The sequence below is a fragment of the Catharus ustulatus genome, chromosome 5 (assembly GCF_009819885.2).
Source record: "Catharus ustulatus isolate bCatUst1 chromosome 5, bCatUst1.pri.v2, whole genome shotgun sequence".
Lineage (NCBI taxonomy): Eukaryota > Metazoa > Chordata > Aves > Passeriformes > Turdidae > Catharus > Catharus ustulatus.
Genome location: NC_046225.1, coordinates 52,210,144 through 52,754,470, shown reverse-complemented (window position 1 = coordinate 52,754,470; position 544,327 = coordinate 52,210,144). Strand labels below are relative to the sequence as shown.

The following is a 544,327-nucleotide window of genomic DNA, read 5'->3' as shown; positions in this document are numbered from 1 at the left end:
CACTGAAAAGCAGAGGGAAATCCCTAGGGCCGCTCTAGATTTCATTTTCAATAAATATATCTAACATTAATAAATTATCCAGCATGCCCTGACACAAATTCTCACTGGAAGACCTTCAAAAGAAACTTATTATGTAGGGCTACAAACACTTGGTCTGCTACCAACTGCCTTAATGAGAAAATTCAGAGACTTATGCCTGGTAAATGTCTAAGTCACATAGCATAATCAGTATTTGTGAAACATACTTGAGAACTGGGGTTTTGTGACCTCTTGGAGTAGCTCTCCTCAATGGCTCACAATGCGCTGGTTTGCCTGCTGTGTCAAAAGTCACTTCTCTCGTTGGCAGGCTAGTGATAGAAATGACGCCATTATGATCCGTGGAATTGCCTTCCATCACTGTAAAGGGCACGCTTCGCCTTAAAACGAGGTGGCAAAAAGAGGCATGGGTATGAGGAAATACACTGAAACAAGAAGCACAGGCTGTTGGGAAGAGCCTGAAACCTGAAACTTGCTCAACCAAAGGTTTCACCAACTGACTGGAAAATGTGTGCACACACCGCCGACTTTGGTCAGGGGCATTTCCTGTAAACACAGCGAAAACGGAGGTGCCTGAAAAGCTACATCTCGGTTTAATTCCACAACCTCCAGGGTCTGTAAGTGCTCACTTTGAGGAAGGATTAGACTTTCCAAAAAGGAAAATAAATTTTTTTATGCCAGCTCAGTAACTGGATTAATTCGGACTTTTTCTCTCAGAGGATAGCTGTGCACTGAACCAGCTTCCCAGCGAAGCAGCCACAGCACCAAGCTTGTCCGAGGCCAAGAAGCGTTTGGAGACAACGCTCTCAGCACGTGGTGTGATTCTTGGGGTGTCCTGCACAGGGCCAGGAGTTGGACTCGTTTATCCAGACAGGTCCCTTTCAACTCAGCGTATTCTATGGAATTCACCCCTTTTCCGCCTCAGCGCGGACGCGGCGGTGCCGCAGGCTCTGAGGGAAGCGCTGCCGCAGCCGCGCCCGACGCTCCGGGACGGCGCTTCCAGGGGGTCCCGCCGGGCCAGGCCGCGTCCCCCGCGCCGGGGGCCGTGAGGGGCGGCCATGGAGGCCGGGGCGGCTCCCTGCGCTGGGTCAGAGAAGCCTGGAGCCCGAGGACGCCCAGCACAGGAGCGACGCTGGTCCTGTACACCAGGCGGCCGCCTGACACTGCCGGAAGCAGAGCGGGGGACAAAAGCCAGCCCTCCCTCCTCCCTGGGGCCGGCCTGGGCTGCCTGGCCCTCTCTGCCTCCTCCCCCCGCTGCTGCCGACGTGGCGGGGCGGGGAAGGGAAGGAGCCGGGGGCGCGCCGGTCGGGGCACTGCTGAGCGGTAAGGAGCACGGCGATTTCTGCATTTTCTGCCGCTTTTGACTGTGGCTGCGCCACACAGCTCTGTCCCAGAGGGGAATTTCGAAAAGGGAACAAAAGAAAAGGAGAAGCGGGAAGCTGTGGCCGCTGCAGGCTTGCGGGAGCGGCGCCCCGGCTGCCCCTGGCTGGGGCAGGGGGCCGAGGGCAGCAGGGCACGGGGAGCCGCCGGCGCGGGCGCCAGGGGAGGTTCGCCTGCGCTCGCCGTGCCCGCAGCGTCCCGCGGAGGAGGAGCGACAGCGGGCATCGAGCGAGAGGGGAGCGAGGTGCTGTGGCCAGAAAAGTTATTCCTCCCTCCCGCTCGGGGACGGTGATTGGTGCCCGAAGGCGCCCGGCGGCGGCTGGGCTTTGCTTTCCAGGAGAGGTGGAACTCTTCAGACGGACGCTCGGCAGGTGCCGCCACCCTGCCCCCTCAGCGCGGCTGGTCCGTGCGGGCCGGGCACCCCGCTGCCCCAGTCCGAGCTGGCCTTGGCATCTCCCTCGCGAACTGCCCGTAGAGTAATTCCCTCTGGGCGGAGCTGTCCGAGTTGATTTGGATCCGGACAGTCTCACGGATGGGAGGCTGAATGACTCTGATCCCGGGAGCAGCGCGGCTCCTGTGTTCTGACAAACGCGGTAATTCGTGCCGTGCTCCTGGGAAGGAAGGTTCAGCAGGGACCGTGGCCCGAGTGGTACCCAGAGATGACCCAGTACTGCAAAAATCCATTTGCACGTCTGTGTGATCCTTTAAAAAGTGCTAGGCTTGCTCAGAGCTAATGCCCATTCAAAATTATGAAGTATGTGTGTAAAGGTTTTACAGGTTTTAATGGAGGAATTAATGATGGAATTTGGTTTACAAATAAAAAATTCTCCTTAGGTGGTGCTGCCCATCACACAGTGAGTAATGTTAAAACAATAGCAATACTTCCCTACACTAAAGCATTTAATAATATTTGCTGTAGTTTTAATGGACAACTGTCAAATGCAAATATTCTGACTTGAGAATTCATGTTTTCTGAAGATGATTAAGGTACGGTGTCAGCTGAAGTAATACAAGTGGTAGCAAGTGCTTACTTTTTTACTTCTGTTTCTTGTTCACTGATCCAAAGTGCTACTCTTGAAACTGTTTAAACAAGTGATCGATCTACTTTCACATTAGATAATCAGTCTGCTAAAGCTATATATATACTTCTATAGATTTTAATAAAATATACTCATTTAAATACATGCTTCTCTGGCAAATTTCTCTTGAGTCCTAGTTATGTTTTGCTTTTTACCTTTTCCCCCTGCTGTTCTTCAGTCTCTCATAGAACCTCCATTCTTCCTGACAGATGCAAACCTTTAAGCCATGTTTAGCTAATATGGGAGTCAGTGAAAAGGCAGCATCTACAGAGGGGACTGTACAAGTTTTTATGCCATGCAGCTCAACATTTTGCAAGCTCTTTGTCCAGTATTGTCTTCTGAGTGCCAAGTATACTGTTGTTACTAACAAATAAATGTTAATAATCACAGACCAGCCGTCCTTTTGGACTCTGGCAGCGCCACTCCTTAATCAGAGCTTACTCTATAGCTTTATCTTTGCCCATCAGGATTCTCAGCCTGACGACTGCACAGTGGTGGAAAATACCTCCAAAATTATGTTGGAAGATAAGGAATAAATAAGAGAAAACTGGTTCGCAGCTTACAAAAAAAAAAAAAAATCAGTAACTGCTTCATACAAGCTTACCTTGGCTTCAAAATTCAAGTTTTATGACACACAGCTGAAATTTTAGGAGTTGATGAGAGGTGTTGCACTCCCCAAAGAGCTAGACTTTGGGACAAGTGATACAGAAACAGTGTGAGCAATGACTCTCTGCTATGGGTGTGTCTGTGAAATAGCTCTAGGGCCTGTCATATACACAGATTATGCCCCTTCTCAAACACATGAATATCACCACGGTTTTAGTTACAGAGAGTTATCCTTCCCTCTAGCAGTCAGCAGTCTGTAGGAGCCTGTGTATATTGCAGTGATGAAAGGAAGAGCAAGAGCTGCTTGACTGTTGCAGCTCAGATTATTTTGTTTTGCAATGGTCTTTCATACATATCTGAGAGTGAATATAGAAATTAACCGTGTGGGAACTCTTACATTTGATTTCTCCTGACAAATTAATATCCTTTCACCCTCACTAAACCATATTTTGGAACAGTAATGCTGTTCTTCATATCTAAGTGGGGTCCTCCAGAGTGAGTGGAGTATTTACAGTGTTACCCTGATACCAGTGCCAGCATGATGCATGTGCCACAGGGCTCCATGCTTTGGGAGGACTTACATCAAGGCTGTATTGCTTTTCAGCAGTAGCATACGGTAAACGCTGTGTATCTTATAATAAACACTCAAATGTATATGGTACCTAAAATACTTTACTTTCTAGATTCAGAACTGAAAATGTCTGAAGACATATCTGATGGTACCCCATCTGAAGAAAAACCTGAAGTAACGGAAATGCCCAGCAATGAAGTGTTGCCTCATGAATCAGTACCACAGCTCGTAGAAGCTGAGATCTTGCATGAGTCTTCACAAGATCAACATGGACAGGTCACTCAGAATGTCAGTAATAGTAGAGAGGAAGGAGACGTATTGATAAATGAAAACCCTTTGACTGAAAAACTCGTTGAAAGCCTGCCTTGCAGCCTGCCTTCCAGTGAAGGGACAACTGAAGACGTGCCCACCGAGTGCATTGAAACTGTAAGCCTTGATACAGAACCCGAATTGGAAGAAACACTGCATGAACAAAGCAATCCAGTAAGCAATACTTTCTTTTCTGTAAAAGCCCTCATCTCCCTGCATTGTAAGGACAGAATTTTGTATAGTGTACGTGCTGGTTTTCAAAAAAGCCTAGGGAGTAATGCAGAAAACCTGCATAGGGGTAAATTAAATTGCAGCACCAAGCTTTTGAAAACTGGGAATACTTTAATTTCACTATACCAGTATGATATTAATTTGGTTTTTCAAGTCTGGTTGCAATAAAACTTGCATCGTGTAGAGGTGATATGCTACTGGAGACTTTCTTGAGACAGCAGTTTCTTAACATGATTTAAATATTGAATAGTGATAATTGCTTAGCACTACCCATTACAGTAAAAGGTGTACAGTGCCTCCTCTGGCTGTGTTTTTATTGAAGTCAGAAGTTCCCTGTGCATCTACTGAATTACACATGTGAGGAGACTTTGGAAGAGAAGCCTCCAACTCTGGCTCCTGTCTCCAACTCAGGAAGGAAGGAGACAGGTTCCTGCCTCTCCCTAATATTAGCCCTAATGAACTTGTATGACTTTATAGGATTAGGTGCCTGAAGAAATATTAGGATATCTGTAAAGACATCTCTGGAGTTTAAGGCTCTTCCAGGAATAGATGATGTGAACTATGCTTCTTCTTTTTTGTGCACAGGAGTTTGAACTCCATGTAATACCCAATCTATCATCATCTATGAAATTCCAGACTTTGTTGCCTGATAGGTCCTTTGTGATTCCTCCTGCCTTTTCAGAACAAGATTTTTAGACAGTGGAGTAACATTTTTGTTCTTACAGGCTGCAGACTCGTCATCTAAAGCAAGCAGATGGGGAGCTTGGGGTACCTGGGGAAAGTCTCTCCTGTCATCAGCTTCTGCCACAGTGGGTAAGTGTTCAATTGGTAAAGTGTGTGGAAAAAATTAATAATTGTCATGTGTCATTAGACAGATTAGTGTTGCATTCTAAGGATTCATAGACAATTTTGCCTTGATAGGCTTGGGAAGCATGATTTTTTCAAAGAGGAAGATGGAACTTCCTAATTATTCAAATTATGGACAAGCTGCTAGGCTTGTTTATAAAGTTAATTAATTACTTGATTATGACTTCTTCATAGAAAGGATCCATAATCCAATACAATTTTTATCAGTCAAAGGCTTATGGTTTCTCAAGTCAAAGCAAGCCAGATTCATGCTTATGTGTGTTAATGGTTTGTATGCCAGGTTTGACTCCTGCCTACACAACATGAATTCGCTTCTAGTAAATCATTCCAGCTTTCATTACCACCCTGTGAAACTGTCACACTGCCACACTAGATTTCAGACAGTAGAACAATGTATTGAAACATGGGCCCTATACCCTCATTTCCAATAGTAGGTCAGTACAAAATGTTCTTGTGAAGACTTTAGGTAAAACTTAGCTATTGCTCTTTGAAAACTCACAGACCAAAAACAAAGCATAGAAATATGTAGTTACCAGTGGGAAATAATTTCTCACAAATCAGAAATGTTTTGTAGCAAAAAAATCTGTTAGCTAGTCAGTTCTCATAAAGGATCCACAGAACACCCTTAAAAGATGAACCAAAGAATTAAAATTAATTGTTATTTACTAAAAATCAGTTCAATAGAGTTACTGGTTTTATGATACCATAAAAGGCAAAGTGATTCTCTTCCTTATCTACTCTGTTTCAGCAAATGCTTTCTGTCTGTTTCTCAGAGGAAGGAAGTTTCCTTGTCCTCTTTTTTTTTCAGTAACATCCACAGTCAGGAGTACAAAACTACATATTCTTTCAGGCAGTCCAACAACTAACATTTCTGGTTGCATTCAGAATGGGTTTCTAGGGTGTGTGGAGCAAGCTTGTTGTGTAGGCAGTCTGACTTGATAAGTCATGTGATTTCTGTTTTGAATAGGCATGTGATCACCATGAATATATATATATTAGGATTATTATTGTCTAAAAATGAGCTTTTTTGTTCCTATTGGAACAAGTCAAGTTGCCTTGGAAAAAGAGCATCCACATGCAGAAAAGGACAAGGAAAATTTTAGAATAATTTTAATTCAGCATCAGAATGGTTGCACTCTTTCACACTGAAGACCCATCTAGTATTTAGGTTATTTAGGTTCTGGCAGTGACCAAGAACAACTAGGAAAGCATGTAAAACCAGATGTCCATACAGCAGCAGTTCCCCCATTTTCCTGTTTCCTGGAATCTGCAGCATAGACAGACTTCCTGACCCCGGGATCAGGGTAGATTGAGTTTCCATGTTACTCTCTAATAATTTTGAATCTAATTTTGTGAATTTATTAAGCAAGGTAGACTTTGAATTAAGCAGAAATCAAATGTACATTCTTCCATGTTTTCTGAACCCAAGGTAACTTGGAAGTTACCTGATCCAGAGGGTTTATTTCCTAGTTCTTTATTATGAAAACTCTTACTTGATCTTGTGAAACGTTTATTGTCTCTCACTGTCATGAACAGGATATGGTACTGTGTAGACCACATATCTCCTTCAGTTTGATCATTCCCTAACGAGATACATGGAAAAATATCTGATCAGTTAAACGCTTCATCTCATATTCCACACCAGAAAATAGTTTTGCTATGGACCAGTCCATTATAAAGTTGCTATTCCTTAAGTAAGTAAAACTGCCTTCGTGGAGTTAAGACTTAGCAGCAACACCTTCAGTCTGTGACTTTTCTGTTGTTCTGTTGTCATATTGTACAACACAGCTGCTTGTCTGGTGAAATATGACCAATATTTACTATTCCTTATATTTTTCTTCGAAATCATACTTCGTAAAAATAGCAGAAACAGTTTGAGGTGGACTAAATAACATCTTAAAATCTTAAACTAATACGTTCTGCTTTTTATAAAGAGGATCATAGACCAGCAAGAGTTGGACAGTACCTTGAAAAGTCATCTGGTCAAGAGTTTTATGGGAAAGGCTTTATGCATCTAGATGAGATTATCTAGCATGTTGTCCAGTCACATCTTGAAAACCTCCAGCAATGGAGACTCTACCATATCCCTGGGTAGGTTTTTCCAGTGAATAATTCTTCTTACTGTAATTAATTTTTCTTGTGTTCCTTCCTGTTTAGGACTGAGTTAAAATATTGTTCCAATGATCTAAGTTTCACTCAATTTCATCTCAGTTTCAGAGAATTCACAAACAGATGAGCATTTTTAATGCATGGCTATGATTTGTTTAGCACAGCTGATTTTATTTCTCAATAATAGTTTCCATATAATTTGTATCTCATCCTCCTTTAAGCAACTGTGCATATACAACCAGGGATTGTTTTGGTGGTAATTTTTTATTCCAAAGAAAATATCTGTTGTCTTTGAACTGATTTTGACATTATTTGGATTGAGGTCCCCACAACAAGACAGATGTGATACTCTACACGACAGAATCCGTAATCCCTTTGGAGTAGTTTCAGTCACTGCCTGAACCGTATTTAGAGTCTTGACACTAGATGTCACACTAAGCAAACCATTGAATCAGTTTCATCAGTCAGGTGTAGAGACTTCTTTTGTTTTTAAAAGGTACAAGAAAGGTGGTTCCTCCTTGTGGAACCACAATGGAGCAAAACCACTGAAATAGTTGCTGGAATTATGAGATGGGAGAAGAAGGCTCGCTGTGACATGGAGGAACAACTTGTAATAATTATCACCATTTTAGTCTCTTTATTTTCATTTGTGTTTTTTAGTAAATCAGCCATTGCACAATCCAGTCTTTTAACAGTGTTGATAAAGCTATCATCCTCAAGAGGGTGACTGTTGCAGCTAAATCAGTTAATGGGTAGTAGCCATGAAATGTGTAGTCCCTTACCTGTCTTTTCCTTGCATGTTTCTTCCTTCTCCCTGTACCAGCAGTTGCTCTGAGTTCCCTCTAATCCAGTTCAGAAAGCTAAACTGATATAAGATTAACTCCAGAGGCAAGAAAAATCCTTTTTTTGGCCCTTCAGTTTTATGAACTGATTCTTTGAGACCAGTTTCAGGGCAAGCAGAAGGGACAAGTATGGAAGACAGGGAGGACTAGGACTTCCCATAACTGTACCAAGAATCCATTAGGTTAGTTTAACTGTAACAACAAACTCTTTATCCCCAGGGCTTATGTGAGGCGAAACATGTTTTCAGTTTGTGCTGGCAGCTTGTGACTTGCATTTTTAAAACAGCTTCTGTGCTTTAAAGCGTGGCTCTTCGGTTTTTCTTCCAACTAATCTATCTGTTAGCTTAATGAAAGTGAGTACCTTCTGCAAACCTTGCCTTTCGTATGCTGTGGTATTTTGAATGAGGTATGGCATTCATAAGGTGCTGAAGTTATGGTGTGATGAGTTGTGTTTCCAAGCAAAGTCTGTTCTCTATTGTGCTGTATACAAATGCTTTGCTCTGTGTAAGTTTAAAGTGTTTTACCTTTAGGGCTGTTGCTAAGACTAGCACCTGTCAATACATTCACACAGTAAAAGTAATGCAAAAGCAGCAAACAGCTGTTTGATTCACATGATCCCTGAAATTCATACTATAAGGCTGCGTAATGCATCTTTCTAATTTATTGTTCGTAATTAATGTTCTGCTATCTTGATTATTTTGTTCTTGTGTATATTCTCATCTAGCTCCTCAACGATGAGAATGGTGCATGAAAATGTCAGACACCCATAGTTCTCCCTGGTATGCTGAAAAGCACTTCTTGTCACTCAGTATGACAGAACGAGATGTCACTTGAGGTGTTATTGGGTTCATGAGCTAGGATATTATTACACGTGGGAATGCGTAATAATCAGCATTGTATTGCTTAAGTTGACTTCTATGTGGAACAGAAATGCCAGCGCTGCAGATAATGTGAAACTAAAGTATTCAAACATTGCAAGTATCTTTTCTACTCTCTATAGATACTATTTCCCTGTTGCAAAATAAAGTACAATATTACAAAAAGAAGACTGGGTGTATGCTTGTACTTTATGTAGTTTATGTGATCATAAAGAGGATAGTTAATCTCTTCAGACTTTTTTTTTTATTTCATAAATTCAGCTGATTAAGGAAAAACTACTTTGGGTTGAAATCACATGGTGGGCACAACTGTTTTGTAAGTGACACTTCAGGGTTGCTGTAGCAGCAAAACCCTTTTTTATAGTTATTCCTTTTTAAGAATGCTGAATGCAAGTAACAGATGGAAGGAAATGTGGATGCTTTTGGGGTTGGCAGTTCCTTTTGTTTCTTTATGTCTTTTAACATGAGCTAATAGTCTAGAAGAGACTGAGAACCAATAGAACCAAATAGTGTAATACCCTTTATGCTTATTGGTCTTATTGAAACCTTTTATGCTTGCAATAAGGAGATCTGAATCTAGTCTCATTTACTAGATTAATTGAAGTGATTCCTGATTTATAGACTAAATAGCATAGGTACTGTAAGAATCTAGCCTGGGTTTTTTGTTTTAGCTGCAAGAAGAGAATTATTGTGAAGGCTTGAAGTGAATGGAGTGCCAGTAGGAAAGCCTAAGAGGGAGCAAAATGAGGTCCCACTTTTTAGTGTCCAAAACTAGAGCATGGCTGGATTTTCCACATCTCTATACTTCATGCAGTTGAGTGATTATTTTCCAGCCAGTTTCAGGTTCCTCAGTTTCTCATCTGATGAAAGATGCTTAGTTAAGGCCTCTTTTCATCTTTAGCTTGAGCCAGACGAGATTTCACTCATGTTACTAGACTAAATTTTGAACAGATGTGCTCTCATGGTAGGACACAAGTTATAAAGACAGTGTGGTAGCCAGGGACAAATTCTCAAACTCCTCCCCATCTGTACCACTGAATCAGAGTCCGATTGCCTGTGATAGACAAGGGATCAGTGATTCCTACACAGAATGGTTTAGATTTTGGACATAGTGAACTGCCCTCTGGAAGTGTCTGTTTGCCTCTGTCAGCTCTGCTGGGCATCCAAAGCTACTAAGCTGGGAGGTGGAAGATAAGACAGCTTGCAGCCAAGTGGGATGTATCTGACTAAAGCATTTGTGAATGCTGTAATCTGACCTTGGGCAGACCAGGCAAACCAAAAGGCTGGTTATGCTGTTAGGCAGTGTTAGCAAAACTTTCCTTTTCAAATGAATGATCCCAGCTAGGAACATGAACGGTGATATTCTGTGGAAATTGCCAGCCAACAGAAAGACAAGGAATCATGGAGGCAGGATAAACAAAAGCAACAACACAGGGAAAAAAGCGTGCTTTATTCCGAAAGCTCGCAGTTAACAATGCCCATTGCATAGCTCTTCTGTTTACTGTTACAGAGGAGTAAATGGAGATGTTAGAGGTGTCGGCTCAGTTGCATTAGCACACCCAGTAAAACAAAATGAGTCCATTTTTAAATTGTAGACTTATCTCCCATGACCTCTTTTAGTTCTATGCCTTTTGAAATTACAAATAATCGTTTTCATTTCCAAGGCAACACGTTTCTGCCCTGTTTGTGCATGTATGTTGCTTCAGTTGTGGTTTTCTGATCTCATCTGGTTTTTCTGTTCCAGTTAAACATACACGCAGTACAATTTAGTTCAGCAAAGCCACCCCTAGCTGATCTGGAGTATTTTTGTATTATTCTAGTGCATGTAACCACAGCCCCAAAAATTCTGCCTTTTGTAGGTCAATAAATATCAATACAGAAACTGTGTGCTTTCTCTTCTTAAATGTGTTAGCTTGCCTGCAAAACTACAGGAACCAATTCAAGTCTATAAAAAAAACATAGGAAAAAAGGAGGGAAATTAATCTGAAAACGTAACTTTTGCAGACAATTCAAATTTTTGCTCAATATTTGTCGGATTTTTTATATGACTACAGCAGGACCATAGTAGTTTGCTACCAAGTCAAGTAGATTAAGTCAATGAAAAGAATAAAACTCTTACTCATTTAAAAAGTTGGGAGCAGAAGCAATGGAAAGGAATGTGACATGCAGTATCTATTATATTAGTGTAAAAGCACAATTAATAGTGATTTGAGTCTCAGGAATTTGGGGATTAAATAAATTACTCCAGAATCCATCCACGCTAATATTTTCATTGAGCTCATTAAAATATGTGGGAGATTGGGATGAGACCATGCAGTACACTGCTCTCCAGTATCTGCATTTGAACAGACTTTGCAAAAGTCAAGAAATTATCCAATGATGACTTAAATATTGTGGTGCATAACCTGGTGTGACCCACACAGTTGAAAGCACTACTGGTTTTTGTAAGACATTAGACAAAATAGATAAAGATCATGTTTTCTTAAGACAGGTAAAAGCATTTATCTGCCTAGGCTGTTACAGTGTAAAACATTAGGACCTTGTGCAGCCTATGAAATTCCTTGTCTCTGCAGCTCCATTCCTTAGGGGATATATGTTCTTTGTGTTTACCTCCAGATACTCCAGTTTCCATGTATGTGATCTTTCAGAGGTGCTACTTCACATATGTTTTCTGGAGTATATTTATTACTGAGGTCACAGAGCACCTGGTGTGTTCTTCATCTGGAAATCACAGAATCATAAATCTAAACTTTCCTTTTTCCTACTCCATTTCAAATGGATTTGCTGCAGCTTTCTTGAATTAGATGTTCAAAAGCATATTTGTATGACTACACACACACAGAGATGTATATGTTTGTTCAGAATGCTGCACTGACAAATGCTAGGCTGTTTTGCTGTAGTTAATGTAACTCAGAAAAGATGCTTTGAACTTCTCTAATAGAATGCACACAATTGTGGGAAAATATGGACACCACTTAATGAATCATTATGCATAACTTTGTGCCTTAGATGTCTAGATACCTTCCTGACCATCTGTATTAATGCCTTTTCTGAAATAATTCATCTATTTACACTTCAGTTTAACCAAGGAGGTATGAAATTGTCATTAACATTTCTCATAAGTCTTTAGGCAGATAGCTGAAGCACTCTGGATTGTCCTGCTGCTAGAAGTGATCGGTTTCATGCAAGGTGCACTAATAGTGGACTGTACAAGATAAAAATCAAATACTGTCACTGAAGCAATTTAATTTTGTGTTGGAAAGAAATATTGCTCACCTCGTTTTGTTGTTTACCTGTGGCATCTCAGCTGATACACAGAAACTTCAGCTAAGGAAGATTAACAGCAGGATTGCTTGTAATGAGAGAAGTATATCATGGACATACTTGTGCACCTATCCAGAAACAAAACAGGCAGACAGTTTTAGGGTAGTCTTTTTTAAGGGCAGCATTTTTCAGCTATAGTTGATGCAGAATAGGAAGATATTGCCTCCCCTTGACTGACTACCAGTCAGTCTACCCTGTCCTATAGTGGGATATTACCAGTCCCTGTGATCTGCTAGTGTAAATAAACTGTGTAAAAAACCAGCAAGGCAATCCTGTTCTGTCAAAAATATTCAGATAATAACAGTAGCAACATTTATACTTCTTTTAAAAGTAGACCATTTTAATAGAGGGCTAGGGACTCACTGCATATGAATCATGTAAAGGTGGTGTAATCTCTGTTGGAGATCACCTGCCACTGGAGCAATAGTTCTGCTTGTGTCAACTGACATCAGCAGACTTTACAAAGTCTGTATTTAAATAGTAGTTTTGGAGAGAGACACTTCAGTATTTTACTTCAAATGAGAAACTAAGGAGCTTAAATCCTGAAATAACTGAGGACTGGAGTCAGTGTTCCTAAAAACACAGCACCTGTGTAGAGGACCGAAGAACAAATTCTTTGCCTCAGTCCTGCAGTCGTACACAATGCATTTTAACTGGGTTAATTGTTTTAGAATTCTGAAAACTACGTGAGGTCTATCGTATGGCCTAAGGAGGACTATCAGTTTCCATTTAAACTGATTGCCACAGAATATTTAGCATTTTGAAAAGCAGGGAACTAAACTTATGTGTGCCACTGAAATAACTTTTACTTTTCAGATCCAATATACAGTAATTTCACAACCATAAGGCGCATCGGACTTTAAGGCATACCCCCCCGGGAGTCGGCAAATTTCGCAACTTTGTAGATCATATAAGGCGCACCGGACTATAAGGCACACCTTTTTTTGCAGCGAGGATCCGTGCCATGTGCAAAAAAGTAACTAATTAGTAACGGAATCCTACGATCGTGAAGTTTACTGGCAGGTGCTCAATTTGCAAACATTTTTCACAGATTGGTGTAGCCTTTAAACGCAGTCCCAAGTGCCCTCCCCATGCACGGGGCCCAGCACTCCCACCCGTCTCCGGCGCCGGCTACCAAGGCAGGGCTCAGGGCGGCGGCGGTTCGGGGCGGCTCAGCGTGGCCGGGGCTCGCAGCGGCATGGAGCGGCAGCAGCTCGGAGCAGCTCGGAGAGGCAGCGGCTTGGAGCAGGTGCGGCTCGGAGCAGCCGGGGCTCGCGGCTTCTGCGGCAGCCCGCTCCCTCCCTCCCCACGCTGCTCCAGCAGCCTCATGCAGCTCTGGGAGCCCCGCGCACCCCCGGGCTTTTCCCCCGCTCCAGCACAACCCCGATGCTGCCACCGCGCAGGCTCTGCTCGGCTCGGGACTATTGCAGGCTCACACTTCTGGGTTGGCAAATTTCGCGACTTTGTACATTATATAAAGCGCACCGGACTATAAGGCGCACTTCCGGGTTCGGGGGAAAATTTTAGTCAAAAGGGTGCACCTTATAGTCATGAAATTACTGTAATTTGTGTTATATTTCAGCTTTATAATTTATATTCAGTTAATATAAATATAGTAGAAGTGAATCATTAACATAGAGAAAATTGAGCAATTAAGGTACAGTAATTTCACGAATACAAGCCGCACCCTTTTGACTAAAATTTTGCTCCCACACTGGAAATGCGGCTTACACTCAGGAGCGGCGAATATGTGAATAATTTTCTGACATTTCCAACCCTGGAAGTGGAAACTGAGGTACCGAGTTGAGCACCTGGCAGTAAAACCTGGCATTGTGCAATTGTTACAAATTGGTTACTCTGTTGCACTGCAGGTGGAGCTGGCTCCCTGCAGGCAGCACGGGGCGGGGAGAGGGAGGGGAGCTCCCTCCTTCAGGCAGCGCAGCCAGGGGGAGAGACGGGGGGCCCTGTGCTGCCATCCCCGCGGCCCAGGGAGAGACAGGGGGCTCCGTGCTGCCATCCCCACGGCTCGGGGGGAGGCGGGAGGCTCCTGTCCCAGCCTGCCACGGGAGCGGGGGGGCTCCTTCCCTTCCTGCGTTCACCACCGCGGGTGCCGGCGGGCTCCATCCCTGCCTGCCACCACGGGGCAGCGCCGGGCTGGGGTGAGCAAGCCCAGTGGCAGCGACAGCCGGCCCCGAGCGGCCCCACCGAGCTGGGCCATCTGACCCCATCAGCAGCCCCGAGCGGGCTGAGCCCACACAGCCTGAGCTGAGCCGGTAAACCCTGCCATGCTGCGATTCTGTTACTATTTGGCAACTTTGTTGCACGCGGGTCCTCACTGCGAACAACAGAGCGGCTTATAATCAAGTGTGGCTTATTTATGGACGAAGAACGAAATGTTTGCCAACACCCGGAGATGCGGCTTATAGTCCGTGCGGCTTGTATTCGTGAAATTACTGTAAGTTTAATAGATATTTTGTTTATAATTCATGAAGAATACTAAGCACTCTTAGTAATAAGTTTTCAAATCATATATATAGTCCAAAATATTTCTCTGCTATAGGTCATGGGATAACAGCAGTAAAGGAAAAAGCAGGAACTACCCTAGGAATTCATAGTGGAAGTTCAGCATCTCTGGAAACAGCAGAGCCTCCTGCAGCTGAAACACCAGTTACTCGTAAGTTCAAGTCCACTGAAATTGGACAAAACTCCTTGACCTTGCCAAATTAGTTCAATTACAAAATTTTAAGATTTTGGTCACAGAAACCAGTTTACTGTAATTTGTCGCTTGCAGGGTTGAAATTATGCTGTAACCTGCTTTTTTTCTCTTGTTTGAAGCAGAAGATTCTCTGGACCAAAGCTCTTCTGAGAACATTCCTTCTTCTCCTTCATCTGGATCTCGTGGCATGCTGTCAGCTATTACTAGTGCTGTACAAAACACGGTGAGTCATTTTAGCTGGTCTCTCTGTTCTAGTTATTTTTCATTATTTTTAGGTTCAATTTCACTGTAGGTCATGTTTTTTAAGTTATAGGTCTTTGTAAAAACAGTTTTTTTGTAAGTCTGCTTAAGGCCTTTTCCCTTACTAAATAATTTTTAAATTGAACAGTCAAATTAAAAAATTAAAACTCAAACAGAACCAACCCAGTTACTATGTTGTCACCAGTTTCAGTGAAGAAAATATGGTCTTCTCCTAATCTATGTAGAATTCTGCAAATTTTTGGAAAATCTTTTTTATAATTGTACCATCGTCTGATTTTTAATTTTTACAGTTAAGTCCTTCTAGAGAAAGTGATTGGACTTCTTACCATTTTTGAAGGCAAATAAAATAAGAAAATACACAATTTGCTTATTTTAAGGCTTTTACTAAGCTCTCTAATTTTAGTTCCTGGCCTTTACCTTCACCTCTTTATCTAGTCTCTCATTTCATATTAACCTTCCCAGATGGGGATCTGACTGCAAACGCAGTGAGGCAAAATCTTATGTTCACAATTCTTTCCTATTACACTGTCCTTATATTTGGTGTGTTGACCTTTATTCTTTTCTCTTTTGTTGGGTTTCTGATTTTGCAAAATGCTGTACCATACCATTTCCAAATCAATTTTTGTGTCATCTTCTTCTCCAACTTTTTTTACATCTTTAAGAATGATGTTTCACTTGAAATTAAGACACTTTAAATATTGACTGTAAAAGCATAAAAGATTAATTCCCCACTGAGCAAGTTTTATGAAATGGCCATTGTTTTTTATTGTATATCCAGTTCATTCTGACTGCCTCATCACTCTAATATCAAAGATTTTGGGAACAGAAGGAAATTCCTATAGATTATTCCTCAGGCTGTTTCTACAGAACCTGGAATATCATATGGATTGTGAGAGCTGGCCCCAGTAAGATTACTTGAGCATTATATAAGATTTGCAAATAAGAGAAGTGTTCTTGTAGGCAGCCAGGACCATTGATACCTCAGTGATCAATGTGGTACAAAAGGAATCACTTAAGGTCGCAGTAAGTCACCTGTAATGCCATTTGAGACTTTGGAAGGGTTTTCCATTATATATCATGTTATATCAGCATTTGAGAATCTGACCCACACATAATCCAGATTGAAATGGAAATCGTTAGCCAATTCTTCAGCGCACATAAAAAATATGAGACACAGAAAAACATATGTATTTAAATAGACAGTTCCAGAATCATCACAAGTGTTACAATTTTAAAAATCAGGTAAGGCCGAGTCTTCTGTTTATGATGGACTTGGCTCCATATTATTCATGTGTAAAACAAGTTCCTACAAACCGGATGCCATTGGATTAAATTAAAGTGGTATTCATAGAATGACAGAGCCAGAGAGCAGGTAGGATTGGAAGGGAACTTAAAGATCATCTAGTTCCTATGCCCCTACCTTGGCCATGGAAACCTTCTACTAAACCAGGTTGCTCAAAGCCTGATCCAGCCTGGCCTTTAATATTTCCAGGGGTGGGGCATCCACCATCTCTCTGGGCAACCTTTTCCAGTGCTTCACCATCCTCATAGTGAAGAATTTCTTTTTGATACTCAATCTAAATATATACTCTTTCAAAGTAAAGACCAAAGTAAAGACTTTTGTCCAAACACTTGCAAAACATCCCTCTCAAGCCTTCCTATAAGCCCTGTTTGAGTACTGCAAAGTTGCTATAAGGTCCCCTCAGAACATTCTCTTCCCCAGGCTGAACAGCCCCAATTTTCTCAGAGTGTCCTCACAGAAGATGTGCTTCAGCCCTTTTATGATTTCTTTTTATTTTTTAACAACAATTGTTGCATTTCCCCTGGTGTAAGTAGTTTAATTAACTGGAAATATTTGTATAGTTCTTTTTTTTTTTTTTACTTTTGGAAAATGTATTCAGAACAAAGTAAATCCATCAAATCCTCTTATTAGTTAAAATATAGGAAATTTAGGGACCTGAATGTTCAAAGATGGTGTCTACAAAAGCACTCCTTATTACAGTTCATGTTAGCCTAAACTGGGAAGAAAATGACCACCTTGCATTATTTTATACAGGGGAAAAGTGTATTATCTGGAGGCTTAGATGCTTTGGAATTTATTGGGAAGACAACCATGAATGTCCTTGCAGAAAGCGATCCTGGATTTAAGAGAACAAAAACACTGATGGCAAGAACAGTCTCACTATCTCAGGTTGGATATATTTAAATACTGCTCTGTCAGTGCAATTTCAGATCCTTTTTCCAGAATTTCACATGCCTCAGGAAGAGACTTGATTTATTGCAGTAGATGCTGGCTGGGCTTATGGAAATAAATATTACACTTTATATTTGCTCTACTTTGTTTTTCTCACAGAATCACAAAAGATGATGTAAAATCATCTTTTCTGCATAATCACATATGCAATTCCTGATTTAAATGTGATAGTATATGTGGTGATAAATCATTACACTCTGGAGGCAAAATCAAATTGTTGGTGTTTTGGTAACAGCTGTAGATAGATATCTTTCAGCGTAAACATTACTATACTGATTTCCTTGGAAATCAGTAATACTGGATGGAATATGATGTATGTTTCATTAAGAATTAGACCTGTAAAACGTTGTATCTCAGTGTCCATCTGACTTAATGGTACCTTTACACAGTTGTGACCCATATGTTTTAAAGCTCAGAGATGCAATAAAAACAGAGTATAAATGCTGTCAATACAAAATTATTTTAGTTCTCCAGACACTGAAAGGAGGGAAAATAGACATTGAAAAGAAACTATGTTTAGTGTATGTTTACTTCCTTGTAGAGAAGAGTAAGCTTTTTCTTTTAATGAGATGTTTCATTTTAGTATTTGTCATTGGGAGAGTTAACAGACTTATAGTGTTGTAGTAGATCAAAAGCACTTAACTCTTGTTTAAGGCCCACAGGATTAAAATGAGCTTTTGAGAATGCCTCTTTTAACAGCATGCATGGATTTGCACATAGAATCTGAGGTAGAATACAACATAAATCAGTTCTCATGAGTCGCACTATAGCTTTTTAGTGATTTGTTTGTAAAACTTTGTGAGTTAACTTTTGAAGATGGAGATTTCAGAGGAAAAATATACCATTTTAAGTCTTTTGTACTTAATTAATCACTGAAGACAATACTGTAGGAATTTTGAACGATGTAATAACATAGGTGGTGGGAGTTCACCTGTATTCAGAGACTTGTATGCGACTTAACTTGCAGTTCAGATATATTTACCACCTTTACTGCAGGAAATTCATGAGAGACCATTTTATCCAGAAATAGAAGGAAGGAGTAGAAGATCCTGTTGGATACACTATTCTATCCTTCTTATACACTGATGCAAGAGTATTAAAAGCACACTAAAATATACTCAAATATATAGAGGATAGTTCTGCCCCACCTTTGGTATAAGTCAGCAATCTCTTTTGTCAGTCCCGCTGTCACTAAAACTGACTTTAGTATTTTCTAAGAATATTTTATAGGAAATATTTATGTAGGTGCATTATTTATCCAAGTTGGTGGATAGGTCCTGAAAATAATACTCTTCCCATTTTGTGGTCTATAGAATGTATTTCATGGCTCTTTAAGGCTGCACATGAAATAGCCCTTTCTCTTTCATTATAATTGGTGGGGAAATTTATTATATGGTATCTGTAGCTGACACTGCTTTTGAAAGTATAAGCAAGATTTTTTTGTTGTCATTGTATTTTAAAGAGAGATGGTTAGCAATTACCATCTAATTAGGGTTAGCAATTACTATCTAATTAGGAAAACCCTACTTAGAATACTATCTAAATATCTTACCAGAGAAAATTATGAAAAAAGAAGTTAGCTCTTTCATCTCTAAAATTTTAGCTCTTCAGGTGTGATATAGTCCCAAATTTTATTACTGCTTGTAGACACAAAGAAGCAGATAGTAATAAAATCTGTCACACTTACAGTACTATCAATAAAACATGGAATGATGTATATTTTTACAGCTGTTGCGAGAAGCCAAAGAAAAAGAGAAACAGAGGCGGGCCCAGCAAGTTACAGTTGAAAGAACAGCACATTATGGACTACTTTTTGATGAGTTCCAAGGTTTGTCTCATCTTGAAGCTCTGGAAATCCTGTCAAATGAAAGTGAAGCTCAGGTACAGTATACAGAAGCATAAATGTATATGGTTGGTAAAAAAATTTATCTTTACATTAATTTTATTCTGCAGATGCATATAGAATGAACAGTAAGTTTTCCATCAAGTTCAGAGAAAGCTGAATTGATCCTATAGCTAGTCCTGGGTTTGAGGAACTCAGTCTCAATACATCTAAAATGTAACTGCAAGATTAACTCAAAACAAACTTCATAACTGACAGGTATTTTTGTTAGGACCATATGTAGTGTGCCATACACAGCTTATGACATTGCAGGTGTCTTGCAAATTCCTTGCAGAATTTGCAATGAGGTTGAAATCTTTCAGTTGAAATCAGGTACAGATACTTACATTTTGGAATTCCAAACCTACTAAATGTGGAGGCTGGTGAATTAAAATTAGTCAATTACTTATTGACTTCTTATTGTGTTAGTTTTTAAAGTTACATAGGACTACACCAAGATACAATTATTGCAAGTATACAAATGTCTTTCTGAAGATGGTAATGTTAATGAGGCCTATCTGATAAATATGTATTTCAATTTCAACTCTCAATTTATTGGCTCTGCTAGGACATCAGTAGATCTCTGACAGTGGACTAACAGAATTTTATAGCTTCCTAGCAGTGATATATTTGTACTGAAACAGTTTTCTAAGTAAATTTCTTGAAAACAAGTTTTCTTTTTTGTTTGTTACTGTAATTAGCATTCTTTGCCCTGTGGGGTACTTCTTAGTAAAATATAACCAACTTATATTTTAAAATATTTTATTTGCTCTCACAAATAAAAGAATCTTATATTAATAACAGTTAGGTGCATACTGTCAATGTTGTTTTTATTTTTTATATTATCTAGATGAAAAGCTATACATCCAAACCACATATTTAAGGTTCAAGGGAACAAAAAACAAAACCAAACATGGCCAAAACCTCCCACCCACTAAACAGGAAAGAGGTAGATAGCAAACAAGTTCAGGTTAACTGCATGTGTCAACAATATTTTTATTTTACTGTGAAATACTGCAGGGTAAGCAAGACGTTTGCAGGTTGTTAGCATGAGGTTTGTGATGCACTTCATTTATGTCCTAGACATGTACATAGTCCTACTCAGTCCAACAGGATTAAAGGTAACTGTGTGTGTCAACAAGTCCAATACCCAGAATCATGCACAGATGCACACAGACACAGAATTCAGAAAGAGTACTGTAGAGAAACTTGGGACCACTTCTTACAGCCCAAAAGCCACAGGAGGAGTGCAAGAGGTATTGAAGACATGTATGTTTAAGCTTTTATTGTTAAAGTTACCATTAAAAGAAGTTTCCAGTTGGCCATTGAAATGGATAGTGCTATAGAAAGGAAGGGGAGAAGCCTGATATAGTCCTTCACTCGAGTGTCACAGCTTTACCTTGTGTTTAACCCTGAGCACACGGGCTGGACAGGAGGACACACCAGTAAGAAAGTAACAGCTGTCTCCAGCCTTGCTCTGAGGTACATCTGTACAACTGTACTCTGTACATCTGGCAAGCAAGCTTTAAAAAAGCCCCTTGAAACATAAAGGTAAAACTTTGTATCAAGGGGAGTAAGGGCACTTCTCTTGGCTTCCAAAGAAGGAGTGCTCTGCTCACGGAATTAACACCGTGTAACTGTAATACAAACAGTGATTCAAAGAATCTGTTTCCATCCCTCTTAGGTGTGCCATCCTATGGCATATGCAGGGATATTGCAATATATCATCCCTGCAGATATGCAGGGACTTGCAGATAGCTGAGGCATTCCAAAACCTGCCAGTACATTCTTCAGAACAGGTAGATCGTCAATAATGTTGGCTGCATTTTGAAGGCAACCTTTTCCAGGTCTTCCCATGAGTGCTCAGACTAACCATTATGCCTATGCTCTTCTTGCCTCTGTCTTCATCCAGGCAATCCCAAAATGCCTATTACAGTTTGCAGTTAAACCATAGATTTATAGTTCAAAATTCATGTTCTGGAGGAAGGAGGGGACCTGATGATTTAGCAAGGCTGGTGTAATTTTTGATACTCAACAAATTCTGTTGACAGGATTTAAAAATATATCTAAGCTGGGAGGTTAGAGACAGGATTTGAACATAATGGAAGTTTCCATTTCTTAGTCTATTTTGGATTCAGGCTCTAAATTAGCATTTAGTAATATTTACTGTCCTTTCTTTCACAGATTCAGTCACATTTAGCAACACTTGATGGAGAACAGTTGGAGACTGTGAAAAATGATTTAATTGCTATAAAAGAGATCTTTGTTCCAAAGGAATTAGATGATGAAGTGGTGCAGGAGCAAAAAGGTAATTAGAAATACAGAGACTTAACCATATGAATAATTGCTATTTCTTTATCTAGTAGTTTTAAAAAATCCAGTCCAAACTGTAATTTCTGATATCCTAACAGTCTTCATAAGGTAGTAACTAAAATTAATACTCTAAAAGTTCTAGCAGCTGATCAGTGCTTAATTTTGAATTTATATTGTAACTAAAGTGTGAGATATGGAAGATCAAACTTAAATAAATATTAAATTGTTTTGCTATATCATCAATGAAAGCAAAAAATGGAAAATAATAACTTTTCTGATAACTGAGATTTTATTACAGAAGTTGTATAGTCTGAAAGTTTTGAACTACTTAGAAGTGCTTTTTTGTTCAGCAGCTTCATCCTCACTCTGCATCCTCCCTTGCTAGATGGGGAAAAAGATTAGAGTACCAAAGAAATTTAAGAACCCTGAATTTTTTGAATGTGACTTGGAAACATAATAGCAAAGCTGCTTTATAGGCATTGCTTGGCAAGATGTGGCATGTGGAGTGTGAGAAAGAAGTTGGAGCAGTGTTAAGTGTTTCTGTAACTGTGACAAGACACAGCATAGAAGAGAATGGGCCAAGCTCACAAAACTTAAAATAAAATGGGTGGGTGCTTTGGTTAGGGGCAAAATAGGTGTCTTAAACAGATCAGAAACATTAGCAAACAGGTTAGAACAGAAGGATAAGAAGTCATGGTTCATGTCTCCAGGCTTGTGAGATCCTATACCAAACCTCTTAGAGCTAACAGCAAAAATCCCCTTGACCTGACTGAAGACTGGCTTATGCCATTGGACACCATATTGTTGTGTTTTGGAAAAAAAGAAACATAAAAGCTTATTTCTTCTACATCTTCTTGATCTTCTTGGGGGTACTTTGCCCATAAAACCTACATTTTGCAAGATGGTGAGATACAATTTCTTTAACCTTCAGAAAAGTTTGCAAAACTGTGTTAACATTCACGTGTTCTAACAGGAGAGTAATTTTTTCTCAGACTGCTCTTTCTGGCAGTGCTTACTCAGCTTGCCTGATACCTCTCACAGGGAGCTCATGGTTTCTCATTGAGGGGGACACAAGTGCTCAGCATAAATTCTTAGTATGGTAAAGTTTTGTACAAGCTTTCCCCCCCTCTTAGTTACTCTTTAAACCCCATTCCTCTACGGAGTCGTGAGAAATAGAAGCCCAGAAACTGTATTACCTGCTTAGGAGTGAGGATTCACGAGATGGCCGTTGTTCCTTAATTTCTGTGGAAAGTAGTTCCTTGCTTTGAAACCAGCTCCCAGGAGAAGCTCTGTTTCTTGCATGAAGTGGTGTTTTCTCTGAAGTTAGAAGTTCTGGGTTTTTTCAGTAAAGAAAAACTGCTTATCCTGCTCCCTGAAGCACTTACAGGAATTTTGAATGGGCTGCAACCAAGACAATGAGCACCTTAAAAAAACAGAGACCAAATCAAAGTGTGCTGCGGACTTTCCCCTGCAAAAGCACTCACTCGTCAGTGAACCGCATTCCTTCCTCCTGTGACTGCGGAAACAGCTATGATTGTTTTCTGGTACAAGTAGCAGGAAGCCACACACATACCCTTTTCTCTAATGTTTACTCTCACTTTGATTATGCAAGCCTTTCATGTATTTTTCACTGCAGCTTCATTTCAGTTGTTTATGAAATAGTAGGAGAGGAATATCTGAATACCTACATTTTGAAAGCCATTAACACCAAAAATTTCATACATGATGTTAAATAAGAGAGTTACCACAGTGAATATTCAATTGAATAGCCCAGTTGTCAACAATTTTAGTGCATATACATGTACACCCCCACATTCCTTTCTTGTGTCAGTGTCACTGTTTTTCAAGTACTGGAATACTTGGTGAAACTATTTCACTGGGTGTATTTGATCATATAAAATACTATAGCAGTAACACACTAACAAAAACTGTCTTCTTTTTTCTTGCAGCAGATATGGGTGAAGAGTTTGTCAGCATGCTCACAGAACTGCTGTTTGAATTGCATGTTGCTGCCACTCCTGACAAGCTAAATAAGGTTAGCACCTATTAGTGAGCTGCCTTCATTCTCTTGGGCAAAGAAGGGGGGCTTTGTTCTGAAATCTGACGCAGAGCAGTACCCAGTTCACTTCAGAAAGCTCTGAAAGTGAAGTACAGGAGACTGTGACTAAAATGCTGAATATAAAAAAGCTTTCACAGAAGTGACACAAGTAAGGCCGTGCAGTTGGATGAGTTGGATTTCTAACACTTTCCAATGTTAGAAAGCTTGAACCAGGGGTGTCTCAGCAGAACAGGGGTCATGAGCACAGCAGATTTGGTTTTACATACTGGGAACAAAAGTCAGGTTCAGAATAATTTTTCTTGCTCTTAGAGTGAGATGCCTTGGAGCTAGTCACATAACTAGTCCCATTTGTACTATCAGGTCCTTTTAAAACTGGTTCATCTGCTGATCTTAGGCTCAAATGAATGTTTATCTCTCTAGCTACATAGACTATGGACAGCTAGCTTAGGCTTAGGTCTTAATGTGTAATTTGACTTCATGTTAAAAAAGAGACATACATTTCCTACTAAGCATAACAGTAGTCTGAAGTTATACAAAGCTTCAAGACTCTTCATCTTTGATTTATTTGCATGTCAGGGAAAGCAGCTCAAGGTACAGCAATTTTATATTTATTTTTCTTTTAAGAATTTAGTACATCTCTCTTATCTCTCCAATTTTTTTTCTTTTTTATAGACATTTCTTATTTTCTTATTAGGAAAACTCTGTAAGAAAAATTTCTGTGTAAATTCTTTAAATAATACCTAATAAAGCTAAAATATTAATTTTGGAATTAGCACCAGCTGTATGTGTTGGTTAGGAATGTTATACCTTTAGAGGAATTATTCCTGGATGATCCATCTTTATGCAGTCTAAAATGATTCTCCCTACAGTTTCTTAAATGTACACTTAAGTAAATGCCACTCAGAGGCTTGATACATTCAAATTTCTGTGTATAAAAAGGAAATAATTACAGTAATTTCACGACTATAAGGCACACCTTTTTGACTAAAATTTTGATCAAAACCTGGAAGTGTGCCTTATAGTCCGGTGCGCCTTATATATGGACAAAGTTCGGAAATTTGCCAACTCAGAAGTGGGATCCGCAAGCTGCGCCAGCCAGCACCAGGGGCAGGCGGGAGTTCTGGGACCTGCAGCACAGGGAGAGCACCTGGGGCTGCGTTTAAAGGCTACGCCAGTCTGTGAAAAATGTTTGCAAATTGAGCACCTACCAGTAAATCCCGTGATCACGCGATTCTGTTACTAATTGTTTACTTTGTTGTGCACAGATCCTCGCTGCAAAAAAAAAAGTGCACCTTATAGTCCAGTGCACCTTATATATGGACAAAGTTTGGAAATTTGCCGACACCCGGAAGTGCGTCTTATAATCCGGTGCACCTTATAGTCATGAAATTACTGTAAACATATTGTTAAATGATGTTCCGGAATGTCATCTGATAGTCTCTTTTCAAACTGAACTTTGGGGTTGGGTTCTTTGTTTGGCAGGCTAGGAAAAAAGCTCATGAATGGCTGGAAGAAGCCAGTTTGTCCACCCCAGTAAGCATAGAAGAGGAGCTAAATGAAAAACCTGAAGCACCTGGTGAAGAAAATACTCAAAAAGACAATAAAATTGAGAGTGATAAAACAGAAGTAGACAAAAGCAAAACTGTGGAGGTAAAATAACTTTTGGAGGATAAGTTTCATAAAATTAATGGACATACTTTGTTTGATAAGGTTATTTCCTTGTGTGGTGGCTTTATATGTCATCCTTATTTTTCGAATTAATGGAAGTAGTAAGAAATAATAATATACAACTATTTACTAGGCCCAGTTGAATACTAAATTACATAAATATTCTTACTGTTACTCTGTTTCCATAAGTAAATATCAAAGTAGCACATTCTCTATCACATTGTTTTTATTGTTTGATATCTGTGTTTTTGTGTGCATGCATGTGTATGCTCAACGTATGGTGAGCTGAGGGATTCTGAGGTGTAATGTCAAACATCACGTGCACACTGAAAGTTGTATCTCAGTGTTTCCTAGTATCTCTTCCTCTCAGAAAAGAGAAGGAACAGGGGGAACTACTTGAACATTTTAAATCATAAACAGACAAAACAGAAATATTATTTAGGTAACTAACAAAGATAGCTCTTAAGGCTAAAAGTGTTCATTTGGACAGTTCTGATAAGGTTAATTATGACTGAGTATTTTCTGTCAAGTTTTATTTTATTTTATGTGGTTGCTGTCTTGGTTGAGATTATTATTTCTTATTAGAAATTATCTGTCATGTTTCCTTACAAAAAAGTCTAAAGAAGCAGACAGAATACTGTATATATTACAGATATGTCTATTGTATATATTACATTGTATATATTACAGATTTTTGTGTGATTGCAGAATGCCAGCTGTCATCAGCTTGTGAAAGCTGTAACCCCACAGTGCTGCGTGGAGATTTGTATCATTGCTGATAAAAGCCCCTTTTTTTGGGCACATTATCTATTTCTGCTCTAGAGATTCAGCTAAGGGATGACTGGGTACTTTCGGCTCCATTTGAAAATAACTATGATTATGACTTGTTCTAGAGTTTAAGTATCTTTCTGTTTGTTAGGACAAGGTTTAAATGTGGTGTGCTAGAAAATCCAAGATCCTGACCTCGTTCCCAGCCAAGTAAATAGTAGACTTGCTCTTACTAATTTTTCAGAGCAAGTAGAATGCTTGTAATTTTACAGTCTGTGGATATTTAATTTTCCAGTATTTGTGAGGATGACATTATGGCTGATGTTACTTCACCATATATGTGTTGGCATTTCCAGTTGGGGTAGGAAGGGTTGCTATGTTTGCAATTCTTTTATATGTATATATCTATAAATATATTTATCAAGGTTGTTATTATTAATTATATTATTCCCATTTTTAATTTAAGGAAATCTACATGCTGTCCATTGAAAGTCTGGCTGAGATAACTGCTCGTTGTATTGAACAGCTTCATAAAGTAGCAGAATTAATTCTCCATGGGCAGGAAGTAGAAAAACCAGCTCAAGATCAAGCAAAAGTGCTGACAAAGTGAGTATTATGTACTTCATATATGAACATTTGGCATTTGCATGAACTCATGAAGTTGCATTCAGCTTGAAGGTACAGTAAGTTCATGGATCAACAAACAGCATTGGCTTTAGGGGTCCTGGTGCTTTATTTTCTCATGAAATCAGGTTCTGTAGGCTACCTGTAATTTTTTAACATGGCTGACATATGTATGTTTACAAAAACATTACCTATACACAGGCTAAAAGTTGTTTCTGCTCCAGCAAGGAAATGTACATGCCAACTTGGGTTGCATTTCCTCTCCCCTGTGCAAAAGATACTGTGCCTGCATATATGGAATTTGCTTTTAGAGTGTATAATGCAGTCTTACTATCTGCCAACAGAGTTTCATTATCTAGTGTTTATCTTCCAAAACATACAAAAATCAGTATGTAGTTCTAAACAATAGACCACATTTGTTAGCAGCTTTGTTATTAACCATAGGGAAACACCCAGAATTTCAAGAAGTCAGACTATCTAGTGGGACTCTAAATTAAAATCTCAAGCTCTCTGTAGTTATTAAGTCTAGTGGTTTCTGCAAGTTTTCATGTTAAAATATTTTAAACAGTTGACTCCTAAGTAAGTAAAATATTTAACCAAGTGTTTATTCTTAAGAATGCTACTAAGAATAGCAAAGTCCATAGGAACACTTCAGTCTAAAACAAAGCACTTATTAAGTATTTTTCAGAGTGAGAGCTAAGGTATGGTGCACCTTGCAGGATGAGGTCCTATGGGATACACTTGTGAATGTCTAGGAAAACAATGAAAGATCTCAGAACAGAGCTAGGTCTTGTTATCTCATATTTTAGCCACAAGTGGTCTTTCCCTTTTAGCACAGAGAAGATGTTTTGTTGTTCACATGGAAAACTTCTCACTGTTCTCATTCAAGTCTGATTTATTTCTAACAGTATTCCCAGAAGTTGTGTAGCTGTAATCATCAGAAAAACCATAATTGAACTAGAAGTTTAGAATTTAAACAAATGAAAGAAACATTGCACAGTCAAAAAAGACTGGTGTGTTCAACAACACATCATTTTGCTGCTGTAGTCAGCAGTGGATTTTTCAGTGAAGGAATATAAAAACCTTATCATAAACAGTTTATTCCTAAATAGTTTTAAAATATTTAGAAGCAAAATTGCTTTAAGAACATCTTTGCTTCTGAGATAACATTTGTCATAGGATTTTTTATCTATTGATAGGTCAAGGATGTATTTTTATATTTGTCTCTCTCTTGTTTTTTTAAACCAGTTTAACAAGTGCCATGTGCAATGAAGTTTCATCTTTATCAAAGAAGTTTTCTGATTCTGTGACAGCAGCTGGGGTAAGATGACAGCATTTCCTGTAGCATTTGGGCTATTTTTGACATAGTTCACCTCTTGTAAAAGAAATTCTTATATGAGTCCAGAAGCTTTATAGCAGCAGAGAGGCCACTTCTTTCCTTAGACCAAGAACACAGAGCATTTTTACAGCAGGAAAAGTTTACAAGCCTTGATAGATGGCACTGTGTCCCCTGCCTTGTAAAATCTCTTTCTAAAAACCATTTCCTCCTTTTCCTGATCACCACTCTACACTTACTTTCTCACATTGAAGGGTCCCACTTTTGAAGTTACATAGCTTGATGATAATTTCTTCTCTGACTCAACCTATCCCTTTTGAACACATTTGTGTAAAAGTCATAACAGACTGTACTTGCAATACCTTAAGGTGGTTTCAAGAGTTGTCTTCTAAGCCTTTACTAGATCCTCTGGCTTAGCGCTGCAGTGTTTTCAAAAGGTTTAAGGGATTAGAAAATCTATTTGATCCCTCTTAAAAAAAATACTGTGTCTTCTATCACAAGATATTCTGTTTAAGAACATCCATTTATCTGTGAACATCTTTGCTAGAAATAGTATCCTGCCTTTCAAGATGCTTTAAGGATGACTGACATCTCAGTATTACAGCAGGATTCGGAGGTAAAAATTGTGCTGCTGCTGAAATCATTCTGTAAACGTCAGAGAAGAACAAATTCTGATTCTCCTGATTGTTCCATGAAAACATGACAGTAATTAGAAGGAAATTTTCCCAGTTTTCCTTTAGCTCTTCCAGCACATCTCTGAGCCTGTTTTTTCATAGTTACTTGTCAAGAACATGATTTATTTCTTTGCTTTTAATATGAATAATTTACCTAACTTCCAATTACTGTAAGAAAAAAAATGCTTACTTTGCATTTTGGTATTGTACTTTAGCATACATCTGTGGGAAACTTGAAATTAGTACATGCACAAAAATATAAAAATGTTAGAATATTAAATTGACCCACTAAACAATGCATTTTGTAATGGATTTTCTAGTAACTGAGAGTAAAAATGTACTTCTTTTCTCTAACCATCTCTCCTTAGTTCTACCGCCTTTTTTCAAACTGAAATTAAGAAGTTTCATGTTTCTGTGAAAATATAACATGAGAGCTACAAGGTTACAAGTGGAAATCCTTAGTTAAATTAATCAGTATTGTGTTCAGTGTTGAAATAAAACAACTTTTGCTGGAGGTTACTGTTGTTCTAAAGAACCACTATGCGAAGAACAGTGAGAATAAAAAAGGGAAGAACTGCCATTTTAAAAAGCAGAGGGGCTAATGAATCTTGATTTTCTAGCATCTAGTAGTGTAACTACTCGTTGTATCCATCATTCTTCCTTTTTTCTCAGCTTGTGTGCTGGGCTGTTTCACCAGCTAACCTGCACTGCCCAGCACACGTGCTGCCTCCAGTTTGGGGATCTGAGTTTCACCTGATTTTCCTTTTGTAGGGGAGCTACTCTGGACCTTTCATTTTGTCCTACACAGATATTTGTGTAACTTCTAAGAACTTAATTTTTCTTCTGACATGTCTTTTTCCTTTTTGTGTCCTTGAAAATGTGGTTAAAATTTCTGTGGGATGTGAAAAGGTCAGCTACAGACACATGGACTAACAATGTCATTACGTAACACTCACACCTGTAGGAAAGTAGGCGATTTGAAACTCAGTGGTACATGAATTAATGAAGAAGTAAAATCCTGGCCCTTTCTTAGTTCATTGTACTCTGTGATAGAAATGCATAGGGTGTACTGAGGTGTCTTTGAAATGCAGACACAGTTACTAGCAATATTGAGATTAACAATCTGAGTAAGAATCAAGGTGAAAGAAGACCTTTACAGAATTCCTAAAACCACATCTCAGATATCAGTATATTTCTGTTAAATATATTTCTTCACCTGGCTTTTCATTCTGTTTACAGAGCAATATGAAGGCAGAGGTTCTTAATCCCATCATCAACAGTGTGCTATTAGAGGTAAGCTCCACCTCTTCACTTTAGAAAATGTTCTAATAAAATTATTTTAAATAAGACAGGCACATTTAGTTCTAAAGGGAAAACCATTTAAAAAGTAATGACAATATCATTCTGGCTATTCAGTGCCAGCACATAAATGTCCCAATTTTGTGTTTAGCCTCTCCCATAAACATTGTAATAGTGAAGTTGCTTTTACTGAAGATTCTTAAGAGCTGTATAACTGAAGTAAGGCTGGCCAGCTCTGAAACTCTGCTGCTGTATTGGTCAGAGCACAGCAACAAATTGCAGTTTCAGACTATTCTTTCCTTTAAAATTTGGGTTGTAGGTATGCTAGTAGTGTTTGCCATCTGCCGTCATTTAGATGTCTACAAAGATTCACAGTCTAGCAACAGCCTTGGTCAGCACATGGATAACCATGTGTCAGACCATCAGAATGTTCATGAGTGATTTCTTTCATTTGACACCATGATCTGCTTTTCTTCAGAAAAGCACAGTGAGTAAAACATGCCTCAGTTTTACCAAGAAGAGTTTGAGATTAAGTGTTATCTTCACAAAGTCCTAAAAGTCATAGGATCTGCAGCACAAGTTTTTAACTCTGTTAGATCACACTTCCTTTAAAACATAAATAAACATATGGTAGTGACCATAAATTGTCATTCTGTACTTAATAGCTGCATTCCCTTAAAAATAAGGAGAAGATTGCTTTACAGTAAGCAATTTCGCAGTGAATTAACAATACCCTTAAGTAAAACTATGGAAAGTTGAATAGAGCTGTAGTGTAGATTACCATGCATTTCCTTTTGTTATAGGGTAATTTTTCTGTTGCTGCTGACTTACCTTCCTGCACTCCAGGAACTACAAAATCTAGGAATATTTAGAATTGTGGAACACAATGTTTTGTACTTCATAAATCCCATAGTTCTATACAAATATGTATTAATACAGCCTAGGATGATGGAGAATAACAAACTGCTATACTGTTCAATATTAGAAATTCCAAAAATAGTACTGCATGTTAGAACCATTATAATTTGAACTGTTAATTTCAGTGACACTTTCCACCTACAGAAAATTCAAAATTAGTTCGGTTGATGGTAAGACTATCTGATTTGTGTTTGAAAAGTCAAATCTGCTTCCGAACTCTAGCATTTTATTCTACTCGTATTACCAACAAAACTGTGCAAGAGTTCAAACTTAGTGGCAGTCAGGTTTTTCTGTATTTATTCAGGCTATGCTATCCACACATTCTAAAATGTTTTGTGAAGACATATGCTAATATAGCATGATGCAGATGTAGAGGAAAAAAAAAAAAGAAAATAAAAAGTACAGTGTAATTCCTGAAGTACATGACAGCTGTACTGATGAACCACATGTTTTCTCTCCTCATTAGGGCTGCAACAGTACTACATATATTCAGGATGCTTTTCAGTTACTGCTTCCAGTTCTGCAAATTTCCCATATCCAGACCAGTTGTTCGAAAGCCCAGGAGTTGTCAGCTTGACAGCAACCACAAACCCAAAGTCTTGAGCTGTGCCAAGAGAAGAACTGGTACAAGAGATGTCTGGCCACTAGAGTTCTTTGAAGACACTAAATGCGGTTTTGCACACACAGTACTGAACAACATTTTAAAACTCTTTCAGACTTTCAGACTTTAGAAGTAGTTAGTAAAGTGAGAAATTTCTTTTCCAGTACAGTTCATGCTTTGCATTAATTTAAGCAGAAATTTATTGATATTAGCATTGACTTTAATACAGATTCTAAATGTTTACCCTTTCAGTTGTAAACAATGTATGAAACAAATTGGAATGTAAAGTTTCTTAAAACATTTCACTTCAAATTACCATTTATATTGTTTGTATCATAACTGCAGTTTTAAAAGTATATTTCAGAAGCTGGTTTCAGTATTTAATTTTCGCCAATATGAACAAATTATTATAGTGCTGATCTTGTTAAATATTATTTCCAGTAGCAAATAATATTATATTAATATGTACCACTAACATAACACTTTGTATTGAAGGAGTTGCGCACCAGTAGGTATTAACTTTACTAAATGAATATTATAGAGGTTATGCATAAAGAATTATACTGAAAAGAAATTTTCTGAGCCAGTTAAGATTACGGGTATAGCTCTGTATTTGCTGACCCATAAGTTTATATTAATTTACGTCTATTTCTGAATTTCAATGGTTGAACAACACAGGAGACAAAAGTAATCTTTTTAATATGCAAAGGATAGAAAATTTCCCTGTTGTTTGGCAATCGGAACACCTGCTAAACAACCTTCTCTGACATGTGTTAGTGGGTTAACACTTTGGCGTTTACAGATACTTACAGTTCAGAAATAGAAGTTGTAGTTAGAAGTTATGAAAGAATTGCTTTGGGTGTGGAGGTCATCTGTCAGACCAATCACCTTCTTTTTGAGGCAATAGCTCGGGCATAAACATTGGAATGACATTTCTTAACAACACTAGCAACCATGCTAATTTGTTTTAAAATCTTTAGTTTAAAATCCTGAGCTTTGGACCTAAGAATTTGTTTAGGCTAGTTTACCTCTTAGACAGGAAGAACCTTCCGATATTTTACATAGCCTGTTCTCTTGGACTTTTGTCATTTATTATGTTTCTTTCCGTTATTTTGTATTTTTTTCTCAGTATATTCATTAATTGTATTTAAATACTAGTTTTTAGAGTTAACATTTTAATATGTTTCAGCATAGTTTATGCAGCATAAAAATAATGAAATAGCGCATGAGGCAGTTTCTTTCTATGATAGAAAAGAGAAACCATGTATCTGCTTTGCATATGGCAACTTCTCTGAGTCCATATAAGGGGACAGAAAGGTCTTTTTGTGTTGTACACTACTGTGGTCCCTGTTCTACTGTCATACTCACAGTGACTTTTCCATCTTTTGTTATTTAGAGATGAAATTTTCCCTATCCCTAAAATAAGGTTTATTAAGCAAAATCTATTTTCTGACACCCTGTAATTTAACAGACATGAGTTGTCTTTCTGGGTAAGTAGAAGATGTACAGTCTTCAAATTCTTTTGTACAGGCTGAATATAATATCAGAAGCCTCAGGGAATAATGTTTGAAATCATTTAGGAGCATTCTTAAGTCAAAGATTGCTTGTCTGAGATACTCCTTACTAGAGGTTTCACTGTCTTGCTTAAATTGTGCATTTATGAATAAAGTACCTTACCCTGAAGTAAAAGAAGCTATAAAAAGTAACATAGAGACTTAAAGTATTTACATCCATACAATGTAGGAAGGGAAACAGGGCAGGATATAAGCATAGGGATGCTCCCTGATCTTAGATTCAATCGTGGGAAAGCTGAATGTTGTATCTTTAAATCAGTTTTAGGTAAATAATATTTCAGTAGAAAAGTACTGTATGGACGTAGCCAGAATATTTTGTTTACACTGATTTGTATTTTTCCACCAGTCAAATAAATCATTTGAGATACTGAACTGAGACAGTACACTAAAAGGGAGGGGTTTGAAGAATAATGTGATGGGAGTATGTTCTCAGTGAAGTAATTTACTTTCTGATTTTTTGATTTACCTTTGGAATGATGAGTGCGATTTTACTGGGAGACTGACAAAAACAGATGTTGCCTTAGACTTTAACTACAGAGCGTTCTTTCTTTCATCACCACCGTTTTCCAGGTCAGTACACTGAGTGTGCCTTGGCACTTGGCAAACTACTGGGTTTTAAGTACTCGTGAAAATTGCCTGTTTTCTTGAGTAGATGTGTTTTCCATGGCATTCCATTCACTTTTGAGCATACCCACCCAGTTATACAGTAACAAAGCAGGCAGGCTTGTGCACTGACTAAGTTTGAAATTTATCAGGATGAAACTTAGAACAGCATCTGCATACCTACAGCCTTGCAGGTGATCCACAGTTACAGGTTATCCCTGTAGAAGGAGCTGGAATTAGACTTTAAAGAAGTAATTTACTGTATATAAAGGATATTGACTTCTTTTTTTCTTGGGTTGGGGGTTTTTTTTGGGTAAACAAACCAAAGCAAGCTGTAGGTTGTTTATTGCTTTTTAGAATATAGGCTATTCATGTCTATTCAAATATCTTCCCCATGAGTTCCTCCTACACTCCAGCTTCCATTGCTAGAGACAGCTGAACAAAAGAACTGTCTCTTCCACTTTTTATCATGGTGTTTAAATTACCCACTGAAGCCATTAATATCTTGCTCCAAAATGTGCCTCAGTTATATCATACAAAATCACAGTCATTACCAGTTGGGATGCTTTTTAGTGATGAGTCACCAGTAATGTCCACTGTCACTCACTAGTCAAGATTCATAACAATTTAAAGAAGTCTGAAACACCGTAGTATTTTGAATGACAAATACAGGTTTCCTCCTTTGTTTTCGATTCACAGAAGTGTTTTTATCATGCAAGCATTCACCCAGCTCATAGGATTATCTTTGAGACATTCCAGTTCTATTTCAGGTGACAGCCCCATCCTTTCTGTTAGTCTCAGAAGAATGTAGAGCATGGAAAAGGACTTTCCTGAGTTCTTTTGAAAACCATCTCAGAGCAAGGCTTAACATGACACCATCAGCCAGTCTGACCTACTTTGAAGTTCTTACAGTAGGACTGGAAAGCCCTTGGGACTTTAAACACTTATTCTGTCTCAGGTCAACCTTTGTTGCTGAAGCTGCTTTTATTGTGCAACTTGTACATTTTACATGCTCTATCCTACTTCAGCATTCATTTTAGAATTAAAATTTGAAAATAGAATGTCAAAAATTCAACGGTATAAAAAGATGGGAGATGGAAATTATTTTCAAAAGAAAAAAATAATTTGCTCTCTGGAAATAACAATTTTCAAGGTTGGATTAGAGAAAAGCCTCTATAAAAATACTTTTTCAGCATTTCTCAGAATAAACAAGAGATGACATCAGATTAGTTCAGCAGAACAGAGATAACACACCTCTAACGTAAAATGAATTTACAGGTTGTCAGAGGTGGAACATTAAAAGAGGAAGAGCTCAAAGGAAAGAAGACAGTTAATTTGATCACTGGGGATCCACAGTGCTCATTCTCCCTCTATGGCCTGCCCTGCAAAAGTCCCTGAGCACACGTTTGCTAAGAACTCCTTAGCAATCTCCCCACTTTGATCTCCTCTTCACAGCCTTCCTTTACAGCCTTTTGAGGACTACTCAGAATTACACTGGGTAGTACTTGAATTTCACAATTATAAGCTGCACCTGATTGTAAGCTGCACATCCAGGTGTCGGCAACATTTAGGTCTTTGTCCATGTATAAGCCGCACCGGAATATAAGCCGCGCTTTTGTTCTCAGTGAGGACCCATGTGCAACAAAGTAACAAATTAGTAACAGAATCGTGGGATCATGGGGTTTACTGGCTCGGCTCAGGGCCGGGCAGGCTCGGTCCGCTCGGGGCTGCTGACAGGGCCGGGTGGCCCAGCTTGGTGCTGCGGCTCAGCAGGGCCTCTCGGGGCCGGCTGGGTAGCGCTACCGCTGCCCCTCGGCAGAGGCGGTTGGCGCTGCCAGGGCCACTCGACACATAGGCGGCCGGCGCCACCATGGCTGTGGCCGCTCGGCACAGAGGCGCCTGGCACTGCCACTGCCGCTCGGCACAGAGGCAGCCAGCGCCACTGTGGCTGCTCAGCACAGAGGCAGCTGGCAGTGCCATGCCTGTGCCTGTTCGGCACAGAGGAGGCCAGCACTGCCACCTCCACTCGGCACAGAGGCGCCTGGCGCTGCTGCCGCCGCCACTGCTTGGCAGAGCCACCCGGCGCTGCCGCGGCCGCTGGACTCGCTCGCCCTGGCCCACCACCTGCGCTGCCCCTGTCCGGTGCTGCCCTGCGGTGCTGGCAGGAGCCCTCTCCCCCCTCCGTGCAACAGAGTAACCAATTTGTAACAATCACACAATCCCAGATTTTACTGGCAGTCTGGGTTGGGAAATTTCTGAACTTTGTTAATATATTTTCCGCTCTGAAATATAAGCTGCACTTCCGGGTTGGGACCAAAATTTTAGTCAAAAGGGTGCGGCTTATATTAGTGAAATTACTGTAATTTTTAAACACCTTAAGAAGCCTCTCAATCCATTTATTAGATTTGGGAAAAAGCTGCCCTGCTCTTCCTGCCACTGAAGGTCTGACTGTATCAGCAGCTTATCTGGTGCTGGCATTTAAGGTGATCTCTGCCTTCCAGTTCCCTTTGCCAGTTCAGCCCCATGCCCATTTTGAATGTTCTCTGCTGCATCAGTTTCACCTTTCCCAGCAATTTTGGTAACACAAACACCCCTTCTTCCCTCCTGCCCATCATCTTGTGCTTGAGAGGGTACACCAGGACATCCTTTCTCTCCTCACATGTTCAGTTCTAACAAAGCCAGAGATGAAGACAAGGAGTTACAAGGATGTGGGAGGAGAGAACCCAAACCTCAGGAGAAAATAGAAAGACACTAAACTAGTTGTTTTCAGTCCCTCCTTCAGTACAAGGAAGTTGAACTAGTGACCACCTGAAATCCTTTTCAACCTAAATTACTTCAGGATTACCTTTTTTGTTACCATCCTTATCAATGTCCCCCCATTTTCCCATTATTTCCTGTAGTTTGGATCATAGTTAGAAGACAAGGTAAGCTTTACTCAGCAGACAAGAAAAGCTTGTAAGAGCCTTTTGGGTTTTTCTTGTTTATGTTGTTCTTAGAGGCAATTTGGCAGATGGAACCTTCCAGGATAGTAAAACCAAAAACTTTGAGAGCTGTGGGATATCTGTGGGTAATAAAATAGCAAATCACAGTTTATTTGTCTAAGGAAAACAAAAGAGGCAGGTTATAGGCAGAAAGAATAATAATAGAATGAAATTGTAGGAGAAAGAAAATTAAGTTGGGGTCACAAGAAGCAGGGCTGCTCCTATCAAAATCTTTGGATTGCTGAAGGGGAAACGTGATAGTTTGAATTACTTGGAAGCATTTATACACCAACCAAAATGGCCTTAGCAACTCTGTAGTGAATTGAGACTAATATGCCTCTTCATCTGTAAGTTGCTCTCCATAATAAGGAAAAACAACTGAGAAACAAATTGTGAGGCTGTATTAAAAACTCTACTTCTGAAAAACTCTGATTCTGAGAAGCTTTGTTGTTACCACAAACAATAAAAAGCCCCCAAATCAAGACAGTATTTTTCTCTTATTTTTTTAATAAGATGGCAAAATAAAAAACAATAGAAACAAATGTTTCAGACTTATCCAATGAAATACAAAAAAATCCATATGCCTTCAAATAATTCAGAAGCTAATGTTCACAACTATTCCTGTTAAATCTGAACTGCTTGGTGTAGACTGGAAAATGCAATTTCAGAAAGCTTCAGGAGGGGAAGGCTGCATAAATGTAAGGAATGGAGGTAATGAAATATTAACTGGATGCTAAATTGCTGCGTATCATGTTTGCAATGGGCAGTTTATAATCTGTTCATCCTGATGGATTTAGCACAAGGGAGCCTGAAGTCCTGGCAATTTCTGTCTCTGCCTTGTAATTGATGGCTAAGATGTAACCACAAATCATGTGTTAGCACCAAAGGAGTTTGGGACCCTGCTCAGCCCAAACAGCTCCACTGCACTCAGAGAAGCAGTAGTAAATGGGAAGTAAGGAAAAGTTCCAAGAGATAATGAGTCAGAATGCTGATGACCCAAGCCAGAACAAAAGATGGAAATACAATTTCTCAAAAAGTACAAACCCATTTAATGTCTTAATGAGTTATTAAAAAATCTATAATAACGATTTTGTGATTTGAGGTCAAATTAGTTCTTTTCCACATTTTTTTCCTTATCCATTAAGATATTGCACAAATTATGATGGTCTTCCTGGTTTACTGCAGAAACTAACATGCTTGCTGCAGAATTCTTTCCTCCTGTAATACTTTGGCCACCTTTCTCAACAGCCAGAAACTGCATTTTTTAGGCATCTTAGTCTTCTAGAGCATTAAATAGGTTGAAAATTGTGCTCATTTCATGAAAGTAGGGGATAATTCCTATCTTTATACAGACTTCTTATGCTATGGAACATATAAAATAAATTTCTGCCCTGATAAAAAAATGTAATTATCACAAGGATTATCTTGCAACCATAACTAAGTATGAATCCTGAATAAACATAAATTGATCTATATTATCTATATTCTATATATATCTATACTCTGCTATATATAGAAAACTATACTCTGCTATTGAAGTTGTTTATGCAGCAAAACTTATTTGTCCTTCATTCATATGTTCTTAACAAAAAGTAATTAGGATGGCAAAAGTGGAACTAGTCAACTAAAATGAATAATTGGCATTCCCATGAAAAGATGGGCAACATAACTCCCCAAGCTGGAAATTGGGATGCTTTCTTCTGTGGCGTTTGATGTGTCTTCTTCCTTCCAGAAGTGCTGGTATTTCATAGGGTGATACCTGAAACTAAAGAAAATAGTATCAGAGAAAAAAGAGAAGGTTAAGTCTTCTCTAATTTATACCAAATGTCATCATTTTGACTTTCACAGTAATGAAGTCTCCTCTTTATTACAAAAGAAACCAACGTTGTCACTAAAAGGCAGAAAAAATAGGTGATGCACATCAGATTGGAGCAAAAGACTGAGAATGATACCTGACAGCTGAGTAATGGCTGAGGTACTTGCCCCATGAGAGTGTGGTACAGGAAACTTGAGCAAGGCACACCAGGTCTTACCCACTTCCAGGGAAGCTGGCAGTGGAAGGGTGGGCAAAGCCAGAAACTTTTACCACATCCACCTAGCTGAAGTGCTCTTCTGTGCCCAACAGCATTTCTCATTCTATCCTGCTAGATGGCAGGACAAATTTGGAAATAATTAAATGAAAGCAACTTTTTCCACATTCCCAAGTGAAATGCTTCTCACTAACCATCAATGACACTTTTGAATTTGGATTGCAGCTCCCAGAGCTCACAGGTTCCATCAAGGTCATCTTACCTTTTAGGGAACTATACAATGCTAAGGGAGGGAAAGAGGGAGGTGAAGTGAAGGTACAGGATTTCTGTACTTCTTACTTGCACACTGAGTGAAAAAGCAAATATAGCTTGTCACCCATTCTGGTAGCTCCCATAGCTGCAGGCCTGATTACAACATCTGTCTACATTTTCTTTTACATGAGAGGAACTGGGTTCAGAAGTGTTCCTTGGCTGTGAAATTGCACTGGAGGCAGCAGCTGCCAAAGTGAGCTAGAAAATGACAAGTGTAGGCAGGATACACTGCATCAAAAATTGATGCCAGCTAATGGAGCAGAGGGTTTAAACAACCTGCACAGTGCCCCTTATAGTCCAGTTCTGCCAGCAAGCAGGAGTGCTTCCCTTGGAAACCCTTAGTGTCTCTTTTGGAGAGAAACACATCCTGGCATGCATTTAGTGCATACCCAGTAATTGTGTCAAGTACCCTGGAATGTGCTCAGCAATCTGAGTCTGTAAGCTCTTCTGCACTGAGAGGCGTTGTCATTTTAATGTGCAGTTAGGACTAGAATCTCTTACGGAAGCAGAAACAGGAGGAATTACTTTTCATGATATTTTAAAAATAAATATGTAATTGAGTGCATACAGTTATGAAAACAATTTAAAGCTGCATGAGGGTGTACATCATAGAATCATAGTTATCAACAGGAATTATGGTGTAAAAAGTGAAGTCTTACAAAAATGGCCAACCTGCAAAGCCAATAGGTCAGTACTAGTAGGAACTTCTTCCTTCAGCAGCTTCACACCAAATTTTGTGATAACTTTAATGACCGTACTATCACTTCAGAGCACTGAAGTTATGCTTTTCAGAAAAACTGTCAAAAGGATAATTGGAAGGATCCCAGCAGTATAAAATCACACCTACTGTTCTTCACAAATCCTGCATGAAAGCAGCTTAACTGTAATCTTCCTCTCACTCCTGAGCTCACTCATTACATGCCTTTGCTAGAATGTCTTAAGAGTTTCACTGTTTCCTCTGCACAATTTCTATCTTCTGTTGTTTGTGTGGGTGCCTTGCTTGAAGACAGATGAGAGAGAGAGTCCCTTAAATATTAAAACACTTTTGTAAAGCCACAATCACTAAAGGAAAATAGGCAAAGAATATTTTTCTTTGCACTTTCGATTTGTGCTACTAAGTTCAGCAATGATGGTATTTAAAGACCTCTTCAGGCATCAGTGGCGTGAGCCAAAGCCCAGGTAATACCCTAGGTATACCTGCACTGAAATTTCCTGGCATTAGACTGGGATATGCACAATCAAATTCCTAATTTCCTACGGGAGTGTTTCATTAGAAAACAATGACGGTGATGATCATCTGAATGTTGCTGGATAAGAGTCAGCCTCTCATACAATTGTTGATCTCTTGTGCCAACCCTTGCAACCATAGGGGGTTTCATGCCCACGTTTATCAGATTGTAAGAGATGAAAGGACCCATCAAAATCTTCCAGTTTACAATTTTTTGACAGAGGTTTTAATCTTTTTAGCCATAAACCATGTGTTGTCCCTGCCTGTTACCTGTCATCTACCTTATGTTCCAGTTTTATAATCCATTTCACCTGAAGATAAGATCATACCTTAAATTCTATATTCACTGGAGACCAACTTGTCTTATTCAACTGTACAGCTACACTGTCACTCAGAAAGAAATACAGAGACATGAAGCACCTTACGTGTTCAAGGATATCAAAGCTCTTTACAAAGACAGATGGCAAAAGGCAGTGTACTAAAAATCATTGGTAGCTGCTGATGTGGAACTTTCATTAGCTTTTATGCAGCCTTTGACATGTCTACCGGTTTTATTAAAAGAATTAATGAGATGCAGGATACCAAGATTCTTTTATCTTGTCCTTGGGGCATTGATTGTCAAAGAGATTGATGCAGTAAATAAAATGTTTGGGTACTAGTGAACAGTTTGTGCGAATTTGATCAAGCATCAGCTCAGAGCATCACATCGGGCACTTTCAAGGAAAAAAAATGTCCACAACAGTTGGCTTTAAGACACTGAGTTTTGCTTCTTTCTTTCTTTCCTCATAAAATGCAGCACTTCCTCCAATAACTGTCAGGTCTCTATCTGTTGCTAATTTCCCCAAATAAAACGCTGCTCTGTCCCTAGTCATTCATGAAATCTATTAATACTGCCTTTGACTCAGAGAATACAGTGCTGCTTCCCCTTAGACAGGCAGAGGACAGTGGTACTGCAGGAGAGGACTCACAGTTTCTCTTCATGCTACAAACACGAGGCTTTTATTCTGCCCTAACCACTCCAAGTCTGAAGTGCAGCTTTGGTGTGAGAGAGACCAGTGAGCTCTGCACAGTGAGTCAGCCCAGACTTTCCCACCTCAGGGAAAGACAGACTGTCACAAGGGCAGGACACAGAATGTCACTCCTTGGGGGAGGCTTCTTTAGACTCCAAGGGAAAGTTCAGCCAAAACCTTCCCTTCTCAACAGTGATTTCAGGGATAACTATCAAAACCGTATTTCTGAATGCTCCAACACCTTCATCTTACAAATGGCTATGGTGATTTGGCTCTTACTTGCCCACTTTAATTTCTTACTTCAATTATTCTTTGTCCCACTGTTTTGGGAATGGCCATTGAATAAAGCACATTCAGAAGTGTTAGTCCTCGTGGTTTCTCAAACCAGATATACATCACACAGCATTTTACAGCTGCTGAAAATAATATGCAAGTAGTGTTCTCACAGTTAAAAGTACCAGTTGATGCAAGTAAAGCTTTGTTAAAAGCACTATGCAATCTCTGTTTAGCTGAGGATAAACAGTTCTTTCTTACCACCATGCAAATTAGTAAGGAGGTGTCGCTAGGAGATACAGAAAAGTCGTGTCTCCAGAGCCTTATTTCAGCATGCTCTTACCAGAAAAGCATTGACTCTGAATGCAGATATTGCCCTGATAAAATGTTCATGCTTCCAATCTAAATAAAATTAGGGTAATTAATGTCACAACCTTCTGACAGCACTAAGGAAATACATTGACAGCTGTCATATATTGTCCTGGTTCTGGCCAGAACAGTTAATATTTTACAGTAGCTGTGTGGGCATGGCTAGGAGATTATTCTTTAGCACCTCAAAGTCATTGCCAGGAGCAGGGATAAGGGACTTGCTTCCAAGGAGAAGGGTGTTCCTTTCAGTGGAGAGAAAAGTGGTGGAGAAGAGCCAGTCAGTATTGCCCCCGGGTTTCCTTGTAAATTGTTTCCTTGCCTATGCCTTTTGTTATTGTTTTTTTATTTCATTGCTGTTTCCACTAAATTGTTCATATCTCAAGCCGTGATCTTTGCCTTTTTGCTTCCAGTTGGAGGGGAGGGAAAGCAAGCTGTAGCATTTTAGCAGGACTACTGAATTGGAAAATACCATTCCTAAACCACAACATACGTAAAGTGTGTTGCAGCACTTGAGGGACATGGCTCATTCATTTTTTTTCCAGGACAGTCGCTAATATGGTAGTTTAATAAAATGTGGCAGAAATAGAGGATTCTTACCTTTGGTATCAGTGTAGTTGTAATAGTTACCATGAAAATACACAGAGACATTAAGTGGTCTATGCTGAAAAGACTCACCTTTGGAAAAGGCACAAGTGCAGTTGGTGCATTTTTTATTAGCTGAATTAGCTGTCATTGCAACAGTGAATAACGAAGCATTTGGGTGCACCTCTGTGTCCACATCGATAGATGTATAGATTTACCGCATAATTGGATATAAGTATATTGATAAACATGGCAACACATGTACAGTCATGTTTATCAATATATTTATTTTATAATCAACAGTATTGTCTTAAATATAAAGACTTTAAAATACATTTATAGAAAGAAATGTCTTTTTCTTGACATAAAAAGAAAAACATCAGAGAACTGCAATGCGTAATTCATTATTGATATCTCTCTCAATCTACTAGAAAGAGCAATAGTTCACTGTTACAGACTGGAGCAAAGAATAGGCAAATAGGTCTCTCCTGAGCATCCCTGAGGCTAAAAACAATGTTTTCCAGCCTTTCATCTTTCAATATGTTTGTTAAGGGCCACTGCTGAGGCCATCAGCAGGTTCTCCAGCTCATTAGCTATAATGATCGTGATCAGAGTGATCCTTGCTTTTACATTTCCTCCTCCTCTCAACTGCTGTTACACCTACCACAGCCGCTGTGTAGGTAGTCTCCTGACAGAGAAATCAAACACTCTGTGCTGTGGTTAATGATTTCTCTGAGTGCAGCTCCAGATGGCTGAAGATGAGAAAAAGTATAACTCATCTTGCCTGTCTGATCCAGGGCAGGCATCGAGGTAACTCTTACCAACCAGACAGAAGCCAGGTTTGAGGCAGGGAAGGGCAGACAATAGCAGTATCCCCAGTGGATTTCTCTCAGCTTTCTAGCTCTGCCTAGAACCCTTCCTTATTTGAGGCTCTTGTATCAGTGGTCTGAAATGCACACACTTCAGGGGAGCAGCCGTCAGTGATACAAAGATGATGGGTTTGATCAAGAAGCTCCCTGGTACACAGTTCTCATCTCCACCCCTCCTCCTCCTTCAGAGAAAAACCCACGCTTTATCAAGCTGATGTGGTCTAAAACTGTCTTTTGCAATTCTGGGAATTTGATTACTTTTGCATTTTTCCAGCCTCAGCTTTGATGTGCAGTGCTTGTAACACAGCTTCTCCCCGTTGAGCAGAGTCTTTAGCAGCATTCTAGAGACTTCACAGAGACAAACGCAGCACTGATGCTAAAAGCAGATCACAGTTTCCTTCCCTAGCCTCAGTTACCATGAGCACTCATAGCTAGCAAGCTTTCCTGGAACTGAGGCACCCACAGACACAAGCAGTAATGACCTGGGTCTGACTTTATCAGATGAAGGCAGAAGAAGGGGTTTTTTGCAGGAAGTAAAGCAAAACTAAAGCAGAAAGTGCTTTTTATTATTTTCACAGAGTATTTAGCTCTGAGACACTATTACTTTAAGAAATGTATTCAAAACAAAACGTGATGAAAGGCAAGATCTAGATCCAAGTTTCTGCAGCTGCATCCTTTAATATATATTTCCACACAATGCCATTTACCATTAAAATTTTCAATGTATTCAGCATTATTCCCATATATCACATCTGGATTTCACCTCACTGCCAGCTGTCCCTCTGACAGGAAGACTATCTGGAAAAGCAAGCCTGCTTCTGTACAGCACTGAAAAGGCTTTTGGGCTTACTCAAGATACCTAATCTTTTTATTTTGGTCATTCACACAGAGATTAAGGAAAGGGAATAATTAATCCCAAAGTGTCCTGGATCTCATATATTGTCTCACAGAGCAACCAAATATGTGAAAAGCTGTTCCATCTCTTCTTTCTATTCTTTAGTTCCTAACAGTTAAGGCAATAAAAGCAGAGGTCACCCCAACAGTTACTCCCACGTCTAGCAACACAAAAATTAAGTTTGTATGGGAATGAGCCATTACCTGCCCCCTGCTTCTAAAAGATGAATTTTAGATGAATGCATCATCCTGAAAGAAGAACACAATTAACAAAGCATGCTAATGATCAGATGAAATACTGTATAAATGAAGGCACTGAATACAGGTGAGCACCTGTTTAACAGCACATCCTATTTCAACCTTAGAAATGTCTTATTTTTAACCCAAGAGTAGAAAAAAACATTTAAGTTGGGCAGGTACCTGGCAGATATGGATATGGGAAGATAAAGGTTTGCCTGAGAGACAACTGACAGTTATTTACAAAATAAAAGGTGTAGTAGTAAAGTGTCTGGGAGGAATCCCTGCAGAAAAAGAAGAAGCTGCCCTACAGAAAGGCTCGTGGGGCTGGAAAGCACTGCTCATTCAGAAGCTGAGTCCAAATGGCAAACAGCTGAACTCAGATGATCCCAGAACTGCTCTCAGTTATGTCAGAGTTCCCAAGTCATGTTACCTCTTTGTGTCTCCTGATATCCTCATTTTTAAAATAGTAGTAATAACAACTTCTTTTCTTTGTAAGTCTTTGCACGATCTGTGGATGACAATCACTTAAACAGGGGTCCATATTTTTAATAACTATCATATACTATCCTATAACTCAGCTAGTGTCATTCAAACTCCAAAAAATTATCTAGCTCAGCCATTAATGTACTATGGAATTAACTCATCTTCTGTCAGCAAAGCTGTTCAAAATTTTTTCTTTACCTCTGTTCTCAATTTACAGTTGACTTTCCTGGTTCCACATAAAGCAAACAAATCGAACTTCTCTTCTGAACATAATTTTTTTAACACAATAAAAAGATAGCATGACATGATTGAGTTGTCAATAAAACTCCATTCAGTTTAAACAGAAATATAAAAGAAGGACCTCCTTAAGCTTTTAACCTAAAAATTCGCCATACGCAATAATATTGTGCATGCAAGTTACCATCACCTGGTCTGTGCACTTGAAATATTAGTCTGTATTACTTAGTCAAGTAGCATCTGTGCTTTCTCTACACATTACAAGTACTTTCAGGAAGAGATATCTCTTATTGCACATTTCTATGAAGATTTGTTTCCTTACATCTGGAATTCCTGAAGCAATTACTGCAGGACAGTTTCTTTACCTCTGAAATTCCTGAAACAAGTACTGCAGCACAGTGGCTGCAGAAAGTTAAGACTGGGAGATTAGTTTTAGTTCTGAACAGAAACCAGCTTCTTGTCATTCCTTCTGACTGGTGTAAGAACAACAGAGCAATCAATTTCTTTTGCTTGAGTAATTTCATAAAGCAGTTATTTATTTCAAATATGGAATTTTCTTCAGAGATCATTTGCAAATTGCTTTTTTCCTCTGCCCTTGTTAGAAACAAATGTCAGCACAATTCTGAAGTCTAGGACATAATATTTTACACCAGAAAAAAGGTGTCAGAATTTGCACCAAGGTCTGCAGGGACACACAGGGTTTATTAGGCTAACACATATGATTATAGATAATTTTTGGTAGCAGAAGTAAAACTGATTCTCTTTTCATGCCACCTAACTCTCACAAAAGACATTATCCAGTTTTTCATCTTGCATACTTGGTTAGAAGAAGTAATAATTTATTTTGTGCAGATATCCACGCTATTAATTCTAAATATATGAGGGAAATCAGAATAATCAGGGTAGTAGGATGTTTACTTACCTTCTACAGCTGATCCACATGACAATGCTCTTGTTCAGGAATTACAGGCAGTATTTTTGTGGTCTGTGCAGGAAGTGGAATCTGTTGTTTGCTGGTTTTCACTATTGAAAGTTAAAATAAGTTTTATCCATATTATTAACAGCAAATATATCTGCAGAGTGTTGGACTGGCATATGCAAGTTTGAAAATAGTTGAGACCTATCTGAACACAAGACAGAGATGGACAGTACTGAAAGTACTAACCATATTTTGTATTTCACTTCCTCTTAATACTAGTAGAACTACAATGTGCTGATTCTAAATCTACCTGGGAAGCAGCTCAAAGGTAGGCAAATAAATTTATGTGAAATAAATTTGTGAATGAATAGTAGTGAAAATCCAAAAGCATGCAAATTTGAGGTTATGTAAGAGTCCCCCAAAACCTCTACATTTGGCTAGTAAAGCAGAAACAATGGAAATTTAGAGTGTGAACTTCCTGACTCATTTTCACATAAGGGCAGCACAGATTGCCGCAGGCACACATGGTGTAACCTCAGCTCACTTGCCATACACACAGGGAGGCCTACTGGCTATCACCCAGTTGTCAACAAAGATGACAGCATAAATCTCAGAAGCAGGAAGGGATGAGATGATGCCTTTAGCACACAGATCCTGGTGTGGTATCTCAGTGGAATACAGGTAAGGAAATGCAGAGATAGCATTGCCAGGCAAAAGCACACAGAGTTGTTTATCCAATGCATTTTTCAAAGAACTGCTGTAGAACACAAATAATATTTTGTTCTCCAGGTCCATCCTGTCCCTGACTATCCATTACTTTTGTAAACCTACAAATGGGTTTCTACTGAGCTGAACAACAAGAGGATAAACCGTGCCACTTATATCTAGAAATGTTCATTCTCCACTGACTACATCATTTGGGTTTCTCTCTTTACAAATGCAATTAAAAAGTAGAGTTTGGATCTTAAAAAGCTGAATATGAAAAGCAAAGTCAAAATAAGAAGTAGTTTAAAAAAAACTCACAATGGATCTTGTTTCACCCTCAGGATGAATCTGGAGAGAATGGGAATATAGACTGACATCCCCTTCAGTGCCTGTGTGTTAACGGAGTTCTGCATGAAGGCAAACTGAGCAGAGAAAAGGTCCTTTGTGCATCAGTGCTCTGTGGAAAGCATACAGGGGCTATAAAAAGCTCCCGTATCCTATAGCTTTTATCCTTCCTTTTATCTGAAAAAAAAGTTTTAAAAGCTCCAAAGTGGTAATAAGGCTTCACAATTTTCTTGGATATGTTGCATTTCAAAAACATTTAAGTCTATGTTAGGTATTGAATACTATGAGTAGCTTTGCTTTTGCCAGCATTATTCATGTAAGTTGCAGAGGGAAAGATAATTATTCAGCTATGTCAGGAACTGATAGGGACCACCAAATTGATGATGTTTCACTTAGCCAAGATTAAACAAAAGTCTCTTTTCTTGGTTTTTCATCTATTTGCTGCTGTAGAAGATGTGTCTCGCCTGTTCTCTTTGCCAAAAAGAAAATGTATTGCACAATACAAGGAGGAGTAAGTCTGAACTTGCTGGGATGCCAGTCCTGACACTGCTGAGCCAGCATTTGCTTCTATTTCCAACATGTCAACTAATCTGAAGCTGTAGCAACACATCAGAGAGATTATGGATTTCCCCTATTTCCTCTAATCTTGTGGGAAATGAACTATTATTGTAATAACATAGCACAGAAAACAATACAGGAATTCAAATGATAGAGAATTTGTCTTATTGTTTCTTCTGTGCAAATTACTGCTGTCAAGCCCATCTAATTACATTATTGAATCTTCCAGACCCTACTAGGCAGATTCAGCTTAGGTATTAAATGCCCTGATTTATGCAACCTCGTTCCTCTACAACTTCTTGCTTTTTGTATTTTTTTTAAATAATGTAGCATACAGTTCACACACACCAGCCTGCTCCCAGCAAGTAATTTTGTGCCGTGTGCCTAGGATTATCTTTTTTTAGCATACAGCTGCATAAGAATAACTACACTTAGTCAGTTACTAGTAATGGAGGAGGTACCAAAGTGCTTTAGGGGAAACGGGCTAAGGAAGAGGAATAACAGCAGAGTAAGTATAACTTTCTTCCCTTTATATGTCTTGCAGACTGATTTAAGCAGTAAGCTGCAAATGACAATTCAGCAGTTCCTATCTGAATTCCTTTAAAACTCTGTGGGGAATACATTCTAGTCCTCCTAATTGCCATTATTAATTTATTAAGCTGTTCCAAAACCTCTTCTACTGCCTCTTCACTTCAAGAAAGCTCTTCAAAGAAATTATTGCAATAAAATTTTCTATGTGAGAATCTCACTAAGATTCTCTGTAGTAAATGCAAAGCAAGGAAGTGGCTTCAGTGGGTTATTTTCCATGTGTTATTACTGTCAAGTTCTATTTGATGAAAATGCTCTGTGTCTGGAAATACAGATCAGCCAATTAAAGAATACCTACTTCTTGCACTAAAAAACGTACCCTCTCTTTCCCTTGTCTCGTGGATGCGTTTAAGGGCAACTCTTTTTTGTCAGTTCATACCATTCAAGGGACAGTCACTATACATAAATGCAATGGCAGGACCAGCTCCAAAGTCTAGAAAATGTGTTTTGTACAACCCATGGTCTAATGCATTTATTTTACCTTAACAGTCCAGACAATGTTTACTCGACATTTATGACCAGAATGCTACAAAGCTCCCCTCTCCTCACTATGTGTGCTTAATTCTTTGCAGTACTGTGAATTTGGAAGGTTATAAATTTAATCCTTCCCTAGAGAACATTCTATATGTTTTCCCCCCTTTCCTCTGTTCACTGGGCTTAATGACAATGATTCATGGATATAAAGCCACTAACAGTGGCTAACACAATTTATATGCTGTAAATTACCTTTTTGTAGGACCACAGTGACATTAAGCCAGTAATTTACTGAGGTTCCTAAGGATTCACTCCCATTCTCAAAGTACAGGTTTCCCTCTTTTTCTTCCTTTATAATTTCTTAACTTCAAATAACCTTTTATTAATACCTACACATCTTTCATCTATATGATATACTGTCACATCCTCTCAAGTACTCATTAGTGTGTTTCCAGGGTGATTGTATTGTCTTCAGTGGATCTCAATTTTTTTTCAAGATTGCAATCTATGCTCTAATTATAGTGAAAATATTGTCAAGAGCTGTCAACAAAGTCATCTGTAGCTATTTATAATCCATTATCATGGTAGTAAATCCTAAGCTTAGCAACTGTGGAAAGAATGAACTCTTCATATGGATTTGATTCCACTTTAAATTATATTGGTATAAACTGTGAAATTGATTGGATTGATGAAATTACGTCAAGTGAAACCAAGGAATTTTATATTAAAATAAACGCCATTATAGCAGTTCATGCAACTAAGCATCTTTCTGGGTTACATGGATCAATTGAAGTGGGAGGCACTTAAAAGTAAGAATGACAGACCAATACAAGATTCATATTCTCTTCAGTAAAAACTAGCCAGATTTGAATTTCCATAAGACCTCATCATCAAAAATGCCTTGGATATACAACATTAAAAATGCCATTCCGAACATGTGATGAAACAGGTATGATATTAGTGAAGCAACTCAAAACAATAGATGTCAGAAAAGTAATTCCTTTCCAGCAGAATGAAAATAATGAGCTCATAAATATATCTCAGAGGTAGCCAGTGCTTTAAGAGCAAGAAGCATAAATTGTACTCACAGGAGAGTTCAGATAGACAAGAAGCTATTCATTCTTTTCTAGGTAAAATTGAAATGCCATGAAATACTGAGTTGTAGACATAAATTATGGAGTCTCCTCTTACTTCTGAGGAACTAACAAGACAAAAAGCAAAGTACTTAAGCCTAGTCAAATTCAAAACATTTTTTTCATTTGCTGGCTTTGTATTTTTCTTGTTTTGAAGGGAGGTTGGTTTGCCATTCAGAGCTATTGTTCTATCTGTTCATGTTAATCTTTTTAAAGATATAGCTTCCTTCACAAAACCAGAATCCATGAAATTTATTACAACACTTCACTCTTAGAGCAATGTCAATAACACCCACAGCAAAAACTGGTAATTGGCACTCACACAGATATTTGTTGCCAAATTCAGTTTTCTAGAATCCAGACTTTGAGTTTGGCCATGCCATTTAATTTATCTGTGCTAAACATACTACACTCTCTGAAGATCACAATTGTTTGCCTATCTGAAACTCAAAAATTGCATTTTGTGGGAATTTGACCCTAGAAACAGACTATGAAGTGCCAGCAAAACAATTTTTTGAGTCCTACTACAGCTATTCATTCCACACCTTGGCAGCAAATTTCACCAAGACTCACAAACACACAGAGCATACATATACATGTACCTCTCCGTATATTTCTCATACACACATAAAGCACTCAGCCACCAAACCTCACAACAGGCACACAACACGACCAAAAATTTAAAAATTCAAAGTCATTAATGCAACACACTGGAAATTCTGGGAGATGCATTCCCACATGATATATATGTCTTCTTATAGTTTTGTTGTCAGATTTATTTCTTTATAATAAAAAAGTGTTTCCTTAACATAAGTCAGATCAAATTGGCATAGAACCAAGGTAACTTTGAAATAAACCCAAAGCATCTCTTGACAGGAAAGTCTTAGAAGGTCTTTCTTGACCTCCTCATGCCTCAAGATTTGTTAAATTTTGGTTTAATTTTATATTACTTACCAGGAAAAGGATGAATTTTAGTAGCAGATACAGTTCTTCTTGCATGCTTGGAACCCTTTGTTCTTAAAATAGTAGAAACTGACGTTGGTACTCTGTTTTTATAATCTGCTTTAAACAAAATGTTTAAAATTATGTTAAAGCAGCATCAGCCCTGATTAGAAGGAAAGCTTGTAAACCCCTTATTATAAAACTGTTGAGTGCTTTGGAAATTGTCAAAAAAATCAGGAAGGTGTTGGAATAAGGTGATAAGGAAAACCAAGGGACAGATGATTTGTATTTTCCTGAATGAAATTTTCTAGAAATCTCATTCAGGCTTGTCCCTTTCAAATTATTCCTTGTTTTTTCTACACTGTGCACCTCAAACAAATTTTGTAAGGATATAAAGAAAAGTACATCTTTCAGTACAGATTTGGACTCTCACTGCTGTCAGTGGAGTAGCAAGGATGGAATGTACTGGCATCCTAGGAAGCTGACAGATTCCTTTCTAGTGTGGAGTGGTCATCTTGGAAAGCAGAGTCTGAGAGCAAGCTCCACACCACTGACAAAGCTAGAGCTGCATCAGGCACCTCTGGCTGTTCCACAGCACCCAGTTCATAAACTCTCAGTCTTTCCATCCTTCTGCTGCCCTCTAAATGCTGTGTTCTCAGTGAGTTTATTGCAGACACTTGTTCAGATGTTGTGGTTAGCCCTGTTCAGCAGTGACTGCAGCCCAGGGCTCAAGCCAGCTTCTGGTAACAGGCTCACTCCAATTCTTTGAAACAGAATTAATTTCTGTCTTTTTCCTTTGAGAACACTAAAGTTTCATTAAGTTAAAATTATTTACGTCATGAATTTTTTTTATGAATAGCCAGTGAAGATGTAAAATGCTGAAGCCCCAAGCATACACTGTAACAGTAAATGTCAAAGGCAGCTCTGGAAGTCCCTGAGACAATAGTGGAAGGGAAAAGGCAAAAGAATTAATTTCCAGTTTAGGGCCTTTGTCATGGATCAATTGTAACCTCCACCAAGTTTATTTGGATATTTTATTTTATGCACTTATGAAAATAGCTTAATGATTCTGAAAGTCTCGGCGTATACCTAGTGGAATATCTTGCAAGGTCTCAAGAGGAAATGAATAATTCCACATTTCTTAACAGCTTTCAGTGGTGCTAAGAAATGAAAAGAGAAACTACTAACTGAATTATAGTGATGTTCTGCTCTATTCTTTGAGCACCACTGAGAAAAATTAGTGTACAGACTTGCAATGACAGGTGGCATCTTAATATGTACTCTTAAACCTTAAGTTTTATTTTATGTGCTTGTCTTTTTTATCAGTAATATAATGATGTTGGTTATAATGTTATGTATAATAAATTTAACTGATAAACCCATCTTTCCTCAATTAGCAGAAAATGTATCCTTGAAGCTGGCAAGTACAGTAATTTCATGACTATAAGGCACACCCTTTTGACTAAAATTTTGGCCCGAACCCGGAAATGCGCCTTATAGTCCAGTGCGCCTTATATATGGACAAAGTTCGGAAATTTGCCAACCCGGAAGTGTGAGCTACGAGCTGCGGGGGGAGCCGGCAGGGCCGTGCCTGCCGGGTGCCTGTGGGGCTGGGGCTGCCGGGTGCCCGCAGGGCCGCAGCTGCTGGGTGGAGGCGGCGTTGCAGGGCTGGGGCTGCTGGGTGGAGGCAGGGGCAGGGCTGCCGGGTGCCCGTGGGGCTGCGGGGCCGGGGCTGGCGGGTGCCTGCAGGGCCGCGGGGCCAAGGCTGACGGGTGCTTGCGGGACCGGGGCTGCTGCGACTGCCGGGTGCCTGTGGGGCCGGGGCTGCTGGGTGCCCGTGGGGCTGGGGATGCTGGGTGGAGGCAGGGCCGCAGCTGCTGGGTGCCCGTGGGGCCAGGGCTGCCGGGTTGAGGTCGGGCCTCAGCCAGCGACCGCGCTGGGGGAGCTGGGGGCGGATCCTCACTGCAAAAAAAAGTGCGCCTTATAGTCCAGTGTGCCTTATATATGGGTAAAACTTCAGAAATTTGCCGGAAGTGCTCCTTATAATCCAGTGCACTTTATAGTCGTGACATTACTGTAATTAGAAGCCTCAAAAGGACATCTTTTCCTCCCTGTTTGTGTACATGATGACTCTGAAAATCTGAATTAAAGAGAAAAGTGATGTTTAAGAATAAAGGTACTAAATCATTAATCATCACTACTTAGAGTTCTAATTAAAAATAGAATGTTATGACTCAAAGCATAGAATATCAGAGCATGACATTTATAAGTAGTTTTCAAAATACACATAAAAGTCCTTTAAATTAGAGCACTTAACAGCCCACTTACAAAGTTCTAATGTACCCTTTGTGGGGTTTTATGTACATGCAATAGGTCTCAGAAATTGGTTCTAGCAATAAGTAAAAATCATGTATTTTAGGCAACATAATCTGGTAAGGAGTTCCTTCCATTGAGATGGAGAGGGTACAAACTAGACATCTCAAGCAATTATTTTGATTATTCATTAAAAATACATGCATAAAGTATTTACATGATGCAAAAAAATCACCAAAACACTTTGTGTGTGGGCACTGTTCTTTCTGTTCAGTTATGATTGAAGTTAGACTTCTATTGCTCTTTCATTACAAAACTACTTGTGCATACAGTAAGGATGATCAGGGGAATGGATATGGTTTATTATTTGTTTTACTGCCCCCACGACCAGGGTGTCTTTTCAGCACCTCTGACAGGGGGAATGGACACCTGTCTGGGAATAGCAACTAAATGCTGGTTGTCTGGAGACATTCTACCCACTCTGGGCTGGCACAAGAAAAACACCCCTGAAAATTGCTGTGTAAAGAGTTCACAGTTATTATTAAGAGTTATTCCTTCAGGTAACAGCTTAAGTAACAGTCTTTTCACAGTGATGAAAGGTATTGTGCTCCTGGTACCACCTACCTCTGACTTGGAAAAAGAAACAAGGGCCAGCAGCTGACAAGTGGTCCATTTGCAGCACTGCTTTTGTGCAGAGGACTTTATCTTGCTTGCTCAAAGGTCTCAAGCTCCGGGTACTCCCACAATTTTATTCTTGTTTAATTCATTGTATATTGCTAGAGAAAATACTGTAAATCTGATTTTACCCTGTATCCCAAGAGAAGAGCTGATTTGGCTGAAGGAATATTGTAGAAACAATTGTTTCAGTCTCTGAACTAATAGCACATTCTCTCATTGCAAAGTTCTAATCACTTGGATAGTCAATAGTGATGGTTCAGAAAACACACAAATGTTTTCTTTGCTGAAATAATAGCAAAGAGATGAAATGTTATCTGGGCTTAATTCAACTCTGGGCTTAAGAAGGCACACCTTGGTTGTCCTGCATGGGATTACACCACCAAAGAATTTGAATAGCCAATTTTTAGGACAGACAGATGAGTGTCTATCTCCTCATGCCTATCCTGTAATTTTTCCTGACTGTCACCTAAATAAATCATCTTCAGAAAGGAAAGAGTATTTCAATTCACTTATACTGGTCATTGGCATTCCTTCTTAAAACCTTCCACAAAGTTTAACAGTAATTTTTCCATCTACTGAGATCAATGCGAAACCAGAATTTCATATCACTAAGCCACCAACCATCTATCAAAAACCCCACACTTAACTTGCCATCAACAAGCTTGGACTTGCATCCACAATATTTGCATCCACCAAAGAGATGAGAGGTGATACTATCAATCATCTGAGTACTTCAGTCAGTCTCTAAGAAGCTTTTATCATTTGACAGTCAAAATATCAGTGTCTGAGCTACAGTATTAATCAACAATTTTGTTACTATAAATTAATATATTTTTACTTGCGTAGAAATTTAAATTCATGCAGATTAACTTTTTGTTACTTACAGTTCTGTTTATTTTCTTGGACTATTTTGTAGATGACAACTGAAACAGTAAATACAAAAACTACTGGAATCATAGTGAGCCAAGTGATCTTCGTCATACACATCGGATCTGTCCATAAAATGTACAAGAGAGAAAATTAGGCAGCAAATTACTGGCAGCAGAGAAAAGTAGAACATTCCATTTTCGTAGGATTTTGGATTGCACCTATCCCCACAGATAAAAGCAAAACAAAACAAAATAAAACAAAACAAAGAAGAGATTATGCCTTTTTCATTCAGTCTTCTCTGTTTTTTGATGTTAGGTTTCCTGTCTAGAATTCAGCTTAATTTTTGCCTGTATTTTTATTTCTATATCTATACCTGTATCTGTATCTTACATCTATGTATCTTCCCATAGCTGAAATAGATGTGGATGACTAAGTGAACAAACACTTTTCAACTCAGCCAATGAAAATGCTTCAAAGATCAACATTTATATTTAAGGTAGAACAAGGGTAATACAGGGTAATACATGTCCCTCTGTCTGGACAGAGCATGGAAGGAATTGGTCCACTGTCCAACATTGGCCTGTACTGGCATTCTTAACCTCCTGATCCATCTTCATATATTATAGAAGACAAGATTCTACACACGGAAATTTTCTTATTAAAAAGTGCGGAAACGCCACCAACAAGAGCTCTCTGGGGAATTCATTTAACTAAAGTTGTCGTGAGAGAGAATCACATGGAACTGGGTGCAGGAGGTAGGCTGCTCTTTCAGACAACAGTTGCTGCAGAAATGCACCCACACTCCACAGGGAATTAGTTCAATAACTAATACAAGTCAGGACTATATATGACAAAGAAACGATGTGAGAACTTTCCCCTGTGGTTGTTTGAATAGCCTTTCAAACTTCTTTGGCAGCTGCATGTTAATGCATACCTTAGAACTGTAAATAATTATTTTAAAAAACAGTTATGTTACCAACTAATAAAAAGCCAAATTACAAACTGTAGCCAAAGCACTGTTTCCCTTTCCCTGACTTAGAAAAGTATAATTAGACTTACTCTGACTTCCCTTGTATCTTCTCCATCAAGAACTCATAAGGCGAATGCCAACAACCCCATGGGTCATTCCTCCTAATTTAGAACTAAAAATATCTTTTATACAGTAATCTAGGCTCCTTTTAAATAGAGCACTCTACCCCATCCTATAGTGGCTTGTAATGACTTGATTATCAGCCTTGCTTAGTAAAAGCCCTGAGCATCTCTTTAGCTGCTTTGAAGTAAAGAGAAAAAAAAGACATATTGTTAATTTTCATTAATAATATGAGATTACCATGATCCAGGTAAGTCAGTATTAGCAAAGTGTGGTTAGCTCATAGTATTGACACAAGTTAGCAAGGCAAATTACAAATTACTGTCCTCTCATGGCTAGACACACTTATTTTAAAAAAAAATCCAAAAAACCCAAAACAATCCTAAGCTGCCCTTTCTTCTCTAGGATTTTCGCTGGACTTATTTAACGTATATTAATCTAACTCTAAAAAACATACTTTCTCCAGCAAAGGTACAGCATAAAATACATTTGCCATGTAAAACCAAATGAATGCAATGATTCAGCAATTTCCAAATGACAAGTGTTGCACATAGACAGAACGGAAACTCTGACCATGGTCAGGCAATCAGACAAAAAACACTTGCAGCACCAAAAGAAATATAAAAAGCTGAAGGTTGTCCTCTGGGAAATCTAAGCTTCATTCAGGAGATTTCTTTTAAGCCTACTGTAGTGAGGTTATATAGTAAGCTATTGCAACATTAGTAAGCTAGTAAGCTAGTACATTAGAATGGTCAAACCTATCTACTGTGTCTACTATGGATTGTTTTTTAATAAGGGATGTTCAAAACTGTATTCTCTTCTTGTTAAGTATTTAAATATTTTCAAATGGTTTCTGGAAGCAGAGAACTATCTAGTTGAGATTTTTTGCAAGATGACATTGTTTCTAGTTTGATTCCCATTCTGACTCTCCTTTGTAACTTACATTCCATGTAAGACTTCAGTTGCAGTGAAACATTTATACAGTCATTTTGGTCTTCCATCATTGCCAAGAGACAAGAATGATTTAGGTGTTCAGCGGCTGCATTTCGTCCTCCGGCTATAGAATTGTCGATGTGGATTTCCATCAGGTAGTTTGTATTATGCTCCACTTCCTTCTTGGAAACCGTTGTGAAATTAAAATATTTATAAAAATAAGTAACATTTTCTGCTTTCACTTCAGGTGAGCCTTTTGCTTTTGGAAATAAAAATGAAAACAAAACTGTTATACAAGTGGTAGACCAAGAGACAACTCTCAAAGAGAACAGTGAATTCTCTGTCTCATTTGCAAAAACATAAAGGTTTCTGCATCACTGACTAGGAAAAGATGTATAAATATATACTGTGTAAAGTTACTTTGAACTGATCTGAAGAGCATCGTTTATCTTATACACATTTTCCCTGCAAAGTATAACCCTTTTTTGCTTTACTATCGCCTTTTTTTGTTGTTGTTTTTGTTGTTGGTTGTCAAAGGCGACAGAAAAAAATCAGGCTATGAGAAGGATAGAACCCAGGCAAAAGCCACATGATGATAGAGATTTGAAGTGCACACATTATCTATCTGCTTTCAGTTGCAGGAAGTCCTTGCTTCACTTCAAACCATGCTAGTTGTGAGATTTATGCTGTGTTTACAAGAAACAGGTGAGACATGATTAAAAGTGTTAGTTGCACAGGTATAACTGAGAACATATATATATGTGTCCATATATAAATTTTTATTTTTCATACTTGCTAAGACAGCTATTTTGGAATAAGGAAAATACACAGTTGGAAAATAACTGTGAATTTCTTATATTCAGGAGTTGGCCTATTGCCCCTATTCCTGACGATGTTAGAAAGAGGTATTGTCTTCCCCAAAAATTTCCAGATATTTGCAAGTGTATATGGCACAGAAGGAATGTGCTGCTATTGCTCTGAAAAGATGTGGGTGTTGCTATCTCTCCTCTGTATTGCTGTGCCATTCCTTAGTCAGTGCTGCTTCCTATAAAACATATAAGGCCATTTCTGATACTACACTGCTGTGGATAACATAACTACAAACACCAAAATGGTTATTTCATACATAGTTGCCATTGTAATAGTTAGCTGCTCAATTAGTTCTTCATGTACTTGCTCACAACCTATCTTCCTAATGCCAGCAATCTAAATGTAGAGCTCCACAATGACATTCAAAAGCAAAATCAGCTTGAAAAATTTTCAGTAAGTACAACTCCTTAGACATAAATTAAGTACCTTAGAAAGTACTCACTACCAACATGTTTCACTGACAGCCAGAAATGAATGCCACGGAGAATTTGGCACAAAATCTGCATTTTCTAGCCATGCAAAGGAAAGCTAAAAGCCCCCATTGTTCATAGACTTGCAAAGACCATAGAGAACCAGGAGCATATTTACATTTTCTTCTAAGTACCAAATAAAAATTTGTTTTTTATTTTTTAATTAGCTACTTCAAAATCAAGTATTTCTCTTAACCCACTTACGTTTTTTATCTGTTGACTGTGATCCTTGATGATCAACATTCACATCCCTCTTGGATTCACACACTGTCTGTTTAGGGTGGGACTGTTTTTCCCTCCAGGATGACTGACAAATATATGGAATATTTTGGGAATTTAAATTATTTACAATGACCTTCAGCAAAATAGTCTGCTCTTCTCTTCTTTGTTGCACTGATCTTTTGTAAGAATTGTTAAAAGTACAAAGTGGAAAAGTGGTGTTACTTGATGAGCAGGTATCCATGCATGACACCATGACGGTGTTAGCTGTGAAAGAAAGAGTGCATATTAGCCAGACAATCATACAGGACACATGGACAAGTATGTGCATAAAGGCACCATGTAGTGGATATTCCAACTGACTTACGATGAAATGCACTTGATTTTTTTCTTGAGGGTTATGACAGGATGTTGAATGCATCATATGCAAGAGAAAGCAAGCACAGTCTTCCCACAACCTACATGCTGGATTTTATTTGCTGAATTGTATTAAAACTCTTATAATAGTAACTGGAATTTGTGGTGGTATCTAGTCACATTCCCGTTTCAAAGCTGCTCCAATGTGTCTGTTCTTTAAAAGAAGAGAAAGCACATTTATGCTTCTTCAAAAGAAGAGAAAACTTGTTTGGAGAGGGCATTCAGCCCTGGAACGGTGCAGTTGAAACAGCCCAATGCAATTAGGTTGTAAAGTAGTTATAATCAAAATGAAGGCTTTCTTTCTAAATGACATTGAAACCACAGAGTGAAAATGCACAGAAAAGCTGCTCAATCCTCCAGCCACACCCTTCACATTCTCTTATATTCAGTCAACGACATGGATTTTAATTACAACTTTTGAGTTTGGTATTCATAGGCAAATTTCAGTATCAAAGTACTGCTGCTAGAGTACATTAATGCAGTTCTGGCAAGCAGCAAAAATCACATAGTTATAAATTAGTATGATTTGTCTTCCACATTACAGTAGAGCTTTATCATGCAAATTTTTAGTTGTGTTAACTTTCTTTCAGCATACAAAAAATCAAGAATAAAAAATTTGTGTGACCCCAACATGAAATATGTGTTTATGAATAACCACTTCCCAGAGCTAATGCAGCACTAACCTATAGTTTTATAGCTATGTTTCCAATTCTAGTAGTACCCTTGCATCTCTATAAAGGGAAAAATTTGTATCTAGCTCCCATTATGAGCAACTGGAGCAATGTGATAATAAATTCTTGTGTATAGAGAACAAAATATAGCCTTCAGTTGCTCCAGTGCTCAGCTGCACTCTGATGGCTTCAACAGACCACCTGTGTTCACAAGCAGCAGGCTGACCTCAGAAAAGGTTTAGTAAGAGATTCCAGACAGGATACAGAAATAAAATCCAAACTCCAATGTCAAAGTCAATTATCTTCCCTTTACTAACACAACACCAGAGAGTCATAAACTCCTTATAAAACATAATAAATTGAAATGTAAAACACACAGGTAAGAAAAAGTTCATTTTGATATAAAAAGGAAAAATACCAGACAAAAATTTAGAGCTTGATCTTTCCCTGAGGCAAGACAAAGAATTTTCCTGGAAATGCTAACAACCTGACCTGCGCAACAGGTCATGGAACAGGTTCTGAGATCAAATTCTTCCACCTGAAAGAGGTATTTTGTGTAGAACTTGTCTGTGGAGATGAGTCTGGAGCAAAAATTGAATGCTTACTCTGCCCTCATGATAAGCCATGGCATCTGGGCAACCAGCCTAAAACCACTGCTACAAGGCAATTGCCCTTTCAAGGGCAATTAATTATAATTCCCTAACATACACTTTTCGCCAAGAAATCTGTACATTGACTTGGGAATCTCATGTCTGGACTGTGACAGACATCTATGTTCAGCACTGCAAAGTCCATTTTGCTTCACAAATGGCTAAAAGAGATTCCAGAGCTGCCTGTGAGCCACATTGTATGTGTGTCAAAAGTATGGTATCTGAGTGGAAAAGCTGTGAATGTTGTTGAGTTAGGGAGGGTGCTTACCATTCTCTTGAAAGGTCTCTACTGAGAAAGATTTGATCTACCAATCAAATGATGATCTAGCATTAAACGAATTTTTTTTCCATGGCACTGTGGTGTTTCTAAGGAGGGATATAGGTTGTTGAACACTTGAAGAAGGGTCACAACAACACTACACTTTCCCAATGGAATACATGGCAGACAGAGAGCCATAGCATACTCATTGCTCCTAACAGCAGGACTGGGAAGCATCCTCCCAAATGTAAACATCACTCTAGAAATGTGGAAAGGGTTTTGTGAAATCTGAACACAGACCTGAATAGTGAAAAAGGATTGCTGAGATTAAACCGTGCAAAGTAACTCTAGGAAACAGTTCTCTATTCAAAGACCTGCAACCACATGCTTAATATTAAGAAGTTCTGTGATTGTTAAATTCTTCTATGAAACCTATATTTACAGGGTGATTTTTCATAAAAAAACCCAAATCCATTAAAATGAAATTATTCACAGGGAAGAACAAAATTTGTAAAAAACTTGCTTCCCATTAAGAAAATCACAAATATTTCACTTTGCATGGGCTTGACTCTTTTTCATTTGATCTGCCGTATTCTGTTTTGAGTCAGAGCTGCAGTGTATACAGTTGCATTTTTTATCACTTCCTCACAGAAGCTGTAGTCACCACAAAATATTGTAGAGATGCAAGACCTACAGTACAAGCTGGGGAATACACAACTGATAGATTAAAGGAGATACACTCCATCAAGTAGTAGGACCCAAGGGATAGGACTGGGATTGAAAGCATCAGACCCCAAAAGGAAAACCTCCTACTCTAAATCAATTTAATTTAAAGGTTCAATGACTCGTAACCGAGCAAGTGGGCTGCTTTACAAATCGAAAGGAAACATTTCACTTCTGGTAGTGCTGAACTGTATCCTTTTGAAAAATTTTAAGGGTTTTTTTTTTGTTGTTTGTGGGGTTTTTGGGTTTGGTTTTTTTTTTGCAAGTTGATTTCCCACTAAATTTTTGTTTACTGAGAAATTTCCATTTTTATTCCCTCTCCAGGATGAAAATAAATGCCGGAACTTCTCCTGGGATAAGACATCCAGGAATAAGAAGCTTTCTGCCATTCATTTAGGAACTCACAGAGGAAAAGCCAGTGATTATAATTCACATCTCAAAGATTTCCAACAACTCTGTATTCTGAAGCCTTATGGTGTAACCAGCAATTTGAAACATTTACAAAAAATTCTGTACATTTTAGGTTTGTCACAAAATCTAAAATAAAACTCGTTTTTAACAGAAGGTTTTTGATGAACCAGAGACCCAAAATCCTTAGAGATTTTGAATAAATTATTCAACATATTTACTTTCTAATGCAATTCAGACATCTTTACATAGTTTGTTATATAGTAATTTAGTTTTTAAAACATCCAAATGCAGCAATAATTCTAATTTTCCTAATATAAATCTGTGCTGCTCCAACTATAATTCTGTTCTGCCCATATACTTCACAATCTTATTTTAGACATGCTGTGATCAAGACAGAATTGCAGTGATCATACTATTGCAGCCTAAAGCATGGCCAACAAGAGCAATCTAGAAAAATTATCATGGAAAAATGTAGTTATTCTTTGATGTTTGACACTAAGGTTAATGTTTCCTTCTGGTAATAGTACTGTAATTTTTTTATTTGCATAATCTGTGCTACAGATACTTTGTTTACTTCTGCGTGGAGGTAAAACATTAATTATTCCAACATCTTAAACTGAATGATAAATGTTATGATATTCAAACTTTATGACAGCTTACCAAGTTTGTTCATTTATAAACTATAAAAATCTATACATTATGTTCTATTTACTGATACGTCCATTTTTTATGGTTAATGAATAAAATATATAAGCATCCTCATCTGGATATTTCAATAACAATTTTTTTTCAGAAAATCATATGCTTCATAAAGAAATTATGTTATGATACCTGAGAATACACTATTTGTCAAAGGGATGTTTTTTTATTATAGTACTTATTTATCAAAAAGCTTTCTTAGGAATGGATGTGACGAAACTATTTTAAAACTAATTTACTCATGGACTTTTAAAAAACACTGAACTAGTACAGTAATTTCACGAATACAAGCCACAGCAATTTGACAAAAATTTTGGTGGAAACCCGGAAGTGTGGCTAATAGTTGGGGGCGGCTAATATGTGAATAATTTTCTGACATTTACAACCCCAGACGTGCCAGCCAGGGCGCCGAGCCAAGCACCTGCCAGGAAAAGCCGGCATTCCGCGATTGTTACAGTGCTACTGTGTTGCCCTGGCTCCCTGCAGGCAGCACGGGGGGCGGGGAGAGAGGCGGAAGAGCTCTCTTCTTCCCTCCTCTGCCGCAGCCCAGGGGAGGACGGGTGGGGGGGCGCGCCGCCATTGCCGCGGTTCAGGGAGGACGGGGAGGAGGCGGGGGACCGCGCCGTCATTGCTGCGGCCCAGGGAGGACGGGGGGGGGGGGGCGCGCCGCCATTGCCGTGGCCCGGGGAGCCAACGGGGGCCCTGCGCCGTCATTGCCGCGGTTCGGGGAGCTGACGGGGGCCCTGCGCCGCCATTGCCGCGGCTCAGGGAGTGGGGGGGAAGTGCGCGCCGCCATTGCCGCAGCCCGGGGGGGTTGGGGGAAGTGCGCGCCGCCATTGCCGCGGCTCGGGGAGCCGACGGGAGCCCCGCGCAGCCATTGCTGTGGCCCGGGGAGGCGGGTGGAAGCGCGCGCCACCATTGCCGCGTCTTGGGGAGGAGGCGGGGTGCTTTGTCCGCGCCCGCCGCCGGCGCCACAGGCACGGGAAAGCTCTGTCCCTGCCCGCTGCCGGCGCCACGGGCGCGGGAAAGCTCCGTCCCCGCCCGCCGCCGCTGCCGTAGGAGCGGGGGGAAGCTCCGTCCCTGCCTGCCACCATGGGGCAGCGCCGACCCGGGGTGACTGAGCCCAGTGGCAGCGGCGGCCAGCCCCGAGCGGCAGCACCGGGCTGGGCCACCTGGCCCCGTCAGTAGCCCCTAGCGGGCCGAGCCTGCACAGTCCTAGCTCAGCCAGTAAACCCCGCCCTCCCGCGGTTCTGTTACTAATTGCATGCGGGTCCTTGCTGCGAACGACAGAGCGGCTTATATTCAGGTGTGGCTTATTTATGGACAAAAACCGAAATATTTGCCAACACCCAGAGATGCGGCTTATACTCAGTGTGGCTTATATTCGTGAATTTACTGTAACTTGCACACATACATAGTTTGCATTTATCCAAAATTCAGTATCAGCCTTTAGGATCACAAAGAAGTATTTGGCATTTATGCTACAAGATTTGCTTTGCTCAGTTACATCCATTCTGCTCTACTTTTTGTCAGGTTATCACTGAGTATCTCCTTCACAGACAGCATCTCATTACCGGATAGTAATTATATAAAGTTTTACAGCATTTAAGTACAAAAACTTCTAAAAAGTTGAAGACATGAGCACCTGCTATAAAAGAACATTAAGCACTTATACTACTTTCTTCATGATGAAGGCAGTAAAACCACAGTTTTTATTTCCACAGTTGCAGGGAAATAGTTACCAAAATTTTTGCAGTCTATGTAAAATAATTACAAACTCATTTCAAATTACCACATATAACTAACTCTGTTGGCTAAAAATCTAACAAAAAGAGTCTATATCCTTTTCAAATTCCACATGTGTGCAGCATCCTAATCACTGCTTTTAGGAAAGCACGTGACAACTTTTCAATTGCAGATTTCAGAATAAATAAAAGATTGTTTTAAAAGCTGATCACTCACCTTCATGGATTTTGAAAAATTCAGGTAGACACAAAATAAACACGGTAATTATTCCTAATGTCAATCTGAAGACTACTGGGTTTTTCAAAAGCAAGCACATGTCACTGAAGCACTCCCATCTAGCATAGTGATTGTAACTTACTTCCTGGTTTAGCTTTTAACTTGGTGCAGACATTATGCAAAATAACATCTATTCATTTCCTTTTCTTATAATGACTTTCCTTTTTACTTCTCACTACATTAACTTGCAGAAAGCCACATTCTGTTCTTACATGAGCATAGATGAAGATGATTCATTTAAATATGATCAACATAAAATTCATTTACCACAATGACAATAATAAGAAAAAAGCAGTTATTTTATATGTTTGTGGTAGTTTTCCTTTAAGAACTCCTTAATAACCACTTTCATATACCTGCTAAACAGTTAATCAATTATCGTTGGGAAGGAATTTTGTTCTCATTTGGCCAAGAAAATTTTAAAAAATTGAGTCAGACCCTCATTATAAAAATGAGTCAGAACCACATGAGTCAGTTACAGGAATTTTATTGTTTTATTTATATACATTTGCATGGGGCTAGGTGGAAGATAATGTTATGCAACAGAGAATCTTTCAGGCTTTAATAGACTATTGATTTGATCATTACAATCTAAAGTTTTTGATATGTCAATCAATGATATACTAAGTACAATGAACTGAGGATGGGTTGTTTGTATTATCATTGCTACTGTATTCATAAAAGATGACAGATGTGTTGCCAATCTGTCAAGTGTCTTCAGTTTGCATTTTACTATTCTTTACACCACAAGAAGACTGGAAAGAGCCATTGCTATTTCTGTACATTATAGTTACATTTTTTCAGCTAAACTTTCCAGTTAAAAGTGTTTAATTTTGACAACCACCATGATATTCTATAAATTTTTCTTATAGATCAGAGTGCAAAGAACATTTCTGAACTGTTCTGAATAAAAGTGCTCTGAATAATATATAAAAACAAACAACTTGACTCAAATATAGAGTAATACATTATAAAGAATTTCATAAATTCAGAAAGATGTCTTCTGAAGTACTTTCCCTGCAAATACTATTCAAATGAAGCAACACTGTTGAAATTAAAATAAGAAATACGCTAAAAACTCGAAATGCTCTTCTTGTCATTTAGTTATCTCCAAAGATGAGCAAGGCAAGTGGAAGCAAATACAGTATTCATTCTATAGAAAGAGTCCTAATGAAGGACTAGTGAATAGAAATTTATTAATATATTTTAAATGTAGCACTTTCATGAAATGAAAACAAAATTAATTCTGATTTTTTGACAGTATGGTATAATAGAAGTAATAGGTATGAATTTAAAGGAAAACATTATGCAATTTATATATCATCCATTAGGAATTTAGCTCTACTTTGTTTTGCTAATTTGCATTGCCCCTTAAGTATCTTCCATATAATTTACTTTTATTTTCCTGTTTTCAATGTTGTATTGTGTTTATCCATCCTATCTGCCCAGAAGAAACTGAGAAAATACTGAAAAACAGAGGGAGGACTTTTCAAGCACTATGCGTTATCTGTCTTTCTGATACAGACTATCACCACTGATGGTAGTGCCCAAGGTCATAATAGATACTGCCCTGTAGGATTCCACCCAAGCTCAGGCTGATAAAGCATTAACCTGTAAAATATGTTGAGCATCAGATTCCACAGAAGGCGGCTTCCAAGAACTCTGCAGTAAGCTGATGGGGCATATCTATTTTTAGGCCTATTGTGATGCCAGATTTTAGTTTTATTTCTGAGTTCAACGTGCCCATGTATGATCTGTCTGCACATCCCTCAGGGCCATGGTAAGTTTCAGACACTGCTACCTTTGGGCAGTTGTGTCTGTGTGTGTGTCTGTGAGTGTCTGTGAACTGGCTGAATCAAGTGTGTGTGTGTGTGTTTGTGTGTGTGTGCATGTGTGTGTGTGTTTGTGTGCCAATGTGTGTGTTTGTGTGTGTGTGTGTATGTGTGGGTATGTGTGTGTTTGTGTGTGTATGAGTGAACTGGTTGAATCAAGACCTGGGAAACACGAGCTTTCTTTCTTGGGGACATTCTTCCCTCCATCTAGCCAGTAATTTTTATACAGCTGGAACAAGTAGCATCTTCAAAACCCCCATCCCTCTGTCAAGTTTAGTTAAAACTGGCTCAGTCACTTAATGCCAGCCACGAGAACTGTCAGACGTGTGAAGCGCACAGCCACGCAGGCCGTATTTCCGCACAGAACGAGGCACAGCAAGCGCTGTATATCCCATTACTACATCAAACCTGCACCTCCACACCTCAGCCATGGCCTCCTGCACCCTTAAATCAGTTGGAGGTGCATCTGACTGTCACACAGTCTATTAATTTGGAAAATTATTCAACCTCTGGATGGCAGCAGTCACTGGTAAGGCATTGCATGACGAGGGCAGGAAAGGCTGCGTGTGTTTGCACATGAGGTGTTTAGGACTGGATGCCTCAGCATCGAGTACAGGGTCCTAAGAGGTGGTGAAAGGCTGCGGTGCACATTACCACAGGTTTATTTCTCTTAAATGGGGCAGCTACGGAAATGTTTGGTTTTGTGCTTTTTGGAAGAAAGACGAAGACACCCAGGGACAGGATGAGGCGGACACGGCCTCCTCTGCCGCTCCCCCTGCCCCGCCGGCAGGGGGCGCGCGGCGCGGGCGGCCCCGCAGCCTGAGGGGAGTGGCCCCGGCCCCGCCCCTCGTGGCCACGTGCCGCTCCCGCCTCGGCAGGGGGAGGGGCCCCCGGGAAGGGGGCGTGTCCCCGCATGGCCCCGCCCCCCCCCCGGCCGCCCGAGCGCAGGGAGGGGCCCGAGCGGGGCCGCGGGGACGCGACAGCGGCGGGCGGGAGCGCCCAGTGCCCGCGGCTCCCGGCGGAGCGGGAGCGCTGGCGGCCGCCTGGCGGGGCGGGAGGAGAGGGCACGGGAGGGGACGGCAGAGGGTGCGGGGGCCTTCCTTGCGATTTTTTTTTTTTCTCCGCCCCCTCTCAGCCGCGCCCCCTTCCCGGACCGCGAGAGGTGAGAAGGGCGGTGGGGGCTCAGCAGCGAGGGGAGGGGGCCGCGGCTGCCGGGAGGGGGAGGAGAAAGCGAGAAGGAGGAGGAGGAGAGCAAGGGCCGGCGCCTGCGAGGGGTGGGGGCGGGCTTGCCCTCACCGCCAGCGGGTTCTCTCCTGCCGGCCGGCCGTGGAGAGGGGCTGCGGCCACCTCCCGGGAGGGTCGGTGCCCGGTGCCCGGTCCTCAGTGCCCGGTGCCCGGCCTGAGCGGGGCCCGGCGGGAGCCCCGGCGCTCGGCGGGGCAGTGCCGGTGCCCGCCCAGAGCGGGGTGGGGCGGGGGCGGCGGGCCGGGACACGGCGCGGGTCCGGTCCCGCCGAGACGGGCAGACCCGGGGCCGCCTCGGTTCAAAGCGGTCAGAGCGGAGACCTGGTAGGAGTGCACCGACACAGCTCTCGGGGACTTAACCCTGCGTCTCTTAACCTTCACATCACAGTATGAAATAGTGGAAAACAGTTTTTTTAAAAAATTTGAGACTGGTCGAACAGATTAGAGCAGTGACTGACTGCCAACTCACTACATGGGGAACGGCGTTATTACACGGGGAACAAAAAGACGTATAAGTGTTGAACATCAAAAAGCTGCAGATTATATAAATTACTGGTTTATGTTTTTCCTTAAAGCGTTTTTGTGGTTTAGGGCTTTGAGCTCGGGCTGGTTGAGCTTCGCGAGCAGCGGGGCAGCCTGAATGAAGCCCAGAAGCCCGAGGCTCGTGGTCGGCTGTTCGGGCAGTAATGTCAGAACAGCAAGAAGGGAAGGCTTGGCTTTGTTCCTTTCTTTTACTTAAAAGTTGATTATGAAATTACATGAGCTAAACTCCAAATACAATAATCTTTTGAAGAAAAAAATTATTGCTCAGGTCTTCTACGAGCATGAACAGGAATAAAAATTTGAACTCATGGTAACGTTGGTGTAACTCTTCTGTCTAGACAAACTCTCTGTGTTGGGTGGGTGGATCCTTTTTAAAAACAGATCACACTATGTATTTTAATGAGCAATTAATCAATTTTGCCAGAAATAATCTGATAATTTCTCATAAAGGTCTTTTTGCCTGGGAATTCCCAGGGGCATATGTGGATTAATTAAAAAATAAAAAATATTTTTAAAAAATTTTAAAAAAAGACACCTTGTTCCTGAACTTCATAGATGCATTCCTGATAGGGCAGGTTTATGTTTTTCCCATTTTCTGCTGGCTGAACAGTGCTAGGGAGCATAAAGCAGGATAAAACCAAGATAATAATCATAAATAATAACCCTAATCTGAGTCAGATAGTGTTTCCTCTGCCATATGTCAACTTCATTGAACCATCCATCTCTCAGTCATGTCCTTTGCATGGGCAGGTCCACTACCAAAGGCAGCATGTTTACATCATGGCAGTAGACTAACACACTGTGTTTTACAGAAATGCAATAACTGCTAATTTAAAATAGAAAAGAGTGTGAGTGAAGGTGAAGAAAATCTTCCATTAGACCGTTATGGTCAAACAGTAATTGCAAGCTGTTGGTAGCAGTAACAGTTCATTTTGGGGGACTTGTTCCAACTCTCTGGACTTTTGTATTACCTGTGCTTTTAAAAAGATTATTGTTTGCTTATGTTTATTGCTTGTGGTTTTGTTGATATAATTCAATGCTTCATTATATGGTAAAGAAGATTACCTAATCAGACATAACATGACCCATAGCGAAAGTTTCTACAGCTCTTAAGAAATTACAGTATGATTTTACATTTCTCTTACAAAATTCTTACCGTTTCCTCTTTCCATAGCAATTAAATTGCTTTTCCTTATAGCAAACTTACCAAGTAGAAAAATGCAGAAGTTACAAATCTGGCTATCTACTGCTGGCTTTTTGTCATAAGAACAGAATCTTTCATTCAAAGTTACCAGCCAAGGCAGTGCTGACCATAGACACGTGTATTATTTGGCTGTGTGGCCTTAAAAAACAGTCATGTGGAAGAGATGAGGTTATGTGCTCCACATGCAAGAATGAGGTGGTATTACCCTTCAGAGACCTACATGGTTCTTGAAGCTAGTAAGAAAGATCAGACCATGAGAAGTTACATGTTAGGCATCACTTTATGCATGCAGGTATCATGGCTACTTTCTTTCACTTCGAAGTGTCTTGTAATTTGTTTGGTGCCAAGCCAAAAGGACGCACATACACTTTCAGCAGGCTAGATTTTTTGAATAGAGTCTAACTTTGGTAAGAAAATTTTTAGTGGCCTGTAAATAGGTAAAGGTTGAGAACCACTGTGGCAGTAAGTGTGCATTTTTATAGAGCTGCTCCATTTATGGGAGCATGTTTAGTGGTGGTACTTGGCTTTATTCACCAATGTAGTCAGTGTTATTCTTTGGCACTGGTGTTCTGCTTAAGTGCTTCATGTGGCACATCAGTTCTTCACTGCTTTTCCCTTCAGGGAAGGGAGTCTAAGATAAAGGTGACAGTGGACTAAGGTTATTAATTTTTTCCAAGAGGTACTGTCTTTGTAAATCAGTGTTTCTTGAGAGTCTACATATTCACATTTCGTATTAATTTCCCCTCTTTTTTGCAAGTCTTTGTTGATGGGTATGTAACTTGAAGTTGTGGAAGGAACTGAGGTGACAGTTGTGCAGTGACGCACTTTTAGAACTTTCTATTAGTAAGTGTAAGAATGACAAAACAAATTGAAAGAAGTTCTATCTGAACAGAATAGGGAATCTGCTTTTGCAGTTATTCCTTTTTTTTTTTCTCCTCTCCAGTGGGTGGTTCTTACTTGTTTGTACTGTTGTTTTTCTGCCTCTAGATTTTTTTCTGCTACCTCAGTTTTTTTGGAAAGAGGAAGACAAATGGAACTACATGATTCATTGAACAACTAGAGATGATTCTGGTTTTATAGGTAAGTATTGTATTTACTCAGTTCTAACAGTAAGGTATGCTACAAGGAATGTGATTTTAGCCCACAAGGTTGCACAGTCTTCCTTACACCTGGAAATTCATCTTTTTCTTTTGTGCTATATAGCACATTGTAAGGGCTTCTTTCTGGCAAGTGTGCATAAGCAGGAATGACTTTGCTATTGTGGGCTTCACATTCTAGTGTTTGGACGTTTTTATGTGATTTCAACACTTGTGCTCTTTATCAAAGCAGGCTTTATAGAGGACTGTCAGCATTACTGTAAAGTTCAATTTTGGTCTTTTCAAAATGCATGAGAAGCTTTTGAATCTTTTAATCATTATAGGAAAAACAGGAAAATTGATACTGAGTCTGTTAGAGAAAATACTGCTTTATAGAAATTCTTATGAATAAAGGCCCACCAAATGCACAATCAAATCTCATCACTTAATACTGACTGGATTTTGCTTTATTTCATTTTTTAGCAGGAAAGTATTAAGACTGTTCTAAGCGAAAGTAATTTTCAAAGGGAGTAGCTTTGACATTTGCACAAAGGAAAAGGATAAAAGAATGCTGAAAGCATGAGTACATGCAAGAATCTAGCTTTATCTGAACTCCCTATAAAGTTAAATAGTACTGAAAAATAAGTGCTGAGGGTGACAAAAGCAATCCAATTAATTTAGAAATACTAGGTTTTACTAAAGTGAAAAAATCTGCTTTCTTGACTGTGAGATCTCTCTGCCTTGGGAATGTTGATCAGTTTCTTTAGAATTTACTCATGTGATACAAATGCAGAAGCAAGATGGTCTTTCTCCCTGGTCATGTCATGATCAGTCACATTGTCTCCCTCAGTCAGTCCATATCCTTGTTGGTATCTTCCACCATATATGATACCAACACTTTCTTGAGCTTTCAGAATTATTAGAACTGCTAAGGTTCCTCAGAAATTACTTTGTGAACAGGCTTTGTGTTTTCACTACTTTGCAGTAGTTCAAAATTTGGCAGTTCCACCTACCAAAATAGCCAGCCTCATCCAGGCTGTCAGAATTCATGCAGAATTGACCTGCCCCCTTTCTACAGTTGTCATGAAAGTTGAAAGGGATTTGAAACAAATGCCAAAATGTATTACAAAGAGAAGGAACTGAAAAGGTCGATCACTATGGGATATAGCTTTATTCCCATCTTACTGCAAAGTAGAATGACTAATTATTGAGCAGGGCTGCTGATTTTTTATTGTATCTTATGGAATTTGCTGGCATTTTCCCAGAGGACAAATTTCTGTTAAGTTAATTATTGATTTCAGTCTGTTCAGAGGAATACTTTGCCAATTAATCACCTCTTCGAGTAGTTGTAAGTGCAACTGACGGTAAAAATCCTGATGTCTTCCATGACAACGGGATATACCTCAAAGAAAAATTTTTGAGTGGTCACTTGGATTCTTCCAAGAGCATCCATCAGATTTTCAGAGTAAATGGGAGACTGTTCACAAAATTGTACAGGATGTTTTTGTAAAACAGTGAAATTTAAGGTAGAGTGAGTGCTGGCTTAATTTCTTGGAAAATGTGTGTGGATAGGCTTGTCTCACTGCCTTAGCTCATGCTTTTGTCAAATAGCAAATATGCCTTGTCTTGACTCTGTTGAAAAGAACTTAATGAAGGACAATGATGATATGATCTGTCTAGAACAGATTTGAGTTGATTTGGGTGGAAATAGTATCATTCATTACAAATAAAAAAGTTCACACCATTCTGTGACTTACTGTAGCCTTGATCTCAGAACCAATAGAACTTGTCAAAATGAGGCTGAAGTATGCCCTTAAAACAGATTAAATATTCACAGCCCTGGCTGTGTCATATGATAATATTTGTGGTATAGAGTAAGACAAGACTTGAGTCCATAGGGGTTTACTAATCTGAACTGTAAAGACTACAAATAGTCATATGGCAGAATTAGCAAATTAGTTAAAAGTTTACAAGTAGTGTGCATGTGGTGAGGAGATGTAGGAGAAGATAGTGAGATTTTTATCAGTGGTTTTGATGGTTGGATTGTTTGCAAGCAAGTTCTTACTTGTTAGCAGAGTAATGTTTATGTTGATTTTTGAACGAATAACCTATCAGCCTGACAGTTGCTGTGAAGATGCTGTGAATATGTTGATTATTCATAAGATCCATGTGCATTTGTAGGGTAGATAGATAAAATGTATTCTAATATTCTAAAAGAAATACTTTTGAATATTAAATGATCACTTCATCCTTGCCAAAGATGAAATCAAAGTTTAAATCTTGCTCTTTTACGTGAAGTGTGGGAAATTGTATTTTTGAATGCAAATGCAATCACAAGCTTTTGCATTCAAACTATAGTGAGTGCATTAAGGAGGTGGGGCATTTCGTAATGTTATCATGACTTGGTATGGCTTGGCAAGATCTTCGCCAAGCACCATAGCATTTTAAACTTGAAAGTATTTTTCAAGGGAAGAAAAGTAATTAACTATAATTAGTCTATGAGTTTATAAACATGTGGGTAGATCAAGTGATAAGTAATGTAACTTCACTTATTACCTCCTCTCACTTCCTGATAGTTTTTGGAAAACAAGTACAAACCTAAGTTGCCCCTCTGCATAAGATATTGTCTGATGGTTCAACTCAAGAACAATTGTACTTAAACCAGATTAAGTGATAGTTTCAGTGAATATTCGAACATTATTGTTGTTTGAAAACTTAGCTTATAAGCTCAGTGAATAAAAAATAATTTTTACAAATACTGAAAGCTAAGTAAAGAATTTTTAGAACTTTGAACTAATGAAGAAGAGTGATGGACAAATGATTGCAGACCATCTAAATCTGAGTTTTACATGCAATAATACAACACTTAGTTTTGTATCTCTTAAGAAATGGCTAGAGTTGATATGAGAGAATGGAAAAAACACATGCTAAACAAATAATTAATGTTTTTTTATCAATTATGCTTTCTCCTTCTGACAGTTTAGCAATCAGGATTCAAGATTTTTCCCTTTTTTGAGAATATTACTTCAGTAATGGACCTCATGCCCCTGGGAGTGCCAACGGTATCCTGTGTTCTTCCTGGCACTTTATTTATATTGCTGGTGTCTAGTCCTTGCTCTCTGTGTAGAACAGGAAACATTTAGTGGTTCCTTTAAAACCAGCGGTAAGGCAATTAAGATGGGATCACCATGCTGTTTAGGATAGCTGAACAGTTAGCTCTGCAAGTACAGTAATTTCACGACTATAAGGTGCACCCTTTTGACTAAAATTTTGGTCCAAACCTGGAAGTGTGCCTTATAGTCCGGTGTGCCTAGTATAATGTACAAAGTTGCGACATTTGCCAACCTGGAAGAGTGAGCTGTGAGCCGAGCCAGGACCCACGGGAGCCGTGGCCGCCTGGCGGGAGCCGAGACCCGCCGGGAGCTGCAGTCATGGGCACAAGCTGGGATGTGCCAGGAGGGAACCAGGACCCACCGGGAGACAGCCGGCAGAGAGCCGGGACACAGCCGGGACACAGCTGGGAGCTGCAGCCAGGGGAAGGGACCCGGACTGCCCGTGGTTCGGGACTGCCGTGGTTCGGGGCTGCTCGCCCGCAGCTGGCATCTGGTGTGGTCATCCTTCTCAGCATGTCCTCTGGTATTGTTCTGTCTCTGTAGTCTCCTGGGAACTGCTCTTCGTTTACTCAACAGGAAGACGTGCTAACGAGTATTGCGCTCCGCATCTGTAAGCACTTAATTAGCAGGATTAGGTAACAAAGGACATTCCATTCTCTAGATCTCCACGTCCAAACAATCCTGGGGGGAAGCCGGGACCCGCGTTTCTGACCACGATAAACCAATCAGAGAAAAGCTTCTTGCCTACCCGTGGGTGAAGGCATTACTGAGGGTGGTTGTTAATGGCGAGAGTGAGTTCAACATGGACCACACCAGATCCCAGCCGCCAGCGAGCAGTCCCGAACCACGGCAGTCCTGAACCGCGGGCAGTCTGGGTCCCTCCCCTCAGCTGCAGCTCCCAGCTCTCTGCCGGCTCTCTGCCAGCTGTGTCCCGGCTCTCTGCTGACTCTCTCCCGGCTCTCTCCCAGCTCCCGCAGGCAGTCCCCAGCCGCCCCAAACCGCGGGCAGTCCCGGGCCATGCCAGCCGGCGTCAGCGGCGTGCAGGAGTGCTGGGGCCTGCCTGCGCATGGGGAGGGCGCCTGGGGCTGTGTTTAAAGGCTACACCAATCTGTTAAAAAGTTTCCAATTTGAGCACATGCCAGTAAACCCACAATGGCGCGATTCCATTACTAATTTGTTACTTCGTTGCACGCGGCACGGATCCTCGTTGCAAAAAAAAAATGCACCTTATAGTCCGGTGCGCCTTATATAATGTACAAAGTTGCGAAATTTGCCGACTCCTGGAAGTGTGCCTTATAATCTGGTGCGCCTTATAGTCGTGAAATTACTGTACTTAAAGCTTTAATAAGTGGTCAGATTTCTACCATTGTTGCCTCTATCCATAAGCTCATTTCAGTTTTACACAACCATGGGAGGATAGGAGCTCAGAGCTGTGTTTGAGCAATCAGTCATCTTTTGTGTTGATTTCTGTTCTGCTTTGTTGATGAATGATTGGGCTTAGGCGTTATGTAGCCTCCCTGGCTAGGGCAGTTGTGCATATTCAGAAGTAAAAGATAGGCAGCTTTTGAGTCTTTAAGCTCCCCAGGCAAGTTTGGTTTATGTCTTGTGGTTTAGTCAGTTCTTCCCTAATAACCTTTCTGTCTACTTGCCAATTTCAGTGAAACTCTGACAGAAGAAGCCCTTATTGGGTTTAAATTCCTGAAAGGTTTTGAAAATACAGGTAGGTAGGAAAGGCCAAATAAGTAATACTGTTTGACCTGCCAACTGATGAGCCTCTCTGTTCTCAATCTGAATATGACAAAGAATTTGCTAGTCCTGCCTGTTCTGGTACTTGGTTGGGAGGGATATGAGAACATGTGGGATAAGGGGAACTACGTGAGGTGAAACATGCAGAACTGTTGTTATTGTCAGAAGAGCTTGTAAAATAAATCTTAGTGGGGAATCTGAGGTTACTTTCACATGAAACTGTGGAGACAGAATAAAGAACCTAAGAAACCAGTTTTCTGACTGTGGTTAGGAATACACGGTGACTTGATGTATAGCTTAACCTATTCAATAGTATCCAACTATAGAAATAAAAAATATTTTTCCTTATGTGCCTCAGATAAATACTGTTTTAAGCAACATTGATCCAGGCAGTGGACTAGTTTTGTTTTAGAGTGATGAGAGTAGTTAAATATGCTGTGATTTGTTCTGCTTTCTTTCCCCTGATCATATTTCCTTGAGCCAAATCACTAGTAAAATCAATGGAAGCCTTTAGTTAACATCTCCAATTTAATCATCTTGCTTTTAGAACTTTGTGAAGCTTATTTTAACATGAAAAATCTATCATCAAGTTACAATGCTTGTAATAAAAGCATGTATTATAAGACATTGTATTCTCTTCTCAAGTAGGGTCACCAAGAGCAAGTTGCCCAGGACCATGTCGAGACAGCTTTTGAATACCTCTAAGGACGTAGATCCCACAACCTTTCTGGGTAACCTGTAGTCAGTCATCCTCACAGTGAAAAGGTTTTTCCTCATATTTAGATGTTGTGTTTTAGTTGTTGCCTTTTGATTCTTGAACTGTCTTGGACACCCCTGAAAGAGCCTTGGCTCCGTTTTCTTTGAACCTTCCTTTCAGATATTTATACCCATTGATGAAACTCCCTTGAGTCTTCTCTGGGCTAAACAGTCCCAGCTCTCTCAGACTTTCATCAGACAGAAAAGCTCCAGGCCCTTCTTCATTTTAATGGACCTTCTCTGCACTCTCTCTCCAGTATGACCATATCTCACACTGCTGAGTAGAGGGGCAGGATCACTACCTTCACTTACTGGCAGCACTCCTAATGCAGGCCATTAGCCTTCTTTGCTGCAAGGGCACACTACTGTTCATGTGCCACTTAGTGACCAGCAGGTCTTTTATGCAAGTTGCTTTCCTGCTGTGGCCCACAGTGTGGGGTTGTTCCTTCCAAAGTGCAAGTGGGTTTTACAGTTCCCTTTGTTGAACTTCATCAGGTTCTGAGGGCTGATACTGCTATTAAAGACAGAGGGCATTCAATACCTCAACCTTTTCTATGTCCCATGTCACCAGGGCCCTGTCCCCTTCAGCAGCAGGCCCATGTACAGAAGATATTCCCTAGACATTCTTTTGTTATCTGTGTACCTACACAAGTCCTTCATGTTACCTTTGATACCTCATCTGAGATTCAACTGCAGGTGGACAACTGGTATTGAAAGGACTTTTATGAGAAGTTTCTGTTTGACATCTATGATGTTATGCACAATTGGGTTCTAAAAATGTTGGAAGTCCAACATTGATTCTTAAACTAGAAGTTGTTTTTCATATTTATTTGATGTTGAGACATTATGAGATTCTCATAAATATTAATCTTGATACTTATAATTTTTGTTTTGATTTTTATAAAGCTAGTGTGGTGATTGTTGGTATTATACTTTGTTCAGTGTATTGCCTTTCTGTGAACCCTGTTTTCTGCAGCACTACTTTTGAGCTGCAATGATCAATTGCACACAAGGAATTCCACATGAGATCATACCACTTGTTTTAGAAATATGTAATAAGGTATGATGATATCCTCATATATTATCTCTTATACAACTTAAAGTTTCAGTTGGAGGGTGGGCTTCACTAAAGCTGCTAATTAAACAGAAGTCCTCACTGAGAGAGAAAGAAGTCTCTTGAGGTGTTTTTTGTGTTAAATAATTAATTTAGAATACTTAAGTCCATGTCTTGAAATGCTTTGCTTCAGTAGCTGTGGCATTGCATAGCTTGGCATTTAAATACAGTGTAAACTTTTTGCCCACAGACCTCTATGTATTTTTCTTAGAAGTTTGTGTAGTCTGGCATGGAGTACTATGTTGCATTACCTAATCACTTGCAAATCTGCTTCTTCACTGTTTTTTTAATGTGTCGTAACCTGGTGGATTTTTATATGGTGCTTAATGTAGAACGGTGAATGCTTGTCATATTTTACCAAGTAAACATCCACTGTGCTGTTGACCATGTTGGTAGTGTTATCATTTACCCATTTTTCTGTGGATATTTGAGGAAATCTGAATACTTCATGGTGAAATAACACTACTTCTGTTGGAAAAATGTTAAAATATTGTCTCTATTTTGCCCAGCAGATCTGCCTATGGAAGGAAACTATCTCCTTGTTTTATTTTTTTGTTTGCCTCAATGTTTCAATCTGTCCTTTATGGTCTTTTGTAACTTTATTGAGCAATACCTTCCTAAACTGGTTCTAATGAATGGCATTATTTTCAGGAGGGCATCTTCAAAAGTCTGCAGTGGTGTTTTTCTACCACTCTTTCTTAACAGTGACATTTCTAAAGGAGATGATTTGTGCTGGAATATTACCATTTCTAAATTGATGTCTATCTTGTTTCCATGAAAATTGGTGCTACCAGTATTCCTGGAGGGGATGAACTGGGAATCTTTTGCTTGTTTTCATTTTGTGTGTTGCTACTTGACCCTTTTAGTACAGAAAAGTGGTTCTGTGTTTTAAAGGACTGGCCCTTCACAGCATTGTCCATTTTGTATTACAAGTAAGTTTTAACTTAAAAACAACATCTGACCTGATGGATTGGAGTGCTCGTTTTTTGAGAGTGAATAAGCTTTCTGTGCTGTTTACTTAAGAATAGATCTACACTATGGCTTTACTTGTAGATGGTGCAGTCCCTGATGATGCTTCATTATTAATTGAATGAAGCAATATTAATGTTTTCATCTTAAAGAAATACAAATGTCTTGAATCTCGACTTCTGTTGTATGTGAACCAGTATGATATTTGAGCTTGGGTCTAACAGAGTAATGTTGTATTACATGTGGAAATCTCTCTTGTTCCCCATCCCACCCTTAGCTGAATAAAATAAAGAGCAAATCAGGCTGTTGTTCTGTACAGGTCTTTTCGTGTTCTTGTTAAGCTGACCACTCCCTTGTGTTTCAAGGGAAATGTACAATTCAAAATGGCAGAAAGTTGTAATGAAGTACCAGTAATTTGGCTACAACTCATTTCTGCCAGTCAGAGCAATGAATTTAAGTACATAAAGTCAGTAGCTGTAGGATGCTTTCCTCTCTTTCTCCTGAATGAACTGTGCCATAGCTGCTGATGCAAGGCACTTTTCACATAACTGTGAACCAGAAGTGTTTGCATCTATATAAAACTTTGGGATAGGAAGTGTTTATTGTTTCATAGAATCATAAAGCATTAATGTAGCAATCTTCCTGAAATCTTTGTGGAGCTATTTCTGTAACTTTGGATCTGGAACAGGAATGGGGAAGAAAAAAGAAAGTAAATATTTAACACTTCTTCTAACATAAGTATAGTTATAAGCAGAATTGCAGTTTGAAGTTTTCTAGCAGTTTTCTTTGAGCACTTGTTTTAAGGCCTCAAATTAATATTTTAAAGTTTGGAAATCCCGTTTTAAAAGATATTAAATTTGGAATGCCTTTTAATGCAGTAATTATGTATTTGATTAATTGATGAGCATCTTATGGTCAGTGAACCTTTCTTATGTTTTCAAATACATGTCTAGGATGACTAAACATTGACAATACTACTTTTTCACATCTTAGTGAGTATAGTTGTGTCTAAAACTTATCTTTTTATATTTAATGCTTTTGTTAAGCAGTATTTTTTCTAAAAACAACTCTTGCAGTCACAACAGAAACTCTATGTAATTATTTGGACATTTATATTCTTAATTGGCACTTTAAAAAGATCATTAATATCTTCTCAGGACTATCTGAGCTTTTGTGGTCCATTTTAAAATTCGTTTGGCACACTGAATACGTTGAAGATTTTATATCTGAATTCCCTTGAAGTTGAGTGGTGAAAGGTTTTGGAGCCAAATTATAGCAGTGACATAAAAAATGTTACTATGAAAAGTAGTGTTGAAATGTAAATCTTAAAAGTACCTCCAAAAAGTATTCCATATACATGTTTGTTTATTTGAAAACTTGACTAATTTCCTTTGGCAAGAAAAAGGAAAAATCACAATAAACAAAAGCACTAGGCTCTTGTATATAATATCAGAGAATATCAGTGTAGTAAATTTTTTGGTTAGTAAAAAGAAAAGGTTTTTATCTCTATGCAGATAAACTGTCTGAAGAATTTTAAAAGGGCAGTTTCTAAAGCTGTCGTGCTATCTTCTTGGTGTTACCTATTTACACAGTTGCAGATTTAATATACAGCATTTATTTAGATGTTGCTTTTTGTTCACAAGCCAGAATCTGGGAAACTGTCCCCCACTGCTAGCTGCAGGGATTTATAGCTTTGTGAAGCTCTTTATGTGAGAGAATGCTGTGCTTAAATGTTCAGGTGTTCCACTTGACAGAATATCAATCTGTTCAATTAAAAATCAGAGTTCTCAAAATTGTTTTCAGTGTTAGGTTACACAACCTCATTAATATGAACAGAACTATGTTCTCAAAGGTGACAGTGTACTTATATTTGAAATGTTATTTTGATTCACCACAAAATAGAAACTGCAACAGTGCCCCAGGTCAGAAGAAATGGATATAAGCACTTTTGTTTTCTCAATAAATGCAAACTTTTGCCTTAGTAGATGAAAAATATTTCAGAATCCTTACCAAGTCTCTGTATAATGTGTTTGACTATGATGGGTTTTAGCAGTTTTCTCAGAAATGTGTTAGTACCTTAGAAGGATGTTTGATGGGAGGCCATAGAGGGGGGGCATTTGGCTTTGTGAGTGCCAATCACCAAATGAGATGTCAGTGATGAAGTCTGGGTGATCCTAGTCAGTGGAAGTCCTAACAGTCCATTGTTTGACATCTCCTCAAAAGTCTGTTAACTCTTGGCTGGGGATCTGATAAAATGTATGACATTATTCATAGTAACAAAGATTGTCCAGAAGAAGAGACCCTCATTTATTTCTGAGGAATACTGTCAATTTAAATTGAAGAATTAACTGGCACTTGTCTTATCTTGTCATCTATAATACAAATGATCCTATGAAACAGCGAAATATTTTAGATATTTATGCAGTCATTCTTAGAGCTGTAATTTTGAGACAGTGTAGAGGAGCAAGAGTTTCTTTAATCTAGAAAAATAAAAGAGAATAGAAAACAGTTTTGTGGTTTGGTCTGTTAAAACCACAGCACATTTTGTTTTGTAATCTCTGTTTGAGCCCATAGCTTCACAGCCAAAGAAAAGCAGTAATTGGGCTGGTCTTGCCAGTAAATCAATGAAAAGTGCTGAAAAAGCACTAGAATCGCAAATCTGCCACTGTCTTAGTAGACTTGTACTGGGACAGCTTGAATTTTAAATGAGTCTGTTATACAAGAATGAGAATCCAGGTCACTCCTTATATATGATGGATTTACCGTACCAGCAGAAATAAAGGTATTTAAAGCTTACTTTTTATAGTTAAATGGATAATTAAAATATTGCTGGTTTGATGAACATTAACAAATACACCAGTTGCTTGTTCTATTTCTTCACCCTCAATGAATACCAATGCAAAACAGAAAGAGAGGATAAATAAAAAGATGCCATTTTGTTTTTACTTCTTAAGCCTTACTCCAGTTTCACTCAACTTGCAGTTACACATATGATGGTATTTGAACACTACAGTTAAGCATTTAATAATTAGCTGTATATGTACAAGATGAGTGGGGTCTGCATGTCATATCATTTTGGTTAAGCATCCATACAGTTATCATGCTAATATATTAAATATATATTATATTCTTTCTTAAAATATTTCCTTGTCTTTCAGTGTTAAAATTAAATCCCCAGGAAAGATGGTAAGAGCTTTATAGATTTACCTCCTTAATCATCCTGCATCCAACACATCTTCTGCTGTTTTGTGGATATGCTGCAAAGGTCTCAGTGTTTGGCTTCTGGTAGGCCAGGATGCCAGCAGGATACACACTCTGAAATGCATTTTTTTTTTGTAACAGCTGGAATGCAGTTCCTGTAGAAATGAGCTTTTGCTAGCATTTGTGAGAAGCACTTAGATAAACAACTGTGCTCTGAGCAATGATGGGTGAGCTTTCCAGGTTACAGCTAGCACTTTCAGCATTGTGTTTCCTCAGAAAATAGCATGATATTCTCCTGGCACTGAGTTTGAAACAGTGTTTGGGTTTGGGGTGGTAAAATTTGGCATTGTTTAAGTTTTCGTGTGGACTCTGCATATAGCCTGTTTTAAAGAATAATGCGGGTATCCTAATTACAAGATTCCATATTTTGGAGTTCATCATGTTCATCTGAGAGAGATGGCTTTCACTTTTGATGAAAACTGTAGGGTAGTACAGAAACCCTTCTTGTAAATTTGTCGCATGTGTATCCTGGACAGTTAGACAGACTGAGTCGTAAAGTCTGAAAACACAGACCCGTGTATCAAGGACTGATAAAATCCAGTGCCTCTTTATTGTTCTAAAATTGTTCTTACTATTTACATGAGACTGAAATTAACTTCAGCATTTTATACCTAACTAGCTTCCTATGTCAGAGAGGACATAGGCTGGTTTTCATGGGAGCTGTAAATTGGTCATCATGTATTTTGTGCTTTAGGCTTTCTGTTTCTTATTTGAGTAAAAACTTTTGCTGGATATTTTAAGATGTTATGTAAATTACCAATCCTAGAGGGAGTTCTGTCTCAAAAGCATGCATCTCTCTTTTTCACTGTTTCCATCACAGTACTTCTAATGTGATGTGGAACAGCTGATAGTATATGATTAGAAAGAAGCTTTTTGAGCAGTCATCTTATGTTGTTTATTTTGCAGGGGTTTGTCTGGTGTCTTGCAGTGACCGATTGGCTTTTTGTTGCTTTCTGTTTTAGTGATGTATAAATGAATGGAAATCATTAGCTCATTTCAGATAGAAATTTTCAGTTACTGCAGACCTAGATTTTAGTCAAAGCGCATCAAGATGAAAGGCTCTATGGCCTCCACTACTAGTCCCTTGAGCCTTCCGAGGCTGTTCTTGTTCTTTTTAAGTTAGTTCATGTCCTGTAATGGGAAAAAAGAATTATTTACAGTTCAGTTTCTCCCCAGCATAATCAGTTATCTTTGGGTTGGTTTTAATTCTTCTCTGTAAATTTATTTTTTAGCAGTGTAGAAGGAATTAAATTTGAGTTTTGCAGTTTTTCCTCCTCTGTAGTAGCAAGAGTTAACAGAATGAGAAACAGATTGTAAGATGCAGTATAAGAATTGTGTTTGCTGTCATTTGTGGTTTAAGAAAAGGGGGTGGTATTTAGCTCTTGAAAGGCCTTTAATGAATATTGTTTAGTGTTTTTGAAACCTAATGGTCAGAGGCAGCAACAGAAACAGCCTCAGTGCCTTTAGGGTGAAGTGATTAGCATTTTTTCTGATGGAGGTGATTGTTTCACCTCCTCTTTTATGTCAGTGTTTTTCACTGTCTGTTGCCTTTTGTTTATATTCAAAGGGCATACCGTTAAAGAAGCCTTTTTTGTGTGATTGCAATGCTTTTTCCCCTCCTTCTGTAGAAAATCTGCTTGCCACAGACAGGCAGAGCATGTGTTTCTCTTGTCTTGGTTGGGTGCACAAATCTTCTTTTATGTGCGCTGCTTCTTACCCTGTTGCCTAGACGATCGCTGGCTTTCACTAAGAATGTCTGGTTCTCGTAAAGAGTTTGACGTGAAGCAGATTTTGAAAATCAGATGGAGGTGGTTTGGTCATCAGGCATCAGCCCCTAACTCCGCAATTGAAAACCATCAGGGAGACTTCTGGAATGGAGGACAAAATGTAACAACTGATGGCACAAAGTTTTTAGATTCGGGTAACTTACCTTTAACATCAGTTGGTTACAGAAGGTCCAGCCAACAGGATTTTCAGAATTCACCTCTTTGGCCAATGGCATCCACCTCAGAAATCCCTACATTTGAATTCTCAGCAGAAGACTGTGGAGGTGCACGTTGGCTTGACAGACAAGAAACAGATGATAGAGCAAGTGAAGAAGGAAATGAATCGGACAGCAGCTCGTGCAGGTTAATTATTACTTTCTTATTGTGAGAAATGTGTTTTCATTTAATGTTTGTAGTTAGCATGCATATGTAGGCTAGCCTTTGTTCTGAACTAAAATGTTTCAGAAACCTAGCAGTTATTGTGCATCAGAAACAGAATATTAGTTATAATCAGGTTCTATGTGTTTACTAGGACCTTTTTAAAAGGCAGTCAGTGGGGCATAAACAAACCGCAAACATGGATGTGCTTGTGTTTTAAACAGTGTACTAGTACATGCTGGTATGAGCAAGGTACTGTCCATTACATGGTAATGTTACAGAATGCTTTCTACAATATTTTTAAGTGATACTGGTTGTTTAATTATGTCAGTTAGGAGATGATTATGAAAATGTAAGTTCTTCTGATTCTGACCTCATGTTTCCGTGTATGTCTATGGAAGATGGAGAATGAACTGTAAAAAATACTTCCACTATAAATTAAAGAAAAAAATTACATCTATTGAAAGTCAATCAATTTGTACTTTAAAGTGATTGCAGCAACCATTTGTTTTTATTAAGCTCTGCATCTGGCATAAAAAGAAAAAATGTTTCTATTACATCTATAAAGATGTTTTAGTATTCTTTTCTTACACGTCGTTACTAAAGATGGAACTGTAAAACTTGTTCTTGAATGAAAATTGTTTACCAGTTGCTGTGAATTAGGCAAGTTAATAACCTGTCTTGTAAAATATCAGTTAAATTAATTTATTTCATTTACTGCATAAGTCAGTCATTCTTCTCTAGAAGTATTTTTCCTGTTTTGTAGTTCATGTAGTGCGTAATAGCTTACCATTTCAGAAAATTTTATGTTTGCTTTCTTGCTTTTAAGATGGCTTTGCACTGATGTGACATTTCAGAAAGTGTGGTTACCTAAAAGGGTCCCCTGTTTAATAAGGGCTATTAAGGACAGATCAATCTACTTATAGCAGCTTAGTGGTTTTCATTCCTTAGGAGAAGAATCAATTTAGCGGAAAGGCAAAGTAATCCGTAATATAAAAACTGATTATTGTGTATATGACCTTTAAAGATTCAAAGAAAGGAAGAAGAGAAAAATTGCTTAGAAGTGAACATAGTGTATTTGCTTTTATCACCACATGTCAAAATACTAGAATTACTGGGAAAGGAAATCCTACATACTGCTGCATCATAACAGTCTCACTGTGCTGCAACAACTATGTAGCTGCAAGTAACATACCTCTGAAGAGATCCCATTTTAAATGACATTCAGATGTGCATTTTTAAATAGCTATATAATTGGATATGATACAGGTATAACATCACCTTCTATTTCGGCAACGTATATTTGTGATGGGAAAGTTTTACTTGCAGCCTAACCCCAGGTATGATATTCTCTTCATAGCAAGGCAATCACTGTAGGGGGAAAAAAAAGTAATTTTAAACTATAAACGTGTAGATTTAAAATGTTACAAAATTTGGTCTGAATTATAAGAGAATTATGGCAAAACTAATTTGTTACTTTGTAGAATTGGAGAACTGCATATATTTATTTAGGAGTTTTTAAAAAGTCTTGGTTTATTGGGGTTTTTTTTGGTTTTTTGCAGACAGTTGTATACTAGAGAAAATGCATGAAGGATTTGAACTTAGTAAATTAAAAGTATCTTTTAAATTATGTGCTTAATCATGTATAGCATGTAGAGGGTTTTGTATCTCTGTTACTGCCTTCTAATTCATGCTAATGTTTACTTATATACTTTAAAATAAACAATTTAGGTAAATTTTGAGTTCAGTGTCAGTACAATTTAATATATAACTAATGGCAATGTAGGAACTTGCTTTCTATTGTTATCCCTGTCTTATGGGGAAACTACTTAAACCATGTTTTGTTCAGTTCATTTGTTAAGAATGTATAAGCTCTTGGGCAGACTACATAATTCTGCCTAACACCTGGAGTTTTTCTGATATTAAGAACTTAATTAAATGCTTTTTCTTTGTAGTCTAAAATATGGCTTCTTTTGTGTTGACTTAAGGAAAACAACCCCATACCAACACTTTAATCTATGTAGTTTTTAAAGAACATTTTTTCCCATATGTGAACCCTGTTACCTCCTTTACAAATAAATTGTGTGCATTAAAATGTCCTTTTAAAAAACCTTTTGTAGAAGCTACAGAGTTTCCTTACTTCTGTTGTCCTCTGTAACTTACTGCCCAGTTACAAGCCCTAAAAACAGGAGGTAACAGAAGCAGCTCTACTGCTTTGTTTGTATCAAGTCCTTCCTCTTTGCCTTCTCACAAGTAGAGAAGCATTTAGATCAGATCTTTGTCATTATGATATCATTTAGATCATTATGTGATTTATTTAGAGGAGACCTGCTGTCAAATTAGTTTTATGGTTGCGTCTGAGATGCACACAGATTATTCAGATTCAAGAATCAGAGCTAGTCAACTGAAATACTGTTTACATGATACTCGTATTTGTCATTTGTAACCAGCATTAGCTTGAATGGTTGTTTACTGGGACGGTGAGTTTTGAATTCTTCTGCAGATTTTCATCTCCTAAATTTCCTCTATTGCTGCTGTTTCTTAACTGTGCTGCATCCCTGAGGCAATGATGATCCTTTTAGATTTGTACACTTTTATGAATTCACCAACAGCTGTGCAGACGCTTATATAGAAAGTGTAAGCCTATTAGCACTAGTATGGTTTTTCTTAACTTTTTTTTGTGGTGCTTTAGCTGCAATCTGCAGACCTCAAAGGCATGGTGGTTTTCATAAAGCTGAAAATACCTAGAGCATACCCGTGCAAAATGTTGTATCTGGTTAATTTAATCCAGGCATGCATTAAAATACTGGAATTACTTTACTGTAGATTGAAATAGGGTAATGTATTAAAATATAATATAAAATGGATATTTATATTTGAATATTAAATACAAGCAGGATTCCAGAATTCGTCAGCTGTGTGCTGACCTTGAACAGTTTAGTAAAATGTCTGTAAAGACGAAGTCTGAATGTACTGGGTGGTAGTAGCTCTGCAGTATTGTGCTGTATGATGAGTCTGGGAGTTAGTACGCTGTAACTTCCAATCTAAATCTGCCTCCCCACCCTGAGTTTTCATGCTACAGAATCCTTTTGATATGTCTTTTCTTTCACCTCAGACTCACTGACCCTTCAGGCTGTAAGTTCTTTAAGATTTCTCCCAGGTTGCCATTTCTGTGGCAAATGGAACTAGAAAAAGATTCATTAAACAGTTTGTGGAAGGAGAGGCATTTAAATTTAAATTTTTCATATCCAGTCCCAGGGTAACAGGCACAAATATCTTTTGAAGTGTTATTTTCTTTCATATTCTCTTTATGGACCACTGAACCTTGGTCTTTCTTTCCCTCTCCTGTTCCTTCATTACGGAAAATGGTTTGTAAGTTACCTAGAGGACAGGTATGAGATTGAACATCTTTAGATGAGGGGAAGAACTAGGCTTGACTCTGTTGTGTCCTGAATTTATGCTTTATTGTGGGTACTGAAAAACAGACACCACTGCAATTATTTTTCCATATTGAATGAGAGTGATGACTGAGTTGTGCGTGGAAAACGTGTGCAGTTTTAAGGCTGACAGTAGCTCCTGTGAGTGCTGGCTTTGGAAGCTTTTTCCTTTATTGTTTCTTCCATTCTATCTGCAAAACACTTTGTAAGGTTGTAATTCAAATAAAATCCTGATAGCATGTAATTTTAAAAAATTATTATTAATGGAGTTACTTTGAGAAATGCAGATTAAAATATAGTTCAAACAAACAACCCAAGAAACCAGAAAAAATTCACAACATATTAACCCAATTGAGAATGTGCTAAAATGTGATATGGAGATAGAGAATAATTTCCTAAGTATTGTGTGTTGACCAGCAGCCTACTCTTTCCACTTCTGTTTTTGTTTTCCAGGGCTGCTCGTTAAAGAGTTGCTTTAACTGAATACTTCTTGCTCATTCCCTTGAGAATGTCACCAGCTCACCAACATAATGTCGCCCATGGTTACATGGTTACATCTTTCGGTTTCTAAAAGGGCCACAAAGAATACTTGTTCCAGTCAGTCAGACGGTTTGTGGTGAAGCAGAACAAGTGACTGGTGGGATATGGGGAGCAGGGATGAAGTTGACACATAAACAAATGGCTAACCACAGCTTCAGCGAGAACATTTAACATAAAGTCCCCCAAGGGAAATCACTAGGCAGGTATCTCATTTCTAGATCCATTACTAGATTCAGCTCTGAATTAAGTACCAAACTGCTTGACTTTTTTAGCTTCCTGGGTACATGCAAAAAAACCCCAAAACTGAAACGTACAACAAAACCTAAGACCAAACCACAAAGATCCCCTTTACAGAAAATCTCTTGGAAATTTAGACTTTGGTTTTGAGGAGCTCTGTCTTGAAATGAGTAATGAGTATCCTACACCAAAGAGTGCAACAAGTTTCATGGTGGATTTAGCCCCTGGCATGCTGTTCCGTTCATGACATTTTTGTGGAAGCAGGGGTTGGGATGCAAATTCTGTGAAACCACATCCTTCCAAATGTTGTGTTAGATCCAGAGTACTTTAGATGTTGCCTGCATTGTTGAAAACTAAGTAGTAGTCATTTAAAGAACTGTGAGCAAGAAAACATGCTTTTCACTGTGTACATGATTAGGATTAATTTCCTTTATCTCCTAGGCCCATGCATTCCTTTTACATTTTCTCTATTCCTGTTTTTTCCCCAATCTTCTGTGTTTGTGTATACAGAGAGGAATAATTTTTCCCCATCCCTCCTTGCTTTTCACTTCAGTTGACTTCTGATGTGCTAGATCTCTTATCAGACACAAGGAGTGCAATAGGAGTGGTGGTGTATCAATGTGTTTCTTTGTGGTTTTTTTCCCCTGCATGCCCATATGCCTTTACTAGCTGGGTTTTGTTCTAGCCATCTTGGACTAAGAGTGAAACATAAGTGGCAGGGAGGGATTTGGTCCATTATTGCCATCCTTCCGTTACTTTTTCATTTTGCAGGGTCTTGGTGGATGTTCTTCCTTAACCATCTGACAGCACTGCAGATACAATTGCTGGACCAATCTCTGTGTGTCTCTTAGCTGAAGATTACAACATTAAATGATCATACATTTTTCACAAGGGTCTAGACTAAGTTTGGAGGGAGAAAGAAAATATTAATATGAAGAAAAGTAAAATAGCAAGGGAATATATATTAAAACAAATCATGCATATTAACTTTAAAATCACATGGGATTTTTATTTTATCCTTTGTAGATAAAATTTCACCTGAATATTGTGTAAACTAAAATTTCTGTTATTGTCTTCAGCAGAACCTCTGACAGCAGTCACATCTTATTATCTTGTCAAACAATGGAGCCCTGTACCTCAGATGAATTTTTTCAGGCTCTCAACCATGCTGAACAAACTTTTAAAAAGATGGAGAATTATCTTAGGCACAATCAGCTGTGTGATGTGGTGTTAGTTGCTGGTGATCGTAGAATTCCAGCTCACAGGTAAGTTTATTATAATTTGAAATAACTTAATAATTAATTACAAATGCACCTTCAAAGTGTGTCCCATATTTTGTTAAAAAAAGTCAGAACATCCTTAACATTTTAGAATACTTTAAATGTGTATTTTTTTGACATTTATTTGGAAATGAAAAGTTAGTTTGTCTGTTGTGTGCAATACAGAATAAAGAAAAAATCATGTTCTTTTTGTTTCAAAGTTAACTTACGATATTTGCATAACAAAATTAAACCCCCCAAATACACTCCCAGAATATTATAAGTTGTAGTGGTTTCTTTACCATAGAATGGTGTAAAATTTCTTTCTTAGATTTAATTTTTCTTTGCACTAGCAATTATGTTACCAGAGTCACAATTAACAATAAGGATGGTCTTCTTTTTGCTGCCATAGTAAGAAGATTCCTTTGATAGGAGACTTCTGAACACTGCCAGTATTAGATGTCTAAATTAGTTCAATTGTCACCCTCTCTGTCATCATGTATATGCCACTTAAAAGCTAGGAAAATACCAAAGATTGCAAAATGCGGGCATGTGTAACTGAAGCACATTACTGTATTTAATGCACAGAATTTGTAGTTTGAACAGGAACCTAGGGATAATTAAGCTGTAGTTTCCTAAGTTGCAGTGTATAATAGAAATAGCATCCTGAAGCATTCTTGTTTTCCATTCCTCATTCCTACTCCCACAGTGAAACTACAGCTCAGTGCTGTAATAGTAATAAAAAGATGGGAAGAGGTTGCTGGTTTGGAGTTGGTACTTTCCTTAAAAAGCCAGATTTCTGCTTTTTTTCAAATATTATCCACACACTGTGTGCTGACTCAGCTGAGGGTATGACAGCATGGGGATGGGAACTGACTTGAAAATCAGGGAGGCTTTTAGACCATAGCTTGCTGTTGTTCTCAGAGACTTTGTTTTATGAAATGTTCAAATTAATTACTAAACTAACTGTCCCTGTAAAGAGAGTGACTCAGATGAAAACAGGGAATGCACACATCCCTAGTGAGCACATGCTCAAGTAGTTTAGGTCAAAAAACTTCAGAGTGGTGTAAACAGGAAAAAAATAGTGATTATAATAAGAAAATAATTTTACTTCCTTACGGAGCCAAGGTAACCCCTTTGCAATGTATGTTTGGACTGTGGCTTATGTAATAGTTAAAAATGAGCAGAAAGGGTGCAGAGGACAGCCATGAATATCTTGTAAGGGCTGCAAGATTCTCTTTTCAGTGAAATGAACGGATAAACAACATGATAAAAAGTCCTTTAATGTTGTTCACACTTGTTTCTCACTTATTTAGGGAACTGACTCCGCTTCTGCAGTTTCTGCTACTGTATCTATTTCTGTAGTGCATGAGACATACGCTGCTACGTGTTATTTACTTTGGACTTATCCTCTGAGGAGAAACATCTTGCTGTAGTTGGTATATTGTGTGTTAAATACACATGAAAGTTAAAGCCAAAGAAGCACACTTTGTGCTTGCAGCAGGAGGTGGGAGGCTTGGGACTGTACCTTGTTCACTTCATAATGTTGGAGCAACTTAAAAAGAAGCTTTACCTTTTGCATAATAAGTTCTGTTTTGTTTTCACAGAGAAGTATAGCAATAACTACAGTGCTAATCTCAGTAGATCCAAAGTATCTTACTGAAAATGGAATCTTTGCATAGTGGGAAAGATAAATATGGAAATCTGGAATTTCATTTAAATTTTATAGAAATTCAATAAGATTACTGCCTTTATGTACTCATAGTAGTCAGAATTGTAAGAAAAAACTTCTGTAGTATTTTTTGCTGCCTTCATACAAGTTCTGAGTTCTTTAGTATTGACTAGATCAGTTGGGGCATTTCAGAACACCAGTGATTATTTTGTCTTTAGACTTAATAAGCAACAGAATACGTATCAAGTAGATCTTAGCTTAATAGCTCGGCATTCTAAGATGAGTAAGAAAATAGAAAGTTCACTTACACTGGACAGGTTTTTTTCCATTGTTTTTTCATAAGAAAGAAAGGAGTTTTTCATAGTATGTGGTCACATAGGGCTGGTAAGAAAAAACATTTTTCATTATTAATATTAATGACACTCATATATAAAGAGAGTATTCAGATTTTCTGTTTTGAACCTGGTATTTTTAATAATTTCTATATTTTTTAGATTACCAGTTTCTACTTTTATTGAGTGTTGTGAACTGCATGATATATATTTTTAGAGAAAAGAGACATTGAGTTTGGTGTCTACCTTGGTAATAAGTGCAGGTAATACATTATTGTGAAATTCTGAGAGGTTTTGTATCTGTTCAAAGAATTCAGGCTGTGAGTCTACTACAAATAAAAGCATCACTTATAGTCATGACTTTTCTGAATATGGCATTCCCTATTGTTCCAAAAGCGTTTATCTTCTTTTTCTGTCCTGAAATTATAGCTAAAAACTTATTTGCAAGGTCAAGAAGCAAGTAGGAAAAGGGGACCATTCTCCACTAGGAAGAAATTTGTTATATTCCCACCCCTTCAGCTTGCAGTTCCATAAAGAAATTTTCGATGCTTTGATTTAATTAATTTAATTAAGCTTTTCATAGCAGGTGTTTATTTTGTGTCCACTGCAATTTCAGATGTCTACCATTTATTATGTTCATATTTATTACATTCAGCTAATTGCTATATCCATAATAAAAGCTTGTTTTGTTTGGTGATAACCCACTGATTAGAACATTCATGTAAGAAAAGGGAAATATGTGTAAATTCCTGCCCAGAGGGCATTTAAAGCCTGCTGCACATCCTTTAATCAGCACACTGGGCAGAGCCATTGTGTGTATTTCTGTTGACACTGAAAGATGGAAATACAAAAGACATGGGACTTAAGAAAAGAAGGCAAATGGAACCTTATGTACTCTAGGGTTTAGGAAGCTCATTTGAAAGAGCTTGAACTCTTCTATATCACCTTACAACTTCAGTGAATGCTGATATGAGTTTCCAAGGATAGTTTTCAGCTGTTACACAGTCACAAACAATGAGCTGCCTACGAAAAGTCCCTTTTATCTTTCAGATCTTAAGCAGCTTCACTTCATTCTGTCAGGTGAGATGGGTTTGGAGATACTAAACCTGTAAATTGCCAGGTTTGGCAGCTGTCATCATTTTACATAGTAATTGCTTTGGTGACATAGAAAACTATCTGGATGATGCAGCTTGTGGCAGTTCCAACAAGTACAGGTTTTAAAGTGTGCCACATATTTTACTGGCTCTCAGTGGAGAACTCTTCAAAATAAGATAAGCTGTTATGGTAGATCTTTCTAATTTTGGATCAATACAAACCATTGAAGTTAAAGACATCAGTAGCCTTGGCACCTCCTGTAGGAATAGAAAAATGTACTGAAATACCCAGATTTTGTCAGTATTTAGTGACAAGTGAATATCAAATCACATGTGTATAGCAGTAATTGATTTTTATTGACTAATAGGAAAAAGATGAGACAAGAAAAGGTCAGTTGGCTGAAAGTCTGCCTTTGTTTTCTTTTATCCTAGCTCAATGTCATCTTGATGTGCTATCACTGTATGTTTTAATCCCATTCCTTTCTTTGAAAGAACTGTTTTTTGAATTAAGAGAAAAGTGTGGATACCTCTTCTATGGCTTTTCATTGTGAAATTATTACAAAACTGCTCTCAGTATAATTTGTGCTTTTTCAAATTACCTGTATTAAGCTACTTCTGGACTTCACATCCTCTGCCAGCATATGCAAGTCACTCTCTGGAAAGTGAAGCATGTGTACCTCCTCATGGATCTGAGCACATTTGCAGAAATAGTAAATGGATTGCATTTCTGTCAATTTCCTTTGGAGGACTCTTGAGTCTGGAAATTACAGGGAGAAATTTTGTGATATCAAACTTCTGATAGAAGGCATTGGGGCCCTCATGTTATTATTTGGCAGTTCTTCTGCAGTCATTGCTAAAATGTGTACAGTCCAGTGTTCTAAATAATAGTGCAGCTACCTGGTCCAGTTGCACTGTTAGGGGAAGAAGAAAAGAAAAAAACAACCCCCGAACTGTGATATAGCTAAGTATTAAGTTCTGTTTTCCATTGCAGAAGACATTTCTTTTTCAAGCACTGTTCTGTGTAGAAGTTCTAAGTCAGAACTGCCAGCTGTGAATATGTGAAGTTGCTTGTTTTGCCTTTTAAATTCTGCATTGGGCCTGCAGAGATACTTAGTTTATTCAAGCCACTTTCTCTTCCATTGAGAATCCCTGTTTTGCACACAGAAATTTGATCTTGTCATCTCATTCTAAAATCAAAAGCAGTTGCAGAAATTCACACTTGATACTTACATGAATGTACAGTAATTTCACGAATACAAGCCGCACCAATTTGACTAAGATTTTGCTCCTAAACCGGAAATGCGGCTAATACTCAGGAGCGGCTAATGTGTGAATAATTTTCTGACATTTACAACCTCAGAAGTGCCAGCCAGAGTGCCGAGCCGAGCAGCTGCAAAGTCGGTATTTTGCGATTGTTACAAATTGCTACTCTGTTGCCCCGCGGGTGGAGCCTGGCTGCCTGCAGGCAGCACGGGGGGCGGGGAGAAAGGCGGGAGAGCTCCCTCCTTCCCTCCTCTGCCGCAACCTGGGGGAGAGACGGGGGAGCCCCGCGCCGCCCCTGCCACGGCTCTGGGAGGCTCCGTCCCCGCCCGCCGCCGCCGCTGCTGCGGGAGCTGAGGGGGCTCCGTCCCTGCCTGCCACCACAGGGCAGTGCCGGGCCGTGGTGACCGAGCCCAGTGGCAGTGGCGGCTGGCCCCCAGTGGCCCCGCCGAGCGGCAGCGCCGGGCTGGGCCACCTGGCCCCGTCAACAGCCCCGAGCGGGCCGAGCCTGCACAGCCTTAGCTGAGCCAGTAAACCCCGCCCTGCCACCATTCTGTTACTATTTGGCAACTTTGTTGCACGTGGGTCCTTGCTGCGAACGACAGAGCGGCTTATACTCGGGTGCGGCTTATTTATGGACAAAAAACGAAATATTTGCCAACACCCAGAGATGTGGCTTATACTCAGTGCGGCTTGTATTCGTGAATTTACTGTACTCTCTAATTTACTTCACTTCTATAGATCTCTGGGAGGCAGTATTTTCATTTACAGTAATTTCACGACTATAAGGCGCACTGGATTATAGGCGCACCTCCGGGAGTCGGCAGTTTTCGCAACTTTGTACATTATATAAGGCGCACCGGACTATAAGGCGCACTATTTTTTTGCAGCGGAGATCCTTGCCACGCACAACAAAGTAACGAATTAGTAACAGAATCCCGTGATCGTGGAGTTTACTGGCACGTGTTCAGTTTGCAAACATTTTTCACAGATTGGTGTAGCCTTTAAATACAGCCCCAAGCATCCTCCCCGTGGGCAGGCCCTGGCACTCCCACCCACCCCCAGCTGGCGCGGTGGGGCTCAGGGCAGCTGCAGCTCGTGGCTACCGTGGTTCGGGGTTGCCATGACTCGCACCTCGGGGTTGCTGCGGTTCAGGGCGGCTTGGGGCCGCCCGCTCCCTCCCTCTCCGTGCAGCTCCTGCTGGCCGGGGACTGCCCGGTCCTGCCCACCCCACGCGGCTCCTGCCAGCCACGGCCACCTGCTCCTGCCCCCCCTCGCGGCTCGGCTCACAACTCGCACTTCTCGGTTGGCAAATTTCGCAGCTTTGTACATTATATAAGGCACACCAGATTATAAAGTGCACTTCTGGGTTCAGACCAAAATTTTAGTCAAAAGGGTACGCCTTATAGTCATGAAATTACTGTAAATGCAGGTGTCATTAAACCTGAGGTTAAAATGCCTAGAAGTGGTGCCCGGGCCCTGCCTTGGCAGAAAGTTCTAATTTTTCTTAGCCACAGAATAAATTTCATATTTTAATGACAGAATTTCATTTTTCTTTAAAAGAGCGGAACTTTGTTTCTTTTGAAAAAACTTCAATTCAAGGTGTTAAAATAAAATTTATCTTTTTCCCATAACTTTACTCTGTTGCCTCAGCAGCTAGAAAATAAGGACTACCCTTTTTTTCTGTAAGCCTATAAACCTGACCTAATTGTCAATCTTCAGAAAATTCACAAGAAAAATGTATTATGAAATTAATTAGTCAAAATTTTATTACTTTGCAGTTAATTAACTAAGAGACAGCTCCTTGTATTTCATTACTTTGTATATGTACCTGTAAATCCTCCCCTAAGCACCGGTGCTCACCTTTTCAATTAGTTTTGTTCTGTTTTGTGATTTCTGACCTTTGCCATTTTAACACACCAGTATAATGATTCAGCACAGCATTAACTGCCTGAAGTATTAGATTAACTGAGTGTATGCATATGGACTATTTAATGTATTTTCAGTAGGCTGGGTTCTTGGGCTTGCTGTTTTTATAGATCACTACCACATGTATTTATATTGAATTCCCTGTGGACAAGGCTACAGCACAAAAATTGGTCCAAGCCACAAGACCGTTCCTGGAGGTCTCTTATTCCTCCTGAAAGGTATGGTAGGTTTCGTATTCCTGCCTCGTATCATTTTTTCTCTTTTGTCCCAGTCTCTGAACACATGCTGGGACATCAAAATTCTTCCACATTTTGCAGAGTGGCATTTTTATTTGCAGTGACTGTTTTATTCTCCATAATCCAAAGAAATGTCCATTGTACACTAACATGTTTACTTACTCAGTATTGTAGAATAGCCAGGATTGTTAAGAAAGGCTAAATACATACCCACAAAAGAGATTACTCTGTATCATCTCTACATTTACTGTGGCAAGCTTTGTTATCAGTATTAGTAATTGAATGTGTATTTGGAACCAAGAGTAAAAGCATTTTAAAGCACTTTGAAAAGTACTGGTAAGTAATTATTTCACTTTTTAAAAGTATCTAACACAATATAAATGAAAGTTGATTCAATTTTATTTTTATTTAAGTAATGTATATTTATATTCCATTTCCAATTCATGTGGATTTTGGGGGTTTATGTCTGTGTTGGCTATTAAAGGTCATTGAGCTTTGAAAGGGTACTTGGTTTAGATCAGTAGCAAATGTAGTTTTAGTATCTGTACTTCATTATTCATAGAGAGAAACTAGGACATGGAGCACTTTGTCAGTTTTTAAATGTTTTTCTCACTACAGTGTTTCTTCAAAGGGCAAAGCAATGAATCATAAATTAACAAACATTAGGTTGACTAAGGGATTTTTCTTTTCTTGTCTGTTTCTCTCCTTTTTTCCTGCACGTCGTACTCAGATTGGTTCTCTCCTCTGTTTCGGACTACTTTGCAGCAATGTTCACTAATGATGTAAGGGAAGCAAGACAGGAAGAAATCAAGATGGAAGGTGTGGAACCAAAGGCATTGTGGGCTCTGGTTCAATATGCGTATACAGGTATTTGAAGTGGAAATGGGAATTTCATCTAATGAATTGTCCTCATTTAACTGTTGTATTCCGTTACTAGATTTCAAATTATTCACATTATTTAAATTCTTATAAATAAATAAAAATAAATCGTAGACTATCCTGAGTTGGAAGCAACCTACAAGGATTCTCAAAGTCTTACTCTCGACCCTACTCAGAACATCCCAATGATTGTTGGATCACCAGAGTGTTTTCCAAGTGCTTCTTGAACTCTGTCAGGCTTGGTGCTGTGACCGTTTGCCTGGGGAGCCTGATCCAGTGCCCAGTCACCCTCTGGGGGAAGAATCTTTTCCTAATGTCCAACCTAACCCCTTGACACCTCTTCAGACCATTCCCTTGGGTCCTGTCACCAGTCAGCAGAGAGAGGAGATCAGTGCCTGCCCCTCCTTCCCTGCTGAGAAAGCTGTAGACAGCAATTAGGTCTCACTGCTGTTACCTGAGACAATCTGATAGGATAAAGTTTCTCTGATAATACTATATTCAGTTAGTTAACAAATTATGTGAATCTATTAAATGTATCATGACTGACAAAAAAGGCATCTCGTTAGGATTTCCTTTCCTTACGTCGTTATAGATCCTAATTTTGAAAACTATTAGTTATCTAGTGCTGAGGGTGATGTTTACTAAGCCTCCTATTCTGTCATGTAATCTGTAAATAATTCTGTTGCCTTGGAGTTTTAGGGAATTTGTAAAATTATAAGAGAAAATTAATGTGCTTTTCTTCTTGATGTTACTAGGTCGCCTTGAATTAAAAGAAGATAACATTGAGTGCCTGTTGTCTACAGCTTGCCTTCTTCAGCTCTCTCAGGTTGTAGAAGCCTGCTGTAAATTCCTAATGAAGCAGCTTCATCCCTCCAATTGCCTTGGAATCCGATCTTTTGCTGATGCACAGGGTTGCACGGACTTGCACAAGGTGGCTCACAATTACACTATGGTATGTTGTTACATTAAGTATCATCTGCTTTAATGAGTAAGGGAAATACAGAATGTTTTCCTAAATATAGTACTAATGTTCTTCCCCCAGAAAACCTTCATCGTTTTCAAGCAAGAGTGCTTATATGGTCCCATGATAAAAAAGGACAAAGTAACTGCAGGATTGCTGGTTTAGAGCTGGAAGGAAGTGCACTAAGTTTAGTGCTGGAAGGAAGCATTAATGGTTCCCTGTAACAAAAATGGGATTGTGGGGTATCCATTTAATAAAATATGTCAAAAGCTTGTTCTTCTTTCTGATAGTCAAAAACTACAGCCTTCACAGTGTGCAAGCTGCCATCACCTGTTCCAAAATTACACATTACTAAATGGAAGTGTAGAGTTCCTTTATTGTAATGAACTGGCGTAATCAGGTTCTAAGTTACACTTGGGGTATAAATGTGGGCATTCAGCAATATAGATTCTGCATTATCCTTAATAACTTAGCAATGGGATGTCAGGCATCAAAGAAATTTAATCTTAGGCTAGGTAATATGTGACTAAATACAAATTTTCCAATTATATTGTTGAATTAACTCATATAAATTCAGACCTACCAACTTAAGTAAACCTCATCTACTTAAAAGTCATCCTTTTATTTTAATACAAAATGTTCTTTTTTTTCTTCTCACAAGTGTATTTTAATAAAGTTATCAGAAGAATGCAGGAAAACTGTCTCTAAAGCAAGTCAATTCATCTGCTCTTTGTAGTTTTGTGAGGCATTTTGCTCACTTGTTGATGAAATTTTGCCTAAGTAAGCTCTTGGGATCTGAATGAGGGCATGTAGATACTGCAGAAGAGATGTGGGAATGAAGATAGTACTTAATTTGCTTGTGTGTCATGGCATTACCTTGCCATTAAGATATTGGCTTAGATCCAAGAGTTGTAATTTATGTCTTGTAATTAGTATTAGAAATCCGTGGCTCTTCCTCTTGCTGCCTTAGGTTTTGCTGGTTTAAAACCATTTTATAAAAAATATTGCTTCTTCTTGGCTTAAATTAATTTAGTTTATTATGAATAGCAGTTTAAGAGAGTTGGTTTTTTTATATACAAGACAATGTTCTTCCACAATGAATGGATGGATCTCTCACATATTCAATATCATGGACACAAAATGTACTGAGACAGATCAATAAATAATGTGCGTATTGTAACTTACATGTTTCTATCCTTGGTCTTCATTATTGCACAAACAAAAATAAGGAGACTGCAGTTAGGTAGAATGTGCAATGAAACACTAAAGTAAATGTGGCTTATGCCTTTGAGGAGTATCAGAATTTATGTTGAGTGAGACCAGTGATAGAAAAACTATGTGAAAAGAAAAACTCCCTCCTCTGACCTACTTGTTCTTTTTCAGAATAAGCATGTGAGCCATTGTCATGTCCTTTATAAGTGAATTGCCAACATCAGAATAGAAAGAATTATTAGACCAATGCATCCTTAAAGGGGAATGTCCTAGTATTCTGACTGGCAATTCATGACTTAAGGCAAATAGGGGATGTGAACTTTCTAAAAGCTATTCTTTTGCAGCACCTATCTTTCTTTTGTTCAGACCAGAGGAAAATAGTTCTGTGCCTTTTGGGTGTTGTTTACTTCAGTGGCAAAATTGTTGCTTTTAAGGCTTTGATGTGAATGAAATTCAAATGAGGTGGATTTTAAAACACCATTTTCAAAACTAATTAGTTGTGCTAGATGGATTTTTCCCAAGGCCTCTTTTAATGTTGTTTAGTTCCAGCAGAGACATTAAATTGAATTTTAGTAATAATGAGTAATAGAGAAGCAGCTTCTTTATTTTGAAATGAATGTTGCTATGGAAACTGCATAGAAATGTATAGTCCAATTGAATCTTCAATTAAAATAAATCCCTAAGTAATTTCATTTGTTTAAAGGCTGTTTGAAAAAAGAAAATGTTCAACACTAGTAAGTGCTAGGTACTTGATGCTCTTTCCATTAAGAAGTATTAGTGTAAGGGTTAAGTACACCTGTAGTAGCTGGCAAAATTCTCTTTGTTAAAACAGGGAAATTTTTTATGCTGCATTGGACTGCATAGAACAGTGTGGGATTATTCTGAATACAGTTTATACTTTTGATTCTTTCAAAATAGTTGTAGTGGAAGGTAGTGAATAGTATTAAATACTTAAATTTAAATTTACATGTTATTTTCTATGAGTTTTTCTTCAACAGAAAAAACCCAGATTGCCATTTAATATTTTTACAAGTAAAACAACTTCTCTGTTTTAAAGGTTTTTATGACACATGTAAAAAGTTTGTAATCATTGTACCTGCTTCATGAAAATACCTTTTTATGTGAAAATTTGAAAATCAGGAGAAATGAGCATTTGTGTAAACAGGAAGATAGATTAGTGTGTTATCCCATTAAGGTCTACTTCTGTTAATAGGGTTCTTCTGTCTGAGTAAGGTATATTAGTCATTGGAAAGCATCAGCAATCAAAAAAATTAATAAGAAGGATTTGAATGCTGCATTTCTTCATATTACAGATGTATATTATGCTAAAAGGACTGAAGTGTTGCATTACTTTATTGCTTACTGTGTTGGCAGTTGATAAGTTGTTTTTACAGAGGGGAACAATTTATCAAAACTGGTCAATTATTGGCATTGTAAACTTAAGCTTAAAAAATCCTCAATATACATGAAGTGAAACGTGAAATAAACTGAAGTGATTAGTAATGGATTTAATGCTGTATTAAGAGCAACTCTGATTTTTACACATCACAATTCTAAAATAGAGTTGTTAGAATCATGAAATGTATCTAAGTAAAGATATCTTTTGAACAAAGATTATCCTGTTTTGCTGTGGTTTATATAGAGTGATAACTCATTTTGATTTTCATCAGAAGTCTTCAGAAAATACAGGAGCAGTGATAGTACTACAAGATTTAGATAAAGTTACTTTTGGAATTTGTGTGATTTCAGAGCAAGCCAATGGTTGTATAAAAAAAACAACTTAAAAGAACAGAGTAATAAATTGGGTCCAAGCACAGAAACTAGGTAGTTTTGCAGAAGTGGTGTGGCACACTTACGATTTGCTTTCTCCTGTAAGGCAGTACTGGGTAACAAAAAACCATGGAGTTGTGATTTGGAAGAAAGAATTAAAGAAGGATAATTTGTCTTTTTTTTCCCTTGCAACAGCCAGGACAAATTTTTCTTTTGTTAGTGAGGAGCATGAAGAGAGAAGAAATTTAAATGCTTTTTGTCCATGAAGGGCCAGAAATAAAGACTGTGATAGTGTCTGAAAACAGGGATTTTACAATCTTGCACCTGAAATTGCAGTCCAAAATATCCTGCTCAGTAATCAACTGAATTGGAAAATACTCATTCACTTTCTTTTCACCTGTGAAAACCCAAGATATTGTTGTCTTTCAAGTTCCCTAGGTCCTGCCTAGCACAATAGATCAGTACTGCCTTGTCCAGACTGAATAGGCTTCTGCGTGCTGCTCAGCCTGTTTTGGAATCCAGAAACAGTGCAGCGAGGAGTCAAGCCACAATAGCTGTACTCTAAACAAGCCCTGTATGCAGTGCAAGTATTAGGTTGGTCAGTTTTTTAACACATCAGTCAAATCTGACTAAAAGTAAAGTGGGTGGTATCTGACAGCTGTTTGACTACTAATAGTTTACCAGGAAGTCAGATAGCTCAGTTCTTTGTGAACTCATACTTAGTTGACCAGTGGACTGAAGCAGTCAGCAGACAAAATTACATTTCCTGTTTGGTCTCATTCAGATCCTATGTGTCAAACACCTCTTGCTTTTTGGTTGCCCAAGTTCAGAGTTGAAGCAGAGCTCTGTGGTTACAGCGGACTGTTGGGCTGCCTCAGTCCCTCTCAAACTACAGGTGTCTGATGGCCTCAGATTTTCATCCTTCTGACACAGTGTGCAGGGAGACTAACCACATCAGTGCATCCCACTGTAGGAATTAAGTATCATTTAGAAATACACATTGTAACATCTTATTTTTTATGTGCTCGTAATAATTTTTTGCCCCATACTAAGCCCCAGGCAGATCTGTGGTTAAGTGTCAGTGTCACTGAAGTTGCTGAAGAATGAATTTGAGGTTATGGTATGAATGAGCAGTACCCAGTGTTGAGCATGAGGGCTACATGTCCCTGTCTTGGTTAACACATAAGCCTCAGGCTACTTACTTGATAAAGTTTCCAAGCTCTTTGAGGAGCTAATTTTGGGGTTGGGAAATTCTGTTTACTTTCAGGACCAGAAAGCAAGGGATTGAAATTGCAGACGGTTTGTTCTCTGAAATATCCTGTTCTTCCACAGACAGTTCCCATAAGAAGAAGGAAAGAAAAGGCTAATGAGGAGGTTAAGAATGCTAGGAGATACACTGGCTCCTTCTTTTTGTCTTCAGAATCTCTGTCTGTAAAGGAAGAGGAATTTTCAGATTCTGATTATAAAAAGCCCAGACATAGGACAAAGAGTGCCTGTATTCCCAGTGGAATGCTTTGATACTCTGCTCAAAAGGAGTCTGCTTTAAAAATAGAATGGGAGCAAGAGGAAATTGACCTTGTTCCCATCAGAAAGCAATGGTCTGCAAGCAACAAGAAGGAAAATCAGGCTTTTTTCATATAACAGCTGTTGAAGTGATGAAATCCAGTTGGAAAAACGCTTTCCAAAGACAATCCCTGGTAGACTTATGCAAGATCAGCTTGTTGTTGCCTCCAGAGACAAAAGAACTTTTCATGCAAGTGCTTTCCCCTTCCTCTTCCTGTGATCTGGATAGACAATTTGGAAAGTTTAAGGTAGTAAGTGTTGGTGTTTCTCTTCGTCAGAGCTCACTGCCTGTTCATTGAGCAAAACTAAAAGCAGAACTCCAGCTTGCATACTCTAGGAAAAAGAACCAACAAAAAAACAGCCAGTGGAAAAAATGAACTCAGTGGAATATAAATTCCTGTGAACTGCATGTTTAAATTGTGGAAATAATTTTGATCACTTCTCAGATTCAATTTTACTGCGAGGCATTTAGCATCAGAGTGAAATAAATAGCAATGCATGTGTAGTGCTTCTGAATATTGGTACAGTCCTTTCACTGTTTTTAATTCATGTATTTGTTCATTTTAACTTTTATTTTGTAATACAAAGAGTTAAATTAATTAAAGAGGAAAAGACAACTCTATCTCCCTTCTAATCTACTATAGCTTTCACTTGGAAGTACATTTTTATGTGTAGACAATTGGATCTTTGTTGTAGGAAAACTTTTCAAATATTAAATATTTTCAGATATTAAATGTGAAAGTTTTCTCTCCAGATTCTATCCACAAGTAGAATTATGTACACCGATAACATTTTCAGTTATTTTCCTGATTTCCAGAGTTATCCATGAAGTGGAGTAATTTTGATCTTTCCCCTTACATATCTTGTAGCCATCTTACATACATCTGACTTTCATGTAAGTTTACACCTAATTAGTTTTTCCTCACAGCTCAGCCTTTTTTTTTTTTTTCAATTACTCAGTATCCTTGGAGTACTGTGGTATATCTGTGAAAGCATTAGACCAAGCAATAAAAAAGAAGTACAGTAATTTCACGAATACAAGCTGCACCAATTTGACTAAGATTTTGCTCCTAAACCGGAAATGCGGCCAATATTCAGGAGCGGCTAATATGTGAATAATTTTCTGACATTTACAACCTCAGAAGAGCCAGCCAGAGTGTCAAGCCGAGCTGCTGCAAAGTCGGCATTTTGCGATTGTTACAAATTGCTACTCTGTTGCACCACGGGTGGAGCCTGGCTGCCTGCAGGCAGCACGGGGGGCGGGGAGAGAGGTGGGAGAGCTCCCTACCACAGCCCGGGGGAGAGACGGGGGGGCCCCGTGCCGCCATTGCCACGGCCTGGGGAGGAGAGGGGGGACCCAGACCACCCCTGCCGCGGCTCTGGGAGGCGGCGGGGGACCCGGGCCGCCATTGCCGCGGCCCGGGGAGGCGGCGGGGGGCTCCGTCCCTGCCTGCCACCACAGGGCAGCGCCGGGCTGTGGTGACTGGGCCCAGTGGCAGCGGTGGCTGGCCCCCAGTGGCCCCGCCGAGCGGCAGCGCCGGGCTGGGCTACCTGGCCCCGTCAGCAGCCCTGAGCAGGCCGAGCCTGCACAGCCCGAGCCGAGCCAGTAAACCTCGCTCTGCTGCGGTTCTGTTACTATTTGGCAACTTTGTTGCACGCTGGTCCTCGCTGCGAACTACAGAGTGGCTTATATTCAGGTGCGGCTTATTTATGGACAAAAAACGAAATATTTGCCAACACCCAGAGATGCGGCTTATACTCAGTGCGGCTTGTATTTGTGAATTTACTGTACTAACTTTTTTGCTTTGTTGTCATAATGCCCATTGTGTATATAATGCCAAACTGTTCTTTCGTTTTTGTTGCCATTTTAAATACTAAATTCAGACCTGTTTTGCAGTGCACCTCTTGCTTCTTCTTGTTTCTCCCTTTTCTGACCTAAAAATCCTATTTTTTTCCAACATGTTTCTAATCTACAAGTTTTTTATTAACACACAGTTCTTTCTTATTAAATCATTAAACAAGACACTAAGTAAGGCTAATTTTCATATTAGGCCCAGTTAGACTTCTGTGTTTGTGCGTCTAACACATTTTGTTCTCCAGGTGTTTTAGACGTGCAAGTGATGGCAGACCAAAACCAACATCCCATTAGCTGGTTATCTAGCAATCCATTTGTGTATTTGATAAACTGACTGTAACATTGTTCTCATCATGAAGTTACTCTCAGTTTTGAGTGTGAATTTAGCTGGAGTTCAAGCTACCAAAATACAAAAATATGTTGTCATTTTACTTTTCTTTTTACATTTTACTTTTTTTTGCGTTTGTGTTACTTTGCTGCCTTGTAAAGGTATATGGAGAGAGAGGATAGACATAACATCACCCTTTTCTGTTACATTCAGGTTTTTCATCGTAAGTTCATGGTGCTGATTGTGCTTTTATGTACTTCTGCTATTTCAGCTTAAACTGATCAGAATCCTTACAGAATATGCTTCAAGCCCTCATATTATGAAGTAATCAGATATCAGTATAGGGTGTTATGTATTATTAATTTCTTATTTTGTAGTAAGGATTTGTTGCTGAAAATGACAGAATGAAAGTTAGAAGATTGAATCCTATCAGAATAAATATTGTTAGTGTAGTAAGGCTTGTGTAATATTGTGGATTTTTTGTATGTTTTCCTCCCCAGTCAAATCAGATCAATTGTATAAAACCTACGATATAGCAAAATAAACTTAAAGTAATTTATTTTAAATCAACAATAAAATTGTTGTTGTTTATTGTTATAAAAGTTGTTTATTTCCTCAGGAAACTTACTGCCACATTTTCATCTAGCAGTAATGGAAACAATTACATGTGCCCAGTTGTTGTAGCATGTTGTGCTCTTTGCTTGATAACAGGAGCAAACTGCATTTTTTTATCTGTACTTCAGAAAGTATTTCCTCACTTTGCAGTGCCAAGATAGTAACACCCCCAACCTATGGCTCATTTCTGTCTGTACACTTCCCTCGGTTGTTTCAGCACATCTGTCTGTGAGCCTGAATGACTGAGTTGGGGAAATGATGAGGGGTGAAAATAATTCAGTACTTCTTTGGTCTTCCTCCCATGCCAGTACTCCAGTGGGACAGCTGTGAAATGTCATTAAGGAAGGGAAGAGAGGGTAGGACATGGCAGGTGTTCCATAAAATGTCTTCAAAGTATGATGTTGCCTTTATTAAAATACTTTTCTTTTTCAGGAAAACTTCATGGAAGTAATTAGAAATCAGGAATTTCTGTTGTTGCCAGCCACTGAAATTGCTAAGCTTTTAGCAAGTGATGACATGAATATTCCTAATGAAGAAACTATACTGAATGCACTACTTACGTGGGTTCGACATGATTTGGAACAGAGAAGGAAAGATCTCAGTAAACTCCTGGCTTACATTAGACTGCCTCTGCTTGCTCCACAAGTAAATTGTTCAGTTCCTCTCTAGTTTATACCATGGCTACAGTGGGCATAATGTCTACAGCATAAATATATTGATAGTGACAAATCATAAAATTTATAGTGATCTGGATTCTTAGCACTGCATGTGAGAACTTGGCATGTTGTATAGGCATTATAGTTTGTGTCTCTTTGTGAACTTCAGCATATTCTGATCCTAGGACACAAGAAGGGGGAAGCTTCTAGAAAAAGTTGTTTTTCTTGCCTATAAAAATGCTTATCAAGGATATCCTAGTCACTAGAAGCTGTGTTCTTTTAAAATTTCTTCTGTATGGAACTTGCACAGTTTATCTGGCTCATTATATTTCCTTCACGTAGAAATAGCTAGGAAATGCAATTTTAATTAATTGTTTGGAGTGATTTTTCTTCTTAACTCTTGATAGTCCATCACTGGGTACTTCTTCTTCTCCCCAGTCAATATTTTTTCTCTTTCTTGGGCATTAACAGAAAATGTTGATGAAGCTTTGGGCTCAGTTTGTTTAAATGGTTGTGAATTACAGTTTTTCTAGTCCCATATGACTACTCTTGTTAGTCTCGTACAGATTTCCTCAAAGGCAGGGAGACCCTACAGAGAGATCTTGACAGATTAGAGGACTGGGCAATCACCAACTGTACAAAGTTTAACAGGGAAAATTGCCAGACTCTGCAAATGGCATGGGGCATCCCTGGATGTACAGAGTGGGGAATGAGATGCTGAAAAGCAGTGCCATGGAAAGGGACCTGGGGATCCTGGTCCATGACAAGTTGAACATGAGCCAGCAGTGTCCTGGCAGCCAGGAGGGACAACCCTGTCCTGGGGGGCATCAGGCACAACATCACAGCCAGGCAGGGGAAGGGATTGATTGTCCTGCTCTGCTGTGAGCTGGGGCAGCCTCATCTTGAATATTGTGTGCAGTTTTGAGCACCACAGTGTCAGAAGGATCTAAAGCTGTTAGAGAGTCTCCAAAGGAGGGCTACAAAGATGGTGAAGGGCCTTGAGGGGAAGCCCTTAAGTGTGAGGAGTGGCTGAGGTTACTTGGTGTGTTCAGGCTGGAGGAGACTGAGGCGAGACCTCATCACAGCTACAACTTCCTTGTGAGGGAAAGAGGAGGGGCAGACACTGATCTCTTAATTGTGGTCTCCAGAGACAGGACCTGAAGGAATGGCCGGAAGTTGTATCAGTGCAAATTTAGGCTGGATATTAGAAAAAAGTTCTCACCCAGAGGGTGTTTGGGCACTGGAGCAGCTCCCCAGGGAAGTGGTCACAGCATCAAACTTGACAGAGTTCCAATGTATTTGGACAACACCCTTTGGCACATGGTGTGGCCCTTGGGGTCTGTATCTTTTTGAGTCCCTTCCAGTTCCATTTATTTTGAGATTCTGTGATTCACTACCTGAAAACAAGTTTGTAAACGAGGTATGATTATATTTGTTTTTTCCTTCTGCTTCCTTGCTGGACCTTCTTTAGTAATACTTAATACTTGCTACATAGTCAAAGGATTTTGCTTTATGATTTTCAATTTGTTTAGTGAGAATTCTCTATTAAATGGAGGAAATAGGATTTTTATGGAACCTGAATAATAGGTAAAAGCCATTAACACAAGAAAAATGGTGTTCAGTTAATTCATAGTGATAAATCACATGCACTATGTTCTGCGTATTACTTCTAATCAGATGTCCTCTTGCTGGAGAGTAAGATTCTCTAAAGCATTTTAATAATTATTTTCATATATATTCAAAAGCAGGATTTTCTCAGCTGTGGCCTTGACTTTGTCATTCACTTTTTCTAGAAACATAATTCAGTGTAAGGCAGCTGACACAGAGGAATTCATTCTTTTGTTGAACATCTGATTAATTGATAACTAAGTAACATCTGCTGTATTCCTTGTACTTAATTGGCTGTAATTGAAGCATCTGTAGAAACTGAAAGTACAGAATTTATCCCAGAAATATGTACTGAAATTAAATTATGCCCACTCAGTAACTGATTAGGAAAATAGAAAGATGCAATAAAAAGCAAAATTATATTTTACTTATTATTTTATCTTTAATTTTTTGTTTAATCTCCAAATATGTACTTCTATTTCTAAAACAAGATTTTTCTGTTACTTTTTAATTTATTACATTTTTTAATAAATTAAAGTTTTTGATTTTCATATTGAAACATTTAGTAGATGAGTAAACTTATTTGAAGTGCCCAAAGCAGTCTTAATGTTTTCAGAATCACATTTTTCTTCATGATCATGTGACATTAGGCAATCTGACAGCAAATATAGCATAATTAAAAGCTTTTTAGTTTTATGGTTGATAAGTTAAAGGTCTTTAAAATAAATTAAATTGGAAAATTGAACAACTTGCTGAAACCAAAACCATTGCAAGCAGAGATGCAGATACACTTAAAAAAATCTTCAGGAAATACTGTGAAACTGTAGCACTGGAAGCAAAACAATTTTAAGTAACTGTTAGTTTTATTTGCTGGTTTTATGCATCTCTTTGTCGACAGCACTCTGACATCTCTGGCTAATGCAAGCAGGGTCCTAAATATTAGTACATTTCTTTTTCCTAAAAATGAATATTTGTCAGCCTCTCAAGCTGTAAGGTGGCAAATATAATGTCTCTGATAAATAATGAAAAAGATGATTTACAATTTCTGAATTACAAGATGGCTAGATTCCTTTTAGACAGATATTCTTAGTGCTGGAGTGCCTGCACTACCTTTCCCCTCTTCAAATTTGCAGTTACTATGATTTCATGCTAACATGTCATTTGTAAATGCTGTTAGACATGCTTTTAGTACAAGGACCTGTGTAAATAATAAAACTTGGAAAAAATGTGCTTTTAATAAGCCCATTCTAACTTCTTTGAGGGAAGAATAATTATAGTAGTTTCAGTTTCAAGAGTCTGCAGACTAGGTTGCATTTCTTTTTAAATGAAATAAAGTTGCTTTTAGAGACTGCAATTCTGTGCTGTGAGAAATTCTTTTTAGGTTGAGTGGGTTAGAAACTTTAGAAAATGTAGGTTGCATGTTGTTGTTGCAGAACTCACATTCACACCTAGTGTTGCTTTAAATATTATATGTTGCTTGTCCATCAGAAAAATATATTGAAAATCTGAATTGGTCGTGTTGTATACAAGCCTTAGTATTCATGCATGCAGCTCTAGCAGTGTCTGATTTAGGACAACAGGAATTAATTGATTTCTTTTTTATATATTTTTAAACTCTGCAATTCTATAGCATTGCACACTGGCTGTTAAAAGACAATGGAAGGTATGAGACTAAAGAATGAGATTAAGTTCCCTCTACTAATTTGCATGAGACCACTTCGTTTGCTATTTTAAATAATGAGAAGTTTAGCCACTTGGAGAAATGCTGCAAAAGTCTCTGTTTTCTAAAAATAACTGATGAAGGGCTTTGAAAGGGTTTTTTTATTCTCTCTGTGATGGTTAATTATGATTTCTGTCTTATTTTGTGTTATTTTGCTTGATACTGAAGTGTTCAGGTTTAGCCATCTGTACTTACCTGTATCTCTTCTGGAACCGTGGTTATCACAGTTGCCACTTTGCAGCCCTAAGGCAGCTTTAAGCCAGGGATATTCACACCATATTGTGCACATCTATTTCACAGCAAGTTCCTTTCGTACTTCTGATGACTGATGTCACAGCAGTTTTGTACCTGTTAGTGGTTGGCTGTCAAGAGCTTGGTAATGACATCTCATTCTGGTTTGTGGACTTGCATATCTAATATTCACTAAGTGTTTGGATTTTGGTTTTTCAGAGGCATCTGCCTTTTTTGCCTCTCTCTTTTTCTGACAACTGTCCAAATCTAAATGGGGCACTTAATTTCTTTTTAGTCTGTTATTCATGCCGTGCAGCTCAGAAAGATACAGTTTCTAGGCTTCTAATAATTAGAATATGACTCTCAACCTAGTAACCCTTTTTTCCCTGCAGTTTGATAAGTATGGAGTACAAATCACTCCATAATCTTTGAACGTAAAACCTTCTGTTTGTAGTCTTTAGTTGCATTTTATTTAATTCATATTTAAGATTTAAAAGTTGTCAAATTTGCTTGCAAGCTTGATACAAAAAATTTAACAAAGGCTTTTATTAGGTGATACACTGTGATCTTGGTCACTGGCAGGGTGAGGAGCAGAATATATATTAAAATATTCAGTGTGTGCTGGAAAGGACTTTTACAGACCTCTGCATTGGGTGGATTTGGGAATGAGGTTGAACTGACTTACATACCCAGAACCTGTTTCCATTTTCTTGAACATTCCTGTACAGCACTGGAACTCAAGGAGATTATTTCCTTCCTTTGGACCATTAAGCCTAAATCATTCATTAAGATCAGATGGCCTTCCTCTTAAAATATTTATTTATTTAATGGTTTCACTCAAAATGGGAATGTTCTGTTTATTTTTACCCTAGCCTTTTTTATATGACCATTTTGAAAATACAAAGATTTTAAATCAGGCAGTTAAAATGTCTGTATAAAATATTATCTTGGTAATCATGATTTTATTCTTCGTGTGGTTTATAGCAATAGAGCTTGTTTGATTTTCTTTCTCTTTCACAGTTTCTGGCAGATATGGAGAATAACGCACTCTTTAGGGATGACATTGAATGTCAAAAACTCATTATGGAAGCAATGAAGTACCATCTGTTGCCAGAGAGACGACCTATGTTGCAAAGCCCTCGCACCAAACCTAGAAAATCTACAGTGGGTGTTTTGTTTGCAGTTGGAGGAATGGATGCAACAAAAGGTATTGGCTTATGTAATGTTTAGATGACGAACTAGTTTTGGTTCTTTTTAAAAGATTTTGATAGATTTTTTTACAACCTGTTAAATCTAAAATTCAAGGATTCAGCAGTACAGAACATGAAACATCTAAAGTGTATACTGTTTGTTAGGTTTAAAAGGCCTGTATATCTTTGTGAATACTGTAAATATTCTGAAATCTAGAGTTCTGATTTAAAATTACCATAGGAATAGCTGATTTCTGAGTAGTGAAGTGTTTAATTGAGTACAAACTAATTTTTATTTACTTGACGAGGCAGTACAGTAATTTCACGAATACAAGCTGCACTGAGTATAAGCCGCATCTCTGGGTGTTGGCAAACATTTCGTTCTTTGTCCATAAATAAGCCGCACATGATTATAAGCCGCTCTGTCGTTCACAGCGAGGACCCGCGTGCAACAAAGTTGCCAAATAGTAACAGAACCACGGCATGGCGGGGTTTACTGGCTCGGCTCGGGCTGTGCAGGCTCGGCCCACTCAGGGCTGCCGACGGGGCCAGGTGGCCCAGCTCGGTGGGGCCGCTCAGGGCCGGCCGCCGCTGCCACTGGGCTCGCTCACCCTAGCCCAGCGCTGCCCCGTGGTGGCAGGCAGGGACGGAGCCCGCCGCTCCCGCAGCGGCGAAGGCAGGAGGGGAAGGAGCACCCCCGCTCCTGCCGCCGCGGCGGCAGGCGGAGGCAGAGCCTGCCTGCTCCTGCCGCGGCAGGCGGGGGCAGGAGCCCCCCGCTCACCCCACGGGCCGCGGGGATGGCAGCACGGAGCCCCTGCCTCCTCCCCGAGCCGTGGGGATGTCAGCAGAGAGCCCCCTGCCTCTCCCCCGCCTGAAGGAGGGAGCTCCCCTGCCTCCCTCCCCCGCCCCGCGCTGCTGGCACTGAGCTGGCCTCACCCGCTGCGCAACACAGTAACTAATTTGTAACAATCACGAAATCCTGGGTTTTACTGGCAGGTGCTCGGCTCGGCACCCTGGCTGGCACTTCCGGGGTTGTAAATGTCAGAAAATTTTTCACATATTAGCCGCTCCTGAGTGTAAGCCGCATTTCCCGGGTGGGAGCAAAATTAGTCAAAATGGTGCGGCTTGTATTCGTGAAATTACTGTAATTTGGAAAAGGAAGAAAAGGACTAAAAGGCCACAAATGTGGCACATGCTTTAGAAAAAAAGAAAAAAATACTCTTTCTTATTATTAAATAGTTCTGTCTCAAGTACCTGGATTAATTTTTTCAGAGAAAATTTCATACTTTTTAATGGTAATTGGAAGGGTTCTGCTAAGTTAGGAAAGTTACGGCAGAGCAAGTGTTTTCTTTAAGTTTTTGTTTTAAAGCTGTTTCTCGGTAGTTCATGTCACATATCAATCAGCTTTTTGGTCTAATTACAAAAGAGTTGATTTAAATGTATGATTGCATTCCACATGGTTGTTTATATTTCTGATGTTTCTATTTCTAAAGGCTTGTTTCTGCAAAACAGTTACAAAACCTATTTTTTGTCTTGAAAAGCACCAAGAAAGTTGTCCTTTTTAATGGTGCAGGTAGTTGCTGAAGAAGTAAAAAAAGACTGTTTTTTTTCCACACAGACTAAAGAATATGCTGCAGGATATCATGGTGTCTTGTGGGATCAGCATATTGCTTAAAAAAACCCTATCCTAATACTTCAGAACTTCTTTTTTTCCCATATATAACTTGCATGTATTGTCATTCAGGAGCTACAAGCATTGAGAAATATGAACTTCGTACCAACACATGGACTCCAGTTGCAAACATGAATGGACGAAGATTACAGTTCGGAGTTGCAGTCTTAGATGATAAATTGTTTGTTGTTGGTGGCAGAGATGGACTGAAAACATTGAATACTGTGGAGTGCTACAACCCTAGATCAAAAACGTGGAGTGTAATGCCACCGATGTCCACTCATCGTCATGGTCTTGGTATGTACAGTTATGTAAAGGCTGACTGCATATTTTTTAAAGATTACCTGTTTTAGGATTGATCAAAAAACATTCAGAAATAAAGTTTAGGGGGGTGGAAATTGTGTTTTAATGCCATCAGCTTATTCAACATCCTTTCTCCTTCAGATTATATTGAAGATTGTATTTGGTAGCATCAGCTACCAAAAGGAATTTTTTTCTTTTCCAGTTTTGTGGTGCACACTGGACTGTCACTAAGAAATTCTGATCTTTATTCTTCTTATCCAGAAGTAATTGTTTTTCATATCTGTATTTTAGGAGTAGCTGTATTGGAAGGTCCCATGTATGCTGTAGGAGGACATGATGGCTGGAGCTACCTGAACACAGTGGAAAGATGGGATCCACAGGCTCGTCAGTGGAACTTCGTAGCTAGTATGTCAACTCCCAGGAGCACCGTTGGTGTAGCAATATTAAATGGAAAGTATGTGAAGGAATTTCCATTTTCAAATTTAAAATCTCATTATTTTAATTTAAGGACCATCCTTTAATGACTATTAATAATTTCTCTTGATAGATACCAGTTAGTAGCATTAAGAGCCAAGTATTTCATTCACAGAAAAGATACTGAGCTGGGTCAAGCAAGCCTCTCAACAGCATTACAGCTGTATGTCAAGTGTTCTTGTGCCCTCATCATCCCAGTCACCTGGACTTGCTCCAGTAGGGCAAGATGTTTCTTACACCAGCACCTGCTGCATTAGAGTATGAAATGTAGGAGAAAATAATCCGCCTTGCATTCCAGCTGGACCCCAGAGACCAGAGGGGCTGGGTGCAGCTGGGCCTAATTTTGTTTATAACCAGTTCAGTGCTGTAAGTCTGGTTGTGTTCAATACTTTCACAATCACAGAACCACAAACAATTTGGTTTTTTGAAGCTATGGAAATGCAGATTTAGAGCTGCTGCTGATGAATGCACTTACTGCATCAGCACTAAATATACCAAGGCTTATCAATGATTAACCAAGCTAAGTTAGCAATTCAAGCTAAATTAACAAATTCAGTCTCTCCACACTTAAATAAGCTTAGTTTCACCTGGGTATGCACCTACGCAGTTGGAGATGCAATTCTTACTAAAGAAATGCCCTTACTTTGGGAGTGGAGAGAGAAGCAAGCCATGTTTTGCCAGGATGACTACAGGAATACCATAGCAAACAAAAGCTACTAATTTACTGAGCAGTATTGTGGTTGTGACAAAATATTTTCACTCTATTGTCCATAAATTTTCACTTCCTGCTTATGTGCTATCTGATGCATCTCCCTTGGGCTACTTGAACGGTGTCAGGTAAAACATGTTTTTCACACTTTTTTTTATTTTGGAAGCCTAGTCACTGGTAAAACAATACTGCTGAAAGGTACCTGTTCTGTAAGATCTGGAATAAGTCCAAGAATGAGTGGAAATGCTCACTGGCTAGAGAAAGAAGGGATAAACTTGAACAACAAGCAAGCAGAGTGCCTTGGCCGCCTTGGAACTGCAATCTCAGATACCTAAGCTTGCTATATATTCAGCAGAGGGTCCCAGATGTGATGAAAAGCACCAGAATTAGAGCCTCACATTTCCCTATTATTATAGAACATTGCATAGACTCTTCATGTAGACAACAAAAGATCACTACAGCTGAGAATTTTAAAATGCATACAACATTACAGATGCAGGAGCAGTAACTTCTGCACTTTTCTGTAACATAACTTGGTAAGTTCCAGTGATTGGATCAAAACCTTCATATAAAGAAATTATTATGTCTTTCTTCATGTCCAGAATATGAAATCACTGCATAAGTGATCGAAACTCTCATGTTTTGAGGGAAGGTAAAGTTGGTAGCTTCATAAATGTTATGTTGCATAAAAAATTTATTTTAGTCATGAACTTTATGGAAATACAACAGAGTTTTACAGAAACCTTCAGTACATTGTTTACCTTAAACAATCTGTATTACTAAACAAAGTAACTTCTATGAAATTTTTTTTAAGCGTATTAGAATTGTTACTGAGAAGGACTAGATCAACCATATTTACAAGATGTTTGTATTTAAGTTCCTTGGTCACTGTATTTAAAAACCAAACACTAGTATTACCCAAACTGAGAACATCTTGAATAGTGCTTCATGGCAACTGCTATAAATTGTTCACACTATCATTATATACAGTATCTAATGTTTGTTTGATTATTTAACTGTTCTTAGGCTCCGAAATTATTTGAGGTGATCTCTCACTGGATTTTACTTCTGATGCATTGCTTCCTTTTGAGAATGGCTTCTGTGTTCCTGCTTTTCCAAGTAATAGTGCTGGGCATGTCTGCTGCTATGCCTAGACTGCTCATAAATTCTGTTCATAAGCTCTTCATGAAGTTTGATTATTTGATTAAAGGTTCATCAGTGATTGAGTTATCCTAAACCCAATTCTTTTTCATTCAGTTCACTTAGCCCTTGCAAATAATTGAAATCATTTGTACCAAATGCTAGAAACCTTTTTCTTAGGACTAAGCAAATTGGGCCACCTAGTGGGTGTGAGGGATTGCTGTCAGTCATGAACTACAACCCAGGTCCAGAAAAGCATTTGAATGCCTAAGATGAGGCAGGGTAGAGATGGTGCATGTACAGATCCACTACTAAATTTGTCCTTCTGACTCTGCGAGTCACATATGTAATTTTGAAATTGTTAGCTATAGGCATAGGTTGGAATATAAATGCTGTGTAAGATACTCATTTTCTGTAAATTATTGTTGTTATGCATTGATCATTACAATAGTAAAATATTGGAGAAAAATCATGCCTGAGTTTTCACAAAAGAACAGTCTACTGAAAGTTCAAAGTCTCCTTCTAAACTTCCCTTTTTACCAAACTTGGAATCCTTCCTGTTTCATTAGAAACTGTCTTATTCAGACAACATTTATTTTCTTCTTTTTTTCTTTCTGTTTGACTTTGTAGGCTTTATGCAGTTGGTGGTCGAGATGGAAGTTCTTGTCTTAAGTCAGTAGAATGTTTTGATCCTCATACAAACAAATGGACTCTCTGTGCTCAGATGTCAAAGAGAAGAGGTGGTGTAGGTGTAACCACCTGGAATGGGTTCTTGTATGCAATAGGTGGCCACGATGCTCCAGCATCTAACTTAACATCCAGGCTGTCAGACTGCGTAGAAAGGTAATATCCTGATGGAGGCATATCCTGCTGTGGGATTCTAATAGTGCTAGTCTATCAAGTGATTTATGGAAAGAGCTGTTAGTAGAAACTCAATAAAAAAGGTGTGTTATTTTTAGCATAAACATCTAAAATTATGCTGTGTAGTCATACTATGATTCAAAATGTTACCAGGACAGATTATTTAAAGCAAATTCTTCTTAATGAAATTAATCTAGATTATTTTAATAATCTCATTGAATGAACTGTGATTGGTAACTGAAGCAACTGGGAATTGAATGCTTTTAAAAAGGGAGCAGATCTTCTTTCACACAAGAAGTCTAAACCTATTCATATAACAACTTTCAAATGAGTTAACTGTAAGGTTTTGTGGATCTTGATATACCAAATTATTTCTTGTATCCCCTAATGACACTGGGAAACTGGCATATAAATCTGTCATTCCTAGGTTGGTATATCTTTCTGTAAAGTGTGACTGTATCACGTATTGAAGAGTATATGTGATCCATTAAAAAATTTTAAAATATAGCAAATACTTCATAATTCACTGTATTAAAACTTCATTGGCACTTCAGGTATTTCTGAACTATGCTTTAATTCTCTCCCTGTTCCCCCACCACCAGCTGTAAAACTTCTTTCCTGTTACCTTCCAACATTTACAGTAAGTCTTCATTGCCCATATTCTTTTTTTTACTAGATTTATTCATACCAAGACATGTATTTTACCCTTAATCCTCCAAAAACTCCAAACAAACAAAAAAACCCCACACAAAACAAAACAAAAAAACCCAAAAAACCAAAAACAAACCAAAAAAAAACACCCCACAAAAATCCACCACAAGAGAGCTATAGTTTTCAAACTTTCAGAGTCCTAGTAGACTTGATAATACAGTGCCATAGCCCTTAACATGTAGAAGTTGCACTGGAAAGACACTAGAAAGGTTTGCAGATAGTATGCTACTTCTCAGCAAATACCAAATTTTTAGGGCAATACAAATAATCAGAAACCCAAGAGAAGGAGTAAGTCTTTGTATTTTTCTACATCAGTATTCTCTGAAACAAAGCTACAGAACTCATTACTTTAATAAATGGGGATTATCTTGTAATGCATTTTGTCCTTGGTCTCTAAGTGAGTTGAAATTGAAGACCATCAAATTCACAGAACTAGTTCCTTAAAAAAATTAAAGAATTAAGAAATATTAATTTTTAAAATCAGGCTTTTATAACCACACTAAGCTTCTGAATTATATTTTGCAACAGAAGTTGTTATTCCCAGATAAATCCAATTGCTTATAAATTATAAAATAATTGGAAAAGTAATTTCTACATGTAGCTTAGTAATCACCCTCTTCTATTTGCATATGTGCTTCAGGTAGTGTTTTCATTTTACAGTTATTCTTGCACGCATTTGTGTAATACTTTGACTACAGGATGGCAAATAAAATTGTTAGAGCACTTTGTATCTATGCAAAAAATTAGGACTAGTGTCTTTCAACTTGTTTTTACCAAGTATGATCTTAGCCAAATAGTTATTTTCTTTGTACAGTTTTTTAGAGCCCTTCAGAGCTCTGTAATTGCATTAGTTCTGCTGTAAGGATATGCAGTCTTAAAAAACATTGTCTCTTTCAGTCAGATAAAAATATATTCCTTGCCATAAGCATAGCATGGAGTCTCTCAATTTGACTTTTAAAGAATGTTGATAATATTCTAGAACCACACAAATTTTTCATTAAACCATCTGCTGTTTACTGTGCTGATACTTCTGATTTCAGAAGTGTTGTGAATTGTCTTAAGGGTTTTGCATTTCCAATATAATTTTCTCAAAGCACTTTAGGGGGTCATATTTTTGAAACTGGTAATCTTAGTAATGGTAATTGTAGTACAAAACCAAATTTTACCAGCCTGTGCTTTGACATACAGTACTTAAAGCAGCAGAACTGTTTGTGGCATGTATCTTTAGACATACAATATGTAGTAAGAGCAGCTGTATATGGCTGTATGACTCTTTGAAAAGCAGCAGCAAGTAGATGTTTGGCTAGTAGGGACTATTGCTACCAGATGACTAAAGAAACAGTTTCAAAAGGAGGGGAATAGAGGGGGGAAAGTCCTTTGAAATTAACACCCAGATCTCTACTGTCCTGTTTTCTACTACCTTGACAGCATCAATTCATTTTTTTGTTGTTGTTGTTGGATTTTTGGTAACAGTTTTAGAGCATAACACAAATTATCTTTTAGGTATGATCCCAAAACAGATATGTGGACTGCAGTGGCCTCTATGAGCATTAGCAGAGATGCAGTGGGAGTGTGTCTTCTTGGTGACAAGTTGTATGCTGTTGGAGGATATGATGGTCAAACATATCTTAATACTGTGGAGTCTTATGATCCCCAGACAAATGAATGGACACAGGTATAGTTTCTAATCAGACCATACATTACTATTAATATTGTTATTTCAAATGTGCCTCCTTTTGCAAGGAGAATTGAAATATTCCTTCTCTAAAAAGCACTTTCTTACTAGTCTGTTGTGAGTCTCTTTTTTCCCTTTGTGTACCATCTTGAGATGACTTATCTTGAACAGACAGTTGTTAATTTCTAATAAACTGTTGTCCTTTCTATTGCAGGAGTATAGCTATTTGACAATTTCAGCTACTTCTAATAAAATGTATTGCCGTATTCCCCAAACTGTCTTAGAGGATTCTGTTTACATGACTTCTTGTTCTGAAGATTAAGGATAAATGTAGATTTGTTTTAGCTCTAATGTGTCTCTCAACATTGATTTTGTCAAGGTTTTGTCATTTTTTCATAAATAATCCCTTCCTGAGGAGAATGTTATGTACAGTGTATGCAGGTTTCAGAAAGCCTTTACCCATTTCTCTTTTTGCAGTTTTAAAATAAAAACAATTCTTCAGTTCATGAGTTCATGCTCAGAAACCATTACTGTTAGTTCAGAGCTTGGTTACTCTTATATAGCTCCAGGAATGTGTCTCTCTGTAGGAAGAGCACACACAAGGACATCCTGACCTGACTGTCCTTTGGTATCTAATGCCATTTGAGATACCCTAAAGCATCAACATCCACAAAATGTTGGCAGACACAGCACAGAATCTATGGGACACCAAGGCCCTCCTGGAGTCCAGGTGTAGACCATGATGAATATCCAAACTCATCTGTAATAAACCAGACATCAGTATTTAGGCAACTGAATTCTGAACCACCTGAATATTATTCTGGTAATAGCCCCAAATTCTTAATTCAAAAAGAGAACTAAACTGCTGCTTATAAAAATCCCTGAAACAGAAAAAAACTCAGCTGTCCATTTTCCTCCATTTCATACTGCTGTAAACTTGTAAAACACAAGTCATAAGGAGGATCATCAGAGCTTGGGGCATTCACTGGTACTGGTAATGATAACATATGGCAGTGATAGTCCTGCTAAAGAAAAAAAAATGTGTACCAGATGACAGAAGCTGCTGCTCACCAGAGGAGAGAAACTGCTTCTCATCATTGCATCTAAATGAATCTCACATGTCTAGGTGGTGACCATCTATAGGTACCTTTGTATCCTTAGACTTGACCCTCTATATCTCACTGAATGCTATGATCCCAGTACATAGGATAGTTTCAAACCCTTCCCAAAGGAATTTGAAATACTTGTGTACCTTCCTTCTCTCTTGCTATGTCAGCAGTCTGCCACCTCTTCATCTTCACACAATTCAGGAGAAGGCAGTGGAATTTTCTCAGGTGAATGTTGTCAGAGCCACAGACAGTTCTGTAAAAGTCTGTTATTCCTGGGGAAGAGGTAGGGGAGTTGGCATAAACAGCCCTTTTTGTTTCCAGGATAGTCTCTGTACCACTTGATGTGCTATTCACATACACTGCAATACTGTGAAGGTTAAAAGGAGAAGCAAAGGGAAGTGTTAGAAACTACTGCCCCCTGTTCAAGTCCAGCAAAATCTCAGCAGAATAGTCTTGCCAGAAGTAAATTCTGTTTGCAATTAAAGAATAATTTATTCTGATTTCAAGAACTTTTAACAGGATTTTATCAAACAATCAAATAAAAAGGAGAGGTTGCCCCTATAATTTTTGGCATTTTCTGTTTCTGAGAAATGCACTATTTTACCACCCTGTACTCAGTTGTCTGACTGTCTAGCTCAGGTATCCAGTTTGTACCATTACAAAGGTTTCTTTTTTTCCTGTAATATTGAATAATTGAAATTATCAATAAGAATTGCTTGATGTCCTTAGGGCTTGCTGTTGTTTTCAGAGCGCTTCACTTTGTTCCATAAAATATTTTTACCTTTTCTTTGTGTTTGTATCCAATTTTAGACCAATTGGTAAGTCATGTAAACGGAGCATGGGTGATATTGTCATTCTGCTGAAGCCATATAATTAGGGTGGAAAATTACAGTAATTTCATGACTATAAGGCGCACCCTTTTGACTAAAATTTTCCCTCGAACCCAGAAGTGCGCCTTATAGTCCGGTGCGCCTTATCTGTTGAACAAAGTTGCGAAATTTGCCAAACCGGAAGTGTGAGCTGTGAGCCGTGGGGGGAGCCGGAAGTGCCACGGCAGCCGGCTGGGGGCGGGCCCGGAGGCCCGCAGCACCACCCCTACCAGGTGGAGGCGGGCCAGGCGGCCTGCGGCACCGCCCCTCTTGGGTCCAGGCAGTCCCAGGAGCCCATGGCTGCTGGGTGAATGCGGGCTAGGGGGCCCGCGGCACCCCCTTCCCAGGTCCAGGCAGTCCCGGGGACCCATGACTGCCGGTTCCAGGGGGGCCCAGTGGCTCGCGGCACCACCCCTGCCGGGTGGAGGCAGGCCCAGGGGCCAATGGCTGCCGGGTTGAGGCGGGGCCTCGGCCAGCAACCGCACGGGGTGAGTTGGGGGCGGAGCCTCGCTGCAAAAAAAAAAGTGCACCTTATAGTCCGGTGTGCCTTATCTGATCTACAAAGTTGCGAATTTTGCCGACTCCCGGGGGGTGCACCTTATAGTCCAGTGCGCCTTATGGTCGTGAAATTACTGTCCTTAAACCGACTGCATTTATGTCACTGATCGCTTGTTTGTTTGTTTGTTTGCAGGTTGCGCCACTGTGCTTAGGAAGAGCTGGAGCATGTGTTGTGACTGTAAAACTCTGAATTGTTTTCTCTGGGGAGGTGACATTCTCTTGTGTAGACTCAGAGGATTACTTTTTCCTCAAGCAAACTACAAGTGCACCAGTAAACACCAAATGCAGGATATCTACCACAGCAAAGTGTTTGGTCTGAAGCTGACATGATGTTCTTATGGACCAATATTAAGCACTTTTTAAAAACTTACCTTTGTTATGTATATGTTACAAGAATTCTGCTTGTATGAAAGCCAGCTGCAACCTGCCAGTTGGCAGCAGAGGACTTCTGTTTAGGAAGCACTAAGAAAATGAGTGAACTCACTATGATAATCAAATGTTATGGTTCCAGGGCCTTGATGTTCCCAAATGCAGAGCAATGATGCTATAAATTGATACATTTTGATATAATTGGGCCTGTCTCTGGGTGAAACAAGTTATAGAATTGGAACCCATAGATTTAATTTACCTGCAATAAATGCAAATAGGTGTGTGAGTGACTACAAGGCAGGTTAAGAAACCAATGCAAACCATTGTAAATGGTAGGTGTAATGCCTGCCTTGGAAATGAAGTTGTGTATTTGGTGAATCTTTTGCACTTTTTATCATCATTCCTAGTTAAGCAAACTTTTTATTTAACCAAAGCCTTATTTTAAATATTGTCTTATGCTAACAGAAACCTGCTATTTAATAATTTCTGACATATATTTTTGACATCCAGTGTACTTTTTGCATTTTCAAAGTTGTTATGCAAGATGCAGAACATCATACTTTTTTCTCTGCTTTGGTTCTTCTTGTATTTACTTTGCTATTTGTATGAGTTATTGGAAGAATTCTAAAGTGTGATTAACAATTAACCAATTTAAGTTTAATATTTGCACTTTGGAATTTTTGAAGCATTCCATTACATCTAGACTAATTACATTTTTTAAATGAGGCTTTGCACTACTATGAGAAGTATAATTTTATAAGATGAAGAAATTGTTTGTCTTTTCTGTATAAGGTTATTTAAAAATGTAAAGGGTCCAATCCTGCCAGATGCTCAGCTGCCACCATTTAAGCATGTTCAGCATCTTGTAGGAGAGTGAGGTGTGCCTCGCAGGACTGTAACTAGTTACTTTATTTAACAGTTACCCAGTTTTTTCAGATACTTTATAATTTGCCTTTCTCGAGCCCTCTGCTGTTACACCGAAATGCTTTGAACGGTCTTAATGTTCTCGGGAGAAGCCTTTTTGTATTTGCTTTTACGTGCCTTGTCCCTTATGTTCTCCGAACAGCACCGCGCCTGAAAAACGGAAAGATGTGAACTCATTGAATGTTTTGGGTTTGTTTTGGTTTGTTTGGTTTTTTTTTAAAGTTTGAAGTGCCCGATACCCAAAGTCCTTGTACATTTGTAATTTTAAACATATGTTTTAACGCTCTTGGCGAACTATTTATTGTTTTAAAAGAAATCGGTGACATTTTGTGATGAAGCTTTGCAGTTGGAATACAGCTGATCTCAAGAGGCTTTGCTGGCGGGTGTGTGCCTTTATTTCCTCGCTTAAAGCTCGTTCTGCGTGCCTGCGGTCTAAAAACCCTCCTTTTCCCGAGAGGACCGCCCGTGGCGCGCTCCGAGGGCCGCGGCCTAAGGCAGAGCGCCTCACGCATTGCTCCTCCGGCCGGGGCCGGGGCCGTCTCTCTCTCTCTCTCTCTCTCTCTGCCCGCCCCGGCCCGCTCCGTCTCCGCGGTAACCGCGGCGCCGTGGGCGGGCGGCGCATGCGCGGTGCGGCGCTGGCAGCCCGCGGTGGCCGCGATGAAGGTGGGTCTGGGCGGCCGCGGGGCGGGCGGGGGTGCGGGTCCCGGCCCCGGCCCCGGTCCCGGTCCCGGTCCCGGCCTGCGGGGCGAGGGGGCGGCGGCTCTTGCGGCCTGTGCAGGGGAGGGAGGCGCGGCGGGAAGGGCCCTCAGCAAGCGGCAGGGGGCCTGGTGTGCTTGCTTGCACTCCCGTGTTTGTTTACTTTCTCATGGAGAGATTTCGTGTAGCAGGGAGCTTAAAGCTTATCTAGTTGCAACTCCTCTGCGATGGGCAGGGACGTGTTCCGCGTCTTCCCTGAGCCCGAGTGGCTCAGGGCTCCCTCCAGCCTGGCCTTGTACGCTTCCACGGATGAGGAGTCCACAACTTCTACGGGAAACCTGTTCTAATGTCTCTGCACCGTCACAGCAAATACCTCTTATTAATCTCAACTCACTGTCTCAGTTTGAAGCTATTCCCCCTCCTTCTGTGGCTGCATGCCCTTGTAATAGTCCCTCTCTGTCCATCTTGTAGCTTTCCTGAAGTACTGAAAGCCCACGGTTAGGTCACGCCAAAGCCTTGTTTCTCCACGCTGAGTAATCCCAGTTCTCTCAGCCTTTCCTCATAGATGGAGAGGTGCTTCATCCCTTAAATCATCTTGGTGACCCTCCTCTGGACTAAGATTTTATTAAATTATTTTTCAAAATCAGACGTCATTGTCAGATGTCATTTGTGTGGCATGTGGTGGTGGTGGTTTTGCTGTTCTTGTGAGCAGAATGCAGATTCAATGTGAAGAATGCTTCAGTTTACATTGACCCAAAAGAAGATAAGAACTTGTGGCAGACATGAGCAAGCCTGACAGGCATTTGGTGAATGGCAGGTGTTAGCGTTTATCTTATGACAAGTAGGGATATAAGTAACGAAAGCATGCTTTAAAACAAACTTGTGGGCTTTATCTCACACTGAAGTTACACAAGAACGTCTGTGGGTGGTGGGAAGGAACAGGACAGGAAAAGTTGAGGAATTTTCTCTGTTGGAAATCTATAGTGTGTTACTTTGAGATCTTGGCTTTTAAGACCTGGCAATTCAGAGTAACAAAAAGGTTACATCTCTAAAAGAGTGAATGTACAGCCTTCTGTGTTTTACAAACTAAGGATGCTTTCTGATCCCAGACTTTTCCGTTAAATTTAGAGCAGTATTAACATTGAGGTTTTTGAACTAGAAGGGGATAGTCTCATGCAATTTTTTATTCATGTTGCTAAGAGGCAAAAATAATAGTTTTATAGAGTCGCAGTTCTCTGTGCAGACACCCAGCAGCAGAAACTTCAATTTTTTCCACTCAAATTGAAAGAACTCTTATGTGGGATTTTGTACTTTGGTGCATTGGAATCACACAGAAGTTGTGTTTTGATTGGGGGGGTTTTCTACCTCCACAGTATTCAGTTGCTAGGAAGTTGTAGTATAATGTATAATTTCCTTTTTTTTTTTTTTTTTTTTTGTCCCCAGCAAGTATTCAGTCTGTATGAAAAATCTTGGTCTGGTTCATCTGTGCAGTTTGCTTGGCAGAAAACTTTAGGAAATTTTCTTGCTGTAACAGGGTAAGACTGCAACTATTTATTGCATTTGTCCATCAAAATTATTGATAAAGAAAGGGAATTATTCTATATATTAATCTTTTTTAGAGGTGATCGTTCTGTGAAAATTTTTGATCGTCATGGTCAGAAGAGAAATGAAATCAGTCTGCCAGGGTAGGTACTAAGATAGGTTTAAAATATATTTTTGTTCTTTTCTTTAAAAATGCTCTTCTGGTGAGATATTTAGATAATGTCAGAAAAGACTCTGCTTTGGTTTAGTGCTTCTGTTTACATCCGTGGCATAAATGTACACATTGGCATTGTTGCTTTATGTCAAGATGATACTTCTGAAGTGAATCTTTTTGTTTCCAGCTTATCACACTTTGGTTCACATCAGAGAGTGATATGGGAGTTTACAAACTGGATTTTTTTCAGATTAAATTTTAAAAGTTGTGTACTTTGGAAGATAATATTAAACTTCTTACAAGGCAGCCAGACCGTAGGAACAGGCTGCATGTGAGCCAGGGGAAACCTCCCTAGGGAAAAATGGTGTGAGGTTGGGTCATCATATTTGTTTGCTCAATAAATACACTTATTGGGCACCATTAATACCTCATGTGGTTTCACTTGTGTATTGCTCATCTCTTCTTAGCACTTTATCTGTTCTTAGTCATCATGGAAATTTTTTATTTTGATTAAGATAAACCCCTTAGTCAAGGCAAAACTCCCATGGTTTTTAAGGCTGAAACCTCTAGTCAAGAGTATAACTTTAATTTCCAAATCATCTCTTACATAGCCCTGTGTTATTGGTAAATATGAGCCAGCATCACTTAGCCCCTCAAGAAGTCTAGAAATCCAGTTTTTGCAGTTCATGGTAGTTGCCACCTTGCACCAAACCAAGAGATGCAATTCTCGTTGTTTTTACCAGATTCACTTGTATTCACTGACCATCACATCTTGCTGTTTGGGTTAGGTGTCAGTCATAGTGTGTCAGTATCTTTTGGTTGGTAATATCCATGGCCCAGGTCTTTCTGTGTGGTGTTTTGCACAATATATGATAAATGCACATTCTCTCTGGGAAACTGTCTGAAGTGAGGAAAGCTGTGTGGAATCAGAAGTATATTATCAGTAAAAAAATCCCAACTCTGAAAGCCTCTAACAATGCAGAACCTCACAGAGGACTTTCACTGTCTCTTGAAAATCAAGGTGACAGTATTTCAAGTACTAGAACATAGGTAGCAGTGTCTTTTATGACCTTACTCTCAGCCTGTCATCAATGGGATTTGAGTAAAAGTGGAGTTGCTCTAAAACTAGTTTACAGATAAATCTGCAATCTCTCATAGGTTTGCAGGGGAGAGGAAAGAAAAAACAGGTACTCTGTTCCATAGTTCTGGCTGTTTCTGTACTCTTACAAACACATTTTAACATTCTGAGTGATTTTTTTTTCTTTTCTTCAGTAACTGTGTTGCTATGGACTGGGATAAGGATGGAGATACTTTAGCAATAATCACAGACAAATCTAGCACCATATTTCTATGGGATGCAATCACAAACAAAACAAGCCAAGTAGACAGTGGCATGAGGTAAGAAATTTTTTTTCAACATGTGTGTTTATGGACTTGGACCACTGTGACTTGTTGATGTGGAGGCTGTATTTCAAGATCATCTTTTTATTTGAGTCATCATAAAGTATGTACTCATTAAACTCATATGCTAAATTATTTTTTAATTAGTTCATTGCTAAATTATTTTTTATATTATTTGCTGGTTTTGAAGTGTTCATTGTGGATGGGAATTTTGGGGTTACAGGATGTTTGTTTATTTTTTGAGTGTCAGCAGTGCCATAGTCTCTAGAGAGCTTCTCTTCAATGTTTTGACTTCGTGGTAGCAACAAGGATGGGTGAATTTTTTGTGTATCTGCACTTGGTACTCTTTCTCCTAAGTCTTTCACATCAGCTAAAGGGAGCTAAAAAGTAAGGGAAGTGATATCAGTGGTGCTAAGATTTTTTCCCCCTTAGATTAATCGGGGCTAAAATGCTATTCATAAAGTAGGCTAGTGTAGGATGAAAGGAGATATCTAAGGTTCAAAGCCTTACCTTTCTGAATTTGGTTCAAAGCCTTACCTTTCTGAATTCTGACTCTTCTGGGGTCTGCAAACCATCAAGCCTTGGGTTAATAGATAAGCTTGGTTTAACAATTAAACTTTTGGCTTCTTTGAGTCTATTCCGCTAAACTCTTGCATGCTACATAAACATTCTTCCTGTAAGAGAGAGAGTGGAAAAAAACTCTGTCATATGTTTGTTAAGATGCATGTTATACACATATTATATTGTGGGAATGAACAGACCGTGTTGTACTATTTTCATGTGTGAACAAATACTATGGGGAGAAGAGTAACCTGCCTGTATGCAAGCAAAAAAATAGCATAGAAGGTACAGTAATTTCACGACCATAAGGCGCACCGGACTATAAGGCGCACCCGCCGGGAGTTGGCAAAATTCGCAACTTTGTAGATCAGATAAGGCGCACCGGACTATAAGGCGCACTTTTTTTTTGCAGCGAGGCTCCGCCCCCAGCTCCCTCCGCGCGGTTGCTGGCCGAGGCCCCGCCTCAACCCGGCAGTCATTGGCCCCCGGGCCCGCCTGTACCTGGAGGGGCGGTGCTGCGGGGCCCCAGGCCCGCCTGCATCCGGCAGGGCCGGGGCATGGCCGCCACCCCTCCGTGCTGCCTCTCCGGGGCCGGGCTATGGCCACCACCCCTCCGTGCTGCCTCTCCGGGGCTGGGCTATGGCCGCCACCTCTCCGTGCTGCCTCTCCGGGGCCGGGCTATGGCCGCCGCCCCTCCGTGCTGCCTCCACGGGTCCGGTGGGTGCCTGTGGAGAGGCGGCTCCGCCTCCACGGGGCTGGAGGGTGCCTGTGGAGGGGCGGCTCTGCCTCCACGAGGCCCGGGCGTGCCTCTGGAGGGACGGCTCCGCCTGCACGGGGCCGGGGCGTGCCTGTGTAGGGGCGGCTCCGCCTCCACGGGGCCGGGGCGTGCCTGTGTAGGGGCGGCTCCGCCTGCACGGGGCCAGGGCGTGCCTGTGTAGGGGCAGCTCCGCCTCCACGGGGCCCGGGCGTGCCTCTGGAGGGATGGCTCCGCCTCCATGGGGCCGGTGGGTGCCTGTGGAGGGGCGGCTCCACCTCCACGGGGCCGGTGGGTGCCTGTGGAGGGGCGGCTCTGCCTCCACGAGGCCCGGGCGTGCCTCTGTAGGGGCCGTGCCGCCTCCACGGGGCCAGGGGGTGCCTGTGGAGGGGCGACTCCGCCTCCACGGGGCCGGGGGGTGCCTCTGGACGGGCCGTCCCGCTTGCACGGGGCCGGGGCGTGCCTGTGTAGGGGCGGCTCCGCCTCCACGGGGCCCGGGCGTGCCTCTGGAGGGATGGCTCCGCCTCCATGGGGCCGGTGGGTGCCTGTGGAGGGGCGGCTCCGCCTCCACGGGGCCGGGGGGTGCCTCTAGAGGGGCCGTCCCGCTTGCACGGGGCTGGGGGATGCCTCTGGAGGGACGGCTCCGCCTGCACGGGGCCGGGGCGTGCCTGTGTAGGGGCGGCTCCGCCTGCACGGGGCCGGTGGGTGCCTCTGGAGGGGCGGCTCCGCCTGCACGTGGCCGGGGCGTGCCCGCCCCTGCTCCGCCCCACCTCCACCTGGCAGCCATGGCCCTGCCGGCTCCCCCCGTGGCTCGCAGCTCGCACTTCCGGGTAGGCAATTTTTTTGAACTTTGTCCATCAGATAAGGCGCACCGGACTATAAGGCGCACTTCCGGGTTCCAGGGAAAATTTTAGTCAAAAGGGTGCGCCTTATAGTCGTGAAATTACTGTACTTAACAGAATGGAATCTGCAGTTAATTGCAGTTCCTTCGTGATCTTTCTGTCTGATACTGGAGGCAGTCTTGCTAGAACATTGTATATCAATGTATGTCCCTAATTGTTTCTTTTGTCACAGTGTTATTGCTTAAGCAGAATAAGCACCAAGACATAAACAGTGTGATGATGAGGCTTTTCTGATATCCTTCCTTTTCTAAAATTAGAAAAGTACCCTTATGTGCAAATCAAATGTCTTTAACGTCCTTTCATATGTCAATATTTCAAATTTTTTTCAAATTTCTATTGCATGCTTGCAGTGAAACTTAAAAAGATGGGACTGCACTAATTAGAAAATCCTGGTTTAAATTTTTTTTTTTGCTTAAGAGGCTCTTTGTTTTTTAAAATGATGTATAGTATCTATATAGCCTTAAATATACATAAAAATAGGCCTTGCTCTATCTGAAATTTCAAGTTAAAATAGATCTTTCTAATGTCTTTATTACATTGGCTAGAACCAGATGTACTCACTTTTGAGTTGGCTAAGTGCATAGGATTATTGAACTATAAAAAATATACAGTAAGTGACTGGAAAATTGCCAGTGTTTCCATCAAAGACTCTTGATGTTTGCAGGCCCATTTTCATTTGTAATTTCATGTTACATTATTTCATACAATTTTTTATTAGTTTTACAATCTTCTGCATACTTACATAATTCTGATATTGGTGGAGAACATTTGCTTAATTTAAAAGTTCTCCTTTGTCTGTATGACTAAGTAGAGGACAAATGCAAAATTTATTATGCAAAATGTTCTAATATGTGAACACATGAAAGGAATCTCTACTATACAAAGTAAATTTTTTCTTTGTTTTAGGGATGCAATGTCTTTCTTGTTATGGTCTCGAGTTGGAACTTTACTTGCTGTTGGAACAACAAAGGGAAATCTACTCATATATAACCATCAGACTTCTCGCAAGATTTCTGTTCTTGGTATGGGCTGGCTTGAAACTACTCTGGCACATGTGAAAGTGGAATTTTGCTAATATACATAGTTTCCTTTCCAGTTCTCTGTATGAACATGCAGGTAAAAAATGTGGTCATACTCAACTTTCACCTTCTATTGTGGTGTACTCAGCACAGTGTTTTTAGAGTATATTAAGTTATACATATATCTATATCTATCTATATATATATGTATACACACAAATGCCTAATACTGCCTTACTGACTCATAGGGGACTTGTGTTACCTTTCTTGCAAAGGATCTGTATGGTTGTTCATTTACTAAGTTACTCTTTCTTACTTGCTTAGGGTACCTCTGGGCATAAAGACTGAGGATGTAACACAATCCCCAGAAATGTGATGCAAAGAAATGGAAGAACAGGGTCTGTGCTATTTCATATAAAGTCAAAAGACTTCCATCTGAAAGCACAATTTTATAAAAAGACTCTTGCTCTGATAAGTCATTTCACATTCTGACAATCTGCTGAACAGTGTATATTTCCATCACAGATTTTTTTTTCTGGTTGTGTTTGATTTGTGTTGTATAGATTTTTTTCTTTTTCAGGTAAACACACTAAGAGGATTACTTGTGGCTGTTGGAGTATTGAAAACCTCCTTGCTTTAGGTGGTGAAGACAAAATGATTACTATAAGCAATCAGGAAGGGGATACTATAAGACAGGTAACATTTATAATGCACATTTGATTTTAGGGTGTACATTAATACTTCTGGTTCCCATGAAAGTTGGGGCCTATGGGAGCTTGTGCCTTTTGAATCCCGGTGCTTTCAAGGAGCTTTTTTTTTTCGAATATATTTTATGCTAACATGTCATTAAGACCAAACTGAGGTCATGTTTTCTCCAATAATTTTCTTGATTTTGGTACTGAATGCAGTAGCAACTTTCCCTGTCTATCCTTATGCAAAATTATACATGGCAGAAATAACACAATTATTTATCATCAGTATGGGCTACATTAACTGTTGGTTTCTCAATCTGCACTTCTTTCTTGCAGACCTCAGTCAGCTCAGATCCCAGTGACATGCAGTTCTCAGTTATGAAGACTGATGAAAGAGTATCAACCAGGGAAAGCACAGTAAGAAGTCACTACAAAATACTGTAGTTCAATAGGGAATAATCTAAAGGCTAAACTCCATGTGACCTGCTACCTATTCTTCTGAGGAAATGGAGCTGACTTGTGTAGGAGGAAGTCTTGAATTTGAGCTGTCTGTTCTGCTCATCTTGTATTTAGATTTGTGAACCATTGGCTTATGCAGGAGAGTGTCCTGAAAATATCTTCTACTGTTGAGGAAGATTCAGAATTCAGATCCATGGGATTCTTAAGGATTATTCAAAATTCCTAAATCTCATCTTTTAGTGAAGATATGGGGCCTTACTTTAAAGTTATGCCATTCTTGTCATGTTAATTTTTCTTTTCATTCATTGGCAGGTAAGTATAGTGGTTGGCAAGAAGACTCTCTTCCTTTTTAATTTGAATGATCCTGATAACCCAATTGATTTGAAATTTCAGCAACCTTATGGCAGTATTGTGAGCTACAAATGGTGAGCAGAACTTCCTTAATTATTCTAGTATTAAGAAGCTGGGTATTTTCCAAGTAGTTCTGATAAATGCTGTAAACAAAATTATCTGTCCCTTGCTCAGACTGGATTTTTCTTGCCTGTATGGTAGACTTTTCAGTAATTCTTTTCTGAACACAAGGTAGTCTACATTTTTAAACTGTTCTACTTTATGATTCAATAGCTATAAAAACAGTATCTTCCAACAGAATCACTGTGCTATGCTCAGATTTAAATAAAAATGTGTTGCTGTTTTGACAAGATTAAACTGAGGGATTTATGGGTTGTTTCCTGTTTGGATGAGTAACTGATGAAAGTGCTAGGGGTAGAGTTGTGTCCTTCAGCTAGTGTGTTGGTTTGCAAAGCTGTGCAAAGTTCTTGTAACCTTCTTATTGTGCAGTACCATTGGGAATGTTCCTATGAAGAAAACATAAGCTAGAAATTTCAGATCTGTACCAAAAAAGTAGCTGTACTATTTCTGTATCTTTGAATCATTACAGCTTGTCCTTTAATGCCTGTTCAGTCAACATGGAATTGATATCCCTTTACACTACAACTCTAAGAAAACTTGAAGTTATATGCTTATGACCATGTATAACAAGGTGTACCTGGACTGTTTCCCTTACAGTGATTTTTCTTGCAATTGAACTAATGAGATATTGTTTGAATTCATCTTTACATGCTTTTACTATTTATGCCTTAAACTCATTATTTCTACTTGACACTGAAATGTAAACAGGATATTCGCAAATTTGTTGCTTTGGTACTTCTATTGTGTTTGCAGTGCCCTTAAGGGCCTAGTGACTGACATTATTGTTTTGACATGGCTTTGATGGTCCAGAACGTATGCCAGAACCTTGAAACAAAAGTTACCATCTTCTGGTATACTTTTTTCAATGAAGATACCAGAAATCTTACTCCTGGCATCACTGCCATGTGTGCAGCTTGAAAATAAAGTGACATTATAGAATACAGGAGAGAATAAAGATGACTTGCAAGGCATCTGGACATGGACGTGTTTCTGTCCTTTAAGGACCTTTGAAAGTTTTCCCTTAACCTATTTTATATTATGATTCAACACGATATATATAAATTCCCATAATTTGTTTCTTTTTTCTGTTACTGGGAGGCATTGACTGTACCCCAGCAGTCTGAAAGATAATGCTTTTTGCAAATTGCATTAATAGGTCTCTTTTCTAAATTATTGCTTTTTTGTAACAGGTATGGTGATGGCTATATTATGATTGGTTTCTCACATGGGTGCTTTGTAGTCATTTCTACACACATTCGTGAAATAGGACAAGAAGTCTTTCAAGCTCATAATCATAAGGATAATCTAAGCAGCATTGCTATATCACAGTCATTAAACAAAGCTGCATCATGTGGAGACAATTGGTAAGTGGTGGTTTTATTTATAGAGAATAGAATTCATCTCCCAGAGCTGGAGCTACTGGGCATTCACACTATGCTTCCTAAGGCTTCAAGGATCCCTAAGAAGTGAATTTAGAAAAGGTAAGATGAATTGCTCTGTGGAACTGCTGCTCTGCCTAGAGTTAGGAGAAGCTATTATTGGCAAAAATCTCTGCAACTGTAATTAATATAATTAATTGTAAACAAAGAAGAAATAAACTTTAGTATATATTATTCCTTTTTATTCATTCTTTTCTGTTATGTAGCTAAGCTACAAAAAAGTTCAAATTTCATTACTGAGATTCATTGATTGAGCATAAACATCTGCATAACAACAGGAGAAAAATAATTTAAATTTGTACTGGGTATGCTGATACCTGATGTTAATATGTCTTACCTGCAGTCTCCACAAGAGTTGAAAAGTGTGAGCAACTAAAGAAATAAATAATTAAATACACTGGAGTTTTTCCAAAGTGTTTTGCTAGAATAGCTTGTTTAGCTCCTCATCTGCTAGTCCCTGATATCTGAATTCTTCAGCAAAAGAGGAATCGTGTCATAGTAGGAGTCAAAACTGTTCTTTCTGTCCTCAGCTCTGTGTAGGACGAGCTGCTGATTTATGACACTTGCACGTCAAGAGTGGTATAACTGTGAGCAAAACATGGTGCAACTTCAAGCACTTGAGCTGCTGTACAGTAAGGGTTATTTCTTTAAGGAGTGGTTTAACTTGCATTGAGTGACATGACAGCATAAATAAACTCTCACTCTGTCTCTTTTATATGCAGCAGGATTGAAAATATTTTTTGCATGTCTGTTTCAAGCCCTGTGTGTCCATCAGTAATGTCTTTTAAGACTAAAACTAACAGATCAAAAGGGAATAACAGTCTGTTTCCCAACCTTTAATTCTTTCAAATTGGATTTGTTCCTTTTCCTCAAATTTTAGTTCTCTGAGCAAATATTTTTGTACTGTGATACAGTGATTTGCTGTTTACAGTGATGGATAATAATATGTTGTTTTTTCAGGAAATTGAAGACATTTTGTATTTTTCTTCTACTTTTTATTCTATTAGGCTATCTTGATTGTACTGGGTTTCTTCCAGTTAATGATGATTGAGATTTAAATGGGTGGGAATGATTGATTCTTTATTTTTGTTTTAGCATCAAAATCCATGATTTGACAGATATGAGAGAAATGTATGCCATAATAAACTTGGATGATGAAAACAAAGGTATGTTAACTTTCTCCATGTTAACTTTCTCCATGTTAACTTTCTCCATGTTAACTTTCTCTCCATGTTAACTTGCAAATTAAGTAAACTGGAATTTTGACAGTGTCTCTGTTCATGAAGTGAAGGTACTGCTGTTGGAAAAACTGTGCAAATACATAATTTTTCATAAACTCCTGCTTTCCCAACTTGTTTATTTATTATATTTATTAGGTGACCTGTAGCAAAATGGGAGCATATTTTACCTATTCAAAGTATAGAGAAGTACAGCTCTCAGAATATTTTATTAGTTAGTGTTGTGTCGTTTTGAATCTGTATTACAACATATTCAGATCATTACAGTAATACACTTAACTGGTTTCTGCTTCTTTCCATGAGGTTTTTTGGTTTTATTGTACTTTTCAGCATGTCTTATACTAACATTGATACTTGATCTGCTTTTGTCCTGGACAGGACTTATGCCTGTGGCTTCCAGAACAGTGTTACAAAACCATTTTCTTGAGTAGTGAGTTTCCACCCTTATCTCATCATGCAGTGTTTGGAAATGCTTCAGTTATTGTCAAGTAGCTGGTTACCTCCAGCATTTTTATTTCTAAGAACCTTTCTTTTTAAAATTTTTTTTCTTTTTGAGAAGTTTGGGATATTTTAAGCACAGCACTTCCCTGTCTCACTTGGCATATTGGTATTAATCAGTTAGAGTATTGTTTTTTAATGGCATTTTCAGACACTGAGGAACAAACACAAAGTTCTGTGTTTAGTACTTAATGATTTGGCTGTAAGGGGAACAAGATTGAATTCTGCTCAGCTGCTTCCAGTGTTGTGGATTACTTTGAATATGCTGCCTGAACTGTCAGTGTTGAAAAGAGGAAGAGTGTTGATCAGTTTTGTAATAGATCTGTAATCTGGTCTAGTGGAAGGTGGGTTGCATCTGATGGCCTTTAAGGTCATCTCAACAACAGCCATTCTGATTCTGTGAAGTCTTCACTCTCAGGAAAATGCTATATTATTAAATTATGTATTTGATTTAAGTGATTCTAATTGATCTTGGTATTATATTAATTGATTAGCTTTGAGTACATTAGTACATATATTCTAGATAGTAATTCTTACAATTTAGAGCAAAATAATTGCTTGTTGGTTACAGTAGTTAAAGAAAGGACCGTATTTTTTTACAAAAACTTGTGAATATTTTAGGTGTAGATCAGATGGCTTGGACAGATGATGGACAGCTGTTGGCAGTATCTACGCGAAAAGGATCCCTCCATGTTTTCCTGACAAAGCTTCCAATCCTTGGAGACGCTTGCAGTACACGGATTGCATACCTCACTTCTCTTCTTGAAGTCACCATAGCAAATCATGTGGAAAGTGTATGATAACCTCTTCCTTTTAACCTTCATGTAGATATAATTAAAGTAAGCATTAAAAGGAGATGAAAATTTTATTATTTTGTTTTGTTTTCTTGCAGGAGCTGCCAGTCACAGTCTCTGTTGAAGTAGAGCCCAGTTTTGTCGCTATTGGTGTTTATCATTTGGCTGTAGGAATGAACAATCGGGCTTGGTTTTATGCACTTGGAGAGAATAGTAAGCATAAATTTAGTTCTCTTAAAACTAATGCAGCTCTATCTTACTTTATTAATTCAGTATTTGTGTTTAGCAGTTCCGGACATTCCACATTGTACAATAAAATCTTGAATTGCCATATGGTCCTGCTAGGACAGGATAATAATTTTCGTAGGCTGAAGCAGTTATGGCAAGGCATTGCCTCTCTTTTGAGGCATTGGTCATAAGACTGTTGCTTACTTATTTTTTTCACATCATCTTGTTAATCAATGAAGGACTTCAGGCTTTTGAGACATTATATATCTGTGTCTGAAAGTACTAAATTCAGCAAAGTACCTAGGAACTGTGATCAGAGAGTTTAAATTTTCAGTTTGGCAGCTCTTCATGTTGTTTTTATGGGATAAGGAAAATTTGTTTATGCTATGTCCAAATTTCAGATACTGTAACGATAATGATACTAGTCAGAGTTGCATAGAAAAAGAGTTTGATTTGTAGTTTCTAACCAGTTCTCTGACTGCTAAGAAGAAAGTCTCCTTATGTGTGACTTGTCCCCTCTCTGCTTAGTTAGGAGATTTTCACATCTGCTTACTCAGCTGCAAATTTAGGTAAGTGAAGACCTGTACAAAATCAAAGTTATTTTTGCCTTATCTTTTCTGTTTGAATCCTTTAGATGTAAAAAAGCTTAAAGATGTGGAGTACCTGGGGACAGTAGCAAGTATGCGCCTTAATTCCGATTATGCTGCTGCTCTTTTTGAGGGTAAAGTCCAGTTGCATATGGTAAGAGCTCTGGCAGTTTGGATTGTTGAACTAATGAGTTGATATAAACTGATAAAGTTAATGTAATGTTAAAAATTAAATAAAATGCTATGATCTTCAGTTAATGGAGATAAAAATTAAAAATATTTCAGAACACTTTTGCTGGCTAAGTAAAATATAGAGCTGAGTTTCTGTAGACTTAGAAATACAACCTAGACTAGAACAGGTGAAGAAAAGCATTTTCTTGTCAGCTATTTAACAAGTTTTATTTTAAAGATCTCTGATAATGTGACAGAAGCAGATGCTGGGTTCTTAAGGGATGCACATGCAAGGATTTTTTGGTCTAATTTTCTTACAGTTTGATACAAGCAGCACCATGATATCCTATTGTTAACAATGGAGTTTTTCAGTTCATCATGTTCTTTATATTTAGATAGAAAGTGAGGGTTTGGGTGCTCAGGAAGAACGAGAAACTCGACTTTTCCCAGCAGATGATGACAAATACAGAATTTTGTGCCATGCTTTAACTAGTGACTTCCTCATATATGGTACAGATGTAAGTATTACCTCTTTTAAAATATCTTTTTAGATGGAATATATTTCTGTCTGATTTTTTTTATTACTGCTCATTCTTTTAGCAAAACAAAAAGTGCATCTGTGAACTTCAGAGTGGATTGTTTTCTATACAAGAACTTTGAGCAAATACAGTCAAAATAGCATCCAGCTTCTTTTACTGTTGCATTTATATGATGCGCATTGACAGGAAAATTAAGTTTTGCTTTTACTAGTGTTTGTTGCAAAATATTGCTTTTAATAGCAGAACTTAATTCTGTTGCAGTAGTGAGAGAGTTAGCAATCAAAATGTCTTCCAGATAAAAGAAAAAATATACACTTGCCTTGCAATTTTGTTGATTTAGGTAGTGATGTGGAAGATGTAGACAAAAAGGTACTCATGTATACAAGTGTCATAGCATAAATGAAAGCCTTGACTTGCTACTGAAACCTTTGTCCAAACAGAATTATTTTACATGTTTCAACAAGGATAGGAATCAAGGAGGACACTGAAGAGGGATGTGGATATGCTTATGGATTTTTTCTGGAGATTTTTTTATGTATGAGGGTAGTTGTTTTTTCCTTTTAAAACATACAGGACACTTTTTGGTGCTGGGAATACAGGGCACATTTAGCATTGTGGTATCATGCTCTTTGTGATATTGACTGATGAATTAACTTTCCAGAACCACTGCCTCTGGTTTAATAATTAGTTTAATAACTTGAGTGGATTTGTAGCAGATGAGGCCTTTCCCATCTCCTCTGTACCTAAACTGATACTGATAAGTTTGAAGTACTGAATTTGCAAATGATCAATTTGATGTGTGCAAATTCTACCCTTGATGTCAAAAGCCACATTTTTTTTAAAATATACCTTTAATCACAAATTAGTTTGATTGCTTTTATTCCCTGAGTTAGGTACATCTCTTCGTAAGAATGTGTGGTTCTTCCTTGGAAGCAAATTTTCCAGCTTTTTGGAACGTTATGCTTCTCTCAGCAATGAGACAGGCATTTCATATGTTTAAAGAACTGCACAGTAAACACTCGTCACCACAAAGCAGAGGAAGATAAATATCAAAACCAACCTCAAAAAAAGGAAGCCCTGAAACCTCCCAGATCCTTTCTTTGCTCCCCCAAAATTTTTCCTGTCTTATCCAAAACAGGGTGTCAGAATGAAGCAAAAAAACCCACTTAAAAGTACTTTTTTTGAGCACTCAGTACTCTAAGATGGAAGACACTACGGCCAAATTAATTACCTACTTGCCACTTACTGATGTAATGTAATTATTAACATTTTGTGTTATTTCTCATTAGACTGGAGTTATTCATTATTTCTACATTGAAGACTGGCAATATGTGAATGAATATCGGCATCCTGTCAGTGTGAGAAAGGTTTTTCCAGATCCCAGTGGAACCAGAATGGCTTTCATAGATGACAAAAGTGATGGCTTTGTCTATTGTCCAGTAAGTTAATTGTGGCATACCAATAGAATATATTTACAAGCAGGCTTTTCAGCTATATAGTGTTTTTAATAGAAAATGAAGAAGATTTTTTCACTCCAGCATGTATGCTGATAGAAAAAGCTGGCAAGGAACCTTAAAGATAATTTAATGGTAATGTAAGGAAATGAAATCTGTCATACTGGATCAGGACAATTTCATTATACTAAGTTCCCTATTGGTAATTTTCAAAAATATTTGGGTTTATATATTTAAATACGGATAATTTAGCCAGTTTCACCACCCTTCTGCATACCTTCTTTTTAAAGAATAGTAAATATAATTTATATAATATGTATTTTCTCCACTCCAAATTTAAATTCTTGTGTTATTAAGAATTACTGCTTATAAGGAAACTTTTTCTTAAAACAATTTTCATATTTCTGCACTACTTATTTTAAAATATTTAATTTAAATTAAATTTTGAAATTTTTAATTGAAATTTGAAATTGGAAATTTTTAATCACAGCTAGAATGAATATTTTGTTTCTTGCCTTAGTAACTTAGTAGTAACTTTACTTTTGCATTATATATAGGTAAATGATAGAGTATATGAGATTCCAGACTTCTCACCAACCATTAAAGGAATCCTGTGGGAAAACTGGCCAATGGATAAAGGTGTTTTTGTTGCTTTTGACGATGATAAAGTATACACTTACGTTTTTCATAAGGATACCATTCAAGGTACCATAAGGTCTTTAAAAAAGTTATTCTTAAAGATTATACTATTTTACTTAATAAAGTAAAACATGTTCTGAATCTTCATTTGTCTTAGAAATAGAAGATTTGAAGTGTAACTGATGAATAGAAAACTAGTTACTAGTTACTTTGCAGGTTTCTCTGTAAGGCTTCAAGGCATTTTGGTCTCAACTCCATAAGCTTCTTGCTATTGCAATATTTCATCTGAAAGTTACACATTGTGCTTCAATTGTATTTTGAAGCATTCATGAGAAAAAATCTCAGGATCAGGGTGACAAAACTTGCATCAGGGTCACTAAACTTGTATTAATTGAAAGTGTTAAATTGCAAACATAGCCATTTCTATATTTGCAAGCGAGAAACATTGAAATTTACCTGCAAACATCTGGAAAAGAACCTTACTGGTTTAAAAGCTTCATATTCTGTATATTCACTGAAAGATGTGTGCTTGTGTAGTTGCTGCTGACTACCAGAATGACAGACCTTGAATTAATGCCCTGCAAATATACATGTTTTCAGCTGCTTGCTATACTTTTTGCCATGTAGGGATTTTTATAAGATGTCTTTTTTTTCTTCCTGATATTTGAATCTAGGATCAAGGATTATTTTGGCAGGTGGCACGGAAGTCCCCTATTCCCATAAACCTTTGTTGTTGTATAATGGAGAATTAACTTGTCAGACTCAGAGTGGGAAAACAAACAGTATCTATTTAAGTACTCATGGTTTCCTTGGCAATTTGAAAGACTTTGGACCTGATATGCTGAGAAAAATGCTTACTCAGACTCTAATGTTGAAAAGGTACGTCTGCATTTTAATTATATTGTGTCAATTGTTTTCTTCTGTGCTTATAATTCAATATAGCATATCCTGGTGATTTTAAAGTGTCCTGCTGAATATTGATACATCAGATTGATCCATAAGTTCACATAGCTGTCCAGGCAGACCAAGCGAAGTAAATGACCCCGTGGTGGTTTGCATTTTTTTCACTATCTAGTAAAAGCCTAAAGTACAGTAATTTCACGAATACAAGCCGCACTGTTTTCACCAAAATTTTGGTGGAAACCCGGAAGTGCGGCTAGTGCTCCGGGGCGGCTAATTTATTAACAAAAATGTGATATCTGCCCTTACCTGGTACTGTGCCGGTCCTGTCCCGAGCAAAAATGGTTTGAAATCCATGGTTTCCCGTTGTTCCGACGATGAACCAATCAGAGAACAGCTTATTGCCTGCCTGTGGATGGCGGCGTTACTGAGGGACAGGGGGTGTTATTGGGGTGAGTTCCCTCGGCGCATTCTCTTGGCAGTTTGATAGAAGTGTGTGATACTTCTCTGTACTTTTTAAAGTGTTTTCAGTCTTGTGTGGCTGCGTAGCTGGCCATGCTCATGTAGATCAGGGGAGGGGAGGGGAGGGGAGGGGCTGTGCTCCTGCGGATCAGGGGAAAGGAGGGGAGGGGAGGGGCCGGGCCGGGCTGTGCCCGCGTGGCTGAGCTGCTGTTTAAAGTCAATGCAGATCCATTGGGAATGCTCGCAAAATGACCCCACTATTGTTCGTGTCTTTTATGGCTTGTAAATAAAGGGTACGCTGACGCAGCTATGGTCTGTGTCTTTTTTCACTTGGAAATAATGTTTCCAAGGTCGGCAATCCGCGATTCTGTTACTAAATGACAACTTTGTGAAAGTTCACCGCGAACGAAAGTGCGGCTAATATTTGGGTGCGACTTTTTATTGACAAAGACATCAACATTGCCAATACACCGGAAATGCGGCTTATACTCCGTGCGGCTTGTATTTGTGAAATTAGTGTAATTTTTTTCAAGACTTATTCAGGGTTTTATGACAGTGGCTCCTCCGAAACTGGCTCAAGGTTCTTCAGTCATACTCTCCCCCCACTATAATGAAGCAATGCAAAATCAGTATAATGGAAAACAGGCAGAAGTCGGGAAAGCAGATGGTTTGCTAAAAAGTGTGGTAGAAACAGGAGAGGGTATGCATTTGTATTTTTCCTTTCATCTCTCTCTCCATGGCTTAGAAGTAAATTTTTTTATGTTTTCTCTGACAGAGAGGAAAAAATGTTAAGAGGGAGTTTTAAGTATATCTAAAATTAGGGTAGTAGTAAATGTGTTTTACCTTCTGTAGGTTTTCTGAAGCATGGGAGATTTGCACACTTCTGAATGACCAGTCTTGTTGGAATGAGCTGGGCAAAGCTTGCTTACATCATATGGAGGTGGATTTTGCAATACGTGTTTATCGAACATCTGGTAATGCTGGGATGGTGATGTCACTAGAGCAAGTAAAGGTAAAATATAAATAGGAAAGATGGTAATTTAATTCCTCTTATAAGAATTGCAGAATAGTTGTTGGTTTTTTTTTTTTCTGGGGGAATGGGTTGTTTTTGTTCAAACAGAAGTTGAATTGCTTTCAAAGGATATAGAGGCTAAAGTGTCCAAACTACAGACTGTTTGCTTGGTTTTCTCTTGAAGTGGTTGCAGTCTCTACTGGACAGCACAGTATTTATTTCTGCATTTGCTTGAGAACAGCAGAATATATTTATGTCTTAGGCATTGAGAGGCTCTTATTTCCTTTTGCTATTTTTGAGAAAATGTTGAAGACTGCTATTTAAAAAAATCCAAAACAAAACCAGATTGCATTTATATGTATAAAAGTGAAATAGTGCCTTAAAATTATACTTCTGCAAATCACTGATTTTAGACACTGTTAGCTCTAGTGGCATGTAGGGGCTTTTTCCGGTTTGTAGAATCCAATACACATAGTTGTAAAATGTAAGGATATTTTGTTTTACTATTTTTCTTTCTTTTTCTTACTAGATTATGTTATTTATACAGTGTTTATTTTCTTTTGGACTACTTCTGCACCTATTGTGTCTTTCTACAGGGAATAGAAGACCACAACCTTTTAGCAGGACATCTTGCAATGTTTACTAGTGATTTTAATCTGGCTCAGGATTTGTATCTGGCATCCTCCTGTCCTGTTGCTGCTCTTGAGGTATTCATTTATTTATTCATTGAGGGTTTTTTCCAGGTTAATGCTGGAATATTTTACCTTCTGATAATTTTGTCCTTTTATGGTTTTGATCTTGCCATTATGTGACTAGAATCAGAGACTAACCTGAACTGGAAGGGAAGCACATGGATCATAAAGTCCAGCTCCTGGCTCTGCACAGGACAATCCCAAGAGTCATACCATGTGCCTGAGAGCGTTGTCCAAATGCTTCTGGAACTCTGTCAGACTTGGTGCTCTGACCACTTCCTGGGGAGCTGTTCCAGTGCCCAAACACCCTCTGGGTGAAGAACCTTTTCCTGGATGATATCCAATGTAAAACTGCCCTGACACAGCTACAGGCCATTCCCTTGGTTCCTATATCTGGGCACCACAGAGAAGAGATCAGTCTCTGCCCTTCCTCTTCCCGTCACAAGGAAGCTGCAGACTGCAATGAGGTCTCACCTCAGTCTCCTCCAGGCTGAACAGGCCAAGTGCCCTCAGCCACCCCTTGAGGGCTTCCCCTCAAGGCCCTTCACCATCTTTGTAGCTCTCCTTTGGACACTCTCTAACAGCTTTAGATCCTTCTGCACACAGTATTCAAGATGAGGCTGCCCCAGCTCAGAGCAGAGCAGGACAATTCCCTCCCTTGCCTGGCTGGTGATGCTATGCCTGATGCCCCCCAGGACATGGTTGTCCCTCCTGGCTGCCAGGACACTGCTTGTCATGGACCAGGACCCCAGGTCCCCTTCCATGGCACTGCTTTCCAGCATCCCATTCCCCACTCTGTACATCCAGGGTTGCTCTGTCCCAGGTCAGAGTCTGGCTCTTCTCTCGTTAAACTTCATACAGTTGGTGAGTGCCCAGCCCTCTAATTTGGCAAGTTTTCTCTGCAGGACCTGTCTTTGAGAGAGTTCCTTTCCTTCCAATTTAGTATTATCAGCAAACTTATTTATTGTACCTTTGGGTCTTGTGTCCAAGTAATTTATGAAGATGTTGAAGAGCACAGGATGGAGCCCTGTAGAACCCCGCTAGTGACAGGTTACCTGTATGATGTCGCCCCATTCACTGTAACCCTTTGAGCCTGACTTGTGAACTAGTAGCTCACCCATCCCATGATATGTTTACCCAGCTGTGGGCTGGACATTTTATATACTCTAAGAGACCATATTCAAAGCTTTACTGAAATCCAGAAAGATTACATTGACTGTCCTTGATCAGCTGGGTGGGTTACCTTACAATAAAAGGAAATTACGTTTGTCAGGCAGGACTTTGCTCTCATGAAGTTGTGTTGGCTGTGACAAATGACTGCATTGTCCTTCAAGTGTTTTTCAGTAACTCCAAGAATAATCTTTTCCGTAAGCACTGAAGTGAGACTGACAGACCTGTCATTTCCAGGGTCAACCTAACAGACCTTCCTTCAGGATGAGAGTCTCTCAAATCGTCTGAATCTTTCTAGAATATTTAGTCAATATTTGTATTTAGAATAATATAAAGTTCAGAATATAAGTCCAAATTTGATACTTGCATCAAAAAATGTTACTGTTCTTTGTTAATAGATGCGAAAAGACTTGCAGCACTGGGACAAAGCACTTCAGCTGGCTAAACGTCTGGCCCCAGACCAAATCCCTTTCATATCAAAGGAATATGCAGTGCAGCTTGAATTCATGTAAGTTCTCCTGTAAGGCTCTAGTGTAAGAATATTAATCCAATACAGAATTGAGATATTTCAGGTGACTGCATTGCTGAGAGAGGATTCAGTGAGGTCTTGCAGCTATAGTATGAGGAAGAGGAGTTTTGCAAGGGATCTTTCATGCTAGAGACATGTTAGTAAATCACAGTTCCTTTTGATTAATTCTGGTATATGTATGTTCTTTGCCACTGCTAGGTCCACTGTATAATATCATCTACTAAATAAATAGTTTGGTGCAGGCAAGTTCTTGGGAAACAAAGGAAGTCCAAATAATTTAACACTTCTTATGTTTGATGAAAGCCATGCCTTTTGCCTGTCTTACTTTAAATATGTGCCTTCATTTTCTTAAATCATTGAGGTAGAGGTGTGTCAAATTTCAAGGCTGCCAGTCCCTGAAAGTCTATTTGATAGTTAATTCTTCCCAGATAAAATCTAAGTCAAGAAGAAAAACTATTAGTAGTTTGTAGACAACTCCTTCTCCCTGGCAGTACACCTGGCATTGAGAGACGACACTTGCTGGTCACAGAAAGGAAGGAATGGGCGTGGTTGAAGTAATGCAACTATCTGGAACTTCAGTTCTGAATACACTTCAGGAAAAAAATTACCTTTGATTTTGTGTTGCAAAAATTCTAAATAATTTCAAAGATTACCTTCATTTGCCTTCCAGAAAAATCTGGAATAGAGCTGAGGCCACTGAGGTGTATTTTGTAGATATATTCTTTGCCTTTTAAGGGAGGTTTATTGGTCTCTGTCCAACAGAATTGAGAGATGGAATTGCATCTTTGACTAAGAGCTTGATCAAGTCCATAGGAATTGCCATCACATTCTGTGTAACTGTCCACCTCTTGTATACCTCACAACTTCTGTGCAGTTGTTATATCTAAATCAAGACAGATACATGCATATGCATGCATGAAGTGGTAGGAAGGCAAACATCTCTTCCTATTAAATGTATTTGTCTGTATAACTTCCAGTTTTCTTTTAGGGGTGATTATGTTAATGCTCTGGCACATTATGAGAAGGGAATCACTGGAAACAATGAGGTAATTCCTTTTTAGTAATGATAGCATTGTACTGTCACAATAAACATTAAGTTATCATATTTCTGACTTACTGAATTATGATTTTTAAATTCAGCTCTAAATTAAATGTTATTAAGTCTGTAATATTTTGTTAGTTTATTTCAATGCTTGATTACTGTCACTTTTGTGACCTGGTGTTTCTAACGTGTATAGTTACTGTTTTTCATTTGATTGCCAGTACCAAGAACATGATGAAATTTGCCTTGCTGGCGTAGCTCAGATGTCCATTCGGATGGGAGATGTCCGTCGAGGGGTAAACCAGGCCCTCAAACATCCCAGTAGGTTACTAAAAAGAGACTGTGGAGCTATCCTGGAGAATATGAAGGTACTCAAGAGAGTTTATATAAGTTAAGGCTGAATATGTGGTTTCTCTAGGTTAGTAATTTATTTATAATCTTAATTTAGAAATATATTTTAATGGTTTCCGATATTGTAGCAATTTTCAGAAGCTGCTCAACTGTATGAAAAGGGACAATATTATGACAAGGCAGCATCAGTGTACATCCGGTGTAAAAACTGGTAAGTACAGGTTTCAGGGAAATGTTATATTTCAGAGGATTTGCTGGGGTGCTCTTTGGAAAAGATTGATTCTCTGAATAACACAAATACCTTATTAACTATGTTTTATTGATTTTATTATTCTGAATTCAAGCTTAAAGATTCTCTCAGAAATTTATGCTATTTTAATATAGTCTTACTGTAAATGAGAAATATTTTTTCCTTTTTTTGTGTGGTATGTTTTCAGTTTCCTACAGTTTCAATTCTTTTGTGGGTGTACATGCACACTTCCACGCTGAATTTAGTGCACACTGACTATAGTAATTATATTTGTGTAATTACTGTTTAATTAATTAGATTTTTTAGTTTTATAGCATGCCTAGCTGAGACTGAGTATTTGGACAGTTGGAAATTACTCAAGAGTAGCCAGTGTCATAATTTTCTTTTTTTAAGTTAATTTGATTATTGTGAAGTCTCCATTGGAAAGTCCAGTTTTCTGAGAGATTTAAAGGCTCAGTTCTGGCCTAATTGTTTTTTAAGGAGTGCTCACATTAGGAACTGATTGGACAGTACAGTAAGACCTCTTTCATATGAGTGCTCTAATGATTAGGTTGGAATATTGTGTGTATTTATTTGAAAAATTAAAATTTTATTTCATCAAAGAATTGTCAGTGGCATCAAAATGAACCAGGAAAGCACTTGGTTAAGGGGAGTAGCTTGCATGTAATGATAACCTTGATTTGGGAAGTGGGAGGTACAAGCTTTGTTTACTCTTGCAGAGGGAGGTTCAGTTTTAAGAGTGCCCATCTTAAAAGGTGAGATTTAAGGTCAGCCTCTGTTGAGTCTCTCATATCCTTTGTCCTGAAAGGCCCACTGCTTAGTTTGTTGGCTTTATGGATCTTTAAGGTTACAGTTTTAATGCTGTGCTTCTTCTGTTGGTTAATCCAAGAACACCTGAGGTGAAAAATGTTGGTTTGGCACTTCTTATGCTTGTACACCTCAGAAAAAAAGAGGAGACTGTCTTCAAGCCTGTATGCTCATAAAGCAATCTGTAATTTCCGGTTCTTACAAAATGCAACTTTTTGAAAATACTGAAATTACTTCAAAACTTATCCATTATCCATTCAGTTTCTTCTATCAGACTCCTTTTCAGTGTTGACATAAATCTGACAGTTTTACTGGAGAAAATTTGGAACCAACTGTATTTATTAAATAGCTATTATCTTTCTAGGGCAAAGGTTGGTGAACTTCTTTCTCAGGTTTCATCTCCAAAGATTCACCTACAATATGCAAAGGCCAAAGAAGCAGATGGCAGGTACTTTTGAATGCTCTTTTTTTAATATAAAGCATGTTAATCTGTTGTTGTTATTATTATACATTAGTGTTTTTGTAAAATAAATTAAAACATACTGAAACTGTTGCACAAAATAGTCTTGTGAAAATGGATTCTAAAATATATAAACTTAAGTTTACACTTAGTGTATTGACAATTTTAAACAATCTAAGGACATTCATCTGGTTTCAAAGGTGTATTTCTAATTAACTGTGTTCCTGTCTAAACATTAATATCTTTCTAACAAAAGTCATCAAAGGTTTTAAAGTACTGAACATCATTCCACTTGGCAGAATATTCAAGTTCAGTTTGTTTCTAACAACTCCTTAGCTGTGATTTTAAAGGTCATTCAAGGGGAGAATAATCTTGAAAGAAATGTTTTCATTCTGGAATCAATTTACTGGTACATCTTAATGGCTGCACTTGCAGAATATTGAGTAATGCCAAGTTATTAGCTGAAGTGAAAGCCCCAGGTAGGTTATATTTAATCACAGAATGTAGTTCCTCCTAGTCCTTACCTGTAAGTAAACATGCTTCAGAATAATAATACTTTAAAATGTGAAACAGCACCAGAGTTCAATGTTTGCATTGATGAGACTAGAAATTACAGTTTATGTCAATTGCGTAGCAAGAGAATGAGAAATTTCTTGTCTACAGAAGAGGAAAGAGGTCTTATTTTTTAAATTGTATGCCTAGCTATCATGTTTGGCTTTCATGGTTCTCTTGCTCCCAAGGGATTTCATATGGAAGAGATTAACTGTTTTTAATATATAGCAAAAGAGATGCTGGCAGAATAGGTCAAAAATAGTATTGTGCTAGACATTTTTCTGTTGCCTCTGCTTTTCATTCACATAAGAGAAAATTAAATAGAAAAACAAAAATAATGTAGTAAATGCAGAACAATGCAAGTACAGTAATTTCATTATTATAAGCCACACCATTTTGACTAAAATTTTGGTCCAAACCCGAAGTGTGGCTTATAATCAGGTGTGGCTTATATATGGACAAAGAATGAAAAGTTGCTGTTTTAGTTTGGAGGACAGGTGTCTGCTGAGAAAGGCAGGAGCTTCTCTTTGAAATGATGAAATGTAAAACTCCTCCCTCCAAATTATTATAATTTTGAAATCAAGGGGCTTTCAGGCAAAAATATGGGAATTAGGAATAACAGTTCTTTTCTAGGGAAATTGAAATAGAAGTACAGTACTACAAAGGAGTAAACCCCAAACCCTGACAAAGTCAGACTACAACCTGACACCCCATCAGGCAGGGTGTTGGTAGCAGTCCCATTGAATGGTGGCTGCTGTCCTCTTGCAGTGACAGATGTGATTCAGTTGGAGCAGTGCTCCTGTAGAAGGTGCAGTTTCCCTCTAAAGGTCCAGTGGTGATGTGAAGTCCAGTATTCCTCCGGAGTCCAGTGGAGAAAGGGGTTTCCTTAGTGTCCCAAAACCTCTGTTTTTATTTTGGTAAGAAATGTTGGGCTCTTCCCCCGGCTGGAGCAACTTCCAGTGGGATGCAGTAATTTTATCAGTCACACAGTGGGACTCAATGGCCATTAGCAGAAAATGACTCCCTGGAGGAAGGATGGGTTGTGAAAAGATAAAGAACAATGCCCCACCTGGTTTCAATGGATGGCCCATTAGCAGAATATCTGCCGTTGAGATAAGGATCACTGCCCCCACCCTCAACAGATGGTGATAGAATAGATACCTTTTATCACACTCTGTATTGTAATGTGCATCTTATAATCAGGTGCAGCTTATGTATGGACAAAGAACAAAAAGTTGCCGACACCCAGAAGTGCGGCTTATAATCGGGTGCGGCTTGTAATTGTGAAATTACTGTACATGCAAACGGAAAGGAAGTTGCCACAAAGTAATTGCACAGAAATAAAATACTTTGTGTTTCCTTCACATCATATTATAAAGAGTTATTTACAAAGTTAAAACAACTGATGTGGAATCTTTATTTTGCAGGTACATGGAAGCTGTGATAGCTTATGAACATGCAAAACAATGGGATAGTGTAATTCGACTATATTTGGATCACCTAAATAATCCTGAAAAGGCTGTTAATATTGTGAGAGAAACACAGTCTCTTGAAGGAGCAAAGATGGTGGCCAGGTAACAGTCATGTTATGCACATTAAAAAGACGTCTAGTTAAAACAAGGTATAAAATGGATTAGAAGTGTGTCATATTTGTATGTATGTTATGTACTATATTGCTAAAACATGTGGTGTATTCATTGAGTTAATTAGTACTAAGGTATTAATTTGTCATTCTGATTAGATTCTTTCTGCAGCTTGGTGACTATGGTTCTGCCATCCAGTTCCTGGTTATGTCTAAGTGTAATAATGAAGCTTTCACATTAGCTCAACAACACGATAAGATGGAGATTTATGCTGATATCATCAGTGAGTATTCTAGACTCATAGTTTGCTTGCATTATGTTTTTCTGATCTTTTATCAATTTTAACTGATTTTAAATCCTAAGACAATGGTTGTTAAGTTTTGTTTCCCATTTCCAGTCATCATGGCCAGTGTGTACTTCAGGCCTACAAGCCAGACTTTGCTTCAAGCTTTGCTCTCTCCTTGGTTTTCAAATCTTGCCTGTCCTACAGGTTTTTTTTGCTTATCTGTAGAGATAAAACATTTGCCTAGACTATTTTTTGTGCCCATTGAGGAATCCCTTTCTTTTATCTTGATACAAAATGGAGCATTTCACGGTACAGTTCTTGAATTTTTTCCCCCTTTTCTCTTGTTTCCAGCTCTTTTCTGACATGTCACTTCTTTTCCTTTTCTACTCTTTAAGACCCTTCGTGGCCTCCTCTTGTCTCAGTGAGAGATGGAAAGGAGACCTTACTGAGAAGTTGTCTTTTATCTTAGGCCATCAAGCCAGTCAGAGTCTACCTTGCCAATTTGCACCAAATTTTATAGTTTCCATTTGTGTGAGGCATCTTTGAAAAATGCCCTGTCAGCTTCACATACGTATCTCCCAAATTCTCATATTTGCAATTAATCTCATTGTTTACACATTGATTTCTTATTATGAAGGTTATAAAACTTGGCAACAGTTAGCTTGGAAATGTATGGTTGCAGATGGTTGTCAAGGTGGCCACAATTGTCCTACAGTTCTTTTTGCTTTCTTATTTCTATCTAAAATAGGATGTCTCAAACTGTAATCTAAGTGGTAAAAAAGGAGTTTAAAACTAACTTTGGAGTAGTGGCTGTCTGTTTTTTACATGTGTACAGCAGAATAGAGTCTTGATTAGAAAACTTTAAGTAGTGCTACTACATGGTTGCATTGGCCTTGATAGCCTCGCTTTGTCCAATACAAGTATGCTTCCATATTCTGAAACTGTGAAAGCAATTCAGGTGATAATCTCATAATCACTTGACCTGCTTTATTGTTGCCAAGACATGATGGAAAAAATTATTATCAGGTCATAGCAATGCCATTTCATTATGATTTTTTAGAAGATAATGTAGTGACAGGGTGAGGGGAGATGGTTTTAAACTAAGGAAGTGTAGATTTAGATTAGATATTAGGAAAAAATTATTTATTGTGAGGGTGGTGAGGCACTGGAAAAGGTTGCGCAGACAAGTTTGGATGTCCTGTTCCTGGAAGGGTTCCAAGACTGGGTTGGATGGAGCTCTGAGCAAGATGGTCTAGTGAAAGGTGTCCCTGCCCCATGGCAGGGGAGTTGGAACTAGATGATCTTTAAAATCCCTTCAAACCCAAATAATTTTATTATTCTATGATCCTGTGAAAAGCAGAAATCTCATTATGGTGTAAAACCTGTGGAAACAATTATTTCACTATGTTATTAGCTCCTAATGTATAGTATTTAGTCTGATTAAATAGGAAGAAATGTGTAAGACAAAATTTGAGTCTGTCTGGCTTTGGTTTTCCTTGAATGTCGGTGGGAAAACAAAGTAGAATAGGAATATGTTCCTTCAATAGGGTCTTCATCTTATTTAATAAGAACACTCTGCTATCACTCAGATCTGTCTGTTACAGGTTCTGAAAGTACTACCAATGAAGATTATCAGAGCATTGCACTGTATTTTGAAGCAGAAAAGAAACATTTTCAGGCGGGGAAATTTTTCTTACTGTGTGGTCAATATGGACGGGTCAGTACTTAAAGGATAAGCCAGTGAAAGTTAAATGTTTATAGAAACTGCTCAAAATACAGGAAAGTTCTTATTAGATTTTAAGGGCCTTAACTGATGACATACTGATACATTTTTAAAGGGTAAAAAATGTAAACAAACTATTTATATTTACAGTTATCTAGACTGTGTTCCATGATTGATACATTGCCATGCACATAGGTTTTTCATAGTAGAAGCTTGAAGTGAATCAATGATATACTATTGTCAATGAATCTCTGAATGTCATGATCCACAGCCACAATTTATTTACATTTAATTGGCTGGATCAGTGGAGACTTGGTTGCAGAATATCTAATTAATTTATATGCTGTAGTGTGCCCTAACTGAAAGCTTTTTTTAAAAAAAGGAAATATGTTAATTGAAGTATGTTAATTGACACACTTTTGATCAGTTAACAAGTCTCTGAACTGATGCTTATGAAATATTTGACTTTTGCATACTGAACACATACCAAAAAATATGACTGACTTTTGCAAATTATGGCCATTGTAGATGGCAGCTCCTTCAACTGTGCCATGCAGGGCTCCATAACATTAAAAATATTGTGACGTTAATTACATTAATCATTAATTTGTTCTCACTATATTGCTGTGAACATCTTTCACAGTTAGTGAAGATGTACACCAGAATTTGGCAGTCTCAATTGTTTCTTGCATGAGTATCTGTAAGGGGGGCTGCTACCTCTGTAGTTGAGATAAACATTTGGGTGTGCCACTTGTCTTACCAAAATGCAGAGAGAGAGAACTTGATAAAAATTAGAAAAAATGAGTTTCAAGTGTCTCAATTTTAACTTCCCTTCTTTATCATTTTAGGCATTAAGGCACTTCTTGCAAAGTCCAAGCACAGAAGATAACTTGGCTATGGAAATGGCAATTGAAACAGTAAGCAACTTCGATTAAACAAAAAATTCTTCATCTTTTTAAGAAATTTACCTTCAGTATTGTGACATTTTCCCAGTATCACTGAATGTGTTTGGACAGATTGCAAATAGAAGGAAAACTGTATCAGTAAAGATGATATCTAAACATGTCTAAAAATCCCAGCTTAACACATTAGAAAATAAATACGAACTGCTGCATCAGTCAAAGCTGATGAACCTAAGAATCATCTGATTTGGACATAGAGAACTAAAAAAATCATGTTCTAAATCTGTCTAGTTTCTAGTGTATTATGGAAAGGCTCCTTATGAGGAAGTTCCCTTCTTCTTTCATATCAAAATTTCTTGTGTCTTTTTTTAATAGGTGGGACGGGCAAAAGATGAAGTCCTAACAAATCAGCTGATTGACTATCTTATGGGAGAGGGGGATGGCATGCCCCAGGTATTGTATTTTTATCACTGCTATTGTGTCACATTTCTGTGCTTCAAGATATTTTGAGCTTACTTTGTCCTAAAATTCTTAGTAGGCACAGACTGTGCTTTTCTTTTGTTAAGGAGCAAGACTTGTATGTTCATTCCATGAGTCATTTACCCAGTAACTCCAGATTCAGAAATATAAGAAAGGAAGCAATTATCTTAGATAATTTTTCTTTAGTCATCTTTATGAAACCAGGTAGTTGGACAGAGGAGGTCCAAATTAATGTTCATAATGTGAGTAAGAGACAAAACTGAGCTGTTTGTTGTTGCCAGTTTGCCAGCTGGCTGTTGCCTTTCCCAGATGACAGTCAGCATGTGTATGTCTTGAAACAAGCTACAGCACTGATCTCTTCCTTCAGGAGCAGAGTTGGTCTGACTTTTGCAGTGGAAGACAGGAAGGTACAAAGTAGGAGATGCAGGTCAAAACCCCAAAGTTGACCAGGCTACGATAGTTCTTGTGTTCAACATCAGTGTAAGGCGTAAAATGTTATGGACAGATTTTCAAAATTAGCAGCTCCTTTTTGATTTCTGAATGGCTTTTATAATAATAGAGATTATTGTACATGCAGTTGTATTTGGGCTGGAGTTCATGGAACTAGGTAGCTGAACCACATGAAGTTTATACTGCCTGTTACAGCAGTACTCAAATGTGATCTAAGTGGTGAAAGCCAGACCTCAGATGAGGGTGTTGCAGTCTGCAATCAATTGCTTAGTTGAGGAATTTAGCGTGTCATACAAAGTCATGGTAAATACAATCAGGTGCAATCTGATATATATGGAAGAATAATTTATACCTTGCTGAGGGCAATAAAGTTTGGTAATTATGGAGATGACAGGAGCTTAGTGCAGTAAGTTGATTTCACCCCTAATATTACAGCTGTGGTTTGCAATTCTGTCAGGAAATTGGAAACTGTCTCTTTCCTCTCTGTATGGATTAAGGGTTTGAGATTCTAGACTTTTGGAGACACTGAGCATTTGATGAAAAAGCAAACTTTGCTTTTTTAAAAGGTAAAAAAAACCACCAAACCTTTATCTCTTTATTATTTACCTTTTACTTTAATATGAAATGTGAACTTCAATAAATTTTGAGAGAAGCAAAGCATAGCAAAACAAACAGAATTCAACTGCAAGAACCCAAAGGGACTTAAGCTGTTGGAGGCACTGGATGAAAAATCTGTGCAGTATCAGTGTAAGCAGGATTAATTTCATATATGTGATGGAAGTTGGGTGGAGAGAAACTGTAGCATCCAGTCTTTTCTCAGAACAGCAGTCTAACTGCCTTGTTCAAAGAAGTCCATGGGACTGGGTAAGGGAAGTGATCTACAGTATGATCTCCATAGTGAAGAGATTCTAAAGATTTTAGAAAATACTTAGGAATTTTTTTAATGCCATTATTGCTGTATTTAACATTGTTTTGAACTTCAGTGTAGAGCTTTGTTTTCCTTATTTAAAAGCTCTCTCTTGTTTCCCGAATGCTTTAATCCAATCTACCATAGTCTCTCTCAGTGAGTAACAAAATTTTACTTTATCAAGTCATACATATTTGCTTAATAAACTACTTTAAAAACAATTATTATCTTCATTATGCTATGGAGACTGTTCTTGAGCTTACCAAACAAGATATTATTGTTTTTTAGAAAATAGAAGCTTCCATGTGGCATATTTGTAAACCTGAAAGTAAGAGTGAATTTAATAATAGCCATGCAGCAGAAACTTGCTCATCATTGATCTTCAAACCAGATCATCATTGATTGCTTTACATCTTTCACAGTCAACAATTGTGTGGCATTTTAATGAAGTGCCATGTTATTAAAATTATTATGCTCACCAAAATTTTGCTACACTATTGTCTGACTAATTATAAACTATTTCTGTGTCAACTCTTGTTTGTTAACTGTAGCATATAAAGATTCTTAATTTGTTCATGTGTGCTCTTTCAGGGAACATTAACTAGCAAGGTTCTGCTGTTTTCTGTGTGCATATTTTCTGAGTACATGCATTTTAAAAAGAAGAATTAAACTAAAATTATGAATATCTAGTTTTAAATCAGATTGCAATAATAATTTTCCAAATACCTTAGGAAATGTATTGTATTAGAAAATTCTTTCCTGCATTTTCTGCTTTTTAACTTACTGGCTTTAAAGGTAGGAGTATGAAAGTAGAACATGGGACTAATTTTTCTTGAATTGCTTTCGTTTTTGAAGGTTTTGGTTTGGGTTGTGGTTTTTTTTGGGGAGGATGGATGGGGGTAAGTATTTAAAATTTATTATTTAAGTGAAATATAATTAGGAACATGGCAAATACCATGTAAGACCACTGGTCCATGCTGGGACAGGATCCTTTCCTGCTGCAGGAGGAGAAAGGGGAGAAGCAGCCTGCATGGGGACATAGTGCTGCTTTCTGGTAATCATCAGTAGAATGGCCATCTGTCGCCATTAGGTGATGTCAGAAGTTGGGAAGAATTATAATTATGTCATAACCCGCTATTTTTACTAATTTTTGATTTATCCCACTAAGGGAGAATACCAATTTTTCTTTTTAAGGCAGTTTACAGTAGATAAATAATGTCTGTTAATATAAGTAATTGCAGTTACTTTATTATCCAAGTAACTGTATCATTATTCAACCTTGTGATCATGTGTTACTTAAAATTCTACTCCATCATTAGTTTAACAGTAATTACTTTTGGTAATTTTCCTTGTATTTCAAGTTAAAAAAGAAGAATCGGTCTTCTCTTTTTCTTTCTGTGTGATTCTTTCTCTCTTGCTTTTATTTCTGTGGGTTTTTTTATTTTATTTTTTATTTACCTCTCAAGTACAAGCTAATCTTTGCAGTCATCTTCTCTACTGGGAAGTATCTTTATATCTTTAATATTTCTGTTCCTTGAATTTCTGCTTTTTTTTTTACTGTATCTGAATCTTACATACAAGACCCCCACAATAGTCCAGAGAATAACAGAACATTGATTAATGAAATTATTGTTGTAGTGATTTGTATACCATTTTAACATAGAATACACACTTTAAATGTTTGGATTTACTACTAATATTGCAAAATTAGTTTGGATTTTTTTGCTAAGCTCTCCATAAAGTTGCCAGTGTCTTCTTTTTTTTTTTTTTTTTTCATTTTTACATTTAAGTTGGAACCATACCATTATATACAATATTTAGCTTAATTTAATTCCAATTTACTAGTTGTAAGCTTATCATGTAGAGGCTTTACTTTTTATTGACCCTGAAATTACTGCTAATGATATAAAATAGTGGCACTTGCCCAATTTTTTTTTCACTTAATATTTCCTTTTCAACATAGGCAAGGTCATTTTATTTTACTTTTTATTTTTTCTACTTCTTTAATAGCAATAAATAGAACATTTTTAATAATTACCTTTTTTCTATTCTTTCTTTTCTATTCCTATATTTTCTTTTGTATGTTTAGGAATTACCTCTTGAGGATTTTCTCAAAACCAAACCAACTCTGATTTGTTATCAAAGACCAATTCTTATTTCTCTCATTGGTATTTTTTTTACTAGTCTTCTAGACATTTGAGTACACTTACAAAAATAGAGCTGATGCTTGTTTTCTGAAATACTGCCATCTTGTTTTTAAGTTTTATTTTTAAAATATTTCACTAATTTGCCTGCTGTTAGATTGCCAGGTTTTGGATGAACTATTTGCTACATTTGCCATTCTTGTTATATAATTATCCAAAGTACGTGGTATAGCAAATTATAAATTCTATGTATCTTATTAACTGGTTGTACCCTAATTTTCAATTTTTTAGCTGTCTTGGATGTCCATCTTCTGGTCCCAGAGCAATACATTCATTAGGGCCAGATTTTGTCATCTGCATCCACATTAAGCAATGTTTGCATCTAGATCTGTAATGCAATTTAAGCATTTCTGGCAAGACTTTTATTTCTAAAGGAGTTCCTGGGTTCTTTTCTGACACCATAAATGCCCACACAGCTGGAGTTGTTTGGTTTTCCCCTGTACAGCTCTCCATGTGCATAGTGGTCTGTGGCTTTCTGCATCCCTGCTGACAGGGCTTGGCCAGCACCTGCCAGGACTCTCTCAGGCCCTCGGTGTGGGTGTTCTGTACCTGGGCAGCAGCCAAACCCTGCAGGAGACTGTGGCATAGCTGAAGCGTGTTCACACAAAGAGCTCTTCACAGAGCAAGCTTGTCGGCTTTCTTTGGAGATTGTGGTGGTGGGATGAGCAAGGCAAGAAAAGGAATACAGCAGTAGGCATTTGGTCAGTATTAATTTCCCTTATATGATTTCATTCAGGATGCCAAGTACCTGTTCCGCTTGTACATGGCCCTAAAGCAGTACCGAGATGCTGCCAGAACTGCCATAATAATTGCCAGGGAGGAGCAGTGTGCAGGTAAGTCTGTTTCCTCTGATGTGATGGCATCTCTCATGCTGCATCCTTAGGTGCCCTACTTAGGGTGCTGTTATTTGTGTAGGATTATATTTAGAGAAGACATTTATCGGTGCTTTTGATCATATTCAAGTTCAGCTTTGAATTTGAAAGTAGACTTGGGGAAAACCTGTGGACTGTATATTAAATATTGGGAAAAAAAAACTTGTGGAAAGTATCTGTGTTCTTTATACATTTAAGTAAACATAGTGATTAAGACAGCCTGTGACTTTACCCTTCTATTACAGGTTTTAGAATTGCCATTCCTACGTGTGGTTTCTGACTTGGTACAGAACCTTTAGTCTTAGCACCGGACTTTTATCAGGAAAATGGGCAGAGGAGTTGATTTCTGTTGCTGGACATTTGCTTACTTTATGCTTAGTTTTCCTTTGTAATGGGTTGCTAAAGTTAGAAATAGAAAAAAATAGGGAGAGGGCTAGAAGAAAAATACAGTAATTTCACGACTATAAGGCTCACCCTTTTGACTAAAATTTTCCCTCGAACATGGAAGTGTGCCTTATAGTCCGGTGCGCCTTATCTGATGTACAAAGTTGCGAAATTTGCCAAACCGGAAGTGTGAGCTGTGAGCTGTGGGGGGAGCTGGAAGTGCCATGGCAGCCGGCTGGAGGCAGGCCCGGAGGGCCGCGGCACTGCCCCTGCCGGGTGGAGGCGGGCCAGGGGGCCCATGGCTGCCAGGTGAATGCCGCCCAGGGGGCCTGCGGCACCGCCCCTTCCCGGGTCCAGGCAGTCCCGGGGGCCCATGGCTGCCTGGTCCAGGGGGGCCCGGTGGCTCGCGGCACCACCCCTGCCGGGTGGAGGCGGGCCCAGGGGCCAATGGCTGCCGGGTTGAGGCAGGGCCTCGGCCAGCAACCGCGCGGGGTGAGCTGGGGACGGAGCCTCGCTGCAAAAAAAAGTGCGCCCTATAGTCCGGTGCGCCTTATCTGATGTACAAAGTTGCGAATTTTACCGAGTCCCGGGGAGTGCGCCTTATTGTCCAGTGCGCCTTATGATCATGAAATTACTGTAGTTGCCACCTCCATTATTCACGCTCCTCAGTAGCCACAGCAACAACCCTACGATAACATTGCTTGCTTTTCATTTCAATTATGCAAAAGAAAAATCTATAAAGGAAAAGTAGCAGTCTTGGGAATAACCCAGGCAAATTAACATTTATGGGCTGCTCCTTGGCTGCTCCTCAGCATTGGGCTAAGGAGTGGAAAAACCTTTGAAACCCTTGGCAAGCAAATCTCCCAATCCATCATAGTGAATAATATATTTGTGCTAATTATATAAGCAGGAAATGCAACGGCTTAAGAGTTTAAATATTTACTAGCTTCTCTGAATCTGAAAACTTGTATCTAAAATGCAGTATCTCACCCTAAATTTCATGTTCCCTAGTAGTATAAGTGTGTACTGCAACAGTGTAATAAGAAGCACAATATCTCTTTAAAAATACCAATCTTGTAGTAACTGTTTTTCTGGAGAGGCAGTTTTACATCAGCCCCCTCTTCTTTCAGCAGATTTCAGTGAGCTTGATTGTGAAATTTGCACCAATATAGTTTGTTCTTTCCTTAAAAATCCATCTAATAATAATATTTAAGTCATACTGCTTGGTATTTTTCTTTGGATATGCTATTTTAAGTGCAGTTTCCCTTGAAGTTGTTTTTATGTAATCACATGATTTTAAGACTGTATTACTGAGAGTGAGTAATACAATATAAAAGAAAAATGTTGAACTAATTCTGAAGTGATATTTAGCCGTCTCACACAAATTTCAGTGATTCAGTTGTAGTGTAAAACAAAACATTACTAATTTCTCTGTAGCGTAAAAACATCTGCTGTTAAAGAAATATAGGGAGGCAAAGGAAAATGTTTGCTGAAATAACTAGAATTTCCTTTAAATGCCTCCAGCTGCAAAGAGTATGACTTTCTCAGTCGCTGATAATGCAAAAATTCTCTAAACAACCAGCAAAACAAAACAAGAAAAAACAACTAAGAATAGACTAATTGCAAAACACTACTTGATTTCAGCTACATTGATAATTCAGTTAAATCCTGTGGTTTCAGGACAATCCTTGATAGCAGCCCTGAAGCATATAACCTAGTGAAGCAACATTCAAATTTTAACTGTCCTTGACAGGTTTTGGGTTTGTTTGGTTGCAGAGGCAAGGAGTTGCCAAAACTAGTGATCAAGTAAAAGTATGCTAAATTAATATTTAAAAGGAGCTTTTGAGTATCTGACATTGAACAAACAAACAAAAAAAGAACCCAAAATATTTTTAAATGCTCTAAAAACATCTTCCACTTTTGAAGTTCATTATATTAAATTGCTATCATATATATTTAGCTATTGTTTAGATTACTTCTCCCAATGCAATTTTTTTTTTAATTTTCCTGGCTGATATTGTTTAGGATACTGTGACAAGCAACTGCTTGTGGCTTCCCAAAGAAACTGGAATGGTTCTTTTCAAAGGATCAATGTAACTTCAGCTTCCCTATATGTCATTAGTAATATACTGTTATGAAAAATTAAATTTACTGTTAATTGTTGTTTTTCTTTTCTTAAGGAAACTATCGAAATGCACGTGATGTTCTTTTCAGTATGTATTCAGAGTTAAAGACCCAGAAGATTAAAATTTCTTCTGAAATGGCTACAAACCTTATGATTCTACACAGCTATATTTTAGTGAAGGTAAGGAACTGAGAAATTGAATTTATGTGTAAGTTGCACAGTGTCTGAGTTACTGTACTGTATGGATGGATGCTCTGTGGACATAAATTATATTGTCATGTAGATTGTATCACAGAATCCAAGTGCATGCTGACATCAAGCTACAGGAGGACAATCCATAGTTGTTTCTGCCTCTTTGAGTAGCGTATTTTTTTTTAAATAGTGAATAATTGAAAATTACATATGACTTCCTGTTTTTCTTTTGCATTCATGCTTACAAGTACTATGCTACTAGTACAACTATTTATTATTATTTTTATTGTTGTTGTATTTGAGGTTATCATCCATAAGTAGATCAGTGTTTTTCTGTAAATGAAATTAAGCAGGGGCTCAAATGATTTCTATTACTTAACCCATGGATGTCCATCAGGATATCCATTCCTACAGCCAGCTTTGGCCTCCCTCTCTAGCCAGCAGTGAGGCAAAAGCTGCAAGTGGTGGGCTGAAGGCCAGAAAGACTGGGGAAGAGCCATGCCTGAGGTCTCTGATCCCTTCTGCAGTCCAGCTCTGCTCAGTTTCATGAAGGAGCTGTTGGCATGCAGGATGAATGAATGCCAAGAGCAGGCTGCAGGAATTACTCTCCAATGTGTGCAGTAAATGTGGTTTGTTTGCTGTGTTCCAGATTCACGTGAAACGTGGTGATCACATGAAGGGAGCACGGATGCTTATACGTGTAGCCAACAACATCAGCAAGTTCCCATCACGTAAGTACTGACAGCAGAGGAGCTGTACTCTGCAGGGCAACTCATTAATCAGCATTGCAAGGTTCATCCTCCCTCTGTGATCCTGTGGGCAACAACAGAGTGCAACTACACAGTGCACTCTGCATCCTCCTCCAGGCAGCTCTCCCATACACAGCCTCTAGGGTGGGATCCTCACCAGCCCTTTAATCTGTCCTCACATTACTGCAGTACTGAGCAACTGCAGCAAATCAGGATTGTGGGTAATGAACTGACTGGTTCTGGGACTTTATAAAAAAAATTTAATTTATCTTTTTAAAAAATTATTTTTGGGTACATGGAAAATGTAGACTAAAAAGTAGGCTTTAAAGAGTGCAGACCAGATTTGGGAGAAGTGGTTAAAATCAGAACATTCCTGCCGCCGTGCTGAGCTTCAGGAATGTTAGGCAGTGAGAGGTGAAATCATGATTTTCTTGTATATGGTTCCAGGAATGGCCCCAATTGTGCAACCATGTACCATGACAAAGAAGAAAAATAGTCTTTTTTCATCAGTACTTTTTAAACTGTATTAGTTTAAAGTTTTTAAACATTAATATTGGTGAATAAATATTTGATATAATTGTTTTATTCTATTACAGATATTGTGCCAATCTTGACTTCAGCTGTGATTGAGTGTCACCGAGCAGGATTGAAAAACTCAGCCTTCAGTTTTGCTGCTATGTTGATGAGACCTGAGTATCGGTGTAAAATAGATCCAAAGTACAAAAAGAAAATTGAAACAATGGTCAGGTGAGTGATGTTAATCAAATTAACACACAGTTTCAAGGCTTTATTTCCAATGCTGTTTTTGCTCATAAAGCATGTAAACTGTTTTCATATTATTTCACTGTCTTATATTTGAAAGGCTAAGAACCTTTTCCCACCCTTCTTTGAAAACTAAAGACTTCCTTTGAATGTGATAAGCCTTAAATGCAATGTGCATTTTAAATGCTTCCTAACCAGCAATAGCATTTTCCGTCTTCTCCCTACAGACACAAGTGCAGCCACACAGGTTTAGTTGGTTTCTAGTTGAGAATCCACAGCCAAACTGTTGGCTACTACAGGAGCAGCACTGTGCTCTTCCGTGATTTAGATGACTAAATGGCTAAGATAAAAAAGAATGGGAAGGCAAATAAAATATATGAATTCCAGACATTTTCTTCTTTAGCTAAAGTTTTGTTTTGATCATAGTCAATACTTTCTGCCAGAGGAGCAAGCATGGGTAATTGTAGAAAAGCAGGGCACACATATGTAGCACTTGTGTCATTTATTCTACTAGTCTCTAACCGAGGCTTAGGGACTTGCTGAGCTCATATGGGTGGTTTGGGTATTTATTTATTAAGTCTCTAAGCTCTCCATGAGCTGATCCATTCACTCTGCTGAAAGTCATGTAGGTATCTAACAACAGTTGATTCCTACAAGTTCCATTGTGTCAAGACTGCTCTCTAGCTAGTTTAAGGTGATGCTTCATAGTTTTCCTCTTGGGAGAGATCTACCCTTTTCTATATCATTAATGATTTTAAACATCGCCATGTTTCATTTATTTTCCCTTTTATCAGTTATATCTTTTCAGGACCTGAAGAGTCTCAGCTTACATAGCTTTTTTAATGGGTACTGGTTTTTATGGTGTTTCTCTGAAACTCTTCTTACAGCCTTTTTGGAGGGAGTTAGAAGCTGTATAATCCTACCAGAAAGCCAGTTTTTTGTTAGTCCCATTCTTTGTTATCCTGCCACAGAAAAACTCTGAAACAAAGAAACCATAACTTTATAATCAATACATATAGACCCTGAGATTTGAAATCTTATAAAGTATTAGGATCTGTCACACCTTTTAAAAGGTGGTGGTGTTTCTAATTAAATGGAAAATTGACTTTTTCTGAGTTGACATAATTGTGATGAAGCTTGGGCGATAGTTAAAAGGAAGGAGCTATAGAATGTAAAATAGCAGCTGGAAGCTATACAAGTAACTCAAAGGAAAAACACTTGCTAAATATCAAAGGCATTGTAAAACAGCTTTGTTAAGTTCAAACAGCTTGAGGGTTTTATTCACAGCTGTATCTATATTTTAGACGTCGGGACACAACTGAGACAGAAGAGCCAACAACAGCCTGCCCCTACTGTGCTTTCCAGCTCCCAGAGTGTGAACTTCTGTGTCCCAGCTGTAAAAACAACCTTCCATACTGCATTGCAACTGTGAGTGTCTGCTGTGCTTTCTGCACTGTGATAGTAAAGGCAAAGCTGCTTTCCCTTCTAAAAATAAGTTCATTTGAACTTCTTCAGTTTGCTAGTGGATCCAAGATAGATATTTTTATGCATTTATGGGTTTTTCTAATCTGTTGCCAAATTTCTTTTTGTCTTTGGCTATCACAGAGTGTCCTCACTTGTCACCTAGAAGTAGCAGGCACTTGAGGGTGCCAGTAAATTCAGGAAGTCCTTCTGGGAGACTTCAGCTTCCTGAGAAGGCAGGTACAGCAGCAGGAATCCCCAGCACACACATTTGCTGCAGTTGGGAGGACAGGCTAGTGCTGCTGATGCCTTCCCAGCTCAGCCATTTGCCTGGGGACTCTAGTGCTCAGAGAAGTCCCACTTTCCTTTTCCATGGAGAGAAGCTTGTGGAGAGCACAGCTCTTCTACCCTAAGCTACCAACACTTCAGATTTAAAAAAAAAATTAAAAACCAAACCAACCAACTGAACAAAAAAACGCATCAAAACTTCAAAGATCTGTTTTGGGGAATTTTTAAGCACATCCAATGCTAATGGTTCAGGCAGTGACCTCAGCATTTCTTACATTACTCATCCTTACAGAAATGAGAAGTTCTAACAATTTTTGGTTTTTTAGTGTACTGAAAAGGTAAGGATGGCATACATTCCTGGTGGAAGTTACTGTACAGCTATTGTATAACTAACACAATTTCTACTGGGTTCACATAAATTGTCATACTAAAATTGCAAGGAAAAAAGAGAACTTACTTGAACAGGAAACAAATGTTAGAGTTAACATTCTTTATTAAAACTAAAGAATTAAGTCTCACAAAAAATTAATATACATTATGTGGGGATCTTTTTGCTCTATTGTTTTAGCAGAATAAGATGACAGGTATATTTCAGAAGTAGCATCTTTAGGAAAACAAAGGTATTAAATATAACTTTATGAGCGAAACACAGGGTATGTGTTATTGTATGTTACACAAGATTTTTTTAGGTTCCATCTTGGCCACATTTTATGTCACAGGTGTGTGTAGCTACTAGGATTGTGGCATTTTCAAATATCTAATGAGAGTCAGTGTCAAAACAGTCTGCTGTTGCATATTATATTACAGCATAAATCTCTCAGTATAGTACAAGGTGCTGGTGTGTTTTTATAGTAATAAAAAGATACATAAAAATTCCTTCTATCAAAAGTAAGCTAGTACATTGTAGCAAAGAAGAGAAAATGTAAAGAGGCAAAGGCCAGGCAGGCTTACAGACTTGAGTGCTGAATGTGACCTACTGGACTCAGGTGCTGTGGCTTTAGGGGCATTTTTGGTATGTCATATATCAGCAGATTTAGGTACAGCTCTGGATGCAGATCTACAGATACCATTATAGAATTGCCAAACTAAAAGAATTTTAGACACTGTAATTCAGTATATTCTTAGATTTCCATTTTCAAAAGAGCAATGCAGATGATAACACTGCATCTCTGAGAGCTCCTTTTCTAGTTACAGAATTTACACAGTAATTAAGCTACAGTAACACATATGGGGCTTTTCATTCAAGATCTTAGAACTCAATTGCTGAGACTTTTTCATAATAACAGGTCCAAAAGTAAATGCTCTCTGTAGCCAGACAGCACTTGCCCTGTAGTTACCTGCAGTTTTTGTGGGCAGGGTCGGCACATGGTACGCAATGACTGGACGGTTTGCCCACACTGTGACTTTCCTGCCCTCTACTCAGAATTCAAAAGGTAAGTTGGGATTTCTTTTTCTATTGCAGTATTCCAATGTTTATTCATATTTTAGCAGCTAATGGATCATTCGGTACTAAAAACATGTAACAGCTGGACTGGGTGAAAGAGGAATTCCCCTTACTTGGTAGTTGCACCTAAGATACAGAACATTGCTTCAAAGTTGACCAAAACAATAGGATATGATAAAGAACTCGGCCAGTGATGCAGGGCTCCAGCAGGTACAGTAATGAAGATGGATGATGAGCTTGTCTAAATTCTCAGCTCTGGCCAGGAAGAGGGCCTGATACGGGGGCAGGGCAGGAACACAGGCACACTGGCAATCACCAAAACAAAATGCACATAGAATTGGGTGCAGACTAACACAGAAATAATGTCAAGTCCCTGATAATCTCACATGTGACAGCAGGATGGAATAGTTCTGTTCCAATGTCAGGAACTCTGAAGCTGCTAAAACCTCCATTGCTGTATGTTTAAATGCTGCAAACAACAGCCTTCCTGGTGTGGTGTTAGTTCTGAAATGTTGAAAATATAGACAGAAGCAGCCATTGCTCTGTCCTGCACTTGTTACATAGCACTGGTCAGAACTCTGCTCTAGGCTTTTTGCCTCAGGCCTAACTTCCTTTGAAAAATGTCAGAATTAGCTTTTGACCAGCACCTTTCCTTTAAAACAGCGTGTTACAGACTGAAAATGTGTGTCCCATGTGTTCTGAAAGGATTAATATTGTTGATCTAAAGAAAATAAATGACTGCACAGAGTACCTCAAACTAGAAGATGAGGAACAATGAATTCAGGTATGTCTTACAGTCTGCACATTTTACTTAAAAGGGTTCATTCTAGATGACTCTGGGAGTTTTTCCCGTGAGCCTGGGAAAAACTTACAGCCAGGGTCAGTGCCTCAGATAACTTCAGACCCGGTTCTATCACCCATTTGCCCTCAGGCATGCAAAGAGCAGTAGGTTTTGCTACTGTAACTAACCTAGTTGTTAAATTAGGCTTTAACTCAGTTTACCCCGATGACCATGTTAACATCCACAAGCTCTTCTGGTTTGGAACATGTTCCCGAACATCAGGTTTGCTTGAGTAGCACAGAGAAGGGTTTGAAGATTTCAGCATCATCCAAACTTCTCCAGATCTTCCCAGCAGGGGTTTAAGTGTGGGGAGAGAGAGCAAGAGGGATACTAACTGGAAGAAGCAAATCTAAAATGCAGGTTACATGATCTTAACTTGTCTGTTTAACAGATTCTGTCCCCGCAACAAGTATTGGCCTGAAATACTCATACTTCAAAGAATGAGAGCATGGCTCTGTCTATACCAAAGACTTAGATCCAGGACTTTTTTTTTTTTTTTTTTTTTTTTTTTTTTGTTAAATGGTAACTGAAAATAAGTTAACAATGTTCGTTCCTCAATAACGTTAATAAGTTCTAGGCAGATGTACTATTGCACTATTGCAGACACCTTATGTGAAAACTCATCTGTAAGTCAGAGTAATGCACTAAACTTCTTTTGGGGAATTGTTAGTTGATTTTATTTTTCCTGATCTCCTATCACAGTGTATCTCAAAATGTAATTAACCACCTCTGTTTATTTCCAGAACTGCTTATATTTGCTGGCAAGCAAGGAAAGTTCTTCACTACATCACACATCTCTGCCCCAGAAAGGCCTAATAACAGCCATGTCACTTATATTTTGTCATATCTGTAACTATTTAGCTTTTGATAAATTTTATACTTTAGTTTATTGTAGTAATAAAATTGGTAATTATTACAAACAAAACCTGCATTTTATCTGCACCAAAGAAAATCAAGGGGCCATGTTTGTAATGTGAATGGCAGGAAGAAAAACCACCTCCCCACTTTTCTCTTTTTCAGTATTGGTTCTGAACTGTTATGAATATTTTCAATTAAACTTTTTTTTACTCTAAATATTTCTTTCTGGTTTTGATTAAAGACACAACTTTTACAAGTACAGGCTACTCAAGTTTTGGAAGTAAATCCCTCATTGCTTTTCTGTGTTTGTAACTGAACAAAAGGGAAACTGTGGGAAAAGAGGAATGCCACATCATGTATGTGAAGGAAAAACGAAACTGTGGAATAAAGGAGGGAGACCAGACAGAACACTCCATGACCTTAACCAAAGCTTTAAAAGAGTCCTATGAAGCATTTTATTGTAATTTTATATACTGCTTAATTTCTATAATGTACAAATAGACCATTCATGTATGGGGTTTTTGCATCATGTACTATTTACAAGACTTCACCACATACTGTCAGTGGCTTTGTATTAAAAAAAAAAAAAAAGCAGTGAAGTCCTAGGAAGACTCAGCAGAAATGCCAGGTAACGAAACATGACATTTTCAGCATGTTCACACACCTGGTTGTCTGTTGCACAAGGGCAGTTATAGCTTGTAACATGTACCATGTCAAGAGTAAGCATAGCAGGGCATCGTGTGAGAGCACAAGAGCTACAGCACCTCTATAAGAGGAGCATTTTCAACGCACTGGCTCTACTTTCCCAGCAGGAGCACTGGATCTGTTTCACGTTCCTGGCAGAAGTTAGATAAGCGAACCTGTATCCAAAGCAAGATTTTACTCTAAATGTCTTGTTTTCTCTTTTCTTTTTCCTTCTTTTTTTGTTGTTTCTTCATTTTTCTCTCTTTTCGGCAGCTTGGAAGACTTCACCTTTTTTTGCTATCAACAGAAATATACAGACAGTTTAAAATCCAGCTGCAACCTGACAAAAGTCTAAATCAAAATGTAGTCAGTGTTAAGGAAAAAGCCTCCCCTTTCAGGTGTGAAATTTATAAATGCCATGGGGAGTACAGACTACAATATTCAGTCTTAAGGGCTGACCACAGTTCCCCATTTGGTGATACCTACAGAGGTACAAAGGTATTACTAAAATTGTCAGCTGTAGTAACCACAGGCACAGGCCTGTGATGGCTCCTTGCCACTGGCACCATCCTCATCAACACCTGAAATATCACTAAGTTTTGGAATTGGATGCAGAACTCATAGAGTCAGAGTGATGTCTCACTTTGGTCCAACATAAGAAAATGGATGGAAGCAACTTAAGACTTTTCCACAGTACCACCAGTTAAAAATTTAAAAGTTGAGATTATTTAAAATCTACTATGATTTTTTTTCTTAATTCATCAAGATGTTAAAAGTCACAGAAAGGTAACTAAAACAAAAAAGCCCCAACACTTCAGTGGAGTGATTTAATACTGAGGAAATTAAATCACCTTAATCATTGCATCACTGTCAAGAGTATCCTGCTCATCCTCATCAGATTGGGTCTCTTCCACATGCAGGTCTTCACTCAGATCTAAGGTTGCTGCAGATCCTGACTGCCTTTTAGATGCCTTGACAGAACTAAGTGAATATGGAGTCAGATGTGCCTCTTTGTTGTAGGCACGTGTAAAAGCTGCTTTGACCTGGCAGAGTGGAAGGAAGGAAACTGAGCATCAGTTTAGGAACCGTAGATTGTTAGTTAACCAACTTACTGAGAGATTCCACATCAACTTTCCTTTGGAAAGATGTGACCAAGGATATAGAGAAGATAACAGTCTCTCAAAAGGACAGAAAGCATTTAAGAGCTATATGGTGAAAGCTCATTTTAAACAAGTCCCACATAATCCTCAATAAAGTGTGCATCTTCAGATGCTTCTATCTTAGGCCTACAATAATTTCAGCACAGTCACACCAGAACCCCCTTCAGCAGCACTGTACACTTGCCAGACTAAGCAGCATATTCAGACTAGGGGAAAACACCTGATAGTAGTGTAGGTTTAGTTACCAGCAGGTTCTTCTCTTTCTGTGAGCACCTGACCTAGATGGGGGAGATCATGGTTCAGATCACATCTGTGTAGTTTGTAAAAGCAACTTGACCTTAAGCTCACCTTGTAGCAGGTGAGGGTCCCAGCCACTGCAGTGCAGTAGCTGGACACTTGAGGAGCAGCACACAAAGCACTCCAGGTCTAGCAGTTCTGTCTAACGGGACTGGGAAAGGTGCAAGCTGCAAGGCAGCCTCTGAAAGCAGTGCCTGCTCTGTTACACAGGTAGCTGTGCGTCCCTCCTCCCTTGCAGGATGAAAGAAAGGCAGGGGGTGCTGTGCCTGAAGGACAGAGATCTTACAGCCACAGCTTGCCTTAAGAAAAGTACCAGATTTCCCTGTCCTTCCTGTGTTCTGCTTCTACGTCCAAGACACAACTGATGCCCAGTAATCCTTAGACAAGGAACAAGTATAAAACTCCAGAGTGAAGCACAGCCTGATTATCTTTTAGGACTTAGCTCTGAAATTTTAGTGGTGTGTGTGACAGCTGATTCATAAAGCCTACTATTAATTATGGTTAAGCTTGTACATCAACTTCAGCCCTTTCCAAAGCACATCCATACCATAGCAATTATTCCAGGATTTCTTTTTTAAGATAGGGAAGAAAACAACAACAACAACAAAATCACTGTTAAATTTTACCTTGGGATCCAGCTTTGAAAAAGGACTGGGTTTGCCTCCCCATGTACTTATTTCCATAATATTTTCAACATCTTCTTTCATCAAGCAGTAGGAGTCCATAAATGTTACAGCTTGTTGCACACCATCTGCTCCAAAGTCTTTCAAGGGTTGGACAAGTGCATCCCGCAAATACGACAAATAATCCATATTTACTGTCCTCTTGCATGTATGAGTTCTTTGTCAAATTGAAAAGAAAGTATTGAGTAAGTAAATCTGTCTAATCAGCACCACTGACTTCTAAAGACAAGAACAAATTGATAAGGAGGCCCTCAGCAAATCAGCACTCAGCTGCCATAAGAGCAAACCGCAAGCTGTACAGTGCCATTCCTTTTGCCATACCTGCATTAGGGAATAACCAATGCAAGGTATTTGAACACCAGTCTGGGGAAACACATTTCTAAGATACATAACTGAGAAACAACTTCAGGGGAAAAAAAGAAAAATGCCTAAAAATGTTTCCAGTTTGACTTGTTCAAATTAAGCACTGAGAAAAGTGTCACCAATAACATGGGAACACATTCACAGAACACGTCATTTATTTGCACCAAGCACAGCAAGGCATTGATGGTAGGTAATGAACTGCACAAGAAAGAACTGTATCAGAGGAATGTCAGTACTACCTGAGACTCATGTGCATTGCCAGTTCTTGAACGATACGATCATGTTTGCCTGTGGATGAAAATTTCCCCAGCCAGCTGGGAAAGACAGGAAACTGGGACATGTAACCCCTCATCAGCTCCCCTGGGAGAACACTTGCATAAATAGCCTGAAAAAGTAACACACATGCCAAACTCAAATTACACTGAAAGTCTCATGGACACCATGACACACTACCCTGCACTGCACTGTCCCCAGGGAAGAGGGATAGTTAATAAAGGGCCACAGTGGTAACAGCTTATTTTAAAGAGAACTCTCTCAATTGATTATTTCTGGTAAATCCCTGTTGGGTTATACAGCTTCACCCCTTACACCCTATTTTACCATGTTCTAAAAATACCTGTGAAATTATCTGTGTTTCAAAACTCAAAAAAAAAACCCCAAAAAACCAAACCAAACAAACAAAAAACCAAAACATGACCTTTCTCATGGCCAGTTCAGAGTGCAGTCAAATAACTGACTTCACACAAACAAGTGATTTCCAACACAAAGATGTGGTAAAGGAGACATTTCCAAGGAGCACTGCAATCTACATCAAGTCAGCTATGTTCCTAAGCAATTCAGCTCTTTGGACCTGTGCTGAGCAGGGGGGTGAACTATACGACCTCCAGAGGTGCCTTCCATTTTCACCTACAATGCATTCTCTGATGCCAGTCATAATCCTTTAAGCACAAGTCTTGTCAGCGTTTCAAGTGAGCATTAAAAGAAGTACAGTGACCAAGCTTCAGTCCTCTATGATTAGAGAGAAATCCTGTCCTGGTGAGAGGAAGGACGGAGCAGGCTTGTTAACAGCACAAGTGATACACACCATGTGCTTCTATGCTTCGTGACAGTTCAACTTTTCCAAGTTTCAGAAGACTTCATTTCATGTTGCAGCATGGGCACAACAATATGGATATGGGAAACTCTTCTGATCACCAGTGGAAAGAGAATACTACATGAAGTATGAACTATACAGATCGTATCATTATACTGAAACACCAATCTCCACAGATCCACCTTTAAAACTGGACACCCCTAAAAGAATATAAAATGAGTGTTAAGTGCTCACCTGTGTTGGAAGAAGATTCCAGTTCTGCTTGCTACGAATCTGCCTGTCCACTATATCACCATCACATATACTATCAGCTGCTCTACTCAAGAGCACCAAGTGCTTTTTTAAATTACCTCTGGAAAAAAATAAAGTTAACTTTATTACAAAGCAGAAATATCCAGATAGGTTTTAATCTACTTTGAGTCCCTGTCACAAAAGCCTATGTTGATTTAGGGTTTGGAGTAACTCACCCAGCAGCAGCTGGTTTCACGTGCACATAGTTCTCTTGGACAAAGAGAGGTGCTAGTGAATAATCATGGAAGAAAAGATCTGATTTGTCTATAAGAGACATACGAGCAGCCTCCTCTCCCGTAGCAAAAACCTTCCGGACAACATCAAAAGGGCCCTAAAAAAATGACATTTCAAGAAGTCAGCAGCAAGAAGGTCTATAAAAAAAGTAAGACACAGCACAATATCAACAAAATTAGTATCCAGGAGTATCCTGACTCATTCATCAGTACAAGCTCCATGTCCAGTACTTCCACCCTAGAACTTTAGCAGTTTCAAGAACTGTATTTTATTTTTGTTATTACGAGAATTATCTCCTAAAAAGAGAACAAAGGATGGGAAGAATGAGCTTCATAATTGCATCTGACATAAGAGATCAGTATATCAAAATATATACTCAGTCCTTGATATACTAGTCTTCAACTATTTGTGGCAAATGTCATAGCCAAGAGCTCTTGGCACCTAGGCTTTATTCAGTGCTTCAGTTCAAAAGAGGCTTATTCTGATATAATCACTAGGCTTTATATGACAGTTAAAAGCCAATCCAGTATTTGACACTTACCAGTTTGATGTCCTTTTTAGCTCTGCTGGCATCTGTTTTAGCCTCATCATAAGTCAGTGATTTGTCTTTTGCACACCACATATTAAGATTATGTAAAACCTAAAGAACAAAATTTACAATTTGGTAGCATAATAGAATTTAAATTGAAGACTCCAGCAATAACAGCCTGATCTTTATACATAAAAATACTGTTCAAATACTCTGAAGTCAATGTGCATAATCTGCTATCTGAATGGTCACTGATTCTGGATGGGTACTGACCTGTCTGATGTCCTGATTTGCTGCCAGGATTATCTCTTGCATAGCAGGTGGGGGAATTTTTAAACCTTCTTTAAATGCAATAGACATCATGGCACCCTGTAATCACAATTGAGAAACTGTAACTAGAGAATTCCTATGAATTCTTCCCCCAGCAGAACATACTGACACATCTATAAAACAGCACTGCATATTCTTCTAAATTTTTAAAGTACACGTAGTTCAAATCTTCCCTCATAAACATAAAGCATCATTTATCATTGGTGTAAAAAGAGCATGTTAGTTTATAAAAACACATTTTGGACATATGCAAGACAGACATCTAAACTCCAAAAGGCTTTGGGAAGAAAAAGACAATTCATTCTGAAAAGCAAGTTAGTCACAGAGATGATCCATTACGTTATATATCCAATTGTGAATAAATTCTACCACGTGAAAACTGAAGTTACTGATGGTAATTCAGTGCAGTCCATAAAGTCAGAGCCTACTTACTTTGATCTGTTCTAGACGAGGTTTCTGGAAACGAAGATCCAAACAGTAGTGGACCAAGGAGCGCATTTTAGGGTGGTTGCGATCATTGCACATACAAATGATGGGGATCTTCGTGTGTCGGATCAAACCAATCAACTCCTGTAATTTAAACGTGTCACAATTACATCAGATAATCTGGATAAAAAGAACTAGAATGTCACACTAAGCAGCGTAAGTCCCTGCCTTAAATCAGATCCTTGACAGGTACCAAGTCCATAACACTCCTTCTGCTAAAATCACATTTCCACACAGTGCAAACCTAGTCTCTTGCCTACATTTTTCACTTGCTGTTCTATTCAGCTGCAAGAGATCTGCTGCCTACCCAGGAACTGTCTTTAAGAAGCAATGAAGACCAATAGCCCAGAGTACAGCTGTCCACCTGCAGAACTAGACTCATTTCTCCACAGGTCAGTTTGACCTGGCTTATGCCCACAGGGAGAACACAGCCTTCCAGCTGCACCCCGACACGAAGAACAAGAAAGCAGAAAGTAAAAAGATCAGCTCATCCCTGCTCCAAGAGGCTTCATAATTTTTAGGCTTGCCAGAACAAACTTTGCTAGCTGTAATAAAGGTGAAATTCAGCTCACTTTCCTGCAATGGAAATACCTGCATCTGAGCTAAAAATCTGTATGCTCTTCACCATCAAAGCACTGCACGTGACTACAGGAAATCCTCAGAAGCTAAAACTAGAGCTACTAAAGAGAACAAAGGATGCTACTGCCTATGCCACGTATCAGTTACTCAGTGTTAGTGCCTAATCAAAAGGGCAACAGTCCCAGCCAGATTAGGACCCTCCTATTGCAGGGAGATGTCACCTCAGAAAGACCTTAGGATAAATGTACCTGTTCTAAATGCACACACTCAAGGTCATCACTCCAGGCTTCTTCTGCACAAGTATCCTTTTCCCTCCTCCTCTACCAATGTACAACTCTTACACAAAGACAGGTTTCTAAAACACATCAGAGTGTACTCTGAATATAGTTTGTTTATGGACCATGGGTTGAGGACAGTAAAGTGGTTTGACTATTCTGTGCTGTATATGGCACATGCTCTTGGCAATGGTATTAACTAGGAACCACAGTGGCTTCACCTGAATCCCTCCTCTGTCTTCATTGCCTGCCATACCATCCACTTCATCCATGATCAATACATGTTTCCCGCTAACTGATGAAGATGCACCTGAAAATGAATATGGATAAGAAAATGAGATGAGAATAAAGGAGTCTTGCTCAGAGTTCTACCCAATGCCAAGATAACCCCATCCTAGGCAACTGAGGTGGTGGGTCTGCCACTAGATCACACGAATCCATGTTCATAGACCAGACCATAACCTCACATCATCTTCTTAGAAAGAAGTCCCATGGAAGAAAGGAGCAACTGCAGAATTCTTGAGTAGTTTGTGCAGATTAACAACTCAATCTACAAATAGGAAGATTTAATTCTAAATTGAAAAAGAAATATAACAGCTTACTACATGAACCCATCCCTATTAGAGCCAGGTCCCTCCACCTGACAAGCAGGGTAAATTCCTAACACTGTTGTGTAATAAGGAAGCTCTGTCTTTCCTCTAACCAGACTCTTAATAAAACAAAAAATTTCTTTCAAACAACAGACGCACCAGAATAGAAGTCTTTGATGCTGGTGTTGTTAAGTGATTCAGCAACTACTTCCTTCAGACTGTTCTTGCTGCGAGTGTCACTGGCATTCAGCTCCACGTAGCTATACCCCAGTTCCTGGTCCAAACACATAAACCACATAAAAAGTGAGAACACAGATCAGTGAAAAATTATACAGCTTTAATTAGTTTCTCCTCTTATACTCCTTTTCTCCAGCAATTAAAAAAATCCATGTGTGGAACACATAGGTCCAAAAGAGGTTATTTTAGTTTTGGTTTTGTGGTGCTTGTGTTCTTTGAATTTGTTTTTTGTTTGGGTTTTTTGTTTGTTTGGGGTTTTTTGGTTGGTTGGGTTTTGGAGTTCTTTTGGTTGGTTGGTTTTTGTTTTGCTTTAATCGAGGAGGATGGGGAAGCATCGGAGTCATACTAAATTTTGGAAGATTAACAGAACTGCCAGCAGGGATAGAAACAGAGCTGTGAGCCAAGGCTGGCTAAGCTCCATGGTATTTCCAGCTGCAAAACAAAGAAACATACCACATGGCTCTGAAAGCTACAGGAAAGAGGAGCTTTTAACAATTTAACCAATAGGAAACACATGACTCCCCCAGCAAGACTAACACTGCCTTCAGTCCCTGACACAACTTAACCCAGCTGCCCCTTTATCAGCAAACTATCCTGACAGAGGCAGCCAGAACACAGCACTGAGCACACACAGCCTTGGTCTGTTCTGCTGGCATTTCCTGTGGAGCACAGAGAAATGCTCTGCAGAGCCCTGAGGCAGCTGAGAGTAAGCCAGGTTGGAAACCAGAAACAGAAAAGACCATGCTTTGAGAAAAAAAATGAGCCCAAGCACATTCACCTTTTCTAAAGGTCTGTTTCTAGGTGTAGCGTCAACTCTGGCACAAAGCTCAATGGCATGTGTGGGGGGAAGGGGGGAAAAAGGATTCAGAATTATTCTATACAACAAATTTCTAAATTTAAATTTAGAAATGGACACATAACCCTGTCAATTTCTTTCATCCTAAAGTAGCATTTCAGTTTAGAAGAGATCTGGGAAAGATCTCTGTTAGATATATAAAAACCATTACCTTAAGCTTTCAAAATGCTTGCCAGAATTTGACTCCTGCTGAATTAAGTGCAAATATCTCCAACTTGCAGAGCTAGTGCTGAATGCTCACAGTTTTAGAAAACCATTTCCAATTGTTCAACATACTGTTATATGCTTCTTCTCAATGTAACAGAAAGAAATGCAGACACCCATTGGTACTGTCTCACTTCAGACCTGATAAAGGTATCTAAACAGCCACATTTTCACCTGTAACCGTTCTGAGCAGGTACAACCTGGCTGAGAGGAGACCCTGATCATTCAGAGCATACCCACCTGCACACTGTAGATGTATACAAAACCAGAATTAATATGTCACAAAAAATGCTGGGAACAACCATTACAATGAACTCACCTTACAAACCAAAGCAGCTGTAGTAGTTTTACCAACTCCAGGTGGACCGGAAAGTAATGCTGCTTTAAAGCCTGTCCCATCATCTTTGCTTCCAGTTTTACTGGGTTTTGCTGAAAAAAACAAACAAACAAAAAAAACTTCAGGTTTTCTTAGGTATGTAATTATAGAACAAACTGCATGCTCCTGAAGGTATCAAGTATCATTGGAATTTTTCCTCATTTAAGGCCTGATAAGGACATCCAAAGATGCATACACAACTGTATCCTAACCACCTGGGGAAAAGCAGCTTACAGTTTATGACATACAGCGATTTTGAACTGAAAAATACCAGAAAGTGCTATTAATGTAATACAACCATTTTAGCAATTTCCTCACAACCATAAACATTAAAAAATCCAAAACCACTACCAAACTCACACACCATCACAAACAAATTAAGTCAAACCCCAAACACACCACACACAAAAACCCCACTATGGCTGAACTAAAACTTAAACCCTCTTTTGAACACAAAAAAACCTGCCAATAGGATGACAAACTGCCTACTTGACATATGCACTTCTTGACAGAGCCAGGACCTTGACAATTCATTCCTATGACAGCAGCCCTTCAGACTTGCTCTTATCTGTATCTTCACTGTAGGCGGTGCCTAACCTATTTCTTCTTACTGAGGAAGGAATCACTAGGCTCAACACAAGGCCATTTTTAGATACATTACAGCTAGGATATTTTGAGGTTTTTTGTAAAAACCTAAGACTTGGGGAAAAAATTCTTTCGAGACACATTTTTCTGCTCTTTTTTTGAGGTGGGTAGTAAACAAAGAACTACTTTGCCAAAAAGCCCTCAAGCTCTATTGCTTCTAAAAACACATCTGACTGTAGCCTTATTTCTGATTTCTAGAGCTGCTGTGCTACTACCCAGACCCTCACTCGTCCAAGGAACCAAGGAGCAAGATTAGCATAAATGAACACATGAGAAAATAAACCAAGCCAGTCACCTTGTCCATCTTCCAAGGCATTCTTGTGCCAATTTTTGAGCCATCGGAGCAGTTTATTGGCACAGCTTTGCTCACCCTGCTGTCCAATAATTGCCTTAAGAGATACAGGCTTATATTTATCTACCCATAGTAATCTCTCTGTGCCATCTTCATTGACCTCAGAAACTGAGTTGCCCTTAGGTTCTGGGGTTTCTTTATCCTCTGCAGTCTGACGTTTAAAGTCCGTAAGTTTTCGAATGGTCGTGGTTTCTTTCTTGACAGATCTGATGCTATCTCCCTTTTCAGGAGTAGATTTGTACACTTTATTATTAGCTTCCCTTTTGTAGGGGCTAAAATTCCTCTTTCCAGCTTCAGCTTTCTGTGGTGACTTTTTGGTTTTTGACTCCATTTTCTTTGCCTGAGGAAAATAAAAAAATTAATTTAAAAAAAATACAGTAAATAAAGAGTATATTTATTTAAACAATTACAGGAGTGCTTAGGAAGTGACAAAGCTTATATATTGATTAAAAAAAACGTCAAGAGCAGATACAGAAATAAAGCATGGTTAAAAACACAATTGTCACCAGGTTCTGTAGTACAACCCACAAAAAAGAGGCAGGAAGTGTTCTGGTCATTCCAAAAGCTTATTCACGAAGCCTGCGGCATCCTGCAATGCTAAACTGATGACTGTCAGTTGGAACAAAAGGGTCAGACACCCTTGAAGCTCTTGCAAAATAGCACCTGCAGAAGTTGTTCAACCCAAAACAATTCAAAGGGAGTGAAAGTGATCAGCTAATGAGGCTAAGAGCTGCTTTTCCCTGGGACACCAATAGTACCTTTGCATAAATAAGTCATGTCTGTACTGAATGCACCATATTAGAGCTAACAGATTTTAATAACATTCTATCAGCCATTACAACCTAAATTTAAATGTGCACAAAAAATTTGTTACTTCTTTTTCGGTATTGCCTGAAAAAATTACCTTTAATATTCTTAGTTCAAGTACCACATAAAGGCAAGATCTGTTATGCATACACATCGTTTACACATACACAATACACATATTCCTGGGCCTATCTGAGTACTACGTGGGATCAGTCACAATTACAGTAATTTCACGATTACAAGCCGCACTGACTATAAGCTGCATCTCCGGGTGTTGGCAAACATTTCGTTCTTTGTCCATACACGAGCCGCACCCAATTATAAGCCGCTCTGTCGTTCGCAGCGAGGACCCGCGTGCAACAAAGTTGCCAAATAGTAACAGAATCGCGGCAGGGCGGGGTTTACTGGCTCGGCTCTGGCCATGAGGGCTCGGGGCTGCCGACAGGGCCAGGTGGTCCAGCTTGGGGCTGCCGTTCGGCGGGGCCTCTTGGGGCCGGTTGCCGCTGGGCTCACTCGCGCCGGCCTGGCGCTGCGCCGCGGTGGCAGGGGCACAGAGCTCCCCCGGTCCCGCAGCACGGGGGGACGGGAGCCCCCTGCCTCCCCCTGAGCCATGGGGCCAGCAGGAGGGAGCTCCCCCGCCTCTCCCCCCCTCCGTCCCTTTGCTGCCTGCACGGAGCCCAGCTCCACCCGCCGTGCAACACAGTAACCAATTTGTAACAATCACATAAATGCAGGGTTTTATTGGCAGGTGCTCGACTTGGCAGTTCACACTGACTCGGCTGCACTTCCAGGGTTGGAAATGTCAGAAAATTATTCACATATTGGCCGCTCCCGAGTGTAAGCCGCATTTCCAGTGTGGGAGCAAAATTTTGGTCAAAATGGCGCAGCCTGTAATCGTGAAATTACTGTACTTATTCCCAAGAATTAATGAATACTCCTTGTTTCAAACCTTTACCCTCTAAGGAGATGCATTTACCTGCTCTGTCAGGTACCTAAAATGCAGAATAATGTCAGAGTGGGAACATAAACTTTAGCTCCCAAGGATAGTCATTTGTCTTAAGCACAAACAAAAAATTTTCACTTTTAACTTAAAAGGTCAAACTGATGATTGTTGTGTTACTATGACTGGAACAGAAGACAAACTCCTTTCAATTAAAAACAAACCAAAGCAAAATAAAACCCTAATACCCTAAATTTATTATAGCCATACCTCTGTTTCAGCTGCCAGCTCATATTTGGACTTTTTGCCTGGCATAGTTCGAATAAGATCAAACAGACCATCCTCATCAATAATTTTTGTACCTAAAGTTGATGCCTGGAGCAAAAGAAAGAATTAAATGTGAAGTCAAGTTACATTAGGTTTTACATAATTCATTTCAAAGTGTTTTCCAGTAAAAAACTATGACTAGGAACACAACAAGAAGAATGCTATATATATATATATATATGAGATACATATATATATATGTGTGTATGTTGAATGTATGCACAGAAATAAAAAAATAACAAAGCCATAAACCACTTGGCAACTTTTCATTTTAAAAATGCATTTTGCTGTTAGTACTGCTTCCAGTTGGCAGGGATACTGGAAATTACCAGTTAAAAGAGGAACAATTCAGTTTCAGTTTGCCTCTGGTCAGGCACAGGAGCACACTCACCTTCTCACACTTGGACTGGCCGCAGTCTCGCCCCATCACCAGGTAATTTGTCTTCTTGCTGACATTGCCAGTTACTTTTCCTCCATAACGTTCAATCAGAGACTTGGCCTCATCTCTCTCAATAGACTCCAGAACACCCGTAATCACAAATGTCAGGCCTTCCAAGCAGTTTTCAGCTCCCTGAGAACCAGAGCATTGCAGAAAATGCCATTACTGATACAATTCTACCCAACAGTTCTTAACCATCAGCTATTTTAACCCTCTACCACATCAAGTACCCTAGGAAACTTCACAAATAAGATTATCATTCCTAGCTAGGTAATAGTTCTGAAAGTTCAAATGGGAATAGCTACCAAGAAAACTTCACACACAGTTTACCTGACCATACTTGTAGCACTCTGTGCTTCAAGCATAGCATGTCAGTCAAATGAGTGACAGCAATCTTCAACTTTAGGACCAGTAACTATTTTTTATCATCATGACTTCCAAGTTTTTAATACAAATTCTTTAGGACGCTTCCTTACTGCTTAGTCACTGCTTTACATTACAATTTAGGTTTCTTCTAATACATTCTTCCAGTGGGAAATAAATACCAGTCTTTAAACAGTTAAGTTGCTACTTATTAAACCACTTACAGCAGTAGTCTACCAAACACTCCACTTTATATCTAGAACCCTGTAGCCAAACTTACCTGAGGTATCTCTTTGGAACCCAGTGCTTTCGGACCCTCACGATTAAGGAAGCTTCGGTAAGCTTGGTAATTGTTTCGCTTCTTTTCAGAGTCCTCAGGACTCATAGACTGGGTCAGGAGAGGGAAAATAAATTAACATACATATTACATTTATAAAAACAGCAAAATAAACCCAAGCTTCACAGTTCAAGACATTTCCATGCACCAAAGGAACAGCCAATTCTAACAATTGTTTTTAATCTACTAACATGCAATACTGAAGCTTGCTCTGCTTCTGGTGCTTGTGTTGAGGTGTTTTTTCTTGTTCCTTTAAAAATATTTTTTAAATGTGAGTTTAAAAAATATATACCCACTGTTTATTGTCAGCTTTCTGTAGATTTATCTATTGCACATGTATATGCTCACTTAACTAAGAAATTGTCGCTTCAAATTCCCATCCTATTTGTGATTCACACTTACATAAAAGCAGAAATCCTATGAAGCAGACTTTAAGAGACATTTAAGCTTCCTAATCAATAAACAACTGTTAAAACTCACCTCAAAAGGAGGTGCAGGCTCTCTCTTCTAATTACAGCTGCTACTTAATTGTCAAAATGGGGTACTTCGTACTGTATTATTAAAAAGTACAGTAATTTCATGACTATAAAGTGCACCAGATTATAAGGTGCACCTCCCGGAGTCGGCAAATTTCGCAACTTTGCACATTATATAAGGTGCACTGGACCATAAGGCACACTTTTTTTTGCAGCGAGGATCTGTGCCACACGCAACAAAGTAACTAATTAGTAACAGAATCCCGTGATCGTGGAGTTTACTGGCTTGGCTCGGGGTCGGGCAGGTTCAGCCCCGCTCAGAGCTGCCGCCGGTGCCAGGTGCCTCTACCACCCGGTGGTGCCAGGAGCCTGTGCTGCGCCGTGATGCTGTCAGCCCGTCCCGACCCTGCGCTCCGGGAGTCCCATGCCGCAGGAGCCATGGTCACCCTGAGTCAACCCAGAAGTAGGAGCCATGGCCGCCTCGAGCCGCGGTAGCCTGGCACCACAGGAGCCCTGTGCCCAGGGCTCCCCGCGGCGCTGGGCCTGCCGCGGCACAGGGCTCCTGCGGCTCCGATTTCCGGGTTGGCAAATTTCGCAACTTTGTATACTATACAAGGCGCACCGGACTATAAGGTGCACTTCCAGGTTCGGACCAAAATCTTAGTCAAAAGGGTGTGCCTTATAGTAGTGAAATTACTGTATATTTTAATGTTGTCAATAACTGCCAGTCTCCAAGAAATAGCTATTGAATCAGATAAAAAACCTAAATTCTATTCCTACATGGTATATCAGTAATAAGAAAAAATAGGAGACTACAGAGAGAAATATAAATCTAAAAAAATGCCATCTACCATTCTAACCACAGAACAGATCCTCAAGGTCAACTCACTCACATCAGTAAATTTTCACTCACTAAGCAAGCATCAGAACTCCTGCATTCTGTTTTCCACCGAAGTTAAACAAGAGGAAGCACAGAACTGATTTTGCAGTGCACCTGCACACCTTAATGGGCATTAGAAAACCTCAGGTCCTTCATCTGTTTAATTTACTCTTTTCCAGATAACTTTTTCCACACAGTTTTACAACTGCTGTAAAGAAGGAGCCTTATGGTCTTACCAGAATTCAAATCCTTAAAAGCTGCCCAGGAGATTCAAAGTACCAAGTTACAACAGTGACACCGATAATAAATGAAAACTATTTTCCTGCAAATTCCAGCAAGACATCTAAATTAAATTTGACACCTCCTACCTCAGTCTTCTTGGGAGAAACTTTCTCCTTCTTTGGTGTTGTCTTCTCTTTCCCTGAAGCTGCTTTTTCTCTTGATAGTGAATTTTGAGCACCTCTTTCCTTTTCAGCATCTTTTTTACCATCAGATGATTGTGGAGATACACGAGAACCTTTCAACTGTTCAGATTTAGTTTGTGGCTTTGCAGAGTAATTCTTGGCTGCATCAGCTGAGTCTGTTGCTTTCACTTAAAAGGAGGCAGAGGGAGAAGAGCTCATACATAAAAATGTATCCTGTTAACATTATAAATTAGTGCAATGCTTTTCAGTTTCTGTGTCCTACCTCCTTCTGACTGCTTATATCCTGCTCTTGTATTAGGGCTGCTGTCGATGCTCAGGACTGTTTGCTCTCCTGTATCTTTCCGAGCCTAAGTAAACACAATGCCAAAGTCAGGGATGTGTGTCCCAAGCTACCACTGAGACACAGCAACACACTTCACTTAATTGTGACTAGAGGAACAGAGGCATCCAGCACACACTGTCTGCTTAGGCAGAACACCCTTTACTGAGCAAGGAAAAGCCAGGAGGGAAGTATAAAAACGAGTGTTATTTCCATGAAAACACTTTAATGGAAAATGTTTTTTTAATGCATTTGTACGGAAGTCTCAAAACAAAGGTATATAGATATGAACACTCCCAGCAATGCAATTCCTAAAAGCTTAAGAAGAATTCAACCTTTTTCTTCTGTGGCGTTTCATCCAACATGGCCAGAGTTCTAGCAAATTCTTCATCTTCATGCAGCTGTCTCTCCAGCTGAAAAAAAAAATTTTAAAAAAATTTTTAGGTTAATACCAAACAAGTTCTAAATCCAGTATATTTTGTAAAAACTCTAAGCAAGTACGTAGCTAGAAATAGGGTGTCCTACCAGAGGCAAATAAATTTCTGGAAAGAAATACAGTAATTTAACGACTACAAGCCGCACGGACTATAAGCCGCATCTCCGGGTGTTGGCAAACATTTTGTTCTTTGTCCATAAATAAGTCGCATCTGATTATAAGCCGCTCTGTCGTTTGCAGCAAGGACAAAGTTGCCAAATAGTAACAATAAACAGGGTTTACTGGCTCGGCTCAGGCTGTGCAGGCTCGGCCCGCTCGGGGCTGCTGACGGGGCCAGGCAGCCCAGCTCGGTGGGGCCGCTCGGGGCCAGCCACTGCTGCCGCTGGGTTCGCTCGCCCGCCCCGGCGTTGCCCCGTGGTGGCAGGCAGGGATGGAGCCCCTCCGCTCCTGCAGCGGCAGGAGGGAAAGGAGCACCCCGGCTCCCGCCGTGGCAGGCAGAGGTGGAGCCTGCCTGCTCCTGCCGCGGTAGGCAGGGGCCTCCCTCTTACCCCACGGGTCGCAGGGATGGCAGCACGGAGCCCCCGCCTCCTCCCCGAGCCGTGGGGATGTCAGCACAGAGCCCCCCGCCTCTCCCCCGCCAGAACGGGGGAGCCCCTGCCTCCCCCCCCACCCCCCACGCTGCCGGCACTGAGCCGGCCCCACTTGCCATGCAACACAGTAACCAATTTGTAACAATCACCAAATCCTGGGTTGTACTGGCAGGTGCTCGGCTCAGCACCCTGGCTGGCACTTCCGGGGTTGTAAATGTCAGAAAATTTTTCACATATTAGCTACTCCTGAGTGTAAGCCACATTTCCGGGGTGGGAGCAAAATTTTAGTCAAAATGGTGCGGCTTGTAATCATGAAATTACTGTACTTGTTTCCCCCAGAAAGACTAGTTAAATCTAATGAGAAAAATGGATTTGTTGAACTAGAAACATTTTTATGCCTGTATAAGCTGTTTTCAAATGAGTTTTTTGTTCATGTTTTCTATTGTTGTGTACCCTTTTAAGTAATCAAACTTTGAAGGCAGCACCTCATAACAAACAGCCTGCAACAAGATGCAACCTGTTGGCTTTATCAGAAGCAGTCCCAAAAGACAAGTAGCAATAATGCCTCTTAAAAATCATGATGTCTCCAGAATGAATGTTCTATTCTCAATTACTACTAGCAACATATATTAAAAAAAAAAAAATATATATATATACACACACATATATGTCTGTTTTGGAGAATTTAACTACTGCCCTTAGCCTTGCTCTTAGTGTCGGTTCTATTTACTGCAGGGAACCAAATGTACTTTAACTTTCTTTTATTTATACTCATATAACTGATTTTCTCTGATAGAAAAATCATTAAGAACAAATAGTGCATGACATCTGTGAAAGTTACTTATTAGTTGCAAAAAACCTTACCAAAGTCAGTTTGGTTTCATTTTTATTCCACTTAACAACATAAACCTGACATCTCCAATGGTAACTGAACCTTTAGTTACCTTTTCTGTCCAATATGGTGCCTTGGGGAAAACCATTTCTGTTCATGAATAGTGTTCATTATTGCCAATAAATACTGACCATTGTTTCAACAACAGAACAACAAAATTATTTTCATAATTAAAATCCAACATGCCATGCACTAAGATCCCAATAAATAGCTTTATAAAACCAGTATGTCATAGTCATTGCTTGCACGTGTCCATAACAGTAAGATCTACCCTCACTGTGTACAGTGAGCAAGGGAAAGGACAGTGACCATCAAATGCAAAACTGAGGCAGAGAAACATCTGATATAAAGTACTTTGATCCACAGAAACTGACTGTTATACATAAGATCAGTTCAAATGAAAGCCATCATCTTATTTTTCCTGACAGATTAACTTTCTAATAGGGTGAAGTTGGATTAATTTAGTCTCATCCTTACCTTCAGAGGTGCAGATTTGTCTGTATGATCTACTTATTTCAAACAATATTCAATATTACAAATATACAGTAATTTCACTACTATAAGGCGCACCCTTTTGACTAAAATTTTCCCCCGAATCCAGAAGTGCGCCTTATAGTCCGGTGTGCCTTATCTGACATACAAAGTTTAGAAATTTGCGAATCTGGAAGTGCAATCTGCGAGCTGAGCCAGGACCCGCAGTCGCCGGGCAGGGGAAACCGGGAACCAGCGCGGCCGCCGGCCGGGGAGAAGCAAGGGGAAGCGGCGCGGTCGCAGGGAAGCGCCAAGAACCGCCGCAGGAAAGCGCCGAAAAGCGGAAAAAAAGCGCCCTGGGAAAGCGGGGAAAAAGCGGGGCAGCCGCCGGCCAAGGGGAAGCCAGGACGCAGCGCGGCCGTGCAGTGGGAGCCGGGAGCTGTGAGCCATGCCAGCCGGCACCGGGGCCCACTGCACGGGGAGGGCGCCTGGGGCTGCGTTTAAAAGCTACACCGATCTTTAAAAAATGTTTGCAAATTGAGCACCTAACAGTAATTCATTACTTTGTTGCGCGCCACACGGCTCCTCGCTGCAAAAAAATAGTGTGCCTTATAGTCTGGTGCGCCTTATATGATGAACAAAGCTGCGAAAGTTGCCAACTCCCAGGGGGGTGCACCTTATAGTCTGGTGCGCCTTATGGTCGTGAAATTTCTGTATGTGAGAAATCAAATTTTTCCAGAAGCAAGAAAGTATGTTTAAGTGTACCTTTCCCTCATATTAGTACTGATTCAAATAGGAAAGTTTAAGACATGTAAGGGTCATTCACATTTTTCTCAACTATAAGAAAATTCAGAAGACAAGTAAAACAGGTCATGGAGGGCAATGACTTTTAATTTTTCACTCCAGAGAATGAAAAAAATCGTAACACCATCAAAACACTACCAAAACATGAGGAAGCAGAAAGTAGTTTCTGTGTGAAAGGCAGGATTATTAGAAGTACATCAGCTGCACAGATAAAGTCTGCATAGACAGAAAATAGATTAAGTGATACACTCTATTTACATAACTGAAATAATGCCTATAAAAATAACTGTGTGACCAGGCTTGCACACATTGATGAATTTTACTACACTTAGTTATAGTATACCAGGAAAACCCATCTTAATTTCTTAAGGATAAACCATTTTAATTTAAACAAACTGCTCTTGATATAGAGCATAAAATTTGTAGAATTTTTACCTCTGAATCTTCTTCAAGCTGCAGTTGCCTAGCAATGGCCTCATCATCTACTGTGCTGTCTCTGCTCTGTGAAGGCTATATTAAAGAAAAAAAGACCAACCATTCAGTTGCCCCATTACTGTGTCAATTATAATAATTTAATATGTATACATTCCTTCTGTATGCTTCTAGAAAAAGACTGCTAATGAGACATGCAGCATTTATTTCTAGCCCTCTAACCTGAACTCTATTAAACAAGGCTATTTTTAAGAGATTTTATTAATCAGAACAAGATCATGCTATAATATAAATATTTCAACTCTTCAAACAGTGATTAACATCTCTGAAGCTATCACAGTTGGCCCACTTGAAAAATACATCAATAACTACACAGAGAATTTTTATACTTTACTTGGTGCTTTGTTATGCCATGAATATGTGTGCCATTAAGTTTGGGAGAACAACCTTACCCCTCCCTCTCCTGCCTGCCCTCCACCCTCAAATATAAGCTATCCCTTCTGCTCACTAACCTCAGAAAACTTAATGGAATTCAAGAAAAGTCACTTGAGAAGGGGCAATAAGAAAACACTCACTTTGGGCTATCAATCACAGAAATGCTACTCCAAACTTGTATTTGTGGACTTGATGTGCACACATGGATCGTGAGAGCTCAGCTTCTATGTAAGTGATCATTACCAAGTAACAGAAGGCAGGAGCAGCAGTCAAACTGTTCACTTCGAGCTGCCATCAGACACACAGGTAGCCTAAAGGAACTTCATCAGTACTCACCTCTTTCCTTTTACTGGCTACCAGTTTTTTTTCTGAACGTTGGACACTCCTTGTCCCAAAGAAATCAAGTGCAGAGGTGGGAGTCTGTTTCACTGGAGAGAGGGGCTTGACTTTAGCTTGTGGTTTTACTGCTTCTTTTTTCACAGTATTTGTTCCTGGACAACCAACCACTGACGTCCCATTCTCCTTCAGTTTCACGGAAATTCTTTCACTGGCAAAATCATCATCTTCATCTAAACACAAGGAGAATTCCATTACTTCTTGCACAGAGAACTCAAGTTCTAATAATGGAACTGCCAAGAAAACTATTTTGGCGCATTACATCAACTCAGCCCCTAACAAAATGCTATAGGCATTCAGAAGTTTTTTGAAAAAAAGGCTGAGTTGCACAACACGTAGAATTTAACAACTTTAATAGCATAACTCAAGTCTGAACAGATTCAGTACTGAAATAACATGACATTTGTTACTTGTGCTCATACATTACCTCTCAATTAGAGAAGTTCACAAGGAATGCCTTCCCTTCTTAAATGGGGAAAACAATAAACAGAAGATCCAGACGGAAATTTGAACTCTCTCCTTAATTAACGAATTTAACAGCCCAACTCTTCCTTCATATTTTATGTGAAGCACAGAGGCACATTTATTTTATTACTTTATGGTATTCATCAACAAAGCAGCTAATATAGACTTTGTAGACATGCATTCTTAAGAATCTCTCCATCTTATGTTACAAACCAAGGAAAAATATCAGTACATTTTCTTAAAAAAAAAAAAAAACAAAGGGATTTCTTGGGTAAGTGTCCTAATTATTTTTAAAGTATTGCTCATAGTTTATAACGTTTTAGCAAAAACATTTCAATGCCATTTTTCACTTTTTCCGTCTTAGAGATTCTATGAGCTCTCTACATCTCTGCACTTAAACGCACTTTCCTTCCAGTACAGTAAAACACAACTCAAAGAAATACAACAGTTTCACAGAAATCAGACGAGGTCAGCAAGACAAAATGGATTTTTCAGTTTGAAAGGAGGAATAGTGGCATAGAGTCTTACTAAAAATTAGCCCCCAGACCACCAAACAAAATTTTAATCTCTCTTTTACAGACTCTTCTCTAATAACCAGAACATGGTCTGTCCAACAATGGAAAAGAAAGAGGGTTTGATGGCCATTTATTCATTCTGAACCCAAACTCTTCATCTGATAGTCAATCAATCAACAAAAAATTAATACCAAGGACTTCAGAGTTTGACGTCATGTCGTTAAGTCTTCCTAACAGTTACACAAATGAAACCCTCTCACTGAGGCATACAAAACCCGACATCTATCACTGCCACATGATTAATACAATAGCACAGAAGACAAACATCACTGGACAAACTTCTGACTCATGATAAAAGCACCATCTTTGCAAATTCTTCTACAAACTCAAAGTGAGCAAATACACTGAGAGAAAATTCTCAAAATTAACATCAGACACTAAAAAAGCAGCAGAAAGACTTGAGAGGAACAGAAACAGAGGCAGTTTTATTTGCATGCCTCTAACTGAAGTCTAGTTTTACTTTTCTCAAAATAGAAATGTTTTAGACACTCACCTCAAATATCATAAACACAGATTGTTCTAAATATCTATTTTTAACAGTACTTAAAGAAATAGCATTAACACAAAAACACATTCATTTTCCAGCAACCCCTGAGTTAACTCCCCTTACTCCTTTCCATACAAAAATTTGTTTTCTTACTGCTTCCCTAAGTTTAGAAGACGTTATACATCTGTCATGTCTTATTTTTGTTGTAGTCCAGACAAAGACGGAGGGAATACATTATTTTCTGTTTCACCTGTTCTCAACAGATGGCAGTGTTTAGAGTGTTTTAGGCATCAGCCAGAACTTGCTGCTACTGAGCACTTACTACACAGAATATCATGAGAACCAAGCAGGATTCCACCTATTGTTGGGAGAGAAAGTTCAGAGAGGGAAAAAACCAACACAAGGATGCATCTGTAAGGGGGTAAATTGGTTCAGCGGTTAAACTGAGAATGCCTGAAGATAAAAATTTATCCAAGAGAAAGTAGCACCTCAGGCAGCTCAATTCACAAAGCAATATACGGAAAATCCAATCCCAGGCCCTCAGCTGACAGCAGCAAGTTCTACACAAAGCTAAAAGCTTTACTGTTCTCAACACAATTTATTTTCCTGATGCAGCAGTAAATGTCCTTCTGCCATTTAGGTCAATTTAACAAACTACGACTTATCAGGGAGATTTGGACACTAGATGCTGTAGACTCCTATTTTACAATAGTTTCAACTCTGAATAGGAGATTGCTAATCCCAAACAATTTCAAGAGTATTTTTGGCTCTTTCAAATTTTTCAGTTTACCAAAAAAAAAAAAAAAAAAAAAAAAAAAACCGACAAAAAAACTTCTGCAGGAGTAAAATACACTGTTACTGTAAATCAGCAGCTAACGTAGATGTAATTACAATCATTTGTTTTAAGATTATACAAATCATATTCTGCCTCCCTGCTCCCAGTTTTTCTTAAACTAAGAACTGCTCGATGCTAAAAAAGAATTTTTACTTATCGTTACTGTTATCAGAAGATATGTATGCAATATTGATTTTTTTCATTATTCACTTATAACCATAAATAGCAATAAAACCCAACAGGATATTACTTTCTCTTAAGCAGGAAGTAAATACAATTGGATTTTTATTTAAAAATATATGGACTCAAGTCATTTATGAAGCCAGTACTACATACTATCAATAGTTAGAACTTGGTCTTAATTATGTTGTTCCAAGAAATGACAGGATTAAAAGCATTTATTGACGGCAAGCAGTGGCTGAAGACCGACGAGAGACTCAATAACGAACAGTCACTGATAAATGTAAATAAAGAAAAGAGAGAATGAGAACACAGAAGTTGTCATTAGGAAAGAGAACCAGCGTCATTCCATTAAGAGGGTTTCAAAAGAGGCTTTAGGGGACTGACACTAATGCTTACAGTTTCATCCCAGGTACAGGAAACTGATAAACACATCACACATTCACCTGATCTCCAGGCACTCCCCTTATTTCAAGTACTGATAAACACCAACTTTTTCAGCAGAACCTTAACATTTTCCCTCGAAACAAACTGCTCTCACACACCTACTGCCACAGAAGTAAACAGCAAAGTTAATCAGCTGCACACTTCCAGTCTCCTCACAAGCATGAAGACAACTTTATTTACAGCTCTGAAAATGCCAAGAATCATACTACTGCTGCTGCACTAATCAGGTCAATGTTTCTCACCACGTGGCCTGTAAAAGGAAAAAGATGTGCTCTTATTCACACAAGCAAGTCCATAATTTGTGGAAAATACAAGTGAAAATTTGGGTTTTTGTAAAAATTGTAGATTAACTGCATTCTTATAGCAGTTGTTGGGTAAACCTTGAGATAGCCTTATACGGGGTCATGAACTCCACTAAGAACTAGGAATCAATTTCATCATCAACTAGGTGACTTTTGTACTGTAAAACCTTTCTACAGCAGAACATGACTACTCACAGAACAGTATTTCCTGTTTACATTGATCCATTTTTGTGTGCTACACAATGAAAAAATATCCTGAACATACACTTCTTTATTTTTTCCAGGATCAGCTCACAACTACAACACAAGTAAAGACTATATATTCTAGTTGAGGCTTCTGGAAATCAAGTACGTGTGACAAAGGGAAAGCTAATCATGTGATCAATGGAACACACAGGCAGTGACAATCAGGAGATGGCTTTTAATTATTTTGTATGCAAACACTTCATATGAAGCAGGGATCTATTACGCCAGGCAATGTAGGAGGATGAACTTCCCTAGCAACAAACAACTGTCATCCTGGGGGTTTTAAGAGCTATTCCATGACGTTAAAGCACAGATGGCTTTTATTTTATATACCATTCCAGTAGTAGCACAATTATGTTAATAAACCAATGCCAGCAGGTCACTTGTAACTCTTTGTTATTCCTCTTCCTTATCCCTCACTCTTTCTCAAAAGAGTTTCAGCCGTTGATTACTGAGCATCTGCAGTTTTCCCTAACTGAGGCTGATGAAAATTATCTAAGCTGTTTTAAACATAAATTCAGATCCTTTTAAAAGCTTGGGTATAGGAATTACCTCAGCCAATCTAAAAAGGGAGTAATCCATTGTAGGCAGGGACAATGGCAACAAGCAGCATAGGACAGTTTCTCAGAGAGCCTTCAGAACAATGTATTTAATTAATTCATTATTTCTGTACTGCTGAGTTGCCCATCACTAGAGAAAATAATTCCCTGGTTCTTACTCTATTTAGGATACAAAATATTTGAGGCAGGAACGGCCTCTTTTTATGATGTCATAAAACCAACTCCAAACTCAGGCAGGGCATCTACAGATTATAAATAACTTGTACTTATTAGGATGTCTGTTGAATGGCACTTGTAGACTACTACATAAGGATTTCTGTATGGAGCTAAAGGACTACATCCTAAAATCATTAAATCTACATTACTTGTGAAAAATGGTAACTCTGAACGTTTTTCAGTTTCAATGACACCTCTTCTGCACAAGTACTCAAAACAGTTCCTATCCTACAGGACCTGCCATCTGCAGCAACAGGCATTGCTGTCTAAGCTAAACTGAGGGTGCAGAAAATAAGGTTGGTGTACAGTCCTAGTACTGACTTTATTTACTTTACCTATGCATGGGTCAACTACTCAGCACTCCCAATACTTGGCAGGATTGAGTTTTGTACTCATGTTTGCCTAAAGTAACTATTTAAAAAGATTACTTTTAAGATAATCACTTCTCAAAAAAGCCAGCAAGTCTATTTCAACTCAACCCCACTAACTCTTTCCAAAGAACAGATGCTATGTACAACAAGCAAAGTGTATTTTTTCCTTTCTCCTCATTTAACAAAGCTAGTACTTGCAACCTACATTTAAAAATTTAGATATTATGTTATTTTAGATTTTTCATGGTATTTCTCAAAAAGCTAACTGATTTTAGATGTACTACAAACATGCACTTCAAACCACAATTGTTAGCACTTGGTGTATATTGACATTTCAAGGATCTGTGCTGTTATAAAAATATAAAGCTTACCTGAATCACTTCACCTTCACACCTCTAAAATGAATTTACCTTTGAATTCTTCAGTTATAAAAGGTAAATCTTAGAAAGTTGCCTCTGTTTTATCTTTCATTTTGAGATAAAAACCTTTAGGGACACAAGACTGAAATGCAAGTTAACTACTTGAATGAGACACTTAAGTGTCAAACTACATAGCCTTTGATATACTTCATCCAATACGTGTCAAATAGAATTGTTAGTAAAGTCTATATGCTTAATTTTGGGACCACTAAAATATGTAATAAGAATATATTTAAACCAAAGTAAATTATCTAAATCTGCAAACCCATCTACTATAGCAACTCCTTCCAAATGAAATGCTTGCATTTGGCATACAAACAGCTGTGTGTATTACCTCAGCAGGCAATTAGAAGGGATCAGTCCATTAACTCATTCCAGTTTATTAATTACTGAAACTTTTATTCACTTGAACAGGTTACTTTTCTACAACAGTAGTTCACAGAAACAGATCTGAATCCCACCATGCAATGAAATTTCAAGTTCTGGTTTAATTGCCTGAAGTTACCTGCATGACAGGAATATTCTGTAATGCCATGTGAATAATTACAAAAAGTAATTTCAAGCAATCCAGGTAAGTATAAATGTGGTAATTTTTGCCAGCTGCAGCTCGGGCAGCTCAACTTACTGAGCCTCTGAGAACACAGTGCTCTGTTTTCAGAGCAAATCAAATTCGCTCAATTTGGTTTTGTTTTCAAACAAAATCAATCAGCGTAGAAAAAAAAATCCCAACATAAATCCTCTTTTTACATTTTGAACTAATCCAGCAGATTAACCACGTTAAGACCAGTTACTCTGGCAGCTCAATAAGGAGATCTGAAAGGGAGGAAAACATGGATAATAAGAACAAGCAGAGGAAAACAGGAGCATCTTGAGCTACATAGCTACACCCTGAAGAGTGCTACAGAGACTAAACTAATATTTTATTTCATGTCCTGCCATGTTTGAAATACAGGCTGACAAGTAATTCTAATGTCTTCTCATAAACAAATGCTTTTTCTTAGTCAGAATTACATTTATTTCTCAATATTACTGTTATCCTAGTTTCTGTAGAAAGAAAAAAGACCAATTCTATAAGAATAAGATTATATTTTACTTCATCCACACCTCTTACACTTTCCATCCTGTTCAGAGAGTTAACTACCATCACACATTCACTATGTTCATACAACACTCCTCTCAACTCTTAAGAGTTTGAGTACAAGAGCACATTTACCATTATATGACCCTTATGTTGTACTGCTGGTATTCCCAAACTTAACCAAATCAATTTTAAACAGTTTCACTCCTCAAAAACTCTTACATTCTGCTCTAAAACATCCATTCCTGCTTCTTCAGAGGATTTCTGCCAGAACCCACTCTCATTCCTCAAACGCGTTTCACAACTCCCTTAAGGTTCAACTACACCTTCTCAACTGACTTTTCACAAAACACTTTAGAGGAAAGTAGGTAAAAAAAAATACTAATTATCGCCTCCTCACATTTTTATTTAAGTATAGCATTTTCCATAAGTAAGTAGAATACAAGTATTGCTCAGGGAGTGCCTGTGACAATATTTTATTTCCCCATTAAATATTTCAGTGAAAGACACGCTTATTCACTGACAACCTGCTGCTCATTTGAACCTGTGCTTGGATGTGGGGATTATTTTTCTGCCCACCAGTACTTAATTTTTTGTCTGAGGTTGTTTTGTTGTTTGTTTCCCCATTCTCTACATTAAAAGAATCTATATTCAGCAAGGACCTTCACAAGCTATTCTTTTTGTTCTGTCTTTTAAGCTGTAAAGGGACAATTTTCCAGAAACCTGCAGACTTCCTCAGCTCCTACTATGTCAGGTTTTCCACCTTTATAAATAATTCAGCCTACTACTACAATAAGACTTTTCTATTTTTAAAAATATCCACGCAATCAAGGCAATTGCTATGTTTACCTCTACACAACGTATATGAAAGATTAAGTACTCACTTCAAGCAAGGTCAAAATTCTTGCTAAATAACCACCTGTGATGAAACCAGACGAGGTTCAACAAACCACACTAACGGGTCATCTCCAAAGCTCAAGGTTCCACACTTCATTAAACAGTACAAGTATTATTTTAACAAGGACAATGAACATTTGGATTTTTCCCAATCCCCCTAAGACTGTACTACCAACAAAAAAGGCTCATTTTTTCCCCACTTGTTACTGCGCAGAGTAACTTAGTTTTATCTTTGGCCATCATGAAACTAAATATTTACTTAGATTAAATGCATCAATAAAATACAAGAGCAACTATTCTTGCTTTGCTCTTTTGTCTTTCAAAAAATTAACTTGTTCACAAGCCAGTAAGAAACAAAGCAACACAATAATCCAGATCAGTCTACTCTTACACAAAGATAAAGGTTAATTTCCCCAAACACTTTTGGAGAACACTGTATCCCACATAGATATACAGATCAGCCGAAAAAGAAATTCAAGCAACAAGAGGAAGAAAGTTTCAAATTAAATTGAAAAATAGGTTGAGGCAATTAACTACCAAACTTCTACTGCCTTCTTGATGCCAAAAGGTTCTTTCAAACACTGCCATGGACAGAGGCTTTTAGAATGACATTCTGACTTTTGAGTGAGTCCAAGCAGCATATTTTTGACTGAAGTTTCCAGTTCCGTAACAGTAAAAATAAGAAAAGGAAAAATGTCTACAAATTTTGTCAGGATCTTTGTTAGGACCTTCTCTATCTGTATGCCTATACTCCCATTCTTGTAAAACATTCATCTCAAGCCAACTGCTGTATCGATACCACTTAAATGCACTCAGCCTGACAGTTCCATCAAGCCGAAGAAACAATTTATAGAAATTAAATGTACACAAAATTCAAGTATTATGTCTCAAGGTTATAAAGGCATTGTTTTAAAATACACTGTTAAATCAAACCTGTGTGTACTTAAGACTCTCTTGATAAGAGCAACCTTGAACCCATGGTTTTCAGGGATTTCACTAATAACCTTGACTAGTGTTCCCATGGTATCCCTAAGCAGAAAAACCTGATTACAACACTTGCAATTGCATAATAAACCTAAATATATGCTGTTTATTCCCCAGGAATTTGATGATTTACCTACTCTGGGATAAATGTTTTCTAAGATCCTTTTAATTAGGAAAGGATTATGGGAAAAACTGTCAAAGGAAACAAAGCTTTGAGTAAAAGGATAATAAAGACAAATAAAAGGTTCATGTTATTTTAGAAAATTGAGCTCATTTGAATACCTGATGTGGTACAGCAGTATGCCAGGTCAACTATCTAGGACAAGCAAAATAATCACAACATATCTTAGGGACAGAAAACACCCCAAGGAGGAAGAAAGACATAGAAAAAAAAGAAACAATAGAGCCACACTTCTGATGCAATATCGCAGCAAACAATCCCTTTCTGTTTTAAAAATGCATGGTATTATTATAGGGAGGCAATGATAATGTTCAGCAATAAACTTACAAAAAAACCTACCATATCCAGGGACAGTGTCCACTCTTCCAAAATAAGTATAATAAAATTCAAAGAGGGATTACAAAATCCCTACTGAAATTCTATTACTTTAAAACCATGTTTTACCAAACAGATTTGGATTCAAGTCTGTTAATCAGTTTCTTCAGGAAGTACTGTGGTTAGTAAAGAACTCTACTCCAGAGACAAATACAGAAAGCAGAAGACAGAAGTTACAGCTTCAGCCCAACTCAGACTGGGTGCAGAAGTACAGACAACCATTGCAGCAACTGACAAAAAAAAAGTTTGTGTTGAGAAATAAAAGACAAAACCCAAGAACTTTTTAGTCACCAACATATCATGCAGAGATTAGATATGGAAGGTTATATAACAGGTAAAGTAAAAATTCCTGGTTTCAAACCTGCAGCCTCCAGTCATTTCAAAGTATTCTAGCGAGCAGCTAACTATATTAAAGGTACTTCCTTAACTTCCTCCCTTAAATCTACAGGATTCTCTTAAGGGAAGCATTACCTCATTAAACTATACGCCTATTTAAATCAACCTAAGCCACTACCCAACATCACCTCAGTTTTCACCCTGCTCCTGACTTTAAAATACTTGAGGCTAAACTTCTGAAGCATTTTTGGTTAGCTTGTTTAAGGAGAACATAATTTGTCTTTCTTGATATTAGGTTTTATGGTCACATTTAAGTCAAACAATCCATCCCACTGTAACAAAACCCACCCCCCTACAGGTGAGCATACAATGATATATTTCTTCCATTACCTGACTCTGAAATATAAACAACAGGATCCTGCTTTAGAACTTTCCCAAGTTTTGAAGCAGCTGCTTTTTTCTCAGGAGTCTTCTTGGATTTTTGCACTGACTGCAACTCCTCTTCTGAATCTGTGTTTTGAGCACAAGATAAATGTGTATTTCCTCCACATATACACAGGCTTTAAGTAATAGATCACATAACAGCTAACATGTGTTCATATATATTCAGCTGCATAAGAAAAAGACTCCGTATTCCTACCATATGGAAGGAAGGTCAGAGCATAGCTTCCCTTTTCAACCGCCAAATAAATGACTAAATAAAAATTTGGTCAGAATTCAGTCTTGACAGAGTTTTTGTTTACATAACAATAAATACTTTGTTATATTTTTCAGTAACTGCTATATCTGTACAGCAACCTTTCCAAAAACAAATGCAACCTTCAAAAATACCACAGCAATTTACTTCAAAAAAACCAAATATCCCCAACAAAACAAAAATTTTTTAAAGACACCCACAGAAAAACCCTACACCAAATCCACCAAAAATATATTATGCTGATGTGTTCCAACAGGTGGAAACCTATTCCAAAACTAACAATAGGCAAAAAAAAAAATCAAGAGGTGGTACTCTGGTTTTTCAGAACACTGTTGAATTGCCACTCACATCACCAACCATTTTCCATATCCCAAAAGCTGTCGAGATGACAGATTTACACTACTGTGGATTATGGATCCCTCATGAATAAACAGGAGAAACTGAAGAAGCAGAAACAACTAACAAGTATTAGAGAGGGCTAACATTCAGTCTATCTCTTCTCATGATAAACACATTGTAATTATATCTAAATAAAAGAGTGGCTATCATCAATTGACTTGAGTACTGGCACCCTGCACAAAACAAAACAAAACCATCATAAACAATACCACCAAAAAAACACATAGTTTTCCTTCTTGAAGAGCTTAGAGTACTACTTCACTTTTTTCTCTCCTACTACTAAAGGGTTAGAACTTGCCAAATCTCCAAATAACATCAGTACTTTAAAGGTAGCAGTAATATATGAATTTTGTACTCCTAGTATTCCTCACTGCTGAACAGGAACTGTTTATAAAACTCAACCCAAAAAATCTTTCAAATGTACAATTTACCTAATCAACCTTGCATAGTGATGCAAAAAATACAGAGGAATATACAGAAACAACTGTGAACACTACCTGAATCATAGATTACTCTTCTCCTCTTTTTTGTCCGCTTTTGTTTGGAATCATCTTCACCGGGTGTATTTTTCACCTAAGTATAACAGTTCATTAGTTCAACCATTAAACAGATCCTTTCAGTTTTTAGTCAGTCATACATTTAATTTATGAGTTTCAAACAAAATTCTAACAGAAATTATTTATTTTCCAAATAAATTAAATTTACCAATGGTCTTATGCTAATTTCTGTGTGGGAGGGGAAAAGATGCAGCACACAGAAAACAAGGAAAAATTTTCACATTGAAATTACAGTAAATTCACGAATACAAGCCGCATCTCTGGGTGTTGGCAAATATTTCGGTTTTTGTCCATAGATAAGCCGCACACGAATATAAGCCGCTCTGTCGTTCGCAGCGAGGACCCGCGTGCAATTAGTAACAGAACCGCGGGAGGGCGGGGTTTACTGGCTGAGCTAAGGCTGTGCAGGCTCGGCCCGCTAGGGGCCGCTGACGGGGTCAGGTGCTCCAGCCCGGTGCTGCCGCTCGGGGCCGGCCGCCGCTGCCCCTGGGCTCGGTCACCCCGGGTCGGCGCTGCCCTGTGGTGGCAGGCAGGGACGGAGCTTCCCCCGCTCCTACGGCAGCGGCGGCGGGCGGGGACAGAGTTTTCCCGCGCCCATGGCGCCGGCGGCGGGCGCGGACAAAGCACCCCGCCTCCTCCCCGAGCCACGGCAATGGCGGCGCGCACTTCCATTCGCCTCCCCGGGCCGCGGCAATGGCGGCGCGCACTTCCCCCCCCCCCTCCCCGGGCTGCGGCAATGGCTGCGCAGGGCTCCCGTCGGCTCCCGGAGCCGCGGCAATGGCGGCGCCCCCCCACCGTCGGCTCCCGGGGCCGCGGCAATGGCGGCGCCCCCCCACCGTCGGCTCCCGGGGCCGCGGCAATGGCGGCGCCCCCCGCCCCCCCCCCCCCCACCTCTCCTCCCCGAACCGCGGCAATGGTGGCGCCCCCCCCCCCCCCCCCCTCCTCCCCTGGGCTGCAGCAGAGGAGGAAAGAGAGCTCTCCCACCTCTCTCCCCGCCCCCCGTGCTGCCTGCAGGGAGCCAGGGCAACACGGTAACACTGTAACAATTGCGAAATGCCGGCTTTTACTGGCAGGTGCTTGGCTCGGCACTCTGGCTGGCACGTCTGGGGTTGTAAATGTCAGAAAATTATTAATATATTAGCCGCACCCGACTATTAGCCGCACTTCCGGGTTTCCACCAAAATTTTTGTCAAATTGCTGCGGCTTGTATTCGTGAAATTACTGTACATAGTCAGAATACTTATTTAAGTAGTATCTTCTAAACTGTTACGTTTCACATCAAACACTCCAACCTATTAGAAATTCTTCCACTCTTGAAGTGATTTTAAAACTAGATTTAGCCATTGCTTTATTTTTTATACAGCTCAAATGATTAATATATAAAGTAGTCTGAAACCAGAACCCAATCTAGTTTTAATCTCTCGTTTTAAACAATTTGGTCTTTGCGGCAGGTTTAGAGAAGTGATCCCAACAAACACAATGTTCATGTTTCCTGCACAGGTGTTAAAAAAACTGGTCAGCAGGCACTACACCACAGAATTTTACCTCATTTGTAAGCATGACACCTTCATGATATATCTACATCTACTGGGTACAAACCTTGGGTTTATCATTTATTTATGTAATAAATTTATTTATTTACGTAATAAAAATTCCATTAGCAAACCTACTTACAGAACTATGGTAGTCAGAATAACTTCAAATATATCAGACTGTTTTTACTCTAGCACTTAGCTGTAGCAACTTCCACCTACCTTCGTCCTACAAACTAAATTTTTTAAATTAGAAATTTTCTTTACCACCTACAAAGTTTTATTGCTAATAATTTTAAGTGGCAGTTTCCTCCCATGCCTATAAAAACAATTGACATATAGTCTGTTATTTTAGTATATGAGAAGAACCATGACCTTAAAAAACGCTAGCTACACAAACAATCCAGCATCAGAGAAACTAAGCACTTCACAAATAAGAAAAGCAAAAACTAACCTTAGTCTCCTTTTCCCTTTTCTTCCCACTTGAGGGTCCTTCACCATTCTTAATTTTTTCACTCTTTTTCACAGTCCCACATTCTTGACGCTTTCCAGGAGGTACAACACCAAAGAATTTCCGGATATCCTAGTAAAAGAGATTTATACATTTTTAAATACAGGCAGCTCTTCACACTACAAAATAGCAATGCACTGAAGTTACCTTTTCAGCAGCTCCATTATACTTATTGATTTTGAAATTTTGTATACAGTTCAGAAAATGAAGCCCAGATAGTTCAAAGTAGCTACTCAGACACCCACACCACCTGACTCTAGTCTTTGACTCATGAAAAAAAAAAAATCATTTCTTCCTTAGTTGGGCATCTTCACCAATACATACTGTAAGACAAACTTCCACAGCAGCAATGAAATGCAGTGACTTAAGACAGATGTATCATTAGAATTTTTTTTCTGATTAATTATTGCAAACCTAAACCAAAGTATTTCTATAGGTAAAATTATTAACCCAGCTATAAAGTAGTGTCCCATGTAGAAAGAAAGAAAAGGACCAGGAGCTTGAAACAGTGAAGTAATGGCACATATTGCATTCTCTACCTTGTCATAAATTTTTAACACAGTAACTTACACCTCACTAAAAAACTAGGCAGCAAACTTACAAAATTCAAATAAAGAAAAATAACACCATGATCTATTTTGTTACCTTATTTTAGCACCTGACCAAAATAAAGCCATAACAAACTTTCAAAGCATGCAAAATCAACAGCTGGAGCTTAAATTTTAGAAAACCACTATTGTACATACAAAATCATGTCTAACTAATCCTAAAAATCTAGCAATCCAGTTTTATTTTAAAAAATTGAGAAAAGTGGTACCTGCTTGGCATCACTACCTCCAGGGTTAGCAGCCATTTTAGGGAAAGAAAGCGTCACCTGTGCCCTAAACCTAAATTTACAGCAGGTAAAGGAGGGGGCTCAGGACTCCACTGGACACAGCTGAGACCTATTCCCCACCATGGAGTTCTTTATTATTACAGGGAACCACAGGTAAAGCACAGAATTCTTAGAAACCTGGCATCAACTCTGATTGATAATAAGGAATCTTTGAGGCTCTTTTTCTAACAGTTAACTCCTGTCAGTTTGGATTTAGGGCTTAAAATCAACGCAACATGTAATTTGAAAACATAAACAAAAGATGGGGTGTGTATAGGTTCATTTAGTGCACTTAAAACAATTTTCTAAAATTGGAAATGTTGTTTCCTGTAAAAATTCAGGCTCTTTGTGTTTTAACTGCATATATTAATATGGATTCAGCAAATGGTAGATTGAAAATCACTCTTCCTCAATGTGACTTCACCCTTTTCCATTCATGGAATTTATGCCTTGAGGCATAGATTTTCAACACTCTTTCACATATATTCCTACAATATAAATGCAGTACTATATAAACTCTAAAGTTTTGACTGCCAAAACCTATAGCTAATAAGTCTGAAGAAAGCATCTATTTAAAAAGTCTCCAAGTAGATATTTGGACTTAATTACTCAATTATACTAATTACTGACTTCTTGTTAGGCTTAAGGTAACATAGGCAAGAGAAAAACAAGTATCATTTGATCTTTTATGCAGTAAAATAATTTAAATATAATACAATGCTGCAAAATAAAGTGACTTTGAAGTTCTCCTCTTTTTAATAGTTGTTACTTTAAAGCTTGAAATATTTAAGGACTTAATTTTAGATCAACTATTCATTCTACTGTTTTCAGTAAAAACTGTTGAGGTGCTCTGCACATCTACCTTGCTCTGCCAACCTCTGTGCTACCTGGATATTTTTACATGAGGTAACATGAATATGCCCCAAAATTAGAGTCATCAAGCTTGTACACCTTAAAAGTGGTAGCAGAGAATATGAATTACACTGGTTAGCCCAGCTTAAACCACATCTGCTTTAATTTATTTCTAAAGCTTTTCAGTAGGCTTCTCCAAAAGCTTTTTAGCAAGATTTATTAATCCCTATTTTTCCTCTAACTTGATCTTGAGTTTGGATTCTGGTTCTGGAATCAGTTTTAAAGTGTACATAATTGTGGCAGAAGCTTTGCAGAACTTCTTAGTGTTTTGAGAATAGGCAGTAATATTAGAATTCTTTAAGATTTATATGAGGTTTATGAAATGTAAACTTAAAATATACAGCTCTAAGCTACAAAGGAAGATTGACAACTGTGCATAGCCTTATTCAATACTCCGCTATAAATTAACCAATCTTCTTCAGCTATTCTACTCCTTGGAGGAAAAGGTAACCTTGCTGACAAAACACAGTGAATAGAGAATTGCTTGGGAGAAAAGTCTGCCTCAGGGCAACAATAAAGTTACCTTCCAGTGAAGCTTTTATCCAGGAATCATGAAACAGGTTTTTCATGCTTTTTATAAAGGCATGCCAGATAAATTATTAATTCATTGCATAACTAATTGCAGAAATCAAGCCACCTAAGTACCTGTCATACAAGCTTAGATCCCAGACGGACCATTTTCCTCCATCCTGGGCTTATCTATTTAACTTATCTACACTCTGACTAATCTTCCTATTGGAATATTATGCCATCCATACATGTATAGGACCACCAGGTGGAAATTCTGTATGTTCAGCTTTTATCTATGCTCGTTGCTGTGAGGAAAGGCTGGAACTGTCAAGTTTCCTTCCAGGACATGTCCCCAAAAACCACAGCAACGTGCCCTGTGTATCCTGGAGATACTCACCAGCATGGCTGTTCCCTTGCCAAAAACCTAAAATTAAAATAGGCCAGGCTATTTTGGTGTGGGTCTCAAGGGCTGCTTCAGCAGCAATACCAGCAAGGAATAACTTGAGCAGCTCCACTTAGGTAGGAGCTGTAACTAAGAATGTCTGGTGACTCTCACTCAGTTAGAGGGATAATTGATGCATAGCATCTGAAAGGCCTAAAAAGCTGGTTACTGCTCAGTTATCTTGGAGTAGTATAGCTGTGCCATCTAGTCCTTGCCTGTTCTGATGCTGCTTCAAATCCTCCATCTTACACTGTAACAGAAGACCACAGTAATTACTATGCCAGGTTGCAAGTTTTCTCTTGCAAAATTTGTGTGTCTGTTTTACTGGGGAGAGTAACACAAACAGAAACTGAAACCCATTTGTTAGGAAGTACAAAGTGTGGTAACTCAACGAGTATTTTTGCAAGACTAGTGTTCAGTAAGGCAGAATATTTTCCATAGTAACATCATATAATCCAGACTGCACCTCAAAATACAAAGTACAAAACTGAATTTCACCAACCTAGCTCAATGACTGTAATAAAGTAATACACCTTACTTCAGGTACTCTGTGTGTCTCAATGAGGGCCTTATATCAAAATAATCATATTTCTCTCCAGTTTGCCTATTTCTATTTGCTTATGTATCAGCTCTGACACTTGGCACTCCCAAAACAATTGCACTAGAATCAGATTTATGCTATCACTTCAGTGAAGCCAGTAATACCTGCTTGGCTAACTACACTTAATGAAGAGTTACTGACAGTGGTAACTGCAGCAGTTTATCAAGCAGTATCACTGTTCTAAGTGTGTCACAGCTGATGCTCCAGCTCCAGTCATGAGTGTCCCTCTCAGCAAGAGGAAACTCAAGAAACTCCTACTCCTGGGCATTCACTCCCTCAGGTGTACCACTGTAGCTCAGTGCTTGGGAACTGTGTCATGGCCACTAATCTGGGTGAAAAAATAAATCCCTTCTAATACAAATCAGTCTGTTGTGTAACTCCGCACATATCAGTTCAGCACAGCTGAGAACATGCTGCAAAATTAAGCTACTTACACGAGAAAAGTCTGCAAGGGTGTGACACTGACTTGCAATATGCTCATGCCATCGCTGCTGCACAAGCAGAACAGGCTGCAACCATTACCAACATCACTGTACTTCTGCCTCTATTTACACAGCTGCAGCAGAGATGTTTGAGCAGCCACTTCAGCACTTAAAAGGGAACGGGATGAGGCCACTTTTATGTTTCCCCGAAATGATGGCTGTCTTCATCCCTTCTAGACAGGGCCAAACACTGTGAGATGGGTGACATTCAAAAGATCACACACAGGGAGAATGACTGTCCTGGGAAGGTGGGAAACAGAAAGCAAGCCTTCCAAGGAGATTCATTTTCTAAAAAGGTGATAGCAGGGACACAGGAGAGGCAGATTTGTCCTCCTACATAAATCTGAAGTCATCAGCCAGCTCAAAAAAACCATGAAAATATCACAGTTTAATAGCGCCAGGAGTGTCAGTGCTGGCAGACCTCTGTCAGTGCAGCACGAGACTCAGAGTGTATCACCCACCAGTGCAGAGCACCAGGTGTAAGCTATAAGCAAGCTTAAACTCTTTGGAGAGCCCAAAACCAGAGTTGCACCTTAACTTGCAAAATGACATCTGTAGTTAAGCCAGTAAAAGATGTGCAGGGACTCCATCGGAATAAAAGCAAACTTATCTGAGCCAGAAATGAAAAGGGGATACCATCTTATGGTGATTGCACAGGTGAGCAGCACTTTGGAAAGCACAGGAACACATATATCTTTACATTTAAAATCTCTTTACATCCTACTGAGGATGGCATCGTTATCATAAAAAATTGTCTACTTCCAGACTATCAAGCTCTTTTTTTCCCCCATCGAATTGTTTTTCTGCAAATACTGCGCACCCTCCAGCTCGGCATCAGAAACGCCTCCTGTGTGCTCCTGCTGGAATTAATGGAAGAGGTAACATTCCGGCACACCCTGTTTACAGAAGGTTTGCTCCTGTAAGTGCGCATTCCTTCCCCGGACGAGCCCACGGTCCGCGCCCTCCTCCCCACCCACTTTCGGGGGGAAGGGAGACCCGAGGGGCTCGGCCGCACCCCCCTCCGGGCCAGGGCATTTCCTCGGGCACAGGCTCGTGTTCCTGGCACGCGTGGGAAGCCTGGGCCCCTGCGGGCGGCAGCGTGGCGGGGCGGCCTCTCGGCCCAGGCACTGCGCGGGGCTGCGCGCCCAGGGCCGCCCGCGGGGCTCGCTCAGCCGCGCCGGGCCCCACAGCCCCGCAGCCGCCCCCGGGCAGAGGGACCCTGCAGCCGCCCCCGCCCCGCGCACCCCGGCCCGGCGGGGAGCCCCTCACCATGGCGGCGGCGCGGTCCCTGTGCCTAGCGGGACGCTCCCGGCTCCATGCTCCCGCCTTCGCGCCAACTCCCGCGGCCCGGCGCGCCGCGCTGCCGTCACGGCCGCGACGGGCGGGGCTGTGGGGCGGCCGGGGCGGGACCGGGGCCGGGGCCGGGGCCATGACTGAGCAGGCCCCAGCGCGCTCCGGCCCCGTGGCTGGGGGCCCTGTGCTCGTTGGTGTGCGGGCAGCGGCCCCTCCGCGCGGCGGGGGTTGAACCGCTCCAAATGGAGCCGCGCGGGCTCGGGCACCCCCGGCAGAGCGGGCGAGCCGGCGGGCTGCACTGCTGGGTGAAAACAGACAGCACAGCAGCGCCAGGCCTCCATGACTTCCGTCTCTTTATAGGGCCCTGAGGCAAATACAGCACCCAAAACAGGCGGGCAGGCAGGCCCTGGCCAGCCAGCACTGAGGCATTTCCTGGCGGTAAATTCATTGTCCCTCCTTCCTGGCTGCCGGAGCTCTCGGTCCCTAATGGCGTTTTCTCCCATGCGCTACGGCTGGGCAGAGCTCGGAATTTAGGAGTCCAAGAGAAACCGGGGAGTTAATTAACGCTCTGTCTTCTGCTACTGACTGCTTAATTTTTCTAATTAAGTTCTAATGAAATCTTCTGTGTTTTCTTCCACTGGACATACTTGCTGAACGCTGGAAGGGAATAAACTTGGTCAAGCCAAATGAAAACGGCTCCACTCAAATATTTTCTGATGCTTAGACTCTCTCAACCTACTGATTGCTAATTATTATTAGACTTGGAGAAGAATGGGGAAGACAAACTGAATTTGTGATGTTAAAAATACTGCCAGTGATTTAGGACACCCTTCATCTAACAAAAACAGCCAGAGTACAAGTTCAATTTGTGCTTGGCTCATACTGCACTCCCTGATGCTGTCACTTGTGTTCCCTCTGTGCTCACTGTCTGCTTGATCTCATCCCAGATAGCTCTCAATGATACCTACTACCATTCCTGTTTTATTCTTGAAAATGGACTTCAAGTAATTGTAAGATCCTGTTTGTACAGAAACTGCTACTGCTCTTTTATGAACACACATGATTATGTGGGCCCGTGTATTTTCAGGATTAGCTTAGCTTTTGAAGTTGGGTTTCTGCATAAGGAACACAGTGAGCAAGTAAAGGCAGACCCACAGCACAGGCTGTCCTTTTTGGCCTGTTTTGCCAAGTTATTCCGTATGCACTCAACATAATGGCTGTGCAAACAAAACTGATACTGCTTTAGAAAAACATCTCCAGTGCTAAATTTGTGTTTACATATTTAATTCTCATTATGTAACTCTGAAAGCTGTGCGTGTTCCCAATACCAGAGCTAAAGATCAGTTAAAATGGCTGACATTTTTAAGAGCCAAACTGTTCAAATAAAGCTAAAAGAGTTATTGCAGGTGGTTATCTCTGTTTGTAGTTGATAAAGCTACCTAGAGTAACATCCAGCAGAGGAGTACCTGTCTGTGGGTTTGTGACATCATGTTTCTTGGAAGGCAAGACTTTAACCCTTTATGGAGACATGAGACTGAACACCTGGAATGCCTCCAATTCAGTCCTCAGTATGGTGGGCAGACACAAGATACCTCTGTTCCTATGTACATGCCTATGGAACCAGTGGAAAAACTGGTGGGAAAAACCTTGCTCCACCACAGGAAAGAAAACTGAATACTTATTGTATTATGATGTACTTTGAAATATGAAATTAAGGCAAAATCCCTTCTGAGTCTATAATTGATCATGGGTTATGTTTTAAAGGCCTATTACCCAACTAAAATTACAGCTTTTTTAAAAGTAGCTAAAGTACACTTGATTTCACCACTCTATTTACAACTATGACAAATAATTTTTACAAAATTAGTATTGTTTTCTATCTTTCTGAAACTCACAGACTATTTGGCTTTCTATGTTGGGTTTATTTTCCAAAATACATTTTATAAATCTTAGACTTGACACTTTTTCCCCTATGTAATAAGCCCAGTCCTACTGTTAATATTATTTAGTGAGGGCTTTGTCTTGCTTATTGAGAGAGGAGGTTTTTAATAAGAAAATTACGTTTTCTTATATTGAGAAATAAAAAATAGTCTGTTTTCTTTTTGTTAATATCTTGTTTATTTTATTTTCACTTTTTTGTATATTGCTATGTTGATACTTTTTTGGAATTGAAACCAACTTTTTAGGTGAATTTCAGGTTAAATTCTGGGGGTTTTTTGGTAGTAATAATGGGCATTAAAATACTCATTTACTAGATTGTAGTCTCTATTTTGGAAGAATCCCATAAGGAATATTTTTTTTACTATACTCTCTAGTAAAGAAAATAAATTTTTTAGCACTGTTGAGGCAGAAATTAGCATTTTGTTGCAGATAAAAGATTCCAAAAATGCTTCATAAAGCTGTGGTGTAGTTTCTATTTACATTAAGCTTTCTGTAGTATCCATCACAATTACGTGTCTTTAGAAAAGACTTGATCCCATCTCAAACAGTTTTTGCTGTATAAGGTAAAGATAAGGGATTTGCATGATGCTGGTGGGGCAATTACATAAGTTGCTTCTTTGAGCACCTAACACTAGTAGATCTGAGCAGCTGATGTTAATGTAAACATTACACTTCTTCTGAGTGAACTTTGTCTTTAGGACTTTTTCTTCATTTACATATCTAGGCAGAATGAATATGTCAACTCAGATACTCAGTCTAACATTCAAAGCTCTATCCTTTTAAATAATGTGTTTGGTGTTTCTGTAGACCAAATCCCAGATTTTCAAGCCAAACCCCGAAACAAGGAGAGTACATATTCAAGAGTCAAGTGAAAAATTGTTTTCTTCATTTGATTCACATGCCTTGGCAAAGGTAAAGAAGAAAAGGAAAACTGGCAAGTAAGAATTGAACTGAATAATCATTAGGCTTCCTAACAACTGAATCTGTATCAGCCCTGCTTCTCCCAGTCTTGATTCATTGTGAAGCCAGATTGATTAGGTGCATGGACAGAGGCAGGAAATCCCACTGTGCAGCATCATGCTGTATGATGTCCTCATGCAGCATCAGGGTTGGAGCCTGTCCTGACTGCCACTTGAGTCTGTGGAATCATTAATTCTCTTCCCTTCCTTTCACACCCTTACTTCCCAATAGCCCCGATCACATCTCACTTTTCTGTGCTGTTTGCTTTCCAAATTAAGAATCACAATATTTCCTTTCCCCAAGTCTTTGCTCAAATAATGAAATGCTTCTTCCAAATTGAAGTCACTACATGATTCTCGTCAGTTAAACTGCTCCCTCTTTAATTTCATGAAGTTAAATTACAGCCCAACATGACCAAGCAGTAAGAAACTGGAGTCAGAGAGGCTTGAAACATTGAAACACTTTCAAACCAAGATTATAGAATGCTCCCAGTCATGTCAGTAATAAGGAAAGAAGTACAGTTCATAACCTTATGCAGACCAGACACCTGAGAGCACCAATGTCTGCTGTACCTTACACATGTCTGGCAGGTGCCACACATTGTCTGCATCCACATGCCAGTGGTACTAACACTGCTGCATTTAGTGTTGTCTTTCCCTTGCCCACAGATTGCCCATGGGGTTACAAAGTGGTTCTGGGTACTTGGAGTTTGAGCATCTGGTAATGATGGTGACTAGCTGCTTTAGATGGTGTAGTGGCATTGATAGCAACTTGTACTTGGGTTTTCTTTCATGAAGTAGAATACATAAAATCAATCCTTTTAAATGTCAAAATAGAAGGATTATGTTGATGCAATAACTATCAAACAGCATTTTAAATGCTGTCCCATAGAACAAAAAAGGAACATGTCTGTATGTACTGTAAACCAACTTTGTGCAATCCCTGTCTGCTCCTCTTGTTCCCAAGCTGCCTGTGTGTGGTTGGATCTTGGCTAAGAAATGTATTTACAGGTAAGAGGAGAGGCTCATGTTAGATGTGTGGCTACCCCACCACAAGGGACCTGGAGGGCAGAAGATGTCAATGGGAGCTTTTATCTTCATTTGTGGTGAAAATGCTTCTTGTAAAGACTCTGCAGAGAAATGCTTACAAACATGGACGTTTTGTTGTTTATCCTAAAAATATACAAATTGGTTTTCATTAGTATTCATTAATCAGCTTTACTGATAAATTAAAGGTATATATCAGTGGCATTCTGCAGTGCTGCGAGCATGCTCTCACAGGGAGCAGTAAAGGCAGCAGAAGCCCAGCAGTGTATCTGGACTTTCATGTCCTACATGGCAGCAGGGCTAATTTATTAGCAGGGCTAATTCATCTGAGCAGAGTGCTCTGCTCCAGTGATTACAGTAATTTCACGATTATAAGCCGCACTGACTGTAAGCCGCATCTCCAGGTGTTGGCAACTTTTCATTCTTTGTCCATGCATAAGCTGCACCTGATTATAAGCCGCACATTACAATACAGAGTGTGACAAAAGGTATCTGTTCTATCACCATCTGTTGAGGGTGGGAGCAGTGATCCTTATTTCCACGGCAGATATTCTGCTAATGGGCCATCCACTGAAACCAGGTGGGGCATTGTTCTTTATCTTTTCACAACCCATCCTTCCTCCAGAGAGTCATTGTCTGCTAATGGCCCATTGAGTCCCACTGTGGGACTGATAAAATTACTGCATCCCATTGAAAGTTGCTCCAGCCAGGGGAAAGAGCCCAGCATTTCCTACCAAAATAAAAACAGAGGTTTTGGGACACTAAGGGAGCCCCTTTCTCCACTGGACTCCAGAGGAAAATCGGATTTCTCCACATCACCACTGGACCTCCGGAAGGAAACTGCACCTTCTGCAGGAGCACTGCTTCAACTGAATCACATCTGTCACTGCAAGAGGACTGCAACCATCATTTAATGGGACTGCTACCAACACCCTGCCTGACGGGGTGTCAGGCTGTACTCCGACTTTGTCAGGGTTTGGAGTTTCTTTCTTTGTAGTACTGTATTTCGATTTTAATTTCCCTAGAAAAGAACTGTTATTCCTAATTCCCATATCTTTGCCTGAAAGCCCCTTGATTTCAAAATTATAATAATTTGGAGGGAGGGGGTTTACATTCTTCATTTCAAAGAGAAGCTCCTGCCTTTCTCAGCAGACACCTGTCCTCCAAACTAAAACAGCAACTTTTCATTCTTCGTCCATATATAAGCCGCACCTGATTATAAGCCGCACTTCCGGGTTCGGACCAAAATTTTAGTCAAAATGGTGCGGCTTATAATCGTGAAATTACTGTAATTGTTTCCATGTTCAGATTCCAGTGTGTGCCTTTCTTGCATCCAAAATTACTTCATACTTCTATGTTGTTCCTTAAGTCTCTTCTGGAGCTGTGTTCAGAGTTTCTATAACTATATGGACAGACTTTATATTACTGTGCCTCAAGAAAAACAAAAATGGCAGGCATCAGTCTTCTTATATTGAGTAAATTGACTATATCTCAACATACATACTGTTGCTAAACATGTTAAAAGATTAAATTATACTGCAAAATTGCTCTATAAATATTTGTTGTACTAATGCTCCAACTGTGTATATGAATTATTAAATTAATCAATAGTGAAATAGCATCTTACAGGGCTAATTATTTTTGTATTTGTGTTTATTTGAAGAAATCTAGGAAAATTGTGTACGAACTGAAACAGACCTTTATTGATTTTCTACTGCTGCTGTGTGTAGTGCTGTATAGGAGACTTTTATATAGAATAGAAAAATGGTTGCATGTGTTTGAAAGAAATATTGACTTCCTTTGTGTTTTTATATAGTTCGTTGGATGTGTGTCTATCTCTTGTTAACAACATTTCCCACAAGTCCAGGAAGAGTTTTTCAGCAGAAGTAGGTTGGTTGAGCAGGGTAGGACTGAAAAATCATCCACTGCCCTTCCAGCCGTCAAATTACATAGAGAGGATAAATCTCCTTTAAACTGGTGATTATGTAGTGTGAATTGAATTAATGTTTCCTGATCTTTAAATGATGATAAATTAGTTCCTAGCATTTCTGTTGTTCAGGCAGCCTGCAGTAGAAAGCCAGGTAGGTCTCTCAGTGGTCATACAGAGGCCACCTCCCTATAAATTACATCGTTCTCTGACCTGTTCTACACCTCACAGTTCAGGCTAATCATTGACAGGGCTTTTACAATCACAAGCTTTTAGTGAAGCTTTGATAAGACACTCCAGCAGCTTGTGGCAAATGAAGACAGTCTGCACGGTGTGGACTCCAGCAAAAGAATGGAATTTTTTCAGCATCAGTACAAGAATTCTGATTTTTTAACACTGGCACTATAAACTGGCATAATGTGTGGCCAACGACTGGAGAAGATTGTTGCTTTTTGGACATTATTTTTCATAAGGATAGTTACTGGGCTTGCTGGAGAGGGAAGATCTGTGTGGAAAAAGGACTCCCACTTCAGCCCTGTGAGCGAAACACAGATGTTTTTATATGACACTTTCCCCAGAGAGTTTCTCTGGGGTGTAGGGACAGGAGCTTTCCAGGTGGAAGGCAGCTGGAGGAAGGACGGGAAAGGCTCTTCCATCTGGGACCGCTTCACCCACTCGGAGTTCAGGGCTGCTGACAGCACAGGCACCTCCAGTGACAGTTACATCTTGTTGGACAAAGATTTGTCTGCTTTGGATTTTTTGGGAGTTACTTTTTACCAGTTTTCAATTTCATGGTCAAGGCTTTTCCCCACTGGAGTAGTAGCAGCTCCAAATGAAAAAGGACTTCAGTATTATAACACCCTTATTGACTCTCTACTGCATAGAAATATTGACCCCGTGGTCACACTGTACCACTGGGACCTGCCCTTGATGCTGCAAGAAAAATACGGGGGATGGAAAAATGAATCGATGATTGATATCTTCAATGACTATGCCACGTTCTGCTTCCAGACCTTTGGGGATCGTGTTAAGTATTGGATTACAATCCACAATCCGTATTTAGTTGCTTGGCATGGATATGGCACAGGTATTCATGCTCCAGGAGAGAGAGGAAAAATAAGAACTGTCTACTCAGTAGGACACAATTTGATTAAGGTACAGTATAATAAGATTTTACAAATTGATCTTGCACTGCAGTGGGAAATAACAGGAGGAATTGGTCCTGTGATCAGTATTTTTTTTTAAAAATCACCTACTGTGAAAGCACCAAGAACTAACCTTTAGCTAAGGCAGTCTTTCTGTTAATCCTCACTTTGATCTTATTGCTTGTCACAACAGCTGACTCAGTAATTATTTATTTTAAAGTGCTTGTTAATTATTTAAATTAGCTTTTATGTACAAATTCTAACTATTAAAGAGCATTCTTTGTTCTTTACATTTAGTTAAACAGATTTGGCCATACTAAAATGACTATTCTATTAGTTTAAAAGGAAATTCATTTGTATTTGCATATTGAATCAATTTTACTGATCAGAGAATATGTATATGTAAGTATGATTAGTTCTAGCTTAATAAGATCATATTGCAAAATGTTTTCTTCTAAACTAGTAAGGTTGGCATTTCTTGGGTTTGGAAGAAAACAAATGTCCTCCTCAGTACTTGAGAGTTTCAAATTATTTCCATAATATACAGTAATTTTTTCATCTGCCATGCTCAAAGTACTTTACAGAGCAGGTCACGATCCCATCTCTGCAGCCAGTATAATTCCCCCTGCTGAAACTATTCTTAACTGTCACAACAAGAATTTTTCTACAACTTGCCTTACATGATACATGTAATTAACAAATAAATCTGAATGAGTTTATCCTACAGAAAGAAGTGTGCATGTGGGAAAAAATTATTTGCCAGTGTATTTAAAATACTCTGCAACTAACAAATCCTTGAATTTGCTTCTGGCTTTGAACCTTCAGAACATCATTTTTCAAAAATTTCACACTGCAGTCAGTAGAAGGTTTATACACACAAATGTTTTCAAGCATCCTGAGTCACAAACTGATTTCAGACTTAGCAGAAGAATGATTTAAATTGTACAGATTTGTGAAGCATCTCAAAGAAAACTGATGCCAAATAATTCTTTTTATTTTCAAGTGCTATTTTATATAATGCATGTAAAAGATACCACATAAGTTTGCAGTATTTCTTGCCCTCATTTCTGAGTGTCACAATCAAATATGGAGTACCAACTAGGCAGTCTCTGCAATTTCTGTAAAATCCATGGAAGCAGCACACCACACACACAGGGAGAAATACTCCTCTGCGAAAGAATCAATTGGATTTTCCAGGAAGCCAAGCACAGCTGGGTCTGATACACAAATTACTGACCTAATTCTCTTAGTCAATATTATTTGTCTCTCAGACTTGATTTGATAGTTGCTTCTTGCTCTGGAGTATAAAATGAATCACTTGGATGAAAGAGTTAAGGAGACTTTAAGCAGCACACAACCCTTTAACTACTGTTTTATTATCCTTGGGCAGAAATTATTTTCCTGTAGTACACTTCTTACAACCCCATGAACATTAACTAAAGTATTAGTAGTTCTCTCCTGTACCACTGTAAAATTTCTGAAGATTTTAGATTTGAGATCAATGAAAAATCTCAAATTTGTAGAAGATTATTTGAGGAGCTGGAGTTTTCTGGTTGGGGTTAGATTGGAATGGAAACTCCTGAGGTACCAGTCGATATGGGTCAATTCTTCTTATCTTTAGATATAATTATTTATTTCTCTTAATAAACTGTAATGCCAGCCAGCCATTCCACAGAAGTCACAGCTAGTACTGTTCCAAGCCAACTAGCCAGAATCTTTCTCAAAGATTTTTGTGCGAGTTTAAATGTTCGGTTCATTGTCATTTCATGTTGACAATACAGTGTTAATAGAATGTATTGATGCACAATCAGGATTCATGTGTTATGAAATATTTCTCCTTTGAGAATCAAGAAAAGTTATAAGATTCCCTCTTTAAAGAGATTTCACATGGGTGTTTATTTAATGACCGGTATATACTGGTCTGTTTCTCAGACACTGTATTATGACTAACTTCTAATTTCCCACTGCAAACCAAAATCATTATCCCAAAAATAAATCAACCAAAATGTCAGGTTTTGGCAGTGTGAAGCAAAGCCTGTTAAAGCTCTTGAAAAGATTGTCATTTATGTCATCAGCTTTAGGAAGAACCACATTCTTGTCCATGTCAAGGCTTCATTTTTGGACAGGTTGTTGACAGACACAGTACTCAATGCCACCCTGTGCACAAACCAGGTCCATCCATTAAATACACAGAGCAGGAAAAACAGGCCTGTAATGCTGAAATGAAGCTGATCTGGCCACCACGCTGTTACACTGCAATTTTCTGGAAATAATTCTCAAAACTTTTTTGTTGTATCTTTGGAGAAACTAAACGAAACTCTCGCATGAATCCTACTTTTAGTTTAATTTCCTTGTGTATTGTTGCAGTCATGGTGTTATCAGAACTACAGTAATTTCACGAATACAAGCCGCACCAATTTGACCAAAATTTTGGTGGAAACCCGCAAGTGCGGCCAATATTCCGGGGCGGCTAATACATTAACAAAATTCTAAAAGCTGCCAACACGGAAGTGAGAGCCCACGGCAGCCCCAAGCCAAGCTGGAGCCCGGCCGGCCCCGGCTGAGGTGGGAAAGCCTGGCAGAGGCGGGGCCTGCAGTGTGGGGGGCGGGCGGCAGAGCCTGAGCCAGCAGGGCGGGGCAGGGGGGCGGCAGAGCCGGGTCAGTAGGGCGGGGGAGCCCGGGAGAACTGGGGCTAGCAGTGCAGGGGAGCATGGCAGAAGCAGGAAGGCCGACAGGTGGGGCTGCCTGGCAGCGGGGGAAGCCCAGCAGAATTGGGGCCAGCAGCGTGGGGGAGCCCAGCGGTGCGGGGGCCTGCAGTGCCAGCCAGGGCGAGGAAACGCGGCGGCGGTGCAGACGGGAGGGGGCGGCCGGCGAGCCTGGCGGCGGCGGCGGCAGCCCACCGGCAGGGCTAGGGAACGCGGCGCGGCGCGGCCGGCGAGCCGGGCGGCGGCGGCGGCAGCCCGCCGGCAGGGCTAGGGAACGCGGCAGCGGGGCGGTGCTGACGGGAGAGGGGGGCCAGCGAGCCCGGCAGCGGCGGCAGCACCACCCGGCCAGCCCCGCCGAGCCGTGGCGCTGAGCTGGGCTACCCGGCCCCGTCGGCAACCATGAGCGGGCCGAGCCTTCCTGGCCCCGCCCCAAGCCAGTAAAGCCCGCTATGCCGCGATCCTGTTACTAATTGGCCAATTTGTGAAAGCTGCGCACGGATTCTCGCGACGAACGAAAGTGCGGCTAATATTCGGGGTGCGGCTTATCTATTGACAAAGACAGCAACATTGTTGAGGCACCGGAAGTGCGGCTTATAATCCGTGCGGCTTGTATTCGTGAAACTACTGTAATCACTTTATATAAAGGAGTGCTTTTATGTGATATATCAATCATAACCTGAAGCTAAGTTTAATAGAATCACAAAAGCAATATAGCAAACCACAAACCTCTGCTTTTTTGAACTTTGGAGTATTTTATTGTAGAAACAATTAGAACGTTCCTGGAGATCTTTGTGTCCCTAGAAAAGGGCTGAAGAAATTTCTCTCCGTTTTAAACTATCAATTTTATTGCTTTCAAAAGCAATACAAAGTCTTAAAACTCAAATAATTGGCTGGCATATGGAAAAGTTCATAGAATACCACGTTGGAAGGGGACCTCAAGGATCATCTCCATGATGAGATGCATTTCTGGAACTGATTAAAAGATTGTCTGCTTCCATGAATGAATTCATGTAGGTAACTAGGCAGATCATGATCTTATTAAGTCTTTTCAACAAAAGTAGGGTTGGTCTGTCTTCATACAGCCCCAGAGTCCTGTGTGTTGGCTGGTACTGAATTGCTGATGCTGAGTCACCTCCTACCAGTGCTCCCCTCCAAGCCTTGCATCCTGTTAAGGGAATGCCCCAAGCACATCTGCTTCACAGCCAGCTCTGCCTTTTACATGGGCCTTGCTATTCAAGATCTGTAAAGAGAGGTGGTGAATGCAGAATCAAAGGCTGCTAAGCAGGGTGCTTAGGAGATCCACATTGGGAAAATAATCCAGAAGAATAATTTCAAACTTCAGTTTAAAAAAACTGTCACTTTTAAAACCATATTTGCATGTTACTATGTGTTCTCTTCATACACAGAGGGTAATCATTGCTGCTGACCATTTCAAAGGACTCAATACTACCTCTATGGAAATTAATAGAGTATCTGAATTTTCATGCTTATTAATTATAAATTGCTATGGGAGTCTCTTAGATAAATCTCTCTTAAATTGTATGGTCAATATGAGTAAGAAAAGGAGCATGTGGAATCTTATACCAGATGGAGAGTGGCCATCAAAAGTGTATTTCTGTTCTTCATTAAAGACTGCACTTCACAAAGGCAACATCAGAAAACAATTGATGATAACAGGTAACTTGCTATGCAACATTTGAAAGACACACCAAAGAAAATAAAAAATCAGTGAGCTTGCTCCTGAGGCAGATGTCATACTGAAACAGAGAAGAAAAAATGGCGCACAGAAAAATTCGATGGATTTCTTTGATTTATCAATAAATAAATCTGACAAGAAGCAAGGAAATGCAAAGCAGATGAATCGTTGGCTGAACCTATGTGAGATGTATACCTGATACATTATTAACATTTTCTCTATATCCAGTTATGTTCTTTCATACTTGGATTGAGGTTTGTGAATATCACAAGCACAGACCAACGTGTCTTCTTTTCCTCCATGCCCTCCAGGAAGTTCTGCCTTTGCTAGTAGGGAGAAAAAGGCTCTTTTTTTTATTATTATTATTATTACTTCCTGTTAGGGATTATACACACCCTTTTCCATGTGGCAGAAAAGCCCAGGAGAGAAATGTCATTATGAGGTCTCCCTAAAAAATGTCTTCATCACATACTTGGAATTGCCCCTGGCTCTTTGATAGATCTCACTGTGCCAGTATCTCTTCTTGGACACTGCTGCCTTTGGGATCTGTGGATGAGTGTGCCCCAGGAAAGCCCTATAATTCATTCTCCTTATAAACAAATTTCTGCTTCATGAATGGGAAATGATTATTCCTTCTATGTCCTACCAGACACTTCCTTCCCTTCCCCCAGTGGAGACTCCTTTCCTCAGGATGCAGAAAGATGGAGCTACACCAGCACATGGTATTTCTTACAGGAGAAGGGAAACCTGTCTCCATCAAGTATGACTCTAGGGTGGACATCAGAATCATCTATGCTTGTAAATGTTTTTGCTGAAAGATTTTTCAAATAGTAGTAGCTATGTGATGATGTAAAATTCAGCACTGATTCATATTTTTTTGAGGATTTGTTATTTTCAGGTTGGCTTTCTTAGATTTCTTGGTAATCATTAGGGAAAACAATCCAAATGCCAGACAGTTAACACACAACAGATTTGATAGGGAAGCCTCAGTCCTTCATAACACCCTCTCAAGAAGTGTAATTGCCTGCATCTCGAGATGTAGGCAATCCTTCACACGGATTGAGATTCAGTTTGCAAAAGAAAGGCTTTAGTTCTACTTTAGTTCTACTGACTATGGGGCATCTTTACCACAGATCAAAAAGGCCTTGAACAGAAATACACTCTCCAAATAAGCCACACACCCCTGCCCTTCTTTTGAAGTGTAACATCATCATCATCAGACTCTATATTCTAGTTCTTCATGGTTTAAATACCAAACAAGTAAACAAAAAGCCCAAATAATTTTAGTAGCATTTTTAAAATTTTAGTTTTCCTAAATGTTCTTGACTTCCAGTACACTAAAATAACTCCATATATCCCTGAGATTGTTTTGTATACTCATTGCTGTTCAAAGAAAAATTGCCTGACTAAAGTATCTTAAGAATTTTTAAGTATTGCCCTTTCTATTGAAAGCTCTTTGCATACACATATGTTAAACTATAGGATCAGAATTTGAAGGAGTATGAGAATATTTGAAAAAGAGAGAAGAACAATACCGTTGTCTTCAGTTTATTAAGTTGACTTTTCTAGCCTTTTCATGGGGTTAGTACTAACTGACATAGCACTCTCTGTGACTTCTAAGACTAAGGAATATTTTCTACATTAATACCAGGAAAATATGCTGAAATTAATGAGTCATACATATCTAGAATAAATACCCAATATTGATTCTACTTTAACTGTGTATTTAGCCTTGACATTTGTCCTTGCTCTAACAAGAAACGTGAAAGATTAGGGATTAAACTCTAACTGAAAAAAGATTAGTCAAGACTTACTGAAAATACCCAATTTGATGTATGATACAGCTTTTAAATTGATGTTTGTTTCATATCTGGTCTTAAAAAACAAATTATATAAATCAGATAATTCCATCAACAATAGTTTGCATTTAGCAAACACCTTCTATCTGAGAATGTTAAGCTTTTTTACAGATAATTAACAACTCAAAACAGAATTATAGAAAAGCAAATTATACTGTGTCTACTATGTCTGTAAAACCCTTACTATAGACAGTGACAAGCTTTTTACAGTAAGAGTTACTCCTCAGAATTAAGTCATCAGTGATACATACAAATTTGTATATGAGGAATCTATCTTGATGCATATTAAATGTACTTATTTATACCTGAGGTCTGCTTCTCTAGAATTATACCTGTGGCTGTATTCTCTACTGTACACATTTTTTTAAATAGTAATTTTATTTTCTTCTAATCACCTCCTGGAGATGTGGGTGAATATGAGTTATCCCTGACTGGCTTTTACATGTCAATATCATATTCTAATTAGTTGTTTTTTTGGCAAAGCCATCTTTCTGCACTTCACCTAGAAAAGTGTGATTGCTGTTTTACCTGGTGCTATTGTCATGGTACTTGGCACTGTGCATTATACAGCTGAGTGCAGTGGGGGGCTTCTTGTTAAGCCAGTGCAGCCATGTGCCTCTTGTTCAACAGTGGTGTTTGTGGGCTGTGTCTGGAGAAAAGGTGTACAAACCAGGTGAGAAAACACTAGAGGCAGAGCACAGAGTAAGCCTGGCCCCAGCAGCCACCCCAGGCTGGAGGGACTTTCAGGAGAGGACAGTGAGAGCAACTGAGGAGATGGCACTGGCCGCTTAAATTTTCTGATGAGGCTGCTAAGAAATCCACTTTATAATATTTTAATTCTATCTTGCAATTTGCCCCATTAGTCCGTTTTTGCTGGCTTCCCTCTTCAGCTACATTACCTGCATTTCAAAGGTTAGTGACACTTTATCAGTATTTTCAAAGACAGACCTTGAACAGATGTTACGAGCATGACCTTAGAAACCATAAACAACTGATACACAAAATTTCACAAACTGTAATTCTTTGGTACTCCCCAGCTTATACAAATACCTACCTGACATCAGGTCTTTTGGAGATTTTTTAAACTGTCAAGGCTGTGTGTTTCTAGATAAATTAACTGAAATTATTGTCAAAGGTAAGCAATGCTGTTTGGCTTAGCAATGATGGCAATCTAACTCAGCACTCAGTGTTTCACAATGCTCCTAATGGTTTTTTTTTTTGGGTGCAAACTATTATTTTCTTTCCAGCTTAAGAATATAAAGCCACACAGGCATAAGGTAAACTCTGAGTTACTTGACAACTCTTCAGCTGGGAGAGGTCAGCTTCCCTCTCGTGTCAGGTGTCAGATCACTCGAAGTGATTCACACTGCAGTCACTGTTCTCTGACCTACCTGTCCTGTTTCCTAGCAGGACTTTGACAATGCTAGTGGTTCCTCAGTCTCCCATGTATTTCTGGTTTTGTGTAGGTTTTGTCTGCTGTATGCCCTTATTTAAGTAATTAATAATGTGACATTTGAGGTTAGTTGTGATGTGTGAGGATGCTACATTTTCTAAAACATGATGATATTCGAAAAGTGGTATTAAGATGTGATACAGTGCAGCGGCCATTTCAAAGAAGAAATTAACTAAAATCCTGAACAAAATTCTCACTCAGAACTGTCACAGTTGACATTTGGCTTCGAACATCACAGCTGGGTCCTTTGCACAAGTTTTTACATTTAGGGATTATACAAATATAAAAACTTGCTCTTATGACTAGGTGAAAATAAAACAACTAAATCCCAAGAAGAGGAATAGGGTGGATGTGGTTTGATGAGAGTAAGTCCAGGTAACCCCCGGAGCACAGAGCAGTTAGTAGCACAGAATCACCACTGGCAAATGAAATATCATATGAGATGTGTAATTGATGGAATAATTGTAAAGATGCTTTGAAATTTTAACCATATCAGGAATCACTGTTTGACAAAGACTCAGATGGAACTGGCTAGATCACAGAGTTCAAATCCCACTGTTAGACCTGTTCCAGAGTGTCCATGTAATAGCTATTCTCATCCCTGCTGAGATCTCCCCTGAAATTTAGACGTATGTTAAAAGGCAAAAAGCCACAGCCCTAAGGTGTCACAGGAGCAGCACACGAGTCACTGACACTGCCCTCATCCCAAGGAACCTCACAGGATAACAGTGATTGCCCATTCAACTGTGCAGGGTAATTCATGTGCCTTAGCTACTTCTTCCGTATAAGCCCGCAGTGACTCAGATGGAGCTACCTGCCTCTCTATCTGCCAAGGCACAAAGAGACTTACTAGAGTTACAATTTAATGCTATTTTTCTCTCATCAGGCTCATGCAAAGGTTTGGCATACCTACAAAGAACACTTCGAACCTTTTCAGAAGGGGATGGTATCCATAGTGTTGGGATCCCACTGGATTGAACCTAACAAATTGGAAGATGAGTCAGATATTTCTAAATGCCAGAAGTCTATGGAGAGAGTACTTGGATGGTTTGCTAAACCTATCCACGGGGATGGGGATTATCCAGAAGAACTGAAAAATGAATTCTTGTTTTTGCCACACTTTACTGAAGATGAAAAAAACTACATAAAGGGAACAGCTGACTTCTTCGCATTTTCCTTTGGTCCTAGTAACTTTAAACCTCCAAACACTCTACCAAAAATGGGACAAAATCTGTCACTCAATTTGAGGGAAGTACTGAACTGGATTAAACTGGAATACAACAGTCCCCGAATCCTGATTGCAGAGAATGGCTGGTTCACTGATAGCCATGTGAAAACAGATGACACCACAGCCATCTACATGATGAAAAACTTCATTAATAAGGTTTTACAAGGTTTGTACAGAAATTACTTTTTGGATTTTTTCAGAGCACTTTTGATAATTTGATATTTAACTCTGTAATAATTTAATCTTCTTTTTAAGAGATAATGGCAACAAAGTTAATCATTAATTATTTATACTGCATGAGTATAGTCATGGATCAGGATCTCCTGGTCCTAGGTGTTGTACAAACAGAAAAAATCCTGTCCCAGAAAGCTAAAGTCCAACATCTGCTTTGGGTTAGGGTTGGTTAGGGTTAGAGTTTCCATACTGAAACTATTACTCCTGCAGGACTGCAAGACTCCACCTATAGCAGGGACAAAAAAGCCTTGAGATCTTCTTCTGTGAATGTCACCTCTGGTGACAAAGGGAGCTTGGCTAACTCCTGACCTTTCCTACCTTCAGCCCCTTGTTTCTGCCCTGAACCTTCCCCTTGTTTTCCAGAAGGCTTTTCTCATCTTCACTCTACCACTCAATCAGGATCCTGACCTGTTTCTGCCCTCTCCTTTCACTGTCCCTGCAGAGGATGCTACAAACATACTCTCACTCTGATCCACCAGATCTCTATCACTTACCTTTTTTCTTTACCATAAAGTATACATAAAATAGTACTTTTTCTCAACCCATTTAAATGGCCACAAAATCTCAGCATGCACCATCTTAAGTAGCACAACATCTTTTGCTCTGACAATTAAATTTACCTCAACTATTCAATATGCTTCTAAAAACTAAAAGTTTTCACTCCTTTCAGTTCTAAAAATAGTTGTCACTAACTCTGTCCCTAGATATCTGCTCCCCTTTGTTCAACCTTTCTCATTGCAGATGTCAAATATTCATCTTTACTTGCAAGGCCATTCTAGCTTACCTGTTTATCCTTTACATCATTCTCTGCCTCTGCATTTTGCAGTGGGTATTTTCAGACATTTTTGTACTTTCTTCCCTAATTTAGAAGTTGCTTTCTATGCCATTGTGTTGCTTTGTTACATTTCCTCACCTCCTTTCCAGTATTCTGGCCTTGTCTGTCAGCTTCTCATATACTCATACTGCAAGCTCTTGGGCTTTCTGGCTTCATCTGACAACTAGGAAAACATCCATGGACTATGCCCATGCTGCTGGGTACCTTGGAACTCTGCTGCATCAATACCTGCACTATGCAAAACTGCTTTCTGCTCAAGTTGCAGCCTGGTGTGACAAGGGCAAGAAAGTTCAGTGGAAAGACAAAATGATGCAAAATGAAATGTCCTGAGAAAATGAGGCTAACAATGCTGGGAAAGAATAAACCAGAAAATTTCATCTTTATTCCTTGGCTTACTGCTGTGGTAGACTACAGGTAAAATATGGCTTATCCACCTGTGTCAAAATCCTCAGCAACGCTACTTGGTTGCTGCTTTACCTTGGGTATTCCAGCCCTTATAAGGTTAATGAGAAGAGTTATCTCATGTTATTTCCAGCTTAAAGCTGGCAACAGGCACTGACCGTGGAGTTTGGACTTTTTCTTCCAGGCTGCCAGCTGGCACAAGCCTGCATGGGTAAAAAACATTGTGGTTAGTTGGTGTCTGCTGAGAAGCTGCTTTGCAGGCTCTGCTGCCCTTCCTGAGGAATCAGGTTCCACACGTGAGAAAGCAGTTGTGTTGCCATATCTAGACTCCTTCGTAGGAGGGACATTAAGATTGCCTGAAGAAATCAGCATGCACTGTACGCATTATGTAACTAAATCAGTCTCTAGGTTGGCTAACCTAACTTCTCTAAAGTCATTAACAGTCCCATGCCAACAAAATAAATTTTTCAATTTACAAGCTGAGTAGACATTCATAAATGTTTGAGCTTGCAGACATCTTTCAAATAGAGTTTTAGCTTCATGACAAAGTTACAGACTGGATCAACTGTTGCTTCATTTTTACTCATCATTCTCTAATTTTACTGGTATTATTTTACTGGCAAATTGTCAAATGCAGCTTCAAACCTGGATGTGGTATAATATTTCTTGTTTGCTCAGAGCAGAAATAAAGCATCCTACAGTAATTTAATTTCTTAAGGAATTAGTGACACCTATTTTTTTAGTAAATAAAGACTCAAGATAGATATGTCAGTTTTGCAATGAATTACAGTGGATCAATAACCCTACAAATGTTGAGAAGACACTCAAGATTTCAAAATAAATAGCCCTTTCTCATAAATGTCCCTTATACATGTTAGAGTACTAAATACGAGACTCATGGATGTTACCTTTTCTTATGCAGCTATTAAATACGACAACATAGATGTGTTTGGTTACACAGCCTGGTCCCTCCTTGATGGCTTCGAATGGCAACATGCTTACAACATCAGGCGTGGGTTATTTTATGTAGATTTCAAAAGCAAAAAAAAGGAAAGGATTCCCAAGTCATCTGCTCTTTATTATAAACAAATCGTACAAGAAAATGGCTTCTTCCCAAAGGATTCTACCCCAAACTTGCAAGCTCAGTTCTCCTGTGACTTCTCCTGGGGTATCACCGAGTCTGTTCTCAAGGTAAGCATAAAATATTAAAAGGATCATTGGAAACAGAGTGATCAGCAACTTCAGCTTTGTGAAGAAATGATCGTATACAGCACATCGCATTCAAGAATTTCAATGCACGCTGCCAACAGAGCCTGCTGCAGGAGCCCTTCCAGGCCCAGCCCTCCCTCTGCTCATGTCCCCAGTGGCAGATCAGATGAGGAAATTTCAGACCAAGAAGTTGATCCAACCAATTGTTACTGGGTTATTTTTCAACCAGGGGTTTCCAAATCCAGCTTGCAGTGTGTCCATAGGGATGCTTGTGATGGCCTGATGGAGAGTGACAAAGGGCAGGGACAAGGTGATTATCCTGGTGGCAGCAGAGCGACCTGCAGGCTCCAGGTCTTGTCTACAGCAGAAACACATTCCTGGGTTAGGCTGGCTCTAAGTGCCACTTACACAAGTGGATAAGAACCATTCTTTAAAAAGACACATAGCACAGGTAAACCTTGAGGTTTTACCATCTGAGCTCACATTAGAAAAGAAGATTATAAGACCTTTTGTTCAAACTGGTTCCTACAGAACCTATTTATACTTCATTTTTCTTCTATTTCTGCTTTAAACTTAGTGAATAAGCTAACTGTATGTATGGCCAGTGTTGGGATACCCTTCTTGTCATTGCACATAGACAGTGCCATGACAGATATCAGCCTCAAAAAACAACAAAATCCCGTAATTTAACCTATTCACTGGAAACTATAGGGGGAAAAAAGTTAAGCTTCTATCTTGTTAACACGCAGCACAAGAAAGTACATTTTCTTTTAAGAAGAAGCAATCTAAATATTTAAAATTTCACTATATTGTAACTTGAAACCTACAAAAAGCATTTAAAAATTGAAATATTAAAAAATATATGTGCTTCTCGGAACCTTTTCAACCCATAGGAGATAGAAAAGATGTAACTAAATGCTACAAGCAGTTTGTGTCAGATTACTGTCCCTCAGTTTCACAAGGCTGATCACAGCAGCAGTGCCAAAATGATCTGTGCCTGCCTCAAACAGCCCCTGGTGCTTGTTCTCACCACTCGGTCTCCTGGCAGCTGCCTGAGAACTGCTGTGTGCATGACCAGAGTGAGCTCCAGCAGGGAGAGCTATCTGTGTGAAAACATCACGTAGGCTGGTGACAGGGCAAATGTCCATGTGTAATCGAAAAGAAAAGTGCAATTTTGATATTTTTCATAGGGAAAGCAACAGAATGATAAGCTGACCACTAGCACAAAGCCCATAGAGGTGAGTTGGTTATCCTCTTCCCCCTGGAGCATCTAAGCAGGGCCTTCTGACATCCAGCACTAATCAACAGCTAAACACAGGCAGAAATGCAGACTACAAGCAGGTATTACAATCATTTAATTAAAACCCATTGTAACATACTTTTATTTTCCAGGCAGAATCAGCAGCTTCCTCACCACAGTTCTGCGATTCCAGCTTGTACCTCTGGAATGTCACAGGAGATGGGCTTCTGCACAAAGTTGAAGGGGTAAAGCTAAAAACCCGACCAGCACAGTGCACAGATTTTGTCAGTATTAAAAAGCAACTGGATCTCCTGGAAAAAATGAAAGTCACCCATTACAGATTTGCACTTGACTGGTCACTAATTTTACCCAATGGAGATTTGTCAGTGGTCAACAGGCAAGTTCTCAGGTATTACAGATGTGTGATTAGTGAAATCCTGAAACTCAACATTCAATCCATGGTCACCTTGTATTATCCAACTCACACCTACCTGGGCCTGCCAGGTCCTTTGCTGCAGACAGGAGGATGGTTGAACCAATCCACTGCCTATGCTTTTCAAGCCTACGCAGCTTTATGTTATAGGGAACTTGGCGATTTGGTTAAACTTTGGATTACAATAAATGAGCCTAACCAACTAAGCAATGTCTACAACAGGAGCAGCAATGACACCTATCGGGCAGCACACAATTTATTAATAGCACATGCCATGGCCTGGAGAATATACGACGAGCAGTACCGCTCCTCTCAGTATGGCAAAGTGTCCCTGTCCCTGCATTCCGACTGGGCTGAGCCTGCCAACCCCTTCTTTGAATCTCATTCAAAAGCTGCCAACAGGTTTCTTCAGTTTGAAATAGGTTGGTTTGCCAATCCCATATTTAAAACTGGGGACTATCCAGCTACTATGAGGGACTACATTACATTTAAAAACAGAAAAGGCCTCTCACATACTTTGTTGCCTTCTTTCACAAGTGAGGAAAAGCAGCTTGTCAAAGGTGCAGCTGACTTCTATGCACTGAATCATTTCACCACCAGATTTGTGATTCATGAACCTCAGAATGGAAGCCAGTATGACTTTGATCGTGACATTCAATTTCTGCAGGATATCACCTGCCTGAGCTCCCCTTCTCGTTTGGCAGTGGTGCCTTGGGGAATGCGCAAAGTTCTCAGGTGGATCAAAAACACTTACGGTGACATTGACATTTACATCACAGCAAATGGAATAGATGACCCGTCCTTAGACAATGATGAACTTCGAAATTATTACTTGGGCAAATACGTACAAGAGGTTTTAAAAGGTGAGTATGTGACAGACTGAAGTTCCCCAGAGCCATTCCCATGGCTCAGACTCAGGCACAGCTAAGTCCTGCCCTGGACAGAGCAAGCAGTCTTGGTTCAGTTGCAGAAGGCAGCAGCACTGCCCCCCCGAGGGGCCTGACTGCAGTCACACTCAGGGCAGCTATCACACAAAGGAATGGCATCAAGTGCCTTGCACAAAATGCAGCTGCCTCCAGTTTAAACCATGTGAGAAGCTCTCTGGGCATGCACATACAGCAGGGTAGTTACTCAGAAGTTATTAAGAGATGGCACTTCAGCCCAACAACTCCCAAAAGACTATTAAAATTTCTACTCTCCTAACAAAGGCAAGAGCCTCCTTGCTTGCTGAACTAGTCATTGGACAGGAAAGTGCAAGCAAGTCCACAGCGACCTGGAGGGACACACAGAAGAAATACAGCAGGGCACCAGCAGCACCAGCTGCTGTTGAAGGGAGGAGTCCAACTTTAGTTCTTGCGTTTTCTCCTGAGTGCATATGGAAATCTCCTTCTTCACTTCAGAGAAAAAATAGTAAGGGTTATGGAGATAGAGGACAAAAATATTCAAGGCAATGATCTTCAGCAACAGCTTATTGTATTAGAAATGCTATAAGGGCCTCACCCTTCCCCTCCCTCTTCCTCCAACCAATCATTAAAGAAAAGCAGTGAGATACGGGCTACCAGCCTTGGTACCTGAACCACACAGGCAAAATGAGATGTGCAATACACCCCAGCCCTCACTGTTCCCTGCTGGTGAGCATTAAGAGATCCTGATGAGGGCATGGAATTCAAAAGCTTTCCTGAGGCAACTGACATCAAACAGTCCAGGTATCCTGGTTTCTCCTCTCTAGGAGTTAATAAAAAAGAAAACAAATCTTACTCATGGCTAAGCATGGCCTCAGGTTACTTGCACACATCAAGAAACAAAGTGTTCTCTATCCAGTGCTTAGCTTTCTCAGTTACTACAGGACTAACAAGCATTTGCTGATTTATTTTCCGCACTAATTTCATAATGCAAACATTAGAAAAATATATTATTAGAGGAAGTAAGTTTAAATGAAGTTTATTAAATGAAATTTAAAGGGCACTTCATTATAGTATTCCCATTTTAATTTTCAGAGCGTGATACTTTACAGCACTCACAAAAAGACCCCCCAGGTTACATGTTCTTAATCTGGGTCACATGCCCAACTATGCTCACTGCTTGCACATGACTTCAAGGCCTGCTGTTTGTTAAGTATTTTCTCCCAGCACTTGGGTGCAGCAGCGAAACACAAGAGCCACGCATGCTGCAGGGATGAGCAAATGAGTTTGGAGTAGGGCAGGAATTCTTGGAAAGCTGCTCTCATGGCACCAATGGGCAGCTGTTCCTGAGTCATTGCAGCTGGCTTCAGTTAAAAGCAGCATCTGGTTTTTCCCAGGAAAACAAACTCCAACCCTGTTCAAAGCCAGTTTTCATGGGATAGGTCCAAAAATTCCCAAATCATAAGGATTTTTTAAAAACAGTAAGGCACTGTTCCTACGTAATTGAGACAGTTAACTATTAGAAGCAATAAATAGTTTATGATGTAAGTACACTTTTTTAGTTGATAACAATGTAAAATCTGAACTCCTTACCAGAAAGTCTGCAGGTTTTACTTGAAATACTAGTTTTTATTAACACTTTGTTTTGGTTTCTTTTCCTTCTCAGCCTACTACATTGACAAAGTCAAGATTAAAGGCTACTATGCATTTAAGATGACTGAAGAAAAATCTAAGCCCAGATTTGGATTCTTCACTTCAGATTCAAAAGGAAAGCCCTCAATAAAATTTTACAATAGCCTGATAAGCAACAACGGCTTTCCTGCTGACTACTCAGTCTGTGGCCCCTCTAGCCATGAAAAGCAGTGTAGCTTCTGCATGTTTATTTCTCAGAAGAAGCCGTTAATATTCTTTGCCTGCTGCCTTTTCTCTACCCTCATTTTGCTTTTAGCTTTAATTTTTTTTCAAAAAAGAAAAAGAAGGAAACGTTTTAAGGCAAAAAGCATCAAGTGCATGTGTGTCTCGTTTTAAAAGGGGGCACAAGCCCACTTTCAGCGAGATCCTTCACTGCATTCTATAATGGACGATGCCACTCAGACAACTGTGGAAAAGCACTGAGTCACTCCAGTCACACACACCAAGCATTTCATTCAAAAACAAAGTAACCACATTCACAGGAAGAAGAGCCATGGCATTTGTTTCTGGTGAAATTACTTTTATCCACCTACTGTACATAGAAGACAACTTCATCTATTTAAAAAAAGAATTGACTCTCCTGTGCCTTGGAATAACCTTTAAAACAGCCTTACTTGCAAAGAGCGACTTTTGAGAACTGATACGCACTTTTGTATTAATAAATGTGTCTTGTGATGTGTATTCATGTTATGAGTGTTGTTGAGCATGAAACTGCAGCTGTTAGGGTTTAGAAAGTACTATTAAACCCCACAAACCTTATAACTAAGTACACCACCAGGACTGAAATGTGCTAAGCCAGCTTCTGAAGATACCCCTGAAAGAACAAAACCAAGTTAACTCCATTATTGACCAACAGACACCTCTTACAGATTCAGTGAGGTAGTTTTAAGCAAATATAACTGGAGACAAAACCATATATAGTCAGTATTTTTCATTTCCAAACTGCTGCAGCCATAACAACTTTTACTAGCAGAGAAAATCTAAATAAATAGGAACTATTAACCCACTCAATAGAGTGATAGAGTGATGAATATAAACTGCACTTCTCATTATGCAAGTGGATCTTTGGGAATTTTTTGGAATTTCTTAACGTGTGGGATGTTACTAACCTGTTGCCAAGTATGTTTTTGCACTATCCCAGTATTTAAGATATTTTTCCCAAATCGAATTAAGCAAGTGACAATGTGGATTTTACTACTGCACTAGAACTAGCAAAACCTCCCAGTTGGATGTTGCTACATGGCAAGATTAGTAGTGAAGAAACAAAGCTGTATCCCCAGAAAACACAAATCACTGCTGGTGAAACTCAGCAATACACTCTGAGCTTTGAGGTCAAGTCCTTTGTTTTCTTAATTGAGCAATAAAAATAAAGTATCACATTTCCAGACTTCTGCTTCTATCTATGTATTTAGTTTACATTGTCTTACAAATCTAGTTGTACTGATTTCAGTTTTGTTTTTCAGCTACTTCAGATTCTGTCTGAGGCTTGAGAAAAGATGTGAAAGAACACTGGTAATCCCCCTGTGAGAACCATGTTTTTACTATTTCTTAATGCTATGACTCAAAAATGCCACTTCATGACTTTGTCACAGAAAGATCATGGTAGCATAGCCTACACATTGCCCCCAGTCTCTGAGCACATTCATTCTGTCTGAATGAAGTCTGATGGTTTGAAAACGCACTGGCAGTGTGGACCCAGTGTGCACTCTGCTTCTCCAAAAGCCAACAGGTTCATACAATCACATTTAGTTCTTTATATAAAAAAACAAGGAAAAAAAAACCCCAAAACAACCAAATCAAACCCAAGATATGAAATATGGTTTATTTTATTAAACCTCTTGTGGTGTTCAGATTTTGTACCAGCTGGCAGCATTTGATGGCATAATGTCTCATGGTAGCTCCTATCAGGATCCAGACAACTGTAAATAAAACATTAAGAGCTTTTAGAAAGGTTTTAGCAGTGCAAATGTGAAACGGAAAGCATATAACCATTTGATGTTAATTTATCTGATTTTAATGCTAGACAGACATTAATAGTGCAAAGAATTTGCTTGATTTTACACAGGCAAGATTACTTAAAAATACCTTCGAACACAACAGCTCAACTGTACAACAAATGTAGTAAGTTGTTTTATCTCTCCAGGCACTTAGAACAGCCCCAGAAGTTTGGGTTTTTTTTGGAGGCTTGCAAATGTTTGGTATCTTGAGGATGATTTTTTAAAAAATGGATTTATGAAACTCACTTCATCTACATCCTCCCTCAAGCTTAGGTTCTGAAGGCACAAGTCACTGTCCCATTCGGCACAGGTGTTTTTTACTATGTATAGAATCACACACAGCTGAAATACATCAAATTCCTTTAGCAGTTAAAATTCCTAAATTATCCTCAAATCCTTGTACTCCAGTAACTCCAGTAACAAATGCCCACAGACAATGTAAATAGTTGTCCTTGTTAAACTGACCTGTTTACCAGCATTTACATTCTAACTGTTCCCAAGAGCTTCATATATAAATTGGGTGCTGTCCACTATTTTAGTGTCCAACCAGGAGGAACCTTGATCTGAGGTCTTCTCAGCCAGCACTGCAGCTTGCATTTGTGGTGCAGAGTATAGCATTGGAGAGATAGGTTTTCTCCATACAATAGCAAAATGCCAAGTTGATGAAAGATTGAAAACTGCTGTTGAAAGACCTAGCAAAATTCAAGTCTTATGATGCACCTTATGGCACCTTTTACAAACACAATTTCATCCCTGCTGGGAATCTGTTTAACCATGGCTGTGTTGAAGCAGATAAACCTTGTCAAGTCCCCATCTCTACAGCAAGATGTACAATGTATATTAAGATGATACCAACCTATGAGTTTTACTCATCTGCCTGCTGCACTGTTCCCTTCTCAGAGACATAGATACCATCCAAGAATTTTCTGATATCCTTGTTCTTGACTGTGGTGGCTTGCTGGATCAAGGCAGCTGCAGACAAAATGAGACCATTAGCACAAAACCAAAAGGTCCAAGCCAACCTAGTCTTTTCTTATGCTCCAGTATTTCAACTAACAAACAGGACTGTCATCTAAAGACAGGAATTACCAACTTTAAACCCTGTAAAGTCTAATGAAAATTGGATGCATTTCACTGAGCTCATCTTGGCAACTCAAGGCAGTGGCACTTCAATACTGCACACATGTACAACTGAAAAGCTGAAAAGTTTGGTGTCAAAAAGGTCGTAAGTACTACTCAAAGAAGAAGGTTCTGCAGACTTGTAAAGATATCTTTAAGCTTAGAAACAGAGTAAGGAATTATGAAAAGCAGTTAAGAGTAACTAGAGCAAAATAAAAATTTGGGCTCTTGTTTATCTCAGGGTTTGAGGTAAAGAGTTTGCTAAGCTGACATCTTCAGATAAAAGTTTCTGTACAATTTTCCATACATCTACTTTCACAAACCTGAATTGGAGACCAACTCAATGTCATTCCCTTCAAGGATCAGCTCATCTTTCTGGGCTTGAGATACTGCACAGGTAACACCTACAGAAAGGCAAACACATAATCCACACTGTTAAAGGTGTTAAGTGTATTAAAGAAACAATATTAATGTCCTGTCCCAATTTACCTATCTAGACACTAGTATTCAATAATAATTAACTTCTATGACTTTGTTGACGAGAGTCCCTCAAATCCATTCCAGAGTTGTCCTCCCTCACACAGTTTCAAAATTTAAAGATTAGTGCAAGCCATGCTCTGGAGTAGAAGCTAGTAAAGCGATACTCCTGCTTACCCATTACAACATTAGAGCATCAATCACCAACACTGTGTACAAGCCAGTGCTTTTGCCAGCATGGCTCTGTCAGCCAGGTGGTGCCATTTCCCACAGGCTTGTGCTCATTAAGACAAAACCAGAGTCACCCCAAACAAAAGCCATTAAAAACCACCTGCCCCATGCCATGTCATGTACTGTGTTTACACTAATAATGCTGCACATACTCACAAGGAGTAAACACGACAGTATTTGAGAATCTAACAGGAAACTTGAGTTTGTAAGGAGAGTAACAGAAGGTTTTACAGTTTGATCTATTTAATCAACAGGTATCAGATTCTTTTGCCAACCCTTTACAAACAGTAAATGCCAACTTAAAAAAAAAAAAATCAAACACAATAATCAAACCCAACCTTAATATCCCACAGTAAATCAAAAATCCTCTAACTCTGAACTGTTATCTACCAGTATTTTGGGATAAGTCTAATGCATTCCTCTACAGTCCTCCCAAAACATCATTAATCACATTAAATGTCCTTGCCCATACCCACACCAAGTGGAATTAGAAAAAACCAAATGGATAAGGGAAGTCTTTCCTACAGTCTTTATGTAACTCTGTTTATGACAGAGTATGAACTCTGTTTTGTTGCCTCCTTTTAGAAGTTTAACAACCTCCAACAAGTGCCTGCTTTTCTGTTAGACATTTACTGAAACTCCAGGTGTGCAAGATGCAAGAACAGCTAATAAGATGATAATTTTTAAGTTTATTGTGCATGCTCCTAGACAATCAGCAAATTCAAACTACAACACCTAAAAGCCCAAAACTATGATGTGGTACGAAACTAGTTCACGTGTAACATTTTAAAAAAGAAACACAAATCTAACACTAAGCACCCACAGGTTACCCCTTATAAACACTGCAGAGATTTCTGCTAAGTGATTACAGTAAATCCCAGAGTTCTTGTATTAGAGTAACTAACTCCAGACTGCTATTAGCTAGGTCTTGCTAGTAAAGATAAATTACAGAGGAATTATTAATAACAAACCTAAACAGTGGCAACAGTATCGTAAAAAGATTACATAAATTCAGACAAGCACATGCTGCTCCAACAATTATTCATCCTCTCCCATTCTCAGTGGCAGAGCATAAAGAAAACAGCTGGAAAGCCTAGTTAAAATCAGCAGAAAATGTCTCCAGAAACGCTCACCTGGCCTCATCCGCACTCGGCGAATGTACTTCTCTCCCAAGAAGTTTCGGATCTCCACAAGTGAGCCATTGTCCTGGATGACTACATTGATTGGGAAGTGAGCGTACACCGACCTCATCTTGTAGCGAAAGCCCTGGGATACAGGACATAACCGGACATTGAAAGCAGAACACACCCAAAAGGCAGGACACATGCATGAAGCTTACAGGAGAAACTAAAGCCAAGGTGTATCAACAACTTCTGGAAAAGGGCAGGAATGAGCCTGAGAGACATTAGTGCTTTCCTCCACCTGCAGAACTTGCCTGACAGCAAAGGCAAGACAGAAACAAAAGGAGAAAGAAGCTGCATCTTGGATGCTTAGAAATGCTCTCCCTCCATCAAGTACAAGGCTCTCACTGCAAGTAACAAAAAGGGCAGCATTATCCTGGTTCCAAACACAACTTACCAGAGTGACTCCCTTGATCATGTTCTGTACATGGCTGCAAATTGTGCGAACTGTTGCCAGCTCCTTTCTGTTACCCCACCACTTGTCAACACGCAGCTGCATCAAAAAACACATTAACAAAGCTTTCAGCTACACTTCAAAAACAGCAGCAAAATAATTCTGTGACAAATGAGGAGCAAAACTTTCAGATAAACGACTTAAAGCCCACCAAAGAAGACCACAGAATTATTTTGTTTCTTTGACAGACTACTAAAGGCCCATCTGGCTCCTGTTTTTTAAATCCTAACCCTCAGACATGTGACAAAAGTTTGTTATCTTCAGGTCTTGCCACTAACAAGTCTTCAAAAGAGTCGGGGTAGAAAAATATAGAATCTTGAACTAAAGGATGTATTAGCAACTGCTAAGCTTGTTAAAGTCTGCCTCCTATGCATAACCAACTTAAATAAAACACTGTGTGTGTATCCACTGTTTTAATGACACATTCAATCTTTGTGAAACAGAAGCTGAAATCAGTCACTCTTGATATTTTCTTATGCATATGTTTATCTATAGATCATCTACTCACCTAACGTAACTTGCAGTTTCTAGAAAGCCAATAAACTGATTTTTATCCTCTAAAAGGACCAGCTTGTAGAACAGCATACAACGATCAACCCCTTTCCCTGTAAGTGACTGTCAGTACAGAAGAATGCAATCAACACATTCACTCCCACAGCGCCCGAGGAGGCCCCATGCCTTCATCAGACCAACCTCTCTCAGAAAACGGGAATTAGCAAAACCTACCAAACAACACACTCGCAACTGAACATTTTCGGTGGCTCTCCATCACCACCAAAAAGTTTGTATGCCAACTATAAAGCTCCCCCCTGTCTCTGGGCAGCGAAACGGCCTGAGCAGCACTCACCTTCTTGTGCTTCTTTCCCAGGAGGGACAGTTCCACGTTGATGTGGTTAAAATCCCTCCGCAAGGTTCCTCGGGGCCCCTTCACAATGACCGTCCGGCCCTTCAGCGAAACTCCCACTGCGAAGCAAAGGCGGACATGTGTTACGGGCTGCGCGAATGGCACCGCCTGGCGCCTCCCGAACGCGGCGCGGACTGACCTTGCTCGGGGATGTCCACGGTCTGGTTGCTGAGGATGGTCTTCATCCTGCGAGAGACAACGAGAAACGCTGGAGGCTCCCACGGCCTTGTGTCAGCGGGGCCCCCACCCGCTCCTCCCCGGCGCGACCCGACGCCTCCCCCCGCGCTGCCACCGCCGGGCCCGGCTCAATGGGGCCTTGCCGGGAAGGCGCCATCCCGGGGCCCTCTCGGGCGAGGTGCGGGGCAGGAGGCGCCGGCGGGACCCAGCGCTGCTGCGGGGGGCTGTCCGCATGCGGGCGGGGCGTTGGTGGGCCGTGTACCGCGGATGATCGCGGATTATCCCGGTGATCCCGGTGATCCCAGCACCACCGCCCAACCTCACCTCCCAGCGCGCAGTGCCAAAAGAGACAGCGCGTGACGTCATCGCGTAATTGTAGCCGCTCCGGCCCTGTGACGTCATCGCGCCGAGGAGCCGTCCACTAGGCAAGAGTAGCCGAGCCGGCCGAGCGCATCGATCGGGCTGGGGGCCGCCATGTCGCTGCTGCTGCCGTGGGGCCGGTGCGGGGCCGCCGCCGCCCGGGGGCTGCTGGTGCCGCGGGGCCGGGCCCGGGTGAGTCGCGCCGTGTGCCCCGGAACCGCCGGCAGCAGGACGGGCCGGGCGGGCGGGAGGAGATCCTGCGGGACGCACCGCGGTGCAGGTGTTGAGCGGGTCTGTGGTAGTGGCGCGGGACAGCGCGGGGTGGCCGTAGGCAGAGCCCGGGAAGCAGCGTCCCAGCCCCGTACGGGCACAGCATCCTCGGGACACCGAGATCCGGCTCTGCTCCCACGGGACAGCGCCCGGCAGCCACCGGGAACCACGGCAACGCCGCTTCCTGCGGCCCCGAAACTCCGGAGTAGCCCACACAGTGTTATTTCACAGCGTCTGTCGGAGTAGCCCGCACAGTGTTATTTCACAGCGTCTGTTAGGTTAACGAGACCTCCGAGATCATCGAGTCCAGCATCACCTGGTCACCCACAGCACGGCACTGAGCGCCACATCCAGCCTTTCCGGAAGCACCTCCAGAGACGGTGATGCCACCACCTCACTGTCTAATCACCCTTTCTGGGAAGAAATTCCTCCTGATGCCCAAACTAAGCCTCCCTTGGTACAGCTTAAAATCATGGCCTCTCATCCTGTTGCTGGTTACCGGGGAGAAGAAGCTCATCCCCACCTGGCTACAGCCTCCTTTCAGGCAATTGTAGAGACCAGTCAATTCCCCCTGAGCCTCCTCTTCTCCAGGATAGACACCCCCAGCTCCCTCAGCTGCCCCTCATAAGCTCTGTGCTCCAGACCCTTCCTCAGCTCCAATGCCCTTCTCTGGACGCACTCCAGCACCTCAACATCTTTCTTGTAGTGAAGGCCCCAGAATTGGGCACTGGACACAGGATTTGAGGTGTGGCCTCACCGGTGCTGCGTACAGGAGAATTTTATGTTACACTGTGTAACTTAGTCTGGTGTTACGATAGATAAGTCTGTTTCGTGTGGTTTGAAATAAAAAAAAAATTATACATTTAACTTAAAAGCCATTGGGAAAATGATTGCACAAAGCATGTGTTAGCCAGCAAAAGGGCAAATTGTTGTTTAGTATATGATGCCAGCATGTTTGTTATTAAATAAATTACAATTTTGCTTGTTTTAGGTGTCAGGGAGCCATTTGTGTAACCAGTATGGAACATCAGGTTCTTTGCCAGGGGATAAAAAAGAGTTCCTGCAAAATGGACCAGACTTACAGGACTTTGTCTCTGGAGATCTGTCAGACAAGAGCACATGGGCTGAGTATAAAGGCAATTTAAAGCGTGAGAAAGGAGAAAGGTAATAGTAATTTTAAACAACTTAGTTGTTTCCCAGCACAATCTTGTACATTTAGTAATAACTACAAAATGTGTGCTATGTATCTTTATTACATTCTCCCCTACTGTTTTGCAAACTTAATGATTATTCAAGAAAGAATGCATGTCATTAACTTCAAATCCATAACAAAATGTGGAGATATGGTTGTATTTTCTTGAGTACCAGTAATTAAATTACAAATACACATCAGTAGGTGAATGTGTTGAAAAAGTACTACTGGTAGAGAAAACAAAAAATGAAGACTTAAGTTTAAACAATGTTTAAACCCTCATATTTTCAGTCATAGATTGATCTGACTTTGTGATAGCTGTGCGATATCCGCTGCCGTTAATTGGTGCAGTCTCCAGTGTTCAGGACACATCCACTGTTCAATCCCTCTGGAACAGTGAACAGTTTTTAACAACAGTTTTAACAACAATTCCCATGCTTGAGTTTTGGAATGATGATGAACAGGGAAGAGAAGTCTGGTCTGGCCATGAATGATGTTAACATTAATTGCTGAATTGCATCAGTTTTCAAGGGACCTTTCTTCGCTGGGATCTGTAACAAATTAAAACAAATCTATTAATAAAACTTACCATGTAAGTAGTTTATTAATCTTTGTTTGCTTTGTGTTATTCAGGCTGCATCTTCCTCCATGGCTGAAAACAAAGATACCCATGGGGAAGAACTACAATAAACTAAAGAATACCTTGAGAAGTTTAAATCTTCATACGGTAAGTCTGGCACCAACCAAGTGTTCCTGTAAAAATAAGGTAGATTTTACATTTTTGTCTGTAGAGGACAGGTAGAAATCGTGTCTTGCATGATCTTCAGTGCTGAAACCAAGCTCAGTGCTGATCCTTCTCGCTAACAGTGAATTTTACTGCTAAAGAATAAGGGTAAATCCAACAGATTTAGTGTTTTACCTACTGTGATTTTAAATACTAGGGTTTACTACTTACATCACCAGAGATTAGAAGCTGCTATATGCAGCTGTTTTTAATGGAAACACACACAATTTCAGAGTTGCATACTTGATTTTCATGAAAAGGAGCTGTACAGATTTCATTAATTGTACTTTCTAGATAGTAAAAAGCAGTGGGAATGTGTGGATGGGAGTTTTTCTTTTTTTTTTTCCCAGACAAAGTTCATGCTTTAATTAATCACATACTTTGTGAACATTTTATCAGTTCTTAAATTTAAAATATTAATAATAGTCTGTGCTAATTAATAAGACAGTTATGTGTCTGAGCAGTTTTTGCGTTTTCATGTAGAGAAAATAATGGTAATGGATATCAGGAAGCAGTTATCTCCCCACTGGCTTGTTAAAAACAGCAGGGAACTGTTAACCTCATTTATCACAGAAGGAATTATGTTTTGTTTGTAGGCTGCTATTAAAATCCATCAATAATATAATAATTATTTTCAAAAATAATATGGAAAAATCTAGGTACAGTACAGCCTTTCACCTTCAGGTATGTGAAGAAGCACGTTGTCCCAACATTGGAGAGTGCTGGGGAGGTGGGGAATATGCCACAGCGACAGCTACTATTATGGTAAGTCATTTATTGAGTTCTGTTAATGTCAGAGCTGTTTGTACTCTACTGTTGGATCTCTACTGTAGTGGAGTGGGTTTATTACAATAAATTTACTGTAAAGCACTGTCCTAGTTTTTTTCTGCTTATTGTTAGGATTTATCTGATGTAGCTTATGCAGCTGTTTCTCAGCTGAGCAATAGTGATATGTACTGTGTAAAGGTAGGAATGTCTTTCATGTTCCAGCTGATGGGTGACACGTGCACCAGAGGCTGCAGATTTTGTTCAGTGAAGACTGCAAGAAACCCCCCTCCGCTGGATCCACAGGAGCCTTACAACACAGCCAAGGCCATCGCGGAGTGGGGCTTGGACTACGTGGTGCTGACGTCCGTGGACAGAGACGGTGCGTGCCTTGGCTCTCCTCACCCACCCAGAGCTCTCATGGGTGTTCCCTAGCTACACACAGAAACTTTTATCTGCTCAGCTGCCCAACAGGACTCTTTCAAAGGAGACAAGTGTGCTGCACAGCTCCTACGTATTCTTAGGATTTCGCCGTGTCTGGTGAAATACAACAGAAATTACACTGTTAATATGCATTAATAAATACTACAGCACTAAATATTTTATAATTAATTTTTAGCAGAATGCGTGCAGATATACCATGTTCTATTACCTGGATAGCAAAAAGACTAATGTTCATATATAATACCATTACAGAACTTCCTTCCAAACACTAAATCTGGAATATACTATATCTAACAAAACTGAAAGTTGTATTTTCTTAAGGAAGTAGGAAGTAGCTCCCTTGTAGTAGCTCCCTTGTGGTGACACCATATTGGTGAGGAAAGCCATTGTAAAAACTCTTCAGTATGATGGAAAGTCCAGTGGCTTCAAAGGGGCTTAAAAGAGCGCTAATATCTACTTCTCAATTCTTGTACAACTGTTTTTCAGAGAAGAACCATAAATGGTAAAGCCATTCTGTGCTCAGGGAGATAGGGAACCTAGAGACGGGTAAATCTGAACTCTGCCAGACAGTCACAGTTAGACTTTGTGCAGAGGCTTGGTAGGATATTTTTTGTAAGCCCTTGGCATAAGCAGTGAGATGAGACTGAGGTTTGACTGCTTTATTATTTTGCATTTAAGGTTTGAATCTGATGGGTTTTTTGGCTTTGCTAATAAGTAAATACATTTATTGAACAGAAAGATTAACTGAATAATTGAAATGCTTCTAGATTTGCCTGATGGTGGGGCAGAACACTTCGCAAAGACGGTCTTGCATCTGAAAGAAAGGTATGTCATTGATGTATTACTGTTATTGTTAAAACTTTAGAATGGTACTGTGTGTAGGTCAAAGCTCCTTTAGCTGGGTTATTCCAGGGTCCATACAAATACAAAAGTCTGCCTCTAGCTTGTCTGTGGCCCCCCCCCCCTTTTTTTTTTCCTTCATCTTTCTCGTAGAATGGCCCCAAACTGTTTTGAATTTGTATGCATTCCAATTCATCCCAGGCCTATTTAAAGCTAAGCACTGGATTCTTTCTTTGAGCAGACAGCTGGTTTACCAGGAAATGAATACATTCTTCTGAGGTATGTTCATTCCTGAGACACAGCACAGTTAGGTAACACTGTCACCATGTGACTGAAGGAGTCTGCTTTCTCATTGCTTTTTATTTTGCCTCAGTGGCCATTTCCAAGCCTGTGATTGTACCTTCCTTCCTTTCCCTGGCTGTGCTGCCTTCACCCTATGTTGGTGCCCTGTATGCCATTTGACAGCACACTTCTCTACCTGCAGAACTCATTTGTATAACCTCATTTAAGTCTTTGTCTAGTGTATCTTGGAGCTTGAAGGATTCCTGCAGTTTTCCCCACCTGCCTTTTTGAGCTGAAATCAGGCTCCTGGACACCAAGACTAGATTCTATACTCAGTCTTCTTGTTCCAGTAGCAGAATTGTAGCTCCTATGTATTTTGGAGCTATGATCTTAAATAAAACATCGTGTGTTCAATTCCTGGTTTTACTGATGTGAGCTGAAATACAGCAAAAGCCAAATAATAAATACAAAGCGATTCCAACAGTGTCTGAAATAAAGTATTTGGAGAAATCTATTGGTTTAGAAGTATCCTGGATTAATTTTGGTTTGCTTATTCGAGTGTCATGTCTTCAGTTATGGGTTTTTTGGGGATTTTTTACTATCTCTTGAGTTTTTTAGCAACAGTGACACAAAATGCCTCAGGTGTGTTCCTTTTGTCTGTCGTTTTCAGGAATCCAAAAATCCTGGTGGAATGCCTAACTCCCGATTTCCGAGGGGACCTTAAGGCAGTGGAGAGAGTCGCCGTGTCGGGGCTGGATGTGTATGCCCACAACGTGGAGACGGTGCCGGCACTGCAGAGGTGAGCAGCGGCTCTGGCCGTGCGCGGAGCGGGGCCCGACCCGTTCCCGGCCTGCCCCGCGCGCGCCGCCGCCGAGCCCGCCGCCGCCGCCAGGGGGCGCGCGCGGGGCGCCTGAGGCGGGCCCGTCCCCTCGCCGTGTCCAACTGCGCGGCCCGAGAACCTCAGCGCTGCCGCTTGGCAGAAATGGCCTAAACGCGCCCGTCCTGGCGCCTCTGACTTCTGTGTGCCCTTCCACGTGTTCTTCCCCCTTGTGCTGGAAATGTGCGAAGGAAGGTCCGCGACCCCCGAGCCAACTTCGAGCAGTCAGTCCGTGTGCTGAAACACGCCAAAGAGGTCCAGCCCGGCGTCATTTCCAAAACCTCCATTATGCTGGGGCTAGGCGAGACGGACGAACAAATATATTCCACAATGAAATGTAAGTTGGTGTTGAAATTGATGCCAGAATTCACAGGTGTGAATTTTACGGTGCTGGAAAACAATTGTAAGCATGTTTGCGGCTGCATGCAAATCAGTTTGCTGGTACAGGAAATATTTTCTGTGTTCCATTGAAAAATGAAAGTTTGGTTAAAAAAGACTGAATTTCTGAAATATTTTGTCTTCTTGTAGCTTATAGATTGAATTTGACAGGTAAATCCACGATTTCCCTTGTGATCCTTCTGCCACTAACAAGGAATTTTGTTTTTACAGTATTGCGGGAAGCAGATGTAGATTGTTTGACTCTAGGACAGTATATGCAACCAACAAAACGTCATCTAAAGGTAAAATTGCCTTTAATTTAGAGGCAGAGTTATGGTCTGTACCTTGCACAGTCATCCTTACTCTAACTGCAGATGTTGGGAAAAATTTCCTTCCTTGTTTAGGCTGACAATGATTATCTGTTAGGGGCTCTTCACTAAAAATTACCTCAGCCATCTAACCCCTTCCATCTTCTGCAGACTTCCCAGTGCTAGTATCTGCTGTTAGCCAGGGAGGCAGCTGGAGCTGAGGCATGATTCTGGAAAACAAGAGCTTCAGTGTATGTCTCAAACATAACTGCTCAAGCCAGCACCCCTTCACTGTCTTACAAGCTCTCCCAAAATGGTGCCACTTCAGCTGGGAAATTCACCATCTTCTGCTTCTGCAATCTGTCCAGAAATTTGTTCTCTGTTCAGGTTTCACTGAATTAACTGTTAGTGAAAAGATTTGTAGGACTATTGTGGTTTTTCACTAACTTGGACAGAAAAAAAGGTTTGCTTGAAAGGCCCTTTCAAAAACAGAATAAAGAAAATGATAAAGCAACAACTAGAAATTAGATTCTGAACTTTTCAAGCCAAATATGTAAAGCAAATAAAATAAATTTGTTTGATAGAAACCAGAGCAAAAATGCAGTTGGTGACTTCACTGATGAAAATTTCGGAGTGAAAAATTTTGAACTTGCGATATAATTGTATTTAATTTCACTGTATGCTAGCTATAGCAATTTCCTTTGCATTAATACTTGAGTAAAATTAATTATTTTCCCCCAGGTTGAAGAGTACATAACTCCTGAGAAGTTTAAGTACTGGGAAAAAGTAGGAAATGATCTTGGATTCCATTACACTGCTAGTGGGCCTTTAGTGCGTTCCTCCTATAAAGCAGGTAAATTACTGAAAGGTACTGGATTGTTAAGCATCTTATTATACAAAACTGAAACAGTGAAGTAATGTGCAACAAAGTAAGGACACTTCATACTGTTATCTGTATTTCAAAAATTGTTTACACTATTTCCTGTAGGTCACCCAAATGCATCAGTATGACAGCAGTTAGTATTTGTACAATTGCAATGCTGCTTAACCTAATTTTTTTTCAAAACCTATTCTGTACTATACTTAATGTGTGAGACAGGATAAAGGATAACAAATTTTCAAGTTTTCCTTCACATTCTATCTCTTCTGAGTTCAACAAGGTCCTTGGTTGTTTGTGATGCAATTTTGTTGCTTTATGCAGAATTTATTTACAGTGCTTTAAAAATAGAGACACTTATGGCAGTGCTTTTTCTGACACAGCACTGGGTATGAAATAGTAGCTGATATGTAGTAGCTGTGTGTAGGTACAACATCCTGCTTTTTCCTAAGGAAAGAGCAGAAAAGACTCATCAGGGGTACTGTGCTGCTCAATCTGCTTTAATGCCAGCACAGATAAGATTTAGAGCAGGTTTCACTATAACTTGCTGATACTTCATGAAAGAGGAATTAAATTTTAATTAAATCAATTCACTTTTGCCTGTTGTAATGCACAAAGCAACAGAGCTATTTCATAAAACCAGATAGCAGGAAAACTAGGATTTTGGGAGTGGAGGGGTTTTGTGTTGGGTTATAGTTTTGAGGGTTTTTTAGATCCCTGCTGGAAATGCTGTTATATAGAATTGAATTCCTATAAAATAACTGGTGAAAACAGTTGTAGAATAGAACACTCACGTTAAATAAGATTGTATTCTTTTACCTTATTTTGTTGAAATATCTACAAATCATTTTGATATTTATTTTTTTCCTTTTAATTAGGTGAATTCTTCTTGAAGAATTTAGTGGAAAAAAGAAAGACAAAAGCCATCTGAAACAAGAGTGAACCTATTAAAAGCAGCCAGTTTTAAGAATGCTTTTTTCAGTGCATAATTATACTCAGTTCCAGAAATGCAGAAGAACAGATGGTGGCTATATGAATAAACTTACTATCTTTCCAGAATAATTTTTCCTCATCAAAACAAGATTATTTTACCTCAATTCTCCTGGAAAGGCTACAACAACAGAGTACTTCTAGTGTCCAGCAAAAAGACAGAAGATAGAATCAATTTTGAAAGTGATGGAACTGAGGTGGAAGAAATAAATATAAGCTGGGAACAAAGATTAGGCAGATTTGTAGGTCTGCTACAACAGTCAGCATTGCTGCAGTTAATACCTGTGAAGGTGCTGATAGTAATTTGAAAGGTACTGATACTTTGGTGTATCTTACTATTAGGTAACATAAGCTTGCAGAGGCTCTGGGACCTATAGGAGTTCTAAAGAAAGACTCTGTACATGATAATGCACCAGATTAGGGCTTTCTTGAACTGTGCCAGAGCAAGTGTAATGATACTGCTTCAAAAGATGGCATCTCTTGCCTGCATCAGAGAAAAACATCAGAGAAAATGAGCTTGTACCATTCTGCTAGCTAAAGCTTTTCCAGAGCTTGCATGTCTCCAAGTGTAAGCCTTGGTCTATATAAGGTATCAAGCTAAAGAAAACAAAATGTCCTTTCTGGCAAGACAATTAACCTTGTGTAGATACCATTAATTTAAAGCATTTGGAAAATCAGAGTTGGTGTAGGGGCATAAATGGAACTACCCCTAATTTATGTACATGACTGTTACAAACCCCACTGAGCTGCACAGATGCTTCTTTAGTACTGAGTATGCAGGACTGCTGCTATTCTGTACTGTGCTCCTGTTGCATGGCTATTGTCTTGTCATTAAAGGAAAGCTAAAACCCTAGTGGTTGTGTTTGGTGGGTCTGGTTACCTGCCCCTTGAGGTTTGGTCTGGCTGCTAAATCTAAATGCAGAGAAATGAACCACATTGTGGGTGAAACACGAAATCCACTGCATATCACATTAAGCTCAAGCAGAAATAAAAACATGGCATATGGTACATTAACAGGTCTACTTGCCTCTCTTTACAGCACTAATAACAATGATTATCTCTCCGTAATGCTCAGCTATGGACATTGAATACCATCTCTGAACTAACATCACCTGTATCTTTGTGAAGTTTTTGGGAAACATCCCAGGACTTTGCTATCTGGTCCCAAACTCTCATCATGCAGGTAATTCTATCACTGGCTGTAGTATTCTAAACTACTGGAATCTGTAGAAGGAGAGTGGACCCTGCACACTCACCAACTCAGCAAGATAATACATAGGAGAAGCTTGTATGAACATATTATACCACTGAGGCCAGTGATATGGCCTCATTCACAAAATCAAGTACAGCAATATTAAAGCATTATGAAGACAAAATTTTAACCAAGAAGGAATGTACTAATTCACTAGTGTAAGGGGAAGAGAAATGTGAGCCATGAAGAACAAAGGGGAAAAGGGGATAAACAAAAGAACAGCTGTTGTAAGGACAGAGAGACAGGCAAGGCTGCTTTTTTTAAATAAACAATATTATTAATAAATTTTAAATTAAAAGGTCTGATTGTTAGTCATGGAAAGCCTGGGTATATTTTGAGCCAAAAATGCCCTGCTTCAGCTAAAGTATACTTGAGTACTAGAGCAGGGGAAGGTTATCAATCATTGCAAGGGAATTCAACACTCCCTCCATGCAGCAGACAGAAGGTTGACACATCACCTTCAGGATATCCACATATTTAACAGCTGCCAGCCTTTATTAGAGGTCCTACTGTAAAGAATAGTTTTGACTTGCCTACAGAGCAGATTTAACAGAATATGACTAGCTTCTGCCGAGTTACTGCTCTTTCAGCATATCAACATAAGAAATACAGAAAAAAAACGAGCCATACAGCCATTATCAAACTGGAACAAGAGAACATTGCACAGCAACTTCCTTACAACGAGAAAAATAATGCTTCTTGAAACACAGTACAGGATTGCGTCATGCTAAAGTTAGCGTGTGAGTTGCTGGGTGGTTCAGAAGATGAGCTCATGCTCTTACACAACTATCTGCCAACTGTCTAGTACCCAGTGTCAGAACCTACACAGCTTTCCTAGATGCATGTTTTGCTGTGGATTCTTGTGAAAGTCATACTTCATAGATTGCTATAAAAAAGCACGCAAATACCCTCTCCAATGTTTGGGGACAAGCCCTGAAGGGCTTTGCCTAGTTACAAATTCCTGCTTGTACAGGCATCTGACTTCCCTTAGTGCCCATTCAGTTTTTCCATAACTACATGTTAAAGCAGCAAACTCTCACAAACATGCTTTTTGAAATTCAGCACAGGTTTCATGACTCTGTTTAGCTGAAGTTTCATTGGTGACATTTTCATTTTGTATGTCAATCACATCATTCTGTCAGTTTGTTTCACAAAGCAGCTATAAAATGTTTTATTAAACTAATCATCCTTACAAACAAGGAAAACATTAAACTGAGTTTTGGGAATAAGATTTAGAGTTGATACAGACACTTTAAAAGAATGAAGTCTTTTTGGTGTCATTGCATTGGTCTACTATATCGTCTGAAATGTAATTAAATGTTTCTTAGAGAATTGTTGCATCTTCCAGTAACTTCAAGTTCTTAGGTGAATTGAACACTGTCAATTTAAAAACAGTTTTAAATTTTTTCCTACTTGATGAATAATATTGGTTTCACCTCCATTAAAAAAGTGTCAAGCATTTATGCGTCTTTACTACAACATGTGGTAACTTACTGCAAGTGTTCCATGTGGAGCAGAAATTTTAGCTTGATTCCAGCACTGCTAAATCAGGTCTCCATTATGCCTCCCTGCATTACTCAACAAATGGATTTCAAGTTTAGCTGTTGAGCAAGAATACAGCATTACAAGAACCTCAAATGAGAAACAAACTTTTTGGCCAGTACAAAATCTCACCCCTAACTGCTCCTATAATAACTAGTTCTGGTCAAAAATGTGTGTTCTGTTCACTTGGAATATTCTTGGCTCTTGTATTCCTGGAATCAGACTAGTTTTAGCTTCACAAAAACATGAACACACATAGTCAGAACAAAAACATTACATCTTGCCTGGCATTTAAAATTTGTCTGTGTAGATCTTGGATAAGACCCAATTTATGCATTATGTATCATATTACTTCTAGACTTGTATTAAATCCTGATTTTCTTCAGCAGTTGTATTTACATTTTTGAAGTGTAAAGCAGTGTTACCATGGGATTGCATTTTAAGAACCTCATAAAAAAAAATTCAGAGAACAGGAGTCTTGGTCACATTACACAATTCTCATCCTGAATGACATGCTGTAACATCCATACACAAAGACTCAATTAAACAAAGACCCATCTCTTACATGCTCTACTCAAGCCTTCATAGCAGGAATACAGATGATCTCCAGTTCTTATTTCCCAGATAACTGTACTCTGAAGACGATGGCTTATGAATCATGGTGCTGCACAAGCTTCTGAAACCTTTCCTTTTGGCCTGTGGTAAGGTTCTCTGGCATATATGCAAGGTATGTATTGCTGTATCCTGAAGGAATGCCCCACTGGATTCATCCCTCAATCCCAGTTCTCAAGTTGATCTAAGAAAGCAAGGGAAATGCCAGTACCAGTTTTACCTCTTATTGCTCTCAAGAAAGGATCTGCTGCTTGCCCTTTGCTAAGGGAGGGAAGAGAGAGTGATCCCACTGTAATGAATTTGGCCATTCTTTAATATCTTTATGACTAACCCACAAGTCACAATTCAGGCTTTCACTAATTCTGCAGGACAAACAGGGTAGCAGTAGGGGTAACGACACTGTTTCTCCATCTCTTTGGGATGGCTTGTGAAAAGCCACTGGAATATCAGTAACACTTGCACATTCCTAAACAGAGTAATACTTCACACAAGAGTAACAGTTCATCATCTGCTTCAAACTGAAGAAGACAGGTTCCATACAGAACTACTATTAGAGGTGTGTCCAAGTTTCAGAAAGGCATCCAGATTTTCTGCCCTCTCTACTTACCCCTCCTGGTTAAAATGGTCCCTGAAGCAGTGCTGTGCTAACCTGAATAGTACAGTACTCTTTGTACTCCAAGAGCTCCTTGGAGTACAACTTGCCAGGAGTATCTTCTTAATCTCAGAGGAGCAGTGACCAGTCTGCCCTGTCAGATGCTACAGGGCCAGAGGTAGCCAAGAAGACACCTCTGTAAAACCAGGGTGATCTGCCTCTTCCATCATAATGCTTGCAAGGGCTGCATTGCAACCCTTGCTGCATCCCAGGGCTGTTACATGAAAGCAGCACTAGTCAATAGGGAGGAGGAAATGGCATGATAAAAGATGACAGCTTGGTTTTAAGCCCCCATAATTCCCACTCACTTTGAGTGGCTTTTGATGTGCAAAAAATCATACAGTGGGACAAAAAGCCTCAGGCATATTTGCCCAAAATGCCAGCTGATTCCTGCAGAATAAATCCCTATGTGGAAGCCATTAATATGCAGAATCTGGAAGCATCTGGTTCAAGGACACAGCTATTTCAGTCAGATAACAGTGTTTTGTATTGTTTATCCAAATTGTTACAAATTCCTTAAATCTTCAAGTAACTGTCCTAAAACTGTATGTACATTTCTGTGGGTAAGCAGTTACAGTAATAACACTCATTACCAAGACATTGATCTTACCTCCTGTTTAACTATTGATACCCCATGCTTGAAGGCACTCCACTTGAATAATTTAGAAAGTATTATTTGACCAGTTGCAGAATAATGCTCTACTATTCCAATACTCTATAATTCAGCTAAGATGTCTATACCTTCTACTCTGAAACCTGTTCATGGTCATCCTTCTCTATCTTCCCCTCCATTTCACAACAGCATCCAACAAGCCAAACACTGACAAACACCATCATGTCAAGGATTTTAATAGCACTGGCCAATTAAGAATAATAAAAACAAGTAGAAACAAAGTAACAGTAAAGGCAAAAATATCAAGAGAACATTGGAAGTATTCATTCCTGCTAGTCAAATGAGGTAGGAAGCTGATTTACGGGGCTGAATTTATTTTTAATAATTACTTCACAGCAGAGATTAATTTTTTGCAGATTCATTAAAAAGACTGCTTTCAGATGGAGTATGTAACGAAGGAAAAAGGTAACCATCAGGTAACATTGAAGCCAATATTTGTTTTCTGCTTGGGCTGATACCAAATTAAACTAATTCTTCATAAATTCAATGTTCAAACAAGTAGAATGCTCCTCTGCTGAAGACAGGTTGTGTTGCTGTAACTTAGGGAATACTTGCCCCAGGAATCTGACTAAATCAAAAATGTGTGGCTGCACATGGAATGTAGGCAAGACAACCAAAGAACAAAAAAACTGAAGATCTGCCTGTGGATCAGTCTGTAACTGCTGTCCACTAATTACACAACTGATGCCTGCAGAACTATCTGGTCTCCCAACAGATGCAGTTTAGGCTACATCAGCCAGTGAATCCCAACCAGGACTGAGACATTATTGTTGAAGTCGGTTCTACCTTAGGGCTGGACTTAAGCCCTACCATTTCACTTAGAAATGATCTTTTGACTTTAATGCCAGTTAGAGCACGCATTTAACTGGGCACAGAATCACCCCAAAAGAAAAACAAAATTGGTGAGACCAGGGTTCCAGTCTATAGATCACAGTTTATATAGACCGATTACAGTCTATAACTGGACTCAGGTAAAAAGATAATCTATTTCTTTTGTTTTCCTATCATTTGAAATATTTAAAGTGCTGTTTAAGAACATTTCTGGAAACAAATCTGCAGTTTGAAGGTAACTTTTTCACTTAAAAGACGATCATTAAAAACAGGTTTGTACCATCTTCAGTAATCAAAAAAAATTGCTATAAAAATAGAGATTTGAAAATAGACTGAATTCACATGTACCAGGTACCATTTCTAGTGTAAAACTGGTTTAGTTTATGAAAAATATATTTCCTTAAAAAAAGCATAGGATTACAGTATTATCACAAAGAAGATCCACAGAATTCCTTCATTATCTATGGAACATTATACTTTAGGCTTTTTGACAGGTGGATCCTGCAGGCTGAATTTAGGAATTTCACATGAAGAGGCAAAAGGAATTCTTTTGGCCGACACCTTCTTCCCAATTGTTTCAATCTGAAAAAAATAAAAAAAAACACCACACATTTAACAAGTGAGTGTGGCAAGCTAACAATCATGTCAACCTATGAGGAATCTACAAAGAACACATTTTATGAACATTAGAATAAAACAAGCCACAAAGCACAAGCAACAAACCCAAGGACAGTTTCTATGATTGGAGCTGCAGAGTTTGTTTAAAAACCAAAACAACCAATCAGCCTTTTACAGGTGCTTGCTTTGCCTACTTAAAGCTTTATCTTGACAACATGAACATTCATCTGCCTCATCTTCCATAGGACTATGAATCCAAATACCATAAAATGTTTCTGGGTGTTCATAAAATGGGGGTTCAGATTACTTCTCCCAAAAATACAGTCATTTACAACTATAAGGTGCACCCTTTTGACTAAAATTTTTGCCCAAACCCAGAAGTGCGCCTTATAGTCTGGTGCGCCTTATATGATGTACAAAATTGCGACATTTGCCACCCCGGAAGCGTGAGCCGTGGGGGAGCCGGCAGTGCCGCACCAGCCGAGTGGAGGCGGGCCCGGGGGCCCACAGCACTGCCCCTCCCGGGTCCAGGCGGGCCCGGGGGCCTGTGGTACCGCCTCTGTCGGGTCCGGGCGGGCCCAGGGGCCAATGGTTGCCAGGTTGAGGCGGGGCCTCGGCCAGCAACCGTGCAGGGGGAGCTCGGGGCGGAGCCTCGCTGCAAAAAAAAAGTGTGCCCTATAGTCCGGTGCGCCTTATATGATCTACAAAGCAGCAAATTTTGTCGACTCCCGGGGGGTGCACCTTATGGTCGTGAAATTACTGTATATACTAAATTAGCACAGAAAAAGCTTTTTCCCTCCATAATGCAGTAGGCTGCTTTTGAAGCAACACAACTCTGAAAAGCTAAAGGCAGCCAACACTACAAGTGAAATCCTGCAACAAAACCAACACACACAAGCCAGGTATGGCAAAATTCAAAGAGCAAGGCAAATTCCCCTAATTTCTAGGTCAGACTAATGTGAATCACCAAGGACAGAGCTTGTAGAAGACAAAACCCTAACTAGGTAAGACAGTTCTGACACTCAGTAAACAAGCAGAACTGTGGCGTTCCTCTTAAATAATGCAGGTCAAATGCAAAGCTCCAAAAGACAAAATACTTCAACTATTCTAACAAAATTTTGATGAATATATTCTAGGCAGACATCTAGGCAACACTGAAGAGTGTTGTTTAAACAGTCATGAGAGCTGTATGTATCCTATTTGTCCTTTAACTACTTCAACTGCCTAGTTAAATGGATTTATACAAGCTGGGTCACAGTGTACATACCTGTAGCTTACACAGTGAAAACATCAAGAGAGAAATCCTATAGACATCATGAAATGAAACACAGTACTCAGGAGTACAGGGAATGAAAAATGACTGAAACATGCATCTGATCTGGCTTGCAGATTTTGTTCTTATGGTGTCTGGTTGAGATGCTTCTATCAGATTATTCTGAGATGTGGTGATTTTAGTATTAGTCAAATTCCATCTATGCTGAAAGTGCTTCAAGCCCTTCAATCAAGGCTTGCTCTGCCTTCCCTGCTTGAAACCTAAGCAGATTTTTTTCTCAAATCAGAAATTACTCTGCCTAGAACCACAAAGCTTCCAATTCATATTTCCTGAATTAGGATTTAACTGTGGAAACAGGTTCTAATTGAAATGGTAGGTGTGTTTAAAGTTGTTTAAACTCTAGTTTGAGAAAAAAATTAAAACTACTCAAATTCATAGGTTTAGATTGTATACAATGGAATTGCTATTAGCATCAGGCTGTCTAATGCAACAGCTTTTAACAAGGAAAGTCAAAACACTAGGGCCCTAAAGTCTTAAATTTTGGGATTGTTCATTTAAGACAAAATCATTTTTATTATTTAATGCAGAAAATATAAGTCAATTGTTAAATGCCTTTGCAATTATATTCTGGATAAAAAATCCAGATAATAAACCTGGATAACTAATTGCATTCTGGATGGCAAACTCACTAATTGGTTAAAAATTCAACTAGAATTTTACAGAAGAAACACAAAAGTACAGTCTCTGATCTATTAAGTCTTTAAGCCACAGAAGACTTCAGAAGAGAAGCTCCTAGGAGAAATGTCACACAGATTAGAATTTGATATGGAATCTGCTATTAGCTTAGCAAAACACTTAGCTAAAGTTAAGCTTCTGGGTTCTCTCTCTGGTATAAACAAACATCATTGTTTGGATCTTCTGTATGATCTTAAAGGATTAAAAGGACTAACAAGTCATCTCCTCCAGCCTCTCATGTAATACTTGAGCATTTCACTGACTATCTTCAGATACATCTTTGCATTCACTGCTTTCACCTCCAGTATCAACCAGCTTTGTTATGCAAACCTCCGGGAGAAGAGTCCGAAACTTCTTTTAATAGTTTATCCAAGTGAAGATATCACTGGCTGATAAATATTTATTACCTGCATTACATCTTGTCCAGTGTTGAAGTCTCATGTCTCCAGTAAACCTACTTATGTCTTTTGTGAGGAGCAAAAATGGTACTTACAGCTTACATTTACTTCTGCAAGAACTGTGTTTTGCTATGCTTTTCCTCTTTTTATATATCAAAATAAGATTCCAAGTAAGGACTATGGCATAGATTTTAACATACAAACTCAGCCCTTCAGCTGGGTGTAGCAGCAGACTGCAGGTCTGGATGAAACAGTGAAGGGGCTGCAGTCAAATACCATGCCTAGAATAAATTTAGGCATGAGATTTAGCATTATCTCCTAACTGTCTATTATTTCCCTGCTGCAAGAAGGGCAGAGCAGCATTCAGATATTAGATTTATGGTTGCACTCAGATGTCTTCTCCATCCTGAATGATTCTAGGACAGGCTTATACTGTGGAATGTTGGTGGCATAGCCTCAACTTTAAAAATACATCAGTCTGTGAAAGTAGTAAGATAGTGGAAGAAGGCAGTACTAATTAACACTTAAGAACAGACAGTTTACATTTAAATCTTCACCTCCAAAGATGTTTTTTCTCCCTTGCTACTCAGTCACTGAAGAGGGAGAGCAACAGAGAAGAGAGTAGAAGGAAAGATACATAAGAAGGATCACCCAGATGATTACCTGGAAGCCAATGACTTGTAGCTCATTGTGAAGATCATCTAGAACTCTCCTACCATCAAAGATAAATGCAGGCTTGAGCATTTTCTTATGAATACGTTCATAATCCAACTCCTGTAACAAGTAATTAAAACCAATAGAATAAATAAGTAGCATGACACTCTCTCCTTTTTCTTTAGTTTAAATTACAGGTAACATTTACCTTAAACATGTCCCATTCAGTGCAAATTACAAGGGCATGAGCTCCATCACAGGCTTCATAGGGATCTTTACTGATAGTGACCAACCGAGACACTATAACAAAAGGAAAATAGTTTTATTCTGCATGTCTTTAGCATCAATCAGACACGTTTCTGGCAAATGAGTTTCCTTCCTTGCCCTACACAAACAAGTGGTTTCAAGTCACTCACCTAGAGATATTTTCTACCAAGATACTTAGTATTTTAATTTTACTTATTTAAATTAATGCAGGTCATAGCTGGCATCTGAATAGTTAGAGCACTTAAATGTTTGAAGTCAAGCCTTCAAATTTGATGTAAACAGTCAAGAATCAAGCACATCCCTAGAATTTGGAGGTATTATGGAGTGCTCGAATACCGACTCTCACAAAGGTCATTGTCTGCACAACAGTAGCATATCACAGTTTCTATTTAATGCTCAGTTCACACCAAGAAGAGACACACGTGGCTCCCCAGGGACTGCCTAAGCAGCTGCCTCATTCTTCATCACAGCTTAATTTGCTCCACTCTCTTCAACTCTAGAAGCCTCAACTATTCTCACCATCCATCAGCTCCATTCTCCCTCTCCCCAGTAAGAAAACAGAAGTCCCAAATACCTCTTATCTCTGTAATCCTAGGTGATTATTTTGAAGCTTTCTTGAATGCAAGGGAACAAATTTGGAAGTGATATGAGGGAAGAGAGAATGCTCAATAGCACATTCCAGAATCACTGTATTTCTATTTTAGGTATGTAAGAAAGAACTAAGAATTTTGGGCACAAAGGAACTGACAGAACTAGTCTATCCTCACGGACATTCTTCTTCCTCTTCCTTTTAATCATTCAGAGATAAAATTCTAGGCACATATTCAAATGAGTGTTTATTGAAATAATAATATACAATAGTTGAGAATTAGCATTTATCTACAAAAGCTACAGGGAAAGGAAGAAGAATTAGAATAATCCTCTGAGCTATAACAACTTTCTAGTAAGTGCAACCAACAGCACAATGATGTCATGCTGAAAATGAATTTAAACAGACTCCTGTATATTGAGAATAGGGTAGAAAAAGGTGAATAAACTTTATATGAGAATTCTTACCTTGGTTATCTTCTGAGACACCCAGATGTGAGAGATCGAAGATGATTTGCTCCTTAGGTACTTTAGGGTCATAGATATGCAGCTTTGCTCCTTCATCCATTAAATACTTGCTAATGTAGATACTGGATGACTCTCTAGAGAAGAGAACCAATCAGTTAAAGAACCAGGTGGTAAGGAAAGTTTTCAAGTATCATGATATGTGATGCCAGAGTTTTTATATCATTTTTACATAAATATCTTAGTGGTAACCATGCCAGCAGGAAACCTGTAATCTTGATGGACATCAAGGAGAATAATATCAAAAGGTTTGTCTCTTTCACTGAATCGTCAAGAAAGATAAGTCTGATTACTCCTAGTGACCAAAATTACAAAGGCCTAGAGTTTATAAGCTTTGCCCACAAACTGCAGTTGAAGAGTTGTATCAAGTTTGACCTTTACAGGTGACCAGAATTAAACACTTCAGGAAATCAAGCTGAAACTTTGATTTCACAAAGCAACTTAAAACCAGTTGCAAAAGTGCTTGCATTCTTTTCTGAGGAGAATGAAAGGAGCCTGGCAAAATCTATCTTCACTTGTGCAAGTTAATAAGGACTAGCATTATCTGCAACTTCTGCATGATCCAGGTCTGTTGTAGAGGTCAAGAATCAGTTCTCACTCATTTAAGAGACTAATCCTTGTTACAAACCAATTCAGTCACAAGAAAAAAGGGTCCCATATCCAGTTATTAATTCAATTCAGTGGTGAACATTAGCTGGGTGGCTGGTGACAGCTGTAGGAAATCCATGCTGGTGAACTAAGCTTTCTTGCTTACCTTGTGTCCCCAGTATCCTTCTTGAAAGCAAACCCTAAAATAGCAATCTTCTTGTCAGTGACAGTATTAAACAAACTGTCAATAATGCGGGAAGCAAATCTTCTTCTCTGATAATCATTCATGTCTATTACCTGAAATTATAGAAGCCATGAGAGTATACAGAAGTGAGCCATTTTAAACTATAAACAGGTTCTATTAACAACCAAGTCAAACTACCCACACATAAAATTAATAGAGGCTTAAAAGAGAAAGCTAAGCATTTCTAAGCATTTTTACTCAGTATGAAAAGCAATCCAAACAAATTTAGTTAGTTTATCAAATTCTGAGAAAAATCCTATTTAATGAGTGAATACTGATGCACATACACACATCTTCACATGTGTTATCTAGTTTAAAGGCTAGGATTCTTTTCAGATTTCCTTTTTAAAATAAAACACTGCTTTCCATGTCTCTGCCTAAGAACAACTTCAGTATTAGGGTACTTGCAGTCACATGGACATCCCATTGCCAGACTTATACTTTTTTACATGCCATGTGTAACAACTGTGAGAATATTTTTAGCCTTTTTAATCCACACTAACAGATGCCAGTACGCAAAACCTGTACAATTCAACCTTGCTTTTGTTACTTTGTTATCACATTCAAGTGTCCCAATTGTTCCTTGGGATGGAAAACAGTGAAGGGAGAAAAGGCTAACCAAAATGAAGACCAAAAAAAGCAAAGCTGCTAATAAGGTAGGCAATCATGTACTTGGTATTCTGGGGGGCATCTGCTAGGCAGCCTTATACTTAACTATCACAGAAAAATCAGGAAAATAAACCAAAGGGGTTTTTGACCACACCACGCATCTCAGAGCTTCTCAGTCAGGACTACGAAGAAAGGTGAGGCGCTTTCACTGGTTAATAGGGAAATGCTTCCTAGTACAGACTGAGTATCATTGCCGCATTGGAGCCAGGCGTGACAGCATCCATATTTTCCCAACCATTCCTAACATTAAACCCAGGAACAGCAACCATGTTTATTTTAAAAAATAGTAAGATCTACTAAGTTCTTTCAGAACTGTAAAAGTAGACCCTGAGGAAAAGATCACAAGTTCTGAATTCAAAGTGGATAGATACCCAACTACAAAAGAAAGACAGGAAACACAATGCTTGTACTTCACATTTTCTACTGCTGCTAGACTGCTTTGCAATCCATTTGATCCAAGTAACTTAATTCACCCCAAAAAAGTCTGAGCACCTACATGTATCAAATGCCAGTGTTAGGCTGAGGGCCCTGAAATGTAAAGGTGATCAGCACTAAGGTATCTGCTCCTTGGAGCTGAAACAATGTTTATGTGGACAATGCTCAAAAGCTCAATGCCTGAAAGCTGAGTGCTGAAGAAACACCACTCTCTGAAACAATTGGTGAAGAATTTGTACCTGTTGCCAGTAGCGAGCTACCTCAGGTAAGTTCAGTGCCTCACAGAGGTACACTAAATTCAAGACATCCTTCTGAAAACAGCTACCTCCAAACCCTGAAAGAGAAAGCAGTTATTTTACAGGTGACTAAGGTACCGATCCAAGCCAGTCTGTGGAACCAAGTAGGTTTTGGCAATCACTGACATAGTTGGTATTATAATTTTTCCCAGTATTTCACTGCTAGCAAATGAAAAACCTTAAACTATTAAAATCCAACTCCTAGACCTACTTACTTTATCAATTACAGAAGGCTTAATTATGCTTCATGTTCCACTGAAATCAATGGAAGTTTTAAAACAGAAACCTGAACCTGTACGAGAAAAAGCAGTTATGGGCTATTATTAAAAGTAGGTGGACAAGCTCCTGGGCCTTTTCTCTCCCCTTACCACAAGATTTAGACTAATACTTCTCAAAACAAGTCTGTTAGGATTAAGTTCCTTCCTCTTGCACCCTCAAATGGATATCTAACCGTTGCCAAGAACCAAAGATCATCACAGCTGACCAAGGGAGAACTGAGACATAGGGATCCTTGAACCTAGAACTTTGTTCAGCAAGCAGAGTCCCAGAAACAACACACTGTAGAAGGAATTATAACAACCTAACAGCAATTTTTGGTAATGCATTTGCTATCTATTTTTCACTCTTGCATAGACTCTAGGATAGGTTATATATAATAAGGTTATTTTAAAGTCACATTTTCTAGCATGACACCATACAGAGAAGCTTTAGTATTGTTCTGAAGTTTAAAAGTTTGAGGCACCAATCACCACTTCATCACATTTTACTCTCTCGTATCTAATCCAGAAATGACTGTACATGGCATTTCAGTGCCATGGCGTAGTTGACAAGGTGGTGATTGATCAAAGGTTGGATTCAATCTTGGAGGTCTTTTCCAACCTTACAATCCTATGAATTCATCCTACAAATTAGAAGCTGTCATCACACATTCTGAGCTAGAGGTATTCTGTCCCTCAGGACATTGGCAGCAACTCCCAAACAAAACTGCAGCAGCTGAATTGGGAAGACATCTTAGAGAGCACTGTCATCAGTGATGCTTCAGAAAAATTAAGTCACAGTTTTTCTTTCCAGTATCACAGGCAGGGTAAACCATGCACTCTGAACTCTCCAGTGTCAGGATGCTGGGTCTGGAGCAACCTCAGTTCTACATATTTTACCAGAAAAAAATGGATTTATACTAGTATTATACAGTAATATTTTCATACATTGAACACTTCTAATGGTGCAGAAAATTGTAGAGAATCAGATTACTTATTTCAAAACACTACTATTGCACTAATAAACAGAAGCTCAGTAGGAAAAAAAGAAAGGAGGAATTTTTCATTTACCAACACTGGCTTTAAGAAATTTATTTCCAATTCTTTGGTCTGTTCCAATAGCTCTTGCAACTTCTTCAACATCTGCTCCTGTAGCTTCACACAGAGCACTGATTGAGTTAATGCTGCTGATTCTTTGGGCAAGGAAAGCATTAGCTGCCTGCAAATAAAAAGCATAGTAAAGAACTTAATTTTTCCAGAAACCAAGATGTCCACAGACCAAAGGGAGTTGCCACTGAAAGTATTACTTTAATATCTATGAACTCTATTGAGATACAAAAGGGTAACAAATTCAATATACAGATGCCAGTTAATTGGATTTAAGCAAAACAAGATAATGCTTAACTTCTAGAGTTTGAACTGTTTTATGACTAATCAATTTCTGCAGCACTGCAGGCTTACTCTTAGTAATAACTAATAGCAAAAAAAGTGAGAAAAGGACTTCATAAAGTCAAAATCATCTATTAACTAGGTCAGCTGAGAACTGGAAAAGATCAATATCCTTTGACATACGCATTGGGTCCTCCCAACCTCACCTGTCTTTCCTAGCTGCATCACTCAGTGTCAAAATTCTGCTTCTGAGCTTTGTCTCACACCCCTTGCTCATTGCAGACCACAGCAGGGAGCAACACTAACCAGTTTAGAAAGTTCTGATGACCAGGTATTGGTTGTGATGATTTTTTCTTTGGGCACCCAGTGCTCATAAACAGCACACAGAGCACGGACAGCTTTCTGTCCCTCTGGAGAGTCATCTCCACCGATAAGCACCCTGTCCGGGTTCTTCAGGTCCTTGATGGCTGTTCCTTCAGCAAGGAACTCTGGGTTAGACAGCACCTACACACACAGGAAAAAAAGAACAACAGGTAAAAACCAAAAGCAACAGCCAGCCTTTAAATACACAACTCAAAGATTATGTTTACCTGCAAATCCAAGTTAGGTTTAGTATTAGCATCAAATATTCGACGAATGCTTTCTGCAGCACGCACAGGAACTGTGCTTTTCTCAGTGACAATTTTATAACCATTTGAATTCTGTACAATTCTTCTAGCACAAGCTTCAATGTATTTCAGATCAGCTGCTCGGCCTTTTCCCATTCCATAGGTCTTGGTTGGTGTATTAACCTAATTACAAATACGCAAAAGGGAAGAAAATGCTACAGGTCAGTACCTCTTGTGTTAAGAGGCAAGGTGAAATTGTTAAGATTGACTGACGCTTTCCTTCTCAGAGGAAGAAAAATGCTTCTAACCCAGAATTATTCTGACTACCACATCAGACGAAGTGGTATTAACTATCTCAATTACCCATTTTGTTTTCTACGGAAAGCTCACTGGTCTCTATTCAAATAGGATTTAAACAAGAGCAATTCATAGCAGCTCTGCAGGCTTTGGTGAAACAATCCATATTCTGGAAACACCAGTAATTTCTTCATGATTATGGCCTGCCACTTTTTGTTACCTGTCCCACTCTAGGGGTACAAAGACTCACGTAAGAATCCTGTGGCCAATGAGGCAACTATAGCTTAAATTCACTTTGCAATGAAACCTAAGTGTAGGGCTGATGAAAATTAGTATACTGACGTATACAGAAAAGGCAATGCGAGGGAAAGCACGTAGTTGAGACTAAGACAGAGGGTCCTTTTCATTACAAATGCAAAGAAGAAATAACAACATGTAAAACACAACAACTTGTTTTGAACCAAGGACAGGTGGTAATATATGGGCTGTATTAGTGGCTGTCATCCAGCCACACATAACATTCATTTTAGACTTAATGAATGAAGAAAAATACTGTCTGAAAGGGAGCTCCATATCACAGAGCCCTAACAAAGAGGAGACCTCAAGAAAAAAAGGGCTTTAACAAAAAACTTAACTGCAGCCTACCAAGGCAAATAGCAATTAGTTCTCTTGGATTCTGCACTAGTAACAACCTCTATATTGGAAAAGATTCATCTTTGAATCCTCTTTCTAGGGGTGTCAATAGCTATGAAATATTAAAGCCACCGCTGCTTCCATTAATACACTCTTTTGAAAAGCTTCTTGAAATAGGTGATCTTTGTAACCAAATAACCAGCATATGATTTTGCATATCTGTCTAGGAATTCTATCATTATTATCAAGGTCCCACAGATTTGACCAGTACACTGCAATGACAGAGCTGCACTACATTCTGCTCTGACTTCATACACCTAGTCAAGTTAAATATCAACATTACCACTTTGACTTAGAATCTGTTCATTTGTCAAAGGTGCTACTGGCTGTAAGAAAAACAAATAAAAAGCTTACTTAACACTTTTCCCACAGTACACAGAAAGACAAGGAGAAATCTGACACAATGACATGACATTGCTAACTGAATCTACATGACAAAACAGAGGCAACTTCCTAAAACAAAAGCTTAATGATTTGATAAGAAAAAAAAAGAAAAAAAACCAACAAAACAAAATAACTTACAGAAATAAATACAAGATCAGCTTCTCTAATGGCATCATCAATACTGGTAGAAAAGAAGAGGTTTTTTCCTCGACAGGATTCTACTACTTCTTGTAATCCTGGCTGAAAAAGAAGCAGAAAAAAATCAGCTAAGATTAATGCAGTTAAGTTAGAAGAACAGCAAACTATGCACAAACAAAATAGAATTTCAGATACTGAAAGATTTTCTTTTTTCCCCTGTCTGTCCAGGATGCTTTCAGCCTGGCAGAAGTAAAGCTTCTGAAGATTTATACAGTAAAAAAAGTTAAGCTCCTTCTTATTGAAAAGACTCACAATGCTGTCCCTGAATCTTTCAGCCACACTGAGTTGCTTATTTGCACAGCCAGATTTTAGCTTTCAGTTATTCCCATGCTCAGTTCTACTACCACAAGAAGCAATCAAAGAAATTAACATCACTGTAGAGTGATGTTAAGTAGATTCACAAAGTCTTAGAATATTCCCTGGATGGCAAGCAAAAGAGATGGTCCCAATTCTCCTTTTCCCTCTCTCCATGATGCCCTTAATATCAGATCTAAAACTGCTTCAGCACAAAAAACACCCCACAAAGTCTTCCACCAAGTAAGCAAGTCCACACCCAGTGCAAGATAGGCAGCAGAGACACACAGGAAATCAAGACCACTCCTTTCAGCAACCACCCATCTTTGGGCCAGATTAAATTTATCATGGTACCACTCCTACAGTGTGGAAGAATCACAACAGCCATAATATGATCAAATTTTTTCCAGAGATACACATGGTGCTGTAATACTTTCCCTTCTCTTAATATTGTCACTCAAAAAAGAGAGGCAGGAAGTCACATATAAATGAGCAATCCTCTCATACTAGAATAGTCTCTTCAAAAAATTTTAACCAAGATATAGCTGTCACAGATAAAACTGTCACAGATAAAAAAAAACCCTTTTACTTTTTGTTTGAATAATCAGTCATACACTTTCACGTGGCAATCACATCTCCAACTTGAGACACCTATCACAACATTAGATATTTAAGTCAATGCCAGAAAGGCAAAGGTTCACTGGATGGAGGGAAGAAAACAAGCAGAAGCTTTCTTATTCAAGACATTTTTCCTGTCTCATTTTGTATTAAATACCACCCACTTAGAAGAAAAACAAAGGTCCAAACAGGCAAAGTAACATGTCTTACAACCCACTGAATATTCCAACTATGGTCTTACAATGGGATGTAAATAGAAAGGCAGCTCACCAGACAATTTCTGATGCTGAAAAGAAAAAAATCCAACCCAAACCCCACAAAAAGCTCACTGTGCAATGACTCAATTTTACAACTGTCTGAACTACCTCTTGGCAGTTTTTGTACATTCTTTGTAAGCAAAGGACACCATTCCAGGAAACAGATGTTACAAGTTTGGGTTTTGTTTTTTTTTTTAAAAACATGCCAAGGCGAGCTCTACTTGAGCTCATTCAGTCTAAGTCTTAAGAGAAAACAAAGTATGCATTCGCTTTCAACTTTATTCATGTCTTACCTGCTAGTTTGAACATTAAATACAGTTTCTTTTGAATTTATATAACGAAGGAGGGTTATTGATCTTGACTTAGTCACAGTATAGCTCTGGTTTTAAGAGGGAAGAAGACTTCTTACAGCAAAAGAGCAACTGTGAGTACCAGTCAGAAGCCTTGTCTTTGGGAGATGAGTGAAGATAAGTTTTCAGCCCTATTAAAGAACTCAAATCTATACCTTTTATAATGAAAAAGAATGGAAAACAACAAATGCTAAGAGTAGCAAAACAGAAAATGCTTTATGTATTTTCAAATTAAAGTAATTCTGTAATAAAGGAGTAACAGTGTGGTACATTTATTTGCTCTAGTCTTCCCAGGCCAGATTAAAGATGTATGGTACAACTGAATCAGAAACATGACTGTCCCCATGTTCCCACATAGCTCAAGTTGGGCAGCACAGACTGGATTTTGGCAGTAGTTAGAATACAAACAAAGCTTACAGCTCAGTACGACACATTTACAGTGTACTACAGCGGTAGTATCTGTAATTGAGCAAGAGGACAAGGTCATGACCAAATCAGGTGCCAAAGAAAGTCAGCATGATTTAGCACAATTCACTGTATTTAGAATTACATTTTACTCATCTAGCCCTTCATGCAACCATTAATGCACATCTGCACCAGCTGCATAAAGCTATTTCCAAAATCTGGTTTATGAGCAGTAGTGATAAGCAGCTGTTCCAGAACATCCTTTTTGAAGGACATCACTGATGTGCTAAGCTTGACAAGCTTCAGAAATGGGCTATGGGGAAATAGCAGTATTTCCATGTAGCAGGTGGCAAGCAAAGGCAACACTGGCTGGAAGAAGAGACAACAGTGATTGCTTGCTTACCTCGTAGATTGGGAGTGTGTCTGAATTCCAGGCATTGATTCTGGCCTCGTTGACATCCACAACAGTAACTTTGATATTGGGGCACATTTGTGCAATAACACTACAGGTTGGCCCACCAACATAACCAGCACCAATGCAGCAAATCTTCTTAATTTCAAACATGATTGCTCTAGTAAGAGGAGGGTGAAATGGAAAGTCAGGAGTTACAAGTTAAAATACCGGTCAACAATTCAAGGAAAACAAAGAGTATCAGTCATTTCAGATTTTATTACGCTGCGGCCCACAGAAGCGTTTTCTTACAGCTGATCTCTTGAAATGAACTGCAACTTCTCTCTCCAGCCGGGAAGGTTTTGGAGCCTGCCCCTCTCCGCAGCGCCAGCATCCACAGACCACCAAAGAAGGGTTTCTGTGGCTGCCTTGAGTCAGACACCCCGACCACCACCCTCGGGCCGAGGAATCGCTGCTGGCACGGCAGTCCCGGCTCGGGCAGCGCCCGCCGCTGCAGACAGCGCCCGGCGGGGACCGGCGCGGCCCCAGGCTGCGGCCACAGCCGCGCCCCGCCCGGGAGCCCCTCGGCCGGGAGAGGGAGGCCGCAGCTCCCGCCTCCTCCCCGAAGAAGGGCGCGGGCCGAGCCGGCCCCGCGGCCCCATCCCCGGGAGCGCAGCGGGAAGGGAGCGGCTCCCCGGCCGCGGCCCCGCGCTCTGGGGCAGGAGGGGCCCGCCGGGACGGCAGCGGGGGATTCGGGCCGCAGCACGGACACTCACCGCGGGCAGGCAGGCGCGGTCCGGTGCCGCGGATCGAGCGGGAGTGCTGCGGCGAGGATGCGCGGCGGAGATGCTCGAGGAGGATGCGCGCCGAGCTCAACGCGACGCTGTGCTGCGAAGGGAGCGGCGGCGGCGGCGGCCGCTATTTAAAGGGCCACGGCGGGCCCGAGGCGGCCGCTTCATGGCGAGGACGCCGAACGGGGCAGTCCCGCCTCCTCCTTCCTCGGGGGCGGAGAGCGGCGGCCGGCCCGCCCTGCTCTCCCCGCCCGCCGCCGTGCCGGCGAATGGCCACGGGACAGCTCGGCCCGGCCCCGCTCGGCCCGGCCCCGCCAGGGCGCGGCCCCGCCAGGGCGCGGCGCGTGAGGGGCCGCAGGGCCCCCAGGCGCGGCTGGGAGCTCCGGACCTGGGCCGCCAAACTGCTCCTGTGTTCTGCCTCAGGGTAGTTTGTGAGAGAACTTAATTGAGGTGGTTGTATAATTGTTTGTCCTTCAGCTATGGTTACTGTGAACTAAAGAAGGCGGTGTTTATTCTCTCTGTTGTACCGCAGCACCGTCTTAACAAAGAGAAGGGAAGGGAAACGTGGATAGGTTACAGTAGTAAAGTTCAGCGTTTAAAGTCGAGGTGGTGAACATTGCCCAGAAGAAGGAGATAAAACGAGATTGCACTCTTGCCCATGTGACCTGGGCACTGCCCAGGGGCCTTTTGCCTAGCAGTAATAAAGTTCTCAGATACTGCTCTTGCCCTTTATGTAAACATGGTACGGTATTAGTACCACATCTGACTGGGAGCAGAAAGGTTGAAGGTTGTGAGAAATCTGCTGTCTTTTCTTCTCCAGTGCATTTGAGTTCACCTATACTGCCTCTGCTAGAAGCTCAGTGTGAGATTTTGCTTCATCTGCATTATTGCAGTGATTTAGAATCTTCAAACAGATTACAATTTCCATGTTAAATGTTGACAGACTAGGTGGATAATACATGCACGTTCTTATCAAAGTGACTAAAGAATTGCCTTGTCCTTACACGGTGTTTTCATCCATAGTTCTTGAAATACATTTAAAAAATTTGAATCATTATTTCTGTTTTGTATTTTATAATCTGGTCTTTCCCTAGAAGAATTTCTACCTATTTGAGTACATACTGTAATCACAGGTCCTTTAGAAATGCCTGTAAAATACGTGTGTTTCTACTGAAAGAGCTTACTGAGGTTTGCAGTCAGTGCAGGATCCTGGCAGATTCAGCGTGGTTAGCCTGGCAAAGGCGCAGGGTTCACTGTGTTTATTCTGAAGTAAAAACAAGTCATACCTTTTCTCATTGCTTACTGGCACAGACGTCTGTTTTAAACACATCTAGGTTGGTTTTTTTTTTTTTCCCCCTAGGGAAACCTAAGCAAAGCAACCGGAAGCTCGGTGAGTGACTCAGAAGTCAGTCTACCTATACATCTTCTTCAAACCCCCATCTATCTCCTTAGGTCTCAGAATAGCCATGAATGCATACATTTGTACTGCAAGAATGTTATCTGGTCCCTCTGTATCAGCCAAAACTGCTTCAGGTCCTTTAAGTGGTCCCGTGAGGACATTGGTTAAGTGTGCTCAGTGTGCCTGGCACACAAGGAGTGGATTTTCTAGGAACAGGAAGGGTACAGTGGTGGTGTGCAAGGCCAGGTGTTTGTGAGAAGGGCTTCCCTCTGCCTGCTGCTGTATGTGTGAGTAGTTAGCAGTTCATTAGAGTCAGCTAATACCTCCCAGTTACTGAGTTTGTTAAGAAGAGGGTAAGAGCTTCCTCGGCTGGGGGTGGTTCAGGCATACTTACCTCAGGAGTGCTGTGTTCTAAGGATTATAAAGAAACGTGGATCTCTCTAGCTGCATCTATGCTACTTGCCAAGGAGCTTCAAAAGGGATATTTTTTGTATCTGGTAATCTGACCCTTTGCTGAGAGGAGGAAGGTCTGAGTTGTCTGTTATTTGAGAGCTGTTTAAAATGTTTGAAGAGCCCTTGAAACAGGCAATAGACCCTAGGCCCTTTTCTCGTAGCAAAGGACCTTCACTGATAGACAGTCCCACCCCTGCCTGGGATGCTGATCTTGCATTCTGTCTTGCAAACAGCACAGCTTAACCTGAAAGCTTGGACTGCATGATCTTGGAGGTCTTTTCTAGCCTAAATGGTTGTGTGAAAGGATGGCATTTGTTTCCCCATAGCCTGCACTCTGGTGCTGAGGGCATTGCGGGCAGATTAAAAACTGCAGGGCTCAAAGGCATTGCAATGAAAATGGTGTGAAATTTAGGTCTCCCCTCTTACAGAAAAAATACTGAATTATTGGATGGGATCTTCTTGGTTTTTCCATTCAAGCAGACCCATCATTTACTAGGATGTAGAATTTTTTTTGCAAAAGCATGCAGAGGCAAGAAAGCTTTTGCAAGGCTGCTGCAAAGCAGATGAGGCTGATCCACTATAGGCCACTTAAAAAAAGAAAAATTATGAATTCTGCTGTGTTTTTTTGAAGGCTCAGTATAGACTGTGAATACTTTTGCAGTGCAGGATAAGTTAACTAAATGACAGTAGGAGTGGGATTTCAGGTGTATGTTTTTCTTTAGCATTGGCAATGGACTAGGTCAGGTGAATCCCCCTTCCAGTGTATTGGGAGTGGGTTTGAGGGCACACCTCTGCCTTTCCAGAAACCACGAGCAAAGACTGATCTGAATGCCAAAGGTGGGTGGAGGGGCCACTTTTCAGCTCCCCTGTACAAGCTGTTCCATTATGCAAGGAAGAAGTCATGATTTATGAAGGATTTGGGGGATGAGGGGAAGGAGAGGGAAGACAAAGAGCAAGTGAGTGCATGATTGCATAATCTCCTGGCTGGCATCCTGATGTTGGAGGTGAGAGGAAAGCCAGAAAAGAGCCCTGGATATTAAAGAAGTTTTGAACCCTGTCTACTTGGTGTTTAATGTGATCACCTATAAGATATAGCTGATCATTAACTAAAGGCAACAGATTTTGCGTGATCAATTTCTGACACTAACATTTGACAGAGATTCAACAACCACCATTGTGTCAAGCCTTTCTTTGATTTTTGACAAAGCACAATTGGGAGGTAACTCCACCTGTAACCAGGAAATCTGAGGTACTCGGCAACAGTCCCAGGCTGAGGCACAAAAGAGCCCAGAAGACCAGTTGGATCAGTATTTGAATCTATGCTTTGTATTTTACAATGTTAAGAGGAAGGAAGCAGATGCAGCTAAAGAGATTATTCAGGACTGTGGGACTGGGCATGCGTGTTGAAAAGGCTCCAACAGCTGCATAAAGCAGCCATGCACCATTTTGAACACAAGCAGACAAGAGCCTGAGCTCTGCATGTGCTCAGAGCACTGTCTTGCTACAAGAGACATTTTCTGCCTGGCACATCCCTACTTACACGCTCTCTTCATCTCCACCTCTCTGGTTCACCAGAACTTTGACACTGCTGAACAATCTGACAGTTTGCCCAAACATCTAATACAGTATTTTCTTTGCTGGTGACAACCAGCCTCTCAAGCTGCAATTATTGGTAAAATTTGTTGCAAAGTGCAGTGAATTTCTGGTCAGGTTCAACATGCCTGTTTGCATAGGGCATGGAACATCTGGACAATAACTTCATCAATAGTACTACGTAAATAAAACCCCAAAGCCACGCAAGATTAAAACTTTTGAAAGTTGGAGGAAAAGCACCCTGAGAACTCTGATGAAAATATCCTGTCAAACCCCATTCTGTAAGTTACTGCACAACATTTTGTTTCCCGGTACATGACCTTCCTCTAATTATATTATTTAAAGCTGTCAATATACACAGAAATTATTCACACTTCCTTCCAGGCATGATTACATTTGGTGACCTATCTGTTGTTTTGTAAGTGCCTCTTTTTTCCCATTCTCTTCTGATGTTTTTCTGGAAACCATACAGCTCATACTAGACATCAAAGCTGTTCTTCCAGAAGCAGCACTGTGGGCAGCAGCCTTGCTTTTCTGAACACAGGGTACACTGCAGCTGCCACCAGGAGAGCCATTTCAGGCTAACAGCCATCTCAACAAAACAGTAAGGAAATATTAAATGATAAAACTAATGCATTGGAAGTAAGAGCAGCCAGATAAGGCACTGCTTTTCATCACTGCCCCTTTGGAGAGAAATCGTCTTGTAGCATCCCTTCTTTAAAGGGTTTTACTCAGCTGAGCTGTCCCATTGCCATAGCAGTTGTTTGCATAAAATAAGGTGAAGAGTTGATCTACCCACACAGTAGAGCTAAAAGCTAATTTGGCTTAATCTCTTCCCCTTACATACTGAAGGCCAACACAAGCATACAGCAGGAGGGGATATCAAAGAGAAGATGTATTTCTGACTTAAATTACAAGCAAATATTTGGTGAAGGGGGGAATGATTATTTGGATTTTCTATTTCAAACAAGACTGCATGAAATCACAAAAGGAGTTGAAGAAGCAAAATTTTTACTCATCATCACAAGAAAGCAGATTTTGATGCATTACCTGCAGTGTTTGGTGTAGTGCCAGTCCTGTGGAGGCTTCTTTGGGTTGTTTTCTTGCTAATAATTTTAATCTCATAATTTATAATTTCAAGTTCTGCCCTAAACCAAACACCTTTTTTAAGATTTGCTTTTTGTACCGAACCAATGGCTGTGACCTTCAGAATGGTGTACGGTGGTGGGGTTTTTCACTGGTCTGCTAAAGGAAACATATTTTCTCATCTCTAGGATCTTCTACATTTTAAGGATAGTTTTTGCAGCAGAAGAAATTAATTTTAAACCAATTATAAGTCTGGAAACTACATAGTCACAAAAATTATTCCTCTATTGTATCTTTTATAGCTTGGAAGATGTAACAACAAAACCTATAAATGTGAAGGACTTTTTTCTTAAACCTTGCTACGTGTGATCTTTGATTACAAATTGCTGCTTTATTTTCAGTAAGTATTTTACAGTAACACTTTCCATAAAAGCAAAAAGAGTGAGACCTTTAAAAACCTGTATATATATGGTGAATTAGTATATATTGCCAAATAATGAAGCACATTTGTTTCAGACACCCCCTCTGGCCAGTGCTCTGACCTGCAGATGTTAAAAAGGTAGTGTGGAAGCCAGATTCTTCTAGCTATTATATTCAACTACGAAGTGTCTGCTATGGGAATTGGCAATTTTGATACAAGTGTTCAGTTACTTTTCTTATATGAAAAGAAAAATATTCAGCTGATGTTGCCTGGAAGTTGGTAAGAGTTGTGTTGTTCCACAAGTGAAGATGTGGTTCAGCATGGAATATTCTGTTTCTTCCCCCACCCCAAGGTCCAGATCATTGCAGTGAATGACACTGTACGACATTGGCTGGTACTGAACCAATAAGGAGAAAAGGATATAAGTAGTCCATTTTTGCAAGGAATCCACTTAATGGAATGTTTTGCTACAATGATTTGGTATATATTTTTCCCAAACATTCTAGATACAGTAAGGGCAGAGTAATTTCAAATTATCTAGGCCTTGTACAGATCCATTCAACAATGTGAATTTAGATTTGTGGCAATTTCCTTTCTGCATCACTTTTCTCAATAGGCATCTGCATCCTTAGCAAACATTTTAACAAGTGTACTTAGAAGTTCAGCTTTAGTTTTAGGGTTATTTAAAAGCTCATGTCTGATAAAAGGGTAAATTTTGATGAGCAGAAATTAATGATATTTCAGTAAGATCCTGTACTTTCTAGATCGACTCAAATGCCTAAAACATTTCTTACTTGTTGTTATTATTATATTATTCTGATTTTGTTTCTGATTCCCTGATGTTTATTGCCACTATCTCTGGATAGCTGTGTATTATTTTAAACTCTAATGCTCCCCTGGTTCTCCTTTTCTTCCTCAGATTAACACAGGAATCCCTAATGAGGGATCTGAGTTGCTGTTGAGGCAGAATTTTGTGCTCTGCTTCCAGAGAAGAGTGCTGCACTTCATGGGAACAGTAAGGAATCAGCATGTCTCTGCTATTCCTACACACTGTCATAGAGCCATTGCAGCACGTTCCTTCCTCAGAGCAACTCTGGGTCCAACACTGCCAAGATCTAGAAGCAGAAAATAGATTGCAAGTCCCAAAGTAGTAGGATTTGATATAAAATAAAGTAACACATTCAGCATATTTGTCATTACTTTTCTTCCTGTATTATTTCTAACTTCCTATTCCTAACTTCCTAGGCAGCTGTATCCATACTGGTCATCAATGTATCTTAAACCTTGGAAACTGCTTTTTATTTGTTCTGACTTGCTTAAGATACATACAGTAGACAAGTGTCCATTAGAAAAGTTAGAATTTACGTTTTAAAAGTTACACAGGTGACACACTAGTTTTACTCATTCTTATTTTTAGATTATTTCAAATTACCTTAGAAATCGATAGGTTGGTGCAGTCCTGTATCTTATATAAAAACTAAAAGACAAAGACAAAAGTTTACTAATGATTGCTATTTATTTTGTTAAGTCAATAAAAAGTGCATAGTACAAGCCCTTTATCCCAATCCAAGTACTCAGTAAAAGATTACTAGGAAACTGCAAATGGCACAGATGATTTTTTGTTTGGCATAATTCAGATATTTTAAACCACCGATATACATTAAGTACACGACTTCATCACTCTTCCTTTTTCAATCATGAATATTACAAGGCTAAGTGATCTGCAGACAGTGCATGAATACATATGATTTCTTATTTCAGAGTATAGTAATTGTGTTAAGCAGACTCTAAAAATACTATTGTTTTAACAAAGTTAAGGTATAATTGTAAATTTCCCTCTGTATTTCCCAAGTTGCTACAACTTGCATCTCTTACTAACCAAGCTTAAAACCATCATTACAATACTGATCATATCCTGGAGCTTTGCACACCACTAATCTCTTCTACACTTCCCAAAATTTACCATTTACCATATCTGTAACCATGATACAATTATTTAATCACAAATTACATCACTAAAGGCCAGATTTCTGCCACCCTTACTAAAGCTGCTACTAGTACATTATCTCAGAGTAGTTCCACAAACTTCAGTGCAACTACTTGATGAGTAAGGCACTATTTAACACAAATAAGAGTGGCAAAATACAGTCCTATGGTTACTTACTTTTATTTTAATTAAGAGTGCTGATCTGAAGTTTATATCTTGGAGAGAGTATCTGAATTTAAAAGGCATAGATTTTGATGTGGGATAGTGGCCTGGCTCTTTAGTAAAACACGGCCTGGCTCTTTAGTAAAACATTTTACAATAAAATATTTCCAATGTTTTTTTTTTTCTTTTACATAGAAAATTTAAAATAGCAATTTACATGAGGAAAGCATACATGTATAAAATCACTGGGACAATTAGAGGAATTTCAATCAAAGACATTTCATTTAAAAGTAAACTACAACATTCCTCTGAACAAAAAGTTCATTTGCCAAGACTGTTAGAGCTGGGTGCACATGGTAAGTTTTATAAATACATAAACAGACATTTAAGGGAGACTGATCCTCATGAGTGAGGAATATCTCCTGTACATCTTGCCAGCTCCCAATAGGATGAGGAGTAGTGCTCTGTCTGAATAGAAGCCTTTTTCAGTTGGCTTTTTAATCAACTGGAAGCTTGTTTTATGCCTCCAATAGTGAATAATTCTGGCCAAAAATCCTTGGAGAAAAAAGGTCAGTATGGGAGATTATATATGTTTCCTTGTGTGTTCAACAAAATGATGCTGTATTACTTGTTCTGAACAGTATCCCAAACATAAATGTACATGGAAGGCAAAAAGAAAGCACTGGCAGAGTGCTTGTCCCAGGACATCTTTACACAGTGTTTGTGGCCTGTACATTATTACACATAATGGGACAAATTCTCTCAGCTTCTCTTCTGCAGTTTCATTGCTTTACATGCACTGATGTCACTGAGAGCACCTGGCCCAATCTTTTTTTTTTTTTTCTTTTATTTTTTAACATGCTCCTATGCTTGGGAGCACACTATTCCATAGAAATTCAAAGGTCAATTACATCAAATTACAGAAGCCCTTTTCAGGTCTACACTGCACCTTTACAAAGAGGCTTAGCTGGCTCACCATTTACCCTGAAGAGCAAAACCCTGCATCTGTCAACCATGGGATCTGATGTTTTTGTTAGAGCCCATTAATACAAACCTTTTTGAACTTTAAGAGTTAGCTTCTACAGCTCCATAACTAAATTCCTCATGAAATAAAGGTTTGTAGAGTAAGACTTAGAATTCCAATATGTCTGTTCTACTGACCTTTAAGGAAATAAGTATCATGTAGGTAACATAAAAATTCTTGTAAATGTTCTTTACATTATTCTGATCAATCTTTCAAATTGAACAAGAAAAATATACAGTGTTGTTTTTCTGTACATCTTTAAAATGTTCTTAAATTAATGTACATAAAAAAGTAATTCCCATTTGTTATAATGGGAGAGGTGCACAGGTGCGTGCACAGCCACACACACACTTAAACATATCACACATACACACAAATATTAGAGGGAAGAGACATGCCATATGTAGTCACCTGCAAGTTTGTTATTCCACAATTACAACTAGTAGATAAGGATGAAATGCTAAGAATTGCTGTTAACATAGAGGTGAAAAAACCTGAATAATCCAGTACATGTTGTATACCAAAAAGTTGGTAATCGTGGAAACTTCTTGGTATGATTTCATCCTGTCCAATATGCATTACATCATGGCTAAAAGCTTATTAAGGTACCAATTACGAAAAGACTATGCCAGGACAGAAAATTCTACCAAGTTTTTCTTACTAAATTTCTCATTTGATAAAGTCTATAAGTAAACACACCTGGGTTTAGGGTTAAGAGTATTTTTTTGACAACGTATTGAGTAAGACATACAATTTATTAATGAAAACAGTTAAATTAACTTTTTTGGTGGGATAATCTTTTGTGTAAAGTTCCAATATATAGATCAAAGCTTTTTCAGTGGCAATTGTCACATTCACTTACGTGTGCACACACACACACACACAGAGTATAATTCTAGTGGACAATCCATGCTTTTGCCAGCAACCCTGAAAACTGTGTTAGTGGTCCAAAGACCAGAATAAAAGCTGCTCTGAAACCAGGGCAAATATAAAACAATTTCTATTTTTCAACTAAGTACTCCCAACCATAATATAACTCTCAAAAGCATAGTGAAGAAGAAATTTGAATTAATCTGATGAAAGGTCAGGAACCTTCCATTCTTCTAGATGGACTGGGATTTTAATTTTATTTCAATGCATATTAGAAATCACGGCAAAGAAATTAGGATCACTGTAACAGAAAGAGACTGAGTGGAATGTCCACAGTAACAGTAACAACCAAAAAACCCCTGCAATGCCTTACCATTACTCAAATTACAATCTTACAGGAATTGCAGTATCATACAAAGCAAAAATTAACTTAAAATTGAAGTTGCTAAAAGCAGTTCATAAAGATTACTGGTAAATGATAACTCTGCTCTATATAAATGAGAAAAGAAAACTGTATTGAGTGGGATTTAGGAGTAATCTGGTCACTTCGTTCATTTGGTCGTGCAAGGTTTTAGCTGCTGAACTTTTCCAATTCTGAATGCTCTAGTCCACTGGTGGGGCTGGTGGTTCTTGTCCCTTGGGAGAAGAAAGGAGGAAAGAATTTTAAAAAAGCAGGTACAGAATTAGAAACAGTGCTTCACACAGGAGGATTTAGCAAAAGAAGTGTTAACAGAAGTGTTAGAAGTGTTACATTGTGTTTTCTTTCATGTTTTTTCAATATCCCTTAAAATAAACGAGCATCAAAAAACTATACTTTTTCTTGTATTAATTGAGATTTTTTCATGATCTCACATCTAAGACAAAGATCATCCTTCTCAAAGTATCATGCTGTAATTTTGGTTACTGACTTCTCTTAAAGCTGTGCTTGCCCCCTTTCACCTAAGGCAAGAGGCAGTTTCAACCAGGGACAGACAGTGTCCAGAGGACACTGCCCTGCTCCATTCCACAGCAGGCCTCACATCTAGCCTTCATGATTCCTTTCACTTTGGTTTAACTAATTTTAATTTTTGATGGAGTTCCAAGAAAATACAGGGGAAAAAATGGGAAAAAAATACTTTGAGACAGCATGTATTAAACCAAAATAGATGTAAGCTTTTACAGAATCTCCCTGCCAGGGCACTTGAAGATGCACTTACGTTGTGGTGGCTGGTTGGCTTTCCAGCTGTGTTTGATCCTCTTAGATTACCAGGTCTCAGTAAGAACAAGACAAGTGCAATCACCACCCAGGCCATCATTATCATGGCAAAGCTGATGCCATTGTCACTGGAGGAGTTTGGTCCTGGCACTACAGATGAGGAAAACTCAAGTTATAACAGAGTAACAGCAGAGTTCTTTTCCCCAATTAAAAACAAAAATGCAATCTCAGAAAAAAATTCCTGAAATATTTTTCAATTAAGTGTTCTGATTAGTCCCTCATTTTGGCTTTGAGACAGTAATATTGGGTTTTTTAAAATTACATTTCTTATCTATTTGAAAAGAGAATTATCTATTTCATAATATTTCACTGGCATTCTCAAAATTATCATGAATATTTCTTAGTTCATATTAACTCCTGGTGAACTGGAGATGATAAACACACTCTTCACATTTAAGAAATCAAACTCAATTTTTTAAGAAATCAAACTTGATGCAAAATATATTTACATAGGAAAACCCCCCCATATCTATGTTGGTCTTCATTTTTTTGCCTCAAGCAAATAAAACAACAAAACTAAATTGATGAAAACTTAGGGTCCATTGTTAGGCCCTACATAGAGAACATGCTAAGTCTAGCAAGAAGGGAGCAAAGTAATGGTAATCAAGTTCTTGACTCTAAGTTATTTCTTGAGAGTTTGTTTGAAGATGTTTCAGTGTCAATATGCCAGATTTCCATGATTGATCATCCAGGTCATGTGGTATTTCTGCTAGCAATGTATTTAGCAGGATGCGAAAAAATGCTGCAGAGGTACATTCCAATGTGAAGCCCAGGAACACAATACAAAAATTTTACACCAAATTTCCATACAGAATACCTGAAACATCAACACATGAAAATAAATTTAAGAAAATACCTTCAGGCTGGGAATGGCTGGTTGATCTGTTTGGATCATGAAACTCTTGCAAATAGCTGTACATTTTAAAACAACCTTTCTCCTCGGAAGCATCACTTTAAGAATCAAACAGTAACTAATCTTGTCAGCTGAAGTTCAAACTCATGTATAGATAATTACCTACGGTACTTACATGAATCCATTTATCATAGTATCTAAAGGCCTAACATCTTCATTAATGATCTAGATAATCAATTGATACAGAGAAATTACAGTAATTTCACAATTGTAAGCCGCACCATTTTGACTAAAATTTTGCTCCCAAACCGGAAGTGCGGCTTACATTCAGGAGCGGCTTATATATGAACAAATTCTGGAAATTTCCCAACCAGGAAGTCCGAGCCAGCAGCAGCCCCAAGCCAAGGAGGAGCCCACCCGGTCCCGGGTGGCAGCGGGGCAGTGGCAGCGCAGCGGCAGCGCTGCCCAGCCCTGGGGGGCACAGCGGCAGCACCGGCCAGGCACGTCCCTCTCCCTCCTCCCGGCGGCACCAGCCGGCCAAGTCCCTCTCCGTCCTCCCAGCGGCAGCGGCCAGGCACGCCCCTCTCCCTCCTTCTGGCAGCAATGGCCGGGCAAGTCCCTCTTCCCAGCCGCACCGGCCAGGGACGCCCCTCTCCCTCTTCCCGGCGGCAGCAGCCAGGGACGCCCCTCTCCCTCCTCCCAGCAGCACCGGCCAGGCACGTTGCTCCCCTGCCTCCCGGCCTCAGCGGCGAGTGGGGCCGGGGCCATTCCCTGGGAGCTGCCCCGAGCAGGGCCAAACCAGTAAACCCCGTGATCCCACAATTCTGTTACTATTTGGCAACTCTGTGAAAGTTGCACACAGCTCCTTGCTGCGAATGAAAGTGCGGCTTACAATCCGGTGCGGCTTATTTATGGAGGAAAAACGAAACCTTGCCGACACCCCGGAAGTGCGGCTTATAATCGGTGCGGCTTGTAATCGTGAAATTACTGTAATTCAAAGCTATAATGAACCTTCAGAAAGATAAGAGCTATGCTATTTTATTACTCAAGATGAAAATTTTAACACCAAGAAAACTCCACAGAGATACTTGTACCTGTTATATTTTCAAGTTGTCTTATGTGGATGACCTGATTATGGAGTCAAGTCTGGATTGAGTATTGGTTGGATTGTTCTTATTTAATATTTACTTTATAACCTATACCCTGCTGGAATAATTTCCTTGAAGATTAATGCTGACACCAAAGAACCACCCTCATCACCATCATTCTGGATGGCATTGCTAACAAAGGCTCTTCCATGGAAAGGGTTTGTCATAACACAGCAGAGGGGCCCTGCAGGGAAGCTTACAGCTATGCCATTCTCCACACTGCTGCTCTGGGAAAAAGGTTTTATGACTTGGGGATGTTGGACTGATGTCCTTCACTGACACCACATGCACTCAAAAATGTCAAAGAAGAAAAAAACCCATGTATTATAGAAGTTCATGCTTCTCACAGCACAAACACCACCATTAACATGTATGAGCAAATTAAACTGCTTTTGCCTTTTAAATGTCCAAAATATTTCAAAACTCGAGAAGTTGCTAGTGTAGATTAATTTTATGATTAGAATTATATGCAACTACAGGTGAGAATTCTTTTGAAAATCTGAGTGAATAAAGGGCTTTGAATATGAAGAGATGGCATAGTGCACAGAAAATAAATAAGAATGCTACAGCCTTTAATTCCCCAAACTCCTACACATTGATTTTGAAAGCACATGGAATTGTGAAGAGTTTAGACCTTCAGTTTTGTTGACCAAAATATTATTATTATCAGCAGCATATATCAATATTTTAGGTCTTGGAAAATCTTTATATAGGCAATCCAGGAGACTAGGATATAATTTGGCATGAAAAGAACAACGGCTGTATATTGGGTTTCCAGACAACATTAATAGCCACCACTCTGAGATTACCTTCAGCAACAAGCAAGAAGGCCTTAGACACCTGCTTTGGCAAATATTTCTGGTAGAAGACTGAAAATTGAGACTTGTTAGTCAGGATTCCCCTTACAATGCAGAGAGACAGACTAGTCTGACTGCCTTCTGGAATTTTTGCTGAACATTTGTGCACTTAGGGTCTGTGGTGGTCAAACAAAAGTTGGGGTAAGCAAATGATGCCAGATCAGGTCATGCTACAGGTCAGGGAAGGGAGCAGTAGGGATCACAGAGGGAAACCACGGGCCTTCATTGCAAGACACAGTTCTTTCCAGCCTGTGTTGTAATACAGTTCAGATGGAACCAAACGTGCTGAAACATGTCCTGAACTAACTGGCCCTTCACAACCTACTCCAACCATGTCAGACACTAAAACAGACACAACAATGTTAACACTTTCCAAGAACTGTTAAACCCACTAATGACAATGTACAAGGATATGAGATATTTCAGCATCTGTTACTTTATTCTCTTACAGGGAAGAGGATAAGCAGAATTTCACACAGCTGGGGTTGAATCCAGCCCAAAGCTTTCCAAGCTTTGCATCACAAATCAAGACAACAGACAGGAAGCTATTTCAGCTACTGAAAGCAGCTACATGTAGAAGACAACAATCTTGCTACAAAGACCTCCATCCCTGAGATCACAAAATAATCAGATAAAACCACCTTATGGATAAAGAACAATTGAATGAAGAAAGTGAAACTAAACAGGATGAAATTCATAGTGATGGGCAGAAGAGAAAAAAAATCTTGTTTTTAAGAGTTTGCAGTCACAGTGTCTTTATCTGTAACTGGTATTTTTTTCAAGTAATTTAGACGTGATGTTTTGATTCCTTGAAGAATAATGGTTATCGTCTAAGAGCACCTGTGAATGTTTTTTTCTAATATTTTCAGATGGATAGAAGATTGTCCTGGTCTGAGATGAACATTCCTGCCACCACCCATTTTGATGGATGGATCTGGTTATTAATCTCCAGCACTCCAGAGACACCATCTAGTATAGAATTTAACAGTACCTATTCCCATGTCATTGAGAAACATGACACACAGTCTCTAACTTGCCTTCCCATGCAACACTGAATCCAGCCCAAGGTCTTCATTTTCAGAGTATCTGGTCCTCTGAGTTTGGCACACATATATCCATACACTTTGGAATTATGCCTGTGAACAGTTCTGGCCCTGTGATTACCTGAAATACATTTTTTTTTACAGCATGGCTGAATTATCTCTCTGCAGGACAAAGCTTTATGAGCAGCTGGTCTGAGACAGCCATGGGAGTTAGGTGAATCCTATCTGGTGCACCATGTATGAGATACAGTTTTTGCATTTGCTTTTTCCTAGAGAAGCAGAGACTCGGCCACACAAACCAGCCTCCTCTCAGAAAGAAATGGGAAGTAGAAAAAAAACCCAAACCTTTGTGACAGATGTTTGCAATTGATTTGAGGTTCTAGAAGGCAGACAACGCTACTAAAATTGTGAGTTTGATAAAAGCAGTTTTTAAAAGTCAACCAATTCCTGATTGTGCAACTGAAATCTCGAGAATACAATATTAAAATTACTAAGTGCCCATGTAAAATACCCTTACATTAACTTAGTTCTCCTCTTAAACTCCAGTTTTTTTCTTGAGAGTGAGGCTCTAAAGAAAGAGGAGAAATTTCATTTCTTTAACTGTACAAGTGTATTCCATGTGCTGCTTTTTGTCTGCCCTCTCATGGTAGAAATATCTTCTGGAGTACAAACAGATCGATCCTGGTAGAAATGTTAAACATCTGCATTTAGGAAGGCAAAAGCATGACTTGTGTGTTCTTTTCATGATGCTTAGGCCTTGCTTGTTCTGTGAAGGAAAGGCATAAAACTGTATGAAGAGGTATTTTAGAAGTGAATCATCAGGGAGGACAGAGCCCATGGGACCTTCAGCAAATAATGCCTGCAAGCTGACACTTGCAAAGGCAGGGATAAGGAACCCAAAGAGAGCCAAAATGGACTTGAGCAGAGGAAGGGAGAAGGGAATTCCAAGAAAAGGGAGGGAAGAGTTGGCAGACATTTCAAGCTGTGACTGCCCCAGATGAATACAAATCAAGATGAATCACAGATACGTATTCATTTTAAATTGCATAAAAATTTGGGAGTAGACAACATTTGAGACAGTCATCTCTGACCACATTACAACCTAGCAGAGCACTGAGAATAGTGCTGAAAATATAAATGCGGTAAATTGAGGTCAACATCTGGGAATTGCTAGAACACAGAGAAAAAACTCAGGCAGTAGCTCCTCATTTCCTCTGACACGGAAGGCTGACTGTGAAGGACCATGAGCCATCAGAGCAGATCAGTACCAGCTGGGATCCTCCCTAGGCTGGATGAACTGCTGATGTTGCAACCGCCACTCATCAGAGAACTTCCATGCTCCACTTGCATTAGACAGAATTCAGAAAAGAATTATCGCTCTTATTCCTCATTTCAAGGCAAACTCTAAGATCTTCTGATGTGCTGAGCATTAACAATCCCAACAGAATATTAAATGTGTTGCCTATTCAAAACTTACAGCCTTTTCTTTCCTGCAAGGCACCCACTGAAATTGAAGGAACAGTAATGAGACTCTGACACATGCTTTAATGTCACAGCAGATAATCCGACGGAGAATCAGCAGATGAACAGCCATCAAGCAGAGCGCCCAAATGCTTGTTAAAGTGGTGCTCATATCTTCCTGTACCTAAATCCAAAAGCACTGGTCCTGACCCTGGCAGGAAGCTCTGCAGGGAAGTCACTATGACATAATGGTGCCAACAACTGTAAGTAAGAATTTATAGATAATAACACCAAAAAGGGAATGAGGGAGACCTGATACTACTGCCTTTATATGACTCAAAAAAACCCAAAACAAACAAATAGAAAACCGAAATAAAGGGTTGAAAAAACAAAGCATGCTTAGGAAGAATCAACAGAGGGTGTTTCTGAAAATTTCCATCTGGTAGCAGCAGCAGAACACATGATGCTGCTGTGACACTGGCTGAACCCCAGCTCTGACGTCTCCCAAAGCAAAATCACGTACATCTCATCAGTTATTCCACAACCTTGGAACTTAAGAATCTGTGTATGACAACATTCCCAGCTGTGCTTCCAGAAGAAAGACCAAATTCTCAGAATGAGCAAATTGGTCAGAGTGAAACAAACTTGTTCATATTGAGATTCTGAAATGAAGAATCAAAGTCAACAAGTAACACGAAATGGAGCTCTGGGACCTAGGGAAGAGGAGACCCACCTCAAACGTAAGCTCATCACTGTACAGCTCATTAAAACAGGATGAAGCAATGGACAGAAGACTGGCCCAGAATAATTTTAATATGTTTCTGAAAAACATCTCCAGGAGCTTCCCCAGGCTTAGTCTGTTTATTTTTCCCTTTGACTCCCACAGTCTTACAGACTGGGACAAGCACAGCACCACAGAAGCACCACAAAATAATATGACAAATATGCAGGCTGTGTCACTGCATCAGCAGAAAAATACCTTTGCTAGAACTAAATTTAAGGCAATATAATAACATGGGAAAAGATCTACTCTGTAATTTTTGCTCTGGTTTTTGAAACAAACCACTGGTTTGGAACAATTGTTGCCAAATTGCTTGCATCTGCACACAGTTATTGCAAGAATCTCAGAATGGAAAGCTATTTCTTGCAAACCATTCAAATCCCCACTGTACTATAGCTTGGTAACATTAAAGCTATCCCACAAGCTTTGTTCCCCACACATATCAGAACTTACTCATTTATACAGTCTTTAGTCTAAAAGCTTTATAAATACTGATGACCCAAGACTCCCAAGGCATGAGTGAGAATGACCTATCAGTGCTTGGTTTTGACTGTGGACTAAAGCTCAGAAAGCTCCACACCCTGTCTGTGCTGCCTCCTTACATAGAAAATATTCTGTCTCCCATCATCTGCCTCTTTCCCTCTTCTACATTCTTGTGATTAAACAAACTACATAGAAGTCTAAGCTGTGGGAGACTAAAAAGTCTGCCCTTGGACAGGTGTACTTGGAAGAGGAGGATGGATGTCACAGACAGCATAACTGGCGAAGTCCATAAAGAAGAGTAAACCAGCAGCACTGTACAGCAAATGTGCACCACACCATCTTTCCCTCAGGAGTTATGTGGGACAGTTCAGATTTCCCCCCTTCAGCTCAACATGGCACTGAATCTGTTTCACACTGGCAGAGCCCAGTGCAAGTCTGAGTGGACAGGTTTTACAGAGGAGTGAAAAGAGAGGAACATGAGGGTGAACGAAGGTGCATGCTCTCTCCAGGATGCTGGAAACCCTGCCCGCACTACTCCTAGACCTGTAAAAGATACAGGCACCAGCAGCTCTTGTGTACAAGAACACTGCTCAGGTGCTTGCTGCTCCCTTGAAGCATTACAGAGGTCCTGATGCAAGCTGATTGAATTCACACACTCAATTGGTAAAGTGATATAGGAAAACAGATCCACTTTACTTTTATTTATAAACAGTTGACAACATTGCCTCTAGCTCACAGAAAGTGTCTCAGGGAGTGTCTCACAGCGCCTCAGGGCATGCTTACATTACTGCATAACCTCCACACAGCCATGCTTCACTGCCGATTCTGGTAATGTTTGACTGACCTAGTACTGTTGACTGGGAGAGGTTTTTTGATGCATTTCACAGCAAAGTCCAAGGAAGCGTACACATCAGTCGTCTGCTTCGTTAACTACACAGACGCCAGACCAACAGAGATGCAGTCATGGTGCATGTTGGCTTATGAGTCAGAGCCTGCTCTTCCTCACAGTGGAGTAGAGGAGTCACAGTACTGACAGCACATCACCCAGCCCCAGCTGTGAACATGTGTGTGTGTCTGTGTGTGTTTATACTCAGTATCTAGACTTCATTGGTTAAGCTGCTCTGAATATGAGGAGAACAAATAAAACACCTTCCAAATTTTCCCCTCTAATTCTCCAAATCATCCTGTTTGGAGACTAACAATAAGATTCAGTAATGCTTGGGGCCTGATTAATGGTTATGCTAGGTTATTGATATCTCATCAATGCTGCTTCTAATGTACAAATGTTCATCACAGATTATCAGAAATTACCTCCCCATCATATCGATTTCATTATGGTAGTATTTGATTTAACGTAATATGTTCCTATAACACTAAATCAACTGCTGCATTTTAAAGAACAGTCAGACTGTGTTTTAATTACAGTAATTTCACGATTATAAGCCGCACCATTTTGGCTAAAATTTTGGTCCGAACCTGGAAGTGCAGCTTGTAATCTGGAGCGGCCAATATATGGACAATGTTCTGAAAGTTGCCAACTCATGAGAGAGAGCCTGCAGCAGCCCCAAGCCAAGCTGGAGCCCGGCCGGCCCCGGTAGAGGAGGGGAGGCCTGGCAGAGGCAGGCTGGGCCAGCAGAGAGGCGGGCTGGGCCAGCAGAGAGGCAGGCCGGCAGAGAGGTGGGCCGGCAGAGAGGCTGGGAAGCCCAGCAGAGAGGCGGGCTGGCAGAGAGGCCGGGAAGCCTGGCAGAGAGGCGGGCTGGGCCAGCAGAGGCAGGCCGGGTCAGCAGCATTGGAGGAGCCGGTAGAGGCAGGGAAGCCCGACAGCGCGGGGAAGCCCGACAGAGCCAGGGCCAGCAGCGCCGGCCAGGGCGAGCAAATGTGGTGGCGGTGGTGCAGGCGTCAAGTGGGGACGAGTGAGCTCGGCAGCAGCGGCAGCAGTGGCTGGCCCTGAGCAGCCCCTCCGAGTGGCAGAGCTGAGCTGGGCTGCCTGGCCCTGTTGGCAGCCCCGAGCAGGCCCAGCCCGGCCCCAAGCCAAGCCAGTAAACCCCGCGATTCCGCGATTCTGTTACTATTTGGCAACTCTGTGAAAGTTGCACACGGATCCTCGCTGTGAACGAAAGTGCGGCTTACAATCTGGTGCGGCTTATTTATGGAGGAAAAACGAAACGTTGCTGACACCCCGGAAGTGTGGTTTATACTCAGTGTGGCTTGTAATCGTGAAATTACTGTACTGCTGTTCATTTTACTTCCATGAACCTGCTAAAAACAGTTACTCACATTCCTGAAGGCATTCTGTGTCTGTGCAGTATGACTGGGATTGTCTCAGCTGAAACAGAGAAAAAGAAAAACATAACACTTAACATTAAGTCTTGGCTGGCTTTTACTGAAATCAGGATTTAATATATTGTCAGAGTAAAGTTCAAGTATAACTGATCCTTTACTGGATCACACTTTGCTTATGGTACATGAAGAATCCCAGGTATGGAGATAGTTTCTGAACACTATTTACATAATACTTTTAAATCACCTGGCTACAGTGTTATTGCTTCCAATTCAGCCGTTGAATACCTTTCAAAATTTAAATTAAAAAAATCTGTAAGGATATAAGAGCTATTATATATAGATATACCCTCTACACATATTTTGGGATTTATAATGGACAGGTGTTCTTATTATTATTTAGATCAAGTAACATTAAAATACCCTGTGATTACATCACAATAAATGATCACACTGTGATAATGGTTATTCACAGAGAAGCTGAATTACTATTTCACATTTAAACTTAGTACTTACTATTTTTTTACCCCAAGACCTTTTTTCCTTTTATTATTTTTTTAAAGTGGGTAGTAATATGTATTTTACTGTTTTTTCTCTTTATTGATGGGCAAAATTTAAAACATTTTTAGTGACTGTAATAACTATTTGATTTACAGACTAGGTAACCTTGCCAACTGCAAGAAAAGTCAACACTGGCTAACCTGCAAATCAGTACAGCTATTTTACAGATGACAGAGCCAAAAAAGGAAGACAAATATCACATCCTTTATTAGGATCAGAGATGCTAAATGGATGGGGTTTAATGTGCAGCACTATGGAAATAGATTCTATCCTCTGCTTAGGTAAACTACATGGATTATTAGTAGAATTTTTTAAAAATACAGAATTGTTACACTGCCTTGGTTAGAAATGACATTTGCTTTTTCACAGGTTTTATGACACAGTTGTGTCGCAAATCCCAAAACTTTTTGCCACAACAGGTTAATCTGTTTATTACCAGCGTAAATATATAAATATTAAAGAGAAGAAAAGCTGGTGTTCTTTATGTAGGAAATACATGAATCATTTCCAGAAAACCCATTTCCCCTTGTATTGGCATAACTGATTTAATGTATATGTATATGTATATATTCAATGTATATGTAGTCATATTATGCAAAATACATCAAGAAAACAGATGAAGTACTGAAGAAGGAAGACATCTGGGAAAGTACATATATGTTCTTCCTTTTATCATAAAGATTGTCAATTACTGACACATTTTAAAGGGGAAAAAATGTAATTGGAGATTGATCACATTAATTCTTTCATTAATATATTAAGATCTACTAGCAAATTTGCTGAGACTACAAAGAAGTCTCTCAGGAAGGAATTTGGAAGGCTGGATTTAACCTTTCAGCTATTTCTATAGCTAAAAACAGTGTTGAGGGAAATTAAGGCAGAATACTTGTCTTTGTTACTAAAGGAAAAAATCTATCAAACTATGCATATTTCCTACCCTTCTTATATAAAAGCTCATTTTATTTTAAAACTTTGGAAGTAATTTACAAAGGCGAGGTTTTATCTTAGCAATAAGTACCCATTTAAATATTTGAAAAATTTCTGAACTGGGCAAACTGGACATTCCTATACCCATATTTTAAAGAGCTCAGCAACATAATTATCTTCTGTTTGTATAAGAGTTTAATTCTGAGAGGGGCTTAATTTATAATCCCTACTTAAAACACTGTTTATAGATATTCAACACAGAAGGATGACCAGAATTAAAATGGGCAACAGATATATGGTCAGAAACATTGTACAAGCATCTCGTTACCCCACTCTGTCCCCACGATGGCAAGCCCTCATCAGCTTATCTAGTTTGCCTAGATAGAGCACACTGCCTGGGGGTGTTCTAGCCACAGTATCAGTTATCTCCCATTCTAAGTCACACTCTGTCCAATTACAACTTTTTTAAAGCATTAGGATGGCTCACTGAGCCAGGTTACAAATCTGTTTTTAACAGCTCGGCAAGAGGCTGCATATTGTCACTGTGGGATGAATCTCCACAGATCATGAAAAATGAGCAGCAGTAAAAAGAGGTTTTTCTTAATTCACTTGGGTCAACAGGTCCCTTACTGTGTAACCCAATATGAATCTGATTCCTTGTGGTCACTCATTTAGTCAAAAGACAAAAAACATTTCTGGCACATCTGTGAAACGCTTACGTAAATTGAATGGCTAGGAAAGGTAATACCTGTTGCTGAAATAAGAATGTTCTTTCTACCAATGGGCTCTCTTTTGACACTGACACCCTTTAAGGAACATAGAAACTGTTGGGAAAAACTGAATGTGCAACATTTCAGTAGTAAGGCAATTGAAAAAAGAACAATTATCAGGGACTGGAAATAAATAGTCCTTTGTATTAAGATTTTTCTAATCCAATGTAGAGGTGGAGTTTCAATGAAAGTTTGTGGAATAATGGTAAAAAGTTGAACCAGACTTCACCTGTTTCCAACAAAACCCTCAAAAATACTTCAAATACACTCAATGTTTTTCAGTCTGGGAACACTACAGAGATGATCAGAAAAATTTGAACAGAGAAGTAATTCTTCAAATACATTAACTCCTAGACACTTAAAGACAATATTATTAACAATGACTTTGATTTTATTAATACTTCAGAGATCCTTGTGTGGCTGAAAGTGTGAATGTAGTGGAAGATTAATAGCTGACTCTGATCTAACATCTACTAGAGGCAGCAACAGCCTTTTAATCTTTTTCCATATTCTAAAACAGACCCTTGAGAAGAACACAAAAATTAGGCAAGTGAAACATCAGGGCGTATTCAACAAAAGAAGAGAGTGAAAAATGTTACAAAACTAAATATTGATACTATTTTATTCCATTTAAATAAAAAGGATTATATTTGAATTTTAACATTCTCTGTGCAGTTTGTCATTCAAATATAAAAAATGGTTTAGTGCATGTGAGGCAAACAATGAACTACTTTACTTTTTATTGTCTGAAATGCAGTTATCACGTATTGTAAATTGTATGAAAGCTTGAAGAGAGCTAAAAGGAATCAAAAATCTGGTTTTAGTACAGTACAAACTTGAAAAAATAAAAGTAAAAATACTAATTACAACTGTATTTTAAAATACAACTGTGAACTTTCATTTCCTCCAAGTACATTTAAAGTCTTGAATAGCCTAAGTTAAAGTAATTTGAATTAATAATCCCCAAACCACAAGAACTCTTGGTCAATAGGAATGTTTGGTTTCTATGAAACCCCTGATAAGTTCCTGGAAGAGGCAGCAGTAGCTGAATGACAGCAAATCAGTGCCCACTTACTGACATACTGTGAATGTAAACTCAACACAACACCAAGAAAGAAGAAACCAAGTTACTTCCAGTGGTAAGAGAAAAGGGCTCTTCCTCACTCTTTCCCCATGACATCCAAATTTTGCATTGCAAAAGTAAAAAGGGCAAATTTCAAATGGTTCCTAGCTCCAATTTGAAACTGTTCTTCCTTTCTTTTCCTTTTCTAAAATATACAGCTTTTAGCCACAGTTCACTCTAACACACAGTGTTTAGATCCTGTTCCTGTGAGATCAGGACAGTTTTAACATGCCATCTTGTGGATCAACAGCATCCACCCATCAAGCACACCTGAAACCTGTCCTGCTGCTCCTCTTTCAACAGATGCCATGTCATGGTAGGAGTCTGCACAGTTTTTAACAATGACAGTCTCCCCTTTTTACCATCCCCAGCTGTGAACAAAGCCACAGTAAAGGGACACTGCTATTGGCCTCTGAAAACTCTTTTGTGAAGTCACCATATTAAGTAAAGTTTGTTATGGGTTTTTTTTCACGTGCACACGAACATGCCACTGTGTGGTGAAAACAGAGTGTGAAGGTTTTTTTTAGCTGCTGCACAAAATCACTGAATTACAACTGAAATAGTAAGCCCAGTGAAAACAGCTTCATCTAGCTAAACAAAGAACTTATTTTTCCAACACAGGGACCTCAGCCACCCAGACAATTTCAGTCTTCCCTGAAAGAAGTTAAGCTACTTTGCACCGCTCATCACAGATACCTGCTGCGGAGAAGGAAATGCACACTTTGTCTACCTCTACAGTAACTCATTGCTTCAACTCCTCTGCTTCCTCTTCAGAGGAGTTTAGTGAAACTCTTCAGGTAAGCTTTCAGAGTTTGCTATGCTGGAGTTCAACAGTCTCACAATCTCTGGGACTGATCCTGCAATCTCTGCTCTGACAATTCAATTTTTTTAAAATATTAAAATCAATAGCATATTGCCTGAAAAAAGATTCAGTGTTTCTATCCAGGGTGAACACTTTTCCTGTAAAGTTAAATGTACTATTTAAGAGTTTAAAAAAAGAGGACAGAGTTTACAAATATCAGGATATCAGGAAGATACCAATAATCAGACAGCTCACCAGTTTGTAATTTTTCAGGAGAAACAGCAGCATAATCCTTATCCAAAAGCACCTTCCAACTCCAGAAATGGTATACTAAAGAACAACAGGACTAACGGCAGGAACAAAGTGCAACCATCAATGCAGTCTAGTGTGAATGCCAGATGAGGTGAAAGTATATTATTGGTATATTATTTATCTAGGGATACATAAAATAACTATATTTTAGAATAACTTTTGAGTCTGCTCAAAGCAGAAATAAGTCCTCAGAAAAGACAATAATGAAAAATTATTAAGTTCATGAGACAGGTCAGGAAAAGACCTCCACACAAGAAATTGGGATGGATGAAAGCCCAGAGAGATGTGTGGAAGAAATAAATGAAACAGGTACAAAGATAAGGCAGCAAAAATGGATAATGGTGGGAATTAAAAGAGTACAGTAATTTCACGATTATAAGCTGCACCATTTTGACTAAAATTTTGCTCCCACCCCGGAAAGGCGGTTTACACTCAGGAGCGGCTAATATGGGAAAAATTTTCTGAAATTTCCAACCCTGGAAGTGCAGTCGAGGTGCCGAGCCGAACACCTGCCAGTAAAACCCGGCATTGTGTGATTGTTACAAATTGGTTACTGTGTTGCGCAGCGGGTGGGGCAGAGGCTCTGTGCTGGCAGCGCAGGTGAGGAGGGAGGCGGGGGCTCCGTGCTGCCATCCCTGCGGCTCGAGGGGGAGGCGGGGGCTCCTGCCCCCGCTTGCCGCCGCAGGAGCAGGTAGGCTCCGCCCCCGCCTGCTGCTGCCACCGCAGGAGTGGGAGGGCTCCTCCCCCTCCTGCCGCCATCACCGCTGCGGGAGCAGGCGGGCTCCATCCCCGCCTGCCACCGCGGGGCAGCGCCGGGCCAGGGCAAGCGAGGCCAGCGGCAGCGGCGGCCGGTCCCGAGCGGCCCCGCCAAACGGCCTCGCCGAGCTGGGCCACCCGGCCCCATCGGCAGCCCTGAGCGGGCCCCAGCCAAGCCAGTAAACCCTGTGATCCTGTTACTATTTGGCAACTTTGTTGCACGCGGCTCCTCGCTGTGAACGACAGAGCGGCTTATAATCAGGTGTGGGTAATTTATGGACAAAGAAAGAAATATAGCCGACATCCGGAGATGTGGCTTATAGTCAGTGCAGCTTGTAATCGTGATATTACTGTAGTTAAGTAGGAAAGCAAGGACAAATAACTAAATTGATATGGTCACTCATTCCATGAATACAAGTAAATTTAAAACGGAATCATAAAGATTGTTGATAGAAAATTTTATGTGATAAAGAGGGCAAAGTATCACCCCTTGTGAAAATACTTTTTTGCTATTTAAACCAGCTGGAAGCTCTGCTTTTGCTCTCCAACAATGCCAGAAGATGACAACACAATGGCATACTCCTGATTGCCATGTTTCTGGGTAATTAAATCATTGTTTAAGCTTTGTTGGCAGCCATGTCTCTTCTCTCCAAACTATATAATCGATCTAGTAAACAACATGATAAATAAATTGCTATGGTAGGATATGCCAGTCCTGAAAACATGCCAGGTTGCAAATTGAATTGCAGCATTATCTGTAAGAGTTCAGAGTTAAAGATGCAAAAAATGACACCTACATGCATTATTTCTGCTACAAGCTGACAAAGAGAAATAAGAGGAAAAGAATGGCATACTGATGGAATTTAATTGTCTCTCACACTACATTAGCTTCTCTTAGAGGAATGAGCAAGGAAAAAGTGAACACTGCCTTCCCCACTCCTTCATCTTCCATGTGTACACGCAGAATTAGAATAAATGATTGTTCATACAAGCACAGAATAACAGTCTGCAATAAAAATACAGAGCCTGGTTCTGTGAGGTGACAAGTAATTTTCTCTCCAATTCCAAGTAAGAGAGAAGGATGGTTGCTACATTTCAAAATAATATTCCTAGATTACAAACCAACTTATAAGACCCAGAATCAGCAGCCAGTTGTGAGAGGAGAACATTAGCTTTCATATTGAAAGACACATTTTATGGAGGAAGATGCATCAGAAGTCCCAGGGACCACTGCAATCTGGAGCCCTGATCTGGACACATTCTTCTCTTCATTTTTTCATTTGTTCTGGGATTGCTGTTTCACCTTGGTATCATATAGATCCTCCTTTTTCATACTTCCCTCACTTTCCTACAAGTGCCTGACTTACTGGTACTTCATTTTATAATTTTATTGACCTATGATATCAATGACATCCTCCTTTTACTGAATGCAAAGCTGAATGAATTAGTAGTGAAAAGAAGATGAAACAGTGATGATCAGGATCATTACAAGGAGCTCACAGCATCTCTGACCATGTGAAGTAAATACCAGACAACAAGTACATGAGGCAGGGTATTAAACAAAGGCATCTGAAAATGTGTACAAACAACATACATATCTTCCCAGAAGGCATTTGCAAACTTATATCTAATATGTAAAACCAAAATATGTATAGGCTTTTTGGCCGAACACTTGAGTATCTTCTGCAAAATCATGCATATTAGCAAAAGAAAAATGTACTCCTGCATAGACAGCCTTGAGGAAAAGGCTTAGAACTCGCAGTTCCAAAAAATAACTACAGTTTGCTCTAAGCATTGATTACATGAGGCCTGAGAGAAAAAGCACAATTTTCTCCTTTTTGCTCAAAAGAGATGGCTGTAACACATCTCTGATTGAAATCAGAGTTCAGCCATTCATAGTACGGATTATACCTATTAATTATTTCTGGACTATCAAGATGAAAGAATTTTCAGTGCATGATTTTTTTTACACTGTTTGCAATACACTATGCATGCCTTGAGATGATCATGAGGTGTGACTGAGATTTTCCTTTTTTTTCTTTCTAAATATATATTGGTTAAGAAGGAGCAATTTCAAGCATATTACAAAGCTCAGGAATGAGAAATGTAAAGAACGACAGACATGTTCAAAAAATCCTGATTCTTAACTCCTTATAGATTCAAGTGGACACCACTTTTCACAGTTCTTTTCTTTTTTAACATGTCTAGAAAATAGTCTCCATTTGCACTGTTTGATGCAGAATGAGATTCTAGGTTATGACATCCATTGGCAGTACGTGAATTCTGTAATACGGTTTTGTGGCCTGTACAACACCAGTACCTTGAGCATACAGTGAAAGGCAGGAAAATAGAAGTGCAAGAGCACTCAGGTACAGTCTTACCCTCTGTCACTCCAACCCTGTGTCTTATTCTTTTGGGCTGGTATCTAAGCAGGCGCATCAAGTCTTTTCCCCTGCACCTCTGAAGAATGACAGCTTCTCTGTCCTAATGAACAACGTAAAGTTCAGTGGTTGGGAAATGACTTCTTTGAATCAGCTTGAATGCAGAGGACAAAACGGGCAAGTGAGAGCAAAATGCAGTTTCCTGCCCTTGGGATGTTTGGCTGAAACAACAGACTAGAAGAAGCTGCTATATAAAAAAATAGAAGGCAAACACCATGGAAGAAGTCTCCAGAGCAACCTTCACATTTAAAGGACATTTTAAATTATAAAAAATGTATTTGGTATAGCTCTGGTGTGCTTTCAGTAAAAGCCTGCCTCAGTAGGGAAAGCCACTTTTGCTGACTATTTAAGTTGGGCTTATTTGTGCTAAAATCTTGAGAGTTTTTCAATCATTTGCAGCACCTAGTTTAGTCATCTGTGTTTATTTTGTGCTGCTTACATGACATCTCTGTCAGCCAAGACTCGTGGCTATGCTGGATACTATTTCAGACTATGCCAGTTTGAAACAGTAAGACTCTAAAATGACCTGGTCCAGAGAATTATGCAGAAACTTGATTGACAAAAAGAGTGTTTGGACCAATTATGTTGAAATAGTTTGAGAATGTGCAACTTTTGCTATAAAAATCTAGTGACAAATGAAAATACAAGAGAGATTAAAATAAAGAATTATTTGCTCTGTATCCCCCAAAGTTTTGACATAGCAACATAACTAAACATAACTAAACTTTGCAACTAGCTACTGAAGGACAAAACACAAGGTTGTAATTCCTACAGTGGTCTGTAAGTAGAACTGTTGGCAGTTTATCAAAATGGGTCATTTTACATTATAGAATTAGAAATGTTTTGGGTTAAAAAACATACTGCTCATTTTTGTAAAAACTAGTATGAGAGAATTCTGAGGTCAGTTTTTGTAAAGCAAATAATACTGTACCAGAAGGAGACAGAAAATGGATGTTCACTTGACACAAAGTCATGTGTGTTACTGGCTTGCTTGGACATTTCTGGCCACTCTAAGCAGTCATAAGCAGGTTTCAGTCTTCATGCAAGATGCTCTATGTATGATTATTCCTCATACCGCATAAACTGTATTTCCAGTCTAGTTTTCAAATTTAAACTGACCCTTGGGCATAGATCAGCCATGAGCAGCTCAGGGAGCATCGATAAACAGAGGAGTAACATAAGGAAATCATATTTCTGTATTACAAAATAAGTGAAAAAAAGAAGAAATAAAAAGGTTTAAATACAACATCATTCTTACCTAGGGACTTGCTGTATTTTGCCAAAACTAAGTCAGGAACCATTTCCTCTGGGTGTATAGAATGTCCTTCACCGCGATTCTTTCAAACAACTATCCCCTTGTCTGAGATTCCCCCCAGTAAAACCACTTGCTGTCATTTGTTGTTCCTCATCCTTGAACTTTGGCTCTTCTTGTTAAAATAAGTTTTGCAGATGGAGGAGACTGAACAGGAGATAAAGTCATGCAAGCTAACAAACCTGTCATTGTCTTTTGACAACTCTTGTGCATTTGCAGAGGATGGAAAGTCTTGTGATATTTTTCTTCTATGCTTACTTCCTCTTATGGAAATTCCCAATTAACTGCTATATCCATAGAGTAAATAGTGAACTCAACATACAATACCCAAATTGTTATTACACAACACCACCAAATCATAACCCATGGTGCTGTATTACATACTAGAAATGGTATTTATAAAGTCACAGCCAAAAATTTTAGATTTCTAGTGTTTTCTAGGAATATTTGGAGATCATAAAATCTGCTTATTATTTACAGTGGCCATACTAAAGAAATTTACACATGTGAAATGTTCATATTTTGACAACAAGGAGAACCCTGAAAAATCCAATTCAGGAAAATGATAGAACATTCAGCATAAAATAATTCAATGCCACTTAAGCATGTATATATCCATTTTAAGAACTCTGTGTATGAACAATATCTCCAAGTTAATCTAATAAGCAGCAAAATATCTTTTAAAATATTATGCACAGGGATACACAGTTCACTAACCATAAAATCTTCATGGTATTATGAATTAAGAAGGAAAAATCCAACAAAACAAAGCCCTGCTTAGTCAAGGAAAATGAAAGACAGATAAATTACCAACCCACATAATTAAGAGCTGGAATTTTTTGTCCACCAGCTTTCCTATTTGTAATTTTCTGTGGTGTTGCTAAGAACATAGTGGAAGAAGAGATTAAATGACAAGAGCTCTTCTTTTTCCATTGTATAAGCTTTAATCGTACTATAAGACGAACTGAAGTCTGCATTTGAAATAGAGATTTAAACTATATGCTATATAAAACCCCCAAAGTAATGTATTCAACCACAAATTAAACCACATACATTTTCTAAGAGTTTCGAGGTAAATATACCTATTAAACTGGAAGTTCAAATCATCATATTGGAAATTAAAACAAGAACTTCAGGTTCTAGAGGCAGACTTTTTGACCTCCTCCTGATTTTGGAATAGCACTGTCAATCAAATCTCCTGTACAGTTAATTCTAACAGAAATCCTGTGTATTTGAATAGGCTAACTCTACACATAATAGTCATGACTGAATATATCACAACTTTTTTATTAGCAGAAGCCTTAATTCTTATCAGTGTTGGTTTAGATAGGTATAAACAAATTAGTCCCTAAAAATCAGTTTACTTTAACTCAAATGCAAGTTCAAAAAAACCTACAATCAATCATGGGGGTTTTGCACAATGTCATTACTGGATTGAACGATCCCAAAAGTAACATTTTCATGCTTGGGCATCGCCTATAATTACATTATAATTCTGTTAAATTTTATTATGTTAAATCTTATCACTGAACTTCCGCATTTACAATGCTCAGTCTGGAGACAATTGCAAACACCATGTTATACAATCTGCACCAAAATCCTGTTGAGTACTGCCAGCTATAACACCATTCAAATGTATTCTGGTGTGTTTCATACCTACCCAGGTTAAAAAGAATCAAAAATTAAATATATATAGGGAACCACTCTGGGTACATAGCATGGTTGGATATCTTTTTCTCACCTAGAGTCTGAAGAAATTTTGAAGTTAGCATTTTGAGGATCCAACTTTTAGAGGTACTGTGTACCCAGTCTCCATTGAGACTTGTGGGGTTCAGCAATTTTGAGAACCAATGCCCAAACTCTTTCCTTTAGTTCTTGAAAAACCAAATTAGCTGCAAATGTATAATCTAATAGTTAAAATAAAGAGCAACAGAATTATGAGTTTGGCAGGGTTATAATGGTGGAAGGAGACGAGTTTTTTAGCACAAATAGTAAAGCTTCAGTTTGCTTGTGTTGTGTAAGACTGAGTGACAAAACAGCAACTTAGATGGAAAACTCTTACTGAAGCATGAAAGTTACAGATGCAAAAATGGCTTAGCAAGTCTCCTGCTGAGATCATACAACAGGTTACTTGAGGATAGTCGGGCTGCTGACTGAGACTTCTGAGACTTTTCTGAATTCTGCTAAATTATCCTAGCTAGTGATTTGGTCTTATAAATATTTAGGAGCATCTGCTTTCCTTTTTAGGAGAGATGAAACCTGGAATTTCCCTTTACTCCTCACAGTTACAAGTGCTAATGGGTATGATCTTTTTGGAAGGTGGATACTGAACAATAAACTCCATTCTTGCAACTACACAGAACATTGTCAGACTGCTCTTGGTGACTGCCCAAGAGCATGAACCTATTATGTGCTCACCCACATCCATAACACAGGAACTAGTGCTCCTCCAAATGATCCGTTTTTACCCACCTCACACTGCATGGAGCATTCCAGGAACAAAATCTCACAGACGTTTGTAGCATTTCTTCTAACTTTGGACACAACTCACCTACATTGTTCATGACTAGAATCGTCCAGCCACAACAAAGAGAAATGGCTGACCAGTGTCACTGTCTGTCAGTATCTTCTAGCAAAAAGCCAAAAACATTAAAAAATGCTGAGTGGGGGTCAAAATTCTGAATCGCGCTAGTTTAGATTTGCATCTGACAAGCCTGAGGAAAAAGAGCAGCAAACATGTACCCTCCTTTCTTCCAAATTTTGAATTTGGTCCTGGGGGTTCTTTTCTCACCATTTTATTATGTATTCAGAAGCCTCAAGGTTCAGAATCAACACAGCTGTGGGACATGGCACAAATATCATGTTGAGGACAAAAAGAAAATCCTTCTTGGAAAAGCACATAGAAGATTTTGAAATTGTGCCTCTAACTGGGAAACATGAGCTAGGATGGCTAGGTCTGATGTAAAGGTTCCACAGAAAGCACAACCATTCCCCACAGAAGCTTCAATTTTCTGCACCTTTGTGTCACCTTTCCAAAGTACAATTAAGAAGCCTCTTGAAGAACAACTGCCTTGAACAGCCAATGTACTCAATAACTTTAAATGATATTAATCTAGGTCCTAAGAAAGAAAAAGTGTTAAAAACAAGTACAGTAATTTCACGATTACAATCAGCCACACCTGATTGTAAGCCGCATGTCCGGGTGTCGGCAATGTTTAGGTCTTCGTCAATATATAAGCCGCACTTGATTATAAGCCACACTTTTGTTGGCAGCGAGCATTCACAAAGTTGCCAATTAGTAACAGAATCACAGGATCACTGGGTTTACTGGCAGGTGCCAACCTTGGAAACATTATTTCCAAGCAAAAAAAGATACAGATAATAGCTGTGGCAGCATACCCTGCAAGTTTTATTTATGAGCGGAAAAAGATACGAACAATAGTGTGGTCATTTTGAAAGCATTTCCAACAGATCCGCATTGCCTTTAAACAGCCGCTCAGCCACGCAGCAGGGCAGCCACTTGGGCGGGCGGGGAGCTGGGCAGCCACTCAAGCGGGCAGGGAGCAGCGCAGCTGCTCGGGTGGGCGGAGAGCAGGGCAACCGCTCGGGCAGGCGGAGAGCCTTTCAGCCACTTGGGTGGGTGGAGAGCAGGGCAGCCGCTCAGCCGCTTGGACGGGTAGGGAGCAGGGCAACCGCTTGGGTGGGCAGGGAGCTGGGCAGCCGCGCAGCCACACAAGACTAAAACCACCGAAAAAAATACAGAGAAATATCATGGGCTCAGATCAGCAGCACCGCCCCGTTGCTGGGGACGCGTGGGCTCCGGCTCGGCTTGGGGCTGCTGCGGGCTCTCACTTCCGGGTTGGAAAATTTCTGAAAATCGTACGTATATAGGCCGCTCCGTAATACAAGCCGCACATCTGGGTATGGACCAAAACTTTAGTCAAAATGGTGTGGCTTATAATAGTGAAATTACTGTACATGAAAATCAACAAGGGGCAGTACATCAAATGAAGTTGATGTATATTGTAATCTTAAAAATAATTTAACCAAATTAAGAGTTGTAACCAAGTTTACCTAATTGCTCACAGTTCATAATTGTTAATGTTATTAAAATATATATATACTTTTACTTAGAAAAAAAATGAAGTACTTTGTAGCTTATTTTTCAACAGACATTGAACTAAGTTCAATACAGAAACAAAGAAACATAGCTATTTTACAGGTTACAGTTACAGCAATGGATGTAACTTGCTTGAAGTTGCTCAACTATCAATGAGTTGGCAAGAAACAGAACTCAAAACTCAGAATGACTGGATTCGCAACTTCAGAACTTCTTAGAGAGTAGTTTTAAAAATTTAGATATTATCATCTTGCCATATGAGTATGTGCAACTTTATATGTGTGGAATTACCTTGACCACAAAGACTTTTCTGGGTAGTTTCTTTGGTTTTATGCAGACTGAAAAAAAGGTATATAAAAGAAACATTACAACAGAAACAGTGTCAATGGTGTCAAAATGCAGCTCTGGGAAATAAACAAAAAGCTGTAATTTGTATTGACTATTGAAAAGCTCATCAGAAATTTGGATACACAGGTTCTAACTGTATATGCTACTGAATAAGCAGAATCAAAAGCACCAGTAACTGCAAATCTGCAAGAGCTGAAGTAATGTCTGAATAATCACCCTTCTGAATATCCTCGTGTTATCCTTACCAGATTAATCAGTCTTCTCATTGCATGTTCATGTGAGCAGATGCATTCACAGGGATCAAATCCGCCTTCTGCCATGGCTCTCTGGATACACCTGAACTTGTATGTGAATACCTAAGAAGAATAAGAATAAAAGGATAATGAATTCTTTTTTCAACTGACCTTATTTTCCAGAGACTCACACATCAAGTTTCAATTCATTTAATGCCAGGGTGAAAAAGCAAAACAAAGCAGGGTAATCCTATTATTCCTTTGGCAATATGAATGAAGAAGTCTGGTATGTGCAGTTACGTTTTGATGTTGCTGAAAACACTGTCTCACACAATTTTTTTTCAAGACTGTGTGTGTGTCTTCCCTGGGTTTTCTCACATATCAAAATGAAATACTCCTAACAAACACGAAGTACAAAGATGAAATTCTTGTCTCTCATCTGCACAGTGGGACTCTTAAGTGTACATATACAAATCGAAAGGTCAGGGGAACTTGTTCTCCTAAACCCTAATAACTGCCTGCATTGTCCCTCCAGATCAATGTACAGGAAAATAATTTAAAACTCAGTAAGTTTTTTGCTAAAGGAAACAATCATCTTTGTTGATAATGAAAGCAAGCAGCAGGGGTACAAAAGGAAACACTTTAAAAATGGAGTTATGCACACTAATTTTAGATCAAAGAAGTATGTTAATCACTTAGCAATACAGAATGTTCAAAGAAACTGTAATAGACATGATAGGAAAGCAACTCTAGATTAATCCCTTGCTAAAAACAACTTATACCAGACATGTCAGGCGAGTTCAAATGTATGTTTACTATTTACCAGTAACTTTTCAGTGATTTAATTGAGGGTCAGACTGTGCAGCAGACTGCAAGGCATTTCTAACCTTGTGGTCAAATCTGGGATTGATTTCTCTCAAATGAGGACTCAGGATATATTAGGTAGTTCTGCAAAAAGAAATATTTTTCACTTGCCATCAGTTAAACTGTATTCAGAATGTGTTAGTGTTGCATGCACTCAGGCTCTAATGTGAACACAACTGGCAAGCTTAACAAACACAGCAGCACAGAGCAGATACAACCTCTCAATTCCTAAAACAAGTACTTTATGAAGGTACCAGCCATCTGAAAAGGTTGTGCTGAATCAACAGATGTGCTCTGCAGCCATTGCCTATAAAAACTTACAGCACTGATCACACATGAGCATTTTAATGTTTCAGTGTCACTAGAAAAAAGAGGAATAATATATGTCTGTAAGACATCTTCATTCAACAGAATATAACATTGCTACAGCTCTACCCTCTTGGGGGAGAAAAAAGCAAATGCATTTCAGAAGTCCTTCCTTTGTTAATGCCTACTATTCTTCTGAATAAACCTTTACCATGGTGGAGAGAGCCAGAGAGTAAAAGAAACTGAGAGATATCTGTCTTAATATTGGAGTTTGAACATCAATGCCCTTAACCTGCTAGGGTCTCCACTTTTTAAAAAGAAAACTGAAAAAAAGAGAAAAAAAAATTGAAGGGATGGAGGAAATTATTTTTGCCTAATACTAAGAAAACATAATCTGGCTATGTAGTGCAAAGATGACTGAGGGATGACTTGATTATGTAGCACACAAGTACAGTAATTTCACGATTACAAGCTGCACCTGATTATAAGCCGCAGGTCTGGGTTTTTGTCCATAAATAAGCTGCACCGGCTTGTAAGCCGCACTTTCATTCGCAGCGAGGATCCGTGTGCAACTTTCACAGAGTTGCCAAATAGTAACAGAATTGCGGGATCACGGGGTTTACTGGCTTGGCCCTGCTCGGGGCGGCCACCAGGGAGTGGCCCTGGCCCTGCTCTCCGCTGCAGCCGGGAGGCAGGGGAGCGGCGTGCCCAGCCGGTGCTGCCGGGAAGAGGGAGAGGGACGTGCCCGGCCAGTGCCACCACCATGATCCCCAGGGCCGGGCAGCGTTGCCACTGTGCCACCTCTGCCCTGCCGCCCAGGGCTGGGTGGGCTCTGGCTCGGCGCTGCTGCTGGCTCAGACTTCCTGGTTGGGAAATTTCCAAAATTTGTTCACATATAAGCCGCTCCTGAATGTAAGCCGCACTTCCAGTTTGGGAGAAAAATTTTAGTCAAAATGGTGCGGCTTATAATAGTGAAATTACTGTACTTTTGAAAAGAAAAAACACGCCCAAGTACTGAATTCTTCAATGAAGATGTAATGAAGAACCAGTAATTGGAAGGTGTGATTAACCAAATTTAAAAAAAAAGCAATTTTTACCATCACTGTAACTGATCAGTGCAACAAACTGCCCAAGAAACAGTTGGAAGTGGATTTCCCAACACCCACTGCATTCAGATATGCTTCAGTAAAGTACAGGTTACTGAGTAAAGCACAGAAGCACCCAAGTTCAGATATCATGTCCTGCAATATACAGGAGATCAGAGCAGATGATCTAATAACTCTTCTTGAGAATTACTGTAAGGCTACTACACTAACTTTGATGAAATTATTTCAGAACCACTAGAACCACATGATAGCAATAGAGGAAATTTTTTAACTGAACAGTCTCCCTGAATAATATACCACACCAAGCAGAGCAGCCTTTTTAAAACTATCTTAGGATAAGGAACAGATAAAAGCACTGATTACCAAACAGTGGAAGATAGCTTCTCTGGATATAATGCTGGCATCCACAAGAAGGTAGTTGCAAAAAAGTATTTCATTGCAAGTTGAAATAATTTATGGGTCAGTAACACATAATAATGTCACAGCAATTCACAGCCAAGTGTTTATATTATAGAGGACTGAACAAAAACTAAACACCAAGTAAGAGCCACCATTGATAAAACCAGGCTAACATTCTCTATAGTGCATACAAGTGGAAAAAAAACAAAACCAAACAACAATAAACGGGAAAAGTTAATCTGTCATACAACATCATAAATTTAAGTGGAGGTGAGCTAGGCACCTGTACATGACAAGTTACCTCAATGAGCTTAAGAAAGCAAAAGACACATCACCAAGTAAAATGCCATCCAAGCTTTGAACAAAAGATCTCTTATCAGCTTTCCCATTTTCACGTGATGCTGAAACGAATCATCCTTTCTTTCCTCCAAGCCTATAACAAACTGTTTCACTGGCAAAGAACCAAAGACTGACCATGTACTTTAGGAAAAGCACCAGGTTTCCCCCTAAAAAAAAGATGCTAAAATATTGTTTTTAAAATACGCTTAAAATCCAGGTAAATAATTCCCCTTTATGCAATTATTTTTTGATGGAACTGAAGGAAACAGATTTTATATATCTGCCCAATTACAAAGAAGAGAGAAACATTCTACGATGATTTTCACTTGCAAAATGACACTCTCATGTCTTTATTTCTTTTTAAAATATTCTTAACTGTGTTCTTTGTAACACACTTCAAATGCATATAGTACTAAGTTCTGTAATCAGATCTAAAGGTTTATTAGCATTTTGTGACCCTGTCTAAGAATAAGAGACTAGTATTTTTATATACCACAAAGTAGGATTTCTTGGCTCCTTAGGCAGCCTGTTTGTATCAAAATCCTGTTCCACAATTGCAGTGTGCTTCCTGCCCTGCCTCCCGGTACTTGCAATTGTCTGATCTCACGTCAGCAGCTAACTTGTTCTGCTCAGCTCTGACCTCTTTGTTGTGAGTCACACAAGCCCTCCACCTTTGGCAAATACAGTTGTTCTACATACAGTGTATCACAGAAAATAGGAAAATGTGCTCTACTCTTTTCCTCCTGACTTGGAGAAAGAAATAAAATGCTTGTAGTTTACTTATTTTTTCCTGTATGTTATTTTGTTTATCATTACCTTGTTTTCCTTGGAGTTAATAGAGCTGGTTTATACCAGTTGATAGGACCACAGCAATCAGTAAGGCTACGATGTCAAATACCTGCAAGTCCTCTGACTGGCAGTGTCTTTTACTCAACTCAAAATGACCACATTTTGGGTTGGTCATATTATTGCTAGAAAAGTATTTAAATCACAGGGTTTACAAACAGCTGGAAGACGTGATCAGTAAATATGCCAAAGCTCCCTATGATAATAGCTGAGAAGACATCTATTATGGCCTCCAGACTAGCAAACTGATAGAGATCATAATAAAGGAAAGAATTAGTAAACATGAACAAATATGATGTACCATCACAGAGTCTATATGACCATTCCAGTGTAATGAAGCCCACAGAGGTAATCATAAATAGAACTGCTGAAATTAAAATACTGTGGTCTGAGTTTGAATTACTGTAATTCAGGAGTAAAGTGGAGGATGGTCTCTGACGATTTAAGTCAGAAATAAAAGCCTCTCATTACTTTTTGACTTGAGTATCTATTTGAAATTGTAGCCAGTGAAGCCATATGGAAAATATTTCTAGTCTCTCATGATTAAAAAAATAGCATTCTCAATTACAGTAACTATTGTAAATTGTTTCTTTTATTATCTTCTCCACTCCCAGCCCTACAGCAGTGTGTTATATTTTATACATCCTACTATCAAAGCCACAATTTTTATGGCTACAATCTGGCTGGGGGGGTAGCAGTCCCTGGAGACTGTTCTGTATTTTGAATTATTGCATTGACTATACATTATTTCCCAATTCTGCAACACCGCTCCCGAGTACAGTAATTTCATGATTATAAGCCGCACCAATTTGACTAAAATTTTGGTCCGAACCCAAAGTGCGGCTTATAATCAGGTGTGGCTTATATATGGACAAAGAACAAAAAGTTGCTGTTTTAGTTTGGAAGACAGGTGTCTGCTGAGAAAGGCAGGAGCTTCTCTTTGAAATGGAGAATGTAAACCCCCTCTCTCCAAATTATTATAATTTTGAAATCAAGGGGCTTTCAGGCAAAAATACGGGAATTAGGAATAACAGTTCTTTTCTAGGGAAATTAAAATAGAAATACAGTACTACAAAGAAACAAACTCCAAACTCTGACAAAGTCAGAGTACAACCTGACACCCTGTCAGGCAGGGTGTTGGTGGCAGTCCCATTAAACGGTGGCTGCATCCTCCTGCAGTGACAGATGTGATTCAGTTGGAGCAGTGCTCCTGCAGAAGGTGCAGTTTCCCTCCGGAGGTCCAGTGCTGATGTGGAGTTTTTTCCAGTTTTCCTCTGGAGTCCAGTGGAGAAAGGGGCTCCCTTAGTGTCCCAAAATCTCTGTTTTTATCTTGATAAAAAATGTTGGGCTCTTCCCCCTGGCTGGAGCAACTTCCAATGGGATGAAGTAATTTTATCAGTCACAGAGTGGGACTCAATGGGCCATTAGCAGAAAATGACTCTCTGGAGGAAGGATGGGTTGTGAAAAGATAAAGAACAATGCCCCACCTGGTTTCAATGGATGGCCCATTAGCAGAATATCTGCCGTTGAGATAAGGATCACTGCCCCCACCCTCAACAGATGGTGATAGAATAGATACCTTTTATCACACTCTGTATTGTAACCTGCGGCTTATAATCAGGTGCGGCTTATATATGGACAAAGAACAAAAAGTTGCTGGCACTCGAAAGTGCGGCTTATACTCAGTGCGGCTTGTAATCGTGAAATTACTGTAAATAGCATGCAGCCGGTGAGCTCTGGGAGACAGAAATTATATTCTGCCTTGCTCTACTGTAATAATTACAAAACTGGATTCCTTTGTATCATGAAGAAAAACAAGAATTTTTACCCATTTTCCATGCCCTCCAATGTGATTCTAATATGATGTTGATTAGCAAAGTGGTCTAAGCGTACACACTGGTCATCTCTACTCCTTAGAGAGTAGAGTCACCTCTACTCCTTATACACAGTATAAAAAGACTGTGTAAAAATATTTATCACTTCAGTATTTGAAGAAACACTCATTTTAAATGATATATAAATCAGAGTTACTACAGATTTATCACAGAATAAACCAGGCATCTTCAACATCAAAACATTAAGCTCATTAACTCTTTCCTTTCCCGGATTCAGGCACTTAAAATACAGACCATCATAAACATGAAAAATACAATGGCTGAAGATTGCACTGCTAAGAACTATTTTCACTGTGTTGTTATTTTCTTGAAGACTGAAGGTAAGAAACCCTTGGGAGCAAAAATATCTCATAGCACAGCAGGCAAGTAACAGAATCTTGCCACATTACTTTAAAGAGAAACAAAATCCTATTCAGATCCTTGCTACTGTTTTTCAGACAACTGCAGTAACTTGGAACACAACTGTCAAACACCTCTAAGAAGCCATCAAGTTAATTTTGCTTCTGAGTTCATTTTGGGAGAAGTGTGGCAGAACAAATGAAAACATGTATCAAATTTAAAATAAAATTACAGAGAAAAAAAAAGCAAATTAATTGATCTGTCTCTTGCAGGCATTCTGAAAAACTGTAAAGGACTAAAATAGCAAAAGCTATACACAAAGCATGAATAATTCACTCCCCAAAGAAAAAATGCTCACTTTTCTCTTACTGTCAGAGGCTGAAACCCTCGCTCCTGTACTCTTCCATTATCTACTAAAGTATACAGGTTTCCTTAAAAATTAAGTGTTCCCTTGCCTTTTTACCTGCATCTAAGCCATACTAGTATCCATGTCTTCTTCTTAAAAAACTGACCCTTTTTGTAATTCTTCTATTTGTGCATGCTCCAAGTTTGGTTCTTTTGTATAATCTTTCCCATCTCCAAACAACCTTCAAATATTTTCTCCCAGAATCTGAAACATCCTGTACATTGGCCTCATATAGCATAACATTACACCCTTGCAATCCTGCACATCAAGTCCTGTCCCAGAGAACCTACCAGGCACTGGGACTGTGTGACCATAGTGCCCATTAACTCAGGGAGCGAAAATTTGCTCTGAGCACTGGTGTGATAAGCTCCTCCTAAAACTCCTGGTCACTGCTTTTATAGGAATTGCTTCTCCTCCTTAACTACTCTGCCCCCTAGGTACTTCAAGCACTCTGGGTACAACTGGTTACTCCAAAATTTGTGCCTAATCCTGACTCTTCTAGGGAGTGGACCCCAATGAGCCTTGCCTAGTCCTACAGAGTCCAATTCAACATCTGTTAGTTGTACAATAAAATAACAGATAAAGGTATATGCAGAAGGGCAACACTGTTTACTAGTGAGCTACCAGCCACTTAGTGAAGCCAAAATACTCCAAAACAGTGAATCCTAGACAAACTCAGACTTTTCTGTATTTGTTATATAATGCATTTTCCTGTTGATTTGCATCTTTTATAGTATTTGTACTTCATGTACATCACACCCTCCCACAGAATCCTGAGTGTTTTGTTACTCTTCTGATGAACTGCCTACATCCAAATCACTAGCCTTCTCTTTAACTTCCCATTATTTCAGTTGTACAGATAAACTTTGTAAGACAGGACAGGGAATTTTATCCACTGATTTCTGCATCACGTGTTTCTTCAGACTGGATTGCAGCACAGAGGGGAATAATAATATGCATGGATTTTGGATTTTCTCTTTAAAAAGCCAAGCAGATGTATGCATACATAGGACTGGCTGATTTTACCAGCACATAGCTTTGTGAAATTTCTAGTTCAATTGCTACTACCAGAAATGCAACACATTTCCTATCACCAGAGTAGTATAAAGGAGGAACAAGGCAGAAATGCTAGCAGAGCCATTAAAAAAAGCAAAGGAAGGCAAACTAAACACTGGATAAAACTACAGGACAGTGTAAGGAAACAAAAGCATCAGTAGCTGAATAGGGAAGAAACTTCAGAAAAGGAACTGTAAGAATTAGGAGAAAACTAAAGAGAAAAGTAAGCCGTACTTTAAAATACATAAATGCTATTCTGTCTGAAGTTAACAGGGGCATGATTCTAAGGCAAAAGAACCTGCACTAAAGACACCACACTAAATCAAAATTAATCCAGAACCCACACTAGACAAAGAACCACACTAAATCAAAATTAATCCAGAAGCCAAGGGCCTGGCATAAGTAACCAGTGGAGGTGGTCTTCATTTTTTATTAAAAAAAATTCAATTGTTGGGGTTATAAAACTAGCAAAAATAAGCTTGAAGTTTTCTAGGAAAACTTCCTCTACAAAGCAACTTCCTCTGTTCAAACAAGGCTAAAAATAGCTTCTGTAAAGAATCTTGTATACAAATTGACACTAATTAAAACATTCCAAGGATCCGTTCTCCTCTATTACTGTAATTTAGATAGTTCAAGTAAATAGCCTCTCAGAGAACTAAAGTCTGACGCATGGCAACATTATATTTGGCTTTTTTATAATGTTGATTTTTAATCCCTTTTATTAATAACCCAAGAGAAGCTCTCTCTCATCATCTCTTTCACACTTACAGCTGCACCCTATTTTTACTGGAACAAATACTATGACTCTCATCAGATTTCGTGCACTAGGATCTCAATTCTCCATGACCACATGCAGTAGTAGATCTGCATGATCTCTAGAGAACTACTGATGATCTTTTTCTACCACGCCTCCCCCTGGGCATAAAACTGAATTTTCAGGACAATAGGAAACCAACTGGCTAACTGGGCAGCAAAAGCAAAACAGCAGGATATGAATGTGGGTCCTGCCAATAGGAGAGCTGCCACAGTCAAGTGTGGCTCCAATTACAGTTTTCTTCAACTAATTGTCCCTGCTCAGATCACCCATTTAGCTTTTCTAAGGAAAAGAGCTGCAACAATTTCAATGGCTTTTTCCAAAGCGGGTTCCTAGGCATAGAACGATATTGCTTTATACTTTCATGGTATAAAGCAACCATCTCCACTCTCTTTATAATTCCAGGGAGTGGGGCAAGAGCAGCTGGTTTTGTACTTGAAAGCATCAGCATGACTCCCTGGACTTCCAGCTGTAGTTTAATAAGTTGGCAAGTACTTTTTTGGACTACAACTTTTCTCAGGATAATTAACAAGACCTAAGATGAACTCTTCAATGCAGATTGAGCTAAGCCAGTGCCCTTCCTCACGGAAAAGTCAACGCTTACACACACACCCAGATGGAGGCAACTGGTGGAGTTCTTGTTGGATTCAACCAAGTTGACTGATACTGATCAAGCAGGAGTTAGAGATCCCAGCAGGAGCTCCACAAGAGAAATTCTCACCCAGACACATCCTGCTCAAGGCATACTAGTTGAGTAATTTTGCTACTGTCCCACAAATCACCTCGTAAGTAAACAATGAATTAATTTTCCAGTGTCCTTCATCTGGTGTTTCCTAAAGATGCAAACATAATACAAAACAACTCCTTAAAAATAGGACAAAGCCAAAGAAACTAAGAAATGCTGAGCCAGCCACTGAAGGATACTACAGTGACATCTGAAATCAGGGAAGGAGCTTTTGAGCAGGGACAGACTTGAAGCTGAGAAATAAATGGTAAAGGTCTCTGAGTTGTTTTATTTTCTGGTGGTCTTACAGGACTACAAGAGCACTGATACATCTCTTGTCTCCACAGCACAACTCCACTACTGTGTGACCACCACAACATTCTGAGCATTGCTGGGTTGCTAACATTTTCACCCTGAAGTGGACATTTGGAGTTGCTCTGAATGGGGCGGATTATTCTTCTGAGCCAATCTGCCAACAGCAGTGCTAGCACCTAGAGCAGTGAAGCAGGAATCAGAGCACAAAAACTTCAACTGCTTATAATTATGGTCAAAGCCCTTTCACAGCCAAGCATCACAACCTTTCTCAAACTGAAGTACGTAAAAAAGTTCACACCTCTTCAAAGAATGGTAGGATCAAATAAGAACCTGGCAGGAAACTTACAATTTTTGGGCTGCGCTAACCAAGGTTACAGGTACGCTGAGCTGCATCAGGTCCACACAGAACGGCACATCAGGGAAATACAGAAGATTATACAGATGCTTCTTTCAGCTTAGTTAAGTCTTGTCAGTGTCAAGTACAACTCTCAGAGGACAAGAACCACACACTGAAACTCCTCATTGTTACAGTGCTGTTTCCCCTCTTTTCTTTCATGGTCAGACCCCAGTATGCCAGGACAAAGAGACAAAGAGAGATTTCAGGCTTTAAAGGCAATAAGGTTGATGTCAGTGACCAAAACTGAACTCCCTAAGGGAGCTAAATAAGATCCACCAAGATGAAAAAAAGCTATTTACTTATTCCCATGCAGGTGGCTCAACATTTCCTCTGGCCAACACTTGAAAAGGAGCTAATTATGCACATACAGTCATGGACCAAAAAAGCAGTCCAGCTGTTTTAGAATTCATTTACTGATATTTGATACAGAATGTTATTACCAAACGCCAGCTGTCAACTTTGGTCATCCTTTTGTTAAAATGATGACATTTTTCTCAAAGAAAGCTCTCGGAATATGAAAACTCATTAAGAGAAGATGTCAATGACACAGAACATTGTCCAAGAATAATACCCTCTTTCTGCTAAGTAAATGCTTCAGTTTCTTCTAGTGTAGGAGACTGACAATGGTCTAGGACAAAGTTACGTATTCCTATTGCACTGAGTAACTAATAGCTATTAATAATTTCATTTAGCATACGTTAATGCAAAAAGGTGAGCTACCCTCTGCAAAATTACTAACACATAGTATTTCAGCCAGTTTACAGAGCAAACTGGGAATCCTCTCCGTTGGTTTTCAGCAATGCAAGAACTCTCACTGACTTCCATGGTTCTTCAATACTAAGTAGAAAACCTGGGCATATTAGCTCACTCTCCTGCTTTTGGTTAGAGTCTCCAGCATTACAGACTGTCTTATTGCTTGCTGACATTGCTCTTCCCATTCCCAAACAACTGTCAATCTCCCAAATTCAGCACTCCTGCAGCTGTACGAGTGATGCACTGCTGCAGGAAGCAACACATTAAACCCAAAAAATCTGCTGGAAGCACTTCTGCACCAGCCCTGTGAGGACACCCATGCTGTGAGGACACGCCAATCAGGGCCAAAGGCTTGTGCTGCTTTGGCAGGCCAGATTCTCAGCAAGTGGCTACACACTGAAGAGGAGTAGACCTCCCAAAGGGCAGGCCTGCTTTTGCAGGGAAGCAAGAATAGAGTACCCTTGCAGATGGAAAATGGCAGAGGTGAGCATCTCATACTAGCCCCCCATGGAAGCAGGACAGGGAACCTGACTTTGCTGTTTATTACCCACCTGAGAGGTATTCTGGACTTGACTTCTGGGCTTCATAATACAAAACTAATAATTCATTTTTAAAAGTATTTTAAAAGTATGCTCCTATAAGAAACTATATAACCCACTGTGCTGGTTTTAACCATTGAAACATGATTTTGCTCAGTCTGTAAAAGAGACACGCCAGAGTGGTCCTGAGCTAACCATGAGCAGCCAGGCAGTTACTGCAGCTCAGGTGGCCTGCAGTAACTCATTATTGCAAATTCGTTTTTTTGAAGTGTTAATAATTCAGAAATTTTTAGACATTTTGACTCTTTTCAAAATTAAATGTGAAAAAAAGTCTCTTATTCACTTTTTTACAAAAACCATACAGTTTCAAAACAAATAAAAATGAAACTTTTTCCACCATATTGAGGCAGCAAATGCAGCCTTAAACCATAAGCTATGAAGCTTTTTTATACTAGTATATTAAGAGTACAATTGTTTACATTACAAAATACCTTACTAAATCCTTAAAACTGTAAAAATACACTACTCCTTAATGTTACTCCAATCACATACAAACACAAAATGATACTGAAATTCTTTGGAATACTTTCATTATTTTTTTCTCCAGGGATGACATATGTTTCTAATAACTTGCCACTGAGCAAACAGATTTAACAGGGTAGCAGCATGCTGAGAAAGATAGCAGGATTTTCAATTTTCAGATGAAAGCAGCTCTATTCCCTGGCAGCCCTACTCCTAACCCCTTTAGGCCAGATGAAATTTTATCTGAAGCTAGCTGGTGCCTGTCTTCAACTTCAATGGAAGTTGAATCAGGTTTTTTACATACCTGCAGTAAACAATTTGAAGTTTATCAATTAGAATTTTTTTAATCAGTACTTATACCAGAGGGAATCTGTAGCAATTAACAGGATTTCTGGACTTGGTTATTTACATATGTTTAGCTAACAGATGACCCAGTTTTTACCAGAGAATATCATCCATCTAATTCAGCAGACTCACAGACTAGATTACCAAAAGGAAAGTGTTATGCAAATTACACAACTCTCCCTCGCACCTACTAGCAACAGATTTTTAAATCCATTTTATTAATTTGCACAACAAAAATCTATGGTACTCTTTCACAAGATCAGGATTAGTTTGCAACACACCTTTTACCTTTGGCTCCACCGTTTTCACAGAGAAAATAATGTATCTTTCATCTTTAGACACCTTTGTTCTACACACTAATTTGAAGCTAAGCCATTTGACAATCTCCAGGGCTCAAAAATGTTTTTCTGTAAGAAATATAATAATATAATACGAGTAGTTCTACATTTCATAGGGCTCTCTGATAAAACATTTACCTAGTATTTTCAAATAGAGGTTCTTAATGATGGGTCACATCTGATCAGTCTCATCTAGATACCAGGGTGAGGAACCCGTAACAACACTGTAATCACTTGCACTGGAATTCTTGTTAAACTAAGGCTGCTCACACCAGGAAGCTTTCTTTCACACTTGATTTAGTTCAACTGTTTGAAGAGCTAACCCCAACTTTTCTTCACACCTTCACGTAATTTCCTTCAGACGGATGTTTTTTTCCCCTAAATAACTTTTTAATGTGTGATAAAAATATATAAATTATTTTATCATGTTGTCTAAAATATTGCCCAGTTAAAAATAAAGATTTTATTATTAAATAATGGGAAATACACATGTGAACATACAAACAAAAAAGACCAAAGCTCTAATACTAGAGGTCTGTAAAGATTCAACAAATAAAGTAAATAAGCATTGCAGCTGCTTATATAATGTACATGGCTGCTGCTACAATTTTGTCCAGCTTTCCTGGTTTTTTTTCCTGATAAAAATCTTTTCTTTCTGAGGAGCGCTCAGTGGTTTGGATCTGACATTTGTCTAGAAGTTTTATAAAGTAAAAATGAAACTATATTTAGCTCCAGAAAGCCATGCTTTTTAATGCATGCAAAGCTGGAGAAGAATCAGAATTAATCTTAATGACGAAAACTTTTATCAAGTGTAATTCTATCTGTTCCCATTCAAATGGGACTAATTTGTTCAATTATCTGTAAAAATGCCAGTTAGACACTTAAACGAAAGCTTCTGAAACATATCTGTTCAATTAACAATGCAAATGCACCATCACTCAATCATGTCAGGGGCAGCTCCCCCAAGCATCCTCAAATCTTTCATGAAAAGCCCTATCAATTATCACTGAGGGACCTTTTTCTTGCCCCAGCCTCAGCTAATAGTGTGGAATAGGTGGTGGGAATAGGGAAGAGGACAGGACAATATATCTCCACTATACTGCTAGCAGAACCACTGTTCTGTCATAGAAGTAAGACTAACACAGCTAACACACACTAATCCTTCTCATATCCCTGACTATATTCCTTCATAATTAGGAGCTAAGGAGTCTTCAAATTAGGCTCATTGGGAACTAGGGAAGGAAGCTGTTGAGTCAAGGCACACAGGCTGAAGGAGCTCTTCTGGGAAAGTAATCTCTTTTTCTTTCTACCTGAGCAAAGACTGTAAGATTCAGCTCTGTAACAGAGCCTTAGAAAGTTTTCTTAGCTTCCACTGTACTTACAGAGGGTACTTTGGGAGTATTTGGATTTTCCAAGAAGTATTAGCATTTTGCAGAATCAGGTGCCTCATTAACAACTAGATGATCTGTTCGTAAATTGACTCTCTAACCCAGGAAGTTAGGACACCATGTTTAACATCAAGTGTAATATCAAATATGTAAATGCAAATATGCAGAGTGTGTAACAGCATGTTTGCCAAGTAGGCTCACAGGCTCTCCAAGCTGTGTCCCAAGCAGAATATGGACAGATGACAATAAGCTTTATATACATAAATTCAACTGCCAAAATATTTTTGTATTTGTTGTGATTAGGAATCTGATAAATGTTCAAAACACAGAGAGTAAGAATTTGATACTTGGTATTGTCAGGGTACTGTACACCTTTGCCATCCATATGCATTTATAAGAAGAGAAGATCTCGCTACTTTCATTGTAGCTGTGAAGTCTCATGATGGTGTTAGGTCGAATTCTGGCATGACAAACTTAAGCAGAGACAAAACATGGTCTTTAAGAAGACCCAGTGTATGTATGTCAAGTACCCATAATATCTAGGAGGTAAAATTCTAAACACATAAATGTAGTTTTATTACACATCTGTTATGCAAATAACATTCACACACCACTTATTCTGAAATTTAAATATATGAAAGTAGGAAATGAGAAGTTAATAACAAAACCAGAAGTCAGTTAGAAACTATCTCCAAAAACAAATACCAACTTTTTGATAGCAGGTAAAAGAGTTTAAAAATTATTGAAACATAATGAATTGTTTTAAATGTAAAATATTTCTTTAATAACAACTGTATTTTTCTCATTTTACCCTTAGAATAAAAGAACATGGACTGCAGAATATTGCTCATGTAACTGGGCCATGCAGTTTGGAGCTTAATGGATTTCATTGCGGTTTATATAAGGTGTTGCCAAACCATCACAATGTGTGCAATATAAAGAATTTAATAGAATCTTTTCTACTACATTTATTTCTGTAGTCAGCAAAATAATATCCAACTAAGCCAAAAAAAGATCCACCCAGAGCTAAAAAACTGCTGCTACCATCATCTTGGTTCTACAGCAGACCTTGGGGCTTATGGTCCGGAGTGCGTCAGGGACGTCCCTGCCAGTCCAAGAAACACACACAACACCACAGTGTGGAATTACCAACAACACATCCAGTGTAGCTTTGATGTTATTTAGCTCCTTCTACAAAATGATCTTAAATTACTTAAAATACTCAGTACAGATACTTAAAAGAACTCTGTACAAGAGTTAGGCAAACATTGTAAATCTTGTCTTTTACAAAGGGCAAAAAGAACCAAAGATGTTGGACTCACCCACAGTGAGAGGAAGGAACAGTGATTCGAAGTGAACCAACTAAGGACTGCTAACATTACAATTAATTTCATTTTGCAAACTGCTTCTACCATTTCAAGCCTCACTGTCAGCGACAGGGTCACTTTTTAAAATCAAAGACTGATTTCTTTCATCTCATTGAGTCACAGGAATTGGATAAAATTATCAAGGATATAGGAAGAAATAAAAAAGTAAAACTGATCTCCCACACTTCTGATTTTTTTGAGCTTATGTCTGCTTTTGGAATGTAACATAAATGAGTAAAGGTGGATAGTGCTCTAATACCTAAGCATTTAAAGACTTATAATATATATCACACTAATACTCACTGAAGACACACACCTTCCCCAGTAGGCACACTAACACCATCAACGTAAAATGCTACTAAGACCCAAATGTTACATGTCTTTGCATCTAAAAACTGGAGTTGGTTTTCAAGACTTATGTATCTGCATAGATCTGGATGTTCAGACAGTATTAAAACACAAGCAGTCTGCAAACTAAAAGGCAAGCCTGAAGACACTTAACTAGGCAAACAGGTGTTTGTCAGGAAACCAAAGTTTTTGATGTAGGTCTTGCATCACATTCACGTAAAAGTGCTGGTTAGCCAAGGCCTCAGAACTGCCATGGAAGGCAGTGGCTGAGCTGCAGGGCAGGACAGCTGGCGAAGCCAGCACAGTGACAGCAGCAGAGAAATAACTGTACCTTGTGGTCTCCAAGGCCAATATATCTTTTCTCCACTGATTCCATAGGAATCACATATTTGAGCGTACATGAAAAGCTCCTGGCAGGAATCCTATCTTTAAGAAATTAACAGCAGTATGATACCGTCCTTTTCCCGAGATGATCTTTCGCATGACATTGTTTCATCTCTCCCACTTCAGCTGCACCCTGCTCGTAAAACGGGGAGCAGCCTGGGAGCACATACCCTGGTGTCGGCACGCCACTGCCAGCTTCTTTAAAGAGGGAAAACTAAACCTCTTTGGCTCCAAGTATCAGACTGAGATCCTTTAAGAAAAAAAAAAAAAAAAGAAAACCGAAGAGTGCCACTTCGCACTGAAATCTCCAACAACCAGAAAAACCACAATCAGACCAGCTGATCAAAAGACGAGGCGACGTTACTCTGGTCTGGAAGAAAACGAGAGCTGCCTGACACCGATCGGAGACGCTCCGGCTCTCCCGGTGTTTACCTTCCCCGGCACCCGGCGAAGCGCCCCGCGGCAGGGACGTTTCTGCACTTCAACAGGCTTGAAGTTACCCTGCAGCACCCCCGGGGCTTCGCCGCCGCTCCCCGGCCCGCGCCGCGCCCGGCGGACGGAGGGTCTGGGGGGGTGTCCCCGCAAGCCCTCGGCTGCCGCCAGCCCGCGCCCTCCCCGGCCCCGCCGCGGCGGCCCCGCTCACCGTTCTCTGGCCGCCGTCGCGGAGGGCTGCGGGGCGGGGGCAGGGCGGCCGGGCGAGCAGGGGCGGCCCCGCGGCTCGGCCCCGCGGCTCGGGCCGGCTCACACGTCAGCCCGCGCCACGAGACCCGGATCTGCCGGCTCCCGGCGGCGGCGGCGGGGCCGGGGCGGCGCCGCGCGCTCCCGCCCCGCGCTCCCGCCCCTCCGCCCGGCACGGGAGCCTGAGCCCTGCTGCGGGCAGGGACACCCGTGTCCCGGGCCGCGATGTCCGGCAAGGCCGAGTGGCGCAGTGCCGAGCGACGCGGCGGCCATAAAATAAAGCTCCGGTAGGTCAGCGCGGAGAGGACGCAGGGACGGGACTGCTGCGGGACCAGGTGTGCCTGCGGGTCTGCCACAGCCCCCTGTCACAAACACGGTCACCTTGGCCGCTTGGCCCCAGCCATCCCCACCGAAGTACAAGGGAATTTACGAGGGTGGTTTCTCATCTTGAAATCTAAAGCCTGTTCAGGAGCTCGTGACTCACGGGCTTCTAAGCAATTAAAGCATCCATCAAAATAGCCATTTAGATGCTGTAAATGAAGTTAGAAAGGAAAATCAGATTGTGGCTTCTCAGTCAGCCAAGACGAGGGTGTGTCATGCTCAAAATACAGAAAGATGGACCACATCTTCTCTTGGGGGCACTGATACCAGGGATTACACAGAGAAGAAAATCTTGTCCTCCAATATTTCCAAGGCTGTATTACCTCCTGCAAGCCAGGAAACAAGGACAGTACTGCAATTAGAGTGAGAAAGAAGGGTTGGATAGAAGTTGCAAGTGCTCTGACCAGTGCCGCATAATCTCATATGACCCACATATGGTGTTCTCATTACTATTTACAGTTGTCATGGGGTTTTTAAGCCTCCTTTCATGGCTACAGCTTTTTTCTGAAAGTTTTTTCCTAACTTTGGGTGTCTTGCCTATGTTACTTTGCCAAGTCTTGGATGCACTTCCAGTTGGCAGCCTTGCATGTCCAACCATCGCTGGTGCATTGCTGGTGCGCTGTCACCTGTCTCTGAAAGATGCAGGTAGACCAACTCTGCTCAGTTATGGCTGGCTCTGGACATATCCATTCCACTTCTGAGAGGCAGCAAGTAAGCTGCCTTTGTCTAGCAGTGCCATACAGTCCTGACTTGCTGTTGATCTTGGCTCTCCCACATTTTAGTCCTTTCTCGTCTTAGCACCCAACTAAGCAGCGGCAATACTGAAAAGGGAGGCAAGGCACTGACACAAAGCCAGGCCATCACACAAAAAAGCTAAACTATGCAGAACTTGTGTAATTTTGTTTACCTCAATCCAGGAAACTAAGCCTCTGGTCAGGCACTAAGGATGCTAAAACTTAATCTTTAATTTGGAAGTATGAAACAATATCCCTACAAGGTTTCCAGGGACAACAGGTTTCTTGACAGCCTGTTCAGGAGTTTGGACTGCAACAGGAGCCATGAACATCACCAATATCGAAGTACACTTGGCTTGAAGTCTTCTTTGGCTGTCCTGGCCATACACTAAGGTAATCTAGACAATGGTGTCAGAGATTAGTCATAGGAAGAATGATCAACTGTTAGCTGTATCCTTCCTTCCAGCTCTCCCTCAGCCATTCTCCTAATCCTTCACCAGAAACAAGCCACCCTTGAAACAAGCAAAGGCAGCTTCTCAACATCATTAAGAAGTCTTGCCTGTCTCCCACACCTCATACACAGGGCTAGCCATTGTTCTAGAAAATGGATCTGAGGTCCTGAAATCCCCAAAACAGACATATCTTACCATTAGTCCTGAACAAGAAAGGAGAGAAATGCCAACTGCACAATAGCAGAGAGGAGGGTTGCTCCTGCCAAGCTGAGGCAGGAATGCCGAACACTTGTTTTCTTGCCAAAGAGCTCTTGGACAAAGTCAACCAGCAGTTGCTAAAATGATAGCAGGCATAGTTGGAGGAACCATTGAAACTGATAAGAGAATCTCAGTGATTTATTCTGAATGTGAACAATCCTAGAACTAGAAAGGCAAGACTAAGTGAGCTGGACCAGAAGCATGAGATGCCTTGTCAGAAATAATATGAGCCTGCAAAAAGTCTATATAGGAGAGGCAGGAGTTGAGAGTGGTGACAACTGAGTGGTCTACAAGAAAGCAGTATGCAATGGTGGCACAGCTAGAGCTGGGATGTCTTCCTCACTTTGAATCAAATGCAGCCTCCTCAGACCTCAGTGCATCACGTCTTTCTGGCTCATTTCCCGCAACACCCCGTTCAAGTATTTGCATTACGTCTGGTAATGTCTTGAAATTGCACCTCGAAGAGATGTGCAAACAGCACTACCTAGCTGGCCAGCCAGCCCTGCTGAGTGAGATAAAAGCTACCCCTCCCCACTCTCATTTCTTCACCCAATGTTGTTACTGCAAAGCGCAGCATATCTGAAAATAGTTTTACATAACTGGTCTTGGTAAAAAGCTGAAGGTTTTTTCCAGTATCCTGCATTATTTGCACTGCCTTTTGACAGCAAAATAGCAACTGTCTTCCTGATTATTTTTCTTTATTCAACATATATGTTTTCATTGGCATACTTGGAAACATGGGAAGCTGATGGATCTAATGAAGGATGGATTTGTGAAAGGCGTATCCTCATGTATGAAACCTCAGAGGATGAACTGTCAAGGAAGAGGGGCAGGCAACAGGAACCACAGAAAGTAGAGACCAGGAGCAAGAGAAACAATGCATAAGCTCATTGCTTTCAAATCAGCAAGAACGTAGACGTAAGCAGAAAGTAGCTGGGTATTTTACATAAAACATTCTGCCAGAGCATCCCTCAGAATTTGGCCCTCCTGGTTCCCACGGGCAAATGAACAAGCCATAGCAGGCACTGATTCTATCTCAGCTTCCTACTCCCAGGCTTCAGCCATCTGCTCCCCCTTACACTCACAAATTTAGTGCACAATACAGCAGTAAAACAAGATCCTGATATGGAGGCTATTTTCAGACTCACTCTATGAAGTCTCCATTCTGGCAGTCAATCTATGATGAAAACAGTGATGAGTTAGACTACTTTATGAACAAAGCCATGAAATGCATTCAAAATCAGCTAGTAACAAGGAAATAGTGAATCCACTGATTTTAGCACACTAAAAGAACTGTGCTGTCCACTGCCAAGCTAAAACTATGAAGACAACTCTCATTAAAGAGCAGAGAATGGTAATAGTCCTTCTACCAAAACCCTGTACAATGAAGGAGAGTGGAAGCTGAGCAAAACTTGCTATGACATTCTCTCCATCCATCATCTGATGTGTGGGTTGGGTATTTTGTAAAGCAAGAGGCAGGTGTCACATTCCACATCCACAGTGCTAGCTTTCAACTTTTCTACCCCCACAGGCAATGGTAAAGTAGGAGTCATGTTGGTGATCTAACTTGCCAAATAATGAATGAGCTTGTTTACAGACACCCAAGAACATTACTTTTCCCATTCTCAAGTTCTTTTTCTGCTGATGTTCGTCTCATCTTTGTTGCATTGGTCGTGTCACCAGGCATTGTATTGCTGACATCCAGGTACTCTGTGGAGTGGAAATTGTTCATCTGCAATTCATGCAGTTTCATCAGATCTGAAAAATGACCTAGAAATGGGGCAAATCCTCCTAATGTAACTGCTTTTCTGTATGCTCTCTCGTTTCTTGTATGCAGTTTATAATAAGTAGATAATGCAATTCCTAGAGGCAATCTGCAGGAAACTCTGCTGCAAATTTTGATATCAAAAAGCCATTTGGAAGAGGTCTGCAAAATGGTCTGAAAATGGCACCTAGGAAACATAAGGAAAAGATTATTGAATACCCTTGTAACATCAAGGTAAGAGAAGCCTTTTGGCAGCAACACTGGGATTTTTGGAAAGGGAAATCTAATTTTGGAAAAGGAAGCCAAGTCCTTAGAAAAGTTGCCTGCAAGCATTTCTAGAATTCAGCTGGGCTGGCATCTCACAAAGCTCTGGAGAATTGAAAAGCACTTTAGGACACTAGGCAGCAAGCCTGTGAACTGGCTGGCACAAAAGCTGTATTTGTACTTACATTAATTTAACTGATATTTACTCATGTATTCACCACTGAACCAAATTTATACTGCCAGATTTTCTGTCAATGTGCAGATCTAAACTTAATGAACACTCAACCACAATCATCAGAGCTCACAGAAAAAATATGGCTCAGTGGAAACAAGAAACTCCACTGAAATTGTCAGAGGACCTATGGAGGATCATTTGTGCTCCTGAAGAATTAACATACCAGCACAGACTTTTGTGATCGATTAGCCACAGTATCAGGAAAATGACCCAAAGGATTGCTGCAGTGCTGCCAGACCACAGCTGCCCAGTGAAGTTTTCCAAACTAGGAAACGGATGAAGGAAATTTGAAGTTGAGGAGATGACAAGGATTATTTTACACTTGACTAATGACAAATAATTTCGAATAACTGTGAAATGCAAGCAGGCCAATTGGGATGCTTACAAGGTCAGTCTTGTAAAATGCAATTTAAAAATAGAGGATTACAGTAATTTCATGACCATAAGGCGCACCGGACTATAAGGCGCACCCCCTGGGAGCCAGCAAAATTCGCAACTTTGTAGATCATATAAGGTGCACCGGACTATAAGGCGCACTTTTTTTTTGCAGTGAGGCTCCGCCTCCAGCTCCCCCCATGCGGTTGCTGGCTGAGGCCCCGCCTCAACCTGGCAGCCATTGGCCCCCGGGCCCGCCTGTACCCGGCAAGGGCTGGGCTATGCCCGCTGCCGCTGCGTGCAGCGTCCCTGGGGCCGGGGCATGCCTGCTGCTGCTCCGTGGAGCATCCCTGGGGCCGGGCTATGTCCGCCGCCGCTCCGTGCAGCGTCCCCGGGGCCCCGCTGCTCCGGGAGTTCCCTGCCACTCCGGGTGTCACACGCCCCCCTGGTGCACCAGGAACCCCGTGCTGCCAGTGCACTCCGGGAGTCCCCTGGCGCTCCGGGTGACCCGATGCCGGCAGGCTCGCCCCGTGCCGCCGCTGCCCTGATTCCGGTGGCTTTCCGCCTCCCCGCGCGGGGGCCGCCCCAATACTGGCGGGCCCACCCTATGGGGCCACCTCCCCGATGTCGGCAGCTTTGCCCCCCTGCCCGAGCTGCGCTGCCGCGCTTTCCCCCCACTGCGTGGCCGCTGCCCTGATGCCGCCGGGCTCGCCCCGACCCGGCGCTGGCCTGATGCCTCCGCCGGGCGGGCTTTGCTTGGCTGGGGACTGTTGCGGGCTCGCACTTCCGGGGTGGCAAATGTCGCAACTTTGTACATCAGATAAGGTGCACCGGACTATAAGGTGCACTTTGGGTTTTGGGGAAAATTTTAGTAAAAAGGGTGCGCCTTATAGTCGTGAAATTACTGTAAGTCCTGAGCTACCAGATTGTTAATGATAACACTCACTGGTAAAAATACACCATCTGAATTAGGCTGAAATGGTTCTGCAGTATTAGAATAGCATGTTCTCAGTAACCATGTAAGTTAATGGTCCACTAAATTTCATTGATAATTATCCAGTCAGTATTGGGAACATTATTTTGCAATTGCTTTGGGCAGTCCCCTCTAAAAATGTGGTCCAAGTGAAGCAACACTGCTACAACCTTAAAGAATAGTTTTTCCTCTGAAGTAGAAATCATAATAGCAGCTGCACAATTGTGGTGGCTTTCTTGCAAAGGAAAGATGAAAAACAGAGTGAACTGCTTCATAAGCAATTGTGGTTCACATAAGCTATCTGTAGCCATAAATTTACGAGCAGCTAATGTTGTTATATTCATCTGAAAACTGCTGCCACTCGGGAAAAACACATCTCATGTCACCCTCTATGTTCAGAGCCATTTCAGCATTTAGTCTCAAAATGCCTCTGAACATGAGTCAGAGCCATCAACCGGTACAGTTCTCACAGACTTGAAGTAAAAATGAGTCCCTGTTCATTTCCGAGTGAATGCCTAATAGAAGAAGCCATATCTGATAGACAAATCACAAGCTAAAATGCAAGCAAGCAGATTTGGTATCAGGTGCAGAAGTGAGAAGAGAAAATGAAAACAAGATCCCAATGGATTTTTTAAAACACTTTACATATAACTAAGAAGCAGCAATGAGTTAAAATTTTCTGGTTCTGAACTGAGAATTACTCTGATCTGAAATGGATATATGCAGTTTGCAGTTAGTATTAAGCACTTAGTATATGACTGAAATGTAAGAGTACCATCCATTAAAAAGCCAAGGCATTATTTACTAAGAAAAAAGACATGACAAAAAGAAGACATTTCATGTGTCACTGAGGAGATGTATCAAAAGGCATAACTCTGCCAGTCAGCACTTGAAGATCGGTATTCTATTGCATAAAATGTGGCAGCATCTCTGTATGGACTACAGAGAACAAAATCACATTGTTGGAAAAAATCTGATCTGTTATCAGTGTAAGTGATACTCTGGTTTCTGAAGCACATTCAACTGTACTTTTTACTTTGCATATTAGAACATTGACAAGCGTACAAGAAGTGACTGCTCTCTCAGCTGGACAAGATCTCTATAGACATAATGTATTGTGCATATTTTCTTTTGAGCAAATTTTGTTTGAGGATGTTGTATGATAGAGGTGGTATGATGTTTGCTGTAGTATGTCACACCTTTTGAAGAGGAACTGTAAACCCTACAAGTGGTTTAGTGTAAGAAAGAAAATTTGGCATTACAGAACTTGACAACACTGTCTAGTCAGGAAAAAAGGATTCTTCTGTAGTATATCCTCAGCAAGCTTGCTGAAAACACCAAGCTTAGTGGTGTGAACAAGACACTGGAGGGAAGGGATGTCATTCTGAGGCACCTTGAGATACTTGAGAAGTGGGTCTGTGTGAACCTCATGAAATTCAACAAGGCCAAGTACAAGGTCCTGCATCTGGCTTAAGGCAGTCCCAAGGACAAATATAGGCTGGGAGGAGAATGGATTGAGAGCAGCCCTGCTGGAAAGGACTTGGCAGTACTTGTAGGCTGGACATGATCTGGCAATGTGCACTTGCAGCCCAGAAAGCCAGACATGTCCTGGGCTGCATCAAAAGCATGGTCTGTAGGTCAAGGGACATGATTCATCCCCTCTACTGTGCCCTTGTGAGATCCCACCTGGAGTACTGTATCCAGCTTTGGGTCCTGCAACATAAGAAGGACATGGACCTCTTGGAATGAGTCAACAGGAGAGCCACAAAGATGATCAGAAGGATGGAGCACCTCTCCTATGAGGAACAGCTGAGAGCTGTTCAGTCTGGAGAAGAGAAGGCTCTGGGGAGACTTTACTGTGTTCTTTCAGTACCTAAAATGGGTCTACAGGAAGGCTGGAGAGACTTTTTACAATGGGTTTATTGGGATGAAGTTTTTTACTGTGAGGGTGGTAAGACACTGGAACAGGTTTCCAGAGAAGCTGTGGCTGCCACGTTCCTGGAAGTGCTCAAGGCCAGGTTGAATAGGACTCTGAGTAACCTGGTCTAGTGGGAAGTGTCACCCATGGAAGAGGGGTGGAAGTAGGTGATCTTTAGAGTACTTTCCAACCCAAACCATTCTATAATTCAATTCAACTCACACTTCACAGTTCATAAATTTTGCAAAAACACCAAACAGATTAAGGGAAACCACTTTGGTGTTTGAAAGTATGAATTTACACTTTTGGTGTTTAAACAGGTTCTTGTGTTACCTTTTGTTAGGCTACTAAGGTAATTATTAGACATAGATGATGTCCCTAAAACTGAAGGAAATTACTGGAAAAAAAGGATGGAAAGATTGGAAGCTGAAGCTGTATCATAGCAGAAGCTCAACTCCTTTGTAGAGAAAATACTGAGGGAGACAGTCCCTTCACCATGGTGCCCAGTGACAGGACAAGAGCTAAATGTGAGAAAACACTTCTTTATTCTGATGCTAACTGAACGTTGGTAGAGGTTGCCCAGAAGGGCTGTGGTGTCTCATATCCATAGAGATATTCAAATGGACATGGCAAGGCAATCTGCACTGGCTCACCCCACTTTGACAGGAAGGGTGGTCCAGATGATCTCAAGAGATCCCTTCCAGCCTTGACCCTGATGTGATATGGTGCCATTCAGGGGTGGGACTAGGAGTAAGTACACCTGCAAAGCACTTTCACTGCAATTTCTGTGGGAGTAAAATTAATTAGATTGAGTGATATTATGATACAGGGATAGTATGGCACCTATAAATATGTCTGCTGGCCAAGTTAATATTGTTTATGTCTGTTCTGCGTTTGGGGAAGGGACAAACAATGTAATATCACAACATTCTTAGGAGTAAGATTTAGAATCTGCAAAATCAACAGGCAATCACACAGCATGATTGAATACTTCCCAGTATAACTAACCTCTGTTTGGGGAAAGAAAGATACAGTGTAGAATATTGCCTTAAAAGCTGGTTCCAATTCACCATGCGATCTTTTTGCACTGTCAGAAAGATGGGAAAGTTGTAACAGGGAATTTTGTGAGATGGATTATACTTCAATGAAACTGCTATAATTGCTACCCTTCATTTGAGAAGAATGTTCAAGACAAGAAACTCCTTACATCTAAACTAGATCTTCCACATAAACAAAGACATTTGCTATTACTGAAAATACAGACACACAGAATAGTGGGGATTTTCTAGTTACTGCTCTGTGAAACATTGCGTGCCTGGCAGAAATCCACAGACCAGAGAAATTGCTTGTATCTGCTGTGTTCAGGGAAACTGTACATTACTCAGTACAGGACACTTTTTGAGCCTTGTTTGTTTAACCTGACTTTATACCCAATGTTCTCTAATAAATTGTCAGGTGCAGTGTTCTTACTTGCCACGTGGACAAACTGAAGACAATCAGGTTAGGAAAACAATAAATCAGATTGTCCTGACTTCTATTATTGAATTGATCCTTACTGGTTTCTATGATTTGAAATCCTATTCAATTAACTTTTTTACAGAACTATGGTGCAAACACTGACTAGGGATTTAGTCTTAAGGATTTAACTCTAAATTATTATTCTACTGTAGTAAGACATATAGAAAAACTTGGGATTTTTTTTTTCCTAATACAAAATTGTTTGAGTCTCCAAAATGCTGCTATTTTAGGATGGTATCAACATATCTAAATTACCCATCTGTCACAGCTGAGCTTTTTCTGGATGATCTTGAACAAACTTCACTATTGTGTAAATTTTGTTGTAGACAGTTCCCAAAGACTTCCATCAATTGTGGATTTGGTGCCCATCATGACAGATTATACTGTAGTTTAGCAAAATGGCCATCATTAGAAGCAAGTTCAAATTCTAGATACAATTTTCTAAAAGCCTCAGGATCAGAAATTGCTGGATCAAGCATCAATAACTGAATTCAAGAGCTCCAGATCACTTTTTTTATTATTAGTCCTACCTTTCAGGATCCCTAAAAAGTCCTGTGCTTTACAAAATGGAGAGACCATTGAAGGAATTCTTAACAATTGATATGCAAAGTATACTGGGGTATGTTTTCTCTGTGGCTTGGCTTGTAGGAGTTTTCTGATTTTATTGCACATATTCTTGTATTATACTGTGGTTATTCATACATCTTTAATGCATATTCTCTTATAGCTGGAAATCTTTTTTGAGGTGGGACCACCATATAAGACTATTCATAAAACTATTGCCTGCAGGAGCTTAATCCATCTCTGCAGCCTGTGTTGATGGCTCCATGTCTCAGGTTATGTACATTAAGAGGAAAGGTGTCTGCTCTCATCCTTTTCTCCAGAGAAAACACAGCGGTGATGAAGATCCGTTTGCAACATAAACTCCCTGATTTAAGTGTTGCCTGTCTGCTCAAAGGAAAATAGAGAAAGCCAGGTGGAACCATCCCAGAGACACAAATTTGATATATATGCTGGCAGCTGGACCACTTTATACAGTGAGCTTCCCAGCAATCAGCTTATCTACACTGTTAGGAATATGAAGATATTTTAGTAATAAAGACCACTACCAAATAAAATGGGTTTCTTTTTCATTTATTCTGGATTCCTGTATTCATTCAATTACTGCTTCACTGCTTTTTGCCGCTCCAGTTCTAATTCCAACAGCAAATCTCCTAATGAGAGACTCTTACTCCACCCCCGAAACAATCACTTCAAAATATTAATGCCATTTTATCTTCTCTCTTACTTACTAGCTGCATTTAGGCCCTTTTCTGGCTACCACTGCACTGAACATCAAATTTAAGCTTCTAGCTAAAAGGTCTGAGATATTCTTCAGTCCTGATGACTTTTATGAAATGGAGGATTACTGAGTATCAGTCTGAATCTGATTTTAGCACCTATAGTTATTAAAATAGCAGCAATTGTTAGTCAAAAATCCTAAGGCTATGAGGAGACAATCATGTCCAGTTGACCAGGAAAAGCTGTCCAGCTGGCCTTTTAAGGCAGTTCTAACTCCCTTTTTGTATCTTTCTATGAAAGAAAGATCACAACATTTAATTAAATAAAGTTGCATAGATTTGATAATATACTAAAAGTTATTACATTAATAGATGATAATACAAAATACTTAAAATGGTATAAATTCTTCACTCAAGGTAGAAAATGTTTTTTGAGTGGACAACAATATATCAGCAACATAGCATGTTAACTAATGGTCACCATTGGTCAAATCCTCTCTTCCCTTATAGTAATCATAGAACTAATAAAGCCATGTTAGGTTGTGGAATCTGTTTCTGTGTTCATAGCTTACTTTCATTTTGAAAGAATCCTCAGAAAGACTGCTATCTTCTTTATGCCATAGGAAGAAAGGAACACAGTTTTACACCTTTTTCTTTATAAGAAGTGCTTCTAGTTCTCTATAATCAACTTGACAGTCTGTGGTTGCCAAATTTTCAAGGTAGATGCCTGATCATTAAGAATATTAATCAGCTTCGGTGCTCCTGCAAAATTACAATAACTATTTCATAGCTGAATCTAATTTCCCCCCCGCCTCTTTTTTTTTTCTTCATGAAGCCACAAGAATTGGCCCGTGGACCCCAAGGTGTATGTACCATCAGCTGAAAATCACTCCCCCACAAAAAAACTGGAAGCTTAGAACCCCAGTAATTTTGCTAACAGACTCAAAAGCATTTGGTGTCTTTGTATCTAGGTTTTCCTACAGGAAACAGCAGGTTCAGTTATAACATTAATTTAGAAGATATTGGCAGACCAATATTAAATTAATGAAAAGTCCAGGGTGTCCTGTCAATTTCTAATAACAGCCCTTAACAAGTGAAGGACAATAGGGTGTTATTAAACTACAAAAAATTCTGCACATTCATTATTTAATGAAAACTTTTGCTATGCCATAGATTGATTTCTGATGTAACTCCACTAATTCAGATGAATTGAATCATATTAATTCAACCTGAGTGACTTCACATCACTCTAATATTTAGTTAGAACCCCTTCTGCCTTTTAATGCATATAAATTTCATCTGCTAACAACTTGAAAAGTATAACTTGGTAAGCACAGGCATCTCGAGTGAATACTTCCTCTCTTTTCCTGAGCACCGAACAATTTCTATTCTACTGGTTTTGGCATTTCTGCCTACAGAACTCCTACAAGTTCTTCATCAACACCTTTGCAGGTAAGGCTGGACACAGCAGTGGCAGTACCTTGAGCTGTTTGTAAAGCAAGAAAAGCTTCCCGACAGAGGGATCCGTCTCAGCCGAGCAAGGCAAACTGTCCTGTTCCACCCAGGAGAGGGCACTCTTACACCTGGCCACGCAACCGGACATGGACACCTATAGGAGGAACAGGAAAGTTAAGATGACATCTTAAAACTCGGTCAACTTGCACGACCAGTTAGTTATTTTGATGATAACACTAATCGCAGAAAAGTTGAATCATGCAGACGCTGCCACAACAGGAACACAATATGACAGACAATAAACGTGCAGGCTAAATTTATTCTTAGTCTCTGAAATGTGCTGAAAGATATGCAGATTAAAAAAGACAATTTCTACATTTCTTTGTTAAAAGCTGGGATCATAAAAAGAGAGCTGTAGGTGTACCTTCTGTAGAAAATGAAGGTTAAATTTTAAAATCGCCTAGTATATTAATATTAATTGTTGCCTTTTTAAAAAATAAAGCACTATTATAAATGAGCATACAAACACTTAAATGAAAAGTGCATATAATCTAATACTAACACAGCCTGTGAAATTAATCCATATATGGATACCTCATGAAATAAATAAAATAAGAATTAAAAATGCTACAGGTTCAACCCCTGTTTCTAAAGGGATAGAAGTGAATATACATATCTATTGAGACAGCTTTCCTCTCCAATAAGTAATCCTCCAGCAACAAAAAGAGAAGATCAAGCCTGACATTTTTGATTTTTTTAAACTAAAGAAGCCAAGATGAGGAGGTGGTAGGTTTGTTATGCAAGGCATAAAACAGTAAAAGAGGAATAGAATGCTCCATACTGCAAAGTTAATGTTTAAAAAAATCTCATTTTCCTTTAATCACAGGGGGCAATCTCAATAATTCCAAATTTTCGCTGAGTAATTCTACTAGAAACATGTCCTACTGACATGAAAAGAATAAAATTAGGAAAATATGAAAATGAGAAGAAGATCACTAAGAATCTGAACTTGAAGAACAGAAAGTAAATCATACTGTCATAAGCATCTTGGAGTCCCCAGGTAGTACACTGGGGCTGGGGGCATCCATAGTCTGAGAGAGAAGAACCGTGCACACAGGGCTATATTGGATGTACAGCAAGTGAGTCCAATGTGCACAAACTTTGCATGAGCCAAAGCCACTTTTCCATGAAAATGTTTTCTGTATATGGGTTGCATGATAGACAGTATGTCCCACATTACATGGGAAATGACATAGTGTTTAGAATGTTCAGTTATCCTAGCATTGACTAATGAATATTGTTAGCCATTCCATATTGAGAGCTTGGGCTGAGGCCTTACAACCACTGTCCCTACCAATTTTCCTCTTGCAATAACCTTACATAGTTTGAACTTCAACCATATCTCCTGCTCCCACTTCCAGAAGTCTTTCAAAACAATATGCCATGCATAATAAACAATGCATAGATACTCAGAATTGTATCTCCCACTCTTTTAGTTGTGATCAACACCAATGAGCAAAATCATAAACCAGTCCACAGACAGTTTGTAAAAGCTGCTATTGAAAGATTTGTTCAGTATGGGACTAAAATGATGATAGGATCAATGAGAGAACAATCTCCTGATCATATATACTACAATTTTTTGAATCCAAAAATGAGCTAATTTCAATGGACTACAGTTGTACATTTTATGTATGGATTTTTCTAAGGGCAAAAGACTACCGAGAAGTTAATTCAGGGCTTTATTATCAACATACCATAAAAAAATATTAGGAAGTTAGACATGGAAGTCACTGAAATCATACAAAGAGGCTATGTTCTCTATTTTTGTCTAAGCATTATATTTATTAAAAGCAAAAACAAACGAACGAACAAACCCAATCCTCCCCCAAACCAACCCCAAAACACCTATTCAAAATCTACGGTCCTGTTCTACCCTAAAACCCCGTAGAATCTTCTGTAAAATAGTAAACTATAAAAAAGTATTAAAAGTATATATAGGAGGTATAAAATGATACTCCCAGCATGCTGATTACATAAGGTACTGATTTTTATGTAGATTTTGATCCCGGCAAAACTCACTACTACTCTGTTCTACCAGCCAAAAAACCTTTCTATATCTGTCTTTCAGCAAAGAGAAAATTAACACATAAGTACATGGTGAATATGAAACAGTTGTGAGGTAAGTGAAAAATGCCTATTTAAGGACAAGGGCAAGGAATGGGGTACACCAAGGAAAAGAGATAAAGTAATTCATATTAATCTAATTTTTGCAGTAACAGACTCTGACATTTGTAATCCAAAAGAGCACATGAAAATGAACCTAGGTACAAACCAGACAAAATCATTGCCCTTTACCATGGCTGTTACTGGATATCTACCACCTGTAACATAAAAGCATACTCACAGGAACACAAAGGATTTTAACACTTGATAAAGGTCATGTTTTCCACTCCATTCAGAGCAAAATCTGAATATTGGAAGCTTAGCTTCTTTCTGTGAGCTGTCTGAAAAGACATGAAGGATTTAACCAGGAGATTTTATGTACTACTTTTATTATTTTTGTCTATAGTAGTCATAGTTGCTCAGCACACTATAAACCTAACATTAATCTAAGAGACAAAAAATAGTTATCCTTGCTTTATTGGTGAGAGCCAAGGGCAAAGAAAAGCTGTGGCCTACCTCCTCAAAAGGAATTTAAGACATATCAGTGGAACTTGGATGTCTGAAATATTCTGTAAATGAAGATCCAAGATCACACTATTTAGTCATTTAAAAGAAACCAGGGCTACTGCAAAATGATCCTTTTCATAAAGTTATTGAAAACCTCAGCTGAAAACCTGAATTGTATAAAGTTTTAAAGCTTTCATCTGAAAAAAAAAAAATTTGATGAACAGAATCACATGTACATTTTTGTAGAAAAATGAACTTTTTCCAGTCAGACTATATGCGTCTGTAGATAGCTGACAGATTTTAAAAATTTATTGGGTTTTTTTTGTTGCTTGGGCCTATACATACTTTATAGTGTATATAATAGTCAAAATGCTTTGTGTATACTAATGAAGATAAATGAACAGTGCTTGCAGATAACAGCCCTACCAGAAGTCAACGTATGTTGTATGTTGTCCTGCACTGCATCCTTAAAAGGGGGCCCTATAAAATGTTTTTGTAGACCTTAATGTCTTGAAATCCTCTAGTGCCTGAATAAACAACAGTTCAAAATCCAATCTCATGTTCTCCTCTGAAAATCTATGCCCTTGGATAACACGTTGTTTTATACACCTCAGGTTAGACGTTATGGTTACTGTTACCCTATTACAGATTTCAGAAGAGAAGCAGCATCCGTGGGTACTCGTGTTTGCTTCTGCAATAAAATGGCCATTGGACAGGGCTGACCTTTGCCTTTTACTCTACTTTTAAAACATTGTAGCAGAATCTGTGAAAACAAGTAGTTCCTTTCACTGTCCCCATTAAGTAACCTGTTTCTGGGCCTGCAAGTTCCCCGGTCCCATATGAGGAGGCACCAGCGTCTCCAAGGGGAGGGGGGGAAGAGGACGAGGAGCAGGTCTGGGAGCGAGACGTGTAAGGAATAACATTTTTCTCTGCCGAGCATAATAGCGAAAAATTATGATGAGAACCACTGTTGTGGGCCCGGGTGAGCAGATTCTCAAGTTACGTGAGAGCCCCGTGGTTCTTTTTGCTCGGGTGCTCCACCAGCAGACATACCAGCTGCTCCTTGAGCCAGCTGTTTCCTCAGCGACACTTCAGACGTTTCTCCCTCTACCGCAGACCAGGCCCAGCTGTCCCACGGGTGCTCCTTCACCCGTTGTCTGGCCTGGTGCCTGAGGTACCGGCCCGCTGCCGGTACAGGGCCGGGCGGGAGCCATGACGATACAACGGCCTCGCTGCGCCCCGGGGCCGGCCCGCGGCGGGGCTCTGCCCGAGGGGGTGCCTCCTCACGCTCTCGCCGCGGAGCCGCCCGGCCCGTGACAGGCCGAGCGGCTCTGGCAGGTGTCTCCCGGGACGGGCGGGTGGGCGCCCAGCGGGGCGAGCCCCTGCGCTTCCACAGGTGGGCAGCGCATTCTTCCTTCGGGGTCACGGGGAGGAGGCGGCCCAGAGCGCACACACCACAGCCGCCCCATCGGCAGCGTCCAGACACTGGCCCCCCCGGCCCCGCCACCGTCCCGCTGCCGCTCCGGCCGCTCTCCCGCGGCCCCTCCTGAGGAGCGGCAGCAGCCCTTTCGCGCATGCTCGGCGCGGGCGCCATTTTGGTAGGGCCGGGAGTTCTCCAGCGGAGCGGCGGCGGAGCTCGCTGGGCCCGGCGCGGAGGGGGCGAGGGGTGCCCGCTGCGGAGATGGCCAACATCGCGGTGCAGAGGATCAAGCGGGAGTTCAAGGAGGTGCTGAAGAGCGAAGAGGTCAGAGCCTCTCCCCCCTCCCCCTGCGCGCCGCCGCCACCCTCCTCCGTGTGAGCGTGGGCAGCAGCGGACGGTGCGGGCGCCCCGCCGGCCTTCGCGGGGACCCCGCACCCCCCTCGGCCCCACCTCCCCGTGCTGGAGGTGGGCCCGTCCCACGGCATCTGGGAGGGGAATGGCGATTCCTGGGGAGACGAGGCCCGCCAGCCGTTGGGAGGAGGAGGAGGAGGGGGCCGCGGAAACGCGGCGGCAGGGCCCGAAGAGGCTGGGCGGGCCGGCCTCCGGCGAGGGCTCCCGGCGGTCGGTGCTCGGGAGCGCCGCCAGGCCGGAGGCCACGGGGCGGGTCGGGTGGGGCCGGCCCGGCCTCCGCGGGGGCCCCCGGCACGCGCCCTCCCGCGTCCGCCCGCGCGGCCCCGGGAGGGATGGATGAGGCGGACTGGGGAGGGTGAGGTGGGGGTACGTGATCCCCGCACATCCCCTTCAGCTGACCCCTTTAGCTCGCCAGTGCCAGAGGCTGCAATGTACGGGTTTAGGGTTTGGTGTTTTTGAGCGGTTGCTATTAAACCCCCATTTAGCTTCCCTGCATACAGAACTTCCTTTATCCCACTGCAGGCTTACTCACCTTCAGATGGATGCTTTTAAAGCCTCACTCATTTCAGTCATGTTACCTCGTTTCCTGATCAGTATGTTCAGAGGTATGTGGTGGTCAGTAAAAGAGGCTGACTACTTTCAGGGCAGCAGTAAAGAAGTTCTGATCAGTTTGGGGGAATAAATAACAGTGTTTGCAGGGCTGCATCAATACAGCTTTAGCTATGTCGGTGTCTGAGTTGGTGGACGTCAGCCAGATAGGTTTTAATGGTTGTGTCGTCATTGTCCTACTTGGGATGATGTTGCAGGTTAGATCCTTGTGAAATATTAATGTGAATATGTAACTCTTAAGGCTAGTGTTTCAGAAATCTGGACATATTCACAGAGAAAAAATCGAGAGGATAATTTTTGAAAATACTAATGGCTTAAGGGAAACATGTTTAGGGTTGCAGTAGTTGATGTACTTTTAAATTGTGTGCTAACAACGTTGTTGCTATGCTGCTTGAACTTACTAGAAAAATGTACGGGGCTTGTTTTACAGCTACCTTTAGAGTCCTGGCTGATTTTGCCAAGCTATTGCACAGCAAATACAGAATTGCATGGAGACCAAGAGAAATTTCTAGGTGGATACCTTTATACCAAAGCTAGAGAATGTAGACCTCATACCCTGTATAACCAGCTGATACTGTGGAAACAAAGAAGTCTATTTGGAAGTGCTTTCTAAAGGCTTCAAAACCATTTCCCTTTGTTTTATGTAGAAAAAAAAGAAGAAACCTTAACTTATATAGGTTTTGGGGGAGGTCCATAGTAAATTTCTTTATTGTAAAGGTTGGATCCAGTGTGCACATTTTTGATTATTTCTGTTTGTTTAGTCTGCAGGACTCGGTTACAGAATTTTGGAAATGGATATTATTATAAAATAGCCTTTGAACTGCTTAAAGCTAGCCAGTAAAAAGGTCATAATTCTTATGAAATTCAATTAATGGAATTTCAAAATCGTAATACAGCAGACTCTGTATTTCTTTTTTTCCTGCCATTAGCAAGCTTACCTGAGTGTCATGCTGATATATTAGTATGTAAAAAATTGCTGTTTACAGACTATACTAACTCCCATGTCTTAAATGCAAAATTTCAGCATTATTCAGTGGTTATCAAAGTTGCATGCAAAGTTTTTTGTCAGTGTTTGTACATTCCAGGGCAGTCAGACTATGATGTAATTATCACTGTGTGCGAAAACACGTGGATTGGGATGATGAATGAAGGTCCAACTAAATACTACAAAGAAAAATATTTTTAAAAAGCAGTTTTCTTACTATTTACTAAAATTATTATTAAACCTGGTTTCTTTAAAAAGAAATAAGACTTTTCAATGAAGAGCGATGCTAAATTTGTTGTTTAGAAGTTTGTAAGTCCCACTCTGAAGGCAGAGTGGCTCACATTATCTGTTCTTAAATTATTCTTGATTTAATGCTTTGAACTACTTGAGGAGTGGCCCCTCCCCCCCTGTTTCCTCATAGGAGCAGAAATGCCTGGGAAGGGGGTAGGCACACAGGGAGAAAAGTACCTAGGAAGTTTGTTCTGTCTTCTTCCACTACTCGCCCTTATGCTGAAATAGAGTGGTGGAACCAGAAATGTTTTTAAAATGGAGCAACTGGATGGTAGTTAATTCCTTCTGCATTTGAAGTATGTGTTTGTTGGAAGTGCTAAATTCCAAATGAAGAAAGAATTCTTAATGCTATGGATAAGGATCAATAAATCCTTGCTACTCAGGACTAAATATACTTTTCATATTACTTAGCCCTTCCTGTTTTCTTGAATGCAATTTCTGGGAAATAGCTAAAATGTGAAATACTACCTTGCTCTCCGCTTACAGATAAGAGATGAAGGATCTTCCATATTTTTAAGTTGAGTCTAGGACTTCTTGAGTGTTTTGTAAAAGTATTTAAAGTCTTTTCAGTCTTGAGGAAAAGTGCTTCTGCTCTGTTTGCTTTATTATTTCTAATACACAACATTATGTTAAATAAGCAGCTATTTAAGAGAAATACCTATAACTTTACATCTCTTAAATATTTGAATTAAGTAGATAAAACTAACTAAAGTTTCTTTGTCAGGAGTGCTCTCTAAAGTATGATTTTTCAACTTTTTTACTTCTGTGTGTGGAGAAAGCTTTACAGTTCTAAGATAGGCGAGGCATTGTGCATTTGTAACAAAGATGAAGTTGTTAAGTTAGTCTAGGTAGTAACTTGACTGATAAATATGTGTAGGCAAGAGATCAGATGTTCCAGTTTATCTTTCTTCTTGTTCTATCATTTCATTAATGTGTTGTTTTGTTGGTTTTATGGGCTGAAATTCTAAGGCTACAAAATGTATTTTGAACAAAAGTATGAAGCTGCAGCGTGATGGAGAAACCAATAAAGAGGTGGAAGGAGAATAATATCCCACTTTTACTAAGTAGGAAAAAGTTTTAGTGAAGGTTAGCTGATATTATTTTTGGATTAAATTACTGGAATACTGCATTGGATAGCCAAATGCTTACCTTCTCTCTGTTTATAAACTGCTATTTTATGAGAGGGAGAACTTGCCTGGCATTTAATAATGAATAGAAACATATGAAAGATCTTGTAGTCACTTAAGGAGTGATGCTGAGATGTGTTGTAATTGATCATTTTGTGTGACTTGTTTTTGTAATTTAGTAAGGCATCAGTGTTTACTTTGAAGAAATTACACTATGCTAGCAGTGAAGGATTCAGTGTTTAATTGGCCATCCACTTTGTTTTATCATGTGGAAATATAAGGTGTTTTCTACTAATTGATACCTTTTTCAGTCAAAACTCCAATCTGATACTGAAGGTGACGCATCGGAAAACATAGCTTCCTTCTAGCAAGATGAGGGTTGCTGGTATATCTACCATGAAGTGTTCTTCTCTTACAAATATGAGGGGACATTTATAGCAGGTAAATCCAGGTAGAGCTGAGAGTAGATTAAACTCAGCTACAGTTATGGAATATGAGTATCTTCATGAACAGATATATGAAGTATCAGTGTAAATTTGTAGCTTGATTGAAACCAAAACAGCATTCAAGCAAAGATAGTAGGTTAAGAACAAAAACTTCAAGTACTTGATTTCCAAGAAGGAAACGAGTGTTTGTTTTGGAGTCTGCTATGTGTTTCAGTGATTTACAGGCAAAAGGGAAGGGAAAAATAATTAATCTGCCATACCTTTCTTAGACTTGTAAAGACATAGTGAGTAGCTCTCATGTTGCCTTTTATAATTGACTGTAGTGATCTTGTCATTTATGTCAGTATATAGCAAGATACTAAGTAGCATCTCTGGAAATTTCTTGCTGTTTGGAAAAGCCATAGATTTTTAATCTTCAGCTCAGAAAAACGTCATTGCTTTAGTTTGTTTACATTTGGGCAGTCTTGGGTGCTAGATACTGAATTCACTAACATGGAGGCTTCTAGCTGTAATTGTGCTTTAGTGTTAGTAGGTGTCTTGTTTTTCTTCCTATTTATCATGTAGAATCAATGCAGGTATTTATAACAATGAGATGTCTTCTATTATGCTTGCTGAGTCAGCAACATTTTTTTTTTAAACAGTATACATTTTATGCTGATACATGTGCTTAACTTTTGAATTGTACGAATAGTCACATTGAAGTCAGTAGAGGTTTAGTGAGTGCACTGGAATTGTTGTCATTGTTTAATCCCAGGGGCAGCTAAGTACCATGCAGCTGCTCGATCAGATGCCCCACTCCCCACAATGGGCTAGGAAGGAGAATTGGGAAAAGGTAAAACCCATGAGTTAAGAGCAGTTTAATAATTTAAATAAGGTAAAGTATAGTAATAATAATGAAAAGGGAGATTACTAAAAGAGAGAGAGGAATAAACCCAGAGAAAGACAAGGGATGCTCAGTGCAATTGCTCACCACCTGTTCATCTGTTCCCAGCCTATCCCAGCAGCAATTAGCAGCTCCCAGCCAATCACCCCAGTTTCTATACTGAGTATGACATTCTACGGGATGGAACATCCCTTTGGCCAGTTTGGGTCAGCTGTCCTGGCCATGCACCCTCCTGGCTTCCTGTGCATGTGCTTACTGGCAGAGCATGGGAAACTAAAAAGTCTTTGACTTAGAGTAAACTGTACCCAGCAACATCAGTGTGTTATTAACATTATTCTCAGACTAAATCCAAAACCCAACCCTGTACCAGCTACTAGGAAAAAAATTAACTTTGTCCCAGCCAAAACCAGGACAACTGTTTGTGTGAATAAAGCTTGACTGTGTTCAGTTGATTGACAGACGTAAAGGTATAAAAAGGTGTAAACATAGGAACATTTTAAGTGGCATTATATTGGTACTGGTCTCCTCAGTCTCTCAGAAGGCCTGAATATGATTAAAAAAGATTGTGAGGAGGGTTTTAGCACACTGGAGCTTGGGGCTACTATGCAAAAAGGGATCTTAGTATGCTGAAGAAATCAGTGTCCTGGCAGGAACCTTTTGAAGCTCAGCTGAGGTAGGTACCAAGTCATGCACCTGGGAGGAAGTAATTCCACCCATCCGTATGTACGGTCAGGAGACTAATTGGAAATGAAGCAGTCTAGCAGGAAAAGAACTTCATGGCCTAGTGAAGAGTAGGTTGAACACGATGGTGACAATGAAGTCCAACCACGTAGTGGGTTGCATTAGCAAGAATACAGTCATGGGTTGTGGGGAGTGATTCTTCACCTCTGTTCTATGCTTGCGAGAACATGTGTGGTGTTCTGTGTTCAGATACATACTCCAATGAACTGAGCAGGAAACTTTCAGGGTGGTTAAGGGACTGGACCGCAAGATGAGTGAGAAGAAGGTGAAAGAGTTGATTTTGTTGGGAGAACTATTGAGAGGGACACCTTCCTGTTATCTGTAAATACCTAATGAGGAGCTGAGAAACACCAGACTTGTCTCAGAAGTGCATGGGGATATGGTAAGAGGTGGCAGACACAAGCTGGAACATGGGAAATTCTGACCAGACACTGGGAAAAAAACATTTAAGCAGCATGATCAGCAAGATTGCAGAATCCTTGTCCTTGGAGTTATTCAAAACTCAACAAATTCTTAAACAACCTGCTCACATTGGACCTGCTTTGAGCAGGAGGTAGGGACTACAAGCCACCCAGCTGTCTCTACCTGCGTGATTACAGAATCTCTGGTGTAAGTTTGGTTTTTAATTACTGTTTCTGTTTGTCAGAGAAGACATAAAAGGGTTCCAACTCTGTTGCCACATCTGGTAAAACCCTCCCCTGTAAACAAACAGAAAAATTTTAAAGCAGACTGTTTCTTTTTTGTTTAGAAATTTTCACTATTGTATGACAATAATGAATCCTCTTCCCTTTCAAATTGGAGGCTGAGTTTTTCTGGTAGATACAAAGCTTTCAGGGTTTTTATTTTGCACAACTTCTACTTTGGAGCCCTGAAAGTAGAACAAATACAAGATTAGTACTATTTCTTTAAGCTTCATTTCTCTGAAATGTGCATATCATCTTAACTTAAATATTGTTTGTGAGATCTTTTGTATGTTACCAAAAATAATTTTGTCTGCTGTGTTTTTAGCCATGCCTACAGTTTTAGGCAAGACAAGATTTAGACCTGTTTCCTGTTAATGCATAATATAACACCATTACTTTCACACTTGACTTTTGTGCCCAGCAGAGAATGCATCTTACTTGATAAAGTCTTTAAGATTGCGTTCTACCATTAATTTATAAGAAAAACATTATTATAGAGATTGTGTGCATCTTTGGTTTTCGTAATCCTGTCTGTGGTGTGTTGGTTATATCTTCTAGTTTGTACTGGAAAATAATGGAGAATGGTTCTGTAGGTCTTTGCCATTCAAACAAGTTTGTCTGTAAGTGGTGAGAAAACTGCATGTTATTCTCACATCTGGGATGATCTTTCGGAGTTATTTGGTTATTTATAGTTAACGCCTCTTTACCTGTACCATGTAGCTGTTTCTGAAGTTCTGTAATACCAGTGCACTTTTAGGATCAGTATTATGTAGATACTAACCAGTACTAGTATTAGAAATACTACTCAAATGTGTGATTTGAAATATCCAATATCAGTGATCATTTGACCAGACCTATGAGTTTGCCAAGTACTGGTAGTGGGAATATTTGTGTAGAGAAGGCTAGGTCTGTTGCTTTTTCCTGTGTTCAGTTGGTGACTTTTAATGTTTATCCAGTGGGGTCCAGATTTCTACTGAGTGGTCTACATATCAGTTGGCAGAGTCCTAAAGACCTTGGGAGTAAGTGAAAACAGAAAGAGAAAAACTGAAGTCCTCATTGGAGGTAGACTCATTTGGTTGTCTTTGGTACATCATAAAAACCTGAGGACAGAGAGCAGTTCCTGGTTACAGGAGTGGATTAGTCAGTTTAGGATGAGGGGACAGGTTGTAGCTGATGGTGGTACCCTCTGATAACAACCCTCTGTGGACCTAAAGCAGTGTTAGAAATTAGCCAATCCTTTACTAATTCCAGTCTTGCATTCGTTATTCTGTGCTTGTTTCCAGGAGTTTGGCTTTAAAAAAAAGGAAGTGTACAAGTCCTAAGGTTAGTTCACTTTTTGTAGTATGAGATTTAAATAAAGTTAACATATAATCATAGTAAATCTGTGTAAGTATAAACTGCAAGAAAGTGCTGGTTAACAGTCCAGTGGTCTTTACTTTGTATTAAGCTAGTGCAGGTACTTAGAGTAGTTCTTAAATTATTTACCTGTTAAAATGGTTTTTAGATTCCTAGATTTCATAATCCTAATAAGAATGGTTGCCATTATTATACTTCATCACTTTTACACTAATAAGTGCTGCTGGTATTAAATTGAGAAAATGCTTTAGGTTAGTTTATCATTAAGATACAGACTATCTTTTTGTCTTTGACAAGCTAGGTAAAACTGTTGCATTTTAGATATAGAAAAGGAATCAATTTAGTTATTTTATGGCAAAGAATAGGAATTTTGGCAAATAATATTCTATATGGCACTCTAGGGATGTTTTACAGACTCACCAAATATTCTGAGTTGGATGTAGTCCAACAGGAATTCTGCACTCTTGATTTATCCAGCATTTTCCTGGATATTATATCAATACAATAAATATACAAATACAATATTTGTAATATTTGAGTTGGGAGCACTTGAATATGCTTGCTCTGAGTATTTAACAAAATAGTATCTGCATCGTAAATAAAGTATCTCTGTCGGTAGCAAAAATAAGTTTGTTGAGTACCAGATCTATGTTTGTTAATCTAGCATATTGCAACAGAATTGTGCTAAAGTCGTGGATTGCTCCTGTTTATCCATCCAAGTGTCTGCACAGGAGGGAGATACTGTGAATGTCAATGGCTACAGAAGAAGCTTCATTCAGTGTTATGCTTTATTGGACACCTGCAGTCATAACTCCAGTTTGGCTGTGCCGATGTCTGAGAGAGCTGGGCTCATCCTGTGTATCGTTCTTCTGTTGGATTGCTAATAAGGACTGTCCTGTCTGCCTTGTCACAAAACACACAGGAAACTAACTGAAGTTCATTATGTAATAATTTTTGTTCATTATTAGTCGGTATGATAACAGTTCAGATTGGGAAAGACTAATGAAAGACTAAGTCTAGTTACTTTAAAAAAGGCAGGTTTAAGGTAATATGCCTTCAGATTCTAAACATGTCTATAGAGTGTTTCAGGTAGGGAGATAAAAACTCAAACCCACAAATACATTAGTCCATATTTTACTTAGACATGTATTTTAGCTCAAGCTGAAAGTATTGAACTTTTTATTTTTAGCTGTAAGGGAACTGTGAGAAAGTATTTGTGAGTTTTTGCTGTGTTAGGATGTGTTAAAGTACAGGAGGCTATGAGGAAATAAGGTAGCATACATGAATGGAGATCATGGTAGCTGTTGTATTTTCTCTGGAAGCTCTTAGAGCCTTCGTGGTGTTTAGGTAAGCCCTTCCTCTTTGGAATAAGGGTGTCCATGTGGGAAGCTAGTACAGAAAAACTGTTCTGAGCTATTTTCGCAAGTCTTCAAGCTCTGAGACTGAATTAGCATAATCAGTTTAAAATGAACTGAATCCTATGATTCCTCTATATGTAGAACTGCTAACCTAAGTAGGGTAGATACACAGAATTGACTGCAGAGTCTGCATCAAATGATTTTGTATGTTCATAAAACGATTAATTCAAAAGGTGGTTCAAAATTATTATTAAAACACACTTTATCTTCAGGGTATTTCAGATCTACATTCAAAACAGAATAATGCATAAAAATATAGGAAAAAAAACATCTTTTCTTTCCCCACTTATTTTTCTGAAGGGAACAGAAGTCCTTTGCACTGTGCCCACACTGATGTTGAGTATCTTAGTGGGCTCAGATCACATTTGGGTAACCTTGCACATGATTTATGCTTTGAGGTATTGGAAGTATCTTGCATAGCTCGACACAGCTTCTGCAGGGGCCCTTAGAGGAGTACAGGAGAGTACATCCGCAGTTGTGTACACACCTTTCATGGCACAGCTTTACCAGTTTAACCAACTATCCCTCAGTGAGACAAGCAGTGACTGTGTGACTACTGCACATAGGGCTTATGCCACGAGAACTGTGTCTGTTACACCTCTGGTCTCCCTGATGAATGCAATGGTTTTGTTAGAAATACTTTAAATAGACACTAACTAGAGCTGAAGTTTCAGGATTCTTTTAACTTGTCCTAAGGCAGTTCCAAGAAGCAGTGTTACATTCCTCTTGCAGACTCATTTCTTCTTCCTGCTTTTATGCTTCTTATTTGCAGTGTTTGTGGTGAATTAAATCAGGGATTGGGTTAAAATGAAAGAACTGTCTTACTAATATGTGTTTATTTCAGATGTTTGCTGTACATTATGTGAATGCATACACAAAATCTTACCCCTTCCTTTACATAAATTCTCTAAGCAGAAAGGAAGTATGACCTTGGCTGCTGCTACACTGGTTTAAGGTGCTGTGGAAGTACAGTCTCTTATGTGTTCTGGTAGAATGATGTTTTAACAGCTGAACATTAGCAGGAGTGGGTATTTACCAACCTTAAATTTAAAAAATTCTACTAAAACTTTGTGATGCTCCAGGTATAACTATTGCCAAATGAAGATGGTTTTAATATTTGAAGTATTTTGTGTTCTGACAGAAAAAGAATATCCCTCAGTATTTTTCTTGTATATTGTGATAAATACAAAAATTCTAGACTGTCAAACTACCCGTAATACAGATCTCACACAGTATTCATACTTGTAGCTCCTTAGATACATTAAAATACAAGTTACTTATTAGTAACATAGTATTTTGATTATTCAGTGGAACAAATAGTATGCAAAAGCAATGTCACCTAGTTTTACTAGAAAGATGTAACCCTAGAAAATATATGTTAATCTGGGGAGAATGAAATAGAATGTGAAATGTGGTAGAACTTTCATGACTGAAATTGTTGATAGGTTTAAAGAACATGGGAGCATTTTAAGGAAATGCATTTTTGATATTGACCCTTTCTTATCTAGAAAACTGCTCTTTAAAGTTCTTTAGACAGAGGAGTTTCCTCTCTTCTATTTGCCCTGCCCCAGACGCTGGAATGTTTAACTCTGGTGTTGCTCTGTGCTTTGAAGGTCAGCAGGCGCTTGCTCTAGAATGCAGATGTGAACTGCTGATCTCAGCTGTGTGTAGCGTGTGTGCTTCATAGCACTGTGGTAATTATGTGGCATTTCTGCTTCTCTTAATAATCAAGCTCAGGATATGCACTTGATTTTGCTTTTAAGCTGGACTGAGTCTTAAGAAATATTTTGGAAGTGTTTAAGTATTTCCTCTTGCTTTGGTAGCTCTTTGAGGGGGTGGCAGTGGGATTATAAAAAATTTTTTTTTTTTTTTTTTTTTTCTGTGTTGAATTTGCAGTTTTGCTGCATGACAGTGCACTGCACTTTGCTGCCTAGTTGAGTGATACCTCCTCTGTCTTTTATGTCTTCCCATTTCTTGTGAAAGAGGGAACTGAATGGATGCAGTACACTTACTCTGGCCTACTCTTGCTACTCTGGTAGCAAGGGGGTTAAGAAGGGAGAGTGTTAGGTTTGAAAAGAAGGGAGATGAGAGGCTGGTATTGACTTCTTAGACAGCAGCTGAAGAGGCAAGCCTTTATTAAAAATCTTCCTTTCTGGCATGTCAGTGAGGAAGGGAGACCTGAACCATTTGGACTAAGTTCAGAATGGCACCTTAGCAAAAGAGCGTAAGAAAATAAGATAAACATTGCTAAACAAAATTCCTTTGAATATTTTCCACAGATTTGCAAAAAGTTGGTAAATAGGATAAGAATGATGAACTTGGTTTTGTTCTTTAATTTATTTAAATAATTGTTTAATGGAGTAAATTGCTGCTGAAATATTGGAGTCCTTTGCTCGATACAAGTTGCTGTGGAGTACTGATGGTCTTGTGCAAAAATCGTGTTATGGATTTCACTGGGACAGTTACGTGATCTTTTCCAGTAAATCTGGTGAGATATGTTCATGCCAGATTTTGGTGTAGAATAAGATGGTTGTGTTAGAATATAAAACGGGTGGGACTATAAAAAGAGTTTATAAGACACTAGTAACTTTATACTGTGACAGTTTAATTGTGCAAGCATGGCTTCAGACTAGGGTAGAGAATGTCTTACTTAATTTTATTAAATATCGAACCTTATAATGTCAGTATAAAATGTTAGGATGTTCAAAAGTACCTACTTCACATTTGTAAGTCATGGTTGTAATAAAGAAGTAACTAATTTTTTATTAGACTTCAGGTAGCTTCAAAAGTGGGTTTTGCCAATTTATGTCATAGATGAATCAATGATTTTAAAATCCTCTGTGAAAGATAAAGAAGTAATTATATTTTGTTTCTGTGATTGGGGAAATAATTAGTGATTGAAAACATTTTACATGAACAAAACCTCCTTCACAAACTTTGTCCTTGGTTGAAAAGATTCCAGAGAAATTTTTCAAGTTTATTCCTTATTCTCTGCTGAAATTTTTGCATGTGCTTTAAGATTTTTGTCACTTCGTAAAACTCTTTCTTAATGTGTAAGGGGCTATTCTTAAAGCCCCAAATCATTACAGAGTTTTAATACATAGCTGATTTTTCTGCAATGTTTATATACATAATTTATCACATATACTTATCTTTTCCAGTTAGTTTTTTCTGGATTAGTTTTGTTTATATACATACATTTGTTTCTAGAGTTTTCTGTGAGTTCCCTTCTGTAAAACAAAATAAATTGACAGAAAATAATAGCACTTGATCCAATATAGAAATGTTCCCCTTGAGATAGAAGAGAATAATTTTATAAGACCAGTAAAATCACAGACAGGTAATTAACTCCTGTATGGAAAAGCAGGGTTTTGTGATTTTGTTTGGTTTTGTTTCTTTGTTCTTTTTGTTGTTGTTGTTGTTGGAGGCTTTTTTCCCCTTGTACAGCATAATTCAGAAGTAGCCACTGGGTTTTAAATTCCAGATCTAATTCTGTTTAAGGTGGTTTTATGTGTTTTCTTTTTTTTTATAAATCCTATTTACCACCTTGGCCCTTATACCCAAAGATACTTGACAAGAATTTGCACATGGTGTCAGAATATATAAGAAGAGAAGACAGACCTAGAACATGCAAATAATAATTCAGTTTGTCACTACTTTATTATTTTTAAAATGACATGCTGAAGTTATTGATATTGCTAATAAATGTGATTTCCTTTTTTAGTTTTGACACCAATAGTTAAAAAGATAGTATGTTTGCTAATGGATGCATTCATGTTTCAGTAGAGTTATTTATTAAAAGTGAAGATATTTATTAAAATGTGAAGATATTGTCATGGAGACAGTAAGTAGAGCTGGTTGATTCTAGGAAAACTTGGAACTTTTTTTGCATGTCACCATCATCCAGTATTAAGTTTAGGATGTTTGGTAGCCATGACTGACATGGAAATGTGAGAAATTTATTTGGAGTTTGGGTTTGTTTGTTCGTGGTTTTTTGCTTCTACTCAAGAGAGTTCAAAACATGCCAAGAATGCTGGCCATATAATTAAAGAAAAATTAATTAGAAACATCTTATTCTTTCATTTTGAGTACAACCTATCAGTATCTGTCCATATATCACCAGCTCTGATAGTAGGCATTTTTACACTGATTGCTTGAGATTGATTCTCTGGTAGTCTTTGTATCAAAATAACTGAAGAACTTGGTGGCTTTTTTGGAAGGCATAAAAAGTTCTAATGTACTTATAATTCCTAGTTCTAAAAAATGCAATTTGCTCTACTTCAGTCTTCATGAAGTAGACTTACCCCAGGATCAAACTTTGGAAATATAATTTTCTTCTGCTTTTAGTAAATATAGTAAGTAGTATTTTGTTTGCGAGAAAATTTAGAAGAAAAATGCAGTTTTTAATAGCTTGTCTTAGAATGCTCTTTTGTATTGATATGTAATGGCTTTGTCTGTTTATTTTATATCAGGGAAAACTTTGGATTTTTAAGAGTAGAGGTATTGGAATAGTGAAGAGGATAATAGGCCATGAAGAAATGAAAGAGACTGTAGTGAGTAAGGAGAACAGAAGAGCTTGTTATCTACTGAGAGTAATATTATAGAGTCCATAGCTGCTCTCTAAAATGATTGTAGTAGAAGTGAAGGTTTGTGTTTGAGTCTTCACACTGGCAGAACTTACTCTTCAAATTTTCTGCTGGAATGGATTGGGTGTTCTTCGCAAGGAGGTTACTCAAATATAAAATTAGACAATATACTTCTGGATTATTTTTTTTAAAGAGGAAGCAGGTAAAGATAAATCAAGGTATTATCAGTCAGTGGTTGCTGTGATAAATGTGATTGAGTGTCCTGTGTTTGGAAGATGCTCACAGAATGACCCTTCATGAAGGATTGATTCAGTTTGGTTTCTTTTTAAAGATAAAGCTTTTTGTAGTGAATAAAAGAGCATAATATGAATACTCCCCAACTTGTCTGCATCATACTTATAGTTTAATCTTATGCTTGGTTTTGTTTCCACAAGGCAGAATAAAATTGCTTTAAGCCTGACTATAGCAGTACAGAAAGAATCTTAGCAGTTGAGTTGCTCTAAAAGACAGCACATCTTTTGACTACACCCTAGTGTGAATTAAAGGATGCATTTAAAAAGAAAAAATGGCTGTGCATAATACATCTAACCTATCAAAGAAAAAAGAGGGAATTGCATCATGCATTGTGTAGTATGTTGCATCAATTTTCCTTTCTCTCTGTTTTGTGTTCTGTTTATTGTTTGGGTTGATTTGATCAGTCTTGATCAAAATAATTTTCAGGTGTGATAATGGAAAATTCTGCTAGTGTTGGACTTGTAGATTTCTAGAAAAGGATGAAAAGGATTTTACTGATGGATTTTTGGGCATTGCATTGTTACAGAATTTAGCTCTGAAATTATGGAAATAAATGCTGTGAGTAATGGCATGGCTCATATTTCAGGAATAGCTAGTCCAGTGATTTAAGCACTAAATTGTTACTGGATCAAGAGGAGGTGATGCTGTTTTAGACTTGGTGTGGAAGTATATTGAGGTCTTTGTAGAACTGCTTCTGGAAAATCAACTTGGGGCGTGAGATCCCAAGTTGATACATAAACGCTGTGCTAAGGTTACTGGGGTTAGAGATTTTTTGGAGACCACTATTGTTGGTAGAGGTGGAGGCCAGGGATTTATTCTGTTGGAACTGCTAAAATTAAGCAATTTTATCCTATGTGATCTTCATTAATGATAAATATTGTAGGAAAACACTTCAGATTTAATTTGATTAATAGTCACTTTGGTGCTGTTTCTCCAGGGATGAAGGATAAAGTAATACTTGTCAAGGTGAAGCTGAGCTGAACCTTGGAAAGTGTCAGAATAACATGAAAAAAAGGATCTTCAGCTATATAAAGAAAAAAATAATTTGGTATATGGAGGACATGGTAGAATTTTAACATAAATACAAAAAGAAATTAATCCCTGCAATAAAACAATGCCGTATTGCCTGCTGTTTTTCCTTAAGGTGCTGTGCAAGGCAAATAAGGGCATGGAGACAGCTACAGCTGTAGTAATACAAGCAGTCACCTCAAAGTGGGAACCAGGATCATTGGCTCTTGGAAGAAACTGATCTTAGTGACAGACTGTGTGTTTGATTTACTTCGAACAAATTCATGGAGTTGGGAAGGATTTGTTGTGAAAACCAGATAGTGTGGTACTAATTGAAACTGAATATGAAGGAGAACATCCAGGCTACTACAAGTGTGCAGGTCACTGAAGAAAAGTAGAATGCTAGGTAGCAAATGAAGCAAGCTGCAGCATGGCTTAACCATAGATTGTATCATTGAAATTCATCCTGTTTGCTATCAGTACAATCCTCTGAATGAAAAGTTGTTTGCAGAGAACAAGAACTCCTGCCATCAAGGTGGAGCTTGCCAGGTGATGTTGGCAGAAGGAGAGCAGGAAAAGCTCAGCTGGGGTTTGAGTGACTGTGGTAGCTGCGCAGATAGTTACAGTGACTCACTTGTATTGGTTATTTAAACTAGTGAGCTGCTTTGGCCATGAAGAGTCCATGCACAGGGGCAGTACCTCTGACAAAGCACTGTGCAGTCACTGGAAAGGACAAAAACTTCTGCAGGAATCCTTGCTGGGATTCTTGCTATTTGATTTGAGCCTTGTGTCATGCTGCTATGAAAAATACATATTTCATCTTTCTTAGGTTATGCTGGTTGTGATGTATCTTTAGTGAGCACAACAGAGTTCTTGTGGCATGGATTCTGAGACATCTAAATTTGTTTATGCAGCTCTGGTTAGGTGGTCATGGGACATAGTAGAGAACCTTTCTTTAAAAAAAACAGTATGGTGAGATTAGAATTTCAGCTTGTTTAAAGCAAAATTAAGGCTGGAAAATCAGTGTAAATGCCACATATTTTGCAAGGTGAATAAATACTACATATATAAAAAGCTCGTTGAAGCTGGGAAACAATGCTTCACAAGTGGGCATAAATAGATTGTAACTTCTAATTGTACTAAAGAAAGCTTTTTAAAATTGTGAGGTGTTGGAACACTGACAGTTGGAAGTATATGAGAGCAAAAACATTAAAAGGGATGTTGGAAAACTTGCAAGAAAATATGTCCTGTAAGATCAAATCCGAATTCTGAGAGGGAATTTCTTACAGTGCCTGGCTGTTGTGGAGAGCTGCAGGTGCTGCCTCATTTGTGTGAGTTGAAGGGACTTCAAGTTCTAAAGACAAATGTATGTAACTACAAATGTTCAAAGCTCCCAGTTCGCTATTGGATTAATTTAGCGAATTAGGATTTTTTACATGGTGAAACTTTTACCTAATCTTTGATTTTATTTATTTTTTTTAATGTCTGTGAACATCTCTGGTGAGGAGAGTGCTCTTTATTTTGGTGGGACTGATTTGATAGAACACTTGGAGGAAAGAAACAAAAGTAATTTCCCAACTGTTGTCCAGTGAATTCTGTGTGCTAAATGGTTCATATCAGTGATAGTCAAGAACCAGCTGATGGCACCTATCAACTTTATATGACTTAACCCTTCTCTAGTACCTGTCAGTAACCAGGTTTACTCTGAGGGTGAAAAGAAGCACAGTTTATAGAAGTTATAGAATAGTTCTTATAGAACTATTTGGAACCATTTTAAAAGATCTGAGAAGATGCTAAGAGTTCTTGGAAAAAATAACACAGGAATCGGGAAATCTGTAAGCAGTCAGTGAGCACAATATGTAGAAGCAACAAAATGGAAAAAAACTGTAATTACCTGTAAAAACTTGATGGTACATCTTTCTAAAAGGAGATTTTGCTTTGCAACCCCCCAGTAAAAGTTACTGGCTGGGACATATATATGATTTTCACTGATACTGCTCTCTGGACCTGGAAAGCAAATTCAGTGGAATGAGTAACTCTGACTGAACACTTCTGAGAATCTGTTTCTGGAAAACATGTTTTCTCCAGTATCAAAGTAAAGTGTTTTTATTTTGTAGAGAAGTTGATATGGGGTGTGAAAATGTTGTGGAGGTGACAATGAAATTGAAGCGCATAAATTGTATCTTATGCCTAAATATTAAAGGTATACATGATCTTAATATATTACAATATTCTGATCTTAATATTTACAATATTCTGTTTAGAGCATTGTAATGTTAAAAATACTATTCCATTTGGGGAAGTCTTTCTGTGTTCCATTGCAAGTGACAAATGTGTCTTTTTAAATTGGTCTAAATATGAAAAGAATTGATGTCAATTTAATTTTATAGTTTACATATGTAGAATTAATTGCTGATTTGAAAGATCATAGTAATTTCAAAACATAGTCAACTTAGAAGTGCAATTTTAGATATATTGCTGGATTGCTTTGCATATTCTAGTGATAGTATAAATAATATTGAAGTTTCTAATGCTTCACAAGGAGTCTTTTTAATGAAGTAAAATTTCAACCGGAAGATAGCTATTAACTTTACGTTACTATATTTTTAAATGTTTACTTACTTTAAAGTACTGTTTTAAAAATTTAAAACAGCGTATTTTTGGGAAAATTTGTATGTCAAATGCTTACTTATGATTCTTTGTTTCTCTGTTTATTTTTAAGACGAGCAAAAATCAAATTAAAGTAGATCTTGTAGATGAGAATTTTACAGAATTAAGAGGAGAAATAGCAGGACCTCCGGACACACCATATGAAGGCAAGTAAAGTTTTTGTGTATGCAATCATTGTACATTTCAAGTCATGTGTCTTGGGATGCTTTGTTTGTAAAAATAATTACAGCATAAAATGTAGAGATACGTGTTTTAAAATAGTCTGATTTTTTTTTTTTTTATATACAGATTTTAGGCTTAGAAAACTATTTCAGTTCAGCTTCTGTGTTGCCTGAAGAGGGATCTGTTCTACAGTAGGATAGACTATCCCATATCAAGGTTAATTTACAAATATAAACTGTGGTTTAATTGGTATAATTCTGACTTTTAGTTTGTTTACTGTCTTGACAGTCTGAGCTCCTTAACCATGAAGCATGAAGAAACTGAGCTTCAGACTGTACATGTATTTCTGTGGTCTGGTGGTGATCATTCATAAATGTTGCTTTTCTCCTGTCTCAAGCAGAGATGCTGTAGCAGTTAAATTTTGGATTAATTTTGGGTGTCCCAATACTTAGTTTATACTGAGGTGGGGGACTCTGATAGAACTTCGTATCTTTAACTGTCTTCAAAAATGATACCTTACTGATTTTCTAGTTTACTGAAGCTGATGGCAGTAATTGTGCATCTCCTGCAGTCTGGTAAATGCAAAGTAACTTCCTTAAAGAAGCTTTAACAGAGGCTAATGTAATATGCTTCTTCAGAGATACAAAATTACTCGGTAGTGCTGGTAGGTGTAAATTTTATGTATAATACATATGGAACTGGCAGACATACCTTCTATTTAAAGTTCTGTCATAATGAGTAAGGATTTTAAATTTATTTTTAAAATTTTTGATAGCTTTAAAGCATTGTTTTACTTGACTTTTCCATAGCAGGTATCTACTTTGATGTAAGTCTGTACTTCCAATAAAAAAGTATCAAGGAGTGTTTCAGGCAAATAAATTGTTGGAATATGAAACAATTTTGCAAGTTCTCAGTTTCTCTCCTTACTCTCTGCATTTGAGCTAAGACTGGGACTTCAGTATTCCCCTGACACATGCCATTGTCATTATTTTGAAAAAATAAATTCTCATTAGGTGGGGAAAATACCTGAAAGTTGTTTTGTAGCTATAGAAGTATATGTACTCAAAAGCATTAGTGACTGCTAATGAAAATCTGTTTGTCACATCTTCCCTAATGGAGGACATGCCTTGTGATTTGCTTTTCTGGACTAGAAGCTGGTGCAGTGGCATTGGACTTGAGAGCAGGGAGAGTCTCCCATCCTCTGCCTTTGGGACCCAAGACAGGAAAAGTAGGAGGAAATAGCCTAACAGTGGTTGACATGGAAGAATATTCGGCAGGGGTAGACGTCAGAAGCTGACAAGAAGGGAAAGTAGAAAAGTGGAAGCAGCTGTAATGGTAGGGCTGCCCTACAGGACTTTATTTCCAGAGTTCCTTAGCAGTCTAGTAAATAATGGTGGTTTTCCCCTCTCCCTCCCTTCTCCCATGTGTCTTCATCTCATCAGCTGCTGATGTATAGTTGACAGATTATAATGTCTGGAAACAATTTATTCTGATTGTAATACGTGCCTTCAATTTAAAAGGAGTACTGTGCACCTAAATGCTGTTCACCTAAAATACAGACTCATGCTGGTGATTAGAAGTGAATAATTTTATTTAGAATTTAGTACTATTGTTGTTTTGCAATAATGTAGTTCATCTTCTAAATCTAAGACTTAGTATTGTAATAACTTAGCATCTGTATATAAGCAATTGAAACTAGGAAACATCTGAATGGTGGTAGAAGGGTGTTGCTTTTGGTGTTTGTTTTCCATCCAGATAGAATTGAACCTTCTTGAGTGAGTTTGTCAGAGCTTGCCATTTCCCTCCCCTCTAGGTCAGTCTTACCTTGGCCTATAAAATGGGCCTTTTTTGAGAATGTATTGAGTTATTTGAAATTAAAAATGTATTCATGTGTCATGAAAGTTAGAAACTGTATAGCAGGTCATGAAGAGGGTAAAAAAAGATGGAAATGTCTGTCTGCAGAACTGGGTTCTGTGTGATGCTAAATGATTCAGGTAGACAAGAATTTCAAAAGCTGGGTACTGTCTGCTCATGTATTCAGCACATCCTGCTAGTGAAAACGAGCAATATGTTTAGTGCAGAATTTGTTGATCTGAGATGCATACATACTTACATACCTTTGATTACATTTAATTATGAGGATATAGTAAATACCTTTTTTTTCTGATTATGGCAGGGATCTCATGGAAGAGTAATGTGGTTGTATGCTTACTTTAATCTAGAAGTCATGCTTCAAGGAACAAAATGAGAGTTACTGCCAACCCAGTTTCTGGTGTTACCTGACATTAGAATAGTTTGCTGTGGAGTGTTAATATTTCTGTAATATAGTTAAATGTATTTATTCCCTCATGTAATTATGAAGGGCATGCCGGTGTGTGTCATCTTCATTTTATGACAACAGCAGTAATGCATACTGCATGATTACTGACTGATGTTTTGTCATCTATAATCTGAACAGTGACACAGCAGGAAGTGCTTTATGAAGAAGTTTTATGCAGTAGTTCTGGTCAGACAGTCCCTGTGATATGGGAGGGAATTCTAGAACCATTGTGAAGTGAAAGAACAGTTGTTGACCATAGTTGGTGAGGTATCTGAAACCAAACTGCTGCTGCAAAATTTTTTATAGGTAATGTTGGAACATTAGTTAGGAATGACTGAGAGGAAGAATGCCATCTATTGACAAAATTTACAGGTTTTATTTTTCTGTTAGTAGTGTCAACTCATATTAATGAATTATCAGAATATTGCAAGACAGAGCTTTAACTGAAACATGTTTGCATCCCATGTTAAAATGTGTTTGGAGAGAGGACCTTTAAAAGACTTGATTAATGGCTGCTGGGTTTTACTTGATTCAAGAGCTTTTCAGTACATAGATTGGGGTTTTGTGGGTTTGGATTTTTTGGGGGTTGTGTTTTTTTAAAATCTGTGTAGTATTGGTATTAATTTCAAGCCAAGCTTGCATGTGAGCCACAGCAACTGCAAAATTTATAATGAGGTATTTCTTCAAGGGAAATAGCTAAAAATTGCTCAAACTCTTGTGAGACCTGTTCCAGTAGGACTACAGGAGGAATATTATGCTATCACTGCTTAATTCAATTTCAGGCATTAAATAGCCACAAAAAACGCCATACACACATATACTCTTTTAAAAAAAAAGGCAGAAATATTGGCATGCAGAAGTTAATATATTAGTCATTTGTATTTTAAATTTAGTATTTAAAAATCACAGATTTGATTAGGTTATGTCTTTAAGCCTGTATTTTTAACTGCAAAATTTAATGCAAAACAATACTCTATAAATAATACTACCAACTCATCGGTCGCTGGTGAAAAATATTAGTGGCTGAATACTCTGTTAGGCAGAAGACTGTGGTAAGCAGAAGAAATGGTAATACCTGAGGATAGGTTATTAGGTTATATTACCTTACAAAATTATATGGCAGCAAAATCATAGAAGGACTGATAAATTTTTGTAATTCGGGCAGAGTGTAGCTGTTTATTATTTTTTTTTTTTCTTAAAAACAGTTGCTGCTGAATTATGCTTCAATTTAAAGAAAAGGAAAACCAAACTTCTTTAAGGTCTCTTATTGATGTATGTGTCTTCAAAACTGTTTTCCTGTGCTGTCCTGTAAGCAGACCAGCAATCAATTTCGACATTGCTATTATAATTTTGGATTTATTGGTCTTTCTTATATGGTATTTTCTGTAAAAACTTCTCAAGTTACTTTAGTGTTAAGTGAGGAAGAAGAACAGCTGTAAACAATAGTAAAATATCAAACTGATACTAACTAGTTTCAGGGGAGTATAGTAGACTGAAATACATTTTTAAAGTGAGAGCTGTTAGGAGCTACTAATGTGTTTTTTGGCTCAGATAAAAAGATGCCATATACTGTAACTGCTGAGAGGAGTACTTTTTTTCCCTGGGTATCTTGCTGCCAAGTATTGTAATTACTTGAGAGCTGGTTTTGTATAGCTTGATTTGCAGAGTAAATCACTCTGGAAATCCCAAGGAAAATAAATTGCAAATACTTCAGCTTTAATTCAAGAAATTGTATAAATTGTAGCACATTGTACTGATAGAGGCAAAAGGTTTCTGAAAGAAGAGCAGTAGGTTGAAGAAAAAAACTTGCGAGTGAGGATAAATGCTTTCAGTTTTTATAAAAACTGGATGTTTAATTTTGTGTGTATATTTTTTTGTACCCTGTTCTTTTTGTCACTGAACTGCTGCCTGGCAAATGACCTTCACTGGGCAGGCAGAGATAGTTAGAGATTGCTCCAGAAGACATAAGTATTGTTAGTGAACTTGAATGTTAATAGAACTCTCATGGAAATAGGATAGGGAATGATACTGTGACAAAGAGATAAAACTGAGAAATATTTTAAACTGGGCAGTAGGAGGGGATTCTGTCTTCCAAACTCCTGTTAACCTTTATTGTATGCTCTGGCCCTTCATATGATATTAATGGTACTGGTGTGTTAAAGTGTTTGCAGAATTAAAACAGAAGTAAGACTTCAGGTGGTAATGTAGAACATAATAAAAATTAAACACTGGTATTATTTTTTTCCCAAAGTGTGGGAGCTTTTCTGAAAGTTACTTGAATGTTTTTGAATTTCAAAAAGTTTAAAATTAAATACAGGAAATTTCAATTGTGTTATTTGAAGAAAATTTGTCATGAGATATCAGAAAAGAGTCAAAATTGTGTAATATCCCATGTTCAGCCTGAATATTCCTGTGGCCTCTTTTTTTATCTGTTTAGGAGATGTTTGGTTCATATTTTGATATATTTTACTAAAATGAAGCATGGAAATGATAAGATTGAGAATGTATACATTAAATATACCTAAGTAATATAGATACTGATTTGCATAAGCAAGCACAGTTTTCTAATTGACTTTATATACATTTATTGATGAAATAGATGAAATCTAAATATATCTCCTAACTAATGCTGCTGGGTAAATTTTAATTACTTGAAAATCTGCTCATTTAGAAGTGTAAATTTTATGTCATGAAAGACTGAAGCTTGAGTGTATGTTATATACAAGATATACATTTTGGTATATAATTATACCAAAATGTTCTTTTGGTATAATTTCCAACTTATTCTTGTCTTTTGCAGGTGGAAGGTATCAACTAGAGATAAAAATCCCAGAAACATATCCGTTTAATCCTCCTAAGGTACTGCAAACACATGTTTTTGGATAATACAATTTTGCTTACAAGTTGGGTTTGAGTATTCTTATTTACGTGTTTGCTTGTTTGTTTTTTGTTTGTTGGGGTTTTGATTTTGGTTTGTTTTTAAAAATTCACTTCTAGACAAGGATTGGAACTATTGCATTTAGCTAGAAGTAAAGCAGGATGCAAAACTGTATCCAATTGGAAGTACACTCTGATTGTTCCTAAAAGTACAAAGTGGGAAATTCTGTGGAGGAACTTGGGCCTTGTTATTGACCCTAATGTAATATTTTTCTGACAAGATAAATACAGTTTTCAAGTAGTTTAAAATTATGTAGAGAGTACAGCTGTCTTCCCTCCCCCTCAGCATTGTTGAAGAAATGTTGTAACAGGGAGTTATTGGTTCTTTTAATTTCTTGGTCCCCCTAGGTTATACTTAAAAGGTCCTTGAATCTAACCTACCAAGTTTGTAATAATAATTAGATAGTGACATGTACAGTTGTGTGTCTTGAAGAACCAACAGAGAAATACAGTAGTCTTACTGCTTCTCTGTTGAAGGAATAGATAAATGTGCACATGGATGAGAGATGAGAAATGGCTGTGGTAAAGTCACTCATATATTTTTCACAACTTATTGGCCTTTTAACTTTACTGCGTATTTCTAGAACTTCAGTTTTGTGATTCCGCTATGAATAATGTTCTCCCCAGCTTTGTGCAGCTGCAGGTGTACATTCCTATGCCCTGATTCAGTCCACTCTTCAGTGGCTTGAATCAGTAGATGCCTCAGTTGTCTGACTTAACTTCGTCATTGGTTTTCTGTTTGTCTGAAAGATGTCTTTGAACCAAGAACATGTCCTAGATTCTTATTTTCACCCCAGTGTATAATACTGGGAAGGAGCTGGGGAAGAGGAGGAAGACAGCAGTGGCAGTAACTCTTAGGTTCTTTGAATTACAGTAATTTCATGATTATAAGCTGCACCATTTTGACTACAATTTTGGTCCGAACCCGGAAGTGCGGCTTGTACTCCGGAGCAGCCAATATATGAACAAAGTTCAGAAATTTCCCAACGCAGAAGTGTGAGCCGCGAGCTGAGCTGTGCTTGCAAATTGAGCACCTGCCAGAAAAACACGCGATTGCGCGATTGTTACAAATTGGTCACTCTGTTGCGCGGCAGGGGGAGGCGGGCTTGGCTCCATCCCGCTGGCACCCTGGCCCGAGGGAAAGGCGGGCTTGGCTCCGTCCCGCCGGCACCCCAGCACAGGAGAAGGCAGGCTTGGCCCTGGCCCGGGAGAAAGGCGGGGCTTGGCTCCGTCCTGCCGCCACCCCGGCCCGGGGGAAGGCTTGGCCGGGCTCCATCCCGCCGCCACCCCAGCCTGGGGAAAGGTGGACTTGGCTCCTGCCGGCACCGCAGGGGGAGCAGCGGCTGCGAATTGAGCACCTGCCAGTAAAACCCGCGATCGTGTGATTGTTACAAATTGGTTACTTTGTTGCGCAAAATTGCAGTTTATAATCCGGTGCGGCTTATATATTGCCAAAGAACGAAAAGTTGCTGACACCCAGTAGTGCGGTTTATAATCAGGTGTGGCTTATAATAGTGAAATTACTGTACTTCCTTGAGGCTGAAGCAAAAGACACAGAAAATCTTAAAGAAATACCTGTTGGTCTCAGTTCTTTAATCTGCACATGTTCTGGTGGGAGCTAAAATAAGGAGAACTGAAACAGGTTGTGGATGCTGAAAGATAAGTCTGTATACCATGATTTAGTTGCTGCTTTAGGGCTTGGTAGTCTCATTTCCAGAGTTCATAGGCAGCTGTTAGAAACTCAGTGCATTGTAGCATAGTACTGCTTATTCTGGAGTCTTGAACTGGAAGTGTTTTTTCTTGTGTCTGGCCCTGCCTTTCATCTGAAGGATTTCTTTGGCTTGTTCAGAATGTGCTTTGACAACCATTGTTAGCAGTCATTCGCTGTGAGAAATTACCCAGTATTTACATCACTTTTTGCATTTTCCAAGTGATTTGTAGAGTTGAGGTAGTTAATAAGTGCCTCAGCTGACATGATAGGTTATTTTTGTTCTGGAAAGCAGAACTGTTCTGGTCTTGCCTATTTAGGTACCAGGATTGCACTGATTTTATTATAGCCCTGCATGTATGGTCTGCTGCTGTAGTGCCTGACATAATGTGTTCTCTTCCCTGATTTGCTTGCAGGTCAGGGGCAAAAGTTGAGAGATCTGTGCTATACATAAAATGCTTTTCAGGAGTTTGGGGTGAGGGGGAGATAAGAAACAGATGGGTCAAAATCGCTAGAAGACAGTTAAAGTGCAACCTGGAGAAAATTAAGGGGGAGTTTCCGAAGGCATGTGTGTCCTTTCTGATGACAGCTTTGGTCTCAGAGACCCTTAAGAGAAAGTGCTGTTTTTACCTTGCTCTGTGTCTTAAAAAACCCCGAGAAAACCCAAACCACCAAAACCTGATTTTAGTATTGCATTGTGAATATCAATAGACTTTAGTGTAAAAATATGGACATGAATAATGAATGAACGCTGGGACTAGATCTTTTCAACAGTAAAGAAAAATGATAGTAATCTAGTTAAATTTTGGGTTGGTTAACAACTTTCTGCATATGAGGTAATGAGACAGGAGGTTGTAGATGTAGTAATATCCACCAGAGAAATTTTTCTAATACTTCTGTAGCTAGCAATTTAGCTTTAGTGAGTGATATGTAGTTTCTATGTTAAGAGATTTTGTGAAATCTGCTAAGCACCCTTTTAATAATATTAGAAGTTTTAAGTCTGTTTTACCGTCTGCTTGTCGAAACACTTGTATACTGGAGGATATTTCTAAGTAGCTTTGTGTGATACAGGGATGTGAACACATGACATGTGAGAAAGCAGTTAGGGATGAGTTTAGGGAGCTGGAATGGGCAGCAGTCTGTTTTGAGTAAGGCAGGGCTCTAACAAACAGCCTTACAAACTTGAAGCCTCCTGGAACAAGCAGTGTCATGTATTAGTTCCATTTGTAATACTACATTTTCTAAATGAGTTCATGAGTTTTTTCATAATGTTATTTAAAATGGTGGATCTAAAATGTTTATGTTGTATACTGCATTTAATTATTGCTTTTGTTTTTAAAAAATGTCTCTTTTTTAGGTGCGGTTTATCACCAAAATATGGCATCCTAATATTAGCTCAGTCACTGGGGCCATTTGTTTGGATATTCTGAAAGATCAATGGTAAGATTCCATGGAAGTTTAAATGTGCAAAATCAAATATACTGGTGTCCTGGATAGGAGGCATCAACTCACCTTGCTTTTCACCTTGTGCTTATAATTTGAGACATTCTTAAAGCACCCATTTTTGTATAGTATGAGGTGCAAGTATGCAAGTGAAAAGATTGCGTGGTAATTTTGGAAAGCATTAAGTATATATTATATGCACAGAGTTCTTCCAAAAATTTTTCACTAGAATGAACGTTTCATTATTGACATTTTGGGTGGTTTTATACGAGTTAATTTTTAATTTTAGTTCTTTTCAGAAAAGAAAGAACTGATCAGTTAATGTTACTGCAGAAGTTTTACTAGCCAAAATCTGTGGAATAGATTTCTGTCCAAACTAACAGCTGTGCTCATTGTTCATTTGTTTTTCAAAGTAATTGATTTAATGTGGTTTGAAGATTGTGTACAACAGTTCTATGATAGACATGATACCTAATACAGATGGTTATTTTCCTCCATGTCTGCCCCAAAAGAATAAGACTAATTCCCTATCAGATCATACCAGTATCTAATGTGTACGAACTTCAAATGGTTATAAAGTCAACAACTTTGTCAAGAGTGCTGTTGGCCAAGCAGACATCAGCTGGGTTTGAAAAAGAAACTTTATAGAGGAGAATGCTGAAGTCTTGAGGTCTTGCAGGTGACACATCTAGGGTATTAATCTTTTACAGACATATGAGATTATAGAAATCATCTGGCACAGTATAGTGTAAATTATTGAAATGAAATTGTAATGGTTATAAACTGTTGTTGTTCTAACTTCTGGAATGGCATATATTTCCTTACCCTCTCAGAGAATTTGATGTTCATTCAGGCAATAGAACCTTTCAATATACATGCCGTGGTACCTGGTATAGTTTTTCTTATCAGTAAAGCCCATGCACTTTTGTACCTGCATCTAATTGATCATACCACCCTACAGTTTTACTGGAGATCAATGACTCTTTAACTGTTCAAGTACAGTCTCCTGAGAGATCATACTCTGAAGCAGATTAATGAATGGGCATGATGTTGTCTGTAAGTATCAAAAGGCAACAAGGACCTAAAAAAACCCATGAACTTCAACTTAATTTATGTACTTTTGGAGTTGTCAGTCACAGCTTTTGATATTTGAGGAGGACAAACAGGAGAGAAAAGTTGACCTGTGTTCTTGTAATCTTTGAGGTATGTCTAGCAGAGGTAATTTGATCTGTGTCTTATTTCTGTTATTTCTGCATGATGAAAAACACTCAAACATTAAGATCTTCTCCAAGATGTATATGAAATAGGAATATTGCAACAAGGATTTTACTTCTGTATATTTATACCAGCTGACACAGGAAACACCACTATTATGCCAGTTACATAGTTTTATACTCTTCCTTTGAAACAGTGTCTTCATTTGGAAGCATTAAGGAGAGAATTGTACAGAATTTGGTGGTGACACTGGGAGATTTCCTGTATAGTATTAACCCCTCTTCAAATGTTTCTTATTGTAGTGTGATCCCTTAATTTTCTAGTGGTGCTATTTGAAAGTTTTCTTTCTTTTCAAATCATAGAATGATATATGAAAATCACTTGAGCATTGTTGAAGTGCTTGTCAAAGCTTCTAGTCCTTTGGTAAGAACAAACTTATAGCCACCTCAGTTCTTTACTGTTTGAAACATTTCTGTATTATGATAGATAAGACTGTTTTTTCCTGAGTAGCTTCCTAAAACTCACTAAGCAATATGAATGGTTAATATTGTTTAAATAAGTTATTTATTGTTCTTCAATATATGCAGCTTTAGTTAATTAAGAAAGCATAGAATCATGGAATGGCTTGGGTTGGAAGAGACCTTAAAGATCACCTAGTTCCAACTGCCCTGCCATGGAGAGGAACAACTTCCACTAGACCAGATTAAATATGACATAGCAACATTCACAATACACGTGCACATAGACAAAAATCAATATATACAAAGGTATACTTAAGAAAAATTACCCTTGAGTTCAGTGAAATATTTGCAGATGCCTTTGGATCTTCTCAGTGGGAAAAGGATTAAACCTGAGGAATGGTGAGGGTATTAGCCCAGGTTTCATTGGCTTTCCATGGCAATCCTCAGAGTCTCACAAACTTGAGAGTTCACTGGCTCTGAGAGTCATCCCACTCTGGGAAATGCTGGTCACAGCCTGCTGTGGTCCAGGACAGCTCAAAGGCTCCCAGTACCATTGTTCATGGAGTCACAAGATGATTGACTCTAAATTATCAGTAAATTTCCATCCTGGCCACAAGAATGAGTTGGTATTTACTGGAATATTCCTTGAAAAGTCCAACAACAAAAATACTATTTCACTTGGTCTCTTGTTCAGATAGAAGAAGAAACTCAAGGCTATTTATTGGAAAACGGGAGCTTGCTAGACAGCAGAAGTTCTGAGAGCAGACAGTGGTTTTGATAAGCTCAAGGGAACCTAACTGTCCAGGTTAATTAATACAGGCTGAGACCTAACAAGCATTCTTGAGACCACAGCTAGCCTAAGGAGGGAGCCAGGGGGAGGATGTGCTACCACAGACCACCAAAAATAAGTTTTCTGCATGTCTTGAAAGTGGTTTGAATAAAATAGCTTCATTAAAAAGCCAACAAATAAAAAAAAAGCAATCCAAATTCCCTCCCCACCACGATTAATAATTTGATATTTATTTCATCAGGCATTCAAAGTAAATTGGATAAATGCAATTCTGAAATATTCCTGTGGAAGTATTCTAGAAAATACACTTAGTTCCACAGTCTCACTTTTCAATTATGCTTCTCTTGTTGCTGTGTTGAAAAAGAAGTCTCAAATTTCACTGCATATCTGCTTTTCAGTGAGGTCTGAGAGTTAAATGACTGGAGAAGTTTGGCCTATGAGTCTTAGCAGGATTCCTGAAAGAGTTCATAAGCTGATCAAATACTAATTTATAGGTGGTGAATACAAATACAAGATTTTCATGTGTATAGTTTTAAAAAGTCTCTTCCCTACTCTCCCATCCTGTGGTAATGATTTTCTGTTCTAATGAGCAGAGTTGAGATGATATTCTGCATATTGGCAGGAGTTTTTTTCAGTTTGCAAAGTAATGTCTTTATTTTTTATGAGTTTAATGAAATTCTTTTTCCACATTGCATGTTTGATACTGAAATTCTTTGCAGCTGTGGATTTTTATCATGTTTAGATTAAATACCTGTTATGCCAGTTTGTTTGCAAAGCAGCTACTGTTTGCTGCTACAATTAAAATAGGGGCATGATTTTGTAGAAGAAATACTGTTTGTTGCTTTTCTGACAATTTTCATTATGTGGTTTCACTTACTGTGGCCTGTATGTATCTTCTGGGCTACTACTCTGTCTCAAAGCTTTAATCTTAAATATACAACATATCTAATGCAGTTCATTGAAACCTGAGAACTAAATTACTTGAAAGCTGTTCCGCATAAATCCCTTGAGCAGAGATTATTAAGTGAGTGTGTCGTGGCTGCATATATAGCTACAAAAACTCTTGGCTTTTGTGGGTTTGACAGCTAACAGTGAATAATAATATTTTTGTCATGGTGACTACTGGAGGAGTCGTGCTTCAGTTTTAGTTGACATGCAGAATTCATTATAAGAGATAATACAATTTTAATAGATAAATAAGCAGCAGCCAGTTTGTAATCTTCCTGGGTAGCCAGTGCTACTGGGTTTTGTTCAGGGTGTTTGGGGAGCACTGAAGCTTCTTAAAGCTTTGAGAAAAATGTAGAGAATATTAACATGGTTTTAGGGAGCCCTTCAGCAGGCAGGCTGTCTTCCCCCTCTATGTCAAAGCTATCCTATTATTCTTTTTTAAAGTTTTCTCTGATGGCTGCCTGGCTTGTAGTTGTCCTGTAAATAGTGACTATGCAATGGGCTTCTACTCAAAGGCCTTATTCATTACCTTCCAGATTCCATAAGCTGTTGGTACAAGGTCCCAGAGATTTTCTCTTGGATTAACAAGCTTATTTATTTCCAAAATGGAACAAATATTGCAGATTATTTAGAAAAAATTGTTCCCGTAGCCATGTTTGGTTGACAGAGTGGAGTAGCAATCTACTGACTGCAGCTGTTCCTGGCATTCTGCTGGGTTACCCTCTTGGAATAATGAAAGAGATTGTTTCCTAGAGAGGAATGTAAAGAACATAAGTAAAAACTTCCTAAATGGAGAATTACTTAGCCTTTAAAAATGAAGGAGAAATAGAAAACCTGGCAGTGTTTTGTAATCCTCTTAGGACTCTCTCTGCTCATCAAAAGGTAAAAGAGATTTCTTTCCTCAGGCATGCTGGGCACAGCTGGCTTGCTGTGCCTTTTAATGTTAACACTATAGTCACCCAAAATAGGGGTGCTCTTTTTTTAATGGAAATGCCCTAAGATACTGTCTTAAAAAAAAAAAAAAAGGAAAAAAGTGTAAGTGAACAAAATGTATATCAGCTCTCTTTGTTCTGATTCAATCCAGATTTTCCTTGTGGTTTAGCAAATGCAATGCCAATAGAAAGCTGAGCTTTTGGTTTGGAAGTCCAGAGTGGAGGCTTTTAGTTTCAAGCTCTCTGAGGGACAGTGTGTCCCTGTAGGGAGCTCTCTGCAGCTCACTGGTGCATGACAGTGGCCTCCTCCCATTTTGCAGATGGAAAACCTGCATGATAGCAACATTTTAGGATGGGAGTGGAAGTCAAGGGTTATTGTAAGCTTTAGGAGCAAACAGGAGCCAGTAATGTCATGGAACAAAGGCAATGTAAGGTCATGTGCGAGACAAATAGGAAATTTTACCTGCAAAACTCATTATACAAACTGGCTTCTTGTTGCTGGTGTTCGGTCCGGTTTCCATCGAAGTAGTGTACCTGCATAGAGAGCTGTTGTACAAGAAAGGTGGGAGCCATAGGAAAAATCCAGAGTGAAGTAACTAGAATGATGGTCTAAGCAAAAACAATGCACAGTGAAAGAATGGAAAGCCATCTCAGTGTCCAGAGTATCAATCATGGTGAAGAATTGAAGTCAATATGCCAAGAGCCTTCTGAGGCTTGAGTTAAGAACAGATCAGATGGAAGTCTGTCAGGAGCAGTATCAAACCTTGCCTTTGGCAGGGAGGAGGGAACAAACCTAGTATGCAATCATGCAGCTGGCCTGAATTACCAAAGAGAATTGCTTGAACTCCATGATCTTTAGCACATAAATCCATACTAGAAGTAAACTTTAAATGTAAGAAGAGTTGGCAATACCTAATTTTTTCAGGGTTCTATTCTGGATCAATAAATCCTTGAGGTGCATTGGAAAATTCAGAAGATCTGTATCTTTGCGCTGGAAGTTTATTTTAAGGAAAATGCAGCTTTTTTTTTTTCATTTGTCCCCAGGATGATATTCTTTGGCTTGTGAAGATGTTGGGGAGTGTGTGTGTGTGTGTGTGTGTGTTTAGCTTTGTGCCCCTATCAGTGTAGGTTTTCTTTCAGAACTGCTGATGGAAATGATTTTTGCTTTTTGCTCATGAGGAACAGGTCCTGCCTTATTGGTATTTAGAAATACAATTCTAGGCAGTTATCTCCATTGACTATATTCTCCCAAAAGAAGGTAATGGGAAGAAAGAAGAGCTTTTAAGTTCATGGGAAATCAGAATCTATTTTTAGCTGTTCCTTCAGTTTCTTCTGTGAATCTTAATACAGTAATTTCACGAATACAAGCCGCACCAATTTGACTAAGATTTTGCTCCTAAACCGGAAATGCGGCTAATAATCAGGAGCGGCTAATACAACCTCAGAAGTGCCTGCCAGAGTGCTGAGCCGAGCAGCTGCAAAGTCGGCATTTTGCGATTGTTACAAATCGCTACTTTGTTGCACCGCGGGTGGAGCCTGGCTCCCTGTAGGCAGCACGGGGGGCGGGGAGAGAGGCGGGAGAGCTCTCTTTCCTCCTCTGCCACAGCCCAGGGGAGAGACGGGGGGGGGGGCACCGCCATTGCTGCAGCTCGGGGAGGAGAGGGGGGACCCGGGCCGCCCCTACCGCGGCCCGGGGAGGAGAGGGGGGACCCGGGCCGCCCCTACCGCGGCCGGGGGAGGAGAGGGGGGACCCGGGCCGCCCCTACCGCGGCCCGGGGAGGGGGGTGGAAGCCCGCGCCGCCATTGCTGTGACCCGGGGAGCCGACAGGAGCCCCGCGCAGCCATTGCCGTGGCTCGGGGAGCCGACGGGGTGCTTTGTCCCCGCCCGCCGCGGCAGGAGCGGGGAAACTCCGTCCCTGCCCGCCGCCGGCGCCACGGGCGCGGGAAAGCTCCGTCCCCGCCCGCCGCCGCTGCCGTAGGAGCAGGGGAAGCTCCGTCCCTGCCTGCCACCGCGGGGCAGCGCCGACCCGGGGTGACCGAGCCCAGTGGCAGCGGCGGGTGGCCCCAAGCGGCAGCACCAGGCTGGCCCACCTGGCCCCGTCAGCGGCCCCTAGCAGGCCGAGCCTGCACAGCCTTAGCTCAGCCAGTAAACCCCGCCCTCCCGCGGTTCTGTTTCTAATTGCACGCGGGTCCTCGCTGCGAACGACAAAGCGGCTTATATTCGTGTGCGGCTTATCTATGGACAAAAACCGAAATGTTTGCCAACACCCAGAGATGCGGCTTATAGTCAGTGCGGCTTGTATTCGTGAATTTACTGTACATGTCTGAAAAATTAAGACTAAACTATGTAGAAAATAACAAGCTGTTTTTACTTTCTTTGATCAGGAAAGCTAATTGGTGTTCTGAAGGTAGAAGATTTTAGATGATTATACAATAGTTACCCAAAATATGTCAGTTTTTCTTCACATTAATCACAAACTTTAATTCTTATTTTGTTTAATGCAAACAGCAACTGAAGCTCTAATGGGTTTTCTTTTATGATTTAAGGATGCTTCTTTCAGTGTTTGTGTCCAATAAAGACTGTCTTGTACTATGTATGAAATGAGAAAGCTGTTTTGAGACATGAGACTTGAAAACAAACTGTAAGCTACATTTTTAAACCTTTTTATAAATGTAGCTAAACCAATCTTGTCTGAAACTTAGTATTTCAGAGTTTAAATTCTCTGAACATATAATCATCTGTATATATAAATGGATAAGTTGTTGCTTTTTATTGTTATTTTGAAATTGGAATGTCAGATGTTCAAGTGCCAGTATGCTTTGTATAAAAATCTACAAATATAACAGGTAAACAGGGATAGAAAGGACCTGGCAGTATTGACAGCTGGAGACAGCTGGTGTCCATGGCATCTCTGTTTCTTAGCGTTGCCCCCTGCTCCCCAAAGTATATTTTACACGCCTCTCCTAGTAGGTACAGTGTAAGTGGGAGTAAATTGCATATAAAGGTAGCACAAAAGGCTGTGATTCTTTTTATGTCATCTTCTCTACATTGTCAGATGTCTCTAAAGTAGAAGGATTTCTGCAAAGGAAAGGACAGAACAGCTTTTATTTGGAGAAATTAACTATGGCATTAGTTATGCTTTAAAGGCATTTCATGTTAAGACTGTCTTTAGAGTAAATAAAATAATAAAATTACTTAACTGGGAAAAAGACTTCTTTTACAATGGGTGTGGTAGATATGCCACATGAAATTGACTGCATAAAAATAAAAAATATTACATCCATTTGAGCATAGTAAGGCCTGAAAGACTTAGTATTCCCTCTGAATGCTGGAATAGTAAATATGTTGCATTACATTCCTGTAATGCTAGCAGATGAGATTGTGAATTATTTAATCAATGTGTACATTAAATAGGTTAATTTCTAGATAGTGTATACCAGTAGAGATTGCAAGCCCAAGGAAATTATAAGAGCAAAATAGCATTAGGTACATGTAAAGAAGAGAAAATTACTCGGGAATAGGTTTGAAAGAGAAGAATTTTATGTTGTGATGGTTAGTGATTTGTCAGAATTCAGATTTAAAAGCATAAGGATTTTTTGAAGATTTAAGTCTGCTACGTTTAGCTTAAGGGGCTTCAAGCTGGTGTGGCAGCTGGAATGAGACACTATGTGCTAATTAAAATCTCTGTCATTTGGGATGCTTCTCACTTGCATTTTGATGTAGAACACTGTACTGCAAAAGCTCAGCAATAATTATCAAGCTAAAAAATAACTTACTGAGGAAAATCTTCTAGAATTAGAAACAATTAGGGAAGAATGGCATGTTTGAATGGTTAGTGACACAGCAAGAAAGCTGTGAATGTAAGCATCTAGGAACACAATATTTGGGTGCCACAAATGTACCTCCGATATTTTACCGGCATCTATTCTCTGTTCATTGATGTACACTGCTAGAGTACTTTAATACAGTGACTCAATTCTGGAAAAATACATAAATCTCTGAAACCTAAACCTGGAAATGCACTTGCACACTGTTTCCTTTGTAGCTGGACCATCAGGTTAAATTGTTCCCCACTTATTCTAACAAACTCTTGGCATTTATTTGTGATCTTCTGAAAACAAGACAGTTTTCTGTTGATTGAAAATTGTGTTGTTTGTAAGAAATTGAATGCCTGTGTTTCACAACTTTCCTCTGGCATTCATGTGTCATACTCACTTTGCTCAAATATAAAATACTGCATTTTCCCCACTCACCTTGCTACTAGTTCTTAAGCAGAGTAAACAGATTTGTGTATTGGTTTGAACACCTGTCTGTGCTATTGCCACAATGATTTTAAGAATCTAGTTAATTGTTCAAATCAGAAATGCTCAACTTTCTCAGAGTCTGTGGGGTTCTTACTTGGGTTCCAGTGTATGCCAACTGAAATAGTACCTCAGAGATGTTATTTATGATCAAAATCTAATGAAACTGTGTAAATGTTACAGCTTCTAGTGTGTAATAATTTCATATGATTACTTCTGAGGGTTTATTGATTTCTCTGAGCATACTGGATTTTCTCTTACTAAATTATTGAAGTTTCTTATTCTAAATATGCTTTGAGATCAAGATAAATGATAAGAACCTAAAATTTTAGAAGTTCCAACTCTGGGACTGTGCTATGTTCAACAGAGTTCTTTCACAGGGGCAAAGAGTGACTTTGCAGGACCATTTTGACTACAGAATGTTTTTCTGCTGCCAACAGTCCTGTCAGATTGTAGTAGGAGGAAGCCAAGGAAGTATTTTGATCGTACATTCCATAATTAGCCTAACCCTTTTATTATTGTAGTAGTAATTAACTATGTAAATGGTTCAGTTTAATGGAAAAATGTAATGTTAAAACTGGTACAAAGAGATCTAGTGTATAGAATTCCTTACCTGCTATGCATGTTTAAAATGTAGGTCACTGCTCCTGCACGAAGAGTGCCGGCAGAGGGAGCATCCCCGGGCTGCCGACCCCGCCCCGCACCGCGAGAGAGGTGCTGGTACCGGCAGTGAGGGACAGTGGCACAACCTGTTTTGATGTTGGTTTTTGTGTTTGTTTTGGTTTTTTTTTCCCCAGATGAAATGAATTGTATTAAATGGGCATGATGAAATGGTGTGGTCGAGATACTTTCCAAAAACTTCAGAAAGCATTATTAATAGGAAAGTCCATGTTTAAAACCTTACTTAAATATATATACAGAATAATATTTTAATAACTGTAAACTGCAGCAGTTTAAAGTTATGTTTCTTGGACTTCAAATCTGTACATGAACTCCTGTCTTCTATGATAATACAGCCACAAAGGTGAACTATACAGGCACAGGATATGGTAAAGGATTGTTTGAATTTTCAATTTTAGGGCAGCAGCAATGACTCTAAGAACAGTGTTGTTATCCCTGCAAGCATTGTTGGCAGCTGCAGAACCAGATGATCCACAAGATGCAGTAGTGGCAAACCAGGTAAGATACTCAGTTGACGGTGATTTTGTAACACTTCTATAATCTTTGCTGACTCAGGTTAGGTTCCAAGGCTTATGGGAGATAAAAGATTTTAAACAATTTATTGTAAAACTGCTTATACTAAATGTGAGCTGCTACAGTGTTTTGTGCTCTTTCTGAATTCTGGAGTGAGTATTAGTTACTCTACAGTGTCATGAGGCTTTGTCTTTAACTTTATCACCTTGTGAGAAATGTCAGGAGATAACAGCATAGTTAAATGAATTCCAGTGTAACTTGCCTTTTAAAATCTAAAGCTTCCAGTATAAGAAAAGCAATATGCTATTGGTTTTAAATGAGTTTTAACTTGGCGGTGTTAATTGGATTTGGCTTGGTATGTAGCTTCTTGTCCAGATTAATATGAATATTGTTGAGCACTGTATTAGTTGAATATCAAAGTTTTATGAGTAATGACTTGGGCATAAGTGTTTTAATCACTGATCGAATTGCTATCAGTTAAATTTTATAATCAACAAGGTTTGTTACCTTTCAGACATTAGTGATAATTTCTAATACCAAAAAAACTCAGTTGGATCTTAGGCCATACCAGGACTGGCATGGTTCTGTTTAAAGTGTTGCTGAAGGATAGAAACAGTCAATTAATTCCTCTGACAATTCTCAACAAAGTCCCAAGAATGTGTGTGTTTACCTTTTTACTCTGGGGAGAGAGAAGGGCAGCTTGGCTTTGCCACTCACTGGCAGTAAGGGTGTATTTCAATAATAAAAGAACAAAGCAAGTTGATGCTGGAAGAACCTTCTATCTCACCTGTATCTTCTGTAAGTCAGAACCCTCCAGGATAGGGTGACAAAGTGTGTACTCCTTCCCTCTAAAACTCAATGTAGAATGGTAGATAAGCATTTTTTCAAACCTGTCAGGATTCAGGGGGGAACATGGAGATTAGAAGTAGTCCATTGCACTCCTGGGTGCAAGAGAGCTGTTTGCTACCAGTGTACTCAGTAAGTACAGAAGCCTTGCTTGTGGGATTCCACAGTAAGGCTGCACTGAATAAATATCCCTGAACAGTTCTGTCAGGCTGAATTGCTCTGCCCAGGGAGAAGTGTTGCAAAGGCCAGAAAGGCCACCAGGCATGTCCCTGAACTGGATTTTTTTCTGCATCTATACCCTTGCTGTCACACTTCATTTAAAAAAAACCACTATATCCTATTTTGCAAAGAACAAATATAGTCTTCCTGTTCTGGCTCTGATGGTAGAATTTTGTGTGGGAATCATAACAGTAGAAGCACTTGAACTGGCAAGATTTTTTTTTCTCAGGCAAAAAATTTCATGAAACCTTGTAGATTCCAAAGAGCAATTTTCCAGGCTGCCCCTCAGGTGATTGTGGGGGTGTGTCCATTGGGACTGGCATGGCTGATGTGGGGAGGATTCAGTTTGTCCTGTTTCCTGCAAATGCCTGTATGAAAGCTATGCTGGGGTTTGGCCTTGAGTTACAGGCATGTGTAAGTAGAATGTGCTTATAATGGTTTTGAGAGAGATGTTGGTAAACACCTGCTTTCTTCATGTGTTTATTTGGTCTTGGGGTCTCTTTTACTTTGTTCAGGGTTAATTGCTTTTTCTATGACAAAATTTCACAGGGAATTAATTACTCTCCACACTTGTGCTATTTTATTAAACTGTGTGTTGTCCAGGTAAATGGCAGTGTCCTACAAGCTCTTGAGAGAATCCCAGGGAGAACTCCTGTTTTGAGTAAGAGTAGTATTTTCAGACACCAGCTGTCTGGTGTATTAGTTGCTCTGGTTGCTGGGTTTTTTTCAGTACAACAACATGAACTGCCTCAGATTCCTGATACTGAAACATCAGTAAAAGCTGCCTTTAGGCTTTTCTAAATTCATTGAGAAACTGGATTATTCACAGATACCTAAGTAAAGGAATTCTGTTAATAGAACACTGAAAGCTAGTTCTGAGTAAAATACAATTATGACTAATCCTTTGCACTTCAGCTAGTTGCTTTCTAGACTGGACAGTGTTCCCAAAAATACTTTTAAAAATTAATTGGGGGAAGATCTCTTAAAAGCAGAAGACAATAGTACTTCAGGCTGTTAGTGATGTTTAACTTAATCCTTCTTCTTTTTTAATCATTATATCAAAAGAAATTTATTACAGACCACTGTATTTGTAACAGTGATTTACTTTCAAGAAAAGATTGCCTCCCATGTTTGTTTTAATGCCATTAATGCAGCCAGATAGTAAATATACAAATTAGGACATACAGATTAGAATTACAGGGAAGTGGGCAAGGCACACAAACCAGTGTAGTTGGTGTGGGTTGTTGTAGGAAAGGCAAAATGAAATGTATAAAATGTATAGCATTTTACTGCAGTATTTATAGATCTAATTTGTAGATTTATGTAGATCTATATAGATTAGATTTATAGATCTAATTATTATTTTAATATATTAATGAAGTGTCTGAGAATGATAATCAGCCATGTTTATGCCCTTAAAATGTACCTAAATATTTGAAAAATGTTTCCTACTATCTTGTGTTATTAAAGTGATTATCTAAGGGAAGAGGATTTTTTAAGACAAAAAACTTGATACTGCATACAAAAGTTGTTAAAATGGGAAAATAATTTAACTTTTCTAAGTACAGTTTATGACATATGACCCACTTTCTTGGAAGTTGAGTTCTTGACACATGCTAAAAATTCTCTGCAGTATGGTCCAGTCTGTTGTTTATTGGAAAACTGGTTAGTGAGGAGATTGGTGAAAAATAATACAGTTACATACTGGCATGATTTTTTTCTTCTGTTAAATAATAGTTTGCATGAAGAGTTGCAATACCCCAGGTTTTTGCACTTGCTCACCCATTCTTCCGCCCTTCTTCTGTCACCTGTGTGATCAAGATCCTCATTCTCAAGAAGATGCCTAGTAGTAGAGTATTAGCCCGGACTGAAAAACTGCAGACCTACTTGCAGTGCATAAAACCACGTATATTTTTAAGTGATTAGAGAAATGCATTAGAGTAGTACATAGCATCATGTTCAGGAGATGTTAACATAGGGATAATTTGTACTCTGTCACACTGAATATAAATTTTCAGCAGCTGTGCTAAATATAGCTACTTCACTTTGATCTGTGCGATTGAGAGCAGTACCTGGTTGCACATCAAATACAGATAAGTGCATAATTTAACCTGAAGGCAAACTCATTATATCAAATGCTTGCATAGGTTTGCTCTTTGTATAATCCTCACATCTAAATTTACTTCAAGAATAGCAGCGTGATCAGTATGAAACACTGTGGAAGATACAGTAGGAAGAATGATGGGTTGCAATCTGCCATATTGTCTTGCTGTTTGGTTGGATTGCTGAGTTGATTTAACTTTCTACTTTTCCCCCCTCTCTCTTTTTGTGTAGTACAAACAAAATCCAGAAATGTTTAAACAGACAGCTCGACTTTGGGCACATGTGTATGCTGGAGCACCAGTTTCTAGTCCAGAATACACCAAAAAAATAGAAAACCTTTGTGCTATGGGCTTTGATAGGGTAAGTATAAATAACTTAAGTATTTTCAGTAAGGGCAGGGCAAGTTATGTGTATAAATACAGGGAGTCATCAGTATCATCAATCTACTAAAGTAGATTCTCTAATTCCATGATATTGTGTAGGTCTAATTATTCTGTTTTGCAGATTTTTTTTTAAGGATTGGAATTTTAAAATACTACATTACAGATAAATCTTGTGAACTACCCCTGCCTTTTTGAAACCATTTTTCTATCAATTATTAGTTGGAATTTAAGAAATGGTAAACTAATGTGTTTTGATTTTTTGCACTTTTCATTCCACTTCTTGGAGCTGCAGGTTCATACACTGAAAATATTATTGCTTTTGTTTTCTCATTGCAGAATGCAGTAATAGTGGCCTTGTCTTCAAAATCATGGGATGTAGAGACTGCAACAGAATTACTCCTGAGTAACTGAGCCATATAGAGAGAGCTGCTTCTGTAGTCCAGCTTGCCCCTTCTGGAGGAGCATCACCATCTGTTATTCCTAGGATTCTATATAGATTCTCTTTCAAAACTGGCACTCTTGCCTGATGATGCTATCTAGGCACTATTGGAGACTGAAAAAAAGCGCTCTGTAAATAAAGCTAATTAAACGTCTGTGTAAATTTAAAAAGGGGAAATACTTTAATTTTTTTTCTTACTAAATATTGTAAAAATTCTTTGAGCTCAGCTAAGATAATGGGAGAGAACAATGCCTACTTTAGTGTTTAGCAGTGTGACAAAGACTAGCAGGAACTTGCTTCAGGATTTTGATTTAGTAATTCAGAAAGCAACATTTTGAGTGTTAGTCATCAAAATTGTTGGTGCCACTCATCACAGTTATCTTACTGTTTTTAACATGGATCCTATGTGCCTGTGGATTGCCCTATATTTGCATGCTTGTACTTAATAGACATATTAGGTAGGGTCGCTGAAGAGAGCACCATTGAAATACTCAATTGCTTTTTTAACTTTTTTCCTGACAGACTTTCAAGACTTACCCAAAATTCCAAATGGTGACCTATTCAGAACCATTTTCTTTCTAGCTTATTAATTGGGAAACCTGATTCTCCTCTCCCTTACATCATACTGTTGATTATGTTTCATCATCTGTGGCTATTATGTGTGCCATTGCAGTAGTCTAGGCTCCCCTTTAAAAATATATATTTTGAATTATCAGTAGTGATTTTCATCCATCCTATTTTCTACACAATCATGTAAGGAGTATGCCTCGATACAGCACAAAAAGATGGAGCTGGTTTCATTTTCTTTTTTTTTGTCTTAAATAGCTGTAAAGTGTTCTTCAGTACACATTGGATAATATGATTTCACAGGTTTGAAGGAGGACAAAGCTGATTCTCCAGTGTACTGAAAATGAAAAAAAAATGTTTTGAGTACTTGATATGATGCAATCAGCTGTTTTTTACAGCAGTTTTCTAGCTTTATTTTGGGCTTCAGTTGAAGGATTGCTTACCAGGTACTTTAAAATTCATCCTTGCTTGCATTTTTCTCTGGTTAACACATGGAGGCTGTTTTGGTGTTTTTACTGTACATACTTCAGATGCACATAGAAGTAGAAGTGTGTTCTCAATTTAGCTTTTTTTTTTGATTGACGTTTCTGATATACGAGAACTGAAATCTTACCTTGGCTTGTACATACAGTCAGTCTTTTTATTTGTATTAAAATGACATTTCATCCTGAGTGCAAAAAGCTTGAAAATTATTAGTCTTGCAACTTCAAACACTAGTACATCTATTTAAAGAGAGCTGTAATGTCTTTGTGAATATGATGCTAACTTTTGAGAGTATATCTGACAAGGAAGTTCAGAGAAATTCTGAGACTAGAGAGTGGGGATTGTGGATGATGGAGTACTGTATCAGTCATCTTTTCTATGACTCTTTTGTTTTATTCTGTTATGGTTTTTGGTTTTTTTTCCTCCTAGGCTGTGGATTAATGGGGTGGGGAAATATATGCCTGCTTGGGGTTTTTCTAGAGCTGTGAAGTACAAATTGAAATAGTTTTGCACTTCATGGTCTGTTTATAACTCATACTAGATGAAATCAGGAACATTGTGGTATCTGTTAAATACCTGGAGCATAGTAGTAGGGGAACAAAACCAGAAAACAGAACTGTTAAGACCTGGCTAGTTCTGAGGTGTTCCCTGTACTGCTCTGTATGATGTGTCCAAACTTAAAAGAGGGCACAGACAGTACATACTTTGAGCTCATATCAGTGCAATACTAAATGCATTTGCTTAGTCTTTATACTTACTGCTTTTTAAGGTGTAGTCAGTGATCAGTTTTCTTGGGTTTTCTTGAGTTAGTGTAAATCATTTGCAATGATGCCAAAGGAAATGAGTTATTTTGACTTTCCTTATATTTATTTATTTTTTTAACAAGAAGCTGCTACTGTTCAGCTGGTTTGCTAAGTGAAAACCAGGGACGGTAGGAAACTGGCAAAATGCTACTTGTGTTAATCTCAAGTTGCTGTCTTTTCTGTTATACAGGCTAAGAAATTCTTGATTACATCAACACTTTTTTTTTTTTTTTTTTACCCTGGTGGTAAATATGAATTGCTGACTACTTTCCCTTGTTCTTCGCTGCTATTTATCAAAAGAAAGAACTCGGAAATCATTGTCGGGGACATAAAACTTCTCAGTAATGGGCTTCTGAACGTGTCTTTCGATAAGACCAATCTCCTAAGAACAGCAGGCTTCTCCAACAGTATGTGCAGTGATAAAGGAAGCCAGGGAAAGGGGAGAGGGGGAAAAGAGGTTCTTAGATGAACACAGTCACCTCTGAAAGAATGCCCTGTTAAGTTTTACTTCTCTCACGAAGTTACCTCATTTTCTTCTCTACTGCAAAACACTTGTCTTCCCCTTCCCCCTTACGTATAAATGTTGGGTTCTGGGTTTAACTTTCCATCCATGTGCTTGGTAGCTTAATGCTAGCTCAGGTGCTGGCAGGAAGCTTCTCAAGAAGTGAGCTGGGGAGGAAACATGACCCAGCATTAAGGAGACATCTTTGGTCTGAAGTCCCTCTGAATTTTGACATGTGACTCCTTTATAAGGAATGTTTTTGTATTCTTGGTAATTATCAGAGTTGAATATAGGGATAATGTTGTACGAGGTTAGTTTAACTGCAGCTAGGGCTGAGCCCTAGGAATTTTGCTGTTAGTGTTCAGCTTATCATTGTGAGACATTGTACATACAAATGGTAGTTCTGTTTTCTGTATCACTGAACATCGCTATATTCAGGGCCCTGTGCATTCACAGTCGTGGAGTTCCAGTGCAGCCCACTCCAGCTGTGGACTCAGGCTGCACATTTACCAGTCCTTGCAACAAGAACATGAAACATGAGTACAGTGGCTGAGTACAAATAAATCATGCATTGTCTTCCTCTATTGTGCCAGAAGATGGCTTGAAAAAGTCATTTTGAACTCTAAATGGCCCCATTTTTCTAAACAAGATATTGGTAACACTTGGTAATACAACTGGTAACACCTACAGATTACCAGAGCATCCATTGGATTTCATTGCTGAACATTTTAATGTGTATCCAGCAAAGTTGTTTATCCTGTCTTATGTAATTCCTCCAAGAGCAAAGTCCAGCTTTGTTCAGAGGTAGAGAAATGCCCTTTCCTGTTGCCACAAGCCTCCATTTTCCCATGAGTACCAAAAGCCCTGACTGTATTCCACCCCCTTGCCAAATTCACAGCTTCCTCGCATTCCTTCTGTGAAAAAACTGTGTTCTCAGTGTGACAAATTGGTGCATTTTGGAGACAAAAAACCTTAGGAACATATCCGGGAAGATGCATCATTTAGTGCATTCTGCATATTTTTAAAATTATTTTGTTTAAAGCCTGCAACAGAGTACATGGGGCCTTGACTATAATTGGTTCGGTAGTATTTATGAGCAATTAGGTACTACTGGTGTATGAATATGTCTTAGGTTTTTTTCTAATTATCACTGTATTCAACTGTTTTCCATGTAAATTAGTATTGCAACACTGACATAAGGAATATAGAAACTTTTTTTTGTTATTGTCTGAAAGGAGGAATTAAATAGCCAGAAAGAATCTTACCTTGTAACACCAAATCTGCATTGTATGGTGTGGGTAACAGAAACATTTAAACTATGCAAATTTAAGCCTAACAGCTGTGACTCAGACTAGGCACTTCAGAGCTTATGGATTGCTTATGTCATTTGGGAAAGGAGAAGGGGAGTGGGGGGGAAATCAAAACACAGAGTCAAGCAAGAGTTCTTGTTTACTGCATTGGTCATGCACTGTGTCGGGAAGTTCCGTTTTTAGCACAGAAGTCAACTGTGCACATCCCTTGTTCCCTTCTGAAACACCAACAAAAGCTGGCTTAGACTTGGAGGCTTGCCTGAAGTGGGAAACGCTTAATCATTTAACAAATAAATTGGTTTTACTTAAATGCTGGTGAGCAGAGGCAACGAGAAGATGAGGTGTCCTCTCCTGCTGTTTTGTTGATGGAGCTGATGAATGGGGGCACTGATTTGTGACCAGGTGCTTAGTTTTGTATGGTTTTGATGAGCAGCTGGCTCAACAAGAAAGCAAAAGTGCATTTCATCAGCATCTGTTGCAACATGGAACTAAAGCATGAAAGTCAAGATGCCTGTGGGTGCCTAAAGCCTCTTCTGGGAAGACCAAATAGATGTTTTCAGTGTTACCATCCTCGTTTTCCAGGCACAGATTTCTCCTAGGGCTAGGCAAAGGGGCAATCACCTCTTTCTTGCTAGTTTTCTGATCTGTTCCAAACCTATCCGTGAATGATGTAGGTAGCTCTTCCTGCTTGTGGTGTTTGTGTCATCAGCTGATTCGTCATCAGACTCACAAGACCAAGTGTCATCAATGCATTTGGCTTCTGGCTTGGTTGTTCCAGCTGCAGTGTTCTGTTGGCAGCAACGTGACTTTGGATTTGTTCTCACTGGACAAACCCTTGTGAATCATTTGCCCTGTACTGTGCTGTGATGTTCAATCTGTGCTGTTACCTGCTTTGTAGGCGTCAGACTGGCTCTGGGATCGCTCACGGTGCTGAGCCCTTTATTGATAACGTAAGTCCAGGTCGCGGCTGTGACAATGCTCTGCTTGTCTGGTGTGCGACCTGCAGCAACTGCTGCTGCCCTGCTGCAGTGCCTGAAGAAGGCTGCCATCATAGGAATGCTGACGTCAACTGCTGAAGAGCCCTGCTTTTCACTTACTTTTTCCATCCTAAATTCTGACTTTTCTAGTAAATAAATATTTACCTCTAAGTACTGCAGGAGGTTGGTTCCTGAGCACCAGACTTCCTGTGGAGGTGGAACAGGGGTGGGGAGGCTGGAATGCAGCATCAGTGTTTTTTGTCTTGAAAATAAAAACTACACAAACACTTTTGTACACAAATGATTTTTTAAATAAACACGCAGTTTAAAAGATGTTGATTTTTCGCTGGGAATGCTTAACAATAAATGCATGTTTCCCTGAAAACAGTTTTCATTTTATTTCTGGCAGTTCAGATTGTTCTAAGATTACAGGGTTTGCTGCCTCCATGTCAGTAACAAGAGAGAAAGGGATGATGATTTTCATGGTACACATTAAAAATTTTTGAAGAAGAAAACTGTGTAAATAGAACTTGTGTAATGGAAGCATGTGTTATTTCAACTAGGACTGCTCTTGTGCTGGCCTGACCATCTTGCACCACCTCTTGTCTCCTTTCAAAGGCTGCATCTGAAGAAACAAAGCCGGTACCACAGAGGAAAAGTTCTCTCTGGATTTCCCTGCACCACTTATGTTCATGTCATCTTTGTACATTTTGAACTGTGTACCTCAAACTGCAGTTGGTTCATGCACAGGGAGGTGACAGCCTGGTGGCTAATGGCACGGTCCTGCTGCTCAGCTCTAGAAGAATCTAGAAGGGATGAGGACTATGGATTTCCTACCAGTACAAACTTCACTTTTTTGGCATTTGTCAACATTCATTAAATGAAGTAAAGCAATTTGAAGACAGTGGCTGCACAACTGAAGCAACAAACAGTTTGCTGTGGAGCTGGTTGTAATTCTATTTCAGATCTGCATCCAATCTTCAGGTGCATGCTTGGCCCTGGGCAGGTTTTGCAGGTTTCTGGCCAGGCTCTGACAGCTGGCCTAGTGCTGCACTGTTTACTGGTGTAAGATGTTTGGGGTTTTTTGTTTAATTTTACTGTCATCAGGAGCTGTGTCATATTGTGGTACCTCATTCTTAAAAGAGGGGTGAGGGAGAGGGAGCACTCCTCAGTCCCTCTCCCACAGGTCTTAGCCTGACATTAATTCAGAGTAAAACAAAAGCCCAATTTCCCCAGTTCGTGTAGTTAGACACTGACATGAGTAACTGAGAGCTGCATTATACTGAAATACTTGTGAAGTTGTCCAACAGCCTTGTCATTTCTTCCAGCGCCCCGAGACTGGAAGCGAGTTCACAGCTGAAATTGACTGATGGTGCTTGCTAGCTTGACTCGTCCTGTACTTAGTTTTCTGTTTCAGTGGCTGTAATACTGACACATTTGGCTCTCAGATGGGTAACTGATACCTCCAATACAGCAAATCCAGGATTTTAAATTGTTTTTAAGATCAAGTCTGGATCTGGAGCACCTGTGTCTGGTACAATGTCAAATAAATTACATTGCTTCACTTAGTGGCTACTTTGTGTTGAATAACATTAATTCTTTAGAAGGGTTTATGACAGCCTGGTATAAAATAAAGGGTAATGAGCTGGGCTGGTGAGGAAAATATGGGGGGAGAGGGGGAAGAGAATCTCTTTTGTGTTGATGATACCTGAGCCACCAAACCCCTTTACCACCCCAAGTCATCCATGTACAGCTGCCTCTGCTTGCAAATGGTGAAGGGCATGGGCTTGCGGCCCCCTGCTCCTGTGGTGGCTGGGGAGAGGGACACTGCCACAGTCTCCTCCTTTTGTCTTTCCCAAAAACCTCATTTCACAATTGGCAGTTTAAAAACATGATGATGGTCAAAGCTCCTGCTGGCCCTGAGAGGTTTGGCAAGTTCCCTGCAGCAGAGCCACATCACTCTATCAGGGCAAAGCTGCCTATCCCCATTTTTATACTTCTACCTGCTGCCCCAGTGCAGAGGTGGATGGGAGGGTGCCTTTCTTGAAGGAGGAACATTGTGCTGGTTATAGCCTCCCAAAATAGGAGCCAGTTTTGCACTGCGATGGATTTTGGTTCAAAAGCAGAACTGGTTGGTCCCATTTCACACTGCAGCCAGTCAAAACAAAAATCCTGACATTGCCACAGCTTTAAATTTCCATCTACACAAGGCTGGAGAACAAACACCAAACACAAAATGGGCCCTGGCTGTTTCTGGAAGTGGTGGCCATCACATCTTCACCTTGCTGCAAGAAACAGTTGGGTGTGAAGTGGTTTACCTGTGTAGAAAGTGGCTTAAAGTCAGCACAAATGGATTGAAAACACCTGATGTTTACAACTTTTTACGGCTTTTGCTGTTAAAGAGGCAAGAAATGAATCCTGTGTATGAACAACCTGCTGGATGGGGGCTTGCTCACTCTCTGCTTGGCATATGTGTTGCCCACTACAGCTTATTCCACATTCCAGTCCTTTAATGGTCTGAACCACATCAAAAATACCAGGATAAACTGGCTCCAGGCCCTGCTTATCAGGAGAGAGAACTGTTTGGAAGAAAACATGTATGAACAAAGTAGTTACCAAAAATTCACTGGGTCAGACAATGATGAGGTGGAAGGGGAAAAAAACAAAGCACAAACCAACCCCAAACATTTCTTAAAGAGGGAAAATCATTCTTTGTATTGTTTGTGTGCCATTCTTTTCACCTGTGCATGGTTTTCATCTGTGAGGAATTCAGGAAGGGGAAGTGCAGAGTCCTGAACCTGGGGAGGAAAAACCCAGGCACCAGTACAAGCTGGGACAACTAAAGCAGCTTGGCAGAAAAGGAGCTGGAGGGTTTGGGATCTGGACCAAGGTGAACGTGAGCCACCAACCCGTGCTCGTGGCAAAGACTGCAAAATGCATCCTGGGCTGCACGAGGCAAAGTGTCAGCAGCAGGCTGAGGGAGGTGATCCTGCCTCTCTGCACAGCCCTGGTGAGGCCACATCCAGCAGGAATGCCAGGCCCGCTCCACTGGGATGGGCTGGAGGGAGCCAGCTGTCCACACAAGAGATTGTGTACTCAGGGGATCTGGGTCTGCTCAATGGGACTGCAAAAGAAGCAGACAGACACAAAAGGGGCCACATCCTGCAAGTGTGAAATGACAATACCCTCTTAATAACAAAAAGGTTAAAAAACCTCACCAACCCAAAAGAAGAAACAACCTATGTTTTGGCTTAAAGGTATGTTTTGGAAAGAAAGCAGCTCAGTGATGCAGAGTGAAATGACATTCTGCTATCATCCTGGCCAACTGCTTTGGGCAGCTTCCCAAACCACCCTCATGAAAGAATGAGTGGAAGGAAAATGCTTAGAGCAGGAACCCTGGCAATAAGTACTCCTGGCACGTGGCAGCTCCCATGTGGCAGCAGGAAGGGGCTTGGACACAGCAGGGTAAGTGGTCTCCTGGAGGAGAAACTCATTACCATTTCAAGGCTGAAGAGTGACCAAATAAAAAAGAGACTTGAGCTCTTGAGATCTAAGCTGGCACATCTGTCTTACTAAACATAAGAGAAGGCTCCTGTGTCTCTGACTGTAGCTCTAGGGATAGAGGTGCCCTCAAAAATGGCCAAACAGCACCAAATGCATAGTGGTCATGTGGGAAAATAGTGTATTGGTCAGACACAACATGCTTAGAGAGAGTGTGTAAGGAGATGGAGTGAGGCAGTGGGGAAGAAGTGGTGCCACAGCACTGGCAGGGCCCATCCCCCTTTCCACAGGCACAAGAAAAGCTCCAAAGAGCAGAAACTTAGAGCCAACCTGGGGGGATGATGAGTCAAGGGACTGGATGCAGTAATGGGTGTTTTGCTGTGACCAGTCACCTACAAGGGATGTGATTTCAAGTTTCTATTAATTGGTTGGAAAAAAGTTTGGCCTGGAAATAAGAAAATTTTCCAATTTCCATTCATTTCTCTAGGGATGTACCCTGGCTCTATTTGTATACACTCTCCTATTTAGGTATTTATACACATTGACACACTCTGAAGGATGACCTCACCAGGAAGGTATCTGAAACTTGGAGAGACAGAGATACAACCACATCTACCTCATGGTCAAATACAGGACTGCTGTGAATGCCACCATGATCTTCTATGTGCAGTCTGTGAGGGTTTGGTGTTTCCTACATGTGGAAACTAGAAAGGATTAAAAATACACCCTATTTCTGCATGGAGGGATGCTGGATCTCCTGTCATGTCTTGTAACAGTCTAGATGACTAGAAAACTTTGCTAAAGCACTGAAGATGTGGCCATTTTGACAGACAGAGGCAGCTCCAGAGGTGGCTGGGACTCTCACAAGAGTCAGAACCTGCAGGGCAGGGGCACTGTGGGTAACAACCCTCATGACAAAGGGAGTGAGAACAGCAGGGACCAGGTGCTGATCTAGGGAGGATGGATGATACTGAAGATGGTGTCCTTGTGGGAAAACCAGACCTTACAAGCTTGTTACTAAAGCAGAGCCTGATAAACTGTGTCATGCAGGCCCCCCACAAGCCCCAGAAATGAATCAAGGTCTGCTTTCTTCCCAAATCCTTTTATGCTCAAAGCTAAGCTAAATTTAGATTAAAGTGAGAAGGTAATGCAGAAGACACAATGTGCAGGTATGGATGGATGGATAGTGATGCCTTGGGTTTTAGCTTTTACATTCTTCAGATTCTCTGCTGCTTAGTGTGCAACTCTGAAACTTCCTATTAGGTGTCAGTAAGTTCTCTTCACAAGGTAGAAAGACCAAACAATTCCTTTCTAGCTAGAGAATCAAGGACAACCAGTACCCAAAAAGCAGAAACAATGGCTAAGGGAAGGGGACAAGCCAGGGGGCTGAGACTTCACAGCCTGGGGCTGTGGTTGGACAATTGACCCCAGTATGTAGATGAACCAGAACTTATAAAAGTGTAAAAACTCGTGACTGGGATCCATCTTGGATATGATTTGGATGTAGCCCTGGCTGAGCTCTTGCACTGCCCAAGGTGTATCCTTTCAATAAACACCTATTTTATTCCTTTTGCTCTGTCTAGTCTCTGTTCCAGTCAGCCTTTCCAAGCATCAGTTCTGGCACCCCAGATGGGACTTCAAGGCATCTGGACTGCAGGAACACCCAGCTCATTTTATCTAAGTACCCTGTGAAGAGAACTAACACCTAATACGAAGTTTCAGAGTTACACATTAAGCAGCAAAGAATCTGAAAAATATAAAATCTAGAACTCAAGGCATTAATACAGTAAAGAGGGCCTTGAAGAATAGCTCTTGGGAAACAATGTACTACAAGGCTGAGAAAAGAGAACTGAAAAGGGCACTAGGGTATAGCAAGCTATTTTGTCACGCTCACACACCGGGTGTGCAGAGCAGTTTCCTTGTCCCTGTCCCAGCCTGAATCCTGTCCTGGTGTAACAGCATGAGGAAGGATGAACAGTGGTTGCTGCTACCATCATCCAGAATAATTTATCCAGATTACAGATTACTCTCACCCTTCCAGGGAACACTCGGGGATGGAAGCAGGTGATAGCCTGAATTATGTGGGCAGTGACAGTCTCTCCTAATTTTACAGGAAGTGAAGAGCTTATGTGCAGGCACCAGGGAGCAGGGCAGGGCACCCTGCATGTGCTCTGGAGACAGCACAAAAACCTCCTAAGAGAAGACTGATGGCTCAGACCTCTGCCATCAGCATAAACCCAGCTTGTGGGGCATGCCATGACTCCTCAGTTGCTTTACAGCCCTTGGACCCAACACCAAAGAAACAGCCAGAACACCTTCCATCTCTCCCTTCAAGAGCTTTGGTGCATCAGAGTAAATACATCAATTCCTGCTTCCAGGGCAATGAGAGAATTAAATGCCTGAACTGAGAAGCAGAACATACATTTCTTGTTCTGGAGCATGCCCATCTTGCAGCATTATGAACACATATCCGAGCTCTTGTGGCTGATAGGGCTGTAGAAGAATACTCAGTATTCCAGAGCTATTTGGTCAGCATTTTGCCTGAGCTGGCACATTGCTGAGACTACATGGCTGCCAGCATGACCTAAGTGAGTTACAAACTGGCTTGGATAACTTCTGTGCTCCCAGTGAAAAGCAGATGCCTCCTCATGGCTGCCCCTCCTCACCAAGGAACACAAGACTCATGCACCATGCACTTGTGTTGCCTGTGGAGGTCCCGGTTCTGCTCACCATGGATAGAGCTGTTGGTGATGACTCCACCAGGTTCAAAGTTGAATGGCTCCTTAAGTAATTCCTCGCCAAAGCTCAAGGGCTCACCATGGCCTGACTTCCTCCTGTTGGCTTGCAACACCCAGCCCCTGCAGGCCAGCAGTCCTGATACAAGTATCAGGATTTTTCCTAGACAGAGAGAAGATGCTCTTTTGCAAGTTAGAAAGGTTTTTCCAACAGATGAACAGGAGGATTTGTTCCAAAGGTATGATGGCTGCCGTTTGCCTGACATGACACCAGGGCTCCTAGGAACACACTCACAGCATCTTCCAGATCGTTTTATGCCCAAGTTCGGCTGCAGAGCTGCTCCTACCAACTGCTGGAGTACTTGTGGCTGTGCCTTCAGCTTTTTTGTGGAGTGAGCAGGAGAACTGAACTGCAACAAGCCTTTGGCTGTGGTCCCACTCATCTCTTTACAAGCAGGTGCACATGCTAAGAACTTGCTTATCTCCTTTCATGCTGCAAAAAATAGGGTTGGAAAGTTCCCCGGGCTCAGAGATGTTCCCATTCTGGATCTAACATATGCTAGGGGGTGATTTGTGGAAGTAGTCAACTGGTGGGGCAGCAGAATGGCTTGGTGCTAAGGAATCTCTCATGGGAGTACTGGGTTATTCACCTGCTTTGGTCTCATTTAGAAGAAAGGTGGATGCACTCTCCTGACTCAGGCTGTGCAGCTAGGAAGGGACAGGTTGCCAGTAACCATTTCCAAGTTCTGCTTCTGAGGAAGTTCTGTCTTGTTTTCTGTCTTTGAGGAACTGAGGCAACTCAATCCACAGAATGTGTAGATAAAAAGTCTTAAGGAATGGAAGCTACTGCTGGTCTTTGAAGTTTAAGAGTATTTTATAGTACTGTTTGAGGTTCCTTCTGGCCATCTGAATACCTGGGGTACTCATCAGCATGATGATTCCCTTCTGTCAGAAAGTCATGAAGGAGAAGCCTTCAAGGGACACATTAAGTGCTGCCGTACAGGACTTTGCTCCCTGCTTTTCAACACCTTGCTTCTCCCTGTACAAATCTGTTCCTGCACCCAGATACAGTGCCCTGGGCTTAGACCAGCCACTCTGTGACTACAGCTTGGTTATCAGCTCTGTGCACCTGCAGCCAGGCTGGCAAGTAGACTTCATAGCCCAGTTTCTTTAGTTTGGGCCATTTCCCTGAGCACCATTTTGAGATTTGATTTTCAGGCACAAACAGAACTATTACTACTGATAAAGACAGTAACAAAACACACAGGCAAGAGAACTAGGATGCACATAGATGATTTCTTCACGAAGCATGTCTCCTCTGTATTGCAAATGTTTGGTGATCACAAACCTTTCTTTATCTTTAGAGGAAACAGTTCAGTTGTTACAGCCCCATCAGTTAACTTGACATTCAAGAGCCAGTGGGATGCTGAACTTGGTTTAACAATGCGAGCTAACACCTGGAAGTACATTTTAGATAACATTGTTATTTATCAGTTCTAAAACTTGCAGGCTTGTCAGCACATGCAGAAAAGGTTTGTAGTGCATGTTACTTTTCCTGTTTAAGATTGGTCTAGACAACATTATTTTTTTATCCAAAACTACTATTCAGATTTAGTTTTGCTGAGTAGTAGAGCAAATGTGTAATTAATTTAGTACATTACAAAGTATGTTCTCAGAACAGCTTTCCTGTCTTACTGTGATGAAAACCGTGCAGCCCAGGCATCAGAAGACAGAAAGAAGCAGAAATAAATATATGTCTGCTAAGAAACACAGCCATGATGAAAATGGGAACTTAAAAGATGGTAAGAACTTAGCTCTAACTATGCAACTGAATGTGAAATCCCAGCACCTTTAAATCCTACACTGGTAAAAAGCCATAAAGACTGGGTTTCATCAGGCTTCTATTCATCGCACATTAACAAGTGAAGAACTCTGAGCATCAGTTTCCTTATTATAATGAGAGAATCCTCACTCTTACGTACAATATTTGAAAACTTATACACAGCCAAGTACACACACACCCCACCCCCCTTTTCTTTGAGATACTTTGCCTTCAATTCCAGAGTTTTATACTCTTTAAAAGATCTTGATTTTAAGGCCTCAGAAGCACTGGCAATGTATCAATTATGTCTGTGTAAGAATGCCTGGTTCTCCAGGCTGCCTCTGGCATGCCGTCTGGGCTGGGGTGCAGCTCTGACACAAAAGTGCCCACCCATACCTGGGGCAGCTCCCAACAGCACCACAGCTGCCCTGGTGGCTTCAAGGAGGGAACAGGGGCAAGCAGGTAAATTCTGTGCACAGCCTTGCCTGGGGCAAGTTCTGAAAAGAGTCAGTGAGGGCCACCTTTCTGGCAGTTCTTGTAAGCTGCATTTTGGCTCAGTCAATTATGCCCAGCATAATTTCCTACATGATGCACCAACGACTCTACTGATAATCAATATATGAAAATAACTCAAATGTCCACATTAAAAAAAACCAAAAAAACCTTAACATAATTCCATCTGGAGAAAGAAAGACAGTTGAAAACCATGCTCTGAGCATGGCACTGACACTCGAGAAACTTCTTCTAACTGATACCATTCTATGATGATTCATTGAGTAATGTGACATTGTAATTAATTACAAACAGACCAAAAAAGACAAAAAGGAAAAAAAATCCAATAATTATCCACTTCATAAAACACAAAGCTTTTGGAAATAAATCTGAATTATTTGCAAGATTTGTCAAGTCCAGATTTCAGATCACTGTTAAAGGCACACAGCTAGGTACCAGAACTCATTTCCAATAAAAAGCAAGTTTCTTTTTCAGGTAGCACCAGAAAACCTTGAACTAAAACATTTAAGAATTAGCCTAAACCAAAATACAGTAATTTCACGAATACAAGCCGCAGCAATTTGACAAAAATTTTGGTGGAAACCCGGAAGTGCGGCTAATAGTTGGGGGCGGCTAATCTGTGAATAATTTTCTGACATTTACAACCCCAGAAGTGCCAGCCACGGCGCCGAGCCAAGCACCTGCCAGTAAAAGCCGGCATTTCGTGATTGTTACAGTGTTACTGTGTTGCCCTGGCTCCCTGCAGGCAGCACGGGGGGGCGGGGAGAGAGGCGGGAGAGCTCTCTTTCCTCCTCTGCCGCAGCCCAGGGGAGAGACGGGGGGACCCCGCGCCGTCGTTGCCGCAGCTCGGGGAGCCAACGGGGGCCCTGCGCCGCCATTGCTGCAGCCCGGGGAGGAGGGGGGGGTGCTCTGCCCCCGCCCTCCGCCGCCATGGCGGGAGCAGGGGGTGCTCTGTGCCCGGCCAGCGCCGCGGCGTGAGCGGGGCGCTCTCTCTGTGCCCGGCCGGCGCCGCGGCGCGAACGGGGCCGGGGCGAGCGAACCCAGAGGCGGCGGCCAGCCCCAAGTGGCAGCGCCGGGCTGGGCCACCTGGCCCCGTCAGCAGCCCCTAGCGGGCCGAGCCTGCACAGCCTTAGCTCAGCCAGTAAACCCCGCCATGCCGCGGTTCTGTTACTATTTGGCAACTTTGTTGCATGCGGGTCCTCGCTGCAAACGACAGAGCGGCTTATATTCAGGTGCGGCTTATTTATGGACAAAAACCGAAATATTTGCCAACACCCAGAGATGCGGCTTATACTCAGTGCGGCTTGTATTCATGAATTTACTGTACTCTAACTTTTGTAAGAGGGAAGTATTTAACCAGAGCACTAAAACGAAACTGCATTAAAATCAGTAAATCCACCTTGTGAAATTATTTCAATTTTAGAAATCAAACCCCTGATAGATGTGTCATTAAATGATTTTAACATCTCCTCTCTGCGAAAAGCATTTAAAATCCTTCAGGTCAAAGCACTGCAGGTTGCTTTAAAAGGGGAGCTGCACACACTGCTTTATGCACAAAGCCTGATTTCCTGTTAAAGAAGAAAAATAACACTAGCTGTACACCTGCTGAGAGAGACTTAAGTCAGGTTGAAGAGCACACAACTGCATCCTATCCATTTTAGGAGCACCAACAATCCCTAATGCCACCAGTATCCAGCTCTTCTATATGAATCAAGGGATCTCACAACAATTTGCAGAACAGAAATGGGGAACTGAGGCAGCGGGAAGAAAAACTCTTCACTGCCACTCTGCAGACCAACCCGACCCCATTCACAAGATAAAGCACTGTAACTTCATGAAAAAACTTAACTTTTTAACTACCTAACTGTCTGCATTACAGCTCCTTTGCTCTGTACAGTACTTCTGTGAATGTCCAAGCCCATGCACAGATACAGCAATTATGTTCTCTGTGAAAGGAAAAAAAAATTTAAAAAAAGACCTCCATGTGACACCTAGAAGCGTTTATTTTATGCAACAAACTTAAATATGATCATGTGTACATAAAAGTGTACACTGTATCTATGCTGAACAATGCCAGGAAACATAATATTGATGCAACAATCTTCTAAAATAAACATTAAAAAATGAGCCTGGACAGGAAGACAAAATGCAAAACAGACTTCCAATCAGCACAATGCTTAAAATTGAGAGCAATCCTAAACATTTCCAACTTTCCTTACAAAGCTGCCAAAGTCCAACTATTTTTAAAAACTGATTTTTTTTTTCTTTACATCAATAATAAAAATCTGGTGACAAACATTATAAAATCAAATGCTGGACTGTCTTTACTCCTTTAAAATTTAGAATATTCCAACAGAACCACAGGAGTAAAAACACTTAAAAGTGATATATGTTTTTATAAAACAAACATCAATATGTACATTTATTGCAAATTATATTAAACTAGAATGGAGGGAAAATTAAAAAATGAAATGTCTACTTGCGAATTAATAATAATTTTAAGTGATTACTTTCCCACTCTGATAAAAATCAGAAAGCAACATTTATAAAATTGCCACCACATGACTTTTCATAGCAGGGAACTGAAATCTGTACATCTTATTTTTGCAGAAAAGTAGGCAGGCAGAAAGAATTATACATAAAACAGTTTCCAAAAGTAAAGCAAAAAAAAAATTTTTGTGTTTGTTTTTTTCCTCTAGTCTTGTTTAAAATTAATTCAGTAGACTTCTACCTTTTCTGTGAAACATGGGAATACCTGGCTCTAGGATCATGAATTTTCAATGTCAGTGTAAGGACCTTCTCTGACTTTCTTTAAAAAAAAATGCAGCATGAAAGTTAATGGTGTAAATACACTTTTAAACTCCAGAATGCAGGAACTGGAACCAAGTGTTAAGCAATTTGCTTAATTATTGACTTTTCATAAAAAAAGTCTCTGGGGAAATAAGTACAGATGCTTTTAGCCTCTTTCTCAAGAGTTTCTGCTTTACATTTCCATTGAGAAGGATTAATTTCATGTGAAAGGGAAGCATAGTTTTCCTTCTGGTTTCAGAGCTGAAAGCTGTGTGTTTTGAAGTAATTTCAGTTCCTCTACAGGAAATTTCTGAATCCTAGTTTTTGCAGAAGCTTGGAGCATGCCTTTATTTGGCCTTCATTTCCTCCCTTTTCGAGCAAGTTTTCTTTTTACCTTTATGAGGGGAGAAAAGGAAATGAAAGTTAATTGTAAGGACATGGAAATTACAAGTGATTCTGAATTAACTTCCTACCAAAAACTGTTTACATTTTAGCTTTAACACTCTTTATACTGTGATTCTTCCAGCTTCATCTTGTATCTTCTCAACAATTACATAATTAATTGAATACTACTGAATTTTCTTATTGTATAGCACAACTTCCGGATAAACTTGAAACTACACAATTTGCATTGTGCATTTTGTAATTCCGTAAGTAGTATTTTTTCAGCATAAATATAAACAGTTATCCACTGCTTTCACTGCAATCAGAGATTAAGAACAGCAACTTGATCTAATTAACTGTAATTACCAAGGTTTATAAAAATAGCCCATTTCACTTCAGAATAGGCACTACTTCAAATGTTTTCCAAGTATTTACAGTAACTTGTACATGCCTACTTAAAAGCAAAAAACCTATTAGAGCTTTTTATACACACAAATTTCTTTGATTTCATACTGTATAAACTACAATAAAGAAGTAAAAACAGAGAATTGTCCTATATAAGATGCCTGCTACACCTTAAGGAATCCTCCCTCTGCTATCTCTGTATCGTCAGTATCTTCCTGGCTGCTCCCACAGGCCTTAAAAAGATCCATTGCATTTTGAGAGTATTCTGAACTTGAGTCTATCTCCAACAGTGAATCTCCATCACTTCCAAGCACCTGGCTTCTGAAAAACGTTAACAATGTTTTGGTATTTTGTCCAAAAAACACTGAGATATTATACATTTCAAAGATGTTATCTGATACAGTAGCTAAACGTTAACAATGTTTTGGTATTTTGTCCAAAAAATACTGAGATATTATACATTTCAAAGATGTTATCTGATACAGTAGCTTATTAAAGGCTATGGATAGTGCAATTTGCTCTGAAGAACTTGAAGAAATTTGACATATTAAACAAGCACTGCAAGGCAGTATACAAATATTACACTCTTGACAGAACATTCTACTGGTGTATAAAGCTTACTCTGAGAAGGTAAAACTATTTTTGTTCAAGGTTCTCTGAAAGATCTTCAATTTACAAATCTCTAAAAGAAACTATTCCAGTTTTTTTTCCTTTAGATTAATTTGTGATTGCTTAGAGCATACTGGTTTGCAGACCTTATTGCTCTATCACTTTGGACACTTTTGCATTAATTATGTACGAGGTCCACCAAAACAAACTTCTTGTGTTTGCGAACATTATGAATTGCTTGTATTGCAAACCAAGTCAACATGTTTAAACACTAACGTAGCCCAGGTTATCATCCAAAAGCTCTTTTGCAATTTACAAAGTTCCAAATGCTAATTTTCAGTTACTTAAAAAAAAATTACAGAATTGCTGATATTAAAACAAGCACAGACCCAAAATATCAGAAGATAGTTACAGCTGGAATTACAAATTTTCCTGTGCATTAGACAGTCAGTTTCCAAGCCTTTGCTATCAATGAAGGCAAGCATAGCAGAGTAGTCAAATGCCCGTGTGCCTGGCATTAATGAACGCACTGAAACACCATCAACTCTTAGTTCCTTTACACAGCAATGCCAGGAAGGGAAACCAGGATGCATAAAATAACATTTGGTGAAAACAGGTTAAGTTTATCCTGTTCTCACCAAACAAATTAATTTCTCCAATTCCAGTTGCCCAAATACTTATTCTGAAAAACGGAACTCAACGCAACATATGGTGGACCATGGTATCTGCTGTGGTTTGGTTGTGCCTTTAACCATGCTAGGTCTGTCGTAATTGTAAATTTAGAGTCTGACTTGAGACAGGAAAGAACCACCCCCCAATACGTATTTAATTATTTATTTTTACCTCTGTAGATCAATTTGTCTCTGTGCTGCTGCTGGTTTTTTTGCTGTGTCTTGCTGTTTTGGTGCTTTGGCATTACCTGCCTCTAAACTCCCTGGACTTTCTTGGTTGGCTGCTGCTCTCTTCCTTCCCCTGACAGGTGGTTTGTTTGTCTCCTCGTTTTTTGCAGTGGTACCCTGAGGCTCCGGTTTGGTTGGTCGCCCTCTCCTGGTTTTTGCTGCGAGCGATGGGCCTGTTTCTTCTACACTTTTTTCCTCTGTTTTTTGATGAATATTCTCAGTTCCAGATGCTGTTGCTGTTCGTTTTTTCCCACGTTCAGTGCTATTTCCTTGTGTTGTCTGATCAGAATTAATCTCCTAGAAAACAAAAGTCATGAATGTGAACAAAAAAAGATTCCCGAAGGCAACCCCAAATTGCTACCTCCCTCCAACAGAAATACAAGTTTTTAAAACTGTAAGTACATAAGTATTGTTATGAAAACACATCATATGGTCTTAGACCTAGCAGTAAGTTTTACTAAATGGGATTTTATACCTTATCCTTGCAAAAATATTTTCAACATTGTGTGGAATGTTATCATCTGCACCCAATGTATCTTTTAGTGGTGTGAAAGAGATTACAGTAAGAGTAATATCTTTATGAGCTCCTCCCATGATGGTTTTTCTGGACAAGCTCCTTTTACTGTCTCTTTGTCAAATGACAGGAGAAAACTGAGGAACAAGAGAATTATTACAATACAGCAGTATTTACTATTTACTTCCATACATGCAAATTTTGAGACCAACATTCAGTAAAGGTGCAGTTTACTGAAAACCTAAGTGTCAGTAAAGAAAAACCCAAGACTTGTAGGGAATAAAAAAGTAAGATCACACCAAAATGAAACTCGCTGTGTTTGTTAATTCTTTGTTATGTCTGAATAGGTATGTTCTTCTCAACACACTGAACAGGGTAATGAAGTGATTAAATACCATGAAGAGGTGTCTGTATATCTGAAACATGAAGGGTTAGCAATGTAATTCTGTACACAGAGCAGTATTCCCATGGAAAAGAGGAAAGCCTTCATTTGAATACTGACTTCCAAACCAGTTGGGAAAAGTGGTAGAGAAAAAGATACTGATGAAGTATGGCTGGATGACTTAGCAATTTCAAACAAATCAATGTCATTATTCTAACTGCTGTATCTGAACTAAGGATTTTTTTTTGTTAAATATTCTATTATTTCTTATGTGTTCAAATGAGTCAGGCAATCTCTGTAATCTTCACTACTGTTCCAGCAGCTTCATAGTAGACACTTACAATTGCTATTCATATGAACTTTACAGATTCTCTGAAATTTCAACTTCAAGAACCTAGAAAGCATTGTTGAGAATTTACTTTAGGTGTGCTTTCCCTAACTTTTCTATGTGATGATACAAATCCAAAATACCTGCTTATTACTCTGATTTCATCTAATAAAAAGAGATGAAGCAGATATATAACTTCTTAAACAGCCTAACTCATCTATGTATCCCTACATTATTACAAAAATCTGCTTTAAATCACAGAATCATCTAGGTTGGAAGTGATCTTCTAAAACCTGTTGACAGTGGGGCCTCAGTGGTTATCCAGCGCCTTGACAAGTCAAGCCATGAACACTGATAATCCACCACTTTTCTGGACAGTCTGGTTCCAGTGTTTAAATTTCTCCACAATGTAGATTTTTTTTGGTATATTTTTTCCTGCTTGCATCCAGACAGAATTTCCCCTGATGCAACCTCTTCCTACTGGAAGAGGCCTTTTGTCCTTCCAGCAAGCAGCCTTCAGAATACTTCCATCCATTTTTCCATAAATACCTTTTAGATATTGGAAGACTGATTTATTCTCTCCAAGGCTTCTCTTCTCTAAGCTGAACAAATGCAACACTTCAAACCTTTCTTCACACAACTTCTCCATGCCTTAATCATCTTGGTGCCCCCTGCAAGGCCCTTCCCAGTTTTTCACTATCTGCATTGAACTGGAGAGGACACAATATTCCAGGTGTGGCCTAATGAATGCCAAATGGGGTGGAATAAGCAAATCCCTCTATCTGCTGACAACTCAGGACACAGCTTGCTGCCCTCACTGCAGCTGAGGCACACAGCCAGCTCACACCCTGTTGGTTATCCACTGGGGATGGTCCCCCAGGTTCTCCCCAGCCAATGTGCACTCTAGCCATGCAGATCCCAGCATTTTTTACAGCTGGTTAATTTTAATCTATCCCATGTGCAGGATTCAACTGCTATTGTATGTTTTGTAAGTTAAAAAATCATTATGATTTACACATGGTGTTCTCTCTTTATTGGAAGGGTCGGGGGTGAATCATACACTATATTTTTAATAGTTTAATTAAGATTTTAGTTGTGACAAAATTCAGAAGTTAGATGTTTATTTCATGCTGTAGGACCACTTGACATTTTCTTGGCACTAATTTCAGTTAAAGCTACTACAGGTGTGAACTTTCACTCTGAATTCCAGGCTCACTGTTACCTATATTGGAAAACACAGAATAAACATGGGAATACTATGTAATTTGAGAAGAAGTCCATTCAAATGAGTGCTATAAATTACTCTGGATAAAATAAATGGCCATTTTGAAGATAAGGGGTCTTCTGTTAGGCTAGGAAACTTGACACAATTAGATGAAATGAAACTGGATGTTACCAGTTCCTCAGAGACCACCTACAATGACATGCGCTGAAAAAACCCCAAATGTCAAGCTTATTACAGACATACAGTCCATAAAATCCCTGGACATACCTTGTTTTTCACAGGTTCCGTCTTTGCTGGTGTGACTGAAATAATTCTCACAGGATTTTCATCATTTTCACTGACTCCGGTTTCTGATATATCTGAACTTTGTTCCCTGGGAGCATCATGAAAGACATAATAAAATAAAAATATACAAGAAAGAAATATGTTTGGAATTATTGGGGGTAAAAAAAAAGGGGAGGGGGGGAGGGGAATCAACACCATCAGCTAAATTAGTTTAAAAACAATTGAATTTGCCAGAGTCCACACTTATATTTTCTTTCCCAGAACTGGGAAAAGTCTGAAAGGAATTGGCTTGCCATTGAGCCAAGTCCCTTACCACAGGCACACCACTGTATAATGACTTTTGCAAACTTAAGACCAGAGCTCTAAAATAGGCTGTGTTGTTTTTCCAGATAGAAAGAGCCGATACTGGAAAACGTAATGAAGAATAATAAACACCAATAATGCCCCAACTTCACAGAAATCAAAAGAACAAAAAAGAAAAAAAGCAAGATTGTTACAAATTATATTATGCACACTTGCAGAACAAAATCTGAATGCAGTTATACTTCCCTTTGGCCTTACAAAATGTAGCAACTAGAGATGACTTTCTCTGCTTTCTTTAACTGTTTATTTTAGTCAGGTAATCAAATCCAAACCAAATTAAACAGTATTAAAATCTGAAAGTGTAAACTGTTTCTCCAGGTTTACAACAAATTTTAAAACTCTGCATCTATATAAAAATAATGCTTGCTAAAAGAAACACTGAATATTTGTAATATTTGATATTTGTAATATTTGATAAACGCTGAGTATTTGATATTTGTACTATCATTTGTTGCATCTTTCCACTGAGACCCTGGCCTGCTTCAACAAGCTCTTTTTATCATTTTTAATCTTACAAAGATCCGAGTATTTAATCTATATAAAAAAAGTTTCTTGTTTCCAATCAGGATTAATCCTGATTTATACATCAAAACATCAACCACACAAACTGAACCAAAAAGCAAATATGGAGATTTTACCAACTGAGAACTACTACATTTTCTAAAACTGGACAAAATAAGGACACTCTTCAAACATGTAAGCACACACACCAAATAGTCTCCTGTCCTAAAACTTGCAATCACAGTGGAGAACATGAAGTAAAGAGATGATGAAAGGAATTCTGGACTCCCATACCTTGATCTGTTTCCTGCAGAAGAGCTCAGCTCAGAGTTTACACTGCTTCCAGTCTCTGATCCTGTAGTCCTGATATATGGTCTCCTTCCAGTTGCAGATAATGGTTTGTTTACTGTACCTAATACGCCGGTTGGTTTTGGCTAGAAAAAAATGTTTAAATCTTTAAAAATGCAAACTTCAGATACAGTAATTTCACGACCATAAGGCGCACCGGACTATAAGGCGCACCCCCCGGGACTTGGCAAAACTTGCAACTTTGTAGATCAGATAATGCGCACCGGATTATAAGGCGCACTTTTTTTTTTCTTTTGCAGCAAGGCTCCGCCCCCAGCTCCCCCGACACGGTTGCCGGCCAAGGCTCTGCCTCAACCCGGCAGCCATTGGCCCCCGGGCCTGCCTGTACCTGGTAGAGGCGGTGCTGCGGGCCCCCTGGGCGGCATTCACCCAGTAGCCATGGGCCCCTGGGACTGCCTGGACCTGGGAGGGGGGGTGCCACGGGCCCCCTGGCCCGCCTTCACCTGGCAGTCATGGGCCCCCTGGCCCGCCTCCACCCGGCAGGGGCGGTGCCGCGGGCCTCCGGGCCCACCTCCAGCCGGCTGCCGTGGCACTTCCGGCTCCCCCCACAGCTCACACTTCCGGTTTGGCAAATTTCGCAACTTTGTACATCAGGTAAGGCGCACTGGACTATAAGGTGCACTTCCGGGTTCGAGGGAAAATTTTAGTCAAAAGGGTGTGCCTTATAGTCATGAAATTACTGTACATACCTAATTTTAAAAATATTTGCTTGAGTATTTAAAAATACTTTTTCTGGATTAACAGTCTTGATCACACTGCCATAAGTTTAGAGTTACTAACCTTATCTTTACTTCAAAAACATTGTTTATTCTTTTACTTCTCGTAATTTAAGAGCATTTCATCAACTGCCCTTCTCTCTCTCATGCTTTGTAAGCATAGCAGCTGGAGAAGTCGCAACAAAAGCCAAAATTTTAGGCAATATTAGAGTTGAGAGCCTCTGGTTAAGGATGAATGGGAAAGCAAATAAAGTGGATATTGTTGTGGGAGTCTCCTATTGACCACCCAGCCAGAATGCTACCAGCAACACATAATTCTACAAGGAATTACAGGATCTTTCTGGATCAACTGCACTTGGCCTTACGGACATGCTTGGCCCTGCACATGGGGGACAGCAGATTTTGGGTGCTGTAAGACTTTTGTATCTGGGAATCTGCTTTTGAAGGTACTGCAATCTATGAACGCTGGTGACTTTATAGGAACCACCTCTTAAAAACACAGGAGGCAATTGCAAAGTGTAAGATGTCAAGCAAGTGAGGCAGAATTTTAGCCTGGCTGAGCAGGGATCTTCTTCTGGAACTTCAGCAAAAAACAAAAGTATACAGTATTTGGAAGCAATGACAGACAACATGGCAGGACTACAGAAATGCTGCTCACCACTGTAGGGAGGAAATTCCTGTGGGCAAAGCTTGATTACAGTTCAAGTTGGCCAGCACTACAAAGGTCACAAGAAGGGCTTTTTAAGGTATGTCAAAAGCAAAAGGAGATCAGAGATTACACTGGGACTGGGCCATTCCTTGATGAGGCTGGTCATCTCACAAACAGGAGGTGACAAAGCAGAAACATTTAACCCCATCATTGCCTCTGTCTTCAACACCAGTGATAGGCCCTGGGACCCTCAGAGCCCTGTGTTAGAATACTGTGTCTGAGGGGAATGATAGCCCCAGTTCCCTCAGCTGCACCTCATAAGACCTGTGCACCAGACACTTTACTAACTTTGTTTTCCTTCTTTGCATATGCAGTAAACTCAGCTGCTCAGTAAATGGAGCAAATAAATTATTTTATTAAGAGAATAATATGTTTAAGTAAATACTGTGTAGAATTAGCACTAGGATGATGCAGCCACTGAACGTGTTTCCAGTAACAAGCCTTTTCTACAGAGATTATTGCTTTTTTTGCTAGCCAATGCTTTCCAGCATCTATAATATCTTTCTCCTACCTGTTCCATCATCCACTCATGGGAATTATTTTTTTTTTCTTGGGAATGTCTTAATTTATTAACTTGGCCTCTAAGGAAATGTAAGAATACACGAAGAATGTGACATGCCAATTACAAAAACTTCCTTGACTGTTCTCCAGGGACAAAATAAAAAACTTCCTGTTGCCTACTCAGCCTGATCACATGGGTCAAGTCATCTGCCACAGCAAAATCTAAAACATTTTAACTGTATCCCAAAACCCCAGAAGACAGTGCATATAACTACATAAATATAATATAAAAATACATCATAAATACATAAATATAATAGTTCAGTTAAAACTGAAGCTGGCCACAGCAATGGAAGATAATAAGAAGTGTTTTCTCAAATACATTAACAACAAAAGGAAGGCCAAGGAAAACCTCAATGCTTTACTGGACATGGAGAAGAACACTGTAACCAAAGACAAGGAAAAAGCTGAGGGACTTAACTGCCTTCTTTGTCTCCTCTTTAATAGAAAAGTCAGTTATACTCAGGCTACTCAGGCCCTGAACTGGTAGACAGGGATCAGAACAGATCCCCTGCAATCCAGAAAGAAGTAGTTAGTGGCCTGGCGAGCCACTCAGACACTCACAAATCTATGGGGCTGGATGGGATCCCCCTGAGAGTGCTGAGGGAGCTGGCAGAAGAGCTCAACAAGCCACTCCATCATTTTTCATCAGTCCTGGTTAACTGGAGAGGTCCCAGATGACTGGAGGTTGGCCACTGTGATGCCAATCTACAAAAAGGTAGAAGGAGGATATGGGAGATCTACAGGGTTGTCAGCCTGATCTTGATGGCCAGGAAGGTTATGGATGATCTGTTGGTTATCTTTAGTGCGATCACATGGTGTAATCACCATGTGATGTAATCACCAGGGAATCAGGCTCAGCCAGCATGAATTTAGGAAAGATGGGTCCTGCTTGACCAACCTGATCTGTTCTGACCAGATGACCTATCTAGAAGATGAGGAAAAGCTGTGGATGTAGTCTACCTGGACTTCATAAAGCCTTTAATGTTGTCTCCCAAAGCACCCTCCTGGAGAAGCTGGCAGCACATGGTTTGGACAGGTGCACTCTTCACTGGGTTAAGAACTGGCTGGGTGGTCAGCCCAGAGAGTGGTGGTGAAGGGTGCTACATACAGCAGTGGCTGGTCACTACTGCTGTTCTGAGGGAGCAGTGTTAGGGCCAGTCCTCTTTGGTATCCCTACTGATGATCTGGACAAGGGGATTGAGTGTCCCCTCACAGAAGTCAGTGTCAGCTCACAGATGACATCAAGTGAATTGCAGTACTGTCTGCTGGAGGGCAGGAAGGCTCTGCAGAAGGACCTGGACAGGCTGGATCAATGGGCCAAGGCCCATGCTATGGGGTTCAACATGGCAAAGTGCCGAGTCCTGCACCTGGGTCACAAGCAGCCCAGGCAGTGCTAGAGGCTGGGGCAGAGTGGCTGGAAAGCTGCCCAGGAGAAAAGGATGTGGGAGTACCAGCTGGCAGCAGCTGAACATGAGCCAGTGTGTGCTCAGGTGGCCAAGAAGTCAATGGCATCCTGGCCTGTGTCAGCAACAGTGTGGCCAGCAAGACCAGGGCAGTGACTGACACGCTATACTTGGCACTGGTGAGGCCATACCCTGAATCCTGTTTCTGATTCCAGGTCCCTCACTGCAAGGACACTGAAGTGCTGGAGTGAGTGAAGAGAAGGGCAATGGAGCTGGGGAAGGCTCTGGAACAGTGTCTTACCAAGAGCAGGTGAGGGACCGGGGGTGTTTAACACTTTCTACAACTGCCTGAAAGGAGGCTGTAGCCAGGCGGGGAGGGGCCTCTTCTCCCAGGCAGCTAAAGATAGCAAAGAGACAACAGCTACAAACTCTGCCAGGGGAGGTCGAGATTGAAAATCAGGAAAAATGTCTTCACTGGAAGGACTGTCAGACATTGGAATAGACAGGCCAAGGATGTGGTGCAGTCACCATCACTGGACGTATTCAAGAAATACTCAACAAGGCATTTAGTGCTGTGGTTAATTGATATGGTGGTGTTTGGTCAATGGCTGGAACCAAGGATTTTGGAGGTCTTCTCCAACTTTAATGATTTGGTGATATCTCCTACCATTGCATTCAACCTAATTCTGCATTACATTTATTGAATTTAACAGCATTAAAAGCTGTATTAAAAATATTACAACTGAAAATTTAACATCTCCAATGCTAGTGGTATCCCAACTCCTATATGCATCATAACTTTACACCAAGCTTATTTCAGTAATAGAAGAACCTGTACCTCAGTGCACAGGTAACAATTTTGGTGTTGTGTACTCATCAGGTCGTATGTTCAAGGAAATAATTATATGTCATTGAATAAAAGAGTCACAAATTACTGTACATGAACTCTTAATATAATTTTTAAACTACAGCAGTCCAGAATATTTTAAAAATCACAAATCACATTCAAAGACTTGAAGTTTGTCAAAATACAGTACCTTTCCTGTCAAAAGAAGAACCCTTGTCTCTTCTGAAATGTAATTCCTGTCATTGCAGAAATCCTGCATAAAAAATAAAAATTAGTTTGTGTTTGATGTCTCAATCTCACTTCTCTTTTTATATACTTGACTGACTTCTCAAATTAGATACAACTATCAAGTGTTACACATACTTCACACCATGCAACCTGCTGACCAATGAATCAATTTAATAAAAATCTGTCAAACTTGTATTTTGGTGGAGATTTACAGCGAGCATTAGTGAATGACAGTATGCCATACCTGAAATCTGAATGAACCTTTTTCCTTCTAAAGTGACATGAATTGTTTGAAATTATGCAAAACTGCTCTCCCTATTTGTTCACTTGCATGTTTTTAATGGGAAGTCCTACCAGAGGAAAAGAGGTGCCATTTTCTGTAAACAAGTTGAAAGTTGTTACCTTTGTCACTCTGAATATCAGAGTTTACACAGACCCAAATCCTGTAACTGAAAAAAAGGCACCAGCTCACTGTTACATGGCATTTGCCACTTCTCAATTTCACAGGAAACCAAATTTTGCTTAAATAGACTCTGGAAAGGCTGTTAATTAACAGTCTAGGACCCTGAAAAATGTCAGGCAGTACATTCTCCAGGAGAACTAAAACATCAGGTCTGGTCCAGACAATCACTTGTGCTCCTTTGACGCTTTTCAGAAGTAGGTCTCTTGGAGAGCAGTAGTGCCACTGCTGACAGCAGAGCTGTACTTGCCAAAGCTATTACTAGGCAATAAGAGGACCAACTTGTAGAGCAAGCAGAATAGCCCAATAGCTACTGACAGATAGAAACATATCATGGGTAACATAAAATAATGTTCTCTTTTTTTTTTGTCTGGTTTGCATTCTAATTTAACTATACAGTCATAATATACATATATCCTCATATATTCAGATGCACTTGTAAAACACACTAATGAAATGATTCAGCAACACATGCCAACATATCAGCATTAATTCCAATTAGTTCTCACCTGGTTACAAACATTTGTCATGTCTTCATAATACACAGACAGCAGAGGATAGAGCTGACATTAAAAAATTAATTGCTGATAATAAAAGATGCATTTTGCCACTCATTATCTTATGGACATAACCAGCTCTCAATCATAAAAAAAAAAAGTATTTCCCCTTATTACTTTGGAAATAAAATTAACAAATTTACCTTTTCAGGCTGTGTAAAAAATTTGGTTGGCAATACAGGGTCCTTCGGTGAATCTGCATTGCACAAAGCACTTTTGCTGTTGATTACACATAGTGCTACATCACATACTGTGTAAAGTTTCTGGAGAAAAAAAAAGAAAAGCATGCTTTAGGAATTACTTACTGTGTAGAAAGAAGGCAGTACTTTAAAAGGTTTATACTATGTGTTTAAATAATCACCAATAAGGACGTATTTTGTACTTATATTACTAACCATACTGCTGGGTCTTAAAGCACATGGAGAAGTCCTCATTCTTCATATGATACTATTTATAAAATCTAGTAATACTTTACATGACTATGCTGTACAATTGAAGCTCCTGCTCAATCAAATCACCTTAAATGGTTTCTCATCTCTGCTTGAAACTAATGGGTTTAACAGTAGCTGTATAACACAGTATTTCCTCCCCCAACAGCAGAAAATACTCATGTCAGGAAACTAGGCAGTTGTTAAAATAAGGCAGGCAATACCAGGAATATTTTTACAAAATGCAGGTATTATGTACAGGGTGAGGTCAGCAAGGTTTTGAAAGAATGATATTGGAAACGTACAGTAATTTCATGACTATAAGGCGTACCGGATTATAAGGTGCACTTTTTTTTTTGCAGTGAGGATCTGCCGTTGGCTCCCCCCGCGCAGTTGCTGGCTGCGGCCCCGCCCCCACCCGCCTGCCACGGTCCCATGGCCTCGCAGTCCCGCTCCCACCTGGCAGCCACGGCACCGCAGCCCCGCCTCCACCCAGCTGCCACAGCCCTGCTGGCTCCCCCCGCGGCTCGCACTTCCAGGTTGGCAAATTTCCGAACTTTGTCCATATATAAGGCGCACCGGACTATAAGGTGCACTTCCAGGTTCGGGCCGAAATTTTAGTCAAAAGGGTGTGCCTTATAGTCATGAAATTACTGTACATACAGTGCTTGCAATTATCAGTGTCTCAAAAAACCCATAAAAATGTCAGAGCTAGTTCTTTCAGACTTCCTGCAAATCCTGCTTGTGAAGTCTTCAGCTAATCACCCAGCACTAATCTCAATGACATTTCTTACTTCATTGGCCTTTGGCTCATCAGGAGACTGAGCATCTCGGGTAAGTTTGATGTTTTCTGACATCTTTTTCATGAAGGCATGGCTATTGTTTTCATTCTTTGTCATTAAAACTTCAAGCATGAACCACAGGCACCTAAAAAGCCATAAAACCACAAGCAATTACATTTCAGCTTTTATACTACCGCTCCTACATACAGCAAAGCTTTACGAAATTTTGTTAGCTGTACTAGCTTCCTTTCTGAAGAAACAAAAATCAATTTAAAGACTAAACAGATAACAACATATAATCGTGTAAACAGAGTCTAGGCCTTTATCACACACAGTCTTAATTCTACTGCTTGGAGAAAACCTGCCAAATTAGTGTGTTTATTATTACATCTGAAAATACTGCCCAGCCAATCAACTTCTTTCTCTTCCACATATGAACAGAAACAGGAATTCTGGCGCTATCATCAACCAAATCAAATTCTGTACTCACTAGCTTGAGCACCATGTCCCTATTAACAATGTACCGTACCATAAGCACACTCACGGCAGGCTTAAACAAATCACGCTGCTGCTAGTCAGTTATCAGAGGTGGATTAATACTGCAGCTCAAATATGAGATCCAAAAAACAGGTCACATTCTGCCAATGTTCCACATGGGAGGAAAATTCTCACGGGTAAGACTTACTGGAACTAGCTTTCCTAGGTTTCTTTCTTTAAATCTAGCTTATGTATAGTGAGACTACATTTTAATTTTGACTGAAAGTTTGTTTTAAAAATTTGTCAATTATGATATAAAGCACAACTGGTCCATCCATGCTATCAAGCTGCACCACTGCATATGGTTAAAGGGTCTACAGTCACAATATTGTAAAATAGTACTTAGTTGGGAAAGACACATAGGTGGTTCTGTGAAATGCAGGGTTTGCCAGAACTAATTTAATTCTGAAGCTTTGGAAGAGAGATTATTTTGTAGAAAGAGGTAATAAAACCCAAAAAAATTAGAATTCCCTGTTCACAAAAGCCTCCATCTTCTTACCTGACACAAACTGTAATGAAAGAGATGAAGGAACATTTGTCTCAAAAGCTCAGAGGCTTAAGCTCCATCAAAATACTTACAGAGCTAACTGATGTTCAAGAAACTAAAGATGTCTCTAGTCTGACTTGCATCCAAGAGCTACAAAGGCTATGGTAAATCAATCTGTTAATACAGCTTTACATCCATCTATCCACTATTTTCAAGAACTTGAATAAAATCAATACAGGACCAGTAACATACTATCCTGACCCAGGTTCTGCAAAATCCAGTGTCACCCCAAGATTACTACTGAGAACACATCATACTCTGGTAATTCCAGTTAACTCATGTCAAATTGAATAGCTTGACTTTCTCACTAAGTCAGCAAATTACATAAATAATTATCAACTTTGAATAAGACCTTTCCAAAACACCAGTGGGATTTTATATTAAAAACCATACACCTAGAGGAACACAGTCACACAAAGTCATTCTTTGTATCCACTTCAGTAATTCTGGATTATGAATTAGAAAGAAAAAGACATTTGAGACAGTATAAAGATAAAAAACAACTAATACCAAATATAAACCCTGCAGGATAAGCTTAAAAAACTTCATCAGTAACAGCAGGTATCATAGATTATGGTACAGGAACTGCTAAGCATGCATTGACTGTACATCACTGTATCTAGGCCATGTAAACTAAGACAAACTAGGGAGACACCAACAATACACATTGCAAAACCTGTTTTTCCAACTTTGCAAGCATCTATGTTAACACTTTAAAGTGAACACTAAGGCACTCAGCTGTTAAAAGAAACGCTGTATCACATTAAATGGAAAATATTTTTCTCATATCTCAGGAGACTCTTCAGAGAAGTATTCCTGCCAAAATTCCCCTACAGAGTATTTCTTTGTTTGGAGCAGTCCCTTCTGGCTAGTTCAGCTAGTCTGTGACAAACATGAGGGAGGAAATTGGACAACAAAAAAAAGCTATACAAGGAGCGTTCAAAAAAGCTCTGTGCACAAGAAAGTGCTTCTCAAAGAAAGTATTAACTCAGTGACTGCAAATCAGAACTTGTTCTCATGCATTTTGGATAAAGTACATGCTGGAGGATGCTTTCAGATGTTGCCAGGAACAGGGAGAGCTGGGACAAAATGCAGACTTGTTAATAAGGTAAAAAATCTTCACTGACTTCAGGTCTAACCAGGTATGAATCAAGTAGCTCAGAAATTAGAACACACCAAGCTTTTCATTTAGAGAAAGAATCAGACTTGGACTGTGAGAAGTGAAGGTACAAAAAGCATTAAGATCTGAACTAGTCTATCGGTGCCAAAAGAGAACTACTTTTCCGATGATGTATATTGATTGCAGTATGCGGTTATACATGCCTAATACAAAACCAACAAAGCTCAGTTTCATCAAAAATTAACACAACAGAAAAAACAAAACACTAAAACCAGAGCTGTGTGGTGGGAGAGACAACATGCTTTAATTTTTAAGTGTTGACTATTCTTTAAAATTTTAAAATTCACTGCAAAACATGAGGAGCAAAAGAAGTTATAATTAAGATGTGAAATATTATTTGACGCACACAAGAAGGTCTGAATTTGGAAACAGCACAGAACATGCTTCTGCCAAGTATGACGGTATTGTATACAGAAATTTGTGTTGAATACATTAAGAAGTACTAAGCCTGCACTGGTGATGCATAGTGCAAATGTTAAGTCAGCAGCAAACGTAGAATGAATTTTAGTAGGCTTGCATAGGAAGGGGAAGTAAGTTTCCAGTGAGGCAGGACTTATCCAGCCTCAGTGTTTTCAAGTCTTGGAGAAGTACTCTATTTTAAAAGCTCCAAAATATTTGAACTAACATTACTTGACGTTCTATAAATATTCCTAGGCACAAAGACAAGACTCTAAAATCATTACTTACTTTAAAAGAAGTATACAAAACTCACTGATTTGGTATACAATATGACCTACAGGTTACCATTTGGGCTTTCACAATATACTGCTAAGCAGTTGTTGATGCATTCTTCCAATGGTTAAAGTGTTCTGTATTTCCACTTTTTCCATTTACTGGTTTGCAAGATACTGTTGATAAAAGAAATATTTCTTCTTCCTAATTAGTTTCTTCCTCCTCCTAAGCAGTTTCTTTCTAAGTGCAGAACAATTCTCAGCATAAGAATTCTAGAATCACTTGACACTTACTCTTTGACATCACGAAGCTGATCAACATCCTGAGGTTTTGTGAAATCTGGATCATGTGCCAGTAAGTGAATCATATACGGTACCACATACTCAGGCAGCAAGGACAGCAATTTTTCTACAGTAACAACAACAAAAAATTGTTTCTATATTACACACATACACATGCATCATAAGAAAAACTTATTCAAAGTACAACTTTTTCAAATATAAAATGTCTAATTTTGACTTCCATTTTCTTCCTACAGACTTTACTTTTAAAGAACCATTTAAAAAAATTAACAGGTTTTACTACTACAGAACTACTTGGTCTTGCTTCAGGCAGAAGGCCATAAAGCCTAAAAATATCGGACACAAAATTTTATTTTTTGAGCAGAACAACTACAGCTGTAGTTGTAGAGCACTGTATGTTACATCCATAATTCTCAGCAATCTACAGCGGACCATTTTCTAGTTTATGCTAATACTGAACTAAGTGTCTAATACAAAGATGGAGAAATAGATTAAACTTATCTGGTGTTTCTTTAGAAAAGCCAATTGCTTAAGGTTTAATAATTACTCCTTCCAGTTTAGTATTATTGGATTCTTAACAATTTTACTGAAATACTAACCATTAGCCATAGGATTCTGCTTAATATATTCTCTTCGTATATTGATGTTTTTGAGCAAGCACTGTCGGGCATGTGCTCTTCTCTCCTTCACAGGGTCTTTGGCACACAAAGCAAAGATTGCCATATATTCCAAAGGGAGCAGTAATTTCACAAGTGCCTTATGCAGCTTCTGGGCAAATATCTGCCTCACTTGGTAGCACTCATCCTACAGCAACACAAACCATAAATGTGCAACCATCAAAACCCTAGTCTTTAAAAAAAAAAAAAGCATTCAAGGTGGAATTATGGGGATGTTTTTTAAAAATACGAACAGGAGCAGCACTATAAACATTTGAAATTGAAACTTCAATAACTCTTGTGAAAGCTGCAGTGAGGAACAGAATATACTCAGTGTAGCAGCAACAAAAGCTCAGGCAAAAGGACTCAGAACTCAATTAAGGGTCACTTCAATTCTAATGCAATTACTTACATTAATGACGAGTGCACAGAGCTGGAACTGTTCTGGGGTAATTATTTCATGGTAACAGGGTTCCTGTGCAAGCTTCATTATTGCACTACCAGCAGCTAATCTCAGTCGAGACATATCTGATTTACTAAACACGGCAGAGAAAAAAATCCAAATAATTAATCACAGCTCACCACAACTATCCTTAAATTACCTGCATGTCTCAATTTCTTCTATTTACAAGACTAATGACCAATCAATGAAATCACAATAACACAGTTCTAGATGAAGCTAAATTAACCATACCAAATTTACGGGGGAGACAAAAAAAAGTGCGCTTTACTTTCCCCACCAAAAAAAATCTACTTCCAGTAAAACAATGAAATTAGATGAGTCAAGTTTGTTTTCCTATCACTGTCAAAATGAAAGTAATGCTTTTGTGATGGTTTTTCTCTTTCCTTCCTTCACCCTCAAGATGAAGTTGAGGTGCAGTTACCACACAGTTGGAATGAAGAAGCTCCACCCAAGATAAAATCTAACATGCTTGGGAAGTGGTTATCACTCCACTGTTTCCAAAGATCCCTCTGCAGGTGTTTTACTCTCTACAATGTCTTTTACTAGGAAAATTATCTAATTTGGAACTGAGAAGGTATTAGCAAATTGCAAGAAACAGAGTATCTACCAATTTCATGCTACCACTCCACTCCTAATATTGCTGCTCCGATCAGATCTGTAGCCAACACTGTGCTGACCCTACCATTTCCACACTAAAAAGCACTCTAAAAGAATCAACACTCTTTGAAATTCAAAACCAAAATATATGGAAGCCTGCAAGGAACAAAATCTGACCTGATTCGCTTCTGTTCTGTCAAGTCTCCTTCGCTGACGAGCATGGCTGACAATAACCGGAGTGTGGAATTTGCAGATTTTGACTGGTTGTTTTTCATACCCAACAACCAGCGTACCAAAAGTTTAATTGCTTGCACCTATCACACACAAACAAATCAATAATCAACTTACTTGCCAAATTTGGTATGTTACTAAGACCTACTGTTGTCAAATTGAAATTCCCATAGATTTCTGTGTATTAGAGCTGATACATTTTTAAAGGAACAGAATGAAGCAGTAAATATTTGTAGTGAAAAAGGAAAAAGTACAGTAATTTCACGAATACAAGCTGCACCATTTTGACTAAAATTTTGCTCCCACCCCGGAAATGCGACTTACACTCAGGAGCGGCTAATATGTGAAGAATTTTCAATTTTCTGACATTTCCAATCCCGGAAGTGCCAGCCAGGGTGCCAAGCCGAGCACCTGCCAGAAAAACCTGGCATTTCGTGATTATTAGAGATTGGTTACTGTGTTGTGCGGTGGGTGGGGCCAGCTCAGTGCCGGCAGCGCAGGGGCAGGGGGAAGGCAGGGGAGCTCCCTCCTTCAGGCGGGGGAGAGGCAGGGGGCTCTGTGCTGACATCCCCACGGCTCGGGGGAGGAGGTGGGGGCTCTGTGCTGCCATCCCCGCGGCCCATGGGGTAAGCAGGGGGCTCCTGCCCTCACCTGCCATGGCAGGAGCAGGCAGGCTCCGTCCCCGCCCGGTTCCATCCCCGCCCGCCGCTGCTGGCGGGCTCCGTCCCTGCCTGCCACCAGCGGCAGCGCCGGGCTGGGCCACCTGGCCCCGTCGGCAGACCCGAGCGGGCCGAGCCTGCACAGCCTTAGCCGAGCCAGTAAACCCCGCCATGACGCGATTCTGTTACTATTTGGCAACTTTGTTGCATGCGGGTCCTCGCTGCGAACGACAGAGTAGCTTATAATCAGGTGCGGCTTATTTATGGACAAAGAACGAAATGTTTGCCAGCACCCAGAGATGTGGCTTATAATCGTGAAATTACTGTAGTTAGTACTGGTGACCTCTGGAGACTTCAGCTATGGTCCACTGTCTTTGCAGATTAGCATCTGCAAAGGATGCAGGATACTTGATGTATGATTAAAAGCAAGAGTAACTAGATAAAAATTCTTAGAAATGGCCATAATTAGATTCACATTTAACAAGGTCTCAATTTATTTCAAATATGTTTACAAGTCAGTAAAGTCACAGTAATGTCACCTTTCTTGTAAGGAAAACTAGAACTTTTGAATGTCTTGATTTTCTCAATGCTCTGAAGAATTAATATCAGTAAGTGAAGACAACAAAATGCATAGCTTCTATCAGCTTTATCAGTTCTATAAATAACCCAGAAAAACAATAATATTCTGATAGGACTACTACAAAAAAACTCGAAGGGATTTATTCTAATATTCCCCATTGCACAACTGGAAGAAAAGTGAATTTTTAATTTCAGATATACACATTATTGCAGTCAGCAGATAACACACCTTTGCTAGTACTTCTGGAGAGACTTCTTCATCTGGAGACCACAATTTTCCATTTTTCTCACCTGTTGACTATAGAAATTCATGTAAGTTTACAAACTGGCTCAACCCATACAGAAAATGAAGAAGTAAAAACAGAAAAAAACCATGGATTAGGCTTTCTTTTACAAAAATACCTTTTTATAATGCAGTTATCACTGTACTAACCACTCACAGAACACTACTTTAAGGACTCATTTGACAAAAAATTCTTTGTTGCCCACAGAGTTCATAATAGGTTAACAGCATAATAAGCACTTACCAAAAAAAAAAGATTTTCTTACCCTGTCATTCATTAGGAGATCTTTAACAATGAAATTTGCAACAACAGATTTCATTGGAGAAGCAAACTGGTCTGGAGCCAACATAGAAATATGACCCAAAGAGACCAAGGGAGTTATAAGCTGTTCTGGTACATCAGCATTCAAACTTCTACTAAGAGGCTGAGGAAGGAAAAAAAATTCAAAATTCAACTTCAGGTAATAAATTAGCATGTCCTAAAACAGTTTATTTAACTGCTGTACTGCTGACACATTTCACCATTTTCCCAAAGGAATTAATAAAATTAGCAATCAGAATTTTAAAGAATATAATTTCCTATTCAACAGAGTAAACAAAAATCTCACGTAAGGTAAGTGAAAAACAAATTCTATATTCTCTTCTTATTTTAAAATGAAACACATTCAAGCCTGAGAGACAGGGGAAAAAACTTTGACTCAATTCTGTTCAGAATTGTGAAAGCCTGAATCCAAGCTGCCAATGGTAGAAAACAGTAGCCAAAACCTTGGAAAACACCAGGGACATTTCTACTAGCCATCAGTATTTACCTTCCAGGTAACAGTCACCAGGACAATTCCTGTATCACTCCACACCATGACATCAGATTCTGGTATTAGGGAGGGAACAAGCAATCTCACAGAAGCCTAAGCAGAGAATGAACTCTGCAAACTTAATTCAAAGCTTTTCATAATTATAAATTATGCACAGGCTCAAAGACAAGATTAAAAACCTAAAATAATTTACAAGTGCAGATTAATAATGTTATTATTTAAAAGACTATGGTGAGAAGTAATGAACTCCCTGTACTGTATATAAAGTCTTTTTGCTCTGAGCTTGCAGTCAAGTCATTCGGTACTAACTGCCTTAGTGAGGGCAAGGCTGTGCGTGCAAAGACCTTAAACCTCCATAATTCAATACAGCTTGAAAGCAGAGGATGTTATCTCACTTAGTATCTGCTAAATGTGTCCCTGTGGGATTTGCCGTGGATCAGGCCAGCATATTTAGCTTACTTCCCCCAAACTTCTCCCATGCAGATAAAAAGGAAAACCTTCATCTATCAGACATGATCAAATCATGACTTTAAAACACAAATATTAATAACTTGTTATTATAAAACTATGCCTTCAGAACATACATCTGTAGGCTTCCTGACCTCATAAACATTTATACTACTAAACAGCAGGAATTAATTTTAATTACTAGTATCAATTAATAACAGAAGGAAATCTTTAAAACAAAAAGGCAACACATACCTCAAAAATCTGTGCAAGTTGTACTTCTTTATTTGAAAATATGGCATGTATACAGTGAACAGCTTGTTTTGCCTGATGAGGAGTGCCTCTTTTTGCTTTCTGATGCAAAATCGGAATTAGTGTTCTGTGTGAACATTAAATAGAATACTTCAAAATGTAATTTGCAGTCTACAAAAAAATAAGTATCTTCACACATACAAATCTATCATCACTGTCTTATAAACCAAGCATTCCTTTGAAGTCTGCTCAGGAAAGATCACTATCATGAAGCAAAAAATCAGGGTGGAATTGTATTTACCAATACTTGCTGAATATCTGCTTTGCTTGTAGACACACCAGAAGGAAACAGCCCACAGGAAAAAAAAATCAAACATGAATGAAAATCATGATCAAAATACAGCTATTTAGGAAGACAAATATAAGGTGGGGGGAACATGAGAGTTTCAGTTAGGGTAGATTCCTAGACTTATTATCCAAGCCTGGGAATGACAGGGCTGAAAAAAAATCTGTGAAAGCAAAGAATAACCACTAAACATCAGTGTGTTTACAGGTTTTTACAACTGAACTTTTAATTGCAATGTACACCCTAGTAAACAAGTGCTTTGCTGTAAGATTTTGAATTTGAATCTCCTGCAATCTATGTGCTGATCAGAAGGCACAGAAGGGAAGTGCAGGGCAGAAGCCACTCCTGATACCACGTCCAGGTTTGTCAGACTGCCACTGTCTGTGTCAGTGTCACAGCCCAGGCAGTGATGGAAGGCAGGCTCATCCCCTCAGAGCTCCGCAGCTGAGACACTACCTCAGGAGGTTCACCTCACCCTGCAACTCACCCAGCAATTGACATGAAAAAACAAAACCAACTAGAAAGACACTATACAGATATCCCAAAAAATTTCCCTGCTTTCTTGAAAAGTTCTTTAACAATATAGTATTCAGTACATGGATTATTCAGCTCCCTGCTGACACATTCTACATAAAATCAGCAACTGGAGGCTAAAGAGCAAATTGCTGGGTTGAAAGAATCAAACCTCAAACAGTTTCCTCAAAATCCCTACAAAATCCAAAATCAAACCAAAGACCCTGAGAAACATGTTAACAGTACCCTGAAGTAGAAAATCTCTTCTCAAACCTGCCAAGAGTCCAAAAATTGGATTAAGAGCCAACACAGGAAAGAATTCAGTAAAACCTACAGTTAAAATAAGCTTCAATACCTAACCTACATTTTAAGTACATGTACATTAAAGTGTCTTTGTCAAACTTTGGTGCAGCAGCTAGAAACCACACCTCAGCACACCTCAATTGACACAAATCTGCAAAAGGTTAAACCTTAAATGTTGACATGCACCTTTACATGTTTACATCTACATGTTCACACACTGTCCACGGGCTCTGAGCATGCCCAGTGTTTCCATCAGGCTCCTGAGTCATATGGTAGTCTTTGTCCATGAACTGGTACAAAAACCCTTATTCATTTCCTATACGAGGAAGAAGAATTTGAGTGCTGCTGGTGAACATTGCTTCAAAGGACAGCAAGTAACCCGCTCCCAGCAGCATTTTAAAAAAGCCCAAAACACAAACAGGTTCCTCGAAACAAACTATCTTGTTGATTGTATCAAATCATTCATTTATGACAAAAATTTCTGAATACATGAAATCCAGAATATCTACTTCTTCTGAGGCTTCTTTTTCTTTGTGTCACCGTGCAAACACTGACACAGCTTTTCAAAATGCCAACCTGACCTGCCAACCTGATTTGGAAATCATGCCAAAGATGCCACCTCCACTTTGACAGTTAGATTTTTAAGCTGAGACCTCCCAGACTAAACTTCACCAGCAACTGCCTAAGGCACAACATCAAAAGAAATGGCAGCAACACCAGATCCTTTGAGAGAACATGATATAGGCCAGCAATAGAGTGTTGATTAAATTCTAGTAGGGAACCAAAGACACTTGGGACTATATTAGGCAGTGTACTGACAATGGGGACTGCTGGGGACTTTTCCTTCTCTTTACCCCTACAAATTTCTTAAAACATATCTCATATACCTGTATTTGTAGTATTTTTCTTTTGTCCAAAATCTGATCCCCATTCAGAAGAATCACCAAGGTTAGAGCTTTAATTTACAGCAAACTCAAAAGTGTACACTGGTATGCATTTTAGCATGCTAATGTCCAAAATGCTATTTCAGTACATGAGAACTTGAAACCTGTGATTTATTATTTGGACAAGCTAGTTACTGACAGGGTGATTTTAAGGTTTCAAATGTTACTCATGAGGTATTTAATAGTGTGTGAATACCTAGTAGATTATTCAGCTCTAATCAGCAGTACAGCATTAATTGCATGACAACTTACAGACAGCCAATTATTCTTTGCTAGAAATTCATGCCGGCTTTTACATTTTGTTTCCTATCTTGTTTAAAAACAAACAGAGCTGTTAACTGTATCAGAGACTGTATCTGCATTCCTTACAAAGATAAAAAATCTGTGTGAAGGACAGATATGAGTAGAAATTATGCCAAGGAATCCTACTTTTTTTGCTGTATTTTTGCTGTTGCTTACTTTGTAACTGAAAAGATTTGCTATATACTGGTTTTAATGTGTCTGTTATAATAAAGAAGATTTTTAAGAAGTACCTAACATGTTCAATGAATAAATAAAAATTGTGAGAGCACAGAATTTAAAAATGAAGGGACAGGGACAGAAAGGTACTGAAGGAAATCAAAATCACGGAAGAGAAGCTATTCATGTTAACAAGACTAGATAGGTGCAACATATTGAATAAACTACCAAGAGGCAGAATTCCAGATATGAAAAGCAGTACATAATACTCACGATCTTATCTGTGGCAAGTCTGTTTCTATTTTGTGACCCGTGTTTCTGAAAATCTGTATGGCTGCCTCAGCTACCTTATCATCTTCCATCCTGAGGCACTGCAGTAGAGACTCATAGGTCTCTGCAGAGTGGAACGAGGTAGGATGTGTAAAGGACAGAACCTGCAGACACACATTAAAACAAAGGTATATTTATTCATAGTACATGAATAATCAGAAAAACAAAATGATGGCTGTTTATACACATTACCATCAACATAAATAGCTGTTACATGCCCATATGAAACTATTACATTCAGTAACTACATTGTGAAGGAAATTATATATAAATTTCCAAATAAATTCATCTAGGTTTTGTTTTTCAGGTCCTCCTGTCCACCAAATATTTTGTAAGATACTACATTATTTGAATAGATAAAAACACACTTCTTCAAATGAACACTTAGAGTATATGTTTACATTGCAATCTATTTAAGAACACTTCTTTTCCACCTAATTTAACGGAACTGAAATTTTAATTTCTCCCGAATCTATGGTCCCTGACAGAAAAGAAACCAAGGAAGTTAAGATATCTACAAATAAAACATGGGTTACTGTTTTCCAGATATTTCAAATCCTTTGTTCTCCCCCTCACTTCTCAGCATCACTGAGAAGACAAGTTCCCTTTTTTCTCTACATAATGTGGCTCTTGAGCTAACTGCTTGCTTTTCTTCTAATGTCATACACACCCCAAAGAGTCTCTCCCAGTTTCCCTGTTTCTCTTCCTCTGACTTTACCTCTACACCTTCTTCTCTGCTATTTCCCTAAGCAGAAAACAATTTCTGCTTTAACATGTCCATTTCAGTGCTCCGCATCCCTTTCAAAACACACTTCTCCCAACAAACCATCTCTTCCATTATTACTCTTTCAAGTGAGTATTAATAACCAGTTTCATTTAAAAAGTAATTATCTAAGTAATAACTATTAAAGTCATGCTAACATTAATTTGTTGCTCATGCCACTTCTGTCCCTTCTACTACAGATTGTAACTGCATTACTGTAGATTACCTTGAGAAGCTCAAGTCCTGCACGAATAGCAGTATCAGGACTTACACCCTCCTCTTCATCATCAGCTGTCCCCTCTATGGATTTATTCATTAGTTTTACTAGTGCACTGAAATGAGAAATACAAAAAGGAACAAACAAGCAAGTATGACAATGTTAAAGGCTGGAGATATAAGCATGATTACTTGGTTTTCACAACATATAAAGGGAATGCAACAGTCCTTTGGGGATGGTGTTGGCACTGCTGTTTGGTTTTTGCTATTTTAAAGTTATTACATTAGTCCTTTTTATTCTAATTTCACTTTCTGCAAAATGAATTCTTTAGAGAGAAAAAAATCCATCCAAAAAAAACCTTACCATGGTGGTGGCATAAGATCAGCACATACTTGCACAAGTTTCAGAATGTAATTAGGTTGCCAGACAAGTCTCAAAAGGAATCAAAACATTCTCTTACACAATCCCACAAAAGCTAATTAATTCAGATGCTATATAGAAGACTGTGCTGCAGTTAACTATGTGAAAATCATGTTCACAGTTTTTACCTGAAGCCCCACAAATAGAATTTTCACTATGAACTGCTACATTTTAAAAATCATTTTGCAGACAGCACTGCACAGCAGCATCAAAAGAAGCTGCATCCTCTAGGTTGCTGGGAATGAATACATCTACATAATTTTGATTTAAAACTCACCCACACATTTCGTGCTAGGACAGATCAATTTAAACCCCAAGAAAATTATTTTTAATTTTGCCATTTCTATCATCTTTTTAATAATTTATGAGTCAATTGTTCATGATCTTTAAAACTTACCTAATGGCTTCTGAGTCAATATGTACAGGGGCAATTCTTTCCAAAAGAAATTTGACCATTTCCAGAAAAGGATTTGTTGGTTGCTTAGGATTTGCAAGTTTCCGGGCTATCTCCCTCTACAAGAATGTTGGATACAAACAAGAATTACACTCATTTTACTTATTTCTTTAACATGTTGAGGAAGCTAAATACAGTCACTTCTTTTTACCACAGAAATTGTGGTATAATCAGTGACATGTAATTTAAAGGGAAGGGGGGGCTGCTGTATCACCATATGTCTCTTTACCATGTTATAGTCAAAGCAGACATACTTCACAAAACTATTAAAAAGGTTTCTAATTAGAGTTATTCATGCGTTCTTAAGAACTGAAGCCCTGATTCAAAATAGATTTAAGGAAGAGTGAAGTGCAGTGCACAGAATGTATATGTCTGTTGTCAAGTGTAATCCAGAAAACTGTGGGTAACCCTCCAGTACATGAGATTTCATAATGAAAAAATTGTCCTGCTACCTTCCCTGTAAAATTTCTGAGCCATCAGACAGAACTCAAGAAGTCTGTGTCTATTTGTAGATGATCTTTGTAATTTCTGTTAATTAAATTGCTTACTTTGCCTTACACCATTAAAAAAAAATCTGTGGTGATTGGCAGAATCTGGAAAAGTACAATTTAATATTAAGGTGTGTATTTTCATCAGAGAGGTTGAATAACATGAAAAAAACAAAGAATGATCTCAAAATACTATTTCAGGATGAGAAATAAATTAATGATATGCAGATGGTAATAGGTGACTTGCTGGTACTTGAAAGCTGGACCAGTGTGAGAAGATAGTTTGGGAACCCTACCACAAAACGAGCACTTGAAATTAAGTATTTTGAAGAAATAAATGGGTGCTCTAGATATTAGGCTTGGTGCTCATAATCCCAGGAAGGAATAAAGCTAAAGTTTTCTTAAGATGATTATCACAACAATCTTTTCCCTAATCTCCACAGGTCAATCAAAAAGGCATTTTTTGAAAATTGGAAACATGTAAAAACCATGTTAAGATAACTGAGGCGACCATTAATTCCAGATAGCTGTTTTAAGTACAAACACTTATGGTATAAAAGTTTGCCTTTCCATTTCCTTACCACACAGACATCTGCCTGTTTACAAGAACACGTAGGGCTAATTAATAATTCAAGCTGGGACCGAAGTTTCTCATCATCGCCCAAAACTTGATTAAATTTCTTCACAAAATCTTGTGCTTTTCCAGGATCTGGAAGGTTTTCTGTACGATTAAAAACAATTTAACATGAGATAAATTTGCAATTTCAGCAGGCCAAGATTCACAGAAACACAGTTTTCAGGAATGCTGTAGTAGTTTACAGAATATTTATAAAAAGTTATTAATACTTACTTGCTATGGTCATCAGCTTTCCAAACATGGCAGCACTGTTTGCTTCTGACTGAGGACAACAGCAAAAACAGACAAACAAATCAACAATATCTCCTTTATAAAATACATCTTTAAGCTGATTTGTTAGTTCTTCTGCAGCACTACTTTCTACTCCTGAATCTTATGTTTTATGTTTTTTACTTAAGAATAGATACTAGAATAGTGCAACTATCATTAGCAGATATTACACAGAAAGGGGAAAAATATTTCTGTAACACCGAAGAACTGCAAAAGTCATTAATTCACATAATAGGTCAAAGTCAGGAAAAATACTCCAGTACCCCCAAAACAAAAAATTCCCACAAGACCACTCTCTCACCAAAACCTCAAAGCAATGCCTTTTGTTTAATATTTCTACTAGTAAAATTCCAGTACAAATACTTAAAAACTTGGTTTTTTTCTAACCAATGAAGAAATCACTGCTTTATGTTACAACACGTTCTATTTTCAAAATCCCTTAGAACGAAAGAAAGAAAAAAAGTCTGTCAAAAGCAAACAAAACCCTTTGAAATTTTAAAACTTATTCCAAAGTTCTTGAGCAGTACTATGAAAAAATGATGAAAAGAAGGAGGTCATATACCTTCAAGCATTACAGAAAGCAACTTTACTTCGGGAGAATGGAATATCATCTACATACAAAAATCAATGATAACAAAGTTACACTGAACAAACAATACAGTATTAAATCCCCCTAGTAAATTAGTCCCATAGATCTACTGGATAAAGTATAAATATTTTCAAAACCGTACAGTGGGCTGCTTATGCAAATCCAGCAATTCTCGTACATGACTCCTTAGCATGTTCTGGCACTTCCACATCTCATTCAGTGCTCTGCAAAAAATGGGAAACCAGAAAAGAAAAGCTTCTTCATGACAAGAGCATGCTGGAGGTTTTATTAAACAAGACTGTTTATTTATCTTAGAAGTACAATACCTGCTAGGTACAATCAAAACCTAACAAATATTAAAAATAACTGTTAAAAACAAGGTGGAACCCATTTTCTTTTTTTACAGAAAATCATTCTTCCAGGAACAATTTAATATATGCAGGACACCCATAGTATTTCTTACAACCACCCAAATAAAAAACAGGTCACCATCAACCAGAATTCATTTAAAGTTACCTTCATCACAGTCCCTAATATAGAGCAAACCTAGAAGTTACCACCTGCACACTTTCAAGTCTGCATTGTTCTCATTTGATGGAAATGAATGGATAAACCCACTCTTCTCAAATATCAGGGGATGTTTTTGTCTAATGGATGTATAAGGTTTGTATATAAAAGGGAAATGTTTTCAAATGCTGTGCTACTTGCAAATAACGCCAAGCATCCATTATTTGTATTTTTATTATATAATACAAGATAACAGATGTTAGAAAAGTCTAAAAGAAAGCAAGTACAGTAAATTCACGAATACAAGCCGCACTGAGTATAAGCCGCATCTCTGGGTGTTGGCAAACATTTCAGTTTTTGTCCATAGATAAGCCGCACCCGAATACAAGCCGCTTTGTCGTTCGCAGCGAGGACCCGCATGCAATTAGTAACAGAACCGCGGCAGGGTGGGGTTTACTGGCTGAGCTAAGGCTGTGCAGGCTCGGCCCACTAGGGGTCGCTGACGGGGCCAGGTGGCCCAGCCCGGTGCTGCCGCTCAGGGCCGGCCGCCGCTGCCCCTGGGCTCAGTCACCCCGGGTCGGCGCTGCCCCGCGGTGGCAGGCAGGGACGGAGCTTCCCCTGCTCCTACGGCAGCGGCGGTGGGCGGGGACGGAGCTTTCCCGCGCCCGTGGCGCCGGCGGCGGGCAGGGACGGAGTTTCCCCGCTCCTGCCGCAGCGGCGGCGGGCGGGGACAAAGCACCCCGTCGGCTCCCCGAGCCGCAGCAATGGCGGCGCGCGCTTCTTCCCCCTCCCCGGGCCACGGCAATGGCTGCGCGGGGCTCCCGTCGGCTCCCCGAGCCGCAGCAATGGCGGCGCGGGCTTCCCCCCCCCGTCTCTCCCCTGGGCTGTGGCAGAGGAGGAAAGAGAGCTCTCCCGCCTCTCTACCCGCCCCCCATGCTGCCTGCAGGGAGCCAGGCTCCACCCGCGGTGCAACAAAGTAGCGATTTGTAACAATCGCAAAATGCCGACTTTGCAGCTGCTCGGCTCAGCACTCTGGCAGGCACTTCTGAGGTTGTATTAGCCGCTCCTGATTATTAGCCGCATTTCCGGTTTAGGAGCAAAATCTTAGTCAAATTGGTGCGGCTTGTATTCGTGAAATTACTGTATTTGTTGAGTACACACTATACTTACTTGACAGCATTTGGATCCAAGCTAGCATACAAATAGTACAAGCACTTCATTCGCTCTTCTGTTTCCAAATTGTGTGGAACAAGATACTGAGCAAAGATTTTCTCTACCAGTAATCTGCCGGAAAAGAAGAAAAAAAAGAAGATAAATCACTACTGTACATGGCAAACAACAGTGACACCTTTCAGACAAGCTGAAAAAGCAAGAACTAGTAGAAGTTATTAAAACCAGATTTTTCAACAAAGAAAGAAGACAAAAAAGTAGTGGCCTTTTTCTCAGCTGTAAAGATTCCTTCCACTACTGATAGAAAGATTAGCAAGAACTGCTCCTTGAGAACTTTACCATGTTCTTTCACTTTCACCTCTAAGAGGGAGTCATTTGTCACCATCCAAATTCTCCTTGTCTTTAGGATCTGAGAATCTCCCTTTCTTTATTCTAATATATAGAAGGAAGGAACACAGACAGTAAAAAGCTCAAATAAAGGAGAAAGAATACAAGAACATAACTCAAAGAGGAGGAAAAGTAAAAATCTAAAGTATCCTTGAGGGAATGGTTAAAATTGAACTATAGTACTTGAGAATCTACTCATTCTAACACACAAGGTAAAAATCAGTCCTAAAAGGGTGGAGATGAAGGAAGAGCAAAATATACACAATTAAAGGGGCAAAAGGGAAACTAAATAAGAACAAACCAAACTAGCAAAAACCATCTCCAATTATCTATTCTTTCAAAATACACATTTGAAGTTTTACATTAAATACCAACTTTGAACAATAAAATACAAGGAGTTCATCTAATAAACCCCCCCCCATGAAAGAACATTCAAATGTTAATTTAATTCATACTGTGCAATGTTCAGCTATACAATTTTATATTTATTGACAAATATTGCATGTGTTTTTTTAGAGTTTTAAAACTTTTCCACTATGTACCAGTGCACTAGTACTAGCAAGAACTCTGTGAGTGCCTTGTACAGAGACCACAGCAGCACAGATCAAACACACCTTACTTTTGCTCACACAGTTTATTTTTGTTGAAAGAAAATTCCAAGAGACATGAGGGCAAGGCACAGGAATAAAAGGATGACCATGAATATGGATGCAACTATCTCAAGACAGCCCATCAGCTTTAAAGAAAATTTGGCTTTGTCTCTCTAAATGTACACTTTCCTACTGATGACTCCAAGAACTAAACTGTTTGGGGAACAGGATCCTCAAATCTCAACGGACTCCACGTGTTTAACACAGTAGGAGATGAGAGGCATCAGAGCTCTTAACAATTTACAAACACTGCTCTAGTCCATGTCTCTATAGAAACATGTTCTAGAAAAGCTGTCAATACAAATGCAGAGACTGCATCATCCCTTCCCTGGCCCCTGTTAGTTAGGGTCAGGATTTACAAAGTGCAAGACACTTCTCTCCTGTGAGGAAAGTGACTGGCTAGTATAACAATAGCCGGTAACAGGACACATTGGTCCCATTCACTACACAACTTTGAGTCTCTGTCCACTATCAAACTTGTGTACTGAAAATACGATGTAAATATGGTAGAAAAACCAGAAACTTCTCAATGCAAACTAAAGTATATTTTTATGATATGGTGAATGAGCTTTGTATAAACTATGTGAAGATTTCCAGATTTTCAAAAAAGGTGCCAACTAATCAAATATGTAACTATGGCCCGCTTACGATCAGCCAGATGAACAAAGTGAGAGCCTTCACCACTGCAGTGGTTAAAAATTTAGTATCAGAACTGGCAACTGAAGGAGGCTATTGGCCCATTCAGACTAGTCACCAAGATAACAAAACACACTGAATTAAAAAGGCTGCATAAGCAAGGTTCTCAAAGGCTGTAAAGAATTTTCTGAGTCTACCATATTAAAAATCTAGGCTGAAATTCTGCCTTTGTGTGACCTCACAGCTTCTCTCCTTCAGAAGGACTATTTATAATCTTCCAAAACCTTGGCCAAAATACTTTTTTCAACACCAAACTGGTATTTCAAAAAAATCAAAGAGACTGAGTGACAAAAAAGAGATGAATCAAATATGAAAGCATCTCTGATGTTTCTTCAGCTTTAGGCCTACCTAAAGGTCCCTACCAAAAGGAGAGATCTGTGCATGTACTGTGGTGGGGACACACATCACACTCACAGATGATGGATTTTAACAGCCTGGCCTCTGGAAAGCAATAAGGCAAACAAGAACTGGCATAGTAAATGCCAAATTTGACCATTTTTTCCCTACACAGTAGTTAGTTAATGAAAATCTGCTATCATCATAGATCTAGTTCCACCAGTATATAAAAATGAATCCATGAACAGATAATACAACAGTCCTGAATATGTGTATACGTGTCTTAATGATTAATTAGATACATCATACATCAACCAACAAATACAGACTGTAACAGCTTTCACAGGATAAGCACATATTTTCAGACTATCTCTTATCACTATACAATTAAAATTAGGAAGACTTAGATTGACTCACTTGTCATCAATGCTATTTTGATAATATATGTGCAAAAGTTTATCCTTTATCCAGCTCACTTTCTCTGCAGCATCTTTTCCAGCCTCAGCATGAAGACAGTACTTCTTGTACAGCTGGGCAAGACCCATCATAGCTTCTTTTCTTACTCGCCACTAGAGAGGGAAGAAATTAAAAGAATTTGGGGAATTGGTTTTAGTAAATAAAAAAAAGAATCAAACAAAATACAGTAAACCTGTAGAAGCACGAAAGACAAAACAGCCACTTTCTGATTTCCTAAATTTAGACACTTCAAAAACTGAAAAATGCTGTTTGAAGCCTCTAGATGAGAATTTGCAAAGCCTGTGTAAGGGTTTTCTTGCCAGTACTATGCAGATTAAATATTGTCAGTACCCAGGATTTCAGTATTTCTCTGTGCTAAGCAAAGAAAATCTGGGAGCTAGCCAGCAAAAAAGAAGTTAAGTACAGCTTAACATGTACGCCTGAATAAGTGTCTTACTGAGTCAGGATTTGGAAGGCTTATCTATTCAGACACAGGCACCAGAAGTGGCAGACTTCTTTCTTCCCATGGTCTTGCACCGTTTTATAGCACCCTTGCCTAGACACAGGAGATCTGGAGCCTAGGCCAAGCCAAACCTGTTAGGCTTGAACTCTTAGGCCACTTTCCAGGACAGTGGAAAAGGCCCATTTTGCTGAAGCCTTGAAGCAATTGCTCTAAGACTGCGGGGATTAAGGAAAATAAAAACCCCACAGTACAACAGTTACAGGAGGAGTTCATGGGTTCTCAATCTTGCTTTTAGTGGTCATATTTTAACTCCTCAAGCAAATAACAACTATCCCATTATTAAATAATTTAGCAGACAAGATCCATAAGCCATCCTGTGGAAGGAATCATACCAGAGCCAACCTGAGGATTAATTTAGGCAGCATAGTGTCTCATGTTAAATGATTTACACAGTAAACTTCAGAAGACACTTGTTTTCCCACATGATTTAGAAGAAATGCATGAAATTCAAACTGAAAGAGATAAATTTCTTCCAGAATACACTAGTATCACTTTTGGCCTTGAACTCCCAAGGACTAACAATCCTCAGATCAGCCTATGAAGCATAAATGTAGATACCATTAGTCATACCGTAACTCCCTCAATCTTGTTAAGCTGAAGGCTTGACTCAATACCACTGAGGTACTGTACATTTAATTTCTTAATAGTTTTACTGAATGATTTCCTTTTCTTGAAGGGCAAAGAAAAGAAATCTTCAAGATAATATGGCTTGTGTCACCACAAGACACCACTAGCTGTTGGAGTAAGTTGTAACAATAAGATGGAAAAAACAAACTTGTATTTTGTTACATAATTCTTAAGTATTAAAACCATAAATGACAGGTCAAGATAGTAATGACTTTGCTAGAACATAGCACAGTAATTAGTTTCACAAAAGAGAAAAACTTCAGCTATAAACAGATGTTATTTTTTTAACCTTTCTGCAGGAATTTGTTCTCTTCTGTTACGATCTAAAGCACATTTTTAAGAAAATAAAGGCCTGAATGGGGAACATTTTCAGAGAAGTATTAATATTTTTCTGCATTCAGATATACCCTTCCAATGCAGGTGGTAGTATCATCAGATCTCCTATATAAGATAAGAAGGATGGTAAAATTCGTCAGAAGAAAATAAAAAAGGATTTCTAGAAATGATTCCAGAAAATTTAAGTCTAAAATGAAGGAGAAACAAGGAGTTACAAAGGAAATATAATCCTGATTAATGAAACTGCTGTTGAGTAGATCTCAGATTATGTAGAAAGGCAGTTGTAGACTGACAATAGCAGACACTGGACCAAACCCCTTAGAGGATGTTTTGAATACCATGGAAGCAAGTCACTGAACAGGAGACAGATACATGTAGCGAAAAAAAAGAATAAGATGCTTCTGAGAATTAAAGTTGCAACAGCAAATAAACAAAGAGGAATGTAATAATCAGTTTCAAAGGCAGCACATGAATAAATACAGCTAACAGAATTACCACCCTGATTTAATTAACAGAAAAATTTTGATAACCTTAGCTTCCTTGGTTGATCAACATAATTGAATTCCTCCACTGATGACTGTTCGGCTGAGTTTTGAAATAAAAAAAAATTGCTATTAAAGTTCAATACAATCCCTTATCCATTAGGATAACTAACCTGTTCCTTTCACAAACATCTTACAATCGTTCTCCATCTGGAAAAAGCTGCAATGGTTTTCAGTACAGTTAAAACTAACACACATGAAGAGAAATGCACGAAGAGAAACCAAAAATGGGTCCATGATTCTATGGCTCCTCACTCTATAGCTTTTGGCTTCAAGCTGACAATGTGCAAGTCAGTTCTTATGAAGGGCCTGAGTCTCTACTCCATAAAGACGGTTGGGAGAAATGCCAATGAAGTCAGCTGTCAATACTCTTAACTTCTCACGTTCCTAGGATTATTCCAATATACTGGAAAAAAGTATTTTTGCTATTTGTTTTTAAAATGTCTCCTAATTATTCTGAAAAGTGAAGATGCTGGAAAGACCCTTGAGACAGTGTCCCAATGGAGCTTTTCTAAGAACAATTATTACCAAAGTCTAGATTTCAGTTCTTGGGAAGATCTGTTAAGAGTTACTTTTCCATCCAGAGCAATAAAAATGGATTTGAAAACTACTGGTGGAAGTGGGGTTTGTTTGTTTTTAAACTATTGTTGTTTTTTAAATAGTTACAATCATCATGCAAATGTCTGTATAGATCAAATCAGCTAAGGACGTTTCTTAAAATACATAGTGTCTTTTAGTCAGAAACTTTTACTGTAGAAAGTGTTTAGACTATCTTTACCAATACTGTGTCAACTAGAATATGGTCAGGAGAAAGAAAACAGATCACTTCAATGTACCAGTCAGCACAACTTAAATTTTCTCCCTGCTTTATAAATATAAGAGGCAGAACTGAAATCACAGGTTGGCACTTTACTTCAGCCTGTTGGACAAGCATTATTTTCCTGCTAATAGCAATACTCATTCGACAGATGATTGCAGGCCTACAAAGATGAAGTCAAACTGATGAACGATCATTTAGGAGTTTGCTGTAGATGTGTCCAACAGAAACCCAGCTACAAAGGGTACATAGCCAGCAAAATCCACAGATCTTTTAAAGAAAAAGAATAATTAAAATAGGTATAATGCAGTCGGCCTGGAATTGAGAAAATCCTACATAGAAAACAAAGATAGTTACATGGACATTATCAGTGCTCCTCTCCCAAACTGTAGAAAAATCCTAAAAAAACCCCAAAACCCCCACAGATGAAAGTTTACAAGGCCTTAATCTTCGTTTTACAGCACTAATCACATTTACCAACACATCCTGTATTGCTAAGGTCTACCTCAAATGCTAACTATTTCTTGTAGCAATTTCTAGTCAGTGCTCACTTTTACTTTCTCCTCAGGATGCATTTTCATTAAAGCTCTCTCCAGAGATTTTTTATAAGAAAAACATCATGTACAGATGAAGTTAATAGTCACTGATTGCCAGAAAAAACACCTAACATTGAATTGCAACATATCAAACATATGACTGGTGTGACATGACTTAGTCAAACGTGAGGAACATTAAGTGCGGCCACACTGATTTAGAACCACACAAAAAAAGACCTAGTTCTGTAGAAATCAGTATTACAGCTGTGCAGCAATAGCTGACTGCCTCTTACTGACAGCAGCATGCTAAAGGAAAACAGACACAGACACTGTGTTGAAGACACAGTAATAATCATTCCATTCTCACTAGGTGGAATTCCCACTGGGAAGTGGTGGCTGTACTAAAAGTTTTTAGATCTCATAAATGACCTTTTGGACATGTTCAGCAGCTGAAAAAGAAGGAAGGTGATCTTGATCACTTCTGAGAAACAAGCAATGTCAAGATGCAAGTACAACTACTTGAAGAGCAGCTTTATAATAGTGAACATACTCAAAATCAGTATTTCTCTGTGTAAAGATGACATCCTTTTCTCAAAATTCATTATAGTAACATTGTCATTTAAAAGGGGGACAAAAATATGTAAAGTTAAAAAAAATTAATTGAAGTAACTAGCTAGAATGACATAGGGGGCATCCTTTCTATAGCCTATCGAAAAAGAACAATAATAATGAGGGAAAAAAAAATCAACATTGCTACATAGCACAGAGAAGTCTGCTATTAGGCATCACTTTTCAAAGAGCATGGAGCCACAGCTGAAAATATGTAAACAGGAAACAGTGTAAGCTCTGGCAAACTGAAAGTAAATCCTTGATGAAGCATGAGCAATAGTCTCAAAATGAAGTTATTAAAAGCATACTAACTAAACATCTTCACCAAAGCTTCCAGAAGCAGGAAGCCTTCCAGACCCTTTCTGTCTGGCTTAAAGGCAAACAGATTTACACCAGGAGAGAGGTCTGAAGAGGTTTCTTAAAGAATCATTAAGAGATATTTTTAAAAAAATTAATAAAGCAAGCAGGAACAAAATCATTAAGACCAAATACTAATTATTCTATCAATGCGATCTATTCATAAACATTGAAAACAGCAAATGTGAAAGGAACCAAAGGGTCTGGAGAGGAACAAAGTGCCACTCATCAGAACATCTGATTTTGAATGGGCAAACAAGTTGAGATAGAACCGTAACGACAGCAAAGAGCTGACACTAAAACAAGTTGAAAAATAAGTTACAGAAATGTGTCACTGAACTTTATACAATGGGTTTTATCTAAGTTTTATCTAAGAAAAAAAAACTTTATCAGACCCAGAAGTACATCAGTAAAATGCATTAGGATCCCAAAAAACTTCCAAAAAAGTCTCATACCAGAGGGCCTTATAATAAAAATTCTGTTGAGAATTAATTGTTAACTAAAAGTTAGGGGAAAATGGGTGGAAATAAATGACTGATTTTCACAGTGAAGGGAACAAAATGAACCTACAGACAGAATCAGAAAGGAATCTGAAAAATGGAATATGAAAAATTACTACAAAACTGAACTGTGTGTATAAAATTTACTGAGGTAGTCAGACGTAAGTAACAATTAAGAATTGCAGAAAAATCTCATTCTACTGAATTGTTATGATATGAAATGGAAGAAGTTCAGTCAAGGACAGGTTTTCCCACCAGCATTAACTGCATGTACAGTATTTGGCAGTATACCATCTAAAGTTATTCAAGAAAAACACTGACGTTAACATGAATGTTTTCCAAAACTGTTAGCTCAGTGCTCAGAAATCGCAGAAGAGACAGAACATTTCAGAATAAGAAAAAAAGTTATCATCAAGTATGGATGCACGCGGTGCAAACTGTGAATGCCATTCAAAATCAGATGTTCTGATGAGTGGCACTTTGTTCCTAAGTCTGGTCACCTTAGTTCCAACACGACAGAGAACATCCAGACAAGAATGATCAGAAGTATGCAACAATCAATGTGTGTTAATCAGGTGATTCTTTAGAATGGAAAAAAATAACTGGAGAAGATATGGTATTCATATTTATTAAATATAAATGAGTCCAAGAATATTCATTATTTTATGTAATCCAAGAACTATGAGATATTCAGTCAAATGATCAGACAAGTTTAAAAGCAAACAAGTGAAGTTACTTTTCCCAAAGATGCACTAAACTTGAATTTGCTGATACATATGCCATGGAGGCTTCTAAAGAACAAATAAATTCAAGAAAGAACTTGATAAATACATGGAATAAAGTTCTGTTGAAAGTTATTATGAACATGTGCCAGTAGACTTAAATCCTTAAATCACAAATTGTTGGAAGCCAAAAGTGACCACTGAGAACTGTAATGGGTTATAGTGACCTATGGCTTAAACATGTGTGACCATTCTTATGTTCTTACAATGTAACTGTGTTTATCGCAAGTCAATGACCCTATTTGCTTGACAACACTTGATTGATGCCACCATAATACAGAATTTTCATTAAGATGTTCTCATCCTAATTACTTAATTATTAACTAACATTAATTTATTATTTAATTATTAATTAATAATAATAGTAATTTCATGATTACAAGCCGCACCAGATTATAAATCGCACCTCCAGGTATCAGCAATGTTTAGGTCTTTGTCCATATATAAATCACACTGGATTTATAAGCCGCACTGTCATTCGCAGCGAAGACCCGCGTGCAACAAAGTAATGAATTAGTAACGGAATTGTGGGATCGCGGGGTTTACTGGCTCGGCTCGGGCGGGCTCGACCTGCTCGGGGTTGCTGATGGGGCCGCCAGGCTCACTCGCCCCTGCCCGCTGCCTGCACTACCGCTGCCGGGCTCGCTTGCCCTGGCCCCGTGCTGCCCCGCGGTGCCGGCACGAGCTCGCTTGCACCCATGGCGGCAGGCAGGGATGGAGCCCCCCGCCTCCACCCATCGTGCTGCCAGTGGCAGGGAGCCCGCCTCCACCTGCTGCACAACAAAGTAACCAATTTGTACAGTAATTTCACGAATACAAGCCGCACCAATTTGACCAAAATTTTGGTGGAAACCCGGAAGTGCGGCTAATATTCCGGGGCGGCTAATCTATTAACAAAATTCTAAAAGCTGCCAACACGGAAGTGAGAGCCCGCGGCAGCCCCAAGCCAAGCTGGAGCCCGGCCGGCCCCGGCAGAGGTGGGAAAGCCTGGCAGAGGCGGGGCCAGCAGTGTGGGGGCGGGCGGCAGAGCCTGAGCCAGCAGGGCGGGGCAGGGAGGGCGGCAGAGCCTGAGCCAGCATGGCGGGGGAGCCCGGGAGAACTGGGGCTAGCAGTGCAGGGGAGCATGGCAGAAGCAGGAAGGCCGGCGGGTGGGGCTGCCTGGCAGCGGGGGAAGCCCAGCAGAATCGGGGCCAGCAGCGTGGGGGAGCCCGGCGGTGCGGGGGCCTGCAGTGCCGGCCAGGGCGAGGAAACGCGGCGGTGGTGCAGACGGGAGGGGGCGGCCGGCGAGCCTGGTGGCGGCGGCGGCAGCCCTGCCGGCGGGGCGAGCGAAAGCGGCGCTCGCGAAGCGCCGCCGCCGCTCGCGGAAGCGCCGCCGCCGCGAGCGAAGCGCCGCCGCCGCTCGCGGAAGCGCCGCCGCCGCGAGCGAAGCGCCGCCGCCGCTCGCGGAAGCGCCGCCGCCGCTCGCGGAAGCGCCGCCGCCGCGAGCGAAGCGCCGCCGCCGCGAGCGGAAGCGCCGCCGCCGCGAGCGAAGCGCCGCCGCCGCGAGCGAAAGCGCCGCCGCGAGCGAAGGCGCCGCGGGGCGGGCGCGGCGCTCGCGAGGCGGGCGCGGCGCTCGCGAGGCGCGGCGCAGGGCGAGCGAAAGCGGCAGCGGGGCGGGCGGCGAGCCCGGCGGCGGCAGCCCTGCCAGCCGGGCGAGCGAACGCGGCAGCGGGGCGGTGCTGACGGGAGAGGGGGGCCAGCGAGCCCGGCGGCGGCGGCAGCACCACCCGGCCAGCCCCGCCGAGCCGTGGCGCTGAGCTGGGCCACCCGGCCCCGTCGGCAACCATGAGCGGGCCGAGCCTTCCTGGCCCCGCCCCGAGCCAGTAAAGCCCGCTATGCCGCGATCCTGTTACTAATTGGCCAATTTGTGAAAGCTGCGCACGGATTCTCGCGACGAACGAAAGTGCGGCTAATATTCGGGGTGCGGCTTATCTATTGACAAAGACAGCAACATTGTCGAGGCACCGGGGGTGCGGCTTATAATCCGTGCGGCTTGTATTCGTGAAACTACTGTAATAATCACGAAATCCCGGATTTTACTGGCAGGTGCTTGGCTCGGCACCTCGGCTTGCACTTCCGGGTTGGGAAATTTCAGAACTTTGCTCATATATTAGCTGCTCCTGAGTGTAAGCCGCATTTACGGGTTGGAAATTTTAGTCAAAATGGTGCAGCTTATAATCATGAAATTACAGTATTTAATTATTAAGAAAATAATTTCTTCCTGCAGTATTCTTTGTTAATAGTCAACCCTGAAGATTCTCTGATTCTCTGGCTTTGGAGCCTTTTTATTTTATTTTTACCAAAGTATATTACAAGCAGGTAATTGCTGAAAATACAATAGTAACACTTACCCGTTTGTCCAGTGTTCTCTCCCTTACAAAGCCAAGTAGCTGGTCGTTGACCAAAGAGAGATCTCTCTTGCCCGCAGTAATAATTGTAACAATAACATCATGTCGAATGGCTTCTTCTGGGTCATGTGATCTAACCTTCAAATATTCTGTTATAAGCAGAAACAAGGAGAAGCTTGGTATTTTTACGTACGTGTGATGTATTCTGATTTATTGATTAAATGTCAATCATATATCACAACCATGTAATCCATTAAATATAGAGCTACCCACAAGAAACATCTGTTCTGATGCTTTCTATGTTAAATATAAAACAATTAGGTAACTGTAAATATCAGAAGAATATAGGAGTAATATGATATTTTATGGTGTGACAGCTTTTATGACAACCTCATTTGCTAGAAGCAATAAAGTGAAATAAAGTTGACTAGAATATATTGTAATGGGAGTTGAGGGAATAAAAAGAAACAAAAATAGAAGAAACTCTCACTCCCAAAAAGTGAAAAATGTAAACAATAAATCAAAAATACTGACAATTGTTGCAGAATAGCTTGCATCAAAAACCAACAGTATTCTCTCACAGTTATAATGATGCTGTAGAGAAAGAAGAAACTTCATAGTTCAGATGAGCAAAAAGGAACAGAGTAGTGGGGAACTCAATAGCTGGTTTGGAAAAATAAGTAAGGATATTGCACCAATACTTGCTTTGCCTCACCCCAAGTTTATCTAGAACTTGAAATTACAGTAATTTCACAATTACAAGCCGCACTGAGTATAAGCCGCATCTCTGGGTGTTGGCAAACATTTTGTCCTTTGTCCATACACAAGCCGCACCCAAATATAAACTGCTCTGTCATTCCCAGGGAGAACCCGCGTGCAACAAAGTTGCCAAATAGTAACAGAATCAGTGGGATGGCAGGGTTTACTGGCTCAGCCCTGCTCAGGGCGGCCACCAGGGAGCGGTCCCAGCCCTGCTCGCTGCTGCCGCCGAGAGGCAGGGGAGCGGCGTGTCCGGCCGGTGCCGCCGGGAAGAGGGAGAGGGGCGTCCCTGGTCACTGCCGCCAGGAGGAGGGAGAGGGGTGTGCCTGGCCGCTGCCACTGGGAGGAGGGAGAGGGGCTTGCCCGGGCAGTGCTGCCGGGAGGAGGGAGAGGAGTGTCCCTGGCCAGTGCCACCGGGAAGGGGGAGAGGGGCGTGCCCGGCCATTGCCGCTGGGAAGAGGGAGAGGGGCTTGCCTGGCGAGTGCCACTGGGAGGAGGGAGAGGGGCTTGCCCGGCCAGTGCCACCGCCACGCCTCCCGGGGCTGGGCAGCGTTGCTGCTGTGCCACCACTGCCCTGCCGCCTGGGGCCCCTGCTGGCTCGGACTTCCGGGTTGGGAAATTTCCAAAATTTGTTCATATATAAGCCACTCCTGAATGTACACCGCACTTCTGGTTTGGGACCAAAATTTTAGTAAAAATAGTGCGGCTTGTAATCGTGAAATTACTGTACTTTAGAATTCATTCTGCAATGGGTAGCTTCTTACAACTCAGTCTGACAAAGTCTACATAAAATCACACACTCCTCTGCTTACTAATAACTAGCACTTGTCTTGAACAGAAACCAATTACAGTAATTTCACGACCATAAGGTGCACTGGATGATAAGGCGCAACCCCCGGGAGTCGGCAAAATTCGCAACTTTGTAGATCATATAAAGCACACTTCTTTTTTGCGGCGAGGTTCCGCCCCCAGCTCGCCCCACACGTTTGCTGGCTGAGGCCCTGCCTCAACCCAGCACCCATGGGCCTCGGGGCCCGCCCGGACCCAACAGGGGTGGCGCCGTGGGCCCTGGGGTCTGCCTGGACCCAGGAGGGGCGGTGCCGTGGGCCCCCAGACCCACCTCCACCTGGTAGGGGTGGTGCCGTGGGCCCCCGGGCCCGACTCCAGCCGCCTGCCGTGGCACTGCCGGCTCTCCCCACGGCTCACACTTACGGGGTGGCAAACGTTGCAACTTTGTACATCATATAAGGTGCACCGGACTATAAAGAGCACTTCCAGGTTCGGGGGAAAATTTTAGTAAAAAGGGTGCGCCTTATAGTCGTGAAATTACTGTACTCAGCAGATAGCTCTGCCATCCAGCATCAAGCGCTGGACTCGATACATTTCAGAACTACACTGCTATGTACAAAAATAGTTACACAATTCCTTGCTCATTTTGTAGATTATTCTAAACCCCTGTATGAGCATCTCACCAGTGAGGTCTTTTGCTAAGTCTGGATGGTTCATCAAACAATGACTGGCGAATTTCACACTCTCTAATCTCACAGGGACATGGATATCATTGAACCTAGAGGGATAGAAGATGATGAATGTTAATTTTTAATTAGCTTTGCAAATCAGTATTATTCTCTATGTAGTAACATGTGCTGATAATATAGTCTCTTAACTACTGGAATACTTTTATAGGGCAAAATTAGAGAATATAGATGTTCTGAATCTATCTCCATAATGTACCTCATATAAATATTTGTTATTTCTTGTGAAATTCAGTCAGGACTAAAATTAAAGAATGAATATTATGTATGTGGATAAAAATTCAACCCAATGGATTTTGCCCACTGACTTCTGAACATAGTTTTCCATACAAAGTCAACTCTGTGTATACGCACACACAAAATTACTGAAATGTAAATTTGCATCAAACAGGAACCATTTGAAAACACCCACTTCTTAAAAAATTATGAACTTCTACATTTATGTAAAAGAAAGTATCTCTTTGCTCAGATAAATACCAAGCAAAATAGATGGAGTTGCAGATACAGCTGAACAGTATGAAATTTCAGACAATGTTGGTATATGTGTAAATTCTGCTATGCATATAATGTGCTATCTATCTAACTGATATGCCCACAGCTGATAGCAATATTGCAGCAGTCCTTCAGGCTTCTTCCTTCTAAAATATAACTGTATGCAGTTTTCTGCTTTGAAGATTTAATGAAGTAACTTGTTCAAATACAAACAGTTACATCCTCTACAAAGCCAATGAAAAATGCAATACTCTAAGAAAACAGAAAAAAGAACACTTGAAAAGAACAGAAATTCAAAATTCTATCCCATTTCTCCTACCGCCCAAGAAAGCACTGCCAAAGAGGTCGATTTTGCGTGGCCAGATCAGAATCTTTGGAGCCAAAGAGTTTAGCCAGAAGTCGAACAACAGCCAAACGTTCCTCTCCATCATTGCTCTAAAAATCAAAACATGAAAAAGGAACTATAAATCATTACCCATAATACCTTAGTAAAAATGTTCTGTTTTCTGAACAGTTAGATTAGAAACTGAGTTTAAAAATATTTCTGGTGATCCTCATTCTCTTTAATTATCTTACTGGATTAACATGAGGCAAAATATACAAATACCTATGAAGTATTGCAAACATTGAGTAGACATGCTATGTCTTCTCTTTCAGGAGTAAAAACCCATACAAAGTACTCTAACTACATTTGACAATACAAACAATTAATGATTTGCTTTAAAACTATTTTATTAGATTTTCATTTTTTAAAGGCTATTTTATGTTTGCGGTAAAGACACCAATTAAGTTGTTATAAACATGTGCACTAATGAAAGCTACACGTAATTTCACTAAATACATATTGGTTACTTTTGTTTGTTGCAACTATAGTCTACATGTACACCCACACACACAATCCACTTACAATCCTAGGAAAGACAATCAGTTTTTTAATTAAAACCCCCACAGACTTCCAATTCAGGATAAATTAACTGCTTTCAAGGATTCAGAAGCAGTCAGCTGACAATAACAAATCTGATAAAATATTAGGAAATACTTCCCCTATTATTAAAACATTATTTCATAGAAGAAAATCTATACTGAAGCTAACACATTTGCATTTCATAAGATAAGCCAAGGTTTTGCATTAGATTGCATTAATTTATCATTATAATGAATATATATATTTTGTGTGCATAATACATGTTTGCAAGCACAACAGGCACATAATTGCATACAAATTTCTAGTATCCCTTCTTTAATATTATATTTACATACAAAATAAAGCAATAAATACAGAATTTTTATCCCACTAGTAGAACACTTATTAAATATACAGTTCTGTGCTCTTAATACACCCACAAATTTTACTGATTGTCCAAAGCTACACTATAACCCACCTTCAACTTGAATTCCAGCTGTGGCATGACAGACAGCAGTAAGTGAGGATCTATGGCAAAAAGCTCTTGTATCAAGTCAAACACATGTTCTGATAAGTCACTTACTGAAGACTTTCCCAGTACCAGAACCTGGTTAAAAAACTAAAATAACAATATTATGTAGTACATTTTTCTTCATTAATGCAAACATTATTTTAAAAAATTATTGTAATGTAGTACCAGTAATGGTTTTACATTAATGAAAGGCACTCATAGCACAATTTCTTCATTGCATCAAAGCATTTCACCCTTAAAATTTTTGCTCAGGTAAATTACAAACACCCTTCTCAGTTCAGTTTTAGTAATTCTATCAGATTAGTTTAATACATGACAATTTGATAATTTCAAATCTCAGTAACTATCTCTCAAGCAAAATTAACAGGTAGTAAAAGAATTGTTAAGTTAAAATGCACATTCATACAGTAGAAAAATTAGTATTTTAAAAATATTTTCTTATAATTGAAACCAAATCCAACTGAGGATAATCAAATGCTGAAAATAAAGATTCTCTGCTTCAAATCCCTTTCAAAGAATGCCAGATGTCTTTACGTTATGTTGCACAATATTTGATGGGTAATGTATCAAGATCATTAGTGATCTAACAAAAACAAACCAAAGTTAGTCTAAATAATGAATTATTCTTTTAAATTTATATAAAGTATATTGAAATTTAATATTTCCTATTAGTTATTGTGGGTTAATATTATTTAAGCAGTGCAAATGCAATACAAAACAAGTCATTATACACTTGAAAAGGAAAGTAAGGAGAATGATATTAAACTAACTCAAAAATTACGTATTATCCATTTCCAGATATGACTAATCAGAAAGCTTAAAAAAACAGGGGTATTGGAATGTGTTAACTGTTAGTGAGACTTCTCGAGATTTTTTAATACTTACTGATTAATCTTCTATGAATCTGCCTACTTCTATGAATCTGCCCTTTTAAACTACTCTGAATTTTATTAATTCTATTGGCTTCAACACCAAGGAAAGACAACAGAATGGATCAGACCACATTCAAAGATTGCAGTAGCTGTATTAATAGGCAGAACATACAGCGCTCATTCAACAAGAAGGAATTATACTTTGAAGGAAGCCTTGTAAAAAGCATAGCTCTTTCACTCTTTATGACTACAATCATAGCAGGTTTAGGAGGGAAAGAAAATCCAGCAAAGAGCCAGTAGCTTGAAATTCTTCAAGTTTGGTATGAAATGGGGCTGTCTGGTTGCTGACACATGAATAATTCCTTTTGTTATAACAGGATTTTTGGTGGTCACCTATTTTTGCAGCCTAGATTTAGGCTTAACATTAGATTGAAATGGATAAAAATTCATTTCCTCTTCACTTATTTGAAATACTTCGTACACTTAACTATGCCAACAATGTCCTATTCAAAAAACTGTAGTAGTTTCTACAAACAAAATTTAAAAGAGTAAAAATACCCATGAATTCTCCAATAAATCAAGACAGTCTCGTCACTTGCAAGTAACACAGATTAATTGATTTACATACATTGGCAATACACGGTTCAATGGTCTGGACGGTCCTTTTCAACAGGACTTTTGCAAGATCAAACGCTTGTTTGTTAAGGTTCTGAAATAAAGAAAATATAATAAAATTTTAGAATTTTTCCACGCAATATCGTATCTCCATACTCTGAAAATTAACGTGCACCAAATCCAGCACTGAGAAATGAATGCATTGAAATTAATATTTAAATGTGGTTTTGTTTGCCCCTCACATACTCAAAGGCACACTCAGCTGCAAGTTCAGCCTCGTCTAGAGAGTAAAATTGTGCACTGACTTCTCCACAGGCTGTACCATATGCTGTGAGATAGCCCACAGTGAGATTATAGAAAGCACCTACACTTGGGCAAAGTTAGCAGTTAACTTTCCAAGTAAGCATTTGATTGTAATATGAAAAATCTGAATATTGTTTATATTGCTCTTGAGTAAGAAGAAGAATGTAACTGCACATCTGAAGAACTTGACTGTTCAAGTCTGTACAAATTCCATATGCAGTATCACATATCATCTAAGGATTAATGCAGCTTGGAGAAAAAAAAAATAAGATTTGGATGAGCTTATTGCCCTGAAAATTACAAATCACTGCAGACAAAATGCAGGCAAAGCCTAGGGATGACTGATTCTTGGAAATACAGTATTTGGCAAGACTGCATTGAGAACAACTCCCTCATGTTCTTATAACTAATGAGATGACAAAGACAGATCATCAATGGATAGTAAAGAGAAACAAGTGGCCAAAGGCTCAAACAAATATCTCCCCAGTCACCAAAACACTAAACTGATGTCTCATAATAGAAGACAGACAGATTTGTATAAATTCTTCTCATAGAATTTACTCAAAAATATCCCAACACTTTCTCCCCAAATCCAGCCATGAGTAAAATCTTGTTGACTGGTATGCTGGTATTAAACTAAAGGATTGCCAATCTGAAACTCTAAAATACATTTTCTATGGACCCTCAATACAGCTTCTTCCACATAACCAAATCAACAACCCAAATACACACACGAACACAAAACACCACAATACCAAAGAACCAAACACCAAAACAGCCTAGAAAAGTAATATATAACTTGATAAAACAAATAATCAACTATTTCAACTATTAGGAGAAAAGAAACCCTGTGGGGTCTGGATTACCCATGCTGTAGAAGATGCAGAAAAAAACCCAGATTTTTAACACATTAAAATTTTTTAAGGAATAACTTAAGACTGGGAAAAAAAATGTTGACTGAATAGCACTACTTTTGAAGTTAATAAAAAGAACTACCGTTTGAGGCCACAGATCAAAATGTGAGCAAAATGTGACATGCTACTGCTATTGAAAACCAGCATTTACTAGATGAGAGTCACATTAACACACACACAGAGAACAATGTACACGACTACTAAGAATGGATGTACAAATTAACAAAATCTAGACTCGAAGGTAGACTGTATATCAAGCCAAATTAAAAAAAAAAAACCAAACAGACTGCATTATCCAAAACACATTATTTCATCTTCTTTACAAAGACAAACTTCCATCAAGTCTTGCCAGACTGGTATTTTTCTTACGTCATAGCAGACAATTACTAGTATTTGACTACTTTGCACAGACCTAAACGTATTGCTATTGTATTCATCCTAAAAGAAAATCAACTGTGCTCTTAAGGTTACAGTGCTTCTGATTTACATATCTAAAGAAAAGCAACATAACCACAGAATTTTCTTGAGGATGTGTTCATGAAAGGAGAACATAGTTGGCAGTCAGACTCTGCTAGGTAGATCAGACAAAAAAACTTTCTGGTTGGTTTTATTTTTTTGAACTATCACGATAAAGCAGTTGTTTAAGTGCTGTTGTTACAGGAAACAAAGTAACACAGACCAATATACTGACGAAATTACAATACTGAAGACTGACTACAAGATAAAATTTTCTCAGTCATGACCAACAGCTGATAGAGTGGCATCAGTCCTCTAAGTATGCATTACAATCCAATATTTACACCAAGTTTATCTCCCTCTTTATTAGAGCCTTATTTCTTCATTAGGCAAAACTATAACAATGTTAATGTTAAAGGACCACATTCACTTTTACTTTGCCTAAATCAAGTAGTGACAACATACTATAAAGTTGTACAAGGTTTTACTGGGCCTTTGTACCCTCAGAGCAATGCCCACCATTGTTAATAGCATCACCTCAGATCACCACTCTCTACTTCCATTGCTCATATCTACTGCCTATAATTCATTAGAAGCAACTTAGAAAGAACAGCGTCTTTTCACAGGGATTTTAGTTACAAGAGGCCTCTCTATGTTACCCATTTCAATAAGACATTACCCACTGCTGTCAATAAAAATGATTTGATAGAATGGCATTACTGTCTCATGATTATGACAGAAGGAATGCAAACTCATCTCAGACAACAGATGCTTTTACAAGCTTGACAAGATTTTACAGGTAAATGACAATGGTCACAGCTTAGTCAATCCCATGCCACATATTTCCATGAATTTTCCCTCTTTATGCAACCAAATGAATAATTCCTGCTTTTACATACTAATTTAATTATGTAGTCATGGATATACCTGACTTAATTTTTGTAATGATTTGAAATTTAAAAATGAACAAACAAACACATACTTGATAAATAGAGCACAGTTCATCTACTGTAATTAGTAACTGAAACTTATAGTACTCCATACTGTATTTTATGTACTCCACACATATTTTTGATAAGTACAAGTGTTTTAGCAAGGGAATTTTCTTGGTCAGTGTAAGGCATCACCAGCCTGCACCTAATTCTAACTTATTTCACAGCTAAACGAGTTGTATTTATTCTCCTTTTAAATTTATTAAGGCATTACAGTGAAGATACTTTAAAAGCTCAAGTGCAGACCCAGTGATGCCCTCTTCAAAGAATATAACATTCCTCTAGGAAGTGGGGGTGTGTGTGTTCTGTGTCAGTGGAAGGGGTGGGAAGCACAACCAGAAAGGTGCACCGAAGTCTGACTGGCAAGCTGGGGAGAACAGCAAGACACCACATAAGTCTTGTTAATATCTTACCCCCGCCTCTCTTCTATTTAATTAAAAAATATTTAATATCTTCTGTTTAAAAAACCCCAACATATCCCAAAAACAAAACAATCAACTACCTACAATCCTCAAGATAAAATGTTTTTTATTATATTTGCTTGAAAACACTTCATTTATGTTTCAGTACAGAGATCCTGAGGTAGCACAATCTCCTGGTATCGAATAATCTAGACACAGCTAAATCAATAACACCAGGTAATTCCCAAATGAATGTGAGAAATAAGAGTCACGAGAGCTGAAGTGTATAAAGAGAAACAACATGGAAAAGGTAGTAAGAATACATAACAGTATACGATTGGCAGACCTTGTGTGCAGGAATGAGGTTAATCAAAATTGAGTCCAGCAGCTCCTGAGTTACTCCATCGCCTTCCATGATGATAGAACTCATCAAATCCAGCATATGCATTTGTACCTTCTGGTTGTGGCTATTACTAAGATCATAAAGAATATCATCAATATTAAATTCTCAGACTCTGGCAAATGCTAACAGTACAATCAAGAAACAACATCTAATGTTGTCCAGTTTGCTCTTCCTTACACTCTCCACATCTCAAAACTATTTTATGTGCCTTTCCTCTCTTACATAAAGGTTCAAAAGTCTAGAACAACCTAGTTCTGCTTTAAGAGAATCAAAATTAAAAAGGACAATAACAACCAATACAAAAATCTACATAAACTAATCAGAATGAAGTACACTGCTGTAACATGGACAATAAATTTTAAAACATCTACTTTCAGACACACACCCATGCATAATGTCAGTAGTTCACACTCATCTACTTTCCTGGTAGCTCTTCATTTAGGGAAATAAAGACTTCTGTTCAGACATATTTATCTGTAGACTATGCAATGATTCAGTCTAACCCCAAACCTGATGATATTTTGACAGTTAATATAATGGAAGCAGTTCAACTTACTTGATAACTGAAAAAAGAGTCCTAAAAAGCTGAATAAAAATGTCATTGCAATCTTCCAACTCAAAGCAGATGTTGTAAGATTTGACCCATGCTAAATTCTAAAAGAAAAATTAGGATATTTAGGCTAGTACAACTTCACATTAAGTAACATAAATTTAATCACGTTCACTATTGGTTTTTTCTATTTAAGGAAAAATAATATTCAATAATGTAAATGCTCTAGGGAAAGAAACTGGATATTTGTTTTGCAAATAAAGAGATCCTTACACAGAGGGGCTTTGCAAAATATATCCAGAAAAAGCTAAATACAGAATGATCTGATTTCTTAAGTATAAAAGATGCTTGACAGAGCTTGTTAATATAATAAGACCTTATTTTTTATTTATGCTAGGAAACAAGACAATTTCAAACATCATGTTTTAAACATTAAATATCTTGTTTATAAATGAGATACTATTGCTATAAGCACACTGAACCCCACCACGTAGCTCTTGTCAAGAGTATGGTTTTGCAATGTTTTTAAAGCAAAAAATCTTACATTCCTCCTCCCATCACCAATATAGGCACATTTGCATTTTAATCAGCCTTTGAAACTTTCTCTCTTGATAAAAAACCTCTAATGTATGGAATTGAGAGATAAAGGCTAAATTTTAATAAATATCAATTGTTTTACAGATTGACAAACTTATTAAAAACAAATAGCATTAAAAATACTAAAAAAAGCAATTCATTGAACTTTAATGAGACTGGTGTGATTTACACAGGCATACTGGTGCTTCAGGAAAACAACTGATTACAATTCTTAGGTTTACAGAGCTAATACCATCTACTGAAAGTTACAACTATTGTGTTACCTCTAACAAGTAAAAGTATCTGTTAAATTGAGGGCTCTTCGTGTCCTCCAAGCCTTTTAATTGTCTTGTAATAAACAAGAATATGTCCTGTCAAAAAACAAAATTTAGAAGCTTGATTCAGCAAAAAGTGAAAACACAATCCTTCAGTAGTGACATCTATCCACATTTTCAAACTCATAATGTGAGAACATTAAATTGTCCTTTTTAGGCGCTGAAAGAAAGCTATCACCAACACAGACACTGACCATCTAGCATTCCTTTACACATCTCTGACCCTGAAGTATTACACTGGCTTAAGGATTAAAGTAACTTCTCTTTGATAAAACTAAAACTCAGTCTACACAAAAGCATCTTTCTGTTGGTTGTGGGGTTTGCTTTTTTAGGGGGGAGGGGGGAACAACTGTTTGGTTTGTTTGGGGGTTTTCTTGGGGGGAGGGGGCTGTTCATATTTTCTCAGTAAGAATAAGATATGAGAAAAGCCTTTATTTTATGAAGTATTTTTACCTTAAGTTTGTCATGGGAAGTATACGGAGCTTCAGGAGCATAGATACGAAAGATATCAGCCAAGCAACATGCTACAAGGAGGCGCACATCTTTATTGGGATTCCTGAGGAAGAATTCAGATGCAAGGTGCAAGGCTAATGGGAGATACTGCTGCTTCTCATCTTCTGAGTCCTGGTCCATATCCATGAAGGTTTTTACCACCATCTGAAAAACATTGGAAAAAAAATTGAGTTCCTTCAGCTTTTATTCCTTATTACTAACCAAGACTTTTAAAAAGGATGCAGTGCTATCAATACATGTTCTGCTGCATAACCACAATTAGTACTTGAATTTTTTTGTTAGGACAAATATCAGAAAAAGGGAAGTGTTAATCTGATACTTACAGGTTTATTGAACTTGGTATTTTAGATTAAGACACTGAAAACCACATTGCAGTTCTGCTTATTTTGTCTATCTTGAGCTGAGGTACAGCACAGAAACTGCTGTGCACGGACGAGGTTGGAGATGGCAGCATCTCCTCCTCAAAGCAATCCCATTGCAATTCCAATGAGAACTCACCTCAGTGTGACTGGTTCAAGGAGGTGTAAGCCATCTGGCCTAACACATGGCTACAGTACAATCCAGCTGCTTTAGAGCTGTGCCAGGACTAAAGGAGCCTAAAAGGCCACTCTTAATAATCTGCCTCTATTGAGGCACAGAGCTCACCAAGTACTTTACATACACACAATCTACCTAGTTTAAACAAACTAGATACTGCATCTCTCTTTCTGCATATTTAGAGCTGCATCTTTAGCCTTATTAACATAATGTAAAAAATTACCACATGGTTTCCTTGTCTCTTCTAGCACAGCTAAGAATTACTAATTCCTATTAAATGCCACCAAAATAGTTTATTTTTAATTATTATACAACACAGTTAATTGAAACTTCTCAACATAATCATCTGGCAAAAGTGAAAGTAAGAATTTAGTTTGAAGAAATAAAAAGTTGCAGATTTAACTTGTGGAATAGTGTTTACTAAAGGATGAGAATGACTTCTAGGATGTCAGCACAGAACAGGCGGATGTGCCAGAGACTCTCAGAATGACCTTAGTGAAATCAGCCTCTGTGTTCCATTCCTCCATGCTACCTGAGCATCCTTAGAGTTAAAACTTTAGGACAGGCACGCTGCATACCAATAGGATTTGGTATGCCCACTATAGACACAGTATACACAATGCACATACTGAAGAGATATAAGAGAAAATACAGAATGATAAATCTTGATGGGTCAAATTCATCCCTAAAATAATAACAAAGCACAAAAGAAGACTGAGTTCACACAGCTAATAAATGCATCTCTAACCAGAATTTTTTTTGTTATGGTGTCATTCAAATGATTCTAGGGTTGCTTCTCCATTATTATGTCCCCTGCTTCCAACATGAAAGTGCTGTGCTTCAGCTTTCTTTCCTTCCTGAGTTTTGAAATATAGTTTTAAATTCAGATCTTGGAAATTAAAATAAATTTTGACAGCACCCTCTCCTACAGTACATTACTTAAAAATCCTTCTCCATTTCTAGAAATGTATAAGTATAATCCAATTTGCCCCAAAAACAAAAAAGAGGAGACGAGAGACAAGAAAAGCCCTACACAATAACAAAACAGAAAAAACCAAGAACTTTAAAACTACAGTCCAGAAAAACATAAATTGTATCTTACTGGTCTGTTTACTTTAGAATATTCTTAAGCTATGTTTTAAAGCCCTAGTTAAAAGCACAAAAACCATTCTTCTACTGACAACTTAGATCTGCCCATTACAGGACCATTTGTCTCTGTGTCCTGGGGTGCACCAGGCACAGCATCACCAGCTGGTCAAGGGAGGGGACTGTCCTGCTCTGCTCTGCACAGGTAGCCTCACCTGGATTCCTGGATGCAGTCAGAAATTGATCTGCTAAAATAATGTGATAATGAAACTGAAAACCTAAAATAAACTCTACAGATACAAAAGGCTGAAGACCAAATAATCTGAAGTTTTGCATGTCCAAAGTGGAAACCACTCATTATCATGCTAAGAGTTTTTATTCCAGAAAAATGTGATCAAACTGTAACAGGAACTCACTACTTTTTTAGATTACAGTAGTACTGTCTAACTGATGTCTGGCTGTACAGTTGAAACCATCTAAAACACTACTATTCATTTATAAAAAAAGCATACAGACTTAGCAGCTTTCACAAAATCTGTTACTGTACTCTGTGGAAAAAAACAAGAGACAGAAAGATATTCTTTAATAATATTAATGTAACATCATCCATTCCTTTCCAAACAATTGAGCAGAGAACTTAAACACTAATTCTAGAAAATGTAAACAGAATACAGCTACGCACATTTATGATTAAACTCATTCTGCATCACTTTTGATTGAATTCATCTCCATTAATTTGTCACATACTGGTACTTTAATTAGCTTGAAAAAGTAAGGTATTATAACTATTCTAGAAATTGACATTATTGCCATCTTTTACCACAGTACCCTGAAATTCTAATTACTAGAGCAAAATTTTACTCTCCCAGAATCTGCAAATAAGTGAAATGATCAGATTATAACACTGAAGAAATGCAAATGCCTTCACTTAAATTAGCAAGAATAGATAAATGAAGACTGCTAAAGTCACTCTCAGCATGTTATGAGCATACTGAAAATTGAAAAGTCAAAGCTTTCAGGAAGGTGTTCATGTGATTGCATCAACCATGCAGTGTGCAAGCCAGTCACTCTGGGTTACCCTTTCACCCACTGGAGAGAGACAGACCCTGAGTTCAAGCACAGATGTCTATGATGACATCTACAGATGTTGGCTCAGTTTTGCACTGGAACTCTGCACCAACCATGAAAACAGCTCAGCGAGACTAGAGGCCTGAAACAAGGCAAAATGAACAATACCTGCAGCTTCTTGTGAGACTGTCAGCCTTTTAATTACACTGAAACAGGTTGCCAAAGTTCTTCACGCACTGCCCACAACTCATACGCAGCTTACATGTGGCCTGTTTCCAAAGATGAAATCAGCATGGTAGCTTGCCCGTATGTGACCCACTGTGGCTCTTGTGCAAGAGCTATGCCTCAGACAGGAATACTAACTTTTGCTGTTCAGATCTGTCAGATTTAGGAAAATGGTTTGTTGGATCAGGAAGCCCATCTACTGCTGAAACACACTGATGACTCCAGCAGTATAGGGGTAGAGGTATATAAACACTAAGAGAGGACAGTGAAATCAGTACAGACAGCGAAAAGACTCAAACCAGCAGCTGCAGAGGGGAGGAAGCAGGCAGATCCAGAAAAGCCTTGTTGCAGTTGGCAGGACAAACATAAACCTCCAAGCCAATCACAGCAGGGGGAAGGTGTGTACCCGTTGCATTTGTTTTACTGCTCTTACACCAGGCTTAAGAACACCTGTGTTCTTACACAGGGCTCCAAAGCAGTAACATTTAACAACCTTTGGCTTGTAAAAAGACCAGGGAAAAATACTCAGTATTTTAAAAAACCTTTTGCAATCACTGAAAGAAGAACATTAACAACTGAGAGAATTTTATATCATTTGTTATAACAGGGATGATACTGTAAATTAACTTCAATACTAGGATTACATTACAAAATATATTTGAAAGTAAAACTTAACCAAATGGATGTGAACCCAGATGACACTTCAAGAGCTAGGACAATTCAATGAGAGATGTCAAGAAAAGGCTGAAATCACAGCAGACCCAAATAATGCAACTCTGTCATCAGAGTGTTTTTACATCTTTCCTTACACGATTTAAGCAGTACCACAGGTGATTCTTGCCATTAACTATTAACAATAAATTATATTTTTATCTTAGATCTCACAGTAAAACTTAGCAAAATGTGTCAGAGACACGTGTCTCTAAAAAAAATACTTCTATGCGGTGGAGATTTAGGATGAGAAGTCTTCATCAGCCTCAGATAAGAGTCCTACATATCAGCCAGAAGCACCAAACAAATGTGGAAAAAAGAGACATTAAAGAGTGAAGAAAAAGGAAAGAAAAATAGTCAAATTGGGTGGACCAGATGACTGTTATTTCAAAATCTTTAAATTCCTGACAAATTACATCACAAATGTAGTAACACAGGTTTCGTTGGTTTTCTTTAAACAACAAACACGCAAAATAATCCCAAACAACAAACTATAAGCACACACCACCCCAAGCTAAAGCCCAAACAAGGGAAACACCAACTAAGCAGAAAGCACCAAATATTGAGATAATAATCAAGAAATGACATCTTGCCAATACATCCAACAGGCTGACATCAACAGAATTTTATAATACAAACCAAACCTGGAATAGGCAAATAAACCCAGAAGCCAAGAAAAACAGGTAACACATGAAAAGCAAATTACTTTGATAACCCTCATCTCAAAACAGCTCATGCCTTTAATAAAAATAATCAACACTCTCTACAAGACTGACCATGACAAGAAACTTAGTTTGAGTATCAAGAACAGCATCACATTGGGCCACATGGAAACTGAGGAGCATGAAAGAGATGAAAATTAGGTCAATATTGCCACCTTAGCCCCCTCCTAAAGTGATAAACTGAAAGAATGTTTTGGAACTGAATTAATTTATTGATGAAGAATGGTGTTATAGCTGACCCTATTTCCATAAAAAACTGTGGTACAAAAAGTAGGAATTGATGGTGATGACACAGTTACAGAATGGCAGTAGAGGACAGGATACTCTATGAGAAGAACAGAAATACCAAAAAATCACCATTAGTAAATCGTCATATGCTTAGTGCTTAAATCCAAGAACCTATGCTATTAACACCCTATCTGCTGTAAACAACAGAAGAGGAGAAATATGAACATTTAGTAAGCAGTTGTAAAGAATTTATGAGCCAACAACAGGCTATGTACATGAAAACAATGAAAATGCAATTGCAGGATATGACAGCGGAAGGAAAGGAAAAATCAGCAATACAACTCATGAAATGCTAAAAATACTAACTGCTGATTGGAAACACATTACTTAGTCCTGACTGTCCTCACTAACTAAAAAAAAAATTAAAAATGACACAGGTACAGAGGGTACCTGTCAAAGGAGTCTCAAATGCCTTTTCTTGTAAGGAGACATTTACCAGACTGTGCTAATTAAAAACAACAGCTGAAAATCTCTCTTTGGGGTCAGTACTTCATTAATGATCTGGACTAAGAGATTGGGTGCACCCTCAGGAAATTCACAGATGACACTAAGTAAGGTGGGAGTATTGTCTACTGGAGGACATGGAGGCTCTGCAGAAGGACCTGGACAGGACAGACTGGTGGGCCAAAGCCAACACTATGAAGTTCAGCAAGGCCCCTGCCAGGTCCTGTACCAGGTCACAGCAACCCCAGGCAGTACCACAGGTTGGGGTAGAGTGGTTGGAAAGCTGCCCAGTGGAAAAGGACATGCTGGGAGATAGCTGCTGAACACGAGCCAGTGTGTGCCCAGGTGGCCAAGGAGGCCAATGGTATCCTGGCCTGTGTCTACAGAAGAATGGCCAGCAGGACCAGGGCAGTGACTGACACTCTATACTTGGCACTGGTGAGGCCACACCCTCAAATCTGTTTCCACTTCTGGGTCACTCAATTCCGGAAAGACTTTAAAGTGCTGGAGCAAGTCCAGAGAAGGGCATATTCCTTAATCTATATTCTCTGCCAACACATTTAACTGGCTTTGGATAACCTGCGGAAGGAAAAAAGAAAACAAAAGGTTGAACAAAAGATTATATAAAGCATATACACTTTGAGGGGCAAAGATTATTTGCTGTCTTCTTTATATAAATCTCCTACTCACCATGTGAAGCCAATGAACAGGGTTTCCAGATGTGATTACAGATTTATCATATGAGATGTAAAGTTGATGCAAAAACAGCAATGGTAGCCACAGCGATACCCCTCCCCCAATCCCCCACTGGGCAAACAGTTTAACTGGCTATTCTTCCCCTGGGGACTGACCTATACCAGGCTTTTCTTTGGAGTTCTAGCCAACTGACCAATCACAAGCAAAGAAGTCACAGATTGGTAATTTACCACTATCTTCTCATTGGTGAAACAGCACATTCTGTACTACTTTACTTGTATCAAGCAGGTCAGATTATTTTCCAAGAACCTAGTTATTAAATCAATCTGACATATGAAAAAGTATAAAGACCAACTCCTGTGACAACCACTAGTAATAAAAACAGCATATGGAACAGATAGTTCAAGGATTACTTGAAGTAACTTCCTTGATACACATTTTGAAGTAACTACAAAATAAATTCAAATACCACATAAATAGGAAAAGTACTGTTACCAAACTGGGAGAGGGACAGTATACAGTAATTTCACGATTACAAGCCGCACCAGATTATAAGCCCCGTGTCCGGGTGTCGGCAACATTTAGGTCTTTGTCCATGTATAAGCTGCACCGGAATATAAGCCACATTTTCATTTGCAGGGAGGACCCGTGTACAACAAAGTAACAAATTAGTAACAGAATCGCAGGATCGCTCGCCCTGGCCCAGTGCTGCCCTGCGGTGCCAGTGGGAGGGAGGCACAGGGCCTGCTCGCACCCATGGCGGCAGCCAGAGGGAGGCAAGGAGCCCCCACCTCCCCTCCCCCCGCCGCGGGGCCGGAGCTCCCTGCCTCCCCCCAGCGCTGCCAGCATGGAGCCCCGCCTTCACCTGCCACGCAACAGAGTAACCAATTTGTAACAATCGCGCAATCCCGGGTTTTACTGGCAGGTGCTCAGTTCAGCCCCTCGGCTTCCACTTCCGGGTTTGGAAATTCCAGAACTTTTTTCATATATTGGCCGCTCCTGAGTGCAAGCCGCATTTCCGGGTTGGGAGCAAAATTTTATTCAAAATGGTGCGGCTTATAATCATGAAATTACCTACATATTCTATCTTTGTTATCAACACACCGCAGAATTCCAGTTCTGTTGTAAAGTTGTAAGAATCTTCATAGTAACATGAATGCAACAAAATGGGGGAACAAGGCAAATAAAATGAGAAAAATCAAATGCCCTAATTCAAAATACTTTTCATGGCACAAATTAGAACATGCTTTTAAAATTGTGCTTCAGTATTTTGCTGTGCAAAAATCAGTCATGTACTGACAATCAATCAGATCGACATCTTGGTTATAGCAACTCATATGGACTACTGCAAGGAAAAGATCCAAGTAAGTATGCTTCCCAAGATTACAGTGGTGCAAAAGGAAGTCTGTCCTTCCTTCCCAGCAGAAGATCATCCTAATTCTGTCACCTCTGCATGTGATCAATCTTGTACTCTGGCCACAAACAAGCCCATGGAAAAAAATCAGATTCATAATGCGCAATGAAGAAAATGCTACATGCCTTTTCTTATCACCACAATCTTGTCAAAATATGTTTTGGTCAGAACTGAGTATTTTAGACAATATCACTGATTTCAAATTTTTATTAAAGTAGACTTTGAAAGATTCAAAACCATTTTTGCACACCTTCAGCACCTTCGCCACTATATGCAATAGTAATGCGCTTTTTTCTCCAAGTAAATGTACTTTAAACCCAAGTCAATTTCTTTTGTGTTTAAGCAGGTACCACTATATTTTGTGCAAGAACAAGCTGTAAGTTCAATTACATTCACACTACTGCAACATGACATTTACAAGGAATCTTTATAATCTGTCATTTCTTTTGAAATTATGACTATTGAGTAATCACATGCAACCAAAATCATAGTTGTTTGGAGACAGGTTTGAAATGTGTACTGCTGAGATTACTGGTTGGCAAACAGCTCTGAATTTGTCTGGTTTTGGCTTCATGTGACATGGAGATCCCGTTTAACCACCTGCAGCCACCATCTCCTTCTCCCTTTCCTGTTACTCACCCTGCTCTGCTTGTGGCCATGCAGTGCCAGCACACTTGTTGAACAACTTCATGATTACAATAATTTCACGATTATAAGCCGCACTTCTGGGTGTCGGCAACTTTTCATTCTTTGTCCATATATAAGTTGCGCCTGATTATAAGCTGCACATTACAATACAGAGTGTGATAAAAGGTTTCTATTCTATCACCATCTGTTGAGGGTGGGGGCAGTGATCCTTATCTCAACGGTAGATATTCTGCTAATGGGCCATCCATTGAAACCAGACAGGGCATTGTTCTTTATCTTTTCACAACCCATCCTTCCTCCAGCGAGTCATTCTCTGCTCATGGCCCATTGAGTCCCACTGTGTGACTGATAAAATTACTTCATCCCATTGGAAGTTGCTCCAGCCAGGGGGAAGAGCCCAACATTTCTTACCAAGATAAAAACAGAGGTTGGGGGACACTAAGGAAACCCCTTTCTCCACTGGACTCCAGAGGAAAATCGGATTTCTCCACATCACCACTGGACCTCCGGAGGGAAACTGCACCTGAATCACATCTGTCACTACAGGAGGATGCAACCACCATTTAATGGGACTGCTACCAACACCCTGCCTGACAGAGTGTCAGGTTGTACTCCGACTTTCAGGGTTTGGCGTTTGTTTCTTTGTAGTAGTGTATTTCTATTTTAATTTCCCTAGAAAAGAACTGTTATTCCTGATTCCCATATTTTTGCCTGAAAGCCCCTTGATTTCAAAATTATAATTTGGAGGGAGAGGGTTTACATTCTCTATTTCAAAGAGAAGTTCCTGCCTTTCTCAGCAGACACCTGTCCTCCAAACTAAAACAGCAACTTTTTGTTCTTTGTCCATATATAAGCGGCACTTTGGGTTTGGATAAAAATTTAAGTCAAAATGGTGCGGTTTATAATCATCAAATTACTGTAAATTTAATTTACTGACCTGTCTGAAAAGCCTCTTGGGAAAACTCCTGGATAGTTTTATGACAGGCAGAGTTAGATCCTAGACAGATCTGATACATTCCAGTAGCAAGAAGGTAGTTGGACTTCAATTCTCAAGACCAGAAAGGGAAGAACTTAAGCCGTTTCAGTGCATAAACTCTTAACAACCAACCCAACAGAGGCACGAATTCCTAACCTTACTAGGTGGCAAGCTCAGGAAGCAGGAAACAGGCAACTATAGATAGCCAAATCCTACTAGATCCCCCAAAAATTTACCTTTACTCCTATTTAGTAAAAACTGGCATAAGATGTGATCACCAATAATTTAAAATTCAAGGTCTCAGAAATGTACTGCTACAGTAATTTTCAGAACTTGTATCCAATATGTCAATTAACTTCTTAATTTTAATTTATTAATCTGTTTCCTGGGGTTTTATCATGACCTGAGAGCAGAGGTTTCCCATTTACCTTTTTAGGTCACAGTTTTCTTTCCCTTCCAGGTTCTAATTACTTTCATCATATCCTCATCTCATACCTTTGGAGGCAAAGGTTCACTACAACTTCAGTATTGCACAGAGTACATTCCCACAGTATGCAAATGAGCATACCTATTTGATTCATATAAAGGAAATATAAAACAGTATTCACCATCTGCATCCTTACCCAGCGCTAATTTCTGTAAGGTTTTCCAACAGAAGTTGTTCAGTCAAAAATTTCATTGAATATCAGAATTCCCTTATTTAGTCCTTTACAACTTGATGAAGTAATAGTTTTATTTTCTCTCATTATTCCTCACTATGCTTTAATCAACATTAAGCCTAAAAGCTCCCACTGGGTCAATTCCACTCAAATTATTTGACTTAATACAAATTCTGCTTGGCTGTGATGAACAAAATCAACTCAACTCATCACATTTCCCAAACAGCTAAAAGGTTTTCAAGTGTAGAAAGTACTACTTGACATTAGGTCACTGTATGGTTTGTGACCAACAAAAATTATTTCTTGGTATCTACTTTTTTATTTACAAGCAGCTTTGGATGCATGATAATACTTGGCTACTCAATTCAAGACCTTTCAAAGTTATTTTAATGCAAGAAACATTGATAAATATTGTTAATTTGGGTGTACCAATATTGCAATCCCAAAGATATTTTGCTATCCTAGTTTTAAACTGGTTCATATAAGTTTTCTGTGGCACGAACTATAGTCACAATCAAATCACACACTTTAACAATGCATGTATACTACTTCTCAAATAATGAAGAGTGCTCAGATGTATCAGCACATTATGTTTTCATACTCACTCTATTCCCCATCTCTTACACATTATGATTTAAGTGTGGTGTCACAGCACCAATTTTAATTTATTTTTTTAAGTGATTCAGTCCTCAGCAGTACCTAGTCTTTACTACTGGAAAGATTTGTAACGGTATTCTTTGTAATTTTTCTGCCAAAGACTAATAATTGTTTAAATACCCTAAGAAGGTTCCTAAAGCCACCTAAATTCTCAGAAACTTTGCTTCCACATACATAGATACATAACAGAAGAGTTTTGCAGAAGGACTAAAAAGAGCCTATTTTTAAAATGCTCTAATGATAATTCAAGACATCATCAGTTAGAAGCACTTCCTTAAGAAGTCCTCCTCCCCTAGGTATAATGGCAAGTGTTATATATGGCTGGGGCAAAACCAAAAAATTCTTCAAACCTTATTCCCCATGGCAAAGGGATTTCTATTTCCATACAAAGTTTCGCAAATGCTTTGCTAATAGCCTCCAGATGTGAGAGAGAGGATTCTTCATAACCAGCTCAATGTTGTGCGTTAATCCATTTTGTCTTCCAAGGAAAAGGTGGTGCTAGACTAAACAATGGTATTTGCATTTCTAGTGTGAACTGACTGCAAGGATTAATTCTGAAGTGATTAAGATCAATTCTTACAACACAATCATGTATTACGGCTTCACATTAAACACACCTAGAGAGCCCTGCTGCCAGCAATACTGATGTTGTCAAGACTACACCCACGTCTATTTCTACACTATGGAATGGTACATCCAACATTCTCCTGACAACCAGAAGCAGGGCATATATAAAGAGCACCATGCTTTTTTCTGCTTATGTTTTGTAGGAGGTTGATCTTGGCTGGATGCCAGACACCCACCAAAGCCTCTCTATCACTCCCATTCACAGTTGGACATGGGAGAGAAAATAAAACAAAGGGTTCATGAGTTGAGATACAGACAGAAATCACTCGCCAAATATTGTCACAGGCAAAAGAGGCTCAAATCGGAAATCCTTAATTTAATACTAACAAAATTAGAGCAGGATAATGAGAAATAAAAACACCTCTCCTATCACTCCTCCTACCTTCCCAGCTCTACCTCCTCCCCTAGCAGCACAGAGAAGACAGGGAATGGGCATTATGGATAGTTTGTCACATGTTGTCACTTCTCAGGAGAGGAGGAGTCCCCTTGCTCCAGTGTGGGGTGTCTCCCACAGGAGACAGTTTTCCAAGAATTCCAACAGGAGTCCATCTCACAGGCAAAAGCTCTCCACAAACTGCTCCAACACAGGTCACTCTTCCACAGGGTGCACCACAGGGTGCAGGGGGTACACCCCTCTCTTTTTCTGGCTTCCATCAATGCAAATAACTCTGTTTTTTCCCCCTTCTTAAATCTGTTAACAAAGGCATTACCAGCATTTCTATTTGGCCCAGCCTTGGCCAGCAGCACGTCCATCTTTGGAGCCACCAGGGATCGGCTCTCGACACAGAGGAAGCTTCTGGCATCTTCTCACAGAAGTCACCCCCATAGCCCACCTCTCCATGAAAGGTTGGCCACACAAATACAAAACACGTTTCAATATAATCAATAAATGAGACCAAAAAAAAAAAAGTTTCTTCCAAGAAAACTGTTTTCTCTTTCAGCAATCTTACAAACTATGATTCAGCTGAACACCTCATAAAGCATAAAATTGTGAATTTTTGTACCTTGATCTTAAACTGATTGCGCAGTCTATTTTAAAAGTAGAAAAAAACGAAATTTATTTTTTCTCTGACAGTAAGAAAAAAAATAAGTTCAAATTTCTTTCATGCAACTTGCTGAATGACCACAATTGCACATAATGACATCCTACACAGTAACAAAACAATGGTACCATGGGTCGACAAGAAAATACTCTAAGTTATGACATGAATTTTCTGATTTGTTTAGGAGCCAGATTCCACTGCACTTCAGAATTGAAAATCAGGGGACAAATCATATGGGACCCTAGCATGAACCGTATTTAGTGACAAACTTCACTGAAGAATTTTGTCTCTTGTCATCTACTGGAATCATAGAACAATACTGTCATATTAACAACAATTATACAGAATGGAGAAACTGAGAGCTTCCATTCCCAATGCAAAAGGCTGGACAAAAATCAGATTTGTAACACTGCAAAAATCTTTGACAATCAAAACTTGTACTATCAATCAGTAACAACAAAAAAAAACCCTAAAAAACCAGCACATTAAACCATCTCCTCAGAAGGTGCTAGCTGCCATGGAGAATCTCTTCCAGCAGCTGCCTAGCAAGCAAGATGCACTGTTGCAAAGAATTTCTGACCAGACCAATTATCTTTCTCCAATGAAGCACTGTTTTACCAGATAGTTTTGCAGCCTGTTGAGCACTATTACCTGTATCAGAAACACAAACCCTCCCATCACAGTTTTGTCTTTAGGCAGGTACCAAGCTCAAAGTTAAGGCACTACAAAATGGAATTAATGCAAAACGCAAGAATTTTCTTACTTTGTGTGTATCTGGTAGTTTCATTTTATTTTTAACTAGTCCCATCAAAAACAAATTTTTTGAAAATTCTTAAAGCACAGGGAAAAACTGATGCAAAAAAATTGGACCTGAAACTTGTCTGGAGTGGTTTTCTTGGTTGTAAATCTTAATTTTTTAATAAGGAAGAAGACAATTATTTATAATAAATGTATAGCAAGTATTGTATTTGTAGAACTCATTTAGCAAGCTTAAATTATTTTACAGTGCATAATGCCAAATACCTCTAAGTAATAGTTTGACTTCCGATATATGCAAAATGAATAATATTTTTAAGACATTTTCCATTTAAAAATTGTCATTACAATAGAATGGGAGACCAAAGAAAAGACAATAGACACCAATACTGCGGATATAAGGACAGAAAAGTCAAATCCACAGTGCTCAGCAAAAGGATGATGTTAAAGACCTAATGATTATGTGTAGGATACTCAGTTTCTGAGAAATAAGCCTGTAAAATCAATATGATACATCTATGCATGTGACTCTAACATAGGTAGCAAAGAATAATAAGTCTTCCAGAAATTCGTATTACCACCATAATCGCCAATATTAAACATGTTGAAATACTTCAAATCAAATATATTATAGAAAGCATTTTCCTGGACTTTACAGGACAGTTTTTAAAATGCTTGTTTTAATGTTATAACTGTTCATTTTATGATACTACATGTAGACTTCACCATTTTGAGCATGGGAGTAATGTGCATTTGTATGTCCAAAGAAAAAGTAAAAATGAAAAGGTAAGGACAGGACAGCAACAACAACAACAACAAAAAAAGACAGACCAAAAATCAGGTTCTCATTTGTGTCTCTGTATGATACCTACTTTTATTTGCTGGATCTTGACATTTACACCCAATCACTAGTAACAGGATTAGGTTTTAACTTGTTTCTAACTTTGTTAAACATTTTGATCGTATTTTCAAGCAACATAGCTACCTTGAGCTGATTGAAAGTTATGCCAAATCCAGAATACATACTTGTTTAAAAAACCATGTATTTTTCTTACCTAATTAAAGGGGAAAAAAAAAATCAAATTCCTGCTTTTAGAGAGCCCTAATATACCTTTCTGGATTAGCAATATTGTTTTAGAGGATATTATGTCACATATCTCAGAGAAGGAGTGGTTTTGCTCTGATTTTCTGCAGTTATTTTAATGTCAGGCTAATCAAGTCTTGACTGGGAATTTTTCTCTAGTATTTTGAGAACTTAAGTAACTCCTTGTTTCCATCATAAGGGTTCTGCAACTATCCTGCCTATCAGTTCCATCAAATTCCTTCCTTGTAGATAGCTAGAATATGACCGTAACCACTGTACCTGTCCCTCAACATTCCTCCTGTGTAATCACGGTTTTATGGCTACTGATTTTGTTAAGATAAGAAGCAGGCAGTATATCAGATATAAAGTGCAACTGCAAGACTTTTTTTTTAAGAATGTTTTCAAAAAGTGACCGACGTTTTTTAAGTAGTTCCAATAAGGAGTGTCTTGTACTAAAACTTTATTTTTGAAAAATAGAAATCTCACTGAGGTCCAAAGATCAGAGAGCACTGCCATTTCTTTGCTCTGCTAGAATGATAAAAACATTTTTTATTAAAAAATATACCTTATGTATTCAGTGCTTAATTTATATACTTAAATACATCATTCAAATTCAGTCTTACAATTAATGATGCTGAATTTAGCTGAAAATAACACTTCACTAAACTACATTGCTGGAATCAGCAACTTGCAATTATCAAACGTGATTTAAATAGTTGTCAGCCATATCCTCATAAACAATGCCTAAAACAGGAATTACACAAAATTTCTGAAGGTCCAGCATACTTTAAAAAAGCACTTGAGGCACAGTAGTTCTGCATTTGCAAAACACTTTGACATGGTCATACAGACAAATCACATTCTCAACATGACAAAATCTGGGAAATTTCAATGCCCAAAGTACAAAACCACAAGAGGTGAGACTTGAGAGAGGTTCTTGAGGTCAAATCCCTTAAATTACTTTAACATCTAGTTCAATACTTCATTAGAAATATTTTGTTACCCACTAAATTTTAGTGTTCCTGAGTTTTTAAATCTCATGCAGTAAATTCCAGCACTACAAGTGTCAAGATACTGTATACAGTAATTTCACGAATACAAGCCGCAGCAATTTGACAAAAATTTTGGTGGAAACCCGGAAGTGCAGCTAATAGTTGGGGGCGGTTAATATGTGAATAATTTTCTGACATTTACAACCCCAGACGTGCCAGCCAGAGTGCCGAGCCAAGCACCTGCCAGTAAAAGCCGGCATTTTGCAATTGTTACAGTGTTACCGTGTTGCCCTGGCTCCCTGCAGGCAGCACGGGGGGCGGGGAGAGAGGCGGGAGAGCTCTCTTCCCTCCTCTGCCGCAGCCCAGGGGAGGACGGGGGGGGGGGCGCCGCCATTGCCGCGGCCCGGGGAGCCAACGGGAACCCCGCGCAGCCACTGCCGCGGCCCGGGGAGGAGGCGGGGTGCTTTGTCCGCACCCGCCGCCGGCGCCATGGGCGCGGGAAAGCTCCGTCCCCGCCCGCCGCCGCAGGAGCGGGGGAAGCTCCGTCCCTGCCTGCCACCACGGGGCAGCGCCGACCCGGGGTGACCGAGCCCAGTGGCAGCGGCGGTCGACCCCGAGCGGCAGCGCCGGGCTGGGCCACCTGGCCCCGTCAGCGGCCCCTAGCGGGCCGAGCCTGCACAGCCTTAGCTCAGCCAGTAAACCCCGCCCTCCCGCGGTTCTGTTACTAATTGCACGCGGGTCCTCGCTGCGAACGACAGAGCGGCTTATATTCGGGTGCGGCTTATCTATGGACAAAAACCGAAATATTTGCCAACACCCAGAGATGCGGCTTATACTCAGTGCGGCTTGTATTCGTGAATTTACTGTACTCTGCAACAGTAACTTTTCTCTTCACTTGAAATAGCTGAAAATTTCATCTGATTCCTTAAGATCAGTCAGCTGAAACAACATTAACTTGTACCCCAAGCATGAACATGAATTTGGTACCCAGTGGCACAGGATCTGGTCATTTCACAAATATCTGCATCTGTGACACAGTGTCAAAGAGAAATCTGAGAAGCTTATGAAGAATGCACCAAGTTTCAGCACAAAAAATTATGATTGCCCAGAACACCCAGAAAAAGCAGCCACTTCTTCAACAGTACTGGACTGAAGTGGCCTGAAGCCAAAATAATGCCTCATTTAGGAATGATCTTTGTTTCTCTGACTCAAAAATTAGAGATTCCACTTCACTTGCTCAGCTGCAGTGATCTCAGAACAGTAGCCCACATGCATGCTCTGGAGGTTCAATATATCATTAAAAACTCAGTGATGGAGAAAACTAAAAAACGAGGGCAAATGTCATCAGTAGAAGGACAGAACTGATCTCTTTCACATACAAACTCTCCAGGAGAATGACAACTAATTGACTAGATGACTGTCAAACTTGATCTTTCTTAAGCATACATAAGAATTACACAGACACAAAATTTAACTTTTCTTATCTAAACCATTCTAGACTGTATAGTCATTTATATAGAATCCAGGACCTCAAGGCAAAGTAGTATGTCTCTTAAGCTTGCATAAACAAGATATTAAATACACAAAGCTCCATTGCTCTTACTTTTCAGAAGTCTTGAATAGCTTTTGAAACCATGAAACTTTTTCATTCATGTTCAGTAAGTTGTATTTTTCGGTTATTTGAATATTTTGTTCTAATTTTTTTTAAAATCACTCTCATGATCATAGCATGCAGATCACATAGTGGTATACTGAATCCATTCACAAAAACCTCCTGTGGAACATACCTTACTATCTTTGCTTTCTCATCTTCCCATCCTAAAAAAAAAACCTGTAACACTGTAATATTTTATTATTATTGAATTGGTGGTCTTGTTTTAGTTTTTTTTAAAATTCAAAATCAACACATTTTGCAATCTTCATATCAAGCAAAGAAAACTTCAGAATGCACTTTGGCCTACAAATTGTAGAGGTATGCAATAGTCTTCTACAGCTGCAAGAACTCACTGGACATCCCCAAAATGCTGTTGTCTAAGATTTATGGTCAGAAAACAAAATCTGTCAACTACAATCTTTAGTGCCTAAAACTCAAACATTAAACTGAAACCACCTAGCACTGTAAAGAAGATGGTTGAGACCTAATATTTTACTATGAATTTTATGGGAGAACAGTGGAGGTGGAAACAAGCAGATGCTGACCAAGTAACTGATCTTGAAGAAAATGCTTCAGGTGCTTTTATTCAATAGTCCCAAAATACTGACATATTCATGATGAGATTAATTACAGAACTCTGTTCCAGATATTGAGAGTAGAGAAATAACCCTAATTCAGACGGGGCTCGAATTCCTAACCAAGGAGAGAGGCCAAAAGATGTTACTCTCAGATTTCACTATTGGCAGTTTCCCCGCTGAAGGCAAGCATTGCTGTACTAAGGACCAAAAAGTAGTATCAAAGGGAAACAACCCAGAAAAAAAACCTGAAGGATGCAGGGAAATGCTTCCTGCTGCCTGCTTGAAACCATTGCCTTGTATTACTTTAACTTTAGGCATCCTTCTTTTACCAGAGCTCTGACTGCTCACATACAGGGTTAAAAGTGGTAAAATCATGGGGTAACACTCAAATCAGGTAGTGACCACCTGCATATTGTTTGACACTGTGTCTACAGTATTTGTTTGGAATTTGCCTAGGAGCTGCCTTCAGATGTCAGAAGACAGCTGATTCTTGTGAGAGTCAGGTATCGAGAACCCGAGTGGTAGGAAAGTAGTTTTCCATCACTGAATAAACTCTTCCTACAAAACATTTTGTATCCTATATGCTCATCACTTCCCTCAGGTGAGAAAGCAGTATCACCTAGTCAGCAGCCTTAAAGAAGCCCAGGAAATCCAAAATATCTTCCCCCCTCATTTTCAGTATGATAGTTTTGCAAGCATTCTGGCGACAATTAAGACAGCAAAAAGTAAATTTAGAGTAAAACAGGTATTCGCCTCATCTAGCTTCCCATAAATGCATCCAATTTCTTTTGGGTACTGGTCAAACCTCTGAACATTTGATTCGTTGGTCATGAATGGTACCAGTTACAGGGTTTTTTTTCATATACAATCAAAGGCTTGCCAGGAAATAACAGATTTTTGAATCAAGAGTCACTTAAGGACTCCAGAATTTATATACAAACAAAAAGACTGAACTCCAGGAATCCCAATATACTACTCAGATGTGAATACATGTAAAGCATACCCACACATTCATTTCTTAAGCATTATTTTGAAGTTTTCTGAATTGAAGAGTACCAGTAAAGGCTTACTTCAATAACACAAAATGAAACTACTAAATCCAACAAACCACAAACCAAATGATACAAGGTGAAATCAAATTATTTCAAAGTAATCAAAATTATCTACATAACTTCACCCAAAAGTTTCTGGCAGCATTCCCACACTGTTATTTTCATAGAAGTTTCCATATATAAACAAATAGTTACTAGAAAAGCAGGCAAAATTCAGCTCTAATGTTAGCTGAAGTTTGGTAACTACAGAATTTCAACCCATATAACCACTAAAAAATTGCAAACTCCTTGTAAACACTGTCTCTAAGAAGAATAAACAAAATTATGTTCAAACATATTTCAACAGCAGCTAGATTTTTGGGACTCCTATCAAAGAGTCCTTAATATGTTCTACACAATTCCCAAGTGTAAGTGTAAAAAAATCATTACTTAAATGAGTTAAAAAAGAATTCTCACTTTCTATAAATAATTCTGCAAGCACTTCACATGCAAGAGTAAACTTGGAGGCTATTCCTACTATAATCCCTGTGAAGTGTTAATAACTGGCTTTGATATGACACACATACAAAAAAAGATTCCACTCCTTGCATTTTATCAGTTCATGCTTGGGGGAGGAAGCTATTTATGGTGCCTATCTGCTGAACAGTACAATTTTTTTTTTGCATTATGTGTGATTCTGGAAATAAAAGATTCATCTCTGTCTACATGTACGTATGCATACAATTACTGCGCTACAGACAGACACACATCCTGGAAGTTAGCACATGTCTTTGTTTAAAGAACAATCAACTACAGCAGGCATTAGGAAGGGAAAAAACAGTAAGAATCAGAGCCAGCATGAAGACAAATCTGTTTGCAAGCAGTGGCCTGTACCGCCTACTCTAGTTCAAGTCACAGTACAAGACTCAGTAGTTTGGACTGCAGAACAGGAAAAGACCAGTCTAAACATAACAGACTGCATCTCCTAACTGTAATACTGATACAGAACTGCAAGCCATCATGCTTAGGGAGGCCTGAAAAACACTGAAACCTCAAATTTCTTCTTTTGTACAAACAGAACAGACAATAATAGAAAAAGAGAAACCAAACAATCCTAGAGAAAGGAGAGGTGTTATCTAAGTATTCCTCTCTACTTATTACTACATCAATTCTGAATTAAAATACAAAATCTATTAATTTTGAAAGCAATTAGGATTAGGCTTGAAAGTATTGGGATGAATGGTATCTATTACTGCATTTATTCAACCGAACATTAGAAAATTCATTGTGGATTCCCTAACATTTACGCCTGTTTAAAATTACTGACACCAGCAAAAGCCACACATTTGTGTATAAACACAGCACTGATCTCAATTGTTTGCAACCAGAAAATATTCTCCTCTATTTCTTAGCTTCTTTTTTGAGACATGGAAGGCCACTACATCACCCACTGCACTGACATTTGCAGCCTCCTGAAACAAGGGAGACACTTCATTTTGTTTAGAGATACTGCCTCACAAATAGAGAGGGTCGAGGGGTGTTTGTAGAATTTCTTAGGGTGTAGTTTCATGGCTGTGTGAGTCAACCCAAATCTGCCAGATCTGTCCCTCCATTTCGCCATCACACAAGTGGCTGATAAGTGACACTAATGAAAAATCCCTTTTCCTGTCCAGGTTACTTTTCAGATATATCTGCTTCTTGAACCAGCTCATTACATGGCTGTAAAAATGACAGGAGAGGAAGAGGTTACTTCTGCCCAATCTCAGGGTGCAATTTAATGACTTAAAAGTTGATTTAGTAAGGTCAAACTCAATGAACACAGTGTTCCAAATTCAGCTGTCACCCCAATATTGTCACAGTGCTGTTAAAGCAAGGAGTGGGTAGTAGGTGACTGCGCAAGTCACGCTGATCCAAATGAAAGCTTACCCGGAAAAACTGCTTCTGAATTGGATCAGTTCCACAGTCCAGTATCCTGCAAGCCACAGAAACACCTGGATAGGCATGAGGAAAAGTACAGCCCACAAGCAGCAAGAGTATTTAACTGACTCAAAGTGCTGGCTTTGGTGTTTGTGCTTCCATACACCAGGGTTTGATTCACAGCAGGCAATCCTCTACCTACTGCTGCAGCAACTCCACCCTTTCCTACTACACCCATTTTCCCCTCTCTCGCTACAGCCAACATGTGTCTCTATTTTTTAATTTTTCTTCTCTCACTCTTCACAAACTGGATTTGTTTCTATGACTTCAGGAGTGGTGGTGACTCAAAAAAGGAAAACTACTTTGAACCATTATTCTTCCTGAAGAACAGTGGCAGCAGCAGTGAAAATGAGCAACTGTTTCTTCAGTAGCAGCATCACACTAAAGGTACTCAAAAGTAGTCAGATACAACAGTGCCAGGAACACAAGCTTCCAGAACACAATTCTGGCACACTATAAAGAGAACAAGCCTTTAAAAATTTATTTATTTATCCAGTAATTTCACGATTATAAGCCGCACTGAGTATAAGCCGCACTTCCAGGTGCCAGCAACTTTTCATTCTTTGTCCATACATAAGCCGCACCTGATTATAAGCCGCACATTACAATACAGAGTGTGATAAAAGGTATCTATTCTATCACCATCTGTTGAGGGTGGGGGCAGTGATCCTTATCTCAACGGCAGATATTCTGCTAATGGGCCATCCATTGAAACCAGACAGGGCATTGTTCTTTATCTTTTCACAACCCATCCTTCCTCCAGCGAGTCATTTTCTGCTAATGGCCCATTGAGTCCCACTGTGTAACTGATAAAATTACTTCATCCCATTGGAAGTTGCTCCAGCCAGGGGGAAGAGCCCAACATTTCTTACCAAGATAAAAACAGAGGTTTTGGACACTAAGGGAGCCCCTTTCTCCACTGGACTCCAGAGGAAAACTGTATTTCTCCACATCACCACTGGACCTCCGGAGGGAAACTGCACCTTCTACAGGAGCACTGCTTCAACTGAATCACATCTGTCACTGCAGGAGGATGCAGCCACCATTTAATGGGACTGCTACCAACACCCTGCCTGACAGGGTGTCAGGTTGTACTCTGACTTCGTCAGGGTTTGGAGTTTGTTTTTTTGTAGTAGTGTATTTCTATTTTAATTTCCCTAGAAAAGAACTGTTATTCCTAATTCCCATATTTTTGCCTGAAAGCCCCTTGATTTCAAAATTTTAATAATTTGGAGGGAGGGGTTTACATTCTCCATTTCAAAGAGGAGCTTCTGCCTTTCTCAGCAGACACCTGTCCTCCAAACTAAAACAGCAACTTTTTGTTCTTTGTCCGTATATAAGCTGCACCTGATTATAAGCCGCACTTTGGGTTCGGACGAAAATTTAAGTCAAAAATGGTGCGGTTTATAATCGTGAAATTACGGTAAATTGATTTATACTGTTAGAATACCCACTATGCAGGTCAGTTTACTGAACTGACTTGCAATACTCTACAAAACCAACCTGTCATTACTTACTCCTCCATGTTGTCACATTCCTGACAAAATATTTTTGCCCACAGCTTTGTTTTGGAGCAGAAGACTGATGAAGATGATGAAAAAATCGTAGGAAAACTCTGAATGAATCTTCTAAACGAACAATTGATATCATTCTTATTTCTAAAATTTTGAGGTTAATTTAAAAATTAATGTTCTGGGGACATTTCATGATGCCAGCTTTTAATGAAGTGTTGAGAGGCATCCACTCCGATGCTGTACAGAAACAAACACATGACAGCCCTCACACAGACTGAAGTCAGAGTAACTGAGGAGTCTCGAGACAGTGTGAATTAGGGCACAGCTCCACAGTATGAATTCTCATGAGGCAGAGCCTGTGAGAGAGATTCCCTCAAGGCATTTCTCAAACCAACTCCACTGCTAGATAAAAATCTAATGGTGAACTCTATCCTCACAGACATATACAGGTATGAGAAACTAGTTTTAGCATCAAACATGGAGAGACACACAGAGTTCCAATTCTAGGATTGGTATTCTGTACTCTAGATAGCATATCCAACTCATGCCACAATGCTCCAATTTGCACAAGAACCTAAACTAAGAACAGCATCCAAAAACATCAAAGTGAAACAAAATTAAATGGTAGCTTTTTAACCTGTAATCTGACTGAAGGTGATTTAACCATTAAAGGGAAACATAGGTTAGGACTGAGATCGTAACTTTGGAAAATATTACACACCACCCCTGCTTTCCCAGTTGAGATTTAGAAACACAGACACTAAACTTGGTTTTTACTCCCATTTCGAAGTGATCTTTTTAACAACTTGTTAAGTTTTCTACTGACCTACTTCCAGTTCTAATAATGTGCATATATTCTACAAAGATATAGTTTTTGTACTTGGTGAACCCTCCACTTCCTAAAGCAAAATATTCATAATTTTACAGCAGTCTAGACTACCAGTTTCAAGTGGAACAAAGCTGAGATCTTATTTCCAGATTTCCCAATTTCACTTCAACTACAGTATTGCCTACTTTCACATTCTACGTACATTTTCTAAGGAAAAAAATGTTACTAACAACTCACAAACGCAACTCCTAGACATTGATTTAGTGACTTCACATGACCAAACAGTACTTCTTGCCACTGATATTCTACTGATAATAGCAGAAGAAGGAGCTTTAGAGAAGAGATGAATTCGAATTTTGCAGGAATAATGACACATGCCAAATTCATTTATAAAGGATAATTGAATTAAGCATTTAAATAAACATGCATTTTCAAGGAAAAAAGCTTTAAAGCTGCCTTGCGTTCTTCATTTGCCTTCTAGATGAATGAGTGTTAAGTATGCAGCACTTCATTGATGAGAAAGAAAAACCTGCTAAAACCCATGCATATAGGGTGACTTTTTCCATTTCTCACACATCACTGAGTTGTTTTTAACCACCATAACAAAATACTGAGTTTACCTGCTTTATTTTATTACTGCAACAGCTTAAGAATTGAACTTTCTTTCACATACTCCACAATACATTATGCTGCTTTGTTTGCACAGTGGCACAATTTCTGAATTATTCCTCTTCACTACATCATGTAAACAAAAGTTTTTGAAAGAAAAATTATTTCCTTTATCACTGAGTAAGGAGTAAGGCCCACAGAAATGCACTGCAGTCAGAATTACGTGACTGAATAGCAGGTTTTACTCTCTTAGATCACAAGAAAAGAACAATTTTTATATTCTGCAGAATTTACTTTTAAATAATTTCCTACTAAATCATGAATAGTTTAATTAAATTTCAGTAATGAGTTTATTACAGAGCATCATTACTGTATTTGGATAATTAAGTACATTCATGCCTTTTCAAATGATACCAGAAGAAAAGCATAATTATAACACAAAATTATATTAAAATTACGGGATTCACTATACTTTGACTACCTTATGGACCAAAAGACAGAGTAAAAATTTTAAGGTGAAATATGCAACCACATCTTCCTTACACAGAACATGTAACAGAAGTTAATTAGCTTTTTTTTTCCAAGGAACAACTTATAATTAATTTATTTTCATATCCACATCAATATTGGCATAAACATAAGATACATATTGCAAAACTTTTTTTATATTAAGCACTTTTTAAGTTTAGCTATAGTTTCATTGCACACATTCTGCTTCAGGACTTGTACCATAACACTGATTCTAAGAAGCCAGAAAAATCTGAAAAAGCTAACTGCATTAAAAAAAACCCCACAATAATAAAACATAAATTAAAGAACTTACTGTTTGTCCTTTTGAGATTTTAAACTATTTTTGAGTGATTTGGGTCTTGTTGGGATTTTAGGTTGGTTTTTTATAATTATTGCTTTACCTTTTCAGTAATACCATACTGCAAAATTTTCATTAAGATGACCACGAAATACAAGTATTATATTAGCTGTTAAAAACAAATCACTTTCAAGTTTAAAAACTACTAATATTTTTGAATACCATGAACCACCCCTTACCAGTTTGTGGGTTAAGAGAATATTAAAAACTTTTTGTGCTTTATTTTTCCTTTTTTATCTCCTCTACTACTGCTATTTGAAGCTGATTTTATCACAGGCAGCAAAATTACCACTGGCTCATTTCCAAGAGATCTCCTACCCATCACTCTCAGAGAGCTGCTGCATCCCTTGCCTTGCTCTCATCCTCCTGCATTACCTGCCTACTTTCCTTTGGGTGCCATGTCCAGAAAGCTGGGGAGAGAGCAGTAGATCCCCTAAAACATTTGAAACACCCATGAAATAATTAGTTGAATTTATTCCAGCTAGCACATGGGCTGCTGCCTTTTGAAATGTTTAATAGTGCTGGTCCATTTTCCTTTGTGTAAACAGAATTTGGATGTCTCTATTCTGTTCAGCACCAATTAGACAAGTGTTCCGCCTCTGAAACCTCTCTCCAACTGCCAGCAAGTTTTGAGCTAATGTAACTTCAGAGAAGATCAGTAACAAAGAAATTAAGCTTATTTCATTAGAAAAGCGAGGTAAAAACGTTTTCCCTGGCAAAGTTCTATCACATAAAAAAAGCAAATTGAGAAACATGAATGTTTTCCTCCAGTTTTTGAGAGACTGGTTTTTGGGTACTCAAACAGCAGTAATAAGATTTTCATAGTAAACACAAGTTTACAGCTGATCTTTCAACGGGCTTTCATATTTATCAAATGCACTGATAAAACAGTTGTAAGATCAGTAAGATACATAATATTTCAAAAATATTGTAAAACTGCAAATGTTAAGCTACTTCTTCATGGTCAATCAGGCTATTTCCACAGAGAGCCTTAAGAATGAGAGAGAGAACAACTGCACAGGAAGTGGAATTCTTTAATGGCTGCAAGTAAATTCCAATACTACTAAGTACTAATCTAGATAATTTTTTTTAAGCACATGCATTTTTCAGGTGCGGTAGATATCAAAGAATGGTGTGTGAGAAAACTCCAGAAATATCCAACTTCTCCAAAATCCTTTTAAAAAAATGTTCTTTCTCCTCCTCTTTCATTCAATATCTGTTCAAAAAGTATCAGTAAATAGAAGACACATGTCTCTTTAGTGCTTATGTTTAGTGCTCTGTTTCAATAGTTCAGAAAGTTTTCATAAATTACATAGAGATGTCATAATTTCTAGCATTAGAAACTGAAGACATGAGAACTAAAATGCTAATGACTACCAAGCTATATTCCAGCAAAACGTGACAGGCTGTACTCATGGAAGACAATAGAGTACCATTAAGATTAGGGAATATAATTGAACAACTAGAAAGAAACAGGAACTCACTTGACAGTAAGATATTACAAAGCCTTCACAGTAAGTTTGAAAGAATTTTTCCCCCACTGCACCTGCAAAACTGATCTCAACACTGAAGCTCTGACACCTCCATCAGGTAAGTATGTATCTTTTGTCTGGCATAAATGAAAACTTTCTGGTACCTGGATAGCATGGGTATATTCTAAACATACATTTCAATCTTCAATCCTGAGCCGCAACTACATTGTGCCAATTTTATCTTTGTTTCTCCTTAGCAGCATTTCATCATGCTTAAGAGATCTTTACAACAGCCAAATTCTGATGTCAGCACAGCAGCAGGAATACAGTTCTTTAGTTTGCTGCAGCTGCAAAGCCACCACAACACACATTGCTTTGAGTAACACCAATAATAAGCAGGTGTTTTAGATCGATTTCTAGGTAACAGTGGTGATTAACAAGATATTGCAGCCTGGGAAAAAGCCCTCAGATAGGAACAATGTTTAACATAGATTGGGAGCTACATTAAAGTTTGGTTTCTTTAACTACCAAAACGGCTAAACAGCTATAATATATACTGTAAACCAAAGATCTGCTAACTATTTTAATCATATCAGAAGATACACATTGACATTAAGCAGACAAAACAATATTAATTGATTCAAGTAGACAAGGTAGAAAAGTAACCACATATATATGTCTGATTTCCTTTATCAATCATCTCCATATCACTGTCTGCAAGCCCAGGGACAGTTTTTCTTCCACTTCATATCACTGGTAAGAGAATAACACTTCCCTTATGAGTCTTTGACCACAGCTAAAGCTCCTGCTGTTTCACAAACGTAGGCATACAAACTCCTCATAAAAGGAAGTATATCAAAGATTTTGTAACCAAACTTTATTTAAAATATTTAAATTCACAAAAAGTCTCCCACATTGTACCATAAAAATACATACTGATTTGCATATCCACCCAAAGTGATTTATGTGACTAAATCATGTCACATATACCAAAGACACCAGCAGAACTCTGGTCTGCCACAGGCTTCCAGTATGTCCCCAAGTAATATTTAGCCTTCAGTAGTTTGTTTCAGTTTTAGAAGAGGGGAACAAACCTATAAATCCACAATTTATTATTATCACAATAACTCTTATTCATGTCTTTTCCAAGGTAAATAACCGTGTACTTCCCAAACTTCTAACTAGTCTTTGCAATACTCATGTTAACACAGTACTAGGTAAGTGATTACACACACACACACAAAAGAAAACACAACCAAAATCTTGAAGCCATTATTACCTGGTTCCATTCACATTAAAAAACTCATTCTGAGTTAATCAAGGTTGTTTACTAGAGAAGAATATTACTCAAAGACCACCATTCTTATTTATCGAAGGCAATACTATAACTGAAGGAAAATACTTGAAGAAAAGGAATATTCTGTGCTTTATTTTGAAATCGTAAAGCCTGAAGACTTGCACACCAGCCTCCCACCTATTACAAAGTTCCTATATACTGCCTGTGAAAACAGCCTGTAACAGTTTTCATAGCAAACATTAGTCATTTTCTGAGTTTTTTTAGGAGAGATGATGAGGCCTGATTTGCAGAAGCCTGGGGCACTCAAATGTAACTGAAATCAAAGAAACTTTCAGCCTGAACATATGAAGTGCAACAGGATGCACTTCACTTCAGAAGTCACAATTTAGAAATACCAAATCAAGGCATATGAAGCCAGCTTCTCTTTCTGGTATTGGGGTTTGGTTTTTTCCTTTTCAGTAACTCTTCAGTTCCCCATCTCTTAACTGTGATTAAGATCACGCAGTCACCTCACAAAAATGCATTAGCATAAGAATAAGATTCAAAATTCTTTAAAGTTTATAGTAGAATAAGTAAGGGCATAAAGACTTCTGAACTACTCTGTCCATTTCAGTGGTCAGACATCAGACATCATCATTTCTAATTCAGCAACCTTTTGGGTTCTCCCCACCCTTTCAAATGGGGGCACTTTTTCCTTTCCTAACACATTTATCTTAGTGTTGCTGGGAAACCATTAGAATAATATTGTACATGTGAAAATGCCATTAATTACTGACGCACTTGTAACAAAAGAAAATTATCAGATACAAAAACAAAGGGTGTCATCATCAATCAGTTTGAAATTCAGTAACATCTGGGTGAACTTGGTAAGCCTACATGGTCTGTTCCTCCAAGGACTGACAAAATCGGGCCATTTACAAAGCAATTGGTTAATATTCTGTTGGAAAAAAAACCAGAACACAATTTCTTCTTCTCTGACTAGTGGCCTGTCCTAGTTAATGAAAAACTTGATTGTTACAAGACTCAAACTAATTAAAAAGATTAAACTATGAGCAAAATCAAATTAAAAATGTGGCTTTAGGCTTACGTGGCCAGCAATAGCTCAAGAACATTGCAACTGCAGTCTGCAGTTAAATACAATTATTGAAAGTTTAAAATTATTAGAATAAGTGTGGATCATTTCCGTAACCTGACTGTATGGCCTCAACAAAATTACTTACAAATCTTAAATATAAGCATGTAAATACATGCAAGTCACCCATGTCATCTAAGACTTGCCAGCAAAGAGCATTTATTACTTAATATACTATCCAACCCACTTAACATGTATATACCTTTTCCTCTCAAACATACCAAATTCTTGTAGGTGATGCTACCAGATGATATTTTAATTTATAGTTTTTTGTATTGTTTAAAATAACTACCTAGGTAAATGCCAGGTCAGATCAAAGGTCCACCTAACTACTCAACCTCAGAGAGCATCCATTAATTTACACAGAAATATCAGGCTAGTTAAGAGTAACCTCCTTCTCCTCTCACATAACTACAGCATACTCCAAAACAATTAAATATCAATAAGCAACCCTTCTCAATTTTAACATGATGTAACAGATGCCTAAAACTCACTTTTACATGATACAACAAATTGTTAGCATTAGCTATTTCTAGTGGTATAGAAACAACAGGCCAAACTACAAAGGGACCAATACCTAATAACCAGAGGAACATGGAGAAAGACAATGCAAAGACGGAGAGGAAGGGCGTTTGTTTTGTTCTTGCACAAATACATGTAATAACTAAGAAATGTCAAGGGACAAGATAGGGAAGACCAAGGCACACCTGGAGCGCTAACTTCTCCAGATGATCACAAGCTAGGCCTTGGGGTGGGCATGGCAGGAGGAGAATTGGAGAGAGGATTAAAGGGTGTGGAAGGCCATTGAAATCAAATGCAGCTTTCACAGCAAGTGCCTTGCCTAACTGTCACCATGGGAAAAAGAACAAGACTATTGGACTCACTGAAAAACAGAAAGACAATCACTTCCCCAAAAAATCCAAACCCTCACAAAACAAAAACCAGAATCCTAACCCTGCTATGATAAAGAACTGTATCTCCCTCACTAATTCTAACCTACAAAACTTTATTTCACAGAAACATATTTAAATGCTGCATTAACATGTGTTTAAAATTTCCATGCTGAAATAAATTTATCACTTCTTTTCCTTTGAAAAGTTTCAGAAACTTTTGAATATTTAGTGTATGATTAAATGTGCTTTCTACAATTTCATGAGTTAATGTTTACAGAGGTATCCCTAGGTGAAAGAAAATGCTGCAGTCTATTTTCTTTTTCCTACAGACTTGTGTTACACTTTACCAAACTGTACAGTTTTTAGTACACAGCCTTATCTTAACTCACCATCATTTATTCTTTTTTTCACATTAAAAACTCTTAACAGGCTCTAGATGGTTTTCCAGAAATAATGCAAATGTCCCCATCTCTATCTCAAAAACATTTGCTAACTTTCACATTCAAACCAAATCTGAAGTTTGTTCAACACTCCAATGTAGGACTGCCACAAAAAGAAGCTGGTTTTTCTCCTGTGCCAGGCAAAGTATTTGTGAGTTCTCATGATAAAACTACACAAGAAAATGGTTCAGGTTAAAATTAACAGTCGGAGAGGGATGGGTGTTGTTATTGGTTGGTTTGGGTTTTTTCCCTGCTAAGTTTTAACCCGGTCAACCCTTCCATTTTAGTGTGCAGCAAAACAAAATGCTTGTAAAGAGGGTACAGAAGGGAGGTTGGAATAAGCATGTGAGAGCCCCACAAATTTTGGTGGCAGTTCTGGCTTTACCTACAAGGGCTGTTTATGTCAGTCACTGAGAAAATCAGTCTCTCTGCATTTTGAATTGATGGGGCCATCTATAATGTATCTGACAATTATGTACACTACTATTAATCTTACTTGTAATGACTAAAATGTTTTATATAAATGACATTTAAATATTCTCTTATGACCAAAGTTTTATCTGAGATTTAATAGTTTGCTGACAGCGATATACATGTCTGAAGTTTAACACGGCAGTAAAATACAGTCAATTTTGAAAAAATTCAATAGTCATAAAGAAGCCTTGCAGCAAAGCAAATGCCAAGTTTCTAAAACTTCTTTCAATCTTCAACTATCTTATGGAAAAAAATATAATATTGCTAAGACAATTGCTCTCAAGTTTTATTTAGGTTCTGGTTTGATCTTGGAACTGAAGGAGGGCTTCCTGGGTGCCTTACAATTGTGTTCTCCCCTTCTATCACTTGGTTACATCAAAGTTACCACCCCTCTTCACAAGCTTTACCCCAATTGTCAAGCATCTGATTTGATGCAGCTCTAAAATCAATCCCTATATAACTTGAACATCTGCCCTGTAAACAGACTGACCTTAAAAAAAAAAATTACTTTGTAGTCAACAGTACAGTAAAACCTCAACACTCTGCTACACGCTAGCTGCCTAATTTGGTTAAACTTAATTGGACCTATTGAATGGACACTTGACCCCAGCCACAGTACACCAGTTAAAATCACTTCCTCAATAGCTGAAACTACACATCACATACTGTCCCACTCTAAGAAGGTACCGAACCATCAGAGTAATCTAACACACCAGAAACTACCTTTGACTCCATTAAGCACCTGAACTTGCGTTTTATTTGCCATACATATGCAATCCTGAGGCATTTCCTTTCTACAGCCCTCAAAAGATGCATGCTAATTTTAAAATTCTCAGTATTTTCATTTTCAGGACAATGATAATGTTATCCTACGCATATATCAAAACACTTTGAAAGTATCTGGCCTACATTTTATTACCCACAACCCCAAGCAAAAGGAGGGAAAGGATATAAAAACATTCTTTTTAAAAGTCCTTGGCACAAAAGCTGCTGGTCAGGCACTCTGGGACAGGTGCCCAGAATGTCTCAAGTTCCAATAATAAGAAAAGCTTTCATTAGGAGAAGAGGTCTGGACACAAAAATACAGATGCAATATCAGAAAACTTGCTAATAAGGTCACAGATTTGTAACCAATTAAGTTGACCATGACTTCAACAAGCTACAAGAACGAGAATTTGCAGGAACTGACCCACATCCTGGTGGCAAAACTCTAAGTTGCACATTTTCTGTGAGAAACACCTCCTGTAAGAGCATCTTCGGCTGACGTATGGCCAAGAAGACAAAAAATCTACAGTTTCAAGAACTGATTCATGCCTGAGTTGGTACGTTCTGTTAAAGCTGGCTTTTATCATTAAGTAATATTTAAAGTTGTGGAAAGTTATCTTTTGAAGAAAACTAGAAGTAATTGAACTAAACTTTTTCAAGCGTTTCCAGCCCAAGCACAGCATCATCATCATATTCCACATTCCAAAATGAATTTGCTTTTGTACATTAGGTTGACATAAAGAAGTCAGACTTCATAAAGAACATACACATTAAACAAAAGTATAAAAAAATATACTTGTCAGTTTAGTTCTAGAGTGGCCAGTACTTCATATTTTCTTGATGTTGCAGGAAAGCCAACACCTGACAAAAAAATTCCTTTAACTCAGATTGAACAATACCAATATCGTAAGAAAAAAATCTTTCTCTGTAGTTTCAATTATGGTAGATGCAGTAGCAAAGTATTTGTTTCCATTTAAAGTTGGTCTCAAATTTTTTGGCTGTGTGAATTTCGTGACAATAATTCATTAATAAAAGACAGGAAAAAATCTGCTCTTAGGCTGAAAATTATGCCTAATACACACACATGTGAATTCAGTAAAACACATATACATGATTCTGAAGTTCTATTATTCCTATTATACAAGAATGACACAGTTCACCATTGCAAGTCCACCAACAACTGGGACAAAATAAAATACCTGTTTCAAGGATCACCTCAAAACTGCATTCCTCCACATTCCACAGACTTTGATCCAAGGTATCTGTCTAAACAGTCACAACTCTAGTATCCTCTCCTGTAACTGGCAATATTCCACTGCAGTTTTGAAAATACTAGGTTGGACTTGACCATTCAATAATTTTTAAAACTGTAAATAGACAACAAGGCTCATTAAAAAAAAAAAAAACACTGACATGTGCCTTGCTGCTTAAAAAGCAAAGCACAAAGCCTATGTTCTCTTTGTATTTATAGCTAAGAAAACTTTTTAATGTACTAACTGACCAGCCGAGACTGTGATTTCTATTTTTCAGCCTTTGTAGAATCACTGCTGTCATGAGAAACAGATCATCAGATGTCAGAGTATTTCCAATCTCTAAAAATTATTACTCTACCCTGGGCATAGAACCAAATCCTAGGTTACAAAAACCTTTGGTCCAAAGACCATGGTGTTAACAAACGAGTTGTGTCAATATTTGATCAATGCTCAACTCAATTTTCTATTTGGACTTAAGAAATAATACTACTGTATCACAGTAGCTTTTCATTTTTTTTCCAGTGGAAGAAGGGATTAATAAAATAACAAAGAGGTAAGACTCACACTCCCCCAGGATGCTGTCAAACAAGCAAAGAAGATGCTTTTCTAACAATCCCTTTTGCTTATGAAAATTTAGCAGTTTTGTCAGTTATACTAAATAAGAAAAAAACTCTGTGCATTACACTAAGTTAAAAAATCTGAGGCAGCTTTTGCATTTGAAACTATTTTGAAATTCCATTCACAGACTCCAGAAATGAAGCTCTTTTTTTTGCAAACAGTGTGATCTTTTCAATCAAGAATATCCTTACGTAGATCTACTTGTTTCCTCCACTCAACTATACTTTCCTCAAATGTCGGAACAAAAAAAAAACACATCCAGCTTGCCAAACAATTTTGCTAACATATCTTGTCATTATTGCTTATGATTCCACTGCAGATCTCTCCTCTAAACTATGAATATGTTCCATATACAAATTAGCAGTTAATGCATCAACTCTGGCATTGAGAGAACTCACAAGAGAACAGTAATGAACTACAAAAATGGGGAAAATGGGCCTTCCTCTTCTAAGGAAAAGCAATGAAGTCATACTCCCTTAAAGGTCTGCAGGCAGGAAGGACAACAAAACTCTGGCAGTTCTCCATTCCAGTGATAAAATGTTTACCTTAACAAGTAAAAGTTGCAGGGAGGGGTGTGGTGGTCAGAATTGCTCACCTTTAACCGTTTAACCACCTCATCGTTGGTAATTTTGTCCGTAATCTCCTTCACTCCAGGAGGATAGTAGATGATTTTACCGTCGGCAGCAGGTTTTGGTTGGGTAGCAGGGAAGTCCATCCTGACGCTGCTGGTTATAAACTTTCCTTCTCCACAGTCCTCTACCGGCCTCTATCGGTCAGAAAACAAAAGTTCAGCAGAATGGAAACGACTTTCTAACCCTCTTTTTCCATTCCTCACCCTCAATTCGCTGAAGGCCCCGGCTATCGCCCCGCCGGCCGCGCCCCCCAGCGCTTCCCCCGCCGCATCCCGGCGGGAGCGAGGCCGGGCCCGCCGCCGCTCCCCGCGACTCGGGCCCCTCCGCTCCCCTCCGGCGCCTCCTTTCATTGCGGGGCTGCTCCAGCCCAACACTGTTAGTTCGCAGCCGACGGTTTTACAATGAAATTTGGGGCCCAATCGAGGGATACCCCGTGGCCCAGGGCCCCTTGCGGCCCGAGGAGTGGGCCGGGGACACCGTTCCCGGCCCCAGGGGGTGGTACAGAGCCGGCACACCGGCCCCGGAGCCGGGAGACGAGGCCTAAACAGTTAGGCCTCAAAACTATCGGGAGGCAGAGAAGCCAACAGGAGAGGGGGAGGGAGGGAGGAAGGGAGGGAGGCGGCGGCGATCGCAAACAAAACCCCCCCGCGACATCCCCCATCCCCTCAGAGCCCCCCGCCCGCCCTCCCGCGCCTCCAGGAGCCCCCCCAGGGAGGGGGCCCGGCCGCTCGCCACTTTCCATTTGTTCCCGCAACTTCATGTCCCCTCAGCCCTCGCCCCGCACCCCCCCCGCCCCGCCGCCCCGCAGCCCCGCATTCGGCCGGGCCCACAAAGAGCCCCCCACAGCCCCAGCTCCGCGCACACACCCCCGCGGCCGCGGGGAGCGGGGAGCGAGCACGGGGGGAAGCGGGACCCGGAGCCGCCTTTACCTCATGCAGCTCCGGAAGGTGCAGCATTGAGCAGCCTCCGTGCCGGGTGGTGCTCGCCGCTCCGCCGCCACCCCGCCGGCCGCTGCCCTGGGCGCTCCCGCCGCCTCCTGCTCCGCGGCGCGGCAGCTCCTGCTCGGGAGCGCTGGCTGGGGGAGGGGGAGCGGCTCGGTGGCGGTAGCAGCGGCGGCGGCGGCGGCCGGGAGAGGGGGAGGCTCGGGCGGAGCGTGCGCCGCGGGAACCCAGCGCCGCTCTCCGCCCGCCCAGGGAAGCGCAGCCCGGGAGGAGCCTCCGAGCAGCACCCGCCCCTTCCCCTTCCCCTGCCCGCCCGCGGCCGGCGGCGACGCCCCTCCAGGAGCCCCCAGCCCCCGCCTCGGGGCAGAGGGTGAGGCCGCCCAGTAAGTCTGGCACCGCGCGGAGCCCCGCGTGGGGCGCGCGGTACCGGGTGCAGGCGGCGCAGCGCTGCCTCAGCTTGGCGCCTAAGCCCCGGAGCGGCCGGGCCGGGGCGGGCAGGCTCCTCCGGGCGGCGGGGGCACGGCTGGCGCCGAGTGGCGCTGCCCGGCTGGCGGCTGTGTCAGCGAGCGAGCCTGCGGGGTCCCGGCTGCAGGGCGGGAAGGCGAGAGTTCCCCTGGTGCTTCCTTAGGGAGCCCGGGCCGCTCATGGCTGCGCGGGCTCGTCTGGCCGGTCCCTCAGGCATCTGTGGCCTGGTCAGCGTGATGGAGAGGACAGTGTGCGGAAAGGGTCTGTGGGGTGGCACGGAGAGTGCACTGGCGGCGAGAGTGAACATCCTTCTTCAGGCAGATGAGGGGAACGAGCAGTAGCCACACTTTGGTTATAAATCTTAAGGAGAAACTTGAATATGCAGACCAAAGGAGCCCTCGCCAGCCAACTCAGGAAATCCTTCCGTGCAAAATGTCTTTGTAATTTAATATTCATATTTCCAAGGGATGGGGTATGTCTGGAAAGTCAATAGCAAAGTGGGATATATCTGTCTGTTTTGAATCTGCAGTATGTACCCTGTCTGTTTGAAGTGTAGATTTGACTATGAAATGTTTTTTAGATGCCCATGCTGCTCAGAGAAGGTGTGTGATAGCTGGAAGACGACTTTTAACTAATCAAGACTAATTTTCGCATCTTCAGATGATTATTTTTGTTATTCAAACCAGCTAAAAGTATTATTTTTCTTAATTTTGCAAATCTCTGCTGAATTTTCTTTAGAGCAAATTGAAGGTAGGAGGTCAGGACCGGTCTTCATGGAGGAATGTTTCTCTCTGTAGGGGTTGCACAGGTATGACAGGAGCCTCGCTAGGCACAGCAGGGTGGCTAGCATGGCCTGGCAGGGGCGAAGGAAAGATGCAGGAGGGTGAGGGGATGGGAAATGGTAAGTAACATCACGCGTGGAAAAATGTCGCGTGGAAAAATGTCGTGTGGAAAAATCTCGGGTGGAAAAAACACACGTGGGAAAATCTCGCATGGAAAAAACACGCGTGGGAAAACCTCGGGTGGAAAAAACACGCGTGGGAAAATCTCGCGTGGAAAAAACACGCGTGGAATAATGTCACGTGGAAAAAGACGCATGGAATAAACACGCGTGGAATAAACGCGTGGAAAAATCTCGGGTGGAAAAAACACGCGTGGAAAAATCTCGCGTGGGAAAAACGCGTGGGAAAAACACGCGTGGAATAATGTCACGTGGAAAAACACGTGTGGAATAGACACGCGTGGAATAACGTCACGTGGAAAAACACGTGTGGAATAAACACGCGTGGAAAAATCTCGCATGGAAAAATCTCGTGTGGAAAAATCTCACGTGGAGAAAACACGCGTGGAAAAAACACACGTGGAAAAACCTCGGGTGGAAAAAACACGCGTGGGAAAATCTCGCATGGAAAAAATGTCACGTGGAATAATGTCACGTGGAAAAACACTTGTGGAATAAACACGCGTGGAAAAATCTCGCGTGGAAAACTCTCACGTGGAAAAAACACGCGTGGAAAAAACACGCGTGGAAAAATCTCGTGTGGAAAAAACACGCGTGGAAAAAACACACGTGGGAAAAACGCGTGGGAAAAACACACGTGGAAAAACCTCGGGTGGAAAAAACACGCGTGGGAAAATCTCGCGTGGAAAAAACACGCGTGGAATAATGTCACGTGGAAAAACACGTGTGGAATAAACACGCGTGGAAAAATCTCGCGTGGAAAAAACGCGTGGAATAACGTCACGTGGAAAAACACGTGTGGAATAAACACGCGTGGAAAAATCTCGTGTGGAAAAATCTCACGTGGAGAAAACACGCGTGGAAAATACATGTGTGGAAAAATCTCGCGTGGAAAAACCTCGGGTGGAAAAAACACGCGTGGAAAAATCTCGGGTGGAAAAAACACACGTGGGAAAAACGCGTGGGAAAAACACACGTGGGAAAACCTTGGGTGGAAAAAACACGCGTGGGAAAATCTCGCGTGGAAAAAACACGCGTGGAATAATGTCACGTGGAAAAACAGGTGTGGAATAAACATGCGTGGAAAAATCTCGCGTGGAAAAATCTCGCGTGGAATAACGTCACGTGGAAAAACACGTGTGGAAAAAACACGCGTGGAATAATCTCGTGTGGAAAAAACACGCGTGGAAAAAACACGCGTGGAAAATCTCGCGTGGAAAAAACACGCGTGGAAAAAGCACGCGTGGAATAAACGCGCGTGGAAAAATCTCGCGTGGAAAAAAACACGCGTGGAAAAATCTCGCGTGGAATAACGTCACGTGGAAAAACACGTGTGGAAAAAACACGCGTGGAAAAAATCTCGTGTGGAAAATCTCGCGTGGAAAAAACACGCGTGGAAAAAGCACGCGTGGAATAAACGCGCGTGGAAAAATCTCGCGTGGAAAAAACACGCGTGGAAAAATCTCGCGTGGAAATCCTCGTGTGATGGTCACTAGTGGGTGGCCACGCGTGGTGGGGCTCGCGTGCGGGGGGCTCGCGGGGCGGGGAGGGTGGGGCTCGCGTGGCGGGGCTCGCGTGGCGGTCGCGTGGCGGTCGCGTGGCAGCCTGCGGGACACCGCGGTGACCCCCCCGTGTGTCCCAGTCACTGCTGGAGACCCACGATGAGAACCAAGAGCAGATAAACATGTGTTGTTACACTCCCCCTAAGAATAAAAACCCCAGAGCAGGTCCCAAAGCAGCTGCACCACCCTGCTCGAGGCTGGAAGGCGATCGGCAGCGCCCGGCTGGGGATGAGGATTCCCGAGTGCAGCGTCTCCACCGGCTCCCTGTCTGTGGCCAGCACGCGGTACTTTCGGACCAACTGGAACAGAACATCCCTGTCAGTGTGCTGGGATCTTCTGCACCATTTGAAATTCTAAAGGACTAAAACAGACCATGAGGTTCTGATACCACACCCAATTAAGGGAGGTATGAATGAACACTTAACTGCCAATTAGCTTGACTATATGCGTGGCGTTTTCAGAATGTAAAAACATAAAAGCTTCAGATAATCTGACCTGTGGTACTCTTTAATCTGAATAGTCTTGAAATCTGCTCTCATCAGATACAATTACAGCTGCTAGTGTCTGGTTTGTTGCTTTTGCTTGTTTGACCTTCACTCTTCTAATTTCAGCAAGCATCTGAGATCTGACTTGGGCTATGCTTGTACAGCTGTAGCCAGGTTCACATGATCCCTTGGGTTTTACTGGATGGCTCTGTTTAAGCATATGACCGACTCCTTTAGTCTTTACCCAGATTTTTGCTGTTTCCATCGGAATTTTATTACCTTTACTCACGTTATTTTTGTTGGAATGTATTTCCTCTGATCTGCTCGTTTGTTTTGATTATATTTTAGACTATGATGGCAAGCGTTATTCATAAACAGACTGAAATAAAGGGTGCCGAACACCTGTGGGACAGCTTTGTGAGGTGCTTCTTTCTTTGTATTGTGATAGGATAGATTCAAGGAAAGGATCCAGAAAGGAAAAACGTGTTTTTACTGGGAGGGAAAATAATGCACCACAGTGTTTTCATATCAAAACACTTTCGGTGAAACAGAAGAGAGTACGAAGTGATTACATCAAGCACAGAAAATCCTCTAATTCATGTTGATTAAATTAAGCTATGCTCACATGTTTCCAGGAACTGCTTAGTGGTTCTCCTCAGGTCTTTGTTAATACAGTAAACATGGATAGTAACAATGACTAAGAAGTAAACAGTCACATTAAGACATGACACAGTGTTGTGATCAGCAATAAGTAGTATCTGGCATTGCAGTATAACATACCTTTGATAACACCACCTAATTGTTTTAACTGCCTATTTTAATAATTGATGTATTTTATATCTGCTGTAAATTGAGATGGGTCAAAGGTGGGTTTCTTGACAATGTGCATTGCTATAATGAAAAAGCTCCAAAAGGTGTTCTATTCCAGGGAGTATTTACTCTTATAGTAATTTTCAGTGAAATTACTCTTACAACAGCCCAGGAAGTGAGCTTTGTCAGAAAACCAGGAACCTGTGTATCTCCCATTTTCTACATTGACAAGATAAAATCTGTAAAAGGGTGCAGAAGGACTTGGGTGTATTGTATCATGAAGACAATCAGATGGAGACACAAAGTGCTCCTGTGGAGGAGTCACACAGCTCACTGAGTCTTCATGGAGTAGTACCAGTTCTGAACAAAGGGAAGGACCAAATACTGTATGGATGATAAACTCTTTTGAAACTGATCCCTAGCCATGATTTGTCTAAATGTTATTTTTACTCTGGTTTTGGTAAGGAGGGCTTTTCCATGTGCTGCCTAAAAATGTCTTTGTTTTGAATCATGCTTGGAAATAGGGCAGTTATCATAGAATTACAGAATAGTTCAGGTAGAAAGGGACTTTAAAGGTCACCTCGTCAGTCCAGCCCCCCCGCAGTAAGCAGGAACATCTCCAACTAGATCAGGTTGCTCCAAGCCCTGTCCAGCATGACCTTGAACGTTTCCACAGATGAGACATCCATAACCTCTCTGAGCAACCTGTTCCAGTGTTTCAGCACCCTCCTGGTAAAAAATATTTTCCTTATATCTAGACTAAATCTACACTCTTTTGGTTTAAAACCATCACCTCTTGTCTTATCCCAACAGGCTCTGCTAAGAAGTCTGTCACCATCATTCTTGTAAGTCCCCTTTAGGTACTGGAAGGCTGTTACAAGGTCACCCTGGAGTCTTCTTTCAGGCTGAACAACCATAGCTGTCTCAGCTTTTCCTCACAGGAAGGATGCTGCAGCCCTCTGATCATCTTCAAGACCTTTCTCTGGACCAGTTCCATCAGCTCCATGTCCTTGCTGTGCTGGGAGCCCAGAGCTGGATGCAGCACTGCAGTGAGGTCTCACCAGAGAGAGCAGAGGGGCAGAATCCCTTCCCTGCCCTGGTGCCCACAGTGCTCTGGATACAGCCCAGGACACGTTTGGCTTTCTGGGCTGGGAGTGCCATGGCTGGGTCGTGTCCAGCCTCTCATCCATCAGCATCACCAAATACTTCTCAGCAGGGTTGCTCTTGAATTGTTAGTTCCCCAGCATACACACACACACACACAAACACATGTATACATATACACACACTTACCACAGACAGTTACACTTGCTGCTGAACTTTTGTAGTGTCTTGCACATTCAGAAACAGCAAGGATTATCACTGTTCATAACATTTCAGCCATTGTGAAAAAGTGTGTATTTATTAATACATTTTTAATTTACCAACCACTCTATTGACAGAATGATTGTGCTTCTTTCATTTGCTTGCAAGTGAAGTAAAATCAATTTATTGCAGATTGGTGATTTTGCAGGAGAATTTTTAGAAGCTTCCATGATCTATTGCTGGTTTTGAACATTCAGAAACTGAAGTTACAGCAGCCTACTCTATGCCATCTATCCACCTCCTTTGTAGCTTCTCTCAATTATGATGACTTGTCACTATTCACTCCATAATTACATTCTCAAGGTTATTTCTATCTCTGCTCCTGATGTGTCCAAAGCACATACATTTACACCTATTCATTTCTCACAGCCAAGTCTACTTTTTTCCAATAATATATTTAATATGTGCATTTATCATCTTTTCTGTCTGGAAGATACATAACTCTTTGCTTGCACCAGATTGCAAAAGGTTCAATTTTCTTTGTCACAATCAATAATTTCTCAAAAGTCACATTCATAAGTTGCTACAGCAAAAAATTAGGCATTTCATCAGTCAGATCTTTCTATTTCTATGCTGAATTTTTCCCCTAGGCTTTTATAAGGGAAGCCATGGATGGATCAACTATTCTTCAAAATATTCCAGTTTCTATAGGACAGGTTCTGATTGGGTAAATTTGGTGCCAGGTAAACTGAGTTTATGAACAGTGTCTATAACTAGACCACTAATCATGAAGCTAGTTAATACACTATTTTTATTAATTAAGTGAATTTATTTTATTTTTGGCATACTCAAGAATACCCTGTGTTTTTCATTAGACTTTTATTGTCTCTCTAATACTTGGTGTATAGCAGATGTGGTTGTGACAGTGCTATGTCATCAGCTGAAGGTCACTTAAAAGCATGTAGCTAGACTACAAGGAAATTTGTAGTTACCCATAGCTTTAACAGTAGCACATGGTTCTTTATATTCACTTGGTATTTTTTTCAAGTAGCAAGGCAGATTTGGGGAAATTCTGACTGTATGAGACTCCTTAGAGGAAATACTATTGGGGAAATTGGGAAAGTTTGGTAGTATATTTAGCCCATGGCAGCTGTTTTCTGAATACTAAACAATGCCCCCTGCCCCATTAAATAAGAACTGTCCTATGATATATTAAAAAATGAGAACGTGTGTGGTACTAATAAGTTCTGATTAAGAGGCTCATTTGTGAAAAGTATTGATTGTATTTATGATGCTGCTGTTGCTAATTCTTCCAACAGATACACTGTCTGCTTCTTGCAGTAAAGAATGATATGAAATTTTACAAATTATTGTGAACTTGGAATTTACCATAATGGTCAAAGAAAGACATTTGATGAATGGATGAGCAGCCTCAGAGCTGTGCTGTAATGACGGGGTCATTTCATGTTGATGGATAGGTTATGTGGTGTGTTCAGAGGCTTAAAAAAGGGTTGCATTTGTCAAATGCAGGGAAGCATCAAAGTGTGTGGGTATGACTGTGTGAGCAACGGAATCATTATAGTTTGCCTTTGAACAAAGTCAGGAAATATATTGATCATATAGGTTTATGCACTAGGGGAGCAACTAATGATGATCCAGTCAATGTGTTCTGTGAACGGCTCAAGGGGATAATCATTAAAACATTACACCACTACACCATTTTGGAAACTGAATATGAAACCTGGAATTTCAAACCCTTGTAAAGAACAATTTGCATTTGAATTTATGAAATAAAATTATTTCTTTGGTTTGTGCTGCTCCAGTCACTTCATCATTACAATTCTACTTCAGTTAATGCACTGGATGTTTGCATCCAGGTCATCAGCCAGCATGACAGTAGCAGCATACTGACAACACAGTGATCCAGCAGCCCGGAATACTGAGTATCAGTGGAAGAAAATTTTCCTAAATTCAGGACATGTGGCAGCAGAGAAACTAAATAAGGTTATTTGAACCAGTACTTGCATGGGTGCTTGACAAAGCAGACATTTAACTGGTGTCTGAAGAGACCACAGAATATCAACTATTGAGACAAAGCCAGAAGTAGCCTAGGCAAGGCACGGGCAAATAGAGAAATGAGAAAAGATCAGTCTAGACAAAAATGCTTAGTAATATAAAAACTATGTTAACAATATACAGATTTTTAGCCCAAAATTCTTCATGATGCAATATAAAAAGTCCATGATGGTAGAGTAATCAATGAAGGTGATACTAATGCCAGCAGAGGGATTACTGCTTGTAGACTGGTATGTATCCACTCAGAATTTTAGCAACATCTAATACCACTATTTATATCCTATCTGGATTTGGCAAGGCAGCTCATGTGTACTCTCTCTAATATACTATAACTAGTGTATCAAGCACATAAACACTTGCTTTCTTAAGTATATCTTTGTACTGTGCTTTTTATCTTCCAGACACTGCATACTTATACCTAATTATTTATATTATCAGGGAAGCACTCACTAAAATTGTAAACTTCCTTTACATAAATCATTTAATAAAGCAGAAAAAGACTTTAAGCCACCAAATGAACATTTAAGTCACTATTTTAGATGTAGTCAGGTTTTGTTTATGAATTGCCATTGACCTATATTTAATCAATAATTTTTAAACCTTCAAGATCTGCTCAGAAGCAGAAGAAAACTGTAGTGAACCATATTTTTCATCCGTTTTCATTATCATTCGGCTGCCTGGATGCACTCTGTTAGGCATGAATTTTTAGATCAAAAAAATACATTGACAAGTCTATCACATTCTGAATATAGGAAGAACAGAATAATGTTACTTCTAGGGGAGGAAAGCAATAGATCCTTAAATCCCTAAGGAAGCTCCTTCATATAGCAAGTACAAAATAACGCTAAAAGAAGTACACAAATGCTGACATAATCTATGAGCAAACCCCCCCCCCGAGCCTCTAGAGTTTCCCTAATTTAAGCAAATTTGCATTAATATTTTTTTTGTCTTACCAAAGAAAGCCTTATTTTAGTGTTTGTCTCTCTGTTCCTTTCTAAAAGATTTGTCCCTTGACCTGCTGCTGGGTGTGGGAAATGGGAACTCAGGAAAAAGTATGAATGAACAGGAGAAATGGGATGAGCAAAGATGAACACATGTAGTAGAAAATCTGCAGCTAGCTGGGCAGTAGGGGTTTCATGTGAGCAAATAAAAAATGCAGAGATAGAAGGTGAAATAAATAGTACACAGTGAATTGTAAGTATCTTTTCAATATCACTATTTGTCATCTGTAAGTACAATTTTGCCAAATCCAAGATGAACTGGAGAAGCCAAATTCTGGGAACAATATAATTCAATGTTCTGTTATAGATGTTAAAATGATCAGTTACACCTACAGTTCTATTTACTTAATATAAAGGCTCCTTTCAATTTTGATTTTGGCTTTCCATATTTAGCAGCCACTATAATAATCTCTTTGGAAACTAGCTGAACAAACTTGCAAGAAGATTTTTAAAAACATAGCATACTATTAAAATTCAAAGATAAAAAGAAGATTGTTGTGGATTTCTTTTGCCCCCTGTTTACATATGAAGGGGAGTTTAAGGTCAATGGAAAAATATATTGTGAGCTTTTATTTCTGTGTGTGTACATTCTGCTTGTTATTTTGGTGCTGCATAGTTGGTCTTCTTGCTGAGACCTGGGAAGAACATCCGTGTGATAGTGACTGCAGTCATTAAAGCAGTGAACCTGACAGTGCAGAGTTTTGAAAAATAGATGAAACAGGCTTAAATTATGGAAATGTTTGTCTTCTATTTCATACCATTAATGGGTTTAAACATAATTTAGATACTGATTTACTTGTATGTGCCTTTTCTAATTGCTGGATTTGAAAAGTACATGTATGACCAGAAACAGCTAGGAAGGTTCAAAAACATGTGTCTTTAAGAGTCATCAAAGTCACAAACTGCATAATGCTGCTGTGGAAAATAATTACCAACTCATGTATGGCTGTTGTGGTTTAACCCCAGCCAGTAACCAAATCCCATGCAGCCACTCAATCATTCTCTCACAGTGGAATGGGAAAAAGAATTGGAAGGGTAAAAGTGAGAAAACTCATGGGTTGAGATAAAGACAGTTTATTAGGTAAAGCAAAAGCCTCACACATAAGCAAAGAAAACCAAGGAATCCATTTACCATTTCCCATGGGCAGGCAGGTGTTCAGCAATCCCTAGGAAATCAAGGCTTCATCATGTATATTTGGGAAGCACAAATGCCATTACTCAAAAAGTCCCCCCTTTTTTATTCTTCCCCCAGCTTTAAATACTGAGGATGACACTGTGTGGTCTGGAAAATCCCTTTGGTTAGTTGGGGTCAGCTGCTCCAGCTGTGTCCCTTTCCAACACCTTGTGCACCTCCAGCCTCTTCACAGAACATGTCTTGACACTGCATAAGAGCTGCTCAGCAATAACAAAAACATCTCTGTTGTATTATTAACCCTGTTTTCAGCACAGCCCTGTACCAGCCACTGTAAAGAAAACGAACTCTACCTCACAAAAATTGGCAATTTGTTCTGCTGAATAGGAAACCTCTTCTACTCTTCTACCATGTAGTATATTTAGTTTATTTTTTGCACATGGAAAATAGGCAAATTCATAACCAAAACTGAGACAAAGATAAAACTCTTATTAAAGTTTTAAGGTACACATATTTGTCTCCTAACCATCACCACTGTACAGAAGAAGAAATACCAACTCAGAAATTTAAGAACTACACAGTAAATATTAACTACTCCCACTTCAATGTCCTTTTAAGTTTGTTTTCCAGATTTTGGGGAATGTAATCAGAGGAACAGTGCAGTTTAAAGAGCTCAGTGTTCGATCATCTATTTGGAAAAAGCTTAAACATGTTTCCATGCTGGTTGTATCAAATGTTTTTGTTTGGGGTTGGTTTGTTTGTTTGTCTGGGTTTTTAATAAGTTGTCTATTGCAGATGGGCCCAGATCCAAATGGCACCGCCTCTGCTCCATCCTGAATTATATGTATCAGGTTGCAGGTATCAATCTGAATGTCAGAGCTAGAGCAGGGTGCAATGGAGCTTGTCTTAAGATATGATTCCCTCATTCTTTGAACTTGGAATTGTCACGAATTTGACAGGTACAAGCTAACTAATTTTTGCCTAGTCCTTAAATAAATTGGAAACTGTAGACTGTCCTGTTGGAAGGAGTAACTCTCCTTTTATGTCGCTGAAACTGTAAGATGGTCCTCAGCTGCCTGTGGCTTTCTAAATTTGAGTTTCTTTTGTTGCTGGAGTTATTCACTGGGAAAGAATGTGGCCCCGTTTCCAGTGAGAGAGAGTATGAAATGTTAAAAAATAGAAGTGATAGGTGGATTTTAAAGGGACTAAAAAAACCCCAAAGAGGTCAGAATTTACAGGAAAGTGAAAGAAGGCCTTCCCCATTCAGCAACAACCAAATAGCTATCTGTTAATTTCCTATCTAAATAGTTAGATTCTATCATAAGACAGTTACAAAGAAGCACATAATAAACAAAGAATTTTCTTTAAAAATGGTAGTCTACACAGCTGTTTTTAAATGCACGTCACTCACTTGCTGCTCCCTTCCTCCACCTCCTTGGCTTCTTGTTTCAGCATAAGACATCCGGCATGCAAGTTATTCAAGTTCAGAAACTAGTTACTTAAATCTAATTAATAAATAAGTGCTAGTGGGTTAAGACCTTAACAAGTTCCCTAATTTATTTTTACAAGAAGTTGGAGTAATCCATGGATGTTCGTGACAGATGTCAAGCACAAGGACTGCTGTAACTAGCAGCTTTTGTGTAACAAATGTAAGTGAGGAAAACTGACAGTAAGCAGGATACCTGCAAGATATTTTTACACTGTAGAATTTTGAAGCCATTGAGTCGTGGTATCAGAAAATTTTGTAAAATATTCATATCTCAATAGTACATGTACATATCTGTATTTGAGAATAAGGCCTCTATGAAACTATTTCTGGAAAGAAATAAAATAGATTTTTATATTGTTTTAATCTTATATTAATTGAAGGTCAGTCACTGTGAGGAAAACAGGTTCATAAATCACTTGTGATTGGCAAGCAATTAACTTCTGGTAAATTAATTGCATGGGCAATGGAGTACAGTCTGTCTTGACAGGTAAAAGCATTTTTTCATTAGAGTAACATTAATAAATGATTGAAACTTACCTAAGATCCAGGCTTGTACTTAATATTTGATCTACTTAGAAATGCCATCCTGCAATAAGGCCCAACATTTTAACATTTAAAATTTCTGAATCAGAGCAAACAAGTAATCTCAAAATTTCCAGTAGAATGAAAGTACTGGTTTTTATTTAGAATCACTGAAGATTTTAATGACTTTTTCCCAGAATTTAATAAAGGAAATGGACTAAAAACTTAATATCACAAAACCCATAAAATACAAAAATACATAAACTAAAATTTTACTTACAGTATTACATAGTTGAAAGAAAATAATAACTGATAGCTTTTTTCCCCCTTTTCTTTCAAATTGACATTTTAAATGGTTCGTTTCCAAGTGTTTATTTCTGCGTCTCAGTATAATGTGGCCACATTAAGTAAGCTTGGGAATTCATTTGAGGAAATGCATCTCTTTTGCTCTAAGGAAAATATTTTCTTTAGGAGATATAGAATACCTTCAAGTGATAAAATCCTAATATGAGCAAGGTAGTTTGTAGTTATGATTTGCCATCTTGATGAAGGTAAACAGGCAGGAGCATAAGATTATTTCAACCATCTAATACATATAATGAGATATTGTCCTAACTGAATGAAACAAACTTCTTTGTCTTTCTGCCTCTGTTCTAATTTTTCCTTATTGAAGACTAAGTCCAACATGGAATTGTTTGGATTCAGTTGCTATCACTTATGCTAGGGATTTGGCTCTTAACAAGATATCCCAGGAGAAGCTCAGCTGCCTAAGAACATAAAATGCTGAAGTATGACTGCAAATTCTTGAATTATGTTAGTTCTGTCATACTGTAGAGTATTTTAGCCCAGTTCAAAATCAGTGACATTTCTTCTGCAACTGTGCCTGTCCTCTTAACAGCTGCCTAAAGGCAGATACCTTGCAGATTGGAAACCTGGAGATTTTCTGTCCTGGGGCAGTTTTGTTCTTACAACTCTGGCTTTATGAATGAATGGATGCCATTAATGATACTGTTCCATGGAAATGTCCTCTATCTTAATCAGCAGACAATAACTGTTTTGTAAAAAACTTTCACATCCTGGTCAAATTCCAGTTTAGATAACAGCACCCTGCTGACAAAGCTCCTACCATTTCAGATGGATAGCAACTGCCTATTAACCTACTCTGTGTTACTGCATGGCATAGTTAAGCAGCTGTTGCATTTTGTAGATGTAGATGTATTATGTGAATCCCCCATGGTTCTGTTGTTTTGTTTTTTTAACAAAAAGTTTTGGGAATGGTAGAAGTTGCAGAAGTGTCAACCATTATTCATTCTTTTTCCCATTAAATCTAAGTCTTCCTGCAGTGCTATACATGAAATCTGTTTTTTAAAAAATAATACAGAAGTGCACTTTCACTGCTAATCTTGTTCTTAGGCCACTAAAATATGTGGATCTCTAAGATATCTAATATTAAATTTACCATAGATAGGATCAATGCAGTTTTTAAAAATAAAGGAAGTGATATTCAACAGATAAAATCATGACAGTTATAATGAAAGTCAGCTTACTACTTTTTATTATATGCCAAGGTGGCATATTAAGGATTGTTTGTTCTCCATTTCTGCAGATTAGGGTGGATTTTTTGGTATCTATTGAATTTGATATATCAGATTGATAAAAACAGCAGAGCAGAGAACATCCAATACGGGAATCAGATTCACCACAAATCAAATCTGAAGTGTGAGCTTATTTCAAATTCAGAAGGACCTTGTAGCAGTAAGGATTCTGTCAGCTATATAAGCATGACCTCATTCTATGCCTGCAGAGAAAATACCATTAAGTATAATCCTTCGGTTCTCGGAGAATAGCAGTTATTGTCATTATCTCTCTGCACCTCCTTTCCTAAACCCAAACATCTTTATAGAGTTCATATATTCTGAAGATGTTTAGCATAGAAGGTATAATGAACAAATTTTATTTCTGTTCTGCAATATATCTGGAGTACCTCATTAAATTCCAGGTACTTTAAATTAAGACTAGTAATATACTGCTTTAGAATGCATTTAAACAAGAATTTGAAAATTTGCAACTATTAACCTTCAGTGGTAATGTTATAAACTCCTTTGATAATTTACTGATGGATAGGTGAACCAAAGTACTGGTTTGTTAAGTGACTTTAGTATTCATTAGTGGTAATGCTGGAATAGGTGTCACCTGTTTACTTAAAAATGCAATCCCACTGATACCAGCAGAATTTTTGCTATTGTCTTCAGTGGGGCAAAAAGTGCCTTAATGATCTAGATTTCTGCTGCTTCTAAATACTGTTTTTTCCTGTTTAAAATAATGCTGAACTAGAACCCTGTATAGAAGGAATTGAGGCATTATTTTAATACAGATGTAATAAATCTTCACTATTTGGAATTATAAAATGAGTATGTGAAATAACTAACATTACTGCAGTTATAACAACCTGTTTCTTCAGTTAACTATGCAACTACATGGAACTATATGGAACAGAAGATCAATATCCTGCAAGATATGGAGTTTCTTAATGGAGATAAAATACCAACATCCACTATGCATTTGACTAAAGTCTAGAGATGGGTGGAGAAGAGACAAGTATGTGAGTTACTCTGCCCACATTTTTTTTCTATAAAACTTCCCCCACTTTTTTTTTTTTTTTTTTCCCTTAAGGAATTGAATTTCTCCTTCAGAAATCACATTCTGGCAGAGGGGAAGAGTTATCTTTTGTAGGAAATACGAAGTCTAGGATCATGGATAAAGTAATATTAACAGGACACAGAGACGTTCCAAGAAGCCAAGCTAAAAATCTTAAATCAGCATTAAGGCAAATCGATTTTAAAAAAATAGGGAGGGATAGCTAACACTCTTTAGTTTCTGCAATGGTAAATGAAACCTAAAGCTGGCAATGGAATGTGGAAGGCTCCTGAGGAAGAAGGCTACAGCACAGAGGACTGGATCAACTTTTATGAAAATGGTTTCTGCAGGAATTAGATGAGGGCTATTCTCATCTCTCCTTTCTGAAGGAAGGAAAAACCTATGATAGTCTGGGGCTTTGATTACATATACTAATGGTCCAAAGTAAAGTTCTGAATAATGATAAAAACTATACCTTAAGCTCATGGAAAGATAACTTATTTCAGATTTACTGCTGCAGGCATTAATTTTTAATGCACACTTATTCCTTGGGCCTTTTCCTACAGTACTTATCATTGTATATTCAGCATGTTACTGTAAGTAATAACAAGTCTTTAAAACTGGCAAAGTTAAGCATGTCTTTCTTGCCACACCAGTACACTCTTCAAGCCAAAAGTTTGGCTGCCAATTGTTCTTGCAAATCAAAACCTACTTTTTTTTAATAAAGACATTTTGAATGTAGAAGAAAGGAAATCACAATTTACTGAGTAGACGGAGGCTGTATATAATCAGAAACATTATAAGGGACTGACATTTCCTTGTTCTATGGCTCCACTCTGGTAATATTACTACTTTAATGTGATTTATAATAAAAGCAAAAACATACAAAAGTATTTTTACTTCAAGAAGGCAGCACTGAAGAAACTAAAATGGAAAATCTATTGTTAAAGTACTCAGTGAAGACCAGACTAAACACTTTCACCAAACAGCACAGATTACATGCTGTATGTTCAAGCCACTCCAAGTAAAAACAAGCTAAATGTACACATAAGGAAAGACAAAGGAATGGGAAAAAAAAACCCAATCCAAACCAACAGCATATATAATAGATGATTATGGTGTTGTTTGAAAAAGTTGTGTAAAAATTTGAAAAAAAGGATATAAATACTTGAAGGAGCGTCTATTACAGTGATTGTAATTTTCTAATCAAAAATCCTTCCTATTTAAATCAAATTCCTCCTATTTACAGTGTTAACTGTGGTAGTGAGAAATCTGCCAGTGCCCAAATTAGTCTGGTATTTTCATGGTGTCAAATACTGTAATATGTACAACTGGCAAAGAACAACATAGTTTCATGCATCAAGAGCCAGCAGCAACACTCCTCTAGCAGTGCAGTTTAATGGAGGCTATCAGACTAGAGCATACTGAAAACCTCTCTCTTCCTCTTTTTTTTTTGGCAACCTTAAAAATATAAGGACACAGTCATTACATTGGAATTTACATGACCTATTTTTCCAAACGTATGATTAACACATCACCAACATCACACCCTTAAAGAAAAACGATTTTGTTTCTGATACTTGTCCAGACACTAAACACATGAAGTAAGGGAACAGTTCCTGGTACATGCATGCAACTGTCACTTGACACCACCTGCACACACAAATTCCAATGAAGGCAAATTTTCCTCCAGATTTTTTGACACATACAACAGCAGTGTATTGAATAATTTTTTATTTTGCTTTTGTGAGTCATGACAAGAGACAGCTTTCTTGAGGATTATGAGCACATCCTCTAGATGATTATGTATAGGTTTTATGTATTTTGTTACAAGTGTAAATGTTTGTCCTGGTTTATACAAATACTACACACTATATAGCTACAAAATAAGTACTGAAATGGCAAACTCACAAGCAAACTAACAACGCCTAAATTAATTTATTTCCTAAAACATTAAATGTTTTGAATACGAATTTCAAAATTTCTTTCATTACTTTTCTTGAGGAATACATACATTGAGAAATCCTACACAAAAAACCCGATTTCCCTTTCTGTTGTTGTGCTACCAAATAGCCAGCACTTTGGGATTGTGATCCCTACAAGCTCTAGACAAATTACCCCAAGCAGTCTTCTGCAGTTTTCACAGGACAACTGTGTTGAGCTACCCGTGTGTACATAGTTCACCCTAAAACCAAGTATTATTTTTGCACTTGCTTATTCATTATTTGCATTAAAATTAAGTTACATCTATAATGGAAACAGTTGGGCCCCAGTGGCAGAAGGAGGCTCTCCAGCAGGCCTAAGGAACCAGAAGTGGGAGTACCTGTGATTGAGACACAAAGCTGGCTGTGACTTCTTGGTCTTTCTTGTGAAGCATCTAAGATTAGCAACTAAATAAGCAGACCTTTACTAGTCTTCTGAAGTCCACATCTTCCATGCTTCCCTCTTTGAAGGAAAATGAAGGACAAATGAGGCTCAGGGATGCCACCTCCTTTGAACGGGATGAATCACACCATAAGGTATCTGTGGGTTGGGAGACAACCTTACTCCCCTCGTGGAGGACCAAGCACATAAGCATGTTTTGTCTCAAACATTCTGACTGTTGTGACAGGAAAGTTGTGACTGTAAAAGAGGTCCTGTGGAGGTGAGGCAGTGCTGTATGGAGAAAAGAAACTTTCTTTTCTGCCTTGAGATTCATGCTCAGTTCACTTGTCTCTTCCTCCTCTCTTACCCCAGATCCAGACCTCTAGGGAACCTGAAATGTTGTTAGGATTGGCAGCATATTAAATTGTGAGCTTGTTAGCCAACACTTCCAAGACCTGAAACTTGTTGTGGGAGTTGGAAGCCTGTTGAAGTTTGTTGTAAAAGTTAAGGGCTTGTTAGCTAACACTGTGGAGACTAAATAGTGTGCTACTTGCTGGATTTAAGATGATGATACGATAAGACATAAGAGTTCCCTGACACATGGACTGGTGTATTTGTACAACATGGTGAGAAGTTATAAAGAATACTGAACATCCTATCACGGGGGTCATAACACCCCAGTCAGGAGGGAAAATGCTTTTCCCTTTCACAGGAACATCCTGTTTCTGTTCCCTAGGAAGATCACAGCAGGACACCTGCAGCAAATCTCCTCCTGAGGCACTGTGCCCTGATCGGAGGTGGTTGCATGCAGATGGCAGGAAGGTATCTCAAGACAATGGGGGACAGGAATCCATCTTCTGAGAACTGGATGTACAAGCATTAAGTAGTGGAAACCCTGCCTATTACCTTGCTGGGACAGGCAGGGAGACAGAGCTGACAAGGATGCCTATGGCAATGTAATGAAGTCCTACTTTCAGACATCAGTAACATGTAAACTTCATACATAATTTTACATATTTTACATATGTAAAGATGTAAAAAAAAATTACGTCTTTTAAAGCCCATTTGGTGACCTTGAAATTTCTCAGATCAACGAACTTCTGTAAAAACTACAGAAAAGTTCTCCCAGTAGAATCTCATCTGGAGTGTTGTTTGGCTTTTCTTTGGTTGTTTTTTTTTTAATTTTTAAAATAATTTTATTTTAAGAGCTCTGCCCCTAAAACCCTTTTGACACCTTCTGTATAAACACGTATCGATAAATTCAAAACTCCTGTTTGCTTAGTTCCTTTCATGGTGACTTCACAGCAGTTCTAATTTAGGGTTGCTTATCATCATCACAGTCCATCAAGAGCACGTCTCTTTTCCTTCATCTTTCCATAACCTTCCAGTGTCCATCTCCAACAAGTGCCTATTGCTTCTTGTAGATAACGAAGCCCTCTCCTTCTAATCAGCTGCTTCTTTATTCTGTTGCAGCTCGTAACTTCCACAGCAATCACTGATGCCAGATCCCACCAGGCACTCCTCAGCTCCCTTAAAAACTCTCATTCTCGTCCGCCGCTAACATGCCATTTCCGCTTCAGTAGGAGCCTGCATAATTCCAGACCTCTACTCAGCGTTACAATTCGCTTAGGAAAACCGGGCAGCAGCAGCAAAATGAAACACTGGCGCTTTTTGCTACAAGAGTGAAACCTGTCAGTACACGGCTGAAAGAATACCTGTCACCGTGCTAGCTGTCGGCGATCCCCCGCCGCTCCTAACATCATCCCCATACCGCACCCAGCAGCGCAGCTCCCACCACGCCGCTGCGCCTTCCCTCCACGCTGGCTGCCCGGCGGTTTGCAGGGCGGAGCGGCCCGGATCCCTGGGCCCTGCGCCCTGAGCGGCGGGGGCGGCCCCGCGGGCCCCGGCCGGGCAGGGGAAGGGGCGGGGCGGGGCGGCACCTCCTCCCGGGCTGCGCTTCCCCGGGCGGCCGGGGAGCGGCGCTGTGTCCCCGCGGCGCTCGCCCCGCCCGAGCTTCCCCTTTCCGCGCCCGCAGCCCCGCGCCTGCCATCGGCGGCAGCGAGCGAGCTGAGCCGAGCCGAGCGGAGCGGAGCCGAGCTAAGCTGAGCCGAGCCTTGCCGAGCCGAGCGAGGTAACGGCCGGCGGGATCTGGCGGCGGGGCCTGGGAGGAGCTTCGCCCTCCCCCCCGCTCCCGATAGGGCGCGGAGCTGTTCGCCGCGGTCTCCCGGGGGCGGGAAGCGGGCGGCCCTCGCGACGCGTCCCGTACGGTGGCGGGCCCGGGGGGCCCGTCCCCAGCGTCACTGCAGAGGAGTTGCCTGCGGGTGGGAGGGGAGGCGGCGGGGCGGGGGCGGTGCAGCTTGACCGCCCGCCCGCCCGCCCGCCCGCGGCCGGGCCTTGGGCGCGGGTCGTCGCTGGCGAGAAGCGGCCCGGGCAGTGTGGTCGCTGGCGGTCCCCTTCCCCGCCGGGCTGGGGCCGCCGCTCGGGCCTGCTCTCCGCGGGGCCTTCTGTGGCCTCGGCGCTCCCCGCCGCGGTGAGCGCCGCGGTGCCGGCGGCCTGTCCTGCCCGCCTGTCCCCTCCGCCCGCGGCGCCTCCTCGTCTGTCACCCAATTGCCCGGCCTTGTGCAGAAATCCCGACTGGTGCCCTGCCTGTAGCTGTGGCCGCTGGAGGAAGGGTCAGGGCTAGCGAGTCGGTGGAAAGGCTTCGGCCGCCTGCCCCGCGGGAGGCAGTGCGGGTGCTCGTGAACTTCATCTCGCGAAGAACAGAGCCTGGGAGATAAATTCCCCCCGTTCAAAATGAGATCAAAAGATTCTAAGTACTTTGAAGGCTTGTTCGCTCTTAACAGTCGAGAACCGCCTAAACGAGTTTATCTGTGAGGTTGTTTGTGACCTCTGTAGCATAATACCCCTCCGTGCTTGGAGTTTTGTGGATCAAGTACCATAAGTTGCCTGGGGCTTTGGAGGAGCCTGGCTTCAAATGCGAGGAAAAAAAAGTACATGTTTGCGAGTACTTTTCTTAACTCCTGTACTGAAAGACTAAGGACAGTGTGATTGTTAAGAGACACTTAAATGTTGTTTTATACAGTGCCTTGACAAAGTTTAGTTTGCATCTTAGTCTTGCAGGAGAACCTCACAGTGAAAAGTTGTGAGTAACTCCTATAGAACTTACGCAAAAGAACTCCACAAGGATTAAAAAATTTAGATGATCCATCTCTAGTTGTGACTTGAAAGCCAAAGGCTGAAATATAAACGGAGAAAATTACAGAAAGACAGAAAAAGTTACGTATGGTATACGTTTGTCAAGTTGAAAGTTCTCACTCTCATTCTTCCCGGCACAGTCACCCTGACTGGGACGGGCCTTGCTTGTGTCACATGGTTGCAGCACGTGTTTGCAGTTTGGGTTCCTCTGGAGTGCCTGAAGAACCCGTGAGGGAAATTTAACAGCATCAAAGCACGTCTTAAAATCCTGTATTTTATTTTTCAATAGACTTTTTCTTACTGTCTCTTGGCTTTTGTTTTGTTTTAGCTGTGGAGTTGTCCTCTATTTCTTGTTGCCTTGTTTACGCTTTATTTTTAAAAAAAACCCTCTTCCTCTGTTGCATTAATGTTAATGCATTTCATCTGGGGAAACCACTGATATAGAAGGGAATACAAAAATGTTACATTAGGGGCTTTGGGAGGTTTTAGGTCTGAGGTGTTATGCAGTCTCTTGTCTTTCACTCCTACCTATGTACTGATCTGTAATTATGATAAATGGTTGACATAGTGGAATTATTATTACAGGAATGTTTATAGAGCTAAATTTACATGCAGAAGAACTCCATTAAAAATAATAATCTTTTAATTTTAAGAAACTGCTGCCTTAGTTTTTCTCACAGAGGCTCTGCTACTATAGAAATGCCAGTAGGACATTATCGCTGTCAGTTATACTGCCTGTCAGAATTGAGTAAGGCTGAGTTTTGAATAGGCTTTGGAAGCATGGTGTGGGCAAGTTGCAGCTCCAGGACTGCTGGAGTTCTCTTCCTAAATACCTCTCTGTGATTTGTAGTGTGGAGTTGGAGTAAAATCTTAAGCAGTAGTACTAATGTCAGGCAGAATTGCAGAAGCACCAGCATTACCACAAGTTTCATCTTTGTTTCAATCTGCAGCATCGCTTCAGAGGCTGGGCATGGGTCACAGTAACACAACTGGACTGTATGGAGTATGCACTGGGGACAGGCCAGGTAGCCCAAGAGCTGCATCCTGGAAGGTCTCCCCTCAAAGCTAAATTTGCCATGGGAAGCCCTTTCTTCAGCATGCTGTAGAGGACTGTGAGCTGGGGAGAAGGATATAGGAGGGAAGCTGTAAAAGAATTAAGTATCTCTAAACTCCCCTAGAGGTGGAAAGACATTTTGCAGATGTCTTACTATTTTCTGGAAGAAACCCCTCAAACTCAAAACAAAAAAGCCCCAAACAACAACCTTCTCCAGCTAAACGAGGACAACTGGTTGTTTGGGTTTTTTTCTAGTTTGTCATGCTGCATATCTGCACTCTTCATTATACTAAGGCCACTTGTACTTTTCTACAAAAATCCAAGCTTTCTCCTTCAGCACACAGCAAAAGGAAGTTGGCTACGAAAGCAGACCTGGTGGTGGAGAACAGACCTGGTGGTGGAGAACACACTGGCTGGTGGCTTTCCCTCCCACATCCAGCATGTACATCCAGCAGATTTGCCTGTCCCTTTCTGGGAACTCTGTGGAAGGGCTCTAGCAAGAGCAGCTTCGTGGCTTGAAAGGAGACTGCATGATGTGGAGTTTGACAGCTTCTGTCACTCGTCAAACACCTGGTGACTGCCACTGCAGGTTGGCTTCTCCTTATGACACATGACATGTGCAGAAGAGCTTTTGAGTCCTTCCTAGCACTGTTCTTCCTGCAGGTTGTGTTTGCTTCATAAGCATCTACTTCAGATGAATTTGTGCTGGATTTGTACTCTTGAACTGTATGTATAGTTGGATGAAGTTTTTGTTTTGTGCTCAAAGGAATACTTATTTTTTGCAGCAGCTTCAAAAGAATCACCTGGACCAGACTTAAAAATCACGAAAGTGGAAAAAAATCCTAGCAAAATAGATTGCATAAAGCAAGTGTATGTAAGTTAGGAATGAGACCTATTTGTCAGTGTCTTGAACTTTGACATAATTCGATATGAAAAAGGAGGACCTTTGTTAGTGTTGAACAAGACCTTGGAACAACCAGTGGGAATAACACCGAGTGGAAGAAGGAAAGAGTAGAAAAGATCCTTGAAGTGTTTCCAGAAGCACTGTCTTCAGCTGAGTATAGATTTTCACATTCAGTAACAAAGTGGCTTGTGCCCTTGCTGACTGCTGGCAGAAATGGAAGAATGCAGAAGGTTCCCAAACCATCTCCTTTGCTACTCCTATGCTTACAGAAAAATCTGCATTTCCTGTTTTTCTCTTTCCTTTTTTACCTTCTGGTTTTTAGAGGGGAGACTCAAACAGTGTCCAGAAAAGAAAAGCTTCTTATTTTATAAAAGTAAAATGAATTGGTGTCAGTTTGATTTCATTGGCTACTTTTCCTCTTGTGCTTGTATTTAAATACTTAATTGTTTTCCTCCATTCAGGAAACCTCAAAGTGCAAATGAACAAATGTGGAAATAGCATTTGTTGAAAGGTTGTTCTGTAAAATCAGTGAATGGCTTTTTAGTTTTTCCTGGTATGGTTTTTCTGAAGCCACTTTGTTGAGGTGAATAATTCTCTATGTCTGCAACATGTCCTTTATTTTGTAAATTTGGTTTCTCATTATCAAGTTTTTGGTTAAGTGAAGTGTTTTGTGTGTTTTGATAGCAGTTTTTAATTTTTTGGAGCAGTGGAATAAGGTTAGATGTAAAATGTGAGATTGATATCTCGATTTCTTGTGAAGATTTAGGCCATCAACTTGTTATGTTAGGAGTGTGACAGAATAGTTCTTCCAAATTCTTTACCTAATTTAGGTGTACATATTTGTGTCTGTTACAGGCCCAGGGAAAAATCATGGGGCTTTTTCCAGTCTAACTTTCTCAGGCTCAGCTAGGTTTTTTCCCCAAGCTAGAGACCTTTCTCTAATGTAAACATAAGAGAAAAAAATATAACAAACACCTGCTGGATCTGTGAGAAAATATGAGACAAGAGGGTATTGCTTTCTCTGACCAATGAATCTTTTCTGCTTGGTTTTGCGGGATCTCTTTTATTTAAAGCCATTAATTTCTTCAATAAATTACTCTTTCTTGCTACATGCAAGACATGCCTTGTTACTGTGTCCTCCCTCCGCTCCTCCTTAGCACCAGACACATGTTCAGTTTGGTTTTGGTGGTTTTTTGTGTGTTTGTTTTTGTTGTTTAGTTTCTGTTTTCTGGTTTGTTTTTTGTTTGTTTTGGGGGGTTTTTTGGGGTTTTTTTGTTGGTTTTGTTGGTTGGGATTTTTTTGTTTTTTGCGGCTTTATTGCTGTTTGGAGGATTTTTAGAGTTTGTTTCAGAAGCACAAGACTTGCGAGGAGTAGGTATTGGCTCTAGGCTAATATGTACGCTGAAATTAAGTCAGACTTTGTAGACCCAACGTCTTTGGTATGTACACAGTGGGTTAGGAGTTGGCAGATGTTTTGATGAGCCAAAGTGCCGTTCCTTAGCATCAGTAGGACTATACAAATGAGCTGTGTCAGTAACAAAATCTTATTTTGATCTGCCAGGTTTTATTTGCCTTATTTCCCACATGATGGAATGAATGTTATCTTCACCAGCATGGATATGTAGACCTTTTCAAGATGGTTAAGGGCTGTGGCGAAAGACCAAGTGGAATGACAAGTGAGGAAACTTACATTTATTTCTAACTAATTCTTCTGCTGTGTTATTCTTTAACTGATGTAAGCCAGCTTTTTAAGATAAATCATCTAAAAACTGAAATCAGGTAAATGTTCTTATACTTAGGAAAACTTACAGTTGAGCTCAGCTTGACATTTTGGGAACTTACTTAAGATATTAGCTGTGCTAAATCTACTCAAACCTATTAAGTCTATTGCTCAGTGTTAAAAATGCTTAAAGTGAGCAAAATACAAATTTTAATTTGTATTCTGATTATTCCTTTGTCAGGAGGAAGCAGCCACTTCTGCTGACATCTGATTTGTATGTTAGAAAGTATGGTTTCCTGAGAGAAGAGTGCATTATAGTTTTTAACAGCAGATCTTTATTAAATGTGCCATCAGTGGTGGTTTTGGAAAGATGAGAAAGGACCCACTGTGGGGCAACTCAGTGAAGCTGAAGATGTAAGTTCTGTCCATTGCTATTTTATATGTATTACAAATAGAGATTTTTTTCCCCCCAGTCCCAGCTTGTAACTACATATGTGCATGTGTTTATTTGGTTTTTTTTAAAGTCAGAAGGTGTGCATGGACATTACATGATAAATATTTTATATAGTTTGAAATTAAGAAATTGTTCAAAAACCCCAAAAACAAAACTCAAAAGCTGTCACCACCACCCAACCAAAACCAAACCAACCTCTTATATATATATGGAGTAAACTACCTTAACGTATTCAGAGAAATTAAAAAAAAATATACAAATTGGGCAGCTTTGTTCATATTGTTTGACTCTAGTGTTGTGTCAAGGCTAGAGACTTCCTCTGTCCTTAAATAATGAAGAGAAATATTATTGATAAATTATTTGCCATTTGAACTTTGTCACAGTTAAACCAGAAGTGTCTTATGCTCCTTAATGCTTTTAGTAAACACACAGTAGTGGTTAGAATACTTCTCTGGTCTGTTTGCTTAAAAAATAAGGCCCTGTAATGACTTTGAAAAACTATATTTACTGCTAATGGTTTCCTAATACAATCTCTTTGATTTAAAGAGTTTTGTGAATACTTTTGGTATCAACTTTAACTCATTTATGAACTACAAAAGTAGTGTAGTATTTTTCTTCCTCTCTGTGTTTTCTGTATGTTCTGCCTCCTCTTGAATATTGCCTGTTTGCTTCTTTTCCTATACTTGAGATGTTATGTAAAATAGGACTTGCAGTCAGAGCATGTTTTTCAGCAGCATGTCCTTGCAGAATTGATCATTGTAAGAAAGCTGGATTCAAACAGTGACAAGACTTGAAGTGTTCTATGTAAAGACTGTTGCTGCACAGTAGTGTCAAGGTGCATTAATTACTTTTTCTTCCTTGCAGGATCTTTCCTTTGTCACTGAAATTTTTACTGAGGAACAAAAACATTTTTTAACACTGTCAATGTTGTTTGAGTTAGGACAACCTTTTCTATGGCTAGAGGATGAATCAATTAGATATAAAAGTTTAAAAAACAAGACCTGCTGTAACTTTTTTTTGGATCATTGAATACTTCTTCATGACAGTAAAGAATGGTGTAAGCATAGCCAATCAGAGAGGTGAACCAAAAAAAGTCTGATTAAAAAAACAGCTGCAATTGTCCCAGCTCAGTCTGGCCAAATAGCATTTTCCACTATGGTTTCTCCTTTATTTTTGGAAGTCTGTTTCTTCCTTTTCCTGTGTATTGTTCTCCTTGTCATGCATTTCAGACTTCCTTGACCTTGTTATTGTTTCAGACATCAGTCTTATTTGTGTCTCTAAAGTCCATTTACTCATAATAGAAACTCCTGGGATCCTAGAGTTGTCTGTTTTGCTTTTGTAAATTTCTATGACTTCAAAACATAACAGTCAATATTCTGCTAAACATTCAGTCTCTTGGTTGTTGGAAGAGATTGATTGAGGATAATGGAGAAGTGCTGTTTCAATCTGGCACTAATCTGGCATTGTTGTTCGTGTGCCAGGGATCCAGGGAGAGAAGGACTAAGTGATAATGGAAACACTGCCATTGATTTATCTGCACCTGTTGAATTGATCATCTCTGGCAAAATACCTGTTTTATATAAAAACAGGTATTTTATGGCCTACTCCGTAACTGTTATTGGTAAATAGTGACTCTGCTGTAATTAACTTCAGATTTCTGAGCCTTACTAAGGTTTGCTAGTCTTCTGAATAATTATTTGTAAAAAATATAAATTAGTTTATTATAATCATCACAAGAACTCAACAGAGCTTTGATACTGATATAACGGAAATAAAGGAGACCATGAAACAGCCTGGTTTAAACAGAGCTGCTTGGTCAGGTTTTGAGAATACTGGGATTGCAGACTCCGCAACCTCTCTGCCAGTGTTTGAATGCTGAAGAACTTAAGTTTATTCTTAAAGTATCATGGGTGGGGGGAAGTCATGAAAGACTTTTGAAAGATTTGGTCTCCCAAGTACTTTCGTTAGAGTAGCTTCTGAACGTTAACACCATGTAGATGTTCCATAATGTTAACTGGTCTTTAGTGTTGGAGTCTGGAACAGAGGCCTGAGTTCCTCAGAGAGATCAACAGGCTGTAGCGAGAGCTGAAGAACATAGTTCTAGATACCAGTGTAGAAAACAAGTCTTAAGAACAAATCTCTGTGACTAAAATATAGGTTTAGATGTAATAAAAATATAGTAAGAATATTGCTTCCATATTTTAGATAGAACAGATAGACAATATGCATTGTTTATATGTAGGCTTTCATACTAAGAAGCTAGAATTCTAATAGGTTAAGAAGAAATGCTTCACATCCGTGTTTTTAGCTTATTGGGTGATTTGTGTATAAGAATCTGCACTGGGGAGAGATGCTCTCTCTTGCTTCTCTCCCCTCACTGCTATCGCCCAGAAGAAGACAGGAGCTGCAGATGCAACTTCGGCCATCCCGGGGCCTCGACAGGAGCAGCTTCTGCTTCTAGCGGGAACTTTACTTCTATTTAGGATTCTATGCCCAGAGCTTTTAGCATGGACCTTAACGCTTGGGATTCTTTGCCTTTCAAGACTGATGTGCCTTTACAATAAGCAACTTTATAGCAACTAACACCTGCTCAGCTCTTTTAAAGAAAACAAACAACCTGACACTCAGTAGCAGGGGAATGTTTGTGAACTGGCTGCCTGGCATTGCAAACTTTACTTTTCTCAATTTCTCTTTTAAGCTACATTTTATTTGTTGTCTTCCAGATGCAGATTCAGTGTCTAGTTAACTGGAAGATAAGGCTGCTCTAGCTGTCAGCCTCTTGAAAAGAAGAAAGGCAGACATCTAGAAAATGCTTTCCTGTATACTTGTGCATTTTTTAAATCTTTTAGCTATTTAAATAGAAGACATGGAAACGTGAAATGTGATTATGTATTTTATTAAAATTTTTCTGTTTTTTTTTTTTTTTAATTCCAGGTCTGCAATTTCTGTTTGGTCTATCCCAGTTAGGAGAGCTTTTTTTGTGGTTTTTAAGGTTGGTGCTGTCAACCCCATGTGAACAAACCAGAACAAAAAGCACGCTGGGTATTAGAAAACAAAATGCCACGGAAGAGGAAAACTGGTGGGAGTCCTTCTCAGAAGAATGGCAATTCTGACAGAACTGCTGCTGCTTTATCCCAGGGGGACCCAAGCCACTTAGTGGCACAAGCAATGCATTATGTCAATAAGGAAGAGCTCTTCAACAGCATGTCAGAAATGTTTTCTGACCTAGATCCTAGTGTGGTTTATATGGTTCTGTCTGAATGTGATTTTAAAGGTAAATAATACACAGCTGACAAGAGTTTGGTTTCATGTGCAGATAACTCTTAAGTAGTGCAACTCCATGAAGGTTGGTGTGGGTGTTGCAATCATATTTGTGAGTTTAACTTTTAATAAGTAGGTGAGTAATAATATTTTGAAATTTTACAACCATGTAGGATTCTCCAAGTTTAACAATTTCTGTGAGACTGGTAAATGGAGCAGTGTGCTCCATAAGTGGATTATTCTGTTTACAGTGGATTGTTCTGTGACACAGAGCAGACAGTGGTGGAGTTGTGAGGAGAATCTGTTTTTTCAGTAGTTTCTGTGCCCTATCTGCAAGATGCCTAAGCTGTTTCTGCAGGAGGAGTATTTTATGTTCTAGATCATGATTTTTTGCTGGTATGCCATATGTGGTCTTGGCAGCATTTGCTTTTCCTTAAATAGTTGAACTGAGCTTTTATTTTACATTTATTTTGCATTGTCGTCTTATTGTGTCCACTGAGGATTGGTTTCTGCAGGATAAATTCTGTTTGCTGTGTTTAGTTCTCTGCAGCCTTGCTGGAACTAAAGCAAGGATCTAGTTTCTTTCCCTGCATTCTGCCAACCTACATACCCAACTCCCCTGGCAGACCATTTTCTTATTTATGCCTAGTCCCTCCCATTCTTTTGTGATTTTAAAATTCCTCTATATACAAGGTTATTTGCTTATGATAAAAGTACTGTATGAGGTGCTGGATAGCAATGTCTGAGAAGTTACTTGTCAGGGGAATAAGCCATATATGGAGCATGTTAATCAATTTGTATTCATATGATGTGATTAACTGGGATTATTTCAAGAATATGTGCCAAGAAAGCAGATTTTGGCACTTTTTTAATATGTATGAAAGCTAGGTAACCATTAAAAGGACTGTTTTTATTACCTAAATTGTACAGAGTTTATAACTTAAGAACAAATGTGAGAGTGCTGTTACAATTGTTAATTTTAAAATTGAATTTGATGGAATCACTGATTCATGCTTCGATCTCTTAATAAGAGTTATATATTTTAATAAGATTTGCCTTTATCATAATAACAGTTTTATCTAAAGCTTATCAGAGAATGCAGTAAACATGTAGAGTTCATAGCCTTGTACTGTTAATAGTAGTTTAAAACTGGAAAGGTTAGCATAATTGAGTGCAATAAGTTGTTTTCATACAGTAGAGGAGCTGGAAAGATGACAAAGATTTTGTTTAATGAGTGCAGACAGAGTTATGCTGACGTGAGCTTAAAGTTTTTGCTACACTGTCTTTCAGGAAAACAGAAGCTTAGCTTTAGGACTCAGATGATGTTTGTGCCTGCTTTTCATTTTGTTCATGTTTTTCACTGGCACTCTCTGCTCTATTTAGTGGCTTTACAGGGAATTGCTGCAGATACTGGATTTTTCAGGCTATATTAGATAGGACATTTTAAAGTGGGCCATAGTGAACATACTTCACATACTTTTTTCTCTTTCATCCTCTGTAGAGTTTCTAGCTCATTTTACACTATTCCAGCTATATGAGATAGATTAGAAATATGTATCCATTTATACATCCTGCTCTGATGTTTCTTCCAGTTAAAACTGGTAATTTTTAGACAGTATTCCCTTAGTAATTTTTAAGTTTATTAGGTTGTTATTTTTCAATATGTCTGTATTGAGTTCTGCCTTTACTTCTAATGAAGAGTGGATCAAGGGAGTTTCAGAAGCTGGTGAACTGTCTTTTGGTCATTTCTTTAGTTGTCATAAATGCTTCTTCAAGTAAAAAAAGATTGTGTGCACATCAGCTTGGGTTTGTTTAGTTGACCACGCTTTATTCTGTTTTCTTACCCAACAGTAGAAAATGCTATGGATCATCTTCTAGAGCTGTCCACCCATGCCAAAGGAGTAGCATCTTCAAAAACTTTGGGTTTTGATTTAGCAGCATCATCATTACCTCTTGTTAATCAGCAGAGATCTGTTGCAAATGATAGAATGGGGGAAGCTACTGCAGCACATAGTTATTCTGGAGCAGCAATAGCAAAGATCCCTACTGTGCAGATGACTGGAGACCTGAATTCCTTACTAGAAACTGCCTTTCAGAGTTACAGCTTGAGCGAGGAATTTCCTAATTCTGCAGATGACCAAATAGTACTTGAGCACCCTGTGGAATATGATGATTTTACCGAATTTCCCGAGTGGGAAAAATCTGATTCGGTTTGCAATGCCCTACTTTTTCCACAGCAAGCAGAGACAAATAATGTGGTTTTAGAAAGCTCCTGCTGTTCCCAGCCACTGGTGAGTCAGCTGAGCATCCGGACAAGCTCACCGTCTGCATCAGACAGTTTTGCACAGACACTGGAAGATTCTGATTTGTTGGAAATGCATGTTCAACATGATGTGGCTTCAGAAGTATATAAACTATCAAATGGAGAAATACCATGTGAAAATTCTGATCAGACACAAGATACTGTTTTGGATCAAAGTACTGTGCCTGCTGCTTCTTGTGGGTCATCCCAAAGACCTGTGGAGCTTGGAGTAGCTGTTACTGGAGATGCTAATTCAAAGTGCCTGGAACAACATGAAGATGCAGTGACTACCTTTAGCAGCTATCAGAATGCTTCTCCAGAGGCATATATCTCTCCTGAAACATCCAGTTTCAAAACACAGAAACCTGCAGATACTCAGCAAACTCAGCAGGGTTATAACTTAAATTTTTCTACATCATCAGGTCAATCTCAACAACACTGGAATCTCATGGCTCCTGTGTTTTATCCATCCAGTGGAAGTCACAGCTTTGTAATTCCTGTGGCTGCCAGTCCAGGGCAGTGGAGACCTGTTTCTGACTGTAGAACTTCGGAAAAAGGACTTTTTCTTTCCTCCCCAGTGGTTTCAAATACCTGGGATGGCAACCCTTCTCTGAAGGTATGGGGAAATCAAGATAGAAACTCAAAATTGAACCTCTCGCAAGCACAGCAACCACGTGTTTGTCACATGATGAGAAAAAAGATGCAACTTATAGGTGAAGTACTTGTCCTTCTCAGAGGTGTTCCAGGATCAGGAAAATCATATTTGGCAAGGTAGAACATTTATATTGTGAGCTTCTAAAAAAATTGCTTAATTGTGCACAGGATTTGGCACAGACAGAGAGAATTTTCTGACACTTGTGAAGAGTAATGCATAAACCTTAAATTGCTAGCTATACAATGTGATGGTAATAATAATTGCTGAGAGTAGAGTTGCTTGCAGGTCCTTTCCTAGTGGAAATTGGAATAGGAATGATGAGCTTTAACTTCTGTCACTGAACAAAGGAGTTTGTCAGCAGAGCATCATTGCTGTAATGTAAAGTCTGCTGTATTCTTCCAGTCCCAGTTTATTTCTAATGTTTTCTTGGAGTAACAGTGATGGAAATACGCTGGCTCTTTACAGGCAGAAATTCCCCTTTCACTGTATGACTTTTTTTAACAGATAGTATATACAAAGCTTCTTGGGCTGAATTTTTGATTTCTTTTCTTACTCTCTAAAAGCTTAGTTTGAACTTAGACTCCTTTTGATTGACATCTGAAACATTTGATGCAGTTAAGACAGGATATTTGTCAGTGTGAAAGTATGTCATTACATGTAGGTGGAAAAATACCTCCCTTATTTTGAAATGAGAGACTTGTAGGGAAACTGTATCAGCTCTCTCCCCTAGATACTCAGCCTTTGGAAAAAACAAAAGAGGGAAATTATTGTAGATTGTATTTGCTTTGAGGTTGATGTTTTATTTTTCTCCTCTTACCTACATTTGCTGCTTCCATTCCAAATAATTTTGGTTTTGTGCAAGAGACTAAAAGAAATATATATGGTAGTAGACATTGGAACCTGGGAGAAGAAGGGGGAAAAGCTGTTTATTTCTTGATCTTTCACAGGAATTTGCTTGAGGATAATCCAGGTGGAATCATTCTTAGTACTGATGATTACTTTTACAAACATGGACAATACCATTATGATCCTGATTGCTTAGGGGAAGCACATGACTGGAACAGGAAACGAGGTGAGATATAAATAAGGGATTAGCTTACTCATTTACAGTTCAGTGCTTGTGTGCTGTTTAAAAATCTGCCTGGCTTATTACGTGACAAGTATTTATCACATTGTAGAAGTATTTTTTAGTATGTGCAGAAAAAGAACATGAGCACAAACTTAGAAGTCATCTGTTCATTGTTGTTTTGCAATTAGAAATGCCAGTGTCTTTGTGAAGAGTATGTTTTGTCCTCAGATTTTATCATGGTATGTGTTTTGGGTAGTGTCCCATTTCTCAAATGGTTGCTTATACCATCTGCCAGAAATATTTCTTCTGAGATGATCCATAATATGCATATGTAGTAAGTAATGAGGATACAAATAGTACACAGATATCTTCCTGCTCTTCGTTATCTTTTTTTTTCTCTTGTACACAAAATTATTGTCAAATGTGAAAAAAAGTAGAAGAGCAAGACAGAATAAATTATTTTTCCCCTTTTCATAATTGGGTGGGGTTTTTTTTGACAGTGACCTTTGCTAAATTCACCATAGAACATTTCTTTTTAAGCTTTTACTTGCTAAATTTGAACCATGGTCCCTTTTCTGATGTCAAATTTCTACCAGTGGAGAAACTAATTAAAAAATGTGGGTTTCCACAAGGACTGTTATTGTTCAGACACTTTGTAACATGGCTACAGAAACATGGTGCTGTGGCTCAAAGTTAGTGGTTCTATACGTTTCATTACTGTGTAATTAAATTACAATAATTCTTTTGGTTTTTCATATTTTATACAGTTTACAGAGTGGACTAATCTTAAGACTGTTATAAAGCCAAGAATTTTGTATGCAACAAAGAAGTCCACTTTAAGGTGATCATGTAGTTTTTTTAGTTTAATTTACTGATTGATTAGTTATCTTGGTGCATTTTACATCTGCATTTTCATTCCTTGATTATCATACATATGTTAATTCAAAAGCTAATGCCATATCTCAGTAGCTTTACATGTGAGGGGGGATTTCTGAAATAGAGGGCCTTGAAACAGATTAAGCTATGGCAAGAGTTCTTCACACAGTGGTTAATCATTATAGATAGTCCGTGTAAAAATAGAGCAAATTTAGAGAATGAATATTAAAATTATGTTCACCCTATTGTAATGAAATTAACTGTATTACATTATTTTGTACATGTGTATTTTTCAGCCAAAGAAGCATTTGAAATGAGACTCTCTCCTATAATAATTGACAACACAAACATACAAGCATGGGAGATGAAGCCTTATGTTGCTTTGGTTAGTATTACAATTTGACCAGTGAAAAGAGACTATTGACTAGCATGGCAACAACATATATTTTAAAATGGGAGTGTCTTTCCCAGTCTAGCTGCTACTCCACAAGGAAGTCAGGAGTAAAAAAAAAGTGTTGCATGGGATCATATTGCCCAGTGTCATGTTATGTGACTCAGTGTCATGTGGTATATGAGCATTAACCTGGCCTAGTTACTAAAAGCCAAAGGCAAGTGGTTTGTTCTTGGGGCCAAGAGCAAATGTTGAAGAAACTGAATTTTATTCCTCTTTTATATGATCAGTAAAATTAGAAGCTATTTCAAAAATGTAATCAACACTATTGAATGAGTGGTGTGATGCTCTGTAAAACTTGAAAACTCAATTTCATCCTAAATATGATGTAGAGGCAGATATCAGTTGGAGGCTAGAGTTACCAAGTATTGCTAGCTTGCTTGAAGTTATGCAGATTTACTTAATATTTTTTGTTGAAGTGATCCTACCTTTCCACTTAATAGTTTCTAAATGGGCATCAGCACTTTTAGAGTCTAGAGCATATTTTACTATTGATCCTTGACCATATTGGTTGGTAGTTAGAATAACATTATTTAACTGAAATAATACATTGCAAAGAAGTATTATACTGTAGATCTGGGATTTCTCCTTGCCTGTTACAGAAACATGGCAGAGTATAGTACATGTAATTGAGAGCTTTTGAGCACATACCCTACATATGCTAATGGATTAATGAACAGTGAGACTTTAACAGATAATTTTCATTAATAAAATGTTTATTTTCTATCCTTGCATTTATTAACAACTGTCAGATTAGCAGTTCTTGTATAAGTTATGTCTTTAATTTTGCTGTATACTGAAATCAAGATGCAACAAGAGTTCTTCCAGAACTGCAGTGTTTGGTACAGTGATGAGAATTTTTTCTGAAAACAGGAATGGGGAGAAACAGCACAGTACTTGCAGTGTTTCATCTGATTAGACTTTAGGCTCCTTTTCCATCATGATGAGACTGGACTATACAGGAACCATCTTCCTGCAGCTTGGTCAAGTCTCCCATGTGGCAGGAAGGCTGTCCATAATACCTGTGCTAATGTAACTGAATTGCTTGTTTTGGAGCTGGTTCACATTTGGTCAGCTCTGAATGTAAACTGTGCACTTTCCTCTGTCTTGGAGAGGCTGTGTATACATGTGCATACTGTGTCTGGAAAGAGGAGATGTTTTGCAGTATTGTCTCAGGGAAGACACATTGTAGCACACATTTAATTTTATGGTGAGAAATACATATACGTGTTGTAAAAAATCTCTGCTATGTAAACCAAAGTGCAACACTGAATGAAAGTGTTATTCCAAATGTTTAATAGGTATGAAAAATGCCAAAAACAGCTTCAAAGAAGCAAGCTCGGCATATAATGTGCTTTGTCATAGAAGTAAGAAATGGGTGATGTGGCATGTTCTGTTTTATATCTCTTACGTTCAGGCTCAGCAGTTCAAATACAAAGTAATGTTCCGAGAACCAGACACTTGGTGGAAGTTTAAACCGAAAGAACTTGAAAGGTAAGAGTGTAAAGGAAAATAACATACGGGGCAGTATAAGCTGTGATTTCTAAAAGGGTGTCACTTAGTACAATGGCTAGTGAAGTAGCAAGGTATCTGTTAAAATTTTTGGTTAGTATATAATTTTGGTCAGATAATAAGTAGCTTTTTAGTGGTATTTTATGGACTTTTGTATGTATGTATTATAAGATCTTTGGTCACTTCAGTTACCTGCAAAAGGTACTGTTAGCAATAGACACTGTAATGTTTTCATTATTAGAATTCTTTGCATGTAAGGTACAGTGACTGTTACTTTGGGTTGCTGAAGTTGCAAAAATTGCACCATGTTGGGGCTGTTTTTGCATCCTGGTCTGTTGCTTTAGTTGAAGTGTTTCTGCTGTGATTGAAATTACGGCAGTGAGCACCTTGTGTCCAAAGAGGGACAAACCTCTGTGCATCACCATTGATGCTTAGCTCTTCTTTAGCAGGACCATCTGTTACTTAGGACTGAAATCACCAAGACATAAACCCTATGTAAATGAATAATGAAACATAAGAAAACATAATGAGAAAATTGGCTAGATGACAGTCCAAATGTTGTGATCACTTTCCAAAGTGAAGGCTTATGTGCCTTTGGGGAGGGACTGCAGCTCTTCAATCCTTTTTATGGCTTGGATGCTGGGACAGAGTGCACTCTTAGCAAATTTGCAGGTGATATGGAAGTAAGCAAGAGTAGTCTTAAGCAGAGGTCATTGAAGAAGAAGCATATTGTTGTTTTCAGCTACCTTTTGAAAGGTTATAGAGAGGACTAAAAATAATTGTGCAGGGATAGGACAAACCAAACATCATCAAGTTGGAACTTTTGATTACATAAAAGAGAAAAGCCCAACATTTACTTTAAAAGTGGTTAGGTACTGAAAGAGTTTGTCCAGAGAGTTTGTAGACTTTCAGTCATTTGGGATATTCAAAATCAGACAAAAAGCTCTGGGCCAGCTGATCTACCTGTACTTTCTCTGAGTAGGAGACTGATGTATGAGACTTCCAGAGGTCCCTTCCAACAGAAATTATTTTGTGATTTTATAGTGCCTGTTGTCATCTGGATTTGCATGTTTAGCTTAAAGTTGGCTGCTTTTTAAGTGAGGTAAGGTAGATTATTTTCCTTCTTAAAATAAAAGGAACTGCAGCAGAACACAGTGTTAATTGGTGCTTAAGAGAGTTAGTGAAAATTTCTGGCCAAAGGGTGTCTGGAATAACAGGTGAATAGGTTTTCTTCAATGCTCAATGCTTCAATGCGTCAGTGCTTCAATGCTTCAGTGCTTCAATGCTCAGTTTAGCAAAACCAAAGAAAGAAGACTGAATTCAGAAGTCTTCTGTACCCAGTTTGATATCCTGTATCGCTGTCAGGATCTGATATAGTTTGTTTTCTGAAACTTATTTGAAGAAGATGCATTATTAATACAGTTTTAGACTTTAATATTGAGCAAAACATCCAGCTTCAGTACAGGCAGACCACATGGGGTGGAGAAGTGGAGCAGCAATTTGTCTGATGTGTTCTGTTTGCAGTGCCATAGTGTCCTGATACAGAAAGAACTGCTGTTTCACAGCTTTTCATCTGGTTCCCTGAATTCTGTGGTTGGTCTTGCTAACTATTAAATTTATTAAATTATTATTAAATTATTCTGTTTTGTCATTGTAATTCACAAATCTGAAATGTCTTTTTTTCTTTGTTTGTTTACAATTCATAGAAGAAACATCCATGGTGTATCTAAAGAAAAGATCAAAAGAATGTTGGAACGGTATGAACGCTGCCTTACTGTTAGATCAATATTGGATTCTTCAGTTCCAGACAAATCAGAAGCTGCTGGTTGGAGTGAAGATCCTTGTCAGGAGGAAAGCCAGAGGTTAGATTCTTCCACTAGCTTTGTAGCATCAAATAAAAGGCTACGAAAATGAAGCCTTTTAGCTTCTTAGCAACAAAACCTGGGTAATAGTGTTGAGCAGTGAATGCATTAAAAAAGACAATTAAGTAAGAAAAAAAATACCTACATAGTTTCCTTAATTTTTAAGAATTTCAGGATTTTCAAAATGAGCAGTCAAGGGATCTAGTCAACTTTCTAATGCTTTTGAAAGCCTCCCATTATGACTGTGTTACTTTGACTGACTGACTTTCTGTTACCTTAGAAATGTTGCATGTATGCTATAGATACAAAGCACTTAAAATCTATAAATTGTTTTTAGAAGAATGTAATCCCAAATAAGAGCAAATTACTTTTACTGTTTCCAAGTTTGTATGTTGATGTTAGATTGTATCTTTGTGGTAGAAGGTGGATTCTTTGTGCAGTAGTGTTGGAGTTATAGCTAGTCATAAATTTGTTTTCCTCTCAGTAGGAGTCTAACTAGGTTAAACTCTCTAGTTCTAACTGGAGTTAAAAATGTGGACAAATGCTTTAAGAAGGTTTGAAATGGGTTTTACATCTCATTTCAATTTGTCTTTCAGAAAGAGAGAGTTACATTCAGATGCGAAGGAAGAAAAATGTTTTGCTTCTGAGGTGGAGCCTATTGAATTAACTGAAGTTGATAAAACTTCTCCCAGTATTTCTCTAACATTAGAAAGTAGTTGCGATCCTGAGCATTTTCAGAAAGAGGAAAAAGAAATGGAAGATAACTCAGTGGAACATAGTTCTGAGAACAGCACTGTTCAAGATGACTTGGAAATTAATTTATCAGATTGCACCAAAAAAGAGCTGCCCTTGGAGAAAAAAGGAGGAAAGGGATTAAAACCAGAAAAAACTGAAGCAGAAATGGATGAGATTGATGTGATCCCAGCTGAAGAGGCTGTGAACTTACACACAGATGGAGCAGAGGAACACAGTGATAACAACAGTCTCAAAGTTCAAATTGCCGTTGAACAATTGGGTGAAATATGTATGGAACCAAAATCAAGACAAATGAGTAACACAGTGGAACCAAGCAGTTTGGCTTTTGGCGCGTCAGGAAAACCAGAACTGCTAAACTTTCTGGGTGACTGGCCTGTAGAACAAACAATGGGACAGAGAGTCAAAAGATCTAGAAGACTAGAAAAATCTCCTCTGAAGAGTGATAAGGAAAGTGAAACTCCCAGTCAGCAGCATTCTGAGATAGGTAAAGAGCAAGTGGGCCTGCCTGAGAAAGGACACGAGGATGAAAATCTGCCCTGTAGCTGTTACTCGGATAGTTCAGATACAGTTACACCAGAATTGCAAATGTTAGGATATTGGCCTATCTCAGCCTCATTAGAACAGAGACAACAAAGGTCAAGGAGAATGAGAAAGACAAATTTAAATCAGTGTGATGAACACAGAAATACTGAAGATGACACTGATATGAATGCTCTTGAAACTGTACATGTGATTGATGGGTCACCTGTGAACACTGGAGAGCAACCAGATCTAAGGAGCTTGCCTGTGCACCAAGAGGAAATAGCAGCTAGTGAAACACTAAGTGAAGAAAAATCTCAGCAAAATAAGAGAACAAGAAAACATCACAAATTAGCCCTCACTTTTACAAACAGCAGCTTGCTGCATCCCAGAGAAGAGGACCACTTGTCTAAACTTAATGTGGCAGAAGAGAAACAGGACACAAACTTATGTAGACAAAAAAGTAGCCATTCACAGACTGAACCACAGGACTTTGCTCTCCTGTGGAGATTAGAAAAGAAAATGCTTTTTCCTGAGACAGCAAAAATATTGCAGGGCAGGCTAGATGGCTTCAAACCCAAAGATATAGATAATGCCTCAGATTCTCAGGAAAAAATACCCTATCGAGTTACGTATGATAAAAGCACTTTTGTGGAGGAAAGTGAGCTTATCAATATTGATGAGTCTGAAGAACTAGATACTCTCTGTAAGCTCTTTGAGTCTGTTTCATTTGAAGCTCTGAAAGATCTGTATGAAAGATGTAATAAAGACATAGACTGGGCCACAGGTCTACTGTTAGACTCTGATGAAAAGTTACGTAAAGCTGTTGATGCTGAAAGCTTTCAGGTTAGTGAAGCTGAGCCAGTGGTCACAGACCTTGATTTCAAGGCAAGTACAAACTATAATGAGAATCTCAAAGACTGCAAACAAGCCCCACAAGTACTTGGGGCTGGTGATATCTTTGAGGCTTTAGAAGGCCAGAACTCATCTCTCAGCACTGCAGAAAGTAGGCTTGCCAAGACAGCTGTGACAAGTGCTGATGTGTCTGACTCATTCACTACTGCTACCTCATTGGATAATTCAGTGGAACTGAAAAATACTGTGGATTCAGCCACTAGAACTGACACAAGCAACTCAGCAGCAGGTATCGTTGAGCTGTCTGCTTCAGGAAAGCAGGTGGGAGAGAGTGAAAGTCCTCTTGAAGAAGCTGTAAATAAGCCATCACTTTCACAACTTGATGCAGGTTTGCCTCATGATCCCAGCACAACTCCTACCAATTTGAAATCTGAATTAATCAATGAAAGTGACAGTAACCCTTCAGAAAGCAATGCTGAAAATTCCAAAGGGACTGTGTTGGTACTGGAAATGGATCATGCACCTCTAGTGGGTCCTGGGAGCAATAAGGAACTGGAGATGGATAAAAAACCTCAGGAGAATTCCAGGGAGATACGTGGTAAAGAAGAAATTGAAACTCCAAGCTGGGCTGCAGTGAAAGCCAAGCGACAAAGCCCTACACCAGCTTCACATGCAGCCTTCAGTATAGATTGTCTAGAACTAACACTGCCTCCTGAACTGGCACTCCAGCTGAAAGAGATATTTGGACCTGTTGGCATTGATGCAGGTATGATGCAATTATATACAGGTTCTTATGAAAAAAAATTATTTGGGTAGGAAACCTTTCTTTCTTTGCCTGTGCTTTTTTCCCTTCATGCTTGATTTTTAGGCAATAGATTCCTGTAATTCCTCATCATACTGGTGGCTCATGCTGTTAATGCAGAAATGAAACTGAACTAAGCATGGCATAAAATATAAGTGCAGTAATGCACTTCTGCCTTTCTTTTTGTACATGCACATACTTCAAAATAAAAAGAAAATATATTGGCTTATTTGCATTCTGGGCTAAAAGGCCTTTGAGCTTATATTTAAACATTGAATATTTAGATGATAAGGAATATGCAAATTGTGGCTGATAAAGGAAGAAGTAAGGGACAAAAACAACTTTTGGCATCAGTTAAGTTGGGGAACAAGAAGATGGATGGTTAAGGGAGATGAAGTGTGGCTATATAGTTAAAAGATGACAACAGACCAGTCTGCTGGCAAATTACGGGTAAGGAAGCAGCTTGAACATGCATCTCAAAAGTTAAAGAGTGGTAGAAAAAGGAAAATAGGAGGAATATGCATCTTGATGTTTTTCTCTTTTCCTCACACTTTCTCTTTTTTTTTTTTTTTCATTTCCATCTTTCATATTGAAGATTGCTTTATGTGAAACCCTGGATACCTGATTTATTGGTGGGTTTGATTGCTGGCCTCTTTGCCTTACATGCCTACCTCCTTAAAAAAATGTTTTTTTAACAGAAGAGTGTTTTATTGTGCCTCAAGCATGCCCAAAATATTTATTTGGTGCATACATACTTCATGCCTTTTTTTTTTTTTTTTTTTTTTTGAAAATGTGAGAAACACCTTTTTAAGGAAAAAGAGCTTTTGTCATGATACCATGATAATTTCTGCTGTTTTCTTTAGAGTTTGGGGGGGATGCTTGGAGTTTATTTCGCTGAATTTTGTGTTGGAAAGAAGGGATGTGACTGCAGTTGGGCTGTGGTGGGTATGTTGTACAGAAAAGCAGTTGCCATATGGATTACAATGGAATAGGGGGAATCATAGTTCCATGGATGAAACTATTGTTTTCAATTGACAACAGCTTTGTAAAAGATTCTGCTAAAAAAATGGAAGACAGGAGGAAAACCACAGTTGTCCAGGTAGTCATATTTCAACAATATAACAGTTAATGTTGACTTGCTTCTTTCCTACCCTTTCAGAGTTTTTGAACACCCGAAAGCAATTTCTGTGGAATGCTTTTTTTGTTTAGAAGTTTTTTCAGGCCTGACCAGTTTATTTAGAATCTCCAAAATTAAAATTAGTAAGTCTAGGATACAGTACTTTAATTGCTTACATATATTTTTATAGAATGCTTTTAATGAATATATTCTTTTTGTTCCACAAGGTTCACTAACTGTTGAGGATTGTGTGGTTCATATTGATCTGAATTTGGCAAAAGTGATTCATGAAAAATGGAAAGAATCTATTCTGGTCAGTAGATTTCTTGCTTATGATACAGTGTGGCATGCCTGTATTTTGTCAGATCGTTTATCTCCATATGTCTTAGTCTAAAGGTGTTGTCTTTGCAAAAACAATGATAAAATGTAATAGTAGTTAGTAAAATGTGTGGAGTGTATCAGTATGTCATAATCATTGGAGCTATTTAAAGACATTATAAGTGATGTCATGAGTGCCTCATAATGAAAACAAGATTCTTAAAAAAGAAGGATCATAGTTCACAATTTCACTACAGAATTGATGAAAAATTCCACTGGCCAAAAATCCATATTGTAAAAAGGTTTTTTACAAAAATCATTATTCTGTAAAATGAATTCTTTTATTAATTATTCTCTACACAAAACATCTCTGGGTGCAATAATCAAGATGAGTTCTCTAACTTGTGTTCCTTCACAGCTCTGTGAAACTTGGAATAGCTTTTGGCAAAATTTTTGTTTGGTTTATATAATTAAGGCTATGAAGTCTTAGCAGTGGGGCATGTTTCTCTGGTTTGATGTGTTTTTAGAAAGATAATTCTAGTTTACAAATTTCACTTCAAAATTATCTTTCCTAAATATATTTATTTTAAGATACTGAATCTTTGAGAAATATTGTGAGGCCTTATTTTGAAACTGCTTTAATTAGAAGCTAACACTTGGGAAGTTTTCCTGCAAAATTTATAAGTTATAACATTCATGATTTTACTGTTTTTATTTAGAAGCGTCAGAGGAGAGATAAATCGTGTTCGTCTGCAGAAGGTATGTTGTGTATTTCTTTTAACTGTAAAAATACATAATGTTCATTATAAAAGTAATTAATTATTTGAAACTTAAGGCTGCAAATACTCCATCAGTTGAAAAATGACGACTTTATTTATTAGGCTAAATTTTATTACCTTTGGATCCATTTACCAATCACTTATGATGGTTTGGGGGAGGCGAGAGAAGTTAAGCAGAATCACTAGTTCCAGATAAAGCCTTTAACTTTGTGCTGTTCGGAAAACTTTTAGAGAAGCTCTGGTTGAAGAAGACAGCTGTTTGTAGGAATTCTCTGTGGCAGAAAAAGGAGCAACCAGAGAATTACTAGCAGAGTAGGATTTCTGCAGGTGAGGAAGGGAGGTCAAGAATACAACATTCATATGTTGTTTGTTGGATGTGATTTTAGCAGGAAGATGGATGCCCTGTTCAGAAAGTGTTAACATCTCTCAGTTTATATTCAGCTCCCTGAAGAAATGTCCTTCTATTGCAGAACTCCACCACAGACTTGCATTGCAGTGTGGGTGCAAACTAGTGATCAAAAAATGCTGTTGCCATTAAATTAACATTAACTTGTAGAATCATAAAACCAGATTGTTAAGCATCTGTCCTTAAATTGTAGAAGAAAGGCAGGTAAACATACGAATCAGTGATTCTTTTATAAAAGCAAACAAACCCCCCACTTAATATTCGTGCAAGGTGGTTTACAGATATAAGATATGTCTTAGCACTTGAAAATTGGTGAGGAAGTCTGATGGTTTTCTTTCGTTTCACAAAATAGATAAGGATGATCAGACAGTCTCTGGAAAATGGAAGTGAAGAAGATGAAAGCAATGCGTGGTTTCTGTTTTAACATTATTAATCTTGTTTTAATAAAACTCTTGTTTTAACAAAACTCTATAGGTTGAAAAACTTGTCTTAATTATATTGGCATTGCATGTATATATAAACTAATAAGTGTTTTCTCACCCTACTTTTATTGCTTTTGAATGCCCTACAGTGATTCAGCGGTTAGATACAGATGACTCAGAAGTGCTGTTATCTCAGAATGCAGACAGCAAAATACAGAAGAAAAAATCGAGCTCAGCTGCAGACACATCTAATGATATACAGACCAAAACCCCAGCAACATCAGACGTTTTTCCATTTATGGATCATTGGAATGCTCAGATTCAGAAAGTTTCTCTCAGGCAAATAATTTCTGAAGAAATAGCACTCCAAGAGAGAGAGGACCTGGTATGGATAGTGCCATTTTAAAATGTGGTTTAGATTCATTACTAGTGAAATAGAGTATGTCTTACTTGGTGACTCATCCCTTACAGCTTGAATTTGTGAGACAAATGCATGCCAAGTAGTATTGCTGATTACTGTGGTACAGGAGTTTGCTTGAGGTAGATGATTCTGTCTGAAATATACAGTCTCGTTTAGAATGTAATTTTTAATTATTTCACAAACAGATCATGCTGCACTTCACTATCCAGGTTAGCATTTGTGTTGGGTTGAATTGTGTTTGATTGCTCAGCTAAAACCAAGGATTTTGATCCTCCATGCTTTTTATTGTGACAGTAATATCAAAAAGAGTTCCTAGTTGGCTCCATGCCTTATTTGTTTAGAAGTATACTGAATTGTTTTTAATATTTTTTTGGTAAGGAGAACCCACAACATTCCCAACAGATGAGACATGAAAATAAGTACTTGAGGTTAATATCAAAGAAGTTTCTTGCCTACTTCTGAGAAAACAGTAACTCTAATAGATTTTTACTACTTCTTTGTTTTCCACACAGAGTTCCCATACCCTGCCTGTTTGGCTTGTGCCTGTTGCTGCTCTATACTGCCCCACTGATGTTCAGAGCAGGCATTCCTATTTGTACTTGTCTCTGTTAAGCAGCTGTCCTAAAGTAGAGGAGTTCTGAACTGATGTAGAAAGTTGTATGAATTAGCCTATACTTTGAAAATGGCTTGTGGATTCTTCCTTTGAACTGCATGTATGTGCCCTGCTGGTAACAACTACTGTCATGTCCACAGCTTTATTTTCAGTTTGGATTCATGGAGCTTGGCTTTTATTTTGACCACTCTTTTCTTAAAAATAAAAAATAAATCTGACTATTGGAACGATCATTCCAATTGATTCTAGGCAATAATTATGTCATCTTCTCAGATGACTTCACAAGTAAGGATATTTAACAAAGATACAGCTTCAGATGCACCAAACCAAAACTGTTTATGCTGCTTAATTAATAAAGTGTTGTTTCGACCCCAGACCCTCAGTATAGCGAAAAGAGGTGAACTTTGCACAAGCTTAGCACTGGACTAGATGGACTGGCCAAAATTTAAATCCCTCCAAAAAATCATCATTTTACTTTGTCAAAATTATGAGGGAGCTCCAGTTGCATTACTTTAAATGACTGCAGAGTATACTGCAGTGGTGTATAATGCAACTCACTTGTCTTTACTTTATGCTGATCAGTGTGGCAGGCTGATATGGCACGTTGTCATTGCTGTGGGTGCATACCAACTGAGTAGATATTTCTTAAATCATAACAAACAATGGCAAAGTTAGATTGGCTCCCACTTTACTGTATTTTGTTCTAATCAAGAACTTGTAATATATTTCTTTTGTCTTCTGGGTAGAATCGTGTTCCTTCTACAACTAGAAAAGACTGTGCTGCTAAACTAAAGGAGAAGCAACTTTTTGAGATGTTTCCAACTATTAATCAAAATTTCTTAATGGATATCTTCAGGGACAACAAGTAAGAAATCTTTTTACTTCTTTGTAAAAATGATACTCAGTTACACTCGTAAATATTGAGAGTTTAAATAATGCTAAAGAATGGGTTTTTCCAAAGTGGCACTTTTTGTTAGTCTAAATACAGGCAAAACTAGCTGGTCTTAAAGGCAAAAAGAGTATAAAAACTCTCAGTTTAGACACATTTCTTTTTAGGGGGGAATAGACGGTTTTTCACTGGGAGAAGAATGTCTGTGGCTATTGACCAATGACTGACTGTCAGTGGAACTGCATATTTTCTCAGGAGCTGAGGTTTAAATCTAGTGGGAGAAATTAGTGGGTGTAGTAATAGTAGGTTCACAGGAAATGGCATCTGCCCAAGGGGAAAACACTACCATCACCTAGTGTTACCTGTGAGTACTTTCCTGGTTACTGCTGCCTCTCTGAAGGAATGAGCCATCTCTCCATCTCTTGCTGCTGACATTCTCTTTCTCTCTTCTACATTATGTTTTTGGGATATGTGTCTACAGTCTTAAATCCAAGTTTCTGAGAAGTGAACTTTTCAAGAGAAACATCTTTTTTCATTCTGGGCCATTTGAATGTCTGTCTCTACATATGTGTTTGCATACCTACTAGTCAGTCATGATCCCTGTCCAGGTTGTTATAAAAATCTTTCCTGTTTAAAATACATCCTTCATACATTTCTCTAATTCGAACATTTCACCATCTTATTTTTCACATTCTAAATTGTTCTTATAGTGTTGCCTTTCCCAAAATCTGTCTTTACTTTTGATCAGTTTGCTCTTGTTAGCTTACAAAAGAGCAAGGATAAAGAAGAAAAAGAACTTACTAGAAAGTTGTTGGCAACTGATGTCTTAATCAAATTTGATAACAGAGTTTGACTAAAAATAGAAGGATTTTCCCTCATTAGGGTTTCAGAAAACTGAGCGATTTTTAAGTTAGTTTGAACTATCTAACCCTGACCAGAGAAGATTTAGGATGAACTATCTTATCCAGCCCAAAGATCAGCATTTATTAATAATCTCTTTGATTAAGGTAGGATTTATTTAGGTAGTTTATTTCAGTATGTAATTTTCCTTTTAATGTTCAAGTGTCCCTCTGTTACATTTCAATCGACCAAGACTGCATGTGTGTTGGTGCCAGTAATGCCCAAGGAGTCTGCAAGCCTTTCTTTAATAAGCTGGAATATTCTATTCTAGTGTTTATTTTCATTGTGATCTAGTTCTGCAATAACATCAAATGAAATAATATAATTGCTATAATGAAATTAGATAAATACAGCAGCTATTAATGTATATTTGTAAAGTCACAGATTTTATTTATCCTTTACAGCTATTCTTTAGAACAAACGGAACAGTTTCTGAACTGTGTTCTGGAGGCAGATCCTGTACAAACAGTTATAGCTCAAGACAGTGTTCAGCAAAATGAAATAGTTTCTTCCTACAGTGCTGCAAAGAACCGTGAGAAGAAGGTATTTATATATATTTTTTTTAACCATAGTTGCAAACATAGTTAATGAAAACACCTACAATGCATCCATAACTTCAACAATGCAAATTTCTACAGGCAAAAAAAAGTAAGGAAGAGGATGATCCTTTATGTGAAAGGTTTCAAGACTTTGAGTATCCACAATATGATGACTTAAGAGCAGAAGCTTTTTGTCACCAGCAAAAGAGACAGGAATGTTTGAAAAAGGCTGAAGAGGCCTATCGCATGGGTATGAAACCTGTGGCAGATTTTTATGCACATCAGGTAAACAATAATATTGTGCTTTTTGTCTGAACTTAGGGAGGTACTTAAACACTGAATTGAAAGTGATAAAGAAAACCTATTGCCTATTAGAGTTGATGAATTTGGTTGCTGTTCCCTGTGTGTTACATTGACAGTCACAAGTAAATTCACTTCTACTAGTAATGATACTAGCACAGGAAGCTAACGTAACCAAATCTGGTGCAAGACCTCATGAAAGGTGGTATCTAGTGCTTAGTCACACATGCTTCTTTGTCTTAGATCTCTCTCACATCACATCCTTATAAACACCAGGATTTGTCTCCAGGTGGTCTGGCTAGGTTCACTGGAGTGTGACATGGACTGCAACAAAAATAATTTTTTGAATCCTCTGTATATGTTGGTGCTGAACTGTTTTTAGACACATCTTCTGTACTTTATAGGAGTCAGGTGTTAAGATGTCATCTTTTGCAAGAATCTTGCTTGCTTCATCCTCCATAAATCTTGGGCAAGATTGCTGCTTGCTGTCTTCACTTCTTCATTCTGACTATCTTTTTGGCTACAGTCTGTCTTGGGTTGGGATAAATGAGGTGTGTATGTCATGCTTTTCACAATACATCTTGGTTATGGATTGTAGATCTACCGCTGATCAGTCTTGCATGCTCTGGCCTTGGAGCACAGGCTCTTTGGTCTTTATTCAGGCACATTTCTTAATATGTACCAGTTTGAGTACTGCTGATCAGTGTTGTTGATCACACTCTTGGTTTTAAGTCTCATCTCTTGTAATCAAAGTTCCTCTACATTGGTTTCTTGGTGCCTTCACAGGAGACCCCTCCCTTGGCATCATGCTTAAAAAATCTGTTACCAATATCTTCAAAGGCTGTAGTTTTCCCCTGATGTAGTAGCACTGTAGTAGCAAAAATTTGGTAAGAATTCACATTACAGAAGCATTTAATTCTCAACATACTGTGCCAGAACAAAAATGTAACAATAAATCATTTTAATTTGCTTATTCAAAAAGCTTTCCTGTAAGTGGTATAACTCTAAATGTTTAGATTGTTACTGTGCATATAGGAAGTACTGATTATCAATCTTGATAGTAAACTTTCTATGTTTTTTATTCATATTTTTGAATTTTTGAGACTAAAGGTCTCAAAAGGTGCAGGATTTTAAATAGAAATGTAATTTCAAGTCCTGTCTTACTTTTGTTCTTATCCATAAGAACAAATACAACATATTGCAAATCTATTAAAATTTATTTATTATATACTTTCCTTTAAGTAATAAAAAGGCAAACTAAGCTACCTTTATTCATAAAAAATACTTTATGCTTGGTGGCCATTGTCTTGGAAATCCTTTGCAAGTGGGTTACAGAGCTGCTCTCTTGGGTCTGATACTAATACACTTCAGATGATTCATTTTAAGAAGGTGTAAGACAGACTTCCACTTTTGCTCTCTTGAGCCTTTGTCAGTCCAATACCAGGAGTTAAATCTTCCATTCCTTTTCAGCCTACAGATCTTCAAGGACATAATTTGTGACTTTGATCTCTCAGATATTACCTTTGAAAGGTTTATGGGAAGGAGTTGGTACTTGTTCACTCTGTAAGGTGACTAACTATACTGCTCTTTGCCCTCATTCCAGAAGAGACTTACTGAACCTTACATGTCATAAAAGATGTCAAAAAGTATTAGGAGAGATAATAGGCATTATTATTACTACAGACATTGCATTATTAGTAGTAGTATTAGTATTAAAAGTGTTTACCCTTGACTTGTCTGAAATTTTGGGAATGCATTCAGAAGAATTAATCTCAAATACAATAGTCAGCAGGCTTTTCCTGATCCATTGGGCAGTTTCTCTGACACTGTTTCAGTATAATTTTAGCAAAATACTTGCAGAAAATAAAAATCTATTGTTATGAAAATAAATCTGCAACTCAGTATGGAGTGTAATTTTTTAGCTTATGTAAAGACCTTATGATTTTGTGCCTTTTCTACCTTTTTTTTCTCCTTGTACAGCTTTTGTTATTATGTCTTCTTTGTGCCAGCTTTGAGTAGTTTCTCACAAACAGATTTCATGAAATCTTCTTGTAGTAGGTCTCACTGAGCATCTTGCAGAAGTTCTGCTAGAATTACAAATTTTACTGGTTTAAACTTCAACTAAAAGCACCCTGACAGTGCTGTCATTTTGAAACCACTGACCAGTGTGGAGCTTGAATTATTTCTCGGTGTATAACAGTCACTGTACTTATGAATAAAGGGTCGCCTTCATGAGCAGAAGATGAAAGAAGCTAATCATGCTGCTGCTGTGCAAATCTTTGAGAGGGTAAATACTTCTTTGCTGCCTATGAATGTGTTGGATTTGCATGGTCTCCATGTGGATGAAGCTGTGAATCAGTTGTCCAGAGTGCTGCAGGAAAAAAGTGAAGGTAGGTTTTAAGTAATAATTCTTGTGCCCTAAAAATGATTCTCATTTTCTATTAAGAAATCATGATACATGGCCATATTAATGTGCTTTAATAACATCTATGTTAAAAAAACCTCTAGGCTTTGTGTTGTCTTGTTTTCAAAGTACCCCAATGGAATTGTGTTTCTTTGACCTGGTAATGATTCTTGTTGCTTTCTGTCTTGCCCCTCTCCCTCTGCTTCTTTGTAAATTTTCTTTCTGTTTTACCCTTTTTTTATTACTAGTATTGAATACTTGGTCTGTCCTTCCTGATAATTTTAACTGAGATGATGATGCAAACATGTATGTCACCATTGCATTGCTTTGTCATAACAATGTTGCTTTTATAATCTTAAAAATTACTATGTTGAAATTCTAACCACAATGATGATATTGTCTTCAACTTCTACATGTAAGTGTGAGATTTGAGCTACCTTTCAGAAACTTCTCTACCAGTTTGTTGGCAACATTGCTTGAGATCAGAATACTGCTGCTTCCAGAAATGTCATTTTATAGAGTTTTGCTTAAGAGCTCACTTTTTCTCATAGTGGAGAGTTCAAGTACTTAATGAATGTCTGTGCATAAAAAGATATATTTTCTACATTGCTAGTATACCCTCCAATTCTAAGCCCACTGGGAATCCTTCTATAACAAACATTTCTTAAACAAGCTACTGCGGCACAAACCTGATTTTTTGAATCAGCTACTCCACAGAGTATAAATAAAAGTGTTCAGTGGGGCTTTAGATAACCCTTGTCTTTCAATATGCATCAGAGATAATTAAATTCCATTATCTCGTGCAATTCCTGCAATGAATTTGTGTAATTTAAACTATGAACTAATGCTTCTTAGAACTAAATTTCCAGAATTGTACTTAAATCAGGAATGCTGAAATTGATAGAAGGGGCTCTCTGTTCATTTTACTCACCTAAATCTGAAAAAAAAAAAGTAAATTTCACTGTACATACATGGGAAAAGGATCAATACTAGGAACTTTTTGCTGGCAGAATTAACAGTAAATAAATATAAAACCTAAATTATGGTGTGGGGGAGAACAGCGGAAGAAACATGTCATGTGAACTGATAATTCCAAACTGCCAAACCTTGACTAGTTGTGAGAATCCAGTTTAGTGTATTTTTTCCTCTTTTTCAGACTCTTCATCAATTTAGGTTGCTGTTTCCTCTGAGAAGAGAGCAATTTCTTTTGTTATCAGGACTAAGAGCCCTAATAAAACTCACGGAATCTGTTGATCTGTTGATTTCTGTGCTCCAGGATAGTAGAAGATAGTCCAAATAATGTCAAAAGCTGGATTTATATTTTCTTTCTTCTTAATTTCTTCATTCAATAAAATGTTATTTCTTTATTCATGTTAATTTAAGATAAAACATCAAACAATACAGAAGCCCCACTTAAAAATTCAGTGAATGAACCCACCTCTTTTAATTTTGCAATTTAAATTTATATCACAGAATGTAAATTCCAATTGAATATTAGATTACAGAAACAGTGAATCTTCTATGAAATTGGAAGGATTTTGTGATGATCACTGGATGCATCTTGCAAGCAATTTAGATTTTTAAAGTTTGACTTTTTCAGAACAGGGAAGAATTGCTATTTGTATCTAAAATACGCATATCAGCATGGGAAAGCAAAGCTTTAAATGAATAGTGAGGGTTTTCAGAAGAATAGATGGAAGGGTTGTACTGAATGCCAAGTCTCTGCTGAGGAAGACTGTAACCGTTACAATTCCTGCTGTTGCAGCGTACCAGCAGACTGGTGGTAAACCATATCTCATTGTTATCACGGGAAGAGGAAGCCATAGTCAGGGAGGAGTCGCTCGCATCAGGCCAGCAGCTATCAGATACCTCACAAGCCACAACTTCAGGTGAGTTTAGATTTTTGTTACTGATAAATTTTTTTCTTAACCCACATTTAACTAACTGAAAATTGAAGTTTAGTTTTAGAATGCTGTTGCACAGATTAGGGCAGGTCTGCTGTTTCAGATTAAATTAAGTTGGTTGTTTTTTCACAAATCCAATGCAGTTGTGTAGCACCTATTGGATGTGAGATCCTTTCCTCTGAGATAGTTCAATTCTGTATTTCCATTCAAGATTGCTAGCTTTACTGTGAAAAGTTGTTAATCCTGCTTTTTATTGGTTCCTAATACTTGCATTTGTGTTCAGTAGTTTATGAGGGATTTAGTAAGTCTGGGCTAGCACCAGTGTGTTTGCTGCTTTTTGTTTACAGTAGTGTGTGTAGGAAGGTGAGCATGAAGGTGAGACTCAAAAACAGCAATGACTTCGCATTTCCTTCTTTGTTTCTACAAAACAGAAGGATGAAAATCCATTTTGAAAGAAGAGGGAATGAATTAATATAATCAAGAATATTGGGCAGCTTTTTCTTTTTAAATCTTCATGTTAGTTTCTGCTTTTTCCAGATCTTTCCTATGCACATTTACTTGACTGAGAACCTTACCACTTTCTTATGTTTGATGAGAATTGAAAATGATGCCATTGCATGTAGTTCACATGTTGAAGCTTCTTTTTTTCTTGTTTCATAGGTTCACAGAAATAAAACCAGGCTGCCTGAAAGTCATGCTGAATTGAAGAGTTGTGGAAAGAGGAATATAGAAACTGAGGTGTCAGATGACTGCTGGTTAACAAAAAAAACCCCCATGTTTTTAACAACTGCACTGGTATTTTGTAATCTGTTTTAAAGGAAGATATTTTATTAGAATTGGTCTCAACTTACAGCAAATGGATTTGTCAGTATGTTTCCAATAAATTTTTGTGTGGAATAGATCATTTTTTGAACCTGCAAAAGGAAGATACCTAAAAGGATTTGAAATCTCAGAAATGCAGATTAAGAATTTTGCTGAGAAATATATTATGTTTTTAAGGGAAATTAAGGTACAATTTTTAATATAACTATCTTCTTAGCATACCTAATCTGCCTTTGACCCTTGCAATTTGACCCTTGCAACTTTGATCGCTGTGGCTTCTGTACTTCTAAAACATGTTATATTGTACAAAGTTGTTTTGTAATTCAGAACTTTGTGCGAAACCTTTCAAAAGAGCAAAGGAGAAGCTGAAATTGGCCAACTACTGGTATTTCAAATCCAGATACATCTGAGTGCTGAGTATTTTCAGGTTTCTTCAAAAATCTGGTGTCTTTTTAGTGATTATATTATCATGGGTTGACCAGTTCTGTTATCCTTACTTCACTCTAAACTTCTCCAACTATTGAAGGAAGTTGCATATAAGGCCTGTGCATTAAGGCCAGCTGTGTGTTTGGTAATTTGGCAGATTTAGTGTGATCTCTTAAGGGGAAAAACACAATGCTGTTATTCAATCTTTTTGGAGATCCACTTACTGGATTAAAATTGTTTCTTATTTTGTGGCTTTTTAAATGCAGCAAATGCAGTACTGTTTCACTTTACAAGTGTCTAATAACTATGTCTTCATTCTCTGTGTATTGTTTGGTGACTTCCTTGTAGAAAATATGATAATGAGACATTTTAAATTTATTTTTAACATCAAAGTGAAGGCTAATATTGCAATAATAATTGCCTAACTGGAAAATCTGGGAGTACAAAAGTTACTCTGATTTTGGTGGTGTTGCATCAGCATCCAGAAATACCCATGTAAAAAACTAAAACAACATAAAAAACCCCCAAACAAAACCCTTCAAAAATTAAATATAAACATCTGTACTTAGGCAAGTATTTCCCGTAAACAATCAGAACACTTTTTTAATAGAAATATCTTCTAGAATGCATTGCTATTTTTTGCCTCCTGAAAGGCATTTTTGTTGTAAGGCTTTTTCAGAACAGGCGTGAATTGTGTATTAGGAATAATATTAATAGATTAGGGATTAATGTGAGGAGTTTTTAAATTTGTAACCACTTTGCATTAAATTTTATCCAGGAACTACATGCACATAGAGTTTGTATATGAATCCATATGTGTGTGCAAGTTCTGCAATTTGTATGCATGAGTACTAATAAACAAAGAACTTCTGTGAGAAAAGCTGTCCACAGAAATAGGTCTCACTTGAAAACATGTCTGCATAAGTTGCTGACAGGCTAAAAGACATGATGTTTCCTGAATATATCTGTATTTACTCTAATACATACATGGTGAATATGATGCATGGTAGACTTAAAAATGAGTTTGTCGTGCTTCAACAGATACAGTACTCTTTTCCTGGTGATTTCAAGTGGAAGAATAGCTTGAGTAATACTTAATCAAAGGGACTCTTTTTATAATAATAGACTGCCATAATAAGTTTTATATTTTTTCTGGGTAGTTAGTTCATCTGAATTGTATCCTTTCTCTGTTTCCTGCTCTCTGCGCTGCTCTAGGAATCAGTGGATGAAATACAAAATATCTGTGGTCCCCAGATAGCATTAACAGAACTGTTTCTGACACTGCAGGATGTTCTGTGTGGTGAAGTCTACACTCCATCCTCTGTCACAGTGCCTAAAATGGACTGAGATGCCATTTAGGCACTTGGCCTCAAGACAGTAGTTCAGACTATCAGCTGTACAGGGTTGCAAAAGCTAGAATTGTCTCAGTGGAGCCAAAATCTTTGTGTTGGACCAAGGAACTTCCTTCTGTTCCTGAACAGGTTTTCCTTAGTGCTGCTGTTTATAACAAATGGAGTTGCAGCTCTCTGGGACAACTCTTTGTAGTATAGTCCCTGTTGGTCGCCTGGGTAGCTGTTGTGTGTTGAGCTGCTTGGGTGCCCAAGCCCTACAGAGACATGCCTGTAAACAAGGAAGTGCCAACACTTGTGGTGTTTTGGGAGGCAGCCTGATTCACTCAGCATATTCACACCATTCCCAACATGGACAAAGACAGATTAGATTTTTGTTCAAAAGACAGGCAGAAAAAGCTGTCGTCTTGCCCATCTGTTCATCATAATCCAGTTGACAACTTTACCCTGGAGATGAGAAACACAGCTTTTAGCCTTCTCCTGGCTTAGCAAGTGGATGATGATGATTGCATTTGACTCTCACTTCCCCAGAAAATGCTCTGGCCAGTGTGCTCAGGAATATTTTTGAAGTTGCTGCTTCCTCTTTCAAAATTACCATTGCATGCTAAAAGTGCAAGCTTAAGGAGAAAAAAGAGATTAAAAAATTAAAAGTGCATAAACAGTCTCTGGAAGTGAGCTAGGACTTTTCAGAAAGGAACTGTTCCTGGAGAACTTCAGTGTCCTTTCATATTATTTTTTCATCCTTAGTCCTGTTTGGATAAATATATTAGAAATGTTTAGGGTAAAATCAGCTTTATCCAGTGCTGGGAGAATTTTTCTCCAGTCTGCCAAAGTCAGCAGAGAAATACACAGCTCAAGAGCAGTTTGGAATATTTTTCTCTCTTCCTCCTCTGAATGCCCTGCCTGGTATAGATTGGTCATTCACCTAGTGTGTGCTGTTTGACTACCAGCTGAACTTTGATGGAGATGATGGCTTAAAATCATAACACTGGCAGAACCAATCTTGCCTCTATTGAAAATAATGACAGAGCCTTTATTAGGCTCTTCAGCAGCTCAAAATGAGGCATTGCAGTTCTGACTCAGAGAAATTACAATGATCCTCTGAAGGATCTCAAGCATGTGCTTAAAAGCTGTGCTGTGCTGGATACAGAAGAGGTCAGAAGATAAGTGCACAGAGTAAAAAGTAGAGTTTTATCAGTAAGGATCTCCATGCTTCAGCTAGTTGCCAGTATTCCAGAAAACCAACACTGGAGTTCTTGTATTTTTCTGACTGATTTATAATGTATTCTGGGATGAATTCTTTGAAATACAATTATTTCAAAATGGTACTTCAAAGTAGGTTACGTTTTAGAAGTTCCAGCCGTTCTGATGTCTCTTGCAATTACATCAGTGAGAATCCATGAGAGTCCCGAGGTATCATGTAAATTCTGTATCATCTTAAAATTAAAACAGCAGTATTGCCACCAGCACTCTGAAATAATGTGCAACTGTTAAAATACCTATTTTGTGTACCACTTTCTATTCTATTCTATTCTTCAACAGCATGTGATTGTGATGAATGATAGCCTTTAATGTGTGACTTTTTGTGTCTTTTACAAAGCACTTTAATAGTTTTCCCAAGTTTTAATTTTGGAGAGTTGTAATTTTTTAATATACAAAATTAATGTTTGTGCTAACATTGATGAGTGATCTTAGAATTTTAAAAAAAAGGCCAGAGGTGCAGTGAAGAAAGTTGTCCGAAGCAATGTGACTTCAAAAGCATTACAGTTAATTATGAAAGTAGTAGGGCAAAAAATTTCTTTTTAAAATAATTCTGGATACCTTGACAATACTTAATGACTTTGGCTTTTGCTTTTAATATCATGTGGTACATCCCCCCTTAAAACCTACCCAAAAACCAACTGTTCTTGCTATTTCAGCTAAATAAACTCTGCGGAGGATTATATGACTAGATGTGAATATGCATGTGAAAACACCTAGTATTGCAGCTACCACTTGTAAAAGCTGTTAGGACCAGTACATTGGAAGAGATAAATTTCTATTTTTAAATTAAAATTTAAAAATTAATTTTTTATTTGTATAAAGTTGTACTTTTGCTGTTAACTATAATTTTGTTTTTTACTGAAATAGTTTTGTAATTTGGATTTAGAATTTCTAATATGAAAAAGAATTTACAAAATCTAGTTTAATAAAGGATTTTTGTCACAAATATAGCCTTCTGTCTTTCCTTGGAAAATTATCTTTCAGCTTGTGTAAAATTTTTTTCAAATAGTAGTCTTGGAGTTCAGCATGAAAGCCACTTGCTTGGCTTCAGGATACCATCTGTAGGGAGACGAAGCAACCATCTGCAGGCATAAAAAGGAACAGATTTGTGGCCTGAATTTCAGTGTTGCGAGTGCGAGCTGAATGCTCAAATTACTGAAAACGAGGGTCATGGTTTCCGGTTTTTTTCGGCCTGAAGTAGCTGAAGAGATGCTATTCCAGGCTGGTTTACTCATGGGAGAATGAGAGCAACAGTGTATGCCAAGGGGAGGGGGCGGGTCTGAGCACTGCAACAATGGGAGGCTGGGGGAGGGAAGTGTTCTGCAGAGACCTCATTTAGCAAGAGCCCTTAGTTCAGGGGCAGTGGGAGCGGATCGTGAGAGAGCACAACGCTGTACCGTGGTGGATATAGAGCTAGTAAGCCTGGCTTTTCCTAAGCCTGCCTTGTTCTGGTGCAAGTATTTTCCTGTATATTGTCCTGGAAGTGTGGAATGACACCTGAGACCAAACTGCTGGCTGCAGTCTAACCTGTTTATTAGTTTGAGGACAACTTGCTGTGACCCAAGATGACTCCTGCAGAATCATTTCTATGGCTTCATTGCCTTGCAGTTTGGGTTGACTGCAGAAACTAGTCAGGCTTGTGCAAAGCCCTAACTCAAGCTGTTCAAGAGAGCAGGGAAAACAGGTTTTGGGAACACATGAAAGCTTGGCAGATGCTGGTTTAAATGTGACGTGGCTGATCCTGAGCCACAGTTACTAGACCACAGCATTGCTAAATGTTTCGTTGTTTGTGTGCTCCTTACAGGACTCTCTGCTCTGGCAGAAGGTCCAGCTTGGCCATTAGTGTCTCAAATTGTGATGTTTTAAGTGGAGGTACTGCTGCTGGACTTGCCTTCTGTCTTGAGGCAGCTTACCTACCCTTGCTAAAACTGTCCATCCTGACTCACCAGCTTCTGTTTCAGTTCATGCCCTTTATTTCCTCAGTGCTGGGATAGTCTTGAGCACCTCTCTGCTTCCAGATGGGAGTTTGCTCTTCAAAAGCAACCCTGGAGACTTCTGAGAGTCTGTCTCCCTATTTCAATAGGAGTAATAAGATATTGTAGTCTGTTCTTACTTAGGAAAATTATTTGAACTTTAGGACTGAAAACTAGCGTGGTAAAATAAAAATACTGCTTGAGATAAACAGTTTGTCAGCTCAAATTATTGAAGCATAATTAAATGTGTCTCCTGGTGGAACGTGCAGGTAGTTTGACAATAGGTGGTGCCCTTGCCAATGGCATAGTGATGGTGGCAGCAGTTCTTACTGTGCCCCTACCAGAGTGGAGTTGTTTGTATGACAGGTGCTAAAGGATGTTATTACACATCACGTGCTGTTCATTTCTTCCTCAGAGGGAGAACACTGTATTTGGAGTATTATTTTGGTGATTTTTTTTCTTCCTTACACATGGGTGGGGTAGAGTTGGTTTTCAAAATATAGTTGCCTGTGCTAGAGATGGGCAAGACAAGTTCATTTTTGCACACAGGTTTAAAGATGGTAATGTCAAGGTTTCTCCATCAGCTACCCCTTGGGTTAGTTTTTGTAGGTTGGATGCTTGGACAGATCAGTCTGTCTGGAGACTAACATAAAGGCATTGTGCTGTTTGATGAAGGTCTGTGCCACTGTGAATGTTGCTGGTGGCACAATCTTGAAAACCCTGATGGGGAAGGACCCCCCTGATGTTTCTTCATTTTCTGCATCACGGGGCCTGGCAGGGCTAGTAATGGCTTCTCATTAGTTGCCACTAATTGGTAAGCAACTGCATGGATCAGTGTTATTTTTGTATTATCTTGAGAAACAGTACTCTCCTTCATAGACATCTCTGTCTAGTCATACACACTGGCCAAGAGAGCGAGCAGTGGAAATCCTCTGCCAGTGCCACAGATTTAAATCAATTTGGTCTGCAAATGGAGAAATGGTAGCCCTGTGAAGCTGGTCTGTGGGAGCTCTCCATGACAGTTTTTACTCCACGTCAGCTAACTCACAAGGCATTTCCTTGGATTCCTGCCTCTAAATCAGGGTAAAAGTAGGCTTCTTCACCTGTGTGCCCCCCTTGCCTTTCCAGATTACCTCCTTTTACTGTCTTGCAGTGCCATATAGACAGGTTGGGCATTTATCAAGATAGCCATGTAAAGTAGCAACTTTGATACGCTGTAGATGGCAGAACATTCTATTGGAGGGATGATGCACTCTGGCTGGCAGGGGGGCTTCCCTGAGCAGTGTAACTATCCCTATCTCCTTCGAAGCAGAAGCAAGTGGGAAAAGTACATTCAAAACAAAACCAGCATCTGCCTTCAGATTTCTAAGTTTCCCAAGGGGAACCCCAATGGCCTCTCCCATAGCTGGGGCAGGAGGCCTAGTTTGTTTTCTTTCCCGATCAGACGAATGCACAGCCAGCAGCACCAACGGGGCCGGGAAGGCCGCGGCCGTGGGGCTGGGGCTGGAGCAGGCGCTGGGAGAAGGGAGCCGGGAGCAGGGTGTCCGCTCCCTCCGTGGGGCTGGAGCAGGCGCTGGGAGAAGGGAGCCGGGAGCAGGGTGTCCGCTCCCTCCGTGGTGCCGGGCCGTGTGTGCTGGGCGATTGCCGCGGGCCCAGAGCAGGGAGCTGCCGCTTCCCGCGGGCGAGGAGCCACCGGAGCTGCTCGAGGCCTGCGGGAGCAGGGAAGGGGCAGCCCCGGGGCGGCTGCAGCGGGGCTGCTGAGGGAAGAGGCTCCCTCCGCCATCTCCCTGCTGTGGCATACCGCAGCGCGGCATCTCCCGGGCAGAGCCCAAGGAGGAGCCTGCGTTTCCCTCGGCGCTGGCTCCCGGGGCCGGCGTCTCCTGGCCCGGGCAGCCGCTCTGGGCTGGGCCGCGGGCTCGCCCCGCAGCCGGGCCGGCCTCGGCTGGGAGTGGTTTCACAGAGAAAACAACTGCAGCCTCCACGCTTACAGCAAAGCCACTGGCGTGAGTTTCGAATTAGATGCAGGTGGGGGAAGGAAGTGTGAATGTCCCCCGGGAAAGAGAAAATTGCCGAAGTCAGAGAGTTTAAAGAAACAGATGTGGGATTGCACGTTCTGCACGTTTTCCCTTTGAAAATTTAAGAAAAAAAGTTTTAAATTTGAAATTAAGCTCTTTTAAGACAAAATAAGCACACTTCTATGTGTTGTTTATATCTCTGGTGCTAGACATAAGCAACAATTGGCTTTATTTTATAATGATCATCTCGGACAGAAGAAAGGCTTGTAGGGTTAAATGCAGTGTATATCAAGAGTGGCAAGGTTTACTTCCTGAGCATTGCACACACCACACTCTGAGGCAGACGAAAATCAGCTTCTGCCAGCAGGCAAGGTCTGCCCTTAGCCCCAGGTCTGCCCCATGAGGTGGCAAATGTGTTCCCAGAGTGCCAGCAACAAAAGCCATAACTAGGCAAACACAGAAAGAATCTTGTTCCTTCAATAGAGTAGATGGGTATTTTGGAAACTACCTGATTTGGGGAAGAAGATTGAGTTAGTTCTTAGACACTAGATCAGGTTACTAGGGAGGCTGTTGGACACTCCAAGATTGGCACTGTTCAAAGCCAGATTGGATAAGGCCTGGAGCAAGCTGGTCTAGTGGGAGGTGTCCCTGCCCATGGCCTGGGGGGTTGGGACTGGATGATCTTTAGGGTCCATTTCAACCCTTAAACATTCTATGATTGTATAATGTGACTGCTTTTATGCTAGGCTCTCTTAGAATGAGAGACGGGGGAGTTACGTAACCCTCAGTGCAGTTCCTAAACATGCTTCACTTTCAAGAAACGTTGCTCTGAAGGAAATAATTTCCCGTACATTGTCCACCAGTTCTGCACTGACATCATGGGAGGAATTGTGCTACCAGATTCTGTGTATCAGATTTCAAGAAAACATTAAGTATGTAAATGTTAGTTTTGTCACACAGCCCATGTTGCTGGCAACCTGATCTCAAGAGAATTATCCCAGAGAAGTAGCTAATTAGAACCTCTACACAGTGGGAAAACATCAAAGTAATAAAGAATAGTTCTGTAGTTGAGATAGTAGAAAGCTGCAGTCTCAGAAAGTGGGGAGATGTCTCCCTGCCTTCCTTCAGAAGTGTATGGGTTTAATGTATGGAGCTGCATCAGTCTTGAAAAGGGGCTGGATGAATGGGGATGATCGCACCCAAACCTTGGTGCCAAACCCAAGTTTGATCATTGTTCGCACAACTCGGTGCTTTCTGTTTTGGGTCTGGAAGGTCTGTGCTGCTCAGGCATGCCCAAGTCTGAGTTGCTTTATGCCTTGCACCCACCTCAGCACTGCACCCAGAAACTGGGCAGCTTAGGGACGAATCCTGTGGAGCAGGAGTAGCTGGAGGGATGCTCTGTGGGCACGTGAAGCATGGGACAAGCCTGTCACTGAAGGGGAAGAGGCAGTGGCTTGGGAAGAGGCTCAGAGGAGCTGAGTTGAGTTGAAAGGTGAGCTTTGTAACTCAGGAGGGAGGCGAAAGAGTCCACAGGGAGAGGGTGGCATTTCAAGCATGTTCTTTCATTTAGGCTTCTCTGTCAGGCATGCTCCAGTCTGAGTATTCTGGAGGGCTTTGACTCACCCTCTGAAGGCCTCTAGTCCTGCCCACACAAAGTGTCAGGAACCTGCCTTGTGCTAGATTTTGGGTTCTGTTTTATCAGCATAGGCTTCAGTTTGTGCCACTTCACTACCAAACCTGAGGGGTAACTAACCCACAGTGTTAGGTTGATGATGAACCAAAGCCTAAGGCATAGTAACTCATTAAGGCATAGTAAATAATGTGTGAGAGTTTTACCAAAATCCATATAGGAAGTGCTTGTGAGACTGCATTTTCATTTCCTCTTTCAGATTGAGTGCTCTCACAATGAGTAATGTGAAGTTACTGTGCCTGGTCTGCATTAGAGACTCCCTTAGCAAGGCTCTCTGCCATGCTGTGAGGAAGCCTCCTTTTTGCTGAGGTACCTGTTCCTGGAGGGGAATGACTTCATATCCAGATTGAAATGTGTCTGAGTGTTCTACCTGATTTCCCCTATACTTCCCAGGCACTCAGAGGAAAGCAGATAGACATATCCCAGTTTTCCCAACACACAGCTGGCACCTTGACCACACACAATTTTCCTGCCTCCCTTTGAAAATGATACCAAAAAAGAATTAGGCTCTTTTTTCACAAAATAAACATATCTTTTCTTGTGTTTTGTTTTTATATCTGGTGCACTGGCTAGACATAAGCAACAATTAGCTTTATTTTGTGTGATTTAATGATTATCTAGGGCAGGAGAAAGGCTTGTAGGGTTAAATACAGTGGGTATCAAGAGTGCATTGCACATATCACACTATCCGAGGCAGACCAAAGTCAGAGCTGAATGAACCTGAGAACAAAAAGGAAATCAGGCAGGGGGGCACAGGAACAGCTTCCTTCCTTAATCTCAAACCCCCTTCCTAACATCAGCAGCTTTCTTTCTTTTCCAAGAGGGTCAGAAAGCAGTGGATTAAGAAGGAATGTGACTTTTAATTGTAGACTGACCCATGTCAAGACCCTGGGTAATGTTATTTTACATTTTAATGTTATTTTTGGGTTTTTAAAAATTATTTTAAAATTTCTTATAAACCCTCAGTTACCTGTGGTTTAAGACTTTATTTTTGCTGTCAGCCTACTTCTCAATACAAAATTAAATTGCAAGCCTTCGCTCCGCCCCCATAAATATTTTCTGCAACAAGGTGTTTGTTTCTGGAAGTCCCAGATAATGACTCATAATGTGTTTTTTAAAAAGGAGAAGCAATCTATTTTTTAATGTATTAACTAGTCTCTCACGGCCAGATGTTCCCCTTCATTGCACAGCATGAAGAGGTGAAAAGGAGCAGAAAAACTGCAGTAAGAAAGACAGAAAAACTCCCAAAAGCCTACCCTACAAACTACCAAGGATCAAAAGAAACAGGTCAGGTGTCAATTTTACATCTAACTTTGGAATTACCTACATGTGCAGAGTGCATGGAGCTGAAGGTCTTTTGTTGGAATTCCAGGTCTCTTGGAAGTGAAATAATGGATCAAATGCATGAAGCATGAGTATTACTGAGAAAGGTCTCAAATGAATAAAGTTGAACTATTTTTGGGAAGTTACTGGGTCAAGATCATTTAGGAAGTGTAGTGGAGGGAAATGGGTGGAAATCAAGACATGTTAGAACATGTTTCTTACTCTACAGTTTTTTTTCTTTGCTGAACTTCACTCAGTTCAAAAGTTGTTTATGAAGTGTTTTACAGATGGATGCACTCTTTCCAAAATGCAAATTACTTAGCCAGATGGCTTCACATCTGGATTAATCTTAGCACAAAACAGAGAAGAGTAGTTGCATTTTTAAGTATCTGCCCTCTGTAGCAGACCTAAAATTGGTGATGATCACCAAAGACATTTATATCAATATAATTTGCAAATATATTTATTTCTCTACTTCTGACAGTTGTGAATGTTTCAGATGGAAACATTTCAAAATGTTTGGGTTCTGATTTGCTTTATCACAATTGCAATGGAAACTTACTGCCTGATTGCTTAGGCTGGTACTGGGAAACCCAAACCCAGTTAAAAACAGATTAATAGATGTTTAATGTGAAAATGAGGAAACACAAGTTCTCACATAAACTGATGATGCACTGAAGCCCCTTATTCAAAATATTGTCTCAAATTAAAAGGAAGATTGAAGATTTTAAGAAGAAAGGATTCCCAAAATGCCTTCTGTGAGCCTTCCTTACCTTCATCACTGTTGATAATTGTCTGAATTAATTTCATTTTGTAGGGAATAAAAAAAATTATTATCTAGCCTAACTGCTCTGCAAGGTTTGTATCAGCAGGTTTATAGCACGTTTACATAGGCTATATTATTTTCTATATTTTTGGCACAAACTGCTTTTCATCTACACATAAATTATCTTTTTGTTTCCTTTTTGCTTTATCTTGTAAATTATTCTGTTGGTTTTTAATCTTTCTTGGAAGCAGTATGAGTTTATCTTGGAATGCATTATACTGTCATAATGTTAATGTGAACCAATTCATTAGCTGTCTTCAGAAAGTTTCTGTCCTGCACGGAACATAAAATGCATGGTGTTAGATCTGCATTGGGCAATCCGCTGTTACTGTTTCATGGCTAGAAATGGTCTGAGATAGCTTCACTGAGCCCAAAATACTTGCTGAAAAGGACTTGGTTTCCACTTCTGTGCTTCTGGGTTTCAAGGCTGTGATTGTGCCTCTGCCTGAGGACCAGACATTCCACAGCATTGGTCATCTGGGCCCATTGCCTTCAGCTCAGTGGCAGCTCTCCTGCTGTGCCAGTGCACTTGGGCTGCTGCTGGAGAAGGGGACAGGAGTGCCCTCCCAGCAGTCTGATTGCCTGATCATATAGTGGGCAACCTCTTGTGCAGATGGCTCCTAAAGTGTATACCATAGACACTTGAAATCCTGAAACTGCTGTCACAACTTTGCTTTCAGTGTTGTGGTAGTAGATGTGGTAGCAGGAAGTGATGCAGATCTGTCCAGCTCCATTTGTCTTTGCTGGGAAAGGTGGGAGTCTCAATGTCTGTGTTGCTTCCAACTGCTCAGCCTCCTTTTGCTGGTAGAAGAGAGGATATATATGCTGATAAAATGATACTTCTGATCAATCCTGACCAGTGCTTCATGGGATCCTCACTGTATTATAACAAAACTGCATACACCAATGTTAAATCAGCCCAAAGTGCCTGCCTTGGGTGTTTGCACAAAGTCGGTTAAACATACATACTTTCCTCTGTAAGGGCAGAGCCATATTCCAGGTTGCAGAAAAATCCCAAGTGTTGTTCTGCTACCAGAGAGTGAAACGCACTTAGCCATGGCGGGCAGTTGTGGATCTGCTCATTTTCTCCTCACACGTGTCGAGCTGCTGTGCTGTGCCATTAGCAGGGCAGGGCAGAGGCAGCTGTAGGAGCAGCAGAATGCAAAGAGAAAGCTTTCTGCAGCCTAGAGGGTTTGCCTCCCTCCCCCATCTTCAAGGTTTTTACATCTGCTCCCATAGTCACCAAAGAGAGAAAGATACACCAGCCCACAACAAACCCACAGAGGCAGAGCTGTGAAGCTCTCACCAGGAAGCTGACTTACACTAAACCTCTCCACTCTTTCTCGTCACACTGCATCTGGGTCTGCTATGACTGCTGCCTCCAGATGAACTAGACCCATGGCCAGGATTACTTTGGCCTGTATGCACAGGTGTCTCTGGTTAGCTTTAGAGCTTTTGGATTTTTTGTCCTCTCAATGATATAATTGTTCTAATCTGCTAAAAAAGAAGACAATCTGAAAAAACCAGGAACACAGAACACCACTCTTCTTTTTCTCTACCCTTGTCTCATCTCAGATAGTTGACTTCCGTAACGTTTATTTTCAACAGCCTCTTTCAGCTTCCTGCCTCTGGTGAGTTTACTGCATTTTCTTTTTTTTTCTATGAGTATTAATGTGAATTGATATTCGGGATCAAATTCAATATATTTTGGTTTACTTTTGTTAATTACTTTTATTAATAAGTTTGTGAAATTGGTTCACATTATCAGTTTTACTTTTCTGTGAAAGACCATCTGTTAAATGCTCAGTGATGAGTGATACAATTACACACTGGCCTGGATCTTGCATTTTCTGGATTTTAGTTTGTTCCAGAGGTTTTTTTCACCTCAGCAGAAAAAGGCCTTATATAAAGTAGAAAAAGGGGCGTGATGGGCTGTACTTTGCCAGTTTCTTCCATGTTAACTGATACAAGAAAAAATAAGAAATGGGAGTTACTCTCAAGATGGTGGATCATCAGATCTGATGCTCTTTTCTGTTACATGAACTATGAACCCAGAAGTGATAGACATGTATAAATCTGTAGCATTTCACATGATGGTTTTCTTCCCCATTTGTGAAGTACATCATGCTTGTACACGAGAAAACTGTTCTGCTTCATCTCAAATATTCCCAAACAAATGTAGGTGAAGATTTTATTGTGAGAATTTGAGAAACACATTCTTAGGACTAGAGCGAGATTCAAAGTATTTTTAATTTGACAACATATCTGTGACTGGCTCTGGCTCCAGCAGCTGCCTGGCCCTTCTGGGCCTAACAAATTCCTGTGCCACCTTCTGAGATTAAAGACTTCCATCTAAATGGCCATGTCTGTAACTCTGTGTTCAGGTCGCTCCCACAGCTTCTTCTCTGCTTTTTGAGCCAACTGTGGCGTGCTTGTGGTGTGGAGTCCCCTTATAGAGCAGTATGTGTGTATGTGTATGTGTGCACATCTGTGCACACCCACTTCCAGATTCTTCTCACAAAACCTGCATCTTATGATGCTCTAGGGGTGATGGGATGGTCTTGTCACATTGCCAGTGAGATGCAGTTAATCTGAAAGGTGAATGAGGATAGAGCACACTGAACGATCTCTCTGACACAAGTCGCCACAAAAAATCTGAATGAGGACTTAAGATTTTCTAACTTCTCTTTTTAGCTGTGTTTCCACCTCTGGATGGGGCAGAAGTTGAGCTGTGGCATCTGACAGAGGGCAGCTTTAACGTGGGATTTATCCTGAATAAAATACTTGCAGAAGAAAAAGGTAGGGTAAATAAGATAAGTTAGTTGTTAACAGGCACATCTGTCAGCAAATTTTGGTGTCTCTTGCTGTTGAAATAAGGTGGGATTGTGCTTTATATTGTGCTGCTTCATTTTCTACATTTTCAACCCTGCCATTTAGATCAGTGTGTGGTGTGTTTGTGTTTTCCAGTAGGAAGGACCACATGTGTATACTTACTTGACTTTAAAATAGGGTTTGATGTAGTTTTTCTGAGACTGGTCTGAAGATCTATCATACAAATGAAGTCAAATCTCCCAGAGAAAGTCGATACAGACTTCATGTGAATACCATGCTTGAGATTTGGGCAGTAACTACAGGGTTGAAAAGCCACGTGTGCACTTGCTTCCTGCTAAGTTTAGAGAGCGGGTCTTAGTGAGGCATAATACCATGTTTTACATTCCCTATATTAGGTACTGCAAACCAGGAAAAACTGTAAGTTTGTAATTCCAGAGAATCGATGTTTTTATAAGTAATCTGTAGTTACTAAGTTCCAGAGCAAATAATTAAATTTAAAAATGGATTTGATTTTCCTGTATAACAAGACACAAATAGGCCATCAGCAGGGCAACATGGCTGTAAATTACCATCATTTAATCCCATTTTAAGGTAATTTTACAGTGCCAAAGCAGTGTGAAATCATCTCATAGCAGAAGAGCATCAGGCATCAAAATGGAGAGACTGATGCTAAAGTCGCATTGCTGGTAACAACTGCTAATGCCAGTGATGTTAGGGAAGTAATCCCTTGTACAGTGAGGAGCAAGCCATATAAATGCTCAGAGATGTAAGTGGGTGATCTGCAGCATACCCAGAGCACACAGGAAATGAGCAGCCAGTGTGGTGGCAGTGTCACAGGCTGTGCCCGTTTTGTAGAGCAGTGGGTCTGTACCAGTAGAAGCTCCCAAGGAGTTTTTTTTCATTGGTGCTTTCTGATAACCAGACAGGAGGACACACAGGCAGGGAGATGAAATTCTGCTGTTTCTCCTATTACTTTTGCTGTTCTATTTGTTATTTTGCTATAGTTCTAGACATATAGCAGCAGGTGGGTTAGGCACTGTAATGTAAAGGATTTTCTGTGAAAATTACCTCATAACCGTCCATGTTCTTTGTGAAATTTTGGTGCTCTGATTCTACAGTTTTCTCTAAGAAACAGTAGAATGTTACTGAATGCACCATTCAAGTGATTAATTTGATTGACATTGACCATAAAATGAAAAATTGTGGATTTTTCTATAGTGCTTTTGATTATTGTTTGAAAAGAGATAAAATGAGTAACTGTAAAACTTGCCCTTTTTAAAGTCTTGATGTAACACTTCAGACATCACATCACACATCTTAACATCATTCCTGAATTAGGGTCTCAGGTTTTGACTAGTGGTGTATGGTTTTATTAAATCCACACTTTTCAAATGTTTCCATGCTTTGACACAGCTTACAGCTGAAAAATATTTTGAGATAACCCCAGCATAGCAATTAAGAAAGGAAGTTGGCTACAGCTGTCTCAAGCCCACTATTAAAGCATTATGGCCTTAAAATACTGGACAGGATCACAAAACACAACAACAAAATCTGTGGGCTGTAGCCTGACATTAGCTCTGCTCCACAAAACCAAGTAGAGTTTCATATTTGCTTAGCAGGATTTAGTTGTCATTCAATTTTTATGTCAGTGAAGAACTGGAAAGCCTTTCCAATCCACCAGAAGGGTCAGTGTACAGTGGAAGGGGAGACTTTTGGAGCCTGCGAAACCTATGTAATGCAGCAGTGAGTGTGAGTACTGGAAGTCGTGGCTGCAAAACTTGGTGTATCAGGTCTAATATGAGCAGCTGGCAAAGTGGCAGGGAGCAATAGTCCCAGCAGTCACAGTCTGTCACTGCTGACAGGGTGGCTGGAGGATAGGGGGAACAAGGTCTGAGCACTCAGTGCGTGCGTGCATTCCTCACAGAGCAGGCACGGGAGTGGTTTGTGCCCAGCCTTGCTTGTGGCTGTGCACTGTGTTATCAACGACCCTTTATTACTCCTTTTTGCACAAGCAATTGCATTTAGTCTTTGGTTACAGAAGCCAAGGAGAAGTGTAAATTGCTAAGGGATGAGGGTGAAGCTGAACTTGGCCTGCTTGTCTTTGCCTGATATAATGTATGAACCTGCTGGAAACAACACGAGGTTTCTGCTGTGGTTTAGGGATTTCTCTTTGGGGAGCTGTGGTGACCTGTCATGTAGGAAAGACCCAGTATGTGCTGGAAATGGAGCAAACACCTCTCCTGGCAGAAGCTGGCACAGTGGGCTGTGGTTACATACTGTGCATGATGCTGCTTCTCACACACAAGTGTGAGTGTGGAGTACCAGTAACTGACACTTGCAGCTCGAGGTTGTTGTACCATCTGGTGATACCACTTCTCCTCATGAGTGACAGCGTGTTGCTTTTGAAGGTTAGGCTGATTTATGTAAAAATATAGATATAACTGGCTCTCGTAATATAAAAGCATAAGATCATGTCCCCTGTGTAGCTAGAGGTCTCTTTTGGTTGTTTCCTATGCCATGGTCATTGAAAGAATATGAAACCTCTCAATCTTTCAAGAAAACTGTTCTTTCCTTTCCTTGATAGGTATGCGGTGCACACATGGTCTTCAGCTTGTCTCTTTTTTTTTTCCATCAAATGGCTATGCTTAAAAACTGGTAAAGAATTTGGAGTTCGAAGTTACTGACCTACTGATATACTCAATTTTCTATTAATTAATATATCTATTAATTATCTAATTATCTGTGAGCTTTTGTTTTTCTCACTATAAAAATATATTATGAAACAGCTGTCATAAAAACTCTTCATGTAATTTCTTTAGCTTCCATCAATTTAAGTGCAAGTTCCCATTGAAGAACTCTGCATTGAGATTTACTGTAGCATGGGGATTTGCATGATCTTTAAACTTCTTGAAAGCCAAGTAGATGTCAGCTATAAAGATGTGAAATGGCTTCGCAAGATACTCAGCGGAAGAATGAGTGAGAAGGATTTATGTATTATTTTTGGTTGTAGAGTCTTTTCACCTCTTAACCTATTCCATATGACCTGCTGCTGTCTGCAGTATCATATGTTTTATATAAACGTGGAAAGAGATCAAGGTTGTAATGGAATCAGAGAAAAGCAAAGGAAAACAGGCACTAAAATATATATTCTGCTCTGGCGTATAGTTGGTGTAAGATATAAATCAATATAAAATCTGAGCTACCAGGTATAACTTGTGCTAATTACAGAAAAAAAATAAAATAAAGCATGTTCCTCTGAAACTGAGCTTTAATTATAACTATGCATGGAACGTAGGCAGTTTGATGAAAGCAAGCGTGTATGCCCATTTATTTTATCTAATTTTATCTTCTTCAATTAAGGAATTCTAGAGTGATTGCATGGTAAGAAAAAAAATTCCTGCATGTATTGTAGATACGTGTTATCTCTTATTTTATCCGTGTGCTGGATATAGTGCATGAATACTAAGTCATGGCATAGATTGTGGAAGACGACTGCTTGTTTAAAATTTATAAAACAAATCAAAAAGATAAAAATCATAAATCCACAAATGCATGACAAGTTATGATAATTGTGTTTTATATCACACTTACTACTTGAAAAGTAGTTGAAATTATTTCTAAGCAAGCTCTTAAAATTCTTAACATTTTTATGTACAAATGTGCACACAAAATTTAAGAATTGTATTAAAGGTGGCAGTTTCCTGCTGTGTGAAATCTAGACTATTTTAAACACTGATATATACAGAGACAAGAAGGTTTTTGTTGCTGGCAATTCTTAGGGGAAAACACTAAAATTACCAGGGAGTTTCTGTGTTATAAAATAAATACCCAATCAAATTACTGTTGCTTCCTTTGCTAGCTTTGCTCGTTAACATCAGAAGTTTAATATTCATCACAGCAAAACTAACAGTGACATGCAGTAAATGTGAGTACTCCCTAAACTGAAATCAAATCATAATGTTTTAGCAAGAGGTCATTATTGTGAATTGTTTGATCAACTGCAATATCATTATTACTACTCAAAACACCTGTGCATCTGACACTTTACTCTTATCACAAAATATACAAAAATAATCTTCCATGGAGCACTCCTTAATTCTGTTCTAACTAACTTTTTCCTCCTTCACCTTTACCTCCCACTGAAGTCAAACCTGAGCAAATTCATTACTTCATGAATGTGGAGAACCTCCTTCTTCTCCTGCTGATATTAGGGGGAGAAGATCTAGACTTGAGAATCTCGTTTTGTGCTAGGCATTTTATAAAATCAGAGCAAAGTTAAACCTGAAGAGATTTCTGAAAGTGAAGTTGGGATCTTGCAAGAGAGCCATTGAGGAAAATGGAGAAATGATTGAGCAATTTTTAAGACCTTTTAACATGTTAATCACCTGTATCATTCATGTATTAGCTTTTATCTGTACTGTTACTGTTGATTACTTTGTAGCATTTAAAGGAGCCAGTCAGGAAGATCAAGTAGCGTGCAAACAAGGGAGAGGAGCACAGTTCTACCAGAGGTTAGAGCCAAAACACACAGAAGTCAGTCTTCTCTACTGCAGTGGGCTTGGCACAGGCTCTGAAACAGGGGAAGCCCTTTTGCCTGCAAATGCAAGTGTTGACATGGAGATGCCAGTTTGTTTTAACAATTTTTCATGTTACACATCTGCAGGATTTAATATGCGTGCATCTCCTTAACAACAAGTCATTGTAACATGTTGTAAAGATGTGTCTAATAAATGTAATGACTGCATACACAGCAGAAATATAATAATTTACAATGGGTGACTATGTAATTTTATATGTAAAACTCTATCAATTACATACCTAGGTTATTGCAAATCCCCATTTAGCACAGCAGTAATCTCTGCTCATGTGCATGTAGACCATGGTCATTTCAACAACCATTTGATGTGAAGTATGTATGTAGGTTTTCAAATGGTGGTAAGATATCTTGCTCACATTGCTTCCTACAGCAATCTGTAGCAATGGCTTTTACAATGAATTAATATCAGTGTGTCCATGTATATATACACACATATATAGACATAAACATACATGTACGTATGGATGTGATTTTTTTTTTTGGTACATGGATGTATTGATTCACTACTGAAATAGTTAGATTTTAAATATGCATTGATTTATTTTCAATATTTTTGTGTCTCTATATATGTGCATATACACTTCTATGCATCCAGTCTAGCAAATAATGCATCATTCTCTGAGAAATTACAAATATTATTTAAAATGAAGAAATGTTGATTATGTATGAAAGAGAAATAGATACTTCATGATCACCATGCCTGTGTCTGCAGATGGTAAAAAAAAAGAAAGAGCAGGTTGGGCTCACTGGAAAGAAAACGCAGTTATTATTGAAGGTTGTAAATAAAAGAGTACTTCAACAGCCAATGAATATTTAAACAGTCAAAAAATTTGGGGAGATTTTGAAGAGCTAAATAATAATTTTTAAAAAATTCTACAAAAATATATTGTAAATGCCTTTTTGATTTTTCTCAAACTTCAAGAAATTGAACTGTATTAAAAGAGAATGTGGCATGAAAAATTTTAAGTGGTTTGAGGCCCAAAGTTGCAAACATTTCCACATTCTACACACTGAGTAGTCTGATTAAAGTAAATTATTTAAATATAATGTATTTTCAGCTTGGCTACAGTGCAGTTAGACTTGCTGAAAATTTACTTTTGGCCTGTAATTTATTTGGGTGAAGAACTATTCATAGGTACATGTGGTAGTACTGGAGTCAACACGCAGCACTTTATCCATGTTCATCTGCAAGTGTATCTGCATCCCAGTCTGAACCCAGAAGCAGTTCTGTGTCAGTGATGAATATATATGTGTATATATATGTGTGTGTGGGTATATATGTGTGTGTGTGTGTATGTGTGTACAGAAACAGCAGCTATGGGGGAAGGCAGATTGACAGATGGTTTATGAACTTCTGTGCTTGAATGTACACACGTGTGACATTTGCACACCAGATGTACCATGTACAGCTATATCTGTAGTGAAACTCAAAAATTTCTTCTCTGTTTGAGCACAGAGGAGAAAAGAAAAATTAGCACAGAGAAGGGTGGGAAAGAGAGGTGACATATCCAGCATCCTGCAGAAGGAGAACACCAGGCTTGCCCAACTTCAGGCATGAAATGCTGCTCCATTTCTGGTGGCTTTGAGGGTGTTGGATCAGACTCAGAATGGTTTATGAGCTAGTCCTCTCTGAAGGGATTACTTTTCTACACTTGATTTATCCCAATTTTAATTTGGAGAGAACATCTATACTGAAAATGGATCCATTTTGAAAATGACCTGTAACACCATGAATGCCACATCATCCGTAATTTACCATGTCTCTCCATAAACATAAAGAAAAATTACTTCAGACTAATGGCTTGCATCTTTAAATGGGTACTTAGCATTGCCAGATCTCACTGAGTTCTATTTAGAGATTTAGGATCTCGTGTCAGTATGAGAGTCTTACAGGCTTTTTGTTAATTTTTGGAGTGGTTCTAATAGCCTGTGATCATGTGTAATTTGTAAATTGCTGAATCAAGGTGTGATTAGCCACAGAAAGAGGGTTCTTGAAGATAAAGTAAATATTTCTTTTGTCTAATTCTATAATTAGAATGAGAGTTAAATAGTTTTTCTAATCAACTGTAGTAAATTGAATAGATCTTTAGATGTGTCATTATCCATTGCTTATATATATTATTATAGGTACTATTACTAAAGAAATTTAATTGAATTTTTAAAAATTTAAGATAGATCATTAAGCAGTATTTTATGTATATGCAATGTGTAAGATGTGTGTAAATATGTATATTTTGTTACACGATAAGCTTTCATCTCTTTACTAGGACTTCACATCTCATTTAATCTTGGTCTGTGTTTGTTGTTGTTTTATATCAAGATTTCACATTCTCAATATGAGAGAATTTCCTTTAAATCTGATAACTTGAAGTCCCTTGCTAATAATAAAGTTTACAAGATTACTGAATATTTGATCATAAATCTTTCTCTTCATTTACCGTGGTTAAAACTGCCAGAGAAAGAAATAGAGATATTTTCAGGTGTTGTCTTGATTTTTTGCAGAGACTTCTAAGAAAGTGTTTCTCTATTTTCTCAAAACGTCATAAATTAGAAATGAAACCCAAAATTTAGTTTTGTATTTTTTTCAAAACAAAACACTGAAATTTGAAAACAGGAACAGGTTTTCAGTTTTGTGAATAAGGCAGTGAAAGAAAAATTTTCAAGTTTTTATGTCTGCAATTTTTTTTTTTTTAAAATTCTGGAAGGAGATTGTTTTTCAGATGACAAGACATCCTGGCTTTGAAAACACGGGTTCATTGCATATTGCTTGCTTTTCTAATTTTAGAAAGGCATTGAAGAAATTACTGTACTTAAAGATAAAATATCTGTATAAATGCACTCATCCAAACTTCTAAGCATCCTTTCAACTCTTTGAAATGTAAAAGCACCTTGAAACATAATCTGGCAATTAATCTGTCAGTATTATAAATATATCAGATAGCTGAATTATTCTGCCAATGAGTAAACTGCCATCTTGCTCTTCGGCCAAAGAATAGTGGTGGCCCCTGTGGTAGCCAGCTGAAGAAGTTAATGAGTTGAATGGAGATTTTTTTGGTGGAGTAGTTTGGGGAAAAGATGCAGCACCTTGCAAAGGTACAGGCTGTGGGCCAGTTTTCCTTCATGGCAGTGGTACCACCACTGAATGCCACTATGGACTGAAACACTGACAGTCTCTGAGGTGGAGAGAGGCTGATTGGCAAGACAGGGCTGTAGATCAAAATTGTCTTAAAAGGAGTTAAAAAACCAGGAGGCAGCTAATGCAGATGTCAGAGAATCAGCTCAATGAAAGCATGACAGGTGCAGCAAGAGGCCATTTGCTTGCATACCAGCGGCAGTCCCGAGACAGACTGCAGCTGATGGATTAGTTTTCAGGACATCTATGGTGTGGAAGCAGTCTGGAGGTTTGTATCTGAATGGAGCAAGTACACCTTTTCCACAGAGCTGAAAACTAGGTAGTGTGACCTTGACAACCTGGTGATCTAGCAGGGTGTCCAGACTGGAGTCACAACAGCCACAGTTTCTGTGTCACAGGGGCTGCATCTTCTGGGTGCTGTCACTAACCAGACAACAGCGTCTCTGCCCTGTCTTGATTCCTGCCAGCCTTCCTTCTCCTCCTCCCTCTCCTTTGGCTTGTAGGAGTTGTTCTCAGGTGCTGTCCAGGCCTTACAGTGCCCACTGTTCCCATGGAGGTAAAGGTGTAAAGCTGTACACTGTTCTGGTCAATGACGGTAGTTTTTGTGCCTCCTTCTTCTCCTTGAGAGCGTCTAACTAAGGGATGTGAGGAGAGCTCTTACATATCTGTGGTGCAATTGGAAGCAGCAGTGGTTATAATCAGCACACTGGAGAAGAACTGTAGGCAGTTTTGCAGACCCCACCTCTGTGTGAGGTTGGATTTACAAGAGTAGAGTAGGTAGGCAAAGACAGTATGAACATTCAAGCATTGCACAGCAAGTGGAAGTCTCTCCTGTGTTTTTCAACCTTTTCTATTAGTATAAATATTTTAATTTCCTTGCCATGTCAAATCTCTTCCAGAACTGGCATACACAGTGCTCAAACTGAAAACTTAATCTGCTGATACCCTGACATAAACGGGAACTCTGCTGATACGTAGTTGAGGTACAGAGTGGAAAATGGTAATATAGTTAACATGTTAACTGCTTTAACTCTCTGGAGCATTTTGTGAGTGTCTGATCTAAAAAGCTGGTTATTTGTCTGCATGGTTTGTTTATGTATGAGCTAATTACATTGAAATTCCAGCTTACCTGAGTGCACATTATCAGTGTCTAAGATAGGTTTTGAAATTAGAAGTTTCTGACTGTTTTTATTTTCCCCTATCATAAGATGCTGTCCATCCCCTGGAGATGTTTAGCCATAGTGAGTCATGCTCCTAGTGATCTTGCAGCAGATGCCAGAGATATTCTTGGCATAAATGAAAATCCCATTTGGTTCAGTTGGTAAACTTACCCGTTTTGATACAGTAGTCCTGCTTTCCTTTGTTGGTAAAGCTCTTTCAACAAATACCATATCAGTTTTTCATGGAACGTATACTCACTTGAATCCTCTACCTGCAAGGAGCTCGGTGCTGCTGTGCTCTAGTTTTCATCCAGTCCTTTTGCAGGTTGGCAGCCCCACTTTCTCTGTATTGTATTCAGCCATGATCAAGTGTGAGGCATTTTACCTGCCTGAGGTTGTTGAGGTGCAGGTCAGACATTGCCAAAGAGTGACTGTTGTAGGGCTTCTTGTGCTCATGTCATCAGTGAAGTCCGAGGTCTCTGTAACCACACACTAGTGCCTGTATTCCAAAGACAGAGGGAACAAAACCTAAAGTCACTAAAGATCAGGACTCAGCATGACCACACAAGAATAAGACATGCATTCTTATACCTAATGGCTTTATAAAACGTCTTACCTTATTATTCAAATAATATCTTCTATTGTTATGAGTGATGAAAGCATAAACCAAAAAAAAAGCATAAAAGAAGATGTGGGTGTATATATTGAATATATATTGAATTTCATATACAAAGTGATCTTAATGAAGTTGGTAAATTTTTGAAAATCAAATTGTTGCAGGAAAAAAAAAGCCTCAGCAGCTAGGCTTCATCTCTGATCTGTGACCAGAAGGTTTTCTGCAATCTTGTAGTGGTTGTAGCACACTGTGGTGTTGGACCAAGACAGAATATGACAGAAACAGACCAAAACTTTCGCAAATATTTATAAAACTGGTTGTACACTGAGGCACAGAAGTGCCCAGTACTGTCTTTAAAGGACACTCTAAAGTACTGTTCTTTAAAGGACACTGCTTTTTGTTGATGTTTAATCAAGCATTTTCCATCCAGTGAGGTAAACTTGTGTAATTATTTTAATACACTAATGCTGCTCTTACCCTAAGGCTGCAACAAGGACCAGCTATGTGCCTAATTAAAGATAATACTTTATGCACATATGTGGTCCCAATTGTATATGGAGGCACATGAATTGTTGTGAACAAATATGAGATCAGGGCCACTGAGAGCATTTTGTTCACAGGACCCCAATATGGACCTTGTTATATACCCGGGGTTTTTACTATTCATTGTTGGAATGTAGAACAATATCATTTGCTTTGAAAACAATTCTGCACTGTCACAGTGGAATATTTCAGCTTCTGTTATTGTCTGTCAACTATCATATTTGCTAGTACTCAACATCTCTTTCAGTCTTTAATAATTTTTGTACCTTATTTCAAAATAACCAGTAGAATTCGACCTGGTTCTCTGTTTTCACATTTACGAAATTGTAGAAGTCGTGCTTTGGACATCCTTATTTTCCCCCATATTCCAATGTGCACAAAATAATGAACCTGAAGGCACTGAGGACTACTTGCACCAAAGCAATGTTTATTCTGAAAGGGATACTTGGTACATGGAAACTTTCTCCTGAGAATATGCAGCTTTGCCTGAATAGGACGCTACTGCCTTGTGGTGAAATTAAGGTGTTTTCAAACTATATTGCTGACCCAGTTTTGAAGTACAATACTCTGAAAGAGACTATGATTTGTATAATCAATTTGAATGTTTATCCTACATATGCTTTTTGAACTTCTTGTAGATGTGTTTTGTAAAGGTATTGTTTAATTCTCTTGAGAGCTTGTTTGGAGAACAAGGAAGGTGAGAGAGTGGAATTAGACCTCATGAATCTTTAAAAGCAAATTTTCATCTGCTGCCATGAAAAGTTAAATTCACAGAGCAGCCTGTTTCCCGGCAGCCAGGAATGTCGTGAGGCAGCCTCAGCCTCCATCCCACTTCCTAGAAGCGAGCGGCGATGATGAGAGCGCGGTCTCGCTGGCAGGCCAGGAAGCACCGTCTGTTGCAATGACTCCTGTAGATGCCGTAACTCAAGTACGTGCACAGACAGCCCCCAGGCTTGGTGCCATCTCTATAAAGCAATGTGCTCTGGCCACACATCTTCCTTCAACCAGGCATCTGGTGGGAGATGCAGATGTGCCAGCAGCACATGAGGAGGTAGGGCATGGCCTCAATACAAAATGAAAGCAGGGCCAATAGCAGTTGTCAGTGCCTGTAAAATGTTCGCTCTAAGCTCATCTAGCACTTTTCCTTTGTTTTTCCCCCTCTATGGAGTAAGCCAAAACTTGGAGTGTACTAGAAATAAAGGGGGAGGGGGTGGTATGTTAGGGTACTGAAAGTGGAGAGTGTTACAGTAAAATACAGTGTATGTCCTTTGTGGCCATCATTCATTTCTGTGCAAGTAGCCTTTAGGTGTAATGTCTCTCTACATACATGAAGGAAACAGAAATATATTATTTATATAACAAACGTGAGATTCTGAAATTATGCAGTGATACTTTCTTTTCAATTACTCTTGTTCATCCGAACTAATTTGTCTTCAGTTTTGCCGTTAGTGATTTTTGGAGCATCTTGTGTGTTACCCTGTGTGAGCAGTGAATCTTGCACACAGCTAGTGGGGAGGAAAGAAATACTTTCAAAACAGGAAAATTTGACTGAATGCTGGCAGAAGTTCAAAAGCAATTACATACTCTGAAGAGTACTCTTAGTTCAGTTTTACAAGACAGTAATGCCAGGATAGTTATATCCCCTTCAAATGAAATTTTAACTGCGGCACGCGTTGGTAGTGGGACTTTCTTTGGCTTGTGCTTCTTGATTGTTGAAAGCAAAAAAAAAAAAAAAGGAACTTCTGGGTATTTCTGCTGTGAATCCTTCACTGCTTTTGAAAATTGTTCAGATTCATGTAACTTGAGATTCTCGCCTGAAGTCTTTGCTTCCTCATTGTCACAAATGATTCTGTGTTACTGTTCCATATAGGATTGTTTAAATAGTCAAATTGGTTAGCAAAGAGCTTTTTTTCTTCTAACTGCCTCTAGAAAGCATAGGTACATTTTCAAGAGAATCTGAACTGATCATTTAAGGATTCAGGATTCTGTCAGTCTTGGTGAAAGTCAGAGGCAGGGAACGTCTCATAGCATATTAGCAGCAGTTATACCAAAGTTAATTGAATTTTATTAGTCTTTAGATAATTGGAGGGAAAAAATAGCTTGTGTCAGTGGAAAATGTTAAGAGTGATAAGACTGTTAGCCCCTGTGGAGCAGCAAGAAGGTTATTTACGCAGATGGCTGTTGCACACACAGCTGGCTGGGAGGAAATGGAAAAGTTCATCATCCTCAGTAAGGGATACTTGCTGTGCCTGTCCAAAGATATGTTCAGGCATCTTTATCAGGAATGGTTTGTTCTCTGTGGGTTATAAATGTCACATTTTATTTTTACTCTTCCAGAAACGTCATTTGACTCACTGAAGATTTAAAACCAACAAAGTCATGTGGGAGAAAACAAAATTTTAGTCTCAAGTGATGGAATCAAGTCATAAGAAGTAAAGAGATTTGGATGGTTTCTTACTAAATGGAAGTTATATAGAAGGCCTCTAAGACCACTGCATCTCTCCATCCCACGCCTGCTGCACAGAGACTGCACTCTTGGCCTTGGACGCTGATAAAATGCTGGATTCAGTCAAGTGTGTTCTGGTGGGAGACTCTGCTGTTGGGAAAACATCTCTCTTGGTACGTTTCACCTCTGAGACTTTTCCAGATGACTACAGACCCACCGTATATGAAAATACTGGAGTGGATGTCTTCATGGACGGTGTACAGATCAGCTTAGGTCTTTGGGACACATCTGGCAGTGATGCATTTAAAGGCATTCGCCCCCTCTCCTACCAACAGGCAGATGTGGTATTAATGTGCTACTCGGTGGCAAACCACAATTCCTTTCTGAACCTGAGGAACAAATGGATCAGTGAGATCCGCAGCCATTTGCCCCGCATCCCCGTTTTGGTGGTGGCCACTCAGACTGACCAGCGTGATGTGGGTCCTTACAGCTCCTCCTGCATCAGCCCTATAGATGGAAAGCGGCTCGCCCAGGAAGTGCGAGCCAAAGGCTATTTGGAGTGCTCTGCCCTCAGCAACAGGGGAGTGCAGCAGGTGTTTGAGTATGCTGTGAGGACAGCGGTCAATCAAGCCAAAAGACAGAACAGGCGGAAGCTCTTCTCCATTAACGAGTGCAAGATCTTTTGAGGACTGTCAGCAGTGGTTTTGCTCACATTTGTTCTTTCTGTTTTCTCACAAAGATACTGCAGCAGAGAGAATGGGAAGTGAATCAAGGGAGGGCTCCTGGCAGGACGACAGTGCAGGTGCCTCTTTTGAGACAAATGTGCTCTTTATCTGATCCTCTACTCTACAAAACACGAGAGCGCTATCTTGAAAAATTAAAGGTGCATACCCTTATTCACAAGCCTGTGTTTGGACTTTGCTAGCCTGAACTGGAGCAGACCTAGCCTGCAGATCTGCAGATAATAGCAGTACTGATTTTGATTTTGTTTCTGTCAATGTTCCTCAGTTGTTGGTTTGTGTGCATCTTCATTTATTTAATGATGAACTTCTGCCTGGATCAGCCCCCCACCTCTGTCCTTGTGGATATTTTTTTTTACTTAAGAATGTAGTATATACAACCTGACCAATGTGTATCTTATTTAGAGTACTCTTGGATATATTGTTTATTATTGTAAAATTCCGAAATATGGTTTTAATATTTTGGAGGTTCTCCCTTTAGCTAACCACAGAAATGAATTGTCCTATCCATGTAATAAATGGCGTGCAGGCAAGCCTAACAGTTCTTAGATGTGCCTGAGTCATTTCATAACAGTCATCAGTATGTCCAGCATAGGAGTAATCAAACAGCTGTATCCTGCAGTTTTGTGAGATTTGTTACCTTAATATTATTCCTCAACAGTGTGGTCAAAGGTGGGAAACTAATCTGATTATTCCTAGGCTTCACTGGCTTACAGCCTCAGCAGGGCTTGCAGACAGGTTTGGTTTACACATACAGTTGGGCTGGCAGGGATGAATCTGTGCTACCATCACCTCTGTTGTCCCTGCTGTATTTCTGGAAGCAAAAGATTTCAGTCTCCAGAGATGGAGGATATTTTTTCATGAGCACTTAAATTCTCACATATTTTTAGTACACTGTTTTCAAAACAGTGGTTTTAGTGAAACCAGTCATCTACATTAGTAAAAGACCGAGTACATAGCAAGGTTGAATGGGTGTCTTTAGAATGGCTAAATTACTTTTATTTTGAGTTTGCATGCTAAGTATAACTGCCTAGGTTGTATCTAAGACTGTAATGGGCTTTACATCCTGGGGAGCCTGTCAGGTCTAGGAGCCAGA

The 544,327-nt window shown here is 39.4% G+C and overlaps 14 protein-coding genes and 1 long non-coding RNA gene across 29 annotated transcripts; 9 read left to right on the top strand and 6 right to left on the bottom strand.

The window, feature by feature from the left end:
* Positions 1–1,301: 1,301 nt before the first annotated feature.
* On the top strand, positions 1,302–33,551 carry FAM114A1 (family with sequence similarity 114 member A1). Of its 4 annotated transcripts, none has more exons than XM_033061356.1 (14): positions 1,302–1,359; positions 3,785–4,155; positions 4,938–5,025; positions 14,793–14,906; positions 15,071–15,171; positions 17,266–17,400; positions 19,192–19,344; positions 21,530–21,653; positions 23,608–23,693; positions 25,200–25,367; positions 26,620–26,759; positions 28,026–28,098; positions 30,027–30,080; positions 31,471–33,551. In XM_033061356.1, the coding sequence occupies exons 2-14, from the start codon at positions 3,799–3,801 to the stop codon at positions 31,579–31,581; spliced, it is 1,704 nt and encodes a 567-aa protein (XP_032917247.1). In that variant the 5' UTR covers positions 1,302–1,359; positions 3,785–3,798; the 3' UTR covers positions 31,582–33,551. The 4 variants fall into 4 exon arrangements, with proteins under 4 accessions (XP_032917247.1, XP_032917245.1, XP_032917246.1 ...); XM_033061354.1 differs by having other exon boundaries at positions 15,068–15,171; XM_033061355.1 differs by having other exon boundaries at positions 15,065–15,171; positions 23,611–23,693.
* Positions 33,552–38,283: 4,732 nt separating this feature from the next.
* TMEM156 (transmembrane protein 156) lies at positions 38,284–64,289 on the bottom strand. Its single transcript, XM_033060699.1, has 7 exons — positions 64,190–64,289; positions 58,383–58,664; positions 56,849–57,097; positions 54,830–54,937; positions 50,967–51,074; positions 46,213–46,313; positions 38,284–38,522 (listed from the first exon to the last, which is right to left on the bottom strand). Exons 1-6 carry the CDS (start codon positions 64,287–64,289, stop codon positions 46,216–46,218), a joined length of 945 nt encoding a protein of 314 aa, XP_032916590.1. The 3' UTR covers positions 38,284–38,522; positions 46,213–46,215.
* A 2,845-nt stretch (positions 64,290–67,134) lies between these two features.
* Positions 67,135–121,579, top strand: KLHL5 (kelch like family member 5). 5 transcript variants are annotated; one of them, XM_033059748.1, is made up of 12 exons: positions 67,135–67,243; positions 70,058–70,150; positions 88,546–88,728; positions 95,976–96,112; positions 96,880–97,076; positions 104,861–105,073; positions 109,664–109,850; positions 111,578–111,802; positions 112,100–112,262; positions 114,762–114,974; positions 117,207–117,378; positions 120,048–121,579. In XM_033059748.1, the coding sequence occupies exons 3-12, from the start codon at positions 88,586–88,588 to the stop codon at positions 120,102–120,104; spliced, it is 1,707 nt and encodes a 568-aa protein (XP_032915639.1). In that variant the 5' UTR covers positions 67,135–67,243; positions 70,058–70,150; positions 88,546–88,585; the 3' UTR covers positions 120,105–121,579. The 5 variants fall into 5 exon arrangements, with proteins under 5 accessions (XP_032915639.1, XP_032915638.1, XP_032915640.1 ...); XM_033059747.1 differs by having other exon boundaries at positions 88,543–88,728; XM_033059749.2 differs by lacking the exons at positions 67,135–67,243; positions 70,058–70,150 and adding an exon at positions 82,741–83,234 and having other exon boundaries at positions 88,543–88,728.
* A 237-nt stretch (positions 121,580–121,816) lies between these two features.
* On the top strand, positions 121,817–164,399 carry WDR19 (WD repeat domain 19). Of its 2 annotated transcripts, XM_033060232.2 has the most exons (37): positions 121,817–121,870; positions 123,347–123,438; positions 123,523–123,588; positions 124,872–124,997; positions 128,124–128,239; positions 128,817–128,932; positions 129,265–129,345; positions 129,700–129,812; positions 131,049–131,222; positions 132,393–132,463; positions 133,655–133,827; positions 133,926–134,040; positions 134,690–134,796; positions 135,209–135,331; positions 136,642–136,791; positions 137,364–137,511; positions 138,120–138,324; positions 139,660–139,819; positions 140,416–140,526; positions 142,080–142,189; positions 143,199–143,256; positions 143,474–143,620; positions 143,732–143,814; positions 145,025–145,108; positions 147,100–147,246; positions 147,414–147,538; positions 149,146–149,258; positions 150,113–150,181; positions 150,542–150,619; positions 154,944–155,040; positions 157,644–157,768; positions 158,430–158,511; positions 159,126–159,276; positions 160,596–160,719; positions 162,397–162,473; positions 163,148–163,268; positions 164,069–164,399. In XM_033060232.2, exons 1-36 carry the CDS (start codon positions 121,865–121,867, stop codon positions 163,260–163,262), a joined length of 4,038 nt encoding a protein of 1,345 aa, XP_032916123.1. In that variant the 5' UTR covers positions 121,817–121,864; the 3' UTR covers positions 163,263–163,268; positions 164,069–164,399. The 2 variants fall into 2 exon arrangements, with proteins under 2 accessions (XP_032916123.1, XP_032916124.1); XM_033060233.2 differs by lacking the exons at positions 121,817–121,870; positions 123,347–123,438; positions 123,523–123,588; positions 124,872–124,997 and having other exon boundaries at positions 128,147–128,634.
* A 199-nt stretch (positions 164,400–164,598) lies between these two features.
* On the bottom strand, positions 164,599–202,036 carry RFC1 (replication factor C subunit 1). The gene is made up of 25 exons (XM_033060235.2): positions 201,957–202,036; positions 196,810–196,938; positions 194,764–194,839; positions 193,561–193,680; positions 184,157–184,389; positions 183,389–183,454; positions 180,096–180,173; positions 179,704–179,788; positions 179,385–179,608; positions 177,604–177,711; positions 176,913–177,092; positions 176,465–176,569; positions 174,391–174,787; positions 173,394–173,503; positions 171,937–172,051; positions 171,409–171,497; positions 170,280–170,417; positions 169,791–169,886; positions 169,530–169,628; positions 168,931–169,085; positions 168,698–168,815; positions 167,610–167,755; positions 166,951–167,164; positions 165,719–165,910; positions 164,599–165,164 (listed from the first exon to the last, which is right to left on the bottom strand). Exons 1-25 carry the CDS (start codon positions 201,957–201,959, stop codon positions 165,063–165,065), a joined length of 3,378 nt encoding a protein of 1,125 aa, XP_032916126.1. The 5' UTR covers positions 201,960–202,036; the 3' UTR covers positions 164,599–165,062.
* A 6,235-nt stretch (positions 202,037–208,271) lies between these two features.
* KLB (klotho beta) lies at positions 208,272–226,582 on the top strand. The gene is made up of 5 exons (XM_033060236.1): positions 208,272–209,009; positions 217,599–218,106; positions 220,334–220,602; positions 222,013–223,156; positions 224,862–226,582. Exons 1-5 carry the CDS (start codon positions 208,272–208,274, stop codon positions 225,221–225,223), a joined length of 3,021 nt encoding a protein of 1,006 aa, XP_032916127.1. The 3' UTR covers positions 225,224–226,582.
* A 101-nt stretch (positions 226,583–226,683) lies between these two features.
* On the bottom strand, positions 226,684–231,807 carry RPL9 (ribosomal protein L9). Of its 2 annotated transcripts, none has more exons than XM_033060238.2 (8): positions 231,752–231,807; positions 231,390–231,436; positions 231,194–231,309; positions 230,290–230,385; positions 229,845–229,977; positions 228,327–228,407; positions 227,741–227,856; positions 226,684–226,806 (listed from the first exon to the last, which is right to left on the bottom strand). In XM_033060238.2, exons 2-7 carry the CDS (start codon positions 231,433–231,435, stop codon positions 227,750–227,752), a joined length of 579 nt encoding a protein of 192 aa, XP_032916129.1. In that variant the 5' UTR covers position 231,436; positions 231,752–231,807; the 3' UTR covers positions 226,684–226,806; positions 227,741–227,749. The 2 variants fall into 2 exon arrangements, with proteins under 2 accessions (XP_032916129.1, XP_032916130.1); XM_033060239.2 differs by lacking the exon at positions 231,752–231,807 and adding an exon at positions 231,690–231,708.
* Positions 231,808–231,901: 94 nt separating this feature from the next.
* On the top strand, positions 231,902–240,808 carry LIAS (lipoic acid synthetase). The gene is made up of 11 exons (XM_033060135.2): positions 231,902–231,979; positions 233,049–233,221; positions 233,883–233,976; positions 234,718–234,798; positions 235,024–235,180; positions 236,010–236,067; positions 237,035–237,163; positions 237,433–237,578; positions 237,851–237,921; positions 238,669–238,780; positions 239,683–240,808. The coding sequence occupies exons 1-11, from the start codon at positions 231,902–231,904 to the stop codon at positions 239,733–239,735; spliced, it is 1,152 nt and encodes a 383-aa protein (XP_032916026.1). The 3' UTR covers positions 239,736–240,808.
* A 3,877-nt stretch (positions 240,809–244,685) lies between these two features.
* Positions 244,686–259,777, bottom strand: UGDH (UDP-glucose 6-dehydrogenase). The gene is made up of 12 exons (XM_033060134.1): positions 259,564–259,777; positions 258,800–258,968; positions 256,413–256,514; positions 254,883–255,083; positions 254,599–254,796; positions 253,975–254,122; positions 252,590–252,684; positions 251,169–251,299; positions 250,358–250,491; positions 249,243–249,334; positions 249,044–249,154; positions 244,686–245,938 (listed from the first exon to the last, which is right to left on the bottom strand). Exons 2-12 carry the CDS (start codon positions 258,959–258,961, stop codon positions 245,828–245,830), a joined length of 1,485 nt encoding a protein of 494 aa, XP_032916025.1. The 5' UTR covers positions 258,962–258,968; positions 259,564–259,777; the 3' UTR covers positions 244,686–245,827.
* A 6,250-nt stretch (positions 259,778–266,027) lies between these two features.
* SMIM14 (small integral membrane protein 14) lies at positions 266,028–320,633 on the bottom strand. 3 transcript variants are annotated; one of them, XM_033060985.2, is made up of 5 exons: positions 320,541–320,633; positions 292,452–292,562; positions 278,732–278,780; positions 269,770–269,918; positions 266,028–269,209 (listed from the first exon to the last, which is right to left on the bottom strand). In XM_033060985.2, the coding sequence occupies exons 2-5, from the start codon at positions 292,524–292,526 to the stop codon at positions 269,177–269,179; spliced, it is 306 nt and encodes a 101-aa protein (XP_032916876.1). In that variant the 5' UTR covers positions 292,527–292,562; positions 320,541–320,633; the 3' UTR covers positions 266,028–269,176. The 3 variants fall into 3 exon arrangements, with proteins under 3 accessions (XP_032916876.1, XP_032916878.1, XP_032916879.1); XM_033060987.1 differs by lacking the exon at positions 320,541–320,633 and adding an exon at positions 308,873–308,944; XM_033060988.2 differs by lacking the exon at positions 320,541–320,633 and adding an exon at positions 308,400–308,450.
* LOC116996916 lies at positions 309,079–318,917 on the top strand. The gene is made up of 3 exons (XR_004418038.1): positions 309,079–309,194; positions 312,570–312,731; positions 318,508–318,917. It is a non-coding gene; the product is annotated as an uncharacterized LOC116996916 (long non-coding RNA).
* A 4,125-nt stretch (positions 320,634–324,758) lies between the features above and the next one.
* Positions 324,759–370,724, top strand: UBE2K (ubiquitin conjugating enzyme E2 K). The gene is made up of 7 exons (XM_033060983.2): positions 324,759–324,932; positions 342,169–342,262; positions 347,399–347,457; positions 350,601–350,683; positions 360,414–360,513; positions 363,928–364,056; positions 364,416–370,724. The coding sequence occupies exons 1-7, from the start codon at positions 324,870–324,872 to the stop codon at positions 364,488–364,490; spliced, it is 603 nt and encodes a 200-aa protein (XP_032916874.1). The 5' UTR covers positions 324,759–324,869; the 3' UTR covers positions 364,491–370,724.
* An 8,992-nt stretch (positions 370,725–379,716) lies between these two features.
* Positions 379,717–465,667, bottom strand: PDS5A (PDS5 cohesin associated factor A). 2 transcript variants are annotated; one of them, XM_033060309.2, is made up of 34 exons: positions 465,398–465,494; positions 464,432–464,602; positions 431,740–431,943; positions 431,236–431,322; positions 430,382–430,479; positions 429,769–429,895; positions 426,370–426,450; positions 424,816–424,956; positions 423,753–423,868; positions 422,879–422,973; positions 420,651–420,796; positions 412,593–412,744; positions 410,107–410,220; positions 408,572–408,653; positions 407,784–407,832; positions 407,515–407,654; positions 406,389–406,504; positions 405,581–405,686; positions 404,535–404,695; positions 401,700–401,823; positions 400,452–400,610; positions 400,132–400,200; positions 398,611–398,747; positions 397,786–397,909; positions 397,317–397,521; positions 396,709–396,823; positions 393,492–393,624; positions 392,413–392,532; positions 391,215–391,277; positions 386,711–386,850; positions 385,535–385,640; positions 382,763–383,115; positions 381,481–381,631; positions 379,717–380,915 (listed from the first exon to the last, which is right to left on the bottom strand). In XM_033060309.2, exons 1-34 carry the CDS (start codon positions 465,422–465,424, stop codon positions 380,880–380,882), a joined length of 4,248 nt encoding a protein of 1,415 aa, XP_032916200.1. In that variant the 5' UTR covers positions 465,425–465,494; the 3' UTR covers positions 379,717–380,879. The 2 variants fall into 2 exon arrangements, with proteins under 2 accessions (XP_032916200.1, XP_032916199.1); XM_033060308.2 differs by lacking the exon at positions 381,481–381,631 and having other exon boundaries at positions 465,398–465,667.
* Positions 465,668–484,304: 18,637 nt separating this feature from the next.
* N4BP2 (NEDD4 binding protein 2) lies at positions 484,305–517,079 on the top strand. 2 transcript variants are annotated; one of them, XM_033060136.1, is made up of 19 exons: positions 484,305–484,349; positions 488,933–489,047; positions 489,333–489,505; positions 492,480–492,819; positions 494,658–495,879; positions 496,711–496,835; positions 498,005–498,093; positions 499,577–499,653; positions 501,378–501,533; positions 502,130–504,429; positions 505,810–505,895; positions 506,620–506,659; positions 507,657–507,892; positions 509,288–509,406; positions 510,735–510,873; positions 510,969–511,154; positions 513,391–513,559; positions 515,339–515,462; positions 516,138–517,079. In XM_033060136.1, the coding sequence occupies exons 4-19, from the start codon at positions 492,603–492,605 to the stop codon at positions 516,181–516,183; spliced, it is 5,331 nt and encodes a 1,776-aa protein (XP_032916027.1). In that variant the 5' UTR covers positions 484,305–484,349; positions 488,933–489,047; positions 489,333–489,505; positions 492,480–492,602; the 3' UTR covers positions 516,184–517,079. The 2 variants fall into 2 exon arrangements, with proteins under 2 accessions (XP_032916027.1, XP_032916028.1); XM_033060137.1 differs by lacking the exon at positions 484,305–484,349 and adding an exon at positions 486,860–487,601.
* A 9,137-nt stretch (positions 517,080–526,216) lies between these two features.
* Positions 526,217–543,598, top strand: RHOH (ras homolog family member H). Of its 2 annotated transcripts, none has more exons than XM_033060693.1 (3): positions 526,217–526,302; positions 529,859–529,963; positions 542,383–543,598. In XM_033060693.1, exon 3 carries the CDS (start codon positions 542,602–542,604, stop codon positions 543,175–543,177), a length of 576 nt encoding a protein of 191 aa, XP_032916584.1. In that variant the 5' UTR covers positions 526,217–526,302; positions 529,859–529,963; positions 542,383–542,601; the 3' UTR covers positions 543,178–543,598. The 2 variants fall into 2 exon arrangements, with proteins under 2 accessions (XP_032916584.1, XP_032916583.1); XM_033060692.1 differs by lacking the exon at positions 526,217–526,302 and adding an exon at positions 528,548–528,795.
* The last annotated feature ends 729 nt before the right edge of the window (positions 543,599–544,327 follow it).

What these genes read in the sequence shown, in the direction of transcription:
- FAM114A1 (XM_033061353.1), top strand. Translation starts at nt 3,799, where the DNA reads ATGTCTGAAGACATATCTGATGGTACCCCATCTGAAGAAAAACCTGAA. An exon ending in CTAGTGCTGTACAAAACACG is followed by an intron (nt 15,172 to 17,265) that starts GTGAGTCATTTT and finishes TATTTTATACAG; the next exon opens with GGGAAAAGTGTATTATCTGG. An exon ending in CAAATGAAAGTGAAGCTCAG is followed by an intron (nt 19,345 to 21,529) that starts GTACAGTATACA and finishes TTTCTTTCACAG; the next exon opens with ATTCAGTCACATTTAGCAAC.
- TMEM156 (XM_033060699.1), bottom strand. Translation starts at nt 64,289, where the DNA reads ATGTGCTTGCTTTTGAAAAACCCAGTAGTCTTCAGATTGACATTAGGA. An exon ending in ACAGTCAACAGATAAAAAAC is followed by an intron (nt 57,098 to 58,382) that starts GTAAGTGGGTTA and finishes TATTTCCAAAAG; the next exon opens with CAAAAGGCTCACCTGAAGTG. An exon ending in CCAAGAAAATAAACAGAACT is followed by an intron (nt 51,075 to 54,829) that starts GTAAGTAACAAA and finishes TTTTGTTTAAAG; the next exon opens with CAGATTATAAAAACAGAGTA.
- KLHL5 (XM_033059749.2), top strand. Translation starts at nt 82,858, where the DNA reads ATGTCTGGTTCTCGTAAAGAGTTTGACGTGAAGCAGATTTTGAAAATC. An exon ending in TCGGACAGCAGCTCGTGCAG is followed by an intron (nt 83,235 to 88,542) that starts GTTAATTATTAC and finishes TATTGTCTTCAG; the next exon opens with CAGAACCTCTGACAGCAGTC. An exon ending in TGGCTCACAATTACACTATG is followed by an intron (nt 97,077 to 104,860) that starts GTATGTTGTTAC and finishes TTTCTTTTTCAG; the next exon opens with GAAAACTTCATGGAAGTAAT.
- WDR19 (XM_033060232.2), top strand. An exon ending in TCGCAAGATTTCTGTTCTTG is followed by an intron (nt 128,240 to 128,816) that starts GTATGGGCTGGC and finishes TTTCTTTTTCAG; the next exon opens with GTAAACACACTAAGAGGATT. An exon ending in GAATCACTGGAAACAATGAG is followed by an intron (nt 143,257 to 143,473) that starts GTAATTCCTTTT and finishes TTTGATTGCCAG; the next exon opens with TACCAAGAACATGATGAAAT.
- RFC1 (XM_033060235.2), bottom strand. An exon ending in CTAAAAAGGACATCAAACTG is followed by an intron (nt 169,086 to 169,529) that starts GTAAGTGTCAAA and finishes TCATTTTTTTAG; the next exon opens with GGCCCTTTTGATGTTGTCCG. An exon ending in GGAATCTTCTTCCAACACAG is followed by an intron (nt 167,756 to 168,697) that starts GTGAGCACTTAA and finishes TTACTTTTTCAG; the next exon opens with GCTATTTATGCAAGTGTTCT.
- KLB (XM_033060236.1), top strand. Translation starts at nt 208,272, where the DNA reads ATGTGTGGCCAACGACTGGAGAAGATTGTTGCTTTTTGGACATTATTT. An exon ending in CATTAATAAGGTTTTACAAG is followed by an intron (nt 218,107 to 220,333) that starts GTTTGTACAGAA and finishes TTTCTTATGCAG; the next exon opens with CTATTAAATACGACAACATA. An exon ending in TCACCGAGTCTGTTCTCAAG is followed by an intron (nt 220,603 to 222,012) that starts GTAAGCATAAAA and finishes TTTATTTTCCAG; the next exon opens with GCAGAATCAGCAGCTTCCTC.
- RPL9 (XM_033060238.2), bottom strand. Translation starts at nt 231,435, where the DNA reads ATGAAGACCATCCTCAGCAACCAGACCGTGGACATCCCCGAGCAAG. An exon ending in CCGAGTGCGGATGAGGCCAG is followed by an intron (nt 228,408 to 229,844) that starts GTGAGCGTTTCT and finishes GCCTTTCTGTAG; the next exon opens with GTGTTACCTGTGCAGTATCT. An exon ending in TGAGTTGGTCTCCAATTCAG is followed by an intron (nt 227,857 to 228,326) that starts GTTTGTGAAAGT and finishes TTTTGTCTGCAG; the next exon opens with CTGCCTTGATCCAGCAAGCC.
- LIAS (XM_033060135.2), top strand. Translation starts at nt 231,902, where the DNA reads ATGTCGCTGCTGCTGCCGTGGGGCCGGTGCGGGGCCGCCGCCGCCCGG. An exon ending in GAAGTTTAAATCTTCATACG is followed by an intron (nt 233,977 to 234,717) that starts GTAAGTCTGGCA and finishes TTTCACCTTCAG; the next exon opens with GTATGTGAAGAAGCACGTTG. An exon ending in AATATATTCCACAATGAAAT is followed by an intron (nt 237,579 to 237,850) that starts GTAAGTTGGTGT and finishes TTGTTTTTACAG; the next exon opens with TATTGCGGGAAGCAGATGTA.
- UGDH (XM_033060134.1), bottom strand. Translation starts at nt 258,961, where the DNA reads ATGTTTGAAATTAAGAAGATTTGCTGCATTGGTGCTGGTTATGTTGGT. An exon ending in AACCTAACTTGGATTTGCAG is followed by an intron (nt 254,797 to 254,882) that starts GTAAACATAATC and finishes CTGTGTGTGTAG; the next exon opens with GTGCTGTCTAACCCAGAGTT. An exon ending in TAGCTCGCTACTGGCAACAG is followed by an intron (nt 251,300 to 252,589) that starts GTACAAATTCTT and finishes CTATAATTTCAG; the next exon opens with GTAATAGACATGAATGATTA.
- SMIM14 (XM_033060985.2), bottom strand. Translation starts at nt 292,526, where the DNA reads ATGGCAGAAGGCGGATTTGATCCCTGTGAATGCATCTGCTCACATGAA. An exon ending in CACAGAATGCCTTCAGGAAT is followed by an intron (nt 269,919 to 278,731) that starts GTGAGTAACTGT and finishes CCTCATCTGTAG; the next exon opens with TGCCAGGACCAAACTCCTCC. An exon ending in AGCCAACCAGCCACCACAAC is followed by an intron (nt 269,210 to 269,769) that starts GTAAGTGCATCT and finishes TCTTCTCCCAAG; the next exon opens with GGACAAGAACCACCAGCCCC.
- UBE2K (XM_033060983.2), top strand. Translation starts at nt 324,870, where the DNA reads ATGGCCAACATCGCGGTGCAGAGGATCAAGCGGGAGTTCAAGGAGGTG. An exon ending in ATGCAGTAGTGGCAAACCAG is followed by an intron (nt 360,514 to 363,927) that starts GTAAGATACTCA and finishes CTTTTTGTGTAG; the next exon opens with TACAAACAAAATCCAGAAAT. An exon ending in GTGCTATGGGCTTTGATAGG is followed by an intron (nt 364,057 to 364,415) that starts GTAAGTATAAAT and finishes TTCTCATTGCAG; the next exon opens with AATGCAGTAATAGTGGCCTT.
- PDS5A (XM_033060309.2), bottom strand. Translation starts at nt 465,424, where the DNA reads ATGCTGCACCTTCCGGAGCTGCATGAG. An exon ending in AGAGAACACTGGACAAACGG is followed by an intron (nt 412,745 to 420,650) that starts GTAAGTGTTACT and finishes TTCCCTCTCTAG; the next exon opens with TGGCGAGTAAGAAAAGAAGC. An exon ending in CGGAACCTGTGAAAAACAAG is followed by an intron (nt 383,116 to 385,534) that starts GTATGTCCAGGG and finishes TTTGTTTTCTAG; the next exon opens with GAGATTAATTCTGATCAGAC.
- N4BP2 (XM_033060136.1), top strand. Translation starts at nt 492,603, where the DNA reads ATGCCACGGAAGAGGAAAACTGGTGGGAGTCCTTCTCAGAAGAATGGC. An exon ending in TGACTGGAACAGGAAACGAG is followed by an intron (nt 496,836 to 498,004) that starts GTGAGATATAAA and finishes TGTATTTTTCAG; the next exon opens with CCAAAGAAGCATTTGAAATG. An exon ending in TGAAGCCTTATGTTGCTTTG is followed by an intron (nt 498,094 to 499,576) that starts GTTAGTATTACA and finishes TCTTACGTTCAG; the next exon opens with GCTCAGCAGTTCAAATACAA.
- RHOH (XM_033060693.1), top strand. Translation starts at nt 542,602, where the DNA reads ATGCTGGATTCAGTCAAGTGTGTTCTGGTGGGAGACTCTGCTGTTGGG.